The 576,716-nt window shown below is 39.7% G+C and overlaps 11 protein-coding genes and 1 long non-coding RNA gene across 47 annotated transcripts in view; 6 read left to right on the forward strand and 6 right to left on the reverse strand.

Annotated features, from left to right (window-relative positions):
• Positions 1-3,527: 3,527 nt before the first annotated feature.
• Positions 3,528-12,756, forward strand: LOC120507300 (synaptotagmin-15-like). Of its 3 annotated transcripts, XM_039719756.1 has the most exons (8): positions 3,528-3,684; positions 6,731-6,929; positions 7,567-7,709; positions 8,250-8,545; positions 9,327-9,497; positions 10,049-10,169; positions 11,185-11,364; positions 12,466-12,756. In XM_039719756.1, the coding sequence occupies exons 1-8, from the start codon at positions 3,678-3,680 to the stop codon at positions 12,600-12,602; spliced, it is 1,254 nt and encodes a 417-aa protein (XP_039575690.1). In that variant the 5' UTR covers positions 3,528-3,677; the 3' UTR covers positions 12,603-12,756. The 3 variants fall into 3 exon arrangements, with proteins under 3 accessions (XP_039575690.1, XP_039575691.1, XP_039575692.1); XM_039719757.1 differs by lacking the exon at positions 11,185-11,364; XM_039719758.1 differs by lacking the exon at positions 3,528-3,684 and having other exon boundaries at positions 6,813-6,929; positions 7,515-7,709.
• A 443-nt stretch (positions 12,757-13,199) lies between these two features.
• Positions 13,200-44,668, reverse strand: SHLD2 (shieldin complex subunit 2). Of its 7 annotated transcripts, none has more exons than XM_039719750.1 (12): positions 42,436-44,365; positions 41,012-41,086; positions 38,144-38,237; positions 26,141-26,295; positions 22,673-25,092; positions 22,036-22,143; positions 21,092-21,286; positions 20,114-20,248; positions 18,771-18,977; positions 17,685-17,919; positions 15,985-16,100; positions 13,200-15,398 (listed from the first exon to the last, which is right to left on the reverse strand). In XM_039719750.1, exons 5-12 carry the CDS (start codon positions 24,165-24,167, stop codon positions 15,226-15,228), a joined length of 2,664 nt encoding a protein of 887 aa, XP_039575684.1. In that variant the 5' UTR covers positions 24,168-25,092; positions 26,141-26,295; positions 38,144-38,237; positions 41,012-41,086; positions 42,436-44,365; the 3' UTR covers positions 13,200-15,225. The 7 variants fall into 7 exon arrangements, with proteins under 7 accessions (XP_039575684.1, XP_039575686.1, XP_039575682.1 ...); XM_039719752.1 differs by adding an exon at positions 25,933-26,050 and having other exon boundaries at positions 41,012-44,365; XM_039719748.1 differs by lacking the exons at positions 41,012-41,086; positions 42,436-44,365 and adding an exon at positions 44,573-44,668.
• Positions 44,669-44,842: 174 nt separating this feature from the next.
• GLUD1 (glutamate dehydrogenase 1) lies at positions 44,843-73,697 on the forward strand. The gene is made up of 13 exons (XM_039719755.1): positions 44,843-45,262; positions 56,902-56,982; positions 57,821-57,876; positions 58,772-58,835; positions 60,446-60,540; positions 64,638-64,817; positions 66,310-66,447; positions 67,528-67,665; positions 67,782-67,862; positions 68,622-68,745; positions 69,626-69,717; positions 71,669-71,731; positions 72,336-73,697. The coding sequence occupies exons 1-13, from the start codon at positions 45,022-45,024 to the stop codon at positions 72,453-72,455; spliced, it is 1,473 nt and encodes a 490-aa protein (XP_039575689.1). The 5' UTR covers positions 44,843-45,021; the 3' UTR covers positions 72,456-73,697.
• A 12,319-nt stretch (positions 73,698-86,016) lies between these two features.
• Positions 86,017-91,160, reverse strand: ADIRF (adipogenesis regulatory factor). 2 transcript variants are annotated; one of them, XM_039719680.1, is made up of 5 exons: positions 91,048-91,160; positions 90,818-90,898; positions 89,077-89,317; positions 87,446-87,508; positions 86,017-86,564 (listed from the first exon to the last, which is right to left on the reverse strand). In XM_039719680.1, the coding sequence occupies exons 3-5, from the start codon at positions 89,135-89,137 to the stop codon at positions 86,458-86,460; spliced, it is 231 nt and encodes a 76-aa protein (XP_039575614.1). In that variant the 5' UTR covers positions 89,138-89,317; positions 90,818-90,898; positions 91,048-91,160; the 3' UTR covers positions 86,017-86,457. The 2 variants fall into 2 exon arrangements, with proteins under 2 accessions (XP_039575614.1, XP_039575615.1); XM_039719681.1 differs by having other exon boundaries at positions 90,642-91,052.
• A 5,162-nt stretch (positions 91,161-96,322) lies between these two features.
• On the reverse strand, positions 96,323-112,443 carry SNCG (synuclein gamma). 2 transcript variants are annotated; one of them, XM_039719592.1, is made up of 5 exons: positions 111,828-112,443; positions 106,856-106,897; positions 105,854-105,981; positions 97,393-97,470; positions 96,323-96,698 (listed from the first exon to the last, which is right to left on the reverse strand). In XM_039719592.1, exons 1-5 carry the CDS (start codon positions 111,946-111,948, stop codon positions 96,669-96,671), a joined length of 399 nt encoding a protein of 132 aa, XP_039575526.1. In that variant the 5' UTR covers positions 111,949-112,443; the 3' UTR covers positions 96,323-96,668. The 2 variants fall into 2 exon arrangements, with proteins under 2 accessions (XP_039575526.1, XP_039575525.1); XM_039719591.1 differs by lacking the exon at positions 111,828-112,443 and adding an exon at positions 107,032-108,147 and having other exon boundaries at positions 96,328-96,698.
• Positions 101,508-140,737, forward strand: MMRN2 (multimerin 2). 5 transcript variants are annotated; one of them, XM_039719584.1, is made up of 9 exons: positions 101,537-101,642; positions 102,225-102,324; positions 120,181-120,551; positions 130,138-130,260; positions 130,535-130,641; positions 132,711-132,776; positions 133,810-133,983; positions 135,042-136,943; positions 137,954-140,737. In XM_039719584.1, exons 3-9 carry the CDS (start codon positions 120,277-120,279, stop codon positions 138,340-138,342), a joined length of 3,036 nt encoding a protein of 1,011 aa, XP_039575518.1. In that variant the 5' UTR covers positions 101,537-101,642; positions 102,225-102,324; positions 120,181-120,276; the 3' UTR covers positions 138,343-140,737. The 5 variants fall into 5 exon arrangements, with proteins under 5 accessions (XP_039575517.1, XP_039575519.1, XP_039575520.1 ...); XM_039719583.1 differs by lacking the exon at positions 102,225-102,324 and having other exon boundaries at positions 101,508-101,642; XM_039719585.1 differs by lacking the exons at positions 102,225-102,324; positions 133,810-133,983 and having other exon boundaries at positions 101,508-101,642.
• Positions 140,738-143,255: 2,518 nt separating this feature from the next.
• On the reverse strand, positions 143,256-180,065 carry BMPR1A (bone morphogenetic protein receptor type 1A). Of its 2 annotated transcripts, XM_039719590.1 has the most exons (13): positions 179,940-180,062; positions 178,926-178,977; positions 164,774-164,982; positions 155,913-156,073; positions 154,402-154,504; positions 153,810-153,909; positions 152,917-153,016; positions 151,961-152,105; positions 150,912-151,104; positions 150,255-150,552; positions 149,592-149,767; positions 148,937-149,067; positions 143,256-147,861 (listed from the first exon to the last, which is right to left on the reverse strand). In XM_039719590.1, the coding sequence occupies exons 3-13, from the start codon at positions 164,840-164,842 to the stop codon at positions 147,736-147,738; spliced, it is 1,602 nt and encodes a 533-aa protein (XP_039575524.1). In that variant the 5' UTR covers positions 164,843-164,982; positions 178,926-178,977; positions 179,940-180,062; the 3' UTR covers positions 143,256-147,735. The 2 variants fall into 2 exon arrangements, with proteins under 2 accessions (XP_039575524.1, XP_039575523.1); XM_039719589.1 differs by lacking the exon at positions 178,926-178,977 and having other exon boundaries at positions 179,940-180,065.
• Positions 180,066-218,748: 38,683 nt separating this feature from the next.
• On the forward strand, positions 218,749-228,322 carry LOC120507308. Its single transcript, XR_005628727.1, has 2 exons — positions 218,749-218,881; positions 219,099-228,322. It is a non-coding gene; the product is annotated as an uncharacterized LOC120507308 (long non-coding RNA).
• Positions 225,727-341,494, reverse strand: LDB3 (LIM domain binding 3). 13 transcript variants are annotated; one of them, XM_039719776.1, is made up of 19 exons: positions 335,306-335,398; positions 335,077-335,201; positions 303,387-303,538; positions 290,397-290,472; positions 279,112-279,134; positions 275,558-275,761; positions 270,059-270,228; positions 269,079-269,115; positions 255,727-255,762; positions 254,178-254,375; positions 250,772-250,933; positions 249,085-249,192; positions 245,228-245,275; positions 242,324-242,451; positions 236,666-236,966; positions 235,264-235,444; positions 232,896-233,016; positions 231,483-231,598; positions 225,727-230,285 (listed from the first exon to the last, which is right to left on the reverse strand). In XM_039719776.1, the coding sequence occupies exons 2-19, from the start codon at positions 335,167-335,169 to the stop codon at positions 230,196-230,198; spliced, it is 2,244 nt and encodes a 747-aa protein (XP_039575710.1). In that variant the 5' UTR covers positions 335,170-335,201; positions 335,306-335,398; the 3' UTR covers positions 225,727-230,195. The 13 variants fall into 13 exon arrangements, with proteins under 13 accessions (XP_039575710.1, XP_039575699.1, XP_039575707.1 ...); XM_039719770.1 differs by lacking the exon at positions 249,085-249,192 and having other exon boundaries at positions 225,873-230,285; positions 236,666-236,972; XM_039719765.1 differs by lacking the exons at positions 249,085-249,192; positions 275,558-275,761; positions 279,112-279,134; positions 335,306-335,398 and adding exons at positions 283,496-283,902; positions 341,354-341,494 and having other exon boundaries at positions 236,666-236,972.
• A 212-nt stretch (positions 341,495-341,706) lies between these two features.
• On the forward strand, positions 341,707-477,439 carry WAPL (WAPL cohesin release factor). Of its 4 annotated transcripts, none has more exons than XM_039719760.1 (20): positions 341,707-341,842; positions 347,940-348,067; positions 415,991-416,514; positions 429,717-430,763; positions 436,460-436,575; positions 450,350-450,445; positions 453,475-453,627; positions 453,864-454,000; positions 455,962-456,073; positions 461,228-461,455; positions 465,318-465,429; positions 466,398-466,495; positions 468,007-468,083; positions 469,239-469,414; positions 469,726-469,841; positions 470,502-470,663; positions 471,884-472,091; positions 473,383-473,471; positions 474,536-474,631; positions 474,983-477,437. In XM_039719760.1, the coding sequence occupies exons 3-20, from the start codon at positions 416,013-416,015 to the stop codon at positions 475,046-475,048; spliced, it is 3,591 nt and encodes a 1,196-aa protein (XP_039575694.1). In that variant the 5' UTR covers positions 341,707-341,842; positions 347,940-348,067; positions 415,991-416,012; the 3' UTR covers positions 475,049-477,437. The 4 variants fall into 4 exon arrangements, with proteins under 4 accessions (XP_039575694.1, XP_039575696.1, XP_039575695.1 ...); XM_039719762.1 differs by having other exon boundaries at positions 341,717-341,733; positions 474,983-477,439; XM_039719761.1 differs by lacking the exons at positions 341,707-341,842; positions 347,940-348,067 and adding an exon at positions 413,226-413,575 and having other exon boundaries at positions 474,983-477,439.
• Positions 355,513-394,634, reverse strand: OPN4 (opsin 4). Its single transcript, XM_039719779.1, has 15 exons — positions 394,425-394,634; positions 392,729-392,786; positions 377,598-377,764; positions 376,739-377,249; positions 376,275-376,388; positions 369,885-370,027; positions 367,871-368,004; positions 366,508-366,711; positions 364,502-364,673; positions 363,515-363,679; positions 360,752-360,859; positions 359,347-359,527; positions 357,693-357,839; positions 357,116-357,184; positions 355,513-356,675 (listed from the first exon to the last, which is right to left on the reverse strand). Exons 4-15 carry the CDS (start codon positions 376,763-376,765, stop codon positions 356,628-356,630), a joined length of 1,512 nt encoding a protein of 503 aa, XP_039575713.1. The 5' UTR covers positions 376,766-377,249; positions 377,598-377,764; positions 392,729-392,786; positions 394,425-394,634; the 3' UTR covers positions 355,513-356,627.
• A 14,968-nt stretch (positions 477,440-492,407) lies between the features above and the next one.
• The window catches only part of GRID1 (glutamate ionotropic receptor delta type subunit 1), a 538,060-nt gene continuing 453,751 nt past the window's right edge, over positions 492,408-576,716 (forward strand). For 2 of the 6 annotated variants that reach the window (XM_039719736.1, XM_039719740.1), the window contains exons 1-3: positions 513,370-513,550; positions 514,342-514,450; positions 550,410-550,565. In XM_039719736.1, coding sequence (XP_039575670.1) covers positions 514,342-514,450; positions 550,410-550,565 — 265 coding nt within the window. In that variant the 5' untranslated portion in view covers positions 513,370-513,550. Of the gene's footprint in view, positions 492,458-513,263; positions 513,338-513,369; positions 513,551-514,341; positions 514,451-547,911; positions 548,296-550,409; positions 550,566-576,716 lie in introns of those variants that run through there. The other 4 variants (XM_039719739.1, XM_039719741.1, XM_039719738.1 and 1 more) reach the window with 3 other exon arrangements.

The following is a 576,716-nucleotide window of genomic DNA, read 5'->3' on the forward strand; positions in this document are numbered from 1 at the left end:
AGATGCTTTCATATAAGTAGGTATTCTGTAACAGTGCTAAAAAGTTTTGTAAGAAGGCACTAAAATATTTGTGTCTATCAAGGACTTCAAATACCTAGCAAAACATGATTATCAAAGCATGGAAAAAAACCTGTCATGCACAGCTCTGGGCAAGCTGCAACAGTTTTTATGTGGCCAAGGTTCTGTTGAGCAGCTCTGGGCCATGAGGAAACTGATGGAACAGTGGAAGATTTTTGCAGCTCCAGTGAGAGCATTCTGTCTGCCTCTCCCTGAAGAATGTCAAGGTTAGCTGCAGGGTCAGATTTACTGGGCCAAGATGAAATGCCAAAGCAGGAATGCAAACCCCATGGCTAGGTTAATGCCCTTTCCCCCTCTTTCCTTTCTTCTTTTACTGTCTTTCTCCTCATGCCCATTTAGAAGCACCAAACATGGCATCTTTTCCATGTTGCCCTGTGTCCCTCCCCATTTTCCACCTGTAACTTTACTGGGAGAGCTGTTCTGGATTGCAGTGTGCTTGACAGTGACTAGGATCAGCAGCCAAGCTGAGAGAAAACAATTGTGGAAGACTTCTTTTGCTGTCCTTCTCCTCATGCCCATCTAGAAGCACCAAACATGGCATCTTTTGAAGATTTTTTTCTTGCTGTCCATGCTGGCCTGTGTCTATCCCCATTTTCCGCCTGTAATTTTACTGGGAGAGCTGTTCTGGATTGCAGTGTGCTTGACAGTGACTAGGATCAGCAGCCAAGCTGAGAGAAAACAATTGTGGAAGACTTGTTCCCTTCTGGCTGCACTTCCTCTCCCGTTCTCATCTTTTCTTTGGAACAAAACTAACAAACGACTCCCAGAATGGATCCAAGGGGTATTTTCTAAGAGAGTAGATCTTTCTTTCACATATTCCTTTCTGAAACTTAAAATTATCCATAGCCTGCTAAAGCCAAGAACTAGGTGTCAGACCAAGGCCAACAGCAGATTGTGGGAGAAATTCTTATCTCAGTTACACAAGTCTGGATCTGGAGGAACTCCAGTTATTAAACAATCTATAAAATTAGGATAACAATAAGTATTATTTCAAAAAGGTTTGTGATGGTTAACTACCAGTAATTAATGCTGGTATAGAAATCAGGCAATGGTTGCCTGGAAATGAAAGGCACTATAGAAATTCTAAGTACTCATTATTTCTGCCATTTGCAATTATGCTTTTCAATGTAATCTATTTGTTGTAGTCAGGGTGCCCATCAATGCTCCCTGCAGATCCCAATCTATTGTTCCTGAATAATTCACTGGTCTCAATAACATTAGTTCACATTTAATTGGGGGGGGAAAAAAAACGTTTACCTCTTTCTAGATGCCATTACAGATGAAGGTATAACCAAGATGAAAGTCAAATTTCACAAACATGAGGGAGTGGGTCTGAAGGCAGAATAACTTGAACATATTTCACTTGAAGATCATTCTACGACTGCAAAATGGGATTTAAAAAAATAAATTAAAACCCTTTTACTGAATGGGATTTGTTGAAGCTTTAAGATTATTAATAAATTATAGTAGGAGTTGGACTTCAGTGTAAAATGAGGCTACAATTACTTACCTTTCTAAAGACCTATTGATGCTTGTGATCCTACAACTATATCTTCTTTAAATACTTTTCTATCCTTTATCAAGGAATGTTCCTATAAACAGATTTAAGTAATTACATTCAATCAAATTAACTGTAAATCAGAACTGGATAAAAATCAAGTAAATACTGATTTTTTTCAAAGATATTCCTCTTTTAAAATACATATGTTGAATTTCACCCATTCTAGTGGGAATTACATTAATATATGATAAATTATTTGTTATTACTTAGATGGTGCCAAATGAGCAATGTTACATCACTGTTTTTAAGGTAATACACTTTGGAAAATTGTTTTGTGACAGAATTTTTAAGTGGTCTTTTAAAGCTCAAGGTTTGACTGTAAGATGTCCCTGGATAGGGACACTGAAAAATGTCTATGTTACAAAATACACACCAGAAACACAGAATATTTATAGTACAATATCTAGGTCCACAAAACATGAAACTCTTAGCTGTTCAGGGATTTAGGCTAAGAAGGAGGCTGCAATCAGAGATACAGGAGGGTATAGTTGTGTTTCATGTCCTGTATTTATTCTGATTTCCAGCTGTTGCAAGAACTCGGCACAGAAAGACTGAAACCAGGAACTTCACAGTGGAGCAGAGAACCAAAATTAAAGCTCCCTGCTCAGCAGCTTTGCCATTAACTCCTTCCACAGGAACTTGGGGAGGGCAGGATCTGCCCCTCCAGGCCATGCTGTCCCATCCCCTGGCTCTCTGAAACAGGAGCTCAGTCAGCAGCTGCTTTTGGCTTCCCAGCTGTCCAACTTCCCACTGCTCACACAGGCTCGTGTGGGAGCCAGAGCATCTGGGACTTCACTGCTAGCAGTGCTCAGGAAAGCAACCAGGTGTTCAAAGCAACCTCAGCACTCCTCACAAAGCCACAGAAGCGAGCTCAAGCAAGAACACTGCAAGAGAAAGCAGGCAGATTTTGTCTTGACACACAACTCAAAAATTTTGGTTGCCTCAGACTGCTTACAGACATTATCCTGACAAGTGCAAAACTGCTGAGGAAAAAACCTCTACTTCAGTGTTTGCACTAATTCAATGGAGAAATAAGAGTAGCAAAAGCACTGACTGGGCAAAATTTATTTAATAATTGACTATCTTACTAAAATATATGAAGCTTTTTCTTTTTTGGGTAAAAATTATCTAAATACTTTCTTCTTTCCAGAGGACTCAAAAATTAATAGAAAAAGGTTAACCATGCTACATTTACAGCAGAACATTTTAAATGCAATGAAAAGAATTCTAAGACAGAAATAGAGGGTCCTATTTCATTAGGATCTTACTGGTTTTAATTCCTTTGCATTTCTTTGGCTTTTAGATTAAACAGCACTTTGCACTACACATGCAACATTTGTGAAGAGAACATGTAATACAAACAGCTATTAAATTTAAGGTATAGGTTCTTGTCATACTGGGTGTGATAGAAGCATTAGGAGACAAAAGGTGATGGCGAATACTTTGTTTCTGAACTATGCATGAGTAATTTAGCTGGTTAAGATCTGGTTGGTTATATTTATTACACTCTCAGAGATTAAAGACCATTACGTTCGTAAATACAAATAGAAAGGGCTATAATTGCAATTGGCTAAGGAGATATGTGGTCCTTTGTGCTTACATATTTTGTTAAAGATATAAAAGAAATGCATGCTATTTCTTGCCCACACGAATATTCAGAATTAAGCTACTAACATCAAAGAATTTTTCTGAGTGCAACTGCAGCTTTTGGAGTTCTGTCACACCGGCAGAGCCGCACAGGTGCCTTTTTAGAGCGGACAGAGGATTTATGCAGCACAGCGGTCAGCATCATTCCTGCCCGACCCCAGCCCTCCCTCCCGGGAAGACCGGCAATGTCCGGCCTCGGGGAGCCTGGGACGGCGCGGGATCTGTCCCGCACGGGTCCCTTCGCTGTTCCTGAGCCAGAGCTGCCTCTCTGAACTGCTCTGGCAGCCTGTGCGGAGTGCGAGCCGCGGGGGCGGGCCGGGGAGGGGCACAGCGCTCGGACAGCGGGGCGGCGGCGGGCACTCGCCCCGGGCCCGCGGGAGCAGCGGCACCCATGCCCGGTAAGTGCCGGGGGCGCAGGGAGGGAGGGAGGCAGGGAGGGAGGCAGGGAGGGGGCCCGGCTCCTCCCGCAGCCCGCCAGGGAACGCGCAGCCTGGGACTGCAGGGCGGGCAGCACCGCCCGGAGCGCCCGACAGAGCACAGCCCGGCCCTGGAGACAGGCACAGCAAACTGGAATCTTGCCTCCACTCCCCCTCAATTATTTAATTTATACTGGGGCTTAAGCCCAGTATATTATCAAATAATAAAAATTATTTAATTTATACGTGGGGTTAGGCGGTGTCTTTATATGGGGATCAAAACTTGCGTTGGAGAATGTAAACTTGCGAGCTCATAAACTTGCTCATAAGCCAAAAAGGCTTACTGCAAAGTTTATGTAAAGCTTATTAAAAGCATACAATCACACAGTAAGCAAAAAGGGAAGGAATCCCAGAGGAGACAGAGGATGCCTGTCAACACCTGCTCTATGCTAGGATAAAGCTGGTACCTATTAGCAGGAGACAGTCCCCTGGATCGGTGGGGGGAGATGCAGTGGTCCAACAGGTCTCTTCCATCTGCTCTGCCATGATCCTGTACCACAGCAGGACACAATATATGAATTTGTCATGATGACAGGTAGTTTTTTAAAAGATACATGTTTTCTCCTTGCACACAAAGGATGCAACTTATCTCAGTGGTTGATTTGTGACTAGTGCTACATTGTGCACTAAGCCACTGGTTCTGTTGCTGATCTAATCAGATAAGATGGTTTAAAAGTGAAACAAATTCTCCTTACTCTAATGAAATTACAGGTAACTATGGAAATGAGTAAAACTTTACCTTATATCTACAGCTGTGTAAAGTTAAAAAAACCCCAGAATTTGAGTCTATGCCTATGGGTGTGTCATGAATACTTATCATTCTACAGTGAACAAATTCAGTACAAACTCATTAACTAAGAGACTGGAAACTCCTTCTCTTACTCCAAAATCAATGCACACCTCTTCTTATTGTCTTTAATACTAAATGGTGACAAACTGGCTATAGGGGAACACAAGACTAGCTGCTGAGAGCATCAAAGACTTGTAAATGAAGAGGACAAGTTAAACAAAGACCTGTACAGCTTGCTTGAAATGTTAACCTTTCAGATCCTTATGTTAGACAGTAAAAGAATCAGCCATATAGTTATTTGTATTGTTTATAGTGCACCTACATGAAGGAAACAATTTCTATTATGTTTTTGGACATGAAACTGAAGCATTTTTTTCTGTATTTGGCCTTCTCAGATAAATGTGAGTCTGACTGAAGATATATTTGAGCATGCCCTGCAAAACTAAAAGGAACAAACACACAAAATTCCCATGCTCATATGCATTTCCTCATACTGTGCATTCTTATAAAGGAAAACCAATTTACCTACATGGCACAATTAGATTTGTCTCTGTATTAATATTAACCCACATCAAGCAGGTGCTTGTTTCCTGTTGCTCAGAATAAGGATTGCAGTGATAGCCTGGCTGAATGCTGGACCCTACTCAGTTCACCTACCAGCTGCAGGGACAGCAAAGTGCTGTTGCTGTGGCACAGCCGTGAGCAGGGTGGCTGCTCCGTGGTGGTGCTGGGAGACAGGAGTGACTGTGTGACTCAGGGAAGCAGCCAGCCAATTCCTGCAGAGCCTAAAGCAACACACCTGGAGGGGAGCTGCAAAACCAACTTGGCTCCAGTGACTCCACCAAATGCAGGAAAATGAGTCAAGATCAGATTAAGGCCTTTGAGGCGCTATGGCCAGGTTAATTTATAGCGCAAGGTAATTACTTAAGTGTTCTGTAGCTGAAGGACATTTCATGTCACTTACTGCAACAGAGCCACACTGAAAAAGATCAGCAATATATGTATTTGCAACTCACCTCCCATACTGTTTAAAGCTCAAAGAAATAAACTAAATTAAATGAAAATAGTTTGAAACAATTCAAAACTATTATTTGATAGTCAAAACTATCACTAGTGTTAACTGATTACTTTGTGCCTGTATTGTCTTTATTTCACTTGTACCGTTGTACAGAGATGTCTAAATGTAAAGTACCTACCAAGCACAGTCAGATAAAAACAAAAAGGAATAAAGCATAACCAAGCTAACTCTACCTAAAAGCAGAGAAGAGGGAAAAATTCAGTACCCGTTGTGAGAAAATGCCAGGTCACTTCACTACTTCAGTTTCAGGGGAGACCTTGAGAACTGTCAGCATGTAGCACTCAGCTGCTCCTGAGCTGTCTGCCATGGCTGCAGAGTGGAAGATAGTTCTAGAATTTAGGTACACAGCAAAATAACCTTTGCAGCCTATCACTCCAGCATTCTCAGCAAATATGTGAAAGCAACAAATTGAGCCTATTATCAATTGTCTACCCTTGGTCTAATGAGAAATTCTCACAACAGAATGTCTCATATTCATATTAAATTAATTTATTAGGTTTTATTTGGGTTTTGGTTTGTTCATAGTAATTATAACAAGATTTTGTTGTATGTTAAGTACTCATGGTTCAGGAAACTGTGTTTAATGGATATTTAACTTTGACTTCACAGATCAGGAAACACATGCATCCTTAGAAAGAAAACAACCCATAGCTTTACTTTGTTCCTTGTGGCAGGGTCTAGATTCAATTCAACATAAATGAATAGTTGGAAGAACAAACCAAAGCAAAATAATGGTACCTTTCATATTAGGTGTTCCACGGTTCTCTTTTTCTTCCATTATGTAAGCTCTAGCACTTCTGCCATGCTAAGGTAAATGTTAATGCAAAACAAGAGCCTGAGCAATTCTTTGGCATTTGGGATTTTTCATGTCTGTAGTCTCACATTGCAGCAACTGCCAGTGCTTCTGAATACTGTAATCTGTCACTGCCATTGCCACAAGTCTTCAGGTGCTGAACCATGCTATAACCAAACAAATTGAGCTGAATGCTTCATTTAAAAATAATTTTGGAATGGTTTTTGTTATCTTTAATATTCCTGCCTACACCCAAAATATACTTTGATCCTCTTATGATGTTTTATGTGCTTTTATGTTTGAACAGAACAAGCAGTTGCTGTGGCTGGAGGTATAATAGGAGGGATCCTTTTATTTGTTCTCCTTGGAATAACTGCATATCTACTCTGGAAAAAATTTTGCCGCCTCTTTTCTTATGAAAAGCTCATCAATCCTGTCAAAACAACAAATGCAAATGCCATTTTCCAGGATCAGGCAAATTCTGAAATTCATCTGAAAAGCACAAGGTACCTATTTTCATTTTGTTTTTAAAGCATATGCTATGTAATTTATTTCAACTTGTCAAATGTCAAATGAGCAGGTGATCCAAAAATATGCATGTACAGAAATAAAGGAGATCCCTAAATTATATGAAAACATCAGTCATGTTCTATTTTGTTCCTTTAGGAAAAGGATAATTAACTATGAAAGTAATGATTATTCTTGATTTATTTAAGAGAGAGAATATATTCAAGTGTAATTGGTAAATGGATAGCTTTACCCATTAGAGAAACCCAGCCTATGTTCCAGAGTCATTTCTAGTCTAATAACAAAAATAACAGGACTTCAGTTCAGGAAGGAGACTCTCTAAGAGAATTAATCATTGCAGGGGTTTTAGGCTCTGAAACACACAGCTGCAGTTAATTCTTCCTTTCCTTTGACAGATAAATTCTAAAAGGAAGGAAAGGGGGAAAGAGAAGAATCTGTCAGAAAACCTAATGTGCCTCATTGTCTTTTTATGCATTAAGCAATTGATTTTATTTTTACCTTTGCATATCTGTAAAATTTTTACAGTCTGACATAAGAACAGTAAACTTACTACTCTTATCAAGTTTGATTTCCAGCTTTAAACCAGAAGGTTTCAAGTGCTGTTGTCTTGAGCAGGTCCAGAAGTGTTCCATTTATCATTCCACCAACACTGCATGGGCGAGACTGGATTCACCTGACCAATGAGGAACAGGTTCAGCAAGACAGGGACCCCTTCATGACCCCTCAGTCTGGGCCACGGTCATCATTTCATTCTTTGGGTATGGCATTGCAAAAATGGCACTATTTTTAAGGGTAGGGTGGCTTTACATAATTTATTAGTTTATTAGATACAAAATTTAGTATTATGTATCTTGGGGGCACACCAGAGATTGCATTACACAAGCCCTAAATGCTCCATACATTTATATATTTTATGTATGAGAATTGGGCAAGAATGTAGTAATTTTGGTCCCAGTGCTGTGGTACCTTGCACATTTGGCAGACAAAGCAATCTCTCATATTTTGTAAAGGCCAGGAAGTCTCTGCTGTCCCCAGAAACAGCAGTCACCAGCTGCACACTTCAACAACAAATAGCTAGAACCAGGTACAATCACAGGAGTAAGAGAAATAAAAGTGTGCAGCCTACAATTACTCCCCCAAATTTGAGGGAAAATGAAATAAAATATTAAATTCTTACAAAAAATTGATTGTTAATAAAGAGGGGAATCTGGTTTACCCAAATACAGCAGTGGTTATAAAAATGCCTGCAATGGTTCTTGAGGCTAATCTGAGGGCTCTTGTTTTGCCTTTTCCTGTAGCTGGAGCTTATGTTGTAGGAACCATTAACCCAGATCTGTACAAGTTTCCTGAAGACAAAAGTGAAACAGAGTTTCCTGATGGCAGCATTGGCCGCCTCTGGTTCTCCATAGAATACGAGCAAGAGTCAGAAAGGCTCCTTGTCTCCTTGATCAAAGTCAGAAAGCTGCAGCCTCCTGCTGATTCCTGCAGTTCATTTGTGAAAATCTACCTGCTGCCTGATGAAAGAAGCTACCTGCAGTCCAAAACAAAACGTAAAACTCTTAACCCACAGTTTGATGAAAACTTTGTTTTCCAGGTACTTTTTCTTTTGATGAGGCAGATTTTTGTTTACAAATATTAACTTGTCAAACTACAGTACAAGTTTGTATGTTCACAATGTTTCTACCAAGACAGAAGTTGTTTCCACCAGAGACAGGATTTTTTACTGGGGCTTCTGGAGATCCTGGGCTACAGAAGTGTGTGGCTCCAGAACTGCTCTTACCTCTGGTCTGTACCAAAGTTAAGGGTTCCAGAACTTGCCCTGGGAATAACAAAAACTCCAGTTTGAACTACAGCTGAGCAGTTCAGCCCAGCAGTTCTAGAAGCCCAGAAGGAGCCAATACTGACATAATGCTTTCACAGCTTTTGGCTCCTTTGCTGGGCAAGTAGGCTAGACAGCAGAACCTGGGAGGTATCTCTGGGCTGCTATTTGTACAGTACTGCACAGCTTGGCTTCCCATGCTAACAAGCTTTTTTTTTTGGTTTTAAAGCTTTGTCACAAGACAAAAGCTTTAAAACCAAAAAAAGTTTGAGTTACAGATTCTAAACATTTGAGTCTGACAGTGAATGCATCACACAGCACTAGATCCATGTGAGCTAAAAAAACACCAACTAACTTCATAGCTTTCAAATGAACTTGTATGTTAGCTTGGATCTTGACTTCTGCATAGCTCAAATTTTAAAAGTACTTCAAATAATTAAAGGAAATCTCCACCTAAACTTACCACAGTTTGTAAAATATTTCCTTTGAAGTCATGCTAGAATAGGAAAGTGTCAGATGTTTTATAATTATTAATATTCTTCATTTTCCTGTACAGGTTTCCAGTAAAATGTTGCTCCAAAGGACACTAAAGTTTTTGGTTTATCATGTTGATAAACAGAAGAAGCACCATCTCCTAGGCCAAGTTATCTTTCCACTAAAAAATGAAGCATTAACTGAGGACAACAAACTGGTTATATGGAGAGATCTGGAGAAAGAAATCTTGGAGGTATGTGATACCAGGCTGCTTGGCACTGTGGAACTTCTGTCATCTTACAAGTATTGGAAGGATGTAGCTGAAGTAGAGCTATGTTCTAATTCAAATGCAAGTACCTCAAATGCAAAAGTACTTCATAAACATTTGGAATAGAAATTCCCCTCTTACCAACCTGCAGATCCATAGGTGTTGTAAAGGGAGTACCCAGATGCTTTAAAAAGTTACATGAATTAGGAGGTCGTTACATAAGAACTTTTGTTATTTGCTTCTCTTTTCAATTAGTAAGAGCAGAAAAGAGCAGAAGAGGCAAAGAAATAGATACCCCCTGGAAAAGAGTAATTCTGAGGGTTAGGAAGGCTGATTAATTGGTTCCATCAAATGTTACAAGAGCATAAATAAAGCCATGAAAACTCACTCATACACCTTAGTGAGTATGAGTGAGTTGTAATGGCTTTACATGCTGACAGAAACTATTAGCATGAAAAAAGATTAGTCGTCCCATCTGACCACACAATGAGGGAGTTTTTCAGACATATTTGACAGGTGTTGTTCTGCTTCCAAAGCCTCCTTCAGAGCATGGTGATATCCAGTTCTCCCTGAGCTACAATGACTACCTGGGCCGTCTCACTGTGGTGGTTCTCAGGGCCAGGGGATTAAAGCTCCAGGAGGAGAGCCCTGCTGTTGGTGAGTGGGATTTCCTCCCTGCTATCAGCTCCACAATTCCTGTTTTAATTTGCTCCTTCCTCATCTGTACATCCAGGCTTGTGCTGTGGGACTCTGACAGGAACAAATAAACATCCTGGTGATTTGAATGGAAAAAAGCCATATTTTGCTCTGAGGCAATTAGATTTTGATAGCTTAGTTTTGCTATGTTTGGGGTTTGTTTCATAATAAAAGGTTTGTCCTGTGGCAATTGGTGGAGCAACATCCTTTTGCTGCTCTCCAGCCCAGAGAAGGCAGCATTTCAGGGGATATTGACATGAACAGTTGCCTCAAGTCAAATTCCCAGAGGTAACAGCTGCAGGACAACTGCTTATGCTGAACAGCTGTCCTGGGAGGAACTGAGTTGGGAGAAAAAAATCCCAGTTTAGGGCAGCCTGGCTGTTGTACAAAGGACCATGGCATGGAGTCACAATTTTCTTCCTTAGTGCAGAGGGTTTCTTCTGGTACATTATACTCGCGTTTCCCTGGTCTGAGAGATTACCTCAAAATGCTCTTTAAATCCAACATTCAAAAGCAAAAACAGATGAAGAACCAAACTTGTATTTCAGTCTGTAGTGATTTCTTGCAGGGCTTTGAAGCTAAACAATATAAATGCAAAAAACAGCTACCATTAAAAAAAAAAGCAGCTTAGTCCTCTATATACACACATCACTATGAAGTTTTTTTTTTGACTGAACAAATTAAGCCTTCAAAAAATTCTCCACAAGATGAAAGAAAGGCACAGAAACATAAGATCAAGGATGCAGGGTAAGAATATGGCTGCTTATTTAGCACTTAAATTGCAAAGTGCACTGCAAAACTGAACCCTCAGTACTTTGTAGGCTCCCTGCTTTATGTCATGCTGTCACATGTTCCATGAATCTTTCACAACCTGATGTTATAATTGATATTGACTCCCAAAAGGAAGAAACTCCTTAAGCCATCTCCCAACTGCTTCTTGAAGATGTCTTTTAGTCTTGAATTTTTTTTCTCCAAGGTGTGTATGTCAAAGTCTCACTAATGAACCATAATAAATTCATCAAAAGTAAAAAGACAGCAGCTCTTCTGGGAACTCCCAATCCTGTGTACAATGAAACCTTCAGTTTCAAGGCAGATCAGACAGAGCTGGATACAGCAAGCCTGAGTCTATCTGTGCTCCAGAGTAACAAAGGAGAAAGTAAGTTATATAAATCATTACAGTCATATAAATTATTACAGTCAAGGTGTCAAATCTCTTACATATTTGAGACATGTTTAAACCTGAGAGGAAGTAATTCCTTTTCAGCAATAATCATAAAACATGTAAGAGTTTTGAGGTATTTCAAAGGCTGTTTCTTTAAAAGAAGAACAACTTATTTGTAGTTAAGCATATGTCTGTCTTTCAGAGGCTAAATTTCATGGAAGACATGAATAAAATCACTGCAGACTGGTCAATGCCAGTACAAGGTGCTGTGCCTTTGTTTCATTCCAGTATCCCATTAAAACAAGCTTATGTGAACACTTATGTGTGTAACACACAGCCCGAAAAACTGTGTGGCTGTTCACTCTAGGCACATTTGAAAGAGGAATAGGTATTTTAATTCTCTCAGCAGTGAGAAAGAAGAAAGATTAGCAAACATCCCCATTCCCTGGCAGAAAACCTGATGCTTGAGGCCACCTCTTACTGTTAGAGAATCCATTAAGGAGTTCTGCTTACAGAAGCAAATCAGAATTCAGTATTTCCACTGCTCACAAGAAAAACATCTCTGCAGTGCAAATATGATCTCAATAATTTTCCCCATTCATAGCTGAAAAATCCAGGCATGAATAAACAATCTGGTCCTTGGCAGTGGCAACACACATATTACAGCTCCCAGCTGGCTCAGCAACTGCATTTATTTTTTGCAAAGCCAGAGCATCATGCGAATCCTACTGAGGTTGCTGATACCCAAAATTAGGGCACACTTCCCCAGTAAACCTGAGGTAAAGGGGTAGGGCAGATACAGATCAGATATTTGTGCCTTGGAGATGTTTTAGTTTAACTGCAGGCAAAAGGACAGGCCTGCATTGACTAAACACCCACTTACTGGATGGGCGTACCTTTTTTAATGCTGAACCTCAGCAGGCAAAAGCTACAAAACCTGAAGTCCAGAGTTATTTCCTTGAGGAATATTTTGTTCTAAAAATACCTTTTAGAACCGGCATTACTTGGAGAAATACATGTTGATATCCTAATATAGGCAAGGATTTCAGAGAAGCATCACAGGTGCTCATCACTAACTGCTTTCTTTTTTCCCAGAAACACTTCTGCTGGGACGAGTAGTAGTTGGGCCTTTCATGTACACACGTGGCAGAGAACTGGAACACTGGAATGAGATGATGAGCAAGCCCAAGGAGCTGGTCAAACGATGGCATGCTCTCTGCCACAGCACATGAACAGCACTGAGAAAAAAAACCTTAACATGGAAAAGCTCTTACTGTCTTTCTCACCTAAATGGTACAAAAATCTTTGCTAAGATTTTGTACCCGAAGAAGAATAAAGTAAATTATTTCCTTGACCAAACACAAATAAAAGATTTGGTTCCTGGTAGGCTGGGAGTCCCTCTTTCCTCTCTTCAAAATAGATGTTAAATTTATTTAACATGTAGCTGAGCAAAAAAAAAAAAAAATCAGCCAAACATGACCTCTCAGTATTAATTATTTTCACTGGTAAATTCCACTTCCTGCTTATGAGTTCTGGGCACAAATGATCACACATGCAGACAGAGCCCAAAATGACCCAAGAACTGCCAGTGATGACACCAGGCCTATCTGCCTACTGCTCCATATCACCACAGTGGCTTCACCAAAGGCAAGAGAAACCCAATGAGCATGCCAAAAAACACACAAAGCCCAAAAGACACTGACTAATACATGTAGGACTTGTTCAAAAGAGCAGCATTGTATTTAAGCCCTCTTTTGAACAGGAAGGGTGAAGGCACTGCTCACTGGTGACACACCTGGAAGCAGCTGTTCACATCCCTCAGCATGGTGTATTTCCTGCAGGAACTCAGTTCCATGCTTTCAGCTGACCTCAACTACAGCACTTTGTGTTAAAAATAAGGGACAAGTAAAGAAGTCCCAGAGTCACAAGTGACTGGAGGCTATTCCAGTACTGAAGTACTCTGAGACAGTAAGATGAAGACATGTCCTGTCCTTTAATATTTCTCTCTAAACACATCTCTGCTGGAGACAAAGCATTGATTACAAGAGCCTTGGGTTTGACCCAGTATGACCATTCTTACACTGAAAATCCAATTAGCTTAAGCCCCCTGGGCATGTGTCTGTTTTAGTAGTAGAGTCCTCTTCATTAAGTAAATTACTGCTCTCTAAAGTAATTCAGAGCAATTATTCCTAATCAAAATAAAATAGAACATTTTTCTCTTTTTGATTGCTCTCTGGGGCCTGAGCTCTGTACCCTTCTCACTGTACAGTCATAAACCAGACACAGACTACTGCAGCAAAACATTTTGCACAATCATGTTCCATAACCTCTATAGCTGAAATCAAACCAACTTCCTTTCAAACAGGACACAATATGAATTAATTAAAAGTCTTAAAAACATTGGGCTTCTCTGGGGAGATGAAACCACTTGCCATTTTGATAATATTGTTATTACCTAAAGGAAATGTTATGAATAAGAAGATACCACAGAGGAATTGTAAAATAACAGACCTCCCTGATCCACCATCTGATATGTTACTTGGTATCCTCACTCTGTCTTGCTAATTACATCACTGGATATAAAATGAGCCTAAACTCATTACATTAAACTGAATTTGACAAAGTGCTCAACACTCATTATATCTCTGCTAAAGGAATAATACCAGCAACTCAACTCCAAAGAGCTGTATTCAAATTTCAGCCCCACAAAACTACTGCAAACCAACCTGATAAGCAAAGTTAATGCATTTGCTCTGGGAAGAAAAATGACTCAGTTACCATATCACTAAAATAAAGTGATTTTACCAAATAAATTTTGTATTTTATTATTACAATCATACCACTAAGGATCTTAAAAGTAAGCAGTTAGTAGTATTTCAGACAGCTGGTTTATGAGCAGAAGATGCATGCAATGCACAGTGTCTGTTAACAAATACCCCTAAGGTGGGAAGTCACCTGGCTGACCTGATGTACAGTATGGTCCTCTTTTCTTCTTATATATTAAAATAACAATACTTCCAGCTTGTGTGTTCAGTAATTTCAGCTAAATTGTGAAGAAACAAATTCTAATGCACTTACCAATGTACTTGTACTCATGGTCATCCAAGGATAGCAAATAAGAAAGGCTCTTTTTGACTCTACCAGAACAAGAGTTATTTCAAAACAAGAAACATCATCAAATAAGGAGTTCTAATACCATGTTTTCAACTCTCACATAATGAGAAATTTTTTTACCTATTACCTTTTATATAACATCCATCTGATCTTGTGCTTAAGACTTACCTTGAGCTGAAGGAGGTGGAATGCTTACAAGACAAGAGTTTTACAAGAGAAAAGAGCAGCAGAAAAATTGCTGAGGGTAAATGGCAAAAATTCTGCTGTTAAAAGAAGGAAAGCAACCACAAGAGCAAAACAAAACCATGAAGCTACAGACAGCACATGGGATAAAACAAACAAAAATTGTTTAACTAAAATATTACTGAATTCTCTTTGTCTTCCTCTAATATGTCAGGTCTCAGGAAAATTCAGTCTCTCACAATAGTAGTGAACTTTTCAGAGGAGAAAAAGGAAAACAGATACTTACGAAATTGTTGGAGTTTATTCACATAATTATTAGCTTAAAAATGCATGTATAAAAATATATTTCATGAAAATTCACCAGTATTACTCCAACAGTATATACCATTAGCAGATATTCCATACCAATCCTTTTGATAGTTTTGCTTATTTCATAAGTTAAAACCAAAATCCTTTATTATAATTTTATAAGAGATTTGCTTCCTTCAGCTAAGTAATTTTTCTTCTGCTTCCCATCTGTGTGTCCTTATAGTCCTTGTTACTCAGTTAGTGCAGAGGTCAAAGATCAAGATGAAAATTCAGCAGATGGAAATCCTTTTGCAAAGGATAGCTGTTCTCATCTAGCACGAAGTGGCTTCTGATTTCCAACAAATAGGATGCTTCTGTATCTGCCAGCAGTGAATGACACAGATCTGCTACTATTGTGCTGTAGGTTATATCTGAAGAGGGCACTGCAAAACACAAAACAATTCAATTTACACTTGATTTTCACAATAGCACCTAACATTCGAGTTCTACCTCCATGAAGCTCCATTGAATTACTGCAAGTGAAGTTCAACATCTGAATAGAAAATTAGCTTTTATTTTTAATTACTTTTAAAAAACAATGAGCTGAGCCTGTTTCTCATTAAACTGTTAACACCTGTGAATCACATAAAACACCTCAAGTCAAACAGGATGTATCAAGTGAAGCTTGTCTGAAACACAGCTCAGTGTTTCACATCATGAAAACAGGCAAGCTACTTCTAAACGCTCCTAGGACATTTTATTCAATAACTAAATAGATTATAAGGAATCTATTTAGTTATTTAATATTTAGGTATATAACTACAACTACTTAGTTATATAACAGGTATTCACACCATCTCACCTCCTGTTGTTGCAACCTCTCCTCTGCAATTCTGAGTTTGTCAGCCACTGAAATATTCTTTGATGTTGGTAGCTTAGGGGTTTTTTAAACTGTCAATGATTTAAAATTTTGCTTCTGTTGTGAACTTTGCTGCCTGTTTCTATCACAAGGAATTAATGAATCAGTACCTACTAATCTCTTCAGCCAGTCTGCAGGAATATTGAGGAAGATTTTTTCCACCAACTCAGACACCACATGAACATAAATTTCGTATCCTTCACCTTCTACAGTCATCAGAGCAGGCCTAGATCAGAAAACAAAGTTTCATGAAACTCATCTGCTATGTTTTTTGTTGAAGCAAAAGTTTAGAAAGCACTACAACTTAATCTTACTCTGCAATGTAATACCAAGAAATAAAAAAATGAGAAAATATCTCTGTACTCATTGTGTCAAATCTGTAGCACTGGAATCAGTTTGAGCAATAAATAAGGAAACAGCCTTAAATTGAGACAGGACACCCAGATTAGACATTAGAAGGAATTATTTTACTGTTAGGATGGTCAGGACTGCCCACAGAGGACGTGGTGGAAATGCAAAGCAGGGACATAATCTTAGGTGCATCACTTGGAATTGTACCATCTGTATCAACATCACTCTGTATTATCTGTCTTAATACATCACTTTATAGCCACAGAGTACCAAGGTCTGTAACAAATACCAAATGTTTTCACAAACCACTGAACAAATAAAAATCCCTGTTTGGAAATACTCCCAAGGTGATGCTTTCTTACTAAATCGATCAGAAGAAAATTTCAGTGCAAAAATGTCCGTCTTTTCTCTGAAAATAAATGGACACAAATTCTACATCTGGATGTGCTCCCGTGCTGAGAATACAAACACTGGAAATCCTTATCATTTTTCTACCATCTTTTGTGCAGGAGGAAATTGAGGTCCTTCATGCCCACTGAGATTTTATAGTCTTATGGAAGATTGGCAGAACCTTCTCAGTTAAGAAAAAAACCTTTCTGCACTTAATCCTCCCTCACAGGAAAATAAATAGCACAAAGATGCAAGATTATTTTGCTTAGAGGAAAAATCCTAAGTATTACCTGGTTAGATAAATAGGATATTTAAGTCCTAGTTCTTTAAGTATTAGTATTTAAGTCAATGATTCATTAAGCTCATTATGAAAGATTTTAGAAAGAATTTGAGAAAAAAGATAGAAAATTTACATATTCTAGAATTCTATCACATCCATGGTTGTCTCAATAAACATTCTCTAGCTACATGTCTTTCTAGTCACAATGATAATTACATTTCAAAGCCCAAGATAAATGTGAGAATTGAACAATTAGTTAATAAAGATGTACCTACATCAACTGGATCCACTTAGCTTATTTTCTCTAAGTGTGAATATATGTGTCTCACAGTGCCATCTGGTGATAACTCACTATCTCTGCTCTCCAAGAGTGTTTATTGAAAACATTTGTCAATATTATTTCTGCACAGATGAAACTGACTAATCAGTTTAAAAACATGGTTCTGCATTCACGACATTTCCAGTTTAGGCTGGAACAAGATTCTCAAGGAGTTTTCCTTTGGTCCTCAACCTTTATTCCATCTTAGCTTTATCTGACACAGTACTGGGTAAACATCATTCCTGCATGATACAGTAGTCAAAGAAATTAAAAAGTTAGTTTTAAACGAAGAATATAATGTATAAATAATGACAAAATAATACAGCAATTCAAGAACAACAAATTGAAAATTCATTAGAGAGACAGGGATTGCTAACCACACCTTAAAGAATTTCAGATATGGGGGATATTAAAAAGGAGAAAGTTTACCACCCTAATAATACACATTACTTTGGCTCTATTTTGTTTACCTGTAGAATGTTTTTACTTTGCTGTATGGCAGACATCTAACACATTGCTTATAGATCATGTTCTCATCTGCCTGTAGTTCCAAGCCACATCTGGCACAACCTGAATAAGTTATCATCGGCAGAGAAGCCAAAACACCTTCCAGTGAAGTGTCAGCAGAGAAGATGAGTTGCTTGTACTGACCAGTGGAAATGGTGAACTTCAGTTCCAAGATATGGGCTTTCACCTGAACCACTCCTACAAAAACAATTCAAATATTAATTAAGCTTTATTTAGAACTGAAAGGAAAATCAATGGCTACAGCTGATTAGAAACCAAAACTGCTATCAAGAACTTTCTTTGTTTTTTCCTCTTTGTTAACACATGCTCAAATATTTAGAGATATTTTATTCAATGAAAAATCCTGGTGGCTAAATACTAGTTTAAAATGCATAAAAGTAGTACGTTTTCAGGTACTGTATCAGTAGATGCCACTATAGAAGCTGCCTGAATAAGAGATCAAAATTGTGTGAAGAATTTCCAAGTGATTTTCTTCCCCCTGTTTCAAAGACACTGAAAAGCACAGCTTTAACAACTTAGCTTTTTACTATTTATAGCATTAAACTGGAGTTAAATGCTACAAGAAAAACTTTAATTACTTCTTAGAATTTAACACCAACCATAACAATCTTCTAGATTCATCTGGGAGAGTATGACTGTGTAAAATGTCTTCTTTGTCCTTTTGTAAGAGGTTTTCAATGGCAGTTGCTATTTTACATTAGAGAGTTTTTGAGAAACACTGAAACTTTCAGTAATTAGTCACATCATTACTGGACTGGCTGGTGTGGACAACAAAAGTCAGCATTTCCCTCAGTGTTCCAAAGTTGTCTTTGCATGGCATCACACACCACAGGTATCTCTCTGCTGGACTTATGGGATGAAGGCTGCATTCAGTTTGGCCAAGTACAGGGCAGCAGTCTCCAAAATGAATTCAGAACCAGACCTGGACTACCCTAAAAAAACAACCATCTTACCTCATCAAGAGAGCATCTATTTTGTCTACTCATGCATGGCACAAAAGCCATTACAGAGCTATGGATAACATTTACCTGAGCATTTTTCTTCCAGGAGTGCCGAGAGCCTTGTCAACTCCATGAGGGATGTTTGACTTTTCTGAAACTTCTCTCTAAATTCAACTGCCCTTTTGTCATCATCAAACAAGCACTCACAGGATGACCACGGAGTTGTGTGCAGTTCCAAGTCACCTGACACAGAACTACACTGGACCAAAAGGTATTTGAAGTCCCATATGTGGTCTACAGAACAAAAAAGCAAACAGAAGAGTTTACTTTCTACACCATGGTTAATTTACAGAAAGCCAAGGTCACTTACAAGACTGAGAAACAAATCAGAAGACATTCTCATATGGTCAGCTCTGGCAACTTCCTTTTAACTGTGATGACATGTAAGGTTTAACTGTGATGAAACTGTAAGGTTTCTCCTTTCCCTATAAACTTTGCATGAGTTGTCCCATAACAGAAATTTCATTTCATCTCTACCAAATTCAGTGGTCAAAACTTAGTTGTCGACAACTAAGCCTTTTGAAAAACAAACCAGCTCTGAAATTTGTTGTCAACTCTAATGCTGGCAATGTCTCAGAGAAAAAAATATTCATATTATTAATCAACTTCCATTTTTTAATATATCCCTGTTTTTAATCTTCTATCTCCACAATTATCAATTTGACAAACTTAGTTTAACTTTTCTTAAATAAACAAGACTAGGAATTACTAGTAAAAATTGGTAAAATTTGGTAGGAGTCACTGCTGAAACACAGTCTATGCAATTCTTGCAAGAGATGCTTTTACTTAGTTACAGCTGGACTTGATCTCAAGATCACCAGGATACAAAGCCTGACAAGTAAAGTGGAAAGCAGAATTTTTTTTAAAAAAGTAGTAGAAAAAACCCAGTAATTCATGCTAAACCAGATAATGATAAGGAAGACCCAGCAAAACTGGTAACACAGTTAATGCTCATGGATTTTTACAGTAACATAACCAGGCACTAAACAAGTGCATCTTGTATATAGATTCAAGTTTTTAAATATTTATGCCTTCTCAGTCTTCTGAAGTGCATTCAACACTCATATATTTTTATATTTACATAACCAGGCACTACACAAGTAAGTGCATCTTGTATATAGTTTTTATTTTTTTATTCAAGTTTTTAAATATTTATGCCTTCTCAGTCTTCTGAACTGCATTCAAATTCTGCTGCTGATGGCACTGCTTCTGAACAGAGGAGATATGTTAGAATTAGCACAAAATACATTACCCCTCCAAGGGGACTATTTAAAGGTTGAATGGATAAATGTCACCAGCAGAATACTTAAAAGGCACTAACAGCATCACAAAAATCCTTTCAGACCTACCAATAGGTACAAGGACCTTACCTTTTTTCCTCTGAAGCTGGGGGTACCAGGTAGCCCCTGCTCCCCACAGAACCATCCTATAGTGTTGATCTCTGTTCTGTTCTACTGTTAGAATAATTTTTTTTTGGCTGCCACCTCTGTAGCTGTACACAGATTCTAAAAAAGATTGAAATTACATTAACTTCTACAGTAAAAAGCATATAAGCATACAAACCCCACGTGCCTCAGTATTACAGTGAAATCATGGTGTTATCACATTTTTCGCTACAATTAAAAGTGAAGAAGAATACATCTACAATTTCCTCTGGACAGAAAATAACCTGCTTTCTTCTGCAACAGGAATCTAGTCTGAGGGAGTGCATAAAGCATATTAATTAACTTTTATCCATCTAAGTACACAGTAATTGGACAAATCCCTTTGAAGCAGGAGGTATCTAAGCATCTTTCAGCTCCCATTCATCCTGACTTGTATTGAGTACAAAGAAGTTGTAATTACAACTGTTGTAATTGGAAGTTCCCATATCTTCTGTAGAATACAGGGGAAGAAACATTTCTCTATAAGTTTTGACATTAAAGAAAACTCCAGGCACAAGGTGTACAAGGCAAACTAAAATTATTAGTAACAGTACATACGAATCTCTACACAGCTCTTATCCAGGATACTCCATGTTTGTTTCAGTTCCACACTAAAACTACAGCATTTCTCATAATTAATTTTTGAACAAGAACACCTGGATAAAATATCTAACTAATATCTAGTTGCAAGATTTATATACTCGAGCAAATGATGAAGATTTCTATCTTCAAAATTCTGCATTTAGAACTAATAAATATGCTATTGTGATGTGTGAAATTTGTATCTCACTAGTTCAAGACAGTGCAATGTGATCAAATTTTTGTGCAAAGCTTGAAATCAAGCAGTGAGAAACATTTCGCCTTGCCAAATTACTATTTAAGTTCCACCTACTGCAGAAGTTGAAGTCCAGTGCATGAACTTACCTGTTAACACAGAAATATTGATAATTTTCAGGATGGAGTGCACCAAAGTACTTGGCTGGAGCTGATCTAGCTGCACATACCGAACATCATCCAGTCTCTGAACTTGTCTTTGTGGAATGTCTCTGAAGTGTGGAAATTCTGATGATATGTATGCCAATAAGCCATGGAGAACACCATCATCCACCAGAGGATAAACTTATATGGAAAAAAGGCAAAGTCACATACTGCTTTTTATGCTTAGAAGTATAAAACATGTGACTTGGAACACGTTTACACTGAAAAAAATCAGAACAGTTTTAGAATAATTTTAAGGTAAGAAATTCCTGAGATATACAACACTTGATCTGAAATTGAACTGTACTTCAGGGTAGTATCAAGAGGAGGCAGATGAAGTTAAGCTAAATGCAATATTTTAAAATACACCAAAAAAACCGTGCATCATCGTTTGGTAAGAAGAAAGCTGTTCTTGATCATTGACCTCAGAATGTGCTTTAAGAGCTGGCATCACAATAGTGGACACCACAAAGACAGGAAGAACAATGGTGATACTTCCACAGTTCTTTCCCCTCAGTCTCCAACCCTGCATGGCCTGCAATGAATCACTTTCCCAATGAATCTACTTACTCCATTCTGCAAAAAAAATAATCCTCATGCAATCTCAGACATCACATGGACAGGTCCTGGGATAACTGCTCTTTCCTACATTAAACTCTTCTTTTTTTTGAGTTCAGACTGGTAGCCACCAAACTTTATCACGATCTCCACATGCCTATTGATGTCATCTCCACATCTTGTGCTCAGGTGCTCCTGTCATATTTTTCTATTGTGTTTTGTTGCACACATTTCTATTCTACCCCATGTGTGAGGCATTGCCAGCAAAATGGAGTAATTGAAATAGGTCTTTTACTGGGATTTTCATAGCAACTTATGCACTACAACCTTACATTTTTCTGTATTGAGAGCTGAGTAGTTCCCCAGATTCACTAATTGACTGGTAAATGTTGACTGAAGCATGACCTCTCCACACCAAGGATTCTCACACATTATTATATCTGCAAGAAAAAAAGCAACTTTATCAACTCATGTGTTGACAATATTGAAGTGTATAATATTTTTCCTGACTATATAATTGTCTTACATACAGATGTGTAAGGCACAGGGTTTGAAAGAGATCACTTGGAAACACAGTGATTATTTTTTTAAATCTACCAACACCATTTACAATGAGTTACTAAAATTTTCTCATTAGTTTGATGTAATTCTTACATTTATTAGCCCCCTAGCTGACACTGCTTAGGTCTGGTTTGTAGTAGCACTGGTACTTTTCAGGAACAACTGTTTTAAAACACTGACACCTTACAGAATAGCCCTGACTCTCCATGGCTGTATCTGAGGGCAAACTTCCATGGAATAGCCAATATTTCACTGGCAGGATGACTGAGAACTCAAATGATGTAAGAGATATAAGAAAGCAACTTACAAATCCTTAACCATAGTTCTAAATTACTTGTTACATTCTTCTACTTTAAACAGGCATTTTTAAGATCCATGTTTTAAAAAGGCAAACAAAAGAACTCTCACCTGTAAGCAGTATGACATCCCCAGGAAACACAGTAAGGGACCAAAACGCAGCACCACGCCACAGCACCACCTTTCTCTCAATTTCTGACTGGTCACTAACAACAATTGTTGCCACAGGAACTTTACATGAAGATTTTGGTTTAGTCTTCTTCTGTATCTCTTTGATATGACAAGGATGTACAACTGTGACCAAAATATTGTACTTTTGATTTTTGCTGCAGCAATTCTTAAGTAGCGATAGTTTCTTTTGGAGTTTCTTGAACTCTGCCATCCTGTCTGGATCCACTCTCACCCCAGAACCAGGTGGAGAAGAATTCAGTTTAGCTCTCTTGGATTTCAGCTGTGTTTTAAATGCTGACTGAGAGAGATGAGAGGAATCTTCATGCTTGCGGGGTCTTTTAGAAGAGTTCTTGTGAGAACAGTTTCCTTGAGAGCACAGTATTCCAGAGCTCAATGGCTCAATATGGATTTCATTTACAAGTTGTTCAGCAGCAACATTAAGTTTTTGAAAATTTTCTGCATTTTCCTGAGCACCTTCTTCCTGTTTTGTAGCTTTAATTGAAACATTTTCCCCATCATCCTCAGAACTAAAAAGTTCAAGAGAACTTGCATCCTCTTCCTCATATTCACTTCCAGGCACAGTAGTAGTACATGTTCCAACACCAGAATCACATTGGATGTGATCATATTGTCCTTCTTCAGCTCTTCTGCCTGCTTCTATTCCTGATAGTTTTACAATACTTTCCTGCATCTCATTCTGTGCAAAAACAGCCACCTGACTCAAAGTCACTACACTACGAAACTCGGTGTCTGCTGACACTGCAAAGTCTTTACAGCCATTTGGTTCTTTTGGATTGAACTCCTGACTTTTTTGGAAAAGCACATCCATACATTGACTTAGATGTTCATGATGCTCACTTCTGTGAGCTGCCTGAAGTCCCACAGACTGGATGCTGACCTGCTCAGTGCTGGCAACCAAAGCAGAAATGTCAGAGCTGCTAATTTCTGAAGGAGGGGCTTTTCTCTCAGTGAGCTCTGGGCAGCAGGCACCTGGTGGTTTCTCTTGTCCAGCTGATTCTGCACAGCCCTGGGGCAGCTGTTCATCTGCAGCCTGATCTACATCTGCAGGTGTAAATCTATCTTTGGATTCTTCACAATCAGAACAAGTTAAACTCGTGCTCTTAGGCCTGCTGGCACAAGTCAGTGCCACAGGGGCAGGAGATGGCAAATCTCTTCCTTCTTTTGCCATGAACCTGCCCTGCTGAGCTCTGTCCCCACTGGAAGGGACCCCTGTGGGTGTGGAGCTCTGTGCCCGGGGCACCGAGGGGGCAGCAGCACCCCGGAGCTTGCCAGGAACAAACGCAGGGCTCTCGCACAACAAGCGCAGCTCCCTCCACTGCTCACCAGCAGGGGCTGAGCTTTGCTCTGACCCCTCCCCTGGCCTCGGAATACTGGGGGCTCCCACAAAAATATGAATTTCAGGTCTTTTTGACATTTTTGCCTGCTGTGTAAGTTTGACTATAAATATGGTGGTTTATGCAAAAAGCACAATAATAAATAGTAGCAGATGTAAAAAAAAAAGGATTACACTTTTTCTTTACAATTTTAAAAATACCTAAAATTCATGGGAATATTTAATAGTTTAACTGCTAAAAACACTACTTAACTACTTCAAGCATAAAAATAGATGTACAAAATCTATAAAAGGGAATTATTAAAAAAAATATTTAGCATTTATTTCTGTCAAATTTGCCCAGAAAAATAAATTTACAGCAACATTTAGTTTCTGATTCTGATACATGGGAAGTTAAAATTAAGTTTCATTATGGACCTATTTGTCTTCATTTACTATTGCTAATTAAACAGTCAAATGTGACTTCACTATTCACTACTTGATTTTAACTCATCTTAAATAGATGTAAGACATCTTCACAGCATAGTTAGATCATTTCATCTCCCAGAAAATTACAGTTTCAACTAAATGATTAAAACACTAGAGCTATTTAAAGTTTGCTAGGAATGCAGTATTTTACATGCTGTTTTGGCATGAAACTGTTTCAGGCTATTACTGATAAATAATAATTATTTAATAACCACTAAGAGGTCAGTAAAGCTTGAGCAGGTGATTTAGGATTAGCTTTAATTCATTTATGTAGTATCAAACTACTCAACAAATTACTAGCTTTTCTAGCTAATTAAAAATAAGCCCACTTACACAGCACACAAAAAGAAGGCCTTTTATTTTTTAAAATATCTGCTGTATAATTATAATTTTAAAATATGCAGAAACAGCTATAACTGTTCCTTAAAGTGCTGATTAGAGCTACTTGTTTTGGGAGTGCTGTTGCTAACAGAAGTTGCTTCAATAGGCAATTCTGCAGATGTAGAGAACACCAGAAAAAATTTGGGAGCTAATCCAGCTGTAAATAGAAGGAAAAGACCATTGAAACAAATGCAGCATTGAAAAATATGCAAGTTTTTCATTTAGCACTAATTGAATTAGCAACTGTTTTCCTAACAACCCCACTAGGGGTCAATAAATCTGCACATTCATAAGGCTCATTGTAACATGGAAAAACCATAAACACCCCAGAAGAGTGATCTCTGGTATGTCACTGCTGTCACTAGAAAAGCAACATACATCACTAAAATTAGATAGGGCAAAATACAAAGAAGCTACAAAACCCAGAGACTAGTATTGATCACTCTTATGCTCATAACAAAATAAACACCACTTAAATCATTGGAGTGTTCAAACTTCAGCAGTTGTACATTTAAATTTAATCCCAGAAAATGGTAACTTTTAAAGGACAATATCCAAAGCTGTGAAAGCTTGGAGTTATATAAAGAATGGTAACATACAAATAACCAGAAGAATAGAATTTATAGTCAATATTAAAGTAGTGGATCAGGTAAGGGAAAGACTAAGCAAAATTATAGCGAGTTTAAATCCCTAAAGAAGTGATGTTTTGTAAATAAAAGGCTACCAATGCATGATGTAAAAAGCTTAGTAACAGATTTGTGACAAACAGAAAATGTTGCTATCTAAATGTTACAGTTCAAATGACCTTAGTAAATGTCCAGTTATATAGTAATTTATCAGCCCCTCATTTTAAGTATCACTTCTCTTTTGCTTGCTGACATGTTTAAAGGTTTATAAGTTACACAAAAATTCTCAAAGTTTTCCTTAACTTTCCAGTTCTGTAACTTCTCTAAACTTAGGATTTGCTTTGCTGATTCACATTTTGCAGTGCCACTACCTTAAGGCCAGGCTGGATGGGGTCCTGAGCAACTTGGTCCAGTGAAACGTGCTCATGGCATAGGGTTTGGAACTTGGTGATTTTTAAGAGCCTTTCCAACCTGAGCTGTTCTATGATCCTATGATCACGCCAAAGGAATTGAATATTGATGTTATTTAATGTATGTTTGAAATGAAAGCATAGCTAATATTTTCAAAACATAAATTACCTTAGGAATGGCAAGTGACCTCTGCCAATCTCCTGATTTGTGTAACAGGTCCACTACTAAATGACCTACTTTGCAAATTCCAAGTGACTTTTTGGGTCAGAGATGCCAAACTCCTTCCTGTACCAGGAATCACCAGTAGCTAAAATAATTTAAGCCTGTAAACCAGAAAGAAAAAAAAATAAGTTTACCTAAATTCTCTGTACACAAAAGTGTTTAAAGAACTGTTGCTTTGCTGCTTTAGAATAGAATTAGTACTCAATGAGTTTTGTTAGTTAAGTTCTACACCTTGTTATAAATAAAAGTCTGAGAGAACAATTCAGTTCAGATTTGAAAAGGTGAGGAAAAAAACTACCAATATTTTGGTAAAATTCTACTGCCACAAAAAAATCCACTTTATACTGTAGTTAAATTATCTGTGGGCAGACAGTAGGTTAACTAACTACACAAAAGATAACAAGAGCTAAAACTCCTGAAGAGACAACTGAAACCTGAATGCACATATCCATTATACCTGTTAATTATTACACCATTTCCTAATTTGTGGAAAGGTGCTCTACTCCTAGCAGCCAATGAAAGCCAGGCTTTTTATCTCTGAAATGGTCAGAGTCTGATTGACGGGTCAATGATCTATTAAAAAACAGTAACTACATCAGCAAGTTTTACACTTGCAAGGCACTGCAACTGAGATTTAATATACAGAAATATCTTATGCTACATAGTGTATCTCCTCCAATCTAAACAGTAAGACAGGAATTCTACATTTAAAGGTTTTTAAAACAAACTGTCATTAACAGATTGTTAATCTCTAGCGATTTGCTGCACATAGAATGAAATTTAAAATAGCTTTAAAAATCCTCTTCGCTCTAGAAATGTTCTGATGCTACATACATGACTTTAAAGCATCCCTAAAACACCCTAAAAATACTCATCAATTTTATTAATAGTATTCACTCTCCATGGTAATTATTAAGCATTACGCCAAGGTAATTTAAGAGGGTGACACAGCTTCAGCTTCCTATAATTCCTGAATATTCAAAGTAGCCACATGCCTAAATCTCTGTTTTGAGAAGTTACATCCAAATAGTCTCAATCAAGTCTTTACTCAAGCCCTGTACACTAAAAGTAAACCACACTAATTCAACCTCCAGTTAAGAGTTTCTTTATGTCTGTTACACACTACAAAGTTTCTAACTACAAATAAAATTACAGAAATAAAAGACAGCAATGCATCAGAAGACAAAGAACTATACCAATATAATGCCAAAGTGTACTTTACCCTCTAGAAAGACTAAAGTTTTAGGAGACAAACAATGCATTCTTTTAACTTTCTTATTTGATTTGCTGCAGCTTGATGAACATCCAAAATGCTAAGTGGTTAATGACTTGATCCCTAAAATATGCAAGAAAACATTATATTGTCCTTTACCTGCTGAAAAGCTGGCCCAGTAAGTAATAAATACATAAAGTAGGATATTTCTTAAATTCTAAATTTTAACTTCTATTGTGGACTTAATCCTCCCTTATTCACATACTTCACTTTATATGCCTCCTACATGTAGTATAAAAAATTAAAGAACTGATTCATCTACCTTACAACGGAGTAAACTGAATTATTCATAGCCATCTTCAGAGTATTTGGTTTCAGCTCAATTCAAGCTGTAGGGTTGTTTGGCTGGGCTTTTCTCTTTTCTACAACTCAACCCATCTGATTGTGAAGTAGAAAATCTACTAAGACAGCTGCCAATCAAAGAGAAACCAGAAAAACTACTTGATGCAGAATTCTGATTACACCACAGGAAACTCTCCTGGCACTTTCACCATGCTGCTCAAATCTCCACCCAAAATTCTTCCAAAAATGATCTTTTTAAAAAGCCAGGTACTGCAGCTGTACAGTAACTTTGAAAGAATAAACAGCAAGCAGTGTAGTAACAGTTTCATACACTTAGAAACTGAAACAACTCTGGGATGAAGTGAGGAATGCATTACAGTTTGCTTGCAACTTGTGCAAGAAAGAGAAGGGTGATCCTTCTGCCAACAACTCCTGCTGGCACTGCAAGTGAATCAATACATCAGCAACAGCACCTATCTACTAAAACAATAAGCTTGGTCCAAATACATGAGAGGCACACAATGGAAGATAAAAACTGACAGAAGAACTCAAGCTAAGCACCTTGTAGCTGAAGCAAACTTACTCTACATAAGAGTGAGGGATGTATCATGTGGGCTTAAAAGAAGATATGTGTAAGTGAATGGCAGTTCAAGGAGATTTACGTGGGTTGCAGTAGGCAAGGCTGGTGGCACCTAACAAAAACTCAAGGGAACACACATGTGGGAGAACACACACAGAAGAACTGAAGGGAACACAGATACATGAGAACACACACAGGGGCAACTGGGCAAATGAACAGGTCTTAATTCTGTCATCCCCTGTCTGGTGATTGTTACAATCACCAAATACCTTTTATCTCAATTTTAATACAAGGTTTCAGGCAAAGACTGTAGTCCTGTCCATAAATGACCTGTCTAACCAAATGCAATTTTACACCAGGATGATCACTTGGCTCACATAGTAACACTGTGCTAGCACATGGAATATTGTGCACAGACACTGCTGCCAACCAGACCTGGTGGTATAGCAAGAACCCTGCTAGCTGATATCAAAATTGATGAAAATCACAAACCTTCATTTGCATACAGCAGTATCTGTAATTAGTATAAAGTTACTTTTAAATGAGGTACTTAGTTTATTATTGACCACAAAATAATTTCCATTAGTACTTACTATTGAAGTTAAATAGCAGCATTCAGTATTTAGTTCTTCTCACTGGCTATTACCAGAGGACTACAACACCATTTGGACTCAAGATAGGTTCAGCTGGTTTGCAAATACATAAAACCTGTATTCAGCAATACCTAGCCATAAAACACAAGGTATCCAATTTTTTTTTCCTTATTTGGAACACTTTCAGTAACAAGATGACTTCTAGAATACAGAACACCTATGGTTTAGGTAAACCAATAGAAACCTTCCTAAATGCTCCTGCAGCAGCAGGGAAATAATTTAAACCAGAAAGCAGCCTTCTAAGCAGTTCCACAGCCTGACACTGTAAAACATGTTATATCAAAATACTGAGTAAGAAGAGACAAGTTGTTCTTCATAACTATTACTGAACTATTAATATACAAAAAGAAGGCAAGCAATCAAATGGCATTGCTATTGCTAATATTTAATGTGTATCTACTTGCCTGCAGGATCAAGGCCTGTGGTTTCTAAAGTTGTGTTCTAGAAGGAAAATATTTCCCTAGATTTGAAATGAAGACATTTCTTCTGTAAATACAAGCTTGGGTCATAAAAAGGCATCTACTGAGCAGTTGCATCAGCCACTTTATTTTACTATTATTATTTTTTTGAAACGAAATGATGCAAGAATTTGAACACTGATAATATACTTTCAATTCAGCCACTGAGATGGTCTTCATTGTCTTTGAAAATTGGAGTAACGTGGTAGGCTTTTGTGATTAACTTGATAATTTTTTCCTCGCAGCCTTTGTGCCTCTTGAGATGGCCCCTTAAGTAAATTCTATTTATTGATTTTTGTTTTGCAATACACGAAAACATATTATTAAGGAGATAGGAGCATCCAGTGGCTGCTACAAACAAAAGAAGTCAGAAGTTCTAGAGAACACTGACCTTTTGAGTAGAAAAGAAAGATAAAGGTAGAAGGTCAAAGATACACAAATGTGCCATGCACGTTTTGTTGAAGAACACTCATTCCCCAAACCTGTATTTTTGAGAACTATTTAAACAACTAAACTGCTATACCTGCTGTCAATAAATATATTGTTCCATATATTTCAGCATATTAAAATACCTCACAATATCAGAATGGCATCATTGTGGCTTTTTTTAGAAAAACTATTTAGTTTGCAGAAAATATTCCACAGGTGTCATTACCAATGAAAATCTATGTTGGGACTGAAACCTGATAAACAGAGGTGGATAAAGCAATACAGGACCTAAGATGAAAGCAAGGCAACTGGTCAAAGAAACATCACAACAGCCTGATTTCCATCAGATTAAGATTTGTCTTATTAGGACCAGAAGAGATATATATATATATATATATAGAGATATATATATATATATAGAGATATATATATATAAAAGAAATATTTAAAACACAAAGCCACCAATATTATTTTCCCATCTTTACAAAAGCCTTACTCAAAAAAGATGAAGTTTTATAATGAAAACCTGGATGCTGACTGCATGTTCATAGTCAAAAATGGGATATTGTCACTGTTTTGGACAACAGCCATAGATAAGACTGTCCTTTTGCTTTTCTACTGTGGGAGACAGAGTGTTGAAATGGTGTAATTGTTAAGTTTACTATGTAAAGCAATCTACTTTATTTTATTTCCATGTAAGTAATCTACTAGTGCCAGGAAAATGTCTTTCACTCCCCACAAATGGTTAAGCTAGCAATAGACCTTAACAGAAGCTGCACTTCCTCTTGCCTTTAAGACAAGTGGGATACTTCTTATTTGTCAGCATCATGAAACAATTAAAGGTCACTGTCTGTCAACTGAAAAATCAGTCACCCACGCCAAGAAGTCATATTGGAGAACACAAGTCATCATGACAGCAAGTAATTTTCCAAGGCTGTTCAAAACTACAAGCTACACAAGGAGCTCCAGAAGAAGCCAGGTGGCACATGAGCCCACCAGACACCTTCAGAGCAATAGCTCAATCATGACTTCATCTGCTTCATCACTGTATATACAGGGTCCCTCCAGAAGAGCAAACATTTAACCTTGCTGCAAACATAAACAGCAGCAAGTACTTTTTGTCAGGACTGAACCTATGGCACCAGAGCTATCTAATTCCCTCCCCATGCCAATATCCCCATGCATATTTTATCTGTTCCTCTAATGTGCAGCTACATCCTTTATGTGGCATCATCAGTGTATTTCTGTGAGGCTCAACGGAGCTGGCAATCCAGTCCAATCAATGGCTGATCTCCTCAGTACTTCCATATCTCAGGAGATGAAAGCTAGCTTTACACATTTCTACAGATCCAGTGTCTCAAAAGAAAAGTTCAAACACATGCTTTATATGCAAGCATTGTAATTTAAACAAAACTCTTGAGAGATGTCAACTACATGTTAACATGACAGTAATGACTTTTATATCCAAATCTGGAATTTCAGTTCTTGTAAAGGCAAAGGATTTTCAAGATTATGTTAGTATTTCCCTTTTGCATGCACCCCAAGAATACACTTCAGTTGTAAATGAAAAGGATTTGCTCTTCTATCTGTAGGTTGAGAGGGTTAAGATTTTTTAAGAGATAAAGCTCCCTTAAGGAAACATAACCTTCAGACTTGAGCCACTGTCTCTGTACACTGGTGAAGAGCATTACAAAGATCACTGATGGTTCACTGCCCACACTTGCTCCTTGTTGTGGCCACAGAAGGAACACACCTACCTACTTCTTTGCAGAACTGCATGAATGTCAAACACTCTTTCCTGGCTATTCCAGTAAGTAGTAAAGTTGCTAATTTACTAGGGCACTGCAGAAAAGCAAGACAAAACATTCAAATTATTTTAAGTGAGTGAGAACTACAGTGAATCTTCTGGAAATAGAAACAAAGTTTTCAAGTCTTTTGGCATTTACTTAGAAAAAATTAAGACATGTATGATAAAGAAAATTAGCATTGGCTTTTTAATATATAAGCCTTTACATTTCAATGGTTCAGATGGATGTTAGTTTAGCAAACTGGTTAAGCTTTAACAGGGAACAGGTGACACTGAGTAACTATCAACATAGCTGACTGAGCCAAAGGTGCCTTTTAGATGCAAATTTCCTTATTTCAAAGGGGTAGCTTTTCTCTCAGACTTTAGGACAGCAATGCACTTTGACTATTTATTAAAAGTAGTTTGACTGATTATACTTCAAAAAATTGTAGATCACAATTTTCTATTCTACTGCCCTGAAAAGTTAAAAGAAATCATCACAATGGAACAAAATGTGAATGAAGAGTACTAATTAAATGCCAGAAACACTGATTTGGCCTGTACTCTTTTCCATGGTAATTCAGTTGTCTGAAAACACCTCAAGAAAAATCAAAAAACTCAAGTTATGATGTAACAAGTCATGCTGGATCTCCCTCTACTGTTCCAAGTCATAGTGTGTAGCAGCAGGGCACAGCAGCATAGCCACAGGTAAAAACTTTCTTGCACCTTTGCTCTCAGTCAAAGCATATAATTTTCTTCATTGTTTTTGTTCAAGGTAAAACTTCAATTATCATCTGTACTGTGCCATTATTGCTGTGAACCTTCACTCAGCTGCCTTTGATTCAGTAACTTTTATAAATGTTTTTATTACTTGCACTACTACATAGTCATGCCCCTGAAATTTTAAGTTGCTTAACATCCAAAGCTCCTGAAGTATGAAGAGTTAAGGATGAAAACTATTTATTCATTTGTCTTCATGCAGAAGGTGCTGCAATCTGATGTAAAACTATAAATTGCTTCTTTCTGCAATATAATGCAAAGAGAGTAGAGATTATAAAGAAATGGTCACCTCATAGTTTAACACCTTCTGTACTGGAACTGCAATCCTGTTTGCAAATGCAATTCTTTTTCTGTCTGCCAATGCAGACAGAAATGCAAATGCAATTCTTTTTCTTTGCAAATGCAAATGCAATTCTTTTTCTGTCTGCCAATGCAGACAGAAATGCAAATGAAATTATTTTTCTTTGCAAATGCAATTCTTTTTCTGTTGCAAATTCTATATTTGATTTTCACTAAAATAGAAACAATAAGATTGATGTACACAAGGCCAATATTGGCTATTAGTACATTAGCATATTCTTTATCTAGAAAGCCATGTGAGCTGCTATACAAAGCTAAAATCACAATAGACTTCAAAACATTTTTTGAAAAACATTAGCAGGAAATTTTCACATAGAACAGAAATGACAGTGGCAATATTAGAAATCTGTCTTTTTAACAGGAGTTCTCTTTGAAGCCCCAACACACATATGAGTTTGGTACAGAGCTCTGAAGAGTGTTTTGTAACCCAACCTTACTCCATGTCAAGTGGCATCATTTACAGACAGACAGCTCCGTGTAACTCGTGGTGCTTTAGTGCCACACACACGCACCTGAATTTTACATTCTGTAAAAACATGAAAGAGGAAAATTAGAGGTGAAGAAATGCAAGCAATTCACAATCCATTCCATATCAAAGTACTCTTTGGTTTCAGCTAATGACTTGAGAAACTCCAGGTTTAACTTGCTTGTGTTAGGAAGCACATGGAATATAAATGAATAGCTTTGGTAGTATTGAGCATATGACAGGAAATTAGTAAATACATATTGGTTTCCCTTCCAATAAATTTCACATTAAAACTTGTTTATATGAGCTTACTTTAAAATATTTTAAAATTAGCAGATAAAGCAGAAAACCCAAAAAGCTGTTACACTAAACATGTGATCCATTATCTTTCTCTAGAGATTAGTAATCTTTACAACAGACCAGAGATACAGGAATTCAAGAGGCAATACAGTTTGTTCTGTCTTGGCTAATGTTCTGAATTACCTGGCATTGCATTCCAAGAACTACGATTATGTTAACATTACATTTTATACTAGAACTTTATCTTGCAGGTCAAACTAACATATCATCTAAATGAGTGCCAGTTTAGGAGCCATGTGCTCATAAAAAACATTAAGTGAGGTATGGCAACAGTTCACGTTAACTGCTATGAAACACTGGAGCAGCAGAAGAATTTGAGATAAAAGACTAAAACTAAACCACTAAGACATATTTGCCACACAAATCTAAAAAGCAGCAAATGGAGATTTAGTTTATATGATGGAAACCAGACTAAAAAATAATTGAAGGTACCTTTTCAAAAATAAAGATAGCATTCATTCAGTAAATGCAAGGTATTCAGACAAAAGTGAGAATCAAAATATTAACATACTTCTCTCAACAGCAACTTTATGACATTACAATATATAAACAATGTTATGAACTTCAGCTGCCAACAGAAAAACCATGCAGAAAACTGAACAGTCTGATCACAGCGAGAAGAAATTAGTAAGCAATGGGCATGGATGCAAAGTTTGACAAAAATGAGCAAGTGCAAGAACTTGATTTGATGAAGCTGAAAAGAAAAACATCCAAAACAATGTCCACTTACATTGCATTCCTCATTAAAAAAGGCAAATATAGAAGAGGGAAGAGGTAACATCATAAGAATTAAGAACTGTGCAATCATAGTGCGTAGTTTTTAATTCCTTCATACATTATGTTACTTGTCACTTCTTTCTCTATATAGCAAACAAGTAAGTTTTACTATACCAGCTCTGATGGAAGTTAAGATTCCAATCCCAAATGAGAAGCAGCTGTGGAGTCCCTTTACCTATCCTAATCCCTTTAACTGGGGAAACACAGTGTTTAAAAAACAACCACTTCCATTATATTTCCAGGCAAGTTTAAAGGATAAGGTTCTGATCCTGGAAGCTATTCTATGCAGTCCCCTTCTCCAGGCAGCTCTGAAGTGACAAACTGTTTAGTGGGCATCTCAGCTTTCCTTGGAGCATGCAAACATGGAGAAGGAAGCTGTCCATCAGCAGCATTCTCCACAGCTTAGCATTTGAAAGCCACTTACACTGTACTGCTGGGTCCTCTCCAAAGAGAGCCCAGCTTCATTAGACTATGAATATCAAAAAAATCAAAGCCCCTTAAAAAACGTCTTGACTCACATTTACCTTTCAACAATGAAAATTTCACTCTTGCAGCCAACATCAGTATTTTAGAAAGATGTGGGGAAACTTTACCCAAATAGGTCAAACTATTCTTTCAAATTCTCAATAGATCATCTTATATAAATCAAAATACAGTTTAGAGGGGACTGCAGCTGTAGAAGCTATGTAGGTTTTTCCACATTACACTGGCTTTCCAGTCTAGTTCCAGGCTCCGTGGCAGAAATTTGCCACCACACTTCACATAAGAGTACTCATGATACTTTAAGAGTAGTTCTAGCCCATTATTGTAAAAATTAAATAGTGATTTCTCAGCTCAGCAACTAGATGTCAAGAGCAGAACTAGTGGCAGAAAGCTTGCCACTGATCTCTAGATTAGTGCTGCTTTACAAGCATTGATGCCATGAAGGGTTTGAGCTCACTGTAAGAATGAACACCTCACACCTGAGAAGCCAGAGCTCTGCCTCCTGGGGCTCCCTTGCTGGACACAATAAGGCCAGGGAACAAGCCACCACACTTCACATTAGTAAGAGTACTCATGATACTTCAAGAGTAATTCTAGCCCATTATTGTAAAAATTAAATAGTGATTTCTCAGCTCAGCAACTAGATGTCAAGAGCAGAACTAGTGGCAGAAAGCTTGCCACTGATCTCTAGATTAGTGCTGCTTTACAAGCATTGACGCCATGAGGGGTTTGAGCTCACTGTAAGAATGAACACCTCACACCTGAGAAGCCAGAGCTCTGCCTCCTGGGGCTCCCTTGCTGGACACAATAAGGCCAGGGAACAGTCCAACTGCAAAGTCTGTATTCCCAACAGGTCCTTTAGAATTAGCAACCCATGCAGTACAGAGCTAATAAAGTCACCTTCCTCCACCTTATCTCAATTTTATGCTCTTTTATGATCTAGGGTGGGAAAAGAGGAAACGAAAACAAGTCTAAGTTCAAGAAACTACACTGCTTTAAACAAGCTGATCTGACATTCTCAGCAAAAAAAAGCACAATCATATCTAAACTGGCATATTCCCAAAGAACTCACACCAATCCCAGTATTTATTTTCTTTGCTTGCTGAATAATTCTACCTTACTTAGCATTTCAGAAATTTTTCTAACCATAGGTCAAATTATATTACCTACTCTTCACCTGCCATCATGCAATTTGCTGGATGAAGATTTGCTGACAGACTGACTTCATTTCAGACATATTAAGCATACAGTTTGAAAACAATTGAAATTAAATCTGCTGGCAAAACCTAAATGTAAGGTATTTGACAACCATTCCTTTTATCCAAACTGACCCATTAAAGTAGCTTATGGATGAAGCCATGGATGGTACTTGTTATTCCAAGAGCACTTCTGCTCATTCCTCTATTACTAATTTCTCTTCTTTTAATCCAACAGAACCTGCAAAAGCTTTTATAATTTCTATATTTCATCATCTTCAACATAAAATTAAAGAGCTGCAGTTCCATTAGACCTCACTATTTCTGTTGCTAGGAATAAGTAAACTGAATATGCTCTGAAAATTATAAACATTCAAGACAAGTATTTTACTTATCACTTTGGAAAATAGTCAAAGACCTCCCTATATTTCTTGAAGAAAATCAAGTCTGATAGGATAGAAACTGTATGAGTTTATTAGAAAAGCAAATTCCAGGAGTTGCTCCTTAAGAATACATAGTGCCCATACTCCATAACTTCTGGCCCATATTAATTCAGATATGAGTACCTTACAAGTTTGTACAACCAGTTCCAAGCAATACTTAATGATATTTTTGTCCTTCCTATATTTTAAGGTGTTTGGAATAGATTACCATCTGGGTTTTTTTTATGGCAACTGAGGCAATGAAAGGTTTCAGTAACTTTTGCTTGCACAGCACATTGAAGCACGTGTAGAACTCAGTGAGTGGATCTTACATACTCCTACCTTAAACATTGCACTGCCATTCCCCAGTGCATACTCCTTCACCTTTTGGATAAGATACAAAACAACCCTTTTCACCCTACCTCTTGAGATTTTAACAGTCATCATTCCTGGTTATATCATTTCTACACCTACAATTCTCTCTTCCTGCAATATGAGATTTATTTGTCCTCCTGTGCTCTTATTCCTTACTTGAGGTCTCAGGTGCTGGTTTACAAACACAAAATAATCAAATTATTCAAACTCAGGATTAACACAAGGCATCTGATGTAACTTTTTTTTCTTTGTTTAGTTCCTGAACCTCATACACTATTTGAATGAAGTTATCTCTTACCTTATATTGTACAGAAGTCACCCACATAATCACACCTTAGTTTTCAAAATGTAAAGAATTACTTTAAGTCCTGAGGCAGTGCCTTATATTCTATTGTGACTTCAGGATTCTCTGGGAGGAAAATAAGTGTTTCACCACATAACAGGCTTTTTTTTTTTTCTCTTTAAGTTAACAGCCCATTAACTTCTTTAACTTACATAACCTTCACTGAATTAGCCATCTAATAAACAAGAATAAATTGTACCTAAAACTGAGTAAGATTAATGGACTTGCACTGCAAGTATAAGTTCAGAGTAGGTGAGGGGTAAAGTATTTAGGGAGAACAGTGAAGGAGAGCAGCTTCTAACTCCATCCTTCACCTATTCATTTTTACTTTGAGGTTTTGGTCACATGAGGAAGAAGCTCAACTTCTGCTTAGGCAGCCCAATGTTACATTGATGTAAATGCCACCATGATAACACAGCCTTAAAACCTGAGGTGAACATCTTAGCATCCTTTGTTCAAAAAAGCCGACCTCTAATGATAGCTGAACAATCTAAAAGCATACATGATTTAGATTGCCATTTAGTGTTTCTTTACTCAAGAAAAACAGCAGGCTTATGTGAAAACTGATAAGACAAAAGAAACCAGGATAAGCTTTTACAACTTCCATGGTGATTTTAATTCATTTGGTCAGAAGACCACAATATAGTAGTCCTTCTGAAAGCAGAAAATCTCTTAGTAATGATATGCAGAGACACTACCTTTCCAGTACCTCAAAATAAGCTTAATTTCAACCTACTGGCTTTCAAAAGGAAAAAACTAGAAGAGATGAAGTAGAATAGGGAAATTAGACAATATCTTGCCAACACTGACAAGATTAGACAAATAACAATCATTAAAAACTTGATACAGAGTTTTCAAAAATTGTTCAAGTGTGCTCAAGAAGGAATAATTTAATTAAAACAGAAATATTTCTCTTTCTGACCTACTTTTTCATTCTGAGATTCCTCTGGGATGAGCTATCCAACAGTGATTTTGTGCTGGATCTCTACATGCAGTGTACACCACGAACAATCCTGAGGTCTGTGAAAGAAGACCAAGAAAAGATATCACATATACACTTTTACATCTAGCATAACCAGCTATTTTTTCCCCCCAAGAAATCCATGATGTGTTGAACAATACCAGCCAATATATACTCCTGGAGTTTTCTGATAATGCCAATTTCAATTACACCAAAAAACTTGAATGGTAATTCTTAATACTTTGTACCTGGGCTTCACCCACCAACATATTTCACAGAAGATTTAAGCATTCAAACATATTTTAACAATCTTGATTACTATAACCACTCTTCCAAAGTTAAAGAGGCTAAAGTTGATTTTGCTAATAGAAATGCAAACAAAAGCACTGCAGGAAACTAGCATTCTCTAGTTCATGAGAGCTTTAATGTTTGTTATTTAAACAATACACACTACGTTTATGTCAACAACTTCTGACTGTCAATTGAGTATTAAATCAAGAAAAAACTGGTTTGCAGCCTCCTGATGCTTTGATTCCAAGCTGGAAAGATTTGGGGTATAATTTTCAGCCAGACAGCCAAGGACACCAAGAGTTGCAAAAAAGATCCATTTCAATTGTAAATGTTACTTTCAAACAATTCCTATTTCACTCCTGGCAAACCAATCTCTACTATCTGTTATTTGCTATGTTAACTGAAATAGACAGGAATTTTCTAAAACACAATTTCCAGGAAATAAACTAACTGACTAAAGTACTTTATTTTCTCACTAACTTTATTTAAGAGAACAAAGCTGGCACGCTCCCAGTGCATCTGTGGAAGATTTATGCCTGTATATCTATCAGCTTTCCCATCACCAGCTTTTTCATCAGCTCACTTCAAACACACTTAACAGCAAGATGACAATGACAAATATTTTAGGATTGGGTAACTACATCATGCACTCTTTTGTCTTTTAAATTAGAAATGAGGAAATACCAATCAAAAGCTAAAGATTATGCCACAATGACACAAACCAGCTGCTTACACAGATTCTCACTGATACAGGAATTGAGAAAGGAGAAGCCTTCACAGTGACCCACAAGCCTCTCTCATGAATGGCCACGTTGATGGGAAGGTCACTGAAATCAGATTAATTTGTTACTGACTTCAGCAAGCTTTGGGTCAGACCTGCTGCCTCCAGAGAGCATTACTTTTTTTCCTAGCCATCTGAAAATCAGAAGTGGTGTTACAGGGACAAGAGTCACTAAAAAGCATATTTAATCCTTATCACCTAGATTATCTGGCAATGCTCATTATCAATGTATTGACAGTAACAGTGCCAAAACATGGCACTGAGAATTCCTGTGTATCTATAGACTGCCTGACCAAGAGATGAGGGCATCAGCTCCTATATACATGAAGAGCTTTTTATATCTGCTCAGTCACAGAGCTGAAGTAACCAGCTGGCAACATCAGTCATCATGCACAGCAACTATATAAACAGATGGAGACAGAAGATCTTTAAAGCTAACAAACAGCAGCACAGCCACTTTTCGTGGCAATTAAAAATATTTGCTCATGAAGTAGTTATCATAATTTATTCAATATTTTGATTTCTGCAGAATTATTAGCAAGTTAAAAGCTCAGAAAACTGCTCTGAACCACTTACTGAGGTAAGTTTTCCCAAGTACCTTCAACTTACAAATTAGGAGTCCATGACAAATTCACATCATAAATAATGGGCTAATAGCTTTATTAGCAGAACTTCTGGAAATGTAAAGAAAAACAAAATCTTATGCTTAATTAAATAATAAATTTAAATATTATTTTGCTACAGATTATTTTTGTAGCAATACTTCAAGCAAAAAAACAAGACTCACTCTAGCCTAGTCCCTCCTAGGCTAAACCTAGAACTTCCTAATTTACCTGCACAATTTTGAGTTTCACTCCCTACTTTTACAGTGCTATAGCCAAGCAAAAACATTGCTATTTACAGATGAAGAAAACCACAGCAGCTTATTACTTTAACTTAGCAGTCAGAAAAAACTTCAATTTAATGCAAAGTAATACATAAAAATACTAAGCAATCAGACCACCGGTACCTAAGTATCTCATCAATAAGACAGTACTGAAAGGTTTAAAGCCTTTGTCTCAAATTGAAATAATCTGAATACCTCTTCTCCAATTTTGCAACACTGCAGCAAGCACATCTCAAATTTGCAAGACGTGCAAATTAACTTCTGCATCCTGCCTGGAAACCCAGCAAATTCAGGTTCTTTTTATCAAGGCAAAAGGAGTAAAAGAAGAAAACATACAAGTCTGTTCTCCAGATCTGCTATGGCTCAACACAGCTGAAGCTATTTATAGAGGAAAGGCCCTAAACCAATAGATCTCAGTACTGGCATCTTATGCCATCAGTAAAAAGGCTTTTAATAAGCTTTGGTCTCTGACTGGCTGTAAACAGATGACTGAAATGAAGATTTCTAGTCAAATGTGCATTTGGTAAAAGTGCTCATATAGACAGTGCCAAATTAATGGAATCTTCTGGGATTCATCTAATTCATGTGCTGCCTGTGGCACCATCTTACTGGGACAGCCTTCCAGCAACAGCAAAGCCACAAAATTGCTCCACACATCCCAGCTTGTTCCTGTCACATCATGTACTGGCTAGGCAAAAAAAGGGGAAGAATATAATCAAGAAATATGGCACTCAGAGTACAACAATTTATTCACAAATTTGGTATTAAAATTAAAATCAGATTACATTAATTACTCCTTAGACACTTTAATCTGTAGCATATTGGTTTCATTTAAAAATACATCTTTGAAAGAACAAATGCTGTACCAACATTACCTCCCATTACTCTGAAGACTGAATGCTGGTACATTCTCCTGCAGATAAAGAAACTGCCATCTCTATTTTGACATCCTATGACAAAACCAGTTAGACAAAGTTTTTACTTTAAGGCATTGCAAAAGGTGGAAAATAAAACTCATGAACTTCAGATGTTCTCAAGTTAAAGATCTGGAAAATAATTAGATTTCTATTTGGTACTATTTTAGTACATTTTGCCCCAGTATGCAGGCAGGTCCCATGCAGAAGATTTCTGTGAAGTCCTACACACTTGCTGCTCATCTGCATCACCTCCATTTAACACAAACACAGAGGATTTTAGGCAAGAGGTGTGTGAACAGCACTGCACTTCCCATTCCTGTCAGATTCATATCCTCCCATTCACCCAGCAACTATTGTGCAACTGTCCAGAGATCTGTTGACTCGGCAGAGGCTGAACAGTTTCTGCAGCAGTTTGGGGTAAGAAAATAACCCCAGCTCTCACCTATTTAGCTGCACTTCCAAGGTCTACATAAAGCATTACAGCATAACATATAAACCCAAGAAAAAAAGAAAAATAGGCTTTTTTTTTCAATTTCTGGTGCATTGAGGAAGGGAAACATAAATGCCCATACAGGCAATTCAAAGGCAAACAACTTGCTTCAATTTTTACTCGGAATTTACCTCAATCAATTCTTTAAGCAAAGGGACTTTGCTTTACCTGTCAAGTGCTTAATGTGGTTTGGCTCACAACTTAAAATGAAATTTTCTGAAACAACTGTAATTCCATCTGCAGTTTATTTCAAAAGCAATTTGTCTTCCCAGAAGACAATTTACCACAGAAAGGAACTGGTCCTCTGTACAGATCAACTTTCCTCCTGAGTGTGTTTTCTAACAGAGGCTCCAACTCTGCACTGGAGGCAAGCCCAGGGTTACCCTGGATTTGAAGGGCTCAGGCAGACAAGGGCACAGCTATCCAGAGCCCTGGCAGGATCCCTGACTTGCAGCTTCTCTGCTCCTTCTCATCTGCTGTGGTCAGCTGGCAAGAAGACTGGGAAGTGAGCTGGGAATAGCTATTCCAGTTCCTGAGGGAATTCAGCACCAATACACCCAGGGAATGTTTTAGCCCAAATAGCTAGTACTTCAAATAATAATAAATGGATTAAAGCAGGAAGTATTTGATTCTTGGCTTAGATCCCTTTTCTCAATAAAACTTATAAATCTGACAGAAAATTACTCCACCTGCTACTACAAATTGCTAACACACACCTTAAAACAGTAGATTGCTTTAGGAAGGAACAATACAGTGTTCATTATTGTTCTTATCTATAATAAAAATAATCTGTTAAATTTTATATACATTTTAAAAGCAGCTTACAAGAAATTAAATCAAGTTGTTTGTCTCCCTGAGTTATACTTCACAGATTTTAAATGGAAACTGATACCTGTCATGTACACACAGTTGAAAATGACCTTGCTGCAAAGTCCATGAATAATACAGACAGTTCCTACCACACAGTTATTGAGTTTTCTCCATTTATCTCTGTCTTCAGATGTAGTCCTAAGACCTAAACTTCGTATGAAATTAATGAAGTTAGTGAAACTCCTGCTTGTGAAGACAAAAAGTTATCTTTTAATCCACCCCAGCGATTTTGTTTTTACCAATGCTACTCAATGTGAATTTTCTGATGGCACCCCACATGGCATATGAAAGTAAAGAAGATATAATTCCTCTTCTAGTATTGTAACTACCACTTTCATGCCTGCTAGAACTCATTCTGAAGCATGCCATTTTTAATTTCCTCTGGCAAACTGGTTTTGATTCAACTGCTCGGTGCTTAGCACATAAGAATTCTGGAATGGGGGACACAGACTCCTGCCTCCAGAAAGGACTTGAATCAAACAGAAATTCGGCACAGACCTGCTGAGTTTGGTAAACTGCACACATTATTTCAGTCATAAAAACGTGCCAAATAAAACTCCCTAGTTATCTTATCTCCTACAATGTTTAAAGGCTAGGAAATTGAACATGCTGATTTAGTTATTCTCAGCATTCAACACAGAGCTTGTTAAACATTTTGCTGAATTCCAGTCTTGTTTAGCAAGGAGGGTAGGTATGGTGCAGCCATTGCTTCAAATACAGCTGTGTGAGTGAGCCTCTGGAGAGATCCACGTGGTTCCCACATCGTCCTGTCCCATGCCCAGCCCCAAATACATCCACAAACGTGTGCTACAAACAGGCTGATACTGCAAGCAGCTGATAATTGAGTGTGCTCAGAAATCAGAGAGAACACAGCTGAAAGCAGGACAGGAGCTAAGCACATTAACCTTAACATCCAATTCTACATGCTTGAGCAAACTGGCTAATCACATTCTTCATTTAACCTCTGTTTCTGCAATGATATTCCAACCTACAGAACAAGGTGGAAATAATTACCTGATAAGGAGTAATTGCCACAATACCTCTCATCACCTTCCTTCCTATGCATTTACAAAATTTAAGAACTTGTACAGAAAGTGAGCTCTAGCTAATGAGAATGTGCAGATGACTGAAATCAAGTAGTAGGTAAAAGCTGATACAGGCACCGAGAACACTGCAGTTCTGTGAACTGGAAATTAACACAAAACAGAAGTTTTCCATAAACCACCTATACTATGGACTGAAAACCAAATCAGTAAGCTTATTTCTGAAGCCCTGTGTGAACATCCAAACAACAAACTAGCCTAAGAACCAGCTCCTTTCTTGATTTTCCCCCCATATCATTATCAAGCATTTTTGTTCTCTAGACTACAATTATAAACCATCTTCATTACAGATAAAAAACCAGCCCGATTAGTGGTCCTTAAGAGAACTTCTTCAGATTCTCAGGACAGAGAACAACATTAAAAATAGAGCATCAATTGCCTGAAGAGTTTATTTGAGTTAAAGAATCTGTGACTAATCTCCCTGCTGACAAATACACACACAAGTTAAATTACTTTCCCACAACCCATAGTGGTTAGAGAGATTCCCACAGTGATAGAACAACTTCCTGGTTATTCCTGGCTTAGGGGCATTGGTCTCCCACAAGTTTAAGAAGAAAAAAATACCCACTGTATTTTCCAATTAGCAGCCCAAACCGACAGAAAATGAACAGGCCACTTAAGTATTCTAAAATAAAATTAGTTCAATAGCACAGCACACTATCTCTCATGCTCTGAAAGCAGACCTTACATAGTTTAAAGCAATATTCTCAAGAGACGGTGCCTGAGCTACATTTAAAAAACAGACTTGAATGGACCAAGAGCCAGCAAAATGAAAAAGAGTCGAGCAGACAGATCAGACAAATGTCAAGGTCTGTTCCAACCTCAGAGATCTAACGGTTCTATGAACGCAGCCACGTTCACACCTTTACTGGAGGCCTCTGTCCCCCCTCGGCAGGACAGCCCCTATACACACATGGCAAAGCTGGCTTCTCCCAGGGCGGACTTGAATGGACCAAAAGGCAGCAAAATGAAAAGAGTCGAGCAGACAGATCAAATGTCAAGGTCTGTTCCAACCTCAGAGATCTAACGGTTCTATGAACGCAGCCACGTTCACACCTTTACTGGAGGCCTCTGTCCCCCCTCGGCAGGACAGCCCCTATGCACACATGGCAAAGCTGGCTTTTCCCCGGGAGCGCAGAGCGCGGTGCGTGACACACATGGCAAAGCTGGCTTCTCCCAGGGCTCCTTTCCCCGGGAGCGCAGAGCGCGGTGCGTGAGCGCGCCCTCACTGCCACTGTCCTTGCGCCAAGAGAGGCCTGGTTTTTCACGCGGCAGGAGGGCGGCCGGTGAAGGCCGCTAGCCCCGGGCTGCCGCAGCTCAGCCGGCGGCCGCAGGGGGCGGCGGGGCGGGCAGCCGGCACCAAGCAGCGGCCGCGCTAGCCGGGCGGGCCGGCGGCGGCAGCGGCCGGGGGGGCAGCGGTGGCGGCGGCGTGGGGCGGCGGCCGGTGTCCGCGGCGGCACTACTGCGAGGCGGCGAAGAAAGAGGACGACCCCAACTTCTTCAAGATGGTGGAGGGGTTCTTCGATCGCGGCGCCAGCATCGTGGAGGACAAGCTGGTGGAGGGGCTGCGCACCCGCGAGGGCATGGAGGAGCGGCGCCACCGCGTCCGCGGCATCCTCCGCATCATCAAGCCCTGCAACCATGTGCTCAGCGTTTCCTTCCCCATCAAGCGCGACAATGGCGAGTGGGAGGTGATCGAGGGCTACCGGGCGCAGCACAGCCAGCACCGCACGCCCTGCAAGGGAGGTGAGCCCCGCCGCCCGGCCGGGCCCGCGGAGGGCCGGGCCGCCCCGCCCCGCCGTGCCCCCGACCAGCCCCCCTGGCCCGCCGCGCCCGCTGCCCGCCCGGCCGGCGAGGGCAGGCGGCTGCCCGCCGTGCCAGCCGCGGTATCCCATAGCCGAGGGAAGGCAGGCGCAGGGCGGTTCCTCCCGCGCTCCGCTGTCCCGGCCCCCGGGTGACCCCCGGGCCAGCCCCGGGGCCGGGTGTCACGGCCGCCGGTCGGGCCTCCGCCGCCGGGCTGGCCCTGGGCATGGCGGGGAGATCCCCGCCTGGTTTTAACCTGATGTGACTCAGACCCCGATAGTGTTTGTAGGGAAAGGGGGGAGCACCGTGCTAGAAGTGTCTGCTCCAGTCGAGAGCTGGAGGAGCCACTGTCCCTTTACACTCAGCCGGCTGTGTTCGCGAAAAGCCGGTGCTCACGCAGAAAACATCCGCAGAGAAAAATAACAAGTTTTAATAACAAGTTAACTGTGGTTCCAGTTACCGCCTGGATACATAGTTAGACAAAAGTGATTTTTCTGGAAGTGGCTAGATCTAGATAGGTGAGACCAGCGACCTGCTCAGGGACCGAGAGGGTGAACCCCAGTGGAGCTGAGCAGAGCGGGGCTCTCATGGGATCGGCCGTGATCTCAGAGGAATCAGACTCCCAGTCTAAAAGTCTGGGATAGATGGCATTTCCTTGAAAAACAAATACAGATGTCCTTCAGCATAACTTACTCAAGAGCTCTGATCTTTGTGGACATTTGAGTATTGGAAACCATTTCAGGTCTGTGACCCAAACCAGAGCTTCTGTAGTCTGTAAACACATTTATAAGGTGTCTAACTTCAAGACTAGATTAGGAAGGGTGTTGTCAGGTAAATGTGTTTGTGACAATCAGTTCAGCTTGTATATATATGACATAAGGATTTCTCTCTGCAGCACAAACTGTGTGTCCTGTTAACGTGATTCCTAACATTCCAAAATCAAATATCTAGTGAGTGTCCTGTAACATGCTAAATTCTTACCCAAAAGAGGCTAACTCAACTTGTGGTTGTTTACTTGAAGCAAGAATTACCATGAGACTCCAGCCAGCATGGGTGTGGCTGAAGTTTACTCTGTGTGAATCTGCTGTTCTATACCGTTGCTATAATTTCTTTTAAAATACCGATGGATATCACTCTGCTGTTGTATTACTGCTTCAGCTGAGTTACTCTTTGCTGCTGCTTACAGAAAGTCCTTTGCTGTACAGTCTGTGTTACTTTTAAGATCCTGCTTGCATAACAAAATGCAGTCCAGTGGCAAATGAAGTAACAAAATAATATTAATATATGATAGCTTCTGATATTTCACATTAGTACTGCTCATAAGTGAAGGAACTAATGTTTACACAACAATTAATTATAAAATGCATTGTACGTGAACCAACCCCACCAACCCCACTGTCCATTCTGATACCTACATTTCTAAATCCTCACTAGAATTTCTTGATTTTGGTGGTATTTGTTATGTCTGTCTGCACTCACACTGAAGCAAACACTGGAGTGCTTACAGGCAATTGAAAATGACAACTCAAGAAAGTAGGAAGTCTCAGTAGTTTGTCCTTTTCTTCTTGTGTTGCTCCCCACCCCCTCTGAATTTAGGGAAGGAATTGCAAATGATATTTTCTTTCCCTTCTTCAGCACAGAGAATCATTAATGGGTTTCACCTTCTACTGCTGTCTAGGAACTTGCTCACTATCAGGTGACAGAGCTGAATTGGTAGTAAATTTAAATGGGGTGCATGATAAGCAAAGATCAATTGCTTGAAACCTGCTATGAAAAAGGAGTGAGGAAGTAGAACATTTCTACTTTAATGACAGAGGAGTGGTAGAGATATTTCTGCATTTATAGTGCATTTGATCCACCTGAAATGCAACAACAACTTGAGCTTTTGTCCAAAAGGGATTTTTGAACTAGAATCCTAGTACAATCCACAGGGATAAAAGCACAAAGTCCAATGAAACCCAACTCCAAACTTCATATAACAGAATGAAATGGGGAAACGTGCTCAAGTGAGTGCCCCACACACTTCCCCAGAGTCCAAAGCAAGTAATTCTCACCATCAAGAAACAGTAAGGGACATAAGAGCCCCTTCTAAAAGAAGGGGTGAGTTGGCAAGTGGAAGGCTTGCAATGACATTAGGAGAAACACACTTAGCACATCTTTTCATATGCAAAATTGTGACCTTTAACTTTGTGCTTCCTGAAAAGTAAAATTTGGTAAAGCAAGGTTTCCCGTTCTGCTTTTTTTTTTTTTTTTGGTGTGTGTTTATTGTGTGTATTTGGTACTAAGAAAGAAATGGTGTTTAGTTACTGCTAGATGATTGTAAGTGGGGATGCTTTGTCCTCTCTATTATTCTTTCAAGGAGCATTGTGCTTTAAAATCTCATCTCTTATATTTATTGATGTTTACATAAACTGAAGGATAAGAGATGCTGGTTAGAGAATATTAAATACTGCTCTGTATGCAGATTAGACAAATGATCAAAGTACACTTTAAGATTCAAGTAGGAAATGTAGGAGTACAAAAGTTTTTAGGTCTTTTAAAGGCTGTCCTCCTTTAATTGTTCCTAATTTTTTTCAGTACATTCATACCAAAATTCTTCATTAGCAGTTGTATGTTACTTCTGTATGCCTTTCTGTTTATAAGGGCATTTAGAGATTTAACCATGAACTAATGCAGAATTTATACCGTAAATCAAATTTTGAAATCTTGATTTAAATCCCCTAAACTTGGAGGCAGCTGAATTACTCAAAGAAAAAGAGTCTAAATAAACATTTTAATTATATGCACTTCAGCAGCACCTTCTTATTTCTACTAAATGTTTCTAGTTAACAGAATAACATTTAGATGACATTCCTTCTATCAGAGGTATATGCCATTTCTTTGCCTGCTCATTCTCTGCTGGAGTGAAACCTCAGTCCCTGTTGAGTGGTCCAGCTCAAATGTGAAAACTGCCAGACTCTAAGTGCAAAGTTTACCTTTATAAATCTCACATGTGCATGCAAATGATACCTGCAGGTATAAACCAGCAGTTCCTTGACTAGTAGCCCTTCCATACCTCCTCTGTGCTGGCTTCTTTTGCTGCAAAGTAGAAATACCTCAGTAGAGTGAATGCCATGAAAATACATGCCAAGAAAATGCCATGACTCCTTTGGGAATACAAGTTCTGAGTGGATGGATGACTGTAGCCTGATACAGCTGCATGAGGGCAAATCCAAGATCAGCATTACATTTTTTGTATAGGCAAACTTCTACACCTTGGTGAGAAACTCAACTGTCATATTTCTGTTCAAGAAGTACAATGCCCTTAATACCCTAATTCTAACAATCAAAAGCACTGTTAATAAAAAATAGGAAGTTATTTAAAGGCTTTTCCTACTTTACTCTCTTCCCTCAAAGCACATGTAAGAACACAAGTCAGCTTGGTTGTGTTGGATGTAGCTGTCATTACATAGCAGTGCAAGTGATTCTTCATTGGGTGAAGAAAAGTGCTTTTCTGGAAAAGAAGCATGAGGTACTGAAACATGCTTTCTTTTCAGTTTACAACTTTTGGTGGTTCTCTCTTATTGAGAGAACCCAGAAACAACACTTCTTGTTGAATCTTGTATTGCTCACCTATTTAATTGTTGTAGAAGTTAACCTTTAATTCTGCTTTGGGGGTTGCAAACTTTGCAAGTTGAGAGAAGGTGGTGATTCTTTTTCTTAGCAGTGCTTCTCTGCTGTACTTTAGGAATCTTTACAGAACTGTCATAAATATCCCCATTTAAGTGGTATGTCTTACAGTATGTCCAGCATCCAAATCCAGGTTTTAAGGACTCCATTTTCTGCAATGTAACTGTTTACAAGAAAGGAAAAATCAGTTAGATGCCACCTCATCCCACTGAAAATATGGAATAAGCAGCTTTCTTGTGTGTTGGAACTCAGGTTGCTTATGCTCCAAATGTAGTATTTATACAAGTGGACTGATGCTGCCTGGTAGGTGGAGTAATGCTGTGGGTCACATCACTCTTTCCTATGCTGATGTGGTGACTTGCATGCCAGTGGCCAGTACTAACAGGAAACCACAGCTGCTCTTGTTCACTGCACTCACAGCTGCCTAAAGAAGTGAAACAAGCCAAATAGGGTACAGGAAATGAGATGTCTGAATACAGATGACTTTGTTGGAAAGTACTCTGGCACTTGCTACTTAATAAATTCTTCTAAATAATTTCATCAGGTTCTGTGAAAGGTGTAGAACTGGTTAAGCTACTTTTTATGTGGTTGCTGATGGCTAACTATCATTAATTGGTCAGTTTCAGAAAACAAAATGAACTTACTGAAGTTTTACCTGCTTAGTAGTATGGACATGGTTGTGTGTTTGTTAGGCAGCATTTACTATGGGAATGATGCTGCTAAGTGGTTTCAAAACTTTTTCAAGCTTTTCCATGTTAACCAACTGTCCAACAGGTCTGTTATAAATGAAACCAAATGAATCAGAGCCGGAAAAAGCCTAACTTGTTTGTGCTCATCCAAATTGCTGTAACCAAGTCCCAGCTGCTTCCTCAGTTCAGAAAGGTGTTAAAACCATCCTTAGTTCTGGACTAAATTTAGTAGAACTTTCATTTACAGAGGAATTTGGAAAGCTTTGTCAAACATTACTTCTGAGTTCACTCTTTTATGTGAAGACAAATGAGTCTTACTTTATTTGTTCAGTTGACTTGGAGGTGAATGAATTTGATTTCCTGTGTGGTGCTGCCTTGGCTGGTTAGTGGACAGAGCTATTCTGCACTACAAAACTTTCCTATTGTCTGGTCTTGGCTGCGTTTATTCTGCCTGTCAGGATTTATCCTCCTCACTTGGCTCATGAGTTCATATTAATGAGTTTCTTACTGCATAAGGTGACTTCTATTCATGCCAGCCTTGCTGCAGTTTTCCAATTGCAGAGGTCCAAAGCTGGCACTGATCTCAGTGCCCAGTCACAAAATTCTCTCTATTGCAGACATTATTGTGGTTAAAACAGTGTACATAACTGATGATGGAAACCTTACTTGCAAAAGAAAAATCTGTACATGCAGGACTTGGACATGTGTTGTCTCAACATTATTTATTCCTTTTTAAGAGAGTAAGGAGTAGTGCTGTAAGGTATCTTGGAACCTGCAGAGCTTTTTATCTTGGGGTTGAATTAGTGGCTTTGATTTTTTTAAATCATGCATGGGTGAAAGTTAAGAGCTTTTGCTTTTGGCCTGGGGTCTTTCTAGTAAGACATGGAAATGTACCCTATGGACCATGCAACAGATGGAACTATAACAGGGACCATCTGTATCCTGAAATAAAGCGTGGAAACTGATCTAACTCCAAAGGAGAGGGAGAGGTTTTCTGGGGGAAAAGGGTAATTAGCCTAATTGTGATAACACTTGCAGTGTTACAGCTAAAGTTTGTATAAACATTCATAGAATCATTAAGACTGGAAAATACCTCTAAGATTTGAGTCAAACCTTTGACCAATTTTCCTAGGTTTCTATTCTCTTATTGTAACTTGTCTAACTTCACAATTAGTGCAACAGTGGATATACATTTAAATTGCAAATGAAAAAATAAGGAAAGGAATGTATGTCTTGTCTTTTACTGTCTTTTAATATGCTACTTATAATGTGAACCATATCAGGTTTTTGTTTCTACCTTTGATATTCTTATAAGAGGCTATGCCTTGCTTTTGGCTGTGAATCTTTTTAGTCTCAGCTTTTTCATATAATCAGCTCATACCATTGCTGCGGTAGCCAGCTTTGTCCTTGATCTTAAATAGTTGTTTTCCCTTGCTACTGTTGGCTCTTTGTCTATTTATAGAGAGATCATACTTCTCTCAGCATTGGGCTTTCTGCATCAACACGTGTTAGGGAGAGGAATCTCCTGTGTGATAGTCTCCCTCCAGTTCTCTGGGTGACCCTAGCAAACACTTTCTTGTTGCATGAATTGCAACAGCTCCATCTTGTTAGAAATTAGACTCTTAGGAAGAGCATGGATTTGCCTGCCTTATGTCAGTACTGTGGTGCCTTCTTGTTTTGTGGCTCTGCACACACCCCCCTGCACATGGTAATAATAATATCTGTGTGGAAGCAGTTTACTGTATCTCCCTGTTTCTGTCCCTGTTACTACAGTGTTGAGTGCACTTCAATGAGTGATCTAATCCTTTAGGTGGGGCTGAGGTAGTTCTGTAGGTGAGAGACTTCACTTCATAGCCAGATTCCAAGTGCATAAATTCAACTTGCCAGAGCTTGCCTTGTAGTCACTAGATTTGCTGTATTCACATTTAAAGCACCAAGTCTTATCAATGCACCAGAGGCAGTTTGAATAGTTTGGTAGAGTTTTTGAATAGAGAAAATATTTGGCTTTTCTCAGCATGGATTGAAATAAATGTATATGTTCAAGCATATTTCAAGTGCAGCTTATTAAAAACACAATAAGTGGTGTACTGCCTGGCTGATCATTTTATACATACTGGTGCTTAAAGCAGAACTGTGGCATGTCTCTACAGGGGAATGTCTGTCCTGCCCCAGCTTTGTAGCTGGCTACTGCTGTGTAGGGAGAGATAAATATTTTTATCTCCTCTCTTGGCAGTTAGTGAATTGAATTTAGGAATTAGTGGTTCTTGTTGCTGATTGGTGTACAGTGTTCTTGTTTCCCAGTACTGAATTACTCATCTTGCTTTGTTAGGTTTATCTGGAATTTCTTTGTCTTCAATAATTATAAATTGGTCACTGAGCTGTTTACCACATTTTCCAAATGGTTAAATAAGGCTCAGCAGTTTCCTTCACGGGAAGGTTGGATTGTTTTTCTGAGTCTAGAAAAATGCGTGTGTTCTGAAAGAGTTTAAGAATTGCTTGGATGATATGTCCCTACTGAGTTAGGTGTCAGTGAATACTAAGTTTGATGGTAGTACAATCACAATTGCAGTTGTTTACTAACCTAACATGGAAATATACATAATCCAGAGTTAAAACATTAAGGAACTAAGGTACTGCAGTAAGACTGATTTATGGATTTTGCAGAATCTATAGGTAAGCATCTATACTGAAGCCCTTCAGACTTAGACTCAAGCCTTTGGACAGGGTCAGGCAAGCTGCTAACCCACAGAGCTGCTGCAGAATCCAGTCTTGCTAACTGGGAGATTAACATGCCTGCAGTCAGTCCTAGGAACTTCCAGAGGAGATGATGACATCTGTGTTGCCAAATGCTGTATGGTAGTGTAGGAGTATGGTAGTGTAGGATAGCTGCTTTTGATGAGCAAGCACTTTGCAAATAGAGGTGAGCAGAACAAATGCACCATCTTGACAGGAATTGTCATCTGTAAAGGACCCAAATTAGTTCCAAAGTTCACAAGAACATGACAACCAGAAGAAAACACTGAAGTCAAAGCAGGACAAAACCCTTGGTTAGATATTAATAATTTAGGCTGAGATGCAAATGTGTTTCAGGTTCTGGGGAACTTGAGAGACTTACTAAGATTTACAAGATATTTAGAACATGAGGAGTAGTTTACCAAGTGTTTTGCTTTGAACTGTTGCTATGGCAACTGTTGAGGGTTTTTTTGAGACTTTGACTACCTCGTGCTCGTTAGTAGCAAGGACACATGTAGGTACTACCATTTAGGATCACTGCACAAGAAGCTCAGAAAATAGTGACACGAACTTCCCTAAATAGATTCGTAGGCGTACTAGAAAGGCAGTAGTCATCCTTGAAAAGGATGCCTACTGTACACCACATTTTCTAAGGAAGCATAATAAACACGCCTAACATCACAGAACATACTGAAGTCTGTACAATGTAAAATCTAGTAGGACGTATAACTAATTTTCTTGGAAATCAAGGTCTTTGTTATGTGTATGTTAGTACACCCTTTGCTACAAAATGATAAAATGATTAAAATTATAACTAACTGCTGTTACTATAGAATCCAAAGTAGCCTTGCTGATAAAGACTACTTTCATGTGAAGAAGTAACTGAGTGACGTATATCATCTCCATAATACAGATCATAAAAAAGAAGTTCTAAAAGCATAGACACTGTTGTGTAGCGATAAAGCCTTCTCTTTATACTGACCAATACTAAAAAATTAAATGAAAACTTATTTCCTCATTTAGAAGCCTCTGTGCATAGAAAAACAAAGTTACTCTTAGCATACTGTTTAACTTCTTGGGGCGTGGTAAGGAAAGAGAATTCTCAACTGGAACAAGAATTCATATGTTTTCCAATGAAACGTATTTTCCATGGCTGTGAGTCATACTGTAACTTGAGGCTTTCTTCAAACTGTTTTTTGTAGTTTGCTGTAAAAGACACAAGTTTCCAGAGACTTACTGAGACTTGCCAGAGCTTAAAAAAATTGTAATCTTGCTACCTAACAGTGACTTTGTTTGCTTTTATGTGGTGAGAACCTTAAAAAAAGCCAAAAAACGAAACCCAGTATTTTATCTGTGCATATGGTCCATTTTTAGACTTAGGCTATTGAATGCATAATAACACTGCCAAAAGATGCCACACAAATGTGTGGCAATACTCCTGCCAAATTAGGAAGCTGTCAAACTAAATTTCAATGATGTCCAAATAGAATACAAATTAAATGAGTGTTTTATCTTTGTGCATCTGCTTGCAGATGGAATGTACAGCATTCTCAGATGCCTGCTTCTCATCAGTCTTAACAGCTTAGCACAAATAACTTCCCTGTCAAAAGGTGGCCCTCCTGTAGAGTAATTACAATTCCTGGAAAACAGAATCTGGCTGAATTGTGAAAAGGAATGAAATGTTAGTGCATCTTAAATGTTATGTGCTTCTGCCAGGGAAGGGAAGAATTCATCACACCTGTCAGAGAACTTGGGTTCACATTCTGAACTTCACCTAATGAAAGATTTTACCAAATGTACTGGAGAAGAGTGACCAGTAAAGTCAGCACAACTCTCAGAACTGACTAGAGTTCCACTAACTAAGATAAAGCCAGCAGTCAAGTTGTTTTAACTACAGCTGTTTAAAAGCCTGGAAAAGGAGTTAAACCTTATTCAGAAGTACAAAGTTGTCCAGAAAAGAACAGTTTTGACCGCAAGTCCAAAAGTTTCCTGTGTTCTGGTATGTGTACATGGCTGACAGATAGGCATCTCAGTTGAAAGCCTGTCAGTATTTTGTTAGTTTTGGGGCTTTTTCCCTATTTACCTTCATATGAAAACTTAACATTTATTACGTCAAAGTTTGTGATAATCCTTGACTGGAATACAAGGAACCAGAGATCTAACTGTTCTACATGCACTGGGAGTAAATATGTGCAGCAGCACTTCCAGTTAAAGTGCTGCTTGTTTACCTCTTCAGATCCTATCTTCTGTATGATTTGCAGAAGAGGATTCCCTCTCTTTTTGAATTTTGCTTCTCTCTTTAAAGTGTTCAAGATAACTCTCCCAAAGTATTTAGTTTCCCTGCTGCTTTTCATATACCAATAAACAACATTTTGTGTGCCTGCAGGAGTACATTTGTAGCAAAACTGCTTTGTATACACAGCTTGGAAGTTTGAATAGGTATATGGGTTGAATAAATACACAGTGATCTAGTTCAGCTGGGGGGTGGAGGGGCAGAGTTCACTTTTGGCCAACACAGGCTGTGACTCCAAACTTGGCTGGCTTGAGCAATACTCAGATGAGACCTGTCCCCAGAATACCTGCTCAACCAAGAGGGAATGGTTCCCCCAGGCAAGACAGTCAGTGCCATAGGTAGTGCTCATTCTTGCTCAGAGCTTGACAGAAGGATAACTGCTCCTCTGAAGGATCAGAGTAAGACATATTAAAAAACCCCCAACACATGAATGTTCTATCTTTGGTCTTTCGGGCTCTGATAAGTTCTACTTAAATTTTGAATATTACTTCCCATGAGAATGTTATTGAAAGCTGACACGTTAACTCCTTGCAGGTAAGTCAGAAACTACTTAGTTTGCTTTTGGAGACCACCCTTCCTCCATATACACAACCCCAACACATTCATGTTCTATCTTTGGTCTTTCGGGCTCTGATAAGTTCTACTTAAATTTTGAATATTACTTCCCATGAGAATGTTATTGAAAGCTGACACGTTAACTCCTTGCAGGTAAGTCAGAAACTACTTAGTTTGCTTTTGGAGACCACCCTTCCTCCATATACACAATAAATTTAAATTCTGTTCTGCAGAGGCATGGTACTTTCTTTTACTGATTGAACTCACATAAGAAAGCAGCACTTGGCCCTCAGCTTTATTTGAGCAGCACTTAGTTCCTTTGAAACTGGGATTGTTTCCAGAGCATTCAGGAATGGCTTTCATAGCAGCACAGTCCTTTAGTTTGGATAATGTATGCTGGTCTTTTTTCACTCCTGAGAACCTGAATATGGTCTTCTCTTTACTTAATAGGAAATTTGTGGTGCCATGTTCTGGCATCTAAAGGACACTCTGTGCCTGCTACAAACCACCGTGCAACTTGGCAGAACCTACAGCCAAAGATTTGGGGAGTGAGGATGGGAATAATAAATTATTCACGGCTCTGTTCTATGCTTGGTTAAGTAGGAGAAGCTTGGATAGAAACAAACATATAGCTGTAGGGCCCTCTTGGTTGTGGCCATATGACTTTAGGCACATATTGATCTTAAACATCATATTTAAACTTCTCTAGTTCTCTGTGTCTGCTCTGTCGTTTGGTTAAATATTTCCTACTCTGTAGTTACCTTCAGATACATCAATCTTAACTTTGAATTCAATAAATTTATTGAATTTTTCCATTTTTCAGAAGACAAGAGTTAGGCAGGTGAAAGATCTCCTTACTATTGTTTTACTCAGCTTTGAATGCTGTGCTCACCCATTGTGCATCTGAGCTGCTGCCAGCACACAACAAACTGAATTTGCATTTGTACCATGTGTCAGCACACACTTGCAGCCCTGCTGAGCGACTTGGAGCAGGGAATGCAGGTGTGGGCTGGCTTCCTTGTGGATGTGGGATGGATGGTCTTGTCTCACAAGTTCACTGGTGTAGGACAATTCCCTCAAAATGTTTTGAAAAAATTCAAACTAGCAGAGTGGTTTGTTGCTTTTTGTTTTGTGGCTGTGCCTGGCGGTCAGGGCCTTAAAGCCAAGGCTTAGAACTTCACAGGATCTTGTATTACTCTATCAAAAAGATCTTGATTATAACCTGTACTGATAAGTTACGTTCAGGAGCAAAGTTAATCTTGTATATACAATGAATGAAGTCCAAAGCTAAAGATCTTGGGAATGCTGAAGAGCTTTATCAGCCTCTCGAAAACTCTGGTCTTAGCTACCTGTCAGCTTGATTCATCTTCATCACAAGGAATATGCACTCTTTTTCCCTAAGGCTGAGTGCTGCCATTAAGCTACTTCATAGAAAATTACTGAAGTAGTGAATTTCTGCTACATAAAAGGTAGACATTTAAGTAGGGGAACAGGTTCTTGTTCTTTACATCTTAGAATAAATAAGTTGATAAACAACCTACTTGCATGTTAAAGATTGTTGGTGTCGAATTACCCTTTCCAATTTATAAACACTTATGAAGGTGTTTAGTGAATTCCTGGTTTTTCTCATGTGTCTTTTGCAGGTATTCGTTACAGTATGGACGTTAGTGTGGATGAAGTGAAAGCCTTAGCATCTCTCATGACCTACAAATGTGCTGTGGTTGGTAAGTGTTCATTTTTCAAGTAAGATTTCAATCTTCCGTTTCAATCAGTACTGATGTAATTACATAGAAAAAACCAAACATGTAAAGGATTAAAATTAATTTCAAACACTAATTTCTAACTTAAATCTGTAGCAAGGTGGGATAAATCCATAGTGACCAAAATAATAATACATATTCCCTCTCCTGTCACTGAAAATACTTTAATAAGGTTGCATTTTCATTTGAAAAGTCCAAATTCTGCTAACTACCCTCTCCCATAGAAAGTACTACATCTTGAACTCAAATTCAAGTATGACAAACTTGTAGGGGACTAATTTTAGGGGGAACAGATGGAGGCTGTAAAGGATTCAGGCAGGGGAGCTGTGGAGAGCAAAGGATGAAATTCCTTTATGAGTTATAAAGAAGTATAACTTGTACATAGCTACTAAATAGTAGAGGAGTTTGGAGAGAATCTGCATATTATGTGTAAGAAAAGAAAATACTTTCCTAATGTATATATATGTGCTTAGAAATCCCAAAGTAAATTTTTTGAGCTAAACCAGTAAAATATGAAAGGTAAAACTTATATATTTCTACAAGTGTCAAGTACAACAGATATTTAAGCACAGAAAATTTAAATAGTGAACTTTTGACTTGTAAAGACCATTTTCAAAGTGCCTTGAAAGATCTCCAATTTTTATGAGAATACCTAGATCAGATTATAACTTACAATTCAGAGGCCATAAATGCAGCAAAACCAAAATCACCACTAAAATCAAAGATATAATTACACATCTGTCTCATGTGTTCTGCCTTTATTGTTGAAAAAGTAAAATGATTTTCCTTTGCATTCTTGTAGATGTGCCATTTGGTGGGGCAAAGGCTGGTGTCAAGATCAATCCCAAGAACTACACAGTAAGCCAAATCATAGATAAAAATTTGGGTATCTGCAATACTGAAGCCAGCCAGTTAAAAAAGCTCTTCTAAGGGCATTATTGACCACTTAAAACCTCCTGCCACTTCTGCCTCTGTAAAGGCTGAATGTAGCCTGTGCATGCAATAAGTAGGAAAAGAATTTTTAAAAGGTCTGTGTTTCAGAGGTGGAATACTTCAATTACTTAATTGATTATATTTTTTCCTGAAAATCAGGAGACTACAAATAATAGATATTGGAACCTGGAATTTTTTTTAAGTTGATACTGTTAATAAAAGCTTAAATTAAGTTACTCTTCAAAAAAAAAGTTAATGTTTTTGTTTATTTTGATTAATAGTTTTATGCTCCATTAAACCATTCTATGCAGTGTTCCAGTGTGAATAATAACTAACTTGGCTTATAAAAGGTTTACTGCAGGCTTGCCTTCTTGCCCTAATTAAAACAACTTGTACAGAAGGGAATACTAGAACACATAACAGATATTCTAAGCTCAAAGCTCCTGTAAGGATTTGTGTCAAGTCATTTGGCTGTGTTGATTGCACAACTGGCAGGGCCAGCTCTTGCTGTTGCTGGTTGTAAATCGCTCACACAGGATATCAGATTTGTTTGCTGCAAATCTCTGCAGTGGGCACAGGTGGTTCTTCCTGTGCCATGCTCCCAATTTGTCATGGATCAGAATGTACAGAAAGAAAGCCCAGTATTTCCCGTGCTGCCTGAATACCAACGGTCTGCAGGGAGTGGCATATAAATTATATAAATTATGAATCATCCTTTCTTCTACAAGAAGAGGGCGTTGGCTTATGCTTGGGCTAAGTTTGAGCAAATACTCATAAACACTAATGATTTCTTCTGATATTTATTGCTTTCTCTCTATAGGACAATGAATTGGAAAAGATCACAAGAAGGTTTACCATGGAGCTGGCAAAAAAGGGCTTTATTGGTATGTTGGGCAGCTTTACTATTCAAATTTCGGAATCTGATTTATTGTGCATTGGCAGTGTCCGTTAGGTGGTATCCTTAAATAACAGTGTTTCTGAGAGCTGTAAACAATTTGGATACAGAGCTTTCAGCAAAAACCACAAAGAATTGAGTCATTGCATCTTAGTGCATTTAAAGGGAACTGTGTCTTAACTTTTTCTGGTGGCTGTTGTGCTATGAGAAGCCACAAAAGCTGAGGTCACGGTATCCAAAATAAATCACATTTCTATCAGAGTTAGATCATAAAATGGTGACCATATTTGTTGCAGTTTTAATCTCTAATAGCAAGCTCTTCACTGTTACTGTTTCCTGTAGTCTCAGTTGAGGCTTTTGGCAGGTATCTGAGGAAAGAGAGGAAGGAAATAGAAGATCCACCCCAGCAAAAGTTGATGGCTTCACCCATGGCAACCAGAGGCTGCAAGGGAAGCGTAGGCAAGAAGCACAGGAGCCTGTAGTAACAGAACCTCAGCTTCTGTAATGCCAGCAGGGCCTTCATTCACACTCAGCCCTGGGCTGTTCTGGTAGCTTTGCTGTCTGGACATCTCCTCTGCAGAAAGCTGACTATTACCAGCTCAACTTTTAATTGAAGGGAGCAGCTTTACCCAGAGAAGGTTCTTACTCAAATGAATAATGAGGCATGTAACTAGTTAAAGGTCTGCCATGTATTCCTGATATCTGACTGCCTTGGGAATGTCTACGCCTTTTCTTGCTCTTCAGCCAGTGTTTGTTGCTCTTCCAGACAGAGCATTTATCATCTAAATTAAGCTCCTTTATAAACACACTTACTGATGTTACATGTGACTATGGTTTTGCTATACACAATGCAAGCTACAGTGATAATTAGTTCTGTGACAATTAAAATGGTTTGATAAAATTATCTTCCTTTTTGGCTCTCTGGTTGGTGCTACACAACTTTCACAAACCTTTTAAAAATACTTGGAAAAATTGTTGGGGCAGAGTTGCATATAATATCCTGATTAACAAGTTTCTATGATCTTAAATAGTCTGGGGAAATACTATTTTTAGCTATCTACAAAAACCAAATTTTTTTTTTAATTTCAACAGATGTGTGAGACTTCTTTTAAAGGTTTATTTCATCAAGAAAGAGAAATGAAACTTTTCTTGAAGTAAGCAGTAAAATTAAATGCGTATGCTACAGTGCAGTGACTAGGTACAGCCTACCTTCAAGATTAAACTCCCCCAGGAACAGAAAGGAAATTGTTATGCAGAAGAATCCAATCAATATCACAGTATATAGAAATCATACCCAGACAGCACCCTCCCTTGTAAAATAAACCAAACCACTGCTCTTTCTTATTGACAAAGTGGCCTTCAGCTTTTATCAAAAGGCTTATGTAAAGGTTAGGGGTTTTGATAATATTGTAGAAAGGTGTGATACAGCATCTAAACCTGCATTGAATCCGGGACAATATGTTGCTTGCATAATAAACTGAGGATTAAACAGGAAAACAGTTCTTCTCTGCCAAGGCCTGCACAGTTCCCAAGGGAATAATGATTGACAATAACTATTTGTGTTGGATCCTTAAGAGCTGTTTTCACTGTTGCCAACAGGACCTGGTGTGGATGTGCCTGCTCCTGATATGAGCACGGGGGAGAGGGAGATGTCCTGGATTGCTGACACCTATGCCAGTACCATAGGACACTATGTAAGTCTTGTGCAGAGGCTTTCAAGCAGAAAAGCTGCCTAATCATATCCATTTGTTTACGTATTGGATCTAAAAATATTCTTGCAAACTGTGACAGCCTCGGTGTGAGGATTTTAGGGTACAGCAAAGGAAAAATAGCTTTAAGGATAATATTCTTACATTAGCCTTAAAAGAAGCTTCTCTGATACAATAGTGATTGCAACTGTTCAACAAAAGAAAATACAATGGTTTTAAAGGTATATAGTCTAAAATTGGTTTCTGTTTCTATCATTTTCCTCTGTTTTTCATTGGTACTGTAATTACTAATTTAAAGTTAACTGCTAACTGAATTTACAAGTTTTACTGAATACATGCTTTTGTTTGTTCAAGAGACCATGCAAATTACACTCAGACTATTGGTATAACTTCTAAAAATTTTAAGACTCTTTGCAGTCTTAAATAAAAGTAACAAGTTTCATTGTGGACTTCAGCAAATTCTTCAAAAAGCAAAAGCAAAAATACACTGACATCATTTATAGCCCCGAAGGCAATAAAAAAATTTAAAGTTCTTAAAAATTACTTTGTAATGCTAGCCCTTGGTTTGGCCTTTGTCCTTGGGTCAGTGGGGTTATTTGTACCTGTTAACCAAACACTTTAGTTGTATGCTTTCAACAGGTCTGTTCAAAGAAAAATGCATTTTGGACAACTTGTTTGCCAGTAGCTGTGTATTAGTGTGTTAATGTGCTATTCTATTGCATGTTTGCCTATCCCAGCTCCTCTTTCTGTACTTAGTGCAGTGCCTTCCAGCAGCTCCCCTGAAGCACTGCAGGGTGTCTGCTTGGGCATTAGTGCCACCCACCACGTGCCTGGCTGTCCCCAGGCTTCTCCTGACTCCAGACTTGTCTGAGGCCTTGGGCAGTAGGGGGTGGAGAGGCACAGGTTATTCTAAGCCTGAAATACTGTCTCAGGTATCTTATGGAAGGAAAAAAAGAATGCTTGAGGAATCAGCTGTGGCATGCTGATTAGTTGAGTTAAATTACTTTTGTACAAGGCTCTCTGTTAGGGATATCACTGTAAAACATTATTTGCTTTTGCTATTCACATAGGTAAATACTTTAATTAAAACTTGATATCTGATAAAATGGCAAAGTTATGACTTCAACATGCAGGGTGGCAGCTAGTTCCTTCAGTCAGAAGTGAAAATTGCAACTTAGAGCACAACTACGGCCTCAAAGCATTGAGTTTTAACATTTAACCCATTGCACTAAAATGTATATTTCACTGTGATACAACAGTACTGTGTTGAGACTGACAAGAAGGACCACAGCAAGTGACCTGCTTTAAGATTTGCTGTATTGAAGAGTTCTCATACAGTTTTATATACAACTCATTTTTTAAAAAAATTAAACTAAACCCTGATAGAGAGGTTTTCAAATGGATGAATTTCTTATTCTTACCACTTTATAAGCTCACCTTATTTTGTAGTCCTACACATTCCAATGATTCAATGACAACAGAAAAGAAAATAACTACTGATTATTAAAACTGTAATTACAGCTTCTTTTTAGACTCTCTCTGTATAGCAGTATCCTATTGAAAAATAAAAAAACCTGAGAGGATTCAGGTGCACTTTTCTGCAAAGTTAATTAATAAATGGAAATAAGGGCTGGGGGGGGGTGGAATGTTAGTTTCCTTGATTTTATTGGGTTGCTTGTTTGTACTTAAGAGAGTGGTAGCCACTGTGGAACTCCAAGCTATTGTGAAAATGACCAAGTAATGGAGAAGGAAAGCCAGAATTCTGACAAGGCTATAAAAAGGGAAATAATCCATCAAAATCAGTTTCTAGAGGAAGATGTTTCAGATAACTATCTAATTGGGACACCAAGAGCAAAAATAAAGGTGATTAAGGAATACTAAAAAGATAGAAGTGACCATGGGGAACAAGGGAAGGGAACTAGGAGCAGAAAATGAGGAATGAACAAAAGTGAAACAAGCCATAATTGCAAAAACAGATGGAAGCTGTGCAAGGGACTACATTCAGTGGAGTGGAAAGATAACTGGTGAGAGGGATCTCTCTGAGATATGGACCTGATGGCCCTGTCCTTGCACACTGCACACAGCTGTGTTCAGGGAGTTTCAAGTGGGAAAGATAAATCAAATAACAGATATAAGCAAATAAGGGAAGTGTACTCAAAACCTACCATATAGAGCAAGGAAGCTGGAGAGAGAAGGAGGACATCATTGCAGGGAAAGGGGTAAAAGGGGTAAAGAAAGGAGCAAAGGTTGGTGCCTGAACATCACCAACTAAGTTCATAAGCTACCAGTGCTGATACACAAGTCTCTGATGCCAGGTATAACCCATTTTTCAAGGTTCTCAGCAAAAGCCATGCTCTTTGGTTTTCACCCAAGTTGTGTTGAAAGTTTTTGCTTATTGACTTGAAACCAAAGATTTTAGGACTTTGACATCAGCTGTGGCTTTTATATGTGACTTCAAGGAGACCAAGATCTGCCCTCACTTCATGCTCTATTTTCTTGCCAAACCATGCAAGTTGTTAATGGCTACCATGTTAACTGTTCCAGAAAATCCATCTGAAGTTGCTGGATCACTGAGTTACATATGGCTGAAGTTTTTTTTAAATTAATCCTTTCCGCTCTTCTGTACTTCCTGACACAATCAACTGACTTTTGGTACACAGGAAAGGACTTTGATAAATACATCCTTATCTATGGTGGGAAGCTGTATTTCTTCACGTATTTATAAAATAGAGTCCCTCTTTTGTGAATGCACAAAGCCCAAAGCGTAGTTTAAGACCATGTAACAGAATAAAAACCTGAAAGTCCATCAAAGCATCAGGCAAGAGAACACCCCTGCCAATGTTTGTTACAGTTGACATGCCACAAGAGGGAGCATACAGCTTATGGAGAGCAGCGAGCTGTGTTTTGGGAGGCTGAATTGGGAATTCAGGCAAGCCCAGCATCACCTTCATTGTTCTTAAAGAGGCTTATATGTTAACTCACTGTCGTTTTCAAACAGTGAATAGCTTTAGTCTTCATTATGGCTCTAGTCTCCTGCAGCCATTCTGCCTCTACTTACTTTTGTCTGCTCCTTTCCTTCCTCTCACCAAGCACCCTGCACCACAGGCATGCAAATGCCTTTGGCACAAGGGATGGAGCAGAGGGAGCCTCCCTCCATCAGTGAATGTGTGCCTGGTGGAATGGAAACCCATCCGGCTGCTGGCACTCTCATTTCAGTGGATTCTCTTTCATCCCTACTTTTTCACTTGTGCTGGAAGCCAAGCCACCCTGTGACTGTGCTCCCAGGGTGTGGGAGCATGGGAACCACTGGTGACAGAAGAGGGAGTTCCAGTGTCTGGTTTGGAAGAATTTCTTGTTGTTAATTCCAATTGGAAAAATCAGCCATGGTTTTAAATAGCTATTTTATCTTGGCTGACTATGTGAATATGGAAAACTTAATTTTATTGCCACCAAATTAAGAATAGAGGCTACACTGTAAATGCTGCTTTTCTGAATAAAAGTAGTAATTACACAACTTTTCCCATATGACCTTCAAACACCAGATTTTCTCTGAGAGCATCCCTGTATTCTGACTACAGACCTCATGCCTCATTTTGTAATTGTAAAATAACTGAATTTTTTATAAAGGAGCACTAAACACTGTTTAAAGATTATTAAAAGCCAGTTCATGGATATGTTTGAGCCCTTAAAAAAAGTATGACCTCAAAAATAGTGATGTAAAGAAATTGTGGCTGTAAATAGGAGTTGACTTTAAGAAACATTCCTGAAAGATTTTTGATTTGTCTGCTTGCAGATGTCACCATGACACTCAGACTGAAGTTAACACACACACTTAGAGGCAACAAAAAGTCACAGACCATATCCACTACTGCATTACACAACTTTCCTGACAGAATATTCTGAGGTGTTCACACAAAGCGAGGAAGGAAATCATCTTTACAAACTAAATTCATTTAAGCTGTATCATGGTCTGACTCTTAAAATTTCTGCTTTCCCTTATGTCAAAGCGTACAAAACTTCTTGTTCCAGCTGTTTTTTGATTGATTCATTCCATGCCTCACAAGTCCTTTGCTGTTTTACAGGATATTAATGCACATGCATGTGTAACTGGTAAACCCATCAGCCAGGGTGGGATCCATGGACGTATATCTGCAACTGGCCGTGGTGTCTTCCATGGAATTGAAAATTTCATCAATGAAGCCTCCTATATGAGCTTATTAGGAATGACTCCAGGATTTGGAGATAAAACATTTGCTGTTCAGGTAACTTTTTTCCTTGGACGGTAGGAAAAGAAATAGTACACAGACTTTCAATAGAGCTTTTTTTAAAACAGGCTGTAGGCCTCAAAAACTGAGAGAGCTTTAAAACTTCCAAGTTAACCTTTACTCTCAAACTTCAGAAACATTTTTCAAGCAACATAGGTATCCTTTATTTTGGACTGGTTTTTATAAACTGAACTTTCAATTGCACTTTACAGGCACAAAGCCAAATCTCTATAGTCTTTATGATCTTGTAAGCTACAAAGACCAAATTAAATACTGTTACAGGAGGTATTTAAACTAAGCACACTTTTCAGTGAGCTGTGACACTGGTTTCACCTACACAAAATTTGCAATGTTTTACAATAAAAAAATTAACAAGAGGAGAAATTGAGGGTCCCATTACAGAATAAGCAGTTGGAAAAATAGAAATTAAGACCTTGTCCTAAATTTGTGTGGTTGAACTTACATTTTTGGTGCTCCTAAGACTTGGGGATTTATGTAGATGAATTTTGAAAGTGTTTGATAGTCAGTAGTGTGCATTATTGTTCCTAAATTTTCCAAGAAAGGAAGTTTGTTCAACTTTAAACAGTATGTTAAATGGAGCGTTTGAGGAACTGATTTGTTTTGTTGCTTTCAAAAGTGCTTGTTAGAAAAAAAATAGCAGAGTAATTGTAACCTCCAAGTTGTCCTCTAGTTAACCTGTGGTCTGAACAAACACCTCTGCCCTGCACAGGCCCAGCAGCACACTCCTCTCCCTGCACTTTGGCATTTTAATGCCTGGCAGAGGAACCAACAGGCCCTTAAGCAAAATGTAGACTGACAACATGGCCATAAGAAAAGCAGAAAATTCTCATAGGAAAATGAACCTAGAGCATTTCAAAGACACCTAAAGCATAACAGACTCTTCTATCAAAGTTTGCTTCTAATACATAAGCAAAAATCCCAATTATAATTGAAGCTGTGTTATACAGGAATTCATTATTCAGCTTTTTTTTCCAGCACAGACTCGTACAACAAACTTTCAGCATTGATCATATGACTTTTTGTCTGCTATGTGTGTTCTTTCACTTCCAGAACATCAGCATCCTGGAAGTAAAGGAACTTAATGGCCTGGAATTAAGTCAGTAGTCATACAAAAATCCATTAATCCCTTTAAGAGGGTGCCAGTCATAAAGTGGATACACAGAACATTCCCAGGTTGATAAACATCATAGTTTCAACACTTCCATAGTACCATTACCCCTTCCTTTCTATATTTCCAGGATAAAACACTTATCACAACTGTGATAACTGGCTACAGTGTATAATTTCTGCAGTGAGATTCAGACAAGAATGGAATGTATGTAGATTTCTCCCATCTTGCCTATGCACATCATCTAATGCCAAGATGTGCCAGTAGATGAAGAACTACCTAAACCTGTATTAGCCCTAGTAGTAATCATCATTTTAACTGTAGGTTTAACTACTTTTCCCTTTCTCTTTCCACCCTCAGGGATTTGGTAACGTGGGCTTGCATTCTATGAGATACTTGCATCGTTTTGGCGCAAAATGCGTCGCCGTGGGAGAGTTTAATGGTTCCATCTGGAATCCTGATGGGATTGACCCAAAGGAACTAGAAGATTTCAAATTGGTATGAAACTTGGCTAAGCAGAAAGAGTTTCATTTTTGTCAGCTTTGCAAGTACATAGAATGACTGATGACTGTAAACTGGTGGTGTGATATTTAAAGCATGCTGCAAATAGTCCTTACAAAATGGCTTAGAAATATTGATTCTTCTGACTTTCCTTCTTATCCCCAACAAGAAGGCAAATGCAGGTTAAATGCAAATTAATACACCTTTTTACCCTTTGACCTGACTCTCAAACAAAGTCTGTAGGTGTGCAGGCTAATTACTTTGTTTTCAGAGTTGGAGTTATTATTATATTGCCTTTCTTATGCCTAGACTAGAAAGGATGTCTTAAAGAACCAGGGCAAGGAGGTTCCTGAAGGATTCCTGACTGAGAATCACAAGCACATGGTTGTTTAAGAAGTACAAAATGTACTTTTGCTGTTTCTTACCTATTAGATGTTTCTGAAAGAATGAAAGCCTGCCTGGCAATGTGACTTGAATGTGTAGTTTATAATGAAAACTGGATGTGGTCTTTTTATTTCAGCTTCCAAGTGAAGCAGACTTGAGGGAACAGTTCACAGGCACTAAAATACAATCTTCTGCTTAAAGCTTCTTAGGGACTTATTTTATGTCTCTTCTATAGGGAATGTTTGAATTTCTTTATCACCCTCTTTCTCAAAAGAATGTAGATTCTATCACTAAACAAAGGCTATCCTGTAGTACCGAATTTTAAAAGCCATTTTGAATCTTATGTGATGCAACTTATCCTGGGTGTAGCAGACTAGTGAGTCATTTCAGTTGTTTGAAAACTATTTTAAGAACTGAGAGGAACCTTTTTTTTTTTTAATATTACAGAGCCTTACAGAGCCCAAATGTTTCTCAGAGTCTTTATGCAGAAAGCAGTTATGCTTCAGTCTTGAGAACTTTGTTCCTGAAGCTTTATAGCTTGCTTTTTTTGTCTTAAGTAAGGATAGGAATTACATTATGTGCTGACTCTCCAGTACTGTTGCTTCTCCCTTTTCTCACTCAAAGTCAGAAGGGAAGAAATTGGTATGAGTGCACAACACACTGAAACCACTGTGGTTTGTTTTCTTCACACAGCAACACGGGACAATCATGGGCTTCCCCAAAGCAAAGCCACTTGAGGGCAGCATTCTGGAAACAGACTGTGACATTCTCATCCCTGCTGCCAGCGAGAAGCAGTTGACCAAGGCCAATGCACACAAGGTTAAGGCAAAAGTAAGTCAGAGAGTTCCAATGGAAATGAAAACCAGAGATGTTCTGTTTAAATACTAATATTCAATAACAGCATGAACAAACCCAAATCTGTACCTCTGTGCTGTGATTTCTTTCAGATTATTGCTGAAGGTGCCAATGGGCCTACAACTCCTGAAGCTGACAAAATCTTCTTGGAGCGGAATATCATGGTTATCCCTGTAAGGTTCTATCATCACCTTTGATTTTCATTTCAAAGGAACATTTTTGTGAGGAGTACCAGTAGTTATTGAAGGCTTTTATTAATAGCCATTCATTCTCTAAGAGTGTTTTTTAATAACTAATGTCTAGGAAACAGGTGTCAATCTGGCTGAAGAATTATAATATTTATTAAAGACCTCACTACTGTAAATGACCAAAGATAACAACTGTTAGCTGACATTTACTCAATCAAAAGTGCACTAAAGACAGTAAGAAGGAATAGTAAATATTCTGGCCAGTTTGTAGACATGGTCTGTCTAGGTGATGCTCTGACAGAACTGTGTACTGCAGAGTGTATAGAGTATGTGTAGTGATAGTTTGAAAGAATAAGACCTATTCAGCTGTAATGACAATTTTTTTTCACAGAGGAAGGGTGTCCTGAACAAGTGATCTTGCTAGATAGAGTAGCTGATCTTCAGCCTTTACTCACTGAGATGGGCTAAGAATGCTCTAATTTTCCTAAAGACTGGTGCTGAAATAAAAGTAAGTAGTCTGTCAAGCAAGCTGAACTTGATGTGTACTGAAGTCAGGTCCTATTTTGAATCAGTAGAAATCCCTGAATTGAAGAAGAGGATGTTGTCCTGTAAGAGTAAGAACTGGATTGTCTTCTATACTGCAGCTTAAAGTAGTGCCTTGGACATAATACTGCTTGCTTTTGCAAAATATGATAGTGCTTTGTCACATGGTCACAATTCAAAATGTTTCTTCTTTCTGTGCAGGATCTTTACCTGAATGCTGGTGGTGTAACAGTATCCTACTTTGAGTGGCTGAAAAACTTGAACCATGTCAGTTATGGCCGTCTGACTTTCAAATATGAAAGGGATTCAAACTACCACTTGCTCAGTAAGTGCTCACTTCTGCTTCCACACACTATTTAATTAATAGACTGGACTAGGCAAACACCAAATGGAAACAGAACTATTTGAAATTCACCACAGTTTCCCCAGAAATCTGTAATTGCTGCTTACTAAAGAACAGAAAAGGCTTCATAGGTTAACTGACCTGAACTCTAATGACTTAAGTTAAATGTATATTTTTCTGGTTATCTTTAAATTCTTTCCTCAGTTTTGTAAAATGGTGAAATCAAGCCACTTATGTGAAATATTACTTCTTAATAAACATCTTTCAGCTGTACACTTGGTATTTAGGAAGCATTCTAAAGAACTTCAAGCAGGTGCCATTGTTCTGCACATACGACAACAAAGGATTTCTATAAAGGCCAATAATATAATAGAGACAGGCACTGGAAAAACCTGCTTATGGCTCACAGCTTCCCTTAGGGTCATTCTGGGCTGCCTGCTTTCTGGGAAACAATAACAACTATGTGAAGAGAGGAAGCTCAGTGGAGGAGAACTGGAGGATGTTGCTCCATTTTAAACAGTACTCTGTAGAAAACATTAGAATATTGAGACGCTGGACTTGGCAAAACATACACCTGTATAGTTTTTAATATAACCCTTTCTCTCATAAATCATACATTTTAATTTGTTTCTGAAGTAGTGGAGAGTTATGGCAATTCTCACTTAAATACCTTTCTTAACTTTGAGACTGTGTTGTCTCAAATGCTCTTTGTTGCTGTTTAGGAATTTCAGAATTTCAAGAACTAAGAGGAAATTAATATCAAAGAAAATACCAAAGCACTGCTCATGTCTTAAGGAAAAAAAAAAATTCCTAAAATTTCATATTTGTCAGTTACCTTGCATCTAATTTTTTTTTTCCCTAGTGTCTGTCCAGGAAAGCTTGGAAAGAAAATTTGGGAAACATGGGGGAACTATTCCAGTTGTGCCTACAGCAGAATTTCAAGACAGGATATCGGTAAGTAGTTGCTACTGTTTTTTTGGTTGGTTTTTTTTTTTTTTTACTATTAAGGGAGCTATGCTCTGATATTATAACTGAAATCTAAATTTTACCATTGTAGCTATCATGGAGCATTTTTCCCCAAGCAAAGCATTAGTATATGATTACCCTGATGGCCAGACAGAGCAAGCAAATGATCTGCTTCAGAATATTGGAAATAAGCTATTTTTCTTTTACTTCAGTCCATGTAAAATACCTCCAATATAGTAAAAAAGCTACAGTTTTAATACAGATGCTTTTTGTATTTTGGAGCTCTTGTTGATATAGTTTGCCTAGTTTTCCAAAAAACTTTGAACAAGATATCACACCTCAGACAGTTTCATGTTTCTGTAACTCCAGAATAACAACTAGGTGAAAAACTGTAGCTTGTTCCTTTGAGTGAATCAACAGGCAAAGAAACGTTAGGTAAATTTCATTGCTATCTGTGGTATAGCAGTACATGGTGGGGAAATTTGCACATGAAGGGATGGGTTGTGAGCTCATCCATTTGCATTTATAAGGAAATTACAGCAGTGATGACAAAATACAAGTCTAGAAATCCACAGCAATCAATAACTGAATCCAGCATTAGAAATTGTTCTGGAGGGGTAAGACTGAGTAATGATGCACCACATGAATTCAGAGTGTGCTGCCTTCTGAATTCCTGTGTGCAGGTTGGGTCTCTGCATCTTCCAACACTGGAAGGGTGGCAGAAGTTCAGAGCAAGATCACAAGGATAGGTAAATTACAGGAGCTTCTCCAACATGGAACAATGAACTAACTAACCTAAGTCCTTCTAGCCTGAGCAAGGCCTGAGGTGGAGACAGTGATCTGTAGATGAGGGATATGGAAGGAGGTAGGTAAGGATAGATTGTTCCCTGCAGGGAATGGTGGAAGAGAGTGAGATGTGCTCTAACCAAACCAGCACAGTGAGGTGCAGAATGAAGAATAAGGGGACAGTTCCAAGCAGAGCAGACAGTTCAGGTGTGCAATACTCTGCCAAGGGATACATGGAAACTAAAAGCATCAGTTGGTTAGGTTTTTAAACTCAAATTCAGGAGGAGGGGGGTAAAAGTCCAGCAAGTTGTGAAAAACATTAAACTGTGCTTCCTGAGGAAGAAATCAGGGGAAGTGCATATAGACTTGGACTACAGCCAGATGATAGCAATAGACTTTAGCCTGATCCAGAATGGTACATTTTATGCATGTTAAGCTATACAAGTAGAATATGATGGGTTCTGTGGCTTAAAGCAGATGCTGGATCTCTTAAACACAAGCTATAGAAACTGGCCTAGTACTTTCTGATTCCAGCCCAAATTGGTATTTGAAAGAAAACAAGTATTTTGTGGACCCAGATATCAAATTATTAGTAAATTACAGCAGTCAGGAGGATGGAACATTAAACCTGTAATGAGTCATCTTAATTCTTCAACTGCTTATTGTTCTACATATTTAAATTTTAATGGGAATAAAGCCATGGAGTTGCTAAGGGCTAATGTAATGTGGAGTATATGAATTTAGAATCTATGTCCTTCCTAAAACCTGTCTTCAAAACAATTGCAATAGGTTGTTGACTCTTGGAAAATTTTTTAATATTTACTGTGTGGTCTGAAGGCTGAAAATGTAGTAATTACTACATCAGTAGATAATGGTAGCATCATGCATCTAGAAACTAGGCCCATAAAAGTCTTCAGTGCTTACATCTGAGGTTTTAGAATTGAATTGACCATAGCTAGCTCTTCACATAACACAGAAAAGGCTATTTAGATCTTCACCCATCATTAGAAGAGAATGAGTGAACAAGCTTCAGTAATGAAAGGAATCTAACGTGTCATTGTCCCCAGCACACAATGAAGACCTTTTTGTGTTTTAGGATACAAAGGATTAAAAATCAAGGATTAAACCTGGATTTTATTCTCTGTTGTTGCAGGGTGCATCTGAGAAAGACATTGTGCACTCTGGGTTGGCTTACACGATGGAACGCTCTGCCCGGGTAAATATTGCATGACTCTATACACTTACATGGAGGAAAACTCCCATGACTTTGGGACAGTTTTTGAATAGGTTGTACAGAATTTCTTTGCAATTAAAGGATGACATAAGTAGTATGTGATTAAATGAAAGTCACTTAGAGTATGAAGAATTTCTGCTCTGTGCCATCATGGCCAACTTTAACTGGGTATAATAACCATTAGATATTATTCTGGTAAAAGGTATAGTAAGTAGAAACTTCTTTGTTGTCCTTTTGTACCTGGCTAATCTGGGACACGTACATAAGAGTGCTTTACTTCACCATGAGCAGTTTTAGATTAATTTCTCTATACTGTATATTTAATTAGTGGGACAAAGGCTACTTAAAACATCTCATCTCTCCTATCAGTGTAAGACTTGAAAAGGAGTAATATAGTGACCTGGGAAAGATGTCCTTCCCTTTCAGTTCTCAGTTGTAAGGGCAATCAAGAAATTTCAGAACTGATCCACAAAGTACCAATTTAGTAGCTCCTTACTTGTTACTCCTTACTTGGATCCCACAAGCAAAATTGTTGATCTCCTATGGAGAAACGTGCAGAAACTACATGTAACCTTTTCTGTTTCAGCAAATCATGCGTACTGCCATGACATACAACCTGGGTCTGGACCTGAGAACAGCTGCCTATGTCAATGCAATTGAGAAAGTCTTCAAAGTGTACAATGAGGCTGGTTTGACCTTTACATAAACAGGCCACGACCGCTCCTTGTTGTATCCCACCCCTCGCTGTTAATGTACCCTCTTCTTGAGAAAGCTTATCACAAGTTTACATGTAACCACAAAATTTTCTTTCTTCTGACATTATAGTGGATTCTATTCTCAATTAGTTTCAGTTCCAAACTAGTCTTTTTTACAATAAAAATCCATGGATTAGGAAATTGTATACAAGTATGTATCTGAAGATAACAGTTCATCTGCACTTGTGGGGGCCATTCTGGGTGTTTTGCCTACAAAACAAAATGGTACATTTTATGTATGAAAGAGTGGTCTTGCCACCTGAGCCACTTCTCAGACTTCAGATCAGATACTGTACTATATGAGCACTTAGCTCATTATTACTTCATGCACTTTTGTTTAATGACATAATTTTGGCTTCAGCACTTTCAGTAAGGCCTTGTATGATCAATGCTGTGGCATTGTCAAAGGAAGAATGGGCCTCCAGCAGGGATTAACTTTGATAGGAGTCTAGTTTTTATTTGTAGTAAAGCTTCAGGCCAGATTCTCTCAAGGCAATATTTTTTCTTTAACTGTGCTACTGTTACAGGACTGCCTTTCCTTGCTTGTTCAAGCTAGTTTGACTATCATCATGACGTTTGTAGCGCTGACAGACTAATATTTTTATAAGCTGAAACTATTGAGCAACTCTAGTTATGTTTTTAATCAAGTATCTACATAACTACTCTGACTATGGGTTGTTTCCTTTTTTTTTAAGAAAGGGATATTCTGAATTTGGTAAGCAATCATACTTAGGTTTTTTGGAATTCTTTTTCAGTCTTTTCCTTTCAGAGGCTTTCTGAAAATTAGATACTGCCTCAGTGAACAACTAGAGTGAAACTGAACCCAGAAATCATTGGCCAAACCACAGAGGAGTTAGAATGCTGCTATAAACTTAATTCACTGTCTTAACACACACAGCCTTTTTTTTTTTTTGTCATCAGGAGGTCTTGAAAGTTTTGAACATAAAGTACAACAAAATAGACCTCAACAAAATATTGGATCAAGCACAGTTTTTGAAGTTTAAGGCTTTTGTCCCTTGGAGTCCCCTTGAAGTGCCAGATGTTATTTATGTAATGAATATGAATGTTTTTTTTAAAAAGACAATTAGTCCCTCCCAGAAACTCATGCTTTTTTCCTAACTACTTTGTAACTGCATGACATAACCTGGAGAGAGAGCAGTTATTAAAAAAAAAGTTGACCTTTCCAAACCAACTATGCTGGTGTATTACTGTTTTCTATTTCATGCAATAGCTACAATCTGCATCTCTTCACAGCACACATGTCAGTTCATTACCTGACCACTACTGAGATACTGGCCCTGAATTATCTTAAGGGGCTCACTAATACAGATCTTTGTCTCTCTGTCAGCAAGATTTTGAAGTTGCATATATTTAGTAAATCACTTCAGATCTTTTTAGCTTATCCTCTAAAATGTGTGTGAAGAACTATTTAGTAGTTAGCATGGAGCAATAAACCTGTGTGAGGCATTTAATTGGTGGCTTACTCTGTTATATATGCTGGCATTTAGGGTTGTAAAAGTACTACAGATAAAATAAGTGCAGCATATCTATATGCACACTGATACTATTTAAAAAAACATGAACCCTTAGAGCTTGAGAATTATTGTGATAAAGGTATGGATCTCTAAACACAAGATCTATATCCTGGATCATATTCTTCAGTGCTCTTTTTACATAAACCATTATAAAGTAAAACAAAATTATGATTTTAACAGTCCAGCTCCGACAAATTGTGACCAAAACTTGGAGGCTAAAAGCTCACAAATAAACAGTTGTATTACAAAAAATAAATTAAGAAATAATCTTAAAAGTAGTGTTGCATTATCTGGCAGCAAATTCATTTAAAGCAAAATTCTTACTGTTGTTCTCCCTCCCCTGCTTAATTTCCTCCATAGCTGGTAAAGCAGCCCTAGTTTGGCTGGGCAAACTTGAAAATTGGGACCCTTTCAGTGCTGGAGCATACAGAAAGCTGGCATAGATAGCTAACTGGGATATCTTCTACCTCCTACCAACTTTGAAGGGGAAAAAAAGCAAAAGCCTGCACCGTGCCCGTTTCCCCAGTACATTAGCATCCTCTATTCTTGTGTACACACACATTACCACTTCTTTTCTGGGGATATCTTGGAAAAAAAAAACCACACCTAACACCTGGCATGATTTTGCTAAACCCAGAGATGAGCCCTTAAGGTTCACTGGACCTCTACTTAGCAGCTTGAGTGCAGTAGTTACTGACCTCTTGTCAAACAGAGTCAGTGTTGGAGACATGAATCCAAGCATATCCACGGGCCGGTGTTACAACAGCTTAAGGTACTTTCAGTCAGAGAGTTGAGATTCTCTCAAATGCTTGGAGGCTCACTTGAGAGCACAGCAGCTGATTTGCCCTTTGTAGCTAAACACAAGAACCAAATCCTTATCAGTGACCCCAGACTTCTTGTGATAGCCTGCTCTGAAATAATCTCACACCAGTTCTGAGCATTGTTGGCCTCACTCCTAATGTGATCAGACAGTTAAGAAAAAAAAAGAGTTGCATGTTCCTTATCACATTTTGTGCATGTACCTCTCAACACCCAGCAACAACAACAGAGAGAAAAAAGTAGCAAAATTTTGTAGTTTCTGTAAGTTAATGTGATTTCAAAGGTTTGAGTACAAAGCAGCTCTAGCCTTTTCCCAGCCCAAGCCACAGCTGAAGAAAGCAATCCCTCTCTGTGATGCATATTATAAATACTGTTTTTTTAACTAAAACTGTGGCTTCAGTTAGGTGTCGGACCCTCCTTACATATTATGAACACACACACACAAACACACAAGTCTCATCTGCCAGCTAATAACCTTATCACTGCTTGTATTCACTTATATGCCACTAGACATTTACTAAAAAACTTGCTGTACTCTTTGGCAGGGAGCCAGTCAGGACCAGAAGTCAGCTGAGAACACAGATTTCCTCTGGACCACACCTACTACACAGGGCAAAGCACATCCTTCCTGGGTGTTTGTAAGCTCTCATTCAGCACTCAGTACTGCTTAGATACATTGTTATGTTGAGTAGCAGCTCAGCAAGTACTCTAAAGCTGCAAGTGAACCCCATGAGGATGCCAACCACAGTGTTCAGGGTCACATGCCACCTGCAAACTACTAAATGCAAAGTGTTTCTACTATATAGAAGAGCAAGCAGAACAATAATTTTTTTATCCCAGAGAAGTACTCAGTACTACACCTCTTTTTGATTGGTGTCAACTGCCACCATCAAGAAGTGTCAAAGCAATGGAAAGCCTTGCTGTGATTTCAAGGTGCTGGGTAAGTAACCCCAAAATTATTCTGTTACTAATTGAGAAGTCTGTAGTATCAAATTCTAAGATCTCATTCTAAGTTCATATGCACAACAGAGCATTCCTGGCTTTTGAGGATTTTTTCTGGTTGTTGATGCATTACTCAGAATTACCTGGTTGTGATTCTCCAGCTGCTGTCCTTGTGTGGGTTTCACAGGAGCCCTGCAGACACAGTCAGTGCCATGTCTGTGGCACAGCATTGCTGTGCAGAGCTGCTGGAGTGGCCCCAGTGACCCAGCTGAGCACCAAGCAGGTACTGCAGCCAACCTCCTGCTGTGCTGAGTGTCACAGTGCTGCTGTGCAGTGCCACATGCACCTCAAACATGCTTGAGCCTTCCTCAACACGGGAGCTAACTGTGATTTTACCAGTGAGATCAGAGAGGCACAGAAGTTCTTACCTTGTCTGTTGGGTGCTCAACTTGTGATACTTTTACCCACACACACAGTCAGGACTTAGACTCAATGACAAATGGGAGACCAGCTCAAAAGTGCTTGACTTTACATGCTGCCCACTTTAACTCAGCCTTTACCCCACAACAAAACCCAAAAAAAAACCAAACCAGAAAACATCTTGGCAATAGTAGCTTGGCACAGGTCTGGCTGCCTGCTCTGTGCAGTAATGCAGTCTTTCTAGACCAGTGATTGTAAATGTGTTTTTATGTGTGTAACCAAAGAAATACATGCAAGCCAGGCAGAGTGTAAGTATTGTCTTTATTTAAGAGTATATGCAGTAGAAACTTGTTTACAAAAATTTCAGTGGTGATACATTTTGATCTTTATTGTCCAAAGCTTTTGCCCCATGAAGTTGCTTGGTTTGCTACATTTTTTACAGCTTTTTCACCAGTTTCAGCAACTTTGTAGACTTCATCAAGTGCTTTTAAAAGAGAAGAAAACAAAGGTAACTGTAGCATCATTGCAATAGCTACCCCTTTCCCACCAGGTGTGGGACAAGAAGCAAGGCAGGGCTGAGGACCCTGTCTGGGTCATGCCATTTTGAAATAAGCACAAACATTACCATACCTTTCTGACCAGCAGCCTTAGCCTGTTCTGCTGCTTGCTGCACAGTCTGGTTCACAGTGTCAACTGCAGTTAAGAGAAAAAAAAAGTCAATTAAGCAGTCAAGCAGTCTTTACCCTTCCCCTAATTTCAACAATCACATTTTCGAAGGGTTCCCTAAATGTTTCAGGGCTGGAAGATGAATAATTATTCCATAAGAATGGGCATCCTGATCTAGTGGTAGTGGTGCTATTAGGACTCTGGTTGCAGTTCCCCACAGTATCCATATATCTTGGTATAGATTAAGATTTTGGATGTTAATGTGGGGGAGCTAGACTGTCAAGAAACAAACCCTAGTAGAGAATTAGGTGCAATGAAACCTTCATTTTACTTAGCCTGGCTAGGCTCTGCTGAGAGGAGTTTGATTGGTAAAGATTCTTTAATCAGCTGCATAAACTGGTGCTCACTCTCAGAACTGGAATGCTTTATGAGTGGCATATCACAAATTATTAGTCTAATATGCTTTCTTGTACCTAAAGAAAATGTATTCGGTAAGAGACTTGAGTATTTTTAAAAGCATGGAAAAGTTCAATAGAAGAGACATAGTGAAAAATGAAGAGCAAGAAAAGGTATTGTCTTAAAGGCCTGCAGCCTAGAAAATAGTGGTAAATACTTAGAGGATCAGCTTCCAAAAGCTACGATCAGGGAAATCTTGCTTAGAAGAGTCAGAAGTTTGGGGCAAATTGCCTTGTGTTGGACTGTATTTATTACCCCTGGCTCCAATTACTACATTTTCAAAAGCACCATAGGTGTGTTCTGCACAACAGATACCAAGGAGGTGGCTGACTGAGCAAGACATTCCTCATGGAAGTGGCAGGAGGGAGATATGCTGAGGTGAGGAAAGATGTTTAGGTGGACTGGGAGTGTCTAAAACTTCAAAGGTCTCCAGACTTGCACTGAATGTCTCTTCAACAGTGTTTTTATTAAGTGCCTTGTAAAAACCAGTGACCTATTTCACCTAGAACTTGTAGGACATTTTCTACTGCTCAAGAGACATGCTAATTATCATTACATGGCATCTTTTGCTGTAGTTTCCTAATGTGAATGATAACTGCTCATAAGGTGCAGCAGACAAATGTTTCCCATAGCAGTCTTGGGTCACAGCCAAGTTTGTAACTCCCTTCAGGACCCATGGGATAGGTGCTAATTTTAGATACTTGCAAAGCTCAGTTGCGCCACCGTGTACTTGGCAATGGCTCATGGGACCGTGCCTTTGGGGCACGTGCAGGCACAACAGAAGTAGTTCAGAAACAAGGTAATGAATAGTTGCAAAACCACCAGAGAGACAGTCCTTTTTTACTTGAAATCTGACATTAATCCCCCCTTTGTTTTCATTTAAATGGGGGTTTAGAAGATACTTCTAAAATCCTTCCAGTCAGTGCAGTACTAACAGTGGAGTGATGAGTTCAGCATCATGTGCTGTATGTTTACTGCCCGACATCAAGGTATGTGCAGATTGCACAGAAGTGGCCAAAGTCAGGCCAGTGCCTGGGACCCCCCTCTGTTGTTCCAGAATCCAACTCCAGCTGGAAGAGCCATGCTGTAGTGCAGGACTTGCTGGGAAGATGTAGGCAGGGTTCAGGCAAAGGGCTTCAGGGGGAAGGACTGCAGCTACTATTTATAAACTTTGCTCTTAGTTTGTTGACTCCTGAACACTTAGTTCCATCAGCTGATTGAGATTAGTACTGAAATCCTTTGAAGATGAGAAATGTCCCCTCTAAAATATCCATACTGCCTTCCAGCATAGGAAACAGGAGATGTTTCCCCCATGTTAAAGACATTAGGAACATCAAAAAGCTGCCACAAAATATGCATTTCTAGGACTGCTGTATGGCAAAATCAGAAAGACATTTTCATTTGAAAAATTGATGTCTCCCTTCTAATTGCCCACATCCTGGAGTTTTTCTTTCATGCTTCAGCATAAAAGTAGCTGAAATATTAATAAATCCAAATTCTTTGGAAAAGAAGGTAGCTGTGGGATTATTCATCCTTCATCTTCCTAGCAAAATGAACCAAGTCATGGTAAATAAGTAGCAGGCTTCCACTTGCTTCATTGGGCACTTAGCCCACAAGTAATATTTCTACAGGATTTGAAGTCACAGGCAAAATAATTGGTTTCAAGAGTTTACCTAAATGTCATGTAAAGAATATGAAACAGTTTCCAGTGCTAACATACTACACTCAAACACTTCAGGAATCTCAGCAGTGCAGGTCTCCATGTTAAAGCTCCACTAACAATGGTTATTTAACTTCAGGGCCAGTTCAGCAAAACTCTGCAGGAGTGAATTTGGCTCATGCCCTGAACCCCTGCAGCTGCACTTGTGCTCTTGGTGGGGTGTGTGACCGTGGTGCTGGCAGGGCTGGAGCACTGACATGGGGGCTTAACTGCACCCCTCTGGGCAGCACCAAGCGATCAGAGCCCTCCGAGCTGCTACACTGTGCTGCTACAGAACACATTTGTCATGGCTGGTCATATTAGGAAGCAAAGCCCTAAATAAGCAGCCTTGCCTCCACTCTGAGCTTTCTGCTGTCCTGTCATCAATGCATCATCTAGGCACCCACGCACTATGAGCCAGAATAGGAAAAGTTGTTGGAAACCCAGCAGTTAATATCAGACCTTCACTTCCTATAGTGTGAGAGGGCTTGGAGGTTACAGGATGTGCTGACCCCACCCCTGAGGACAGCATCTATAGAGTTCATGCCACGGGGGCAGATTTGCTCCCAGAGCGGGGGCGGGAACAAAGCAAATACTTTAACACCCAAGGCACAGGAGGAGGGAAAGGAGCAATTTGTATTTACCTGCCACTTGTGCAGCACTTTCAGCTTGTTGCACAGCTTCCCCAGCGAGCTTCTTCCCAATCCCGAACATGGCTGCGCTCAGTCCGCTCTCCCTGGATGAGATGGGCAAGTGAATCCCTAAGTTCGGTTCTGTTACGCTGTTTGGCAAAGTGCAGCTTTTTATAGACAAAGCAGGACTCCTCCCAGTAGTTAGAGGGCAAATGCAAACTGGAACCTCGAAAAGTCATGAGCGCTTGTTGGGTGATTAATATACCAGGCATAAAAGGGTGAAGAGACATTAATGTTTGTTATGATTTCCTCCCCGGAGAGAGGGCGTGGATTTGTCGGCAGAAGTTTTCCATAGCCCAGGAATGAAAGCTTTGTTTTTCCATATCGGGGAGTTGGTAAACAGTGTGCATGCCACAGCTGTCCTGCCCAAAGGCTCCAGAGCCGCAGGGGGATACGCAGCCTGGCACAGCCCGTCGTGAACCGGGCACAAAAACATTGCATTGCAAAACACTCCGCTGAAGAATTGCTTAAATCAACTCTGTCATTTCAAAACCTTACATAGAAAAGCATCCAGTTTCAGATGATTCTTGCCCACATTCTTTTGATCCCCAGTGGGACTTAAAATTCACGGCTATAAAAAGAAATGGGAGGCACTAACCCTGCTTTCTAAAGCATCTGATGAAATCTTTATTGTGTTAGAGTAGGCTCATAATTTTGTGGTGTGTCATAATTAATATTTTAACCTCTTATTTCCTAGGTTTGGTTCAGGAGAATAGGTTTGTGTCCTTCCCTGCTGTCCCCACAGCAAACACTTTGTGGGATCCAGCACAGCCTCCAGAGAGGCATCAGCAGCAGCTGGTGGGGTTCAGGTGGGCTCACTCAGCTGCCAAAAAGCTGAGCTGCCCAGCCTTGTGCCCAGCTGTAGCCAATGGCATGGGATGTGCAGGAGGCACACGGCTGAGCACAAGGCCCCCACGGAACCCTGGCTCCTCTCACAGGGCACCTTTACGTTCTCCAGCCACACAGGAGCTGGCCTCATCCCAAAATACTAAGCTTACTTTTTTCTGGGATCACCAGCTTTCCAGCAGAACTACTGCTGTGCCTTTTTACACAGGACAGAGGGTTTCGCTCTGTTGATCAAATAATTATTGCTGAAAACAGGGTGAAAATGCATAATCTGCCTCAGAACAAGGGTTTATTTATCAAACTGTTCTGTATCCTACAGCTGCCACCACAGTAGGGTCTAGGATTATGTCTCTTGATGCCAGGCATGGCACTCCATGAACAACAGTTCCTCTCATTGTCCCTTTTCAGCATTACAGTAAAAGCTCTGCTCTGTTTTATTCCCACCCCTGCCCTTTTTTTTTTTTACAGACCATGAGCATTGTCCCTTTTCAGCATTACAATAAAAGCTCTGTTTTATTCCCACCACTGCCCTTTTTTTTTTTTTTACAGACCATGAAGTCCTACTTTATAGCAATTAGATAGAATATAGAGTTACTGAGGGTAGAGGGGGTTCCCTTCTTCATTTTATTTTCTGAAAGCAGGGAAAGGATTATTCACCATATTTGAAAACAAATTCTACCAGAATATGGTCACAAAAAACCCCAAAAAAAACCAAAAAACCAAAAACCCAAACAAACAACAAGAAAAAAAAACCGACCCCCCAAAAAACAAACAAACCCCCCCCCAAAAAAAAACAAAAGGAAAGTAACAATATTGGTTTTAAACTGACATCAAGTAGAGGGTTGTTGACAAAGTTCAAAACAGACCTGCAATGCAGGAGAAAAGAAAACAAACCCAGAAATATTTCAGATAACTCAGACCAGCATCTGACCAGTGGAAATTCTTTGCACAGCAGCCAAGCAGTAAAACATACACATTGTTCCCTGTGACATCCTCAACTACCCTGAGCCAGCCTTGTTCACAGGTAATTGCCATTTCCTAGTCCTGTTCTGCTGCTGCTCCAGTTACTGACAGCAGAGAGATGTGTGAAGACAACAAGACTCAGAGTCAGCAACAGGTTTGTGTATTTGCCGAGGTGTGTTTACATTATCACTGGAAATACACCTCCCTCCTCATCCTAGCCGAATTCCTAAGTGAAGAATGGCTCCCACTCTCATGCACTCCAGTACCACAAGTACAGCTTTTTTTTGAAAGCCACATTAACTCATGAGCAGCTTCCATGAGCATGGACTGGTACAGCACCAGCACTGGCTTTCCAGTGAACATCAGCACAGAAATAAAATCACAGAACCATCCCTAATCGCATTACACCGACGCACTGCAGGTACCTATTGTAACATGTGAGAGGAGAGAGCGCATGCCATCACAACACTGCCTACACACAGGTAAAGGTGATGCTTGCCTCACAGAGTGAAAACACACAGCATTAAAATACATCCCACTTTTCAAGTACAAAAAGCACCCATTTTCTCAAAGCCATGGAAAACCAACGAGGAGGTGCAGCTCCCTGCAGGCAGCAGGCCTTTGATCAGGGATGCATTTAGACTGACATTAGGCTGCACTCAGTGTCGCAGTATCTGCCATCGCAGCAACGCATTTCAGTACTGCATTCCCCAGCACCACAGCCGCTATTTGTGCTGGGCTGGGCCCCTCAGCCTCCCGGCACAGGGACACGTCCCGAGCGCTCGGCTCCTTCCTGCGCGGGGCTGCCGAGAGCGGGCCCGGCCCGGCCCCGGCCCAGGCCTCGCCGAGCCAGCAATGCCGGGGCAGAGCCGAACACTAACAGGGTTGGAGCTGCCGAGGCACACACACTAACACTGCCGGAGCTCGGCCGCCAGCCGGCACGGGCAGACACACGCACAGGGACACGTCCCGAGCGCTCGGCTCCTTCCTGCGCGGGGCTGCCGAGAGCGGGCCCGGCCCAGGCCTTGCCGAGCCAGCAATGCCGGGGCAGAGCCGAACACTAACAGGGTTGGAGCTGCCGAGGCACACACACTAACACTGCCGGAGCTCGGCCGCCAGCCGGCACGGGCAGACACACCGAGCTGCAGCAGAGACAAAGCCCGGCGCCTTCGCCACAGGCAGTGGCTGCAGGGCCTTCATTCCCCGGGCTCAGTCGCAGCACCCACAACACCAACACTCACCTCCCTCCCAGCACCCCACATGCCTGGGTCCTACCTGCCCGCCACGTCCGCAGCCAGCAGCTCCCCCGGGAATCCTCCCACAGCCCCTTTAAAGGCTCCCCAACCTACACCCACACAGCCAGGCTGCCCCAGCCCAGGTGCAGCAGGTTTTGGGTAACGGCCCTCGTTTGCCACACCTGGTGGGGTTTGGAGTGAAGGGTCCACCTCTGTGATTGGTGAGAAATAAACTTCAAAGGTGAAAGCAATAAAGCCTACACAGCCAGGCTGCCCCAGCCCAGGTGCAGCAGGTTTTGGGTAACGGCCCTCGTTTGCCACACCTGGTGGGGTTTGGAGTGAAGGGTCCACCTCTGTGATTGGTGAGAAATAAACTTCAAAGGTGAAAGCAATAAAAGTCAGTTTGTGCTATGGGCAGGAAACCCCAGTGCTGCCAAGGCCCCTGGCAACAGACACTGCTGAGAGCCCCAAAAGGGAGCCGGACAGCATTGTTCATAACCACAGACTTCAAGGAGTGGCTGGGATATCCTTTCCAACATTGCCAATCCAACAATCATGGTTACCTGGGAGGTGGGGCCAAGGGGGGCTCTGCTGGCTGCCCACTGCTGCTCTCTGGGGTGGAGGGAGGCTGCGTGGGGCAGCCCGACATCGTCTGAGGCCTGGTGGAACGGCACAACGGGGCAGAGCGTGCAGCCTGCACGGCACAACCAGGCAGAGCGTGCAGCCTGCACGGCACGGCACAACCGGGCAGAGCGTGCAGCCTGCACAGCACAGTGGGGCAGAGTGTGCAGCCTGCACAGCACAACCGGGCAGAGCGTGCAGCCTGCACGGCACGGCACAACCGGGGCAGAGCGTGCAGCTTGCACAGCACAACCGGGCAGAGCGTGCAGCCTGCACAGCAGCTCCAGCTCCAGCACTCCCCGTGGCACATGGGCAACAGCACCCAGCACACCAACAGTTTATTTGTCTCCAGGTTTCTTGGTCTTACTTTGCCACGTGACAGGAAACTACAGCTGCTAAGATTGGATTCTTGGATTCTTGATAACCTGTAGACCATTAATCACAGTATTCACCCGGGAGAAGGATAAAAACCTGGTAAAAGCTGAGGCCTCCCCCATGCCCCTGGCCTGTTGAGCTGTGAAGAGGAGATAAGGTGGATGTTTGCCCCTCAGCCACCTTGGGAAGGTCTCCGGGGCGTTGGAGTGGGGCAGCCCAGCCAGGTTGAAACAAGAATCCTTGTTGCTCAGCATTTCATAGTTCAGGCAGCTGCAGACACACCCAGCACCAATATAAGGAAGTTTGAGACTCCAGTGTTAGATAACTTCACGTGTCTGAAGCTGATGGCACCAGGAGCTGCTAGGAGCTCTAGGGATGTCTGCTTTACTTTTACAGAACATCTGGAGACTTCAATTGGGACAGGAGGATGCAGTCCTGAGCTGGGTCATGGGTCGCTGTGTGATGCACAAGCAAGACAGAGCCCCAAATACTTCCAGACCAAAGAGCACTGTGACTAAGGCAGGGACCTTACTTGTGGAGCAAAGTGCTTAAGTTTGGACCTGGAAACACTTGCCAGCAAGTGACTCAGACTCATGGGTGCCCATGGCACAGCGTTCACCCTCAGGACAAAGAGATGTGAAATACTCCGATCAGGATCCTGAATTCACAAGGGCATCCCTGCACTGGGGAGCAGGAGTCAGGAACTGCCTCTGGCTGCTCCCTGGCTGCATGCATAAAGTGATTTCTCCTCTCTAAACTCAGTGGGTGACCTCCAGTAGTCCCTCCAGCCAGGCTGTCCAGTCCCTACCCTGCCAACACTGGGCTGGTAGGGTGGGAACTGATAACTGTGTAGGTACACTGAAGACAACTGGAATAAAGGGATGTAAAACTGCGCACCAGGAGTCAGGGCTGCATTCCCCATGAACAAAGCAGGAGGAGCAGTGTCTGTCATGCAAGGGGATAACATGTTTTACTGGTGAAAATACCTGCAAGTGTACAAACTTTTTTGTAATATTTAAGTGATTTGCAGGCAGAAAAAAAAAGGTGTGATAGAGAGCGGTGTATGGGTCACACTGGTGTCTGAAATGCTGAGCCTAAAGAGCTCAGTCCCCAAAGATTTCACCATCAGGAAGGTAACTATGAAAAGTACTAAATAATAAAGTACTGTTGGGGGTTGCCCAGTAACTGAGAGTGCAATAGTCTAATGCTTTTTCTGTGAGCTTGTACTTGGGTAAATATTTAGGCTTTTAAAGCTTTAAATGACAGGAGCCATTGCATAGGGCATTGCACTGTGCAAAGCCTGGACTATGTTTACTCACAGATGGTCTATTACTTGTAAGGTCCTGTAAAGGCTTTTGTGTTGGTGCAGCCCTTGTGCAGATTGCAGACAAGGGTGGTCTTTGGGTCCAGTGATGAACCAGTCTCTCCTTGGACCAAATTAGCAAAGATTGGCTTCCAAAAAGCCCTGGACAACCCCAGCTCTTGGCCAAGAGGAGTGAGACTCTGATACCTCAAACAGGCCTGGACTGCCCTATTTCATTGCAGCCAGATGGTTTTGGTCATGCTTTGGTTTTCTTTTGCAAGACACAAATTATATTCTTACTGAAACAGGCTGGTAAGGCTTCAAAGCAATAGAGGGAAACAAAAAAGGGAAAAAAATAGAAAGGAAATATTGCCTAGCAATGAGAAACAGCCTGAGGCTGAGTTAAGAGCACTTACTGTGAGTGAGTGGATATTAGTGCCTTCTGTTGACAGAGGCAGCACTAAGAGGGCATCCTGTCTGGCTGCACAGCCTCTGATTGCCCAGCAAGCAGCAATCTCAAATAAATATTTCCATCTCCTAGGCAAGAAGATTGCCCCCTTGCCTGTGTGGCAATAGCTCCATCCCTGAACAGGCCGTGGCTGGCCGGGGTTTGTCCCCAGGAGATTTAACAGGAGATGTGTTGTGGGAACTGGAAACAAGACATTTAGATGGGCACCAGACGTCCAGGAGAACGGAGAAGGGGTGGACACCACGACTCCGTTCACTCCCAGACACCACAGGGCTCCTCTGCAGGGCAGGGATGTTGGTTTCCATCCTTCTGCCAGGCTGCAGAAGGGTTCAGTACTCCCCTCCCTTCCCGTGACCTCACAGGGCTCTGAATCAGAGAGCAAAAGGGATTAGCAAGACACTGTGCGATCCTTCACTGAAAACCCCAGCAAAATAACGAGATTAAACAACAACATGATCTAAGTAGGGGAGATCTTACAGTACCTTTATTTATCTTAATCTAAAAATGCAGAGAATGGGAACAAACAAACAACTGACAAGAAATATAACCCCAGCCTAATTTTTGATTATTGGAAGAAGACTCAGTTTCATCACATGATGTTCTGGTGTCCTAATTATGAACAGTTTCACTGACTTTGTAAATACACTCAGCAAATGTGGCAATAATCACTGAGCTGTTGTAAGAGCAGGGCAACAGCATTGCTGAAACCTTTTCAGCCACGTTGGCAATTGTGAGCAGACATGCATTTTTTCTATGTAAAGGATGAGAAGGACCTTCTGTCTTAAAAAGTTGTATTTGCAGAGAATGAAATTATCCAGATATCAAACAGCTTTCATTTTTCTACACAAAGAAGTAGGTAATAACAGGCCAAAGAGAGATTTATACAAGCAGTACTGGTGACTTGAATTAGCATCATTTTTTGAATCCACATTTTTTCCCAAAGCCAGACATGGCTTCTGCAGCCTGTCCGGTCACTTTTTCTACTCCATCTTGTGCTGTCTTGGAAGCCTTGTCAAAAGCTGCAAGAGAGGGAAAAAGATAAGCAGAAATTTGGAAAAATGCAACATGGTTTAATACTTACGATAGAAGAGAGGTGTGAAAAATATTAGACTATAAAAAAGGAGTGATTTATTTCCAAAAAAGATTCTGGACATTTTGCTGCCTCCTCATCTAACGTCAACAGCTGCCCAAGCCTGCCCTTCTTGTCACATCCATGGAGCTGTGGAAGCTGTCACCTCTAAGGGGATACTGCCAGTGCATCTTGGCTTTCATGAAATTGAAATATTTTAGACCCCAAAATTACAATTCACCCCTCAAACTTAGAATCTTAATAAATTATTAAAAAAAAAATCAGTCTAGATTTTAGTTTAACTTGTTCTCAATGCCCAGCTGCAAGATGCCAACACTTGCTTGACAACACCTTTTCACCTGCAGGATCAATAATGTTCAACCCCAGCTGCTGCCCCAGCAGGTGCTGGGATCCAGTGTAGGGCTGGACCTGGACAGACCCCTGCTCTCAGGGCTGGGGTGGGGGGAGCAAGATGTAACACAGAGTTACCCAATCCTCTAGAAAGAAGAGCTGTCCCCACAAGTTTTCTAAACAGGAAGCCAATGTCTGAATGCTGTGCATGAGACTTGGGGGCCAGGGAGGGTCAGCTACAGTCTGCCAGTACATGTGCAGAGCTCCTAAGCAACAGATCCTGAAATCCTTCTGTGAGATTTATACAGGTTGCTATAAAATCATTAAAGTTGTTATAAAATGTTAAAGGTCATACAAAGTGGTCACTGAAACCAAGGACTTTCAGGCTGAGAACACCTGTGGGACAGAAGAGAATGAGCACGGGCCGCTTCTGGCTTGTGTTGAGCTGCTCCGTCTTGACTTGAACGTCATTGCTCCTACCTTTCTGGCCTGCATCTGTTATCTGGTTGACTGCATCCTGAGTGGCCTGTCCCAGTGCGTTTGCTGTAATTAAGGGAAAACAAAATCAAAATCCTTTCCAGCCGTTCGCGTTTCTGGTTACGGGAATTCCGTACGCCAGTGAGCTTTCTGCACGCCTGCAGCAGGCTGTGCCCCTGGCAAGGGCCCGGGCTGGTGCAGAGCAGGCTGAGGCTGTGCCCTTCACAGGGCACCCTGGGCACTGTGTGCTGCCACAGCAGCTTGCTCCGAGATTAGCACTCACCTGGCACCCACGGTCAGCTGAGCAAATCAACGGCAGATAAGCAGGAGATAAGAAAAGATTAGCAGTGAGTCGGAATGATGACATTTAGCTGCAAGCTGCTTATTTAACACTACACTTGCTTTTATTGATTTTTCTGCCTTATTATGCTTGGGGTAGGTTGGCCATCTAATGTGCATTTTCCCTATGCGCTGTCTGGGACTTGAGCCTGTTCTAAGACAGAAGCAAGTGCATTAAACAGAGATGGACAGGAGAAAGGAGATTTTTACAAACAAGATATGAATAGAAGAGGAGCAGAAACTGGAAACATAACAGATCAACTCCAGAACATGAAACATTAAAAAAGTGAGATGCCTTGCAATTGTAAGATAGCTGATAGTTTATGAAACAGTGAAGTGCACCCTCAATGGCAGGAGTATATTCAGGATGCAACAAAGACTATTTTGTTTTCCAGAAAGGGGCTCTGTAATGTTTGTGGGGCTACTACACATTTGTCCCCAGATATATGGAAACTTTCTGTAACTTCAGTATAATCAATGATGTCACTCATATATTTCAGCTATACAAGGAAATATTTGCAGGATCAGAATCCAGAACCATATCTGATCAAATTACACACTACTGGGAAAGAGCAGCAGGCAAACATGGTAGTGAATATACTATAGAAAGCTACTATATGCTGTACTCATTTTGAGATTTTTCATTTCAAGGAAAAATTTTTATGCTTTGCATTGAAAAGTTGGTTTCCAATGCCCAGTGCTAATGACAACAGTGCTCAGCCTTAGAACATGGGCATTGCAATGACAGAAATGTGCATACAGGGTTTTTTAAACCCTGCAGTCTGGTGATTACTGCAGAAGAACACAACAGAAACATGTCCTACACATTACAAACTATCTATTGCAATCAATGTCGTTACATTACCAGAAGACACTGACAAGCCAAATGTCAAATGTTAATCAAAGCTTAATTCCAACATACTAAAAGGAGTGCTGATTAAAAGCCACTTGCAAAGCATGAAAACAGACCACCCTGATCAATGCAAATGCTAAATACAGAAGGCTGTTATCACCAAAAAAAAGCTTCACTGCTCTAAAAATATTAAGTTTAACATTTTGGAGAGTGATAAGAGTTGGAAAATGCCCAGGAGCCACAGAGAGAGAAGTGGGTGAGTGGGTTGAGGCAGCTTTGAGAAGAATGGCTGGCCTGTGGTCTTCTCCAGGTGATGGCCAAAACTTGCAAAGTGAAGAAAAGAGAGGAAGCTGTGTCCTGCTAGCACCGATGCAGCCATGGTTTGTGGTATTCAGCAACTAAGCCCCCCTCTAAATATACAACAGTATTTTATCTTTCTTACCAGCATCTTTTGCTGCACCTTCAGCTTGTTCCTTCAGTCCCTGGAAGCTTTTACTCGACATTGTGGCTTCTGACACCTGTTAAAGTCCTCTCCTTCGATAAAATGGAGCGGCTGGTGATGTATAGCACACTATGTGATAGAGTCCTGACTTGTTCTGGTTTTATACATCTGCCAGGAGACCTGCTGATTCTTTTGGGGGTGACTGGTACAATGGGTGGAGTTCAAATGTGAAGAATGACAGCTGAAAATAGAGAAAAGCTGTTTATTTACCCTCCCCGATGAGAGGGTGTGCCCAGATTGAGATTTTTGCTCCATCACACTGTCTTTGTTAATTTGTGCTGTTTGTTTTTTTAATAACCAAAACTGCAAAAAAACCTGTTCCACCATCACAGGCAGAGGAAAGCCACTGAACTGAGATTTACAAGTGCTGGAAAATTACTGAAGTTCAGTGTGTGGCCATGGCCAACTTTTGTCCCCGCCAGGCTGACTTCCTTCTCCTTCCTTCAGTCCCTAAGCAGACCCTCATGAGAACAGAAACCAGCCCAATTTTTTTCTGTTCTTAGAAGTTGTAATCAGAACCCACTTTTCTTGTCAGGTGGGATAAGGTTAGATGGTGAGAGCTGTGATTTATGCGTATTTTTTATAAGAAACTGCTAATCTGGTCATCTTTCCAGTTGCCTGCTCAAGGTGGATTGCAAATCCCATCATCACAGAAGGCCTTGCCTGGCTAAGGCAGGTAACCAGTGCCAGCACTAGCAGCTCTCAGGGGAAAAAAAAAAAAAAAAAGCCAAATTAGCAAACCCACATTTTCCTACTGTGGCTTCTTTTCATTCAGTGTGGTAAGATTCTTTTCATTCAGAAATTATGTTTAAACTCACTTCCTTTCCTAGCATTACCACATTAATAAAAGTTTCTGGCTTTAACCTCTGGCAGTTCCCAGGTTTCCACTAGCCTTTGGAGTTTATATTTCCTGCCATCCATCCCCAGTACAAAGGTACTTTGTACAAGTAAACTATTGGCAGAGTCAGGAGCCAAATGGCTCTCTGGCTTTGTGGAGTTTGGGTTCCTCATTGCCATTTTCTGGGGTACAAAGTGTCTCTGTTCAGATGGCCACACTCATACCCATATTTTTCTTCCTGAGAAAAGATTTGTGTTGGTAAACTGGCACAGATGCCACAGATAAACCAGGGTGGGTACTGACAGTTCTCATAAGTTTGGGACTTCATTAGTACCCAAGTGAGGAAGAGTCACAGAAAACAAGGTTCTGAGTATTCCTCTGCTGCTCCTACTCCGCCTGTCATTTCAGAGAGCTCTTGTCAACTTTTGCACCACTCCTTTGTTATTTCAAACAGCAATTCTTTTTTCCCCTCAATGGGTCAATTAGACTTTTAATTATAAATTCACAGCAGGTATGTTTTTCAATTCCTTGCTGATTTCTTTCCTGGAATGATTTTCTTACTTGAATTTGCAAAAACTCAGATAAAAGGACACCCAGTCTTGTGGGGCTCTGGCATTTTTTGGAACCAAATCACTAACAGAGACCTACTTATTTTTCTTGCCCAAACCTGAGAACATAGCCACAGCAAAGCCAGGCCAAACAGGTGGATTTCAGCTGTTCTCAGTCAGGTAGATTAACTTTTGTGTGGAGTGTTAGTGAAAGGAAGGAAGAAGCTCTCTGGAATCCAGCCGGCATCTTGTCACAGCTCAAGAGAAGATGTACCCAGGCTTCAGCAGCAAATACCTTCCCGATGGCCTCCCAGCTTGTTTGCACTGCTGGGTTTTCAGTGCAAGGGCCCTGCAGGTGCTGGCTGGGATGGTCTTCCTGAAAAAGATACCAGGAATTTAGGAAAGCATTTAAAACCCAAGCATGCTTACATCAAGCATTAAACATGCACCACATTAGAGCAATATTTTATAGACTCCTAATCGGTTCAGGTAAATATTGCTCTCTAATTCTGTTCTAATACCTACCTAGATTTCCCCAGCTCCAACTATTATTCTTCCAAGTAGAAATCTCTGTTCAGCATTTTGGACTCAATATGGGTGCCTGATCTGTGTCACTGCTTGCTTTACCTCCTGCTTAAAGAATTAGGCAGCATGAATTCCTGAGCAAAACCCACACTGCTGACAGCATGGCAGCATGACTCCTTATCTAATGTAATCTTATCTTTAGCATTAATATAATTATCCTGATTCCATACTGAAAAAAAGGAAAGTGAGCAAATTACTCTTGCCCAAATTGGCATGGCATGATCATTATAGTGCAGCCCAGAGCAGAGGGAAGAGGGACATTTGCATGGTATTCATTCCATATGATGGTACCAATAATCTGTGCATCAGGTGGCAGGCTAAGTTACAAAATCACAGCAGAAAATTAATGGAATATATTGCATAATACTTATCCACTCTGTGAGTTAACCTCACTTTTTAGAAGACAATAGTAAGCCTTTTGAACTGATGTTAGACATTAATTAGAGTGCTTAAAAATGAGGATTTGAAAGGGCGGGAAGTTAGTTTGGACTTTTGCTCCTTTCAGCTCGCAGTATCTGCTGAGACTGCAGGTAGAAATCCTGGTTAATGCCAGCTGGGGCAGGTACCACAGTGCAGGCAGAGCCACACACCAAGGTGCCCATGAAATTTCAGGCTATTCCAAAAGTTACTCCACCTGGTAATGCCAGGGTGCATCACTGACACTGGCCAGGACCAGAAGCCCAAAAGTGTCAGCAGCCCCAGCAGCACTGTCTGCTCACCTCTGACATGTAACATGTCTGATTCCCTTCTCTGTGTCTGAGTCCTTGGGCTTTTTCTCCACATTCTGCACCTTCACAGCCTGCTCCTTGTGATGAGCAGTTATTTGTGTTTGGGGAAAAGAAACCCAAAACTGATTCCTTAAGTGCTAGGAGTGCTTCAGAATCCATGGCCCTGGAAATAGTTGGCAACAACAAATACAAGGCCCAAACAGCTGTGAGTTAGATCTAAAGCACCATGGGGAAATTAGAAATTGTTCTGGTTTTCTTTCCTTTCACACATCTTCAGTGGCAGCTTTGAGCACCCTCTCATATATCAGTGACATGAACCCTTCTGCTCTATCACCTGATGAAGGTCAGAAGTAATTAATCAGAGCTACAGCTTATGTTTTACACATGAAAATGGGCAAGTGAGGTTAATTAAAAAGTGTTGAAATTTATATGGGTTTTCTTAAATTTTAATTTTACCAGGGTTATAGATAGGTGTGGTGTTCATTAGCAAGGCAAATGCAATGATGTGTCAGGGCCAAAAAGTTCTACACAGATCACTCCAGAAGTTTACAAAGTGTGCAGTGTTCAGCATTCATGGCTGCTAGAGGAGGCTGATATTGGTGTGGAAGGGATGTGATGTTTATGTCATGAAACGGAATTGTTTTAGGAAATGCAATGGTTTGCTCATAGACAATTATTGTAAGTCATTTGTCAGTAATTTAGGAGATCACACTAAATTTGACCTTGTTATTTCAAACAGCAACCCTTTTTTCCCCTCAATGGGTCAATTAGACTTTTAGATATATATTCACAGCAGGTGAATAAAAAACTAAAGTTGTTCTAATTAAGCTAAATTAGCTGTTTGGTTCAAATATTGACATACAGTACCAGGAGAAAAGTAGGTTTAACTGATTCTTCCTTTACACGGGTGGTAACATCCTCCAGGAATTATCCATCAGCTCTGCTTCAAAGCATGAGATCAACGTAAGGCCAATGCAAATGGAGTTCTTTACCTTCTACTTTTTCAATCTTGAGGTAACATCCAGGTGAAGTGTCATGTTTCTACTGTCATCTGGAGCATCTAAAACCATCCTTAAATACTGAGACTGCTATGGATGCTTACAATATCCTGCAGATTAATGATGAGAAAAGACAACAAAAAAAATTGTCTGGTCTTTAAGTAAGGCTAAGAAGATGAGAAAGGCTTGACTCCCACCTTAAAATCTGGCATGGGACTGGGGAAATAAATAACTGGTCCTATCCCAGGAGTGACTGGCTGGGAAAGCTGAGGCTGTGAGCTGGGATATAAAGTCTACAGGAGAGCTGTGTACATTTTCTAGGCACACTGAGAGCAAGGAGTTCTGTGGCTCTGCCCTTCTGGCACACAGTTGTGCTGCCCACCCACATGGGCTTAGTGGGAGGGGAAGGGTGGAGAAGCAGAGCTGCCTTGCATCCTGGGATCCACACAAAACAGCAGTGCCAAAGCTTGACAGAGAAAGTCTGTGCTGTTTCAAACTCGTGTGGGCAGGGGTTTGTCTGATATTCAGAAAGTGCAGTTTTGATTTGAGCTTTTTCTGCTATGCTATTAACAGTATGGAGTGTCTTCGTGTGATTTGGTAGGGTTTCAGTGCATTTATGAAACAGTTAAAGCGAGTTTCAATGTGTCAAAGAGGTGAGAATGTGATTTTATAGAGGACAGTATTATAAAAACAGCCCTTCAGTTTTTAATTGGGTACTCTGTGAATTCAGTTTTAGGACATGCATTATGCAGACACAAAAATAGGACTTTCAAATGAAGTGGGATTTTAAGTGTATTATTACCTGATTTGCATTTAAATTAGTGGAATGCTGTTAGGGATATTCTGTAGAGAGCCACTGCTTCCTCTCCTTCATCCCAGACAAACATCTTTGAAAAATCAGGCCCTGCATGCCCTTCAGCCCATGGCTAGGACATAACTGGGGGGAGCTCACAAAGGCTGTGAGCTCTATCAGAACAAATCACTCAATAAAGCTTAACTGCAGTTTTACATGGAAAGGAAGTTTTGCTGTTACAAGGGGAAAAAAATGGTTTTCAGCACTTTGTTGGTCACTTGTATGGTGAGGTTGATGCAAGACTTGGCAGCAGCTGTTCCTGGCTGGTTGGATCCCCTCAGAGGTCAGAGTGCAAGTGCCCACAGTCCTCACTGGGGACAGATGGTGACCACACTGTGCCTGGCACTGGGTGCTGTCTCATCACAGTGGGATTAAGTTAACAGCCTGTGTGATAGTGGTATCACATGTACAAAGTCCACTTCAATAATTCACAGGGCGAGATGAGTAAAAGAAATTCTTGATTGCACAAGATCTGTCAGCAAAAAATAGTTTTGCTAGTGGCTGCTTCCCTCAGCACTTACCTGGGGCAGGGGGTGCCAGCAATTCCATAGTGGAAGTACCTTCTCCTGTAGGATATTTCTGACACATCACCTCCATCATTCCACTTTTCACTTCCATCACCTCTCATTACACTTGTCTGAATACTCATTGAAAGCACAGACTTCCTTTCGATAAACAGATGTACAATAAAGTTTAGTTGAATAATTAATAGACAATATTTTGTCTCCTTAATCAAAGACCCTTCTACTTCAAAAGAATCAAGTCCTCACCTTTCTTACCTCTGACAAATGTGGCTCAGACCTCTGGCTTCTGCTCCCCACAGCTGGGTGACAGCCAGTCTGAGGAAGGGACAGGGAGGAAATAGAGGCTCACTGAGCCATTGCATGGGCACAGCACTGCCCTGTTCCCACTCACTGACACAGGGCACTCGTGTGGGAGGAAACTGCATGTCCTGGTGTCTGTCTCCAAGACTTGGAACTGCCTGTGCCTGGGCCCCGAGCAGTGCTGTCCCACGTGAGAGGCAGGCAAGTGCAGAGGCACATCTGTAGGAAATATTTGGACACATCTGTAGGAAACATTTGGACACATGTTGGCCAGTAGTCAAGCAGTGTTTTCAGTCCCACAGTTCCAGATACAGCTGTGTAGATACTGGTAAAACACTTTCCCTTCCACAGGGAAGGAAACACAGAGAGCTGCGTGCTGCTCTCCCAAGCAGCCATGCAGCTCAGTGTGGCAGAGATGTGGCACAGCATTCTCAGCTCAGTAATTACCATTCTCTCCTGGTTTAAGCCCTTGGAACCAGGGGGAAAGCCTGCTTGAGAGATGGGCATTTGGGGAGCAGCTTACTGATCCTTTGTTACAGCCTGCTCCTGCCTCCCATGCATACCCTACATAGTGAAGGCATTCACCTCCGAATTTTTGCAAAACACTTTTTTGAAACACACTTTTGTTTGTATCCCCATTAAGCAAAGCTTTTGAGCAAAAGGTTTTTCTGTCTCTCTCTAGTGAGCACTGAGAATAGACTCCAGCCTCCTGCTGCTGGGCATGAGTATCTCTTTATGTCCTCTTACCTTGGCCTCAATTTTAGTTACTCTGTTTAATTGGCAGATACTTGCAGGACATCAGAGGAGAGTATGCACATATCAGATACATCTGCCTTTGAAGGTCCTTTTACCTCTGCTAGGGCTCTTTTTTTCTCTTTCTATATTGAGATCAAAGACCCACTGGGATGAAAATCCTGTTGTCTCTGCAAGGCAATGCTTTACACATACTGTTATGCCTGAGAGAGGCTGCCAGCACACTTGCTAGATGCTTCCATGCCACAGCAAGTCTCTTCTGTAATACCTTCCATAGTCATCATCATTTAGCAGCTTAATGAAGGTTACTGGTCTGATTTTGAAGCAGTTTAAATCTCAACAGTTTACACTGGCTTCTCCTGGATTCGTGGGTGCTTTTCCTGCAGGTAAATAAAAGAACTCATTTTTATATCCATACCTTCTGATGTGCTTTAAATGTAGCCCATTATTCACAGCAACATTTTCCTGCTCTCTGCCCTGGTGAATGTGGAGGGTCTCTGCTGCCCTCACTCAGCAGCCTGACCGAGTGCTGTAACCGATACCAGCTCCGTGTTCGTGGTCACCAGGAGGTTCTCCTTGGGCACCTGCCCTGGCACTCACACATTTCACAGCAACCCTGGCTGTCCCTGCCAGCAGCAGTGCAGTTCTGACCAGGTCACTTGGTGCCCAGCATATTTCTTTAATTACCTTCTGGCAGCTTGTTACATCCTGATGTCAGGACAGCTTTCTGGTGCAGACAGAATAAACTGAGCTCAACATCACTTTCACATTCCTTTAAAAAGCCTCCTTTCATCCAATATCACCTCTACATTCTCTCTTAAACATGGCAAGTATTTAAAAAGTGAAATATTTGTTTTTCAGCCTGAGAGACAGAAAGCCAGCCTACCTACAGTACTGTTTTCAGAAATAACATTTTTTTGTTATTCTTAATCTCTTACAATACGATTTAAGGCCCTTACAGTTTTGAGTACTCTAATACTGCACTTTTACAGGAAAAATGCATCAGTCTGGAAGGATCCACATCTAAAATGTGCAAACAAAACTGACAAGACAAAAATCTTGTTCAAACACTTTTTATTAGTTAAAAAAAAAATTCCACAATGCCTAGAGATCCCAAGTGCCAGTGCATATGGATGCAAGACACAGATTTGTGAGTCCAACCAAAATATACAAAGCAACTGGGAGGCCAGGAGGGAGGATGGGAAAGACACACAGCCCAGTACACACCTGCACGTTACTATTAGAGGAGTCTGGCTTACATATATTGTACAACTGGTTTATGAGGCAAGTGCAAGACTACAGAGCTGGATGTAGTTAGTCTATGGACAGTGGGAGTTTCCTGTTGTGGTGACAGCTAATACTTCCATGTATGCTCTTGGAATGGCCTCTTTTGAGCAAGAATTCCCTAACTTGATGGATCACCTTCAATTTCACCCTGTGAGAGAAGACAAGTAAGAAAACAGGTAAATATTTCAGCTTCAGAAAGGCTGAAAACTGTGGGGATTGGGTGCATGCAGTACTTGTGGAAGGGACAGACAAAGGCCTGAAATAACACTGAAATTGTAAAGGAAAGACCACATGAGAAGCGTTTGCCCCTGTTGTCCATGTTGGACAAAAAGTCATCCTTGTTCAAGAGCTGAAATTGGCCCAGAGACAAACTTTTGACCCAGGGCTTCAAAAGAACATTGCAGGTATAACAGTTAAAAATTTAAATAAACTAATTTAAATACAGAAAAATCTATAGAAGAACCTAACTCATTATCTAAATCTCTTCTAAAGCAGGGCTGAAAACAGGAAAAAGCTATTCCATGTAATGACAGAACTGTAGGACAGCATTAATATGTGCAGTTACACCCCAAAATCAACCCAAATCAGGCAACAGTTTGCAATCTGCCCATCTGTCACTCATGGAAAATTCCTAAGCTAAGGAAGTGGTGAAAATGAGAACAGAGGAGCTCAGGTTTTTGTCCAACAACCCAGGAAAGTGGGAGCAGTGATGGGCTCCTTGCATGGCAGTTCTAAACCACAAGTGGCGAGGGGCAGATTCTGCCAGGGGGAAACCAGGAACCCAGAAGGGGGCCGGGAGGGGCACAGGGAGCGCAGGGCAGCGGGGCCGTGGCACCACTCACCTCTCCTGCAGTGCTTGCCGGGGCCCCCTCTCCCTCCAGCCGCGGCTGCTCCGGCGGCTGCGGCGCTGCCAGGTCCTCCTGCCAAGTCACAAGCAAGATGTTTGTCCTTGCTGCCACATGCACAGTCATCACCCTAGTCTTAGACGGGCTGAGCGAGAAGGGGGTGAGCATTACACAAGCAAAATAGCAACTTTCATAGATGGCAGATACTGCTTGAAATCCATTTTTGTTGCGAAGCTGGTTAGAGTAGATGTCTATGAAAAAGCCAACTCAATTTCTTACAGTCTGGTTTAGGGTCTTTTTCATACAGAAAATCAGCTCTTTCTCTGTCATTGAGACCAGAGTTTTGACCCCATCAGTGTGAAGAAATTTGGGAGGAACAAATAAATTTATGTATAGCAAGGCTATACCCAGCCTTTCCCCACATTATCTTACCCTAAACACTCATTGCACAGACTAAAAGTCTGTACTGTGGTGCTGTTAATGTCATGCTTCAGAAAAAAATATCCTTATCAAAGGATAAGATTTCTTTTTGAGTCCAAGCATTTATTTAAGTATTTTGGGCTCTTCTAGCTACTTGCCTACCTCTTTCAGCTATCTTCCTATTCAAGAAGAAGAGAAAAGGTTTCATTACCAGGTAATTATATTAAACACGATTTGGCTGCATGGGAAGAGAAGACAAAATCCTGACCATACTGGATGTGCACAGGGGATGGACAGAAAGCAGCAATGCACCTGGGTGGAATCAGTCAGTGAGAGTAAGGGGAAGCAGAAATAGCAGGACCTCTGTAATTTTAGTTGAGTTCACCAGAGGACTCAACTAAAATTATAAATCTTCTCTGTTCCCTTTGAGTACACATGCCCAGAAGCTCCCCTGAATGACTCTCTTCCCACATGAAGTCAGGCCCACCACAGAGGGAACCAGAGACACATTTATTATGGAAAGGAAAAGTCAATTTTGCATGGAAGGCAAAGTTACGAATGTCAACATTTTGGAAACACAAGGCCACCACTTTGCTTGGTGCTGCTGCTGATGCAATGCAAATCCATGTCCTGGCCAAACCTACTGTAAACAAAACTTTATACTCCATGTGTTTAGGGGACTCTACTTTTCCTTTTCACACATGTCCTTACTTTCCTATCCAGTCTCAACTGTTCTCATCAGGAGGATAACATCCCTGTGATGCCTGCTGCTTTTTGGATTAAATTTGGGGAAAAAAGGTGATGTGAAGTAAAAAGGAAAAATAGATGGAGTTTCATAGACACAAGGCAGAGCCCATGAAAATTTAATCTGGAAATCGAACTTCAGATCCATGTGTGGCAGCAAGGGGAGCCAGGAGGGGGAAGCACTGCAACCTGGTTGCCCTACCTATGGGCTTCCTGCTCTCCATGCAAGCTGCTGTAAGATCAACCACTGGAGGCAGAAAATAGCCAAAGTACGAGCTGCAGCCCTGTACTGATGTCTGTCACAGCTGCAGGCATTCCTTCATCTCCCTGCTGAGACCAGAGCTGATTGTTTATGAGAGCACCATGTGCTGCAGGTGTCTCTAGATGAGAAGCACAGTGTGACCATCTTCTCCTAAGGAACATTCTCTTAACTTGCTTTGCATTGTTGGCTGAAATGATTCTTGCTGGTACCAGCCTGAGCTATTTTAAGCAAGCCCAGGAAACCAAATTACACCAAACTGCACATCATGGAAGCCAGTTCCTCCTGCAGGGAGACCTGCAGCTCTTCAGGAGAGGCCTGCTCTGATGGAGCTACTCGGTCACAGTCTTTCTGAAATGAGTCAGCTCTCCTGCTGCCAGCAAACAGCTCACTGCTCTGAACTTATGGACACTTATGCAGCCTCAGGATCCAGCCTGCAGCTTTAAAGCATTTTACATTTGCATTTACATTACACTTTGCATATCTACACCTTATAACTCTACAGTGCACATTAGGCCAAAGCAGGTAAATAGCCTCAAATTGAATTTTGAAGCTTTACAAACAGATTTTTGACTATTAGGTGGAAAGGAAAGAAACTTCCAATGGAAGCCGCTGACAACAGCTGCAACAGCAGGTATTTCATAGTGTTTTGCAGGTGGAGCTACCAACTGCTGTGTGAAATCATGAAGGTCAACCAAAGACAACTGCCTAAAGTGCTGAGCTGCATTGGGAAAACTGGGGAACAGCTCAGAGTAACACAAGGACCAGTGCAGTGCACTCCATCTTTCCACAGGGTATGACCACCTATTGTTCCTGTGGGCAGGGAGATTGGCTCTGGTAGATGTGGAAAGAGTCCTGGGAGAGAAACACCTTTCTCAGGACCACCCTTGGGACACTGTATCCAAGAGCAAGGGGTGGGCTGGAGAATCCCTGTTCAGCTTTTGTGCTGCTTGCTGGGTCCCTTAGATCGTGCTCTCTGCCAAGACTGCTCCAGAAGGCTAAAAATCAACCATCTATTTTTAGAAAGGGAAGCAACTGAGTTTCTGGAGGGTGTTTCTGTGCTATGTTGGAGGAACCAGCACAATAGCAGGATGAAGAGGTGTCAGGCTGTGTTAGGGATGGCGCTTCACAGCCTTTTTCTCACGCGCTTCCACCCTGCCCGGAACAGGGAGCAGGAGATGAGGAAGGGCTGCATTCTTCAGCTGGGTGTTACCTGGCTGGGGATTTCAGGCACTGCTCAGGAAGACAATACCCAGAGGAGGACCAGGTGGTGTAGGGGTCTCCACTTTGGACAAAGAGCCAGAAATTCCTGGGCACCAGCTCCAGCTAAAACACTGACTCACAGAACAATGCTGGGCAAGAAAGAAGGGGTGAAAATCCAACTTCCTTGGTGGGGGGGGCAGAAAGAGTTTTGCCATTCCTGTCAGTGCTCATCGCCTCATTAAAAGAGGTAGCATTTTCTAAGCTAAAGGCATGTTGAAACCATGAAACAATTAGTAATGCTCCTCCTGCTCTTAAAGGGAGAGCCAAATATTTCCCCTCAGAATTTACATACTTTCTTAGAAAAAAGTATTTTAAATGGAAATAACATTAAATATTTAGTTTGCTATGGGCTATGTTCTTCTGGTTTTGAATCTTTTTTTGCTAATGAAGAAAGAAAAGTGAAATACTTGAACATAATAGCTAAGTGAAACACAAGGCCTCAGAATTCCTTCCAAGAATAGTACACAAGTTTTTAAATATTTTGTGTGTTTAGAAATATATTTTATCTAGAACATATACACCACAGTAGATTGCTATATATTATTGTGTACTAATATGTACTATGCCAAGAATAGTACACAAGTTTTTAAATATTTTGTGTGTTTAGAAATATATTTTATCTAGAACATATACACCACAGTAGATTGCTATATATAAAATACAATATTTTGCTAAGGTTATGAAACAGAGGTACATGTTCAGCTATCACTAATTAAAAACTCAACAAATTAAGTCCTGCCATTTAAAAAAAAATTTGCTGTGTAGTGGAAAGGGATCTTAAATAGACTGTACTATGGGCTTCTGGGTTCAGATATTTTAATAAGTTGTTTTAAAAAATGATTTTGAAAGCCCAGAAATACTGGAAGAAATTAATTACAATTCAATTCTTCACATTTCTCATTTTCACAGGTTCTGTGAAATTCCCTTTTTCAGCTCTTCAGCAATTGACTTGTCCACTGTCTGAGTTCATATATGAAGTAGAGTTTATATTTTTGTCTATATTTTCTTGTAGACCAGTGGGAGTTTTGCTGCTGTCCCCAAATATTCAGACATAAACAATCTTACTAAGATTATCATCCTTATATCAAAGAGAAAGCAGTTCAGATATTGGATGCTGGAATATACTCATCAAATCTCAACAAATTCAGTAGCAACCAAGATTTCATTTTCATAATCCTCATCATTATTATTATTGCTATTATTTCAAGGCTGAAAAGCTAGAGAGGTTCACTGGCAGCCTAATGTGCTACAAATTCAAGGGCCCTCAAAGGGACATCAATTGCATAAGGCAGAGAGGTTCAGCCTCCTGTAGTGCTCTTGACCTTGGGTGCTGGGGCAAACACGATGCTGCCTGGCAGCATCCCCAAACCACTCCCTAGGAAAGCCTCAGGCAGCCTGGCAGGTCCTGTGGACGAGCTGTCCTGGACAGGTTTCAGGCTGAGTGCTCAGAGTGATGCCAACAGCTCTGACTAAGGGGTCAACCCTTGATTAAAGTGAGTGGACCCACCAACAGGACAGACAGAGGGGAATGCAGGATTCCTGTCTTACCCTACAAATCCAGGTAGTCTTTTGTGTTGGCTTTGTTTTTATCCAGCTCACAGCCAGACTCTCTGAGAGTCTCCTGGGACTGCTTATAAAAATGATACGTATTTAATGTATGTCCTATGGGATTGCAAGGGTACAGCCTTGAGCCATGGAGCACATCCATGGTCTTGTAGGCTTTAAGGCTTCACCAATGCCACTAACTCAGCTATTTTGCATGGGAAAATGTCTGCCTGAATGCACTAATGTGACTGAAAGGGGAAAACAGAAAAAGTGCCTGTAGGCAGAGTGCCCTACTCCACACTGCTTGTGCAGTCTCCCGTGCTCCATGACATGTGGAAGGATGCCACTGGGATGCATCACTGCATCAGCTAAGTACAGGGAAGCTTGAATACAAAGGGGAACAAGTTTCAGCTATTTATTCTACCTAATTGTTGGGTGGTTTGGCTTTGATTTCCCTGCTCCTCCTGCTAAGCTGCTCTGCTTTTGGTGGCTTCTCAGATGCCCTTGGTTGCTCTCTCATGGCGGCACTTGCCCAGCCCAATCTAACTTGGACAGGAAGGTCACTCAGTTTCTGCTTCTAATTCCTTCCGTGCAACAGACTGTCTCTGCATCGGAGGCGTTGCAGGGTGTAAGTGAAGGGAATTAAGGCCATGAACAGCAGCCTTTCCCATTCAAGACGTGCAGCTGTTATGAAAGAGGTGAGCCATGGCGTGGGTGCGGCCCACGTGCCCCAGATCAGGTGCACAGAAAGGCTGTGATGCAGAGAACGCGCCCAGCGGTTGCACATAACTGACAAATGCTCATTTAATTAATGGGCTGAAGGAAAAAAAACAGATCAGACCCAATTCAAAGTGACAGAGTCATGAACTGACAACTAAATCATAAAAACTCACAGGACAAATAGATCTAAGGGGAAGATTTAGGTGGAAGGTGGAGGGAAGCATCAGTTATTGGGGAAATTGTTCCAAACCCCGAGGGACATTTTGAGAGTGGGAACAAGCCCACACCATGGGCTTGTTCCCAGCCACGTGGTGTCTGCATTGCAGCAAGCTCTGTGCTGTGTCATACAGACGAAGCATTAATCCTCTTGTAAGACAGGGATATTTAGTGGGTGGTTATCTCACTGGAATCTCTTAATGTCCACCCCAGGGATGGGGATGGGTGCAAAGTCACAGACAGGACACACTACTGACTGGTTTAATTCCTTTTTATATCAGAAAAATTGTGGAGGGTTTATAATCTCTTAATTTGATTTTTTTTTTTAGTTGATACTTAAAAGCTCCCCCAGAAGAGTAAATTATTTCTTGTACTCAGCAGTGACCAGGTCAGTGCCAAAGCCCTGTCAGGCAGTGCCAGCACAACTCAAGGCTGCTCTCATCTGGCGCTTGGCACCCCTCCATAGGTGTAGGGTTACTTCAGCCCCATTTCCTTCTGCGTGGCTCTGAGTGCTCCCCCAAGGACACTGAGGAACAGCAGACTGCCAGGGCATCCACATTTCAGTGCCTGCTGTGATGCAACAAAGGGCTGAATTCTTTCCCATGGCCAAAGTCACCATCTGATAGACCTGCACCCCACGGCTATCCTGACCAAAACCCTTAGAGTAGCCCTGTCTTTCCTAATGTGTGCCTGCTACTGATCCCAGCTGTCAAATGCACAGACTAAATGTCAGCGAGCTCCCTGTAATCGATATTCATACTGGCAATGGCCAGCTGGGAACATGCCTTCTAGGCCACTGGAGTCCCCAGCCCCAAGTCACCCCGAGCACTGCTCAGTGTCTTGCATTCACAGATCCCTGGCACTTTGAACACAGCCCTTCTATAGCAGGGAACTACACTGGAGATAGTTGAAAACCCAAATAAGATGTTGGCAAGTGCTCTGTGCAATTAGAAAGAGGGAGGATACTATGGAGCACAAGCAAGTCTCAGGACTGGATGCTCTCTCAAACTTCTGGGGCTGAAGTGCTTGTGATTATTCCAGGACTGCAGGATTATAACAGTGGATATTCAGTTTAAACATTTAAAAGCTATACATTATTACTCTTAGTGTATCTCCAGTGGGTCTCCCTCATGCATTACAGTGCCTGGTACTGCTATTGGCAGACTCTGGATGTATTTCCATTAGCAAATTGTGTAACATGATAGGAACAGTTCTGGAGAAAAACCAGCTGGTGCTGAGAGTCCAGCACAAGTCCTTATACTCCTTTCAGGGCCCCTCCCTCTGGAGCAGCTTTGGCTCCATGGCAATTATCCATTAGCAGTGGGCATGCAGTCAATGTGCATGTGGAGCCCAATCTTCTGTGTCTAGCTGGATCTAAAAGGTGTCTAGCTACATGCTAAAGTATGGTGAGTATGAATAAAAGATTTGCACCAAGCTGAACTAATCCAGCAGAACAGATGAACCCTCTTTCACAGAAACAAATGTTTTTCCTGATTTTTTTTCTCCTGTGATTTTTCTTGTTTTTCTCCTCCTGTTTTCAGTCTGCTGCCTCAGCACCTCTGCTGTTTGGCATGATGTATCCAAAGCAGTTTCCTGGCTCCATTTAGTCTGCCCTTTGGCATGTGACACATCCTAATGCATTATTTCTTAATCAATCTCCATTTTAAGTGTAAGCAATTGGGCATCAATGGAAGACATTGGAATGACAGTTCAGATCCTCTCTGGAAAACCTGCACTGGTTTAAGCTCTGAAATTAGGTGTAAGCTGTAGCTGTCAGTCTTTGAGGTGGGGTTCTCACTTAGGAGGAAAGGAGAAGAGGATTGCTGCTGCTCAGTCCCTGCTGGAGGGGAGACAGCTTGCTATCTGCAGCAAGGATTCCTACCATCAGCAAATTCCTCACTCTCCTGGGTCAACCACCCCACGGTCAGTCAAAAGGTAGGAAGGGGTGATCTGGCCCCATGGAATTAGGAATCTCTGTTTGCACTCCTGCAGCCTAACTGCTGCTCTCTGTGGGAATAGAGATTAAATTTATCCCAAGGGTTTAGCAGAACTCCTGTATCTGCTCTTTTCACATGCTTTCAGGAGGACATTTTGCCTCACATGTAGCTGCTGTTCTCTTTTGTTAGGCTATTCTCTCAGGATTTATATGCTGTGTAGAAGTTTTGTTTCACATCACAATGTGTTTATGTGCAGGTCAGGAAATTAATCAGCCGACTATCTGAACAATTAAAACGATTTTGGCCAGCCTGGCTTCGCTTTGAGTTTGCTGTGACTCATAGAGCTCATGTGGCCATCAACAGAACCGATCACAGTCTCTGAAGAGAGGAAAGAGAAGGGCTTACCAAAGAGCTGCCAAGTATTGGCCTCGTGCTGTACAAATGGGTGCTGTTTGTTACCAAAGCTTCTTCTCTAATGATCAACACTGCCTTCATCTAAGGAACTGTTCTGCTCCTTCAGACGCCCCTTAATCCCCTCTCTTGAAGCAGCCCTGTTGGTCAAATTAGGCTGGAGGACAGAAGATGCCTTGTCTGAATCTGGCTTAATCCGTACACAATTTGGGTCACACGGTCTTTTATCAATAAGCACTTGGTTGTCAAACCAGCACGAAGCAGAGCAGCAGGGAGAGGCTTTCTGCTGGAACCAGGCTGTGCCTGGCTTGCTGCTGCCCTCTTCTGCCTCCGGAGCTGCCTGGCCAGGGCAAGCCTGTGCATCCCACCAGCACAGCACAGGGGTGAGGGCAAGTGCAGGCTCCCGTGCCTTCCCACTCTGCACATCCCGGAGCTCTGACTCAGCCCAGATGCTCACTGCAGCCCACACACATTTCTACTCAAGTCCCTGGGAAAAATGCTTTTCTACATTCATAAGAAAATGGGGAGCCAGACTGTTGCCAGCAGTGCCCACTGATGGGACAAGAGACAATAGGCACCAAATGATTAATGTGTCTAACTGAACAGAAGAAAACAAGTCTCTTTTTCCTGTGAGGGTGGTCAAACACTGGCACAGGTTGCCCAGGAATATTGTGGAGTCTACTTCCATGGAGATAGTCAAAACCCACTGGGACAGTCCTCTCTCACTGGCCCTAAGGGGGTTGGACTGCATGATCTCAAGGTGTGCCATTCAAACTAAATTATTCTGTGACTATATTAGGCATTATATGATAATATTAAGTATTATGCAAAGCAGATATTGTTGAAAACCTTTCATGAAATAAGTAAAACCATCAACTGTAAATGTTTGCAGGTTAATCCAAAGGCTCTTCTGTCCTGCCCATCATAGAACAAACAAACACACCTTTTTTACAACTCCTGTAGTGGCCACAATGGTCTCTGCTCCTTCTACAGTCTTGTTTGCCACTGTGTTCACGCTGGCTACTACAGCTTCTCCCACCACGTTGGCCTGCTCTTTGGTCTTCTCAGCAACTGCAGTTTCAACAAAAGCAGAAAAGTCAGCAAACTAGACACTGTCAGAAGGCTGCCAAATTCCCTGGGATGACAAATGATTGCATTGATGTAAAAGAAGAAATTAGCCCTGGTGCAGTCCTTGTTTGGATTTTTTAGATGAGATCACGTCTGAATTTAGATTGTGTATGTGAGGATTTTTATCTGGCACAAAATGCTGCTTAGAAAGCAGCACTGCAGCCTGTCAGTCTTTGTGGGCAGCCAGAGAATGAAAAATTCACGGTCAGATACTGAGAGACAACAGTGTAAATAAGGTATTTTGCATTGCAGACTGTGCATGACCTCTTTCAGGTTACTTTCTGTTTGATTTAATACCCCTTGGCAGAAAACAGCAATAGTTATGAAATCCTCCAGGGAAAGGATCCATTAATCTTCCTTCAGGACAGTCCATATGGCTGCTCCTCCTTGGAGTTGGGGATACCCTAGAAGGGACCTTTAGGTCCCTGACTCTGCAGCTGCCTGACAGGACTGTCCCAAAGACCACAGTTTTGGCCAGACAGGATCTGATGCAAGTAAATCCTCTCTGTGTTCTGGGCTGTGCACCTGACATTGTGAAATGTCTAAATAGCTGTGAATCATCCCAGTCTGCCAAGTAACCTGCGTTACACTTTTTCTGACCTACTCTACTGATTAAATATTTTCTCTCACCCATGTCCACTGCAAATGCCAGACCCTGAACCATTGCTCCTGGCAAGCAGCCTCTACTCATCAGTGGGAAGGTCAGACAGATCAATGGTGTCCCACAGAGACCTCCCACTTGGCAGGGGTGACGGCCTTCCCAAGAGGTCAAACAATCACCACAGATTTCCACATCCCTCTCGGGCTGTGCTCTTACCTGAGGTCACACTTTGCACTACGCCCTCCTTGGTCTTGGTGCCTGTGGAAGGAAACACAGCCCATCAGTGCTAGCTGGAAATGACACCCTGATTTCTGCACACAGATGGTTTCCTGCTCTCAGGAAGTGCAGTGGGGAGCCAAGGTGCTGCTGGTACCTCCTGCTCAGACACAAACCATTTGTAGAGTCAGAAAAGTGAGCAGCTTCCCTCCCCAGTAAAGCCAATGAGTATCTCTGTGTTGAGAGTTGGAGAGCTTCAACAGCAAATTCTCTGGAGATGACTAGACCTGAAAAATCTTGATTATAAAAAATTGTTCCTGCAATATTTCCAATTTGAGCAGTTGAGTGGTGGTAAATCAACTTTAAGCTAGTTGTAAAATGACTGTAAATAAAATCACCTGGTAACATCTCACCTACCTCACTCTTGCAAGACAAGAAGTCACATCCATGACTTGCCCCTACCTTTCAGCAGGATACTTGGCTGCAGTGGTCATTTAAAGTCTCATTCTATACCACTAATAAAGACTCCAGAGAAACCTGAGACTGAATTTACAAAACCACTACATACCTACTACTGTAGGTACCTCCTACATACCTACTTACTAGATTCACTCACAGTTTGGTGCCTCAGTCTAGGCAGTAAGTGCCTGCTCACAGCAATGCACAGAAAGCAGATGGTTTTATCTCAAATTATGAAAATACACCACATTTATGCTCACATTGTAATTTATCTTGCTGTTCTCAATGCAGAAAAGCTAACAGGATGTGAAGGCATTCTGTTTGCAACACAAATAGCCCTGAGGAATAATTAATCTCTGTGATTTTCCTCCATGCTTCAAGTGACAAGCTATATATCCTTTGTACTTGATACTGCTGCAGATAAGTTAAATCATATGGTAGATGGGCAGCCCTCATGGTAACTAGGTGCTTTACACATTGAAAAAAATAAAGGATCAAATTTATCTCTCTTGAAAGTTAAATAAACACAAGAAAAAATATTCCACTGGTCCCACTTTACTGTATATTGCAAATCATCTGCACCTATACAGGTTCTCTTCAGGTTTCCCATACTGATACAACAAAAGGATTTCTATGGCCAACTATCAAAATGATAAAAATGGACAACAACCAGGCAGATTTTTGACTCCATGATAGTGGAGCATCCATGAGTGTGGTGGGAGAAACTAGTCACAAACCACAGCTCATTCTCATTAACAGCCTGAGAAACAAAACAGGTGCAGTGCCCTGATAACAACAGCCCAGCTCAGTTCTGTTTTGCCTGATTCATGTTATGTATTTCTCAATTGTTGATTTATTTTAGTGGTTGCAGTGTTTGCCTGGAGCAGAACAAAACCGTTCAACAATATGCCCTCAGCATTTCACTCCACCCTGCCAAACTGTCTTAAAGGTCAAGAAATGAAATCTGTGTACCTTTAATTTGTTACTGCTGTAAGCTACAGTTCCTAGTGATGCACATCATACATGTGTACTGCTGTGAACTGGATTTAATAATGGTGCCCGTGATACACAAACATGAGCAGAAGCACAGCACGCAGGTCTCAAGCCACAAATGTGAGCCCCTGAATGGGCCAAACACACAAGGTTCAGTTCAGACACCCTCCTGCTTTGTTTTCCCTCCCAGTAGCATTCCAAGAAAAGACTGCCACAATATCGATTTCACATACAAGGTTGTCTCATATCAGACTCATCCTCAAGCTTAGCCCTTTGCTGGTTTTTGGTCAAACAGCAGTTGATAGGTAAGCAAAGTACATGATTTGCTGTACCAGCCTTTCATGCCTTTGCAGTTTTGCAGTAAACACACTTAGTGAGACAAGAGCTGCAGTTTTGTATGTTCTTTGCCAGACTTTTAAGGTGACTATCAGGGCACAATAATTTTACGGGGAAGAGGAGTGAGCAGGTGCTATACTTGCGGATGGAAAATAATTCCAGAAAGGAGGGATGCAGATAGGAGAAAAACATCCAAATCCATTTCGTGACAGAAGCAATGTCATTGGGAAGAGTCACTGCTGCAGCCTGGGGAGAGCTCGCCTCATCTCCCAGCCCAGCCACACCCGATGACTCAGGCTCCCATCCATTATGCACCGCATGAAACCCGACCTTCCGGCGCACACTCCTGCCAGCAGCCCGCAGGTGCTGATGCTGATTGAGCATCAGGTGATTGCTTTCTGTTGAATCAGAAAGCAATCACCTGATGCTCAATCTCATTTCACTCATTAGTCCTTGCCTGCGGCTTGTGTACCCAGAATTAAAAGTTCATGCATCCTGCCTCTTCTGAGTCATCCGCAAGTGCTTTGGGACCACCAGGGTGGGACCGAGGTGGTGGAGTGCTGTGCCCTGGAGAAGGTCTAGAGTAGAGAGGGATATTTTGATGTGCATTAAGTCCTGCAGGAATCACTCAGTTTAAACATAGCTTGGTGTGTTGGGGCTTTCTGCAACACACATGGTCGAAAATCATTCTGGAAAACTAGAAGTGCATTCTTTGTTGAGGCTTCCTGAACTATAGCATTAAACAGTATTAATGATTCAATACTCTGATGTGGCTTTGCATTAAATTCATTCATTAACTTCAGCATCGCTTACACTCCTATTCAACCCAAATTTAAAAAAGAGAGCCCACTGAACCAACTGCTGAATCCACACTACCCATGCAGGGATCTCCTGACACTGGCACACTCAGAGGCTGCTAGAATTTGGGGAGCAGATGGTGATTTCACCAAGCACAGAGGTGACCCATGATACAGCACTCCTCCCTCTCCTTTCGGGCACTCACTTCTCTACCCCACAGGTTCAGCAAGGCCAGTGGCAGGGCAGGGGCACTGCATTGCAGGCTTAGCACAGGAGGGAGGCATCTCCTGGCTGGCTTGGGCTGTGGGAGCTGAACCTGTGTGGATCAGAGGGGGAGTGAGGTGGCCACAGTGTCCCAGTGATGCTGTTCATTCCAGACAGATGCCTCTGAGTGAGCATTGTTTTCTCCTCCAGGGCAGTAGCAAGTGACTCACCAGACAGGGTGGTTGTGCCCAGACATTTGGAATCCTCCTCAGAGAATCAGCAATGAGTTAACACAAACCTGAATAAAAGTCAGGGATCCATTTCATCCATCCTAGGATGGCATGGGGATTTTGATCTCTTTCCTGATGTTCTCAAAAGACCCTTGAGGTTCAAAACAGCATTTTTCTCCCCTAGTATCCAAAAATTCAAGTCTCATCACCTAATGCTCTAGATGAAGCTGCTGGGATGGGGCTCTGCAAGGGAAGAAGCAAGGAAGGAACAGTTCAGATCTCTGATTTACTGTTCATGTGGCACAGTGACAAAAGGCAGCATGAACAACATACTAATCATTCCTGTTTTAACCTATATACCACACCTCCACCTTCTCTGGCTATTAAAACAAAACCTATTTTCTGAGCTAATCAGCATTTGGTCTTTACTTTTCCTGCCTGTGAAAGACTGAATTTTCCCTAAAGGGCTGAGCTTCCCAACAGGAACTGAATCAGGCCAAGGCAAATCTCTGACCAGGGCATGACAGGGCAGGAACAAAACCAACCAAACCAATAAAAGGAGAAAGCACTTAATCCTCACCTTGATCCTTATTTGAGTTTTAGGCTCATAGAAAACTTTATTGAAAAGGTTAGAATCTCCTAAAGAGACCTCTTGGCTCAACAACGAAAACCAGGTCACAGTATGGAGCTGTACAACGTGACTGAAAAGAGATGTGAGAAATTATGTATAAAAACTCTGAATAACCTCAACACAACTCAGATCTGGAAGCAGGTGGAGCAGTAATGATGCCACAATGTGACACCCACATGTGACATTTCTTAAACTGGTGTTTCACTTACTGTAGTTGGTTTAGTTGTTTACAGGAATGCTGCTTACCTTTTTTTCTTGTGGGTCAGCTTCAAATTGAAATGTGAACTGTTACATCCATTCATTTCCAGCATGTCAATAATTAAGTACTTAAAAATTCAAAATAAAAACATTACGAAACCTGCTACATACAAATTTTGTATTTAATTTGTAACGTACAAATACATATCTGTAGCTATTGGCAATAGAGCAGTTTAAATATAGTAGCTAAGTACAGCTGTAGATGTTGCAGTAGGATAGCAGGAAGAGCCTGCATGTAAACTTTCCCACAAAAAGAAACACTCCCAATCCAGCAAAAATAAAGAGCTGTGTGAAATGCAGTAATCAGCAGTGAGATAATCAGTCTTGGGAACCTGAGTCTTTAGTTTGTATTATATGGAATATCTGACCATCCAGCCATATAATTGCATGTGCTAGATAAGTGGAGATAGTGGGTTTCAAGGGTGACCTTGAAAGGGGAGGTTTCAGCCCATTAACTGTAAAGAGATCTCTAGGCAGGACATCAGGCACGCTGTTTTCCAGATCCTCTTCTTTGGGCAAAAGGAATTTGGGCGTCTCTCCTAAAGCAAGATTAATGTGTGCATGGGCAACGAAAGAGGTCGGTGAACAGGAGAAGGACTTCAGGACAAACCCATTTGTTTGTGGGGAAACAGATGCATCCTGCAATCCCCTCATACTAACACTGCTGGCTCCTCTCAGGGACCTCCTCAGTGAGTCCCTCCCAGTGTGGAGGTGAGGCAGAGACCGGCAGTGCCCCTTTGCCTGGAGAGTGCCTGACTCACTCTGCAAGCAATCACTGAATAGTCAAACAAACCTTACACCTGGGCATCTGCTCCTTAACATCATTCTGCCTTCCCTGAAATCGTGGTTTCTACATCTAACTTACAGTTGGGGAAACTGAGGCATGGGGAGGCTGTGGTACCCCAGGTTTACACAGCAACTCTGCAGAGCTCAGGATCTTATCCAGACTTTCCTGCTAGTCACTCCGAAGCTTCAGCCACAATATCATTTCCCCAGACTTCCTCAGAGACAATTTATGCAGCTTTTCATGCTCAAAAGTAGATCAAAACTAGTTCTCTCTTACCTACATACATTACCCCTTCTTTGGTCTTCTCTGCAGCCTCTGTCACTCCCTGCTTGGTCTTTTCTGCAGCAGCCACCACACCTTCTTTAGCAATGGAGAAACCTTTCTTAAAGACATCCATTCTTGTTGCTTGTTAGGGTATTATCTGAGATGATCTGAATGAGGGAGCAAAAGCAGCAAAAAGCACCTCAAGGCTGGGACTGCGGGATGCAGCCTTACCCTCGGCAGATCTCAGCTTCTCTGGCAGGCTCTGCCTTTGCTCTTCCTCCTGTGCTGGATGAAGGCAGTGTGGCAGAGCTCAGAGCCCTCGCTGGCTCTTATTGATGAAGTGTGCTGCAGTGTAGCCAATGCCCGTGTACAGCTGATACTGAAATATTAATGATACGGATCTGCTTGGGAGGCTTTAATAAGGGAGGGGGAGAGGAGGACGATGACAGCAGTAGGTAAGGAGCTGTCTGGAGAATTTCCAGACAGAGAAAGCTTTTAAAATATGCTGCAGTGCTCCCAGTGAAGGATGGTCTCAGTGAAGAGGGAGACTTTAGCAGAAGAGCTGAGTTCCTGAAAGGGCATCTTCCCGAGGCTGCAGCAGGAGCCAAACACCAGCTCTCCTGGGCCCCAGAGGGTGGAGAGCACATAACGCTGACAGTGTTTGTAGCAAACAAACAGGGTCAAGGTTTCTTGGTCTGGCAGCTACCAGAACCCAGCCTGCACAAAATGGTAACAAGAACATAATTTCTAGTAAATCCTGAGAAAAAGGGAACCAGCTACAGCTTGGTGCTCAGGTGAAGTAAGCTTGAGGTCCCACCTGCTATGTTTTGTCAAGTGTGAAGTCATCCTGTATAGACTGTGGGGTTTGCTCAGCTGTATATCCCATTACAACGGTTCATTTCTGAAAAATCAGACGCCTGTTGGGGGAAATCCTGTTTCCTATTTGTTTCTCTGAGTTGTTGTAGACAGAGCCCTGCTCTGCTGCCGCAGAGTGAGACAACATCTCACACCAAGCACCATCCCTCACGTCAGAGCTGGTGCTGCAGAGCACAGCAGGGTGCTGGCTGGGGAAATCTTACAGAGGATCCATCCAGCCTCAAGGCCTGGCTAGGAAAAAATACCAAAACATGATCATTAGTCACAGTTGGAAATCCTAATGTACTTGCAGTTAAACTCAAGTTAAAGTTTTCTGAAGTAGATCCTAAGTGGCCCAAATCAGCTATTGCCCCACAAACAACACGAAGTTCAGTGCTAGCTGTGAAAGCAGTTGCTGGTGCAGCAAGGTGATTTTTAATTTATTGTTTTCCATAGTGCCAGATGTGAAATTATGGAAACCACATTGCATCAGCCTTTGAGCCCAAAGCATGACCTGCTTTGGCTGTTTTTCTGTACCAGGCAAACAGAATATGAAATTCAGAGGCTGAGCTGCATTTTGGAAAGATAGCACAACACAATGTCATGAAGTGCAGTGGTCTGCAAGCCACTGCTGCCACAAGTTATCAGCCTGGAAGTGTCAGATGGGGAATGACAACACAGAAAGAAGTCTGAACAAAAAATGGTATATCTGTACGTACATGCAGACATGTACACAAACAGTTCTTACTGTAGAACTAAAAATAATTCTTCCATTTTTGGAAGTGTTTTTCTTACCTCATACTGAAATTATTGAAAAGCTGTTTATCTGGAAAATAACATTACAGTTCTTAATAGTTTTTTCACAATAAGTCTCCTTACTTATAAATGAAGAACAAATTTCCATCTGAACAAAAAGGAGCCAAATCTCTGTCAGGCTAATGAATTTATCAATTGTTAATTTTAAAAAGTGCAGGAATCAGAGGAAGGCCAGCACAGCGTACCAATTATTATAGGAGCTCACACAGTTCCAGAATGTTGCAGCAAAAAGTGGAAAAGGTTTTTCTTACCATCTGTCAAAATTCTCCCTAGGTGGTTGTTGCTATGGCTAGTCCTCCTTCCTGCTCCCAAGGTGCTCTCAGATTGAAAATATCTGATTTGCACCTTACTGTGCCATAAACAGTGGTTTAACCTCGCTGCTCCTGGAGCCAGTCCCAAAACTGCCATTGATTTCACCAGGCACAGACAGGAGTCTTGTTTTATACAAGACTTGTTTTTTAAAAATTTGTTTAAAAAAATGAATTTACCATCTTTGGGAATTGCTCCAGGGCCTATTTACTTTTTCACCATACTTTCAAAGACCATTAAAGCAGAGCACAGACATTCCCAGGTGTTGCTGCTAAAGTGTATAACCACACCCAGGGTTATGAGTTTTACTGGTATTTTCAGGGGAACACCAAGGCTGATAAGGCTGAGTGGGAAGCATATCTTGATTTCATTCAGCTATTGTTCTGTCATTGTGATTTGTACAATTCAATTTTATGTATTTTGCATTGCTATAAAAGGTAACAAATACATGAAATATCAAGCCATCCTGGGATGTGAAACATGAATCATCACCAGAGTGAATTAGCCAATACTCAAGTGGGATACTCCTTTCCTGCCTTCTCCTGTCCCAATGACCTTGAGAAAGGGCTCACAAGACACATTTCAATGCTGTTGGATCCCTCCCAGGCAGCAGGCAGCTTGCACAGGCATTGTTTTACCTTGAAACCTTTTTAGGAAATCTCTGAACTCAAGACAACATCATAGGCCATCTATACAGGGCAAGCATCCACAATGGCTCCTCAATGTTTGCCATCTCCAGGTGACTGCAGGATTCTTCTACTCAAAGCAGAGGATTCAGTCCCAGTTTGTTGCCAATCCTACCTCAGACAAAACTAACAACAAGGAATGGCTCCTCAACATTTGTCACCTCCAGGTGACTGCAGATCCTTCTACTCAAAGCAGAAGATCCAGTCCCAGTTTGTTGCCAATCCTACCTCAGACAAAACTAACAACAAGAGTTAACACAAAATCTTAAACCTTGGCTTTAAGATTTTGCTAGGGACTTAACTTTCCGCCTGGTAAGGTTGACAAGCTACCTTAGCTTTAAGATTTTGCTAGGGACTTAACTTTCTGCCTGGTAAGGTTTCCCCCTTTGTATCAGGTAAGATATCAGCAGAGAAAGGCCTCCAGCAGGCAATTCAGAGAGCCCAAGTTCGGCAGCAACCCTTTTTTCTCTGTTTTCTGTCTTGCAACACTAGGAGAAGCCAGTTAAGCTACATCACTGTAAACAAATCTGTAACTCAAAAACGTTTGGCTGATCTGCATAATACCAAAAGAAAGCCTTGTCTTGACTTGTGCAACAACAGACCATCCACTTGCTGTTCATTTAAGTTTGAATTCTGACTGCTCAGACTTTGGCTATTGAGCCTCTTGCTGGATTAACAGCAGAGTTTCTTGAAACTTCCCCTGAAAGGAGCAGTTCCTCACCTCTCTTGTGCCTCTACCTGTCCCTGGCTGTTGGTGGCTGACACCTGGAAGCAGGTCTGTGCAACATCTGCCAGCAATTCTGGAATATGGGCAAGGAATTCTAACTCAAGTCTACCTATTCCCAAAGCACTGATCCACGGCAAAGAAAAGAATGCAAAGCAGAAATCAACACTCCCTGTCCTCTACTGTCTTTTTCTTTGTTCCTGCAACAGATTAAACAGGATTTTACTTAATTTGGATCTCTGTCTCTTCCTTCTTGAGTTTTCCCAGCTACTCTGCCCACAAAGCCTTAACCTTGTCTTTAACAATGAATTTATGTTGGAGACTAACAGCTGACAAAGTCATTTTGCTGGATGAAAGGAGTGTGATTTGGTCATATTCTATTGAAGTATTTAAATGGTATATGATATTGTTTGAAAGACAGGTAAGGAAAGGAAAGACAGACTACTTTTGTGGCTGGTAAATATCCTTTGTTGAGGAAGTTCTTTTATGGAGAATAATATTAACATTAACAGGATTTAAACTTGCTATATATAAACAGAAATCCTTCCTCTCTGTCTCCATTTAGGAAAACTTCAAAATGCAGAAAGGAGAACTGCCACAGATCATCATTTCCATGTCCTAACGAAAACAAGCAGTTGTCTGACATCCTATGGCAAACAGTTTAGGACTTGAATCCCTGCATGTATGTTTGCATAGGTGATGAGCTAATTTCCTTAGCCAGGGAATGAATAATCCAGGGACAAGCCATTTTTCAGGAACACACACAGGGATGAGCCACATGCAGGGCACAGAGCGCTGCCAGTACAGTGATCTTCCGTGACTGATCTCTGCTGTCAAATACCACTGAGAGCTTTTGAGCAAACCATTAAAAATACAGGCAACAAGAATTCATCTTCTCCCTCTGAAGGACAGACCAGCAAAAGGAATTCCTCTCTAGCCCTGCAGTCCCCTCCTGACACTCTTCTCCCTGTGCTCTCTTCCTCCAGAGCAGCTGCACACACATGAGCGCGCATCGGCAGCGGGCAAGGGATGAGACAGCATTTTCCAGATCTAAATCCCAGTGCCTAATGAGAAGTTATCCCCCTGCTGTGCAGCTATCAACAAAACTGTCTTCCCAGACATAAAATCCTTTCAGTTATTCAGTCTGCTTCAGAGATTTGGAACTGGCATATAAGAATCTAAAGCAACACCTGCTTTCCATCTTTTCTTGTCTTTTCAAACATTTTTCCCATTTTTTTTTTTAATACACAGATTTGTAATTTAAATCTATAATCAAATTTGTAATTTAAATCTATAATCAAGAGCTTTACAGAGTAGGCAGTGAATCTAGAAAGACAGAAAAGAAACAAACCAATTAATCAGAATCTATTAAGTGAAAACTGAATTTCTAAGGGCTTAAGAGCTTTACAGAATAGGCAGTGAATCTAGAAAGACAGAAAAGAAACAAACAAATTCATCAGAATCTATTAAGTGAAAACTGAATTTCTAAGGGCTGTTTCTCCAGAGACATGCTGACTGGAACAGCCAGAGTGTTTGCTTCCCAAGTATGGCCAAGCCATTTATCAGACAGGCCATTGATCAAATGCATTGTTTGGCACTGTTTACACCGAGGTTGCCCACCTCCCATCCATCTGTAGCTGCAGGGCTCTGACCCTAAACAAAAGGAAAGGGGCCAAGATGAGATTTTGTACCTTAAGCAGATTACCCAGGAGATGGTGCTGGCATCTGATGACTTGGTTATGGAATTGCAAACAGGACACTGAATTCTTGGGGTGGCAGCACCAGAGGGGGTTAAGAGCTGTGTTTAATGGAAGTGGTTAGAATTACCAGACAAGGCAAGAGCACTCCTGGCACTTACTGGCAAGATCCCAGGGCATAAGTGATCGATCCAGTGTAACTGGCAGTATCAGCTCTTTAAAGGCTAGCTTGCAGTCTGAAGAAGTTTGAACACTTTGAGGAAGTACTTCCTAGAAATACTTGGAGAAAAAGTATTTCCATGAATAAAAGGAGGGAAAAAAGTCACTAGTGACTGGGGACGAGGAGTGGAGGAACAGTATCTTTTGGCCAGCTGTTAATAGAACCACTGAAAACTTGTGAGAGCTACCAGGGCATCTCCAAAGATCCCCACATCACTATTAGCATAACATCCCTTACTGAATGGGTTTTGAGTATACTTTTGGATTAACACTTCACTATAACACTTCACTAAAACACTTTCCAAATACTGTTCTAAACTATCTTTTAAATTTAACTCATCGATCTTTTCATTAGATCAGTGGTACCCATCTCTGTGAGGCACACCAACAACAAACTAGGCAACTGAAGAGTGACTAAATATCTGCTGATGTTAATTGATGCACAGATGTCTTTCTCATCTAGAAAGTACCTCCTAGAAGACAGTGAGCTCAGAAAGCAAGGAGCAGGTTGCTACAGCAAATATATGTCTCTTTTCCCTGGTTCCATGCTGAGGCAACAGATCACAAAAAACCAAAACAACAAAAACCACAAAACATAAAAAACCCAAAAAAACAAACAACCACAGAAAAAAAAAAGAGGCAAAGTTTGGTGGATCTCATTCTTGAGTAGGTACACTCCTCATACCTGTTCCTCTAGAGATATAAAAGAAAACTTGCAGCTCATTCTGCCAGTAAGCCTGATGTTTTGAACCAGCAGTATAACCTGAATGTGTTATTCAGATCCACAAATTGTAACAGCTGTTACACAAAATCTCAGCTACTGTTCAGTAAGGAAGTTCCTTTGAATAATGAGTGTCTCTCATGTGTTCATGGCAGCATCCTATGCTATGCCCACCACAAAGAAAGAGACTTCATCCCTTGCCTTGCTACAGCTCATTCTGCCAGCAAGCCTGATGTTTTGAACAGTATAACCTGAATGTGTTATTCAGATCCACAAATTGTAACAGCTGTTACACAAAATCTCAGCTACTGTTCAGTAAGGAAGTTCCTTTGAATAATGAGTGTCTCTCATGTGTTCATGGCAGCATCCTATGCTATGCCCACCACAAAGAAAGAGACTTCATCCCTTGCCTTGCTCCATATTTAGCATCTTTCGTAACCATTACCAAAAAACCATTGTGCTAAATTATTAACCTGCAAATCTGTGCCTGCTGTACCCACAGGGCAGCACCATTACAAAGGTATAGAGAACAGGTTCTTCCACCTGGAGGGGTAGCAGATGTTCTGAGCCAGGAGAATGGCAGAGAAACACTGTCCCACCACTTGGGAGGGATCACACCCATGAAGAATGACTTCAATTCCTGCAGCACCAAGTCCCTTCCCTGCAAGCCAGGATCTCACTGCAGGTCAGGCTATAAGCCTGTTGCTTGTTTTGTCTCATGTTTGCTTCAGTTCCTTCCTGATAATGGTCTTAATATGTAAACAAATATAATGCTTAGGTCACATCCAGTTACTCGTGAGAAAAGCACATTTCTATGTGAAATATGGCACATGAAATATTCACACATTGACATGTGTTACAGCAGGATGCACACAATTTGGAAATAAAAGCAGCAGGAAGGAACAGAGGGAAGTTGCTAATTTTTTTCAGTCTTCAGTCCAGACCTTGTGATTTCATCTCCCTGGAGAAGTGACTGCTACAGCAAGAACAGGTTTTTCCTTAGAATTAGCAAAATCTCCCTGCCTGGCCCCATACGTTGCTGTCACTGCTCTAAGGCAGCAGGGTCTAACACAGGTCAGGAGGGGCACTTCTGTGTTTCTCTATGTTATTCCATTAAACATAAAATAGGGGCATCAGGAGAGGGGTGCAAATCCAGGCAGTGATAAGGAGATGCAAATTCACATCCATTAATTACAAGGCCTTCCAAAATCCTGGAGAGATTTTTTTCCTCTATTTTTAGCTGGTACTGGAACAAATCCATAAAAGCTTTACATTTAATGCTCTGCAGGACATACTGAACTTTGGGCTGATCATTCACACTACAAGATGATCTAGCAGTCCTGCATTCCCACTTGTTTTGTCAGTGGAGCATCACTCTATTTCACTTTTATTCTTTAAAATGCCAGAGCACATCACCCTGCAAGACAGCGAAAGAAGAAACACAGTTAATGAAAGCAACAAAACTAAAAGCAGCACCACCAGCAAAGCAAAACCAGTAAGAAAACTACATGCAACCTCCACAGCCTTTAAAAAAAAAGTAAATTATTAGAATGTGGTGACAGAGGTAGCTCTTGACAGAAGCTCTTGGCTAGTGGTTTTTCCTTTATTGATAATTAAAATACAAAAAAAAAACTAATTTAGGCCTGACACCCAGTGATGACAACACAAATAGAAATTCATAAAAATTAACCTGACCTCTCTGAAGGACAACTTCATGAAAATCTTTCATTTTGATGGGAACAGACTACGAGTCACAGAGCTATTTTGCAAAAGCTGAAGAAGAATGGATGTTTGTAGGCTCTTTTTTACTGTACATTTGCTCTGAGTCCCTCAACGCCCACAATTTGTTCTACCACAATATACCTACAAATACCTACACCACAAATACCCTGCTGCTAAAGCCAAGGTATGTCAGCCTTTAAACTGTACGAAAAACTTCCATGTGCAGCACTGGACCAAGCAGGTCTGTGACATTTTCTGGCAGTGTAATGAGAGTCTGTTAGAGCACTCAGTATTTTCTTTCCTTTCTTTTCTCTTCCTTTCCTTTAAGCTAACATCCTTTTCCTGTGCCTGAGGGAGAAGGCAGTTGATAAAAGCCGAGTTCCTGTTCACAGATAAGTTTAGAAGGCAGGCAAGCTCAGAAGTTCCTTGAATAAGCTATATTCCTACCACCTCATTTTCCCCCCTGTCAGAGACGTCTGAGCCCCACACAGGAACCAGGCTCACATTGTTCAACAGCCACGGACGTTTCCACAGTAGCTGGGAGGGCCGAAAGCTCTTTCCGCTCTTTGTTACAATTTTTTTTTTTATTTTTTCCTTCCTTCTTCCAACTTTCCAGTTAAAGAATATTGCTGAGGCATTTCTGAAGTAATTCAGGCTGAGCTTCAGAGAAAAGAACAAGAGACAGGTGGAACTGGGGGGGAAGGAGCCCAGGATGCTCGTGAAGCTTTTGCTGGTCTGTAGCGCAGTAGGACTGGCACGGCTGGTGGAACACGCAGACCATCATGGAGATCATGATGGTTCCCTGCACAGCTTAAGGGTTCATGAGACCTCTGCCCACCCCCAGAGAACTCCTCTGCCACGCCACGAAGGTTACTGGGAGGCAGAAGGGCTCAGGGAGGATACTCAAGATTACCCTTCAAGTGTGATCTCCTCACATCAGGAAGAGAGAGGGGATTTGGAAGCTGCGAGCCCACAGCCCCGAAATGGGTAAGTACCCCAGCATGTCTGTCTTACACATAACAAGAGTGCAATCCTCTCTGATACTTCTATATTCTGTTGATACAGGACTGTTTCCATTAGAAGCTTCTCATTAAAATACATTAGATTTTAGGGGCCAATCTATATCCAAACAAGACTGGTTTAAATGCTTTAACTACACAAACAGAAAGCTGAATTACCTGTGGAGGTTGAAAACACAGATGGGAGCAGCTCTTTCCTTAATCTAGACAGCAGAATGGGGTTAGAGGTGTGCATACACCTGGCAGAGATGAAACTTCCCAGTTCTGCCAGAAAAAAAACTACCTCTGGCAAAGCAGAATTAGAGGAAGTTAATTTACTGACTGCTTCTTATCATGAACCAATGCTGATTATTTCTGCTGAGCATGGCAAACTTTGCCCATTAGCAGAAGGTACCTGCCTGCAGACTTGGGCCTTGGAAATGGAGAGGGAAAGGTAATGGCAGGATGTTAGCAAAATAAAAATAGCGAGGAGTAAATATAACAAAGTAAGGAATAATGAATAAGTATGAAAATTACTACAAATTTCACACCCCCACCCTCTTCCAAAGGTTTTCATACCAGCAAAATGATTTTCATGGTAATCTGTAGCAGAAGAGTAGCCATTCTGAGAGTAAAAGGCATGTACTTCACTAGAAATCTTCCCAAACCCTATGATTTGTGTAAGTTTTACAGGGCATGTAAGTAGGTCTCTAAATGTTTAAAATAGATGAAAACCAAGCAGGACAGTGAATGAATCTTTTATAGCCTTGATGGATGGGTACAGCAGAGCCCTGTTCAGGAGAGCTGAAACAGCAGCACACTGAGTGCTGTTCACAGCTCAGTGCTTTAGGATGCCCTGGTATTTTTCCCTTTAAATGCTCTTGAGGAAAGGAAAAAAGTGAGATGGAAAGAGACTATAAAACCTTGCCCATGTCATGCTTCCCTTTCATGCAAACTGAAGAATGCAATCTTGTTTCTAATCTCATTTACATGTAAAATTAAGGCCTCCCTTCTGCATGTAACATGGTGAATGTATGAAAACCTTGTTGTCTTTCATAATACACCTTCCCAAAAATCTGTACCTCCCCTAACAGCACCAAGGCACTTCCTAAAGCCTGCAAGGCTTCCTGATGGGTAGTGTTTGATAATGATGTGATCTGTTAATTAACCAACTCCTGGTTAATGCAGTTCAGACATGCTCAAAGGAAGGAAACAGGGCCCAAGGGGAACTCTGGGCTTCCAAGTTACTCTGCAAGGTGGTAATCATCTGACTGCTGATTGAAATGCTGAAAACATTCTGAAAACTCCCAGTAGTATGAAAATTCAATGCTGTAAAAAGGTCATCATCACAGGTCAGCAAGATGCTGTAATGCACTGTCCTAATCAGGGTTTCTTCCTTGGCTCTGGAGTTCTGTTCAGCACCAGCTTGTCTAATTCAGCTCAATACCAGCTATGACTCATCCTAATTTCCTCCCAAGGAGAGAAACACTTCCTTCTTTTATGGAGATAGTTGCATAATGAGTCAAATCATAACATTCTTCCTAATCATAAAGCTATGTGGATGACTACAGACAATCCAAATCTAGCCTGGCAGTAGCTTTAAGGTATTTGGTGGTTTTCAGAGCTGTCACACTTACAGCACACACAAGGCCAGGCAGCTGCTAGGTCTTAGGAAAGAAATTGGAGACTTTGAGAGGAATTATATCTAAAAGTAAAGGGAGAGAGGGTGAACAAGAAGGGACAACACAATTCTTCTTGTAACCACACTCCAAATTCTAAAATGGTTGAAGCAACACACCTTCAGAGCATGAAGTCCTCGTGTGCCTGTCAGCTGCTGTGGCTGCAGTACCTTGCTAGACACAGACAAGATGCCATGAATCTGGTACTTCCTCCCTACAAGTGTGACACATTCCCTGGAAAAAAAAAAAACCATCAAAAACCAGGGTTTATATCTCTCAGGAGGAGAACAAGAAGAAAAGCATCAGGAGTTAAATAGGAATGGAGAGATAAAGGGAAAGAAAGACATGCCACAAAAAGATGTGACAGACATGCCAAAAACAGTCCAGGATGGTGGACAATAGTTTTCTATCAAAATGATCTTACATCTAGTTTGCTTTTGAAATAACAAAAGAATAGTTTTCTACCAAAATGATGTCTTACATCTAGTTTGCTTTTGAAATAACAAAACACATTTTTGCAAAACTAGGAAAGAAATAAAGTCTATGAAAACTTGGTCTTTGTGACAATGTTTAGACTCTCATGATTTAAAAAAAATAAGCAGTATGTGTTTTGTTCAACCACTTATTTTCTCTTTGTATTAGGAATAGTGGCAGTTACAAAATATTCTTATATTTTTTAAAAAATGTAGAGCGTAATTTTTTCAATTGCAGTTATTTGAATAATTGAGACCATCATGACTAAGTACTGCAAGGTATTAATCAGAATCCTCTGGTTTCTGTTTCAACATATGAGATGAATGACTCATTAGATCCCAGTCAAATACTTGGATATGTTATCTTGCTAATTCCTCTAAGAACAATAAAACTTCTCATGTAAGAGTTTTAAAATATAAATCAGTAAGAAGTCACTGGACTTTAGAGGAAGAACTAGGTAACAGTTTAGTATCTCAGCTGTTGCTTGTATCTGAACAAATAGGAGAAGCTCTGCATGTTCAGCTGGACAGGTGTCTGCATGTGTACAAAATCAAAACTATCAAAAGAAGCCAACTTTCCAAAGGAAATCAACTTTTATATTGCTTTTCTCCCCAGCAGCTGTGTGGTTTGACTTCAGCTATTTTATTCTACTGCTGAAGTAAATGGATTCACATGTACCCAAAACTTTCAGCAGAATTAAAAAGGGAAATTAAGAGACCTGTACATCAGGAACAGTCAGGCTCACAACTCAGATTTCCTGCACTTAGTGCTGTATTTCATTAAAGAAACCAAGACAAATGAAGCATGTAAAAGGCACATGCAGCTCCAGCAGCAAAGCCCAAAGCTGCCTGTACCCTCAGTTAGCCTGACCTGTCTGTCAAGTAACACTGTAAACCAGATCACTTAAGCATTCCAAGCTAAAAATAATCTTAGGAAAAAGCAGAGGTTATTTTTAACCTTCCCCTCAGTAACAACACTGACAGAGCCAGTTCCCAGGTGGATGGCTCACCCTGTAAGGGAGAAATGGATGGTGGTGCTGGAATGGGAAGGAGCAAGTACCTACAGCTGGCATCCCCATCTATCCAAAGTCTCACAGAACTTCTGTTTCCAGAAGTGTAATCATTGCCAAGTAGCCCCTGTTCTGGTTTTACCCTGCAGCTGGGCAGGTTCATTTTTCTTTCTTTCTTTTTGATCCACAAACATACAGTGTCATCTCCTGAGATTTTTTTACAACATACCTGCAAAAAATGGAAAAACAAAACTAAAAAGTCCCCAAACTCTACCACCTGACCTATTAAACAGGAAAGGCAGAAATCTTCAGCTTAAGTAAATCCTTAATTTCACTAATATATTTTGAGTTTTGGATACACAATTCTGTGAAGTCACCCTTGATTGGAGGAAGGTTTCCTGATGTCAGCCAGGTGTGTTGTTAACTCTCTGAAACACTCACCTCTTCCTCTCGTTCCACATCAAGCAGCCACAAAGAATCAGGCCAGTTCTAGTGACTACCCAGTGTATCAAAACATGTATATATCCTCCCAAGTGTACACAAGCAGAGAAAACCCAAATCACTTATTCTGAGGAAAGTCAATGTTCAATCTTAATAGTTTATTATTTTTGTCCACTTTTACAGGAAGAATCCATTAATTTAATTAAGACCAGTTCCACAGTGACTCGTCTATTTCTTCAAAACAAGGCAGGAACTTTTGTAGGAAGCTTATGGGATACTGAGATTTCCCACCAAAGGGGCACAGAACATACACTTCAAATAAAACAGTTTGGATGAAGTGCAGCTGAAAGTGATCTTTAGCCCTGACATCCTGCAAAGCAGTGGAACAGCCATTGAGTGCTCAACAATAGCTTTGGCAGTGCCAAGTGCATCAACAGAAGCCATGGTTTCCTATCAAAGTTGGGCACTTGGCTCCTTTCAGGACTTCAGGAAATTCTCTAATATCTGGCTGTCGTTGAATGGCTCAGCTGCAGGTGGAATAGCTCCCCATCAGCCTGCTTGATGCAAATGACACAGCTCTGTTCCACACAGTGCAGGAGTTATTGAACCCTCTGTTCCCATGGGATTGATTTGTTTCACAGCTCATTACTGCAAGCTGCAGCAATTAATTTCTTCAGCAGTTAGCAAAGGACCTCCTGTTTGAGCATAGCCACAGAATCACTGTCAGCACTATCCCCAACTGGACCCAACACCTTCCTGCTTGTGCAGTGATCAGTGGGCAGCCCTGAACAAATCTCATGCCCCAAACACGGTCAGGGCGAGCTGCCTGTGCCAGTGGGAAGCTTGGCTTCCCAAGCAGTTTTGACTCCCTGGCATCAGCACAGCAGTGCCAAAGGGTGGCCACTGGCTGTAATTCCTGCTTCCAGATGAAGTCTGACAAAGGAGTGATCAGCCTGTACTAGGGGTGAACTTAAATCTGCAGGAATCAAAGGATAAAATCCAAGTGTAAGCTGCCCTCTCAATGGGCTGTAACGATTCCATTGAGGGGGGATAATAGAAATGAGGTAATGGCTGTGGATGCTCTTGAAGAGGAAAATCCTCTTGCATTTACTTCTCTGAAATTGTTTGTACAGCAGTTGGATTTGGCTCAAAATCAGCTCCCAGTCAAGCCTGCTGTTCCTTGAACTCTTGCTCCCAGTTCAGCACTGCATTTGCTCTGAAAGTTTTCAGTGCAGTATGGTTTTAGGACATCCTGCAGGACAGGACTACCCCAAAAGAAACAGTTTAACTGTTGGAATACACACTGCATTCAACCTGGGTTACTCAGGACTCTGGAAGATTTCCAGCAGTGCATGGAAACCACATATTTGAAACTACCACTGTCACCCTTTTCAGTCCAGTTTAAGATGAACTGCAAATCAATCTGCTCTCTCACCCCAGTGAAAACCAGGGTGTTTCATGGGATGAGACAGGGGAAGATCCCATACCCCGCCTGAGAGGGAGTTCTATTCCCTTTGGGAGTTTTCCTGAGGGAAAGGACAAATACGAGAGTTTCTGCTGTCTGTTTCTAATACAGGGTTGCTGGCTGCCTGGGAAGAGCTGGAGAATTCAGACAGACCACCAGGCATCACTTGTCTGCTAATTAAAAACCCAGTGGCACACCATGCTGCTTTGGAGAGCCAGTGCCTTCCCCAACAGCAGAACATCTTCTGTATTCCATAAAATATAAAAAGATACATCTGTCTCAATACTGACATGCACAGTCTTAGTTTAGATTAATTTAAATGTGGTACTTTATTTCTGTTTTATTGAGGCTGCTTTTTCTTGTCAGTGAGAAATTTACACTGAGGGAAAAACCAACCACAGCTAAAGCCTTATTCTTATATTATTCTTCAATAAATCAGAAGTCATTCTGTACAACTCAGTGGAAAATCACTTGTTTAAACTGAAATAAGTTTTCTACTACCTTTCTATAGCACACTAAGCAGGAATTATTGCTTATCTGGTGCCTTTTGTACTGCATAGGAGAATGTTTTGGTCTTGAAAAGTTTTTTTCACTGTGAGTAGTAGACACAGGCATGGCCAGGCAGGAGTTTTCAAAGTAATTATAGATACTGGCTTCCTTGAGAATAGAAACCTGAGGAAACTGGTGGTGAAGGACAACTCAGTTGGACCAGTACAGCCAAAGTAATAACAAAACTTATGAAAAACATCCCAACATCCTGAATTCCTGAAGCTTTTGTTCAGGCAAAAATTCCACTGACCTAGGAAACATCTAAAATGATGCACTGCAGTGCCAATAAGAGAACATGTAGCAAAGAGAACTAAAGTGTGTGAGTCCCTCACTGAGCTGGGGAGCATTACTCACACTCACTGACACTGTAATTTTCTGTATGAAGGAAAGACACTACCCCTTATTCATCTGAGCAGAGTCAATTACTGCAGAGCAGCCATCCAACCTTTTCTCCTGGTTCTGTGGGTTTTATTTTGTTTCCAATGATATAAGGTGGCCCAGCCAAATCCTAGAATCAGAGAAAGAACAGCCCCCCTTTTGTGATGTTTCAATGGATCAAACGTAAGAAAAAAAAAAATTTGTATCAGTTTCTAAACACCTGAAAGATTCAAATAAAAAGAGCTTGAGCTAACCTACATTTGCTGAATCTTATTTAAATACAGAATGCTTTGTCATCAGATATATTTAACCTCAGACATAAGAATACAGTTGCCTCAGAATTAGGCAGAAGTGAATAGATGCATGTGAAGACTCTATTTAATAAGATTAATTCATAATTAGAATGAAGTCTAGAGAAAAAACAACCAACAACCAACATCACAGGCTAGCAAAGAAAATTATTAAAATACTTTTTCCTGGTTTTAAAAAATGGATTCATTTCTTTGCAATGTGAACCAGGAAAAGCCATTGAACAAATGAAACATTTGCAGCCCTGAATTTGCTAGGGTTCCCTCAAGAACTACTCTAACTTTCAGCATTTTGATAAACGTTACTGTTCACCAGATTACAGGGAAGGCTTTTCTGCTCTCCTCACATGAGCAGCTTCTCTCTGTCCCTCTCTCTTCCTGGCAGCAGAAGTTTGCACCAAAGGAAACTATTAAAGAGAATAAAAGCAGAGGGTGTTAAGTTGGTTACATATTCAGTGAATGAAGCGACATAGTTACAAACAGGAGAATAAAGGCAGCAGCAGAACACAAAGCTGCTGTGTTCCACAAACCAGCTCAAGAAAGAAAGTGCTATTTGTGAAGGAGCAGCTCTTTGAAATTTCACAGCTTGATTCAGAGCCTTTGGTGCCAGAGAAGTCCTGCATGCCTCACTGAACTTTAGATCAAGCCCTTCTCAGTCTTTTACATTGCTGCACTTAACATTAAAGAATGACGTATTTTCCTTCAAGGTTAATCCTGTTAAGGAGTATTTTTAGTTACAGATAGCAAAGTTTTCCTAAAGGAAGCATTTGACAAGTTGTGCGAAAAATACTGCAATAGAAGTTTCATCTTTGGGCTCATGTATCTATTTGGCAGCTCATTACAGGCCTTATCTACTTACTTGAGGAAAGAATAAGCTTTGGTAAGTTTTATGGAACCCAAAACCTCTGAAAGCTTTTGTGATTAAAACCACAACATGGACTTACATAGCCCTTCAGCTCCACAAATAAACCTTTAAGATCAAGTGAGAGAGAACCAGTGAAAATAAGGTAAAGAAAACTGGACGTAAAGAACTAGAACAAGCACTAAAGGACGTTTTGACTGAGAGTCCATCACATTCCCCCTTTATTTCCTCCCTCATCTTATTCATTCTGCAGAATACTAGTACAAAGCAGGCATCAAGTTGGGATCAACCACTGATTCAGTTTCTGATACAACATAACCCCTTTGTACAATTGGGAAGCCCACCAGGTACTTCCAACACTTGTAACATGTTTTGAAAAGGAATCCTTGTGTTTTCTGTCCTGTTTGTGCACATCCACCTGTGCAATACAGCAAAAGCACTCACAGTCCCACAGTGCCTCATTCTTGCTCACACAGGTTGATGCATGTGCACATTTGGCTTTGCTCTATGTGGCTGACATGACTCCAAGGACTTCTTGGGAAGGACGTGCATATGGTGGGAAAAAAAAAACCAGCCCAGATGATGATTCACTGGGTGTGGATTGTTTTCATTAGGAAAGAACAAAACCCTGAAGCCAAAGAATTCTGTTTTAAAAGGAGGTTTCCACACTGAATGCAGATTCCTGCCTGGATCTGGCAGGCACCCTGCTGGCAGGGGCAGGGATCCTGCACCTAGCAACGATACCAGGGAGCTCCAGCAACGGTGCCTGGGCATTTGATTTCCCCAGGAAAAAGTAGGGAGGATTTGAGGGGGGAGAGCCTCTCCCAGCTATGCCTTGCCAAGCGCATGAGAGACGACAGCCCAAAACCAAGCACAAACCAGGTTCCTGTTTTAGAGTTATTTAACTGACACCAAATTATCAGAAAAGTGACACAGCTGTTAAAGCCTGGCAGTGGTAAAGCTGGTAAATTTAGGCATACCTTGGAGGCAGATGTCACCAGAGCATGTGTACTGATCTGCTGGATTTTACTGAGTGGTTTTATACTCTGACACAAGCAGAGTGTTTGAATCTGGAACAGTAATACTTCAATAAAAATTTGAGGATTTGTCTTCTAGTTCAGTCCTGTAAAAAACCAAGACATCCATTGATCATAGGCCCAAAATTTCCCCCAGTCACTTGTAAAGGCCTCAAAACTACAACTCAAGCAAGTTGTTTTGGCTGGAAATCACAATAAAGGCAGCAGCCTCCTTTCGTGTCCTGCTCTCCCAGCACTGCAGCCTTTGCCAGATTCCTGCCCTTGCTTCTAACAGATGAAGTTTTGCTTGCATGAGTGCTTGCTGAAATCTTAATCACATTTTCCCTAAGAAACAGGGGAGCAAAACAGGCAATGGCCCAGCAAGCCTGGTGAACTGTTCCTAGCGAGCCCAGGCTGTCTGCCTTTCCATCCTTTCAGCTTCCTTGCAGCTTCCTCCCCTTCTCCTGGCTGCTGCAGTGCCAGCTTCTGCTTTCGTGCAGGACTCAGTTCCCCATTGTTCCACCAACTCCCTGAGAGAGGCAAACCTTTTCCATATATGCTGATAGTTGGAGATTTAGTTCCTGTATTCCCATTTAAAAATACACTGCCTAAAGTTCAGCTGTTTCCATTATAGTTATTACTTGTCACTTCCTGCCCCTTCTGGCCTTGGATTTAACCATCAAACTTCAGCCAACACTCCACTGCAAAATCTTGACTTTTAAGGAAGAGGCTCACCTACACTCTGGGATTAATAGGTGCCTATGTAATTTTCACTTGGAAAATTAATCAGACTATTAAAACTCACTTGTCCTTTCTAGAAGCATAAAACTAAAACAACCCTTTTCCCCCAAAAATTATTTTCCTGTAGGTGATGGGAGAAATTATTTTGAAGCTAGCCTACTTCATAAAATCCAATCACTTGCTATATTATCTTGAAGAAGTAATATTTAGGAAAGATATTATTAACAGAGTTAATGTTGGATTAAGTTTTCAGAAGCAGTCTGCCTCAACCTGATGAGTCAGTCATATGGCATCTGAAATGGCAACATGCCTAGAAAGGCAATTTGACATTTAAAGTGACATTAACCCACAGGTTATCATGGGTTGGAAATTTCTCCTGCAAAATGAAAGGACTGGAAATGGAACTAACGCATCAAAGTTCAGACAATCAGCCCTTTTGTAACAAACTCAGATAAACATCTCAAATGAAAACAAAGGAATTGGGAGTGGAGGGAGCAGGTAGGAAGCATTTTCCACTTTCCTCATCATACAGCTGGGAAAAAATACAAAAGTAAAAATAAAGGCCTTTCTGCATTTCACTTTTTCTTGGCACTGTTACAGCCAGACACTTAGAGACCTACTTCAAATCTTTTCCCACGTTTTTCCTCCACTAGGAACTGGTGTTCCTTCACGCAGTCCCGCCTGGTCACATACATAGAAGCCTGCATGAAGGAGAAGTACATTGTCAACTCCCAGCAGCCCTGCCCAAACGGAGCCCCAGACTGCCAGAAGATCATGTAAGTGTCCTAAATAAAACCAGTGAAGAAAACAGAGTTTTCTCTGAAGTATCTAAAAGATGTTTTCAACAGTACTGAAGCCTCATCGTTATTTCTAGAGGAGTTTAAAACAAATTTCTATCTTACTTGGTAACAGTGACATTTTGGAATAATGTGTTTAATAATAAAATGCTCTCTACACCTCATAGAATACTATAGAATTCAGGATCAGTCCAACCATGATTGCAAAGGACTTTGTTACAATAAATCTAACACCTAGACCCTTCCTCTCCAGGTACAGGACAGCTCTGAAGCCAGTCTACCAAGTGAAACAGAAGACTCTGAAGTCTTTGCAGTGGAAATGCTGCCCTGGATTTACTGGCAAGGACTGTGAACAGCGTGGTAAGCAAAGCTGGAGAACAAGTATAGGAATGAATGACTAAATGCCAGGCACAATGGCAAGAAATAAATTTGCCTAATTTTTCTCCTTTTTTTTTAGAATTGATGCCTTGTTTTTTCAGTCTGCTATGTCCCAAATCACTGATACTTTGAGACAAGAGCAGTTATACTTAGCTGCAATTAATAGTTAAATAGCATTAGCTAATTATTCTTCTGTTAATAGCACCTTTGTAATATTTACACATGAAAAAAGGTATTAATTTGCTGGAAAGCCTGTCAGGCGTGCACCTTAGACAAGTCCATCTAGGAATGCCTAATTCCAGGTAGAAATTGGTGACATCAGAAAGCCACACTTGTGTGTGAAATGCCCTTATGGTCAGTTCACAGGATGAAATCATGAGCTGGAAATCACAAGGTGTCCAAGTTCAGAGGAGAGGGCAGCCCTCACTCTGCAGTCTGCATTGCTCCTCCTCTCTGCTTACCCTGGCTGCAAAGGCACTGGCTCCTCGGGCAGGGAGCAGCTCTACAGCACAGGCAGGAACAGTGCCTGTAAGCTCCAGGAGAGCTCTAGGAAGAACCTTTAGAGTGAACTACTGTAGCCCATTGCACTGGTGAATAAAGCAGTGGAGGCAGCAGGTTGAGGGAGGGGATTTTGCCCCTCTACTCTGTCTTCCTGAGACTCCACCTGGAGTCCTGCATCCAGCTCTGGGGTCCCCACCTTAAGGACATGGACTTGTTGGAGTGAGTCCAGGAGCACCTCTGCTATGGACGCAGGCTGAGAGAGCTGGGCTGCTCAGCCTGGGGAAAAAAAGGCTTCAGCAAGACCTCAGAGCACCCTCCAGTACCTAATGGGCTACAAGAGAGATGGAGAGGGACTTTTCACAAGGGCATGTAGTGGTAAGACCAGGGGAAATGGCTTCAAACTGAAATAGGGCAGGTTTAGTTTAGGTATTAGGAAGAAATACTTTGCTGTGAGGGTGGTGAGGCACTGGAACAGGTCTCCCAGAGAAACTGTGGGTGCCCCATCTTTGGAAGCGTGCAAGGCAGGTTGGATGGGTCTCTGAGCAGCCTGGTCTAGTGGCCTCCCTGCCATGGTCAGGGGGTGGGAATTAGATGGTTTTTAAAGCCGCTTCCAACCCAAACCATTCTATGATTCTGTAATCTGTGCAGCTGCTAATAAAGAGAGAGGGGAGATAGTGTGGTTTAAAAACTGAATGGTGGTTTAAAAATGGCATTGGCAAGATTTAGCAAATAATACTCAAAAAGCAGAATTTAAACAGATTTAAGAATTTAAATGGAATTAAGAGAATTTAAATGGATAAAAGGTAATTCCCTCTAGCAATTAAGTCAACCATAACAATAAAGGCAAACATATGTCTGAAAATGTTTCCACAACCTATGTCTAACTTACCTTCAGACTCCACAGATAAAAATCTCTGTAGGTTTAGCTTTTCTTCACAGATAGCTTTCATTTGTGGGTTGATCTCTTGGTGAACTTCACTCCTAATATTGGAAAGATATTACCAAATGCAGTGCAACTATTTCAGTCTCTCTATTGTTACACTCTCTATTGACCAAAACCAGCTCCTCCATCAGTATCTTCTATAATATTGGAAAGATATTACCAAATGCCGTGCAACTATTTTAGTCTCTCTATTGTTACACTCATTGACCAAAACCAGCTCCTCCATCAGTATCTTCTCATTTGTACAGCATCATTCACTGCTGCTGCCACCAGAATGTTCAGGTAACTGTGGAACAAGGAAGAGGAATCTCTAGATGGGACCCCCAGAAAAGAAAAAAAGCCCCATTTATTTGCAATAGACTAATTTCTTATGAGCAAAGCTTGGCATGAGTTAAAAATCCCCACACTACACCATATAGCACTGCCATGCATGCAATGTTGTTTGCCAGGGCAAGGAAAGTAAGCTCTCCAGAGAAGGTGCTCTTTCCCCAGGAAGCCTGTCTCCACCTCATTTACACAACACATGAAATTCCTGTGGGGTATTGCTAAACGGCAGTAGTTTCTGCACCTAAAACATTTTCACAGCTGTATCATATCTCAATTGCAGATCCTAATTTTATTCTGGTGCCAGGAACTGAAACTGAAGGACAAGAAGAAGAGTTCTCAAACCACAGTATGTGCTTGAAGTTATTTTCTTTGTGTCCTTTTACCTCTCAGTCACTGAGCAGGAAAAGAAAAGAGAAAAAAAGATTTGAAGCTGTAATTTTAAAGTGATAAGCTATGGACAAACTCTAGTGAAAGCATTCTCTGGGAAAGCTTTGAAACACTACATTTATTGACTTAAATGAGGGCTTTTGCTGTAACACTCTGTGAATATTCACAACAAAGCATCCCAAAGTTTCAAAGCTGTTTGGTCAACAGTGGATGCCAGCTGGTCATGGATGTTAACCCCTTGCTCTGCAGTGGGTTCACAGGAGAGCACACCGTGCTCACAAAAATCTACCAGAAAAGCAATCCACTGAAAATGCTATTTTAGAACGGCCCCCCAGTAGCTCTGAGACTACAATTACATTTGTATCTCAGGCACTCCACCCTACCAGTGTAAGTACCACGAAGGACCCTCCCTCACCACCACCTTGGAAGTGGTGTGGCCTGCAGTGCTATGAAGTGCCTTTCAGCAATTAGTTTCAGGGAAGTATTGCACACTTTTAAATCTACAGCACAAATCCAAAAGTATTTATTTAGAAAAACACCAGTTAAAGGGCCTCTCCATGAGTCAGCTCTGACATACACTGTGCTCCTGATTCCTCAGTGGAATGCCTCAATCGCTCTTTCATCCCCTCCTTTTATTCCAGGCTGTTAAACCTTGCCATCCTTTTAGTCAATGGCTTGAAAAGAGTTAGTATTCCAAAACATTTTTATGGCATGGGGAAATTTCTAATTAAGAGTATTTTATTGCCATCATGGCTGTTGTAGCTGAAATTCTCTGCAAATATTTGAATATATTAGGTTTCCATCACTGTTGGAAAAAATCCTTGCAGACAAACTGCAATTTAAGGTGCCAGAAATCACCAGACCCCCTAAATGTCAGTGCAAAATTTTCAGAATGAAAACCAGACAGGTGTTCTCAGAGGTTTTGCATGAATACCTGTCACCTGGTCGCTGCACCCTGTTGCATGACTTTGTTTTTCTAATCTTGTGACTAGTGTCAACATCAGTGGATTCAAGAGAAATGTTCCAAGTCATTCAGAATCATGAGGCTTTACTGGATGATCTTCAAAGTGATATTCATCAAGCAGCCAGCACCTTAGGTGACTTACAGAGACTATTTGAGAACAACGGTACAAGCATGGTGTTAGAAGTGAACGAGAGCAATTCAGGTGAGAGGTCTGATGCAGAATTATCAGCCCATGACAGGCCCTGTGAAACCACACAAATCAGAAAGAAAATGTGAAAGCAAAAATACCCTGATATTCCTTGGTCTGCTGGTTGCTTCTACAGAGAGATAAAATGGGTGCAATCCCAATGCAAATTAATCAACCAAAGAGTAACTTGAAATGGGAAATGAGAGGAAAGGCACTGTTCAGAATATGCCTTAATCACAGAATAAAGAGGTTGCTTATATTTAAAATTTGTTAACTTTACTATTCTGTTTCTATGGCTTCTTCTTTTTTGTGGGGATGCAGAGTTCAGATCTGTTCTTTTTCCATACTTATGCTGTACACTCTGATGTGTGGAATAGCACACTGGTGTTACATGAAAAAATGAAACATTTGACCCATCTCTGAAAGATTGTTTCTGCCATACACAGGAGTAGGAAAAAAAGAGCTGCTGAAATTTAACCTACCACAGTGTGCCACTGGCTTGCAGAAATATTTTCTAATGATACAGACTACACAGTACTCAGTGAACTTCAAGGCACTCGAGATTGAACTGCAAAGTTAGAAACTGAGCCTTAGTATAATTCTCATATACACCAGATACCTCATAGGTTTTTCAAGTTATTTACTCCTGACCTGGAATATTCAGCTGTTAAGATGCTGTATAACCCTATGGAGTTGAAAGCATGAGAAAACAACATTATGACACAGTCAAAAAAGGAAGAGCCCACTAACTAAGAACTGTTAAGAAAACGGACAGTTATGGCCACTGGAAAAAACACCTGTACACAGGTTTCAAAAAAGCATAATTTTTAAGATAAATGGGGAAATCAATACATATCCAAGTTATTTTCTGTGCAGTCTTAGACACCACGTGCTTCATTGTAACCTTGATTTAACAATAGGCTATTTTTGCAATTGTTGAAATTTATCATGAGGTCAGATTCTGGAGAGTAAGACAGCAACTACTATAGAAAAATGAACACTTGAGTTAACCTGGGGAAGAATTCCAAAAGCACAATTTAAATTTAATTTTTTTTTTCCAATTGTATTAACAGATCATCAGGAAAGACTTCTGCAGCAAGTTTTGTTTCCTCATGTGGAGAATTTTCTAAGGAAACAATTTAATCCAGTGTGGGCAAGCTTCAACAAAAGCTTACAGAACCTCTCCAACATAGTAAGAAATTTGTCCCATGATGTGGAGGCCAACAAGAAAAGCATAGAAAGATTCCAAGAAAGCACTGTGCCCAAGAAGGAATTCCAGGAGCTGGGAACTAAATTTGAATCAAAAGTCCAAGAAAACATAGTGAAAGTTGACCAGGCAAAAAGAGATATAGAGAACAAAGTGCACATGCAGCAGGCTAATATTCACTATAATCTCAGCATGATCAAGGCAGATACTGACACAAGACTCAAGAAGCTTCATAAGGTACAGCAGTCCCATTTCTTAGCTTTGAACAACAGCATAGCAGATATGAAACAAGAGCAAAACCTTCTTGAAAATAAATTGGAAGCTTTGAAAAAAAATTTAACAGAACTTTCTTTGCATCATGGTCCTAGAGATGAAAACAGCCAGTTAACCATGAAACATATGAATGAAATACTGTCAGGGCATGCCAAGCAGCTTAAAGAACTTTACATGGAGTCAGATGTGGCCTTTCAGAATATTGCCGTTTTAGAGAGGTGGTTTAAGGAGTTAAAGAAAAACATCTCAAAGTACAGGCCAGAAGATCTTACAATAACTTTAGCTGAGAAATCAGTTGTTATGGAAGAAAACAATGCAGCAATGGAAAGGCAGATATCAGAGCTCAACTACACTCTCTCAAACCTTCAGGAAAACTACTCAGATCTGCTGCGGTACATGGAGGAATGCAATTGCCAGAGAGTATCTACTGACACTGATGTACTGGAGGAAGATGCAAGGAATAGCACTTATTCCCTTGAAGATACCCAGTCAAAGGATATGAAGCACTTGGAGTCAGTTTTCAGAGATTTCTTCAAGAGTGAAATTGAAGAGCTCTCCTCAGCTATTCCATCCATCCATCTGTCTCTTAACCTCCGTCAAGAAGAGAACAGACAGCTTCAGTCACAGGTTATGGCTTTTTCAGAAGACATGGGCTTGCTGAAGAGCAAAGATGAAGAAATTCATCGGCACATCAAGTATCTCAACAGCTCTTTTAGCTCTCTTTTGAAAGATGCAATGCGGCACGAAGAAGCATTGGAGGCTTTACTGAGACATGAATTTCTGGATGTCTTTTTTGAAGATGATTTTAGTAGCCTAATACCATCAGTATTTCAGCTGCAAGAATCTCTCAGACACTTTTCAGATAAACTGCAAGAACAAAATATGACTTTAGAATCTCTCAGGAGGAGATTTCATCCCTTGGAGAGAAGTCACCAGAATAATCATGATGCTCACTTGCCTCCTAAGCACCCTGAGGAGGAAACACAAACCTCCTCTACTCTACACGAAGTCAGCAGTCAACACAGTGTCATAGAACACATGGAACCTAACTATGAGGCTGCCAAAGATGACTCCTTGGAGAGCTCAGCTTACAATGATATCATGACTCTGAAGCATGATATCAAACATCTGAGCCTGGCAATCAAGAGGCATGAATCCAGAGGTGACATAAGTCTCTGCTGCAATCATACAATAGCAAATGTAATTGAGCCACTCAACGTTTCTGTAGAAATTCTCTCTGCAGATTTAGCAACCATCAAGCGGAATCTGGAGGAACATCTGGTGACTTTCAAAAAACTGTTTGGAAGTAATGAAGAATTAGGTGCCTCAAATATAAGTCTGGATGTTACTAAGATTCAGTCAATGCTGCAGAAAAAAGGGAGGAGGCAACAGAAAGGTCAAGACAAGCAAAGAGACAAGAAAAGGTCTGAGAAGCACAGAGAAAATACACAAATAAGTGGAAGAAATACAGGGCAGACAGAATTTGTGGAAAAAGGTGTGTTCTTTTCTTTCACTTGCTCATGTACAGGTCTAGCTTCTTTTTAGGCCCTGATGAAAGTTCCACACACAGAGATATTAGTATTAGTTATAAGAACTATCAGGTATCTTGTGGGATGCTAGAGGGAGAAATTTTGACATTACTTACATCCTCCCCCTGCACCAGTTTAAATAGAGAAAAAAAAGCAGTTTGAGTGAGAACCATGCAGATATTCTGCTGTACTGTGGTTAAGACCAATAAAATAACTGCTATAGCTGCTAGGAAATTGGTCTTGAACTAAATCAACTTGAGGTGTTCAGAAGACAAATTTTGTTTGTAGATCCTCATGTTAGTGCAGTAGCACTCTTCTCTTTGGAAGCTGATGTGGAATGCTTCCTTTCCCCTGTTACTTTGTTACTTGGCTCTGGGAGGAGCGCACTCAAAGCACCAAGTCCTTCTCAAGACAGACAGATGCATTAAATGAACTGCTATAATTTGCACAGGAAATTATGGAACAGGCAGTACTGACCAGAGAGCACATTCTCTCTCTCTTACAACCAAGCTTCAGAGACAAGTTTCCAGCTTATACTTCACTGGGACTGGCCAGTTCCCTTTCCCTATAAGCATGTGACCATAAGCACCTGGTAATTACAAACACCACAACTTTAACATTGGCTTTTATGATTGCAGCCCTTGCTATAGACAAAGGGCAAAAATCAGCCCCTTTAGGCAGATGTGCTGCAAAACTGTAGTTAAGATGAATAAGCAGAAAACATATTCTTAACTGATTTAGTAAGAGAGTGCTATTTTTTCTCCCCCTGGGTGGTCCCAGCATTCCACTTCTCCTAGAGTTCCAGGGAATCATTTGGTCTACTTCAGTGCACATAACCATTTCCAGTGTCTAGCTTTGCAAAGAAGCATATAAAAATCAGGCTTGATAGGGATTCACCTTATCTCCCATCCTGATGATCCTGGGGAGAGAAGAGTGCTCACTGACTGCTAAAATCCTGTTCCTCTTTCTTTTTCAGACTCATTGGTGGCATTCCATGTGGGATTCTCAGAAAGAAAGGATAAAGAAAAAACTGTGAGGTTTAATGAAACATACCTCAATTATGGAAACAGCTATTTCTCTGAACATGGCCACTTTAAAGCACCACACAAAGGTGTCTACCTGTTCGTCATCTCTGTGGAGTTCAGCTCAGGACCAGCACTGGGACAACTCTCCTTCAGCCGTGGGTACAAAAGAACTCTCTCAAGCAGTCAGAGGAAAACCCCACATGGAAACACCATGACTACATTTGCTTTAGCAGAAATGGAGAAGGGGGAGACAGTGTGCTTTGAATTGCTGCAAGGCTCTGTAGTGAAGCGAAGCCCGCCTGGGACAACTATGGGTGGATTCCTAATATCTAAAACTTGAATAGTGACATTTATGTTTTATTAATCTCCTTCCATAGATGCAATGGATGCATTCACTATTGCTTCATCTGTGATGTATTCAATGCTACTGCATGTGTTTAAACATAGCACTACCCTAGGTTTGTCTTCATGCTTCTTTTCTGAAGTGTTTGGCTTTTGATTAGTTGCTTATGAGCAGCAATGGGATTTTCTTTCAAGTGAAAAGCTAATGGTTTGGACTCCAGATGTATCAGCACACACATTCCCAAATCCTTCCAATGTGAGAACTGCACATAAATGTTTTGTGGGACTTCACTTTTAACACAAATTTCTCCTTCCCCATGGCAAAAGAATATCCTCTCATGACAAATACCCCCAGTCAGTGGCAAGGAAAAGATTTTAGGTAGGACTGCACACTCTCATGTTATGTGAATGGACCTTAAAACGCAGAAGCCAGGGCAATTTTACCTTTTAATTCTCTGTGGACCACAGACTATCTTGGAAACTTCTGCAACTCACTCCAATGTTTCAGTCTGTGCACAACAGGAACACTAGAAGAAATCCATCAAACCCACTAAAATTCACTCCATTGCCAGTATTTGCAAGCAAGGATCTCCTAAATGGTCCAGTCTTTGTTTCTTGGCCTGTGAGGTATTTCAACTACAGTGCAAAAATTTAAAGCATTGTCAAGATGAATTACATTTACATTTAGACACTAGGAAAATATCGACAATATTTTAGAAGTATTAGCAAAAACACAGTTTATTTCTAAAGTTAATCCTAGAGATTATCCTGAATTCAGCCCAGAGTTCAGTATTTAGTAAATATTTTAAAACCAAGCAAGCAAACCCAAAATCAAAAGGTCAAAAGGCAAGCTCATTGGTCTGTTGTCACTGCTGAATATAAATTTGTGATGAGAGTAAATCAAAGAGTAGAACTTCTGAAATGTAGAGGGTTTTTTATTTCCAAAACTTCAAAGTGACCATGCCTGGTCATGTCTTAAACTTTTCTTTTGTCAAATAAAACTTCCCAAAGACTTCCACTTTAAAGAAGTTCAAGTATTGTGGTATTTTTATCTATCCTAATACCTTACATAGCAATATTAAAACAATTAAATTTGCCAAAATGAAATGCACTTTGAAATTACTAGTATTTTTGATGAACATATAAATTAATATGCAAATTACACCATTTTGAGGTAGCATTTTTTAACGAATCTATTCTGCTGCTAAGAATTTTCTCCCCACCTACCTGTATTCTAAGCAATACTAACCTATCATTAATTGTTAAAAACCCCCAAAACACCGGTACCAACACACAATGCACTTAAAGCAACAGTCTGACAAGCAGACAATACCTATCTTTTGAAATAAAGCTACAAAGCAATGTCAGCTACTGACTTGCTGAGAAGATAGTTTTCTCTATCCTGAAAAATCCAAGAAAACTAACAACAAAAAATGCTCCTTATCTCCTCCTGGCCAGTGCTGATTTCCACAGGAGATGCCCAGGCCAGGTGTTTCTGTTTTTCTAGCAGGGAGCCATGGCTCCCACTGCTCTGCTGCAGGCAGCACTAAGTGCCTGCAAACTCAGTGTCATTTCCTGTCCCACTTTTGCTCAAAATATCTGAGGGAAGAAAGAAGAATAAAATTGAAAGGGTGAAAATAAAGAAAACCATCAAATTGTAAGATTAGGTCCTTTCAGTACAAAGCTACCACCCTGGAGTGACTCAGATGGGTTTTTACCAGTGTTCCTCCAATTCCTGATTTTTGTGGTGGCAGCATTCTGCAGAGCCAGGCCAAGTGTGCTGCCCATGGCAGGGTGGTTCAAGGAACACCTCATCTTCAGTGCACACCAATTCTGCACCCACCAGCCAAGTTCCACAAATAAGCACCACTGGGGAATATGTGTATGTTACATATGGGGGATAGGGTACACATATGTATTTCAGAACATTTTGCTTTTAAACCCTTGACAGAAAGCTTCAACTGGAATGAAAACCACTTGGAAAGGGACAAACAAGGTAGCAGAGAGCATTGCAGTTCATCCAGTCAGGTTTTGTGTCCTTCCTTGTGTTTACCAGAGTACCTTTGTTGAAGAATACTCCAGATGAGTTCAGAGAACACTGACTCCAGAGTGAACAAAGTGTTCATTTAAAGACGTTTTTGTATTCTAAAGGTGTCTTCAAATACGTGCTTAAGTTAGCCATCTGCACATACAAAAAAGACACACTTGACTGGGAGTGCCCCATAATTTTTATGGGGCAAAAAATGAATGAAAGAGAATGGGATAAATCACTCTGCTGGCTGCTTAAACCAGGAAGACTGACTTCCTTCTCAAGCAACAAGAGAACAATGATTAATCTCCTGGGCTGTGGTTTTGTTGGTTCAAAGCAATAAACCAGCTTTATAATAAGCCTCCATCTATACCACTCTTGCATTTTTTTTGTGGGATGGCTGTTTGGCCTTTTTTATTAGATCAACATAGCCACACCACTATGACCTGTATTTTTAGGCAAACTAGAGAAATCAATTTAATAAAGATAATTTAAAATAAAGCTATTGGTTGGCTCAGGGGATTTAGGAGAATTTCCAAACATGAAAAACAACCTGAAGCTGACCATAGGCTCTGGGAAGAGTTGTCTGTAAGAGCTCCAGTTTCCCTCACAGCAGACTGACTAGACTAATGTGCCTGATGGCCAGGCAGCAATAGGCACAGAAACGTGTGCTCACTCCAGGATACAGATATATGTAATGTCAATCTGACACATATTCAAAAATAAAAGGTTCCAGCAGCTTTTAGTGCTTCCTAGAAACCTGCCAGAAAACATTGTCACTGCTTCAAGTGTATTGTATTTCCAGATCAAGGCACTAAGCTTTGTAATAAGGTAGAAACCTGTGCATCTTAGTGCCTTCATGGAATTATTTTGTTACTGATCTGCTACATTATGAATTTCAGTATCTTACAGTACATTTTAAAATTAAAGTCTCCTAATGTTTTTTGTTTCCTTTTCCATTAATAAGACAATCTCCTCATTGTACTCCAAATTCAAATACCAACTGAGTCGTGTATAAACAATTTTACTTTCTCTAGATCCAGCAATGCCTGAATTCTGCAGGTAATACCCACATCAAGGCAGAGCCTGAAGCCCAAGGAGGTGTCCCCATGAAGCACTCAGGAGGTGGTCAGCCCACAGCAGTGCTCCTTTCTGAGCTCACATTCACAGCTGACACTGATCTACTGCATTCACATCAGTGAGGAAGACCAAAGTGGTGTTCCAGGGAAAGGTGAAGATAAAACTGCAGAAGGAATTAAGGAAATTAACAGAACTAAATCTGATCTTTTCTGAATTTAGTGTTACTTCTGCTATTTATTTAAAAGTTCGTGATGCAGTTTGCTAACTACCCAGTTTGCTTTTTGGTGTGCCCACAAAACATGCATGTGCAGTGTTTACACATTTCACTGGATACTGCTGATTCACCTCTTATATGCTGATGCCAACTCATCAGTAATGTATTTTATACAGTGGTCAAACACACCCATTTATAATGGAGCATTTGGTATTTAATACTAGCAGGCAGTAGAACCTATTTTTACGTCTCAAAACTCCCCAGTTTCTTTCCCAAATGGTCAAACACACCCATTTATAATGGACAGCATTTGGTATTTAATACTAGCAGGCAGCAGAACTTATTTTCACGCCTCAAAACTCCCCATTTTTCCCAAATCCTTTCTTTAGGACACAGCACCACCGTGTGGTCCTGTCTCGAAGCAGCACCGAGAGAAAAGGCTGCTCAATCAACACGGACAGGTGCAAACACTCACCCACAATTCCCATCATGTCCTCCTGCAACGTTAACATGAAATCCCAGTGAAGACATTCCATTCCACAATAGCCACAACCACAGGAAAAAGGTTTACTTTGCCAAGATACTAGTTTAAGGAGACCAAATCTTTGTGCAGTCTAATTTCCTGGTATTATGTGTTAAAGGACAGAAAGGTTTGAAACTATATTGCTGATCTTTCCACTGCACTTTCCAGAACTATGCTGCAAGAATTTAACACTTGATTGTATAGGGAAAACAAAACGAGGCTTATAATTATAATATATTGGTAACAGTTTTTTATGGTGTTCAGTTACTTTCTAGCTACTGTAAAAAATATGTATTTAAATTTAAGATTATTCCTGATTAAATGCAAAAAGAGAACAGAAACTGATCTTACTTCTTTCTCCTTGTAAACTAAAGGTGGATTCTGTGGAGAGTAGAAGCCAATGCATTTCTGCAATGAGAAAACAAATTCTGGCTCTCTCTTCATAGTACTCACAGGTGAGATATCCCCTTGACTGGTCTTCATTTGCTTGAATCATAAAAACCAGAGTAAATTTAGCAGGATATACAGAAGCACCTGCATATTTTTGCAACAAGCAGTATATACACATATTAAACTCAAATATCTTAATTTGGATACTATACACCAAGAATGTTGTACACGGAGGGAACAAAAAGCAATTACGAAATTCCCCATCCCTTTATTTTTTCTGTTTTTACCTGGTAAGCTTGAGGCAAATTTATATGGATAAAACCAACATGTAGGGAACTTGCATATGTTCAAACAAAAGTATTATTTGATTTTGACTTGCTTTTGGCTTTGCCGTAACACAGGGATAAAAATCAGGAGAAGGAAACACTGTTTTTTACTGTTGCACCCAAATTTAAATATTGTGCAAGGAATAAAGAGCTTGAACTTAGAGAGCACCAAATAATTTTCAATATCATTGAACAATAAAAGCAGTAATCAACAACTTACTGTGGGGGGAAAAAAGCCATCAACGAGGTATAAAAAAGTAGGGAATTATTTAGTTACAGTATTAGGATTTCCAAGTTATTACATCTTTTAAGGCAAAATCTTATAGTAACAAAACACATTACTAATGCGTACTAAAATAAGGTTATTTACTTAAAAATGATACATTGGACATAATCTGTGTACAGAACAAGCAATTCATGGTAAACTCAATAAGGCACCTTCTAAAGCAGATGCTGTACAAAATACATTAGTGTGTTACATTTTTAAAGTAGTATTCTACACTTCTGGCATATAACACACACAAGAGTGTGACCATTTGTCTTGTTCCACTCTTCTTTCATATTTTATTTACATCTTCCCTAGGTTAACTACAATGTTATTTATTCTTCTTGTATACAATATAGTACATTTCATTTTGGGCATGTCATGTCGGAGCACAAATGTCACTACATGATGTGGGCTTCTAGAATTGCATTAAACAGGAAAATTTCACAAAGCAACAATTACATTGTCAAAAAACCAGAAGTAATGTGCCCTCTACTTCTGCTGTTCAACCAAGGCTGAGCACCATGGTTCCATAAGGACTCTACTGTGCAACACTGCCAGCTGCTTTTAGACATCACCCCTACTTGGAATAAAGATTGTGGGCACAGGATAAAGACTTAACTCAGAGGCACTGTCAGGAGAGTGAGCAAAGGCTAAATCGTTTTAATATTTCACAGAAGACAAGCATGTAACTTCCCTTTAAAAATATCTGCAATAGCAAAAGAATGTTTATTAACTTTATATCTCTGCTCTTCAAACACTTTTAGACCATTAAAATACAGTCTGTTAAGACAGAATAGATGAAATGTATCCAAATGATTTGTTTTATAAACACATTCAAATGGTCATTTAGATCAAGATCTAAAATTTGATTCTAGACTACTATGGAGGTAACTTAAAATATTAATTTTACATTTCATTCAAGGCCTCAAAGAAGGCTACTAAAGAAAATAATTCAGAAAAAGTGATGGATATTGGGAAAACTGTTTCTTGAGGAAAAATTACATTAAGTAAAAATTCAGAATAAACTCAGAATGTAAGCCTAATTTTCCCTATAGAAATACCACATTTCTGGTGGAATTTGCAAGTTAACCAGGAACACAAAAACTTTCCTTTTAGTTGCTGTAACAATAAGAATGAAGTGACTCCAATTATTTCCATCTAAAATCAAATGGAACAATAATCAATGAACAAAAAAATCCCTCCATATGAGTGTTTAAGAACTTCCAAAGGCACAGTCTTGATACTCCCCAAGGTATTTTCCACACAGCTGATTTTTGTATTAAAAAAACAAACCAAAAAAACCCCTAAAGAACTACATTTGCCAGTTTTGGAAGATATTTTTTTGAACGACAAATGCCTAAAATTTTGACCACCAAAAATGAGATTAATCACAGTCCAATAGAAGAATCTTATTACTCTCTCTGACCTTAAAGGCTTCTGAACACTACAGGATTGCATAAAGCAACAACTTACCTTTGGAGTCTGCATTAATTATGCTTAGTTAAGTAAAAATTAATGGGCTGGCTTAGAGCACATTTTCCCCCCAAATGATTTAAGTATCAATGTAGACATCCTTTAGTGTTAATGTTTTGTTGATTATCAGAATCAAGGAAGCTGCTGTTCAGCACAGCAAAAACTACACATCCATGATACATTTGAGTATGAACAGAGTAATTGAAGTGCTGATAAATTAGGTTTAAGGCAAAAAAGATTTTTTTTCTCTCTCAAAAAACCATCTTTGCAGCAGTTGGCTCTATGTTAAAGTAACTTGAAAATCAATTTAGGTCCTAAGGTGTCTAACCATCCTATTGCTGCCTTGCAAATACCTAAACAATGGAAAAGAAAATAAGGGAAAATTTACATATTATTGAAATTCATACTTCCAGAAGGGGCTTCCTGAAGAGCTGGGAAAAATGAACTAAAAAAAAATAATTCACAAAACATGTTTACAGTTAATGAAGATGTGGCAAATTCTAGAAGAAATGACAAAATGTTCTACATAGGATGGGGTTAATTTAGACAGATCTCCATGCTCTGAAAGTTTAAGCTAGCAGGGTATCTACATAAACATTTTTTCCTTCTTATTGATAAAAATTCTAGAGAAGGAAAAAAGAGCTTATCCCTTACTTTTTTTGGCTTATACCAAAAGTTTTCCAACTACCTGTGCAAAAATTATGTGCGAAGACATGACTAACAATTTCAAATCATCATAAATTTCTTGGCAATGGACGGAGAAACATTTTTTAAAAGCCCTTTATCATGAGGATTGTGGCACAATATCATAATTCTCTTGCTGTTTTCAAATAAGTTAAAGTTGACATACCTATGAACTTCTCGGCCAGAATACATATTAATACTTAAAGGCATTACTAAACAAAAGTAATGACTTTATTTTAAAAAAAAAGTCCCTTGAAATAGCTAGTTTTCTATAAAATATGTAGAACTGTTAAATAAAGTCTGTACATCACAATAGAAAATAAAAATACTGCAATCTTTTGCCTGACCATTTACATTATGGGAACTACAGGATTAAAACAAAAAGGTAACATGCTAAAAGGTTGTAATTGTTCACAAATCACATTGCTTCTGTGTTACATTGCTTTGTATCAGTTGTATTTTCAAGGGAAATTTAAACACATCAAAACAATCTCTATGTAAATTTTTTAAGACAACAAATAATCTGGCATAAATCAATCTGAAGTTTTAACAATTTCATCAGTTCTGGTATTATTCTTAACTTTTTTCTTCAAATCTCAACTATGGCGTGTGTGTGTGCGTATATCTAATTGTACAGATGTACTTAGGACTAGTTATTTATTGTATTTTTTTTTACTAAAGCACAAAACACACTGTATAAATAACTTCCCTTTTTAAAGTTATCTAGAACAAGATTTACAGTACAAAATTATAGGCACTTAAAATTATCAAATAGATTCAATGGTTCCAATACTGTGTGTTCAATCTTCAGACAATTCATGCTTTGAAGCTTCAACTTGAGTTATGGTACTATTTTCTAACTTCCAAGAAGAAGTGCCAAAGGAGTTATAAATCAATAATTCTACTTTACAGTAACCTCATGGAGGGTTCTGGCTTCTATACACCTTGTGTGGGTCAGTGGTGAAATTGGGGGAACTTCAGTTTCTCGTTCAGGTCCAACAGTTGGCACAATAAAGCCAAGTTTTGCAATTGTGCTAACTTACTGTATCTTCGTGATTTAATTTCAATGCCATTCCTCCCAAACTTAACTAGAACTTACAACACCCACTGATTTACCTTGTCTCAAATCTTCACTTCCACTAAGTGGCCCACAGATGTGGCCTCCTGTGTCTACATCAGAGCAACCCAGCTCCAAATCTGCACGCTGTGGATCTGATCTTCAACAGTTCACACTTCTCCTGGTCTCGACCTTTTTCTGCATTCTCTGATCTTCAGAGCACCCAGAGCTTCCTGCCTTCCCTCTTTTGTGTCTGTACACCAGACTTGTTCTCAAGCCTTTCAAAACTCACCTTCTGCCTAGTTTTGTCAAATGATGAAAGAGCACATGGTACAGCTGACAAATCCCTTCCTTTGTGGGAAGAAATTCAGAGCCTGACAGACACTATCAGAGTCCTAATACTGCAGGAAGGCAACACACATCACCATCAGTCTTTCTGCTAAGATGTAAAGTATTCTATGGCAAAAATGCTGGTTGCATGTGGCACTGTGAAAAAAAATATGACAAATTTCAGGGATCCAATTATGAAGCTCTCTCTAGACTGCAAGTGAGATGACCAAAGCAGCCTACATCTCTAGAAGAGATTGTTTCAAGCTCCTTACAGATTTAGGCAGGCATTTCTAAATTACTTAATGGTTCACATTTTTGCAGTTCTCCTTGTGACCAAATAAAACCAAAAAAATTAAAACTGAGATTTCTGAAGATAACTTAATGGCAAAAGATTCAGTAGCAAATCTCTGATTGTGGAGCCACAAAACGCACGGAGCCCTGACCATAAAACTTTGTTCATTTAAATGGTTTCTTATATATTCCAAATGACAGCAAAATAATCCTGGCACACACATAAAGGCATAAAGAACTGTTTAACTGAGTAGTATTACAAACAGATTAATAACCTACAGGCTGTTTCACCAAAACTTGGTATGGATTGACTAGGTTTTATCAGGTAGAAGACAAAAAAAAAAAAAGCTTATATTCTCCATCTCTGTTGAATCCATATAGCTTGTTAGGCTTTCACAGAAAGCACTGTAATCTGAACATTCAATTCAGTACCCAGAGTTTTACTGGAGACTCACTAAGTATGATTGAAGTCTCAATGCAGCTCAAACCAAAACAAAACGTGTATTTTCTCAAGGCTGTCCATATATGTAGCACGTAGTGTATAGAGGCTCTCAGTATCATGGTCCATGAAGTACTGAAAGATTTCATTAGCAGCCTGTAGAAGTGTGCTGAGAAAATATACTGAATCTCAGTTATTTCCTCTTCTCTATTTTTATCTTCCTCACCCACGTTTGAGTGAAAAGATCTAGGGAGTCCAGCTTTGCTCTCCAAAGTCAATTTCCTATGTCAAATCTTTACATCTTGTGATTCCACCATCTTGGCAAGTGTCTTCTTGATCCTCAAGGCAGTGAGCCTTGAGGCAGGATTATGAGCCCAGCACTCAGACATCAACTTCAATATTGCTCTTAAACACTGCAGAAGGAAAAACAAAAGGCACATTATTGTAACAATTGCTACGCTTAAAGTTATAATTCTGATTCGCTGTCAAATTCAAATTACAGAACTTTCAAGTTCAAAAATGTGCAGCTTCCAAATATTTTGCAAAATTGTTGGTAGAAAACTATTATAAAGAGATCTACTGAAGGAAAAACCCCAAAATACCCCAAACCAAACATCCACATGCCAATCCTTATCCCACTCCCTCACTGCCTAGTGACAGTAGCTGGAACTAATGGAAGTGTTGATTTAGTCTCTCAGTGATGCATTACCAGAACTTCTCTGTACATCTCAAGAACAGTGGTACAAATGTGGCAGCAATAAACAGAAATATCTCCACATATATGGCTGCAAAACCATAGAGAATTCTTTCAGGGAAAACAAAGACATGACAACAGTTCTTTCAGCAGTTAAAAAAAAAAAAAGAAAAAAAAAAAAGAGAAAACTGGTAATCCATAGAAGTCAATGACTTGGGGAAGAATGGATATGGCATATGTAATTTGCTTTGTGAAATAGTTATGTCTTGTTTACTGTATTCAAGCTGTGGCCCTTCAAAAACACGTATAAATGAGAGTATTTTACTTATATCACAGATTGTCCTGGGATGTAACAGTAAAAAAGGAAAAAAGGGAAGAGGAAATCCACAAAGGAACTGCTTCATCTTTCAGGAAATATCTTATGACACAAACCAATAAGCTATATCTATTAAGACTAATAAAATGAATTAAAAAATAATTTAAGTTTGAGCTCCAATTAAACTCTGAATATATTCCACTCTCTAAAACACGTGATCTCAAGTAGAGCAGTAGTCATATACCTGCATGCTGCTTAAGGGTATCTTCCCCCCAGATCACTGAAAAGATACATTAAAAAGTACAGAATTTTGAATTGATCTCAAGCATGTCTTTCTACTACTATTGCTGTGAGGTTTTCAGAGTATCAGAATGTGGGAATGCGGTTCTACTTGACAACATTTTAGTATTTACTAAACTCAAATGCCACCCCATATTATTGAGCAAACTGAAGCAGCTTTTCCTCTGAGCACACTCACTTCATCGCTGTTCCATCTGTTCGACACCACCGGGCGCAGGCGTTTGACACACACCACTTCTCTCATGTCCTCATAGGATGGATCATTTGGCACCATGTCATAATATGGCAACTGGTACTCTTCAACAATACCTGCAGATAATTGTGAAAGATTAGGAACAATTAAAATAAATTGATCTACAGATCTACTCTCAGGCTTCCTCAGCCAGGAACAAAAATTAACTTTCTGCCAAGTTAAACTCAACACACTGAGTTTTACTGAGGTAAAAATCTGAAAATTTCACTACAACAATAATTTACCGTAAAAGTTCCAATACTATCATTATTAACTTTAGTAGCTATGATGATTCCTTGCAGTGCCTTTGATTTTGATACTAAATGCTAGCTTTAGCGTTTTCTAATTTACTACATACTACAAAGAAGCACAGAGACATATAAGATGGAAGAAGAATACAGGTGAAGATGCATAAGGATACAAAAGCAGAGTAAAAGAAAAGCCAGGATGAGTCACAAAAATATTTGTCAGACTATTACTATTGCTTTTAAAGAATAAAAACCTAATGACACAGCAAGCTAATTATATTATTTCCTGGGGAAGCATTGCTAGAGTGAGGGAAGGGCCTGGTAGATTTTATCCAGAATATTTAAAAGTTTACCTCCTGTGACACATCGCCGAGCCATTTCCCAGATGATCAGCCCAAAACTGTAGATGTCAGCCATGATGTATGGCTGGAAATGGTTTTTATTCAGGCTTTCATCCAGGACTTCTGGAGCCATGTAACGTTTTGTTCCCACTCTGGTGTTCAAAGGAACGTCAACTTCATTTGTGTCACTATATGAAAACATTAGCAAGTTACTGAATTGTGGACTGTTACAAGGTGTGAAATCCTGTATGGCACGACCACTAAGAAGACAAGTCTCTGTCTCCATAGAACTTAAACTAATAAAGGTATTTAACTATATTATTAAAGTAACACATCTTCAATTAAGTTTCAACTACCTATATGCTGTTCAAATTTCCTACAAAAGAATTTACACAATTGCAATTACTATGAAAGGCTAGTTTTGAATAAAAAAATTAGTCTACATTTCCTCTACAAAACTTTTATTTTCCATAAGAGTATTTTTATTGTTTCTTAACAACCTATTTTCATCATGATGTTTGTCAGCTTTCAAGAACTACATTTTACCCTCAAAACTGGGAAAAAAATCCCAAAAGCACACAACCAAATCATTCCATCTGCCTTTTTAAACTGTGTATCTGGTGCATTAAATAAAAAAATTACATTAAAGTTTTCCCATGACAGAGGATTTGTTACCTGTTAAACTTGACTGCAAGACCCAAGTCTGCAATGCAGCAGGTTCCATTTTTCTTTATCAAGATGTTTTTACTCTTCAGGTCCCTGTGTGCAATTGCAGGCTTGCCTTGTGTCCCATAGATTTCTGTGTGCAGGTGGCACAGGCCACATGCAGCAGAATAGGCCAGTTTGAGCAGAGCCCTGTTGTCCAGAGTAGTGCACTTCAGAAAATCATACAATGATCCGTTTTCATGATAATCCGTGATCAAGTAAAGTTGTGTCCAGGAGCCAGTGCCTTTAATATCTGCTGCTATGAAACCTATGAAATGAATAAACCAAGGTACATAAAATTTTTGTGCAGTAGATTTAGTGATAATTCCTAAAGCTGTACTTTCTTGTACTGTAGCAGAAAACACATGCTCTCCTTATGAAAACTCACCATGTAGAACCTCTGATTCTAACTGTGAGGTTACCAGTCCAACCTTCCAGCAAGGAGACTGCAGATATATTTCCAACCAAAAGCAGAAAAATTCTACACTTTGAGTAACATTTTATTAGAGCACATTAAGGGAATAACCCATCTGGTGATTCCACAGGAGCTACCTTAGACCCCTCATGCCACCCACTAAGAGCTCCTGCTCCACCCTACAGAAGCTGAGCAATGTTCTGCTGCCTTACCGAGGATGTTTTCATGTCGCATGAGAACAGTTTGGTAAATCTCTGTTTCTCTGAACCAGCTGGCTTCTTCTGTGGTGAAAAACACTTTGACTGCCACTTTTTCACCCCTCCATTTGCCCATCCACACTTCACCATATCGGCCTTTTCCAACTTGCCTCACCATCTGAATTTGTTTGGCAATAGTGCGCTGAACCTAAGGAAAAAAAAAAGAAAAAGAAAAAAGAAAAAAAAAAGGGTAAAAGATGGAGGAGGGAAACACACCACTTAAATAAAAGTACCTGGCCAGGCTGCTTGTCAAGCTTCAAGCTTGGATTACTCTAAAGTTTGATACCATTGTAAAATTTGTTCCATGAAATTTTTTACATTCCACTTTTGGACTCATTATTGCTGCCTCCAAGGCATAAAAAACCCCCAAAAATATTTAAGACAACTCAAGGGTATGTTCTCTTGCATTTTATTTCTGATTTATAGTAATCTGTCTCACTGGCTAATTTTTATGCAAGTATTATATAGGATGGTGAATGAACACAATTCTGAATAATAATCACAAAACGGTTTGAGTTGGAAAGGACCCTAAATATCATCAACCCCTCTGTCATGCGTGTGGACACCTTCCACTAGAAGAGGTTGTTCAAAGCCCCATCCAGACTGGTCTTGAACACTGCTGTGGATGGAGCATCCACAGCTTCTGTGACAACCTGTTCCAGTGCCTCAACATCCTCAGTGAAGAATTTCTTCCTAATATCCCATCTAAACCTACTCTCAGTTTAAAGCCATTTCCCCTTGCATGCCCTTGTAAGAAGTCCCTCCCTGGCTTTTCTATTTTAATGATGGTCAGTGGATACTAAGAAAGTAAAATCTGAGTTCACTCAATTTGATACTTACATTAGCCATTTCTTGTATTTTTATCTTAATAGCTGCAGGTTCTAAGTTTGCTTTGAATTCTGCTGATGCAAACAGATTTTTTAACATACCTAATTTCACACAATTTTAATTAACTATGTGAAGATAATAATTCACTGAAGAAAAATCTCAAGTTTATGACTTACCAACAGTGGTAGCCCTGACCCACTCCCAGAACTCTGTGACTGGTCAATAAGGTCTTTTAATGACTCCCCAGCTGGAATAAATGCTTCATCTTGTTCCAGGTCACGATTATAACAGTGCCTCTTTGCCATTGACTTACAGTAATGCCTGCAAAAGTAACAGAAGTTAAATTGAACTCCAAAATATTTAAGATATGTAGCAAACTGCTCTAGGAAAGGAGCTCATTTAAATATACACACTTTCTCAAAAGAAAAAAACAGAGAAGCAGATATTACTGTATTTTTTCTTTTCCTGAAATGTAACTTATATGGCTTTTTAATGTTAAGAATCTGTTGTAATGCATGTACAGGTTTGTCAGCTGATTATCAGTGAGGGGGAAACACACCATTTTTAATACTCAACCCTCAGCCAGAGTTACCAGCACAACATTGCTGATTTTGGGTTAAATGAACAGTCAGAACCTTGAACCACAGCAACTGAGGCTGACACAAGCCTTGGAAAGTGCTAGAACAGTGATCACCTCCAGCACAGGGCTGGTGCTAACAGAAGCACCTGAATGAACTGCCATAGCTCAGCTGGATAATTACTGAGTTTTGAAACTCAGCAGAAAATCTCAGAAGCAGATGAAATTTAACTATTGAAAGTGACTGAAGATCTAGAAGCATAAAAAGCATGATGATATTCCTGTTTATCCGCTGCTATAGCATCGAAATTATATGTAGCTTGCAAAACTGTAAATATTTTGTACCTAGAGGAAGGATCAAACTCACTTAAATTCTCTGCTGTGAACATTTCATTTTACCTAGTGATGGAAACTGCTACCCACAGAAATGTGAAATCAGGTTACAACTGTTTCCAATCTACAAACGATTAACTGAGTACATTAGCAAAATAACTGTTCTCTTTACACTGATTTGCAAAATTAAAAATGTTGCCAATAAAGAAAGTGCTTTCTTACTTGTAACAAAAGCAGCTAAGTAAGATGACCATGACAATTATGCAGACTGCCATAGAAATCAACACTGCCATCCAACGAATGCTGCCATCAAAAAGTCCATCTATTTGACAAAAAAAAAAGAAAAAGAAAAAATAGAAAGAAAAAAGAGTTTCCAAAGTCTATTAATTAAACATATACTGTAAACAGTTTATTTAGGTATGGTTTCATATATTGTGTATCAAAGTAAGTATTTATACCACAAAAGCAAAGATAAATTCATTTGAATGACAAAAAAAAAATTCAGCTTGAGATTTTGGAGTTGTTGGTTTTGGTTGAGTCTTGCTAGTTTGTTAGAAAAGAAATTAAGGATTTAGAGCACTAAGATTCTGAGAAGATATAAAACAAGAGTTAGACCAGTACAACTTGCCTGGCAATGAATGAATAAGCACATGAAAACAAACTATTTTTGCTGGGAACAACAGAAAGAAGAGAATGAATTTGCAATAAAGAGGTGTTAACAAGGTCTAAACAGTTTTTTTTATGATGGCATTCATAATGGTAAAAGCACAGCAGAGATTAAGAGAAACATTTTAAAAAGAGATCAGACTGTGGAAACAGAATAAAAACAGATCAGAAGATCACATGCAGTCAAGAGATGAACATATTAAGAACAAGAATAAAAATGCCATGAGTGATTGATCAAGGAAAAGATTAACTTGAAAGTGGCAGAAAAGGAAAACTGAAAATAGAAAATAAAGAGTAGTACAGATGTTCAAATAAAAATTACTGAGTATGGAAAAAACCAGACCTGTGCAATACTGTAATTACATTTTCTCCTTATTTTTACTGTTGATCAGGAAGAACAGAACCTACACAGCATTCCTTAGCAGTGTGAACACACAGGAGCTGTTTACCTGTACTATCAAGAGGTGGTAATGTTGGTTGCAAATCCTGATTGCAGAAATCAGTGCGACAGCACTCAATTGTTCGGCGTAACTGTGCTTTAGGTGAGTCCTGTTGAAGGAGAATTCAATGAACACTCAGACTTGGAAGCTAAAACGGGGACAGGAGATGCTACAGCTACAACACAGCAGACAAAACTGTAAGCTATTTTATTCAAAGGCACTTCAACCACACCATTTCACGTATGAGATCACACTGCAGTGGCAGACAGACATCATCTAATCTCTGAGCCTACATTTGATCTTGCATTCTTTTTATATTTCATGAGATGTTTGTCACTTGTTGCACAGAAATAGATGGTTTCTACTTAAGTTGCTATTTCATACATGGGAAAAATCTTGAGCTTAGTCAAAACCAGTTAACCATATGTTAAATAAATACTGCTCTTAAGACAAAAAATGCAATCCCTTTAGAAGTTTTTCTCTTACATTCATCATAGCAGCAGTATTTGCTTTAGAACCATCCCCAGAATGCCATATAAAAAACGGGAGTGGCATAAACATGAAAGAAAGTATGGCACTGGTATAAATCTCATTGTTTCACCTTGCACTGGAAGTCTGAACCTTCATACTTCATGCAGCCAGAAGCAAGCGTGGGTTCTCCATGTTCATCCTCCTCAATGATAGCAAAGCAATGCCCATTAGTTCTGCAATAAACATATCACATGTGCTTGACCAGCATGTTTATCATTTAATATTCAGCATTAGTTGACCATGAACCTATTAAGAATTCTAGAATGAAAACTTCTACAAAAATTCTTTAGTAGAGTGGTGACCATCCAATCTGAGAACAAAAGGCCCCCACAGTATTCTCAAACAGAACACTACAGGGATGCTTTCTCACAAATATTCATTAATTCCCTCAACACAGATACCGAGAAAAACAAATTTAGAAATAATTTTGTTTGCCAAAAATCTATTTACACTAATTCAAAGAAATGCAGATGTGGAAAGCATAATGCCATAAGGTACCCTGCACGTAGACACCGTGTGTTTTTTAACTAATAGCTTTATTATGAGCATAATGGCCTATCAGTTGCTAGGTCAGACAAAAATTAGTAAGGCCTATACAGGCTGCAAACACTAGAGGGCAATAAAATCCAATAAATAAATACCAAGAGGCTTAAAAGACAAAATACTGGAACATTTTCTCAGTTCAAAACTGTTTGTAAGTTACTGCCTGTGTTTACATTTAAAAAGACAGCAGTGTTTATTCTGCCTCCTTGGGTTCCACAGGAACTGCCAAGTGACACCTTAGAGAGACTGAATGTTAAAGCGAAGACTCAAACTGCAGGAGCAAGTAATATGTTTTCAAGTGTGTATATTAATTCTTAAGGAAGAAAACAGAAGGGCCTTGAACATGGAATTGCAAATGGGAGAAAAAAAGAAAAACAAGAACGTTTCAGGACATGAAAAAAAAAACCACCTTAAGCAAGCACCTAACCTATGCATGAGTCTATTAGGATTCTTATACCTATCAAAGATAAAACTTCCCTCCTGTCTCTACATGTCCACAGGCTTTTCTTTATTTTCCCCTGCCTTTCCTACCTTAAGCAAGCACCTAATCTATGCATGAGTCTGTTAGGATTCTTATACCTATCAAAAAATTCCCTCCTGTCTCTACATGTCCACAGGCTTTTCTTTATTTTCCCCTGCCTTTCCTTCATAGTTCATGTAACAAGAAGAATTCTCAGTAAATGGCCATGTTGTTTACACTACCTTTTTGACTACTAGGTGAAGAAATAAGCAAACAGGTGGTCATGTCAGAAGGCTTAGATTTGGGTCACTTAATACTCACCCAGCTATAAAATACCACAGGGTTACTTAAAACCTCTGTCCTTCAAAGCAGTTGCTAGGCTTAAAATGACCAGTTGTAAATTATTCTATGGTGTGGTGAAAACAGAGATGACCAAGAGCTTTAGCACTCTCAGAACATAATCAATTATGGTCAGATCTCCTGAGAGAACCTTGGTCAGCCTCCAGAGGTAGTTTGCTCTCTCAAAATCCAAAATTATATTCTTCAAAGAGCCTCTCTATCCTGGATGCAGCACTTACATGCACGTGTTGTTAATAGCATCATCTGGACAATGTCCTGAGCAGTAGCATTTAAGAAAAGGCAAGGTGTCCTCTGGAGCAAGTGTTACTCCATTTGCTTGTTTCTTTTGGTCAGAATTTGTCTTCATTCCTGTACCATGAAGCATGCTGTCTGGCTTTTGTATTTTTGACAAAAAATACAACCAAAAAAAAGTTTACATCTCTTTGACAACTGCTCAAGAGTTTTATAGGCAAAATATGACAACAATAATTATATTTATAACTGAAGTATACAAGGTAATCTCCTCTTCCAAGATTATAGCAGATATCTGAGTTAATAATTTTATTCTAGAGATACCCTGCTAACTTATTTTGTAACTTAACAGCAGATCTTCCAACCACATATAATCAATATAAAGATATTTTCTCTTTTCCAGGTAGGGCAGGAAAGCAGTGGTGTAACTGGTTAGAATTTTCTGAAGAAAGCTTCTCTCATTCATGTGTTCAGAAAACCAAAATGCTGACGGCTTAATAACCACAACAAGAATAATTTTATGCATGGCTGAACATACTTAATATGCAATTTTCTAATTTTCTGAAGTAATTTTTTTATAGATTCACAGTCTCATGGAAGAGCAGTAATAACTCCAAAATCTCTTGGTTTTTTTGATCTCTGTATGCATTACTACTTCAAAACACAGCTAAAGTAAACCTTGTTTGCAAATTAAATTTCAGTAAATGACACGAACATCCATCCAAACAAGCTTTTACAGAATAGAAACGGGGCTGCATCATGTTCCAAGTAGCCCTCAGTTTCTCAACAGCAGCAGACTTAAACATCATTCTTTCTTGATTATATTATTAAAGTGCTTTGTGAATGCATGCATTCAGAAGAAAATAACCGTTTTCTTCTTTGTGAAGAACATCCAGAACAAAAATGATGAACATCATCTGCCTCATGTGGAATATGCTCTGTGGTTACTGTACGAGATGAGAACATCTATACCTATCTCCTTCAGCTTTATCATACACAGTTTTACCAACAAGAAATCTCTTTCTGTTCACCACCTTGGCTCTAAATCCTCAAGGTATGAACCAAATACAGACAGAAGAGCTGTGAACAAACTATCACTTGCACTGACACAGATTACAGCAAGGCTCTGTGTGAGGGTCAGTGTTGGCAAGATAAGGCAGCAGCCAGTCAGGACCAGCAGAAGCTTTTACACATTCAGTTATTAATAAAAAAATGGAGGTCACAATAAAAAATTAATTTTAAAATTTAGTTTAAAAATTTCATTTTTAAATTTTGTTTTTCTAAGGAAAAGAAATCTGACCAGAAAACTCAGAGTGTCTTTGAAGAGATTCTTGGGCTTCCTGTCAAACCTAGCAAACACGAGCTGTAGAGTGATAAGAATATTAGTGTCCTTTTGTACCTTGCTTGAAACATGTCCAGAAAAACTTGATTAAAATCTCTTGCAGATATAGCCCTCTGCATCACTCTACATCACTGTAACATCACTATGTCATTTAGACAAGTGCCAATTAAATACCTGTGAAATTTGAACCTACTGTACTGAAAATAGCAGACCTGCAGATTTCCTCATCCAGTTAATAGAGCACACCCAGTGCACTGTCCAGTGCAGCAAAGTAATGCAACTATGCTTCTCCTGGATACAAGTAAAAGAATATCCTGAGAAATACACAATTTACCTAAACACTGAAATCACAGAGCAGTGCTTTATTTAATATGTGGTCTTCAGAGAGTATTTCAGTAATGCCCAAGTTAAACAGTGCTGATCTGTACAGACTGTTCACAAGAAACAAGACCCAGTGCTAGAATAACAGCACATTATAGATATTTCTGATTTAACCAAGAAGAATCCTGCACAACTGAAACAGCTCCTCCATCCACCCCTCTCTCTCTTTCTACATTTTCTTCCCAGCATAAACTGAAAGGTAATTTTAATACTTTGCTAGAGACATTACAAAACAGTCTGTATTCACATTTAGGAGATCCTTACCTGCTCAGAGAACAGGTAATTCTACTTAATATTTAAAGCAAAAGCCTTTGTACTGCATATGTACAAATATTGTCTTTCTGATTCTGTTGAATGACTACAGTATCTTTCCCAATTGATGTTATAAATCCCTCTTATCTTGAGGGACATTCCACATGTTTAAAGTCTTTATGGTATTTTATGATCAGTGTCTGATCACCCTGAGCACTGAATGCAATGTTTTTTAAGTTTATTAGATGAGAAATCCAAGGAACCCTTAAAGCATGGCTTCTTCTAGCTCAGAACAGAAAGAAGAACATTTTGTGCATGTCTGGCATCTTTTAAAGCAGTATAATTCTCTGTAAACTAACAATGAAGCATTTCTACAGGCATACAACCTTTTATACTAAAAGTGACATGAAATACATTTTCCCTCTTTATTTATTAAGATGGATTGCATTACGAGATTTATGAGAAGCACATACCATATAAAATCCAAAACAGATAACTGTATTCTCAAAGAAACAGCATCTTTGTCTTTTGTTCAGTTTCTGTAGGCAAAGATTTTTATTCAAAGCAAGAACAGACTACAATTTCATTATTTTTGTAATGTAAAACTCCATAGTAGCCTGCTTTCATCTTACAGGTAATACCTGAACTGCACAAAGAATGGAGGGGAAAAAAAAAAATCACTTCACTCTTGCATTTTTACTTCCTAAGACTGTAGGCAGAACTCTTCTTTGACAGAAGTTTGAGTACCCAGGGAAGAGAATAGGAAAATCTGGAGGAAGTTTGGGATTACTGCACAAAACAGTTTTTAATTGCCTCCACCTAGGATACCTAACTGTATCCTTTACTGCAGTACTACAATTCAGCAGCAGCACTTCAAGACTCATTAGTGTCCATTTTAAAGCTGCTGGGTATGGGAATGGGAGTCAAGCATGGAAAGACTTGGCTTCCATCCACCTTAGTTATTAAGAGGGCAAATGAAGGCCCTGAACTCACAGGATGCTTCATTGCTGTTTTTCCTGGTTAATAAATACTGAGTAAATGAACAAGAGAGAACTAAGGATAGGCCTAAAGAACATCTTGCTCCAAGGTTTATGTCCCCACCCTCAGAGCTGCAGCTCTCAGACATTCACACTGCTGCATCTTCCCCCTGGGAACAGGACAGGCAAAGGGAGGATCATGTTTTAGGATCTTGTGACACTACACTACTTGATGATGTAATTAATCTCTTCTTTTCCATGACACTTGCAGTTGTCACTCTGCAGTACAGCTAAGAAACATACATACACAAATCTCACATAACCTTCAAAGGTGTAAGTGCAGTGTACTGTGCACTGAAATGCAGCACCCAGAGACTCTGGGCACAGCAAAGCTTCCTCTCCACCATTTCCTAACCTCCACCTGCAAACTGCACGGAGCTGGTGGGGCAAAATAATACACAGGAGCAACAAATGAGCTATCACACACTGGTGAGCTTGTTCAAGATCCTGGATCACTTCTAGCCTGTTTATCCAGCCTTGAGAATGACGGCATCATAGACTTCTAAACATACAAACTGCTCTGTAATGTGCATTTTACTGCATTACAAAGTTACAACATTCAAAAAAATATCAGAGTAAGGGTGGAACATTCTCCTAACTTCACTGCAGTGTAAGACACTGATGAAAAAAAAGCTGATGGGACTTCAAGTTCTGATTTTGTCTTCTGCTCTGCCCCATCATACACTGCATACATTGTAGATTTCTACAAATGTGAACAACTGTTACAGACAGGACAACACTTAAATGGTTTTCTGTTTAAAATTAAACTTCATTTTAATAAAATAAATAAAAATTGAAAAGGCTAATAATAAAAGAAATTGTTAGAACAGTGCCTGACAATGTATCATATCCAGCCTTTGATCAAAAATATAAATTATTCAAAGCACTGCTTCTTCCCGTCACAGAAAATAACTTAAGACTATAAAATGCATTTCAAAGAAGCACAGGATATAAAAAATCTCACTAGGTTAGAAATCTAAGTCTACTTGAAAGCACGCTTCAAATATGAATATTAACATGGATAAATCTTCAAAATGTTCTGTGCGTGACACTGCAGTGTTACTAATCACTAAAACCCGAGTTAACCTGCTTGCAACTCAATGCCAGGATACAGATATAATTTCATTTAGTCTTCTGATCTAAGAAAAGATTTGTGTGACCCATAAAGAAACAGCTCTATGAAATGCAGAGACAGCAGTAAGTGTAAGAAGACAAACACAAAAGCCAAAATATGCCTACAATTTTTTTACTTACTTGTATCCTGTCTTTCTCCACAAAGGAAGGTCCAATATGGCCTATAGCAGTCAAGTTGTTTGATAGCTTTGAGTTCATAATATAGGTGTTGCCCATAAAAACATTTCTATTCCAGACTACATTATCCTTTAAAGGGATTTGTCCTAGCAGAAACACAGTGCTAGAGGCATTTCTTTGTAGCTACTGTGAACCATGCTTGTAAACTCCAAGAAATTCAATATTTAAGTAAGATGAATCTTAGTCAGAAGAGCCCCTTTACCTGCCTCCCTGCTGGTGCTGATGCCACTGGACTCTTTCCATCAAAGATGAAAGTTGTACCAGAGCTCTTTATGTTAGATATGCCTTCCTTATGAAAAAGTCATACCTTGACATTTTTATGTGGTAGTTCTAAATTACTTTTTCTTGCTTAGGATGCAGATACAGCAAAATCCCCTACTCCAGTAAGAACATTTCACCTTTCTGCCTATCACAAACTTTCATAATGATTTAACATGCTCTGTTATGTGCATTAAACCTCAGTACAACTGACACAGCTTGAATACAATACTAGCACTTGCTCTTCAAAAACAAAATAACTTTTTCAAAAATCAGAAAAACTGTATGAGTGCAAAGAAAGTATCTTAAATGCTTCTCCAAACTCTGTGTTTGGCACTGTAACCATAATTCTCCCTACAGTGCTTTTTTATGTATTAAGGCTGTGATCTCCAAAGACCAGGCATGTTAGAGGTAGCTCCATCTAGCAGAACTGGTTCCTAAAAATCACAGCATGTTCCCAGACTCCTGGTTTAAAACCTCCCTCCTGTCCTTCCAGCTCTGCCAGGAGCTACATCAGTGCTCAACACAGACAGGCAGCCCCTGCCTCCTCTGCTTCCCAACCCACAGTCCTCAGCCTCTGCTCCAACTTCCCTTCCCCAGAAGTCATTTCTGAAAACTGCTCTGTTCTTATGTACTCAATATAAAAGACAGAGACTTGAAAATTTTGTGCATTTTTCTTAAAAGTACACTGCATTCTAATTAAAATTAAAAGGGCTTTTGAAGAATAAAGTTACTTAAAACTAAATGAGAAATTTTAATAAAGAAATAGATCAACTTTAAATAATCCCTTGGAAGAATTTTAATCAGACAAATTTATAAGAACGTGGTTGTTGCCCATGTTTTAAAGACAGATGCAGCCATTAATTGGGGAAATCACTAATAAACAGAACAAGTGTTTTGAAATAATGAATGAGCTACTGACAACTGTAAGTTCCTTCTATAGATTTTAGAATTGTGTTTCAGATTAGTTTATACATTCAAATTCAGTTAACTACTTCATCTGAGAAATTTAGAAAGTGCATAAAGTTTTTAAAATGTATCTTAATATATATCTTATCTATATCAAGTGTTTGAATAAAAGTAATTAGAGCAGTGAACTAAAATCAACAGGTTTTTTTTTTAGTTCAGTAACAGTGGCAACTTGAAATCCATTTTAATATTTAATATTAACATTAATTATTTTTAAATTTGACTTTTAATATATCTTTATGCATATCAAGTGGTATTAATACATTTTTAGTCAACTAATTTACAAGGATTAAAATACTGGTCTTCTGTGGTGTCTTTGAAGAATACAAACGTGTGATGAACCACATGGGAAGTAAATTGCCAGCAATGAAGAACCAAATTTATGAGAACATGTTTAAGTAGATGTTAAGCACTTTATTACTGCTACATATATTGATCAGACATGCTCATCAATGTACGGTAACAACAAAGAAATACTCTACTTGGAAGGAAAAGTGGTTCTCTGCCTGAAAACCCTGCACTACTGGGAAGACAAAACCTGTTTAGTGCAGCCACAAGTGTGGCTGAAGCCCAAGACCTCCTGCCTTTGATCAGAAAAAGGAGGTGGATGAAGATGCAGAGCAGGTCATGGACTTAAAGATACTGCAAAGGCCTTCCACAGCAAGAAAGGAAATACAGAATGTTTTAATTGAAGAGTTTGTTATTAAATCTGGCCATCTGCAACCCAGGCTTATTTCTGACTATTTCTAAAAGTAAATGAAGAAGTCCCAAAGCTATAAAGATACAACCCAAAGAGTAACCACTGGGTCCCCCTGCTGCACATCAACCTGAGAAACTGCAGCTATTCACCACTAATGTCATGGAACTGCCTCTGGTTTCTGTTGTTACTGTAAGAATATTTTCACAGTAATCAACACATGCAGCCACTTGCTTTTTCAAGTTACCTGTTAAGGAATCTGGTATGCATTTATACATGCAGCTATACAGACATTTACTTTTATCATTCTCTCAGGTCTTGGTAAGCTCTGAAATTCCTAACATTCTGAAGAAGCCTCCAAAAAAACCCCAAGAGAGCAAATCATTAACCTGGATACCAGACACTGAAAGTACACACACTGGTTTTTACTTTCTCTGCTTTTTCTTCCTCTTTCTGTTAATCACACAAATTTTCTTCAATTTTTCTTAATGAATCTTTTTCACCTCTGTTGATTGCTTTATGATACATTTTTCTAACATCCTGCATATATTTTCCTTGTTCAAACTACTTTTTCAATGGTTTAATCTTTTTACTTTAGGTTGTCTCTTTCCTATAGAAATGTCAAATGCTCTATGACTATGATCTTAATTCTTTCCTCCCCCATGAACCTAGGGAAATGCAGAGAGACTTGACTGGCTTTTTCCTCACCACCCCTGGAAACCAAGCATATTTCATACATTTGAAGAAAAGCCCTTAGGCAACTTGCAAACAACTAACAACATTTTAATAAGCTCAACTTTTTCACGGCTTTCAGAACTCCCTCCCAGTATTGATTTGAAAGTCAGGAAAATTTCTAAGATAAGGAAATTTCTTCTTTTGAAGCTGAAAAATAATTTTCAGTCTTTAAACTTAATTTATCTATATTACTTACTGGAAGTTATTTGCTGAACTGCTATTAATCACCGTGATCATGGAAGGAGTTAATGTAATTTAATTTTAAGCCACTAGAAGACTTGCATATTTGTATTATTAGTTCTATTTGAATCTAGAGAGGAAAAAAACCTCTTCAGTTGGTATTGCTTATTATTAAAATGCTAAATATTGGCTAATGCAGAGGAGTAAGCATGGCTTCAGCAAAAAGAACGAAGCATATTAATCCCAGCCTCCTCAAGGGAACAAGGGAAGAAGCTGGTCTCTTCCACCAGAAGCAGCAAAACTGCTTCAATACAAATAGAACAAGCTCCACAGCAAAACATTATGTCTCAGTATTTTAGAGAAGAGATCTCTGGAAGTCACCTGGTACCACCACCTGGTCAAAGCAGGATGACCAACTTCTACATCAGACCAGGCTGATCAGTCATTGCAGTAAAGTTCTGACTACCTCTAAGGATGAATATTGCACTACCTGCCCAGGCAGCCTGTTATAATACTTAACCACATTCAGTCAAAACTTCTTTCTTAATTTCTCAATGAAACTTACTTTAGTTTATTCCGTTACCTAATCTAAGCACCTCACAGCTACCTGAAAATATCTGTAAGCTACTACAGCCTTCAAGTATACCCCAAACTAGGTTTTTTCTGTCCAAATGGATGTATCAAGCCCAGGCTTTGAAGAGACAGCTCTGCTATATCCTTTAATCTAATACTGCAGATTCACACCAGAAACAAAACAAAAAGATCGGCATTTGAGTACTTACCAGGCTTCCTCCTCTCCCCATTTTAATGGGTTCATTGAATTGTTATTCTTGAAAGTAAAGATCTCACATAGCAAATATCTCACATCTCAAAATCAAGCACTCACTAAGCAGTAATTGATCTAAGTATGGAATAAGAATATAAATCCTTTTATATTCAAGTATTTAAATGGCAGTACCAAATTTGTTTTCTCTATTTTCTGAAAATATCTGGAAAGCTCTGTGTACCTAAACACATGAGGCGTGCACAGCTGGGAGAATGAACATTCTTACACAGAGACCCAACCAGGGATGTGTGTTTTCAATTCAACCCAATTTGACAGAGGAGTTAAAATTCTAATGATAACTGAATTTCCAGAAGTTTTTTCATAATTGGTGTATGGAAAGACAAAATACACACAAATGAGTATCTTCACTAACTGAAAATTTGTGGATAGTCCATAGCCTCACCTTGGCCCATCAAGCAGGTACAAAAAGTTCATTTAGATTAGTTAGGGCATACTACTTCTCTAGGCTGCTGGGAGCATGAAAAGGTGTGGGGAACTGCACACTGCAAATTCTTCAGTGGGTCAAATTAAGGGGATCAAATATTCACACACAGAAGGAACTGAAATTCAGAAAGTAAGCCTTCACTTCTGCTGCTCATCCAACTTGCTCAGTGGTGTACTAGGCATTTTTGGTATTGTTTCTACTTAAGTATTTGCTAAAATAGACCTAATCTAAACTACAATGAATGACCACTAGAATGTCCTTCTCTATAGGGAAGCATCCCATGATACATCAGGCCAGGAAAGTCACCTGCCCACAAAATTAACTCCAAAAGAAAAAAATCCTACTTCAACCACTGGAAAAAGCACAACTCTGCTTCAAATCAGAAAGATAAGCTTATTTCAACTAGTTCATATTTACCTTGAACATGGAGAATGATAAGCAGATAGGCTCCAAGCAATTGCTCATGAACTCTCAATCGAGTCATTGTTCACTTTTAATCCTTCCTGTGCAGGGCGACCGGCCCTTCTGCTTGACAAATGCTAAGCTCAGTCTTCTGTGAAGCCTAATACAGGATTCAGTGCTTGACTGCAAGGATGCTTCTGTGGCTTTTCCACCTTTTGTTTCCTGGAAAATACAATAAAACAAAATGTTTAAAAACTTCATGTATTTGTGGAACAGGAAAAAACCCTCAAGATGGTCATCATGCTGAGCATAACCAACAAACCCAACAAAAAAAACCCCCATGTGTTTATTAACATTAGTATCTGAAAACATTAGCTGTGTTTACCATCTAACTGAATAGCAGGGTTCTTCTGAAATATAAACGTTTGGTAACAACCCACAGGGATGTTTTCATATTCCTATTAAAAGTATTGGATGTGTCAACTCACTGGTCACTGATGTATAATTTTAGACTTGCATATAGCTGTTAGAGGTAGCATTCAACAGATTTAACACGTAAATCTGTTTGAAAACTATTTTCTTTACAGAAATGAAACCTTCTTTAAATTATTTCCCATAAAAATTAAATGCAAGTGGTGACTTCCCATAATACTGGGGGGGAAGCAGTAACACCATGTTAGGCCACCTGTTGAAAACTGCTGGTAGAGAAGCTTTATTGCAAAAAATCCCCCAGCCTCTCTGCTGGATAAAAAACAAATTTGCATTAAATTTAACAGTTAGCTTGGTTACCTAATATATTTATCTTGTTACTTTCTTCTCCTAGAAGAGAACTGCAGAAAAAGACAACACTAACTGCAATTCAAAATCATTACATCCTGGATTCCCAAGCTGCGTGCAAATTAATTCCTCTTGAAAAATTACACTACCGTATGTACACGCCATTTGCTCCATGAACAAAACATAATTCTACCCTTGTGCAGTGGATGAACATACAGCTAAGGCAGCCAAACTGAGGAAGAAGTCACTTTTTCAGACTGCAGTAGTTGCGGTCACATTCTGCTTACAGAACTTTTCAATGGTGATGCACGAGGGGAACGTAATTGGGCCTCAAAGGACTAAAAAGCAGCTTGAACACCTCAACAGTTCCTTGCAACAACAGCGAAGCTGCACAAAGAGGAACAGAGCCCTGATTTTGCCTCTCCTTGGCCTCGTTTCGGAGGGGTTGACCCCCCGACCCCTGTCAGCCTGGCGCTGCTCATGAATGCCAGAGCGGGCGTTCGCTCGGGGACGGGCAGCAATTACTGCTGGTGGCCGCTTCCATCAATAACTCAATCTGCGTGTCGGCGAGACCCAAGAACTTTTCATTTTAATGAGTCTTCGGAGGCATTTAACATGGAGGCAAATTAGCGGCTGAGCCGGGAGGTGTCCGTCACTTCCAATTTCAGCGGGCGCGGCGCCGCTCCGACCCCTGGCCTACTTTTCACACGTCTCTGACCTCTCCCTAATGCAGCCACAAAGAGGGAGCCACGCACCCCAAGCACCACGGCAGTCATGGCCCCGGCCAGGATTATTGCCTGGCTGTGGTGGGACAGACTCGGAACCACGCACTGTGCAAACGTCCAGAGCACCAGGAACTTCAAAGTAAACTTCCTGGCCAGGCAGAGGGAAAAGCAAAAATACTCACTCTTTTGTGCTCCCTATGCCACAACACCAATTCTGACAGTTAATAAGGAACGTCCTTCTAGCTATAAAACATCAGGCCAGCAACATAAGAGCCTAAGTATTAATGTTTTATTCTGTGTTTCGTTGGTAATGAACTTCCAATCCTCAATAAAACATGGAATTTGAAAACTGCCAACAGCTTTATGCAGCAATAACAACAAAGGCTTTATTTACAGTATTCTATCAAGCAAAACCAAATAAATCTTAGTAATAGTCTGTTTAAAGTATTTTTAGAAATAATTTCTGTCTTGTCCAGTTTCAGAAGAATACATATTTGCACTGTTGTACATTGCAAGAATAGCAGTGTTTAAAACTTGACGATCTTGCCCCCCTGTTCACCAGAGGGGCACACTAGCACAGAAATATCTGTTTGCCACTGCACACACAGCACGTTACCAAAAAAAGCCCAAAAAAACCAGCAAAAATAAACCCAAGAAAAAACTGAAGAAATAAATTAACCATTTTAATGCAATTCACTCCAATTTCATGGTGATTTTTGTTCAGTGACAAAAGGTAGTTTCCAGAAATGCTGCTCAAGCCTAATAAAAACATAATGTTCTCCACCAGTATTTTGTACCTCAATCTTCCTTCCAGTAATACTTCCCTTTTCACATATATATATATAAAACCATGCAATAAAAATCACAGAGAACAAATCCTAATTCCCAATTTTAAAACAAAAAATACCCTTTCAGACTGCTATTAGAGAGGTAGACTGGCAGCCCTGGCTAAGGCACAAAATTGAAAGAGCAACAGCTGGAATGTCTCCAAAACCTGTCTGATATAACAGTTTAGAATGACACAACTAAATAACCCCATTCTTCAAATATATTAAAGCACCAATTAACACTTGGAATGCTACTCTGCCAACAGAATAATGCTGAGGAGATTCAAATCCATAAGTCAATCAATTGATTTTGAAGTTCTCTATCTCTTTTCTACTGTAGCCACAAAGAAGCGTTCAACTATAATCCACTAAAAAGTAACTTATTCATCAATGGTAACACATGATTTTTCTGCACTGTATTTTATTGTCCTTCTTAGTAACAGTTTATTGAAGAAAATGCTTTTATTAGAACTGTGGGTTTTTTTCTGAACTGGAACTCAGCAGTGAATTCATGGCACTGTCACAGCAGTCCAGCCCTATGTTCTATATGACTCTAAACAGATGAAGCTGAAGTGTGCAAGATCTCTCACATGGCCCAAACCAACTCTGAAAGCATGGAGTTCAGTGGTAACTGCTCTTTAGATGTGGCTATGTAATATTTTTAACAGCATGATTCCCAAACCAAGTGAGCTGTGCTGTTCCAAATTTCAATAAAGAATGATAGTGGTGAATGCAACAACAAAGATAGTATTGTATAAGGGAAACACATTAAAAAATGTCAATCTTAGACCTCACAAGAATTAGAACATACAATCCATTTCAACAGACAAGATATTTCAAACCATGTGCAGCAGTACATGTAACACCAAGTTAATGTATTTAAACACAACAAAACTAAAAGTTACTAAATGGTTCTCTGATGTGTAACTGGGGCAAGAAGCAACTTAGGTAACTGTAAGCATATTACCTCAATCACAGGGACTGTTTTGAACAGGGCTTGGAGATGAACAGAATGCCAGAGATAAACTGAACTGTCAGTCTAAGTCAGTGTGCAACAACAACTTTCCTGGAAGATTATGAAAAAACCTGATATGGTGCCACAAAGAAAATTACTTATTTGGATGAAGAAAAGAGGGATTATAAGAACAGTAAAGAATTCACTACAGGGCAGACAAGTAGTTTCAAGAACAGAGATTAGTAGCCTAGTTCAAATGGCATCTGAGGACCTCGATTCTTGATTCAGCTTGACTGAAGAATACTCACCCTTTTCATTAATGAAGTAGGTACAGAAGGCAAAAACTTTTTAAAAATTGCTGACAAACAAATTGTCAGTTCAGCTGAGTCTTGTTTTTATGCAGGAAGATTTGGACCATGTGAAGAACTGAAGTAACAAATGGAATGATGTACAACAGCATGAAATTGGAAAAGTCATGCATATTGGTAACTCTGGGAAATTTCTGCTTCACACAGACTAGAAGCTCACACATAAGAGTCCAAGGACACCAACTGATTACAGAACATCAGACACATCCATGTGATGTGGCTGGGAGAAAGACACAAACACAACTCTAGTATTTCCTAGAAAAATTTCCCAGGGAAAACAGCAAGGCATGAATAGCACAAAGATAATACGATTGATAAATTCAACATCCATCTAGAAGGATACTATATCAAGGAAAGAAAGACATTTGGAGATAAAAAGAACAGAAAATAATACAATTAAGACAGCTAAAATTGATGGCTAAATAACTACACTTTGACAACATAACAGGAATGAACACAATGAAAGACATACAGCTATTCAATCTTAAGAAAATTACTGGTTCAACAAGGTATGGATTAGCCATTAAAATTCATTTGGATCAGAAAGTATAAGCCAATTCCTAACCACTGGTTAGAAGGTTGTAGGGCAGATTTTCAGACTAAACAGAGTCCAAAAACTTAATTAGTCTTTCGTTTTCAAAGGCCACCATCTCGTATAGCTACAGGTGTCAGGACAGCAATAGACTGATCTGGGACTACATTTCATTATTCTTAGTACAAAAAGACCTATAGTTAGCTTCAGTTTATCCAAAGTCAAACAGTCAAATTTAACCAAGCCCGTAACAAGAAGAAAGTTTCAGACTGCGTACTGTGTAATGCTGTCAAATACTTGTACAAAACCTAATTTTAAATGTGTTTTTATTATTCTCTTGCAAGGCGTGCTTACACAAACTGTTGAAAAGTGTCACAATGAAACACTCGAACTACCTATGCTTGAGTGCTGAAAAATATGTTAAAATAAACAAGCAAGGTAAATCCACCCCCAAAATCTGTCAAGAAATCCCCACAGCTGATGGAGAAGACTGCTGGCTACTGCAAGCCTGCTAGCTACATGGCCATCGACAAAAACAACTTCATGTAAGGCCCTATTTAGGCACTAATCTGTTCAAGCTCACAGAAATAATTCCCCTGAACTGTGGATTGTGTAAGAATTATTTAAAACTATTCCGGATTGCATAAATTTAAAAGCCAAGAGACTGTGTAAATTATACAATTTACCTTTCCCCTTCTAGAAACTGAAGTGAAATTTGAAATGCTAAATGAAGCCCATTTGTGTGTATTATATACTTCTCAAAAGACTGAAAAAAAATCTTAGTTCTCCCTGTAGCGCATATAGAACCATGTGTTTAGAACACATGTGCTGAAACATATTTGTTCATTCAAAAAGCACAAGACCCTAACAACAGTTTTTTTGCAGCAGGGGAGCTCACAGTCTCAGAAAATAACTTCTTATTTCTGACCAGTGGGAAAAGCCACCAAAATCCACCTGGGACAGTTTAACAGATATCTCTTGAAACAAAGATTTCCCACTGCTGGCAAATATCAAATGTGTACACCACGACAGAATTCAGAAGGCAAAGTACTAAATTATGATATATCTGTCCGTTTCATAAACAAAGTTGTTAACAGTGAAAAAATTAAAGCTTAGCTGCTTTCTACCATGCCCAAAAAAATTAGGTAATTGGGGACGCCACTCACTGGACTCCTGAATGCCCATCTTACTGTTACTCTGGGATTCCAATTAATTAACTACTACAAAGTTTCTTCAAGTAAATTAACTGCAATGACATCCAACAAGACTGTTTTCCCACTGCAATCAGGTGTTCAAACATATCCTAATGTGTTAGAAACATGACACATTCTTTTATTTGAACATTTTCAGAGAAAACGTCATTACACAATTTTTATTCACCTCAACCCATTTCCCTCTTTTCTCAACTTCACTTTGGAAGTGATTAGCTGGCTTAGAGCTTCTGCCCTTAGGACAATCAGCAAATGGACACCCATGCTCTTTCTACAATGACATCAACTTCTACTATTCTACCCAGAAGCTATCCTTCCTGTATGTTTTTATCATATTTTTTATCATTTTTGCTAGTTCCTTACTGTCATACCAGTCAGCCAATGTGAACAAGGAGAAAAGTCTCCACACGTAATGCATTCCATCTCTAAATTTAGTAACTACAAATGGGTAATCATACCTTAAACCTCTCGGATCTCATTCATAAGAAACATAGTTCTGTTCACCAAACATAAGCAGCAAGGAAAAAAAAAAACATCAAAACTGTTAGAAATTTTACATGTCACTATTAAAAATATTTTGGTCATACTATACTGCCTACAAGACTTATCACACATTTTGGCTCTGAGTTTCAATAATTTGACCTGGGCTGAGGAAAGGAAAAAGCTGGGCCTCAATCCTGAATATACATTTGTTCACATTTTTAGAAGTGGACAAAGGACCCTAAAATAAGTACACCACTGCCTTCAAAATTACAAATGCTTTTATAGAAAGAGTTTTGCTTTTGCTATGCTTTTATAGAAACTAATATGTAACATGCCTGTTACCACTATTAAGACGCATGAATGTTTTCATAACCTTACAGTAATTTAAGGACAGTTATTCATTAATCTGTGTAAAAAAATACCAAAAAACAGATCCAGAAATTGACAGGGTGAGCATTTATTTGACTTAACTCTCATGATCTTGGCTTGCTTCTGCTACATCTACAACATCTGCCCAACCTAGAAAAAGAAATTCACAACTTCTTTATGTCTCCAAAGTGAAGGCGATTATGCAAATTACGGAACTCACGAAGAAGAGTTCTGCACAAACTGGGTTTTTGTTTGGTGCTTAAAGAGCACATTTTTCATTTCATGATGCCTAAGGAAAACAGCCTGTGCTTTTGGTCGCTGACTTGAAGCAATAAGAAAGCATGCGGGACAAGCCGCTGATGTCGGTGACATCGGTGTGTCCCAGCAGAGGAGCGAGGGACAGGGACAGGGAGCAGGGCACCTCCCAGCAGCTCCCGGCGCGCTTCCCAGCCCGCAGGAGGGAGGTGTGAGCTCATTTCCCAGCAGGGGCACCTTGCTAGAGCCTACCTCTCTCACGCACAACCTTTAGAAAATGTGCCTGCTATTTAAAACACACATCACTTGAATTTCAATTTTTTGGTACAAAGGAGAAAACAGCAGCGACAAAGCTGAGATAACTCAATGCGGGGTTTGGGCTTAGCTTTTTTTAACAAGAAAAAAACCCAAGACTACAAACTGCTTCTCTCCGTCTTGCCCTCGCCCCTTGCAGCCCTAACTCTGGTTTTGTAGGTAGTGCGATGTTTCCAAGCGCGCTGGCCCGCCGCCAGCCCCACGAAGCGAGCGGGAGGCGCTCCCCCCGCCGCCCCTCCCGGCAGCCCAAGGCGCCCGGCCTGACATGCTTTTCAAGGCGTGCTAGACTGCAGCGCAGACTTTCTGGCTCCACTTCCATTGTTTGCACGGCTGCTTTGCTCCTTATCCAGAGCCTGGATTAGCATAAGAATACTGTCTTCCCCCTCTGCAAGCCAGCTCCCCTCTAGAAGACCTCCACCCCTTAAGAATAAACAGAGGGTTGGGTTTCTTTTTTTGGGGGTTTCTCTTTAAATCCCTTTTTCCTATTCAGGACTTGTAGAAAGCAATAAAATAAATAAAACGCTAAACAAGCGAGGCTGACAAGGCTCAGAAAGGGCCGATTGCATAGATTGGTAATTACCAAGGTCAAAAGAGTCAACACCTGATAATGCACGGAGCCCTCACTCCCCACAGTCACACTGTGGACATAAAAGTTATTAATGGATATGCTTTCCATACGGAACTGAAAATAAATAAATTTAGGAAGGGGTAACAGAAAGGAACTTTTAAATCCCCTTCCTTTTAATTTACACCTGGACAACGCAGTTTCAAATTACTGAGAACAGACAGGAAACATTACTTATGAAGACAACCCTCATCCAAAAATACAAACAAACCCCTCCAAACTGCAAGTGGTGATGCCTTTACACAGGGGAGTCTGCCTGCTTACACATCTGCAAACCCTTTCCCTCTGGTATGTGACAAAGGGACTATGGTGTCCCTTTTAGAGCAAGTGCCATGTTCTAGTATTAAAAAAGGCCGACAGAAGAGCATTTCACAAGAAGCGAACTGCTTGCCCTCACAACGCCTCAAACTGTCAACATGGACATATTTTTTTGTTCTGCTACTCAGAAGGTAACAGCTGTCCAAGTGAATTCATATGTCGTTTCACGAACAAGATAAAAACACACTTGTAAATAGTACTTCATAAGCAAGCAATGTAATTTTTAAATCATCGAATTCCGCACTCCCCACTGCGATGGGTGAGAGATGAGCTTTCTTTGACAGTATTTGCTCGACACATACAAACAGCAGAGACAAGACTAGCGAGTTCAACATCATGAAGATTTGCTAATACAAACGCTGCTTGGCAAGGTAAGCCTTAATCCTCGCTTTCCTCACCTGCTTGCCATGCCCACGGAGGCACTGTACTCTGCTGAGAGGAAAACTCCCTGTCTGGCTGTTCTCACAAATCACTGTAAGTAACACACGGATATCCTCAAAGGAGCGGTCTCCATCAGACTTCCAAAGAGGCATTTTTTAATGGCTGGATGGGACAAATAAGTGAAATAGTAGGTGCTGTTCCTTTATCCTCCTCTAAACGACTGCTGTGGCAGGGGGAAGTTATGTTTAAAGTGTTCTTACTACAGAAACAAAATTTTAGATAAATGTAATTTGCAAATTATGTTTACCTATTAAGTTTGTTCTTTGTGGTAGTTATATTACCCTTATAACTTAAAATTGCAACCTTTCTTATTCTTTTGAATTTTAATGAATAGTTGACTACATTTGTCATCTGTGAGCCTTGACTTCACCCTAGAAACTGATGTTGGGGATATTTATACGAGATTACAAACTCCAGGCACAGAACACAAATAGGTTACTAGCTTCACAGCAAAGGCAAAAGAAGTGAGCAAGCGTTATCAGTGGCAAGTTTAGAAAAGCCTAAACTAGACTAATTCATTATCTTACACAGAACCTGCAAAGTGTTCAGATAGTCTCAGTATCAGAGTGATAAATGCTTACGTGTAAAGTGTGACATGCTCACCTACAGAGTTACCTCACACATAGTGGATATACTAAACTAGATTGCTATATTAAGAAAGTGCTTACACAGGACAAATAATGTAAAATTAATTATATGCTGCATTCAGCATCTATTTTCATCTGCAACATTTAATTTCAACGTGACATATGTAAGAAAGTATTATTGCTCTGGGAAGATTTTCCAGGACTCTAAATGCATGTGTCTGAGTGCTATCTCACCCTGTCAGTGTTCTGCGAGTCTTGCTGAGATAAAAACAGATTTGAATGCAAACTTAAGTTAAACCCTAAGTGCACTGTAGATCCGCTTGGTTAAATAACTACAGAAACAATGTGTAGCATGCACACGCACACAAATACTCCTCTTAAGTTTGAACAATGTACTTTCATCAAATGTACCTTCAAAGACATTTCCAAACCCAAACACAGTAATCTTTCAATAGGCAGACAAAAACAGAGTTCAAAGGTAATGTTTACTTCAACAGTTATAATCCTCTATTTCCCTGCATTGAAGTGTAAAGCAATACTGTTAATTTTTTTTTTTCACACAAAATAAAAAAGCAAATAAGAGCTTTCTGGTCATGAGATTAATGACATTAAAAATTTCCCGTTTGTAATCAACCAACTAGACCAGTTCTTTTCTCAGTGCAAAAAGGTTATTTTAAACACAATGTGAAACATTTTTCAACAAGTGTTACACAGTAGAATTCAGGACAGTAGGAAATCAACATATAGGGTAGAAGCTTGGTTTGGTTTTAGATTCAGAGAAGTTCACATTCAACTAATAAAAGCTGTCATTTTTTTTCATTCAATCTTTGTTTTTCTCTCCATATTGTAAGAAAGCAACTGAACTAAGACCTAAAGAAACCAAAAAGGTACAGAGATTATATGATCTATTTCTTCTATGAATTTCACTTGGTTTCCTACTTTTCTCTTTGACCATCATGGCGTACGACTTAAACTGCCCATACTCAGTATTACAGGGATAACTTGGACACTATTTTTTATTGCAAACATTTCCCCCACTCTCCCACCTTCTCGTTGAAGGATGATATCTCCTCTGATGTCTCAACAGTTCCTTAAGTTAAAAATCTTAAAAGCAAAACCATGTTCCTCCTAAGTCACCTCTGCATTAACTTCGGCAATTCAATTATTCCCCAATTATTCAAGATCACATTCTTAAAACTGTCTCATTCTGCCTTTTCTTATGTTACTTCTGTCAAGGCTGTTATTCCATCTAGGAGTGATTTACTCCTTCCACATCTTCACTATCAAAACCTTCTTTCTTTCAAGATTCTTTAGCTTACATGAATCACCTCTAATAGGATGGAATTAAGGCTGATTCAAATTAAATCTGTGAAGGAAAAATTGAGGTTACAGGAAAACCACAGATTCCGTAACGGGAAACAATTTTTGTTGCTAGTTGAAGAGAATACAGAATTATTTTTGGCAGAGAGAAAGGGGACAGAAAAGCCTCATTATTGAACCTTTTCTATTAAGCACTATATAGTATCTTGTAATCCTCTGCCACATCCTAAGTATTTTTCCATTTCCCTTTTTTCTTTTGAGATTTTTCACACATTTGAGTTGAGAACTGTACTGAAACCAAACCAGCAGATGAAAGACTGCAGTAATTTATTGGGTCAGTGTGACCAGGTTTTGGTAGCAGGGGACTAAAGGGGTGGCTGCTGTGAGAAGCTGCCAGAAGCTTGTCCAGCCAGTGCCAGCTGGCTCCAGGATGGACCCACTGCTGCCCAAGGCCGAGCCCATCAGGAATGATAATAATGCTGCTAAGATAACATATTCAAGAATGAAAACAATTTATTGCACAGATTTTCCTGTGGCTAGAGAAGAGAGGAGTGAGAATATGTGAGAGAAACACTCTGCAGACACCAAGGTCAGTGCAGAAGGAGGGGCAGGAGGTGCTCCCGGTGCCAGAGAAGATTCCTGTGCAGCCTGTGGCATGCCACGGTGAGGCAGCTGTGCCCCTGCAGCCCATGGAGGACCATGGGGACAGAGAGATCCACCTGCAGCCCATGGAGGAACCCACACCAGAGCAGGTGGATGTCTGAGAGGAGTCTGTGAACTCACAGGAAACCTGGGCTGGAGAGGGTCCTGGCAGGGACCTCTGCACACCGCAGGTTTCCTGGTAGGACTTGTGACCCCATGGAGGACTCCCATCAGAGCAGGTTGTACCTGAAGGACTGCACCCCAGGGAATTGACCAAAGCTGCAGCAGTCTGTGAGAAGGGAAGGAACTCTCCTCCTCCCGCAGCAGCAGGAACCTGTGATGAACTGACCATAAGCCCCATTCCCCACTTCCCTTCACTGCTGGAAAGGGGAGGTAGAACCTAGGAAGGAGGGAGGAGTAGGAATAAGGTGTTTTTAAGATTTCTACTTCTTGCCCAGCTCTGGTTTTGTTAGTAAGACATTCAATTAATATCCCCAAACTGAGTCTGTTTTGCCTGTGATGGTAATTAGCGACTGATCTCTCCTGGTCTTCATCTCCACCCATGGAGAGGGGAGTGATAGAGTGGCTTTGGTGGGTGCCTGTGCAAATTTTAAAGACCAATAAAGCAAACTTTTTTTCCCTTTGCCCATTAAAAAGGTCTTATTAATTCAGAGCTTGGTGGTATCACACCAAACATGGAATTTACTGAGGGGAGGGGAAACCGAGCAGATTGCAAGTGTACATTTGCAAATTCCAAAACAACTCAAAGGGCATGGAACTTCAAGACACCTGTGTAAATATCCCTCTTCTCATACACTGCCTTCTCAAAGACTTCAGGGACTCTCCTCTGCACAGGCAGACCCCTTATCACTTCACTTTCATCCCACTGAAAGCCTAGGACTGAACTGTTTCTGTAAAAACTTTCATATGCTTTACCTGCCAACTGAAACAAATAATTGTTTTTCAAACACCAGCAACTTGAATGAGCATGTTTGAACGAGAACAGGAATTTCAGATCTTAGAACAACAAAATGTGTTTGAAGCCTGGTGAAGTGCAGCCATTAGGGAACCCCTCTGCACATCTACACCGTGGAAATTCTCCTAAAAGATGTGACTACTGACCTCTCTACCATTGCTCTAAACAGATCCAGATTTTTACTCAAGATATCCTGAAATTCCTGTAAACTCAAAACATATTTTAAGGACATGATAAAAATATCCTCTCTTTACACAGACTTGGCTGTGGCACAGAAGTAATTTTTTTTTAAAGGATGGTACATGTATTTGGTTTAGAAATAAGAAAAGTAGAGTGTTTCTATCACAGTGTCTTTATAGACATTAAGAATATTCGAAAAAGACTTACCTAAATCAGTCTTAGATTTTGTTAAGCTAACAAGTAGCTGCCTATTATTTTAATATTTACTATTTTAAAATACATTTGAAATTGACCCCTGGAATTATTCTAATTAAATTCTGTATCAATTGCAACATTTTAAAAATACTTCAGCTAACATTTCATGAAACTTACTGTACCTTTACAACCTCAGAACCTCTGGAAAAGAACATTCTTCACCTTTCAACCTAGTTTAGAGGAACCTACTCCACAACTAACTACTTCGGACTGCTTCAAAATCCTACTATCAGAAAGAAATATTTTTCTGCTTTGTTTTGGCTCACGGGGAAAAAGGATAGAAAATAATTCTTGAAAGCAAAATTAATCCCTGTATTAATGTTCAGTTGAAACCTACATTTTACCATTCCTAATCTAAACACTAAATAGAAAATAAGCAAAAAAGGCAACCTGGTATGTTTCTAATGACATATCCATGTTACAATAATCTGGTTGCAAAATATATTCCTATCAATACAAACATCTCCAAACTGCACTGCAAATGCATTCCTTGTATGCTTTTCTTACTGTAAGATCTTAAATTGTTCTCTATCCTACCCCATAAAATTCCCATCCTTAGATACAGAAATAAAATACAAAATTCAGCTTCCTTTTATTACACAGGAACTTGTCTAGATTTTTTTGAAATCTGTTGCCCTTGATACTTTCCAAGAGGAGCTTCTGAGCCAAACAGAGCCAACATAAAAACGAAGGGACTCTCAGCAGCTTAATCTGACCTTGCTGAGCCCGACAGTCTTGACCTAGCAATAGGAATCTTGTTTTGTGTGGTCTGAGATCAAGATGATGAGACTCCTGGAACAAGCTGGGATAAGCCAGGGGCAATGGCAGTAAGGAAAGTCCTGTTAGGAGGACACTGCAGAACAGAGCAGCCCCAGCGTGGAACCACTGGCACTTCCTGTTTTGATCAACTGATTCACAAGATGACACGGATGTCTGGTTCCTCCACTCCTGGAAAATGCTTTGAGCACACTGACCTGTATTTCCCATTTGTGGTTTGAGCCTCAAGTGGCTCAGCCTGTTTGTTATGGAATTAACTCCTAGCAAATAGTTTGCCACCAAGGAAATTCAATGGCAGCTAACCCAACCTTATAAAATAATTGTTTCCTAACAGAACAGAGAGGATCTTAGATGGCCTTGATGATTAATAAGTAAATCATTGCAGGAATACCATTTCATCACTGGCACCCTTCATTCTGAAGCACTTGGTATGTGTTTCTGGCTATTGAATGAACTAGTTCCATCACATAAAAGATGCTCCTACCACTACTGGTTTGGAGGACACAGGAAGATGACAACTCTACAGACAGCAGAAGCTGAAAAGTAGGAAGCTATTCCTAAATTGTCAACTTAAGTTATTGGTTCAGTAGTTGTATGTTAGAGGTCTTTAACATCCTTCTAACTCATGCCTTGCTGCAGGCAGGGCAAACTATGGGAGTATTTGACATTAAGGGTGGTGCTGGAAAGTCATGCAAGTCCAGTTTTCAACATCCCAAAAAAATAAAGTAATCATACAACCAAAATCTTTCTGTTAACTAAAGAGACAACACTATATGGGACACCAGTTGCAGAAGGGAATTGAGCACACATAACCCTACTGATTACATGCAATATACTAATCAGAATTTCTCCAGCTGCATTGCACTAGAAATGCACAAATTCACAGGTGTTATTAAAACAGAGCTATTTACCCTACTAAGCCAGAGGTAAGAAAATCTTACATTGAATCATAAAATAAAGCAGAATTAGAATTAGCACAATGAAGGGTTGTATTACAGAGATCCCATATTAAAGAAAGATAATAAACTATTTTGAGAACTTTCAGACATTTGATACCCTTCACTGAAGCCTAAAATAGAAGAGACAACCAAATAGATTTAATCAAAATTTATCTCTGTAAACCAATCAGGAGCTAACAATCTCTCTGTAAACCAATCAGGAGCAGTTTTAGATGCAAACAAAAGACACCTTTTGTACATAACAAATATTTAAAACTAAAACACTCACCTTCACTGTTTTTTGTAGGTGTCCAAACTCATAAATGGGCTCAAAGACATACCTGAAAGCAGGTCAGGCAATGAAATACAATACTGCTGATCTCTCACTCAGGAAGCACATAAAATGTCTGATCAACACCTGGGCAATGTACCCTGCTCACATCTGGTATTTATAGTACTGCCCTCTTTTGGCATTCACGATCAAATTTTTTCTTTGTCTTTATCCCTTTGCTATTGAAATTCAGGCATAAAAGGTATGAAAACAAGAGGCAGTACATAGGAGCAGGAATAATTAGCACAAGGACTTGCTTTTATTTGGTTCTGATAAGCTCCCCTCTTCCCATTTGTGTGTTTGTGGACTTAGAAGCAAATAATCCCTAGTAAAAAGAGAACCAACTGTGTGAAGATAGAGAAATTTTGTGGTGGAGTGGTGTTGCCATTTTATTTTTTGCGAGATCAGCTATTTACATACAGGGAAAGCAAAAAACAACCTCCCTCACTCAACTGCTTCTAATACTACTCATCTTTAAAAAGACAGTGAACTAGGAGGGAGTAAGAGTTACTTGTGAAGGTGGTTGGGGGTGTGTGTTTTATGCTTCCCTTTTTAAAACAGTATTGTGTCCAGTTTTCAACCCAACTACTTATGCTTATGTCCTGCTACTTGACACTGTGTAAAGCTTTCCCCAGTCATACCAGCAAAATAATAAACTAATAATCAACTAAAGCATTAGTAGTGTTCATGACTAAGCAGGTTCTACCAAACAAAACTTGCCTGATACCATAACTCTTTTCCAATGTGCCTTTGTACAACAGATGCCTCTGTAGTTGAGGCTGAGCTGTGTTTTTTCATAACTAAGATACAGACATAGATTAGATCAAACATCTGTTTTAATATGGTATGAAAGACTGTCACTAACATAAAAAAGGTGACTCTGAAGTTTTTTATAAGATATGGCGGCTGCTTATCATATGCTTTTTATCCCTGAAGTACTCGAAATAAAAATTTTGCATGCATTAACCTTACCTCTGAATTAGGAAACTGAATGAAACTGTATTGTACTTCAAGCTTCCTCCAGACTGTTTTCATCTGTACTTCCACTTCATTAGTTCAAAGGTGGTATTATGGAAATGCATATTTCTACTGATCTGCAAAATACAAAGAGGATTTGATTAAAGAGATGGCTGAAAAAATTGTGTTGACAGTTTATGGTCTACAATGTGAACTGCACATTGCAGATAATTGTATCTGGAATTACAGAAACCATCTCCTATGATGAGCTGCTCCCAGCTAGAAACTTCCTAAGAGTCATGCATATCCAATAGCTGCACAGTTGCAGCATATTTGTAAAACACTGGCACAAAAATAATTTTAAAATAATTTTACCGTTTTCAGTAATTGATCATATTAAAAATGAACCAACAAAAAACATTTCTATCCTTCAGCTGGAAAATATCTTTGAGATCACTGAGTCCAACCTATGACCTAACACCACCTTGTCAACTAGACCCATGGCACTGAGTGCCACTTCCAGTCTTAAAACGCTTCCAGGCACAGTGACTCCACCACCTCTATGGGCAGCGCATTCCAATGCCCAGTCACCTTTTCTGTGAAGAACTTCTTCCTAATGTCCAAGGAAAGGATGCATTGTTGGTGACACCAATAGAAAAAACAAGCCATGCCCAATTCAATCTTTATTATAAACACCAGAGAATCTGTAAGACTGCAGCTCCACACCAAATATCTGCTGGTGTCACACCATTAGTTACAGTACACCAGCAAATGCAATATACAGAGAAATAATGGATAGGTTTTTTGTAGCTGTGCACAGGCATGATTACTCCTGGGAACTGAAAAGCAAGCCAAGAATTTAGACAAAGGTACTGGCAGTCAAGTGGGTTTGATTTTTGGGTTGTGTTTTTAAACTGCTGTACATCGCAGCATTAGAAGAAAGCCTGGCACAGGCTCTTAGCCAGTTCTCTTAAGGATGGTGAGCCAGCCTGACTTGAGTCAAGTCCCAGCATTTTCAGATGCATTGTTGATAGCTGAGATGGGCTTACCAGCTTTGTTAGTTTGATTCCACAGTAAGCAGATGCCACCTATTGCCAACTTTTCCCATTTTATCAGTGTCATAATTTCTGAATGTTTCCATCATCTGAAGCTTTTAAGAAGATCCTACAAGAATTTTACCATTCAGAAGTGCCAGTCCTATGACTGGGATTATAACCTTGAAAATCACACAAAGGCTTGAACACCACCATTCCAGTTGTACTGTTAAATAACATACAACCACTCTTACAGTGTAGAGATGGAATGACTTTTGAATACCAAAATCATGTGTATGATTTCCAGCAGAGAGTTTCAGCACCCACTCTCCTTCTCTTTTCCTTCCTAAGCACCATAAAGACCTTTCCATTACAAGAAGGTCAGAATAATTCTGTCTCCACATCCATTTATAAGCACTGCTCCTCACACAGTGAGGTTTAATAGTCTTGGTAATAAATAATAAATTTGTGCTAAATGGTAACCCGAAACCATCCAGAATATCAGATAGCACCAATTCTTAAGGACAACTGTCTCCTCTGAGCAGACAAGCTGACACTTGACTTATTTCTTCCATGGTAAAACTGAAAAAAAAAATTCTAGCCATGAAATTGTGCTTGTAGAGATTGTTTTTGCTTTTTTAAATAAAGAATCTGTAAAATATACCTATACCTTCTCTCGCTAACCAAGGACCTCAAGTTCATCTTCTGATGGACTCCAAAAGAACAACAACAAAAAAAGCTGTGCTTTCTGTTTTTACAACACCTCCAATCTCCCTGTATCTAGTACCTGATTTATATAAAGTCCTCTCCGTATTATTTAAAGAGGTTGTTTTGCAAGAGTAAAGACATAGCTGAACAATGCAGCTTGGGGTTTTTTTGTTTTGTTTTTAAAACCATGTCCTCCTTATATTTTTCCAAAATCCCAAACTGATGAAGTAGCTGTTCAATTCTCTAAGTATTCATTATCTTTCCTGATTCCAACCCCATGGATCAGATAACTAAGCTCTGTTACTAAAAAACTTGATTTTGGTGAACTTCCTGATCTGCACAACTCTAGGTATGTCTATATTAGCATTTAATTCAAATCAGGACTGCACTTTTGAAGTCCATCTCCCAAACAACCCTATTTTCCTTGCTTTGCTTTACATTGCAAAGCAGTCATCAAGTACATGAACCAGATTTCTTTTGAATAAAGTCAGATCAGAGAATGAGCTTCAGGTGTACATTGTACACGCTCCAACCACCAAGAGGAATTCAGCCACAGAATCGGACCAGGACCAGCTTGAAATAAAACTCCCACCACCTGTATGGCACTTATGCCAGGTTCTCAGCACCTGACAGATCTGATCTTGTTACACCACTCTGCTTGGTAATGTGGACACAGACTTTTTTATGACTTACTGAATTTTGGTGTCAGTTCCAGATTCATCTGTCCCCCTTTTAAAAGGAAAACTACAAAACCTCTGTCAGACACAGGACAGAAGTTAATGATAATTATTAAATTATGGGAGTGACCTCACAGTGTTACTATTTTTTCCACTTCATCAGCATGAAATGCTACTTGAGAACATAGTTTTATAAAAATCAATTCACTTAAATATTTATTTTTAAACACTTATCCAAACTGCTTAATTATTAATATATCAGTTTTTCAAAATATTTTGTGCCATTCTTGATGGCATCTTCCAGAGAAGTGCTATCAAGTACAAAATGAAACAAGTGAATAAAATATTTGTACAACTATACCTTCACTTTATTAGAATTTGCTAACCTACAGCAACTATAAGAGGCACAACTTCAAAAGTACAGAGCCTCACAGTACTTGTCACTAGTTTAAATCCACACTTGTCACTATATTAAACCCAGATTTACCTACAAATTGTTCTTAATGCCAAAATTAAATTTGAGAGGTTTATATACTATCAACTGAAAATATCAGCACTCAACTGGGGAAAAGCAAAATCAGAATTACATGAACATGCTAGCTAGCTAGATAACCCAGAAAACTGCAGATTTTCTGCCACTGGCAGGCCCCAGGGAACAGTCAGAATATCTAAACTGAGTTGATTTAAACCTCATTCAGGAGTGGGGGTGGTTCCCCTGCCAGCAGAGTGCAGGAAGCAGCAGCTATGAGCAGGACAGACAGACCGCAGGGACTCGCAGCGGCAAAGCTCAAGTCAGTCTAACTTGCCTTGAGGAGCAAACTTACTCAGCCTGTGGATTCCTTTTTTCTTGTCTTACCACGTATCTGCAGTTACTGCTTCCCTCTCAGCAGTTCCAGTTTCTTCAGTTCCAGGGCCACATCCAACTCATTCCCTCACCTGTCTCTTTTGATGCCAAAAACTTTCCTGGCACTTGACTTCTCCTGCACTCTGTTCATTCCCACTCTGCTCCAACTGCCTCACCAGTTTCCAGGTGGATTACCTTATTCATCTTAAATTATCTTTCTTCCTGAAGGAGCCTGCAACTTGTTAAATACAGTGTGTATTTAAGGAACAGAAGTTTGTAAAGTAACTTAAAGTAACATAAGAGTTAAAATAATTCAAGTGCAATTAAGTACACGATCACACAAGGACTCATTGGTACAGACAAGGTTAAATACTTGACCATTCCTTCCAGCTTCCATTTACTGGAAGCAACTGTAACATTTCCTGCTCTTTCACTTCCTCCAGCCATGCACAGAGCACTTCTGCAGGGTGCCCATTCAGGTAAGCATACCTTTAGTTCAATTTACAAAACAGAACTTGTTTTGAAGCTTCTGTAAATTTAAATCATGGCACAGACATAGGCTTGGGTGATATCAGACTCACAAATATCAGAGAAAAAAAAGGTCAAAACCTTCATTCAGCATCTGAAACTTGGGGTGGGAGCAAAGGGGAAAATGAGAAAAGTGTGTGGTGCTCACAACACGTCCCTGTGTGCAGTGGTCAGAGTTCACGGCCAGCTGACAGCTCTGGTAACCAGAGATGAGAGAGGTTTCAGACACAGAATTATTCCTCTTCAGGTAAACTATAGTCCTAGACAATAGGCTTTTTGTTAGAAATCTGTGCACAATGAAAATACACTGTAGACCCATATGGTAGCCTGGAAGATGCTTCAGTTAACAATTTCATGACTGCCACTAGAAAACACAGAAAGAATTCTTGTAATACATTGCTTTCATAGGACTACTACTCCTCTGAAATCTGAGTTGAATTGCAAAGGGAAATAAGCCATACAAAATTTCCAAATTTTGCTTCATAGTTCATGTCCAAAGATTAGAATTTATTAAGGAAATGTTTTTCAACAAGTTTACATGTGAGCTAAACCCCCACAGCATGCTGGGAAAAGCAAACATCACACTGTGTGGCAAATTTGGGGCTTGCTGGTTTTGTCTGTCAAATAGTGAAGGTATATGAGCAAGAACATCTCACTGAATACACAGCCCTTCCAAATACAATGAGACCAATTCATGAAATAAAATAAACTGGCTGAACAAACACTTTCCAGTCCCTTGACACCATGTCTTCCAGGTAGCAAGAGGGGAAAGTGAGAGCCTGAGACATGGTTCAAATACATTTATTTGATCTTTGAGGCAAGGTAGTTCAAAATTTCAAAATCATGTTAGTAAAAATATACGTCCATGAAAGCTAATTTTTAAAATTAATTTTATACCTACCTTCCCTTGAGTTTTAATTAACAAACATTAAATTATTCTTGCAAGATATTAAAAATGCAAGGAATTATAAAACATTCAAGCACTTAATGTGGTACAGTTCTTCATATCTGTATTACACTGGTTTGACCTTCCTATATATCTGGTCAAAACACTCAAATTAGTTCAGATTACCACTGATCTTTCCAGCCCTTCCAGGCTGTTCTTTGAAAGCCTAGATTTTGTTGTTTTTATTGACTATTGCATGGATCCTTGACAGCAAGGATAATATAATTATTAATAATTTGTGAGAACTTCAGAAATGTCACCGTGAAGCAATTTGAAGGAAACGACTTATCACACAGGACAGAAATAATACAGATTGAAACATCAACTGGGCCATTCCAGTACTAATCCAGCCTGGCTGGTTGGTTGTGTAGGCAGATGGAGTAATGAATGAGTGGCTGTTGCTACTAATGGAATCAACTCTTGATTGATCTTCCAGTCTGACAGAAAGTATAGGACCAATCTGTACAATTCAAAAAGCCCCCAGAAACCTACAACTGGTTTTCCTTAACTCAGGTCACCCTCTTTTTTGAGGGAGAAGTTCTCTAACAGAGCCATACAACCTTTTTCTTCCTGACTCTGTTTTTTATTTCATGAACATGACTAGCTGGAAGTTCGATGGACCAGGCCTAGCACAACAATTTTTTTTTTCACAACAGACAGCTCCTCGTGTCTATTCAAGAGGTATCAGAAGACTCCTCACATCATTTGTCCCCTTCTCGTGCCCTAGAACAACCCAAGGTTTTCCTTCTGAGGCCTTACAACCATGCAAGCACACACAAACACAAGACACCCTGAAGAGGCAGCATCTGAAGGACCAACACACAGTGTAGCAGTTAAGCAAGCACTCTCCCTGCCCTTGTTACACGTTTTTGTTTTCATCATCTTCAGTGCCTGTTGAGGTAGAAGACAGAATGGTCTACATGAAGAAGCTCCTGAAATATCATTGCCTCTGGGCATAACCAGAAGTGTGAGAGCACAAGAATTCCTGAGTAAGGTGGGACTGTGCAGTACCTGACAGAAAAAAAAAAAAAGGCATTTTCCAGAATGACACTGATCTGCATAAATTACAATACACCACACTCTCCACAGCATCTAGTAGCACAAATAATTCATTATAGGGGCTATGAGAATCCAGGCACAAGGCTCATTCTGCCTCATCAGTAGGGCTAGATAATTCCACCAGGTTTTTGCTTTGCCCTGGCAGATGTAATTTTCCATACCAGAAAGAGTCCAAGCCTCCTGATTTCTTAGAGGATAACTTCTGTGTTTTATTTTGGCATGCCTAGCTACATCACCTGTAGTCATCTGAAGGACTCCACAGGCTGCTGTGCTGTGAGAGCCAGCTCTGTGCTCCCAGGAAGGCTGCAGAATTCCTCTGAGTCTCCTTAAATATTATCCACCAGTGAGCCAGTAGAAGCTGAAAAATCAGCTCACTCTCCAAACTTCAGAGGTAAAAGGAATGTGACAACAGCTTGCTGTTAAAAGAAGAGCAGTTACCCTCGAAAGGAAACCCATCAGCCTGCAGCAGTGGTGACAAATCAAAGCCACCAGGTCATTCTGTCCCGAGAGGTGAAGTCAGAATTTGACGTGTCAAGCTTTGTCAAGTAACAACTGGGCAAAAACCTTTGCTGAGCAACTCCTTCTTTCATCACATCCCACAGCTCATGAGAGGTGAAGTCAGAATTTGACTTGTCAAGCAATAACTGGGCAAAAACCTTTGCTGAGCAACTCCTTCTTTCATCACATCCCACAGCTCACAAAGTATCCAAAACAATTTCTCTAAAAAATATGCTTGGTTTTCAAGAGAGATGTAAAACTCAACTGGTTTAACACAACTCTGGAGGTACCCGGCCCAAAATCTCAGCCTCCTCTTGAGATACTGATGAAAGAGTGGCCCCACAATTAACAGTCTTCTGCTGTGCCTGACATCCCTGCTTTAACACAATTCTGGAGGTACCCGGCCCAAAGCTCCTCCACCCACAATCTCAGCCTCCTCCTGGGATACTGATGAAAGAGTGGCCCCACAATTAACAGTCTTCTGCTGTGCCTGACATCCCTGAAAACATCAGGCTGCTTATGACACCACTAACTTCATAAGTCTTCCTGAGTTGCAAAAAAATGATCAAAAAAACCCCTAACCAAGCCTCCACGCTGTGCTGAACCATCGGGCACACTTCCCAGCAAGCTGCAGACGGTCACTGGGCCACTCCTGCCACCTGGCTAATAGGTGGCCTCGTGTGGATGGAAGCAACAACTCAATTCGATCACTCGGCACACAGACGCCGAGGCGCGCATTCTTATCCTAATGCTGATCCTGGGAATGCTGCCCAGAGTGCAATTTCTCTCTGACAAAAGAGCCAATGAAATTTAGCTTCTGCCTGTTCCGCAGGACATACTAGACCACATTCTGTTAGGTGATCCTCTTCTCCCTCCCCCTAAGATTCCTTCAAAAGGTCAATTATTTCTTCTATCTGTCTATTTTACAGAGTAATTCAAATGGTGAGAAACATTTTCAGGAACACTTCAATTTAAAAAAATAAATAAATTCTGTTACAACTTTTGTGCACTATCAAAATACTATAGAGCAAACCACCTGAAAACTACACTAATGCTCTATCACATTGCCTTATACCTCCGTGTGTGCAGGACTGATATTTTCTTTCTTAAATTTAAATTTTACATGACAAATTTTTAAATTTTTAAGTAGTATGGTGGGTTGACTCAGACCACATGCCAGGTGCCCAAAGGCACTGTTACTGCCCTCCTCAACAAAACAGGGAGAAGAAATATAACAGTAAACCCGTGGGTTGAGATAAGGACAGGGAGAGATCACTCACTGATTAATGTTACAAGCAAAATAGACTGCACTTGGGAAATTAGCTTACTATATTACCGATCAAATTGAAGTACGACAACGAGAAATAAAGCCAAACCTTAAAAACACCTTCCCTCCATCCTTCCCCTCTGTTTGGGCTCAACTTTACCCCCAAAATCTTTACCTCCTCCCTGCATGTGGTACAGAGGGACAGGGAATGGGGATAGTGATGAGCTCATCAGACACACTGTCTCAACTGATCCTTCTTCCTCAGGGGAAAGCCTTCTCACACTCTTCCACTGCTCCAGCATGGCCTTCCTCCCTTAGGAAAACAGCTCCCCCATGAACAACGTGACTCCTTCCCACAGGCTACAGTTCTGCATGAATTGCTGCAGTGCAGATACTTCCCACAAGGTGCAGTCCCTTAGGAGAAGGCTGCCCCAGCACAGGTTCCTTCCACAGCATCCCAAGTGCTGCCAGCAAACCTGCTCCAGCATGAGCTCCTCTCTCCGTGGGGCCACAGCCTCCTTTGGGTATAAATCCGCTCCAGAATGGGTTTCTCCATGGGCTGCAGGTGGAACTCTGCTCCACTGTGGACCTCCATGGGCTGCAGGGCACAGCTGCCTCATCATGGGCTACATGGGAATCTGCTCCTACCTCCTACCCCTTGTTCTCCACTGACCCTGATGTCTGCAGTTTTTTTTCTTTCTCTGGCATATTCTCACTCCTCTCTCCAGGTAACTTCTTCCCTCGCTCATGTGTTATCCCAGTGGCACTTCCACCATCAGTGGTGGGCTGGGGCCTGGCCAGCAGTGGGTCCCTCCTGGATCTGGCCAGCACTGGGTTCATGCAACATGGGGGAAGTTTCTGGCAGTTTCTCACAGAAGTCATCCCTGGTGCCGCAACAAAAACCTTGCCATGCAAACCAAATCCACACACACAAAACCGTATTAAACACAGGTTGCAGGCTGACTAACTTCTGACAAGAAACACAGGTCACAGGAACGTAGATGGGCACGAGAAAACCATTCCAAAAAGATCACTGATTTCAGCAAAGCACTAAGAGCTGTTGAGCTGGTAGCTCTAAGACATGGAAGTGCGACAGATTCTTTAAGGAAATCAGGAGACACCTTAGACACCACCTTCACCATGAGCAGACCTATCAAGCATGTAAGGTTTTCTATACAAAAGTACAAGGATTACACACTGACATTCAAGAGTAAAATACATCTCATGGAGGAACCTTTGGAGTCCACATTATAACCAGTCTCCTGATTTCTTTAAATCACTAACTATATACCACCACATAGCAAAACAAAAAGAAAGGTATGTAGAAATATTTCAAATTATTCTAGACAACTTCAGAATTCATTTGGACTACATGTAGTATCTAAAACTTCGATATTTGGGTATTTTCATAGATTCCTTTGGACAAAACTTCAGAAAGCCACAACCCATAGCCTTTTAATCCACAATGTTACACATGGTTGTCTAAAGGAATGTTTGGCTTTCCACAATTAACTGAAGCTCCTGAAACGACTCTTAAGTCCTTGGCACAGAAGATACACAACTGTTTTACCCTTTTTGTAATTTAGTGGTAAAAAAATCCCCACCTTTCTGTACATAAAGTGAAAGAATGCTTTATAATCCAGATGACCATGTAAAATTACCTTGGTAGCCTTTGACTGCATCTCATCTCAAGCAAACTGAACTTTCCTTCATCCTTTTGCAGGTACTGTAAACTTTTCCTGATACAATGAGACCAATTCATTATTCAGACAACTGAATATTATCCCCAGAAAACACAAGTCATCTTTTTTTGCAAAAGTGGTTACACACAAGAAAGCTATAATTATGGAATCAACTCTGTTAGTAAGATGTTTGTACTAGGGACTTGTTGGAGCATACTTAGTCTCTGAAATTTCTTTAAACACTGTTATTTCAGGAACAAAAAAAAAAAAGCCAAATGGAAATTAGAATAATGGAATATCCTGAGTTAGAAGGGACCCACAAGAAATCATAGAAGCTCAACTCTTGCACAGGACCACCCCAAGAGTCACACCATGTGCCCAAAAGCATTGTCCAAAAACTTAGTGAATTCAGCCAGCCTTGGGGCTGTGACCACTGCCCTGGGGAGCTGTTCCACTGCCCAGCCACCCTCTCTGGATGAAAAACTTTTTTCTATTATGCAGCCACAACCTCCTGTGACACAACTGCAGGCCACTCCCTTGGCTCCTGTCAGTGTCAGCACAGAGCAGAGATCAGTGCCTGCCCCTCCTCTTCCCCTCAGGAGGAAGCTGTGACTGCAGTGAGGCTTTCCCCCTCAGCCTCCTCCTCTCCAGGCTGAACTGAGCAGGGGACCTCAGTCAGTCCTTGCACAATTTCCTCTCAAGCCCTTTACCATATTCACTGTTCTCCTTTGGACATTCTCTAACAGCTTTCTATCTTGTCTGGTGGACCCCAGAAGCACACACAGGACTTGAGACAAGGCTGCAGCAGGCAGAGCAGAGAGGGACAATCCCATCCCTCGATCAGTCAGTGATGGTGTGCCTGATGCACAATTAGAAGAAATTTCTCAAGTAATAAAACAAGCTGGATATTTGCTAAAGTACTCTTTACTCATCAGAATTTTAGAAGACATGAGCATAAAAAAATTTCCATCCTTACCATTTGCATGATGATACAGCACTTGATTTGCAAGTCTAAACTCAGGCCACCATGGCCTCAACATCTGCCCCAGCTGACATGAGCAGGTTGGAGTAAGGCAATGCTGCCTCACACAGCAAATAATACACAAGAGTAATTCAGTGTAGACACTAAGGTGCTCAAAAATCCTCAGCCATTTCAGCTATTAAGTCTAATAATTATTCATTCTGAATGCTAGAATGTTATACTGTCTCTAGTTCTTTGGACACCATATTATGAATGCTTTCAACTTGACCTAAGATTTCTAATGACAGATTTCTGAAATACTACATCCAGAATAGACCTGAAGGGCACAAACAAACACAGGGCAAGAAAAACCATCACCAGGTTCCTGGACACGCTGTACAGTTATCTAATATCTAATCAGGCCTCTTGCATTTCCTATTGATTTATATATTTGGAAGCAATGGTGAAGAATTCATCACATCTCAAATTCTCTTCTTCAGACGTACAGGAGTCCTGGTGCCCTCATCAAGGATTTGAAAGAAAACTAAGCTGCCTTTTTTTGCCCCTTAGCAAAGCCACAATAAAAACTCATTGTGGTAAAAGGTGGTGACAGGCCACTTGCAGAGAACAATACAGATCTCTTCTGGTTAACTGCCTGGGAACAGGTTCATTTTGTACAGCAACAGCACCTTCCATGAACAAACACTAAAAGAGACGGGCTGTATCCTGAAAAAAAAGACTTTAAAAAGAATGGCTAAATTAAATCCACAGCTTCTTCAGCGTGGGAGAGATTTTTGTCAACAAAGCTCTAAAGGCACCAGAGGTGTGCTTGCTGAGAACTGTGACACACCTGGTTCTCTGCACACTCCTCCAACTGCTCTGACAATGCTGACAGGAGCTATCAACCCTGACAGCTCTCCTTCATACACATCTCAATCCTTTATTTTGGAAGTCAAGGCATCATCCCACAAGTTGTGGATGGACAGGGTGTTCCCAAGAGGAACCTGATGAGCACAAGTGATCCTTCACTGCTGTGCCTGTTAAAGACATCACTTTTTATAGAGATGAGCACAAAGCCTATGGAAGGAAGGGGGAAAGGGAGAAAAGAGGCATAATTTGATTTTTAGCCAATTAAGCACTCTTGGGGTTGGAGAAGACCCCTGAGATACAACCACAGTTTCAATACATGCTTCATAGCAAAATACACACCATGTGAAGTTATTTGATTTTTGTATGTAGAAAAAGTAATTTAGACTTTACTGTGTTCCAGGGTGGCTTGAAAAATAGTATGAAAGCTTTTCCATCAACACTGAAAGACAGCATCAGAAAAATATGAGCAAGCATTCACGGTAGTAATTGTTCAATCATGTTTTTAAAAATTCATGCTTATTTTAGTTCTGGAAAGCTTGTCCTGCTGCAAGAAACTTAAGATACTTGACATTGTTGCTTTAATATGACTTCTAACAAAAAACCCCAACCAACCAAAAAAACCCCAAACCCACAAAAAACAAAACCCTCTGACTCTAGCAGCTTTTTCTATTTACTGAAGACACAAGAGCCAGCAGCTGACATTTGAATCTCATCTAAATTCAAACAGGAAATACACTTTAAGGAGTTATCAACTGCAGACTGATTCACCCTTGATACAGTGGATTCTTCATTTTGAGAAGACTTCTAAATGCACAGGTAAGAGCATTTATGACATACTGGGCTAGGAATTTATGTTGTTTCCTTTTGCCCATGAACAGACAACATTCCCAAGCAGAATTACTCAAAGCTGAATACAACATCCACTGCTCAGCCCAAGCAAGCAGAGCTCCCCATCTATAGGACCAGACTGAAACCAGTGGAGGCAAAGTCCCACTGCACAGAGCATGGACCAGCACAAGAAGGATTATTTCTCTTTCTATCTTTGTCCCATTTGTGGCTAATTAATAATATTTAAACAACTTTGAAAAAAGATTAAAGCAGATCTATTTCAGATGTATAAATTAGTACACCATGTGATGTATATCTTTCAACAAAAGCTAAAGCAAGTTTAACAGATACACTTTAAATTATTAATTACCCTAAGTAATTTTTCTTTATCAGTTTTTCTTTTGGTGGGGAGAAAGGAAAACAGAGCATCTTATTATCTTCCCTTAACGTAGCTATTTATATTCCTACTCAAATAAGTGAATAAAATTCTTTTTTTTAATCAAGGAAAAATAAGAAAAGGAGTTTGAATAGAGAGGTAACCTCTGTCCCTCTCTACATTGATTCCATCTGCATTCTATTAAACCATCAAGCCATTTATATATTAACCGGGGTTAACATATAAATAAAAGAACCAGCAAAATATTTAACACTGGCAGCTTCTTTACTGGCTATGCTAAAGTTCTACATGAATCTCAGCTGATTTAACCCTTCAGATGCATGACATCCATTTCATAAAATTATACAGGCAACACTGCAGCAAAATGTTTTTCCCTGCAGAGCAGCTGCCTCCTCCTCCTAAGCAATGTGGAGAACTATTTATATAATAGCAATCAATACTGTGAAATTTAGGGGAAAGCAGCTGAGATTTCCAAATAAGATTGCTGGGTTATCTTTTCTTCGAAGTTTCTTTGTAACAGGCTACAGACTATACACACCACTGTGTAAAGACTCTGGAAGACAAGGGCCCAACTGCAGACAAACATCTTTTGGGCTCAAAAGAAATTTGGGTATATGCTTAAAAATGCTTAAAAGAAACTTCTGAAGTTTTTTGAAAAAAAAACTTTTGTATATGACTTACAGACTTCAGTATGCTTAAAAGAAACTTCTGAAAAGAAGTTTTTTGAAAAAAAAAACTTTTGTATATGACTTACAGACTTCACTAACAGGAGCCCTCTTTGAATATTTTCATCCTTTAAACAGGTAACAACAATGCAACTGAAGTGTCACTCTTCAGGTAGGTCCTTTCAGCATAAGGTAATTTCCACTGAACCACAGAGCTACTGAGCTTCCTTACTCCTTGAAGAAAGAAATTTCAGCCCACTAATGAACTGAAACTTCAGCATTCTCTGTTTGACAAGAATGCAAGACACTTGGAAGTGATGATAGATTTCAACACTAGATACTTTCCAAAAGTATTTACTGGAAACAGAAAAGAATCCCAGTTCAGTGCAGCAGTTTCCTTATACAGGTAAAGAAAGGTGAAAAGCTGTCAGAGAGCAAACTCAAAGTAAACAACAAAAAAGTCAGTTTTTCCTGAAGGGTTTTATAAAGGATGGATTGGTTATTTACATTTTACCTCTGTTTTTTTTCTTTACAGCAAGATGCAGAAATTAAAACTATATATATAACATATAATTAAACCATACTGCAAAAAGAAGATATATACACACACACAATCATGACAACTTTTGCTTGTTCAAGTCCAAAATGCAATTGTTGGAACAAACAATTGCAGGAAAAATGTACAGACTGAGGATTCAAAATGTGTAAGATTACATGCCTTACAAAGCCAAGGAGAAACAAGTTCAGTATTCCTATTTTTTTAAATATAAAAGAACATTAGAAAACTTATATATGGAGTCCCACTCTTATAAACCACAGAAACTTTGGAATAATGAAATGACCTTCCACCTTATTATAAGCAGCTTTGAAAATTACTAAAGTTGAGACAGAATTACACAGTCTGCAAAAGCAGGCTCTATTCACAGCAGTATCTTTCACAGAAACACACAGCTTTCCTTACTATCAGCCCTACCAACTCAGCCCAGAGTTAACAATGGGTTACTTCCTTGGGATTGCTTTAACAGTGAAGATTCTGTAAAATGAAGTATGTACCCCAGGTATGCCCCTGCACTTTCTTCAGGTGATTTATTCAAGTTTATGCGAGTGCAAGTCAGGAAAAACTTTCCAGCACACAAGGAAGTCTGGGAAGTCTGACTTGATTCTGCTGTCTCTAAAAGAGTTACAAGATAAAACAATAAAAGCTACTTAAGTAAGCAGAAATAAATGAGTATGTTTAAAAAGAAGCTCTGCTGAATAGAAGCAGTACTCTTGCACATTCTTTCTACCATTAGTATATTCTTAGAACTAAAATAGAACAAATATTTAAGTATATTTAAACAGAACCACACAACAACTCAATAACAAGCTTACAGCTCAAAAACAGAACTTGAAAGATCTAAGCAGTGTAACTAAATCTTAATCAGAGCAGCATGCAATCATATTCTGGCAGTCACTACAGCAGATGCCTGCCACCAGTGTAATGTAAGCATCTCCAGAACCTAACTCCTCCTTATTTAGAAGGAAGGCTATCTGGGACAAAAAGAAAAGCTTGGAATTGCAGGAAACACAGGAAAGGGTGAGTTTAAGATGCTGTAATATATTTTGCTTGAGCATGTATGTCTAGAAATCAGGTGAGACCCAGAAATTCTGAAGTTCTTTAAAATACAGGATGTGTGTTTCTAATAAATTGTATGATAATTCAGTGACCTGATTAAGCCAGTTCTGACTGTCAGACTGCCAAAACCTTGTGTAGATCAGACTATATGGATCTTGGCCTTTCCTAACACCAGAAAAGGGAGTGGGGAAATAGGGAGGAAACAATGATGTCAGGGGACATAGATATGTATGACCTAACACAAAAACTCCTAATTGTGTCCTTGGACACTGCTAACTCCTGCCAAGGCTTGCAAAGGCATCCAATGGCCTTGGGATATTTTTGTGTTTCCTGAGATAACTAGGGAGGGAGAAGAGGCAACCACACAACACACATTCCTCAAAATACTGCTCAAAAAGCTTCAAAATTCAAGTGTTCAAAAATTCTCCAGATGAATTAAGAACTTGCAGGCTTTCCTTGTCTACATGCTCCCTCAGGGGAAGGTTTATCTCTCTGTCAACAGACCCTAATGCTTTGCAATTTGTACAATGACAGTATCAGTTCTATGCAGAGTCCAGCGAACAGGTTTGGCAGAGGTGGGGGCTTCCTGGCTGGCCATAGCGGGGGTTTCTTCTGTTAAATAAGCTGAAAGCACAGTTCCTCTTCATTAAAAGATGTGAAATATTTATAAGCTATCTTAAGAGGAACATTCTTAGATACTGTAAAATAGCAGCAGTTTGGATATGTAATTATTATCACACTACTTGTAACCCGAGCCCAGCACTGACAACCTGAAAAGCAGCCTCAGAATCCCGTATCTGCCTCCGGGAGGGAGAGGTCATGGAAAAAAAAATAAAAAAGGCACCTGATAATTTGAAAACTGCATGATCAAAATGCTTTCAAAGATCCAGAATCTGCTGCACCAAATCCAGTGAGAACATGAGCAGGATGAAGCAATACCCTTCTGCTGACAGATGAGTTGACAGAGGAGACTTTCAAAGGTGCATCAAGAAGAGCAGGAAGAACAAGAATTCACCCTCCATCAGCTCCAAAGGTCACAACAAAGAACCATTTATCAGCAATGGATGTAGGAAGGTGTCTTGCAAAAATTAAATAGCTACCAATATTTATACTTTTTATACTTTGACTGGGATGAAGAGGAGGGAGATTGTTTAGAATAATCAAACGGGTAAGGAAAAGATGTGGAAAGAGAACAGCTTTTTTTTTAGCTACTGCTGATCTCCAGATGGAAGTTAAAATACCCCAGAACTCAGCCTACCCAAACAGCAAGGGAGGACTCACGCCAAAGCTCCTCAGCCTCACTGTGCTGCTTCAGTGTCTACTGCATGTGAAGTGATGACAAACAACTCTTCCATTACTGCACAGTGAGAGTACATTTTTTTACAGGTTTTCCAGCACCTGGATTATTTTAAAAATTGCCTCCACATTAAAGAAAAATCATAGATTTTACTATTTTTAAACTCTTTTGTCAATTGTAAATATTAGAAGTTTTCACAGCATAGCCTATAATTGGGTATCTAAAGCTCAGTGTATTTTGATGAGCTGCAAGTTCAGACTGTTCTCATGTTATGTTTTTATGAGAAATAATTGTGTCAAACACCAATCATACCGCAGCAGGACCACTGAAAAACAGATAAAAAGCTTTCCAAGCCACTGTCAGCAAGTGAAACTAAAATAGTTTACGGAGAACCTAGGAAGTGCTAGATTTCTGCTACTGCAGTACTGCAAAACAGTGCACAATTAAAATGGGAAGGTCCTTATAATCTAGTCTTATCTTTATTACATTTATCTTGCTTTATTTTGTTCTCCTTAAAAAGGCTTCCTCAGATGCTACTATAACCAAATATCAGAAAGCCACTTTTAACATGAGAAATTTTTCCAATACAGCTGTTACAAAGAATTTATCCGTGGAGAAACAATTTTCACTTTTTTCTTTAGCTCTCTGCAAAATCACTGCTATTTTCTGACAATAACAATATTTAAATTCCTCAAACCTACTGACATATGCAACATCAAAGAAAAAGACATGGAAGAAAGCTCAAAATTCCAAGAGAATTGTCCACTTTTTAAAAGACTGAGTTAATGCAAGAGACCACACAACAACAACAAAATACCTAGTGAAAAAACACAGTTGTATTCCCTTGATAGTTTCCTGAGTTTTTGATGAAACTGCAGCCACATTTGAGAAAGCTTTTCAGTTCACAGATACGTTCTATTTCTCATTGATGTTGCAATAAAACAAAACAAACAGTAACAAAAAGGAAAACATGAAATGTGCAGTTTTAAATAATAGCCAAGAAATACACTAAATGCTTGTATTTTCACCTTCTGATGATGTTTGCAGGAGGAAAAAAAGGCCTCAGAAGAGAAGTAACAGTTGCAGAAGGCTGCCAATACACAAGGTAAACAAATAAAGTGGGGACAAATGTTTCTGCAGGGCCCTTGTGACTGGGCAAGGGGTGATGGTGTAAACTGTGTGGTAGGTGCAGAGTAGATATGAAGAGGTTTTGTTTACCTGAGGCTGGTGAAACACTGGCACAGGCAGCCAGGAGAGGTGGTGGATTCCTCCTTCCTGGAGACATTCAAGGTCTGCATGGACAGAGCTCTGAGCAGCCTGAGCTGCTTGGAGATGTCTCTGTTCACTGCAGGGATTTGGACAAGATGTTTTAGAGATCCCTTCCAACACAAACCCTTCTGTGATTCCATCAATGTTATGGGTTTTGGTTTCATTTACTGTCACCATGTTAAGAGTAAACACAATAGTCTGCAAGTTGCCACTAGTCCTTTGGAGCTAGCTCCATACATTTATGTACACACAGCACAGAAACTGTCATTTTCAAGCAATCAAAATTGAAGGAAGTAGCAAAAAGAAGACAGGCTAAGAGATCTTAATGCCAGTATACAGTTAATACCTGAAAAAAATACAAAGAACCAGGAAAAAAGATTCTCGCCTTTAGTATTTGGGGAATTTTCTCTAGTTTAGTAATTTGCCTTAAGGCTTCTCATCCCCTACCAAGTTCCAGCATGGTTTATTTAACAATAAGGATTCTGTGGAGTTGAGTGGTAACATTCACATTTGATAACACTGCCAAGAAAAATCCAGTTGGAAAAATAACATAATTATTTGCTTGTAGAAGACTTGCAGAAGGCCAGAACACCAATACAAAACCCGTCACGGTTTATTACATATTATAACAGAAATGATACCATTGTCCTCTCTTGAATTTGAAAACTTGACATGCATAAATTTATGCTGAAAAAATTACTGTCAGTCTTCAATTATATCTATATAAAACCAGATCCCTACCAGGGGACAACAGGCAATAGCTGACTAGGCAACAGTTCTACCCAGAGCCATTTCCTACCCTGCGTCACAAAAATAAGAAAACTAACTACAGGTCACTTTGAAATAAACTCCCTCATTCTAGGCCTGACAATAGAATTTTAACACTTGCAGAAAATCAGGGGACTCATAAGAAGTACATTAAGAGTTACTCCTTTTCTGGCAAATAATTTGTGCAAACCACTGCCAAATCTAACACTGACAGAAAAAACACTTCAGAACTTAAACATTTTTGAAAGTTTTTCCATTGTTTCAAATACGCTCTTCAAAACAAATAGCATTTAACATCCATTGCATTATGTTATCTTTCCCTGGTCACAAACACCCAAAATTTAAAAAAAACCACAGGTAGTAACTGCTGTAGCACAAGACTATGTACTGCTAATACAAATGCTAAGATTTGAAATAAAATAGGAGCCCAAATCTATTTGGACAATCAAGATGTCAGACAAAAAAAAAATTAAAAAAATAAAATGCTAGGCATCCACCCAATAGCTCCCACTGACAAAATATTCAGATTGAGATTTTCAGATAGCCTGTAGCACCAAACTATTTGGCAGCTCTATTGGCTCAGCTCTCCGTATAAAGTCAGATTTAAATCAGGGAACAGAAGACTACCACAAATGAGGGATAAACAGAAAGAACAGTCTACACATTTTTTCATTCCCCAACCTAGATCTTCAGAAAGCAAGAATGCAGGCCATCTGAAATAAACCTTAGTTACAAGTAACTAATTTTAGAAGTGAATAAAAAAATTGTTAAGTCTCCTTCTAAAGAAAGAGCTACTAGAAAAAGCCCACAAATCTGACCCTAAATAAAGGGCCAGCACTCAGTGCCACATCTGTTAGCTGAGTTCTTCCCTCCTGTGACACAGAAGGATGAATGCACACTGAAGTTCCAGTTTTCATGTGAACTGTCAGCCCCACAGATCCTGGTTGCTGTCAGACAGAACCATCAACTCTCACAGGCTGGAAGAGACCTCCAGAAGTTGCTCAGTCCAGCCCCATGCCCAATAAAAAGCCAAATTCCACGTTCAGTTAAGCTGCTCAGGACTTTGACAAGGAAAATCCTGCACATGTCCAAGAAAAGCAGCTCTGCAGCCTCTCACAGTAATGTGTCTTGTGTCCCAAGTACCTCACCATTCTAACTTTTTTTTTAATCCAGTAAGAAATTACCTTGCTGTAACTTGCAACTACTAATTTAGCACCCTTTCGACACGCACTCCTGGGCAGACTAGCTCCACCTTCTCTGAAGATAACAAACATCACTCCTCAGCCTTCTGCAGGCTGAGCAAACACACCTGGAGCACAGCAGCCCCTCTCCTGCAGGCCACACCACTCCATCAGTCTCCCTCTTCTACTGGGGAAGCCACACCTGGAAGACCAAGCCTGCAGCCTTGCTGGCTGTGATTTCTCTTCCAATCCAGCAGAACACTGAGCCGAACCCAAAAGGCTTTCAGCTTGGTCCCACTGCTGTCCTGCCAGTTTCAGACAGAGCTGGTCCTCCATATAACCTAAGCATGAAAGTTTTCAAATACCTGATATGATGGGTTTCATGCTGATGCTTGGGGTTGTTTTGTTTGTTTGGGTTTTTAATAGGTTGGATTTCTGAGATCAGGACAATGACTTAACCTGCTACATGGAATACCATAAAAATGGAAGGCACAGACCCACCCATTATCTCACTGCCCTTTCAGACAGGTGAACAAATAACAGCTTCACAGCAAAACCAACAGCAGACACAGAGCATATCCTCCATTCCCTAGGCCCTCAGCTCCAACACCATTTCAATTTAGTGCCAAAATAATTTTGTTGCTTGCCACGGCAGATTAAGGGAAGTGTTTTTATGAAGATCTATGCAAACATTCTGCAAGGTAAGCATGTGTGGGCGGAAGCTGTATAACTCAGATATGTGAGTTAACTTACAGTGACTCCAGCAGCTGTGCTCTTTTTCAGCTAAGGCAAGAAATTGGGTGTTGGTAATAAATTTTACCCACAGCTGTGCATTTATTAATTTGCCCTGGATCTCAACACAGGGCCTTTACCATCACAGACTACTGGCAGTTCCCAAATTGGCAGAAATACTAAGTAAAATACATTATATGTGCATTTATAGCTCTTTTCTCATTTCTAGTGAATATACACACTGATCTCAGTATGAAAATGATTGAACTATTTGAACTGCACTGAAACCTATTACAGAGGCACAGACTGGAACAGAAACAAAAATGTGTGGTGGTTTTTTACATCAATTACCTTTATATATTCACAACAGCAGCTGCATCCACTGCATACTGCTTTGTGTGAATCAACTTTTTTTTTAAACCAACAACACACACATTTTAAATTACAGAATGAGGAGCAGTAAATTGAGAAAACACTTGGCGAAAGACTACCTGAGATGATGAAGTAATTTATTTTTACTCTATATAGTCTTAATAAGAAAATGAAATACAATGTCAGTGTTTCATTTTTGCTATTATCATCAGATTTTATTGATCTTAGGGTCAAGTGAATCTTAGCAATAAATGTATGTACACATTTTAACTGGACAGGACTAGATTTCACATGTTGAGGCTGACGTGCAGGAAAGTTCTCTAACCTGTACCAGAGACACTTAGGCTGGCAGAGACACAAAAGAGTCCCTGCAGTGAAACAGAATCAGCTGGGTCCCTTCAGTTTTGGGGAGCTCAGGGATGCAGCAGCAGCAACTCTAGAAAGAATTTTCAAGAACAAGATACTCTCCTCGAGTGTTTCATTTTAACTAAAACAACTGCAGAGGACTCTTCAATTCAGCGTGTGATGGCTTTTATTTGTGGGAGGAGGGAGGCGAATAAAAGGAATTCCTTTGACAAGAGAGCTGCACTGCAAACCACAACCAGGATCATTTTACTTCTTTAGCTACAAAGAGGTTACATGCAATGAAGAAAAATCCCATGATCTAACAGCTTTTACAAATAATACCACTCTAACCAGTTGCCAGAGAAGATATTTTTGAAGCTGATTTGCTTTGTACATTTCACAGCATTTGATACACAGTATTCATCATTTAAGCTCTGATGAATGTGGTATCTCATGCCCTTGCTGAGCCTTCCCACGGACAAAGCTTCACTTAGCTCTTGAACTAAATCTAAGGTCGTTATTTATCTCATGTTTGTGATAATATACTGAAGGTAAAGGAAAAAAAAATCAACAGTTATGGACTCCTGATTGGCAGAATGATTTACAACCTGAATTAAAAGCGGGGGGAAGAACACAATACCCCAAACAACATAACACAACATGCTCAGAGCTTCAAATTGATATGCCCTGCTTAGTTTCTTTTACCTGAAAAGATTTATGCAGCCCCAAAGAAGTGACATGCTAATGACCCTGCTTGTGACACACAAGACATGCTAATGACCCTGCAGGAACAGTGGGTACCAGCAGACATTGCTGTAACAGCTACAATAAATATTCCACAAAACATTCTGTTCCGAAGTCAACTTGAAACCTTAAATACAAACTCAGCTCTATTATAACAAGCCTTAATGATATTCTCCTGCAGGTTGGGTTTTTTTAAATGGTGAAAGCTTTAAGAAGTGTGCACTAAGTACCTAACTATTGTTCTGCCAAGGAACAACTGAGTACTGCTGCAGTGCAAACACGAAATGGAAATTACCATCTTTAAAATACATTACTTCAAATCGCTATTTCGTATCCATGGGAAGAGAAGGGAAAACAAGCAAAATACAAAAATCTACACCTCCATGAAAAAAGCAAATATTTACCTAGAATTTACATAATAGAGGTAACAGCTTGAAAAATGAGATGGCAATAAGCACATCAGATAATTAACCTTCTAGCTCTCAAGGAAATATGCGAAGCAGTATAGTCTGCTTCCAGAAAGTCCTTATAACCACTGTTACAGCTAAGCAAAATTAAACAGCGCCACGAGGATTTCTGATCTCTAAAAATAGCTCAAAAGCAAGTTGTTTCCTAGTAAGCAGTCAGGCTCACTGGGCGGCGAGCGCGGCCCGAGCGCTGCCGCGGTGCCCGTGAGGGGCGGCGGGCGCGGGCCCCTCCCGGCGCCGCTGGAATGCGGAGCCCGTAACCCGAGCCAGGCCGCCCCTCCTCCCGCACCGCCGCGCTCGCACACACTGAGCCTCAAAATGGCATCCCGGCACGGCCTGCCCGGGAGCCGGGCTGCGCCAGCCTCTCCTGAAATGGGCAGGAAAAGGAAAAGCCTTTGCTCGGGGTCCGGCGTTCCCGCCGCGTGCCCTCGCTCCGGCAGCCGGGGGGAAGCAGTGCCCGGCTCGGGAAGCACCGCTGCCAGGCCACGCAGCTCTCCCTCCTTCGGGCCGCCTCTGCCGTGACTCAAAACTCACCCGAACTGCCCTACACCCTTAGACAGAAACCTGTCTTACTCAGGAGCAAGGAACTGCTGAGAACAGCTCCTCCATTGCAAAGGCCTCGCACCTCAAAACCAATGGACTCATGTAGATCCAACGAGACAGATTTCTGGAATTATGTGAATTGTCCTTCTCAAATGAAAGGGACAATTTTGTTATGAACTTTCCAAACTATAGGCACATAGATTATTTCGGATACAACAACACTACAATGTGTTCAGTTTCAGGTCAATTACGTACAAGCATAGAAACGAGTAAATTACCCCTCAAAAGAAGCGTGAGATGGTCTTACAGATTAACTGTCTCCCATCTATTTTCTCTAAAAGCCAGTAGTTTTGTACCATAAAAAAAGGCTGTTGCAATTTGGAGTAAGTGTTTTGCTGTAAACAAAACGGACAAGAATTTTACCATTGTGAAGATACTGAAATTACTAAGGTGCCATTACGCTACCAGATAGCAGAGACTTGGAAAAAATAATCATTCCAGTAACAGCACATGCAAGGAGAGAAAGAGAATAACCTGAAAAACATATTTCTAGTAATAGTGATGTTACTCATTAAGCACACTACCAAATGTTCCATCAGGAGCTGAGAAAGAAGCCATCCACGATCTCAGGAGGGCGAAAGTCTGTCACCATCAGTGTGGAACCAGGGGCTCACACTGACTCCCTCTGCTATGACTCCCATGGGAGGTGCTTTGGACTTCCTTGGCTGAACTAAATCTGACACTGCAGAGCACTGCTAAGGATGGTAATTCTGCAACTCTACCAACAAGAGACCTTTGGTCACTGTACACTGGACAGAGTCCCTCTGTTCACATAAAAAAATATCTCACCACAACAGGTTACCAGAAACTCTTTGCTGTTATAAAGTTTTAGGCCTGGATCTTAAGTCAAAACCAGAAATTCAGAGCTCAATGACTTTTACACAGGATTCCTTCACTCACATTGTTTTCCCTGTATTGGTTCACAGCTACAAAATAGGAAAGAATTCAAAGTGCTAAGAGACACTGACCTAAAGCACTGTCTTAATGGTCAAACCCTAGAATCTAGTGAGGAATGCCAAATACCACTATGACCCAAAAGACTTTAAATCTGAAAAAAACCCCAACAACCTAGAGTAGGCAGGATGATGAAAAGAATCACTCTTATTGATACACTAATATCTAATACACCTATCAAAAACCCTCACTATCAATACATGTTATTGCAGGTCAAGGATCAGAAGCACTAACAACTGGCTACCTCCATAATTCTAGGCAAAGTAAGCATAAAATGGATTATTTTTCTTTGTTATGCATGAGAACAAAAACCCCACGCAGATGCCTTTGTTACAGAATATGAGCACTTTAAACAATTTTTTTTTGTTTACTGCAAACAGACTTATATTTGCAGGACCTCTTTTTATAGAAGGCAAAATACAGCCAATTTTTCTTCTGTGTATCATATGTGATAGCATTTTGTCTCTCAGATTATGTAAAAGTCGGAGTTTTAAATTTTTCCCCAAAGGAATCTCTCCTATCTGTTGGCATTCTATAACATTTTATTTCCAATTTGTAATTTCTATAAGATAATCAAAATTAAAAGTATTTTCTATTTTAACCAGAATTTCTCTATTAACCTAAGGTAACAGAAAATGTCGTACACATAACAAATAAACAGCTATTTTTCTTTTAAAATATATTTAATAAAGCTTACTCATTGGAATAAAATTTATTCAAATTGTTGGTTAGCAGTGGAAGAGCAAGTATGTTTACATATTAGAATTGAAGCTCAAAACACCATAACATGATTACCTGACAGCTATTAAATGCCCTGCAAGAAGTTATTAGTGTTGATTCTCTTTCAGAAGGCCAATATAACAGTTCCACCCTTAGCATCCTCCCTGTAGTTTTACTTTGTTGTGTCTTTTTTAACATAAACTTTCCCGTCACTCCCACAGGTCGTGTTTTGGTCTCAAGACTATTATTGGGATATTTCACACAACTACATATAAAGAAAATTAAGCCAGTGCTAAAACTACAAAGTAATCCTAAAGGTTTCAACAGGGGTTAAAGCCACTGTGCTAAAAATAACAAGATGTATACATATTTTACCAAGGATTCTGTTTTCCAAAAGAGCAGATAGAAAACACCACTGTGATGTTTTACAAGGACATTCACAAATACCTTCAAGTGCTTCAGCACAAGTTTCATGCCAGCAAAGATTACAGGCAGTCACTGTGGGAGGGAGAGGGAACCAAGGAGAAAAACAAAAACAAAACCAACAAAAAACCCAAACTAATCCTGCCATTTCAAATTAATTTTAACAAATGAAAAGCAGTGTCAGGAAATATACCTGCCTATAACAGTTTTAATATTTCCACAGTCACAATCTTTAAAAACTGCAGACCACATATCACAGAAACACAGACATGGTGAAATGGTGGTGAACAAGGGACACAAAGATTACAGAAAGTACTGTTAGAAAGCTCTTTGGAAGTGGAAAATGTCCTTTAACTTCTTTTTGTACTTGTCTAGGGTGCATGAGTAACACAGAACCTGACTGGTGTCATTCTAAACAAAATATCTTTTTGAACACACTTGATTTCCTGTGAGAAATGTCACTGTGAACATCACTAGCTGCTCTAGCAAGTGCCACTTTATCCACTGATCTCTAACACACCATGGACAAGCAGTCCCACTGAGCTGTAACTGAGTGCCTGGCCAAAGGAAGCTGTGCCAGTCACTGCTTCCAGGAGAAGAGAATCTTCTGAAAGATGTATCCAAATTTATGGGTTTAAAAAAGTTATTTTTAAAGTATACTTTTAGAAACTTGCATTCTAAACTAAAAACTCAACAGTATTGGCAAATTTCTTTGCACAAGACTCAAATATGTCCTAGTATACCTTCCAAAAGCCCAAATTATGGATGATACTACTTCCTGCTTAAAACTCAGCACAGAAGAATAGCATTTGTCAAATCCAGCATTTTCAAAAAACAAGTGAATTTGCAACAAGCAGTTTAGCAGAATCTGTTTTTTATTACAATGTAATGGGTTCCATAGGTGGAGGAGCATGAAGTGCAGACATACTAATATATAAACATGTGGCTGCATCAGTACTCCTATGAGCTTGTCAGACATTTCAACACTGTATTTTTAGATTATTCTCTCATACCAACTGCACCGTTACAGTGGCATTTGATTTTATTATGTTCGTTGTCAAAAAGCTAATCTTCTTCAACTACAGCAGTTATTTGAAAAAATACATTTTTAGAGACTGTATTTCATTCTCAAATATATTTTCCCAGTCATAGCCATGAGCCAGCTTAGTGTAATACAGAAAAGAGCATCCACATTTCACTTCCTAGATGCTATGTCACTTCATGCTCCTTTTGACCAACTCTGTAAAAATCCTTGGATTTGGGAATAGCACACCTGTTGTTATATCTGAGCCTGCTATATAAAGATTTTATTGTGCTTTCTGTCTGTTCTAACAAAGCCTGGGTTAATGAGGAGAACAGAAGAAAAAACTTGGCTGAATTGATCTACTCTGCCCTGGCAGTGATGCCAAACACACATCTATGGTATTTCTAGTTCTAAAGCTCAGGTGGTTCTTTCATCTCAAATTTTTCTCTTCATTCAGGGAAAAAAAAAAAAGAAGTCATCATATATCAAACAAATTGCATTATGAGCAACATACATAGGAAAGCCTAGTTTTCTACAGATTTGTTCTATTTTGGTCTATATCTTTTCCCAGTGTAATTGCTCCAGCTCACTATATATCCTGTATGATTTCACTCTCCCTGTCCCTTCGCAATAGATCCATTTCCCCACTCACACTCATATTCCTCCAACCACAGTTGTCTCTCCCTTCCCTCCCACATCCTGTGGTGCCAAACATCTTGCTGGCTGGACAGTAATGTGCATATTGACCTCCCTCTTAGCAGGCAGAACAAGTTTACTGAACACTTCTGATCGTAACATCCTTCACCTCTGGGGACATGAACACAGCTCAAGACCTTTGAAACAGAAACAGTGTGACATCCACTCCATAATCTGACTAGATACCTAATCTTCAAACCTGCTGATACATGAAGCTTGTCTTTGAAGTTTTAGGTATTAGGAGTTTGCCAAACTCCAAAACTTTACAGACTATATCAAAGGCAGAAAAATTTAACAGAACTACAAAACAAAGGACTGAGCTGCAAAAGAGTGAAGACGAATGTGGGGATGGGAAAGTAACGATCCTGACCAACACATTTTTCCTTAGTGGAGTGAGAATATAGTCAATATACACTAAGAAGTTATACAGGATCACCAACATTCAAACTAATTAAAAAAAAAGAAAAAAAAGGCACTCCAAACTGGGTAACATTCCAAAACAGCAACTTACCCTCAAGCACATTACACTACAACTAAACCGGGCCTGGAAGGGGCACTCTTGTTCTCTATGCTGACAGTACTGCTTGGTCTGCACCCACAACCGCAGCTAGACTGGCAAGAAGTGAAGCCTACTGAAAAAAAATTTAAAAAAGAAGGCAAAAAGGGTAATGAGCCCTCAGCCACTTTAGACTCCTAGAGCATCAGAGCAGTGCCAGCCAGTGCTGCTGCAAAGGCAGAGGGAAGGACGCAGCAGGGTGGCGTGAACAAGGAGTAGAACTGGCCCTTCGAGTGTACCCGGCTGCTTCGGCTGCTTATCTGCAGCACAGAACTGCCCTCTCCATCTGGCAGTTAATTATTCATCCAGCAGACATCAATGGCAGTCTACCTGGCTACACTGCTCCAGTCCTTAGGAAATTATATGATCAATCTTTCCACACTCAGCAAAATAAACTACCTGAACAGAAAATGTTTCAGATAAGGCAGATACAAAAAAACATGTTACTTCACGTTTGATGGCAGTTTCGTTCAAGCAAACCTAACAAATGTGTCAACGAAGGCAGATGGGTGCCAGTGCAACATTAAAAAAAGCTGTAGGCGTTACAGACACTACTAAGTGCAACAGCAGAGGAGCTGACGTGCCTGGCTGCGTGTGGGTGTGATAAAAGGTCTCCGGATTCGCCGCCTGCTCTGTGGCAGATGTCTAGCCCAGCACTCTGCCTGTGACACCGCCTGCTATCAGAGCAGTCAGGAGCTAAGGGAGAACAGAGCCCTCCCTGGCTTCATGCAGAAACGCGGGGAGTTCCTGACCTACAGCCAGGCACAAGTGACTGCCACCAGTGCACACATCCGTCAACAAATCCGTGTGATGGCAAATCTGCACAGCACTTTCATCCCCAGCCACGTATTCTGGCAGTGACTTTGCAACTGAAATATTTGCTGTCAGGAAGGAAAGAAATGCCCCATTTTACCAGCCTTGTAAACATGCCATTCCCATACACCGTGGAGAAAAAAAAGTAGTGGTGAAACACTATTCATCAGTTTTTAAATTTCATTTAAGGTTTGATAGATTACTATCACCATCTCTCTCTCCACTGTTTCTCTTTCCTTAACTGAAGAGGCCCAAGTCTATTTAGTACTGCATCCTATTTGTACTGCTCAAAGAAGGAAAAATCCAACAGAACAAAAATATTACCGTATCATTTTAATGGGACTGTTGAAATTGTATTACCAAAAGGACACAACCTGTATGTCCATATATAATGAACTTGTACAGCTGTATAATCACATTTTTAAAATACTATATAGAATGCTACTTCAAAATTGGCCTAAACTCATTTAAGCCTGTACTGATTGTAATGAGGGAAGTGCTGGCCCTCCTGTCCTCTTACTCCACATAAAGTACCACAGTGAACTGGAAATACTGAAAACCTAGGGGGTTTTATGTGGTTAGTTTTCAGTTAAATTAGCAAACAAATACAACCTTTTACTTGGCCAAAAGTGACAGTGGAAACACAAAAAAGAGAAGAGAGGAAAAAAAAATTCAACACCATATGCACATAGGTTCAATCTAAAGTAGGAGCTTCAAAACAAAGATCTTGCCATGTGTTGATACCTCATTTAGAGCCTATTACTGTTTTTGCTTCTGCTTGAATTAAATTACATTGCACTTACTGTACCTCATCCAGTATTTTATCATCCAGGCATTCAATACTGCTCAGGCCAGTTTACAGTACCTGTATCAGCTACAAATTTCACCACACCATCCACTCCCCCTTCCACACTATTTCCAAGCACAAGAATAAAACAGCCCTCCTCACCTGCTCCCAGTGAGGCTGTTACCACTCTCTGCCCCAGGGGCACCTGTCCAGTTCTTCCTGGGAGCCCAGAACCAACCAGAACTTCCAGATGTGTCTCACCAGTGCTGAGCTGAAGGGCATCATCACCTCCCCGAGCCTGCCCACAACACTCACCCTTGGACAGCCTGGGATGCACCTCTCCAGGTGCAGGGCTTTGCACTTCCCTTTGCACAGCTTCATGAGGTTGCCCTCTGCTCTCTTCTCCAGTCCATCCAGGCCCCCCAAACTACTCCTCCCAGTTCTGTATTGCCTACAAACTTCTGAGGGTGTGCTCTGTCCCGTCATCCATGAGTATTCACTTGGTTGCACTGTACTAGAAATCCAGCTCGACCCCTGGGTCACACTGTGATTGGTCCCCAGCTGGACTTTGTGCTGCTGATCACAACTCCTTGAACCTGGTAGCTCATCCAATTTTTCATCTCACTGTCCACCTGTACTTCCATCACTTTGTTGATGAGGATGCTACAAGTGATGCTGCCACTACCCCAAGGAATTCAATTTAAACAATATCCACTGCTGCCCACTCATTCACTGGAGGCACCTACCAACATCACCTGTGCTGACCTGCTGCTCTCAAATGACTCCTCATTCACCCAAAAGGAAGAACTTGAGGAATCTCCATGGCAGTCTCACAACAAAAATCCCCACAACGCTGTGCATCCCTCACCACCTCAGCCTGTCCTTCCTGGAGAGCCCCTGAGGAGCCCCTGCAGTGCTCCAGCAGCCATGTCAGCTGTCCCACCCCATCTCTGACCAAAACAAGATGTGATGCCACAGCACACAGACCATCAATTTCTCCTGTTTGTGCCCAATCTTTTCCATAACATATAGAAAATAGTGAAATCCAAATAAAATAATCAACTTAGGTTAAGTTTTAAAAACTTCATACTGGCTACACATTTAATAACCTGAAACCTCATTTCACACTATGACAAAGTTACAGATGCTAGAGAGAAAAATCAACAGCGACAGTGGAGTAATAATGCACGGATGGATAGATATGGGAAGAGGTGCTTTGCAGTTGTATAGAGCAAGGAGATTAAGAGTTCTGTCACCCCTATCCCAGGCTGGAAGAGAGCTCTGGGCCAGCAAGCCTTTCTCATCATGCCACTGCTCCTCTGCCCACACTCCCTGTTACCTGAACCCAAAATCCGACTCCTGCTCTTTCAAATGCTCAGGAGACCCTGGGATCTGCCACTACAGCACACCCACGGCTCCTCTTCTCAATCAAAGTAACACAAAGGAGATTTATTTTACCTTCAGTTGGTCTAAGTACACACAGCAAAAAATATCTTCCAGTAAACAATTACTTCTTCCAAAAGCAGAAACAATTTGAAATCAAGATTCAAAATTGCTGAAAATTCTGCCATTTCTCTTACATAACCTCAAAATTTTAAATTTTGGTAAAAATTCTTTGAAGGAAGAGTCTCTCTGTACAAAGCAAAAAAGCCATCTTAGGGTCTTTTATTAACTAAATCACCCTTCACATGAGCAGTCTAATGCTTCTGAAAGACTAGCTCTACCATATGTAAATCTTAGTACTAACAGGAAACACTGATGAACACCAACATTGTGAAAAACTACAAAGACAAAAAAGAACACAAAAGAAAATGTAAAATTTCACATTTTTGTAACCTGCTTAGTAGCTTAGAGAGACCTTTTCTAACTACAATTGTTTCATGTGCTATGGATCTCTACTGAAAAGGACTGAATGTGCCTTACAGACTCAGCTAGCTCCTGGCTGTTGGGATGGAGGAAGAAGCTTCCAGAGAGTGGTGTAATTCCACAGCTGTCTGCTAGACTGTCTTATGTGTTCCTCTGGAGCAATACTGCTGGCCATTGATGGGAGCAAAACATTTGTAACATTCTTTTCTCACTAGTGCGCCCTCCTTTTATATAGTTTTTAGTTAGTTACTTTTCCTGTAACCAACTTCTCCCCTGAAATTAAGTCAGCAGAAATTAAAATACATTTATAAAGAACAACCAAGCAAAATCACAGAATTTCATTGCAGCAAAAAAACTACACACACTAGAGATGCTTTAGGACAAAGAAGGAAATTCTTACATCAGCTCTTCTCTCCACCTCTATTCTCCAGGCTCCTAAGACTATTACTGACAGTATTAGAGAGATGTAAATATTATACAACAGCATTTGAAGCTTTGAGAAAATCTTGAGTAATGCCATTTCTGCAACGGAACCTCTGGCTAAAGAATGCACAGCTGCTGAGCAGATGTATAATTTCAGCATTTAGATTCCATTATTTCAAGGGGGATTTTTTTCTTTACTCCATGTTTTCGGATTTTCTATTTCCATCTGGTTTTTGACCTCCTTCAGCTTAGTCCACTCTTCTCTGTTTTAGTTCATAACACCAAAATAATTTTCTAAATTAGAAACATCTCTACATTTAAAAACTTGTGAATTTAAAGAGAGGTGGGGGAGTGAAACAGGGCCAGGGACAGAACAAAACCAGACAGTTCAACAGAGGCTTGGGTTTGAATAAAAACTGTCCTGTCTGGATCAGGATTGATTTTGCAGTTCCTGGACTAACCCAAATTGGCGAGCCTCTAACTGCATTCCTTCCATGAAATTTTAAGAGCAGGAAACTGAAGAATATCAGCTATATGGGAATGTTTCTAGACTTTGCCAGAGCCCTCTGCCATAAACTTCTGAGTATAACAACACTCCAGGTTTTGATTCTTTTTAGTTATGATTAATTATAGTTTTAAGTCTAAAAAAAACCATTAATTCACCATGTACTAAAAGAACTTTACAAAACATATAAAGATTAGTGCAAACCAGAGTGGTTGCCAAATCAATTAAGTAAAGAATTTATTATAATATTATTTTATTATGTATTATTATATTTTTAATTGTGTTATATTATTATGCAAGAGTACTAAAATATTTTAAAAATATATATTGAGAAAGCATTTCTATTCATCTAAATTAAGTAGAGGACTAGGGCATAGAATATTGTCTGTCTTAAACTTCAGTCCACACTACAAGCTTTAAAGATTAATTATCCCTGGTAGAACCACTGATGCAAATGTGACAGATTGGCCATAAAACCTATCCAATTTTCCATTTAATTTTAGGCTCAGAATAATAATGTGCCTGGGTGGGGAAGGGCACAATCTTCAATCCTAACAAATGGCATACACATCAGAATATTCTACAGGAATCTTTCTATAAAATATTCTCACAAAAAAAGAAAAGGAAAATTATTACAAACTAGGAAATATGGAAGATAAAGTTATAAAAATACACCTATACTTTAAAACAAGTATAGATGGTGGGATTTACTGTTTGCTTTGAGAGGAGACATTCAAACCAAGTTAAAAAAATCTTTAAAGTGAAATTCCCATATCTTCTATCATCAGGGACATTTCTGCTTAATACTTGGTACCACTAGTGAATTTTTCATTATTCCTAAAATCCCTTCAACAACCTGAACAGAAGATAGATTCAGGGCCCAAAGCAGGGAGTGAGGAGAAGGGCTGCACCTCATTAGCTGGCAGCCCATGCCTGTGCCCTGTCCCAGTCCTGAGCTGTAATTAACTCTCAGTTGTCCAAACCTGACAACTGCACGGCTTGCTGCTTGCACAACACTGAGAGGGAAACAGGAGGGTTTGTAAAATCTTCTCCAAAGCGTTCTGTTAAAGATGATTTTCTCTTCCACAAAGAAGGAAAGAGCCAGGAAGAGCACATTTTACCCAGCTTTGTGGTCTCCTCACTCACATTTCCAGTCACCAAGGTTCACTGTTTTCTCCCAATAAATCCCTCTTTTTCTCATGCTACTTCCCAAGTTCTTTCATTCCCAAATATAAAAGGACAAGTAGATGATACATTTTTCGTATTCTCAGTATTTCATGTATTCCATTATTCCTGCTCAACAATTCCTCCCAACCCTTCTGTTTAAGCTTCCTTTTCAAGCCCTCTACACCCCTGCAAAAACACATGGAACAGTTCCTCTGCCTGACCACTGCACTGTGAATTTCTAACTGAGCACACGATAGGAAAAAGAATGATTAATTTAGAAAATGTTAGCTGAGCTTATTCACCACTTTCATATCCCTGATGTTCTGACTCTGAGCACACAGTGTGCTCATTTGCACAAATGTCATGAGCAGAATATTGATTCTCTGCATAAGTGAAATCTCTGATGATTTCAGTCCTCCAAAGTCATTTGAGCTCCGTCCACCAATTTCCAGTCAAATTTGGGATCAAGCTCTGACAGAGGAAGTACAAAGACCTACAAATGTCTCTAGGTGGGATTTTTTTTAATAACAAGAAAAGAAAAGCAAATTTAAATAATTTCAATGGCTGCAGCAGTGAAAAGGAAATAGCTTCTACAAACCAGATCTATTTCCTGGTACGTATCTTGTGAGACTTTGATATTTCTCTAACTTATCCCTGCCTCATCTGCTTGTATTTATCAACCAAAGCATGTCAGTAGTGACAGTTTTCTCATTAAGATGGTGAACTCTGAGAATACAGACAGAAAGAAGTGCTTGTTGCTTCCACATTTAATCTAATAAAGTTGACTGAAACCACACTGCAAAAATTTATGTGACATCAAATTTTTGTAACAAGCATTGTTGATGTTATAACATATGATGCAAATTAAGTTACAATACTACAGAGCTGAGTTAATATTGATATTTTCCCCTTTTAATGCAAAGCAACTCATGACACTTGAATTATATTTAAATGCACTACATTTTCCTCTGTATTTTGGAGAATCCGATTTTGAGGGGAAAATGAGCATAAGAGCATTTAGCTGCATGTTGCAGGCACACATTCTGTGAATTGTTACTACACAGATTTTTGTCTAATCAAAATATTTCAAAACATTCAAAGTTCACACCTTCATGATACTCAAGAGCACCTCCCCCTGCCCCATGAAGAGGCACCGGTGACAGCTCGGTGATGGCAGGGACATCAGGGCCATCACCTTCACTGTAACTACAGTGTCACTGCAGAAACACAGAGCTGGTGACACACCTGCCCTTCCATAAGGCTTTGCTGTGGCTTTTCCTCTCCTCCTGCTCACACAACCTATGAATACTATCACAATCATGAACCAGAGTTTATTTTCCTACCCTAACTCTTGTTTTGAATTTTGCTACCCAGACTGTCATTAAACAGTACTAAACCTAACCGTAACACCCGGAATTCAAATGAAATGGGATGGGAACTACAAGACACCCTTTAGAAAAATGGCAAGAAAAAAACCTCTCTGGATTATAAATCTGAAACAGAGTGACTATATTTCTCACACTGTTTGTGTACAGCTGAAACAATGGGGTCATAACCAGAAACCCATGCAAGGGTTTTGCACTACCACAAGATGAATGAAGTTCTTGGTCTTCTCAATATATCAAATATATGTCATCCTAAAATGCTTCAGTGTCCAACCTGCTACAGTGAATTTCAAAATATATATCGCAGACTAGTGGTATAATTGCTTTGTTTTACTTTGGAGGGAAATGGACATGAAATACACCTAATATGCTCTGTAAATACACCCAGCAAAGTCCTGGGAAGCCAGTTCTCAACAAAGGCCATCCTGGCAAGTTGGCAGCTTGTCCCCTGATGTCCTGGTCAGTGGTGGGCCAGTGTCTTTTATCAAGCTAAAGCTCTTGGGATTTACACACCCCAAGTACAATGTACTACGCAGATGTCTCAGGACTAAATCTCTCACAAAATAGCTATTCCATAGATCTTCTCAATAAAAGCACTGAGATTGCTAAAATTATGTTTTCTGTACAGAAGAAAAATGAGGTGACTGTTTCAAACTTTTACCCAGTTCCAAGTATCACCTAGCGTGGTCTCCTTGTCATTCTTAAAGGACACAATGTAGCAGACCAAGTTTTCCATTCATTGTCATTTTTAAACATTTTTAAGAGTAATTACTTGCTGCTGGAGAGCAGTAAACCCTCAACAGCTCTCACAGCAACCTTTAAAGGATTGCAAGAAAATGATTGCAAGAAAATAAAGCAGAAAGAAATCATGTTTCTCCTTAAAGCACTGCCCATCCTGGAAGCACAAAAGAGACCACTGCAACTGGGGACCATCAGCACGGCTGTGGTGGGACAGCTGCAGAGGGTTCTGCAGATCTTGTCCAAGAAAGGAAAAAGTGGAACCACTAAAGCAGCAGTGAAAGGGAAAACTTCTTGTTGGGCACAGTCTGTGCCTGCCTCCAAGTCCTGCATTTTGGGGATACTAGCAAAGGAAACAAGGCTTCAAGTACTCCATCTGTACCCACATATGACTCTGATGAGATATACTTTTAAATTGCTGAGCTCCTTCTGTCATTTATTTACAGATGACAGTAAGAGAAGTGAAACAATCCCAGGCACTGAAAATATGCCCTCTTTTTACTGAGGAACCAAGAAATACTTTCCCAGGTATCCAGATAGAACAAATCTCCAACTGATGCTTGAAATAAGCAAGGACAAACAAACATTTGTAAGTTTCCCTGCCACATACTGATTGGTCACTTCCATTCATCTGTTGGTTTCCAGCAATTTCCCAAAGAAGTTACTGCAGCTCTGTGTGTCAGACCTGGTATCCAGAAAAAGCTCACATACCATTTACACCACCATATTCAGTATTTTTCATATGCATGACAATTTTGACTGTGAGGATCTTGCAGAGCAGTGTCCAAAACATCAGGATTTGGGGTCCCATACACTGGCTTTAAGAAAGTCCATGCTCCAGCTACATTTTGTTTCAGTAAACATGTTTTTTAATCAGTGAATTCCAAGTAACATGCTATTTCAGGCTTGCAGTTTACCAAGAGCTTTCTGCTCTAACTTGAACAAAGGCTCAAACAGATAACATCCAGAGGTCCCCTTCAAAACTAAATTACTTCACAATTAAGGGAAGAAAATAATTCAGATCCAGCTACATATACTCGCTGTTGCTGGAAGAGATCAGCCAGCAGGACATACTAAGGACTGGCAGCTGAATCTTGCAGGTGCATGAGAAGACCCTTCATAAAATTTCAAACCACGTCTCAAAGTCTGCCAGGTTGTCCCTGTCTACATAAATACATATAAAATACACACCCCCAAGCACACACCCCATAGAAAGCTACAAAAGAACAAAAGTAGGAGACCAAAAGACAAATACATTGTCTGCAAGAGTTTTATCCAGGCTGCTACAAATGCCACGACATGGATAACCTCTAGCTGTAGACTGGGTAAATTATCTGACTATGAATTGCTCTTATGTCAACTTTTTTTACTCCAGGATTAGGTTCTACTAAAAATCAAACAAACCTTCCAATTTGGGAGTCTTCCTTATCTACAAAAGCAGCTTCTCTATCCCTGCAGGTAACAGGCCTGAACAATCCCTAGCATGCTAACTTGATAAAAGAATTCAAAGATAATTACTTCTAAGCAGAGAACAAAATATGTAAATTTGGAGGGCAATCAATTTACACTGGGAAGAATCGTCATACAACTTGACACAAAGTAACAGGCAACTGCTGAAAGGAAATACCACAGCTTACTACCATTCCCTGCTGCTGAATTCACTCTTAATTTTACCAAAACAACATCAGAATGTGGTTGATTGAAAGGTGGTAAAAAGCCATTTGTGCTTTTGAACCCCGTTCAATAGCTTTTGTAATCAGTTATGAAAACCGGTACATAATCGGTCTCAACAGCACAATCTTTCGCTACCAAGATACGGGCGATCATTTGGGGTTATTATTTCTTCAGACTTTTTTTGTCTGACGCCGCTGAACGGCAAAAGCCGATTTGGAAAGCCGGCGTCCAGCTTTGTTCAAGGCTCGCACAAAAGCAAGGCGAAGCACCTTACTCCTCGTACCCTTCCCACGGCGGCGGGCGCTGCCGCCCGCTCGGGCTGGGGCCGCCGGGCAGCGGGCCCGGCATTACAACACCGGGAGGGGAGGGAGCGCACGGCCGGCGAGCGCCGCGCCGGCCCTGCCCACGCAGCGACCGCGGGGCCGGGCGCGCGCGCGGCGGGGGCCCGCGGGGAGGCGGGAGCGCGCCCGCCGCCCCCGCTTGTCCATCAGCACGTGCCGTGGGCGGGAGGGCTGGCGGGGCTCCCCGGGAAGGAAAGTCGGCCGGGAGGAACCAGCCGGGCCTGCTTTTCCTCCCCAGGAGCCCCTCCGCGGGCGGGAGCGCGGGCCGCAGCCTGGGCCAGCTCGTATCTGGGCGCCCCGGCCCCGGCTGTCCTGCCCCGCCGGCCCAGCAGCGCTTTCCCCGTGAAGAAGCTCCTCTAGGAAAGGGCGGGAAGGTGTGAGGGGAAAAGTTGCCCAGCCGGTGTCATGGAAGCGCTGCTGGCCTTGAGGAGGGTCGAGACACGAGAACAGCAGCTGCAGCACGGGGGGCCGGAGGCTCCGTGCCGGTGCTGAGGGCTCGGTGCCGCCGAGCGCCCCGTGCCGGGGTTCGCGGGGCGCGGGGATACCGCGGGATGCGGGGATACCGCGGCACCTGGGGTGGCAGCTCGGCCGGGCTGCGTGTCACCGGGGACGGCAGCGGCGGAGGGGAAAACGAGGGACTGGCATGGGCCTTTGGGCTTCTTCGTGGAAGAATAGTTCTGAGAAGGCTGACGCTGCAGTACCGCAGGAGGGATGGAGTTCCATTGCAAAGGACAGCACTGTTTGCTTTTTCCATTTCCTGTATCTAAATAAATATGCCCAGTTAGTTAGATTGGAATACATTATGAGTTCTGCAATGGGCTGCTCTGCTTGCTGATAAGGATGCTGAAGGCCATGATTTGCATTGTGTTTCAAAGCTCCTTATCATTAGGACAAATTGGAGAAGTAATAATTTGTCTGTCTGTCTTCAGCTGAGGTCTCCCAGCAGCAGTGCAGAAGGAGCTCCAGTGACAGTGTTTTGTGCCCGGCACAGCTCCCACCTGGGCTGCTCTTTTTAACCCTTCACTCCACAGTGTGGCAGCAGTCGTGCTGCTGATGTCCTCTTGCCTTTCACCTGTCCTGCCACTTGGTTCCTCTGCACCGAGAACTTTGCACACAAAGCCAGCTACAGGGGAAATGAAGATCACATGGATCGTGCAGACCTACTCAGTTTCCCTTTGTTGCGCACCGAAACACTCTTTAGGCCTTCAGGACACACCAGTAATTGCTGGTGTGGAGATGGCTGCCCAGATAAACTGTTTGCAGAGAATAACCAGTTGGGAAGCAATCTGGCTTATTGGTGCCAAATAGCCACATGTGCATATATTGTGGGAAACATGGCCTTGCTTATTTTGTTGACCTCTCCACAGCGTATCTCCATTTTTGCATGCTAATATCAGATAGGACTTGTAAATGTTGTGTACTCCACTGCAGAGCTGCCACCTCTGAATGTAAGATGAGAGCACTGGCTTTGCATTCTGGCTCACATGCCGTTTACCTACAGATTATTAGATGAGAGCTTCACGTCTGTATTATCCTACACAGCAATACGAAAGAGGAAGTAAAACTTCAAACCTATCACCTTCACTGACTCCTTTAAAATGTAGGCAGGTAAAGGCACAGCTAATAATTGTATGTGGCCAGATGCTTTGGTGATAGGCATTTGAAAATGCAGGGTCTTATCTTACTAGACTTTTAGAAAATTTTTTCTGATCACCATCATCCAGAAAAATCTGTCAGTGTCCAAAACAAAGCCAGGCTGCAAGAAAGACAAAATCACAGCTTCCATGCCAAGCAATACAGAACTCCTATGCTTATGTTTATAATTTCAAAGGAAAATATGAGTCTGCTGTTCTTCCACTCTGTGTACTACGAAATTATAGCAGCAGAACAGACACTCAATATGGAAGAAGAATGCAACATGCATGTGTGTGCTCCCAAGCAGAACCAGAGCTGTTAGTGCCAGCATCTCTTCAGTGATCATGTGTGCTAATACAGTCCGGTGCTTGTCAGATGTTAGATATTGATTCCAATCCAGGATGCAGGAATTTAGCAACAGCCACTAGCCTTGAAATGGATTTAACCCTTTTTGTGAGATGGATCAGCTCTTTTCATCCAGTTCCTGGTGTGTAAATTTGCACATTGAAGAAATTGCTGCCTCAGCCAGTGCTTTACAAGGCACTTGGGCATTGAAGATGACAGGTCCCTGTCAGGTCAGGAACAGTGTTGCTGAGGATGAAGTTTGTATTGCCATGGCAAGTAATGCCCATCTCTACATAACTGAGTGCCATTAACTCCTTGTCTTAATCACAAAATAAAGTCAGCAAAAATAAACTGTATTATAATAATATTAGGACTGCAGGAGACCAAACTGCATGTAATCTAAAATGATGAATCATAATGACCTTAGAAAGTATTTAGAGTGCGATGGATGTCTGATTAAACAGCACATAGAAAATACTGATGTCTTTCAAAACATACTAACTGCACAAAAGTGCTGTACTTAGGTTTCAACATCTCTACCAGGATAGGTAGAGAGATTTAAACTTTTTAAACTTTTTAAACCAGAAAGTGAACACTTTAGATGATGGGCTCTCAGAAAGACACAGGGCTCCAGCAAGCTAGTGAGAAGCAGCAATCTTACCTGGTGAGGATTTTAGGAATCTTCAAAAACTCAGACACACCAGGTTTAGTAACACTGAGTATTTATTTTGTTAATTGAGCCACACTCTATCTCTACCAGGATAGGTAGAGAGACCTTTTTAAACCAGAAAGTGAACACTTTAGATGATGGGCTCTCAGAAAGACACAGGGCTCCAGCAAGCTAGTGAGCAGCAGCAATCTTACCTGGTGAGGATTTTAGGAATCTGCAAAAACTCAGACACACCAGGTTTAGTAACACTGAGTATTTATTTTGTTAATTGAGCCACACTCAAAAAACACTGAAGTCTTAAAATTGGAAAATAAACAAGTTTATTTGACATTTGGCTGGGATGTGGAAGTCTAACATGTGATACAAAAGAAGCAGTTCAAAACTGACTGTCATGAAGAGAGCTGTATTAAAGAAAAAAAAAGGATTGTCTTCCAGCTGCTTTCATTGTTATTTCCTCTCCAGGAATTTCTTATTAGTTCTTGGAATCACTAGGGAACTGCAAAGTTGACTATCAAAAGAACAAAGAGGTATATATAGGGAGAAGGTCAGCCATGTGATAGGACTTGATCTTTGTAGATCCTTCTTCCCTTCAGTCTCTGGAATTCAGATGTCTTAAATCTGTGGTCCAAGAGAGAGAACTGTTTGCAATTAGATGAGTATTTCTCTGTTACTGCTACAAAAATAAATATTCCATGTTACATATTAAAAGAATATTGCCCTTCAGCCAGGGACACAATTATTTCACTGAATATGACATGAATTTGGCTTTGTCTCTTTTTCAGAACTATTTTACTTGAAAGCATATTCTTTTGATTATAAATTTATACAGCTGTTTGTTACTTACAAAAGACATGGATTTTATTATGCTTTTTAAATGTAAGCAAAAAATAATTCAATAAGGCAGAGTCAAATCTGTGAAGAAATGTGTTTTTAAAACTTTTTGCTATTGGTCACTGGTAGCAAAGAGACAAACTATGTCCAACCTGGAGTCCAACCAGTCTGGTGTGGAACAGAGTCTGGGGCAGCATTGGAGAGCACTGTGGCAACAATCCAAGGAATAACAGCTCAGTGTGCAGAGCACGGGCATGAGGAAACAGGAGTGTTCCCACAGCTCAAGCCCTTGGTGTGTTTTGGGGTTTCTTTGGGGTTACTTGTCCTTCCTCAGCCTTGTGCAGGTGGCCGTGGAGGAAGGAGGACACAATGGCTGTACCTGTCCCCAGCAGCTGCAGGGTGGGAGCTGATTCCTGCCTGGCCTGTGCTGTGGGAGCTGATGCCCCTGCTGTGGCAAAGAGCTGCAGTAATGGGGGCACTTTGCTCTGGGAGGCATCTTCCCAGTCAAGAACCAAACTTCCCGCTGCTTTTTCTGTTTCTTCTTCCTGTGCCTAGTTGAGCTGTATGATTTTGTTTTTATGGATTCATATTTACAAAACCCTTGTTGCAGTCTTCTCACCAGGTTGTAATAAACCCTGAGATAACTCTCCTTTTAAATACAAATTACTTTGTTTTTCTTAAAGCCAGAGCATTAAAAGTCTTATCACAGAAAAAGAAAATATTTGTAGGCTCAGCAGAGGCTTCACCAGGGTGCCTCGCTCACATCAGGTTGTTTGGAGAATTAATAATATGTTTTCCCCTAGATGCATGCACATAAAATCCCCAAAGTCTTCAGTTGCTCAGAGAAGATTAAGTATTTCGATTGTAGTGCTGGCTTTAAAATTTATGTTCCGAATTATCAGTCAGTGGTGCCAAATGATCTGCAAGGAAGTTTGAATTATACTCAGAGAGAAGCTGAATGTTTGTGTTCCTCCACCTTTTGTTACAAGAGGGATTTGTTTCTTTTACAAGTCGGAATAATCCTTAGATCCAAGCCCACACCATATTAACAGCTCCTCTGTTAAGCCTGATGCTCAGGCTTTGTCCTGAAACTGGAGCACTGCTGAAAGTGGAAATGTTTTCAAAACCTGCTGTTACACAAGGCAAATTCTTATCAATACAGAACATTTCTGTCTTGCTGTGTGTAACAGCTTTTTGCTCAGGAGTCATGGATTCAAGTGGATGTGTCTCTGGCAGCTGCAGGAGTGGGTACTGTAGAGATTTACAAAGATGGACATTTATGAGACTGAAAATGCTCTGCTCTTCCAAGCCTGTTAAAATGAAACAGATCTGATCCTCTACAAAAGAAATTAATGACTGAAGTAATGTCATCACGTCCTGATTTTTCCTCAGTCTAAACATATCTTTAAACATGAATAAATTGCTTTTAAATAAGAGCAAGTGCAGCAAAATAGTCTCATTCACTTCTTTTTTCATATTATACTAAAATGAATATGGGACTACAAAATAATAAAAGGATATCCTTGTATTTCAGCTAAAATGTCTGAAAATATATAATGAAGTTAAAGGCATAGCAATTAAGCTTTTCTCTCTCAGTCTGTAAGGTACTTGAATTTTAACTGGAACTTGAACAAGTTAAACTCATGCAGCTAAAAGCAAATCCCCAAAAATAGTCTATAACTCCCTTTGCTTCCAATGAGAAATTGGCCTGTGTCTGCAAATCTCCTCATTTGGCAGCCACACCTAATACAGTTCAAACTCTCCCTGGCATCAGCAAAAAATTACCTGATTAGGGATGCAGGATTGGATCTAAGATAATACCATATTAAAAATCCACCATGGATTCAGAAGCTACTAATGGAAATGAAATCCCTGAGAATATAAAACATTCCAAGCAGTCGAGCAGCTTCCATTGTACATACTCAGAATGCTAAACAATAGCAGCTATTGCATGTGTGACCATCAGGAAACACAGCTGTGCTTCTTTGTGTTGCAATTAATGACTTCCGTTGTATATAAAATTGAAAGTATTGGTACTCTGGGGCGGAAAGAGGATATCCTGATACACTGCTCCTGTTTCCTTACCACGGCCTATTACTGAATGCTTCACCATTAATTCACTCTCAATGAATTACCCTGCGTGAATAAAGGAAGGGTACATTGCCTGGTTAATTGTTATGCTAAAAGCTACTTTTTCTCTGGATTTTCTCTCTCCTACATTTTTATCTCATTTTACTACTTTTGCATATGCTCTCTTTGATAGTAATTGTTCACTTTTAATTAGTTTCACTTAATAATGAAGGTCTAAAATTAACATTTACTTAACTATCTTTTGACTTAAAGATTGTTCTGTTAAGATGTTTAAGTTACAAGATCAGAGAAAGCACAATCTTTCTCACTGTCCTTTAAAGAAATGAACAAAATCATATCAAGTGAAATATTTGTGGCCAGGTTCTCTGAAGCTGGCACACAGAGATGTAATTTATACCTTTCTGTGCCAGTGAATATTCCTAAGCTGGAGGGGAATGAGGATTGTTACCCAGAGTTAGGGAGGAGTAGTAACAACCCTCTGTTATGTGTTCTTTTTTTTTTTTTTTTTGAGAATTGCATAGGAGCAAGAACTGTTTGAGGTTGTACTAAATAGGCAAATATGGGCCCTAAGGAAATACACTACCCCCAAACTTTAATATCTACTTTTTAATAACACTGACTCTTTCTTTTTAGAGAACTTCTGAACAGAGAGCAGCTTCTGTGGCTCCTTAGGAAGTCAATGAAGTCTCCAACAACCACCAGCCATGTAAGCCTATAAAAGGTAGATAATGTGTTCTGTATTTGTCTCTGAGAATTTAATTTCTCAGGATGTGTCTCCTGTCCTAGAAGTCTGACAGTCTGTCACCTTTCACCACCAGACTGTTTCCAATCCATGCTAGGATGTCTAATACAAAGCTGAATAAGTTACATGTGGAAATCATGGAGTCCTTCAATGTGAGAATAAGTAAATTTTGCCAAATGAGCTGAAACCTTGGCAAGTTTGAATTCAGACTGGTGTCATGATGCAGTAACAGGAGAATAGCAGCTCAGAAGAGCTCCATTCCAGAAACTGCTTTACATCATAAAAATGTCAGAAAATCACCATCCACAAAACAGCCCTGTTGTCCTTTTGCTGCAGCAGCTGGCACTGGGAATACAATCTCAAAGGAAACTGTGCTCTGCCATTATTTTATAACCACACAGTTCAGATTCAGGCGTGCTCTGTCTGAGGCCACAGCTAGAACCAGAATCCCTGGCTAGCTGTTTGGATTTCTTGCAAGGACTTTTTGGCCAGAAGTAGATGCCGTGCAGTGTACATGCAATAAAGCAGAAACTTTCAATTAGTGCCATCTATGTAGTGCATCCCCAGTAAATCTCAGGAAGTCTGGTATTTGCAGGATGCAGAGGGCTGAGTGCACTCACATGAGCAGCAGAGCCCACTCTGTCACCTTCTACCCCACAGCTTCCAGGCCTGTGAAAGGAACAGGAACTCTGGGCAGGCTTCTGCATGTGCATTAATCACAGGGAAATTGACAATATCCTTGGAATCAGTACAGGGAAAAATTTGCAGGAAGAAAATCTGTCAAGGAATGTGCAGGGAACAGCTGAAGAATATTTTGTTTGTGAAAGAATAATAGTCTTTGTTTATAATGCACAAATAAAAATTTTATTCCTGAAATCCTATTTTTTATATGAAGCCAGATTTTTGGAAAGTGTGCCCTTTTTTCTGCTCCCACATCTCCTATGCTATCAAAACTGTGAAGTTGTTACTTCATAAGGCAAAAATACCTAACAGATAACAAAACCCAGGTCTCAAGGTGCACTCAGATTCATGCATTATTCTTAAGCTATATATGGTAAATGGACTAGATGACAACAATTTAGGCTCAAATAGTGCAGGTATGAAACACATCCACTAAAAGGAAATCAGAATCTCAGTTCTGAGTGTTTTAATCCACGTATATCTCCCATACATGCATATAGGAATGTTTGCATTAGTCAACATGAAGATTTCTTTAAATGAAACTAAAGCTCGATCCCAGCATTATTTTCCTGTCTACATATGATTAGATCTTAAAATCATTTAAACACTGTAAATCATTATTTTGTTTTGAAATGAGATCTTTCATTCAGGCTACAGATATTTATTAAACCTCCTAAAAATCCGAAACACCCTCTTTAATACACCAGGAGAACAAAACAATCTAGAACAGCAAGTTTTCTGGCTTTAGTGTAGCAAGCAGCATTCATTCCACAAGCACTGGAAGAATCATCACCTTCACTCAAGTCAAGGTTGTATTTTTATCTATATCTTCTAATTAAAAGAAAAATAAGTCTCAACTCTTTCAGTAACACTATACACAGTAAAACTATGCAGAAACAGAAGAATTTCTGCAAGATCTGTCATAAATGAAAAGAATCCAATTTCTAAAGTAGTAAGATTAGAAAATACTTTTGTAATGGAGACAGATTTATTAATGATACTTTATGCATACTAATTTATTATTCCCTAACAGTTTTAATCTGGAAACTTTTAAAGGAAAAATGTTTTGTTCAAAAGTTTAGCTTTGTTTAAAAAAATTCCTTCTTGTCTTTATTACAGAGAAAATTCTTGTGACTCAGCCTGACAGTCCTTATTAGTACAGCACACGTTTGTTACTGTTTTCTTTTGATGTAATCTTCCTAAGAGGAGGAACAAATGTATTTTAACAGCTATCCAAGGGCATATGTCATAGGCTCACAGCACAGAATTTATGCCTGAATATAGTCTGAATCTCATCCATAACTCTGATCTGCCTGGGAGAACAAAGCATTTCATTGTGTATTCAATAATGGTTTCAGCAATCTTATTCACACATTCCTTCCTTTCTTAATCAACAGAAACTGTTTGAATTCAAGATGCATGATTGGGGTGGGAGGGGCAAACAATGCCAAAGCCTATACTTTTGAAATATCCATTTTCTTCAGAGCAATAATCTCTCTTTAAGAATCCCTGTTAAGAATCCCTTAATGCAACATTTGCACACATTTTGCACCATGTCCTTTCCTAATGAACTTTGTTCTATTTCCCCTTTTCCACCCTGTCAGCTGGCATGGTGCTCTGCTTATGCCTCTATGCTCCCAGTTCCAACAACTGAACTCTCCAGGGATCACAGTGCACAGTTTAGGAAGCACTGTCTTGTGCAAAGGTTGAAGGTCACAACAGACAATCTGAAAATCAGAAATTTTGATCTGACAAAATACTGCATACATTCTGGGCATTATTTTCAATTGCATTTCTCATGCACATTGTAAGCAGAAATTGGGGCTGGGAAATAAAATCAAAAATGCTCTAAGTTCTGATTCCTGATGCTGTACTTGGTAATGACATCTAAATTCAAGTCTGTTCATTTATCATCTGACTTCTTAATTATGTTTAATATACTTAGTTGTATCTCTAAAATGCTTGCATTTCTGAGGGGTGTGCAACAGGAATGCACAAAATGGCTTTTTGAAAAACACGTTGTTATATGAAGTCATCCTTTCATTTGTACATATTTCTTGGCACTAGAGCTCAGTGAGGGTGTTCAAAACACTTTGTATTTTAAGTAACTTTTGCTAAGAAACAGTACAACTCCTACCTGAACTTATGCAGTCAGACTTTGTTTGCAGATGCATCAATGTAACTGAAGAGAGAATTTACCCACTCCTTACAAAGTTACTATAAACAGTATTTGTTGACACAATAAGGTCTGGGACTATGCAGGTCTTGCTGAGTTACAACATGTACTGCTAGCAGGCTGCATCTTTTAAGCATACTAATATTTGTTTAAAACAGCACTATTTGGTCAATAAAATATTCAAGACTGATATACAATAAAGTGAAACCAATGGTTTTAATTTTTATTTTCAGGTCTGCAGGAGAGAGTACAAGCTTGTGTATGCTTTCTTACTGATATTACATGGCTGAAAGCTGTCAACTGTTCACATGGCATATTCATAAATATACCCAAATCATAAAGTTTAACTGTTTTTGCACATTGCTTTTATTACTAGACTGTTTTATTCATGTTTGCACAGATAATCCATGCAAGGTAATTACTCACATCTCATAAACCACCAGACATTCTGTTCTGAAATAACTAGGAACTCAGGAAAAAATATCTATCTAAAAGCAAGGGCACTTGTGGCATCAAGGCAACATGTCAAAATATTACAAAACCTAGACTTCTAATATATGATCACTGCAGGCAATAAATCACTCAGTTTCAAATTCTGATGTTTATAAATACTAAACACTGTAATATCCACTACCAGGATATGAGTATTGCAAAAAAAAACATTAATGTGCCCAGCATTAGACACTAATGAATGTGTTCAGTGCTGTGGACATTCACATTATTAAACATAAATACAAGTAATCTTCAGCAAAACATTTCACCCAAAGTACTGACCACTGAAGGACCAATGGAAAAATACTTTTCCTTGTCTTGAATTGGTTTTTGAATTGAGAATTGTAAAATGTGTGAATCCAATGTAGTGAAGACTAATGAAAAAAAGGTCCTAAAACTGTTTTTTTTTTTGTCCAGGTAATAAAAGTAGCCTTATTTGGAAACATTTAATTTGCCTCATTCTGCAAAAAGAACATCAAAAGAGAGAAAAGCATTAAAAACAGCTTTTGAATCCTTTGACTGAAAAGTTATTGAACACTTTTTAGTTAGACAAAAGACTGATCTTTTAAATTGGTCATTCAGAGGTACAGTACCTTTGTTTTATTGGGTAAAAACTCACGTTAATTAGAATGAAAAGAAATATTCAGAAGAACTTAGGACTTATCTCAGGCATCTCTTACAAGACATGAAACATAATCAAGTACACATTATTCATCTTGTATATTTTTGTACAACATTATTTTCCATGATAGTTAAAAGGTCATATTTTGAATTTTAGAGATATATATTATTATATATATAAGCATTTACCCTCTCCATATCACAAATGTGACACAGCAGAAGAGTATCAGCAGTTATGTGGTATTCTACCCCTGTGAAAGTTAAAATGCTACATTATTATTCACAAATTTCTGGTTCAGATATGTGCAAAAATTATATCTTAATATAGATATCAGGGGCAGGTACGTGGATTCCCTATTTTTGGACCACATTATGAAGCAGCACAAGTCATAACAGGAAATTTTTATTACATGATAATCCTCAGGGTATCTCTGTTCTTCACTCAGAGATATCGCTGTACCTCATAGAGTGATATGTAAACTAGCTTTAATCTCTCTTGCTCAGACACCAGCTGGAGCCAGGGCATGTGCTACAGTGCAGGTTCTCTGCCCAAGGAACTTTTCAGGACTCTCTCAAGCCAGTACAGCTCCCACTGAAGTCTGCGCTGCTGCCACCCTGCAAGCCAGCTCAGCTCTGCTCACACACACTGCATTCCCTCTCCTGCAGCCCAGACTTCAGATGTGCCACACTGGATCCTTGCTCACCCCTCTGTACGTATCCAAACCATCTCTCTGGGCTATGGCGAGCTACTTGCACCCTAATTTCTCACTTGAAGCCCTCTCCCTGGCTGTAGTGATCCTGGCTGCCCCCAGCCAGCCTCCCCTGCCCCACCCAACTCTGACATGCCAGCGTGGTGGAACTGCCCTTACCTGGCTATTCCCTGCTCCAACCCCAGCCTCAGGAAGGGCCCCCCATCTTTCCCACTCAACCAGAGGCCGCAGAGCCCCTGCGCTGTGGCAGCCTCAGGTGCTCGCTGTGCGGTGCCAGCCTCCGCTCCCCTGCCCGCCCTGGCAGCCCCAGGCGGTACCTGCAGGGGCCGTGAGGAGCTGCAGCCCAGCCACGCTGCCTGCCCGCAGCTCTCCACCGACTGCACTCCCTGACTGCAGCCCCACAGCTCCGGCCACACCCTAAAATGATGTATCCTCCGTGGTGCCAGTGAAGAGGGAGCTTAGAGGGACATTGAGGGGGAAGGTGGAGGGGAGAGTGACACACACATATAAACACATGCAGATCAGAGGGGAAAGACCTCGTGAAATTCTCCCGAGGCATCCATCACAAGCCCTTCCCATGGAGCCTGACTCCCTGTTCTGATGTTGCAGTCAGAGATTAGTCCCAGTCAGTGGCCAACACTGACACAAATCTGCCTAAAGAATATCTTCAATGCAGTCTCAGGATAGAGTATGCTGATGTGAATTCTCTCAAATAACAGATAATAATAAACAGCATTTTGTTGAATGGCACTGAGAAATGAAAAGGAAATGTAGAATTTTCTCACTGTTGTGAATATGTATTTAATGAAGTCAAATAGAAGCGGAAAAAATATTTAACTTCCATAATTATGATTTATGAGCCAGATCTTTGGAGTTTGTAATCTATGGGACCATATTCACACCAGCCCAGCACCGACTGAAAACAGAAAATTTGCTTGCTTACAGAAAAAAATCCAAAACAAACAAACAAAAAAAGGCTTTGCATATAATGTACTAGTGTTTTAGAATAATTCATGCATACAAAAATCTGACCCTGTAACAACTCAGATCAGATCACTGCTAAGATCAGTGAAAACTAAGATACCTACTGAATAAATACAGGTCATACATTTCAAAACTGCCACAGGCAGTTCAGGTGGTTATTTTCTGATTTCTCCATGATGCAGACTGCCTGCAGCTAACTTAACTCTTATTTTAGAACTCCAAATTTCATTTATTCCTCCCCCAAGCTTTGGATAGTTTTTCATCCCTTAAAAGACATACAAATGAAATGGGCATCACTCACGGGAGGGACAAGACAGACAATGTAATTTTTTGCTACTCAGAACACAAGGTAAAATAGGTGCAGATGGCACCAGCATGTGGCCCACAGAAAGCATCCTCAGCCTCAGAAGTACTAATTCAAAACTGTCAGTACTGCAAGCTGTCAACACACACACCATAATTCTCACTTAAATGAGTTAATAAAGGTTGAATGGTGATCAGACTTTCCATCTTAACTCCATCAGACAGAACTGCTGTCTCCAATATAAAAGTCACTGATATTCAAAAATTCAAAATTATTATCAGTAGTACAAGCATTGCTTATTTGAAAAAAAGAGTTTTATAAATAACTGTCTGAACAACTTGAAAGTTGTTCTTAAGCTATTAGGACAGATGCCTGGATGGTTATTAGAAAAGATGACTGTATGGTTATCCTAATTGTTGGAACATAGCTACTGTTTTCCAATGGCAATTACTGCTACAATTCATGATGTGCTGCATTTAAAGTAAGGAAAGGAATAAAGAGTATGTGCCTGCTGCCTTACGGATTTTTGATACACATTCATTTACTGTAAGAAAAAAAAGCCTTTTTCCTAATTATGTGGGATAGAGGAGAGAATTTTTGCAAACTATCTCCCACAACCTAGCTGTGCTAGATGGATGTGTTTCTTCTGTGTTCACTAGTGTGAAGGTCCAGATGTAGGTTCCTACCTCCCTCTAATATCAGTGGGAATTAGAAACCAAAGCAAGATTGAATCTCTTTTTTTTTTTCTGCAGGAGGAAAGGAAAACTGGTTTTGAATTAAAAGATGGCCTTTCTAGTCAGCTCTATTCCATTCAATATAAGAGCAATTTGGAGAAAGCCAGTTGTCCTTTTCCATTATGATTTGAAAGTGAATTATCTACTGTGCACATTGAAGCCAAGTGCACTAGCAAGGCTGACCCAACCATTTTATTTTCAAACTGTTATGGATTGTCACCTAGGCTTCCCAGCTACATATGGATTCAAGGCAGACTTGTTATTTGGAAAGAATCTAAAATATCTGATGCTATGGTGTAGCACCACAAGATAATGGAACAGCACTCACTTTTCCTAGAGGAAGCCCTAATCTATTTATTTCCCTTTGAAAGCTACAGCCTTTGGTTCTACAGATGACTGTACATATGGCACTTACTCATTCTTGCTGTGAAAGAAAATGACTTAATACAGAAGTATTTTTCCAGTTGTTTTTAAACACCAGTGTGTGGTCTAAGCAGTAAAACTGCTGTGGGTAGTTAACTTGAAACTATATTTGCACATTACCTTTTATAATAAGGTTTTTAGTTAATTTCAATATTTCCCCCAACTGTTGCTATAATAATGGACTAGTTCATGAGTTCATTTGGTTTTGAGTGCTCATTCAATAGGTTTTTGTATAAACTTCACAAAAAGCACGTTCTGCGTTTATGAAAGAGGATAAAGTTAAACTTGAGAAGTACCAACGTCTAGCTTTTACCGAGAGAAGTGCTAGCCATGGTTATCAACTTTATGATTGCCCAGTTAGTCATCTGTTTTACCCCAGCATTACTGACTACCAACTCTTCCTTTAAACATTGATGGCATGGGCATGCTTCTTGCACAGTGGCTTGTCCTTCTTGGAGAAGAATGGCTGACCTTCCAAATTCACATGGCACACCTAGAATTAATAATAAATGCAATCAGGAATAATTAAGGAAAAAGAACAGGGAGAAAGATGTGACTATCAGTTTCAACTGCATTGCTCTTCTGCCCATGCATTTCTTTGTTAGTCTTTAGAAGCCATATATTGATTTACTGTTGATTTAACCCACTGAAAGAAATCAAGTCAGGCTCTTAAAAAGACCCCCACTGTGAGAATTGCATATTGACAACACATAATAAAACTATCACTTCCACAGAAAATGGTGCAGCTAAGGCAAACAAACAAGCAAAAAATAACATGAAATATTCAGAGAAAGTGTCTTTTTGAGTAATCAATGTTTATAAGTAATTAAGAGCTGTTAGCTTGTGAAGGAAATTTGCTTAGTGTTCCTTTCTATGTTAGAATTTCCAAAATACTTCAGTTTCCACAAAACACTTTTTTGTAAAGCTAGTTTAGCTTCAGATATTTATAAACATTTCTATACTTTCAACTAGTCTACCTAAATTTTAGACTTAAACAAACATTAGAAATTGTCACTGTCAGTTTGGTGTGGCCAACATACTATTTTTAGCTAATTAGGGATTCTAGATATTATTACTTTAGGAATAATATGTTGCAGAGCTGCTCAGTGGTATTAGAACCAGATGAAAGTACTGTTTATCATATGGATTTTTCTGCTTTGTGTGAAGAGTGTGGGAATATGGCCACTCTCCAGAGCTATGTGCACACCACAGATTGATGAGTTTGACCAACTTCTATGCTAATTACTATTCATGCTCTCTAAACAGACTTCTTTTTGCAAGTTTCAACAAGCATTCAGCATGGAAATACAAACTTCACAGCTTTGTAAGTAAGATTATGGTTATATTGTTCAGTATGGTGTTAATTTATTTTCAGTTTTGCTCTATCTTTATTTGGCAAACACTGGAAAGAATAACAGCAATAGTGGTTTGTACTGCTGTATGTACTATCTAAAACTGGATGTTTTATTAGAAAACACTCACTTATGATGGTCAAATTCCATAATTCTAGTAAAAGTTATGGAGGAGAAGAAAAATTACTCCCATCCTTCTCCAAATGGAAGTAAAGAATGAAATTTCATCCCTCTACATCCTTAAGCACATGTTAGTTATTACTGCTTTCGGGTTTTCTGATGTTACAACACAATTTAGGAGTATAAAGGAATGAGACAGTATTTGATGTAGAACCTACAGCACAAATGAAGCAGGTGTCATGCCAAGTGTGTCCAAGAGCTTCAATGAATTTATCTCCAGCTTCAACAGGATAATCACAGCCATGACATTTTGTGCTGAACAAAGCAATATAATCTAAAATAAAACAAAAAGCAAAACCCTTAACATAATCATATTAAGTCCAAAAGAAATAGAACGTTTCCAGACAATTAATGTTTTGATTGTTTTTGCTCAGTTTCCTACTACATTTACTGAAATACTCCTACTGAAATATGCTTCTTTTCTTTCATTATTTCAATACAAACTCAGTCCAGAACCCCCCATTAGTATGACATTTATCATCACAAATGTAGAAAACACACCAAAAATCCATGGAATTTGAAGTTGTGTTGCTCACAATACTTTCAAGTTAGCTCTAATGTATTTGGAATTTAATCATAGGACAAATATGGTTGTACAAAAGAGTCTAATGACAAGGGAATGTTACAAGTTTCCATGCCTGTATTAATGTTCTTTTTGCATAAAGAGAGAACATTATGGAAACCCCATACTGCTGATTTATACATCTTTATCAAGTGTGATTTGGAAAGATTTGACATTGAAAAATATTAGTGGAAATTCCAAAGGTATATGGAATCCATGAGTGTTATTTGATGTTCTGACAAAACCTCCAGTTTTGAAGGGTAGGGACCCAGTCAGCCAGGCTGTATGGCGTTTTTTCTTCACTAAGAGCTACTCTGACTTGTAAAATTTGAATTGTGTAACCATAAGAAAGGAGAGGAGAAGTAGGCCAGGAGCTCGCTGAATGCACAAGGGGAATACAAAGGGAATACCACTTAAACCTTAACCTCCTTCCTGACTATGTCAGGCAACACATTTGCGTGGCAAGTACCATTTTTGGGAAACATGGCCTTTTCCTTTCTTAGCTGGTAAGAAGCAGATTGTTTGTTGCAGCAGCCAGGAAGCAAAATCTGCACCACCATGTGCTGCACATCTGTGCAGACCTATCTCTTCAAAAGCGTTGGTTGAACAATTCTAGCGTGAGGCAACAGCATCAGAGGTCACAGCTCCACCAACTCAAAAGGACAGCCCTAGAAGACTGATTTTTCATTTCTGGTGAGCAGAATCTACCAAGGAGGGGAGTGGAACAGGAGAAAATGTGTAGGGAAGGAAGTGCAAAGTATGATAATATATAAAGGAGAGAAATGAGGGAAGGCATTGTTGACATTGAGGCAAAGACCAGTGCTCTGCCATTTTCTCATAAACTGGAGAAAAATACAGACACAAACATTTGGATATGTGAAGAGTGGAAACAAAACCCATACTGGATGGGGAACTGATATTATTTTGCACACCAGCTGCTTTATTCTTATGTTGCCTCCATGAACATGAAGCACATAATTACTGTGCAGAACTGTCCAGACTGCCATACCTTTCTCACAGTAAGGCTCCCCATCCTCCATGTGGAACAGGCTATTCCCAAATGGCTTCTTACAAGCAGCACAGACAAAGCAACTCGTGTGCCAAGTCTGTCTTAGGGCATGCATCACTTCCTGTAAAACAAACAAACAAACAACCAAAAATCTCCAGCAGAATAGCCAGGCCTGCAACTTCCTCCTGGAGAACAAACACAAGGCAGAGATGCTGTAAATTCTTCCCTTCTGGATCAGCTAGTTCCCCTCCTCAAAAGAAAGAATTATGGCAGAAATTGGGCTCCTTTTGGAAAGAAAGAGGAAATAGGACTGCAAGCCTTCTAGAACAATGTATTTGCCAAAGTGAAACAACATGGTTCAGCCAGCAGTTTATATCAACATGCCCAGTCGCTGTTGCAGGAGGGATTCTGCACAAAGATTCTGATTATTTTCTCCTTTGTTTTGACCAGTATGAACTCTTCAATGCAAGAGTATGATTTGTTAAATAAATTTAAAAGAGTAATTTTCTAAGCCAAGGAATAAGTGGTGTAAGTCTGTTGTTTCAAAATAATCAAGACTCTGTAGTTCTTTATAAGAAAAAAAACCAGTTTTTGTAATTGTTCTTACAAGAACAATTCACAAACTAAAGTAAAAATCTAAAAAAGCCAAAAAAAGGAAAAGTTCTTTTAATGTATATGATGAATAAAAATGAGTCTGCATGTCTGTTCCTAAGCCATGTGTTTATCACAAAAATCCCCAATTCTCTGTGTGTGTACAACTGATGTTCTCCTCAGCTGAGTACATCTAGGTTTTATCAGCTTCTTACTTCTGTCCAGTATGGAGAAATCTCTATTACTGCTTCATTCTTTTGTCATACAGAAGTCTTCCAAGTCCAAAAGCTGCGGTACTGGGCTCTGATGCAGTTACCTGCTAATTTGTCAATCTTACGTGTAGCCAGGATGTGTTTGACAGTGTATCTCTCTCCAACAGCCTAGATTGCAAAGGGCCAGCTGCATAACTGCTGTAAATTAACTTTATTAACTTCAGTGAAACAGCATTGATTTATACCAGCTGAGAATCGAGATTCTATTTTATGTTGCTTCCAATTATACACATAGACTCTGATTCTCTTTTAAAGATTGCTTTTAATGTCCACTGATTATGAGAAAATGGATTGAAGTCCTCTTCCACGCTTTCAATCCAGTAAATAGACAGAACAGTCTAATTTAGATTTGCCATATATCTCATTAGAGAATCACCATTTGAGATTCATTAACTTCTGTTACTGTTTGCAAAACAACTATTGCTGATAAATAGGTTTGGATCCATTTATGAACCTCAGTGAGGTAAGAAGCAAAAATAGCTTGAGAAATCTTATTAATATAAATAGAGGCAGCTGGCATCTTTGCTATTTTCCTGATGAAAATCCATAATGGGAAACTGATTTGTGCCAGCATTCATTAGGTAGGTTAAGTCAGCACTCTGCTATAAATTAATCCTTCTGCTGCAGTAGCAAACAAGACTTGGCTGGAGCCAGAGCTTCACCATCGATGTCTGATGCTGCCACCCCTAATTGGCAGTTGCAGAGAAGAGCATCTGTAATGCCAACATTTAGACAGATGTCAAAAGGTGACAGCTAAGCAGTGAAAAACCAGTGGGGGACTCCTTGCTTCTTCATCTGAGTCATACATTCACTACAACAGCATGCATAAATACACTGCTAAAATTATTGATGGTATTCCAACCTCACCACCATCTAAGGTATGTGGAGAGCAAATTAAATTATACATTTACTTGTATATTAGTCCTTTAAGACAAAAGTGGAATTTTGTCTTTCGCTTTATTGGATATTATTTTTGGCTTTGTGGAATTCAGATCTTTGTATTTATTCAGTATTTTATTAACTATAAGAAACCAGTAGGACTTGCCAGCAGCTGTGCTGCTAACCAACAGGGCGGTGCAACAAGAGCAACGGGCCTCTTCCCAACATCACTGATTTCTCTACTGAAATTTTGACTAAATCCTGTGTAAGAAATAAAAACCCAGTTCAAGTCTCTTGTAAATAAGAGAGAGGTAAAAGTAACATAGTGTTTATCAGATAGCAAAAAACTACTCAGAAAGTGTTACATAATTTACACTCAGTGAGATGGTACCTGGGTTACATATTCCGTCTGTGAGCTCAATAAGGTACAGAAATATCCAAGACTTCAGATGGATAAAAATGATTATAAAATAATATGTTTCTCATTCTGAAAGAATCAATAAACTGGGAAATAAGTCTTAAAAGGATGAAATAATAAAACATCTACATTCCCTGCTTACAGTCTAAACTCTTTCACTGTTTCAGGGATCCATGCAGTTGCAGGAAGGGTTAATGTTGTCTCTTACCCCCATAATCTTAGTGTGGCACCTGGCACAGGTCGGTGCGAAGAACTGTTCGTAGCAGCGCTCACAGTACACACTGTTCTGCTCCTCCACAAAGCACATATCAGCCAAGGATGTCTTGCAGTAAGCACAATTGAATTCTTCTGGGTGCCAAGAGCGACCCATGGCTACCAGGAAAGGACCTCTGGAAGCAATCATAATTTATTTGTAATCTTGTTTAATCTTATTTGTATTGTGCAAAAAAGGTTGAATGACCCTGACTGCAACTTTGTCAGACACCACGTACACGTGTAAGAAGCTACTTGAACCATGAGGTGCATATTAAAATGACATTCAGAAACCTGAACAGAAGTGGTCTTTTTCAAGACCATTACTCAAAACACACTGGTTAAAACATTTCATTATTGTTTGGTCTCATACACTGCACAGATAACTGTTGGAAAAAATCAATTGTTTTCATATCTGCATAGCTATAAGTGGTCTTTGTAAGCAGATGAAAAGACAAGAGGAAAAGGCCAAAGGCAACAGAAGATGATGGTACTCTTTGAAAGCATGAAATAACAGGCAAATTTCCATCTTTGCACACCCACACCTCACAACAGCTCCTAAAGTCTCCTACCTTCCTTCTGTCTGACAGCACTGAGTGCAGCATGTTCTAGAAATGTCAGATTATCAGGTGACAACTTGCTGTTTTGTTATGTGGAAGACACATTCAATTCATTTTGGTGATTGACTCTGCTGATTGTAGTTAGATACAATGATTATTACTGGAATATTTCCATTCCAGAATATATGAAGGGCAATAATCAGCAGTTCCACATCACCAAACTAGCTCCTTTCAGTAGGGAAGACTGTCATTAAACATGGATTACTTAAGTTGGATAGCAGTGCCCAGGCTAACAGTAGGCACTGGTCCAGCAGAATGAATTGGGAGAGAAGGGAGAGGCATGCTATGAATCACTGCTAATAGAGTGTAGGCATTATCTTTCTCCAGACACAAAAGCAACAATTACATTTGGCTGCTGTCCCAAAATGATGCCTTGTTCCTTTTCTCTCCACAACTCCCCCCTCTGCTCCCAGCCCCCTAACTCTCCCAAGGAAGTTGCACGAACCTCCTTCAAAGGGTTACCTTAGGACCAGAAACCTGTTTAAAATCAAGCAGGGATTTGCTGCAGCATCCAAGAGCCAAACAATTAGCATGTATAACTTTGCAGTGATAAAAAGTGAACCACACAACAACAAAATGAGCTCTGGAAATGTTAAATTAATGAAGCAGACAACAGACATCCCTGCTGGATAATTTAACAGAGTCTTAGGCTCTGGAATTGTATATTAATGTACAATAAGCAGTCTCTCTGATACTTTTTTTCCTGCTTCATCCCTCTTCAAAGGCCCAGGACCTTACCGAATGATGCTGTTACAGTGCCCGCAGAGAGGAGTTCGGCTGCTGGCTGGAAAACGCTCCGCCCTCTGCACTGTTCCCCGGGCTAGTGCAGGGGGCTGGGAAGAACTTGAAACTGGAGACGGGTAAGCAGGAATTGTGGCAGGGGAGAGCACTGGAGCACCCCTTGGCAGGATGTGCTTTGTGACAGTGGTGGTGGATTTTCCAGGTGCAAATTTCTGGGAAAAGGAGTCATCTGTTACCCAGGGAGGGCGACTCGCAGGCTCCGTGTTGGCAGGGGTGTAGGAATGGACTGGTGCTGGTGCTGGCGCTGTTTTAAGTATTCCAAAAGAAACCAAGAAAGATTTTATTGAATTTTTCTTCTACTGTCAATACAGCAACACTTACCAAAGGGTACTCCACGACACACATAAATAATAAATAAAAGCTTTAGGTGACAGTTAATTATGGCCTGCCCATGGTTGCTCATTTATTCTGGGCTGAAGCCAAGGGTATCAGCACAATCACTGACTTCTCATATCATTGCCCCCTGGCTTTTACAGATTTTATGGAGAATATTGTCAAGATCATCTCTTCACTTTTTTGAGGGAATGGATATGACAATTCTGGTAATGTCAAAGACTGCCATATACTCTGTTTAAGACATAAAAGCCAGATAATATAGTAAAGTTTTAGATACAATTCCCCAGAATTTCAGTGTTATGCTTAACTTTTCATCTCATTATATTAATTAAAATACAACATGTTCTGCAGATGTCACTATTATCTATAACTTGTAGGTTTATTCCTAAGTTTTTGAAGAAAAACAGGCTCCCACAGGGAACACAGAGATAGAGAGCACTGGAAGCAATACTGAGGGAGCCGATTCAGCTCACATGAGCAGCAAGATAAAGCCAACAGCACTTAGAGGAAGGCCAGACTTGTGGTTATGACTGATCTCAGTTCAGTTCTTGGCTCTGCCACAAACTTCCTGTATAACTTTGAGCAAAGCAAAGTGTGTCTGCGCCTCAGTTCCTGTGTGCAAAACAGAATATTATCCTTTCTCTCTTCCAGCCTTTGACTAGCTAAAACCTTCAGTGCAGCCTGTCTCTGTGTTTGTGTGCACCAGGCTCTAATCTTGGGTGGAGCTTTATCACATTAAAATAAGCAGGAGCCAGGGCCTGCACATACTGACAAGTTTTCCCATTATCCTGCTCCTTTCAAAGTGTCAGATCTTGCATTATGTAGGGCTGAAGTTGCTGCCCAAGAAACAGCCTCACTTTGCCAAGTGCAGGAGCACTAAAAGCAGTTTCCCTTTGCAAGGAAAACAAAGCAAATGATTGAAAAGAAGCTTGGAGAGCTGAAGTGTTTTGCCCAAATGAGAAAGCACAGGCTTGGGAACAGAAGCCAGTTCTCCAGCAGTCTGGGCAAACATTCCACACAGCAGATCCCAGCACCAAGAAAATCACAACCAAATACAACATCTACAGGTTTAAGGGACTTGCATGTAGAAAGGTATTTCAGGGTGAAATACCTGAAAGTAACATGGATCTTTCTGAATAATTAAGTGGTGAGAAGTTTATGTTCGATTTAACACCCGTTCTTCAGCCCACACCCTGCCACAAAACAACTTACACTGATTATTGGCAATTTGCAAGTGCTTAAATTGCATATATATCAATGCACTGTGATCACCCTTGGGATCTTTTTATTGAGGTCAGAGTTGAATCTAGTGCATTTTCTTGATAAAAATTTCTTATGGTACAGCATCAGCAATATTTCTGCTTCATAAAATTGTATCCCACCTTAGCTTGAGGCTTTTTCTTTTTTTTTTAACTTAGAAATGGTAAACAGTATTTAAATATTTCAGAGCAGAGTTTATTTGCAATCTCTTTAGATCCCGAGGGTCTTGCTATTTATGTAATATGGTATTAAGATAGGCAAAATTAGAAGTTAATATTTCATCTCCAATTGATGAGTTCATAAGGCTCCCACCTATGAGGCTAATTAAACAAGGTGACTTCAGCTCACATCACTACATTCTCTCTACCTTTTATTTTTCACTCTTTCTGTTCTATTTGCTGCAGTAAAACAAAGAAACAGAAAAAAGGAAAGTAAAATAAAACAACAAAATGGGATTTTTTTCCCAGCTACTAAAAGGAAGTACCAGAGGAATTACTGCAAAATGACAAATGCTGGGTGTTTGCATCTGCTCTGAGTTCTCTTTTCAGCTGTTGTAATTTAATTTTACAGGCCTGATTTATTACAATATATTTTCCTCCTGTGAACAAGCTGCAATTACTATTGCTTCAAAATAGTATCACTGCAACATATTAGAAAGATTTCACTAACTTTGAGATTTTAGCAATTGTTATTAAAAGGGAATTGTCTTATTTTCTTAGAACTATATCCCTAAGCTTATATGAACAATTATTTTCTCTTAGTATTCACCTTGAATGTTTATGTATTTCAAAAAGTCTTCCAACACCAACCAGGAGAAAAAAAAGGATTGATAAGCTGCTAAAAATGTACTAAGATTCAGTACATCAGAGAATATATTCTCAAAATACCAGTATTGCATGAGTTGACCATTAACTGTTAAAATATGAATACTTCAAATTCAGCAATTTAGCCTGTATCACCTTGTTTCTCTCAGCCCTCATGTTCTCTTAGAATAGGAAAGAATGAATGGCATTACTGTTGTCCTGACAGAATGGCAGGAGAAGAGGTCTCTCTTAACAGGAGTAGGAACAAGCCAATTCCTTGCTTCTGGGAAAGACGGAATTCTCCCCCTCAGCTCTTCATTTATGGCCTATGGCTATTTTCTCTCCAGAAAAAAAGGCACATTACCAAGACTCATGCAGTAAAGCAAAGGTTTATAGAGTCTCAAATGCTTTGGTCACACAGACTTGCACTGTGAGATACTTTTCCCCCCCTTTTTAGTAGATGACATAAGCGTTACTCTTTATTATTATCAGTACCAAAATAAATTAATAACCACAACTGATATGGCTTGTTCTACAGTTAGTGGCCACATCCTTGAATCCCAAAAGTTTTCCCATATACTGTTGCAGTACAGAGCAGATGAGGTTTTATAGGGAGACACTATTATAATTTAATGAATTAAAAATGAAATAATGGTGTGGAAGCTGCTGTTTTAGTATTGAAGGTGCTTAGGATTCAATATAAAGTTCATTAAGAACTGTGGGAATCTCTCTACCAATTCCTCAAAGAGCAGATCAGTCCTTTACACTTGACCGATTTTGCATACCCAAGTAGGCCCAGTTGGACGTAGGGATTTAAAAGGAAATATCTACTTTCTTACATTTAGGTATTGTGTTACTTCGTGGTGCAGAAATGGAGCTGGAGTTGTTTGGCATACGTGAAAAGTCTGGGAATGCCTGCGGGAAAGGAATACCCAGGTATGTTCTGCCATCTAGTGGGCTTTGCTCAGAAGAGAAGCCTTTAAAACACGAGTTAAGAAATTTAGGGAAAAGATTTCAGAGTTCCCAGCCTTCTCTACTGGAAAAAAATGAAAGATCTTTAGCAGCAGAAAATCTGCCACCTGAATTAGGTTAGGGAAAGTGTAGACTGCCTGATAAATCCCATCTGAGCCCGATAATCAACAATGCAGTTTCATTTTGAGAATTGTTTCAGTTTGTTTGGGTTTTAATTTCAATCTGACATTAAAATAGCCTTGTGAATCCTCTCAGTGACTGATTCAGGAGTCTCTGTATTGAATATATGAGCCTGTTGATTGGTGTTTTAATCTGGAAGTTGCTGCCCCACATTTCCAAGGGAAGCCAGTCATTGACAAAGTTGGATAAGGACATTTTCTAACTGTCTTGGTGGTTTGTTTCTAAGTGCTATTGATTTTCCCCTCTGTGACAGGGAATGCTATTTCCTTCATTTCTTCCCAAGTGGCAATTTCCCATTTGCTCTGCAACTGTCTCTGAGGACAGCTCATGCTCCAAACCCACTCTGAAGTGCTACTACATCAAATATATAACACTTTTTATAAAGTACCAGAACAAGAACCAAACATCTTCCCTGAAATCTCTGCCTGGAACCTCTCTTGTACCTGAGTCGCTTCAGGGTTCAATTATGAAGGCATTTTAAAACCCCTTATTGGATATTTCAAACTTCTAAACAGTACAGAAGGACTTTTTCTTTCTCTGCCAACTATTTAAGCCTTTATTGAGAGGCAATGAGGCTCAAAAGTAGCAACATAAGGAATTTCACAGGAACACCAGCAATTTAAGGAAGTGCAAAGAAGATGCCCAACCTAGGAGAAAACAAAAGCCTTTCCTCTTATTCCAAGCAGAATTCAACAGCCAGCTTTGACTTTACCAGGTCCAGCCAATAACTGGAAATAGCTGCAAATGTATTTCTGTGGCAGGTTTGTATATTGAACTGGAGTTTATACTTCCCCAAATGAGCACAGGGCTTAACATCAGTCAGTGTATTTAGGAGATATTTTGACTTGCCAGAGTTTGCTCTCTTCTGCATTATAGAAATAAATCTGCTGTGGTCATCTTTTCGAGTCAGAAATAATAGCATTTGCCTTGAGTGAGAACATGTTATACACTGGCACACTTAACCAAAAGCAAGTGAGGAGAAGCTGAAGGTTTATTTACTTTGAGACCCTTAAATAGCTCATGAGAGCTCTGCTTGTCTTTTTCTACCTTTATGTCTCAAATATAAAGGTCAATTGATTTGTCTGTCTGCTTTATGTCTAGCTAAAATTCCTACATTTGTTTAATTTCAGTAGATCCAGAAATAGAACATTACAGAAGACAGGGTTTAAGACTGTTAGAATTGTTGGCCTTTTCATGTTTATTTGACTGTAAAGATATAAATCAACTTATTAATTCTCTTGCTAAGGTCAGAAAAACCTTAATTTGAAACAGAACTGCCTTTAGACTTATATTGCTGTCTCATTTAATTCATTCAGTTTGAAGGTTCACATTTTGGTCTTCAATGGTTTTAGAAGCTGAGTCCATTTGTAACACATTAATACCAAGGGAATTTAAATAATATCAAGGAGTATATTTTCCAAATGAATGAATAACCAAATATATTCCTTAAGTTACTGTCTCTGGGAAATGGAATAGCATTATGAGGTGCTTAAATACCTAATTTATTTATTCCTTAAATAAATGAGGTATTTAAATAAATACCTTATTTATTTATTTATTTATTTGTTTATTTCAAATATAAGCCTAAGTTTGAGAAATTCAATATACGGTCTTAACTATTTTGCAAATATATCCTACTCAAGCAAACTCCACTTATTTTACCTCCTTCCTGAACTGTACATTCTTTTTTTTAGCTATTTTCTCAATTCTGTAGTGTCATTGGGCTCCTAACTGGATAAACTCTTATTTTCAAATGTATATCTTCTGAAAAATCAGGCCATACATTTCTTATTAGACTTTTCCCTTGCTTTTATTTTACTATCTGTTTGTTTCACATTTTAACTGTGAAGTAGAATACAAATACAACATAATCCTCAATCTTCAAATGATCTGAGGCAAAACTAGCAACATTTAGACCCACATGTTTGAATACTTTCTGGTATATCTGTGTAAAAATGTGTGCTTTCTACATTTTCTTTTCCCAAAAGAAATGTGTGAGCATTTTTTTTTTCTGAATCTTTGTAGTACTTTGAAGGCTCCTTACCTGGCTGGTAGACAGAGGGCTTTATGCTGGCAGTAGTAACAACTCTCATTTTTGAAGCAGCAGAAGGAGCAGGACTTTCACTGTAGCCTCCAGAAACTGGCATTGGTGTATATGACTGGGTTGTGTTTCTAAAAGCAAAATGTAGGTGTGAACAACTTCATAAAGAGCAAAAGTTACTGATCATGATGTCAGAGATCTGGCAACATCCAGAGAACTCCAAGAGGAACTGTCTGTGAAAAGTACAGAGAGAATGCTGGGAGATTCATCAGTCTTTGTCATTGCTAAGGAAGCTTTGGACAATTCTTTGGAAAGAAAAATTAGTCAAATAAGGATTTTAAGTAATGGCAAGTTTGCTGTTCTTATATCAGAGAAAATAGCTTGCTGAGGGAATATGATAAATTTGAAACTCAGTAAGAAGGGATCAGACTTTACAAAGCTGCACACGAAGTTTTGTTTTCTGTTCCTCTGCAAACAAAAATGACTGGTCTTGTCTAAGATAAATCAATGAATCATATCTGGACTTAAAAATATACTTGCTCAGCACAATTATTACTATTACAAATGCTAATTAGTGTGTACATTTATGTTAGATTTATATTTATATTATAGTATTTATATTTATAACTCTAATATTAATATTTATAATTAGATATTCATATTTATACAATATATTTATATTATATACATTTATACTGTTATACTATTTTCAAAAATATTGAAATGATCTTTAAAAATTTTTCTGAAACTAACTCTTTTCCCTATTTAGACGGAAAAATTTACATTAATATTCCTATTGTTCAGATTCATCCTTCAGAAAAAAACCCATATGAAATGCAATATTGATGCACTTTCTTCCAGTCCTAGAATAAAAACATTTTCTCAGGATTCCAAAAATCAGTAAGAAACAGTTTTTCCCTATCTTATGGATTAGATGGTGATTCTCAGTTTGATTACAGTAACAGATTATATAATTTGCCTCTTCTATCTGCAGTTACTTGGGGTGATTCTGTTTGTAGTGCCTGTGCTTCACAGACTGCTAAAAGAGCATCACAGTCAAAGCAAGCAAGAGAGAATAAAGAAGTACAGAGAAGGGAAGCAACAGACAACAAGATGTGTGCAGTAAGAAAAACCTACTCACTACAGAACATCCTTCTTACTCACCCTGAAAACAGTTTTGTTTGTTTTTTCCCTTCAGTGTCACTCCCCCTAGGAACTAGATCCCTATCTATTTGTGCTGACAGCTAATGAGTTATTTCCAAAGTGGGTTTGTCTAGAGGAAAACGTTTGTCAGCGTATGAAAAGAAGCATCCATCTTTCCCAGACTACTCATCCATCTTGACTTTACTTTCTTTAACAGTGGAAACAGATGCCATCTGGAGAAAACACGTTATAATCTTACGTAGCAAACCCAGCAGATTTCTCCCAATACAGGTAAGAAACATTCTGAGGAATGGAAACTTTCAATTTTTAATTTTGAACAAACTAAACCTGTCCTCAATGTAACTTTTTGCTGCTCTGACAGTGTTTTTACTACAGATTCAGTTTGCATAGCATTGCTACCTCAGGCTCATTTATTTTGTCTATGTAGCAAACCTAGAAACTTAGCTATTGCTACAATGGCTATAGCTAATTATTTCTGTACCTAGTCTAGGGCTTAGGCCTGGATTTGAGTCCACTGTACCATGAGTGAACAACAGTTTATCTCCAAGATAAACTATTTTAGTGGGTTTGTATTCACTGCAAATTCTGTTGTGAACCCTGCTGTGCTTTTGTAACTGCCAAAGCTGTTCTAAGCGCTGTCAGACTTTCTGGGTTCCATCCTTACCATCTGTTTCCTGATGATACCTCCTGTGAGGTGCCTAAGAAGGCACTGTACTTGGGTTCACTGGACAGAGGCCATTTATTCCTGCCATAGCACAGGGACACTCTGGCTTCACCCACAGCTTTCAAAATGCCATCAGTTAAACACACCATCTAAAGACTTGTCCTTGTTTTAAAATCTGATACTCAGGGTAAACTACACAGCTCAGTGCCCAATATTTATAAAGATTTATAGAAGATTTTAAAATGACATGTTGCACAGCCTGAATCTGAAAATGTCATCCAGTCAGGAAAGTCTACTCCCAGGTGCACAGATCCAATGGTTAGAAAGACTCATTTGGATTTCTCTTAATGCACAAAATAAATAAAGAAGTTCTGAACCAGATTAGTAATATTTAGACTGCCATAAAGAAAAATGGTTATTAAAAATTCAAGTGTTTCCCAAATATAATAGCATAGTAAAACCATACCACAGATTTCCTTGTGTTCAGGGAAATGAAGCTGAAAAAAAACCCGAAACAACACCCCCCCGCCCCCCATTCATAGTACCAAAATCAAAGCAAAATTAAAAGTAGTACTGAATCCTTTTATCCCTTTTACATGTGTATGATGCATAATAAATACAGTAAGAAAGGTAAGAAAGCTTATCAAAGAGAAATAAAGTGTTATACTACATCATTAAAGGTTTAGTGAAAGAAAAGGTTTATCAGCATTTCTGCTGAAGAAAAGGAAATGGCATGTGATTAAAAGAACAAAAAAAAAAAGAAAGAAGAAAGAAGAAAATTAAGAAAGAATAAAAAGATGTTGTAAGGACCAAAGATGCTTTAATGGATCAAGAAGCACTGGCATCTCAAAAAGCAGTGAAAGCAACTTCATTGGATTTATCTGTAGCAGTCAATGGCATGTGACAGGCAGCAAATTAAACACCGGCTCTGAAAACTATTAGTTGTCAGAAAAAGAAAGAGTAAATATTTCTAAGCAGATCATTTTTATGTTAACGCTTCAGTAGATGCCTACTGGTAGCAATAAACTGGTTTGTTAAGTGCTTTTAAGGTAGAATAGCTGCACAAAACAGTTTTATACCTCTGCTTTGACTGGTAGCTGATGGAGGTGGAAGAATGCCGGTTGAAACTAAAATGAGACAAAAGTGGTATTTGAAAAAATATACACAAAAGATTGGGATATCTTGCCCTAGAATGAATTTTCTATGAGTAAGAAGGACTCTTAAACTAAAGTAAACAACACGTACATATTTATAATCATATATGAGTATTAGATTACATTTTGTTTTCCTATTCAAGCTGGGAATCACAAAGAAACCTGAAATGGTAACATAAGTCAGTGAGCTGAGAGCTCCATAAGTCTCATCTGATCTTGTTATTTGATTGTGGAACTCCAATTATTTTTATTAGCGGAAAGAAAATAAATACAAGGGATTTTTCTCAGTGTCATAAGTTTACATTGCATCAAATATGAAAAGCAAACCTTGAATAAACCAAAGGCCAAATATCAGGGAAGTGCCCCAGCCTGTGAGGCAGCTCAGACAACCCCATGGAAAGGACAGACAGGCTGGTGTAGTTGAAGCAGAAACATCAACCCACCATGTTCAATTTTTGCCTCGCAGAACCTTTCTATTGCTACAGTCTTAAGTAAACAGGTAGATTTATTTTTTTCTTGGGGAAATAGTGTAATTTCAGAACATAAATGAGTCATTTATGCAAATACAGGAAGTACTTGAAAGCCTGCACAACGTATGATCTGAGAAACAAGAGGATTCAGAATGAACAGAGCTCCTGTCTGCAGGGCAGTGCAGGGCTACTGAGCATCAATCCCATCCCACAGGGGCACAGCCCACATTTCCCAGAGCCACCAAGAGTCTGTCTTATACCAGTTATTATCCTAACTTCTGGAGAAGAGTTTTTCTTCTCTTTACCATGGACACAGTGCTTGGATTAAAATCTCCGGATCAGAAGCTACACTTGACTTTCAGAACCATAATTGTAACTCTTTCCATTGTTTCTCCTGGTTTTGTATTCCCAGGGTGCTGTTTCATGGGGCACCCTGCTTTAACCCTCTGGATGGAATAACCCATCCCTGAAGAGCTTCAAGCTTATTCAAAACTCTCCTGCTGTGCTTGCTTCTTTTAAGTAAGATTGTAAGTGGAACAGATAAGAGTAAGTCAGATTTCACTGCAGATGTAAAAGAGTAACACACTCTGTTAAAGATTAGTGATTTACTCCAAACATTCCTCTTCAGGAACATTATAAAGATTTTACTCATGTTAAGTGTTATGCATATGCTCACAAAAGCTAAGTCACTACAGAATAGGACCTACTAAAGTTTAAAATCAGATTTAAATAGTTAAGGATATTGATCAAGAAATCCTCCTGCCTTTTCTTGGTGGATGTTTTTAAAGCATCTAAACAGAAAAAAACCACCTAACAGTAGAAGAATGGTAATAAAATCTCAGCCTCATCTACCCGAGGATATTCCCATCCTGTAAAACAGTGCTGTAATTAAGGTCATCCATATTCTTTTTTAAAATAAAATTATATTAAATGCTCAATACTCCTCTGGTATATGTCAAGCTAAAACTGGATTTTTAAGTCTGTATTTTGGCATGCTAAAGCATTGCTTGATTTCTAAATGAAAACTACCAGATGCTCAAAAATTTGAATTATAAATCAATTTAGAAGCCAGTTTTATTCCCTTACATTTGAATACACTAACTATAACACACAACACTTTTAAAAACAAACATGGAAGAAGTGCACCAAGATAAAGAACCTATTCCAGCTGCAAGACAGCCATCCAAAACCAACCAACCAAGCAGAGTTCACTTCTTGTACTTGATTATCAGGGAACCAAATTTTTACAGGTCCTAAAGGCTCTGATTTGCCCTTGATGTGCCAAGACTTGCAGAAGCCAAGACAGTAATTTTTGCCTGTTGGTAACAGGGAAGCAGATGACAGCATCACACTTGTGTCATCCACTGACAAAGCAGCAGTGTATAAAGTTGATATGCTGTAGATCTTTTACATGTGGCCAGGTGCCAGCAAGAGGTTTTAGGAGTCTGATTAGAGCATTTCTTTTTTAAATGGACAGATGTTTTTCATAGATTCACAGACATTTTGAGGTTGGATAGGCCTCAGAAAGAATCTGATCTAACCTGCTGAAAGCAAGGCCAGCTCTGAGGTCAGACCAGGTTGCTCCATGCTTTATCCAGTGATGTCTTGAAAACCTTCAGGAGTGGAGATGCAGCCTCCCCAGACAAGTCACTTCCTTTCAAAGGGGCAGGAAAAGCAGCAGTGGTCCATGCCAATCTATTTCACTAATTTACTTTCAATTCAAATGCCTCAATATCTCAATGTCATTTTTTTATCCTCTTTAAAATTTTGTTTCACACCGATTAGTCCATGTTGGTACATAACTACAAATTAATTAATATGGTTTTGGGCCTCACACTCCTTCCCTTCTCCCATTAAATGCATATAGAATTTAAGGGAAATGGTAAAAAGCTCAATCAAAAAATAGTATTACATTAGCTCTAAGAAAGACATGCAAGTAGTGTCAGCAAGTACTGGTTATCTTTATACTAACTGATTAGCTGTTTATATGTAAATGATGCATAATTGCTGCTTAACTTGTCCCTGCCCATGGAACTAGATGATCTTTAAGACCCCTCCCAGCCCAATCCATTCTATGATTCCATGATTTCCAAGGCAGGAATGAAAACAAGCTCTTAGGAAAGATTTAGATGCATCCTAAAACATACACTGGTGAAACATGAATAGACGTGCTCTGTCTGGACAGAGTAGTCACCAAAGCTTCCATTTCATTTCATCTTCTGACTGATTTCAATCTTCAGCTGAAAGAATCCCTAAAATCAAGTATTTTCTGTAGCTCAGAAGAAGTAATAGGTTTTGCATGCCAATGCTTAATCAAACTCAAATATGCAGTTATTATTGCTTGGAAAGCAAGGAATCTTACCTGAGTAGAAGGAGCTTCTTGAAACTAAATTTACAATTGGTGTACTTCCACTCATCAGCAATCAGTTTTATTCCTTATGTTCTATCAGTTCTACACTGGGATTACTTCCCCTATGTAAGTCCCATGGCTGGAAACAGACATGTTCACATCCTAAAACTAAAAACTCTTTTAATATTTTGTTCTGTAGCTGTTTCATTTTTGCATTGGTTTCAGTGATGTGAAGCCAACTGAACTGCTATTAAATACTTCCTGTGCCAAGCACTTAACTGTTCTGTGATTTTCTTGAGAAATACCATTATACCTCATGCCGTCATTATACTCAAGCCTTCCAACTTGTGCCCTTTGTCAATTTCAAACATCAAACACCTTGGGTGATTCCTAACTATTTTTTAATATAAAGATAAAACACACATTAATCTGTTAATTACAATCACAAATGTATTGCTGATTTAGTTTTTTATTACTTCTTAAGACTGTTCAAATTGTGTTCAAATGAGTCTTGAAATCACCTGCTTTTTCCTGTTAGTGGTCAAAGTGTTATGAAAGCAGTGAAAAGGCTTGGAAGCGAGGCAGTACAGCAGCATTCTCTCTTTCTAGTGATAGAAGATTGCTGTGATCCTGCGTTTTCACCAAGAAAAAAAAGGTCCATCATTCTCACCCAGTGTCTCTAGACAAATATTTTCATTTCAGGATAGCAAAAGCAACACAAACCAACCAAGTGAAACATCTCTGTTTCCAAGAGGACCTTGTGGTCACACATCCTACATCAAAACGTAGCTGCTTCCTAGCTAGGTTGTCATGCAGAAGATGAGGAAGGGGCTGTTCTTTTAAACACATTGTGCTTTTTCACTCCCAATTCAATCCCTTCAGAAACTGAAAACCTCATGTCAGAGAGCATAATACAAAATCAAAACAAATTAGGTTAAAAGAAGAGAGCTTTACAGATATACCTAGACTGAGATGAGATAGCAGATGAAATAGTGGAAGCTGCTAATGACATGTTCTTGGGCCCATGGGAAGGCTTAGGCTGGGAAAGAGAGCTGGGGGCTGCAAGAACTCTGCAGAAGACACATAAAAGCATGAACAAAATTATTTAACAGGGGCACAAATCATGGTATCAGAACCAAGTTCTGGCAGGATTCAGATACAGGAAGACTGCTGCACAGTTGCCAGGAACAGGTTTCCTGTAGCACACATCTGCAGACTTACAGACTAGCACAACCAAGCACAATCCTACAGAGCACAAGGCAAAATGCACACATTATGGAAACATTTTAAAACCAAACTATCAATAATTAAGACAGACAATATTACAGGACAGGACTTTTGTCAATGATACATGCTTTTATCTGAAAGATCTGAAGATGTTTGAGTCTAAATACAAGATAAACATTTTACAATGCAAACAGTACCAGGTAGAAGATTGTCCTATCAAAACCAGAAGTAATTGGAACAATTAGTTTAGTAGAGGCATTTCTTTGGTCTGGAACAGATACAAGGTAATACATTTTCTTCATGCTATGGTTTCAACTGAGGGATAAAAATTACTTAAACCTTATCATTATTTTATGTGGAAGTGCAGTCCTGAATTTGAGCACAAGACTTTATTCAAACCACCTTTGCTGTCTGGAATAAAACCAGTTCATTCTGGTAGGCCATGGCTAGGTAAAAACTGACCAAAGTGAGAAACTAATTAGTTGGTATATATACATAATGCAAGTCAACTACCAAAAATTAATTAAGAAATAGAGCCAAGAGAACATTTCCAATTCCATTTATACATACCTAAAATATGATACATCTGAGGTATCAATTAAAGGTGGTTTATATTACTGGAAATATGTTTTTCAATATGATTTTAAAAACATGCACAAAAGCATTTTAAAATAGACATATTTTCAGAATATTCATGCAGCAAACCCCAAAGATAAAAGAATATTATGTACCAAAAAACTCTTACTATCTCCAAAATTACTGTAATGTAAGTGACAGCTGTATAAATCCCACACATTTCCTCACAAGCTGTCTGACAGTTTTTAATATACAACTGTAACTCCCACTGTGCTCCAAGTGTTAGGAATGCATCTCCTTGAAACTTCTGCTCAAAGGCTAATTCTCATTAGGAAAAAAAAGATCAGATAAATCTAATAGAAATGAATTGATTTAACTTACAGAGCAAGTCAATCATCAAGTGTCCACCATGCTTTACTGATATCTGCTGTGACACAGTAAGCTCAATCATGTGAGTAAATGACATTTTCTGATTTTCCATTTCTTACCCTACTGCAGAAACATTATTAAAAGACTCTTCATTCACTGCAACTAATATGAGGAGTTGTTTTGGTTTTATTATAAGTGGTGTAAAAACCTTTCGAATTTTAAGCCCAGACTCGCTTTCTGAAAATGAAGTTATTTTTAGGGCGGTTTTATTTTGCAAATTTTATGCAAACATGAACAACATATCACAAAACTGAAAAAAAAGCCCACATTAAAAAAAAAAAAACTAAAAAACCCACCCCCCCCCAAATATATAAAAGCATATAAACCAGGTTATAGCTTTTCATACTACATTCTTAAGCTAAGAATGTGTATGCAGCATTTCCAAAGCCAGAGGGGTATAAAGCAATGGAGCATTACCTTTGGAAGGAGGATGAGAAAGACTCTTGCACTACTGAGGCGGTGGCTGGTGCTGCCATCGGGCTGGCTGGGTTTGGAGCAGCAGTAGCAGGCTGAGGTGCTGAAGCATGTGGTGCAGGAGCAGCAGAACTGGGAGCCACCGGGGCATGCTCAACAGGGGTACTAATTAGAGTTAAATTAAATAAAACAAGAAGCATCTTAAGAAGGCGTGCATTTACATGGAGGGCATAAAACCTACTATGTTTGAACCTGCAGCTGCAAACATAGTAGCTGGCTGGGTTACTGAGGGAAAAGCACAATTATGCAAAGAAAAAAAAGATATTTGTTCAGCCTTTTCCATTGTGCAGTTCAGACTGCAATGCAGGTCCTACTTGACTGAAATTTACCCCAGGTGTTAAAGAGCACTTCAGTCCTGCTCCCACTGATGCCAGTGGTAGGAAATGTCTGTGAAGAGCCTGTCACAGTCTTGTGAGCTCATACAAATTCCATCAAATATATTGAAATGAATGATAATAATCTAGTCTTGTATCCTCTGACCATTTAAGTAACCTGTTGAACTATTAATGTGTTCCATCACCTCCCTCAAATTTGAAAATTACTCATCTGTTACAGACAGACAAATGGAGCAAAGTTAGGTATTTTTTTTAAATCAGGGCGTCACTGTACATAGTTGTCTTGTCCATAAGCAGTGGCCTAGAAACATAATGGATATATGTCTACTTCTTTAGACCTATGTCATAAATATATTGTCACATCTCTGTGTTCTTACAAATTACTCCTATCAAGGTGCTGGAATTCAGTGATTCTCTTGCTCAAGGTACAAATACCCAAAATGCTCCTTCCTGAGCACAGCAAGTATCAAATAACAAAAAAATCCCACAGTTCCACAGCTGTTTCTTCAGCCAACTTTAGCCCTCCAAACTCTTTCTCTCAGCCTTTTTTCCTAAGCAGAATTACCATCCATTGTGCAAATTATTTCATATTTTCGTTTGCTCTCTCAGAAGCACTGATTTGACAAGTTCTATTCCTCAGGACCTAGAATGAGTGTTTGGTACTTCTGAATTTGGGATACCCCTTGTTCTCCAAGGGACTGTCCCATTTCTCCTGTCCTTCACCTCCTCTTCTACAGTTCAGTAGTCTACATGATGGTGACTTTATTCAGCTGAATATTTTGTTTGATTAGCTCAAACAGAAGCTGGTTGTTATACCCACAAACCTCAAAGTTGAATGCAGCCCTCAACAAAAGCAGGAAATTGGTATTTCCTCCCTTATGGAGATTCATCTACAATTATGTACATAATAAGTAAGTTCCTGAAAATAATCACCCAGTTTGCAATTCTGGCTTTCAAATCCTTACAACTAGTTTTGTAACAGTTTTGCAGAAGTTCTTCCATAGTAATATGCATTTGAGAGTCAGGTGATTTCTTCTATCCTGATGTATTTAATGATGTAAATTCTTCCAATTAACTAGTAGTCTATCAATTTCACAGCCTATGTAGCAGAGTAGCTGTGTATTATCCACCACAGCTATTCTGGTACTGAATTCCAACACTGACATTTTCCCTGTGCCACAGTGGGTACCAGAATTACCCCACTAAAATCTGTGGAGTCACAGTTTTCATCTTACATACTTACACATCTTTGATTTGGCAAAGAAGAAATGGTTGAAACTATGCTGCACATAAAAATAGAACTTAATGTTTGTGTTAAAAACAAACACAAACTAGGATTTCACTTATTTTGTCTATTTGCACTGATGTGAAAAGGAATTTGCTACAGATTTCAGAATATTCAAGACTTCATATCTTGAAGAGAACAGTGAATGTAATTAATTGCAATTTAATTGTAACAATCTACAAAATAATCAAAATACATATTCAGTGATAAATACTGACAGGAAAGTAAAAAAACCCAATCCATATGTGTGGACCTGTGTGGAGACATATATGAACAGAAAGAACCCATATAAATAATATAAAACCAAGTATACTAGAATACCTTTTAAAGTTTAAAAGAAATAGAAACAAATTTTATCTTGCATAGTGTTTGTAATATTTCTTTTTACATGATTAAAATGTTAGAGGCTTGCTTACCTTCCTTCATAGTAGAATATGTTAATTATCAGAACAAGGAATTGGAATAAATATAAGTGAAGTGGATATAACCATAAAAATCAGTGTGGTTTTGTTACATATATTATATGCACTTGATAACATTCTCAAAACAGTTTTACAGAATGAGATCAAGACTGACTTGACTAGTCTTAACTTAGCAACTATAAATTTTACATATTTTTATCTATATTATCAAATACAATAGCCAAACTGTTTTTTTATCCTCCTCCTTTCTAGTTTTTCAGTCTGATTTTTCATTTTAGTTATTCAAGAACAGAACAATTTCAAGACTCGATAAATGTTGAGTGCTGCTTTATAAAAAAGATCATCTAATGCAACAGCTTCATTATGACAGGTTATAGAGTGTTTTTTGGTTGGTTGGTTGGTTGGTTGGTTATAGATTATAGGTTATAGAGTGTTTTTTGGTTGGTTGGTTGGTTGGTTGGTTGGTTGGTTGGTTTTTAAATACAGTAATTTTCTAGACTTTAAAATTTACAGTACTTTGTATTTTAAAAGACACTGAAAAAAATCAAACATCTTCATATTTGTGGCAACAAACATAAAAGTAAGTTAGCTGAATGAAAACAAACACATTTCTTCTCAGCTGATTTTCACTCATGAAAAGGAACACAGATCAGTAGAGGTTAAGAAGATAATAATGGTTAACAACCATAATGAGAACACAGCAACAAATGCACTCTAACATTTAAAATATAAGGGTAGATTATACTTTTTTCTCTTAGTGAAGTCCTAAGTTTTGAGACTTTCTATCCCAATAACATGGAGTGGATGATTAAAACAGCACTTAGTCTCCTTTATGTAATGCATGAAGGTTTTTGTGTTTCTAATCCTCCAACAGATCACTTGCAAAGAATCAAAAATATAGAGAACCAAAAATAAAATGGATATATAAAAAAAATCTGTTATTGCATCATTTGTATAAAAAAAGTATTTTTTTCCAGAGAAAGCATTTGGAGAAAGCTGTAATGTGGAAGGATTTAACATTTGAATATGGGAATGTTTGTGGAATCCACTGAAAATACAGAACTATCAGCTGCTGCTTCTCTGCTGAAGATGCTTAATGACTTGTCTCTGTACTGTAGGTGTGATCCTGTGACAGCCACTGAAAATGTAACACCCACATGATCCAGAAGCTGCTGGAATTGGAAGAACTGGAACATCTGCCTTTGAGGCAGTGGGCATTTCCATCTGAAGGAGTTAGAGGTTGTTATTACCAAACCATTGCAAAGCTCCAAACCGGGTCAGTGATGCAGTTACACGGCACAGTGTACCTTTGGTTACTGGATGAAGCAAGAGGGGCTTTCTGGCCAACACCGGCCTCCCCCTGGCTTGTACCTGCTCCAAGCCTCACAGACCCCTTGGAGGCCACTGGCTGAGCATTGGCAGTGTTGGCATCCCTGGTGGATGACTTAGGAGGATGCCAAATACTCGAGGTCACATACTGGGGCGCATGCGCGGTACCTGCAGGCCTGGGTGACAGAGATTACAAGGGTGTTTGTAAATGAGGCATTTCCTAGGGAACAGCAGGGGTTTGAGGGACAGACAGAATTCCAGCCACAGGTGGAGGTGGAGATCATAATGACAACGGAGATGAAGTAATCTTGATAGTTCATTGGTTAATTATTGCTTAAGACCAGGAAAGGCTTGACAAATTAAAAAAGGTACCTTGTGTTAAATCTGGAAATCCTATTGCTATGAATATCAAAATAAGCAGAGCTGTGATGGTAATGGAGGTGGAGAAAGGCTGTGGTATGACAGATCACACCAGATTAAGGCAACATAGGAGGACAATAACACCAGTCATATATCAGAAAATGTCCCTGGCAAAATAAAATAATAGTTGAAAGAAAAGGAGATTTCAGTGAAGCAGTTGCATAGTCCTATAAATGGTTTTACACAAATGAAACTGCTGGTGAAGTTCTAACATGCGTTGCTTGTTCTTTACAATTTAATTTATATTCAGGAATCAAGGGGTTTATTTCCTTTCTTTTTAAATTATTCATTTAAAAATAAAAATCAATTTTCCCAACTGTTCAAGTGCCAGTTGCCATTGCTTGTGTCATTATTAACAAATATTGCTTGCACTCAGATATTAACTCTATGCAACCTTCGTTCAAATATAAGCAGTCTTAAAAAAAAAAACAAACCAAAATAAAAAGTGGTTGCATATCACTGAGGCAGGAATCAAAAACAAAGAGAAAAGCAGTAGTATAAAATTCTTTTAATGACTAACTACTAAGAAGCCTGTCTTTGCTCCATTAAACAACTGGTCAGATTCACTTAAGAAGTACCTGTGTACTGGGGATTTTAATAAATGAACTAATGGAAAATAACATTTCTACACTTAACTGCAAAATGTTCTGAGATCCTTTGGGAGAAAACAACTTGATGAGAAAGAACTTACAGAGGGACTGTTTTGAACCTCATAATCCATTGAGTATCAATCAAGATCTGACATATAAATGTTTTTAAAAAGATAATCTTATTTAGATTTTAAAAACATCTTGAATAGTCTAGACAAAGTTTAAAATAGAAATTGTTCTTAAAACTCCATCACAAACTCACAGTACTCAATTTCAAGAATATTTGATTTAAAACCTCTTATTTTTCAGGTTTATAAGTTTTGAGAAACACAATCCCCACCTGTTCCACATCACAGTGCATGAGAAAAAAATGCCTAATGAGCCCACTTAGCTGAAGCCTCTACTTCAATCATCTGCTCAAACAGTATATAAATTTCATGTTTTTGAGGTAAGAACAATACGGAGGAAGTGAAGATACACTCTTAACAGGAAGTAAATCAAACACAGCAAACATTACCTGTTTTCTGATGCTGCTGCAAGGTTTTCCTTGTCTCTGTGAAAGGAGGGGATACAGTATGAAATAAATGCAATTGCCAGCAATGGCAAAAAACCCCCACCCAAAACAACCAGGGAAGAAGAACATGGGTTGGGGAGAAATGTTTGGTTGCAAAAAGCATCCTAGAGTGGTTGCTTGTAAATATAGCTGTGAGAAACCTCTTCAGCTTTCCAGGTGAAACCACCAGATATACAAGTTTGCTGTATGCCTCTTATCATTTGCAAACAACTTTGTTTCAATAATAAAATAAAAGGAAAATTACAAACGAGACATTGTAGGTTTCAATTTCAGGAATAGTTTTGACTTTAATAAGTTTCCTTTAAAAAAATAATTCAATAATATTCCAGCAGAACATACTTGGATGCCAAATCCAAGCAGTAAAAATAATTAGAGTTGGGCAGTCCTCATGGACCCAATATTTTGAAGTGATCAGCAGTTAAATGGTTAGCAAAGACTTACACAAAAAGGATTTCTTATGCCTGGCATAACTTAAAAATTCTCTGCCCTATCCAAATACTAGTTTTCTCAGCCTAAATTGGATTAGAAACAATTCCTTCAACTGGAAATCATTCCTTCGTTGAGGTGAGGATTAAGTCAGCCTCAGTTTCACTGACAGAGAACTGGGCTGTCATTCTGTAAACACACATACACACTTAAAAAATAACTGATCTGTTTAAATGCCAGCAATTGTTTATCTGTAAGAAGTTAAAACACAAGTAATTTAATAAAGAATAGAATCCATTAGCCTTAAACACCTAAGTTTAAAATCCAGTTAGTTAAGTAATTGAGATAGTCTCACTATTTAGCAATTCAATGGGTGATTGCATCCCTTCCTATTTAAGGAACTGTGCTGAAATTTCAACAGGTTTAAAGCTGAAATATACCAAATGAGAACACTTTTCTTAAGTGTAAAATTACAAAGCACAAAGCAAATGTCCTCATTTACCCAAGTGAACCTTCTTCCTGAAGCACCCTTTGAAAACAAAAAAGGAACACATGCACTTTTTATATGGATTTGCTGGGCTCCAATCACTAACTTACATTATGTTTGGAAGGCCATTCTTAATATTTTCTACATTATTATCAATATTGTGTTTATGTAGTCATACATTAACACATATATGTACAGTCACATATTCTTTCCTTAGTTCAGTTCCAAGAAAGTTATAAAAACCATTCCAGTTAAGATCAGCAAAGGCTTGGGCATAGGCGTTCTCTACGGATTTTTAAAACCTCTAACTAAAATGTAACCCTAAAATGAATTGAAACCCATAAGTTGGGAAATGCCCCTCACATGTGTCTGTGTGAATAAGATGTTCCTGTGGTCAGAAGAGCCTGCCTTGAATAGAATCCCTCAACGAGGTTGATGGCTCACCACTCTGAAGCAATGAGAAACCAAACACTGCCCTTATGGTAACCAAGCTGTGAGTTCACTGCAACGCCAGCTGTCAAACAAGGTGCAGGAGGATGGATTAGAGACTGTGCAGGTGTGGGAAATGTTAATTTACCAAGAGCCATAATCATGCAACAGTGTTAAGGAACACAGTCAGGCCTGGAAACAAAATACAGCACTATTTATCTCCAGTGTTGCCAAATGCTCTATGAGAAATTACAGCCAAGACCAAAAGGCAGGCGGTTGAGGTCAGGCTGAAGCAGTGCTAAGCCTCTGTTGTTACAATTAATGTAATTAATCCTAACTTTTCTGCTCCAATAGCTGTGGCTACACTGAACAAGGCAAAAACAAGTCACTTGACTCAAGGTCACTTTGAGGTCGGTATTTCACAAAAGCTTTTTCCCCAAGTGTACAATATTGGATAATGTTGAGTGATGACAGCAGGGGAGTTGTGAAGGTGAAATCAGAGAGAGAAGTATAGTAAAAATACTTCTACAGAATAAAACAAATGAAAAGGCAGAGAGTAAAAGGGAAAATGAGTTCAAAGGCACATAACACTTCTTCATGGTTTTGCTTCGAGGACCTATTTCTCTTCCCAGTCAATAGCAGTAATTCCCATTTGGCTACCAAGAAGAAAGGCTCAAGATCAGATGTGCCTCTGACTGGCAATACTTGCATTTTAAGGAACCGACGACTGTATTTCTGGCCTTTACAATCAAAACATTTTTTGCTAACTAAATGCAGAAGTAACTTTACTTTTGAGCCAAATACATCCCTCAGGCAGGCTCAGTAAAGTCAATACCTTCACAACATGAAAGAATTTGGCTCAGAATACTATGAGCTGTTTGTATCTCTGTCTACACAGGCTGCTGCAATAACTGACAGTAGTGAATAACAGTTTTGAGCTATCTGGGAGAGATTTAAAATTACCGTGGGGGATTTTTTTTTTGTGTGCTGTTGTTGTTAGTCCCCACTGAAAAGGCTTTTGATAGAAGGGCCTCAGACAATGACTGTTCTGAGAGAGCAGTGCAACTCCCACAGATTTCATTAAATGTTGGACTTGTATTTCAAACAAGACCTATTTATGCAACATACTGTCTTCCCAATTTCACAGGACATTATACAGTAGAAATCATGAAACGTTTTCTTCTCATAAAATATGCTACATGATATGGTGCTAAAGACAGAGTGAAATGATAGAAATAGAGTCTTTCCCTCCCACACACCAACAAGAATCAGAATAGTTTGAGTAACAGAAATCAAATTCATTTGCAAGCCAAGCTTGTGTGTGCTACTGGACCCTAAAAATAGCCTGGAGAATCATCAGAATTTTCAATAAACAGGTTAAATCTGAACTGTATGTACAGGACATTGGAATGCTTTCCCATTCTACTTTATTTTTTGGAACCAAATGCAAAAGATTCCCAAATATGTACATGTAGCAGGCAAGCTGAAATGTGGAGGTGGTGCACCTTCCATCTACCTTCTTCTTAAATAGTAACAGATCTAGGCTCTCTCTCTTGAAAAGCTCTGCTCTATTCCCCTAAAATGCGGAGACAGAATCATATGATGTGCAATGAAGACCTGGTGACATAAGAAACATGAGGTGTCCCGAGGCACCACATGGTCCCCCAACTACTCTTTCAGTACTGAAGCAAAAAGTGAATATTCTAATTGAGTTTTTTATCTATACTCTTGTGGAGCAAGACTATTTTTCTAATTTTACAAATGAGAGACTAAAACTTAATAGATTTGTTCATGGTCTAAAAGAAAGTCCACAGCAGTGTAAAGAACTGAAATAAGCTCCCCCAAACCCCAGCTGAGTATTTAAAATATCAGTTCACTCTCTTTAATGAGGTATTATAATTTTAAAATAAATATATCTGTTCAGTTCATCAGTATTTTACTGTATTGAGAACCCAATATAGTCTTTTACTGAGTCTGATAGATACACAATCTTTTTTCAAAGGGGAAATAAACATACAGATTATTAGGGTCTATATTTATTGAAATTAAAAATTCTGTTTTTCTAGTAGTACAGTGTGGATTTGCAGGACTAATCAGACTTAAGGCTTTCATCCTAGCATGTACTTATATTTATATAAACATATTTGCCAAAAAATAAAATTTCCTTTTAAGAAGTAAAAATAACAAAGTAATTTAAAAGGAATTCTTATTGGGTGTCTGTGAGTAAAGTTGTGTGAAAGCTATTCTATAATTGCCTTCCAAACATTTTTTGTCTTGAAGGCATGAGACACTGACACTGTTGGAAACTGGACACTGAGCTAGATTAACTGCTGCTCTGATCCAGTGAGGCTATTTCTACCTTTCTGTATTTGCAGCTGAGAATTTTTCCATGGTCAGATGACTTTTGAGATTGCTTGCCTTTTTTCCCCCCCATGCTATATTTCTGTTATTTTAACAAAGACACCAGAAGACAAACAAAGAAATGACAGGCAGTTAACTGGAGAGGACAGAAGAGGACTATCATGCTGGTTTAGTTAACACTTCAGCTTGGGATCACAAGGGGAAAAGGGCTAGTCTCTCTTTTTCAGCCACTGTAGTTAAGAATGTGAGCAGCCCACGCCAAAACAATTGCAATATATCCTACTATGTTTGCTTTCCAAAACAGGGAAATACTTTTCTCACAGGGGTTTCCTGGTTTGTGCAGACAGTGCCACAGAAGAGAAGAAGCATTATCATAGATTCAGTGGAAAACAACCAGCAGCTTGTTGTCAACACATAGTATAGAACTCAATCAAAGCAGCTCACTAAAATCCAAGCCAATCCCTCCTAAGAATGCATTTTAGTGGCATCTACAGGTTTGCTGTTACATTTAACAGGCACAGAATGAATGCAGCTGGACATACAGCAGCATTAGTGTTGGGGAAAGATAAGGTAACTCTTGCCCAAGGTTTACATCATGATATTTGGCATATAAACTACATTTTAAAATTTAATCTTATTGATAAATACATCAATTTAGCAAGAACAAAGACTGCAAAATTCTGAGCTGGGATTTAATTCAGATAATTATTCCCTATCTTGGCCTTAAGAGTGCAATTCAATTTAACTGAATGTTTTCCTGTAGCTTTCTATAGCCCCACAGTAAAGTGCAGGCATCTGCCACCAGGCACCTGAGCACAGGATCCAAACTCTCAGTCTGTGTTCCTGACCACTACAGACAGCAATGCACAACAAGTTTGGGTTTTGTATGCCAGGAAACGATTCCCCTCTCACTGAAGTGCTCTTTCTCATTGTGACTTCACTTTTCTCCAGAGAAGCTGTGGAAAGAACAAGAACTCAGAGGTTTCACTTTCAGGGGGTTGTTTTTAGACCTACTTTTTAATTTATGCACATTGATGATAAGAAAATTCATACTTCCTCTACATGGCATTAAGCTAAGTTTGAAGCTGCCCCTGAAACCCAGCAACATGTCTGAGCTGTTCAGTTCCTGAATCAATTATCTAAGTGGTATGAATTAGAATGATTGTCATTTTTTCAGAATGTGGATTAAATTTTATTTCATAAACTCTCTCAAGAATTTTCTTACCTTCCCTCTCTCTCATTTGTAATCATATAACATTCTGGGTCAGCTACAACAAAAATCTTACATGGAAATGAACTATTAGGAAGTTATTAGTATTTAGGGTAATTTTGCTGACATTAATGCAATTTAGAAGCAGAATAAAAGGAAGCAGTGCCAGTGCTGTTCTCCAGCTCACCCTAAGCACAGCTGTGAGCCAGGCTGATGATCCACAGACCCCAGCTGAGTGCCTCTGAGTTAGAATGCTTGTTGGAAAACCTGCTGCATGTTAGATTTTCCCTTTTTGGACTGAGCAGTCAGAGAGAAGGGCAGCATTCATGTCTTGGTTAGCCACCTGCATCAGCTGAAGGATGTATATTAAACATTTTAAAGGTTACACAGTAAAAATGAAAGTTAAAGTTAATTTCTGATCATGCAAAATGGTGGACAGGAACGTGCAGGAGGTGGTAAAGATAAGATGCTACACATAGGTCAGTACACCCACACCCAAAGTTTGATTCCAGCTTTAACAGGCTCTGTTAGCTTATGCATTACTTTCTTTATGAACTGTTTTGAGAAAAGTTTCATGGTATTTTCTAATTGCATTAGAGGCTTCACTCTTTTAAGTGGGTACATTGAAGTGGATACACTGTACCTTACACTGTCTTTGACCAATTTATTCTGCAGGCAACTGACTTGGAAACAAGGGATTTAGGATCCCCTAATAATTTTTTTCCTGTAGAACTTCCAGGAATATTTAGAGGAAGAAAGACTTTATATTTGATCAATTTTCTCTCCTGATTTCACTCAAGATTCCATGGAGACAATTGAGTTATTTCACCGTTCCTACACTTTTGTCGCTCTTCAGGTGTTAAAAGGTAAGCAGGGATTAGAAGATATTAAGTTGATGTGCTTGTTAATTTTTTGTTATGTTCCTAAAGTGGGAAATCTACCTAGAGAAGTCTGCTTTGTTTCACAAGCTGTTGTGGAAAGATAGGCCATGTCGTTCAAAAGTAGCAATTCTGGTAATTTGAGCAGCAGATAGGAGGTTTTTGGCAATTGGGCAAGGTTAATCATTGGAAATTTTGGCCAACAAAGGAAGGAAATCAAGATACCTTAGCTTGTCTTAGTGGTGTCAGATGGCTTTGATTAGCAGCCATAGAACAAGGAGGTTATTGTGCTTGTGAGCAAGTTTTAGTCAATTAATTTTCATGTATTCTGCAGAAAGCTGTCAACTCAAGGCAAACTGATTAAAGAAAGTAATTATCTGGTAATACCATGCACCATACCAAAACTCTGGCTTTTTAACTTTGCAAATTCAAATTTGTGTAAGGACCCATTTAAATTTCTGATACATATAATGGTAATCCCAGTCAGTGGAGCTCATGGTAGACACAGCTAAAGAAGCTACAGCATCAACTCAGCTCTTGTGGTAACCAGAGTGCACAAGTGAAAAATTGGTGTCACTTCTGCCCCTAAGGAAGGCTTCAGAAAGCTCTGTGATGTTGGACTTTTGAAAAGTGATAAAACAGTCCCAGAAATACGTGTTCCTTGCTCTGGAAGATATACTCCACCCAGTTGTGCATAATGAGAGAGAAACTGCAATGAAGTGACCTCTATATTAGCAAAAACATACTGTCCTTCCTGTGCAGGCAGGCATGAGGAGAGGGAAGGAGCCACAGAACCTTCCTCCTTTTGTGCTTTTGTCATGCATGAAAGGAACAGAGGTCAAGGTGTCACACCCGCTCTCCTAAAGCCACGCTGCAGCCATGTCCCATCAGCACACACTGCATGCAGTCAGTGCCTCTGCTGCAAACTGAGCACTGCAGGAGGTCAGGGGGCTGCTGGAGCAGAAGGCAGGCCAGCAGGACTCAGGAAACAGGTTAGTTCAGTTCAAACAGCCTCGTACCACAGCAGAAAAGGAGCATGTCCCTGTGCCATAACCAGACAAGCAGATTTACCTGGAAGGCCTTTTGGTTTTGATTTCCTACTGGCATCAGCTTTGCTGTGTCTTCATTAAATGCTTATAACACTACGCTTTATTGGCAATATTGGGAAGGGCAGGGGGTGCATATGACTACCCACATCCTGTGTTTTACTTTATTTTTGGCATGGAGGTTATTTAGAAGACAGCATTGTCACCAACCATTGTCCTCTGCTCAGCAGAGCCGTCACAGGTCAAAATATATTCAGCATGGGACAGATACACCTGCCTATCATCAGTGCTGGTTTAAAGAATTACATGACTCATCGAGTCTTCAATCAGGAACCTATTTTAAGCCTCACTGCCATTAATTGTGAGTGATTTTCCTTCTGCAAGTGCTCAGGAAACACTGCAAGATAGGGTTGGTCACTCAGAAGCCACATAGAGTGAGATAAGCCTGAACATACTAAAATATAATAGGCTAGGCTTGCCCTTTCACTTGAACAAAGCTATTGGTTTTTTTCGAAGCTTTAATGCTTTTTTATCAGGCTCAGGTTTGTTCCTGTCACTAGCAATGATATGCAGTAGAGTGGAAAATCCAGGCAAATTTCTCTGCCTTACAGACAAAGTCTGCCCACTCCTCAGGAAGCAAAAACAAGGCCTCTTCAGAGCTACACAAAAAAAGATCCATAACATTAATTTTCTGGACTTGAAGATCACCATGACAACATAAAAGAAGATCTTTGAGGAGTAAGAGGAATTTTGAGGAATTTGAGGAATTACTAGTCTAAATATAAAAAGGAAATGACATAGAAATACTTGATTGACAGTTTTAACATAAAAAGTCCATCACTTGTGAGATTTTTTAAAAGGGATTGGACTAAGCAGTTGAAATATGCTGTAGTAAAAATCTTGCTGTAAGGACTAATGAAGGCACCTTCACAAAAGATCTTTAACATTGCAGCAGTTCTAAAAGCTGCCAGATATTCAAGATTTTTTCCTATTGCTTTTTTTCTCCATCTAACTGCATAAAGAATTGACATTCTGCAAGCTTGGAGAATGTTAGATTCACTTTTTTATCCTACAGAAAAGAGGATTAAAGCGATTGCCCTATATGATTACATGGTTTATACGCACTGAATTTATATCATTAAAATACCTTTCAAAATAACATTAAGTGTAAACATTGAAATATAATCTAGACATTTCCATTCTAACACATGCACTAGAACTTTTGGAAATGACTAGTATCTGTATTATAGTCTTAAAACATTAAGGATGCACAATTGTTACCATGAAGAGACTGTATTACTAGTTATTCATAAAAATATCTAGTTGTTTGAAAATTAGAACTGGAAGATTATTTTACTTAGGTACATTTTATGTTTATGAAAAAAATTGTAATTGCCTATTGATATTTTAAATTGTATCAAAAATTCCCATACATAAATAAAATTCACCACCACTTTGGTTCACCAAAGGTTGCTCCTGGCAACAATCAGGAGAAGTTAAAATGTTGCTCTTATTTCATGCAGTGATGCTGATTTACCATAGGTACTAATAAAATAGTGTGATCAGAATCTGTTTGTGTTCCCATATGGAAAATATAAATGCATGTTGTGAATTAAGTAGCATGTCCTGGTATTTAGCTAAGAAAAGTGAAATGCATTTTAAAAGGAATTAGTGCTTATGTACTCTTAAGTAATACTGAAGAATTAGGTTTTTTATATATGTATGATAATCCTTTAAACACTTCAGTATTTGGTTGATTTATGCAAAATTCTCCATGAACAGTAACTTTTCCCTATTTCTATAACACAGAAAAAAAAGTGAGTTTGAATGAACTTGGTTCTTGTATGAGCTGCTGAAACAAATTTGGAAGCAGCAAAAAGTGTAATAGTTTCAATCTGATCTCATGAGCTTTGATTGGAATTACTGCTACCAGATAAAGGTACCTAACTCAACTGCTTTATCAGGTTTATTCCAATTCAGACAACTTACAGTTCAATAATAATTACAGTTAATAACGGAAAGCTTTCTGACCAAATTTTATGTTTGGGAAAGAAAAGGTCTTCTTTCAATAATCACTTGAAGCAGTTATTGTATTAAAACAGAATAAAGTACTGTGTAAAATAGGCACAGAATTATTTTAGTTTTAAAACCTTTTATTTCAGATAAAGCATGCTGGTATATACAGAAAAGATGTGAGTCAAAGCAAGAGCAATACAGAATGGGCAACATATTCCTTAAAACTTACAAGATGCTTTTAAAAGCTTCAGTGCACCAGCAGTATGATATATTCTTCTCACTCCTAAATAATCTGTAGCAAAATGTCATTTCCTTGCAGATTCTGAGCAACCTCAGCTATCTCTCTTTCATATAATGATAAATTAAAGTTTCCAACACAAAACTTACAGCAATGGTTTCAGTAAATGACTTTTGCCAGTGCAATATATTGAAATATAACTTCACATTGCTAATATCTTATTTCAAACAGCATCATTCAACTATGCAAACTAAGCGTGTTATACATTTAGCAAAGTCTAGGTCAATCAGTTTTCCTTTTCAACTTTCTTTCTCTTACTTCATTATCTTTATAACAGTAAAACTCTGAAAATCTCATTCTTTTTCCTCCTAAAGAAATACTGTCAATAACCTTCCTCTCATTTTCTTCTAGAATTAAAGTCAACAGACTACAATAGTGACATTTGGCTGTATACTGAAGTTTGAGATAATAAAGGAAAAAAGCTAAACTACTTTATCATGAAGAACATGTCCTGGGTTGTGTCATGATTTCACCTTTGGTGACAGTGAATGGCTAAGAGGCTAAGAAAACAGGCTAACAGAAACCTAGTGCCTAGCAGCACGTCTTTGCACGGGTGGCAGGCTCAGGCTCTAAGTCAGGCCAGCAGTTCAGCAGTTAATGTGTTACTGGGACGAACAGGTTGCCCTCGGACTGGGGCGTTTAGCTTTTAACATTAAGGAGCTGCGCGGACAGGCCGTGATGCCAGTTGCGCAATTTGGCAAAGCGTGGGCTGTTACGTTCCGTTTCAAACCTCTCCCTGTGGCATGAGGAAAGAGAGAGACAGAGACAGAGAGAGACACACATACACAGAAGAAAGAAAGGAGGGAGAAAGAAAGGGGTTAGGGACCATGGCTACCACTCCCCTGCCTTACAACTAGGGCAGTGGCAATTTATTTGGATTTTTTCCTCAGCTTTCAAATCAGCATAGTGAAGGCTGGGTGATGCTTTTTGGAGCATGTGTGAAAGGTTTTGCAGTGGTTTATTTCTAAGAAGTAACTTGATATAACTTATTTTTTGACTTGTGCTTGGTATTACAGGGCTGCTTTTGCTAGAAATGCAGTGTAATCCCACTGTTTTCCTCCCAGCAGTTTCTCTCGGCTTCTCCCTCCCTCTCACACAACTAAGGAATCAGTGGAAGTTAACTCATACAAGTGCAAAATTAATGCAAATTGTTTTCCGTTCTCTAACACTTAGGTCGGCCCATATATAACCTGCTGTCCTTCCTTCAAGGACCACCAACCCCAGGTTTCAGCAGTACTTTTCTATAGCTTCCTCAGAATTAGTGAGTATTAGTGTTGACATTTTGCACAGATATTTCTGGTCACTTGTGTCACAAAGCAAAGGAGGGGATTTACAAAGCAGAGTCCTGTGAAATAGTGGCCATCTCCTGCCACCTCTGACTGCAGACCGGGGCACTTGAGCCATGCTCAGCATCTCTCAGGATTTAATCTTTTCTAGATACCCTATAGCTTAAATTCAGCTTTTGTACGTAAAAAGTGGAAGAAGGAAGATGTGAGATGATAGCACAGTCAAGGAGAAGTATATCAAACAGAATGAAAAAGAAAATGTTCTCGTTATTTGCAAAACTTTTTGCAGTCATTGCAAACAAGATCATTTTTTTCCTCATTATTTACACTCAAAACACGAGACAATTAATTGTGTTAATGCAGTGGAACTTGAGAGTGAAACCAGCCAAACAGAAAGGAGCAGACTGGGCTGGTTTTACTCCTCAGGCTGAGGAAAGCACAAAACAATAAACAGAGTAAATGCCAACAAATTCACTGATATTTCTAAATCTTTTGTGCTTAATAACACAGTGCCATGCAAGTAACAGTCCTAAAGGAGTCTTGATGTATGACTTCTCAAACTATTTTTTATGCTTTTAGGTAATTAAGAGATATAAAGTATTTCCAGCTGAAACTTTCTGATAGCATTTTTTTCCAGCTACACCAGAATATACTAGCTCCAGTGGGTCTGACATATAATTTAAGAACTCCCTTACTGCTTTGAAGATATTACCCCTCCATTCAAGGAAAAGGTATTCAGAAACATCTGTTTGGCTTGAAATGGATCGCATCTCTCCAGAAAATATTCCACAACAATCATCACACCAGCAATGAGCAGTTTTCATAGCAAGTTATACTTTTATGTGTGCCTTCAAAACAGCAGCAGCATGAGCAAAGGACAGTCATACAACACACTCATTAATATTAACTGACAGGAATGTTCTGCCACCCAAATTCCCAAGTTTATGGGTTTTTTGAACATATGTCATGAAATTGGAAGTAGCAATCTAAAAGTGCCTATTTTTATGTAAAACGTTTCTGCCAAAAATAAGCTACATCCTTCTTCCCTCCACTCCTAAGTTTTTGAAGAAACCTGATCGCCATTCCATGCGATTCCTGCTGGCTGCACTGAGGAGCTGACACAGAGACAAGAGAAACACCAGGGAGAGATTGCTCTCAGCCTGCCTGGGGCCACATGATGGATGCCTGCACAGCCAGGGTCCTGCTGCCAAATCCCCAGTGGAGTTTGTCCAATGTTTGAGGTGGGCATCAAGCACCCAGATGGTGCCAGGCTCTCAGTGGGCTAGGAAGGAGATTCCAGTTCATTCCTTGCACCAGAGCTTACACCAGTTGCACTGTCCCTGTGTAACTACCTATACATGCTCTCTTATGCCTCTACTATCAATGCACACCTTAAACCTGTTCAGCTGTGCCTAAACATAACCAGAAGCATCCTTGGGCTAGAAAAGAATAACACAGAGATACCTAAAGACTGCAGAAAATGTGCAAAGCATAGTGGATGTAGTCATGTACTTGGAATTACACTGGATAGAATGTGCAATTTACATGTGTTGATGTATTATCAGGTAATTATTGTCAATGTATCTCATGCCATGTCAATTTTCCACGATTTTGTATCTTCCAAAGCCACGGATTAGACCTAGCGAGATTATTTCTTTAAAACCACATATTACTCTGAGATATGAATGGGCAATGTTAAGTTCAGCACAATGCTTTAAATCCCATCATAATAAGGATTTGGATGTGTGCTATTACATCAAAACAGATAATGCACAATACATGTAATGAGAATTAGGCTTGCATATTTGAGGGAAGAAACAAATCCCTGAGGGCTATAATGTCAAGCCTGATGTTCAGGCACCCAGCCATGAACTTGGGCGAACTGCAGCGGAGGGTTTACAGAAAACACCAACTGAAAGCATTCTTGTATTCTCACAGGGAAGACAGCAGCTCTCTTTCTTACTGATTCAACATTTGCAATCTGCACTGTGATCAAAAACTCAGAACCTTTGAAGACCCCACAGAGCAGTCAAATATAAAATAGAAAAAGAAAAGGTGGATTGAATACCAAACACATCACAAACCCAGCTGGTGACTTAGAGCAGCTACAGTGAAACAGGGATTTGAAGTATGCAAACAGAAATTAAGGATTGCATGCAGAATGCTTCTGACTCAACTGCAGTTTTTAAGCTCAACACAGTAATATTTAATACATCTATTTCCTGGCTATGCAGGATGATGATAAATCTTTAATTCCATATTATGTCTCTGAACATATCCTCTTTTTCAGTGTTTTTGATACATCATATGAAACAAATAAATTTATCCATTAGCAAAAGCAGTCCTGTGCTTCCATATTCTACAAATTTAGGTCATATTTATTCCAAATAAAACATAAACCAATGAGTATGGGTATGAATGGAAACAACTCCTTTACTGTATCATTTAAGGAGAATCGAATCTCAATCAGAGGGACATCCAAATAAATTGCTCACATATTTCAGTGCTATCACAACATTACATATTTTTTATCCACTTACACATTCAAGTAGTTACACAGGGCTTGGAACTCATCACATCCACACACCCAGTACAGGAAAGTTGCATGAGCAGAGAGCTTTCAGATTTGAATGTACACTTCAGCAATTTTGCACTGTTTTTCCTAAAAACATGCTGATTTGTTATCCTTCTCATTCAAATGCCTCTCAATGCATTTTAATTTTAGTGATTTTTAAGTAAATGTGTTAGAATTTTTTAGGACAAAAATATAATAAAGGAAGTTCATATTAATGCCATTTTAAAACATTATTGGGTTATCAGGAAGGAGAAAGCTGTATTTTTCACAGGGACTTGCCTACCTTGACCTCCTCAGGGCTTCTTCATCTGGATCTTGCACTGTAGAAAAAAATGATTCAGTTAAAAAACAGAAAGAAAGGAATTGGCTTTATGCTATTTTAAATTCTTTAGAAACTTATCAAAAGCCTATCTAAAGGTGCATTCACACTGACTTTGCAGCAGTGGAATTTGAAAGAATATAATGAAGATAGCAGTTCCCTAGGGACAAGAAGGAGGATGTTAGGAGGAAGGTAGCTATTACAACTACTTTCCCATTCATTATTAGCAGTGTTTCACAGCTGTAGGCAATGATTCTACAGAGAGGTCCTGCTGTTTTGTACAAAGCAGGAGAGACAGCAGCAGCACATTAAGGGGGGAAGGAAATACTAAATATTTCCCCCTGAGGTGGGAAAAGGCCCTGACCTTCATTCTCTTTACATCAGGAACCACCCGTGAGCTGAGTACCAGGTAGCCATAAAAACATTTCCATTGGCAACAAGGCCAAAGCTCTGTGATGTTCATATCAGATCTAGGGTTAGATAATAGGGCTGATAGAGACATAGGTTCCATACAAATGGTGATTACTGATTTTTTTTGACCTCCAGAAGTCACTTCTGTTACAGGAGACATGACTTGTTTATCATTTTTGTCTAAAGAATGGACAGGTCTGTAGGTCTCGGCTGCAGGAAACCCAAACATTGCACTGCAGAGACTCAATTTGTAAGCAGGAATAACTGTGGGGTCCTAAATGCTCATTTACTGTACAATCTGTTATACTTTTATGCTGAGGCCCTTGGCAATTGTCTTTATAAAGCATAAGGGCAAGATTGTTCACTTTGATTTCTGAGTTCTTTCAAGTTACATCCAGGATATTCACCCTTCTGACAGCTACATGAGCCTGGACATGAGTATTCCCTGAGTATCAGTGGTAGATACCAGGGCAGTGAGGAAGAGATGTGAATCTAAAATCAGGATGAGGGGGATGTTTTGCCATTCAACTTACTGTACTCAGTTCCAGTCATCTGGGCAAGGATGCGGAAGGACTTGGACTGCAGGTTGGCAGAGCGACGGCTCCAGTCCTCACTGTCATCCTCAGGCTTGTTCTGAGTTTTAAGCACAGCCTGATACACTGGAGAGGCACTATCTACATGAGGATCCTTTATAGGGAGGGTGCTGCAATTCAGAAAGGGAAATGTTGGAAGCAGATCTCTGGTCACAGTTTCTCACCCAGCCATCCCCAACATGGCTTTGAAAGGATCACGTCTTAAAAAAATACACAGATCATATATTATATTATGGCTCATTCTGTCTCTGAACGGGCCTGTTGTCATTCAAATCTGTTTGGAAATGTCTGTTCATGATTCCTCAGCCAATGCAGGTACACAAGCGTGCCGTGGTTAGAATAATACGTGGAGAATAGGCCAGGCAAAACCATTTATTTCTCTGACCATTTTGGTTACATATTATTTCTTATAGAAACAACTTCATGTTGGTACTGTTTTAGGCTTTCTTTAAATTACAGTGTTGAGCCAGTGTACCTTAAGGTTGCAATTAGAAATAAACCCATATTTCAGTATAAAACCAATGAGGTAGGTTTTTATTGCTTTTTCTAGAGATTATTCTTTTTCAAACTGAATAGAACTTCAATCTGCCATAGTCTGGATTCATTGTCTACTAAACATGTGAAGCACAGGAAGTCTAGTCTTGCATTCAAGATTTACATATATAAGTAGTATCTGAAATCTTTAATGACAGAATGTATCTCAGGATCTTACAACATGCTTAATCATCTTGCAAAGTGATACATCCAGGTGTGCACAGCTAAAATCAAAGCTACATAGGTAACCTCGATTTGATTTATGATGCAGGCTAGAAACAAGCATAGTAACTTAATAGGTTTTGGTGGGTTTTTTTCCCCAGTGAAAAAAACTTCTGCATAGCAGAATTAAAATTAACTATTAACAGAGCTGCAGAAATATACACTGAGGGAATGATGTGTGCTTGGAGCAGCTTGGCTCCATGGCTGCTCTAAATACAAGGTCTATTTTTGAAGCAAGTGATTTATTGTAACAGCTTTATGCTATTCCATAAAGAGCTTTGTAAGCAACAAGATCAACTTCATGAAAACTGAGAAACAGTTCTGTTTAAAGTACAGGCCATTTGGTCCAACAGTTGCTTCCTTGGTTCAGGCTCAAAGTTAGTGCTAAGATACCACTGTGCAGAGAAAATCTACAGAGAAGTTTGGTCTGTGATTTGAAAGCCTGACAGGAGTCATGAAAAGCCAGGAACTATGTCTGACATTCTACATAAAGTGGGATGCAAATGTTACCAGGTAGTGCTTTAAATATCAGAGTTTTTCCAAGCTGACACACTCCTCTTCTTCATCACTAGGTAGTATACACTGCTTTGATGGATTTACACACAATACCATGTATTTATAACCCCCATATATGCAAACTTCTCACTTTCCTGAGGAACTACCCAAGTGCAAACCCCAGTTAAGTTTTTTTTTGTGTGTTTCCACACAATCAGCTGTGGAGTGGAAGGCAGCTTAGGTGAATTTAGAGAAAAACTTGACTCTTTGGTTTAAGCTCTGCCACAAAACATACAAGTTATGTAAAAAAGTTCCTTAGTGTGAAAGATGGCATGTAGGAGGAAGCAACATTTTTGAGTTCCTTTTTTAGCTCGTGTTTCCTAGACCACAATCCTTACAATATCCAAACACTAGCAGGTACAGAAGGCAGAATGCAGACTTGTTTATTTTGGGAAGGCTCTGCCATCAGTGAGTTCCATTAGTGCTGCTCCTGTGTGCAGCAATGGACAAAGTGGTGCCATAGCCTTCTTCAGGTGGAAGAGGGGAGAGAGAACGGAGTAGTCCTCCTCTTCTGGTCCATTACACAGAGCTAAAGGGCTTGCTGAGGCAGGAAGAAAAGCACAGCAGTGAGTTCTGCCTTCTCCTGCCTTCTGCAGGAACAGTGTTTGCATGGCAAAGAGATTCTCTGTAATACCAACAATAAGCCACAGTCAACGCCCTTGGGACTGTTCTGCTGCTGCTTCTGACGCTTGGCTATGCTGAAAGTTCTGTCACAGCAATGTTCCCCAAAAGGTGACCCTGTTCAAGTCCCCAGGGCACTTCAGGGTGTTTCACATCCAGAACCTGCCCCGTATGAATACCAGAGGTGACTGTCTGATGTGGGCCAACAGTTAACTTCATATCCCCACACTGACTTCTTAATCTTGCAGAAGCTTGAAAACCTGCTGTATGGGACAGCAAATTTCCCAGCTGAACACTGTTCTAGAGTGGGTAATAAACCACTGGATAGACACTGCTGCTGATTTCAACTATGGACCACTGTGGCAGCAGTGGTGTTCCAGCCACAGACACTTCAAATTCCTCTGTTTAAATCCTCTAGCTCAAATGCTTTCTTTGCATATTATGATCTATGTACAAAAAAGCAGTTCAAAGGTTTATGTATAGATATGCCATTAACGCAAGCCTTGTTAAAAAACTAGAGCTGGAGGCTGGACTACAAATTTCAGAGTAGCAATGTGTGGCATTAATATGACATATTAATATCCTTATGGTAGATGATTAAGGCAGGAAATGGAGCTTGGTGAATTAACCTCCCCAGCAGAGTGAAACATGCTCATATAAATTGAACTAAATTAATGCAATACATTGGAGCATTTCCAACTCTGTCTTTAATTCAGCAGGTCTTTTTCTTTTTTAAAAAAACATAATTATATTGTGGATGAATAACTAGGACATATGAGCCACTCAGCATGGAAGTGTAAAATAGAGCGCATCGCTGATTATGAGCATTTCATAAACCTAAATGCGACAGTTGATTCTTACAGACAGCCTAAAGATGCACATAACCATGTTAATACCTCTGTTATACCTCTTTGTAATTCAATTTCTTTCCATCTGGGTGTGGATGTGCAGAAATATCATGCATCTTTAAGCATATTACTTTAAATTGATGCTACTGAAAAAAATCCTTTTCCCAAATGGGTTAGAGCTGTGCAAGTTTTTAATCTAGAGCCTAAGGTATTCTAGTAGGAGTCAATAAAAATTATTTTCCTTTTTCTTATCATCATTTAAGTCACACATTTTTACCATTAAAACAAGCTTTAAAGACAGTCAAACCTCTCTGAATAAGTAGCCATGGAATTTTATTTTTTGGATTTCATTATAAACTATGGTTTACTGCGTGAATCACTCCCTGGAGACATTATGCAAATTTAATTTCAGTAGATATTAAGTAAAAACTTAGAAACACTGCAGTGTTCTACCCCTGATGTAGACCTACAGCAAAATATTGTGACATCAGATATTAGACTGATTCCAGCTATTTTAAAAAATGCTCTAAGAGGTAAAAACCCCACAACCTAAGAAACAAAAGTTCACGTAGACTGGTAAATAGCCAGCCAAGTTGACTTATTGCAGAGGACACACAAGACCTTAGTTTGTACAACCACGTTATTTATTCTGCTACTTCAACTGTCAGATCTTATTCCAAATAAAAGTGCTGGATTTGTGTCTTTATAGAACTTGTGAATTTGGCTAAAACCGCATAATGGAATTTAGAAGTGGTTTGACAGAAATTACTCAAAATACACTGTCCACATGGTTTTACTGCAGCCACCTAACTCCTGGTTCTTGGTTTAGCAAGATCAATTGAAACAGAAAAAAAAAAAAAGAGTAGAAAAATATATAAAGTCAGGGCATTCAAAATTTTCTACCTTTAAGTTTCAGCATGGAGTCTGAGTATGAACAATTCTGTCCTTCCTTTATGTTTTCCATGGTGATCCAGTAAGTGTGGCTTATTCCAAAGTAACAAGAGCCTGACTGATCTCATGAAGATACAACATCACTGATTTAAAATGGTGAAACTAGAAAATGAATTCCTATCTTAAGCCTGTCCTTCATCACTGATAAAATAAGTAAACTGTTTCCAGCTGCTGTCTGTCCTTAAGATGTGCAGTCTGAGTGTGCTTACCACCCTACAGACACTTGTAGACAAATGAAAAGGACTAAGATTATTAATTAAGAACCAAGACCAAATTATAGGCTGATAACTGGGACAAAATGAATCAGCACACAATTTGGTCTGCTTTTGTATCAAAAACTTCTCATACAAATACTTCCACATTAAGCATAATCTTAACTCAGACTTGATCAATTATGCAAACTAAAGAACATTATGGTTTCCACTGCAAATTAAAGTTCAGAATATCACAGAGGAAACTAAAGCAAACTTATAAAATGAAAAGGATCCTCATACGCAGCATTAACTTTATAATCATCTGATAATTTAAATAATTTTTTTAAACATTACTATTTGCATCATATAAAGCTACAGCATTTAATAGAAATGCCAACGTATCATAAAATGTCTCCTATAATCCACACCTATGAAGGATGTGAACTCTTATAGAGAACACAAATGAACTTCTTTGTACTTCATCAATTGGCAATATGAGTCTACTCAACACCTGTGGAGATTCACTGAGTCATGGCCAAAGCCAGCTAAAGGTATTGCTTGTGATCCAGCATGAGGGACAGCTGTGATGAACAGCAATATTGGTGCAAAAAGTTAGCAGAAAAGAAAAATAATTGTAAAAAAGAGAGAAAAATGGCCAGCAAAAGGGAGCACAAGCAAATACATAAACCATTCTCATTTTGAATAAGCCTGCAGCTAACACATGGAAAAGAAACTACATTGAAGTGTTGCTATAGCTGTATTTTGGTGTCATATCAAAGGAAGGCAATTTCTATTTTAGGCAGAAGTGCACCTGGTAAGAGATAAACCTGGCTACTTTTATTGCATATGTAATTTCAGTAAAGTTATTACAACTCTGGATAAGTTAATCAGGTAAGATTACCAAAAACATGCATTGGAAAAGCAGAGTTATTAAAGATCAGGGGATTTTGTCATAGTCCAAAGGATCTGTGTAAAACACATGTACTGTATGTAAACTGGGGATAGGGAAAATACAGCAAAACATTCCATTCTGAAGAATAAAACAGTAGCCAGCACTAAATAAATATTTTGCATTCTTCACTTCTCAATAAAAATTTCATCCTCCTTTTCTCTCTTTTCTGAGCTATGCATACAATAGTGACTATTATAAATCATGACTGCCAGGATGAAAAGTCATTCAGTATCATATACAGAGCATTAGATGTATTTTTGTGGGGTTTACCAGTTCTAGGAGGAATACCAAAAAACTAGGTTAAATTAACGTACCCCGACCATGGTAGGGGCTTAGAACTTTGGGGGTCCCTTCCAATAACAAACCATGCTATGATTTTCTAGTGATTCATCCTTTTAAATTGAAAACATGGAAGTGCTTTTCGACACTGCCTAGGATTGATACGCATTTTTCACCCAGGAAAAAAGAAAGAGTCCAGGAAGAGCAAATGTGTCATGCAGGTAGGGATGTTACAAGTACCATGCAGAGAGAAAGAGCATTCCACAGAAGGAAATAACCTTACCCAGCAAATTCTCCACCCTGGGCTTGTGCCTGGCCTGCAATTGCATCCATGATAGCATCCTGGGAATACATGCTGATCGGGGTGTTATACTGCGCGTGAATTATGGTAGCCTTGCCGCCAAGGCCCTTCACCTCAATGGGTTTGTGGGTAGACAGGGCAGAGTCCTTCAGGACATTGGGGTTGAAACGCTCCGTGAAGTCCGTGCTGGGTTATGCAAGAGTGAGGTTCCACGGGCAAGGAAGGGAGGGGAAGAAAGGAGAGAGGCGTGAAGTTAAGTGAGGGAAGCACCACCAAGAGAGGAGTGTGCATGTCTGTTCATGGCATCTCACCAAAGCTTCTCATCAGGGAAGCACAGGCAATGTAAGCACCAAGCCACAGCGAAAAGATGGCTGTGCTAATGGATGTCATTTTGGGGTTGGCTTATAATGTATAAAAAGGAAAAAAAAGGTAAAATAGCTGTCACTGTATTAAAATATCACAAAAAAAATCTGTATTTGTGTGATGCATATACTAAAATTCTGTTGTTATATGCATATATACATCTAAGTGTATACAAACATGCACATGTATATATGCATGCCCATGGGATGTACATGCAGTGCAGAGAATTCCCACTTTTTTTTTCATCCATTTGTGTTTTCAGAAGGGTCTTACAAAGGTCTAGAAAGTACAGTGATGTGAACAGATATCAGGTTCCCTATTATTTAGAAGATTTCAGTACTTTCTGTCTGTGTTATTAATCACAATGAAATTTAGTACTAGTGCCTTTTAATCTTCAAGGCTTTCCTTACAAAGACTAAATCTTCCCAAAATCTCTGTATAGCCAGCCTGAAGTGCTACTATGGCATGATAAATGCTCAGTCCCAGATCAAAATATCCAACATCGCAACCAACAGGACAAGTGCAGTTGGAAGAGTTGCTGCCTTAGTTTCTAGTGACTCCACTTACAAGGAAAGATTTTATGTTTGACAGACTGAGCCCCTAAAGCAAGCTAACTGAAGCTTCCATGACACCAGAACAAGTCACTTTGATGTCAGACTGCAACCAAAGAGCAGCTGATTTTCTTGTAGGACTGAGATGTGGATAATTCTAGTCCTAGAGCTATGGACTGAGCACTGCCCAGAGTTCCAATGACCGATGTCAGCCACTACGGTGGCTGCTCTTCAGCCTACCCTAGATGAGGTGAATCTCCAGTCGGCTGTTCCTGTCCTGCCAGCAGCAGGAGAATGCCAGCAGGAGAGATTCCATACACTCTCCAAACTGGACAAAACTGGGAATTCCATCCTTTGTGACATAACAGATATTTCATAAATGTTTCATTCAGAACTGAACCCAAAAGCTGGAAACAGGTATTTCTCCCCCTGCAGAAGAACCGCTGAAGAATTTAATTCCATTTGATTGGAACAATTTTCCTTTTCAGTTTAAGATATTAGATTGCAAGTTTATTGGCTAATATTGTTCTTCTCTTTACACACAAAACAGTGTGCCTGTTTACCATGGGTAGCTTCAGAGGATGAGAGTGAAAATTTAACCCAGCATGATGAAAACGGTAAACTCAAGTACGGCTGGCAGCCATCTGACTTAATTATCTGGAGACTATCACAGGTGCTGTGCAACCTCTGAAGCCAGCCAGGGGACTCTGCTCTGTTTTCAGCCTTTTGTTTGGTGGGATGCCCTGACTAAGGATGCACAGAGAGAGATACAGACTGCAAATCCTTGATAGAACATCGACAGCCACATGCACAAGGACCAGAGACACACAGGTGCACATGCTGCATCACAGCCACAGCCTTCACTTGCACATGCCAACATTTTAAGGGAGGGAACTGGGAAGCAGCATTATGCATTCAAAAAAAGTGAAAATTATCTTTTTACCAACACATTCTCACATTTAAAACACATCTCCCTTAACTATTCATCAACTGTGACAATTCTATAATTACAGTGGCATCATCTCTGGAGGGGTGATGTGCAGAGACGTGCAGGTTGCTGTACTGAGCATGCACATGCCTGACTTCAACAGTATCTCTTTTCTGTGTAATACCCTAAACAATCACATGATAATTACAAACACACAGGTCCTCAAGATCTTGAATTTAGTGCTCTCTTTCTTTCACACTGCTGGAAATACTAAAGAGATTCTAAACCCAAGATCTGAGAAGATTGTGTGAAGGAATAGACAGAGGTTAAATATGCCACCTTTAAAGAATAATGTTCTAAGCAATTTGTTTCCATAGTCAGTTATAGAAATCAAAGCTACTAATGTTAGAACAGACTAAACTTCCCTCCTGGTAACAGCAGGAGTCATTTGGGCTTTCACTTGTGGTCTTCAAACAGTTTCAGTGATGTCTTTCAAGAGGTTTTAGTCACATTACATACACCAAAGCCACACTTCCAGTAAAGTTAATGGGATTCCAATAAAAATAACAGAAAAAATGTACAGATTGCGAACTGCTGAGTTATTTTTCTAACTCTGGTAGCAAACAGAAGATATTAGTGCTTGTAAGGAGTGCTGGGCTCTAGGACAAAGTGGCAGAGGTAACCTCTGCAAAATGAATGGGATCTTTCTCCTAAGCTACAAAAGATCAGGAAAAATAAATCCCAAAGCAAGTAAGATTACGAACACCCCTATAAAGTGACTACTGCTCTCTAAGACAATCCTGTCAAAATAATTATTAATGTAAACTGGCTAGGATTTTTCACTCCAAAGGACTTACATCATCACACCCACACTTCACTGAAATCAACACAGAATGCAAGATCAATGTAAATTATATGTACTAAATATTATTTCAACTTTATGTATACTAATACTCCTAACTTGGTACTGTCAGTTTAAATTTGACATTTAAGTATTAAATTATTTATTTCATAATCAGTTTAGCCCAGTCTCCAGCAATTTATGAACAACACTCAGGTCAGAGGCAAAAAGAAGAGTTTAGAGACAATCCTCTGCCCCTAGAAAACTAAAGGTCAAAACTGAGGACTTTCTGAAATCTCCTAAATAAAGCAGATCAATCACATTTCCAAGTCAATAGTTATTTCTTTTTTGGGCAATAGATTTATCAAGCTAAATCACTTAATAGATTTTTTTTCCCCATATCAGTATCTTACTGCAACCTAAATTTGAATTTTAGCAGACTTTAGAAATTAATTTAACATTGAAGCTAAAAGTACTTTACTAATAATGTACCAAAAAAGGCTCAGATAACGCTCTCCAAACTCTGAGGGCATGAAGCTGACTTAAAGATTCAAGAGGACTTAAACCTGCCTGTATAAGCACAACCACCTGAAAGCTTTTAGAAGAACTGGGCAGGCTCAGGTAGCAGCTCCATCCACAGCATTCGAGCAACACTGAGAAACGCCAAGTGGGAGCACTGCTGGACAGCAGGAGCAGTGCAGGGCGCCTGCCACACCAAGCAGATGTTTAAAAAAATACTTGCACTTGCAAGCAGACACAGCAGGAACACAGGGGATCATGCTACCCCAGAAAACACATCTTCACACACACAGCGTCACACAAATATCTGGCACTACACAGAGGTGATACTAACTTGGCAGCGGTGTTGGTTATGACCTAGAAGAAGAGAAAGAGAACAAACAACATCAAAACCAACCACACAGAAAAAAGTCAATAGTTTGTAGAGTGCAAAGGCCAAAAGATATTTACAAAAAGTTACTACAGCTCTTCTCAGACCATGTACAAATAAGAAGAAAAAGTAAATGTATGCCTAAAACCCCCAACATGATTGAGAAAGGAAAAAATGCAGGGATTATAGTTGATCCACCGGGATTTAGTAGGGTACCATGGCATTTTGGCTGACTGTTGAACACAATCTTATTGCTGTGCATCCTTAAAAGTACTACTACCAAAGTGAAGGAAGGAGGGAGCAGAGGGAAAAAAGGAGAATTTTCAAAGTATATTCTCATCTGAAAATAGCAAAGGAGTGGAAGAGACTATATTTTTCTCTTAGATACTGAATATTCATGGATAAAGTCTGTTCTCAGGCCACCCTCAGAGCTGGTTTTGCAAGACTGATTTTTAAGTCTTTTACATGCTGGAGAAGATCCAAAGAATATATTGGTAAATGTTTTAAAGCTAAAACTAAGGAAAATGCCTTTGTATATAACAAAGCATTTGGTTAGATATGACTGCACCTACATTATGCCAAGAGGTGTGTAAGCCAATTAACTTTGGAACAGTCATTCCTAATTTATTCCACATGAAATAAAACAAGCCATGCTTGCTCTATTTCCTTTGGGACTATCCATATCAGTATATCTTATTCCAGCTGGTTCCATACAGTATGAAAAAAGGTACGTTCACACTCCATTCCTGCATCTTTGTATAAACTAGTGATGGTGCTTGCACAGTAATTCCAAAGCACCATAACACAGGATAAAGCTGGGAGTGCAGAACAGAATGCGCTCAGTCTGGACTACAGTGCTCTTCCCAATAACTCTTTGTGGTGGTTGCACAAATAGCAGTAATGGGCTGTGATATTTATTTTAACTTTTTTTCCTCCGAAGCTTAGAATACCCACATTCTGCTCTTTTCTTGGTTGAAGACTTAATTAATCCTATTTTGTGCAAAATAAAGAGGAAGAGATCCATGGTCAGTTAATAAACTTTTCTTTTTACTTGGCTGTATGGAATGCTGTTGACAGAACTGGGCACTGAGGATTCCAACTTGCTGCTGTGACATTTCTGTGTCTGGGACTGATACAAAATACTGGACAGCAAAGTTACACTGTTAAAGAGTGACATTCCAAGTGGATTTGGCCCCCTCCTGCTTTTTCCTTACAGAACCTTTGATATTACTGCTTTTTCCTACCGATGATCATCAAACAGCACTTTTCACAATCAAGAGGACTCTAATGAGCCAAAGTTGCAGTAAAGGCTTTGCACTTCTGCACTTCCATGGTAAAGCAACCACAGATCACCCTCTGCAGCTACTGGTCAGACTCTCAGATTTGAAAATATTCTAGCTTTATAAACCCTACATTAAGCCAAATGTTCTTACAGGAACTGTTAGAGATATATTAGGAAGAAGCTGCAGCCTGTAAGCACATCAGTGAACCTATGTCCATTTTAGGTGTTTGTGAGACAGCTGGGAACTAATTTACAATGAAAGCAAGTGTAATGGTATCATTTTCTGACTCATCCACGCATCTACCATACATATAAAATAACATTTTCAAGGCAGAACTACCAAACCCTTAAAATACAACCTTAATTAAAGGAATATAAAAGTTCGTCCAAATAAAAGAAACATTATGTGCACAACCTAAGAGCAGGTCAGCAGTCACGTCTCAGTAAAGATTTTTGAGATGTGAAGCGGCTGCTATAGCTTCCTTCAAAAACAGTAATGCTTTGCTTCTCCTTATATTTAGGATATGATGAGAAAATTCCTCCCAGTTCAGAGCCACACATAATTTTAGCTTGACTCTATACAGGGACATGTCTGGAACACCCAACTTGCTGCTCACAGAGGTCACTCAGTAAGAGGCCAGTAACCCAAGCCACCTGGCACGTACTTGTGGGACAGGTATTTACTGCCCTTGACCTACAGTGTGAAAAATAACTTACACTGGAATGAAAAAGATGCATGTTACAAACTATGACTCACTGTTCATATTTATTCATACACTCCAGAGCTTTCAGCACATCACGTTCCACACTCCTAACAGGCTATCTTATTTTTCACCTTGGGTCAGAGTGATAAAGCTTTAATATAAAGTGTATCAGACAAACAGATGCTTTGTTATCCTTCACAGATCAAGGAAGTAATCTCAAAATTAATTTCAGCTTCTTGATAGGATTTTCCAAAGGGTTAAGCTAAACCTGTAACAGCAATTCAGTGAATTAAGTTTAAATCATCTGGTGAAAAGGCCACAGAACTGAAACATACCTTAATATCACTGCTCATGCTTGAACTTTCTTGCAGCTTTTACCATACAGCTAAGTGCATGTTTGTGAAAGCACAATGAATTCAGTTTTGGAGCACCACAATATCACAACCGTGTTGTGTTATATGGTAAGAATGTTCCCAGTAAAAACCAGAGGTGAGTTTTCAGTGCTCACAGTGCTTCCTTATTCCCATATATGCACTGTGAGTTTGAGATTATCATGGATGCCACCAAGTCCCAAGATAGTTACAGGTTCCATGTTTTTCTCCACAGGGCAGGAGGTAAGATACTTCTTACTTCATGGATAACAGTCAAGTGGGAGTGGGAATGATAGCACTACTGAGCTCTGAATTTTCTCTGCATGTCAACAGAGATGTACAGTTCTCTAAATCTCAGAGAAGTTACCAGACAAGATACATTTATTTAGTGCTTCTGGGCTCTTTCATCTTTTCAGAATGTTCCTGCACAGCAGGATAAGGGTTTTGTGGGTTTTTTTTCTGTTTGTTTGTCCATCAGTGTTCCAGATGGTAAAGGCAGATAGCAGTTCCCTAAAATTTCATTCCAACTGAATAGAAAGGCTCACACTGACTTTGGTGATTGATACAGCTGTATTGTAATTCTGATAACAAACACAATGCTGAGCCATCCAAAATTCAGCCCCTTAACCCTCACCCCTGCAGGTATTAAGGAGGATTATTAACACAGTGGAGAAAAAGACAACAAGATATACACCCAGGAAACTCTGTATATTAAAATAAGACAAGAATTGGTATTCTTTAGGAAACTGTAAATTACGAGACAAGTATTCTGAGGTTTATTTTGCTGATCTTGGTAACTAACTGAAATTATTTTTTTAAAGGCAATTGCTTTACTTAATTATCAAGTATAAGAAGGGAGGATAGAATTTTCTCAGATAAGTTAATTAGGATTGCTAATGTTGAGTGCTCAAGAGAGTGGCAGTGAATCACATAAAATTGCTTGAATCATTTAGAACAGGTGTATATGCTCTTTTAATAGGATGAAATATCCCTACTTTTCTACAACTTAAAACCTCTTGGTTTTATTTTTGCAAAGAGCTGCTGCAAATGGATATAAAGTACTGAAGATATGCAGTTGCTATCAGACCTTGAGCGGATTGTTGGAATTTTCTGGTTTTCCTTATGTAGCCAAGTCCCTAGTGTCAAAAAAACCACTTTTCCCCACATTCCTAACAAGAAATTTATCTTCATTTAAAATAAAAACCCAAGCTACAAAAAAAACTAAAAAATTAGATTTGTTTGATGATTTATACGTGAAGACAAAAAAAATTAGGAAAACCTGTTTCTCCCTGCTTTTTCTCATGTACAGCAGTCCAAGCTCCTCACTTCACAAGCCTACTAATAAAATATTTGACCTGCAATATAGGAATATGGAAAACCTTGACAGCATGGGATCAAACTATCTGGGCAGTATCTGGAGATCATTCTTTGTTATAGCAAAGTTAACCTAAAAACTAATAGATGCAAGACATTCTTCAAACCAGAGGATTCAAAATCTTGCAGTTCTGACTCATTTTGCTTAGGAAAGCCAACGCATTAAGGCAGGAATTAGAGTAGGACACCCCAGTAGCTGGGTATGTCGGATTTGCTGGTCAAAGCCATTTCTCTCTAGCAAAGTACCAAAGATCAGGTGTGGTTTATAGCAGCTGCTCTGATGTCTGACAGCAATACTTGGTTCTCTGAGACTCCATGCATTAGTTAGAACTGCTGAGTGGCACAACCCTGAGATGATTACAGTTATTTCAGTCTTGGTGCTCCCTCTCATGCTTTCCTGACTATTGCCAATCCATGCTGCACGCCACATACCAACAACCATTGTTCTGTAATGGCAATGTGGGTATGTTTTGGAGACTACTGGAAAACTTAATTATTGATCCAGACTTTAATAATGACTGCTAGACAAATATACAATAGAGTAAGCACCATTACATTCACTGCTCAGCAAATTCATTAGTTATTGCAATAATTAAAGATGTTACCATGTTACCTACCCTCTAGGAAGTCCACCTTCCGAAGCCCTTCGGTTGAGACTCAATTTATGCATCTCAGCCATTTCCCTCAGGGTCTCTGCCGAGTAAAGGCCAATGGGGTTGTTATACTGCCTTGCAGGGCTCGGCTGGCGAGCAGGGCTACTGCCACCAGCCAAAGCTGGGCTTGCTTTGGAACCTAACGAGCTCTTGGCAGGTGAAATGTCAGGAGTCACAGACTGAGAGGACATGGAAGATCTAACTGTGGTAGTCTTTAGGTAGGAAGAGCTATTTGAAAGGCTGATCTCTTGCTGGTTGAGGTAGCCTGAAAAGGTTCCATTGGTTGCTAAAACACTACCCATAGGCCCAGTCGCCGTGTTAGTTAGAGGGTTGAATGTTGTTCTGTTGCCATTGATTTCCCAAGCAGGTTCCTGTAGTAGCAAACATGCAGGCCAAGAAAAGAAAAAAAGAAAAGAGCAATCATAGAACACATGCAAAAATAACATATTTGCAATTAATGCTGTAAACATAGTCATAAACTAGCAATAAACAGATTGGGGCCAAAGCATTCAAACTTTCAGGGAAGATTTTCAACAAAGAAATGCATTGTTTCAAAATAAGGAAAGCAAAAACAACTCAGGCATTCTTTTACTAGGTTTTAGTTGAAATCAACAAATAAAGCTTAACATTAGGAGAGCATTTGCTACTAGTCAACCTCACAGCAGTAATTTTACATTAAGGCAATACTGTCCATTAATTTCTAGGATAACTAAGAAATCTTAAAAAAAAAGTCTTGAGGTAAGAATAATTTTAGATCATGTACAACCAGAGAAGTCAATGCCATTATTATAAAGACACAATGATTCTAGACCACACCATTCTGTTTTCTAGGAGTGCACCTGAGGTTATGGAAATGATGCACTGCTTTCCTGGGCTCTGGTTCATGCTGATCTGGCCATGCAGCAGGGTTAGCAGAGACACCAACAGGACTCAAGAACAGGTACTGCTCCACAAAGAGGCTGCTCCTATGCTGATCATTCCTGCTTAATTTCCACTTGAGGGAGAGTGTGCTTGAGTATGTAGGTGTGTGTGTGATCCTACAGTCCTGTCCCACATAATATTCCTAACTGGGACAGCAGCAGGTATTGCCTTAGCCAAAGGAATCTCTCCTGCAATATCTATGCCCATAGAAGTCTGTGCTGGTGTTCAGATTCAAAACAATCCACCAAAAACTCATCCTGGAAAAACACAGTCCAACACCTGAGCTTCATAAATGATTCACTATAAATGCTTAGTGAAACTAAAATAAGAGGTGATATCAAAAAAGAAAAATGCTCACAGTTAAGAGGCCCAGTAATGCTGGCTACTTGCTGCAGTCCAGCTCAGGGGACAGGGACAGGCAGGGGACATCAGCCTGAAGCAGGAATGGAGCCCACAATCTGGCCTCAGTGATAGCCAGTTCAAGAGCAGGTGGTGGCCTGCAGTGATGTTTTGCCTCATTCGTTGGCAATGCAATCATCATCTTTAACACCTTGCACTCATCTTCCCCTTCCATGAAATATAGGACTGAGAATAATTTGGCCTCTAATTTTATGCTTTTGCTAGTATTGGTTATCATTAATATAATTTACTAATTTTAACATTATGGTTCAGGAGAAAAAAAAATTTATTGCCCTTTTGGATTTTTCTATATTGCATGTATAAATAGGGAGCATACATTTGAAAAAAAAATCAAGATAATATGCCTTGATTAATTAAAATTTATTGAAAAAAACCCTAAAGGTCTAAGGATATAAGTGACCATAACATTAAACATATTTAAGACACGTTGAATCAAAAATGTATGACAGATAAAATTAACTAAGAAAATTTTTCTTAGTGATAAACAGGAAGAGATTTTAGCTGGCATTAATAGCTGCTGTAGAAACAGATAATCCTAAAAGCATTTTCAGACCATGCCTTTTTAAATAAATACATTTGCAATACGTACTTTGGTTATTATACCCTGACACTGAAAACAGCAAACAACAATCCCTTCCAGTGGTCTATTGAAAGCTTCCTTAAATAAATAGAAAACCTTCATTAAATAAATAGAAAACAGGGCTTCCCTCTAAAAATGTGTTCAAAAAGAGGCACAAATGCACAAGGCTATGTTCAAAAATTAAGTAATCACTTGGACAAATCATTTTTACATGCCGGAGGGACAAAATTATTAAATAAAAAATAAACACAGATGTAACAGAGAAGAAAAAGGATATGCTGGAGTTACATGCATTTGTTACCCTGAAAACTCTGGCTTTTAGTTAATGGTGGGTTTCTCCCTACACCCCAAAATAAAAGGACATACAAGGAGAGCTGATTGTAAAGTATCAGTTTCAACTGCTAATGAGAGAAATGATGCATATTTCCTTAGTCCTAATGCATTTTCATAGTCTTGATGTTACTGGACAGTAACAACAGGTAAAGGGAAAATCATGGGACAGCCCTAAAAAATGATGGCTGATTATTTTGCTCCCTTTTGGCACAAATGGAGTTCTGGTTTTGCTCCTCAAATGATCTCTAGCTAGAATACCAGCATACTGGCAAATCAGCATTAGAATTAAGAGCCCAGCAGTGCCAGGTTAGCAATCTCCATCTTGAGTTCATATTTTGGATAGTTTTAGGGTAGTTGTTTTTTCTGTGTTGTGGGGGAAAAATGGATGAAACAGGAAGTGTCTAAGGGAGCAGCTGTACTTCTAAATAATTACTGCCCCATCATCAGCATATTTAGCTCTTCCCTTTTGTGACCAACAAAAAAAATCTCTGATTCAATTTATTCCTGGGAGAATATTGTAGAATTATTTTTTGTCTCCAGTTCAGTGTCAAAATCAGATTAATGCAGAATTTTGGAACCAATTTCTGACTGTGAAGGGCAAATGTCTAATACTGAGCAGCAGCACTGAGCTTCCAGCATTGCATCACATGAAATGCAGCCAAGAATTACAAACGTTCCCCTGTTCCCCATCTCTCATCCCATTCTGTTTCAGTGGCTGGGAAAGCAAGCTGACATTTCCAGCTCCGGGAGTCTGATGCTACCCCTCCAGCCGACCAGGAGAGGAGGCTCTGACACTGAGCAATGGGCTTCCCTTCTGAAAGATGAGGGATCGTGCAGCAGCCCCTTACTGCGGGAGGAAAACTGCGTAACGTCAGGGAATGAGCTTCAAACTGATAAATATAGAGGAGTCTCAAACCTTTTGAAATAGAAGAAAGCTAGGAATCAGCTCAATTTCCATTGTGAAATAGTATTATCATTATTTGTTTATAAAAATCCAGTTCCTATGAAAGGCAAATGTTCCTTCTTATGTATCAGGGAAGTGAAAAATAAATTTAGATTGGGAGATACAACACCAGGTTTTGCAGATCCTCTCCCTTTGACATGTCATTATTTATCTATTGCTGTGATTCTACAGTCATTACTCACCTCTTGCACTTCTGGGAGAACAATTTTAACAGTATACCAGTGAATTTGACCACCCAACATGCTCAAGAAGCAATTGTTGCTTTAAATTTTTTAGAGGATAAAGGAAATAGAGGCACCATGGCACTGAATGACTCTGCTCAGACATGATCAAACTGCTTTTGGCTGAGCCAGCTCCTCCATTCTATACCCTACTTAAAAAGTCAGTCATTTCCATATGTTTTTTCTTAGACACATAGGCTCCCAAATTTGGAGGAAACAAATCATAAGTGTGACAAGATGCTCACTGGGACTCCAAAATAAAAGTGTTGTCAGTAGTGTTTCACAGAAAGCACAACACATAACCATATTATTAGAATTAACAAGGCTGTCAATATCTTCATGCAAATGAACAAATGTTAAAGCCATGCTTAGCCCTAAAATGCTAGCTTGAATGTTTTGAACTGCACTGAGCTGAGTCTTCACTTGTGTTGTGTCCCCTCCGAAGAGCTGCAGGAACTCATTGACTGATGGATGGCTTAGTTTAAATCCTTGGACTCAAGCTTACTTTTAATGTTATTTGAATTCTTTCAACATTAACTATGCCCTTTCTTCCCACCTGTACAAAAGACTTCACTAAATCAAAAATATTTGACTAAACTAAATGAAAATTGTTTCTAGTTTGAGATTTATGTCAGATACAGTGAAACCAAAATGCAATCAAACCTTATTTCCAATAATAGCCTTATATACTTATGGTTGCAGAACCTGTATCATTTATAATATTGATCAGCTTCGTGAAAGAATGACTGATCTTTGTGAAAAAGTATGCTTGTTTCCCTAAAATAAAACAAAAAAAAAATAGTGAAAGAAGTGCATGCTTGAAAATTAGTGGAAGCTGCAATCAGATCAGCAATAATGTACAAGAGGATTTATGGTTTTAACTAGACACTGAAGTTGCACATGCAGATTGTTTAGCTAACATTGCCACACCTTAACCTTAACCAGAGAAGGGTGAGGAAAGCTTCTCTTGATGCATGAGGATGACACTGTCACAACTGTCTTGTAATTCAGTCTTTTGCTGATTTTTAAAAATATCATCAAATTCATTTCATGTAAACCATCAGTCTAAACACTGTCAAGCAGAGGTGTGGAGGTGACTTCTGCCTTAGTGTCACAGAATTCTTCATTTCTACAGTGATACTTGTTACTAGAAATAATCAAGGGACAAGCAAAGAAACCTTGATTTTAAAGCGTATTCAGTGTAACACACCTTACTGCCAAATCAGCATTACACTGCCTCTACCAGTAAAGTATCTTTATTCTGGATTTTTAGACTTCTCTGAGAGCTCAATGCCTTTTTTCCTTCCAAACAATCCCCAGAGAAGAATTCTTCTTTACTTAAAACTTAGTATTAATGTAGACAAGTGACACAAGTGTCACTCTTGACCTGTAAAAGGTCCAGCACTCTGATGATACCTCTTCCCCTGGGTGAATGACCCTACACCTAAGATCTTCCTCAATACTGCAAGATAACCTGTTTCCCACCATACCTTCCCCTGGAAGCCACCCTTTTCCTCTAGAAAGGTTCCACTAATTCTCTTTTCCAGCTGCCAGTACTGCCTGTAGCTGGCTCAGAGAAGATTGCCTCCAGCAGCTCCTACAAACCTTTCCTGAGCACCTTGCACAGAATTGTCAAACATAAGACAGCAAGCTTCTGAAAATGGGTTGAGTCTTTTGATCCTTATCTCTCTCTGAAGGGTTAGACTAGGAAATGTAAATTGTCTTTATGGCTTTCATGCCAAGGGGTCTTTTAGGACCTTCAAGAGACCCCTGCCGTGTGTGAAGTTAACTTTCTATACAGTAGATAGGTAAGGGAGGAAAGTATTTTTTGTGGTAAACAGCTTTGAAAACCTATGGCAGCAATTTTAAAACTGACACTTGGCAAGGAAGAAATGCACCTAAAATGCACCTAAAGAGTCACGAAAGTCCAATATGTAAGAGCTTTATGCGCCCGTGGAGGAAGGGGACAAAATTTTCGTTTCAAAATTTTCATTTCACCTGTGCAGGTGCTATAGAGCCCCAAAAGGTAGGAGCCAACCTTGTGTTGGTGAATAACTGATGAGACACATCTACTCACTGCCTTGAACACTGACAGCATTCTGGGTGGGTCTCCAGGGAAAATGAGAACTCCTTCCCCTTCCTGTCCCTATTACTTTGCTGGTGCAGTCAAACACCAGTTTAAACAAAATAATGATTCATTGTTTTTTTCCTAGGAATTTCACAGTACTGTTTGGTGACTGTTCCAATAAGTTCCTCCAAAATAACTTTTATAAAATGTTATAAAATCATGATATAAACAGAAACAAGATAAATTCTTAGTTTCATCTTGCCAAAAAAGTTTACAACATCCAGTCTGAAAAAACAATTTCTGCCTCAACTAATAAATGGCCAGTCAGGTTAATTTAAAATTTCACAAAATAAAATTGAATCAAATTATTCCCCCCAGGTGCATTCTCTTCTGCTATTTTGAACCTATTTGCAGCAGTCTCAGAGATGATGTTACCATCTGTGCTCTGAATTTGGAAAGCATAGTGTTTATAAAAATTACTTAAAATTGATCTATGGATGTTGGAACTGTCAAACCCAGTAGAAAATCATCAAATTCCCCACGTATTTTGATCATCAGTGTTTTTGATTTATATGCATGCTAGGAATGGAACTAGCACAGACAGCAGGGATAAGTTGCAGCAATGGAAACTTTAGCTCCTGTCCATTTATCTAATCAAACGCATCAGCAATACAAATGTTCTGCCCAGAGCCTGAGCCTAGGGATATATGCACACCATCTTTCAGGTACCCCTGCTTCTCAGTGTCTCCAAAGATACAGAAGATGAGTTGCCAGGTACAGTCAGTGTTTATTCTAAAATGAACATTTATTTTATGAAAGATGATGTGCTTTGACAATGGAAACCAAGCCATTCATTTCCTCTGCCACTTGCTGTTATTCATTAAATTGACTTATCCTCTTTATTTTTTATTCTCAGGTCTTCTGAATTCTATGATAAGAACACTATATGATGCAAGCTTTCAAAGGCCCTCATGTCCTCTTTCCAAATCAGTTTTATTTCAGTTGCAGCCAGGATTTGGATAGATGGAGGCACAGTCTAATGGTTCTCCCCAACAATCTACGAAAGCAAATGTAGATTTTTGAGAAGCTTTATTGGCTTCTTGTAGCTAAGATGAAAACAGTTGCTGAGAATTGGTTAGACCAAATCACATCAGAGGATAGCTGGATGCTTTGGTCCTGCTAATCAGAAATTAGCAAAATACAGATCACTAATACATTGCCTTGCAGCAGTTTTGCTGTCTGTGCATTCATTCAACCTTTAATTATTTGGGGCAGGCAGAAGCTATTACCTATAGTAGATATTTACCTTCACCACAGCAGACAGAAATAGCATTCATTCTGGCTGAGGAGAAACTTACCTTCTGATGGGGAATTACAGCCCTGGGAGAGTCAATTCTGGGAGCTGTGGTTGAAACTGGCACTGGACGTTTAGATCTGGGGATTAAAAAAAAAAAAGAAAAAAAAGAGAAAACAAAGGAGATGTGCAATCTGCACTACTATTTTTCACATCTAATTTCAAGCCAAAAACTTGCTACATCAGGACTGAAAGTTACGTGTAGTTTAGACTTTTTCTGTCCTACAGCCTCATTTACAAAGGTATTAAATGAGAGAAAAAGTTTGAGAAAGTTTCTTTGAATGATGAAAATCCACCAGTTATGGAAGCAACCTCTGACTTGCGAGACCATCTGTTTTCCAGTACTTGTGCCAAACTGCATTTTCATAGATGAAAGTCAGCCACAACTAGATGAATTCAAGTTTGGGCAGCACTCTGGAAGAAGAGACTTAAAGGTACTTTAAAATGCAGAGGCTAAACTTTGGTGCTGAGGCATCTCAAGATAACTCAAAGGATTATTACTTAATAAGAAACTGTACAACTATAACTGCAATTACTTAAACCTCTCTTCAGGAAGAAACACAGGCTTCAATTCAGACAACTGAGTTTCACAATGAGCAGAACACTACTGAATTAGCCACTCCAGGTGCTTGTCTTTCACCTGTATTTGACAAATACATGCCCTTGATCATTTAAAAGGCCCCAAATAAACCCCACTAAAATGCTCTGAAAACAGTTTGCCCTTTCATTGGAATAACAAAGTACAGAGGCTCATGTCATCTGAAGCACTCCTGGTATGCCCAGGTAAGTGAAGATGTAGTTGTGGTAGGTGTTGTGAGAATCTGCCTAGTGGTGAAAGTTCCCCGAAATTGTTCCAGTATGGGATCACCAGAAAAAAGGAAATTAAAAACAAAAATAGTGAAAAGATTCAGAATTATACAAGTAATATTCCATTTCCAACCTATAGTTCAGGCTTATGTCTCAAATTCTAATCTTTAAAAAGTACACTTCAAAATTAGGAGAGGTACAAAAATGAAATAAAAATACTTAAAAGCTTACAAATCAAGTAGAAGCAGCTAAGGCATTTGGAATTGTTTGCTTTAGACAGGAGATGAAGAAGGGAAGACATTGTAGAGGCTTAGAAAATAATGAATGGTAGAAAAAGGGAAATAAAACTACTCCTGTGGACATTGAATGAAATTGAAAAAACAACACATAAAATTGATAAAGGAAAACATCTTTTTCTAGAGAACTTGATTAACCCGAGGTGAAACTCATTGTTACAAGACATCATTGAGACTATAAGAAGAGCAGAGTATCAGAAAGGATCAAACAGTTATACTTAACAAGAAAAAACCCCAAGAGCTGCTTTAGACTGGGTATAATAAGTAAATATACAGACTCTCATTTTTCACAGCACAGCTCAAAAGACCTTCTGTGTTAGGTTCATTATTGCCTTACTGAGGGCTGTGCTGCAGTTTCCTCTGAAATACTTACCAGGGCATCCACCAGAGAGGGAAAGCTGAGCTCAACAGGAACAGGGCTCATCCCCAGTGGCAATTCCTGCATTAATACCCAGTTTCACACTGAGCTCTGGGTTTAACTTTAACTGCCACACAACGTTTTTTCCATAAGCAGTAGTGAACATACAAAAAAAAGACCACCTAGGAGAAAGGAGTAATCCTTACAGGAACTGGAACATTTCCACTTAGAAGTGATGGAAATTTTGCTACTTTGAGAGCTGAAAACAAAGCCGATGTAATAGATGCCTACCTTACAAGCAGGTACTATGAACATGAATGCAGTCTGAGGAAACAATGAAAACTGGCATTTTGTTGAACAATGTGTAATTAACCTATGAAATTCACTGACAAAGTATTCCTGAAACAACAGGCTAGAAAATTGTAATTCATACTCACAGCTGAAATACATCACAATATACTGCCAAGATATAATTATCTGAGAAATAGATACTTTCAAGTTCTAAGAATAACAGCTACTCACTAACTGCCTAAAACAAACTTTCCTCAGGCAAATTATCTTCCCTCAGGAATTAATGCCATACTCTTACTCCAACCATTTTTGCTTAAAAAGAGAAACAATAAATCATATTTATGAGATGTGCACATCTATCATGAAAGACAGCAAAAAAGAGACAAAAACCAACAGCAGCTCATAACACAGGATAGCTGAAAACTGACAGTGGCAGTTTATGAACACGCAAAGATTTAGGGGATGACTCTGCTCCTCTTTCCTTTACTGTAATTTCTGAGTACACCCTGTTATTTCTGTGAGGTGACATTGCTGGGGCTGGGCATACCGTGTTAAGTGTCCCCCTGATGTGCTCACTGATGATGAATTTTAGTGCCAGAGTTGCTCAGCACTGTAAATGTGGTTTGCCATGTACAGAGGTTGAGCAAACAACCACACACTGCATGTTTGATGTTTAACTGGAAAACAGTTATATTGCAGCAAAAGAATTTATTTACCAGACTATTCCATCACTTCTGGTATTTATAGTATGTTTAGTTTTTCCTCTCTCATTACCTGCCTACAAAAGATGATGCTAAAAAGCTGCATTTCTTCCACATTGGTGATAAAATACATCTCTTTCACAGTGTTAGCCAAGATTTGTATTTGACACCAACTTGGAGATTTCAAGATGTTACTTGAAAACGCTGTTCCTACACAGCTCTGACTTGGATGTTTATAGCTTTGATATTTAAAAAGAGTGATAAAATACATCTGTCATTCACAGTGTTAGCCAAGATTTGGAGATTTCAAGATGTTACTTGAAAATACTGTTCCTACACAGCTCTGACTTGGATGTTTATAGCTTTGATATTTAAAAAGAGAATAATGAGGCTTGCTAGATCTAGCAGAGGCTTGCACTAGAGAAAAGGGCAGAAGAGGTGAAATCAATTTGTGGAATGAAATTGTATGCACTTGCAGAATAAAGTGATTATTTACATAAGAGTCATTACTCCTCCAGGAAAAACATCTGCAAGTTCAGAACATTCTTTTTTTTCCTCCCTCTCTTGCTAGACAGATCAACTCCTGCAGCAACAGGAAGGACTTTTGCTTTTTCAAGTGATGATGGTGCTGTAGCGAACATATGTGTCCAGGTTTACACTTTAATCCACTGATTGCAAAATTATTTTATTCCAAACACTTGAGGAGGTACCTGCTCAGTAGGGCTATGAGAAGGGTGAAAGACCAAATATCATGGATGATTGTGATAATTTTAGATTTGATGTTGAAATTTTTCATTAAGATACTTTTTCTTCGGCATTTCATTTGATTTCAACTTTCAGACATTTTCTTCTACATTTTCCAAGTTAAAGATATAAACAAAAGCCTCATTTCAAAATGAAAACTTGGAACAGTTCTAATGATGACCAAATACATAATTCTGGTATTTTTTTAGACTCTTCTCATTTCCACAGATACACCTCTTCTCTCCCTCAGTACTGGTTCTGTTTTTTAATGAAGTTCAAAACCAAGATGGACGTGCTTTTGCAAAGCAGTTCAATTTTGATAGCACTGCTCAAATGACTGCCAGAATTTCTACTTGTTCCCACCTAAATAGATCTTTAATTGAAGAGCACTTGACTTCAATCCTGGTATTTTTGTACTCACAACAAGGGTTTATTATCAGTCAACTGCACTGAGAAGTGCAACTGCTGCCTAAGACAACTGCCTGCCTAAGAAAAGGCTGCAAAAGAGTTCTGTGGGAGAACAATATTGTACTTGAAAAGAGGAGACATGATCATAGAGATAACAGCTCTTTTTAATCTTCATGGGGCTTTTTTCTATTTCATATCTTCACAGTCAGTGTCTACCTTTACTAATTCTCAGGACAACTAAAATCAACATTTCTCTTTTACAGTATGCTTTTTCATTTGTCATTTTTTGACACATGAGCACATATTTACCACTTCTTGAATATCTTAAAAACTGTATCCTAATATTTCAACTACTAGAAAATGAAAAGGCATCAAGTGCCTGGAAAGGTAATAAAACAGATTAGAGTTAGAAATTTAAGTAGTTTAGCTATGACCTAACTGAAATGGAGGTATTCTGGAGTGAAGCAGGTAAGCACAGAGCAGGATGCAAAAAAACCAATGTAGAATATGGCTTCTGATATATATCTATATCTATATATATATATGTTTTAATGCATTAATATTCCTGAAAATTTGCTGGGAATGATGACGGGAGCATTAGGGAGAGATGTAAAAAGATAAAGTATTACTCATGGTTGTCAATTTGAGGTGTCCATTTAATAAGTGCTAAGATATTAATGTGCCAGTTAAATTTTCAGCTAACCAGTGAATTAAGCAGTCAAGCAGAAACTGCTGCTTGTTTTTAAGTCTTGCACACAAAATCTCGAGTCCCATGATACCGTGGTGTAATTCTCTGTGCTCTGCCTGGGACCTCAGCAAGCACTCTTAGTGACTTCTCATTGTCACTCTTAGTGACTGCAATGAGAATCACAAAGACAAATCCCTGAACATTTCACAGTACTTCAAAGACAATTGTGATCACTCTGGGTCTAGGATCAGACCTACTTTCCCTCTCTCAGGGTATCATCTGTGCCTTCAATAAAATTGAAAAATAGTTCTAGCACCACTTTTGGTCTCTATATATTAATGGCAAATTCAAATATTAGCATTTGGTTGGATGACTGATTCATTAATCATTTCCCTGCATTATGCTGCACTCAGATTGCAAGTTGGGCAATTATAGTTTCCTGACCGAACGCCCACACCCACAGTGCCATAAGGACAAAAGCTTGTTAGGCATAGAGGGCATCAGCCCAAAAGGGAGCAGCTGTCCAATAAAAAAGATGTTTGGAAGTATGTAATGCCTATTCTCCTTTAAAAGGGATCTGAGTCAGAGGCAACCACAAACATTAAGGGATAGAAAGGGAAAGTGAAAAGGGAGAAGCCTTGGAGATTTCTGTGGAAGGGAGGAAAGAAAACAAACTGAAGCCAGTATGTGAAAAGACGAGATTTTTCCAAGGCTCTCCTGATCTCTCTTTGACCCCTTCTACTTCTCCGGCATCTGCACAGTCCCTGTTGTATCCTCCTAACTCCTCCCCTGCTGCGGAAAATCCCTCCTTTCCTGAACTGCCCCACATTCTGCCCTCCAGCTTGCTCCCTCCTGAATGGAGCCACTCGCTGCTAATGCTTCCATCTGCTCTTAATTGACTTGGTACTGACCCTAAAATTCCTCCATCCCAGCAGCTTGTATGGGCAAACAGGGAGGCTATCCAGTATCCCTGCAGCTCTGCCCTGGGGGTGACAGTACCCACAGAGTGCCATGTATGAATGCTGAGCACATGCCTGGCACTCACCCAATACACACAGCAAGCTCCAGGGAGTGTGGACACCTTTAACCTTCAAGGAGTGTGGACACTTTTACTCAGGCAGGTTATTTCTCTGTCTGCTTCTTCCTGTCTTGGCACAGTTTTTAAACCATTTCCAAAAATTTCCACTACGTATCACTATTGAAAACTTGGGTAAGCCATAAAAAAATGTGAATTTCCAACCCAGGAAATTTAATTTCATTACAAAACTTGTTTATGCTGTCATGGGTTGAATTTGGATGTAGATGTATATTGCCATTAACACTGTTGAAGAAATACATTAATTTATATCAAATTTGTGAAGCCCAGTGCAGACAAACCCACAATACACTTGAAATATTCAGAAATACCTAAATTGGTATGGATTATAAATAGGAAGCCACTACTCTCACATAAATTGGTTAATTGCAGAATTTGCATTGCCTAGTTATAGACAATGTCGGTTCAGAATCAAAAACAAGAGGCTGAAATGCAGTCAGGCTTATCAGAGGAATCAAGGCTTAATAGCATAAAAACTTCAGATATAGTAGCTCACTTGCAACCTGAAGTTTGGCATAGCTATTTATTATTAATGATTTAATAATTAGATTGATTATTTATAATTACTGAGAGATGCTAAAAAAATCTACTGAAGGTAAACTTATAAATAATAAATAGACTTTTTCATTTAAGATCATCAGAAAAAAATGTACCCAGTGCTCAGCATCAGTGTGCTCCAGCAGCCACCAGCCAGGGACAGCACAGATACCAGGAGCTGCCCAACCCCAGCACTGCCCAGCAGCCAGGCTAAACAGACCTTGGTTATCACTGCAAGAAAAAATGGGCTGCCAATAATTAAGAGTTTGTTGGAGAAAAAAAAATTAGGGCAGACAGCTTTTATAGGGGTTGATGGGCAAGAAGCACCATGGTGAAAGGGATCCAAAGGAAACCAAAAAACTCATAGGTACAAAGAACATTTAAAAGACTTATCTGGTAAAGCCTCAGTGTTTTACCTGATTAAAAAATTCCTTATTCCACTTCTGAAAAATACTTTTTCATCCATTCCACTTAGCTTTAAGTGTGTAATTTGCATTTTTCCATGACTGTGCTTAAGCTAATCAGCATTAAGAGGAAAAGGTCCCAGCCTGAACAGACTGTGACCTTGCTGTCTATTGTAACATTTTGGCTAATGTGTCTGCTTCCTCCTTGCAGAAAGCAGACAGGAACTGGTTGTCTGAAAGAATACAACTGCCATGTTTATTTACTAAGCTGTGCCAGCCCACTGGCTTGGGTGAGATGGGCCCATGGTCCCCATCTTGACCTTTCCATGGTGAGTGAAATATAATATGTGAAAGAATTCACATGGAGATTATCTTTAGGGAATCCAGAAAATATTTCTCACATAAAACAATGAATTTTAAACTCACCTCTAAGCTGGTATAGGGGGAAAAAAAAAAGTGATGTGCACTCTGAGAACAGCTCTAATCCCTAAGCAGAACCTTGCTGCAATGAAAACTTCACTGCCCTTTAAAGCCTTGGCATATATCCACAGTTTCCAGGCTCTTTTCTAAAACTAACAAGGACACTTTATGCAGTGAGTGTAAATAGCAATCCACTAAATTAAACTGCTCATGTAAGGAATATATTTGTATTTATTCCAGTGACTGACATTGATACTTTATTTTATTTCATTTTCCATGCAAATAGCCACTCATTAATTTCATCCGCACTAAATGTTACTACTCAGAGAGAGTAGCTCACAGTCCTGTTCAAATGATAGCCTGACATCTGTAAACAAATCCTACTGTCCTCTCATACCTGCATACACAACTGGGCACACCTCTATTTCACACAGAGTGAGGGAGAACCAGAACCGACTCTTTCAGTAATACAGTGTAGCTTCCTTAACCCAGTAGTGGGATATGTCTTTTTTAACACGTTAAGCATATTGAACCACCAGGAGGACGGAAAAAACCCTTGGCTGTTGGTGGCAGATGACTTAGAAGTTCTACAGTAACAGGTGTAAGCAAAATAAGCTAACTGGTATGGTATGTCATATCCACCATTAGTGTTCTTTTTTCTACTAATCTGCTTAATACTTTGAATAGTCCAACTAGTTCAGACCATGCTTTTATCAATATTGTATATATAGTTCCAATTTGCGCTGAACTGGAACAGATACCATCTTTTAATTCTTCTGAGCATAAATACAGCCCTATTCTGGTTCTGATTTAAATGTGCCCATCAGCAGACCTAAAACATGCACAGAATTGGTTACTACACCCTGCCTCAGACAAAAGAAAGCAGTTTACAACAACCATTGAGTTCCCCTTGCTTGCAGTTTGCTGTCACCACATGCTTTATTTATAGTAGGCCTGAAATAAATACTGCAGGATCAGCCATCTTTTGGTGCTGCACAAAAAAGGAAAGCTATTAAATATTTACCATAAGTCTCTCATAGCCTCGCCTCTGACACTTTCCCTTTCAGTAGAGAAAAAAATTATTTAGCTCATGATTTTCCAGCAAAAGACAGCCAATTGTGACTGTCTGAAAGCAAAGGGTAGCATCACTGGCATGCCCTGGGAGGGGGAAGTTTTGTCAATGTGCACCCGGCACAGAAGTCTCCACCTCCCCTGCTCCTCTCCAGCAGCACAGAGTGACGCCAAAGCGGAGCCTTAGAGTGACACAGGAATGTTTGTGCCAGCAGAATGAGGCACACTCATGTTACAGCACTTTCCAAAACTAAGCCAGTACATTTGGTGAATCCTTTCCAAGGAGGCTGATCAGATTACTTGAGTTATGTTGTGGACGCTCCAGTGAAACATGTTGACAAATAATGCTGCTCTCTTTTTGTATTTACTGTGCATTTAAGAAAGAAATCCATTTGTATGAAATAAAAATAGACTTTGCATGCATTTTGTTTTTCACTGTGAACTGAATACCGCATGATCCAATGTTTATGGCCTAATATCTGTGGGACAGACAGACAATTAAAGATGAACTTTGACTGGCCTAGAATTAAAATGCCTGAGGGCAGCTGTGTAGCTCAAGTAACTGATTAGAAACTGATACTGAAAAATGACTGAGAACTGAACTCCAGGAGGTCACAAAAAGACTAAAAGCAAAGCAATGTCTTTTTTCCACCCCAACCCAGGCCATTATAGAGTATAATCATAGCCTTCCACAGCACAGTCCAGCAGAACCAGCACCAATCCCCCCTCAGTACACCTAGAGCAATGCAGATTTCTAAGGCATCTACTGAGGTATGTAACACTTTAGAATATCAGCCTGGTTTGCCTGAGTGCCTCATGGGAGTTCTGCTGAGTAATAATGCACAGTGCCAAAGACACTTCTTGCCTTCTCCTCTCACTCCTGCTCCTTTCTTCAGCAAAAAAGAATTCACATCCTCGATGTACTTTGTCTTCTAAACTTAATGAAGCAGTGCTAGTCTGAAGGGTGCCAGACATTGCCACATCACTGTATGACAGGTCCCTTTCTCCAGGCATGGCCCAAATACCTCAACTTCCCAGCACTTGCCTGGCTGCATCTTTTTGCTTCCCAGAAGCAGCAAAGGGAGGCACACTGCAGGCTCTAGAGAAATCGGCAGCCAGACAATGCAGCTGAAGCCACTAACAAGTTGTGGCAGCCTGATCAAACCTCTGGCATAACTGGTGAAACTTCCAGTCTAATTTTGTGGGTTTATGTGAAAACATAGCATGGTTGAGAGGACAAGAACAAATTAAAGAGGGAGTTTAGGGAAGGCAGTTGTCAGAAAACACTTGACATCCACAAATTCCTGAAGCCATGGCTGAAACATGGAAAGCTCCACTCAGGCCAGCACTGAACATTCATGGAAGGTTAGTGTGCCTTGAACAGTGCAGGTGCTACTTGAATTAAAACTAAGTTCATGAAGGAAATCACAGTTTAGGCAGGCAAGTATGAGTGGGGGCTCTTAACACTTCCTTTTTTTCAATGATTGATGCCTTGCAGTCGGACATCCTGCACAAGTGCTGACACCATGTACAGCTTTTTTTGACAGCCAAATTAAAACAACAAGCAGTTCCCCACCCTGAAAAAAGTCCACAGGGAACGAAGTGCTGTAATAAAAGTGAGTAGCAGCAAACAGTGTCTTAACTGCCAGGTTATAAACAATGCTCATGAAACCTTCACGGCCACGACCAATAAAGGGAAAGGCCATTGCTCTTGAGAGCCAAGAACCATTAGGAAAAAAAAAAGCTTTCTATCTCGGAGCATTTTTGTCAAGATTTCACATTCTACTGCTTCTTCCATGGACTTACAGACAAAAAAGCGAGATCAGTTCTACTTCCAGTGCTGCAACAGCGAAACCAACCCACAGATTGCCTGGTAAGGCTCTCTATGACCTTGAAACATATTCTGTAGAACCATGTGACTAGTTCACATACATGTCCAATATCACCACAATTTAGAGCTTAAGTTTTCCTATCACAACAGTCAAAGCTCCTAATGCACATATGTGCCTTTTCCATTGGAAAGGATTTCCAGCATTTACAAACTTTTATACAAATAGGGTAAGTGAGCAGTTCCATCTCTGTGCTCTTTATGGCAACTAGGGCTGTTTTTCCATAGTAGTAGAACACTGCTCCAGTTTCATTGCTGCAAGCCATGTCTAAAAAAAGTCAAAGTGATCTCTTAGCACAGTCATTTTCCTGGTAACCACGTCCCAGGAGATTTTGCCTCTCTTCTGTCTTGTTCTTATTTGGTTGAAAGTTACTATCCCTTGTCACTGCTACCTTCTTTTCATGTTATTCTTTTCACCAATTCAATATCTGTAAAATTCTTTGCTGAAAAAGGATATTACATTGTACATTTTGGGCAGATGACTAAGCTAACAATCTTTTTGTCCTTGGGTAAATGAACCCATTTGTGTCAAGGAAAAAAAAAAATTTAAGGCAAGATTAATATAACTTCCTGAATATAGTGGAGATGCCTTTTGTTCAAGACATTGTATCCTTTATAGGGTTCTGTGTGTACCTCAGTTGGTCAATATCATTTGTTGCTAGGATTTAGTGTCTATAAATTCTGAATTGTGCAAAGCAAAGCCAGCTTAATGCCTCTGAGCACAACTTTTTTGAACAGCCTCATGTCATCTAATAAAAAAAATTATATAAAAAAAATTACTTTTCAGTCTTTTTCATTGGGTTTTCCCAATGAGGCTGAATGAGTCCCCAAGGTGAACTAATAGCTCACATCATAAAGTAGCTGAAGAGAAGAGTCCATTAATTGTATAAGTTCAGAGCACAAACATCATCTGAGAAAAAACAGCTTTTTATCAAATGAAAATGATCATCTATTTACTAGTATTTAATTTTACTTTATGCCATTTTCCTTATTTTCAAAATATCTACATCTATTATCTATGCAAGCATATTTCAGTCTCTGGAACACTCCATTACATTTCTTTGGTTGTTCTTTACCCATATAACTTGAGTATCTGAATTATATGTTATTTAATTACTGCTTTCTTTGGTTGTTCTTTACCCATATAACTTGAGTATCTGAATTATATGTTATTTGGGTGTTTGTTTGTTGTTGTTTTTTTTTTTTAATCATGTGGCCACTAGAATTGGTGATGTTGCAATTTAGAGGTCAGCAAATAAAAAAGCACAATGATTACTCAAATTAAATATCTCTGGCAACACTTGATCAAAATCACTGTTGAAAGTAACTTGTCTCTGTGATATGATTAGGATAATCTGGATTTGTTAGTCATGAATTTGGAAATCCTTCTGTGAATAAGTACTTTTGGTTTGCTATTTTAAAACTTATAAGGTTGTCTCTATGGCCAGGCCATAGAGGCAGACACTGAAGAATTTTTTGGGTTCAATATTCAGGAAAATTAGTACCAAATGTGGAACAACCCAAAGCAAAATAATGTTTTCTCCCAATGTAAAAATACAAAGGTTCAACAGAAAATCAGACAGACATTCTAACAATCAGAAAGGATTTTTCCTAACTTTTAAATAAAAAATATTCAGAACAATCTAAATATTTGCAAAAAAACCACCAAAATTATATTTGCAATAACACAGTAACTCCAAGTGAAGAAAAAAGCTGAAGTGGGTGATAGGATGAGAATTCAACCACATGCATCAAGATAGTGATTTTCTACTCTATCTGGAACACTCAAACACAAACTTAAAGCCATGGGGGAAAATCAGCCACAATCTCTGGCAACACTTGATCAAAATAACTGTTGAAAGTAACTTGTCTCTGTGATATGATTAGGATAATCTGGATTTGTTAGTCATGAATTTGGAAATCCTTCTGTGAATAAGTACTTTTGGTTTGCTATTTTAAAACTTATAAGGTTGTCTCTATGGCCAGGCCATAGAGGCAGACACTGAAGAATTTTTTGGGTTCAATATTCAGGAAAATTAGTACCAAATGTGGAACAACCCAAAGCAAAATAATGTTTTCTCCCAATGTAAAAATACAAAGGTTCAACAGAAAATCAGACAGACATTCTAACAATCAGAAAGGATTTTTCCTAACTTTTAAATAAAAAATATTCAGAACAATCTAAATATTTGCAAAAAAACCACCAAAATTATATTTGCAATAACACAGTAACTCCAAGTGAAGAAAAAAGCTGAAGTGGGTGATAGGATGAGAATTCAACCACATGCATCAAGATAGTGATTTTCTACTCTATCTGGAACACTCAAACACAAACTTAAAGCTATGGGGGAAAATCAGCCACATATTTTGATTTATAGTACCCTGTTCTGTCTTGGAAACTTCATCTAAACCCCTTATTCTTTAGCTATTAGTATGTTCATGATACTGATTATCTCTACTGCACATTCATAGATGAGATTCTTTGGTATATTGTCAGAAATTGTACTTCCACATTACAGTCTGCTTTCTCTACTTGTCTTTGTCTGTCCTGTACGAAAATTTTCTTCTTCACAATGCAATAAAATTAGCAGCTACATCTCTTCCCATAATTATGGAGCTTTAAATATTAATGCATTTATTACAGAAATCCTCTGTGCAAGGTTATGTAACTCGAGAACAAGTTTCCTTGGAAGCAACATTAACCAGCAGAAGTTAAAAGACCTATTAACTGCTTTCTTAATGGCAAGTAAATGGTAACTTTTATCACATCTCTAAGAAAAAACCTGCCCTCTCCATGTTCTACTGCCTCCCTTTCCTGCCCTTGGGCTACACCTTTCTTATTGAGTCAGATACAGAGCAGACTTTCCAATGCACAGGTGCCAGACCATTGTCACAAATTGTCACGAGGCTCCTCCCATGCACTTGTAACACTTGTTCTGTTTGTTGTCTCTAGAACAGTTGTTCACAAATTAGCCAGACTGAACTGGGTTGCCCACATGAGAAGAAACATCACTGTTGGATTCATTTAACAGAAGCTTGCATGGATATGAGATTACACCTGTATTCAATAGGCTAAATCCCACACAGATGCACCCAACCTAATCATTCCATTTCTGTAGGAGTCTGTGCTGACTTCTACAAGAATCAGAGCAGATTTTGGCTTTTCATCTCATATCTGTGCCATGAGCACTTCAAATAACAGACAGGGATAAAAAACTTGCAGCCTTCAGTGGTAAGTTTCATGCATTATCCTTAGGAACACGAGTTTAAGTTATTCCAACATACTTCTGCAGAGTGAGGCTCAGGTTGTGGCTGGCTGATTTGATCTTGTTCTGGGCCTCCAGGTGGGTCATGCTGTCAGTGTTGACTCCATCAATGGCCACGACAAGGTCCCCCTGGTTCATCTGTGACTGTGCTGCCTTGCTGCCAGGGGTGATCTGTGTGGAAAAAGACAAAAGAAAAAGTCTTACCCTGATGAGTCATTCTGTATCCAAAACAGCTGAAGAACTTGCCCAGAATTATAGTACAGAATAGATACAGCAAAAAATACACAAATAGATAGAACAATAGTTGTATCCATTATTATATGGTTGAAAAATCAAAACTTATGGGAATTAAACAAATCAAAGTTAACTCACACTTCTGCAAAGGTCCAGGACACCATCTACTTGTTACTTCCATTTTGAGAGGTTAAGCACAATGTAGTGGTTCCCTTACCACCTATTATCCCTGTCTCAAGGGGATCATTATCTCTATACAGCAGCAGTATGTAAAGATATTACTCAGAAGCAGAAAATGAATGAGCCACTATCCACTGCATGATTTTATTCTATTTTTTTCTCCTAAAAGCCATTTTCCCCCAATTAATTCATTTCACTGAGGGGACAGAAAATGAATGTGTGTGAGTGGCCTTCGGCACACTTTGTTTCTTTAATAGCAGGCTTTAGAGGAAATTGTTCTACTTAACCTTACCCATATACAACTGCAGCTCCATTACCAACACAAATTACTGCATACCCATCTCACCAACTGTTGGACCTCACACTCCAAAGACCAGCACTCTCAGAAATAAGAAACCACAGTGCTGCAACCACAAACCTAACAACTGACACAACAGTCCAAAAGTTCTGTTTGTTCGCTGTGGCAACAGATTTTGTTCGCTCCAGTCAGCTTGTGAACTGCATCTTCTCTGAATGGACAGCACCCTGATCTCAATTTTACACAGCCCTCCCAGCTTCTGTATGGATAACACCAGTACAGCACTGAAGCAGAAAAGCCTTAACCTACCATCAGCCAGACAAATTTTAATGAACACATCAGAGCTGTCTCCAGCTTTCAGCACCCACAACAGAAAGAGCATGGATATAAGCTATAGGTCTTTTTTTCTTAGAAATTCACTTCCTTGCATTCTTCACTAAAAATCCCAAGGATAATCTAAAGTACTACAACAAAGGCTGCATTCAAAAATTCTGTTCCTTCAGTACAGTGAACATAAAATAAAGATGTGTTTGATTATGAGCCAAAAGTCCCCTGTGAATTCTGCCAGTCTGAAACCATGAAGTCAAATTTCTAGCCACTTTTAAATATATACATACTAAAGAAAAATGCTCTTTCCAAAACAATTTCCTAGACTGTTAGCTCATGTGCTTTACTGGCAAAGATGAATAAGCAAAAAAAAGGAAAAAGCCCTTTCTTAACACGCTGTTAAAGGTGCTCAGTATTGAGGCCAGAAGCCCAACTGACAGTGTAGTCTGACAATGGGAGGTGTCAGTTTATTAGAACACTAGCTCTAGTATCAGAGTGCTTGAACACACAGCACCCTGGATACTCAGACTATTCAAAAGTAAAGATTACTTCAGAATTAGGCACTGTAAGTAATTCCCAGAACTGATTTGACTGAAAGAGACAAGTTTTAATACCTTTTCATTTGAGATAGAAGCAAAGAGTTCTGTGTTTTCTGAGTGAAAGACAGCCACAAATACTATGTTCTCATGCAAGCAGAGCTGACTGATAATGGCAGTACTATTCCCCAATATGTTTTTCTGGTGTTAAGGAATTGAGGGATGGGGGAAATATTTTGAGGTAGTTTAAAAGATTGAGTTCTATCCTGCAGTCTAATGCACCCTCACAAGAAAAAAAAAAACAAAAAACAAACCCAAAGATTTGTGTTACAAGCATAGCTTTTCTAACCTGTTATACAAACATTAGCTTCTATCCATTTTTTTGACTTGCATTGTGCCAAGTACACAGAATCCAGAAGCCCATAAAGAATATGGATCATTTGTACACCCACATATACTTGTATAGTTACTCAAAGATTCTTCCTTGCCTAGTCCCTCAAATATCTTGAGAAATCTGCAAAAGAATAAAAAGTAAAGAAAGGGCAAACTAAAGCCAAACTCAGACAAATGAGTCAGTAAGGCTTGAATTCATCAAGTAGGAAACTTCTGTCTTTTTCAAATTGTCCTTTTTTTTAATAAATAATCTTCACACATCACTTATCACTTTTCTAAGACACCACTTTTAACCTCCTCATGAAACATACAAGTTCTTGCCACAGAATATTAACTGTGTGATGCTGGTTCCAAATTCTAGGACACTCCCCCCAACACATGTTTTTCTTGTCAACAACACTGGTTTTTGAACATCAACCCAGTTCCTGAAAGTCAAACATCTGCTGTAATTTGGGTATTCTTACTCAACACATCTATCTCTCCCTTCATTCCCCAGTGATGCCTCAAACAAAATAAACCCAGAGAAGCAGAGCATCCAGAGACAGGATAACACACTCTAGATCTGGGCTAGTTTAACATAGCTCTAACACACTTGCTTTCCCTCTCACTTGCTCTGACTTTTGCTTTTAGTAGCCCCACAGGTAATTGCTATACCTTAAAATCATGTCACAGCAAATACAATCCTCCTAGAATGAGAGTCCATTTAGAGGGAGGGGATGGTTGTAAAATGTGACCTAATTTCACTTCTTCTAACAGGATATTTTCCACCTAATATTTTAGAAAATACAACCTGAATTAAAAAACATTCATCACAAGAATCTCTCAAACAAAAAAGTCCTCAGTAACTCTGAATTTGTGATTTACATGACTTTCTAACTTTGCAACACTGTTTCTGAGGCAAGGAGCTCCAGGAGCACCTTGCTGTGAAGGAGAAGGAAAAAGCCTCAACCATGGCTCAGTCAGTCACTATCTAAAAAGGAAATTAAAGGGCTTCAACTTCTTCAACTAAGTGTAAGGGTAGCAAATTCTGTGTGGGATTCTTTCATACAAGTCTATTTATTCAATTCCCATTTCAGGGGACAGCGCTCCATTGATGTCACTTTACCTCTAAAAATCAGCTTAGCCTTACTTACCAGACAGCAAGACTCACAAGTATAAAATATCTAATTTATTGTATCTGCAATTCAGACAAGTAGTAGGTATCGGGAAAGAATTGCTTCTTCTCAAGGTCTTCCCACTGGTTAAAAGCACATTAGATTATTTTGTCCTGTAGAATTTTATATAGAAGACATTATTAAAGACTGGATGCATAATCTGTATGAAACATGAAAATCAAAGTACAAAATTACATGTATTTTAGTTAGAACCTGAGAGACATCTCTGTGAGTGTTTCAAGTGAAGGCACAGCATGCATTTCCAGCAGACATCAAGAGCAGTCAGTAATTGTTGTGAACAAAATACCAGTGTGCAGATGGAGACACAGGGCACAAAGATCTGAAGTGTCAAGGCACATTCAAGACTATCTTGTTCCCATTTCTAAAGATCCAGCTGAAAGGAATGGAATGCAAAGAGTTTATCTTTTATCTGTTGGTATTTTCCTTTGAAAATTCATCTCTGATCTACTAAAACATTTACTAAATATAAATCACAAGCAGAAAAGAGCTCACTGTGTCTTTCCGAAATAGTTTCTATTAAAAAAAAGCCTAAATATTTTCTATTTAAAAATAATTTTTGAAAATATTTTTGAAGGACTAATGCTAATTAAGCCTTAGAATTAGACTGGAAACCCAGATCTGTCTCCATAGCAAATTATACTTTGCTCTTATCAGTGTCTCTTCTATTAAAAGAAGTAACAAATTTAGAGAAATATATTATTGTCAAAGATAAATATGTATTTTTCAGTTTGACCACCAATCCTTTTTCCTAAAGCAAATCTCTGGGCAAGTTCTAGACAGAATGATTTTGGAAAACCTTTGTAATAGTCTTAACTCCTTGCTCTGGACTACAACATAGCTTTCAGTTGCTAGGTGCTGCAAATGCTTTTATTTAATGCTACAGCGAGACATTCATCAGAGTTTCAGGGTAGAGTTATTTCTGTCAATTGATTTACAAAATCCAATCCAGGGTAACACCAACAGACCTAATTTTAATAGTAGTTCTTTAGTGCCTCAAGCCCAAGCACTGATTTTATCTTGAAAAACCAAACATCTCACTGCTCTCAGAAAAGCAGAGGAGTATGTACTGCCTCAGAGATGTAAATTTTCAGCCCTCATAAATTTCCTACAAGACAGACATCTGACTTCCAACATCCCCAGCTTAAAGCAAGTTGGCGGGCTGGAATTATCACATGTTCCCCCCAACACACTACAGAGAATTCTTACTACGCTCTGTTGTGAGCGGATGGGTACACCAGGTGAATATATAGTATCACAGTGACAGCTGTGCCCTAAAAAAACTCCTCTGCACCGTGTTCACAGTCAATACTACTTAGCAGGAGCTCTGGGAGGCAGCACACAAGGAGCAGCTGCTGCACCACCTTGAGAACTGCACATGCTGCCAGCCAAGCCCCCTCAACTCCACTCCAGGGATCAGGCAGCATTTGAGTGGATGAGTGTTCAAATACTAATGAGAATGCTTGTACAAACAGGTGGATGGACACAGTTTTCCTACCCCCAAGGAACTCCTAATTTACAAGGCAGACAAAAATACATAGGAAGGCCTATACAAATGAGAAGTTGTTAATATAGCCTGCAGCATTAGCCAGGGCCTCTTTTTCCAGCACTTGAGCTATGCCTGACTCCATCCTGACTTCAACCCCAAAATGAACAACTTTCTGCTTCTCATTTAAGAACAACATTTAGAGAACCAGATATTCACTAGCACTGGAAATGTACAAAAGCACAGAGAATACCTTTCCTCTGGAATAGAAGAAATAATTAAAAGAAAGTGTTCTTTTCCATAATCAGATCATCAGAGACTAAAATGTCTCAAGAACATCCCAAGAAAAGGACTGGCCAGAGACTAAGGAACAATATGTTTCCTCTATAGAGAAAAGAGCATTTAAATCTCTCCCCACTACATTTATGCAAATATTTTTTCGCACAGAAGATTCCAACAAACTTTCAGAGTCATTCTAAGCTCTGAGGCTCTAAGTGCCTGCAAAACTTCCTCTCTTTATACACAGGAGCATGACCTAGTGAAAGGAGAGACATGCTTTGAGACCTCACTGCAGAACAGTTGCTGAATGCCTACATTGAATCTAAGCAGTTACCTCTAGACCAGAGACATCTCTTCCTCTCCCATGATGAGAAAGTTAATTGAGGAAATTCTTATGATTTTTCCCTAAATGAGTCACTTGCCATCTCTGTCTCCACAATAGAAGTGTAAGAGATCCAAAAGGAAAATAATGTTTTTTCTTAGAAAACAGAAGGCAATTTTGGACAAGAAAAAAATGCAAAGAAAATTAGTAAGACCCACTGGGATAAGTCATCAGACAGGAAGAAATTCACCATTTCATTTGACACATTGCCAGAAGGCACAAAACATAAACAAGGAAAGAAACTGCCAAGATAACCTATAGCATAAAGCAAGCACCCTATGGCTTTCATACCTTTCTGTGTCGGGGAGCTGAGAAAGACCAGTTAAATGTAAAGACAAGACTGTGGGAAACCTGAAACTAATGGCCTTGCATGTATCACTAACCAAACCTAAGGAAAACTTCCATTTTTCAGCTACCATTTGCCTGAACAATATGTCTCATTGTTTTCAGTTCACTACTGGGCTTTAATGGCTTTTTTTCTTGTTCTCCTTTCTGTGGTGCATCTTTTCTTGCTTTGGTTTGGCTTTTTCTTTTTGTTTTTAATAAGACAACAAGAACTGCCTTAAATGAACACTCATGGCATGTGCAAAATATGCCACTGACACCTTGAAGAGATTCCATTTACACTAAACAGAGCTGCACTGGCAAGCTGCAAAGACACTCTGAAGTGGCCTCTCAGGCTCTGCTTCATCTGCAGCTAGGAAGGGAGATTACAATACATGTGAGAACACCCAAAATAGCTCTAATCTACCTCTCTCGGGTACCAGGAATCACAATGCCACAGCAGCACAGAGATGTTGCAGGATGAACAATAAAGCACTTACAACTCAGGACACCCTGTGCTGAACTCTGTACTCCAACAGCAGAAGGGCTGGGGGCACTCAAACCAGCCAGCTTACCTCATTCTCAGAAGTTCCAAGCCAGGCTGGAACAATGCCACCTTGATTAACACTAAGAATTTCCCTTACACTCAACATCACTCACAAGCCTTTCATGCACAATATACAGTCTCTTCAAGGAAGAAGACAGACAGATGATAGCCCTTCCTGCCAAGCTAACTAGACTCAGGTCATGAAAATAAGCCAAATATAAAAGACTTTCAGCTGTGAAATGAAAGGAAGCATATAGGCATGCTTAGGGAAGTGCCCTAGGCAAGGCTTTGGGAGATGTTTTGAAAGGCAGTGTGAATATACCTGTTCCTATTTGCAAGATGATTTCATTCCCTGTTCCACCTCCACGTTATCTGATGAAAAAAATTAAATCCTTTGTTAAAAAATAAAGGAAAAAACCCCAATATTGTGGACTTTGGAGATTAGCTTGTTAGAAGCATGACTGCTCTATGTCACACCAACTATACAGATGATAGTAAAAGAGTGGATGTGGCTTTTTAACAGGATGTTGGTGTAACTAGGTTACACAGCTCTTTACATCGTGTATGGTACGACTGATAGTAACATCTCCTCTCCCAGTCTTTATCCAAATGTATCTGTCACAGCTATTCAGTCTGTTCTCAGTTAGCATCACACACTGTGCCAAGGTGGTGTGTGCTGTGTATCTCACAGCAATTAAATGGAAGCAAAGAGGTGAGTAATACAATAACAAGTTGATTGTTTTGTTACAACAGGTTTTGAGAACCAAGTGACTGAGTGTTTATTTGGTATCAAGGAGTTCAATAACCTGAATGCCAATCAAAACCAGGAATAAAACTGAGGTACTGATTCTTAATATTCTGGCAGCCCCCATGTGTGAGCTGATCTGTCAGACTCCACAGGACAACCCCCTGCAGCAAATATCCACACAGCTTCCAAGTGCCTGCAGGATCAGAACAGCCAAGTTGCTTCATAGGTTCTCCACCCTGTTCCCTGCTTACCCTTTTCAAATTTGAATTCATTTTAAGGCAGTTGTGTAAGGTGGGATGTTTTTCTGTGTTTTGAGCAGACAGATCTCAGTCATCAGTATTGCCTGCTTTATTTTCAGCTTCTTGAATTCTACATTCTGTGCAGCTTTTTAACCTGCTCACAGAAACACAATTTGTCTTGTCTCCCCTTACAACCATTAGCAATAAACTGAGGGGTTTATGTCTTGCTGTTGGCCACTATGGTAAGATTTTCTTTATTTCAAGTTCATTCTGCTTAATGTATCTCATTGTATGTAACTAAGATCGTGATGCTTTATAATTCTGAAGGGATTTTGATTGGTCCAGCAACAATAAGGCCTGACTAAAAAGGGCATTTGAGACTATACTGAGAGGCTTAGTTTGGCAGTTAGTGCCTTCAGCCACTTCTGATATTAAGCAACTTAAAATAGCTTTGAGCAAGTCCTGAGGTTCTGGCACAGTTATGACTGATGTGTAAATGACTCTTCTGCTCCTGCAGGCTTGCAATTTAGGGTACTTATAAAATGGATGCAGGCTTGCATTTAAGTGTCCTTTGAATGCATTTGTTTGAGTTCTCTTTGTTTCTGGCTATCAGAATACCAGGGGAGTCACTCTTCCTCTGCTCACTAAAATAAGAGCTGCCAGTCTGACACAGCAAACAGCAGTCCTGTCTCTAGACCAGAAATATTTAGTTCTGAGCTCTGTGCTTCACTTGCAGAGGGTAGAACAGCACATAGCACACACCAGCTGGCAGCTGTATGAAGGAAAATGAGATGTATGAGATGTCCACAGTGACAGAGGTGCTGAATCAGAACTAAATTTGCAGGAACTGCACTTGGTATCATGCCCTTACTTTGCATCTAAGGCTTTAGGAGGCCAGAGTACCCAATGTGAAACTGTTCCATGTGGAGGCCCCAGCATTAAGCTGTCAGCATACAGCACCAATGCCTCCCTAAACACTTTCTTTATTCACAGGAATAACTGTTTTGTACCTGGAGCATTCATCGAAGCTCTGGGAGAGAATAAACAAAAGCACAGGCTTCAAACTTCAGACAGTGAAGAATTCTTTTTAAGATCAAAGTGAATAAAGCAGAATAGAAGCAAAGTTCCCCTGAGAAAGCGCAATGCCAATTTCTTCTGTAATAGGCTGTTTCACATTTAGTGCATAACATGACATCCCGCCAGGCAGCCCAGCAGGATCTCTGGAAATTTAAAGATGTAGCAAGTAAAACAAAATTTGAACACATTTAGCAGGTACATAAACTTTTGGATGTTTCAGGAAGCCAGGAAATTGTAGAGATTGAAGATATTTGTTGTACCTGTTAAAATGTAATTACTTAAACTTTGTTTTCCTAGCAGTGTTCAGTTGAACCAGAGAGATCACTTCCCTTGGTAAACCACAGGAACCATGTTTGTTTAACAGGAAATAATCTGAACATATTGATGTAATCTCAAATCTAAAAGGGAAATCATGTTATGTTGAAGATTGTTATATTAACACAACCTGAACATTTAAAAAGGAATGATCTTGTTTTTCCTCATTTTCAAAAATGAAAGCATCTCTGAGGAGGAATGTGGTATTGCTGAGGACAAGGATTAAAATTTATTGATGGTATAATGATGCCAATGCTGGTTTTGGGCATTTTAACCCATTAAAGTATTGGGTACAGCAATCTACAAAGATTCCCCACTGAGAGCTTGCATAATATAAGAACACACACACACACACACACACACACATAATATTATATGATAAAGAACAAACCAGTGACATGGATGGTTCTGGAAGGTAAAAACATCTCTCTAGATGAATTTTACATCTATTAGCTTTAGAATCCTGCCTTGCATGAGTACAGTATCTTCCCACACATTTTTCAGTGGCTTCAGTGCACTGAGCAGTATTAAACTGACAAGTTCTCAAAAATTATATTCTGTGGGTTTTTTGCAAATAGTATTTTCCATAACTCTCCAATAAAAAAATTATGTGACTTTAGAAAGTCTTCCTGTTTACAGACAAAATAAAATAAAAGAAATGAATTGTTGTAACATACTGTCTGCACTGTCTGTAGTTAAAAGCTATTTAAGACCCAAAATTAAAAAAAAAAAAGTCAAATTACTAAGATGTAAGAAGTATAATTTATTAAGAAAGATACACTGATTTTTGGTTCAACTAATAATGTTTGTTTAATTTCTGGTCAGAATGAAGTCAGATCAGCTGGCTGTGCTATATACAAAAGTAACCTAAGCTGAGAGTCTGCTTTCTCTATAGAGTACTGCTTCACCAGCTGCCCTTCCCAGCCTGCACCACTTTCTAGGGAGAATTGGAAGTAACCATCTTTTACAAAACATTACACACACACAAAAAAAGACATTGTTATGAAAATTTACCAAAAGTCTTCATTAAAAACAATTACTGTTTATGAGCCAAATGTTTATGTACTAAAATATGGTTTTAACAGGAACATCCCATAAATTTCAGAAGCCATAAGCAGATTTAGAAGAAGGTTATTAAAGAAACTGAAGACCTCAGTTAGTAAATATTTGCCTCTGGTGAATGGCTCTTTATTTAAAGTGATCTTGAATTGGAAGATCCAAATAATGCCACTCACCTCCACTGTACCATGTCTTCTGTGTTTATGCCCAAGTTTCAGACTGAAACTTGATTCAAAAATTCCCAACAACTAGAAGAAAAGCTGTTATTGGGGATATTTCATTCTAGAGAAAGGCAGGAGTCTGTCATCTCACAATTCTTAATTCAGCAGAGTGTGTGGAGCCTCAATTATCTTTGGATAAGGTACTGGCTTTCTATTTGTATTTTCTGCAGCCTTGTTTGTGCTGACATGTTTTGAATTCCTCGTGGAGTTACCCAGCACAGGTGTGTGTGGAAGGGGATTCCAACTTGCAAAGCCCATGATCACAACTAGCACTTGAAAGAAGGTATTAAGGCAGGAAGAGAAGCTGATCAGAGTTTCCTCTCCAGCTGGCATCCTGTTATAGACAGCCCTTCCCCTTCTGTGCTGCTCACCCTGCAGATTAACAGGTGAGGGTTAGAAAGCTTTCAGTCTCATTGGGAATGTTAAGACATATCCCATCATAATACATTCTTCAGCTTTATTTGTACTATATTCCAGAGACTCAACTGAAAACATCCATCATTTCAATTACAGAGAGCAAAGTGGGCCCCCATCAACTGTGAATGAACACTTTCTGCCAAACCAAAAGGTCACTGCAAAAACCACCCTGCAGATCTGCCTGTGGTACTCATATTGCTGGTTAGTGGTACTTTTACCTGTTAATATTTTTGCCAATTTCTTTTTGGGTATTCTGCTTCTTTCCTGTTTTATCTCATCTAGATTTGGTGTTCACCACTTACTGGTGTAAGCAGCAACAAGACAGGGCAGTGTTTTTCTTCCAGAGCACATATGTTTAAATGCAGTGTTTCGAGAAAGGCCTTAAAGATGCTGACCACATATATTCCCCCAACTCACTCCTCTGTACATTCCTATTTCTTTCAGGTGACTACCTGTACTTGGAAACATCAAGTTATTTCTACCAGTTTGGTAGCACGATCAATGCTTTAGGAACTTAGTGTGAGTATTCCAAAATGTGTTAAACATTCGTATCTAATAAATATCGTTTGGTAACAAAAGTTAGGAGCATAATGTGTGAAAAACATCATTAGCCTGTTTGGGGTACTTAACTAGGCTTCAGAGAGAAGACTATGCTTCTGATTCTTAGTTTAAGATATGCCTTCATTCCCAGTTCAGAGCACAGCTCCTTAAGGATCATTAGGCTGTGTAACTTATGCAGAAGTAACAGAATTAATCTGCAGGGTGCCCCACTCTCATTTCAAAGTTGTACTTTTATCTTCAATATCTTTAATGATAAGTGCAGACATTTTTCTCTGCGCTGCAAGCAGAGGCTGTAATGAGCTCCATACCTAGTCACAACAAGTTTCTAAACTCTGCTTGTCCGAATTAGAAATTTTCCTCTCCTGTTCCAGAGTAAGCATGCTAATTATGATAATCTGGTTGTGTATTTTGTTAAGGAATAAATGTTCACAGGACATCTATTTAAATCCATGGAAGGAATGCAATCAAGTTCAGAATTTGCCTTAACAGTATTTTCCTTGGCTACATTAGACACTGACTTCTGCAATGGAGCATGTCAAAATAATTGGTTTGGAAGAGGCAGCAAGAAAGTTGTCATTTGACCAAGAAAGAATTTCAGAAGGTCTAAGGTAGTCTGCCTTTCTGTGTCCAGTTTGTCTTTTTCCCTTTATTTGGCACCAAACAATCTGCTGAACAATGAATTGTATAGATGAGAAAATATGACAGTTACTTTAATAGGGATTCCTGCTGCTAGTGAAACCATTATTTGCCTGATACAAATGAGGAATGAAAGGAACACAGGAAAAAAGTTAACGCTCCACTTTGATGTCAAATGAGGACTTAGTTAAGCTGCAGGACAATGAGCTTCATCACTGTAGTTTGTCATCAAACAAACATCTGAAAGACTAAATTAACGTGACATTTTGGACAGCATAAAGAAAAAAATTAGTATAAAGCAGATTGATGTATTCCCTAACACCAGCATGCAAATCTCAGACTCAGCTGCTATTATGACTGATGGAATTATGAAAGTTCTATGTTCTAGGCAGTTACATTTACAGCGATATTTTTCAGAGCTGTAGTTTGTAGGCATTTTTAAGCTTTATTATGTTGTCAGAGTTTGATTCTGGCCACCCTCTCTAGTTTCATTTTTCATCGGTTTCCTTTTTTTCTTACATCCTTCTTCCTCTTACAACATCTTGTTCAGTAACTTTGCTTAGTTTCATTAATCATGTTTGCAGAGAAAATATTTAAAAACTGTCAGTGCTGGAGCTTTGATGGGATCAACATCAATGCTGTAACAACTGCAGTGGCAGCAGAAAACATTTCTCAAAGTGAATATGCAGCTATTTAACAAACAGGAGGCTTTTACTTCAGACACCAGGAAGCGGAAATAAATGAAAATTAGGAATGCTTGGATGGTTATTGGACAGCTGGGAAGATTCCAGGGGCAGACAAAAGTGCCAAATGGAGCCATATTAATAATCCCTCTTTATCCTAGGATGGGTCTTCTATTTATAGAATTATACAGCTCTTGAAGAAATGATAAGATTGCACACGTAAATGATACAGGAGCAACACATGTATTTTACACGAAACTGCCTAATAAAATCCAAAGATGCTCCCAAAATTTTAGTAGACCTGTTTTAAATAGTACCACATATTATGTCCATCTGGTTGTCTCAGCTGGTGACAGGCATTTTCTTCTGAATGGCCTTCCCCCCTGCATTTCTGTATTATTTTCAGGATTGAAGGAAATTCATCCTCTACCTTCTGCTCACACTTTTCATCTATCTCCTGCATAAAATCCTTAGGAAAGACCTCCTTAATTCCAGATCATACTAGTCAATCTTCTGGGTCATACCCAGTCCAGCACACATTCAAGTGAAATGAGTTTCACACAGTTACCTCCTATTCCATATCAAGAAAGGAACTTTTTCATGGCATTATTCTTCAACAGCTATCCAAAGTAAGAACCAGAAAAAGACTCCTACTATTCTGTCCTGCATTGAGTTAAGACTGAACTAATTTCATGACGAATGTTATGATGTTCATGCCTGAACATTCACTACTAGAAATAGCATTTTAACTGCAAAATTTTATCAAATTGAAGAGACTCCCAAGGCTGCAGAGGAAAATATGAAGCATAGACTGTAGCTGATATCAAAGCTATATGCATCAACCACTGAGGGAAAACATAAAAGTAAGCTTAGATTCACCTAGTAGTCTTCTTTGACATGGGACACACCAGGAATTGGAGGAAATTATCTGCTTTTAAACAGTGAGTAATCAAAGGCTCTTCCACACACTTGGAGTACTGAGAGCAACAGGGCCCAGATCTTCCCTGGCTCTGTACTTCAGGGTAGTACAAGTATGGAAAATAAAGAATCAGTACCTTTCACAGTGACAAACAAAACATCAAACAAGATTACAAGCAAATGACACAGGAGACTGGTATAAACAAATCATCTAGGCATTTAAATGAGTTCCTTATAAAAATAAAAACAGGAAAAAAGAAGAGAATCTGAGACATAAGAGAAAAAGAAAACTTATTTTACAAGTTTCTTGCTATGTCAGAGAAGAACAAGATATTCTCCACTTCAAAACATCTAGGATTATTTCATCCGCTGCTCTCTGTGAATACCACAGACAAAGAGAACTGATATGAAAATATGGATTTCAAGCTCTATGCCACTTTGCTGTGCAGTCTAGGTAATAATTCTAGCATCTGTTGCAGCCTCTGTGAACAGATTTGCATTGACAGTGCAGAGGTAAAAGCTCCACAGACAATAAGTTGTTGGGCAAGCCTCTCTGAAGGCCCCTTATCCTTTTTTATCATGCATGACCCTGTAAGAATGTGCAATGCAATCATCCAGAAGGAAAAAAAGCACTAGGCTGTCAAGCTAAGCTTTTGCTGGCTGCAACTCAGATATGACACAAAGTCATGCCCATCTTATGTAAAAATTGATAAGAAGGCTGTGTGCTGTTTATGGTATATCAGTGTGTAATTAAAAAGCCTTGTGCTTTTATCAGTGGGTACATTGATAATCAACTCTCAGAAAAAAAAAAATCAAAACAACAAAACAAAGCAAAAAACAGAATTGAGAACTGAAAGTGTGAATATCCAAAGTCATTACATCCTTCTAAAGAAGGAAGGACAAAGAACTGCTCTAAGATTAGCAGCTTTTGAAACAGCATTATTACAAGTACCTTCCCCAAGTAAGATGTGAATAAAGCTGCTGTGAAAGTTAGCGAGTCAAGGAGTCTCATGCAGGAAATTAATTCCATTGTGCACATTCTTCCTGTGACCCCAGCCCATTTGTTTTGCAGAACCAGAAAACTTTTTCTGTCCTGACAACACACTAGAAATAAAACTTCAGTAGAGCAAAAATATTACAGTCCCAACTCCCCATTACTTGGCACAAATTTATTCTCTTCAGTGCAAATGCAAGTACTTCAGTTCCTCTGTTAATTGCTTTGCACTACAAATGCCTTCATAACTGCCAGGCAATGGTAAATCAGAATGTTCATTTTCACCTCAGGCATGACATCAATGATTTTGTTTTAAATCACATTCAGAAAATATAACTTGAATTTACAATAAAGTCCTAAAAGCTCTTTTATTCCCTCTTTAGTTTTATGTTCATGTTGGTTTTACGAGTATGGAAGTAAGATTAAGGACGGCAGGCAGCTTGATGCTCCTGTCCCAAAAAGCAACCTCCCTGCTTTTCTTATCAAAGTAAGAACTTGTAAGTCCATTTCACCCTTACATCTGGGAGCCCTCTCTAATGACTACGGCTAGGGCCAGAGCAAATAATTCACAGAAGAGATTCACATACAATTTGCCATTTTGCAAAGTCAATGTGTAACACACCTTCCTCTTTGTACCAGAGTCATCTTCTGCTCCAGTGCAGACACTCAAAACACACTATCTTTTCAACTTTTGAATGACTTATAAGCTTAAATCATAGAAATTAAAGTTTGAAGTTGCCTCTGTTGGCAGAATGCAGACAACCAGCCGATGTTAGTGACAGAAAGTCAGAAAAATCCTCCACAGGACCAAAAGGATCTGTCTACATTTGTCTGTAGTTCAGTTAAGCATCTCCTTGTCATGACAAACCTATGGAGCATAGAGATCCATTAAAAAATATATATACATATAATGGATGTAGGAGAGACTGGATTTCAGAGTTGTACACTTATCCCACTGGGAAAAAAGGATGCCTACAGAACCTTCTGAAGTAAACATGAATCAATACTAAGAAAATAACTTTTATTCCCCTTAAAGCCTTTCACCCCCTTTCTAGATTTCTGTAATAAATAGAACAATCAACTGGAAAACATCATCCACGTGTAGATATTGCACATGCTCAAATATAGTCACAATACGTTAATATGCCAAAAACCTGATTAATCTGTATGTTTTTGCATAAGCTATAGACAAAGTATTTATGAATGCATAGTGCATATATTTCCATAGTGGACAGTTATATTACAACACACCATTTTGTTAACCCACCATCTAAACTCTGTTGGTTTTGATAAGGGAAACACTTATTTTTAATATAAATTTGTATCTTAAACTATGATAATATTTTCACTATTTAGTAACACAGATTGATGTTCAGTACATCAGCACTTACCAATATATTGACTGTCCTAAGTATATTTTTAGAAGCGGAGTTTATTTGTCACATAAATTGTTTTTCCTTGTTAAAAAGTAGCCCTCTAGGTGGCCTGTGCTTTTATACACTGCCCTGTTCATGAAGGGCACTAATTCATATTTTTACATGTACTAAATGCCAATTAATTCTACCTTATGAGTTATGATAAATCATTATTTTAGGGTGGAGCTATACATTTTCCAAAGGGTCTTTATCACAGCTATGTTGAAAGGACTTTAAGTATGGTGGTATGCTTAGTACTCCCCTGAAGTAGCTGAAGTATGTGCCACAGCAGGTGCCACAAGCAGAACATAGATTTGCTTTGACATTAAGACACAGGGTATAGAAGGAGTGCAGGGTTGTTTGATGGATTTATAAAAGCATATGTTGTGAATGGTTTGGAGAAGTGGAGCCTTCAGGGTACAACATTAGAGTCAAAGCTAACTCAATTTAAAGAAATCCTGCCGTGTCATGGCAACAGTTCTTTGTTCTTCATGATTGTCAGGATATCTGTCATTAAAGAAACATTTTGCCACCTCTAAGGAAAAGCTCGCTGAAGTGTAACCTCCTGGGGACATTAAGACCAAACTATTAAAACATGCTGTTTGAGCTTTAAGGGATACATTTCCGCCAAAGAACTGTAAAAATTATGCTTGAATCTGTTTTACAAAATAGAAAACACGGTTTACATTTCTTTCCCATTTTTGACCACGCCCTCTTTGTAAAAACTTAAACTCCCAGGGTCACAGGATGTTGGTAGTCAATGTAGTTCTAGCCCTTCAGGGTCAATGTGGCATAAAAGGTGACAACTTTTACCAAAGGATCTCTCTAATCTATGACTTTATGTCCCCAGCCTAGAGTGACCAATTCACTCCCACAAAGTAGGAGCTGGCAAGCTCCTCCTCATCAGCCATAGCTAAACCTCTCTGCCAACACTCACACACTTCTTGCATCCATGAGACAACGTTTGCTCCTCTGCTTTCCACAATCAATTGAAAATGTCACTGTGGTTGTGATCTCGCCAAAGCTTTTCCCACAAAAATTTTTTCATGTTACCTTGTACGTTTGGCCTTTGCAATGTCATTCTACAAAGACATTGATTATTCCTTTACGAATATACAATGATAGTATAGTATTTAGTTTCATTTTCTTGATCCATCTACAAAACCAATTTTTGCTTTCTTTATGAATTAAGGTCACAGATAACTTGCAAAAATTAAGTAAAATATCTAACCAGTCTGCTTGATAGTCAGTCATTTTCTTGATCCATCTACAAAATCAATTTTTGCTTTCTCTACGAATTAAGGTCACAGATAACTTGCAAAAATTAAGTAAAATATCTAACCAGTCTGCTTGATAGTCAGTTGATGGACTTGAGTGCCAAAACTGCAACTAAAATTAAAGATCTGTAAAAAATAATGGAATCATCCCAACTGCCACTAGGAAAGAAGCCTAGGCAGTGCATACATTTCCTAGATTAGTCCTAAAATATTTACACAGCCATAAAACCTAAACCTTACTCGTAATTAAAGAAGCTAGAGCTAGATTCCCAGATATTTTTTAAAAAATTACATTCTACAGTGGTCAGTCTCCTTAATGGAGTTATATTAGTTTATTCCAGCTAAAAATATTGCCCTTATCTTAGTGCGTGTAGAATTTCTCTTACAGATGAATTTTAACATTATGTTAAATAGTGTGTTTTCCAAGCTCTTTTTATACACAAGTGATTGAGAATAGTGGAATTATCCTTCAACTCAGAAGGCTCTCTTGACAAATATATTCCCCTGTAACTTCATAGAACCAGTGGAATTATACCAGGAATAAATCTGTTCCAGTATCTTCAGTTACTCTATTTGGAAACCAGTCATTTGCCTGACCTTCAGTGCAATGCTAAAAACAGAGTTTGTCTGTCATCAAGAGCCAGTGAGATTTCAGATAAAACAGAAGTCATGGCTCCTGCAATGAAATTCCAGGAGTGTCCATCAAAGGCTTGCCAACAATAGCATCTCACTCAGTCAAGACTTTCATACTTTGATAAAACTGGGGGAGAGGGGGAAGAGGGGATTTGACATTGGGAATTGGCCATGTCACAGCAACTTAGGGCTCACTCTCAATTATACAAATCCAAACAAATTCCTTAATTATATTCTACTAAAACTTTTATGAGGTGAATCGCTTTGGTTCTTTAAAGGCCAAATAATTTCTCACTCTATTGACAATTTACCTTTTGGGGTTTTTTTTGTTGGCTGTGAGGGTTTTTTTACCCCTCTGGGGGAACATTCCTTCTACCAGCACCACAATATTTAAAATAATGTATAAAGCAACAAGAAAAATGAATCAGTTCTAAACATCAGAGTAAATATTGTGAAGTGGAAGCAGGACTTCCTTGTTTAAATTACAATAGATTAATCTTGTGTTACTAGACTAAAAGGACTGTTATAGAAGGACAATTGACAGGCAAGATTTCAAACTTCTTCCTTATGGTCCCACGCCAGTATATAGGCTTAAAGTGCTCTCTCTTCTGTCAAACTGGCATTTGCCTTGACATCACTTAACCCAAACTTAAATCTCAAAATACCATCCCTAGCAGAAAATTGCCCAATGCTTTGATAGTGAGAGATGCCAATAGAAAAGATTACCAGCCATTGCCACATGAAGCTTAAATATCCATCAGTACATACAATCCTTGCTAACAACCTCCCTATCTTGGAATATATGCTTACATTTCTAGTATTTGAACAGTTTGCTCAGTCTTGTAGTTCCTTTGGTTTCTACTTAGAGGATATAAGCAGTTATATATTGTTGAGACTATGGATAACAGTGGGTTGGAGTGAAGCCAACAGGATATCATGTAACATGGTCTTCTCTCCCAAAATGCACAATGTATATTTTAATAAAAAAATAAGGTCCTGTCCTGGTCTCTCGTGCTGGTCTTTGCAATGAAAATTAACCATAAAAAAAACAGATTACGGAGGTGTCAGAGGTAAGAATGGAACGGAAAAAGACACTTCAAGACAATATCAAGGATCACAGAAATGAAAGATGTATTTCAAAGTTAAGAGGACATTAAAATTCATATTATCCATTTTTAAGTGCAACTTCTAGGCAGCCCTTCTTCAACATGAGGTCACAGCACTCTCTGTTGCATTATCTAATTGAATTGAGGACTATCACAGTGCAACCTCCTTGCATTACAAAGTGACACAAGTCACCAGAGGAAAGGAGCAAAGTGTCAAGAGGCACAACCAACCAATATCTACTTGTCCTTGGAATGAAGCTGCACAAAAAGTAAAAAGATACCATCAAAACAGTCTGGATTTTACTTATTCTGGTATGAAAGCAAGGTAAACTGGGCAAAAAGTAAGTAATGGTGTGACAAATGGCAGAGATTATATATATATATATACACATATATATATATTTTTTTTTTCATATATGTAATCAGGAATATCTGTTCATCATGGGTGTCAAAGAAAAGAAAAAAAAAAAAAAGAGTGGTTTCCATAGGCCATTAGCATCCAAAGGCAAATATACAGGTCCCAAACAGTAGACACTCACTAGGGAAAATAGGGAGACAACCTTTTGTGTTCCAACTAAAAATGAACTCAACTAAAAATACGCTCAACTAAAAATCTACTAAGGACATTGCAAATCACTGCCTTTTTCATCTGTTCTCAGGATTTGATATCTTTCTACAAAAACATGGTTTTATTTGATTATTTGTTGTTAACAGATAAACCTAGGAATGTGGAGATGTAATAATTATGACTTTACTCAATAAATAGATGAAAATATTCAAATTAATACTAAAAAACAATTAGATGTTTCAAATTCACCTCTTCAAGGAGGTCACCATCATGTCTTTTAAGGTGACAAATACAATTTAGCCAGAAAAAAGCTTCTCTCCTGACATAATGAGAAAATTAATTTTTACTGAGTATACCATTATTGTCATTGCTGCAGTGGTGAGAAGATATGAATAGGTTCAAAAGATGGCATGTACCCTTTATTTTCAAAAAAACTTGTGAATTTGGAGGCTTTTCTTAAATAGCTCCCGATCCCTATTTTGCTATGGCAAAATTGTGTTGTCTGCAGTGGAAAAAGATAATATTTTAGAGAGTATTTTCGAAACATTTCTCTTCACAGCATTAGTGTATCCAAGGGCAGTAACACACTGGTGTGGATGTATGGCACAAATAGCCTCAGACAGTAGCCAAGATGCTTTATGGGAAGACTGAAACTAAAGACTTGTGGCATCCAGGCCAGAACATTCACTGTGGATGTTCTAAAATTAAACACCAGAGAGGAAAGTTTATTCCTACCTAAACCCTTTGTCTACACATTGAACCAAGAGGCTTAACAACCAACTACATGGTGAGAGCTCTTTCCTGGCCTCCTAAGCTTGGAGATGCATTTAATATCAGAACCCAATCCAATCTCTGCCAAAACAGTGGAGGAGGATCAACACTTAATGGAGGCAAAAGAAGTAATATTATTTACAAGTCCTCTTAACAATACCTCCCTCAGATAAAATTAATTAAAGGTCCAGTTAATAAGGCAAATAAGGGCTAAATTATAATAAAACTACTTTGTACTGCTTTCTAGTCTATAAAGAGCTTTAATAAAATAAAATTTAGAGACCAAATTAAGCATTTGAGCTCAATACTCAGAGTAGCAAGAAATAAAGACATCTACCCATATCATCAAATGGCATGAAACTCAGATCCAGCCTGGAATTCTTTCCCTATGAGAAAGATCAACATTTCACACTGTACTTATAAAATGTAATACTGTACAAGAGAGTGTCCTGCCTCCTTTCCAGGTTGTCTTTAGGACACATGAACTCCAGGGAATCATGGGTGGAATGTATAAAAGATCTTATTGCAGCTGCTGGTACTGCATCTGTTCAAGGGATAAATAAAGCAGCTAAATTCTAGTTTTGGTTTCATACACTGCCAATCCCTTGACATGCACAGAAATTATATACCACCTCCTCATCTTGTCCATCACACTGCAAATATGTCTTCAATATTGTGGAAGGGATGATTACTTCTTTTTGCTAGGAATGTTCCCACAAGCTGGGATAACCTCCACGACAAGTTACACACACTGCAAAAAACATAAAGCACTTCATTTTCTTCCAGAGTAACCTGTAAATTATCAATCTTTAGACTTTTTCTCATTTTTCCTAGGAAAGAATTGGGTCTAGATAAAACTGATATGAAATTAAAACTGAACTAATTCACTAATTATCTAGACCTTCAAAAAAATTTATTCTGTTTTGTTTCCCTTCACCACCATTTAATCCCCATGTTTTGGCATGTGGAATTTATGGAAATATTCTCAATTACTGTCAGCTTGTAATTTTTTTATATATATATATTTTAAAGAATATTTATGTGGTTTACTATCTATGCTCAGCATATTTTCTTCAAAGAAAAAGTTGGAGATTACTATCTAAGATGCTACTTTGCAGAGTGAGGAACCACTGCTATGAAGAAAATTAAGCACAGATATGTAGGGAAAAGGAATTGCTGCTGAGAAGGACAAATCCATCTTTTTGTGGACCATGGGACCATAGGATGTGTGGCTGTAGAAGGAGTAAAGTCTCTTCCAGGAATCTCAGTGAAGATGCACTCTATTGTCAACACCAAAGTGATATTGGTATTATTTGTAGCTTGGGTTCCTTAGCAGAGGCTAGAGAAGACTATTTAATACAGCAACACATGTAATCAGAGAAACAGGAAACCCCCCAGCTTCACACAGAGCAGTCATGGACTTCCATGTGGCACCATATTTAGCCAGCTCCTTCCTGCACATTCCTGCTCTGTCCCTCCATGGCTCTATAGGAGATGATACCTTTTGGAGGGTCTAAGTCTTTTACGTCCGAAATGCAGTCTTCATCTTTTTGCTTCTCCACTCTAAGTGCACTTAATCTGAACAGCATCCAAAGCTGGAGCAAAGAAAGGATAGCACATGGAGAGGCAAAATGTGGGAATAGAGTAAGGAAAGGAGGCAAGGGAAAGAGGCCACATAAGCATCCAAGGCATATGGAAGGAGGAGACAGCAGAGAACAAGCTCACATGGAGTCAGGATGAATGGCAAGAGCCATCAGTACTTGTCCTTGCAGCTGGCTGCTACAGCTGAGGCACACAGCTCTCAAGGGTGGGATAAAGCCTCCCTCAAAAGAGAGGAGGAGAGCACAAAAGAGAGGAATACTCAGGGGTGAAACAGCCAAACAATTCAGGCACCTCAATGATCTGTTCACCCTTCCCATGAGGTACCAACAGTCTGATACCTACAGCTCTGTGTACTCAGCCTGGACTACTGAGAACTATATGGCAAACCAGCACGTGTCTCAATTTTAGAAGTGTTGCCCTGAAAAGAAGCAGTACCAAGCAGTGGGAAATCAAACAGGGAAGAGATTGCAGTTCAGGCAGATGTGGTTTGCTGCTGTGCACACAACTGATGATGCTTGCAGACTGCTGATCACTTCTTGGCATGAAGAAAACAAAGCACACATGTAATAGAGAGATCCTCATCCACCCACCCCATACAGCTGACAGAAGGATTAAAGGATTTCATCTTGTATAATTTGTTAGTTAATTTAAGCAAAACAATGAGATAAGGATCTTTTAGACAGGAAAGGAATTTTGATGGTAGGTTAGGTGACAACTCTTGTAAAAAAATAAATCAGCAGAAAGACTAATAATTTTTCCTACAATAATTAACCTTAGCCGTTGCTCATTAAAAAGGCCATCTTACTCTGAATTTTTATTTTTTAAACATCTGCCGTAGTACCAACTGCCCTTAGCCATTTTTGAACCAGCTATGATTAGGTAAGGAGAGAATGCTGACATTCTCAAATAGAACAGGATGGTCCCAGTGACCCCCAGGATCAAGGAAAGGCAGCCCAAATTCACCCTAATACCAGGGCATTCAGATTTGGCACTATGTGCCAGAATCTGGGGTTACATGTAGTATTTTTGGAGTTTTGGATAAGATGTCCCATTCCAAAAGCTTGAGGTAAACGTAGCATTGGTTCCAATTCAAAATAGCTTCCTAAGTTACTGGGTGCTTTAAATATAGCATGAGAGATCCACAGAGGCTTCTCAAGAGTGTGCATGGCACCCTAGCCAGGTATAGTAAGTACCACAATGCACTGCAAATATATTTATTCATGCCACAAAGACTAATTGTCCCTAATGCTGGCTTCAAACTGAGAGCCCATAAATTGTTTATAGTAAGCATGTGCCCTTAAGCCTGCTACTTTTAATAAGAATAAGGGTTTATGTCTCTATTAGGTATGGCTCAGCAAGACAGGCATGGAGCCAAAATAGCCCAGAAGCTGGAATTTGGACTCTGAGTAAGGGAAAGGTGGGAATAGGGTGAGACCATGTGAAAGGCTGTGTTCCTCCTAATCCTCAGCTGCCATTGCTACAAATCAAGTGTATTTGGAAGGATTTTGGAGAAAGGTTAAAACCTATTTATGCACTGTGTCCAGGCACTGAACACCTGTGACATGGATGATCACAACAGCAGCTACGCACGTGGGAAGTGCAGAAAGTAACTCTACCCTCATCAGGGGATTTGCATGCCTTTAAGACATTTGGCCCATTTCATCTCCCTAAAAGAAGAGCAAGACCTCATTGACGTTTTGGGAAAATGGCTGCTCACCACCACTACCAAAGAGTCACCTTGTAGGAAGCCCATTCAAGATATTATCTGGAGCCATTTGTAAGCTGCAAATTAATTTTTTGAGAGTACCCAATTACAGGTACTTTCTTCCCTCTATTTATTGTGTGCTTTTTCTCCTGTAAAACTCTTAGAAGAACACAAACAGCTTTACATTTGGGGAAATATTATACTCTTCATGGATGTGAAAAATGGGAGATTTTAGAACTGTCCCCAAAGGATACCCAACAGTAAGGCTGACCTAAGCCTCAGGGACAGCTTTATGTGAACAAGGTTTTATTTCTTTTACAACCTGAGTTTTATGATAATAGATAAAATACTTTTTAAAAAAAATCATATTCTATGCAACACATTTTGACAGGTGATACCTGTTAGCTTTTAAATACACAACGTGATTTATGGGTCAACACAATGTGCCTTAACAGCACATTTATTGAGGTCGTTGTCCTCACTCTGTACCAGCAAAAAAAAAAAATTCTTTATGAATTAATGAATGCCATTTATTAAATATCATACCATGCTTCTACCAAATTAGTATTTAGGAATTTAGACAGCTGTAACAGAAAGACTATTTGGATATTTTGTTCTCAGGTAACCTTTTTATTAAGGCTTTAATTACACTAGTACAGAAGAAACAGCCCTTTAACATGCTGTGCATAGAAACCATTCTTTTCCAATTAGCATTATTCATTTCTACTAGCACAGTTCTGCTGACATTGCCAGACAAGGTTTTAAATTCATTTATATCCTCAAAACTTGCAGTTGCCATTGATTTTTACCATGTTCAGCAGAAATTTCTCTCTTTCCTCTCCCCTTCTCAAGATCTTTCAACAGGGACTAATAATTTACCTGCACATTGATAATTTGGCTAATCTTGCAACAAAACTCAGTGGAAAAGAAGAGCATTATCTCATGTTACACTGGAGACTACTGAATGCTATTTATGCATTAAAATGGTGGCACCTGAGGCACCCACGTGCAGACACTTCTAGTTACACACAAACTGACTACAGGAGATTGTCTTCTCAGCTGGCTCCAGCCCACTGTGAAAGCCAGAGTATAATGAAGACTATTGCATTTTGTACACCATTTTCATACCTCCACATTTCTACTCAAGGTCGGTGTTATTTTGTATTTAAATACCCACATTTTTGATAGTTATACTATAACATACACTTTATGCTACTAATTAGACCACAAGATGGGAACTGCTGTTGCTAGCATAGAAAGTTAATGATAACATATTTGCAGAGCTAATTTCTCCTTGTGTTCCACTGGCTGGAGAATATTTTGCAATAATGTATTCAGGATGGAGATAATGACAGAGTTATCTGCTGTGTTATTAAGACAGTCATTTACAGAGTTCAGACATCAGACACTAATAAAAAGTTTTATCTGAAAAAAAAGCTTATTGTGCATTTTAATTATAAAGCACTAACAGTTCAGCAGCTTTAAATTCATAATTTAATGGTTACCTCCTGATGTTTACTCATCCTAAAGGATCTGCAAAATTATTAACTGCAATAATAATTATGTAAATCTGAGGACTTCCTGAAATACTACATCAACTATATTCTTATACAAGTAAACTCTAGGTCAAAGACTGAACAATGTGTCAGACCACAAATCTTAAAACAAGTGGAAAAGGAATATAACCAATTTGAGCTGTGGATCTGTTTCTTTATGTAAAGAAAACTCTTTCCTCCCTCCTCCATAAAACTGGAAGAGCTGCTGTTGTGAACTCAGTTTTTGCCAGTCTTGAGCCCATGTTTCCCACAGCTAACACTATATGCCTCCTGTTCAAGGGAAGAGCTGCATTTCCCTTTCTTTTGCAGGAAAGAAAGCTGCAAAGTTACTTTATTAACTGAGGTGGCAATTGCATAGATGTTACTCAGCCCAGTTATTTCATAGAATGAGCTGTTTTCACAGATAATGCCACACAAGTATTGATGATTCAGCTACAATCCCACTCCAAATTAAAAAAGCACTTAAGAGGTGAAATGAAAAAAGGGCTTCAAACCCATGAATTATGTATTTTGTCTGAGCAGTCAGAACACCAGGTTTGACGATCTAACACCATTTACACCAGAACCTCAGCTATTACAGGCCATTACTCACATTTATCTGGCCTATATTCTACCAGGGTTGTTATGCTTCTCCTGAAATTCAAACCAAATAGAATTGAACAACATAGCCTTAAATAGCTGATTTCTGCACAGTATCTGTGCAGAGCACATAATACTCCTTATATACCCCTGACCTTCAGCAGTGGACTTAGTATTTAGTGATTACTTTAATCACACAAACAGATAAGAGGGGCTGCCTTTGTGTTCTGGGTATCTACTTGATTTAAAGGAGAAATCATTTGACCAAGAGCTGCAGCTAGCTACATGCTGTTCCTGAAAGTTATTTTGTCAAGTACAATACTTGCATTCAAATCCTATCGCGTTATCATGCTACAGTTTAAATAAAATTGTAACAAAAGCACTCTTCAACAAAGAAACCTGAGTTTAAAGTTACAACAACAAGTTTAATGGATTTTTCAGAATATTTTCTGCAAGGAAAGAAAGAAAAATCTTCTTAGGTTCAGCATGACTGTTTACCAGAAGGGAAAAATAGCCCATCTTTGTTGGAACTGCTGTGGATACAAAACTGGGTATTTGCTGAAATCAAACCTTCTCTTAAAGTGTTAGTGGCTCTGGTGAAACATCCACTGGGATTACTTCTCAGACCTGACACAGTATTTTTGACGAAGACAGAAAATGTTGTCTACCTCAGAATAACTCCTTACCTCTTAGAGCACCTGCACAGCCATGTTTAAAACTCTCTTTTACTCAGAGCAGACCTGAACTGCCTGCCTGATAAACTGGGATTTTTTGATCCCCAGGTGCCAGGACCCATTTCTCTGGTCCAACAAGTATTATTTAAATGGAACACAAATATAGAATTTGCTCCCTCTTTCCTTGTCTGACAATGACATGACATTTGTGTTTGATGAGACATGCAACCTTATCATACAAATGCCCTGTACACTGAACTGCCATTTATAGTACAGATGCTGTCTACTGGAACATCTCAAATAAACAATACCAAATCAGGAGGCTGAGGAGTTACTTGTAGGGCTCAGGCTCACAGAAACACAATCATTTCTGATGTAGCTGTACACATACCAGAACTGGTTTGCAAATTAGTTTAAAAGCAAACATACCTCATCAGATAACCGGCACTCTCCTAGGATACTGACATTGTTTGTATATATAACAAATAATTGCATAATAAAATTCACAATGCTTTAACTTCAGATGAGGTAACTGTTACTCGAGAAGTAATCAACAAATTAAACAGATTATCACAAAGAAATGCTGATGCCCACAGAATAGTTGTTCTATCAAAAAAATAGATATTAAAGTTTTGGAGTGTCCTGAAAGTCTGGCCTGGAAGTATTTAACTTTCCACTCACAAGGAACTATTTTGAATTAAACTGTAAGATTTGTTTGAGGATTTTGAGTTAAACTGTAAGAAGGTTGGAAGAATGTGAAGCTGCTAAGGTGTAAGAAATTACTAGTTTGTCTAGGCATAAGACAGTCATTATATTAAATGGCTCACTTCCTTCTCAGAAGTTGACTCAGTCATTTGAACTTTAAAGGAAATGTCTCTACTGAGTAATGGTTGAAGAGGGAGATTCCTAGGCTTCTAGAGGACATCAGACTTATCTGTTAGTTTAATAGAATATCAACTATTATAAATACTAATATATAGCTCTTGGTATTGTGAAGGACTTCTTTTTTGGAGATTAAGAAAAACCCTCTCAACCCCCCGCTCAACCCCTCAGTTGCAGCTTTAGGACAGCTGCTCAGCAGTCTGATTCACCAAAGGTGGATGCTTAACAGGTGATGTGGTACCAGCACCTCAAGAGAACTTGCTGATTGTTTCAGTTCACTCAATACAGGTAAACTGCATTTTTCTGATTATCATTTATGTACAGCACCACATGGATATTCAAAGGACAGCTGCAGAATGCACAAGAATGCACCCAGATCATCTGAGGCTTCCCCACATTCAAGAATAGAAGAAATAAAATGAAGAGGGACTGCCATTCCCTCCTCAGCTGCCTGTTGTAAGGCACTAACATGGAACAGCCAACAGGAAATGAATACTCTCACATAGCTCCTCTAAAGCAAAGGCACTGACAGCCAGAGGTTGGCATATGTATGCTAGGGAGAGGAGGAGGGACAGGAAGCAATCAGTAAGAGATGCTGATAAAAGGAAAGAGCCTAACAACTCTGAGAAAAAAACCTTCCTGCTCCTGCAGAGACAGACTGCAAAATGCTAGACCAGGGTTTCCCCCCAGACTCAAAAAGCTGTTTCAGGCTGCTTGCAGCAGAGTCAGTATATAGATCAGCTAATTTAATTCTTTTTGTAGCAGTATTTGCTTTTTTCCCCTCCCTGGACTTACATATTCACCAGATTTCAACCTTTTCATCACTTAATCTGATAAAGAGAAATATTTCTTGAAAGTGTTTAAACAAAACAAAAACAATCTCCTGTTTCAGGCTCTGGCTTTTGATTTGGAACCCAAGCAGCTACAAAGCCTCTCTATTAGGAAATTCATAACTGCACAGATAACCACAGAGTGAATATACCAGTCATGAGTTACCACAGTGATTTAGACAATATTTCCACTCTCTCAGAAAACGACTGCTCCTTCACACATTTCAGCTCATTGCATGACCTGCAAGCCAGTCTCACTAGAAACGTTTACTGTTCAGAAAGAAAGATTCAGAATTATATGAAGACGTTCTGCTATTGGATCCAACCATGTACCATCATACTGTCTTAGGTAACGTGGCAACCGAGCACTCAGATAATTAACTATGTCCAAAAGCCTTCTTACAGAGGATTAGGTCTACAAAATTAATGAATTCTACTTGCTTCCAGACAGTTCAAGCAGTCAGAGAAAATAAACAGCTTTGCTGCCCACGTCAGTTTAGAAAGACCAGATTTATGTATATGATCATGCCACTGGTGACAGTGCTTAGCACTGCCAACAACCTGCAAGTCCCATTCATTTCAGCAGGGCTGACAGATGCTTAGCTTTATTAAGTCTGTCAGTACTGTTTTCCTATGTCTGCTACCTGCTCATGATATCTCATGACAGAATTTGACATCTCACAACAGAATTTGACATCTCATAACAGAATTTTTCTAGTGGATACAATGGTCTCCGGGGTGGGGACTGGAAAAATAGTTTACAGATGATTTCCCATTGCTATTGTTAAAGGAGTGTGAAAGCTGCAGAGCAACCTTAACTCTTCCCTACTTGTTTTTGTCTCCTGTTTTCATGTTCCCATCCCCTATGTTAGTCAGGCATTTATTTTTAGATAAAGAACAGATAAGCAGAACAATCCATTTCAGGGGAACACATCTTCACCTGTCACCCAGCTGACTGGCTGTGACACCTGTGCATTATGCTGCTGACTGTTCAGCTATGAGCTGATCACCTGGGCCTACCTGAATGGAAGAAAATACAGTGTCTGACACCATTTAAGAGATTTCTTTAGTAGTGAACTGTTATGTCAAACAGCTCTGCCTAATTCCCTTCCTCACCCCCTGTGTTAAGAACATTTTTCCTGAACAGAAGCATTAGCAATCCCACAATCTTGCATTGTGCTTTTCTCAGCAGGTTTCTTCAGGATTTCTTCAGAAATCTTCAGGATTTCTCCCCTGTTCTCCAGGTACAATGTGAGATGGGTGGGAATTGCATAGAGCTGGCTGACAGAGTGCAGGCCAACAGGTACTTATGTTTATGCATGGGATAGCTTCATAGTGGCACAATACTGGTGCCCTCTTTTGAGAGGGTGCTTGGAAACATCTTGGTCTAATACTATAGATGGGATGAACAACCCTGCTGTGTTAGACTCTTTCAATCATTTTCCTCAGGAGCTTAGAGGCAGTGCTCTTGCAGCACAACAGAAGAACAGAGAGCCTTCATGAAAAAGGAGGAACCCATCTGTTCTCTGTGGCCCACCCACAGACAGTCTAATTAATTGGGGGCAATCAGAGCACAATGAACATGTCTGCACGCAAACCCAGTCTGCAGGCTTAGAAGGACATTGTAGCCAGAAGGATCATGGCACATCTGCCACGGCACATTAAAAGCAATAATAATACTCTTTAATTTGAAGTATTTGGAGTTTAGGACTCATCTTACACATAGAAAGTCTAATCTCATCTCAGGGCAGCTGTGGATCAAAACCAGTCCATAAATAGGTGTACAGCATCCACTGTAGCAACATTTAGAGCTGTGTGTCCTTTCCAAGATCTTCCTCACAGCTATCTTTTCTCCCCTCCTCCCCACCAGGAATATTTTAAAATGTAAATACAGCTTCCCTTGTCCCACCTCAATAAGACTGCAATTATGGCTGAGTTCATAGGTCAACTCACATAAGTGAGTTATGACTGAAATTTCTGATGTTTGGAGATGTATTTATGTGATAGATGATAAAGAAAAAGCCAGATTATCATCAAAAGTCAGGTATTACACTGTTTTTCAATTAAAAACATCACAACCAGCAGGTATAACTGTCCCAGCTCCCCCTGAAAGAGGCTATGTTAATTCCTGTATGTCTGCTTCTGCCCTCATAAGGCAGGCTCTAAAATCCAATCCCATCCCAAAGCTGTAGTCCCAGCTAAAAGCTGGGCCTCACTGGGAAGAGCTTAAAAACATTTAACAGTGCTTTCTCACACTGCTATGGTTGAAAATGCAGTCAGGTCTGAGCAGAGCTAATTCCTGCACACCTCTGGGAATTCAGCTGCTGCAGTTTCATTTCTGCTCCTCCTATGCTCTCAAAAGCCTCATGAGAATCATACAGCCTTTGGGCATAGTGTTTATACTTTCACAGATTACAGTGTGAGACAATGAGCTCTTTGGGTCACAATTGGCTTTTCATTACTGTTGTGTCACATACACTGCAAGTGCTACAGCCCTGGCCCATGGCTGACAGGCTCTAGGTATGACTGAATGACTTAGAAGAAAATAATCAACACCATACAGTGCAGGCTGCAAAGTGTCACGAAAACTCCTACAAAAATATGATGACAGCTCTCTGTACTTACCTTGGGTGGGAAGAGAAAAGAAATACCAACACTATTTGCAGGAGCAAAATCAAGCTGAGTTTATGAAGGGAGTTTATTTTTGTAGATGGAGGGTATTTTAGGTTGTCTTTTTCTTGTTTGCTTTTGATAAAACTGCCAGAACAGCCTTCTTTGCAATTACTATGCTGCAAAAGGAGTTATGAAAAGTATGTCTCATCATCATATATTAAGGTAAACGTGGCTCTGTCTTCCAAGAAAGAGATAATGTGCATAAGAACAAGGGAGATCAGATGATACAGTTTCACAGGATGAATATGAAATAGCATAGCTAAGATTTCAGAAGCTCACCAACTGACTTTGAATCACATTTGTTGCAGAGATATCCCTTTTGTACCCACAATTTAACAGTCTGTATTTTTTCTTTAGGAAAAAAAACAACATGGTTTTAAAAGTAGTGTAGGTGGCTTTTTATTATTATTCTTATTTTTGTAGTGTAGCAGACTTTTTATTTGCATTCTACTTGTTTGTCTGATTAAATCTTTCTGGTATTTCTCTTACATACTGTTATGTAAGTAACTTCTCTTGTCACTGTACTGCAAAGTAAACCTTCTGCAAGTGATTTGTGGAGGAGCCAAGTCCTCTCTAGAAAGATCTGAACATTCTGGAGCAGATTTGAGACTATCAGAAACAAGAAAAGAAGAAGGAGCTACCAGAAATCACACAGAACTGTCTTACAAGAGAAAAGTAGGTAAGGGAAACACAAATTTCCTGAAAACCATTCAATGTTAAAAATATTTAAGAATAGAGCTAATTCAGGTAATAGGAGTACGGAACCACAACACCTTAAAATAATGCTTCAAGGGGAAGAGAAAAGAAAAAGGTGTCTAGGAGATTCATGGCTGTAATTGACAGATACACCAAGTAATTAATTATTAAATCCATGCTGTTTGTCAGCTGCAAATGGAAGGCTTTTGCATAATTTAAGACAGTATTTTAAGTACCACTGAGTATTCTGCTTGACATGTCTAATTTTTATCCAAATATTGCACCCCATCACAAGAGGGGACACATCCCTGTCTCTTTTCACTTTTAACACCTGACTTCACATACCTATATGTTTATTTTCTAGAAATATAATTCTATATTCTCATTCAGAGTTGTTCTATTCCCTTCCCCCCAGATTGCACCAGTGAGACCCCTATCAGCAGAAAAAGAGACAACATTGTACAGAATAGAACTGGAACCTTACTTAAAACAGTCAGTGTCACCATCCATACAAATATACTAACCAGAACTGTCTTCCTGAGGCATTATCAATGCCAGGTTGTACTTCAAACTGGCACATTTCTAGTTCACATTACATTGTCTTTACTCACACCTAGGTGCAAAGATCTTCAATTCTGCTAGGCCAGGTCAAAGTGTACAGATGGCTGCTACTTTCCAACCCAAAGAAGCCCAACAAGGTTTTTTTGCACACTTACTCTGGAGATGGTCAAGGGCATGTTGAAGTCCTTGCCCCCTTGCAGTCTGAAGCCCCACGGTCCAGGTCCATTCAGAGTCACACTGTAAGCCATGTTGTACCACTTTCACAGGCAGCAACAGGGCACTGCAGGACAGAAGGACGGGGCAGACAGAAAGAAGTGTGAAAAAAACAGACTGAGAACAGGGAAGGGTTTTACATAAATGAAAGCAATTCTCTCTCTGCCTTGCCTGTTCAGTCGTGCTCTGATACCACCTAAGAATAGATGGGAGCTATAATGCAGATGCTGATATCCCAGCTGAGTAGGGCCCATAAAAGGTTTGTAACCAGACACCTACTATGCAAAGACTTCATGACTCAGAGGTCTAATATAGTCCCCACGGAAGGGGACAGATCTTTCTAGGCTCCTCAAGCCCCTCACACTGCTCAGTTACTTTATGGACAAAACACGTTTTATTAAAACAAGCAAACAAAATCCCATTCTATGCTGCTCAGTTACTTTATGGACAAAACACATGTTTTATTAAAACAAGCAAACAAAATCCCATTCTAAAATCCCAACCACCCAAGTCTCTTCACTAACCTGTTAACAACTACAAAGCCATTTTTAAATTCTGCTTCAGCACATAGGTATCTTGCACTGTGACATATAATACAAGTTCTTTCTTTACAGATCTTCCCACATATGTAGCAGAAAAGGCATCAAGAAAATGTTAACTTTCCTTTGCATTGCTTTGTTAAACTGAAAAAGTACATACTACATGTATTTAGCATCACCAAAAAAAAAAAATAAAAAAATTTCACAACTTCATGTTCGGCTCAGTTCCACGGCCCTTGCTTTCCCTAGGAAAAATTAACATTTATTTTTTTCTGAATACAGAAAGATCATGGGATACTTGTAATCAGCATATAATTTCTATGATAAAAGCACAGTTTCACTACATACCTGTTTCATCATTTCAATACAAGTCTTCTAAAGGTGTGACGCTTGTATTAAAGCCTAAGAATACAAATAGTTACCTAATTGCTGCCTTAATTAATTCCTTGATTTTTTCATAGTTCACATTCCAGGTCTTAGGAGTTCCATAAAACTATAACCCTTGTTCAGTAATGCTGGATAGCATTTCTGCCCTAGACTGGAAATTGCTAAAATACAGAGGGCACGAGGGTAGGGCAGAAGCTGTTGGCAGAATTACAGATATAAACAAAAAAAATTCTGCTCACAGGATAAAGATACAAACATTAAATAACACTCACCCCTTTCAAGTAATTAATTTGTGCAGGACCACCAGAACCCCTCTTCTGTACCTTTGCAGTATTTATTCTCCCTTATCCTCTGGTCAGAAAGAAATTGCCATTATATTTAAAAAGGGGGGGGGGGGAATGTCCCCCAAACATGGGCTCTACTTTGATAATCAAAAAGACAAGCAAACCCACGCAATGCACTAGAGTGAGGCAGCTCAGCTTGAACATTGATCACCCTGCCAATACACCTACCTTAAAACATGACAAATATCTGATTACAAAACAGCAGAGAGCAAACACTACCGGGAACTCAGTCTTTGTCTAAGGAGATGGTCAATAATTTTTCAAAACCATGAAGCAGTAGAAGTTTCTGTCTAGCATTCACAGTGCCAGAAAAGCCATTTGTACAAGGGAATAATTAATCTCCACATAGGCACTAGACTAAACCATATGACCCTCTCTTTTAGCCAGAGGTCCACATTAAACCATAGCAATTCACACAAATTTAAATAAAAGTTGCACTAAGCCAGTGGAACTGGCCCCAACCAAAATGAAAGCAAATAGCAAGATACAGCTTGAGAATAAAGCAAGGTTTTGATGTCTCACAAATACCTCGAAGGTACATTTACATTAAGAGTATTTATAACCTGTCCTCTGTGAGTCCAGAACCATTGATGTTTGGATGATTACTTTGAGGAGAGGCAAAACTGACTTGTTGGACTTAAAATGGCAGTTTCCTAGCCTGCCAGTTTATCAAGTACTGTTTTTTTTTTTTTTTTTTTTTTTTTTTTTTTTTTTTTTTTTTTTTTTTTTTTTTTTTCCAAAGCCACACACACACACAAAATTTTGAAGGTATATTCTCATTGTACTTCTACTTTTCCTAGGAATTCACTGCTGGTTTCTTCCTAGGAATTCACTGCTGTTTTTTTCCTAGGAATTCACTGCTGTTTTTAGTGCCCTTTCTTGGCTCCATTTCAAGAGTTCAGGAGAACAGAATAAAAGCAGGATAAGATAAACATACCAAGTCATTGCTTCACTACTAAAGACAGTATCACATGAATAAGTATTAGAAGAAAGACCACAGTTTTATGGACTTAAAATTCTGTGCATGTTACCTTCCCATACCTAAATCTTCAGTTATTTGTGTAAATAACAGAAAAGGGGGGGAAGCAAAACTTTGAGCAGAATAAAACCACACAACAAACTGAATAGAGCTAAGCACTAAGAAACAGAGATGTTTAATCAAACACTGTGCTTCTGTCCTACTTGCACATCTCCAACATGCTATTTCTTATCAGGACATCACAAAGGATCTGAGAGATCCTTCAGGCTGAGTGGCGAGCTAAGAAACGAGAGCGGGCATCGCATTCGGGACTCAGTCATTTGAATGAAATGTTAAACTGAGGTCACTTGTTCCTTCTCCTTTGGTTTCTGTCCATGTCTGCACAAATGTTCAGCATAGCTTGGCGTTTTGAAAAGGAAAGTGTAGAGGATATGCCAGCGTCCTGGCCAACATTTCCCTTCAACACACCAGGACCACAGCTCTTTCATGCATCTGCACTATCCCCACCAGGTACAATTCAGATAAAGAATATTCCAGAGTTTTCTTGCTCTAAGCCTCTCCAGTGTCTGTATCCCCTCTGCCTGCCTGAAGAAAGCTCTGCTACTAATAATGAAGCTAAAATGCTACAGAAGCTCATGCTTAGTCACAGGTCCATTTGTTAGAGACACCCTTAGCACAGGCCTCACCTTGTACAGACTTTCAGTACAATCAGCCTCTAAATAACAAAACTGGTGATCCACCCAGATGGCTGTTTCAGCCCTGCCCTGTTTTCAAAGGTGAGACATCAGTGCAGCAGGTACAGTGCCTCCATAGCTACCAGCACAAACCTCGGCAAAACCTTCTGGGAAACCAGAGGCTGAAATAAACTATGTGTACAGAACTGTCAATTTCCTTGTTTTTCAGAGGCTTCTGATGTTTAGATTAGGTTTTAAGTTGCTTTACATAATTGCCTTTTAGTCTGTTTCAAAAATAATTTTTTGTTTGCTCAGATTTTGTTTCTCATGGTGTGCCTTCTTCCCTACATTCTCTGGCTATGTCAAAATCCATGACTTGCTCAAAGCTCCCTCCCTTCAGAGAGGAGCTAGGCTGAGTGCTGAGTCAGATGAGGTCACTGATGTAAGGGGTGACATTTAAACAAAAAACACATTCCAGGCTCAGGGTGACATTTTCTCTACACATATCAAATCAGAGGATTTTCCAGAGCTCCCCAGGCAGCCCCCCTCCTCCCCCAGGCTATTCCCAGCTGACTGATGGGAACAGTTGCAAGGAAGCTGGATGGGTACCAGGCACAGGAGAGTGCCACCACCTCGAGCAAACGCCTCTGAGCTCGAGCAGAGCTGTCCTGCCACAAGCCCAGCAGAGATGTTACACCAGCGGAAACAATTCACACGTGCTAGGAGACCATGCTGTGCCTATTGCAGTGAATGGCTTTGGGAGAGCCACAGCTGCGTGCTCGGGAGTGCACAGACATGAAGTGAATGAAATAAAAGCCACTAGTGTCCGTGCTAAATTAAGGTGGAAGGAAACAAGTCATGGAAATTCCAATTGTTAAAGTTGCTACTACTTCACAAAGCTGGGCACATTAGTCAGGGGTTATATTTTAGCTCCTGTGGCACAGGGGAGACTTGAATTACTGTTACTGCAGCAACAAGGTTGTATCATTTGGGTCATCAAGGATTTCAGAAGTGGATTGCTGGAGAGCTTGACTTCTGAGCTGCAACAGACTATGAATCTCTGGCAAACAAAAAGATGCATACAAGGTCATGGTTCCAATGTTTTATGTTTAGGCAAGTGCAAAATTTGTGCCATGCATGAATAAACTATCATGTCCTCTTTAATAGAAAGATGTTCAACAAGCTGGATAGACTTTCCCTTAGGGAAAAAAAAACCACACCAATCAATCAAACAAACAAAGAAACCCAAATAAAAACCAACCAACCAAAAAAAAAAAAAAAACCCCAAAAAAACAACCAGGCAAAAAGATTGTCTTTCTTTCAGCCTCCCTCACCTGAGGGAGCAGCAGTACAAGAAGGCAGCATTCAGCTGTATGACAAACACACCCTTTTTGTCCCATGGATTCCTGCACTGTCCCCAGTACAATTACCTACAATCCTTCAGAAAAGTGGGAAAGTGAGGTGAATGGAGCCTTTAAAGAAACTACTCACTAAACACATGCATGAAGAAAACCCAAGCTTTGAACCAGTTGTCCAATATAAGCAATCCCAGAGTTTTCCAAAGTTTTGAATCAATCCAATGCTACGTACATGTCCCATGAAGTCAACAGCTGTATTTGGGGACTGATCTTCATTGCCATCCCCAGGAGGAAATAGTACACATTTACTATATATTAGTTAAGCAGTGCTAAGGAATTTGAAACTGACATATTAGAGATGGAAAAAAAAAAAAAAAAGCTCTGAATTCCTACCTTGCCAGTGGCCAACTGAATATAAAATTAATTATCAATACCAAAGAAATTTTTCCCCGCAAGTTCAATATTGCTTCCAAAGTAAGACTATTCTGCAAAAGAGCTCATTGAGATCTCCTTTCCTTCACTGCTGAACTCTGAACTAAGTTGAGCTAATCCTACTTGTACTTCCATGTTCATCTTTGTTTCACCTATTGATTTAAAATCCTTCAATTCTCACAGACCTTACAATTTCTGAGATCATTTTAGCCCCTTTATCAAGTTGTCCTAAGTCTTGATCTTTCTCAAGCTGCTAAATTTTCTATCACACTTGGCTTCACCACATTCTGCTTTGTCAATACCTTACTAAGACTGTGCTTTGTGGGTTCCAGAAAAAGCTGATAATGCTGGGGAGATATGCTAGAGCAATATAAATATTATCTCCCTTCTCTATAATGTAATGCCTTCAGAAATGCAGCTCTAATGTTTCCTGTCTGGCTGTTTGCTGCTGCCAGTATCTCTTTACCAATTAACTGAATTTGCTATCTATCCCTCCCTCTAGATCTTTCACCATAACTATTTCCATCTTTACCAAGAAAAAAAAACCAACAAAACAACCTGTATTTCACACCTTTTTCCTCTGCTGCATGGCCTTTTTTCCCCTACACCAACCTCCTTTCACTACCACAAAAGATTTGGTATACAACCCAGTTTAGTCAGAATTAAACTTTTAAAGATACGAAGATTTTTTGGTAACTGTATTAAACTGGAAACCTGTGGAGACGCAGATTCACCGTGAAAGAGAAGGGGAAGATACCTTTCCAGACTGTAAAGACTTAAGTGTATGTTAGTAAGTTCTTAACTTACCAGCTTTTCAGTCATTTTTTTTAAAGACACTCACTACACCATGTAATACTTAAAGACTTCTATGGTACTTACCTTCTCATGATAAGAACATTTATTATTTTAAGGTAAAAAACATCTAAGCACCTGTAGTTTAAATAATTTCCTGCTTTTAAACATAACCACAGCACTTAGGTTACCCACTTTAGGTGAGAAAATGAGTCAATAGCAGCAAATTGGATTAAAACACAGGGCTCTGTTTCTAATACATGTACTCGAGGCAGAAAAAGAAGTCTGCAAAATGTGTTGCTGTTCAGTTTTCATTGTTGTTCTCCAGCTCTGGGCTGAAACCAGGAAAGTTTACAGCAATCCCGTGAATAGTGTAATCTGCGCCGTGGTACAAGGGAACCTAAGTGACTATTTGGCCTCAGGAAAGAGAAAACAGCGAACGAAAAAGAATCCAAACAAACCCAAACACATCACAGCCAGCACACAGGGACCAGGGGCTGAGCGCTGACATCGAGGTCACAGGACCTGTTAGAGAGGATCCTCAGGGATCACGCTGATGCAGCGGTGCGCCTACACACCCACAGGGGTGCAGGATAACTAAGCAGCCTCCCAAAAGTTACACTTCAGCCTCGCCTACTCACTCCTGCCTTCCCAGTGAGGGCTCTCCGGGGTTTAATTTTCCACTACGGACACTGTAGTCGCGGCGCGACCCACCTTGCACCGCAGCGTCCCGCTCACCGGCACCTCCGGGCCGAGCGGCCGCCCCCGCCGCCTCCGGCCGCGCAGCGCTGCCCGGGCCGCGCCGGGTGGGTGCCGGTCCCGCCCCCACGGGAGCCGCTGCTGCCGCACCCACGGACATCGCCCCCGCAGCCAGGGGGGCCGAGGGAAGCGCAGAGGCCCCCGCCCGCCCCGTGGCGAGGGAAGAGCCGCTGCCCCACAGGTGGAGCCTTTAAAGCGCCCGGCAGTGCCGCGCTGAGGGAGGCGGCCGCTCCCCGTCCCGCCGCGAGGGGGCGCTGGGCGGGCGAGCCGCCGCGGGAGGGGATTTGCCTCAAGCGGTGGCGCAGGGACCGATCCGCCAGAAGCCGCTGCCCGCGGTGTGTAAATATCCGAGTTTGGGCCGAGATCACCTCGGGGCCGCGGTGGCAGAGCGGGAAGGTTACACAGAGCTGTGGGGAGCGGTTCGGCCGAGCTCCGGGGCAGCAGGTATCCCGGGGGGCGGGCGTTCCGCGTCTGAGCCCTCAGGGAAGGATGCGAGGGATGAAATGGCGGCGGGAACGGGGGGGCTGCGCCCGCGGGTGGGACCAGGAACGCTCTGGAAGGCGGCGAGGGCGGCCGGGAGGAGCTGCTGTCCTGCCCAAGTTCAGCAAAAGCTCTCGAACCTTGTGCGTTAATGAATTGCGGGCTTGGAGCCCGCAGCCTTCAGCCCCTTCGCTCGCCGCCGGAGCACGAGCGAGAACGGTGGTTTCGTTCACTGACCCGTAGGAAAAGTGGAAGCGAGGTTGTTTTCCCCCACTGATTTCACTGGTGCTGATAAGCAGTGGTCGTTTTAGTTAAATGGAAAAGTTAAAACGACGTCCCGAGAGAAGACAAAGGGTTTGGAAGACAAAAAAGGCAGAACGAACAATTTAATTGCCCACCAGGATACTGATGCTCAGATGATTTTAAGAGTTTGAGCCTGGTGGTGCCTTCACATGGTCCTGCTGAGTGCTGTCAAGGACCAGGCAGCCCGCTCCGTACATCCCTCTACTGAGCAGTTCTGTTTGGTTTGCCTTTTTGGCTTTTTATGTTGTGCTCCCCGAAGTAGCCTGCAGAAAGTCGGCTGTTTTCTCAGTGCAATGACAGAGACGCTGCTTTGTGAGTTTGTTAAAAAAAAAAGAAAAGAAAAAAAAAAAAAAAAGAAAAAAAAGGCCCCTGTTCCTAATCATCGGAGCCCCCTGGGATTTACCCAGGAGCGAGAATTCCCCGGGCTGGGAAGGGCCGGGGCCGGCGGCTCGGTCAGCACCAGGGACAGGGCGGCGGCGCCGGCCCGGGGAAAGCCCGCACTGAGGGGCCGCGATAAACACAGCAGTGGAACCGCTGAAGTGCACGGCCCTTTTGAGAAGCTTCTCGGCTTCTGCCTACTTAAAAGTAGGTCTTAACCTTAAAAGGGTCGCAGTTCATGTTTAGTGTTTCTCGTCTTATGGAGCCTCAAGTCTCTTTGTGCTTTAAGTCCAATGTATAGGATGCATAGACAAGGCCAGGAAAAGCTGATCTAAATTATTTCTGCATTTATCTTTGGCCAAAATTCATATTCATATGGATTGCGACTTAATAGTAGTAGCAAAAATATTCCACTGACAAGTTGGCTTATATCCCCAATGGAAACATTTTGTGTCTTGTGATGAGGTGAGCAACCTCATAAAGTAGCATATTTGGTGATTTAGGCTGGAAAACATGATCCAGATGGTGGGAAATTATGTCTATTTCATGATGTTCTGTTAGATTATCCCATTCTATGTGTGATAGAAAAAAAATAATATTTAGATTTAAGGACTTATATCTGAGCCTTTCCAAGGCTTTCAATAACCTGATTTTCTGCTCCCTGGTAAAAGTATCAGCAAAGATGATTGGGAATTGGCCAATAATCCTGTTCTGATGGGTGGTGGATCAGTTCAGTTTTGCTTCAGACGCTGTTTTTGTTTGGAACAGGATGAAATATACAAGCTTGTATGTTTCTCCATAGGTCTCTCAAGGCTGGGGATCTTGAAAGTAAGGGAGCTCTACCTGCTTAGCACTCTCTAAAACAGCCTGCAGGCTTGTTCCCAGAAACTTTTGCCTGCCATTTGGAGGGACAAAATCCTCTGTCCCATTTTTCTTGAAAGCACTAGTGACAGTATCAAACACATATTTTAAATGACGTTTCAGAAAAATGGCCTTGGAATAGTTCCCTGAAACACCATTGGGGTCACCACTCATTACGAAAAGCTGAGCACTGAGACTGCACTGGCTGGGCCATCTTGTGCAAACAATCCTGTTTGCTTTCTGGAAAGTAGCTTACTGATAGATTTGGCTGTCTGTTTTCCACAGTGACTCACTCAGTATGATTTGCTTTTGACCCATGAGTTTCAGTCCAGCCTGGTCAATTTCCTTTACTGGAAAATTCAGGTAGTTCTGTCAAGGGCTAATTTTCTGCAAGGCTTTCTGCAAGATCTTTTATCCTTTCTTCTAATCACAATCTGATCTTCCAAACTGTTTCATCAGCTGTTCAGCCTCAGATCAGTCTCAGAAACATTGTTTTTCTTGTAAATAGGCCCCTAATTTTCCATAAATTTCTGCAGTGTGGTTTCATAAGGTTTATCAGGTACTTTAGTAAGCTGTCTGCACAGTTTATTTGCAGTAATTTCAAACTGAAGGTGCAACCACCACGGATGGAAACTTAAAAGAATGACTGCTACCCAGAAAGGCTGGCCTCCTCAGGTACTGAGTGGCTCCTCACCAATGATGATATTAGGAAAATTATCAAGTAAAGTACAGACATTGCAGCACAAAGCTGGATATGCTTTCTCCTGGAATAATGCTTTTGGCATCTCATCTCACTCCCTGCCCAGCTGAAGGGGTTCTGAGTTCAGACATAAACTAGTGATGAGTGTGGCTGTCTGAGAGCCCTACTGAAGAACAAGTAACTGGGCAGAAGATACTGCCTTGGGTTTGGATGGGCTGTGTAGGTGTTGCTTCTCTGTGGCAACACTGATGTGACTGTTCAGACAGAACATTCAGAGAGTGCAGATCTGGCCTGCACTTGCACTGTCATTCATCCAAACTGTAACAGCTCCAGTAAATGAGGCTGTTCCATGTGTGATTGCTTAGCAGTTCTGTTTTTCCCAGTTCTTTGCACATGCTGTGTAAGGGGGCAGGAGAGGCAGTGGTTTGTTCCTTCTGACACTGGCAAATAAATGGGCAATTTATAAAACAACTCACAGTTTTCAGTTCCCTTCTGACAGAAGACTAGGAGGAATTTCTTTAAAATTAGGACTTTAGATATGTCCAGTTAACAGTCTGATTCATGTGGGATTGTGTTCTGGCATTGGCAAAAAAGCTGCCAAAGGAATCTAATATTTTGGATCTCCAAAATTATTTTCTTTTGCAGAAAATCTTAGGAATGTGTGGCGAACACAGCTCAGATGAGGATCATATTTTTAGTGGCTTAACTTTAGTAATTTTATCCTTGTAAGATAGAGGTTCATCATTCCTATTTTCAGTCTTAATAATTTTGCAGACTTCCTAGCATTGCCCACGTATAAGAGCAAACAAACATGCAAACAAAATAATCAAAATGTGAAGCTGTTACATACGCTTCAATAGAACATTGAGAATTGCAATTCTAGAGTGTTGCTCAAACATGAAGAGGAAGGCTGTCCACATGATAACCTCCCTGGACTGTTCTATCATTTCCCTGGGCTATATTATTAGCATAACATTGCTAACATTACAGGATAAAACAGAGTTATGGCAGTAGGTAATTCAAGAGGGCCTGTCAGCAGGATGATCCCCAGAAATGCTGCTTGATTTATAACCTCACCACTTTAATGCTAAATTTGGGCTAATCTGGCTCCAAAATGTCAGCACAAATGTCTTGTGCGCTGATTTTAGATAGAAGAAAAGCTGAGAATTCTCTTAAAAAATATATTTTCAGTTAGTTTGGCTAACTAAATGGTGTCCTCTTAATTCTAACTCATTGTTTAACTGTAAATACTCAGCTGTAAATGCAGGCTCTTTGTATAAAGGGAAAGGTGAATCTCTTCCCAGTTATTTCCTTTGGTATTTCTCTGCATTGAAGATTGATTAATCCATAATTGCATCTTTCTTACAACAGTTTGAGTGTGCAAAACCTTCCTGAATTTGCCCTGCAGCACTCCAAGAGTAAATGATATGACCTTTTACAGATAATTTGGGTGCTGCGCTAAATCAAATTGCCCAATGCACAGAAGGAGTTAATGCCCTGCTGTGACTCAGAACCATCTTTGATACTTACCACAGTGTCAGATGAGTAGCAGCTTTGTTCAGTTTGATTACTTGGTGCCTTGAGCTGATGATTTTTTCAGTTGAGCCCATTGATTCATTGAAGCAGTTTTCATTGGGATGAAAACTGGGATAAATTTTGCTGAGGAAACTGTGGGCTAAGTTTAACTTAGCTGCTGCTGGTGCCTGAGTGCTGGTATATGTTTTTCTTCTTTCTGGCATCACAGTGCCCAGCCTTGAAGAAAGATCAAGAACGTCTTGATGGTCAAGTGCTAAATAAACAACTCGCTAGACGGTAACTGAGCAATCAGCTCTGTCCCTGCACAATGTTTCAGGCAGTAAGCAGAGCAAAGGACTAATAAAGAAAGGCACACCATGACAGAAAAATGTTCTAGACCGTAACTGTACAATCACAATAAGTAAAATAAATTTATTTTGTAGCTTTATGGGCAGTTTCAGTAGTTCAAAACTTGTTTAGGGCCAGCCAAGCTTTCCAAGTGAGTTTCATTGGGCTCTGAGAGGACAAGTGTGATACAAATTCAGGATCCTATTGTATAAGTAACCTGTTTCAATTCCCCATTATTTAAAACAGTGCATGAGTTAACAAGAATAGAACTCCTAGACAAGTCAACAGGAATGTCTTATTCTTTATTCCATCCCTGTTATTTTGTTCTTCAGCCCTTTCCTTTACATGCTGGATAGAAGTTGTAGAGGGAACAGAATAAAAGTTTCAGTGATGAGCTTTTTTCTACTCATGAGCTCTTTCTTGTCTAGATCAAGTAAACTAGTAACAGTCAAATTTTACTGAAGTCAAATAATTCTGCTGGAACCAAGCCACTAGCTCTTGGAAGGAGGAAGCAGAGAAAGACAAGTGCCTGCAAGTTAGTCACATGTTGAAACAGAAACATTAAGGCGTCCTCTTGACTTGTCAAATCAACCAACATTTTGAGCGTACTGTGGTGTAACTTGCACTTTAATAGCTGTGAGTGTCACATTTGGGTCTTACAAAGATTTTCAGTTGAATGTACTGTGGTGTAACTTGCACTTTATATTTAATAGCTGTGAGTGTCACATTTGGGTCTTACAAAGATTTTCAGTTGAAGTTCAATTGAATATCCTTTGGACCACTAGAATAATTTTTCAAATTTCTGTCTCCAGTCCTGAGATACAAAACTGGAGAATAAATACTAGTATTGTGAAAATCTTAAGCAAGTAGCCACAAAGACACAAAGTGCTTGGTAGAGGATGCTGCTTTATTGCCACTGGACTTTTTGGTTTTTAACTGAAAGATTCAGAATTGATTTATGATCCTCATGAAGTTGTTTAATTACCATGATTTCTGTTCAGAGAATTCCCCTTACGTAGTGGATGAGAAACCCAGTTCTCATCAGGATCCACTTGTATGGCTGAATTCTCAAAATCCTTTTGCTGTAAGTCTTTACTGGTGTCATGCCATTCCTACCTATATGGCTGTTCTGGTGAGACGTCTGGCCTCGACCATCTTTTTGTCTAAAGAAATGCCCTGATCCTAAACCCCAAATCCTGGGTTTCCCAGAAATGGCTTCCAGTGATGCTGGACAGTCAGCTGTGTTATTTTGAAAGCTCCTGCAGGAATTTTATTTTTAAAGCTGGAATTCAGGCAGCTCACTCTGTTGCCATGTTCATGAACTGCTCTGAGGAGCAGCTGTCTTTGTACTGTGAGCCAGTGGAAATGGAGCAGGTTCAGCTGTGATGGGACTCTTTCAGAAAACAGCACAGTGAAGGGAAGCTGCAAGGTGCAGCTCTGTAACATGAGCTGTGGCCTCCTTAGCCCTGTCTCTGGCATCATTATGGTCTGGCTCCTGGCTGTGAGGAAAATCAAGGATTCAGTGAAAGGAGCAAGAAGATGGTAACCCCGAGTCCCTTTTCTGGCCTACAAACAGAGAGAGAAGATACCTGTTTCATATGAAGTTATTGTTTTTCAAAATTTTTGGATTCCCTGATTTATTTGCAATTAGTTTATTTTGATGCAGTGCTAATGGGTATCCTGAATTGTATTTTCTTATTTCTTTCTTTTGCCTTTAGTCATAGTCTACCATCACAGTTTGGGTTAAAACAAGAATTAAAGTGGGTGTGATTTATTGAAATGGAGTTTCACATCGTGTTTCATGGAATTTACGTGGTTCTAATTTCTTCAGGTGAAAAAAACCTGGTATCTACAGTGCCTAAAGAGAGCAGCTCTTTCTGTGTGAAACGTACTTCTCATCTAACTGAACATAATGATCCTGAACCTGAAAGGCTGGTGTGGCTTTTTCTTTTGCAGAGGAATGATTTTCAAAAGGAATCCATGCAGTGAATGTGATGAACCACCAATCTGCCTGATGCTACTACCCCAGCTCTGTCCTTCATCAGATTAAGTTCTCTTCTTACTTCACTGAGCAGCAACAGAAAGTGAGTTTTAACAAGTGCATCTGGAAAATAGCACTTCAAATAAGATCTATCAATACACATTAAGGGTTCTGCCATGTGCTTCTGCTACTCAGAGGCTTCAGCTGAGGACAGCAGCATCAAAAGGATTCATATTTTTAAATCACAGTTGGAGGGTTATTATAAGCCCAGATTCCATCTGTTTACGTGTTAAGGTAGAAGCATAAATAGTTCCTTTAAAAGCCAGGAGAGAAGTGTGTTTAATTAATACTGGTTTTGCCACCTGAGGGCATTGGGGCTGCTTGGAAGGGGGTACTGGAAGTGTGAACTACTATAAGTTAGAAGAAGATGGTGATACTGCTGGGAGGGCTTGAAAGCAGGACTGTCCACAGGATGAGTGTCAAGGAATGCTCGACTGCAGAACCTGGCAGGTAGAAGAGCTGAGTCCTGATCAAGAGATCAGGGTTTGAAAGGGAAGTGAGGGGACAAACAGCTATTTCTTAGCAGCTTCATGCAAAGTGTAAGCAAGGGCCTTCTCTCTGGCCCTGTGGGTTAATTAGAGAAGGGTTGACTTGTTCCTCATTGCTGGAAGTAGGGAAAATGAGAAGAATCTCTAAGAGATGTGGATTGAGCTAAGCAGGATTTCTGCAGTCTGCACAAGAGGATAAAGGTGAGCAGTCACACTGGAAAAGAACTTGTAAGTTTAGATCTGAAACTTTTTGTCAAAAAGAAAACAAATTTTTCTTTGTTTGTTTTTAAACCTTTCTTCTTTTCTTTTTTCTTTAAAGGTGAACTTGCATAACATATCTAATATAGACAAATAAGGGAAGAGGTATTACTGAAAACATTGTCATGTGTTCTATTTTGTGGTTATGTGTTTATAACCATGACCAGTCTAGTGTATGTTAATACTGGTGGGACGCTGATGAGAACTGATTTCCTTGGAGTCACAGGTCAGCACTGGACAGTTACCTTAGAGATTCTGGCATGCTGTGATAATAGCCACATGCTCCAGCCATTAGAAATGCTTTTTTAAAAGAATATAGTCTTATTCTTGCCTTCTTATCCTTCTTTTCATGGTGAGCCTCACTTTATTCTTAACAGTTCTTGGAGTTCAAGCTTTGATGAAGTACCATATTTTAAATCCTTTTATATTAATGGAGCTCTTTTGTGCATGAAATTAGAAGTTGGTCCTGAAAGTGTAACTCATGTCTGGACAGGGCAGAAACAACTATCTGATGTTCAGAGCTGGCTAAACCATACAGTGTTCACTGATTTTCATTCTAGGCAACATTCAGGGAAGTTTGTGGAAATCTTGCTGGTTTGATTTTGTAGTACTTCACCCAGTTTATGTTACCCTTGTTTCCTGGATGGCACTGCTGGTCAAGGATTCCCTTCTTCCATGAACAATTTCTGCTCCATTAAAAGAGCAGAAAACCCTAAAAATGGTTCTACCACCTTGACTTTGCTAACTTCAAGGGACAAACCTTTATATTTTATATAGGGCTTTTGGTCAAAAACATATACACAGTTGCATGCTACATATTTTTCTTGGTTACAACTTAACAATAAAATGCCTGATTCTACTTCATTGACATTACCTATAAACAACAAATGAAGTCTGTGTGGTGGGCATCTGTAAATTACTTCTGTTGAGAAAAAGAATGACTATGCATCCCTTATCCCCTTCAGTAACAATATGTGTCTTTCATATGTGACAGTGTAGTTTAGATGTTTTGATAACTGTACAGTAAAGGAAGAAAACATGAATTAAAAAAATTAAAAAAAAATATTTCCAGTTGTAAACCTTGCAACAAACTGTAAAGGCTAGTTGGCAGTAGCCACATGATGATGAAGAGCATATTATCTCTATTTCATAGGCAGAAATACTTAGATATGAGAAGATCAGGTAATTTTCCCAAGGTGACACACAAAACATGGAAAAAATTAAAAACAGAATCTTGAACTTCTGATTCAAACTTGTATTCATTTTTTCAGGACTGTCATTCCTCCACTTGGTAAGGGTTTCCATACCAAAGTGCTTGCTGCTTTCTATACCAAATCAAATTTGCAACTCAGCTCACCTATCAGTATTAGCCTTGGCTTTAAAAAAATCTGAAAATTAGAAAAAATATTAATATGAATGTCCATGGTGTTAACAGCAAATACTAGTCTGGAAAAATATTTTAAAAATTCACTAACTTTTAGTGCTGACCTAACATACCCTTAACTCCTTTATTTCACTTGTGTGTCCTGATGGGTTGTGTAAGTATTTATGCATATGATTAAGCATCTGAAAAACTTAGTAAGAAAGTAGTTTCTCCAATTTCACAGCAAAGGGTGCATCTGGGTGTGTTTCATACATTTTTGAAGTACTGAGGCTTTTGAGAGAAATGCTGTTACATTAGAGATACTGATACATTAGAGTCACTTTTATTGGTAACCTTTCAGGCGTGGCACTGTGTGGAAGGGTATAGATTTTTCTTTTTATTTTTCCAGTCAATGAAAACATTGTAGCAATTGTCTGGATCCCCATAAGTGTCCCACAGCCTATTCAGGAAATGTTTCTCTACAGAACTTTACATGGGAAACTGTGTGCTATACAATGATGTAGTCTCAGATTTTTGTGTCTCTTTCCAAACCATCTTCTTGTACACTTGTGGAAGTGTAAATGTTGAGGGAAATGAGCAATGGCTTTGCTTTTACATTGTGGGTAAAACATGCCCCACAAAAATTCCCCTTAGCAAGTTATTTCCATAGGTGTCATGTTTATTTTTTATGTGCACGATGAGCTTTACTCTCAGGTTATGTCTGTGCACTGGCGCAGCTTAACCAGAGCTGCAGCTCTCTGCTCTACACCATACCTGAAGCTTGAATCAAGCCTAATCAAGTTACACATTCTATCTATCTTCCAAGTTACAGGCAGCATCAGAAGACCTACTTAAGCCATTTTTGCTGTGCTTCTGAGTCAGATCTGGTGGATTATGACTGATGTAAGTAAGCCAAATGAAAGTGGCTCTTCAAAGGGTTCTCCCAATAAAGTCTCCTTGGCACGGCAAGGGATGGCTAAGATTTTCCTGAAAGTGACTGAAAATATCTTTGGTACTAAATCTACATAAATACAGGTGTTTGTCTAAGTTTGAAAAGAAAACAAAAAAAAAACCACCAAAAAAAACCCCCAAAAAACCCCCAAACAACAAACCAAACAACAATCCAACCCAACTCTTCCCCCAAAAACCCCCACAAAAATCTCCCCAAAACCAAACCAAACAACTCCTAAGCAGAAGGGTAGGGAAAAAAAGTTCACTCTGAAAAGGTGAATCCCATTCAATTTTTTCACAGCCACTGGGGTAGTCCTACTATTTACCCCCAGTTTCAGGTGAATGTTAATTTTGAGAGCCAATTTCATTGCCAAAAGAGTTGAGTCTTTGTAGTCTAGTATCACGTGATCTCTGTATTCAGTGAGTGAGCATTTTCCTACACTGATGTGACTCTTGCAGCATTTTCTTTGCTCTGCAAGCTGGGTATACAGAATTCCTATGCTGTGTGTCCAGAAGAGCCCTGCTCCTCTCAGAACTGCTGTAACTAGAATAAGTGTTTTCCTACAAAACAAAACAAAAAGTTATATCTGGTTTGTATCAGACTGTTAAGCTGGATTTGCTGTGGAGAAACTTTTCTGCTTTTAATTAAGCTTACACTGATGATCTGCTCAGTCTGTTCTCCATAGAAGGGAAGTAAACAGGACATCTTGTAAATCTTGTCAACTGTGAAGTTTGCATAAGTTTGAAAATGAGCATTTAGGTTACAAATTCGAGGGGGTTAGGGAGGACAATAATCATTTAGTGTACAGGATTGTGGCTCATGTCTGAAGTTGTTCGGAATGACACGAATAAGAATTTATTTACTTGTTTTAAGACTTTTATATAAACCTACTCATAACATTCCTATGACATTAGCAACTCCAAGGCTACAAACAGAGATACTTGTTACCAGCCACTGAAATACCATTGTTTGACACTAACACTGTGTTGCAGATAAGGGCCCTCTCTCAGCAGTGGTTTCAGCAGCAGAGGTGCCCTGTCAGAGTTACTGGGACAGCAGCACCTTTCACTGAGGTATCAGGGGATGAGGGGACTTCTTGGGAAGGCCTCAGGAAAAAATGGCACCAAGCACCCTGAGGAAAATGGGCACACGTGGGAAAGGTGACTTACCCATGTTACACCCTAAAGCTCTAGAAACACCCAAAAAAGCTTTGGGGGTATCTTGGTTTACTTCTGAATGTCAAGCTTGCTGTGGGCTTTGCACATGACTTCAAGGAAAAAACTGTTTGCTATCTTGTCTTACTTGAGAATGTGTGAAATGTCAATACTCAATGTCATATTCTATGTTGACACTTTTTGGTTCAGTGGTGGGTGTAAAAATGTTTCCAAAAGCATGGAATGTGATCGTAAGTTGGAAAACACATGGAGTAAAACCCTGGTTGTATGTGAAAATTGGAAAGATTGGCAACGTGTGGCTGCTGCTTTATGCACTCCTTCAGTCTTGGCTTGCAGCAGCCGTTCATTACAGTGGCTCTTGGCCTGTCCTTTGCAGGTCCAGCACTAGTGACCAATTGCTCAGCAGTTTTGCAGAATTGCTTGAATGATCAGACCAAACAGTTTCACTGGTGACCCGAGCCTGAGTTTGTGTCCCCATGAAGGGGCAGAGCTTTTGTGTTAACTCCCAGCACTGCTTGCCATTACTTTTGCCAGCAGCCTGCTCTGTGAACAGCTGCTGGAGTACAAGAGGCCACAGGGAAGTGTCTCAGATTTGCCCTAGTCCTGTCACACTCCAAGTCACTGGAACATGTCCAAGTGCATGGCAAACTACAGGCGGTCTCTGCAGAACAGCCTGTACAGTTGACTTTAAATGAAACGTGAATCATCTCAGTCCTAAATTATTTTAATCCAATCAGTCATCTGTGTTGAAGGGTGTAAAGAGACAGCAAAACCAAGAGAATGGCTGCCAAGTGGAGGATACAGGACACAAATAAATCTGCGAGGATGAGATGAAATATGAACTAATAATGATTTATTCCAAATGCCACAGGGGTTACAGTGTGGAACCACTTGTAGAGATATTCAGATGAGATGAATTTTGTAGGCTTTCCCCTGTATGATTTTTATAGACATAGCAGAGGTGAAGGAAGGCAAAGCTGTTAGTTACACAGAGAGTACACACAAGGGTTTTGAAGTGCTCACAAACAATTTCTCCCTAATTAATATATGCTTTACAAGTCTCTTGTAAGTAGATGAGCGTGAACAGCTGTAGTTCTTTTTATAGATACAAACTAATCTCTAATACATGTTGGAGTTGAAGGATACAGAGAACAACATGCTGTGGATTCGTAAAGCTCTTCTAGCCATGGAAGTATTCTTTTTATACCCTCTAAAAGTGGAAAGGAATGTAGAAGAGAGCAGAATGCAGTTTTGAAGAATACTGCTTGGAACAAAATCATGACTGAAGCATAGGATCTAGCTATTAGTGACACATATTATATACTCCTTGTTAGCACATCAAACAGCACATGTGAGTTAGACCTATTTTCTTGACAGATTCAGTCTTTTGTGACCCATATGAAACAGGCAGCACTTGCTAATGTTTCTTCCCATCTTTCAGTAGTGTCAATGGCCTTCATGACAAAGAAAGAATTGCATGTTTCATGCTCTTAAATATTTTAAAAGACTCAGAAATAAGTTGCAATAGAACTCCTTAGACTTGAGGAATATCTTTGAACATGCTCCCTGTTTGAAGAAGTTTTCTCTCTTCTTTCTCCTTATTGCTAGCTGTATATATTATCAGTTTAATATTGTCCTCTGCTGGGAGACAATATCCTGTTGTGGTAGGTGAAGGGAGAGACTGTAACTGCTCTTTTCCATCTCTGATGACTATGATTTCATTTACATAAAAACACTGTGGATTTTGAACAGTGTGTTTCTTTCTGGCAGTCTATTACCAGCCTGAATTCCTCACTTTTTTCATTATTAACATTTGTCTGCTGCAGAAGTCATTGTCATGTTAATTTTTAGTTTTAATAAACTTACTTTTAATAAACCTCAGTTTGACCTAATTTTCCAGTAGTTTACTTTAAAACAATGCCCCAGACCTTCTGGAACCCACTGATTTTTCCCCTCAAAATAATAAGCTCATTACATTTTTATTGATTTTATGGCTTTTTCTGATGTGACATAGGGAAGAATTGATTTACATAGGACAAAAATGCCTTGCTGGGTTCCCTCCATTATTGCAACCAAAGGAAAAACTGCTGGAGGGCCTATGGGGAAGAACTGTTTCAACAGTGCTTTGTGCCCTGGTCTTTTCAGCTCAGCCCCACTTTGGATTGACTGCTATGAATTGCAAAAGAATTTTTTTCACTTCTTCCTATGTACTAGGAGAGACACCAGGGAAAAGGTGAAAGTCACTACTGATAGAAGTCTTTCCCTTTCCTTTCAGGGGAAAGAAGTACAATCTCATGGATTTAGTCACTGAGGAAGAAAACTCTCAGCTACACAAATGCTGCTGTTTAGAGAAAGGGGAAATGAAAATGCCAAAGTGGGGATGATGTGGATTTCATACATCTCTAGAACAACCATTTTTGGGGAACTAAACCTTCTCCTCCCGGTATTTACTTTTGAAGAGCACATCAGAGAGTAAAGAACTTTGAAGTATCAGAAAGCAGATGTATTGACTTACCCATAAGACATTTCAGTACAAACATTGCTTTGTATTCTGCATTCTTCTCATGAAACCTGCTAAAGGAAAGTCAGAAGGAGTTTCATAATAATCTCCTATAGCTCTGTGGGAGTCAGCTGAGAATGGGTTAAAATAATCTCTTAAGCCACTGTTGAAAAATAAGCTAAGTATGGAAAGAATCATAGCCTTTTCCTCAACTGTTACTCCTTTCTCTTCCCCTGTCTCAGAAATTAAAACACAGATATGAGACTTCAAATTACTGCTGAAGTCCATTGTCTTTCATTGGATTGTAGAAGTATATGGGAGAAAATGTGTCATTAATGAGAGAAGGGGGCACTGACTGTATAATTAAATTTACATTTGGTTGAGAAACTTCACAATAATGAAGAAACCATCTTCAGGAAGTAGTGTGCATTTCCCCCCAAATTTCTCAGCTTTAGCTCTGTAATAACTTTGAAGTTAATACACTAAGTGAACAAAGCCAGTTTTAAATATCATACTTCCCTTCCTTCTCAGGTTAATCCTAGAAGGTAAGGTCTGTGCAGTGATGGGAATGTATGTGAGCAGAGTAAAATCCAAATGAAATAAATTTTTTCATGAGCTGCATAAAGAAGAAATATTAAAATTACAGTGTGACTCAGATCAAGATGTGATCCACTGGAGAGAGTTCTGATGCTGAAAAGATCAATCCTCATGTTTTTATCCTTGCTTGTCTTGTGCTGTGTCTTTGTAGGAGCATTTCAGACCAATCTAGGAAGGTATTCTGAATTCAGACAGTCCACAGCTGTTCCAGAGCTGTTGGCTGAGGTGATATTCTGTCTTGCACCACTCAACTGCTGGACTTCTTGTTCTGCTTGTGACTGCTGGATTTGGGGTACAGGAAACCAGAGTTGTATCTAGAAGGCAGCTCTACTCCTTGGACACTGCTGCATGTTATTGTAATACTGGGTATCTGGGCTGAAGATGATCCCTGGAGAGACTCTCCTTTTCTTTGTCCAATATTGTTCAGGCTTGTACTTTTCTAAAGGATGCAAAGATTTACAAGAAATGGACAACACAAACATCTACAAGGAGATCTCATTGAGTCATCTATTAAAAATGACATATATTTAACACTTTGCTACTCCCCATGGCTGACTGAAAAGCAAACTTAAATGCTGGAGGAAAAAGTAGATCTGAACATTTTAAAAAGTATTTAATTAATAACTTATGAAAAAAAAACCCAAAACCAACCCTGTTAAACAAGCCAATGTACTAAAGCATTAAAGACTTTGCGTTTGCTACTTAAGTGTTGGTCTGCTTTGAAGAAAGACCAGGCTAATGACAGCACATTCAGCTATGAACAGAAATACTGTGAATATGCTCAGACAGCCTATGAATTCAATTGGGTAAAGAGTTTCTCCATAAAGAGGGTCTACTTAGGGTCATTGGGCAAGAGGTGATGTAAAGTGCAGTGTTAACAGCATGGATAATTTGAAGGGGGAAGCAAACTACATAATGAGGTAAAAATTGAGGGAAAGATTAACTAGCATTTTTTGACAATAAGCAGTGTTAGCTGTCACTTGCACAGTACCAAAAAATCAGTGAGGATGAGGCTCACAATAGCTCATAAGGATCATTGCTAATAATAAAGAGACAATTTAAGGTGATTGTATTACATTGGGTTTAGCACTGCCTTGTTTTCATCTGTCAGCTCTTTGCTTTTATTTCCATGTCTGATGAGAATTAAGGCAAGTTGACTCACTCGTGAGAGATGTCAGATATTTTTACCCATATGCTGTAGCTGTGTTAGATGAAGAAGAAACAGACACTAATACAGCAACATCTTACTGAATAGGTGACATGGCATATTTCAAAAACTGACCTTGATTTCCTCCAAGCTGCATGCTTTAGATGTTTGCTGCAACCCAAAACAGAGAACATTAAATAGTTAACAACATCATTTTGTACAGCAGTACTTACCACAGGACTAGGGCTGTCTCAGAGGTATGAGCCATCAGAATTACTGTCTCAGCTTAACATGTACATCATTAATATAAAGATGGCACAAAGTTAATGCTTCCATGTTCCACTAAGGAAATTACAGACCTCATTAGAGGACTTACTAAATTCAAGAAAATATCCAGGTTCCTTGAAGAAGCTGAACTTCAGAAGAATCCTGTAATACCTATGTGCAACTTCTGCTTAGTTTCAGCAATGGCCTGCCCTTTGTGGTCATGTTTTCTGCATTGTTCTGGGAATATTGTGTAACTTTTGCATCTCAAAAACAACTTAATTTGTGGTCAGGCGCTGGGATTGTCATTAGTTTTTGTTGCCAAACATTAAAATAATAGTTCTTACAGTAGGTGTAGCCATGTACTCTGTGACATTCAATTCCACCATCAATATGTCATCAGCATCTACAGCTGTCTGAAAAATGAACACAGATAAGACAGATGTAAAAGACATAAAGGTATGTCACAATATCTGACATATGCAAAATGCATGGGGAAAAAAGAGGACACGCAGAGGACTGACTGAAAAGCAGTGATATATTAAAGATAGCCTTGTTTTTTACATCTTACCATATTTGTTCATTTGGTAACAAATGGTGGGACAGTCAAGATCAATCAAGTAATTTGGACAGTGAAACACAAATATTACTAAATACTTAAAGCCAGACATGAGACAACTCTCCATTCAGATGTTAAGTTCTTTAAAACAGCAGCAGAAATGCAATGAAGACAGCTGAATAATGAACCAGGGTGGGAATAAAAAGCTGATGACCTTTTACAGCCTCTAAGTCATTACTCATTGTGTTAACTCATAGGTTATCCGCATCTTCTTGGCAGGAACCTTCATGATTAATTATGGTACAATGTGCAGATTTGTTAACTTGTCAGTTGTTAGAGAATTTAGGTATTACACAGTCTATTACCTTCCCACAATTCCCAGAATCCTGGCTTGTCACTTTGGCTCTTATGTCACTAGTCTGAGTTGTGTCTTTATCTGTTTCGTAGGAAATTTGTCTTCTGGCAAGTCTGGAGAACATACTGGGAGTATCAGTTTCTGTTTCAGTACAGCCCTAAAATTAATACAGCAAAAACATTCACTCTGGGTCCCTTAGACTTTCATCCAGTTTGCCCCAGTTTTACCTAGACAGAAATAATAAAAGAGACAGGCATTGTATACAAGACATTTCACAGAAGTTCTGCCATATTTAATTTCATAAAATGTCTGCTTATTAGAAGTACAAATAAAACTATCAACTCTGTTGCATCTAAAATTCAGCTTACTTTTTTTTTCCTCCACAGGATGCACTGCAAAATTTGAAAGAAAATAGTGTTTCATTACAATCTATTGTTGAAACTTCTCTGGTGCCTGTTGTAGCTCCAAGGAGATAGTGTTTCCACGGTACTACCCACTTAGGAAGCACAGGTGTTTGGAGCAATTAGGGCCAAAGTTTCCAAAGTGGCTTGGGTGGAAGCAGAAATAAATAGAAGTAAATGGCTCAGGACTGCAGAATCAGTGCTTTAGAAATATTTTGTTTCAGTTAGAAGTCCTGGGTTTATAAACTTTTTTCCAATTAATGGGAAAACAAAACCATGTTACTGAGGAATCTGTTGGGTTTTTACGAATCAAAATTTGCAGAGTTAGAGATACACTATAAAGATGTTCCTTTTCTATTAGACAGTTTTAAAACCATCCACCTGACTGGGCGACCAGCCAGAAGTATTTCATTTTGATTGGACCAAGAAGTCAAAAGAACAGAGAGGGCAAAGAAATTGAAATGTCACTGTTAAAAACAACTGTCAGAATTCAGCACTTGGCTGGATTAGATACAATTATTATCCTGACTGTGAAAAAGAATTGCCAAGAATTTTTTTCTTTTCAGTTCTTTGGAAATTTAGTTTGAAATTACTGCAATGAACTAACTATTATGCCTATTTAGTTCATAATATAACTTCGAGTTACAGAAGGCAGCCTGGATGCCAAATACTTGCCCTGTTTTCAGCTGCTGTGTAAAACATTTGTTTCCAGTTAGATTGGCAGCAGCAAGCTGTTGAGGTCTTCTGTAAGAAAGATGCTGTAATGGATTTACTGATTTGTCTATATCTGATGATTAATATGTTTCCAAATACATCCCATTTTCAGAAAGCATTATCTATTTCATTACAACCTTGCTTTCACTAGAGAACTATTTTCTGACTAGCAGTTTCTTTTTTCTGTATCCAGACTGCAAATCTGTGGTGAGACAAGCACAACCTAAAAGTATGATCAGACTTTCAACTGAGCTCTATGCTACCTTTATTGTTGCTTATAGGCAAGGCTTTACTTTACTTTCTAAAATTCCTGTTCCATCTTTCCACTCTTCCTTCAGTGTCACCAGCCATCAAGAAGAAAATTATCTACATTCTGCTTCTACACTTAGCCTTCTGTCTTTAATTTTGCTTTGTCCCTCCACTTTCTCTGGAGTTTTTATAACAAGCACCACAATGCATTTCCCTTAAGGAATCCACCACTTGGAAGGACTCATATGAAGATGAATTGTTTTGCAATTAAAAATGGTTGTATGGGAAGTGTCTCCTTACTGATTCACTGTCAGAGAGAGAAGACAGTCTCCTTTTTCCTTTCTGCAGCCCACTTATCTCAGAAGACTGGCTGGTTACGGTCGCTCGTCTGGAGGAGTGGTAACTGCTGAAGGACCGTGAGTCTTTAGGAGAAACTCTCAGTAGGGGCCCAAGGCAAGGAACATACATTGCAATGGCTCTTCTAATGGATAAGAGGTGGAACCAGTCAGATTTTTTGTCTGTTAGCACAAAAATTCAATCATCATAAACAATGCATTTATTCAGAGATGAACCAATGCTGCATGGACTGGAAAATTACTGGGTACAAAAAGAGTTTTCCAAATATCAGATATCTCATATGCAATCACCCTGCAAGATCACTTATTCACAGTGTTCTGCAGAACTCAAATTTATTGCTTGGCAGGGATAAGGGCATTAAAATATAACTCTTGGAACTGAAGGGAGCTATTAAAACAATGTTTTATCTGCTTTCAGCTTAATCAGGACAAAAATAAAATTCTGTCCCTTTAAACTGAACCTCGCAGTAGTACTACATAATGAATTATTTTAATCTTCCCCTAAGCAGCTATTCTAGCTCCTCTTACACATCTGTTTGCTGGCTATCTGTAGAATTGCACAGAATGTGCATTTATATTACTGTACTACTTTGCTCATATGCAGTGTTAGGAAACTCTGGCCTAGCTTTCCTCTTCCCCATTAAGATGTTCCTGCCCACCTCTTCTCTATTCATTTCCACAGTAGGTCTTTGTAAGTGGTGAAAGAACAGTCAATCTGTGGCATTGCTGCCATCTCTCAAATCTCACTGCCTGCACCTGAACTTGGAGTGGTAATGACCCTTCATTTTACCTGCCAGAGGAAATACTACCTGAAGTATGAAAGCCTGGAGAAACATGAGGAGGATTCACAAAACAGGGAAGGGTGGTTTGGCTCACTGTATTGCCTCTCTCACTGGCCTGGTTAATGTAACAATGTAACAGTGCTATTTGCAACAGTGCCCAAATATATGGTGCTTTCCTTTGAGATGGAAAGGTTTCCATCTTCTATCGTGCAATAGGTAAATACAGATCAGTATCCATAAACATATCTAACTACCATCTGCTCAGGAGTTTGTTCCAAGTACAAATTCCACTGACATTTCTGTGGCACTGAGGAGTGTTCCTGGGGAGGGCAAGGCTGTCCTACAGAGTTAAAATGAGCAGGTGAAGGAGAGTTTGGGTACTAGACCTAAAAGTAACAAATTTACTCTCAGATTTTCTTTGCTATATCAAACATAGCTTGTAGGAGTGAACTTACCTGTATTTGGGGTGAGTGATGGCATAAATGATTACTAGACCTAAAAATGACAAATTTACTCTCAGATTTTTTTTTTTTCTATATTAAACATAGCTTGTAGGAGTGAACTTACCTGTATTTGGGGTGAGTGATGGCATAAATGATGGGGTTATGGATGACAGAAGCTTTGGCAATCACAGCTGGTATGGAGTTCATGAATGGTGTTAGGACATGGGAATACCTAGAGTAATGCAAACACACCATATCTTTACTATTGAGTTCTGCATTGTCTATGCAGTTATACAGTGCTAAGACAGTGCTTTAAGGCTCTAGGGAGAGTTAAAGAGGAGTTCTGTACCAAAACAATGAGAGAACAAATTGTACATCCTTTGCCTGTAAAGATCAACATCAGTCTAATTGGATTTCTGAGAAATATGATTTTGGGTCTTTTCTGGCAGTACTTCACTAGTATGACTCAGGATTGTGGTAATTCCCACACTGTTTAACCTAGGGACAATGTCAGCCTTTAGGAAGGCCTCACCATCCTGGTGAGGAAGTTTCTCATCATACTATGGGAATAGATATGCCCGGTGATGAGGTGGAAATTGTTTGCCAATTGCAGTGTAAGAACCCTTTTATCAGCTGCCTGTTGATATGCCATTTCACCTCTTAAGGCTTTGCCCTGATAAGGATGTTCTCTGTGTGCAATATTTAACATGGTTTCTCCTGATCATACTTTGAAAACATTGATTAGAGGTATAAATCTTCACATTTTCTGGATAACCTGGTTTCTCCTGATTGAAAGGAGGTTTCTCCTCCTTTGAAAACATTGATTAGAGGTATAAATCTTCACATTTTCTGGATAACATACAGTGTGACCTTACTGGAATGGAGATTTTGACCCTGAGCTGAGACAATGCTTTGGGAAGGCTGATGGAGAGTTCAGTTAACAAACAAACAGTGGCAAAGCCTTCTGTTTAAACGAATCATTCCTATGTTTAAACTAATAATTCCCAAAAAATGCAACCTGTAGACCAAAAATATTAGTGAGCATGACTGTGTGCTACCTCACTATTCCCCATTCAAAATATGGTCTAAAGGAATTTAGGTTCTTCCTTCCTTTTTCAGATGTTGTTGCTCTGTCAGATGAGTTGTCTTTAGTCTTAGACTATAGCCACAGACTCCATGTCTTCCTCCCATATGTAGCATGCAGCAAGATTTTATCTGAGTCCCTTGCAATAAAATTTCACAGAAGACATCCAGGCTTGGTTATTAATCTGAAAAATCCCAGTAGAATTGCCTAAAAGACATAGCTCAGAAATGGAAAAAAACTGAATGAAGCGATGTTGCTCCCCAGATATCTTTATAAGGAACATTTAAAATTGCTAATTTCTAACATTCTGCAGAATTATAAAATTATTCATGTGTTCAGATTTTTGAGAGTGTGAGATATGGAGCAGAAGTTCAGCAGGTACTTGATCCTTCTAAGGCAGATGCTGAATTGTATGTGATAGCACAACAGTTTTATACAGTGGTCAGCTTAAAGCATCTCCTGAGTTTCTTTTAGGTCTCTTACAGTACTGCAAGGTAGCTGTGCTTCATTTCTGTGTGTCCTTGCTTCTCCTCTGTGTCTAACTGGTCACATGTCACCAGTGGAGGATGTCCAGTACCTAAGTTCCCCTTTGACAGGAAATGGGACACTAGGACACACACAAAGGGTTTGTGTTTCTGAGTGAGGAACGGGTTTACTTCATACAGAAAATGTTCATGGCAGCTGGGAATCACCTGTCTGCATACAAAGGGAGAGGATCTGCTTCCCTCAGTATTTTTTTTTCTTCTTAAACCTAAGATTTTAGAGGTGCTGTGTTTAGGAAACTGCCTTTCTAAGCAGTTAAGACAAAGCCCTGCAGTGGCCTCTTTCTTGGGTGCATAACAAAAATCACCCTTGTCTCCCAAAATGCTCCATAGTGAGTAAATTTGAGCTGTGTGTCAATTTTAAGAACACCTACTTTTTATCTCTTACTTGAAAAATACAGAGAAGTGTTTTGTACTGTCATAGGAATCACCCAGTTGGGGTTTTGCAGGTGACAAGCCTTCCTAAAAGAGACAGTCACACACATTTTAGAGAGGCTAAACTGAAGCACAGGAAAATTCACATCTTAAGGTGGGAGAAATAACCACACAGAGCCAAGGCATCTGGATTCCCAATCCATTACTTATGCCTCGAGTGCATCAACTATCTGGGGTCAAGCTAAATGTTTTAATACTGTCATGCTTCCATTGAAAATACTGTATAAAATGGTGACAAATAGATAAAGAACATGCTTTGATGATTTATGTTTATGGTCTTTTATATCCAGCATCACAAAGCTTCCAACACATGTATGTACTAATTTTGAATTTTCATATACATGCAAAGAATTTTAGCAGTTTGATGTGACACACACAAAAAAAATATTTTTTTGGTATATTAAAGAAGTAGAGAAAAAAAAAAGAGAATCAGCCCCTGGGAGGATCTTTTTGGAGTGCTTTATTTAGCATTTTAGTGCTAAATAAAGTTCCAACAGTTCAAATATCCTAGCATAGAGAATGCATTCAGAAATCTTCAGCATGGCAGTTTATGTTGCTAGAAATAATATTCTTGTTTTCTTTCTTTTGATCTCTTGGTTTTTTTTAAATTTTCTTAAAGTCAAACTAAGAAAAAATTAGTCAGCATGTGTCCCATTTGTTAAATATCACTCCTAAATATATGAATGTTTTGGACATGCTTCAGATGTCAAATGTGACAAGTAGTTTTGACTTTCATTGTTAAGTAGTTTTGACATTTCACTGTCTTTTACAGTTCCACATCCTCTGCTTTCACTGAATATTGCTTTGCTAAGACATTTATAATTACCCAGCAAAAGCTACCAGAGCAACAACAGAGTATGGTGACCAGGAAATGACAAAAAACGAAATGACGATCAGTGCAATTTTGGCCATCTTCCACTCATTTTTCATCCTCTGATACTGTTTCTGGAACTCTCTATTTCCACGTTTGCATCCAAATGTCTGAATAGACCTAGGGAAAATAAACATACAACAGCAAAAAACAAAGGTAGGGAGGTGAGCAGATAGCTTCATGAAGTGGGACAACAATTACTCTTTGCTACTTGAGGCTAAAACTCATGCACTTTTGTTGCACATAAATGCAAGTATGTGACACATCCTTCCCAATTCGATGTACCTCCGTTGCACTAATCAGTGGGAAAATCCACATGTGTTTAAATGAAAAAAAAATAGCAGAAAAGTACCGAAAGATTTTCCACATAAAGCAGGTGTTCAAGCCAATTGAATGCTGCTGAGTTAAAGACACTTAGAGGAGTCTTTGCTTCCCTGGGTCCTGTTTTGCTGCCTTGCTGTCACTTTGTATTTCTGAGCTAAGTGACCAGATCCACTGGGATCTATGGCACTGGTACCCACAGATGGCACATGGAGTGGCAGGTTGCCCTTGACATTTAAAGCAATAGCTTTTTGTTTCATAGTCCTGCTATTAAATCTTTAATCTCATTTTTTATTTGAATTTTTAGTTCAATTCCATCTATTTTTCTGTGAAATGGTTATTGATGCACTGTCATTAGGTGTTTCTGAGGTCCCTTTTGTTTTTATTCTGGTTGGTTAATTTCTGTACCCTTTTCCATGTCATTAGATAATACACTGATAAGGTCAGGCCTAAATTCAGAGAATCATATGTCTTACCATGTTGACTATTGATAGCATTCTCGTTTGGTTTTCTGTTTCAGTTGTGCTGACAAAATAAATGTGAGAAACATCCCAATTTTCTTCTTAAAGAAAACAGTCACTTAAAGATGAGGATAAGAATTTAGGACTGTTGGCTACTTACTTGTTGGCCTTCTTGATAGCCTCAAAGATAGAGACATAGCTGTATATGATAGCAATCAAAGGAATGAAAAAGACAAAGCAGAAAAGCAGCATGGTGTAGGCACGGACTGATGGGGTGAAAGTCATGTAGTCCCAGGAGCAGGAAGTCAGCAAACCCTCAGGAACATATGCACCTAGAAAGGAAGACAGGCTTAAGCCATGAAGTGAATGTTATTCTGAATGCAGAAAGTAGAGAAGACACTCAGAATAATATGGGATTTAGTATTATTCTCTGAAAGGGAAAAAAGGGTTTAAAAGGATACACAATTCTTCATGTAAAGAAGTTTTATATTTTATATTATTTTGTTTCCCTATTGTATTTATGCTTAGCAGTCTAAGGCTTCAGAAAACTGAGTAATTTTGCTTCACTCTTGAATATTGTTTAAAACTCATCACAGTCAGAGGGAATCTATTCAAATACTTATTTGGGTGTAGGACCAGACCTGTATAATTTTTAAATATCTCAATTTCCTGTCAAATTGTTGTCTTCCTAAGGAGTCAAACCAATTGCTCTAGGTACCACTTTTCTAAGCATATGCAGATAAGAGAAATTTAGTGGGCGAAAGAGAAAGATTTATTGTGTAGACCAAATAATTTTGTCATGAAATAAAGCTGAGTAGAAGTAAAAAAAACCCAAAAAACCCATACCTAATGTTTTGCCTGAAATAAAATGTATTATTTTTAAAGGAACTGTTTCAAACTGTTAAGTAAATAAATTTGCAATAGCAATGTTTTTTTACTTTGGAATTTTAATAGTAACTGTTTATGCTGATATTTTCTGTTCCACTCTTAAAAATATTGCACCAGATGTTCTCAAATGCATCTAATTACAGTGTGAGAGTTCATACTGTGGGCACTATTGCAATCTAATTACAAGATAATAACACCCCTCAAGCAATTATTCCACCTTCTTCGACTGAAAATCTATAATCTGAGGCTAGATTGTCATTTTGTTATTCTAACAGCTCCTCACTCAACTAAAGTCTGCTTCTGTCAGGATTGCAGTTGCTTGCTTAAGCATCCTTCATGTTTAGCGGGAGGACCAGAATAGCAAAAATATGACAATAACAAAACTCTGCTGAAATTCTACAGTACCTGAGTTGGTTGTTGCATCCTTTACTAGTCAAAAATGTCTATGTTCTCACCTCAGCTGGCAGACATATTCTCTTCAGGAATTAGGGAGCATAATGGTGGGCTGGGGTTTTGAATGATGAGTTCATGCTAACTTAGTGACTGCATCTGGTGACTCTCAGGAAATAAACTTAATGGTAGTGAGGCAGATTCCAGTGAGGAAGAATAACAGAAACTCGCTTTGTCACAAATTGCAATGATCAAGGTGCTGTATGAATGTTCCAATTTCCATGTGTGAAATTCACATTTACAAAAGCATTTTAGTTACTACTAAATGCCATGCTTATTGGAAGCCAGTGACAACACCAATGAGTGAACAGAGAACGTGGGCAAAACTAAGTGCAATTTGTCCATGCAAAACACAGTCAAGACTTACTGAAGATCACCTGGCACAAATGCTCAGACTCTTTTATGTGAATGGAAAGAATTAGATTGACACTGCTCTCTTAGACAGCACTTCTGGGGAGGAAAACTCATCAGAAATAACACAAATACATTTATTGAACTTATATATTGTTAAATTTGATTCAATGGAAGTAGACATGGGAAAATGAGCAGGTGCATTCTTCGTAAATTTTTGCGATGAATTTATCTGCTGTCCTTTATGGAGCAAGTAATGTGCTTAAGGAAAAGTGCCACTGTCACATAATATGCTGTAATGCCCACTTTTCTTTTGATTAGAGACTTTCAGTTTCAACATGTATTTCATCTCTTTTTTTTCAAATTGGTCTACTCAAACCTCATATATGAGCTATTAATTCAACCCTCTTCTGTACCTTTAACTGGTCTTTAATCCAGTACTATGAGGGCAAAAAAGTTTTATTGCAGTTCACTTACTCCATCCAAAGAAGGGTGGGAGACTCCAAGCCAAAGAGTACAGCCAGACTCCTACCAGGATTATTAGGGCCTTCTTCTTTGACGTCACTCCAACAGAAGCCAGAGGTTTAGTGATGACAAAATATCTGTCCAAGGCAATCACCATCAAAGTGATCATAGATGTAATGCCAAAAAGAGCTCCGCAGAAGGCATACAGCTCACAGCCTTGCAATGAAGATGACAGAAGTAGCAATGAAATTAATCTACCCATGCTAATTATTTCTAGGAGAGTTCAAGTCTGTGTTTCTTATGAACTAATGTCTTCTGGAATTTGTAAAGCAGTGAAAGTTGAGCTTTCCTGCAGTTATAATGCTACTTCAAAGCTGCTGTCTTGCTAATTACATTATCCATGGAGATAAACTTCACATATTTTGTTTGCATCAATTGCTGGAGACAGTGATACTTAACATATTTGCACTCATTGATTTCTGGTGTTTCTAGTGGGATCATTTCAGCACTACATTAATATCTTGTTTAACTCCAGTTTTGCTGGAGGTCCCATAGAAGCAGCTGTTTTGCTTAACAATGGGATATAGTTGCTTCACTTGTTCATATCTCAAGGGCAGCAAAACTGAAGTAAATATGAATATATTAATGAGTAATTTAGCGGAAGTAAATATTCAGACTATGAATACATTAATGAGTGATTTTAATTGTTTAAACAACCTAAAGATTAAAAACAGTGGTTTGGATTAGTTTTAACATGTATACAAATGAGCACTTAATGGAAGTAAAATAAAAATATGCTTTTGGTCATCAGATATCAAAATAGCAATTTTACTTCCGAGTTTCCTTTCTGTCAGTGTTCAACAGGTGTTCAAGAGGCAAAGACTAGTCTTCCTCTTATAACAGTTATACTGGAAGAATGAAAGCACCTTTATTACATATTGTCTTACTACGCTACAGGAAGTGTTGAATTTCTGTTGTGAAAAATCAGATTTTCCAGGCTTCTTGCCTCACTATGTCAGGTGCAAGTCCCAGCACAGGTAATTTAGAAGGGCTTTTAAGCTGGTGTGCTGAGGGGTACTGCTTCTTTGTCAGAGGACTCTAACAGTCATGAGGTGATTGGAGAAGAGCAGTGGCAAGAAGTGCTGTGCCTCCTGTTGCTAGTGATGCCTTTGTATCTGTCTCATTAATGTAATTTCCCTCTCATGACAGCAGTGTATTTATTGCACACAGACACAAATATTCAATGAAATGTGTCAACAGTGAAACAATGTTGAGAAATGGTCTCAAAATTGCAAAAGTACCTGAGGGTACTCTGAGATTTACTGCCACTATGGTAAGAACAAACATAGTAAAATCTTAGAATATATATACAAACCTTTCTCACCAAAAATCCAGTGTTTGTAGAGGCTGCTGGTGAAAAATACTGGAGACTGTGTAATGGACATCAGGAAGTCACTAACAGCTAGATTGATGATGAGTATGTTGGCTGGAGTCTGAAGGCTCCTACTCCTACAGAGATCAGAAGAAATGTTGCTAAACACTGCTGCACTGTTAATTATGCTGCTACTCCTTCCTGTGGGCTCACAAATCCCAAGGAACACTCCATGGTAAGCTAAAGCAAAGTGCTTCTTGTTTCCCTCATGACAGAACACAAGCAAGGCCCAGTTTTACATCCTTATACTCCTGTGCATTTTACAGGATTGTTTGATAACCAGCTCAGTGAGGGCGATAAATCACACTTCTTTAAATATTCCAACCAGTGCACTGGTTGGTGCATGTCCACGACTAACAGGTAGAGTTGGTGTACGCTGTGGATGCCTGGATCTGGGCAGTGTTAAGCAGGAGAAGGGGCATGCAGTTTCCACTGCTGATAAGATCAACAGTGGCTTCCTAATAGAGGGATTAAGCAAACTCACTATGAATGAACCACATCACTTTGTTTCACATCAGTTCTTCCCTGTGACATTCATTTCACTGGCCCAAACTCAGTCTTTAAAGGAGCAATAAGCAGCCTTCAGTGTATTCTGCCTGCTTTTGTTATTCATAATATTACACTACCATGTTTTAAAGGGTACACATGGAAACTCAACCAAGAGCTCTTCATTTTGGGCCTCAGTGTAACTACTTAGCTCCTTTTTCAATTACAGTCTTAGACATAATAGAAAAATAGGTGAATAAACCATGGCTCTTTGCCCTGGTCCAGAATCAATCACTAGGACAACCAACCCCTTTCTGTCAATTTAGGAGCAAGGAGATATTAGTAAGTGCTTATGGGTTGTTTGTAGTCTGTGAAGTCACTGAACACATTTCTGTTTCAGGCAGCTGGCTCTCTTATGGTTTGTCATTACCCGAGGCTGCTTTATAAGCATGTAAACTGTTTTCTGAATTTCTGATGTACTTGTTACTGAGCTATCAGTATCACTTTCTTTGTATCACCTCAAATGAAGACAAGCTGTGTCCTAAAGTGAAAGTGCCATAACTGGATTTCCTGTATGGGACCATCCAAAGAGCTAAGCTGGCTCATGTACTTCATCCTCACATGCCTGATCTGCATGCCAACACCTTTTCTCTTCTTAAGGCCACAGCCATTCTCACTTAAGTATGCCATCCTACTCTGAATGAATGTGCTGAAACCTACTGCCCATAAGTACAGGCTTGAGACCAAGACAACTTCCATCTACACTCCAGTGATCTAAGTTAGCACAGCCAAATTATCCTATAATTTGTTGCTGTTATTTTGGTTTGTTACATCTGTGCCTAAAGACCAATCAAATAGTAGAAGTTTACTGGCTTGAACATCATGTCAATGCTCTGCTTCAGTGTGACAAATCAGACAGGGAATGAGGAGTGAACAGGAATGGTGAGCATATGACATTGTCAGAGATCCAATTTCCCTCAGATAGAAAAGTTGGAATGTGGCTTCAGTTAAAAGGAAACAAGCCAAGTGATGGAAAATGTGAAAAAAATGGGACATGGCCACTATGAACAGTGGGGGGAAGAAAGAAACTACTAATATGAAACAGGAGGAAGGAAACATCTATAGAGCAGATTTATGAGGTACAGAGGTGCAAACCAGCCCAGTTCAATGCAGACATGGCCAGTAGAAAAAAATTCACTGTAACATTTCTGCTTTGACTGCATTTCTTCAGCTTGGAATATCTAGGTGGTTCTTTGCAATCCTACTAACTAAATCCTATTTTGCTATGGCTGTGATTAATGGTAAGAAGTCAAAGGGAAATGGCAGGTTGCCACTTTTCCTACAGCAATGTCTCTTGGTGCATTTTACTCTGCCAGTGAAGAAGTCTGACATTATTCCTGGACTGTGTTTGCAGCACACAGGTCAAGTTCATACATCTGAATATTTAAAAAGACCTTCAAAAGAAACGTACCTGCAGAAAGCATAGAAGACCAGGAAATTACCCAGAGTTCCTGTAATCCCCACTAGAAGGATGACAACTCCAATTGTATAATGGGCATGGTCTGGAACATCCACTGTGGGAAAGGCACGAGGAGCATCTTGCACTGTCATCTTCTGTGGAGCAAATGAGAGGTCATAGGTATATTGCCAAACTTTTCTGAATAAGCTGGAATGTGCTTCTCTGGAAGGGAAAATGGTCAAGAGTGCAAAAAGACAACAAGCAAAAAAAGTCAGAATACATTCAAATTCCATTTACTGTTGATCATCTTTGGAGCATAAATATGCCATCAGCAGTGCAAAGGCAAAGGATGGTTTGTATGCTTACTGTCAATATAGAATTTTGGTGAAGAAAAGCAACCTATTCTCTCCCAAAAGAAAAATAAGGACATAGAGGAGAAAAGACACAGGAAGGGACCTGTTTCATTGCATCTGATATCAGGTAATGCAGTATTTAACAACAAATAAGCTTCCTGTATATTTAATTTCAGGAAAGTTTCTGTATCTGTGAAGTACAATTTCTGTTGTCCTCTGACATCACAGACTAGACTTCTCTAAGTAGAAATGTTCTATGGATAAATAGGCATTTACTCCTTTAGCACTACGGCCACTTCATTTTCCCCCACTGAATAACACTGCAATTTGAGCTGGCCTCAAGAGCTGATTACCAAAAGCCTGGCAGCTTGAATAAGAGTCTTTTGGAAACTAAATTAAGGATCAGAAAAACTAAACCACAATTCCTTTATACCTTATGCCTGGTTTCCACACCAGTTCTGGTTTTGATCTGCCTGAATCAAGGTATTTTTCTCTCTGTGAAGTATTTCATAAACCACTTGACTGAAGCATTTGTGTTTTAATCAGTTAATAACTCACAGCAGAATTCAGTAGCCAAGACTGAAAATTGCAGTATTGGAAATGGGTATTTTTGGACAATAGAAGTGGACATTACTTCTGAATGCATCTGTGAGGTTGGGCTGAGGTTATTACAGGCAATGTGGATTTAAAACCAATGTGCCAGTAGCAAGAGGTGAACCCCAGGAGTGCCTGGAATTCTGGATGAGATTGCTTTGTGTGCTGAAGATCTACCCACAGCAATCCTCAACCACCAGAGTGCACTCCCTGGGTTTCTGCATTAGCAGCAATGAAATGCTGGACAAATACTCTGATCTTAGAGAAAGAAAATGTAGTTCTGGCTGTTACTGTAATTGGAGCAAAATGTTAAGTTTGATGCACTAACTGAATGACAGTATCACAGCATTTATAGTTCAGGTTCCTGCAGCAAAGTGGAAGTTGGCATAACATCATTAACATCAATGGGCATCTTGCCCAGCTAGAAATTGCTGTGCTCAACATGCTGCCAGTAAACTAACTAACAAAAATAATCCCATACTAATAGCAAGTGGATAGGGAGAGTCTGAGATAAAACTCTTTCAAGAAAATGAGATCAGGTGTTCTTTGGTTTGGGTTGGTTTTATTTCTTCTTAGTCTTGTGGCTAGAACATTTTTAAGCAGCTGTTCTGCAGGGAGTTAATTATGATTATTAGTGGAATGGAGATTTCTGATGTTTTTTCCCTGTAGCTATCCATTTAATCAGAACTAGATCAATGTAATAGAATTGAAGCAACTAAAGGAGTTTGTTTTGGCTATGAAGAACAGATCAAAGTGTCTTTAATTTGAATTAAATTTGTGGAGCACTAAGGACAAGGAAAAATTTGAAAGATAAATATAAATACACAGAGAAATCACAAGAGAGGCAAAATTAGTTAAGGGAAAATAGAAGACTTTAAAATCACTTGTTAATGAAACAAGTTCAGAATCCATAAAAGTGTCAAGTGTGAGAAAAAAAAAGAATAATACTATACTGGAGCAGTGCTAGGGCATAAATTATAAAACTACATATATGATCAGGAAAAGGTGTGGCAAAAGGAATAAATTAGCATTACAGTGTGGAGTTCCTGTAGGCCTTGAATTTTTACCAGAGGCTACAACTCAGCTGTTCTCTAAGAGATAAAAATCTCTTACTAAAAAAAAGTAGTTTCACTATTTTCATTGGAAATACAATTATTATTTTTTACGTCAAAGAAAGGTACTAGTTGATCAAGAAGGCATTAGATCAGGCACTAAGCACTTCAAATCCTTCACTAAGTTGCATACATACACACAGCTTCCATAGGAGAAGACAAAAATACATGCCTGTATCGAGTTCAGCCCTCTGCCTTCTGCAGTAATCAAAAGAAAGAACAGGGAGAAAAAGATAGTGCTTGAGAAAATCAGGTCAGCAGGATAATCAAGAAATCAGATAATTCCCAAAGCCTTTCTCTATTTAGTTTCTGCAGTGCATTAGCCCTGTTTATTCTGTCTTCTATTATCATCACACAGTACAAGTACTTGGTTGGCAGGGGAGAATAAAAATCCCCCTGTTGCAATCCATATTGTAGTACTTGTCCTTTGAGAATACTCTGAACAACTACTTCGGTTGCAGTGATAATGCACAGCAGGGTTGCCTTGCATGTTTTGTGTTCACTCTTCTTTCTATAAGCACCTCATAATGAAGATATTTAGACTGGGACTAGCTCTATTTAACATTTTGTTGGCAATATGGACAGTGGGATCGAGGGCACTCCCAGCTGCTTTGCTAATGACACCCAGCTGTGTCAATATACTGGAGGGAAGAGATTCCATCCTGGAGAGGGACCTGGACAGGCTTGAGAGGTCAGACCATGCAGAACTCATGACGTCCAACAAGGCCATGGGCAAGGTCCTCTGTGTGGGTCAGGACAATTCCAAGCACAAATAGAGGCTAAGTGAAAAAGGGATTGGAAGCAGCCCTGGGGAGAGGGTCTTGGGGGTGTTCATAGGATCATAGAATGGTTTAGGTCAGAAGGGACCTTAAAGATCCTCTAGTTCCAACACCCCTGCCATGGGCAGGGACACCTTCCACTATCCCAGGGTACTCAGAGTCCCATCCAGCCTTGCCTTGAATACTCCCAGGGATGGGGCATCCACAGCTTCCCCAGTAACAATTAATCATCCACAGAGCCTCACATCCTCACAGTAAGGAATGTCTTCCAAATATCTAATCTAAACCTACCCTCTTTCAAGTTTGAACACATTACCCCTTGTTCTATCTCTATGTCCTTGCAAAACTTCCCCATCAAATTCTCTTGTAGTCCCTTCAGGTACTGGAAGGCTGTTCTAAGGTCTCCTCAAAGCCATCTCTTCCCTAGGCTCAACAAACACAACTCTCTCAACCTTTAGCCAAGATTAAAAGCAGGTTTTATAACTTCATTTGGGTGCATATGAAAACAGGCCTTTTGTAGAGCTGTGTAAGAATTCATGTTTTTAATCTCTGGAAGGCATATCATTTATTATTTGTTTACACTACAGTTTTGCAGAATCAATTTGAGAAGGGCCACACTGGGTCAGAAAAGCATCCCTGACAAAACACCAGCCTCCTTCAGCCAGGGCTGGGCATTTCATAGATACCAAATGTACATAAGAAACAGTGATGTGCAAATTTAATTTTAAGAAGAGTCTTAATAATTGGTTTGTACCCTAAAACAGTGTTATTATTCATTGGAAAGGAAAATCTTAGTCCTCCACAAATTTTAATCCTCCATATATAGTTGTAATCCTTTGCTAAATCCTACTCTGTCATTTGCCTCAGCAGATGCAGAGTCAAGTTATGGAGATGCTCTGTGTCAATGTGTTTCTTTCTGGCAGGTTTAAGTGTGTCCTTGTGGAAGCACTAGAGTAGGGGGAAGCAGCTAGGTTTAATGAAGTTTGCCTTCTTAAAATGCTTATTGTTTTCCCTAAAGGAATATTTGTGTACTGCCTCCAACAAAACAGCTAAAACAGAATTGTGTTTTCAGTTGTCCTGCAGTAAACTTGCATGAGACTTGCAAACTTGAGATGCTTTCTGGAAGTTCGGAGAAAAGCAAATGTTTTATAGATAAATATGTCTAAATCCTTGCTGCAGCACAATATGGAGCTCATTATTCTATATTTATGACCTGCTGCCATGGCTGCTTGCAAGGGAGGCAGAATTCTTCCTTGAGGGACAATCTGAGGAACCAGCTTGCTTCTTAAGGAAGAGACAGACTAAGGCTTGGTGCAAGCAGAGAAGGAGTAACAATTAATCAGCCACAGGGCAGATTCATTAAGGCACATAGGGCAGAACTTGTATTTCACTGTAAAGTTTGTCAAGACCCTTCAAGACACTAATCTGAGGACAGTTGAAAGGATAAAGGAACTCCTTTGCAATCCAAACCAAAATCATGATTCCTAAGTGATTTGTCCAGGTAAGAAGGAAGTCTAGACCAGATATTAAACCCAGGAATATTTGATGCCTGTAGCTGTTTTGTCTTGGGAATCCATTATCATACAGTTTCCTAAAGAAAATGTTTTCTAAATATTTAATTAATAATTGATTAAATAAGAAAACCCAAATGAACCAAACCAGCTAACCTCTGAATAACTTCTCGTTGAAGATACGCCATTTCTGAAGTCCAACACACATCACCATAGCATGAGAAAGGTATTTCTGTATAAGTGATAAAAGGACAGCATTCCAAAACTGGAATTCAGCTATTACTGAGAAAAAAAAACCCATCCGTTCTTTTTCAGAGTGAGGAAACAAAATCATATCTCTTAAGTACCGTTGACTTGGAGATGTTTATTTCTGAAGTCCTACTAAAGCTAACAGTGATGAAGGTAGGAGCAAGGCCCTACAAGCAAATACTCATAGAAAATAATATCTAATATAGCCCACTTCTCACAGTCTCACAATGGCAAGAGTATAAGATCAGGTTTAGTTATAGCTACATGGAAAGAAGAAATCATCATAAGGTCATTTGGGCATTTGAACATGTCTCAGTGCTGATTCTGATTGATTTGTATGACATCAATTCTAAAGCCAGGAGCAGAAAAAACTATGTCAAAGACATTTTTTCAACTACTTCTGCCTGAGTATGGCAGAAGGATTCTATCTAATTTGGTGTAAAACAAGATAACAAAAAGGGGAAGAAAATAGGAGTGCTATGTGGTTGCTTTTATGAATTCCTCTAACTTCAAACTGTAGGCACTGAATTTGCAGGAATAGTGTTACAATAGAAGAGAAGCCAGTTCCAAAACATTGCAAGTTTTGGAAGTCCAATGTGAACTTTGGCAACATAACAAGTTTCTTTGTTCCTAATTTTCCTACAAATGCAGGTAAGGAAGCCACTTATTTACACAGTATGACTTATACAACCTATGTCAGGCCTTTTACATTACAACAAATGACATAATTTAGAAAAACTATCTGACCAGCATTTACACAGTATGACTTACACAACCAATGATAGTGTCAGGCCTTTTACATTACAACAAATGACATAATTTAGAAAAACTATCTGACCAGAAACACTGTAATTTCCTGGAGTTCCTCGTGTGGTGTTTGTACTGCTTACCTACAAGAGGCCTCAAACAAGTGATAGCACCTTTTCCTTCACAGGTCCTTTCTCTGGTTTCTAAGCTTGCCTCTGTGGGCACTTGCCCTGTGATGACAGGCAGCACAGAGAGGAGTGTAATCCCCCTCAATTACGGTTTCAGCAGGGTGACGCTGACTGCTAAGCCCTCTTTCCAGTGGACAGCAGGGCTTTCCATGGATGATGCTTGCCCTGTTGAGCAATTTGGATAGCAGATTTTGTATCCTATCTTGCGGATTTAATCTCAGCCACAAGCAGCACACACTGCTTTCACTCCTGAAACTCTCTTCAGCCAGCCTTTGTGTCAAGTTAAAATGCAAAATTTTGGTGATACAGACACTTGACCTAGGGAGAGGAAAAGGGACAGCTAATGAGATTGTTCAGCAGAACATGGAAAAGATCAATTTTTAATTTTCCAGTGTAAATCACTGTGTCCCCAGAATCCTTTTCCATTTTGCCATGCACTCTCCAGTCCCTTTTCTCCCTCCCTGCTACCTTCTGCTATCCTTTTTCACCTATTATCCATTTAATTTAGCCTTTTAAGTGCCTTGGCTCAGGACAGTTCCTTGTTTATTTTTTTGTAATATACTGCAGATATCCAAGTTTTATTAAAAAATAGATTTTAAAAACTTTAAAAATTAGATTGGTTCATGTTTTTATTATAAACTTTTAAACAGACTTTAGTAAAAACAGCACATGGTGAGAGACAAAGCCAGGAAGAGGAATTCTGAATTCCTTTGGTTCAGGCTTGTGGGGTGAGATGGAGAAAATTTTTAGCAAACAAAAAATTCCATCCTCAAGTGTCATTACAACAGATTCACAGATTTCACACTTCCAAGGAAAATGTCTTTCTCTTTAGTATATAAAAACTCAGAAGGAGCTTTGCTAGGACTTACCTGAGAAAACCTTCCAAAAAACTTTCTTGGGCAACTGCACGTAACTCTTTTAACATTTACATAAGCACTCCACTGCACTTTCAGATTATTACAGAAATTATGGGGATTTCCACCCTAAGTAACAACAGAAGAGAGCATTGTGTTTGAACTGCTAAGCAGCAGTTTAATGTACAAGAACATCTTGTTTTGATAGTTTGCAACATCTTTGATGCACTTTGCCATTAGACATTCCTGCCTGTCTTCTGCCCATGCAACTCTGCTGAAAAACACTGCTTGTGTAGCCCTCTCTGCATGAAATAAATAGTTAAAGCAATAAAAAGATTTATAAGTTTTCATTATGTTATTATTACATTACAGCATAAAATGTGTACATGCTCCTTAACTGTCCATTTACAGTGCTATAAATGCCAGCCTTGCCAGAGGTCTAGATCATGCTACAGCTTTAAGTGACAGAAAACACTTACTGTTGGGGCTCTAAGAAGCAGATCCATCCGTGTGTAGGCATTGGCTTCTGAGTCATTCCATGCATTGTGGGACTCCACAGTTTTGGTGCTCTTGGTGTCCTCAGAGGGAAAAAAAGATCCTCTTCTGATTGGGCTGATTATTCAGGTGAACAAAATCTAAGCAAAAACCAAGACAGAAGAGCTGTCCTCTGAATTTAAGCCAGCCACTTTACCTTTGTGTGTGTGAAGCAGGTTATTGGATTCTTTGGAATGGTGTGAGATGCAGTGCAGAGTTTCTCACTAGAGCTTCAGATTGCTTCAGTCCATCAGCTCAGCAAAGGGCAGCAGCAGCGGCTTCCATTTAAATACAGGAGAGGGCAGAGTCTGCACATGCCCAGTTTGCAGCTTGTTCCATCTGATTCCAGCTTCACTTTAATGACAGTATAAAACTGATGCTCACTTGTAAGTGCTGGTATCTCTGTTTTGCCTTTGACCAATTTATGTCTGAAATTTAATGCTATTCCCACTATTGCTGTATGAAGACAAAGAAGTAAAAAGGTGGAGTTCAATCTGTCTTAAATATACAGTTCTTTTTCACCCTATTGGTGAGTTAGTTTTTGTAGTCTGCTTTTAAAGAAGATGCATGTGTACAGTTCCACTGAAACTGTCAGAACTCAAATAGATTCTGATATTTAACAATGTGCTTGTATGCACTTCTGCCTTGTAGAATTAAGGTCATGGTTGTTTGTTGGTCTACTTCTAAAAATAAACAAAACATAGGGATAAAATCTGAAATCTGACATCATCCTTTTCTGCTCTTTAGTTAAAAAAAAAAAAAAAAAACACAAAAAAAACCCCCAAAAAAGCCCCGCACAAATACCTTAAGTGGAAAACAGCAAATATCCACCTGTTTCATGAGTTGCCTGCTTTCTTTCCAGTTGTGTTTAGGTAAAGTACACATGAACAGATCCTCATTCACACAAATCTGGCTTTACGTTCCACTGTGCAAAGACATGAATTGCTGAATTCCCAGTTGAAGGTCCATTACTGTTGTAAAGCGAAGTTTGATTGCAACAGAGAATTAGGCACAGTGTGTGAAAAAACTCTTCTAGCAGATACTGAAGCCTAAGTATCACAGAGTTTAGGCCTTCCACCCACTATCCAAATGACCCTGATGCAAGCTATTATCTTCACTGCAGTTGGTATTAAAAATAGATGGTGTGAACTGTTACTGGAAAGCCTTTGTGAGAAGGCTGTGTTAGTAATGGTGGGAACTGCATTCCCCCAGCTCTCTGCACATGTACCTTTCCTTAAATGAACACCTGCAGTACCTAACCATAAACTGAAGGATTGCATTTCTTTGTGTGAATGGGAGCTGAGCCTCTAATGAAAGGCACTCATCTATAGTGTTGCAGTTTCCCTTAATGGTCATTTAAGGAGGGAAGCAATCCTTTTGACACTCATTCAAGGACAGAAACAATCCTTGTTGTCACCAGGCCACTGAACATTAACCAGCAGAGACACTTCTTAGACACTACAGGTTCTCAAACCATGACACCCTAAGAATAATTATTAGCAGGTCCATTGTGAAAGGCAGATTTCATCAAGTGTCTGTGCTCTGCAGTGTTAGTAGATGGAACCAAGCCAGATTTAAACCAGCTGTGGCAGAACTGCACCCAGAGATGGCTGATCCACTGACTAGTTTCACCTTTGCCAGTGTTTGAGATTCTGTGGTCACTTTGTAGAGCGCGCTCTTCCCGTCTCTCTTTGTGACACATGAATATCAGGGCAATGCTGGATGTGACATTAATGTACAAGATTCAAAAGACTATTAATGTGATCTCCAAATCCACCCTTCTGTGCATGCACAGTGCTTGCACCATAAGGATGCTGTAGCAAACAATGGACATTTTGGGGGGCAGGACCTTTTCGGAAGATAATTTTGCATTTTACTACTAGTCAGGAGATGCCATTACAGAAAGCCACAATGTGAAACTGGCAAAGGCTTGTACTATCTCCAAATGAAGTTTATCAAGGAGTAGAGCAGAAAGTACAGAAATGATTGACATGCAGAGAAATGAGACAATGGTAGGTCTCCCGTGCATGAACTCTGTACTCAAAGGAGTTGCACAGTTACATCCTGATCTTGTCAAACTGATAAGACAAAGTTTCAGACATACAATCTTCAAGAAAAGCATAAGTACTAGATCAGATGTGATCTTTGACTTGACATTCTCATTTTCATTGCTTAGATCCTCTTAGTTTTCTGCTTTATGTCTTAGTTTTGGACAATGCCAACATTCAATCTGCTTACGTACAGCTTGTACATAAAGTTCTCCTTTTCCCTGGAAGACAAGTGACATTTTACTTCCTTATTCCCTCTTATCTTAACAATGAGTTAATGCACTGAAAATATTTTGTTTCCAGGTAGTCTGGAAGCACCGACTTTTTTGGCAGTTTAAGGGAGCCTGTAATATGATTGGCAGAGTAATCAAATCACAGAATAAATATATATTTTTGAAAGTAAATTAGACATTATAGAAGCTGTCTTCCTGCTTCATTAGATTTGGTGTTGGTATACATGCCTTTGCAGAGAGATTACTTTGATTAGTTCAGCAGTTCCTGAAAGCATATTATGAAAGAATATACAGTATAAAGGAAAGAAAGAAAGTTTTCCCACTGGGAAGCAGATGCTAGTCCAAAGAGGGCTACTCATTTGGTATCCTTCCTTAGCCTTAGGACTCTGCTTCTCTGAATGCTAGGCTCTTGCAAGCTAGGGAAACTGTTTCTGAAAATGGGACCCTAACACTCATGGCCAGTGGGGACGTTCTCATATGATGGCAGTTGTGTGATCCTTTATTATGGCCAATTGCCAGAGGCAGTTCAGCTGCCCTGTTTTATGTGGGATGACTCCAGTTCCACTGAAGGAGAGGAATCATCCTACAACTGTACAAGGTTAGAAGTATGAGACATCTCATTCTCTGTCCCTAGGGCTTAGGAAGTCAGACAAAAACATGTAGCAAATCACAAAACTTTTTTTCTTTCAGGTTTTCTTTGCTTTAAAAGATATCTGTTAAACCAGAGGGAACAGTTCTAAGTATTCTGTTGAGCAATAATTGTTTTTCTCTACAGTTGAGGCTATTTCACTTGAAGTTAATCATAACATTAGACTTGTGGATCAGGGGGGAAATTTGGCCTCTTTTTCTCTTGTTTATTCTCTACCAAAAGCTTACCTCTGTTGTATTTCTGGGAAGCCTAAAGGAGAAAACATATCATTTTATGACTCCAGGTACTTTCCAAAGGCATCAGCTCATTCTAAAGCATTCCAACATTTTTGCCACAAGTTCAGTGTGTGAAACATGCAAAGTTCACCTGGCTTATGGCCCAGGTCTGAATTGCCCTCCAGTAACTTCTAAAGAAAGGAAAACCTGCCTAGCATTAATCTCTCAGAATTTTGTCACATTAAACTATGGTGAGAACAGCCTTCCCACCTTGAAAGTCCTGTTTTCGGCTGGATCCCAACTGCGTACCAAGTTACTCCATCCCTCCCTCATCTTCAGCAGGATGAGGAGGGAAGGAGAAAATAAGATAGAAAAAACCTGTGGCTCATGATAATGGCAGTTTAATAAAAGCAAAGATTGTGCATGGAAGCAGAGGAAAATAAAATACTTATTCTCTACTTCCCATCAGCAGGAGTTGGCCAGCCAGTACCCAGGAAGCAGGGCCTCAGCAGGCACAGCAGTTATCACAGAAAACAAACATTGTCATAACAAATGCCTCCTGCATCCTCCTGTCTCTTAGCTTTCCTTGCTGAGCAGACATCAGAATGACATGGAATATCCCTTTGGTCAGCTGGATCTGCTGTACTGGCAATGGCCCCTACTGAGGTCTGGCCCACTCCCAGCCCACAGACAAGGGGGGAATGCTGGAGAGGCAGCATTGCTGCAGTGCCAGCACTGCTCAGGCAGAGCCAAAGCACTGGGGTGTGAGCAGCACCTTCCTAGGCACAGCTCAGGGAGGGCAGAATGAGCTCTGGCTCAGGCAGACCCAAGGCAACCTCTTGCTGCTGACAATTTACTTCTGTTCACAGTTTTTTTATAAATTACAGGCAAAATTAGCAGAAAGACCACAGACTCTGGGACCCTTCCAGGAAACAGAAAATTGTCTAACAGAAAAAGGGAAAGATAATGTCTGGATAAAATTTAATTAAAGTCCAAATGAGTATAAGATTTCTTTCACAATAATGGGAAAAGAACTAATTTTCCTCTTCTTTGGTTGGGAGCTGTGGGGGGAATTAGGTGTTAGCTCATCTCCAGGAATAGAGTGCACTGCAAGAACAGGTAATCTGCTGCCTACAAGATAAACAGGCTGCTTTTGGGAAATGCTGGGAGAGTTAAAAGACCAGGGCCATGGTCAGCTAGGCTTTAATGACTTTGAGGCACCTTTAAAAAGGTTCACCTGGGCTTCTTTCTGAAAGATCACCTAGGTTTTCAAGGCCAGCATAAGGAAAGAAGAACAGACTACTCAGAAATGGGAAAGGTGAAGCCCCACTTTTCTTTGAGTGCAGACACAGGTCTGGGATGTGAGTTAGCACAAAGGAGGCATTCACAAAACAAAGTTGCTTGGTATTGTTAATAAGTTGAGTGATTGTATTTTTTTTCCTGATTGTGATGTGGGGAATAATAGCAACAATTCCTGAAAACATCTTGGGGAAGACAGTTCTCAATGCTCAAAATATGCTCTGGTTGCCCTCTTGACATGCTAGGTAATCCTATGAGTGAGGACAAAGGGAAGAACTATCGATTTTTCATTTAAGTGTCCATTTATTTGCAGTATCTGCCTCTCAAAAGGCAAAATCACACTATAAAATATGAGTCCACAGCAGCCTTCCCCACACAGCTCTCCCTGGATAGTGTGAGCCCTGAGTATCTCATTCGGTATTGCTTCTCAGTGGCTGCAACACCTGAAAACATGTTTCTCTCAGAAGCATTTTTAGGCCCTAATTTTTTACTGGTACCTGCAACAAATATATCTGCTCAGATATGCAGGTGAAAACTGGTTGCTTGTTTTACAAATAACTCTGGTTTCAACCATCTGTGTTCTTTTTGCCTTTTAACAGCTAAGATCTGTCAGAGGGGAGCTCTCCCACTTCTTAGCTGTTCTCAGAGAGTGCACTGCAATTTTTGGCACCCCAAATAAGACAGGGAGAGAGCTGTGCAATATATATCTTCTGTGTGCTCTATTAATCATAAAAATTAAATTTAGTTCTTCATGCCTGCAACAACTTGGCAAGGGGACAGGAAGCAAGAAGACCCTTAGTAAATAATATTGTTAAACTGAATACAAAGTTCTGTATGGCCTTTCATGGGAGCATACTCTTGGGACTCCTCAAAGATCAACAGAAAAAATAGAAAACAGTGAATCAAATCAGCATGGTTTCTATTGTGCTGTGGAAGTGAATAATTCACCTCATGGGTAGTTCTGATTTTGTAGGGTAGCCAAGATCTATGGTGAACAGTAAAGACACAAACTCTAGGGTGCAGCCAGCAAGCTCTAACTCTGGGCTGTTTAGCCCCACAGCAGGAGAGGGAGAATCCCAGGGCTGGGCCAAGTACAGAAGGGCCAGACCAGAAAGGATGGTTTAGAAGTCCCTTTAAACACAAGATTTTTTTCTTATACTTAGCAAAACCAAAACTTTTTCCACTGAGATGAAAAGATTCCATCAGTGATCTCTCCAACAGTCTGAATGTAGCCCTGTAAATGGCATTAGACTGCAAATCTATGGCAAGGCACACTCCAGCAGCTTCTCTGCCTGAGTTCCCCCAGTTGTGCTTCCAGCTTCTCCTGGGGGTTCATGGCTTCAAGGGCAGCTAGCTTGAAGAGGTCAACCCACCTCTGTTCCCTCTTGTCCTTCCTCACAGCATCTAAACACAAAGTAGTTGCACAATGAGTTCTCAAAACCAGCCAGGTTGGATTTGCAGTGCCTCCAAAAAAAAGCCTCTTAACCCTGATTTGTGGAGTGAGCCCTCAGATTGATCCTTCCCTGTCTCCTATGGCTTAACGTCTTTGCAAAGCCTACCCTTCTCCAAGGAACTCTGGTTAGCCCAACTCTTTTCAAACAGTTCCAGCTGGAAGCTTCCCTACTTCTAGTTCTCAAATAAGAGCTCTCACCTTCTCACATGTGTGAACTAAAGCCAATTGTGCTGGTGCAGCTTAGTGCCTACTGTTGGCAGGGAAAAATTATATTTAAAAACAATTGAAAAGTTGCTGTATCACTGCAGAAAAACGCCCCATCTTTTTGGCAATACTTAGATACAAAACTTAAAGAAAATTTCCCTTGCCCCTTGGTAAACCATGTCTCTATCACATGCAAGTCAGTCTACAGTGGGCTGAAATGTGGGACCAGCATATGGTGGTGTCGAAGCTGCTTTGTAATTTTTGCTGAAAGCAGGCATTATGAAAGATTTGCTCATGCAGAGATACAGCAGAATGGTGTGTTTCCCAGCTACTATACTATGCCAATAAGAGGAGGATTATTGACAGGGAAGGGGTGAGAAATAAAATTGCAGGGAAATTGTATCAAGCATTTTCCCCCTACTGAAATGCTGGCTGCCACTAGAGGTGCACACAGGGCCTGTGGCAGACAGCAGTGCCAGGATTTGGTCAGCACTGGCAGAGAACTTGTACTGCTTACAGGAAGAACTACTGGGACTGTTTGGTTTTTGATGGTTGGTTTTTGACTCCCATCTGCTTCTGGGGTAGTTACCTATGAAATATACAGAACTCTGTGGCTTGAGCCTCTTGTGGGAGGGGCTGCAGAAATATCTTGCCAGGTAAGACAGAGGACAGTAATGGAGAGAGATCTCTGAGGAACAGACTAAGGAAAGATGAACATTATGAAGCAATTTTTATCCACACACAGCAATCAAGATATTTGAGAAATAATAGTTCATGATAACCAGAGGGTAAACAAAGTGTGATACCACTTGGTATTAAAGAATTCTCATTTTTCTCCTTAGATAATAGCACTATTGTCCACAATTTATCTGCAGAGAATACATTTGCTGCCCTGATGCTATACAATTACTTTTTCTGCCACACAAATCTTGTCTTACAACATCTCTGTGAAAGAAAGCTTATCGTTTCAAGAAATACCATCAGTGGTCATGTAGGTGAAAAAAAGCAAACCACAATTCTCAAGTCAGTAGTGGGAGAAAATTCTGTTGGTGCGCTAATAAGCAGCAGGCATCTCAAATCTCAGCAGATTCAAGCCATTGCAGCTGCCCTGTTTTGCTGTTCTAGACTGCGCTGTGCCCACTGCTTTCAGAAACTGGAGCAGCATGAGAACAAAGAAACAGACCACTCACATCACTGAATTTTCAAAATCTTGTATTTGAATTGTTTCTGAAAAGAGCCTATGAGCATGTGAAAATTAAAATTGCTAGAGAATATTTTAGCTGAGTCTGTAAGAAATTTCAGTGTCCTACACAAGACGAAAGAGCCAGCAGTAGCCTGCACCAAATTCTGCTTCAGCTGCAAGTGTGTACAAGATTTGGGCAGGATTCTGTAATGGCCACTGAGAACAGAGACATTATGAGGAGTTTGCCCCTGTTGCAACTTGAAACTCCTCACACAAAGTCTGAAATCAAACAGACCTAACGCTTAAGCTAGAGCAGAATGCAGTGCAGATATACTATCAGAGGTTCTCAGTGTACAGAAGTGTAAAGCCATATGTCTGTTTCTTTATAAACTCTTCTGCTAGGGCTGTCATCCAGCCTGTTATCACCGTGGACTCCAATTTCCCAAGTGTCCACACAAGGCCTCTAAATGAACACATTCTTCTATGTTCAGCTCTGAAGTGTGGCCTTTCTTAATACCTACTCTGCTAAATGCCTCCTCTGGATCCTCAGTCACTTCTGTTTCAGTTGCTATGACATCCTTTTACTCCTGCCTTAATTAATGGAAAGTACAGGGCAGTTATCACAAGTGTGCAGACAGGATGCAAGTGTGCAAGTGAGACTGTGTACAGCTTAGTCTAATCCCCTTTCATTTTGATCCTATCCTCTCCCAGCTCCCTTCTTTGACTGTTGTTGCCCTGCATCCCCTTCTTTGACAACCCTCCACCCTTCTTTTCTCTCAAATCAGATATATATTCTGGTTTTCACTTTTAAAAGCCTTGACAGATTCTCTAGCTCCACCTTAGCTGTCATCATTCAGACAGCTCTGGCTTGCCAGCTCTCTCATCCTGTCAGCCAGTGATGCCCATTTCCATCATTCCCTGAACCGTTTCCACCATGCATGATTTGCTTGTCTCCATGCAGTTCTGCATGCTGGTGGCAGTGGCAACAAGAGACACTGACAATAGCTGGGCTGCAGGCACACACAGCCTGCTGGCCATGTTGACACCACTGATCTGTAGTGTCTGATTTTATCTGCCCCTCTCCTGCCAGTACACCTCCATTTCTTGTCTCCTTGTACTTTGATAACAAGCTCTTTGGAGCAGAGACTTTTTATTCCACACTGGGATCATGTTTTGACTTGCCTAACATTTCTAATAAGTATTAGAGCAATGCAAATGTGGTACGACTTCCATTTTCTGGTAATGCCATGAATTCACTTAACAAATATACTCAGCTTAATTTTTTGGGTGAACTTGTGAATAATTCAGTGTGACTACAAGAAAATGTCAGTGTTCTGTTTTAATAAAAATGTGGACAGCTAAAAATGGTTTCTAGAGTTTGAAAAGCAAAAGAGTAAGCCTTCTGAATAAACACACATCTCAAAAGCAAACCTATATGAAGTGATAAATACTGGCACCAATGCTCAGAAAGTCAAACTGCAGTTTCTTACTTCAATTTTATGATTCTGCCTACTCCCTTCAGAACTGGCATTCCTGCTCATGACTTGCAGATGATGTTGCAAACCACAAAAACATAATTGGGTGATAATTTTGCTACCCAGCAGACATAGACAAGTATGTCATCTCTACTTACTGTAAGAAATTTTCACTGAAATAATATCCTGAAATTCATATATGTGATAGGGAAACCTGGGCACTGCACTCTTTCTGCTCTTTCAGATGGCTACAAATGTGCTTGAAAAAAGAAAACACATTAACAGCATCAAGCCTTGAATATGGGCTTGAGTCCCCAGGATACTGGAGTGATTTTGCACACAACCATAAAGTTTCCTTCTTGTACAAACTGAAAGGATGTCACCAGTAGGAAGTGACTGACCTCTCCCGGTGTAATAAACAAGTGGATTCATTACCATCAGATTTAGACAGGCCTTATCTCACTTCCAATTAATGACTCAGCTACTTCACTTCTTAGGAATAAAAATTAATGTGCTCTTTTCAGTAATGAAACTTAAGACCACAGAACACCTCAACAAAAAATGGACATTTAAGAGGCATTTCTTCCTGATCACAAAAACATGTTTTGTGTGTTTCTACCCCTTCTTGCAGCTTCAGTTACAAAATGTAATTTAATAATTATTCTTATCCTCTCTTGTTCCCCACATCAAAACAAAACTCTATCCATCCAAAAAGTTAAGCCCTTGTGCTTAATGCACATATATTTTACTAAAAAAATGCATTGCTGCTGCCTGTGACTCAGGAGATGAAAATGCTACTTTTTTAGTGTTCATTTATAATAACTTATAGACAGGGAGAAGAGGAAAACATACAGTCACTTCTGTTTTCACAAATTTAAATGAAGTTCAAAACATCCTAACCATGCAATCAGGACAAACATTTGCCATTATATTCCTGACCATGGACATACTTAAAAGTCTCTGTTTTCAAATTCATTGACTTGTGGAAGAGTTACTTGGATTTCTTTTAGTGTGAGAGTGCAGGGCTGTTTATCTCTCAGTTCAGAAATAAACTTCCTTGGGCAACAATCGGAACTTGTTACCATCATTAGACAACTGCAGAGATCTCAGCCTGCTCTGGCATACTGCAAGCAAGGCAACAGTGATAATGGTTGCTTACTCCATGAACAAAAAAACCCTCATGGCAGCATTCTTAAGTTCAATTCCAAAGTAACTCAGACCTATTTTCTGAGCATAATCAGTAGAGTATGAGAGTGGCCATTATAAGACAGTCCAAAGGTGTGTCAAACCCCACATGCAGTGACTGAAAGCAGCATGCCAGGAAAGAGTGCAAGAATACAGAGAGATTTCCCTAAAATACTCTTTCAGCCTCAAACAGCATGCAGCTCAGCAAATCTATGCTTCTCAACCCATATTTCAGTGATCTAACTCAAACATTGATGGAGCTTTTGTGGGTTTGTAAAAGGATTCAGGGTGTGGGTAGGAATGTAGTTTCAAGTTGTCAATGTAGAAGTCTGGGAAAAGAAAGGCTGCAGTCTGAACCATGGAGTTATTTTGGTCCAAGCTAAATTGCTCTTTAGCTTGAGCAAAAGCACAGAAATCTGAAAGCTAACACAGCCTCTCCTGGAAGGCTTTGTATAATTTAAAACACAGTCATACTACAAAACCAGTTTTCAGCTCAGCTTAGCAACTCTCCTCATGATATGCAAGTGCCTTTCAAAAGAGTTGCCAGAATGAACCAGCTGAGACCCAAGCTCCCTTTCCCTCCTTTCTTCTAATTATTGGAAGAGAAATTATTCCTCTGAAAATGAATTCTTGCTTCACCAATTTTAATGAAACAATTTATTTTTTTAATAACCCAGATAGTCTTATTAAAAGTTCAGCTTTTCAAGGTTTGATGATCAGAGCTGAGATTCACATTTGAGAGAAGTGCCTGCAACTGAAGCATCCAGACTACCTGAAGATTTAGGAACATGGTTTCTGTATAAGAATTAGACCTAAGAATGAAGAGGCTGAATAGAACTAAGAATCTAACACTGTAATGCAATACAAATATGGAATAGTTTCTAATTGCTTCTGTTTCTCAGGCTTTTCTTGTACTTTTATGGTGCTTCTGAATTTCTTACCTTTGCTTATTGAAATAATAACAGCAATAAAACACTCATCATGATTCACTGACCACAGAAAAATAAGGAAGGGGAGACTTCAGAGAGACTATTTTTCATTCCCCAATTATTCCACTGGGACCAGGCTCTTAATTTTTGGCAGCCAGGGGAGTTATGGATGTAGGAGAAACATCCACTCATAGGGAGATAAGTAGTTTAGTCCTTTAATGATCATCTGTGCATGAGCATTATGGAACCCTGGTTCTGGAACTTGACCTATATAATTATTGTGAGGGCACTTTAGGTACTTTTCTGAAAATACATTTGTAGGAGTCAAAGATGCTGGTGATCTTTTGTGCAGGGTACTTACCTAACTAAACTCTGAGGAATAATTTGCAATTTGTTTTCTTATGATTAGAATTGCATGAGGCAGAAGGTTGACACTGTTTAAATTCAGGATACAACTTATTTACCAAAAGATAGAAATTACTCAGATTATTTAAGATCATTTAAATATTTTTCCTTCACAGGAATGAAAACGTTTTCGACCACCTGTCCCCAACTGAGGAACTTTCTGCTCCACTTAATACATGCTTCCCTCTGTCTCCTTGCAGAAAAATAATGGCTATTAGGTGACAGGTCTAACAGAAAAACACCACCCAGACACATGAAACCAGGTACATTTAAAACTTCTGTTACTCTTATTTTACCATCACCTGCACTAGCTTCTATATGAAAGTCCCAAGTCTTAATTTACACAGGCACGTGATGTTTGTGTTTCTGTCCCACATCCGATGGAGGTGATGCATTCCAAAAACTGAGAATTAACTTGAATGACTGAACATCACAGACATTTGATAACCTGATATTAAGTAGGATTTCCCCAAAATACCATTTAAGTACTTAAAAACCTCTGACTTTAAAATATGATGTAGATTATCAGTGCTGACAGCAAAATATGGAGTCAAATTATTATAGCTGTACAAGAGAAATAGTGAGGGACTTAAAGGAGCAGGTGATAAGCTATATACTCTGTTAAAGAGTAAAATGTCTGTAGCCTCCAGGGACATAAGCCATCAGACAGCTGTGGAACAGTATGCAGAAAACAGCCAAAGATATATAGCTTGTACTGAACAGAGGTGCTGATGACTGAAGTTTAGGTATTCAACATATAAAGCAATTCAAAAGTGCAGACTAAATGATAGCTAGAAGAACACATACAGTGTAATAAGTTACTAGTTAAAGAGATAAAAGGAGCCAAAGTTCACAGTCTCTGAATTCAAGAGATTGGAGAACTGGATCTGGGTTTATGGGGCTTGGTCACAAACCCAAAGTACACTGTATTGCCCTGGATGAATCAGGAGAAATCCAGCACCACATTATCCCATGCAGCTGGGAACTACAGAGCCTCTGGAACCTGGGAATGGTGGGATTAGGAGCTGCTTCAATGAGTGAAGAGCCTGCACAGTGCCAACAGCAGCCCTGATCCCTGGGGAGCAGAGCAGCCATGGGCAGAGTCAGGCTCTGGAAGGAGCAGCACAAATGAAACCTCACCCTGTTAGCTTTGAAAAAAACATTGCTGCACATACATGAGTTTCTCATTTCCATACTATGTACTTTCCAAAGCTGAGTGCAAATTTCTCTTAGAAGGTAGATGGAAAGCACCTAACATTTAAGTAAGTAATAGGAAAAAAATAAGAAATGGGACAGACAAGAGCAGAGGAAGGAAAGGAGTCGGCACAGAACTGACCAAAGCAAGAACTAAGGTAACATTCATCAACAGAGGTGCCAATCCTTTACTTTCTAGGAACAGAAATAAATCTACTTACAGCACTAATCAATAATGCATAGCAGACTAATGGAACTGAAAAGTCATTAGTGGTGTGGGAGGCTTACTTACTAAAAGCAACCTGCATGAACACTGACATTAGTCCTAGTCAGAGGATGGATCTTGCCTGTGCAAAACCCAATATTACATCTTCAAGTGATATGAAAAGCAGATTCTGTTTTATTTTTTCCAAGAAAAGAACTGTCAAAATAAGGCTCTTGATAGGCCCCGTTCAATATTTTTTGCCTGGAGCTTTTAAACTAAAAATATCTTTGTTTCAGAAAGGTTACGAGAGGATATTCGGGTTTTTTCAGGATACATCAATAAAAAAGTAACTAGTTGAACTATCTTTTGCTAAAGGACAACAATTAAGAAACTTTTTAGTAAAGCACCAACCAGCACCAGATGTTAATATGGGAAGTAAGGAAACAAGGCTGCTATAAGTCTAATAAGTCAAATCAAATGTATCTTGCATAAGGAATACTTATTGACATGAAATACTTTGATCTTACTAATGATTCTGACATTTATGTGAGAGGATTACAAATTTGTACAGCAAATGTGTCACAGGAATCATGTTTTCAAAAAAGGGACTCCACTGAAGAGCCAATGTACTCAGCAATGGCCATTGAATGTCCAAAGCAGCTGGAAAAGGCCTCTGCTCACCAAAAGATTGATATTCCTAATAATGAATACGAATAGCACACAAAGAGAAAAGGTATCTTTCTCATTGCCACCACCCACAAAGAAAGAAAACCAAAGCTAGTTTTACAGAGAAAATGAATTCTGAAATTCTGTATCAAATATTCTTTTAAAGTAACCAGCAGACCTTTGAGACTTCCAAAATTTAAAGCAAATCCTGATCATGTTACTTCCCTCCTCATTCTAAAGATTTTTAGTAACTTCAGACCCCACTACTAGTTTTCTTCCCTTTATCTCATGCTTCTGGTCCTTTCTTTTCATGCCTAGAAGTTGTCACTTCCTTGAAAAGCAAGTTAAAAATGAAACTATCTGGAAATAGCATTAAATTAAATCACAGCTAATGCAAATTCTATTAATAAAACTATTTTCAAAAACTGAGCAAGTTTCCAGATATAGATGAAAAGCTATAAAATAAGATTTCAGAAGGTTTGTATCACACTGTATCACCAGTGTGATAACATAACTGGGATCCCTTAACCTCTATCAAACCTCATAATGCTAAAAAGTTTATGGTAACAAACTAAAGCATATACCAAGTCATGTTGATTTTCATATTGTTTATGCATGTGGTAGATTAAGGCATAACTAGTTTTAACAGCCCTTTTGTTGGCCAGGAAAGTGAATATTAATATGTTCATTTCACTAATGAACACATAACCTTGCTAAACAAGTAAAAAATCAAGAGCATTCCATCACTGCAGGTCTGACCAGAGCCCACTGTGTTAGACTAAGGGACGCTCTGGTAAAAGCAAAACTCTGAGGTGAGTTCTCAGTCACGCCTGACCATGGTAAATCCCATAATGGCAGGCATTGGAGGAGTTGGGTTCTTTCAGGAGTTTGTACAGGAAGAAAAGAATAACTTTATATCATATTGTACACGCTGATCTACCAGTGCAGAAGATGTCATCCTAGGGATTGGAGTCCTGCTGGAAATTGAGTGTAACTGGAAAAAATTAACAGTAAGATGGCCTCCTCATTACACTCATTACTATTTAAATGGTGTTCTGTGAAAGTCTGATAGTTCAAGCAAGAGCTCATTTACCCAGCTTATACTGTTCTTCTTCCACTATAAATATTGCCTTAGTGATGAACTATTTCTTTTGTCACCTTTTTCACCTTACTCTGTTCTTCTCATCCCAATCTATTCTTTTTCCTCCCACCCTTCATTCCTTTCCATTTTCCCAAGCTGTATCTCTCATTCATTCCATTCTCTTACTTATCCTTTTTTCATTTCATCATCTTTCAGTCTTTGAGGAAGAACAGTTAGTTTTGTAGGAAAATGGAAAAGCACAAAAGTAAGCTATTTTTCTTAACAGTACCTAACAGTACAGTACATTACCTACAGTGAACTAATGTGGGATTGTTATTGCTTGGAACAACTCTGAGTTTTACATCAGCCAGTCTGACTCTAATTGTGTCAAAGAGCTCTCTGCACACCCAGCAGGCTAACAAATACACAGACTTTTTAACAGACCTTTAAAAAGCTTTCACTCAAATATTTGCAGACTTGAAGGCTTTTTTTTAGGTAATGAAGGAAGCCTCCTTTGAGGAGAATGACATTACTTCATGATAAGATGAAAACATGAAAATGTGCCTTCCCCCCCACCCAGAGAAAAGGCACAGTACTGCATGTTGCTGCATATAATTCACTAGTTGAATTAATATAATTTGGAAAAGCCTATGCTTATTCTAACAAATTATCAACAGTTTAAAAGAAGTCCATGACCCATACTATCAGAAATTTACTATATAGGAACTATTTCATAGATATAGTTGTTTTGTGAAATAGATGTTCACCTGGTTATGGGTAAATTAGTTCAAGAACAGCATAATTCTGGTTTTACAAGATAGCCAAGGAGGGTAGGAGTATTTTCTTTAAAACAATAGCATTAAGGTCAGCTTGCTGAACTACTTTAGAATCTGTTTTACAATCTAATTCGGTCTATTGAACAGTAAACAATGAAAGTAGGTTTTGTTCCTTCATTTGATTACATTGTTCCAGCAAATACAATCACAGAAAGATTAACTACCTTCTGAGATAAGACACAGGCCCCAGCCAGAGGCAGCTGTTAAAGTTTCCTATCTGCTTCACAAGCAATTAACTGTGTCTAAGTAAACAGTGTCTTATACAGAAGGGATGGACAATAGGTCACTCTGCATGAAGGAAGAGGGCTAACTTTGATTTCTCTGGGTACAGTTTCATTTGAATAGCTATTGATTTTTAATGTAAAAGCATTGACAAGGTACGATAGTTTTACTTACAAACTATTTTATCACATGACAAAACTACAGGGCCTTTTTTCCATCTCTTCTGCCGCAGGATACCCAGGGTGTATTTGTTACATTGTAAGAAATATCTTTTTTTTTGGTAATTGAAATGACAGCTCAAGAAAGCCTTTCTGATGTAATAGAGCAAAGTGTGTTTTAGCAAAGACCTCAAGTCTTTAGAAGCTCCTCTTTCTTGGTGATCAGTTGTGATGAAAGGCATAAAAGAGCCTTCTGTAAGTAAAGTAATCTTCTGTGGCTGAACTTGTCTTTTACCTTAACAGATCCTGTGGAGGTCCATGTTTCTCAATCTTCTCTCTTCTGTCCCTTGTTTCTGCATTGGTAGCAACATTTGATATAGTCTCAGTTGTCCACCACTTTATTCCCCTACTACTGCCTGGTCTAAGTAATTCTCAGCACTTGTAAAGCAAATTAAACTTTGACTTGTGTACTGTTCCTGAATATGATTAGTTTACATTATCTATCAGATTCTGATTAATTACTAAGTAGATCTCTAGTACCTTCAATTTTAAGAGAAGCACTCTTTCTCTTACTTCAAGCCATATGCTCTAGTGTGGCTGGAAATTGTTCAGGTATTATAAAAAATATCACATGACTTTTCTAGACAGCTTATCAATTTGATTATAGCAAGAGGGAAAAGCAGCACCAAAACAACTTAGTTACTGGAGAAAAGACTGAATATTCTGACAGTAATGATCAGGAGAGCTGGAACATAAAATATGTGAAACATGAATGACCCATAAGGAACTCACTTCGTAAGGAAGTTCCTCAGTTGAGAGCTATAGAAGTGAACAGTCTGGGACATCAGAGAAGGACTGAGGACCATTGCTATAACCCACATCACACATCAGACTTCTGCCCATAACATAATACAGTATTGTCCAATTTAATATGCAAATTTTAATTAGCAAAGACAGCAGCAGTTAGTCTGTAAAGGGTACTGGGGCGCTGTCACAAGACTGGAGCTATACAAGAGAGACCAATTAATGAAAAATTAAGTTTGAACATAAACAGCCTTTCCTAAACAGGGCTTTGTTGCAAGGGTGACTTTAGTCTAAACACTAGAAATAATTCTCAGTTGCATTTGCCAGAAGCAATTTTTACATGTAATAAACGTACACAAGGTAATATACATCAGTGGTTCCCACTTGCTATTTGTCACTTTGTATTATAAATTGAAAAGTCTTGTACATAATTCATGAACCCTGTTACCTTCATTGCAACCCTGAAGTTCAGAGTTGTTGACTCACTCAGTGAAAGCTTACTTCTCCCAGTCTTGGGAAGTTGAAGGATCACAGAAAATGCTGAGAACTTTGGTTTGGTGCATACCAGGAGGGATAAAATTGTTTATTTACTTATCACTTAATATCAAATACCTTTGCTCTAAACTATTACAGAATTAATATTTTATCTCTAGAAAAAGGATTAACACCAATTTGTGCTGCATATAACAATCACTGCAGTTTATACAACAGTAATTTCTAATGTGAATGAGAGCTTCACAGACACAAATAGAAGAATACTCTGCTAATACATTATTAAAGGAATTGAATATGAGGCTTTAAATGAAAATTGACTTAGTATGTGTAAAAAAAGCTGACTACAATAGCCTGGACTAGTTTTCAAAGTTCCCTAGGAAGAAGGATCACAGGATGAAGGTCTTTTCACATCAAATGTTTTCAGACAGGGATCACCAGGTGAAGTGTAATTGAATTAAGTCCATTCATAAAAGCCTTATTAAATTAGTATCACTCATTTACAAATGTAAAAAAAAAACCCAAAAAAACCCCAATAAACCAGAAGAAATACTCAAAGTGTGATTTTCAGTAAGTAAAACTTGTGTAAAAAGCTCTGTATCAGAAAATACTGAGGGCCAGCACTGGAAACCAGACACAGCAGCACCACCAGGAGAGCAGAGACCTCCACCAGCCAGGGTCCATTCCCACTTTACCTGAGAAGCTGCCAGGTCAGGAGAGAGCAGCTGGAAGTCTAAATCCTTAGGCACACTCCCAAGAACAATGTTGGGAAATTACTTTAGGATAAGACCTGCTGAGGATAATGAGGACAAGACATCTCGGGGAGCAGCTTCACAGCCAAGTCAAGAAGTCAGAGCCAAAGACCAAAGAGACCCAGACACAGCAGGGCTAGAGCTACAGCCCAGCAGCATTCCTGCAGAGGAAAAAAAAAAGTGTATCCAGGGCTGAGCTAAATAGAGCTCCTCATCAGGAGGGGTGGGTGGAGGCAACAGGTGAGGCTGCTCAGGGCATTTAGGGCCTATTAGTTCACACCAGGTTCTGAGAATTTGAAAACACTCTTGCTCCCCTTAAAGCAGCTGGTTTGCTGGCATTTATAGCTCTTCTTTTACCTTTTCTTGCCACACTTACCAAGGTAAAAAGTTAAAAAGAAAACATCTCTTTCAAGATTACAGTGTGATCACACAAGCTTAAATTACATCCCCAAGTAATTCTTGTGTTGCATTTAAATTCACTTATGGTTCCTCTTTAAGTTCCTGATGTGAATTATACTCAAGTGATTTGCAGCCTCTCTTTTGCTCTCTATAACTTTGGACTTTAACAAGCTGGCAGATCAGATAGACATGAGGCTGTTCATGCTTCCCCTTCATTTTAGCAACAGGGCAAATGAATGCTCTGAATCAAGGAGAAAACAGAGGACATGTCAACACCATACAACAAGCACCACGCAGAGGTGATAGCTTGGGTTGTGGAAGCAGAATGGAGATGTCACCACAACACTTCTTCCTGGCAAGTTACTGCTGTTGAGCAGTACTTTTCAGTAATGTTAACTGTCCTAGTTGTACTGCTGCACTTTCTTTCATGCTTTCTTTTAGCTCCTCTGCATGGCAAAATAGCATATGGTATAGGACACTAAAAATAATAATAACAAAGGAAAATATACAGGGATAATAGTCAAGAATGTGGACCACCTTGTACTCTGGGATGTCCTGGTGTTAGGTACACAAAGATCCCTGGTATTGGGAGGTACACATGGAGCGTGTTCTGCAAGACACTGTAGGACATTGCTTAAAATAGCAGTTGGAGGGAAGGAGAACTGGCCACATTGATTCAAAGCTGATAGTGTGGGGCTCCTACCATTTCCAGAACCATCAGAACCAAATTGAGCATAGGCAGAGAAAAATGTTTTGAGCTGTCACAAGGCTGTGAGGAATGTGATCACATGCTGTGTAGGCACAAGTCATGTGCAGAGCCAGCTGTGCCAATAATCACTTAAAAATTAAATTATAAGAGCAATGGAGCCTGTGATATCTGTTTGAGACAGTATAATTCCTCAAATATATCTTAGGTCTGTGCAAATACATTGTTTGCTTAGCTGCGAGTTCTCTGAAGAATTGTGTTGCATTTTATTTCCTGCTTACGATGGATGAAAATGTGTCAGTCCTGAGTGACAAGGCTTTAATGACTCTAATTGACCTCATCTTAGACTCCCACCCACACACTCTGCCTATTGGCCCAGGAGTGCTACTTAAACTCAGGTCTGAGCCTGTGTAGCTCTGGTGACTATATTTCTATGTGATATGGCCTTTTTTTTCTTAGTGCTGCTGCTAGTAATGCTTTACAGCTTACAGCACTCTCTCTGCTGCTATTTGGGCTCATCCTACAGGTTGTCATTTATATAATCTGATGTTGTATTGTATCTTAAAGGTATGCTTTTTTTTTTCTTCCTCTGCAATGAGCCTGGTCAGAGAATGGAAAATCAAGTGCAGCTAAAGTGAATACAGGGAGCTGATGGAGGCTGAGTATGAGTGATGATAATGCTCTATTTTGGCTTCTTTAGACATGTAGTTTTCTTCCTAGTTGTTCCAGTCAGAGAGTATGTGGCTGTTTTTACTGCTTCAGAAAGCAATTATAAGGCAATTGTTTTAGTGATGATTTCTACTTTATTTGGTGTTTGATGTAGCCCTTATTGTTGAATTCCAGGAGTATAATACTGGAAAGATAATCTGTGTGGCACAGGATTATTCTGTGAGCATTTTGACTTTGTCTTATCTCACAAGTGTGTGACAAGATATAAGTTTGTTATGGTGCACCATGGGCCAAACTGCAACTCAAATGTGACCACTGGTTGTATCAGTCAAGTCCTACTGTACTTTATGAGGAAGGCCTGCCATGCCAGATGCTCTTCTCATAAAGCAGGCTACTGAGGAAAGGGAAGCAATAACATTCCCTTTTCCCCAGTGCCACATTTCTCACCACAGAATGAGCTCTTTATAGTGGGAAGCTGTAAAACACTGCAAGGAGCAAGATGTTTCCATTCTAAGAGTGTCAAGAATGGGGGTTTTCTCCCCTCTAAAACCACACAGAAGAACGGGGGGGAAAAAAAAGACAGGAAGGAAGTAGTATCTCTTCCTTGTAGCTCAGAAATTGGACATGAATTAAGAGTCATGTAAAGCCATTCAGAAAGTCCCTACCAAAAAACAGAGGCTGCCTGAGTCCTAGCTTTGTCTAGACAGCCTGCCTCTCCTTGGTTGCACAAAAAGCTATGTTATTCTGGACAGAAAAAGGAAATTATTTCTGCCTTATGGCTACTACTAAAGAGGAAGTCCGTAGTTAATTGTGTGTTTGTGGGTGTGAATTTGCTGAGGGATGATCAAGCTGGAGGTAGAACTACGTCTCTTGGTCATAGCTGCCTGGAGGGCTCTGATGCTGCAGCAGGTATAGCCTGGTCAGGTGGGAACTATGGCAGCAGAAGCTGCCTCAGCAGCATGATTGTGCAAAACAGACCAGATGTTTATGGCATGGGGAACCTATTTTTTAACAATCAGAGATTCTAATGATGATCATCATAGGTGTTGTTATAGAGAATATTTAAAGTGATTTGGTCAGCCCTGTCTGATTACCAGATACTCTAGAAAAGGCAAGGAAGGAAAAATATATCCTCTTAATGATACGTAAGAATCTGTTTTCAGTGTAGGACTAAGGTATCAATTATGCTTCTTTTCCATCAGTGTAGAGGAGGACCCTGCCATTAGGCAGGAAAATGACTTTCCTTTTTCCCCCCTTACTGATGCAGTTTTCACAGCTGCCTTCTTACAAGTTGTCTGCAGTTTGTTGTTAAATCAGTTTTGCCCAGAAGACACTAATTTTTTAAAACCATGTTCTGTATGCTTTTTATATGATGTGTAATCTATCATGGAGCCATGGACATAGAAATTAATGTTCAACCTAAATCACCATTTTTTCCAGTATGTCTAGTGTAGTAGACATATACTAGCCTAGTGTATCTCAAAGGATAGTGCTTTGCACTCAGCCTTCATGCTGTTCCCTACCTTCCTTAGAGCCTTTCTTCAACCCTTTAAAAGTCTTGGCATTTCCCTTGGGCCACAATCTGTGAATGATCTCTTCACCTGCTCTAAGAAAGCTTTAAATTTTGCTTCTGTGGTCCCTGGTGCAATACCAACAGCCCTTGGCAGAGCAGGACCTGGCTTCTCTTCTCATGCTTTCAGTCCCCAATGCTGTGTGTGAATTAAAGTGTCATACTCTGTCATGACTGTATCAGAAGGAACAGCCCTGCTCTCACAGAGAAAAAGATCATATGCAGGAAAGGTGCAGCTTCTTTCTCTGGTAGAACATTAGGTTGCCATGTTGAAGTTTTTTCCCAAGGAATATAAAAGATAATAAAATACATGTGAAGGAATGATAAGTTAGCTATTAACTTTGGCTAGGAGCTTTTTTAAGTGTTTAGGGCAACTGAAGCTAAAAGCAAGTCCCTTGTTTTAACAGGTATTTTAATCTGAATGAAGAAGCCTTTTTGTGTGTAGAAAAACTTTAGTTTCATGTCTATCTGAAATGCTCCCTAATTACTAATTACTGAGGCATTGTAAGCTATCAAGTAAATATTAAATATACATAGCTTTTTATATGAGGACAGACACTTGCAAACAGTGGAAGGGGTAATACTCTGGCACATCAAGACCTGTTTACAGAATAGCTCTTAGGTACACTTGTACAACAAGCAAAGCCATTCAAACCTACTTAATAGAAATAATTCTCACTGATATTTGGAGCTGTTATGGGTTTATGACAGGACCTACATGGACATTTTCCAAGCCACAAATTATATAACAGAAGAGGTTGGGAGCAAGCAGTGGATTTAGATATTCAAAGTCAGTATGACACAATACGCTGTTAATAAGTAATTGACTGTAAATGCAGTTCTCTACAAGAAGATTAACTGTGCTCCCTTTTGGAACATAAGTACTTGAGTGAACTCCTCTCCTGAAAGAGAAATCAAATATTTGTGGGTGTCTTCTGGAGGTGAAAAAAACCCTTTTTTGGATTAACATAGGAGTGTATTGTTATAAAAGGTATATATTTTTGTTAAGTATAAAGTGATGATTGAGTAAGTTGCAGTATCTGGTGATGAATACCTGAGGATTGTTGGCTGTTGAGACAGTGTAAGCTTGACTTGAATTACTGGCTTGTATGAAGCAAAGAAATCTGATGGTGTGTGGTGCTGTGCATTGGGCCAGTCTTTTGCTGCTAGGGATTTGCCTCTGAGAACTAACAAAGCCTTTAGTCTAGTTTATTTATTCATTCACACTTGTGCTTGCTTCCTTTTAAAGCTACTGAACCCCAGTGCCTTAGAAAAACATAAACTTTCTGCTGATTTAGCCCAAAAGCACGGTTGTATCTAGCTGGATGACAGCTAAGGACAGTGATGGAGACACAGCATGAGTGCCTTTGTGTACCATCCTTTCTCCTCTCAAACATGTCAGAGAAGCCAAGGGGGGAAATGTAGAATTAGGAAAGGAAGAGAATGAATGTGGTAAAGAGAGATGGATGTGGAATGCCAGAGGCACAGTGAGCAGATGAAGCAGACTGAATGAAGAATGGTGATGGGAAAGACTGCATGCTTTCTTTTTATGTAAGACTAATGGAGAAGTGTGTGGTTTATCAGTTTTCACTCCCTGTCTCCATGATGGCTGCAGCTATGATTGTGCAGGACTGACACTGGGTAAGGTGCTCTCTGTCCTGTCTTCTATAGCTGCTACCTGGAGAAGACAAATATGCTTGGCTGACCTGAAGTCTGCAGACCATGTCTGTAGTTGCTGTATTTGATAACTGGGGCTCTTGAACCTGTGCAACTGCAGATGGACTTTGTCATGCAATCTGAGCAGTGTCTGTGCCAGCAGTGCTCTGAAGCCTCAAGTGAGACCACCTAATATCTGAGTGACAATCCTACCCCACACCAAGTCCCTGCAGTCCCTGCTTGCTAGGTGCAGATTACATCTTTTGTAGCAAGTGACTGGCTATTACACAGCCAGGTCTGACAGAAGGAACAGTAGGTCTCCTGTTGTTGAAGTACAGCAGCTGCACAATTTCCTCAACCAGGAAAAATCGGGAGTGTGCCTTACACAGTTCTTTGCAGGACTACATCACCTTTATGGTCAAATTGTCTGAATTCTGAAAAGACAAACTATTGCACATTGAAAGGTGAGCATAGATGGATAACCATCAGGTGTTGCTCTGGACTTGCTGCTTTCACCAGTGTTTCTATCTCTGGGAGTCTCTTTGCAATATGTGAGAGCTGCAAGTTAACTAAATGTCACATTGTGTTGTGTTGTGTGATGTGCTGGCAAACTCTGCAGTGGAGTGGGACCAACCATGCCAATAGTGAAACTGTTCCCAGTGAAGTTCTATTTGCATTCCTTGTAAAGTGCTACTGCAGCCTCTGAAGGATTCAATTTCCTTTCTATTTTTGTATCATTTTCCAAGTGTGTAGTTAATATTGACTGACAGGGCCAGCTGAGAATCTTGGGATTTCCTATTACAGATAATTAAGGAAAATACTAATTCATGCACAGACAGATGCCTTGTTGTAAATTGCACTGCATGAATATCTTTGCCTTCACTGCTAATTCTGTTTCCTACTGATTACTGAATCTGACTCATTGTTTAAGGTGCTAGGGGCATGCAGCATGTTTCCAGCCAGATGTGTGAAGAAAGCTGCAGAGAAGCTTGATCCTATGTTTTCTGAAGTGTTGTTTTTATGGGCCAGTTCTCTGAATTGTTCTGTACCTAAGATATATGACAGATTGTATTTTATACTCTCTTAATGGAGCTTGGAGAAAGACCTGGGAGATGGAACTGCCTTCATCAAGGACTTTTCCAGATCACCTTATTTATTTCCAAACTGGTGTTTGGTTTTATTTTAGGCTAAATTTAAGCTTCCTGTTTTGTTCAAAAGAGAGATTGCTGTCAGGCAGCAGTAATAATAGGTGGTTCTGCAATATAGGTGAGCCAGAAGCTGAGGATGACAGCAAGGCAGGTGTAGAAAGTGGCCCCACGAATGCCACAGGACTTGTGCAGGAAGAGCAGAGAAGACCCAGTGGCAGCCACAGCCCTTGTGAGACAAGTCTGGTGCCGAGTTGTATCAGGGTCTAATGAGAAAGGTGAGTTGGGGTCCAGCAGGTATCAGCAGGGCACGTTAATTGTCAGCATAAACATGTAACCACACATTTGAACAAGTGAGTAGCTGGTAATAGAAGTACAAAGATGTTCTCTTCAACATCTTGTGGAATAGATGTGTTTCCTGGGAGACTGGCTGCTTATCTTGTCAGTAAAAAGATCTGATAGTAATCCCTGTTCTCTAGGAAGGAATGTGCTGAAGTCTCCTGAGTCATAACTTGCCAACAAGCAGAATGGTGAATGTTGTTTGTAACATGTCTAAGTACAATGAAACATGAGTGGAGAGGAAGGAGATCTGTGCTTATCTTGCACCTTCTCAAGTATCTCCTGCAGAGGGATATGAGACCAGGTTTGCTGGAGCCACACCAGTTTGCTCCCATCTGCCTATGGGTACCAGCAGCAGGGAAATTCTGGCAGTTCTGCCTTTTCCAGTCTTCTGTCTGATGAAGAGGTAGTTTGAGTGTGCAGGCTCAGGCAACAAACACCTGCAGTACAGGTGTGGCCCCCAAGAGAGTTAGCAGAGCTGCTACTTTGGTGAGGGGAAAGACTTTCCAGTTGGAAACAGACCAAACTTTGTCATCAAAGAAACACAAAAGTATGGCCTGGAGCAGATCAGAGCTTACCCTTCAGCACTTCTTGCAGATGAATTTTGAAGTTCTGTTCGTTCAATATCCAAGTTACCAATCTGAGGGCACTTTAAACAAATCAATGCTGCTAGCAGGCATGCTTAACACCAACTTCCTTGTGCTGGGAAAAAATATACAGATTAGATTCCTGGAGTTCAGCATGAAAGATGGGGAATCAGTAGAAATGAACAGGACATAAGTTGAGTATACTATGAATGTACTTGGGCTGAGGTTGCTGAGTGTCCTAAAAGACAAGATACAGCAAAGCTCAATAACTGGGTTTTGACAGACTCCATTGCAATACCTTCCTTTCTAGCTCTGTTGTGCCTCTACTTTTACCTAATTTTATAAGTTCATGTCTCAGCATAGTTAACTCTATGGTCATTGATATCCATTCAGTGAACTGCTTTATACCAAGCTGTTCTTCTAAGACTCTTAACCTCTAAATGCTGGGGCTTGCTATTAGCTAGAGACAAAACAAAGGCAATCCACACACCTCCAAATTGCTACTAATTCCCTATATTCTCTCCCTTGGAATGCTGCAAAAACTATGTCTAGCCATGCACACTTATTCTACTGATCTGAACAACCCAGTCAGCACTGAAACTTGTATTTTCTAGCCATGCACTGCAGTCATCCTAACCTACAGCATCAGTGCTACACAGAATAAGGTGTTCTGTGGGCTTTAGCTAAGGTCTTAATATTAGAGAGGTGAAGTCAAAGTATTTTAATGTATAGGTATTAGTGTGTGTGTATATAATGCCATTTTGAAAAAGGATATGACTCACTTGGCACTTACTAGCATATGGAGTTTTTCATAGAATTATAAAATAGTCCTGCTGAGAAGGGACCTCAGGAGGTCTCTCATCTAGCCTCCAGCTCAAAGCAGGGTCAGCTCAAAGGTCAGACCAGACTGTTCAGGGCTTTATCTAGGTAGGTTTGGAAACCTTCAAGGATGGGAAGTGCACAGTCTCTCTGGGCACCTTGTTTCCCTGCCTGCAGAGGTTTTTCTGTACCTGCAGCTGGAATTTCTGTCAAAATTACATTTACAATTACATTAATATTGTAAAACAAGTGTGTTGGATTGTAGTTCAGGAGTAATGTCAGATGCAGAGCTGAAAATGTACATGGGCCACAAGGGAAATGCTGCTGATGGGGACAGAGGCCAACGTCTGTCAAATCTGTTCTAGTTAGGATCCAGGGGCCCTACTGATGGTTCTTAATTGCACATGGAGCTCAATGTCTGTAACTCAGCCAGAGTAGAGGCTGCTACAGAAACAGTGCCATGCCACCAAAAGTACCCTGAAGTAAAACAAGTGTTCGTAAAAGTTACATTTGATTCAATCTTCCATACCTTGTTTTCCTGAGGAGTTTGACACATTTCCCCCCCTGCAATCTAGGCATGATTCGTGTCTCTGTCTGCTGTTCATTTCTTTGTAGAGCAGCAAAACCAGCATGAAATTGATGTGATCTTCTTTCATTGCTGCCCAAAAGGTTCTGAATAGCAACCCTGGAACAGAGTGGGCTTGTTGACTTCATTCTGCAGCTGCATGAAAAATCTGCCTCTAAGCCTGCAGCTTCAAGAAGACAGCACAGCATCTGTTCACATAAAAGATAGCTTTGAGTTTGTCTTTTTTTTAAATAATGAGAAATTTAAACTACTGGGTTTGAATAGAAACTTGGAAACAGGTTACTTGGCTTCCCTCATTTGCCAAGGAAAGCTTTCCACTTATCTTTGACAAAGGACTGGATGAATTTTCTTCAATTTAATTTAAATATTTTTGCTCCACATGTAGAGAAATTAACATCTAATTTAAGAGAAACTTCAATTCTGGTATAATAATTATATTATGTGAGTCTCTGTTTAGTCAAGGTACAAAGTCTGATTTTTATGGGATGGTTCTTTCTGTATGTATCCGTTATATGCATTTGCTCATCACTGTGATATGTTGCATCTTGTAAATAATGTGGCCTTCACAAAAGTTATGGTTAACCCAGGGTCCAAATGCAGAGTGCCAGGGAGTAACATTTGGGCATCTAATTTCTATGGGATCATGCATCATTCTGCTCTGATAAAGTTTAATGCATCATGTTTAAAAACAAAAAAAAAAAAGAATTCTTTGAGCAGATCTTGACGTGGCAACATGCTGCAATTTCTCTAATATCTTCCTATTTTAATTATGTACACAGGTTTGTAAAGCCATTATTATCAATATTGAACTATTGCTTAGCAGATTTATAGCCGGACTTCTAAAAATGTTTCTACAGCTTCTTTAGAAATTGTTGCCTTTATAGTCCAGCTTAGAAGTTTTGTTATTGAGTACTGGGGACAGCATTTAGTTGGTGAGTATTCCACTATAAAACCAAGGTACCTTGCTCCTCTCTCTCTGCCTTTCAGTAACCTACAGCAATATTCCTGCCTGTGCAAATCTGGGTGATGTGTTCTATCAGAAGCAATTTTCCAACTTAAACTTTGGTACTCAAAAAAAAAAAAGTCTGTGCATTCTTTGTTTTGAGATGCCTGGGTTGATACATTGAGAGTTGTGTGGATTTGTGGTGGTGGGTGTTGATTGCCAGATGGCCTCATCACTCCATTTTTGTTGTCCTGGGACAGTTTGCTCTGGAGACTGTCAGACTTAACCAAAAGAGACTTTTGTACAGGAAGCTTCAGTTCCTCAAAGGAAGGATATGCACGATAAAGAGGTAAAAAGCTTCATGGCTTTGTTCAGCCGTATCTGAAAGGACCTCAGTGTTGGAGATGAAACAAAGGCAATTCTAAGCCTGCCAGAGGTAGTAAGGGCAGATTTTCCTAATGCAGTGGGGATGGCTAGAGCTCCATCAGTGATGTTTATGCCAGTTGTTTGGCAAGACTGTGATTTGCAAACCTTGTATGATATTTCCCTGTCAATCGCAGAAGGAATCCCTCAGTCACAGATTGATTGTCTCAAGCAGAAATATTCATGTTTACACGCAGAGCTAGTTTACACAATGGAGCCCAGTGTAGAAAGGGAGATGAGTCTGGTGCCCAGAGCTGTGGTGCTGCTTTTCCTTGCTGTGTTGCTTCTGCTTGTCCCAGCTGGCAACTGAGGTGTCTCTGAGTGTACATCATGCATATTGCATCCATTTTCTGTGGGTAAAGCCTCGCATCATGTGAGGTTTTATTGAAATTCTGGTCCCACAACTCTCACTTAGGGAGTTTATTGGTATTTATTCTCTTACAAGTGCTGGCTGAATTGACATTTAGGAATATCTGTATGACCTGCCAGATGAACACAGCTGTGACAAACCAGTTCAGCACTACAAACAGCAAGGAGGTGTCAAAAGCAAAGCCATGAGCTTGGTCAGTTGATCTACTCATTAGATCTTCATTTTGAAATCTCTGCTAAAAGGAATGCACCTGAAAGCAAATGGAGAGGTATTGAATTATTTACTTTTTGACTATAGTTATATTAATTAAATAACTAAGAGTAAAATTGGAAATATGTCCAGTGTAGTCCAGAAAGCAAAAAATCCATTGGCCTATCTTAATCTACAGCTGCCAGTAGCAAAATCTGGGAGTTGACAATACCTTCAGGGTGATAAAAATGCAGTTTCAAATAGTTAAGAATCAGATGAAGTCAAAATCCAATTTTGAAAAATAAATACACTGTTTCATTACCTTTAACACTTGATTGTAGCGTGGTTCATAGCCTGAGCTGCCAAAAAATTATTAGCAATCCTAAGGGCAGGTACATAACTTAATGTGACTTCATTTTCAGTAAATGTTTGGTAATTTCTTTGTTTACCAGTAGGTGTCACTGGAGTCCAGCAGAGAGCTGTTACAGCTTTAAAACCTCTTTTCTGCTTAATTGAACTTTTATTTCATAGAGGAACATTCAATATTTGTACATGATGACGTACATACAATAAAAATAAGAACTATGATCAATGCTCTTTCAACTGTTTTTTCTTGCCTTAGCTACTGATAACTGTTGGCGGATAATTCAATGATTGGAGAAAGAATTCTGAGTTTTTTCCTCTGCAGCATGACTGAATCTGGTCCAAGCTGATAATGACCAAAGCCTTCTATTTTATACAAAGATGAAACCACTTAGCAATGCCTGTATAATTACCAGCCCTTGCCCAATCTTGCATTTGGTGATGAGGAGAAACTGGAAAATTAAGCCAAAAGACCTAAATACTTTTTTTCTCCCTTTTTTGGGACCTGTGTTGAAAATTAGAGTCTGGAAACTGATTGGACAGGAAGGACCTGTCAGACAAAAAACAGCTCTCTGCAAGACTGAGAAAGCATTTAAGGAACAACATTTCTTATACTTTATATTAGAAGATGCAGCACTTTGCTGATGAAGGCTTAGAATTGAGCTGAAGTAGAGCATGGAATGATTTTTTCCTTTTGAATGCACTGAAGTTCTTGTCTGCTTTGCGTTTGCTTGACAGCTGATCAGCAAAGGTATTTTGATTGAGATGAACTTTCAGTATGCTTAAATATCTACCATCTGAAAGGCACAAAAACCACTAAGTAGACACTGGCACATGCTGTTCAAGCCACTTGGTATCATCACTAAAAGATAAAAGGAATTCTGTTTCGTTTCCCCCAAGCCTTGGTATAAGGCTTATTCTTTATAAAAACCACTGGGGAGGCATTTTGATTTAGTCAAAGCATCTTAGTTTGAGCCTAAACTTTTGCATCAGTAATTACTCCAATTTCTTTCAAATGTTTACCAAAAAAACCCCCAAAAACCCCTGCCACACAATAAACATTTATCTCAGCATTTCAAGGTCACAGATTCAGCAGAGAAGTCTAGCATAAGGAGGCTGCCTGCAGGCCAGTGTATTATTAGAATAATAATGTGGTTTTGGACAGTAAATGCACTGCCTGCTCTGTTGCCCTTACATGTGGCTGATCCAGTAATGAGTCATTTCCGTGACACGTCTAAAGAACCAGGCAATGCACAGATGTTTTCAGCCTTGTGTTATTATCATTAGCTCCTTTTTGAGTGTACTCTGCCACCACTCATTAACAGGCCCTCTGCTCCGTGCTGTGATCTTTGCTGTGGTGTCATTTCATGGGACATGGCTGCATTGTATGCAGGGAACCCTGAGTGTGAACAGGTTTGCAAAACTGGCACAGTGTAAGGCCCTGGACGTACCAGGGTCTTGTGCAACAGATATTGCAGCTTTCTTTGTGGTGCTGCATTTTAGTCTGAGTAAAGGTGAAAGTAATTTGTTTGGGGCTCTATTCTGGCAGGAAGATAATGAAGTCACTAAATGATATTTTGTTGCCTCTTAAATTCCCATGAGGAAATCTTAATTTGATTTTTTTTTTCAAGTTTCATTTTATCAGCTTAATTTGCTAGCTAGTACATGAATTCTGTCATGACGTTCAGGGACATGTCCACTCAGATCTCATTAGTTACATCAGTTTTAATTCTCTGTGGATTTTCTTCTCCAGTTGTAGTTGAGTTGCCATCCTTTGTAGCATTGCTCACAATGCTCAATGGCCACACATCCTGGTTCCACTGCACCAACAAATTTGTTAATCTGATATTAATCTGGGCTTTAATGGTTTGCAACTACTATAGAAGTGCTTAGTTACTGGCCTCTTTCTAAAAAGTAGAAGCAAATACTTGGGAAATACAAAGGTGAAAACAAAACTCTTGTAAATTAAAACCCAAAAAATAATGTTACAGGTTACAGCATCTGTACGTAACAGCTGCATGCAAATCCAATAATCACCACTAAGAGGACAAAGGAAGATAAAGTGTTGGTCACATACCTGCCCTTTTTAAAGATAAAGGAAGTAAAGCAGTAAAATAAGCAACAGAAATGGCTTCTCCCCTATTGCTGGAAGAGGAATAGAATAGGACAATGACAGTTGCACCAATGAGCTTTTTGTAAGAACCAATTTCTTTCCTCAACAAGCATTATGTGCACACAGTTTGGTAGGTTTCCTTAAGGGCTGCTGCTGTAAAGACAGACAGAAATTCATTCAATAATAATGTGAAACAGAGAGATCTTGAAAGGAAGCCAAAAAAATTGGCTTCCTTTGGAAGCCAAAAATTGGAAGAAGGAAAGATTGGTATTCAACCTGGTCATCCTACAAGGCTGTGAGAGATCTCGGGTATTTGAGAGAGAGAGCACCCTTTTATTCCTTATACAACAATGGGAACTTGCTTTGTTCAAAGGAAGAAACCTAGACTTTTCTTGTGGATTTTAAAGTGAGGCTGCATCCTTACTGCAAATGCCTTTTGGTATTTTTTTTCTCCCAAAACGTGTTGGCACATTGTAGAATTTTCAGTGGGAAACAGCACAGGTGGTTAGTTTCTCAGCAGAGCTTGCTGGGAATATACTGCATAGCAGAATAAAGTTCTGACCTTGATGATTATAACAAGGTGAAAGCTACTTTGTGCCTTCCCACTAGTGTTTCACCACAAGTTTTTCCAGTAGACTTACAGGCTGATCACCTAGGGAAAAAAGCTGCACAGAAAACCACTGAGAATTTAGCCGTAGGTGAATGACTACTGTTGGTTCATCGAGTAAAACGAGTCTTTCCAGAGGCTCTGGCATTGCAGGGACGATGCTGCCTCTCACATGATTGCAACAGATGGGTGTGCAGGCCAGAGAGAAGGTGGAGTAGCACAACTTTTTGTCAGGGCCTGATCCAGTAATGCCACGATCCAGGGAACTTTTATTTTTTCAATCATGGAGAACTGGCCCTTTGCTGCACTGATATAAGCATTCCTTTGGTCTGTCCAGCAGTGTTTGTTTTAACCTTTTGGTTACTAAACCTAATGCCTTGGCATGACCTCCACTATGAGGAGGCAGCTACTGAAAATTATGATCCAAAGCTAAATAAAGATCCCCTGTTTCAGTGCCTTTCAGTCCTTCTTCTCAGGGTTCAGTGTCAGAAATTAGCAGTACAATATCCATTGGAAATACCTCACTAAGAAAAGCCATAATCTTGTCACAAATTATACTTCGCTGTACAATGGGTTGCAGATCGCTCTCTCTCCTCTTGCCCTGCCCCTGTACTTTCTGCTTTTTGGTTTGCAAGGCAAGGTTTTGGTAGCAGGAGTGGCTTCTGTGAGAGGCTGTCAGATGCTTCTCTTGTGTCCAATAGAGCCAATGCCTGTTAGCTCCAAGATGGATCCAGCAGTGGCCAAGGCCAAGCCCAGCAGTGATGGTGGCAGCACCTCTGGCATAACAGATATAAGAAAGGGAAGAGGAGAACTGCCCAACTGCAGCTGGAGAGAGGAATATGTGAGAGGGGGAGGAGATAGAGAAAACTGGGAGCAAAGTTAAGCCTGGGAAGAGGGAGGATGTGGGTAAGGTGTTTCAAGATTTTAGTTTTATTTCTCATTATCCTACTCTGACTTGGTTGGTAATAAATTTAACTAATCTTCCCAAGTCAATTCTGTTTTGCCTGTGACAGTAATTGGTGAATGATCTTTCCCTGCCCTCTTCTTGACCCATGAGCCTTTTGTTATATTTTCTCTCCCCTGCCTAGCTGAGAAGGGCAGTGACAGAGCAGCTTTGGTGGGCACCTGGCATCCAGCTTGGGTCAACCCACCACATCTGTCCTGCGCAGCCACTGCAGCTCTCAGTACAACCCTGTCATTCTTGCTGTCCTGTGCTGCTGCTGGGGCTGGGGCTGGTGCCCTTCCTCCAGCATGTTAATGGTGATATTAAAGTCTTAATCACTATTTTAAGAGAAAGTGACTAAAATATGGTAATTAGTAACTTCATGTGTCTCTTCACCCTCCTCTCACCTTTGCTGTGCAAATAGCAAGGGGGAAATTCTCGCCCCAGTGAATCGAAATGGCAAAGGCCCGTGTGCTCTCACCCTGGGTGCCCCTGACATTTGAAGGACAGCAACAGGAGCACGGTGACTTTTGGCAAGGAAAAGGCAAAAAGCACCAAAATGTTTAGCATTGTAAATGGTGCTAACTGGGACATGAAAGCACTGCAGCAGCTGTGAGTGCAGCAGGACATCCTCTTCACACCCATCCCTTCCCACCTGGACAAGAGGCAAGGAAGGAAGCACTACGGGAAGTTGGGAACTTGAAAGGCAAATGGTGACTAGGCTGAGAGGCAGAGAAGGAGGAGTGGACTGAGAGGCTTCCAGTTGTGAGGAGAGCATTTTAGGCACGAGGAGCAATGGGGAGAGCTTTCCTATGAGCTACTGTTTGCTTCTTGGGTAGTGCTTCACAGGGAAACAGGGTAATGGATTATGAGTTTATTCCCTTTCTCTGGGAAAAGGACTGGAACAAGGGTGTATTATGGTGCTACTTTATATACCTAGTATATAAAGGATATATATAGGATATAAAGGATATATTATTATATAAAGGACAATATAGAAAGGATATATTATATACAGGATACCTACTTCTATGGTCTGTTTAAAACCTGTAGCCTCAGTTATGCTGCTATTACTCTCAAATACTATGTTTTGTCCATGAGGCAGCACTGAGGAACCTTCCTGACAGCTTTCTGGAAGGATGTGACTGTCTTCATCAGTCCCAAGAGTATCTGCTGCATGGGAAACCTTCTGTTTTCCTACTGCATTGCCTCCCTTTTCTTTTGGAAGAAACGGAAACAGTTTAAAATGTTGTAATCTTTTTGAAAGGCTCTGTACTAAGCTGCAGCTCATTTGGAAAATTCTGTGTTGTTCACTCCGCAACAGAAGTGCACAAGAACCTCAAGAAGGGAACTGAGAGGTTCTGACACAGAACCTCAAGAAAGGAACTGAGAGGGGTCCAGAGTGTATTAAGATGTGATGTATCCAAATAACTGTTCTGTCCCTTTTATGTGTTCATTCCTACTATGTTTTTATCTATTTTATATCCACCTTTGATGCGTTTGAGCTGTGTTTTTCAGGGCTGTCTGACTTTATTATAAGCAGCAAAGATGATGGTTTCTTTGGGGGGGTTTGGGGGCAGGCAGTAATGGGAAGCTGTAGGATTCACTTTGGTTTTCCCAGAAAACTTCTAAGGTGGAAAAACTACGGTTTGAAAATGGCTGCATTATGTCCCACTGCTGTTCTCATGAAGACAAACGCCAAATGTTTCATGGGCTGCTTTTCTTTGTGCAAGGATTTGCGTGGTGGGTTTTGGGATTTTTTTGTGTGAATGGAGATGGCAACCATCAATAATATAATTTCACAAAAAGCATAAAATGCCTGTTAAATTCCACCCTCTGAGAATGAAACATACCTACTGCCAAACGCAGACGGGATTTGGCTTTTATTTGCTCTGCCATGGTACTTGCATATTTGAGGTGAGCCAGATGCAAATGGAAATAGCAAAGCTCAATGTGTTAACTGCCAAGTTTATTAAGATACAGTGTGTCAAATTTTCAAAGTACCTCAAGTATGTTGGGGCAGTAAAACTGGCACATCTCTGCTGTTCTTGAACACAACGAGGTTTGTTTTGCCATCATCATCCTAGTAAAAGGCTTCACTTACAGGCTTCTGCTGGTAGCCAGGATAGGATAGGCAGCACATAAATGAGTTTAATTTATCTTCTGTTAGTCATGGGAAATTCCCTCATGACCATGAATCTGCAGTTGTTTGGATTACTCTGTGTGGGGTTTCTACAAAGACTGGAAATACAGCTAGAAATGTGAAGCCAGCCCAGGGGTATAAGGTGTGTAAGAACTTTCAAATACATCCAATTACTATCATTAGACTGCAAAATTCTCTACATTACTGTACAAGTGACTTAGGTAGCCCAGGCTTTACACTGGAAATAGAGCTAATTTAATTTCAACTCTTCCAGCTTCATATCAAAATAGAAACTATTTACTAACAGTTTCTTGGTGTTACTTCCTTACTCTGGCCATATTCTTCACTTTTTTTGGTTCTCAGGATGAACTTTTATGTTGTAAAGGACTTTTCAGAGCCTCAGTGTTTTGAGCTCTCACAGTTGTGTTTTCCTCTTTGTCTAACAGATCAGTCACGAAATAAGACTATGCAAACTCAAACAGGTTTAGATATCCATTTTACTCTTAGTGTTTAAATGAGCTGCTTAGTGGCCCTGATCAAGAATACTCTCAGGAGAACAATCTTCTCAGTTTTTGTAGTCAAATTACGGATTTTCAAGCCTGTAGCCTGTTTTTCAGTGGCCCTTCAGTAACTGAATCGGGTGGCGAGACACAGATGAGCTTGTAAGCTTTGTCTGAAACACAACACAAACCTCAACCACATTCCAAATGGAACTTGTACTTCTCATTGCAAGGCCCTGTTGGTTTTATCTCCACTTTCTCCAGCAGTGCCAGTTGTATTCTGGATTTAGAGAGCACGTTCACAGCATGTTTGTGCTGCAGAAGTAATGCCTGAAAGCTCCAACACATCAGTAGAGATGAGGCAAAGACCAGATTTACTCAGAGGATCACTAAACAAAACCATAGTCTTGCATCTTCGTATTGTGAGGCAGTGATTTTGCCTTTGGGTAAGGTAAATATTAAATTAAGAAAAAACCGAGAGGTATTGAGGCAACTCTAACCTCTTCTGCGCAGTGAAATCAGCCTCTTAACTAGTTCTGCACTTGGGACTAGTCTTGTAAAGCCTCAAACGATGGTTTGAGTGTGAACATGTGATGTGAAACCATTTTAGACCCCAAAGTTGTCGAATTTAATTTTACTGAGTTCCTTGCTCCTCTGAAAAAATGACCAAACTACATCTGCGTGATGTTGTTTAATGTTTTTCTTGTCATGCATCCTTATTTTTGTATCCCACAAGGATTTTATGAAATACAGCCTACAGAATATAAAATGTTGGATTTGGTGACTGTTCACTGTCCATATGTATTTGCTGCGTGACACAATCCTCGTGGAGCGTTTTTGCTCTCCGCACAGTGTGTATCATTAATTAAAGCCTCAAAGGTGTGCACAGATCTAACGCGCGTGGGTGGATGTAACAGCTTGTGGAAGTGGGAGCATGCGAAAGCCGCGGTTCCGCAGCGCGGGCCCTGAGCGCAGAGCATGTTTCCTCCCCGGGGCGGATGTGGAGGCCGGGCACCGTGCACCCTCTGTGAGTACCGGCCAGGGCGGCACCGAGCGCAGGCCGCTCCTGTGCCCGGCCCGAGGCTCCGCCAACTCGAGATGGAGCGCACGCAGGGCCGCTGCAGCGCCCGCTGCCTTCCCGAGCTCCCGGGCACGGTTCTGACCCTCGGCGGGGCAGCCGGCCTGGGGTGGCCGGGCTGCTCCCACACGCCTCGACGGGCGCCGGGAGCCGCCTGGGCCCGAGCGCCATCGGGGTGGGGCCGCTCGGGGCTGCCCGCCGCGCGCGGCGGCGGGGGGCGGGGCGCGCGCGGTGACGGCAGGAAGGAGCGGGGGCAAATGGCGGAGAGATGGTCCCGGGGCCCGTCCCGAGCGCGGCGATAATCCCGGCGCGGAGGAAGCGGCGCCGGAGGAGGCGGCGCCGGGGGCCCTGACGCCCGCGACACCCCGAGAGGGTCCCGCTGCCGGAGGGGCGGAGGCGTCCCGCAGGCTGAGCGCCTTTCGCAGGCGGCTCTTCGGCGGCCCGAAGCCGGGCCGGGCCGCGGCTGCCCCGGGCACTTGTGTAATGCGGGCCGGTGGTGCGGCGGGGCGGGGGAGGCGGCCGGGCGGGAGGGGAAATGACATCAGGGAGCCGTGGGGTGACCCGGTTCCGCTCGCACCCCCCCGCCGCAGGGGGAGGGAGGAAAAAAGAAACTGTCACCGTGGGATTTCATCAGCTCCTTCTGCCTCCGTGCATTTAACCTATTTTTCTTTCCTTTGGTTATGTAAGAGGAGCGGTGTAGAGAGGAGCGAGGAGTAGGGGTGGCTGATGGGCTTCCCGGGGAATTACCGGGGTTTTTGTCTCCAGTTGGTCCGCCGAGTTAGCGCTGGGAAATGAGGGCGAACTGTGTTTGGGGCTTTTACACCTATCTGCGTTGCTTGCACTGCTCCAAATGGTGCAGCACAATGCAGGCGAAGGAGGCAGGGAGTGGAAACAGAAACTGACCGAGTGTTTTATTTCCCTCTGAGTGAAAAATCAACAGAAAATTGTAAGTAAAGAGTAAAAATCCTGTTCTGTTGATGCTCTTGCGTAAGGAGGCACCTCTTTATGTTCTTATCTAAGATACGAGTTTATAATAGCATAGTGTATTTATATTTTCCTAATACTCATCTTTTAACCTATGCACATTATATTGAGTATTAACTTGGGTTTTGGTATTTTGATTTAGAACTTCTTACGAGATTATCCTAATTTTAAAATTTATAAATAAGAAAATTTGGTTTACACTCTGAAAATTAGTCCTCTTGACTACAGGAATCTTCTCTTTGGAACTGCAAGCCACAGGCCATAATTTAAATGTGTAATTGTCTTTGCATAGGCTGGGAGTGTAGTATCAAAAATACTTGTTTGAGTAGTTCTTATAATGCTTATTATAACTAATACTTATTTGAGTCTTGAGGGTTTAGGGAAGGAAAGTGTGCTAGTGGTGAGTGTAATGTTTTTTCTTTCATGTAAGTTGTTAGAAACTGAGAATATTATTAAATATTTTGCTTTGGCTTCTACAGCTCGAAAACCTGGCTATTCTGGTCTAAAATATTTTGGTTGCTGTTACAAATATTACAAGCATCAGCAAAATAAAACTAGTAATTTAGATTTAGTTTGCTGTTTACTTTCTAAACTGTGCGTAGATAGAAAATTGTTGCTACTTGCAGGGGAGGAAAAAAAGAAGTTTGGCAGTGATGTGTGTGGGGAAAGGGGAGATGGGGTTAAAGAGTGCTGTCTCCTTGGAGCAGCCAGGAGCCCTCTGAAGCGTGGGCTTTTGCAGCAGAATTGTGCTCAGCAGAGAAGCACCTGCCTTCACCTTCCCTCAGCTGCACCACTGGGAAAAAGAGCCTTTCCCAAAGTGGTGTTCCTGTAGCTCTCCTGCTTGCATCACCTGGTAAACTTTTGAAGTTCAAATGTGAGCATTTTAATTCGCTTCAAATTTTCTCCATGGATTTTCTGCCCATGAATTGCTCGGTTCCTGTGATAAGTGAAGGTTGGCCTGGTCTAATAGAGCAAGACTATTATTAGTGAGACAGTCTTGCTAGAATGAAGTGATAGAGGGACGTTTCTGGAAAGCAGTCTGGCAATTTTGGCAGAAGCAAGACTGACACTTCAGGTTGAGAAACCGTGAGTGTTGAGATGAAAACTAAAATAGGAATGACAGTATGTCACATATTCATGGAGTAATAATAAAAACAGTTCTACTGAACAAATAGATCATGATAAGTCCAATAATTATTTTAACTGCCATTTTTCATATACTTTATATGAAGTTAGTTAGCATTTCAAAAGTTAGATTTCTTTGATTCGTAGTAGCTTAAATAGTTGTTTTTGATTCTTAGTAGCTTAAATAACTCTTTTTCAGCAGACTTTTCTCCAGTATGGAGAGCAGTTTCAGAGAGAAAGATGGACTTGATTAGATTTAGGCTGACTATAAAGAATTGCAATTTCCTATCCATGTTTGGGCCAAAAAGAGAGAGATAGTGGTTCACAAAACAGATATGAGGGTTTGGAGTTTGTGTTGTCATTTGTCCAGTAGTTGAAGTATTTGTTTTTGGGTAAGAATCCCCCAGGTGGTCTGTCTTCCTTTTTGAGTTAAACAAAAGTAGAAAAAGAACACATGCAAGGAACTCTTAATTGTGTTCCTGTTTGATCTGTTACTTCTACACTTTTGTTCTCCTGAGCAAGCTGTGGAGTGGTTGTGCTTGTAAGAGCCAGTGAACAGTAAGAGTTTACATGGGCCTGCTGAAGGTGTCCTCCATGTTCTTAGAAGTGGATTGAGCAGTGTCTGTTCTGTCCCTTGATGAATCAGATTTACTTGTGGGGGGTTGCTGTGCACCAGTCCTGACCACATCATGTTACCAAGTAAAACACTTGTTAAGTGAGTCTGAGTGCAAGAGGTGAGCATGGGATGGGGTTGTCATCATTGTGATTATTTCACTTTGCTGTAGATGTATTTTAAGTTCTAATTATTCTGACCGTTTTTATATTTAACTGGCAACAGATTTTTGTATGCCATGATGTGCTATTGGACTCTAGGAGGGAGCTCTGTGTTCAGATGTGGTGAAAGTACTGCTGAGTTGTTTCATGATGTTTTATGGTAGTGCCTTCTGTACTTCGAAATATAAAATTGGAGCAAAGCAATACCATTCTTAGAAGATTTTTTTAAGGATTCATTGTGTTGTTGGTTTATAAATGTGCAAGCAACTGAATCTTGATTTATTTTAGTGGCTTAGTGCAGAACCTTTTGCCATAATGACAGTCACATGTGAATGAGTCTAGAAAGAAGCAGGTGATGGATCTGTTGCTTGTGTCCACTGTACCTGCCTGGTGCTTGTAGGTCCAATAAAGGGTGGGAGTAACAATCCTTTGTGCTGGAGAGGTGATAAATTGATGTTTCTTCTTTCTTTCACAACAGAGAATATGAAACAGGAGCCAAAATGACATCCCGATTTGGAAAGACCTACAGCCGGAAAGGGGGAAATGGCAGTTCCAAGTTTGATGAAGTGTTTTCCAACAAAAGGACCACCCTTAGTACAAAATGGGGAGAAACCACCTTCATGGCCAAATTAGGACAGAAGAGGCCTAGTGTCAAACCAGATATTTCTGAAGTTCCTAAGAAACCCAAAGTTGAAGATGAGGTAACAGAGGATCCATTTGGATTTGACAGTGATGAAGAATCTCTTCCTGTGTCTTCAAAGAATGTGTCACAGGCTAAAAGCTCCTCTCAGCTGGAACCTGGTGAAGCTGCTCAGTCTGAGGACTTCACTCCTCTACTTGAAGCAAACAGCAGAATTAACCAGCCAGACAGTGGAGAAAATGTTGCCTCCAGCAAGTGCATACCTTTTGACAATACTGTTCCTCTCTTGAAAGAAAAGAGCACAAGCAAAAGTGTGGAAGATGGAGAATGCAAGGGCAGCAGTGCTAAACTTGTAACTGCAGGTGCGTTTGCTCAGCTGTCCATATATTCTGTTTTTCTCTGATTTTTTGCTGATCTCCCTTTAGGCTTTGTGTTTCCAGTGGATTGTTAAGTATTCTGATAAAACTGCGGGGCAATTCTTAATTGTAAACAATTGTAGAGGATATTCTATTTAAGCAAAAGCACTGAGGAGCATTGTGCATTTTACACACTGCTCTGAGGTTGTTGGTGCTGTAACGCCTGTGTCTGCAGATAGAGGTACAGGGCTTTAGCTTCAGTGCAGTATGTTAGTCCACTTAGTCCAGTTATTCCATCAAATGGAACAGTAACGTTCCTTTTCTAAAATTGCTGAGTGCATTTGTGGTTTTTAAACACATATTTTGAATAGTGATAAGTTAGTGGTAGTAGAATTTAGTGTGGGTATGTGTTTACAGCCGTGAAGGTGCAGATATACTTTAGGCCATGCTTTGTTCCATTATTTGGGTGGGAGAAGTAGTTTTCTGAACTTCAGCTGCACAAACATTTTTTGTTTGTAATTAGCAGAACTCTGTCAGTGTGTACATAAAAAACTTCAGACCTGCGAGACTGCATTCTGTCAGACTTCCTTTTAGAGGTGTTTTTGGGCTCTGGAGTGTTTGTAAGACAGCTTAATGCTTTTCAGAGGGGAGTTCACAGGGCCCATGGAGCTGAACAGCACTGTAATTTTCTTCAAGTTGTTCTTGAAAAAGATCTGATGTTTTTACATCTCATGAGAGGTTTTTGTATAATGGGCTGATTAAACCACAGCTTCTATAATTGGGTAGAAGATCACATTAGATGAACCTAGATGAAGATGACACCTACTGACTTGCTCTGGGTTATCAAAATCAATTTTAATGAGAAGAACTTATATAACTTTCATTTCTCAAATATAGTTAACCCAGGGATTAGAAATTTGAGTAGACTTGTTCAGTTGCTAATGCAGTACTGAATAGTAGAAGATAGTCATAGTTCACTTATTTTTAATATATATGTTAGGGATCTAATTCAAGAAAACAGGAAATGCTGATTTGAGCTATAGTTTGACAGACACATTTGTAGGATGTGTAATTGTCTTTTGATCTTGCTCTTTATTTTTGCTGTTAAAATATTTCTTGCTTTCATATGATTTTCAGTGGCTGTCTTTAACTATGATTCATCCTCAGACTGGAAATAAAAATTATGGGATTATAAAGTTTGAATGTAGTTTTCATAAGAAATGGAGTAAGTTCATCCCCTAATATTTCCAAGGGGTAGAAACAGTGAGTTTCCTTGGTGTTATCGAGAGATTGCAGTAGAACAGGTTTTACAGTGAAATGGTTTCCTGGTAGACAACCTTTGTCAGAACAGTGTTTTTCTGGTTGGAAAAGAAAGTGAGAGAGCTGTGGGACAAAAATGTGATAGAGCTCTGAAAATTCATAATGTGTGAAAGGCCAAGAGGAACAGACTTCAACAGTTTCATTGGTGCTTCCTCATTTCAGTTGTGTGGAAAATAATAAAATACAATATTTAGCACAGAAAAGCTCACTTATTTAAATTCTGGAACTCCTTGCTAGACAATACTGTGTATATCATAAATATACAGCTCTGAACAGAAGGAAGCTGATGAATCTTGGTGGATAAGTCTATCCACTCAAAAGAGTGTGGTGGTGGTCTGAGTGCAGAGGGGGGAGGTTACTTTAACAACAGTTTACTGAAGTTCTGTTCTGCAAGATTTTCTGAAGTATTTGTTACTGATTCTGGCAGTTCAGCCAGAAGCAGTGAAGGACAAGGTGTATCTTGATCTGATGGTTCTGTTCTTTCAGAGTCTGTTACATTCTGTTGACACCCAGACAAATGAAGATAAAACCCCTTTTCATATCTTTCTTCAGAAATGAAATTCAGCTGAGAATGAATCTTTGCAGAACATCCTAGGAGAGTCTTTGGTTTTTCTCATCCTTATTTAAAGACTGCAGTCTTGGTGGTAGTGTTTCTTTTTGTCAGTTGGTGTAAGTAAAACTTGGATGGTTTAAGCTGCTGTTATGCTTGTGTGTAAACTGATCCAAAATAAATAAAAGTTGTCTCTGAGGACGTTGCTCAGCACACTGAGCAATTAGAGATAGTGGTGTATAGTCAGCCAGTGTAAATGTAGGTACTTCAAAGGCTTCTTTGTTGTAGTGACTGTTCACTAAAGTGTAATGGGGAGGCTCTTTCACAACTACAGAGTTAATTTGATTGATTTGGGATAGGGTTCTGGAGGATGAAGGGACTTGGGAGGTGTGTAATAGTCTATGTACCTCAACTGCTTACATGTCCTTGCCCTCCCCATAATAATTTTCCCCTTCCTGGTGACTCTTGAACTCCACCAGATTTGTCCAAAGGTCTTAGAGATCCTTGAGACAACAAGCTTGACTATTCCTGATGAGGAAAGGAAGGGGTGGGGGCTGGGAGGGAAAGCAGGCAGGTAGAACATTAATATTCCCAGTGTAAGGAAGGCTGCAATGTGAGCTCAACCTTAACCCACATACGGCACTGTATCTCTGGCTGTGGGAAACTAGGCTGGTACTGATGTTGAAGAAAGTGCTTGTTAATTTGTTTAAAAGTGCAGTTTGCTAGTCCTTGTCCTCATACTGCCTAGACAGTGCATAAATAAAGATCTCAGGACTCCCAGAGAGCATGAGCCGTCGTTGTGCCTTAATTCTTAACATCGGTGAAGATAATGCTAAGAGTTAGACTGAGTTGAAAAATGTGACTTACCATGGCTGTGCACAAACTGAGGTACAGTTAATTCTGCTCCAATTGTGTTATCCTGCCTCAGTGACCATTTCTCTGGACATTAAAATGAAGGTAGTGCAATGTCAGTTAATTTTAGCTAATGTTTGGTATTAAAAAGCAGTTGATTTGGGGGTTTGTTTCAGTACTTGTGCAGCTGTGTAATACAGTTCAGGATCTGTATTTTTTATTTAAAATGGTAGAACTTACTGGTTGTTTTGTTGGTTTTTTTTTAATAGCCTTCAGCTAGTGCTTTTAACAATCTCATTTTAAAGGCTTTGAGAAGCTCTTAATGTGGAAAGCTTCTCATAATCTTACCCTAATGTTGCTTGATCAAGACTTAATACTGTCTGAAGAGTGTCTATGAGTAATCCTGTATGTAGCAGGTAATTTGCAGATAGGGGTTTAGGTAAGTTTGCAACAATGAAAGACTGTTCAGTATTAATAGTTACTGTTAGGTCATCTTTGTGAAGCTAGGGAGACCTTGGTAGCTGCAAAGTAAGTTGTGTCATTAGAAAAATATCACACGGGTCATTCATGTAACACAAAAATGCTACTTAGAAAATGAGGTTTTTTTGAGACAGTCTTATGTTAGGGCAAGGTGAAAACCTTCAGAACAATATTTGAATTTTTGAAACAGTTTGGTGGGATTTATTTTTTTTAACTGTTAAACTTGTTCTGTAAGGCATAAACCCAAATAGTATTTCACACAAGCCTTGGTATAAAAACATGGCCTTGCAGAGTAAAGTTTATAAGTTTGCTCTTTTAGAATATTTGTTGGCTTGTAGGTTGAATTAATGTAGTACAAGTTTTCAGATGAAAATTAATGTCAAAGTTTGATGAATTTTAGGAGTTGGTATGACATTTCATAGTTGTGTTAGTGTATCAGTATGTTTCACTTTGGACATCTAGTTTGCCTACTCTGGATATTTCAATTTGTGGAAATACTTCTGGCATTGTAGTGTGAGTTTGCTTTTTGACTCTGGATGCTGTGATGATCTGCTGGCTTTTGCTGAGCTCTGTAACTCAGGCCTTCAGAGGGTCCAGGGGTTGAGAGTCTTCGTCAGAGAAGGCACTTGGGTTGAGAGATGTTTTTCATCTCTGCATACTTCATGGTCCAGTTTATGGACTATGAGGGAATATTTCTTTTCTGCATTAATTCTAGGTGAAAAAAAATAAGGTATTTAATCATGCATTAGTGGAGAAGTATTTTAATTTGGCATGGATAAAGTCTGGTTTGTTTTAGAGCCTATGAATTTATTTCTTGAAAATGTGTTTTGCTTGTTCTGGAGAAACAGAATGGCTTAAAATATCTTTCCAGGCTACAGAACGGTGTAGGAATTGTGTCCCTTTCTGCTGTGTTGTAATGTTAAGTACAGATTTTGTGGTTATTGTGTTGGCAGTGACCTTTGAGGAGGCTCTTTATGATTAAAAGAACAAATTATTTTCTTTCCCCTTAACATTTAGAGCAATAATGAAAACAGCTATTCCTTGTCTTGTCATTTGTTCCTATGTGCTGGTATTCAAGCAGGTTTTGCTCTGGGTGCTATAAGAGAGCATTTGTCTGTTGACTGCTGTTTGGTTCTTTTGTTTTTCTGGATAGTTTTTAATGCCCTCATTTTTCACTTGGGGCCAGCGCACTTACAGATAGCAAATCAAAATGGCAAGTGTAGTTCTTAAGAGCATGTGCTTGTGCAGTGCAGGAGCAGAGGGATATGGCTGTGCTCAGCTGTCTTGGCCCAGGATGCACAGTCTGGTTGTGGTTGGTTGCTGGAAAAGCACAGAGTGCAGAGAGTAAATTGCAGATAATGGATGCCCTTGAGGAAGGAGATGGTTTAAGTCATCAAGTCTGCTCCTGACATACTATCCTGGTGGTACCTTAGTGACTCTGTGCAAAGCCTCTGCATCCTGCTTGTGTGGGTGGGGAGCCCTATCTTTAGAGTTAAGTTTCAACTTCCCAAGTGCAGCTTTGTTACATAATTGCGTTTGACCACCAGATTGGTCAGGGCATTCCTTTTCAATTGTTTTTAAACTTCTGTTTTGTGTCTAACGCTGACATAGACATGGAAAATAATAGTTAGGCCAGAGTAATATCTTACTTCCTCTGCAGAGTTTTTTGAGAGTAATATTTACTTTGTGAGAGAGAATTTCAGTTTAGTCATTTTCCATCCAAAAATGGAGCAGAGCTGGGGGAACCTGAATGAGGCCTGAGCATTTGGCAGTCTTAGGAGACAGCTGGCAGGAGCCATGATTAAAAAGAACTGCAGCTGTGCTCTGGTTGGGTCAAAACATTAAGAAACTGATAGCAGAGAAGGGGAAGGGTCTGCCAGAAAATGTGTGCCCAGGGAACTTGAGTGTTTTGAGATTTGTTTGTATGGTACTAGTTATGATGGGTGTGGGGATAGCTGGGGTTTATCCACAGGTCCTCTCTTCTTTAGCTGTTTTTTGTTGTTTTCCCCTTTTGAAGATAGCCCCTTACACACACAGTTTTGTTGCTGTATCAGTAGCCCTTGTTGAAACTGATGTGATTATTTTTCTCCCTTTTTTTTTTTTCCCATCTGCTACTTCTTTAGCAGTGGCTTGTTGGTTTTTTCCTGGGGTGTTTTTCAAAAGTCTGAAATGGTTGAAATTCTGTTTAAATCTCAGTGTTTATACTTGTTTGCTAAAATGGCAATACAGAAAAATACCCCAGTGTTTAGGAGAGAATTGATTTCTGCAACATATTTCTCCTAATGACAGGGCAGTCCATGCTATGTATGTCTGTGTACAGAGTACATGGAACTTTTTCCCAGTAATCTATAGATCTCCTTTCCTATAGAACAGTAAATTTTGCAATCCATACTTTTAAAATCATTCTTTCTTCATGGCCTTGTACAATGAACAGTTTCAAAAAGATCATGCTTTTAACTTCTTAGTTTTCATGGTTTAAAAGTGGAAATAACTTGGCATTGAAAACAGTTGGTCAGTGCTTGTGGAAGGAAAAGAAACCCTGTTAAGGTACATACCTCTCAAATGGGCCAAAGCATGCAGGCAAGCAGAAACCAGTAGGTAAGGAAGCTATTTCACACTCAAACTGCTGTGGTCTTACTAATGGGATGGAAAATGTTCTTCAATTTCAAACCTAGATCATATTTTCATTTAAGACACTGCTGCTGCATTTATTAAAAATTTTCTGCATATTCATGAGTACTGTCTCAATTCAGGCTGACTTAGCCTAAGTATACATTAGTTTTGACAATTGTTCATGTTTCTGTGTTAGGCTACGCTGTAATTTTTTCCATAGCAGCTCACCCTAGAAAAGTTGATGAGAACAGGTATTTCTGGTGTGTGTGAGCCCCTCATGTTGCCCATGACACGTGGTAGTTGCTTATTTCTGGTTTTCTCTTGCTGCTCTCAGCAACACATGCCCTTCTGAGCTTGGAGTGAGGAGGAATGTGTCTCTTTGATTGGACTTTCCATGAGAGGTGAGCACATGTCAGGCTCTGACAACTCTTTTACAACCAAGTATAGTGTGTAGCAGCTCTTCTGCCTGTTTTTTTTCCCCCTGAAGGTTTGCTGGGGAGGCAGTTGTGCTGAGCTCACTGTGCCTGGTTTGGCCAGGTATGCATGTACAGCGTGATTTCAAGGTGGTATTGAGAGAGGCAGAGGTGTCAGGTGCAATGAAAGATGAGAGAGAGCAGAATACCTAGTGATTGCTAGCCAAAGAACTAGAAAAAGGGGGTAAGACAATTGTTACTTCACAAGCCATCTTGTCATACCATTAAAAATATTGCCTGAGCTAAAGGCAAGGGATTAGTTCAGTGAATATTTTCTGCACAAGAGGGAAGGTGGCCATGTCAGCCTGCACCCCTGTGAAATTCCACTTCCATTTAAAAATTCAAGGACATTTTAGAAAGTTGTACACTGGCTGCCAATTGTACCAGTTTGACACAACTTCTTAGAATGCCTCCTGGTAGCACATTTTCCCAGTGGAAAAAAGTATAAGAGGAGTTACTTTTATGGCTGGAACAGGGGTGCAAGGTTGGAAGCAATAACACTGTGGGTAGGGTTCAGCCTTTCCCAGGCTGGAGCCAAGGAGTGGGGGATGTTGTGCCATCAGCGTGAGGGTTTGGTAGGCTCAGGGAATGAAAATAATGGTCTGTTGGAGATGCTGAACAGTGTGTTACCAGACTGACAAGATGCATCCAGGTGATTTGAGAGCAGAAAAGGTGTCTGAGGTGTCTTCTGTCTCATGTTTAAAAGAATAGCTAACTGAAATGGAGTCAGTGTCATTAGTTATGACTGTGTAAGAAACAAATTATTTTTTATTCATATAAATTGCCTTAGAGTTTTGATATTCAGGGTGCTGGAAAAGGAAACATGACAAGCAAACAATTCTTAAGGAAAATAGTGCTGTCATGGCAGTAAATTAATTCTCACCACTTCAGGGATTTCCGTGACTTTTTTCCTGCAAAATAAGGTGCCACTTGAAACATCTGTAAAGAGTCAATATTCCCACCCAGACTTGTTGGGAATTCAATTACTTAAGAATTTGTAATCATAGCTGTGGATGTGCTTCTATAATTTTAGCTATTTTAGAGATTGTCAGCCATGAAACTGGTTTATGGAGTCAAATCTTCCTCTCATCTGTTCATACCTACTAACAGGCACTGCTTTCCAAGATATCATAGTCATTAATGGATACTTAATTCAAATAAATTTTGCCCATTTCATAAATTATGTATTTTGTTTCCATGGGCTTTTTTTCTGAGTTTTCCAATTCTTCAGTCATAGACAGAAAATGAATCAAGGAGTTTAGTCTGCAACCTTTTCTCCTTACCAGTCAAAACTTTTCCAGTGCATAATGAAATTTGTTTTCTCATTTGGGAAGAAGCATGACTTCTCTGCAGTTCCTGGTTTTCTGACCAAACCAGAGATGATGCTGTGTGTCTCAGTTGGGCTCTCCCTGAAAATGAGGGGTGTGATATAAGCACCTTTCCTTTAGCTGGTCAGCTGTAAGTTGCAGAGTGCAGTGATGTAGCTTTATGCTCGAGAACATTGGTCATGGTGTAATGGTGCCATAATAAATGTTTCCAAGTGCTCAGGGACATCAGGCAGAGCAGTAGCTCATAATGAGCTTAACAGCCTGTTCCTCCATCCTGTGTCAGGGATCTGCTCCTGAGCTGTAGCCTGTTAATTGTATGTGCCCTCAGAAGCTGGAGGGCTCTGAGGGCCCTGCATACAATTCTTGATGTTTGTTTCTTGCTGCCATGTCTTGGTGTCTATTGGAAGAGAGACCAAGAGGAATGTAAAACTGGCATCATGCCACCTGCCTGCTCTCAGGATTTCATTGCTTCGTCACTACCTTTAATACTTGCAGTGAATTGTGGCTAATACTAAAAGAAACATAGTGCATTTGTTGATTTGTTTATTATTAATAGTAATCATGTTTCTCTCATTATTAAAGTGAAGGTTTGCACAGCTACTTACACAGCACTCACTGAAGGAGAATAAGGTTTCATGCTGCAAAGGCTATAGAGGTCATATGCCTTTTGTTTGTAGCATGGAGGATTGGCTACAAGCTTGCTTGGCTTTAATTAAGAGAGAACACTAACCCAAAGTTCAAGTTAGTAGAGCTAGCATGTAACACTGGCAACTTGTCCATGAGAACACAGGGAAAAGTGAGCATTTATTTTGCATATATGATAATACCAGGAGTAATATTGTTTGTCCATTTGTGTTCAGTTTTCTTCTAACATTTGTGCTGTTCAACTGATTTTCATCAAATTTGGTGTGGTAAAGAGAGATCTCAAAGACACAGTGCTGTTTCAGGCGCCATCTGTGCTCTTGCCTCCCTGCTGCCTGCATGGTGGCAAGGCAGATGAGGTTTTAGCTGGGTCCCTAATCCCTGGGAAGGCAGCAGTGGTGGCCGAGGCGGCACATGGAGCTGGCACATGTCACCGTGCGTGATCCACAGCAGGCACTGTCCCTGCCCAGCACAGCCTGCTCTAGAGGAGGCTGCGGGGATGATGGTGGAGTTGTGGGGCAGCTTTGCCCTGTGAGCCCTGCATCTGTTCAGGGTAGAAATTTACAGCAGGAGGCCTTGTTCTCACAGCACAAGGTCCTGCTCTGTGCTCCGAGTAACATAAAAATAGCAAATAAGGTTCTGCAGCTCTACCACTGAATAGTTAACTAAGACACGTAGTGTTTGACTGTTGGCAGTTAGTCTTAGACTGTTAATGATGATTTGGTTTTTAGGGAGCTGAAAATGATGTTTGCAGACTTGGAGCCCCAGTCACTTAGCCTTGTAAGTTAAATGGAAGTGAAGGAAAGTGAAACGGGGACTAGGCTGGAGGACAGATGGACTATGGTTGCTTGGTGTTCTTGTCCAGAAGAGTTTGATTTCCTAAATTACTTTGTTTTGGATTCCATTTTTGTATGTGCTATACCTGAAGAATCAAGGTATGAATTGTTAACTCATGGCTTCACTATTTGGTGGAGAGAGTTTATCTTTCTCCAAACTTCAGTCTTTCCTCTGTCAAACTTTTACTGTTATAGGTACTTAAAGAACAAATTATATTGAAATGTGAGACATTTTCACGTCAGAATTGTCGGATGTTGAGCTGAAGGATGTAGGTTTCTTATCTCTAAAATAATTAATTTCTCTTTTATTTTTTTAAAAAAGTGGAGTTTTTTAATTCTAGAGTTGAATTCTTCATTTTGTCCAATGAATATGAAAAAGGAGGAGGTAGTACCACTGGCTACCTGTGGTAGTCATGAGGCATTTGTTGAATGTATAGGATAACATTTGTTCCATCTAATGAGTACTTAGAGTGTTTTTTAAAAACAAGATAAGAACAGAATGTTATTTTTGTATACATCTAGTCTACTCCATGTAAGTATAGATGTATATTTCTTACATGTTTTCAGGTTTGTTACTGAAAAAGCAGTGGGCTTTTGACAGCTCTGTAGCATTCCTGCTGTTTGAGTGTTTGCATGTATCTATATATATTATAGAAGAGTGTAAACTTTATTGCCTTATGTAAATTTACTATCTTGCTTTGTCTGAAATTGAAATTTTTACTCTAGTGGTAATTTGACTAAGGTTACTTGGAACAATAATCATCATCACTTAAATATAGTTTTACACATCTAGTAATATGCATCTGTGTGTGTGTGAAAACATGTCATTTTATGGGAAAGAGTGGAAGTTTGGCTTTTTTAAAAAATTCATCAGCAATGCTGAAGATATCTGTCTTGTTAAGTGACATAAACTAGTGCATGAAATAAAGCAACTTTTAGTGATCTAAAAAGAAAATAAATCATGATTACCACAGAACATTGATATGGTTCCTAGGTGTATAGTGTTGGTACTTGGAGAAGGGAGTTGTGCTATTGCTGATTTTAAATTACTTGAGAGTTATTTGGTATTTGAGCCCCAAAAGAGCCTAATTACAGTTAAAAATAGGAGGAGAAGTTCCATGTCTCTCTTGGACTACAGAATATTTAAAAATTAGTTAGTTAGTTCCTTTTCTCATATTTTTTTTCCTAATGTCATGCTAGCTTCTGCTGTAGTAGTTGCTGCCAATAACTACTGTAATTTTAAAAATCAGGGTTATTGGAATTGCAGTTCCTGTACCCCTTTGGGCAATTAGCAAGTGATTAGCAGTGCTTTCTGGTATTGAAGGTTCAGGCTGACAGCTATCGACCCACTGATGAGATGAGAACAGTGGCTTGACAAAGGATCTGTAGAGGAAGTATTCCTCTAAATGTCACTGCTTAGTTTGCCAGTAATGCATTGTGATGATCCAGTTTTAAAGCCAAACTTTCTACCTGGTGTACACTGAAGAGTTCACTGGTTCTATTTTCCATCAGCCTTGCTTGTTATTGGAGATGGAAAAACCTCCCTGGTGCAGTTACTAAGACCTTTGAAGTACTGTGTGTGTTTTTAAAATTTTGGTGCCCCAGAACAAGGGGGAGATTAACCGCCACTTTTTTGCTGTGTAGGAGTACCTTGGTGCGCTGTATTAAATTAGGAACTGAAAGGTAAAATTGAGATGCAACACTTTGTTGATACTTACAGAATCTTCTCAGACAACTCAAGTTCCAAAGCTGCTGATGTGATGGGTTACACAAAGGCTACACAAGTCCTGCTGTGACCATAAAGAGCTGTTAGTGCTCTTTGCCTTGTAACATTTCTTGGGAGCATAGTAAACCAAGCATCAATAAAGCCGTTTGACTGTGCTAAAATGCATTTGTTATTTATTAGTCAGCTGAGCTGATTGGAGACATTGATTTTGATCACATTTACACGAGGACAAACAAGAAGTTCCCTTAGATATGGAACAGCCATGGTGAGGCTGCAAAATAGTGTATTTCAGCAAGGAAGTCTGAAAATGTTTTGAATTTAATTTGCTGTTTTTCATGCCTAGAGTGTTGTGGTAGTCTTCAGCTTCACAATAATATTAAACATATGGGAGAAAGGAACATACTGTACACTGTCAAACCCCCTCCTTGATTACTGAAAGATTCATTTTGGTTGTGCCTCTTGGATTATGGCAAGCATGACATTGAAAGGGGAATAACAATATTGCTTGTATAACATATTGATACTGAAAAATAGTAACCAAGATTCCATCATGGAGATGGCAGGGTTAGGGTTCCTTGTTCTTTGAGGAATTTAGTTTTGAGTTTTGCATTTCATATACTCTGTGAAAGCTTTTTTTTTATTTCTAGCTGAGTATGTATAACTTCTGTGACAGATCTCAGCAGGACTCCAGAAAACTTAGATGCAGTTTGTCAGATGTTACTTGTCCTGCTTCCCTGGGGACTTTTAGCAGGGATTAAAACAATTTCCTGCAAAACTGGATTTGGTAGCCATTTCTTCTACTAGAATTTTCAGTACCTTAAAATTCTTCTATGAAACATATGTTCAAGGATGGCATTTAGATGATGCCGTTTTAATTTGAAAACATGTGAGCCAAATTCACTGGAATGGTGCTGATGCTCATTTCCCTCATCAGGAGTTGAAACCTTCTGGTCAGTGCTGTGAAATTTCTGTGTCACTTTGGTGAATGGAAGCTGATAAATTTTTATGTGGTCAGGACTAGTGTTCAAGGGATGCTTTTGCCTTCATTTTACTGGTGAGTTTAGGAAGCCTTTGATGCCTGAAAAACTTGAACCTTTGGGGTTGCATTCTGCCAGTGGAACCCCTTTTTTCACTGTCGTGTTCTGCACGTGCGTTCTAAGCACGTTCTCTTCTAGCATTTCAGTTGTCACTTGGCCCTGTCCCAGTTGCTTCTGTGCATTATTCAGTTGATCCCATCACGTGCTACTCTTCTGTGCACCAGGGTTTTCTGCATTGTCAGACTTCTTATCTTGCTTCTCCTGGCCCAGGCAGCCATTTCAGTGCCAGCAGTAACGGCAGGCACCTGGGTTCCTGTGCTTGCTGATACTCTCAGAAATTTCCAAGAAATTCTTATTTCATGGAAATATTCCTCTTACATTGCTGGGTGTCTGCGTGTGTGATGTCAGCAGAGGATGGAAGATGCAATCATCATGAAACTCTGGTACCAAACCCACCATGCTTTTGTTGGTATTCGGGGAAGACAAAGGGAATGGTTTCCCTACCAGTTTAGAGGACAGCAGGTGGAAGACTTAGTACTTGCATTATTTTTCCTGACATTGCTGTTATGTGGGTGCTGGTTGACTGGAAACAAACCTTACAGAAACTGACTTCTTATAGTGGAACTTGTTCTCCCTGACAGTGTAGGATGTGAGTGTGGCTGTGGGTTGGAGAAGTGCGAGCAGCTCTTCTTCAGAGATGCAGAAATTCATCGCATAAACCTGAATTTCAAAAGTGATAAAATTAAAATTTGTGATAAGAACTGCGTTTTTATATTTCTTTTGTAAGTTCAAATATTTTCATTTAGAGCAACAAAACAAAATGACAGTTGAAGCTGTTTGCTGTTTTATTCAGGGTACAAGAAGGAAATTATTTCCTTACATAATAGACAATTTGTAGTTGTTCTTTATCTCTATCCCTGAATAAAACAGCAATTTGTAGTTGTTCTTTATCTCTAGTTATTTACCGTCAGTCACTTCTTTGTCAAACTTCAGTAATTGTCTTTTCTGAAAATTTCACCACAGTTTCTCTTTTTTTTGGGTGTAATTTGCTTTGGTAAATAAGTGGTTGTATTTAGGGTTTATCACTGTCTTTTACATGATGCACATATTTTCAGAGTGACACTTCAAAGTTGTTTTTTTTAGTAGAAATTGCAAGACTTTATTATAGCAAAACCTTTAAAATGGAGGGCTTAAAAAGTATAAACTAGTGGATAAAGACCTCTTAACGTTTTTTGTCAATGATCACTGAATATTTTTTGTTATATTGTAACTTTCCAAAGTTATGAACATGGGAGACTTTTTTTTTAATATTCCATTTTAGTAATAAATATATCTTTTTTTTTTTTTTTAGATAAAATCCAGAACTTGAAAGAAGATAATGGGAACAGTCATTTCATCTATGATAATGCTGGAGACAGTAACAAAACCAATGCTGAGACCACAGACACTTCTGGATGCAACACTGAAGCCAAGGACTTGCCTGATTCTTGGGACTCCCATGTGGGAAAAACAGCAGATTCTTCATCAGAAACATCTCAGACCAAGGGGCCACTAAGAACTCACTTGTATGACTGGGAGGATGAAACTGAAGACACCAGAACTGGAGAGTATATATTAGCTTTTGACAATGAACATCTCTCAGAGGTGAAGAGCAAGGATGAGGAGTGTGATAAAGAAGATAGTGAAAATCCAAAGGAAGCCATTAGTGAAGAACTTGTGCAAACTATTCCTAGGCCAAGCAACTGTAGGACATACTGTCGATCCAATAAAGCAAAACTGCAGGGGGCAACAAATTTTGACAAGCTAATGGATGGCACTAGTCAGTCTTTATCCAAAGCAAACAATGAGTCAAATAATGACGGTGTGAACGCAGGAAAAAAAGGTTCTTTAAGTAGTGGGACCAGTTGTAGAGGGACGGTTGGACGGACTAGAGACTACACTGTTCTGCACCCATCTTGCTTGTCAGTTTGCAATGTCACCATCCAGGACACCATGGAGCGCATGGATGAGTTCACCTCAGCAGCCCCCACTGACCTGGGCGAAGCTGGGCGCTTAAGGAAAAAGGCAGACATGGCCACCACAAAAACTACAACCAGGTTCCGACCAAGCAATACCAAATCCAAGAAGGATGTCAAATTAGAGTTTTTTGGGTTTGACGATCAAGACGAGGGAGGGGGAGATGAAGGCGCCTCTAGAAGTTCTGGGAGTTCCAATTACAAAATCAAGTACTTTGGGTTTGATGACTTAAGTGAAAGCGAGGACGAAGATGAAGAGTGGCAGGTAGCAGAAAGGAAGGCCAACAAAAAGCGAAGTAGAACTGTACCATCTGCTTCAATACAGTCAACCTCTGATGGCAATGAAAACTGTTCCCAGGATAGCCAGCTCAGCACTAATGCAGGTCAGTAGAACTCTTTTGGAATGCGTGGGTGACATTTAATTTTAATTGACTTCAATGTTTTGTTCTTTTTGCAGTGTACCTAGGAATTTGTCCAACAATACCACTGATTTGGAAACTTAACAGTTAAACTCAGTTGAAATCTTAACAGCTAAACTTACTTCTCCTGTGGTCCTGTGTGGAGTTTCATATCTCTCTTGAAGTGTACTTTGTACCCCTTGATCTCTTGCCAGCGGTAGAGGGTTTTTTTCTTTTCCAACAGAAGATTCGTACCTTTTTGGTGTGTTGAGCATAAGCATCTGTGCCTGGAAGGCAGGTATCCTCCCACAGAGCCTCCAGATCAGCCCACAATTGCAGAGCTCAGTGCACACATTTAAGTAGCTCTTAAGAAATGGGAAATATCTTTTTCTGCTTTTGAATGTGTCTGTAGGCAGTTTGGACCTTTCTCAGCCTCCATCTTATCTGAGGATTCATGACTCAAGGGAGAGGCTGTGGGGACCCATGGGGTGCCAGTTAGATAACTGGCTTTGGGAGAGCCTCTGCATATTTATTTCTGCTCTTGTTTTTAGGTATCTCCTTCTGTACAGCTTGGGGAGCAGGGTGTGTGTGTGCTCACACACATATACATGAGTTAAACTGTGCATGTGGCAGCTGCTGAGCAAGTTCTGGTGGTTACAGTCCCTTGCAAAATGAGACTTGCTTGGTGGTTGGTTGGGTCCTGTGTGCTGGTGAAGAACAAAAGGGATACCTTTGGTGGAAGGTTGCTTTTAGCTCTTCTGTTTTGAAAAAGTCTAATGCCAGAGAATCACTTGTGTTGGAATAAATATTTCAAAACACTGCCACTGTTCTACGGAGCATTAAAAGTTTTATCAACTCACTGAAGTTGAGACATTTTAAGACTTTGGCCAGATGTATTTCATTGTGATAGGAAGAGAGGGTTTCAATCTAGCTTTGCAAATGCTGGAGAAGCTGGGGGTTTTTTCCTACAAATAGCTTCTGCTAATATAATCCAGAAATAAAATTTCAGAGGAAAAAATGTTCATTTCTCTGTTCTAATTATAGTTGTTTCTAAAATCAGAATTTTCTGTAAGCCTTTTAATCAAACTAAATGTCACCACTAGGGGTTTTTTTTATGGATTTGAAAGGAACAAATGAATACTGATGTTGTACAAGAAGATTATGTTTTCAAACAAAAAAACCCATGATTTGTTTTCATAAAATTTACTTATGATGAGACACTTGGGTTCCAGCCTCTTTAGAAAATGGATTTATCTTACAGGGCTGCCTGGGAAGTACTCTTAGTCCCTGTCTTTAATGACTTTTTGTTCAGCCATTTATTCCAGGAGAAAATACAGTTAATGCAGCTGAGATGCTGACCCATCAAATAATCCTTTCAGCTGCTGTCCTCAGAAGTCTCAAAATATCCACACTTTGCATTTGGCACTGCATTTCCCAAGCAGGCCTTTATACTCCCAGGTATCACAGATGTTTTATCAGAAATATTTTCCTAATAGATTTCCATGGCACAGGGGAATGTAAATTTATGTTTCCTTAGTTTTCAGTGTGCTTCTCCACTTCAGGTAAGAGCTGCCTCTCAGTCGCTCTGCTGGGAGATGCTTCCCCTTTATTTTGCATCTCCTTTGCTCATTTGATTCTTGTTTTGTGCTGCTGTTGGCAGGTAAGATTTGATTTGCAGGTTTTTTTTCTGAAATTTGAAAGGGTGATGCCCTATAGTACAGATTATGAAAATAGGGAGTCTGATGCTGCCCTAAAATTTGTGGGACTCCTTGCTGAAGTCCACGCTGTTTTCTCTCAGACCTTTGCAGATTTTGGGCATCATGATTGCTCAGAACAACCATGATAAGAGTCCTTAAATACAGTGATGCTGAGCCTTAGAATTTCTCAATAACTTCTGGATCTAAGCCTGAAGTTGCAGTAAAATGGAACATTGCTCTGAGGTATTGTCTTTGCATACTGGAAAAATGTGACTTCTGCATCCATGAAAAATGCCAGCTTGGACTCCAAGCCTGAGAAACAGATTTCAGAACATCTTGCACAATAAAGTTCTGTCCTGAAATGTTGAACAATACTGAGAGGTGCTAATGCTACCTGAGTTCTGTATGTGCTGTTCTTTCTTTGTGCTAATGAATAAATGCCCAGATAAAAATCCAGTGTTCCTGTTCCAGGTTGACAGGTGAAATGCCTAACTGCCTCTCTGAATTTCAGCCCTGGAAAACCCCAAGACTGATTTTGGTGTTCTGTGAATAGGGAATGTTACATGGCATAATCAGTTTTTCCAGAAACTTGATGCTTTTGATGCTTTGAGTACTTTGCCATAATACTGATTTGGTTACTTGCTATAATCCAGGTGTATTTTATGAAACAGATTTTAGAACCTTAATTTAAAACATCTGATGAAGATTTTATAATGGAACATTATAAAGACTTCTTCCAGTCTAGTAGTTCACAGAGGGAAAGTAAGTTTAACAATACATTTTGACAAATGAAATTTAAGAAAGTGCAAAGACTACAGGAACAATATTGTTAGTGCAGGAAGATTGTAAAACAGATAAATTCAGTTTTGGTTAGACTGTCTTTCATTGAAAAATATCTTCTGTTGCTCACTTCTATGGTAGTCTTTTCTGCTGAAGTAGTTAAAAACACCAAAAAAACCCCTCAAACAAAAGCCACACAAATAAAATTCCCACCTCTGAAAAAAAGCTCCACCTTTTAAATTCCTAGATGCTGTTACCACACTTTTTAATAAAAGTACTTCATAACTTTATTAGCCTTAGATTTTTGCTGAATTGTTGAGTTTCTAGTAAAAGTTTACTTTTTATTTTGCCACTGCAATCTAAAATTCTCTCAGATTCCTCTGTAGCAGCCCAGTGAAGCAAAGGCCCCTTTGGCTTGTGAGCCTCCCAGCTGGATTCTGCCAGAATGCCAGGGGCTAAAAGTACTGGTGAGACTTCCCTAGGTTTGAAACTCTGCTTTTGTCATTTCAGTAGCCAGAGGACTCCAGTGAGGAGAAGCTTTTAATACTGGAAGAAAGTGACTGGCTTGACTGTCAATGGGGAGTTGTATCCAAGAGAAATCTGTCTTGCAGCTCAGTCTTTTGCTTTGTAAATCAGTTCTGATATGCAGCTTAACCTTTGTGTCATCGATTGATTTTTCCTTTCAGTGATCAAGATGAGATTCCTATAATCTTTTTAGGTAATGCAGCTTTTGTATATCAGCATCTAGCACTCAGCTCAGTTCTGGTGAGCCAACTTGCCCTATTTTATTTATTTTTTTTAAGTCACCTTCATTGGGTAAATATTTTAAGCCAGTTAAAACTACATCAAAGTCCTCAAAGGCAGAGTCCTCTTTGAGTTTCAAAACCTCGTGCAGAATTGCCCTGAGACACTAAAGCAAAAACTCCGTTGCTGTTCCCCAGGAAATTTACTGTGGTTGTTGCCTTAGTTGGTCTTTGAACATCTTTCCAATTCTAGCCAAGAAAGGCAAATTATCTTGAAGATTATAAATGCCTTAAAAATGGTTAGACAGAGGAAAAAAGGCCTTCCATGCTCCCATACTGAGAAAAGAAAGGTAATATGGCCAGTTTCTCTGTGAGGGGGCAAAAAACCCCCTCCAAAAAGCTGTACAGGAGAGAGCCAGTGAAATGAAGCTTCAGTGGGGTCACTGCTTATCAAACTACTCGAGTGTTTTCCTCACTCACTTAATGTTAACAGAAGACTTGTCCCCCAGCCCCTATTTAGTTTAGATTTGAAAGTCTGCTAAGATAATGTATGCAGAGTGCTTTAAGAGTACCTAGAAGGCCTCTAAAAGCACTGCTCAAATCGAAGCATTCCAGGTAATCTTACAAAGCTACTAAGTGTTTGATGTGCTAGCAACATCAGAAAATGCAGAATTATCCTGTGGTAAGTAGGAGTTGAATTTTTTTTATCAAGAAGTTTATTTGAATTTAAAATCAACTAATTTAGGTGGGATAGTTTAGAATCACATAGGAGTAGAATTCAAACAAGGAAATTTAAGGTGTTAAAATTGTGACTTAATTGATCCCAGAGCATTGTTAATCATTATTGAAGGCAATGCTAGGTCCAAGTTGTAGCACAGGGCACAAGTTGCTGTTTTCATTTGGTGGGTGAAGTTTTTTGTATTTCTAGAATGACTTTGCGTATTTGCACTGGCTGTGGTCAAGTAAATTACTTTTTAGCTTTTAATGTACAGTATCAGGGTCCAGTTCTTTTGGTTTGGCTTTCTTTGAGAACTGCATTCAGGGCCTGACCTCTACAGAAATATTTCAGGATTTATAAGGGTATATATCAAAGCAATTTGGTATTACTCCTTAAATTGGCTTCAGCAAGAACTTAAGTTGTCTTTTACATAAATTTGGAAGTAGTTTTATGTTATTTAAGTTAATGGAAATTGGTCTGTAGTACTTTTCCTCAGTTACACTGGTTTTAGCCAACATCTGTTAAAGTGAGTTGTTTTTAGAGGGGCTGTTGATGCTGTGTTTGTAGGCTCTTGTGCTCACCTGACACAGCCACACGGAAAACCAGTGGGATGGAATGAAGCAGTGAGAGGCTGGTTCCAGGAGGTGCCTTGCAGCAGGCATCCTGCCAGTCCTGGTGCTGCAAGCCTGCTGAAATTTACTGCAATTTGGGAAACTTTGGAGCTTTATTTTAAGAATAATTCCTCAGACAAGTTTTGTATCCTTGAAAAGGCCATTAGAAATGTGGTTGCCTGCTTTGCCTTTGCTTGCCTTCTTAACCAGCTTGGCTGGTCCTGTGTACTTGGGATTAGAGTAACCCATCCTACCTGCTTGTGTTCTTGCAGTGTACTTTTCAAACAGCAGCAACTTTTCAGGAATAGATTGGTTTTCTAAACAGATTGTCAGATGAAACAGTGCCTCTCTGTGCCTGTCTTTATTTCCATCTTGAAATTTGTGGTAACTTCTGGTTTGTGCTGAGTAAACCCCTCCCCTTGTCTCTGAGGGACAGTGCTTCAAATAAAGCAACACAAGTTTAGAAAAAAAACTAAGGACAAAAATTGAATTTGATGAGTGAATTGCTGATTCACAGTCCAGGATGGGGTACTGGAATCCGTGGTAATGCAAGTACCAAATCCATTTGAAAGGCCATGTCAGCAGTTCCTTCTAGCTGACTCTTTCCTGAGCTGATCACCGTATTTTTTCCCTGTTTACAGCAGAATAAGCAAATATAAACAGGCTGCCTTCATGAGAAGTGAAGCAAGATCAATTCTTCTGTTCTGTAATTGTAGTGTGTTCTTCTAAATCCCTTAATCTCACAGTTTTGAAGAGCCCCATCTCCTGCTTAATTCCTCTGCTGCTCAGGGTTGGAGCAGTAAGCCAGCCATTAGTAAGCTCCTGTGAAAGGGGCCCTGGGGTTTGCAGGAGGATGGGATGGGAAGCAGTAGCCTGCAGCTTACCCAGTGGGCAAGAGGTGCTGTAATATTCCTGATTGTGCACCTTGTGATGCTTCTATGTATTACTGCAATCCAGTCAGCAAGCCTGAGCTGCATCCAGGACTGTGCTTGGCATTAAGGCTGATTTTTCTGATGAATATTGATTGTTCGTTATGTAATGTCAGAAGCTGTACATGTGGAATTGTCAGATGCAAGAAATGCTCTAGCAGCTTTTAAAATGGTTGTTTCGTGTCTATATTTACCTTTAACAGATCTGGAGTTTTCAGAGGATGCATCTGGTGTGCTTGAAGGCAATAAGAAATCCACAAATAAGCAAGGTGATAAATCTAAGGAAAACACCAGGAAGATTTTTAGTGGGCCAAAGCGGGTGAGTAATGATGCTGAGACCAAAACAAAGTTTTTATTTTACTGAACTCCTCAGTATTGATGTTTCTTCTTAGATATGCAACAGGGCTTTTTGAGATCATGTGTTAGGCTTTAATGTTATTTCTGAAAAGTAAAATATTCAAGTGCAATACTTTTGTATTCATTACTGGAAGGTTCAATTTTCAGGTTCACATTACTGCTATGGAGAACCAGACTTGTAACAGAGATGCATTCCTTGGAGATCATTTTTAAAGCAGAGCATCACTAACTTCTGTGTGTTTTACTTTGTGGTTTGTTGGTGTTTGGGGGGGATTCTTTTGGTCTATTTTGTTTGCTGTCCCAAGAAATATCTATCATATAATAAGGTAGAACTTTTCTTAAAACTTTAAATTGGGTGTTGGTGTAGTCTTTATAAGGGTAAGTGCATTTATCGCATTTTGTAGAGTGAGATTTTCTTTTACTTGAAAAAAAAGTAGCCTCCAATCCCATGCCAATCTTGCCCAACTGTGTAATATTCAGCATGAATTTGCCCTTTCATAGCATGAGAAGAGTTTATTCATTTTCTTGATCTTAGAGAAACGTGGTTTGTCTGTCATTATGGGTACTCAGTATTTTGAGGTTTTTACAAATGTGCATACAGCAAAAATGGAGTGTAGCCACCAAGTAAAAGTTTGCAATAGGGGGATCCATGTAATCTCCATTAAATGAAGCTTTTATGACCCTAATGCTCAGGACAGCCATTTCCAATGCTTAAGGACTTCTCATGAGCTTTTTGCATAACTTGGTTGTGTTACCTGATGGCAGCAGTCCCTGTCTCACCATCATTGCAACCCACAACTGCTCTAGGAGGAGAAAGAGGGAAATGAGCTTGTATTTCTGCTTTGCCTTGGAGTTCCAGAGGTTTTGCAAGATCTGGCAGTTGCATGGTATTACAGAAACTGTCTTTTATGTGTGTTCAGAATGTGCTCATAAGTCCAACAGTTCAAAGAAGTTTTTAAAATTATTTTTCCCAAGGAATTCTAATAATTCCTCGTGAAGGTAACTAATTATTTGTGTTATATGATAGTTTCACTTGAAGTAATTTTTCAAGGGCCTTTTGGTTTTTTTTTGGTCTTCCAGAACCAGAAGATTTATCTCCCCAGTTGTGTTGTTATATATCAATTTTTCATTAAAAAAAGGATTTGTGGGTGGAGAAAGGATGACAGATTTGGCTTAGCTCTTAAAACGTGCTGGGAAGTATTTTCATGTGGGAGGATGCCTGACCAGTAGGTCCTGTCAGTTGTGATGCCCTTTGAAAATGAAGTGTCACTTGTTGCTTTGACGTTTGGACAGAATGAGAAGCTCCTCCCTCCACAGTTTGGAGTCAGATAAATGGGAAGGGTGTTTTCACAATTGAAATAGTATTTCTTGGAGATGGAAGTTCCTCAGCTTCTGCTGATTAAATAATCATTTTTTAAAATTCAGCTTCTTATCAGTGAACATGTTACAGTACACTGAGAAACAGAAGTACAGGAAGTGCAAATTTCACTGTAACTTTTTCAGTTTTATATTTTAACAGCATAAAACAGCTGTGGGTGTTCTGCTAAATACAGATTTTTTTTTTTAAATTTAAATGCCACAAATATTATTCTGTAACTGCATTTCATGTGTTTCTCATTTAATTTTTATTCTTGACATCCCAGAGATTTATGTGAAAAGGTTTTAATTAATTTTGATTGTATATATCATGAAATTATGGGGTAACAAAAAAGCCTTACAGCAATGTCATATGATAAGGGAGAATGGTTTCAACTCTAGAAGATTCTCAGTTGGGCATAAATTTTATTCAAGTGGGAAAGTTGAGAATGAAACCGTTTTTTCACCCTGTAGTGATAAATTGGACCTAGATGTTCCTGTGACTGAGATTCAGATTTTGAACTTCAGTTTTCTCTAATTGTATGGCTGTTACTTGGAGTTACTAAAAAAACTTGTAAAGCTTGTTCTGATGGTAATTAGAGCTGCTATAATTATCTTCCTAAAATACAGATATAGGCTTTTTATCTTAGTTGTATCTTAAGGGAATTCTTATTCTGGGAATGAAAAACAAAAAAAAAACCCTAAAAGTATTAACCTGATGATAATAACTAATGATCTTCAAAAAAAAAATCTCTGGAACTACTTCTCTGTCTCAGCACCATTTATTTTTTCTTGTAGGAGCTAGCAAATACAGTATTAAATATTTTTTGTTAGGTGATTTTCAGAGCTGTGGCACTGCATCAGACTGAGCTGCCAAGAAAAAAGCTCTGTTACTCAGGAAGCAGCAGGTGCTATCATGAAATTTCAGCAGATCCAGAAAGCTCAAGTATTTTTATACCAGTCTGTATTCAGCAGATCTGTCACCCGTGGTTGTAGTTTTGAAAACTTGATCATTGTGTCCTAATGCTAAACTCTAGTTCATGAAACTTGGATTGTATGCACAATAAGATATTGCTGACATCATTGATTTTGTGAATAACAGTGGTTCTAAACACTGCTTTTACTGTAAGGACTGAAATCGCTGCCTGGTTGCAGTAGCCAAGGACATTGATAGGTGAGTAAAGTCTCAAGCAGAGCCATGCTTTTAAGTGAATTAAACCTCTTTATAGCCTGAATTAGAGGAGGAGTGTTACATTCCATAGCAACATAATTAAGTACTTGCAGTACATAAATATTGGCATTACTTGAGTTGCAAATTATGGGTGTGAAGCATACATGAGTAACATCTGCAGAAGTTTGTTTGCAACTGTTTACAATTTTAATTCAACTGGTTGGGTAACTCATGCTCTAGCATGTCAGTTTGGGAACTCTGGATACACCCACCTGCTGGCCCCTTTGAGCTTAGTTCCCCTTCCACACATGAAGCAAATTCTCCATTAGCAGGCAAACCCAGCAGAGCAGACAAGAAATTTTTTGTTGCTATGGTCCCAATCTACTGAGACTAAAGACTTGAAAATAGGCAGCATAAAAATTATTTCCTGAGATTTTTTGCTCCTGCTGCTTTCAGAACAGATTTTAGCTAGAGTCAGCAAATGAAGAGAAACAGTTTTTGTAGGAATATTCTGGAACAGTTTCCTGTGGTCTTATGCAAAATATGTATCTCTAAATAGGAATCTGAAAAAAACCAACTTAAAAGTGTAAGATAAGGAGGGCTAGTCTTAACCTTTTATGGGCACACATTCCCATATGTGCCCTAAAAATTCATGATTATACTTAGTGTTTTGTGTCAGTTGAGTGTTTGTGTTGTCCAGCATATCACTAGGGACCACCAAGTCCTCTGAACAGGACTTTTCCTGGGATGGCCCCTCTGCTCTTAAACTCAAAATGTATAATGAGTGGTCTGCAGCTCGCTGCTGATCCCAGTTCTGCCCGTGGCCATAGGAAGCCAACCTAGACATGGTGAATACTGATTACCTTTGAATATTTCAAGGTAAGAATTTAGATAGAGTTGCAAATCATAGTTAAAAGGCATGGGAGCCTTTCAGCTTGAGGGGCCTGGGAGGGGGGCAGAAACTATAATCTTTGTTACTGCTCTTCAGGGCTGCTGAGGCATGTGGGAAGACTTAAGGAGCTGCATGAAGGAGACAGAGGAGGTATAACAGAAAAAAAAGCACTGACTCTCTCAAGTTGGCACAACTGGAAGCAAACTCAGTCTTATGTTTTCTCAAAGTAGCATGAAATTTCAGTTAGATGAGTGCTTTGTCAGGATTTTTTTCCCTGTGCCTTAGAGTAGGTCAATTTTAGGAACAAGTCCTTTGGAATTAGTTTCTTAGATGTTGATATCTTTTGCTCTGGGTATATTTCATAAAGCTTCCGTGCTACTATAGAATGCAATTTTAGCACCTATAAAATACTGACATTTTCTTGAGAGTTTGAAATGTATTTTTTATGATTGGTAAGATGAGGAAGAAAGTGCTCAGTACATGGTCAGTCTACATTGGTGATTCATGGACTACTAATCAAGCTAAAAACTAACCTGAAGGCTAATTAATTGCCTAATGACTTGTGACTCCAGTTAAAATGGGAATATTTCAATTAAATATTCACTTTTGCAATGAAAATTTACTGTTTTTAAATTACTTGAAGCTAGTTTAATTTTGTTTCTTATACTCTTACATTGCTATACCTGGAGAAATGTCTTCAAATTTCACTAAGTTGAAATCTTTGCTCTAGAAAACCTGTCTGGCTTGTGTACACATTCCCACATGTACCCAGTGACTGGGGATACATCAGTGGGCTTTTTCTTTTCCTCTTGTTGTGCACACATTGGCTTGTACAGGAAAAGGTATGGAAAAGCCTCTTTGCCACTAACTTGATGTTCATGGTGTTTCCTTTGGCCCTTTCAAATACTGGACCAGAGAGTTTTCTGTTTGTGCTGGTTTTGGCTGGAATACAGTTCATTTCCTTCAGAGGAGCTCTTACAGGGCTCTTGTGGGTTTGTGCTGAGAGCACTATTGGTAGTGCTAGGCTGTTTTTGTTACTTCTGAGCAGCACTTAGAGCCAAGACCTTTTCTGCTCCTCATCCCACCCCACCAGCCAGGAGGCTGGGGGTGTGCAAGGAGGTTTGGAGGGGACAGCTGGTCACAGTGACCTAAGGGATATTCCATACCATAGGACAATGTGCTCAGCAATATAAAAATCTGTAGGAGGAGGAAGGGGGGACACACCTTTGGAGTGATGGCCTTTGTCTTCCCAAGTAGCTGTTACACCAGATGGAGCCTTGCTTTCTTGGGAATGGCTGAAAAACTGCATGCCCATACAAAGTGGTGGATTAATTCCTTGTTCTGTTTTGCTTGCATTCATGGCTTTTGCTTTCCCTGTGTAACTGTCTTTATTTCTTAGTGTTTTCTCACTTCTACCCTTTGGATTCTCCCCCATCCCGCTGGGGGTGAGTAAGCAAGGAGCTGGGTGGGGCTTAGTTGCCAGCTGGGATAAAATCACAGCAGTCCTTTTTGGCAGCTGACACGAGGCTCAGTGGGTTTGAGATAGTGACAGATTTGATTGGGATGTGCTAGATCAAGCTGATAGCTGTTAGTGCATTTTAGCTGTTAATTGACAGGTGTCTGCCTGCCATGGGGCCCCCTTGCCTTACTGGGTGGCATGGCATTTGGCTTTCACTGCTTGCTGTGCTCAGGAACATTTTGGTAACAGCACTTTTTAAAGTACTGTTAAAGTTCAGTACACTAAAGTGGCATTGCTTGAAAGTTCCTCCACTAGTGTGGACTGCATTTGCCAGGAAAAGCTGAGATCTTCTTGGATTAACCAAAAAAACCCAGTCCCAAACCCAACAAAGCTCCATCTGCTGTAAGGACTGAAAGAGGCAAGAAATACTTACAGAAGCACATGGTTATGCTTCTTTTTTGTTCTCCCTTTGCTTGACCAGCTCCCTCCTGTTTCCTTGTGCCTTCAGTTTCCCAACGTTGTATATCACTATAAAAATAACTCACTAAAAAGGAAACATTTAACATAAATCTGAGTCCAGTTCACTGGGAAACTAAAAAAAATTCTACTAAAACTTGGGGACCTAAGAAGAGAGATTAAGTCATCTTAACCTGGTTAAGTCAACATTGCAGCTGAGAAATGCTCACTAAACGCAGCAGCATTAGCAGCATTCCACGCAGCACTTTGATCAAGTGATGTCAGCAGGGTTAGTCACACAGTAGTGTTGAGTACGTGAATGGAAGCATGGCTGAATTCAGACATGGCTCAGCCAACAGACTGCTGCTGAGCTTTGTATGCAAGAGAAACACTTGTAACTACTGCTTTTCTTGTGTTAGTCAAGTTTTAGGAATAACTTCTGTACCCAGCAAAGTGCAGAAATGTGTGCAAGAATTCCAAGTGTGGTTTTTGGACAGGTAAGTTGGAAGGGCATGTTAAATGAATACTGTGTAAAGAGCACTTATTTCCAGTTACCAAGTGCTGAACCAGGAAGAATTTTTCTTTTTTTCTTCTGTATGATTTCAGTCTGATCTGCAACTAGTTCATTATTGAAATGCATCTTTCTTGTCCTATAGGCAGATTTTTTTCCATGAGGAGGTCAATTTCATAATGGACAATAATATACTTCTGTTAAAATACCTGAAAAAAACCCTTAGGTATGAGTCTTTGTTTCTGCTAGCATTTGTTGTAATACCTGTTTTAAGGTATAAGAGATCTTTTACAGTTTGATGGGAGCTTTCTCCACTGGTGTTTCATGCTGACTGGAAGGAGCTATAAATACCAGTTAGAAACAAATGCTGGGTCTAAGTAAACTAGAAGTTCAAAATGAAAAGCTTATACCTCGTCTTTGAAAGTATTTTGAAATTGGAGAAGTACGAACCCGTGCCCTCTCTGGGCTGGCTGAGTGATCTTAGGGCTAATGTGACAATGACGTGAGTGTGGGAGGGGACAGAAACTGGGCTGCACTGTGGTCTGTAGTTTTCCACTTAGCCTGTGTTATACTGTGCAGTAGATGTTTATCAAAGGCATCCTGCGAGTAACGTTTCTTTTTGCTGGCCTGCAAACGAATCAGCATTTCCCCAAATCAGATTTTTAAACATTTTTCCTTGTTCTGAGTTTTAGAGTATGTGAATGTTAGTCTGTCTTAAGTGCAGAAACCTATGTGATTTTGCTTAATTACTTTTCCATAGCTTATTTCAAATAAATAGTTCTGAAACAGCAGCAGAGGAATCATCATTCAAAGGTTTTGCTGTCAGTCATAGCCTTTTCTATACACATAATGGTAGGATCAGAGTAGACTGGCCAAGGCTCATTTTAAAAAGAACTGCTTGTCTTCATCTTGCATAACCTTTAGTTAAAGTGTGTTCTGTCCTAAGGATGAACAGTTGTAATAAAGAGTTCTCAGTGGTAATAAACTGCTGATAACTATGCACACTGAGCTGCTTTTTGCATCCTAATTTCCAAAGTTGAAATTGCTTTTTTTTTAGGAGGAAAGATCATTAGCTGGAATAAGCTGCTTTGACTCCATTGAGGAGTCAAGCTGAATTTGGGCAACTGAAATATTCTGTGACCTCTCAGTTCAGTGCTAAGGCCAGTCTGTCTGTGAGCAGGCTGACAACCTGTGACTGCCTGTTGCTGCTTCTGCAGTGCATTCCTTTCATCTGCTGGCTGGTGCTTCTGGCAGATTGGGTGCCAGTTCTGAACTGAAGTGGTTTTTGTGGGGATTTTTTGTCCAAATACGTTTTGTTGGAATGATAAACAAGAGATGAGCAGTTCTAAGTGCTAGCCAGTTATAATCAGCCTGTCTATTGTAAGCAATTTTGATATATTGCTGGAATAAAAATATATTTTAAAACTATTATAAAAGGTGAGAATAAATCTGTTCAATAGCTGATTTGTTAGAAACCAAAGCCTCATATTGACGATATTATTTCACCTAACATTTACAAAACCAGATTCTTCTATAATCATACTTATTTAATGCTTGCTTCCAAGTGCTTGCCATTTAGGGATTTTTTAAAATTATTATTAATGTAAATAGACCAAAACCAATTCTTAATGTGTAGGCTAGTAAGCAGGATACTAGTCAGGACTGGCAGGTTTTTAGATTAGTCACCTAAACTGAAGAGTGAGGTAGCTGCTGTAATTTTAATGAATTGAGTTGGGATTTAGCACCTCAAAGCCATCCTAGACTGAAAGCATACATCAGGATTTGGTCTTCTCACTTCAAGATAATCATTTGATGCTGATAAAAATTTTCTTCTCACTCCTTCATAATAAACCATGGTGAAGATGGTGTTCTGGTAGATACCAAGTTGGGATCCTTCCACCTGGAAAAAGTGCTTCCTTAAGTGTCCTCCATACACAGCTGTTGGGTAGAACTGTGGGAGCAGCATTCTTGGGAATGCCTGTTTCTAGGTGGTGTCGACAGAAATATCAGCAGCTTTGTCTGAGAAAGGTAGAGATGCAAAGTGAGCTTAACATGCTAAGTCCTCCTAGAGGCAAGAGGAACAAATGAAAAATAAGCCCAGAAATCCTTCTCCCCCTGCGCATACTTAGGCTTTTCAGGAAGTAGAAAAACTAAGTTGAATGGAAAATGTTTAATGTCACGGTGGAAATGTGGCATTTTATGCTTCCAGTTCCTACTGCTATTAGCTCTAAGGCAAGAAGCAAAGATTGATTAAAGTATTTTTCAAACTAGATTCTCTCTTGCATCCTCATATTCCCTGCAAAAAACTCACACACACATCAGTTTTGTAGTTCTAGTAATTAGCTTAATGTTTTAGGAAATTGGCAATGCAGGATAGCTGTGTAGGATAAATGTTACATTGCACAAAGTCTCCTGTAGGAAGTTCTAAAATGGGAAAGGCGTTCAAAGGAATTAAAATACACCAGTTTCATTTGCTAGTGGGAGCTTGATTTATATGCAGATGAATATGCAAAATTGTCTTCCCAGCTCCTGTGTACTGTGTGAGCATGGCTGGTTCACTCAGCTCCATCTCAGAGTCGATGTGCATTCAGTAATTGCACGGTGAGAGTGAGCATGTCCTGAGGGGGAAATCGGTGGTGTTGAGGGCTCAGTGTCCTTGTTAGACCCAGTTCAAAGCTTTTACTCTGAATTGGCTTTGTTTTGACCTGATACAGGCAATGCCTGGTAACAGGTGGCATGAGGTAGGTGCTCTCTGGAGGTGCAGCTGAAGCTTGCTCTCACTGGCAAGCAGTCAGGTCAGCATCCTCAGTGATGCAAACCCCAGAGCTGTAACTGAGGACATCTGGGAGATTTATTTGAGCAATGTTTTTTGCTTACCCAAATGGAAACCTTTCCATGGGTGTAAGCACACCTCAGCTGTATCACCTCTGGAACTTCATTGCAGTTACAATTTTGTAAGGCTTTCCTCTTGGTAGATTGATACACTTTGGGTAGATTAGGATTAACAGGAGGAGAGGAGGTGAATGTGTGTCTGTGGTGGCCTGTTCCTCTCTGCCTTGCACAACCAAGAGAGCAGGATATTTTTGTGAGCAGTTTGTGCAGGGAAGTGCTTGTGCCAGGGTGTTCCTTGAACTGCAGGTTTTTCTTTCCTCTTGAGCAAAGCATTATGATTCCAGTATTGTGGTGAGATGTCTAAACTATTGTACCCTGTCCCATTTGATTAGACTTACTGAAGATTTCAGGCCAAAATAGTGACCATAACCATATGGTTTCTGCTTCTGAGCTGACCTTTGAATGCACTCGGCATAAGCAGCATTGGATATTTCTGTTAATGAATCTGATTTATTAGATTGTCTTGTTTCTTATTTTCTGTTTTCATCCTTGACTTGGGTGTTGGACTCATCATCTTCTTGTGCCCTGTGGGTCTCCTGAGCTTTAAGGAAGAAAAAGCATTTTGCAGATCTTCAGAAGTTTGATGCAGAAAAAGCTTCAGTGACATTTTTTCCTTGCTCCTTGTGTTGTCTGATACTCTTAAACCTTGTCTGGCTATGTGTGTGTATAATGTGTTTTGTGTTTAAATGGAATGGCATCTCACAATTAAGTGATCCATGGCAGTAGTTCATTGGCATTAATCTGCTACTTTGATCCAAGTAATGGAGATGCAGTTCAAAATCTGAACACTGCAAAAGCAGTTTGGTGCTGGTTTTAAACTGGTGTTGGGAAGTGCTGTCTCCGCGGAAGTCCAAATTAACTTCTTTTTTCTGTTCTATAACATGGCTCAGCTTGTGCTGAATTGATACTCCATCTTTGTGTTTTGAAGTGTGATTTCTTTTTCGTTGCTCTGAGTGATGTTCATTCCTTTCCCTTTTCAAAAGAAACAGTCCATTATTAATAGTTCTGTGCTGCATAACATGCTTGTTACCTTCTTCCTGTTCAAAGTGAGACATGCAGGACAGGATAGTACTCTTAATGATGATGAATACAGAGTGGTAACTCATATATTATGTTTATTGGGGTTTTTTTGGAACTTGTAGTTTTGAAACGCATCAGGCATGCCGTGTTACTGAATGCATTTCAGACATAAATAATTCATTTATCAGGATATCTGCTGAAAATATTCTTCAGTTTTCTTTTGCCATTGTCTTCTACCTTGGAAAGCATTCTTGCCTGCAAATAGATGCTCTTCCTTGTTTTGCTAGTATTTTCCGTGTGACTCATGTCCCTGGCTCTTACTTTCTGTGATTCTGACATCTATGAATTGCAGGCAGTGCTGCATCAGTATGTGCATAGTGCCAGCTCTTGAAAACTTCAGCTTTGAGGCTTTCAGGGATGGGAGGTTAAGCATGACCCATAGTTGATGCCATTTGGAGATGATCCTCTAAAAGAGACAGCTCTGTGCATTTTGTGAAATCCCTGGCATTAGCCGTGGTTCTGTATCTGCTCTCACCCCCCCAGAACCTCAGCAGAGTCCCACAGTGCCATATGCCTTATACCCACCCTGGAATATTTGCAGTCTTTCAGATGTGTATCTCTGTGTAAGCAGCTGTCAGTTCTAGATCTATGGAAAAAGGAAACTCCTCTGCTATTCAGCAGAAGCTCTTACAGCTGATTAATATTGCAGAGCTTTTTTGCCTTAAGAACAGAGAATTCAAAGGAATGATGTACTTCCACTTGCATCTATTCCAGTTAGTTTTGAGAGAAGGAATTATTAAAGAAAAGTCTGTGTTATTTGAATAATTGCAAGGTTTTCTTGTCTTTAAGGGAAAGTTTCTTAAGTTATTGCTGCTTAAATATCAGTGTTGCTTGTTCAGGGAAGCTTGTTATCACAAGCATTTGAGTTGCCTTTTAAAAAAACACTCCAAAACCAAATCAACTTTGCTTTTGTGATCAAGCCCTTCTGAAAAGTCTTTTTTCAGTAGCATTCATTTGATCTTTGACACTTTTCCTGGCTTCAGTTCTGTCACACTATAATCCAAAGCAAGTCCACACAGTGCTCACTAGTTGATCAGTATTGGTGCAGTTTCTTTGCAGCTGATCTGGAAATTCATCCTAATTCTGTGCTGCAAGGGAAAATAGGAAGGTTGCTTTAAGAGGTGGTTGGAAAAGAGGGATGTGTTTGCTGTGTTGAAGTCCACCTGAGTTGTAAGAGAGGCTCCAAAGTCTCTGCATAATGTGTTAGAGCTGATTAGAACATATTTATTTGGAAAGCGGTGATGGATTTTTGCAGGTGTGTTCTGTTGAACCAGCTGACTGCAGGCAGTGTGAGACTGACCAGATATCAAGTGGCAGGGTGTCTAAGGAAATACTGCTGGGAGGGTATGGAATCACAGGCCAATCACTTGTTCAGATCTTTTCTGATTTGAAGTGGAAGATCCTACAAGGAATGGTCACTAAAACGAACCTTCCAGAGGTATTTGAGATTTTAAGGATTACTATTTCCAGCTGCACTTCAGGCTCTGTTACAAGAGAGCTATTAAATGCAGATGTCCTCGTTCCTCAGAACAGGCATTTATTGGTGGCATTGCTTGTTTTCTTATGTAAAATGTAGCCTTTTTTCTCTATTGCACTAGTAATGGTTAAGTTGTAAACTGCCATGTCACAAAACACTTTGGGATGCCCTAGCTTTTGATTTAGTAAGGAATTAAGGGAGATGGGAGAAGAAAAGCCCATTTTTGACTGTTAAACACAAAGCATACCATCTTTGGAAGCCTGTGAGCCCTGAGTATTTGGAAGGAATTTGCTTTTATCTGTTTGCCCTGCTGAACTCTTTCCTACGCATCAGCTGTTGCTCTCTGCTGAGGCAGACACACTAATGCTGTGTGGCCCTTTTGGTTACACTGCCACAGCTGCTTGTGTGCTTTGTTATAACAACCTCCCAAGCACTGAATGTGCTTCCTGTGGGCTGGGCCTCCTTGCCCTGCGTGTGTGCACAGCAGAGGTGCTGGGTTTGGAAAAGCCAAGGAGACTGTGGACACTTCCATGGTGTGGTCAGCCTGGGACCGGCCCAGCTGCTGCCTTGCCAGGACAAGCTCAAACCCAGCCTGACTCTGCTCCCCTGTGCCTGCCAGGGGCTGTCTTCGGCTCCTGGTGGAGCACAAGGCCTGGAGGAAAAGGAGCACACAGGCAGAGAATTTCACCCCAAACTAGTCTGATTCTATAAAATGCTGTACCATGCATGTTATTTAGCAGAGTGTGTTGCTTCCTTTAATTATGCTGTATACCAGGATAGGGCACCCTGTCTTGCCAATCTTAAATATGCACTAAAATGAAGTGTGGAGCACTTGTGAGTAATTCAAGAGACGAAAACACTCAGTGGTTCTTTTCCATGGCAGATGCTTGTGAAACTTGCTTCTGTCTTAATTAAAAAAAAATAAAAAAACCTTTGTTTGTAATTTGCCCTTCCTTTGTTCACTGCAGACTCTGAGTCAGATTCCAGGTAAATATTTGCTGCTCAGAAAGGTGTAGGAGAGAAGAGAGTTAACATCTGGACCATTTTCTAACCTTTTTTCATATAGGGATCCATATGACACTTTCTTCCTGTTTGTGGGCCCAGATGTCCTCTTGTAACTGCAGTATCCTGAACATGAAACTGGTTTCTCAGTTAAAATTTTGAGCTGAACAGATGCTGTCTGAAAGAGCTTCCTTGCAAAACTGATGAAACTTAAGATGATAACTGCTGTATACATGTTTATGAATGGTATATGAGCACTGCTTTAAGAACATAATTTAACAATCCAAGTTTCTCATGACCACACGAAAGCACACTTGGCGGGGGTGGGGGTAAAGAGGCTTTTCTCTTGTCTGGAGACTGGAATGGTTTAGTGCTTTTGGGCTCTGAAAATTCTCAGCTGAGGCTATCATTCTGCTAATATTCCTCAAAATTTTGTTCAGTAGGGCTTTGTCTTGTGAAGAACGGAAGGATGCAGCCCAGTGGGGTTTTACTCTGCAATAATAAAGAAACCCTTGACTTGGAGAATTGGCTTTCTAGCTTTTGGCATGCTAGAACCTTGTTGCACTTTGTGGAGTGGTGCTCAGTCCCTGACTGGTCCTAAGGCTTGCCACATGTAGCCCCTCTATGGGCTTGAGCTGTATTTGGGTTAAAGAGTTAATACATTATATTTTGACAGAAAATGTTTACTTGAAATTATTTTTTCACATTCAAAATGCTGTCTAACTGCTGTGAGGAAGCAGGTACTTCTAGAGTTTGCTTGATACATGGCATGGTGGGAAATGGAGAAAATTGTAATGCTGTATTAGTCTAGAACAATATTGTGCAAGTGGGTTGGTAAACATGAATGCTAGAAATAGAATTCTGTCTTTGCTTCCTCTAAGGAGTATGTTGTGTTTCCTAAAAATTCAAGGACAGTAAATTTTGATGCATTTTGATTTGCCTTGACAGATTTTTGAGCAAGACTAAAAAAAGACTTCTTAATTTATTAATATGGATTAAGGCATTTCATTTGAGTGTTTTTCTTCCTGCTAGCATCAAAGTCTATATGAGTTCTGCATTTTTGTTTCTAAACCAGTCATATTTCTACTGACATGGTGTTTGCTAACATGTTTTTTTCCCTGAGCTGTCAGTTTTTGTCTATAGGAAGGTTGCAGACCTTTTGCCTTTGAATAAATTTCAGAGATGGGATAACTGAAAAAACTCTTTAAATACATACATAACCTGTCTTTTGCCATTTGAGTGGGTCTGTATGTCTTTAAAACCATCAGAGGCTTCAAAGTCTCTCTGATTTTCCAGTACATGTGATATTGAGAATTTGTGGTGCTGGGAATTCAGCAGGGAAAATGAGGCTTGTTTTCTTCGCTTGGCTATAGTAATTTTGAAGTGTATAGTGACTGCTGGTAATTTACTTAAGAAATAACTTTTATTTTTATCTTTTAGTCTCCCACAAAAGCAGTGTATAATGCTAGACACTGGAACCAGCCAGAATCAGAGGCTCTGCCAGCACCACCAGCTTTGAAAACTCCCAGTGTCCCAGTAAGTAGACTGTTGGTTTTTTTTCTCAAGTTTACTAGATCTCCTTTCCAGATTCACTGATTTTTAATTTTTTTTTTTAACCCAAGTTCTTGCTATCTGGTAATGTCACAGTAATTCAGAATTAGGTCCACTTTGTGAGCCATTGGAATTTGATAGAAAGGAAATTGTTAGTGGAAGTATTGTAGAATAGGATCGTTCATATACCTTCAATATAGTTTAAAAAAGTACTTCAAGTTATGTTCCCCAGTGCTGAAGTTCATCTTTCTAACAATGGACTCCATTCCATTTTCTGAGAGAACTCTGAGGATTAACTTACTAATGAACACAGAAGTCAGCAAATTGCTGGTGAAAGTTTCTAATGGAGTAGTTCTGATGGCTGACTTGAGTCTTTAGATACTATGAAAGAAACACCATTTTCTGTGTACAGTGAGAAAATACTAATACCAACATTGTGGATATCAAAAACTACACCAGGGGTGAAAACAGTTCCTGGAGTTGTTTGTCCAAAAGTAAATTGTTTTGAGACTCAAAGTAATTGTTTTTTAACTCTTTTGAGACTCTGAGAATCCAGGGTCTTTAGCTTATATTGCAGAAGTTGTTACTAATTATGCTAAGAGAGCACTGTACATTGTCAGTAAATGTAATTTCATTTGGTGCCTTGCTGATAGTACTGGCCTAAGGACAGAAAATAAGAAAGTAGATATTTTTGCAGTGATAAGCCTTCAGCTGTTGTTATTGTCACCAGTTTGTAGGTGCTTATTTTTTGTTTCTCTATTTAATTGATTTTGTTTATTGTTTTGTTTTGCTTTTTGTCTTTTTATTTTTCCTTCTTTTTTTAATTCTACCCCTGTTTGTGGTGTGCTGGTACTTCTTCCTCTTTGATTTGTGGTTGTTTTTGGTTGCCTCCTCACAGTATTCTGAGCAGCCTTCTTTGGATGTTAACTGCACTGCCTGGAAAATGCAGATAACGGAGTTGAAAACAGCCATTTTCACTAGAGTCTGAGGAGAGAGCAGAAATTTCAGCCCTGGGTTTTTCTTAAACCCCTTTCTCAATTTAAATTATGTACTTTGAAGTGAAGGTTTTGTTGCCTGCTGAATCTCTTGGTACTGTTTTTTGTGAAGTACTCTGATAGCTGACTTAAGGGCAGATTTTGTGTGGGTCTTGTCAGACAGACTTTGGATATGGCTTTTTCAAGCTAGGGCAATGTCTGATTCATTCATTCAGACAGTGACTTTTGTCTTCTGTCAGACTTCCATTTTGTATCTGGAACCATCAGAATATTAATTCAGGAATGTGGTAGGGGTTTGGCTGAGCAAAGCACTGAGGGGAATTTGTATGTGCTGCTCATGTTATGATGTACATCTGAAGTTGCTTCAGACGTGGTTTTTAACCATGATTTACATGGGTGTAATACTTCAAAGTTACAAGATAAATGAGCCTTGAGCAAATGTTCAGTGGTAGTTCCTGCACATGTGATCCTGCCTCTTTAATTTCTGTAGAAATTTCTCACCTGAAGGTTGGGAGAAATCTGTCTCAGGTTTATGGTGAGAAACTCACAGCATGCAAACTGCTTATGCCAAGTACTCTCTTAGGGCCTCTCCAAGTGCCCTTGGAGTTTGCTTTGAAGGGGCAGCCATTAACCAAGACTTGGATGAGATCCTTCAGTGGCTCTCCTGTGTTCACAGGCTGATAAGATCAATCCTCTAGTATGTGCTCTAAACCGGTTTTTCAGGGTGGTTTATTACCATTTTGCCACAGGTGCTGAAGTGAGTGAACACTGAAATGCCACAGTGATAGAGGCAGAATGTAAAAAATACTTCAGTCATATAGCAGCTTCTTTTGGCTTTTATTTTAATTTTTTCTGTCAGTGTACAGTGCACAAGAAGGCATTCTCTCCAGCCATCCCCTGGAGTAACAGGTCATGTATCTTCTATGCCTGCATGTTAATTCTGTTTTTTCAACCACACTTTTAAAATATTCTCATTTTTCTGTGTAAGGAAGCTAAGTACATGATGTTACTGAGAGATTAAGGGTGAGTAAATGCCCATTGGAATTGGCACATGTACATTTAGAATTTGGCATTTGGAGGTCTTTTTCCATATGCCTTGTTTGCTGTAGTTTGTCTTCATAATAGATTTTGTGCCAAAGAAGTAATCTGAAGATAAGCTGCACTTGAGCTTGTAGTAGCCTCAAACTAATACAGCAAAGCAAGTTGAGGAGAAACCTGTAATACTTGCCAGAGTTGTCTGGAAACCTGTCAGTAGTTATTCTAGACCTAACATCAAGTTCTCTCCTCCCTGTAGAACAGGTTCTGCTGTATTTTGTGCTATGATATGCTCCTAAAATATTTAACAGCACAAATAAGAGAATACTGAGAGCGTGCTCTGCCTGGTTTGAGGTCTGCTCTGTGCCTCTCCTGGCTCTGTGTGGCTTTTGTTGTGCTGCTACACAATGTGTGCTGGTAGTGTCCTGCCTCCAGGCCAGTGGAGTTTGGAGTGTGAGGCTGGAGGGTCGGACAGGAGTGCAGTGTCCTCTGGCAGGCAGGGCCAGAACAGCTGGGGCAGAGCTCTGCAGGCAGGCTGGCTCAGGGCTCTGCTCCCCTCCAGAGCCAGCTGCTTCCTCAGGGCTTCATGGTGCAGCCAGCCTGGGCGTTCCTGGAAACTCCAGTGCAGAGGGGTGAGAGACTTCAAAGAGCAACAAATAAACACTGAATTTGATTGGTTTACTTACCCTGAAGCTTAAGGAACCAGTGTAAAGGACATTTTATTGTTCTGCTGGTTTTAGTTTTAGAATTCCGCTGGAGCTTTCCTGATACTTGAAAATGGTTTTTGGTTTTTTTATTTTGTATTTAAGAGTAGACACATTGTCACACAGCTTAGGGTATATACATCTTGGTAGTGCAAGGCAAGGACTAAATAGTCCCAAAATGTGAGTTTGACAATTGCACACCTGTACTGTTTCCTGATGTATTTAGTGTATGTTTTCATGCTCAAAACATCTGCCCATTTTAGCACTTTCTTATTAATAGGTAAGGCTATCTTCAAAGGAGGCAATTCATAAAGATGATGGAGTTTTTAAGGCTCCTGCACCACCTCCCAAAGTGATAAAAACTGTGACAATACCTACTCAGCCCTATCAAGAGATAGTAACTGCATTGAAATGTAGGAAAGAAGACAAAGAAGTAAGTATTCTTAACAAATTTTTAAGATAAAGAATTACTAGTAATCCTAACTACTGAAGGAACAGTGTCAAAACACAATTTGGCTTTCCTATTAAAAATAATATTTTGAATGGCCTTTATTAACATCTTAATGTTTCCTTGCACTTAAAACTGAATAGAATTTTAAACTGTACTTGTTAAGATTATTATCAATCTCAAGAGCAACTTACTTAGGTCAAAATATTTGTCTTTTCCAGTTATACACTGTTGTTCAGCATGTAAAGCACTTCAATGATGTAGTGGAATTTGGTGAAAATCAAGAGTTCACAGATGATATTGAGTACTTGCTAAGTGGATTGAAGAGCAATCAGCCCCTAAACACACGTTGCCTTAGGTAAGACATCTAATACAAAACACAGAACCTGTATTTGAAAGAGATACTGAATGAAATATGCCTCAGGGAAGTGACCATGCTTTAAAATTTCATTAACATTTACCTGGCACTTCTGCCATGAAGAGTAAAATTTGAAAATAATAATGAAGATTGTGTATTTTGAATAATCATAAGCAGTATGGCTATGAAGATGAAATAGTAAATTGTGCAGTAAGAGACATCTTTGACGCACTTGTTATCCTTGCTGTAAATTAAAAAAATACCTTCTGATAACTTGTTCATATAGTACATCTTGTGTGTGATACCTGTTCTGTTTTTAATGCAAATTCAATTCTAAAATAAAATCCCTAAGACTGCAGAGTTTGATGAAAATCTAGAACTGTGGTAATGGTGAGATGTTGTTTAACTTGAGCTGTTCTTTATCTTCTATTGAGAAATAATATTACTGGCATCCACTAAAAGGACTGAGGCCTTAATATTAATTGGGAGGTTCCTTAACTTGTCTTGGACTATTCTTGAATATTCAAGTTACACATTATCATGAAGTTGGCATCAAAAATGTTAACCTTACTTTGAAAAAGTTTGTGACTTGATACCAGTGTCAATTGCCTGGACATGAAATTAATTGTAATAGTGTTAAATAAAGTAACCATGCAATAATATTTTTATATGCCTAAGTTTTCCTTTCTGTTCAATTAAACTAAAATAATAGAGAAACAAAAGCTTGAATTCATAGAGAGAGAGGTGATGGCAGTGCTTTGTGATCTGGCTATGGCTGAGAAAAAGCTATCTGTGCCTCTAAGCTACTTGAAAATTTATTTGTTCCTCAGAAATTAGCAATGAATATTGTTGCTGGGATATCTATCTCTATCACCAGTTTGTTTATATATAGCAATATGTTAACAATAAGTTCCTGCTATAATGACAGTTTAGGAATAGTTTTCATACGAGTGCTCCTTATTTGCTCATGTAGCAAAATGAATCAGATTTTTAACTACTACTTAACAAATTTATGTAGTGGAATGTAACTTATATAAGCACAACAAAAAATCTTTTCTTTCAGTTAACAAATTAAAATAAAAGTGTTTTTCCAAAGGAAATGAACGTGTAAGGATAGGAATAGATGTAAAAGACTCAAACGGGTCAGTAAGCTCTAACTGGTACTGTTGTGGTTGGAGACAGACCCCTTGTTCTTTTAAACACCTTACTGTGTGAATCTCCTAGAGGCAGGTTCCTCAGCAGTCATGGAAGACTTGATTGCAGAATCACTCCCACATAAGTGCACATTTAAAAGCAATGTATTTTTAGCAGTTGTTATGTTGCACTGTGCTAGAAATGGCAGACAGCTTACTGAGAAAGCTAGGGGAAAATGCCATTTTTAAAATAAACTCTTATGCTGCTCAGTGATTACTGATACATTTGTTAGATCTTTTCTGAAATTTATAGTGTTTCCATCAATTATAAATGCAGCAATAAATGTAAAAAGAAGTTCTAGGTATAAGTAGTGTTAGGTTTAGGTGAGACTACTCAGTTAATTAGATAACAATGGAAGCTCACATTTACAATTTCTCATAATGCTTTGGTCCATAATGAGCTTTCCCATGTCTCTAAATTAGAGCTTCATGCTTAATCCATGGTGCTTTACTTTCAGTTTAACTATTGGAAATTTTCAGCTTTTTTTTTTAAGAAGCAAATTCAGGCTGTCTTTTAAAATCCTGGTTTTAGCCAAGTTTAATCTAAAGCAGACATAGTTTGCTGCTGATGGCAACTTGAATAAAACACTGCTTGCCAGTTGCTGTTCACCAATTGCAAACCTGCCTTAGACAAATTTTAGAAGAAACGTTCCAACAGTTTGCCAAGGTCTGAGGCACGTGGTCAGTCTTGTGTGGAAAACTTCTTTATCTGCTGTTCTTGTTAAGTGTGGTCATTTCAGTCCTTCTAACCCAGTTGGTTTTCTCCAGTGTAATAAGCTTGGCGACCAAGTGTGCCATGCCCAGCTTCCGAATGCACCTGAGAGCACACGGGATGGTAGCCATGGTTTTCAAAACACTGGATGATTCCCAGCACCATCAGGTATGGATACATTGTGCATTTCATTGATGTCTGGTGATGCCTGTTCTGCTGGGTGGGGATTTTGTTCAAGGTCAAGCATCCAGTATATTGTGTACTGGTGTGTGTATATGTATATATATTTATATATACAGTATAGTGTATCTGATGGTGCCTCTGGGCTCCATTTTAGGGAGCACTCATCAGTGGCATAAAAAGTTAGAGCACCTGTGTTCCACTGACAAATTCCTTATTCCTCTGTTTATGTGCTTCTTGGTTTGCAAATGCTTTTTAAAAACCTAGGGATTTTGTAAAAATGGCCTTGGCTTTGGATTGCTATTTTATTTATTCCCTTAAGAGTTGTAGTGTATTTTAAATTCTTTCAAATACATTTGAAAGGAATCCTTCCTGTTTATGTTTAGAGGTGGCTCTCAGTGCTCATCTCCAGACTTGCTTGTATGGGAATTCCCACCTCTTTTGTAGCTGTTGTAGGGATGGGATTTTTTTCATGTCTTGTGCTTGTCTCCTTGAGCACTGCTGTAATTGCAGTTTTAGGATTCCCTGAGCATATATAATGTTCTGTTGGATTCTAGGAAAGGTAAGTTTCATCTATTTATGGTAACATGACCTGAGAGTTAAACTAAAGCAGTTTGGTTTTCCTTCTTATCGATGTTACCTCTGTGGGGTATCCCTTGAGATATTTTTACAAAAGCTTCATGAAAAGATGAGATTTTACTTGAAGTGGGTAGTAGCTATATGTATATCAGCTAGGTTTATAATTTTCTGTAATAGCTCTAGAAGAATGGCATACAATGCAGAATGCAACTTCGCATCCACAGAAATAGACATTTCATGGATGGTATTTGACATCTTACTGTGGGTGGGGGGAAAAAAGCTGTAGTTTTAAGTAACTTATTTAGAATAATAGCTTATTTTCCATCTCCCTCAAAAATTAGCAATGGCTAATTGTAAAACATAGGCACCAGGTTCAATGAGTTCATTATTTTGTGAGCTGTCAAAATAGTGCCAAGTGATACTAGAAATAAATGAAGTACAGTCACTCTATTTAGGACAGTTGCCACCACTGAGTTGCAGGAGATCAGCAGAGGACAGCTACAGTTCCCTGGAAAATGTACAAGCTTGCTTGGGTGTATTTTTGGCTGTCTTTTAACAGTTACCATTATTCCTTCATTTTCAAAAGAACTAGCACGTGCAGTTCAAAAGGAAATTACATGCTATTATTAGTCTGCAATAACAAAAAGCATTGATTATATTCACTATTTCCAGTATATTTGATGAAATGCTCCCTTTTGTCAAAGAAAAAAATGGATAGTTAATGTTTGAATATCGTTACAGTACATTTTTGGTACAGGTTTTACAGTATTGTAAAGTTACTGATTTATCAAACTGCTCTTGATAAATGCTAATGGATATGCCCCAGCTACTGACAATATGTCCTTCAGCACTAACATCTCTGGATAAGCATGCTGTCTGTCAGTACTACCTTTTCATTCACTAATTATTTCACAGATATTTTATTTTTGTCCAAATTAATAGAAATTTCTCCACTACATCTCAGTTCAAAGTAACTGAAGAATAAATCACACTTAGCTTTGCATGCATGGCTCAAATCCCTGTAAGATAAATAAGAACTGAGCTAAAAATGCACAGTTATATGGTTAAGATTTTCTTAAAGTATTTTGAAGATGGGAAAGCTGCCACAATGACACTGTTAATGGAAACAAATATGAACTTATATTGCATTCATTGTTCAGATGCAATAGAATAGACTGAGTGTACAGGGGACTCTTAACATTTCCATAAGGAGTATAAAGCAGCAGTTGCATCCTGGCAGTTGGCATTTCTTGAACCAGCAGGGGAAACAAAATACCATCTATCTTACAGAGCTTTGCCCAAAAATAACAACATGAAAATTACTTGTTCCGCCAAATTTTTCCTGTAGCCTTGTGTTTAAGCATAAGTTTTTAATTGACTTTGTCTCTTCAATGGTGCTCTGTAAAAATTTTGAAGTATTATTAATTTTTAAAATAAAAACTGTTCCATTATAGCTGTCAGTAGTTAAGCACAGAAATGTGGTTTTATAATGTCTTCAGCATGAGAATAACTTAAAAAAAGATAAAAGTGCATTATATGTAGTGCTGAACCCTAGAAAATAACCATCTGTTCCCACAAGCTGGAGTATAAATAGAACAAGCAAGAGAAGACAAGGATGAGAGTGGGTGTAAGTGGTCTGCCATTTCTGGAGTGTGTGTTCAAACTAGGATGTTTTCCTGAATTCTGTAGAAATATGGAGTGCAAATCCATAGTTAGATACACCATGAAATTTATGTCTAGAGCAAATTTTATTTATTTTACTTTTTTCCCTTCTCTGCATTTATTTGGAAGCGGAATGTGGTTTACGCATCTTAAGGAGTAGAATGAGATGGGGGAAGCTCACTCAAAAATTCCTCTTCTACTGTGGTCTGTAAGGGTGACATTTGGAAGGATTGATACGGTGCTTTGGTTGGATTTTTTTGTTCTCTTAGAATACTGATCAAATATGAGTTGTAACAACAATTTTCCCCTCATTCCAATCTCAGAATTGTGTGTGTGGTAGGGCATGAGATAGCTTTCAGGCAGTGTGGTTAGTTAAACACTTAGAGAAGATCAGAGCAAAATGTAGAATTGTTTTATTCAAGATGAAGACTATAGGGACTAGGAGAAACCAGGTTTACAAAACCCCTCTCACTGGTATGAAGCTAAAGCAGGTTTGTTCCATGCTGTAAGCACCATTCACATTTGAGGTCCTTACTTTTATATCAGCAATATTCTCCTGTTGCACATCAGCATTTGGAGGCTTATTGGCCTGAATCTCTGCTGTGTATGTGCTGTGGCAGGAGCCTGGCTCTTGTTTCCCAGAACCAGTCCACCCTTTTTGCTTTCCCAGCAGCCCTGCTGCAGCCTTAAACTTGCATTGTGTCTTGGTGATCTGATCACATTTAAGTATCTTGAGACCTGGTGGCCAGTCTGAAGGGAAGTGTCAGCAGAGCTGATGCAGATGGAAAAAGAACCATTACTCCCTTCATAATGGAAAGCTGGTTGGGTTGAAAGGAAGGGAACCTGGAACAGGCAAGGGCTTGGTACAGATGTTTACAGAGTGAGTGTGATTGCCCTTACCAGACTTTGGGGTATCTGTAAAGCATTTCTGAGTAATGATCTTAAGAACAGTCTCTGACTTCTTAAAATGCCTAAATAATGCCAGCCCAGATTATAAGTTCAGCACTTTCCCTCTGTTAACTGCTGCATACTTTGTAGTTGATAGAAACTCTCTGGGGACCTTCAGCATTTTTTTTAAACCAGGAAACTCACCTAGATAATTCTGGTCATTAAAATATAGTTCTTCGTAGATGTTGAAGTCCCATGTTGGCTGAACAATAATTAGCTAACCTTTTGTTCCTCTGGAATGTGTGCATTCCTGTGTCCTGTTTTGATTACCGCCATTCTGGAAGAACCCAGTTCTTCAAGGAACCTGTACAGTTCAAGCCAGCTGCAAGTAAATGAAGAGTAAACAATTTCTGTAATTAAAACAATAAAATTGCAAGGCTTATGGGAGAAAGTTATTGAAAATCAAAGGTAAACGATGTATACCTTCTGCAGACAAGTCACATAGATGCTTTCTGGCTTACATCTGGCAAGGCTGAAGTAGTGATAAAAGGCTGGGATAGTGCTGCTCACAGCTGAGAGTTGTGGGGTTTTTTAATAACCCTGTATTCATGAAAGATGTAGATTTGGAAACTTGCTTCCTTCCTTCGGTACTTCAAATGTGTCTTGGGTAGTTGGTCAGATTATAGTCTTTATTCACCTGAGGATTTCCTTAAGTCGGACAGGAAGGAGTTTTGACATAGCTTTTGGTAGACTGTCAGCTGCCTAATCCTGTCTTGGAAATGCTGATACTGCTTAGTATGACCAGGTATGACTATTACTTACTTCTAGAATAAACAGAGTAGATAATGATTGCTTTGGTGGTTGGCTGAAGTCTAAACAAGACGTTAATCTGCTATGACACAGAATTCTGCTCTTTCCTGTTGAGCTGTACAACATTTATATTCCAGAATTAGTTTGTTTCCATGTCTTAATTTATCTTATACAGAAACAATTGTGATGGATGCATGCAGCACATTGACTCCTGAGGGTTGAACTCAGTAGGAACACACATGCCCCACACACCCCCCAGCTCTCAACTCCTCCAGTTATTGACAGAGGTTTCTGACAGTTTTATGCCCAGCACACCTCTGTTCCCAGTGAATATTTCTCCTCTTTCCTGTAACCTGGAGCTCAGTGCTCTCAGTGCAGGTGTGGTACTTAGACACCAGGGATGGATGGCTTTGCTTCACTGCTGTCTGTCCCTTCCTGACAGTCATCTTCTGCCTTGGCTTTTTTTGGAGCCTCATGAAGATAGAATTTAATTCCTTCTTCAGGAAGAATCAAGTATTCTTTAGCCAGTCAGATGTGCCTGTACACCAATTCTGTGTAAAATATGAGCAGTTAAGTTAATTACATTCACGTGTTAAGGGCTAATGGGGATGGACAAGGGGAAGCTGGTTTATACTCTGGCTACTTCTGAAAAGCAGAATTCCCCTGGAAAGAAAGTGTGTTTATGCTGGAAAAGTTTGGATAAATTATTAGCCGACAGACCCATTTGGCAGAGTCAGAATTTATGTCCCCAGGCACTCCCTCTCTGCAGACAGTGTCCCCATGATCCCTGGATTTTCTGGTGCTGTCACCAGTTCATCCCCTCGAACCAGAATGTTCACCTACTTGCCATGTACCCAGAGCTGTTGCGCTTTGTTCCCCTGCCATCTGTCTCTTCTCTAATATTGTGTCACTGGAGTTACTATTTCTTATTCTGTCTGCAGCACTGAGTCTCTAAGAAGTAGAAATCCCTGCTCTTCTACTAGGGCTTTGTAAATATATTGAGTGCTTTATGTCTTGGTTTTATTTGTCATGCTTTAGTAACTTGCTAGAAGGAATCTCCATTTAACAGTGGGTGCTCATGTAAGTGCCTGTCAGGCATTTTCTTTTATGAATCTTCAGCTTGTTTATTAAAAATAGTGAAAAGTCTGCCTAAAATGATTAGTAAACACTAACTGGTTTTTTTTCTTTCTCTCCCAACCCAAGAATTTGTCCCTTTGTACAGCAGCTCTAATGTACATCCTTAGTAGAGATCGCTTGAACATGGATCTAGACAGAGCTAGTCTAGATCTGATGATACGGCTTCTAGAATTGGAACAAGATGCTTCTTCTGCCAAGCTGCTGAATGAAAAAGACATGAATAAAATTAAGGAAAAAATTCGGAGACTGTGTGAGACTGTTCACAACAAACATCTTGATCTCGAAAACATCACGGTGGGTAACATGCTTTTATTGGAAAGCCTTCACAGTTGTGGAATGCTTAATAAAATGGAACTTGCAAGCATCATCCTTCATGTCACATCCCCAGCAAAGGGTTCCTGGTGTTTCATCTGCCTTTTTTATATACCTGACTGCACTGCAAGTGCTTTCTTCAAATTTGAAATTTCCGTTTTCAAAGGTTGTTATTTGGATAAAGTTAAGATGTTCTTCAGCTGTCTGAGTCTGCTTGCCCCTGCTAAGAGTATCTAGTTACAGGGAGCAGTTGCAAACAAGTAACACTAAATAAATGTGTGTTTAAAGCCCACACTTAGATTGACTCCATTTCTTTTCCTGAGTTTTATAAATACTTTCACAAACAGGGGATTGTGCATGGGAGTAAGACTATTATGTGCTAAATTAAAACTGTGGTGCAGATTTTTCACATTTAAAAAAAACAAACATCCTGCAGAAACTGATTTTTTCCCTACCCAACATGTGGTGGCAGTTCTGTTGCTTACCACGAATGTGGATGAATTTTTTCCTTCCTTTCTCAAACATACTTGCTCTTTATGAAAATACCTTCATCTGTAGCAGAGTGAACTGGTTCTGTTCAAAAAGAAATTGGATGCTATCATCAAGCTAGCTCAGAAAATAAAAAGGCTGAGTTGCAAGGTTTTTTAGAAGAATGTAATTCAGAAATTGATTGACGGATTGATTAGATGAGTGGCCATAAATGACAAAAAGAAGTAATGTGTCTTTGCTTTTGCCATATTTCAGTATAGTTGATGTTAGTATGATCTTAATTTTTTGACATCCTGTAATACATTCTGTTCAAGATTCTTATTAGGGTTTCTGCCTTTTTTTCTGTAATGCTTATACCCTTTTTCCTGTAATGCTTACACTCAACGGGAGAAGCTTCTGATTTATTGCTTATGAAGTGAGCTTTTCAGAGCTTTGTCTGTGCAAGTAATGTTCCAACTCCTGGCAGTAATCTGCAGTCAGGATTGTGTTCCATATTCAGCTGGACTAAAAGATGATGTGCCTTGTTGAGCTGGCACTTTGTTCTGTAGCTTTTGGGACTTGTGTCAGTTTAGGAAGAGTTTCCTTGGGGTGTTTTCTCTGCAAATTCTGGCTATGGAACAGAGAGCTGAATTGATATGAAGAGTCACTGTTCTGTAGCTTTAGCAGGAGCTGAATTTTGGGTGAGGAAGATAATATCCATGACATAATTGTTAACTTTGGTAATTGGATTATGGTGACAATGGATTACAATTTTAAATTTTTAGGCTTGTTTCATACAAACATATGAAAGGTGCTGGTAGGGAGCTTGAATTAACTTTCTGGCCTTGGAAATCTGCAGAGAAAGAACATGAGATAATATTCTGCACTTTCAGTTTATAGTCTGAAAACACCACCACAGACTGAAATTTGTTCTCTAGGTGGTGATCAGCTAGGATTTGGGATAATCAGAGTCTTCTTTCAGTGCTGTTTTGGCACTGAAGGCAGCTCACATAGCAGAGTTTGTCAGTGCCAGGATATCTCTTGCACTATAAAACGTTAGACAGCTCCCTTTATTAGGCATGGAACAGCTGGTGCAGGTTCCTCATTGCTAAAGCATCCAGCCACAAAGACCACTGTCTCCTGCTTGAGCTTTTCTCATATTCATAATCTGATCTAGCCTGTTGCTTTTTTATGAACTGTAATTCTGTTCTTGTGTTTCCTTAGACATGGGTTTTAAAAGGAGAGGACATATCAAAAGGGTCTCTGTCTTGTGAGGAAGTTGTTCATGAGTAAAGAGCATTAATATCCTCGGCCATCAGTTTCAGCTGCTTTATTTGAGGGTTTTTCCCTGAGGCAGCTCTATTTCTTAAATTTATTTTGAGCTGTTGCTGTAAATGCATTGAATATTGTAGTACCTCACAGATGGAAACTGGTTTCTTCCCAGCTGCACTATCTAGAAGCAGAGACTGTATAGTATTTAGAGAATATTTGCAAGCCAAATGAGATGATTAGGTTCTCTTCCAGTTTAAAATAGTAGCAGTGGTAAGTTGAGACAATAATGAACTTCATATGTTGAAGATCAAGCTGCTTTCATGTAGATCCCTGTCATGAGATACAATAAGTAATCTCTGTTTTGTACTAAATGACAGGCAGAAAATGCAAAAAAAAAAGGCAGATCTTCTGGGGGTAAAGAAAAGCTCTGTGCTTTTTCAGACTCGGACATACCCAGTGAGAAACAAGAGGATTGCAGCACATGTTTTTATAGCTCCAGTTTGTGCCTAACCAGTCGCACCTTTGCTTGTTTGACTCTTACACAGATCAAGCAAAGGTGATCAATTTGGCTCCCTCTTTCCACAGACAACATTGTTTGTGTGTCTGTCTGGAAGTGAGGCTGGACTAATTTTTGAGTATTCAAAGGTTCTGTTTTCTTGATGGCTATTTACATTAAAAACATAAACCCAGAACCAAGCAGGAGGTGTGTGCAGCTGGAATTTGTTCCAGGCTGGCTGTGCTGCAGTAGAGGAAGATAAACCTGAAGAACCTGGCCTTCATCTCAGCAAATGGCCCTCATCTGTCAGGGAGCACAGCCCTCTGGAGCTCCTGCTTTTGCAGCTGCCTCCTCATTATTGCATCATAACAAAATCAGGAGTGACTTCTGTTTTCACATGGTGAAAGAGCTTATTCTTGTTTTCACTCTCAGCATAAGGCTGAAATGTTAAGGCAACCATGTTTTGGGCCTTTGGTGTTAAAATTTTATAGTAATTGACAAAAAAATTGAATGTAATTATTTTATTCAAAAGCAAAAAGGATTATGAGGTTTCATTGCTTTTATTTAAAAAAAAAGGAGAAAATTTGTGTCCTTATTAAGCGTGTGCAAATATAAGATTATATTCTTTAAGGGTTATTTGAAGTCTTATTGCCCTCTGGCAGAAAACTAATCACTCTATTTTAAATATTGTGTGGCCTTTGAGCTTTTGTGGTGTAGGTATTTAGGGAATTAACTGACCTGCTATAGATTTGCTGCTACTTGTGTTCTCTTGATCCACACAACCCTTTGCTGACCCAAGGATTCTTCCATTTTCCCTGGAGAAATGCTGTTACTGTTACACTTACAGTGACAATGTGCTGCAGGGCTTGCTCCTACAACCCAGAACTTCTTTATCTATCTTCAACTTTCTTGTCTTCCTTGGAAATCAAGTATTTTGAAAGCAAGAAAAGCAGCTGGAGATGCTGGGGAGTGGGGGGAGGGCTCATGCTGAGACAATGGAGTGTTTGCTCAAGCCTGTTGAGTACTGCTCTAATTCCATTTGCAGGGAGTGAATGTACCTTTACTGTTGCTGAATTTATATGTGTGTTCCTCCTTTTTTCCAAAAAAGTGTTTCAGTAAATATATGCAGGTTTCCTGCAGTTGTTCAGTTTAATTGCTTTATTCTGTAGGTTTAAAATTAAAACCACAAGATAGCTACATTGGAAGCAAATGTGATCTATGAGCTGCAAAGCCAGTGTATCTGAGAGGTTGAGAAGCTGTGTTCACTGGGGATTTTCTTGATTTTTTTACTGCCTGGCTGATTTGTCTATTTGCTTTCCTCCACTTTTGATTTTGATAGCAAGAGAAACAGATAACAGGAATCTGCTTGGGTTTTCTAAGCTATTAATAAAGAAAATTTGAAAATGCAAAGTACCTTTTTTTTATCAGTACTGTCATTTTTTTAAAGATACGCATATTCTCCAGTCTGTTCTTGCTCCCTCTGGTGGTGGTTCTCAGAATCTGTACTTTCGTTTTTGTGGTTTTCCTATGACGTGTATTTGTATGACTTGCTGCATTGGCTGCAGCTGCACACGATGGTTTCACTAACTCCAGACCTCACTCTTTCAGACTGGGCATTTGGCAATGGAAACGCTCTTGTCTCTCACCTCAAAGCGAGCTGGGGACTGGTTTAAAGAGGAGCTGCGACTTCTGGGTGGTCTGGATCATATTGTAGATAAAGGTATAGTGGGGATACTGCTTTGACAGCATGAGAAAAAATGAATTGTAATAAAATGTTTGCTTTTTGTAATGTTCATTTCTTGTGGTTAAAAATAGAAATATTATGTATTTTTCTCAGCAGTATTGAAAATAAAATACACAAATCCTTATCAAGTAACTGAGAAATATTAGTGATTTTAATCTGTTTCTGGTGGGATTGAAAGTAGTTTTCCTGTTAAACAGAATGTGTAGAATGTGGCATTGCAATGTATGAGAATAAGAATGGCTTAAGCTTGGACAGAATGCTGTTACATATCTCTGTAGAGCACACTTATTCTTGAGTAGAATCTCCTTTATAGTCTTCTAGAATTATTTTCAGACCAGATCTATCTACCAAAGGAAGTAAACCCTTCAAGAGGAAGAAGAGGAAGGGGGGGGGAGGGTTCAAAGATATGCCTGTTAGTGTGTTTTTGATCAGAATCTCCTAGCTAGGAAATGGACATTTCTAAATGAATTCTTGACCTGAATAAAGCTTGGTCTTTAGTAAGCAGTGGGAGAACAAAGGAAGGACTGGAGAGATGGAAGTATTCAGTTTGAACACAGTTTCAAAATATTGTTTCAGACTTGTAAAGTCTGGGAAGTGTGTGCTTGTCCTATCTCTTTCCTCTTGTAAAAGACTCCCTTAGGGTTAAGGAACATACTCATGTGCTGGACACTGTTGTTAACAGGAGAAAATAATATATGGTTAGGTAATTTGCAACAACAGTCTAAAACTTGTAAAGACAAAAGTTGTAAGGTTTGTTTTTTTCACCTACTTGGAGAAATTAAAAATTTTGGAGTGCTGATCACGTTTTCATGATTATTTCCTGCCATTAGAGGTATGCAAAGTGTAAAACGAGGTTGATAACTCTTGAGTAGCTGGTTAGTTTGTACACCTGGCTTTTGGAGAACTCTTACTTATGGAGGAAAATAACTTCTTTTTGTGTTTAGTTAAAGAATGTGTGGATCACCTAAGCAGTGATGAGAACGAAGAGAAGTTGGTTGCTTCGTTATGGGGTGCAGAGAGGTGTTTACGGGTCTTGGAAAGTGTGAGTATGAGCAGACCCTTTGCATTCCTGAAAGCTGCTTCTTAAGCAGTTCTGGTTTACTTTCTTTCAGTATATAGTCACATTATAGCTCTAGAAGGTTGATATTTTTTTTTTATAGACTGTACTTACTTTCTGATGCTTATCAGTGTTTCTGTAATGTTTGAAAATTTAATTTGCTATTCTGAATGTGTGTACCACACTCCAAGATTATTTTTGTTAAAAATAACAAAATAGAACATGATGCTTTTTCTCTTAAGTTCCTACAAAGAGCTGCTGTTCATAGATGTTGTTTTTGAGGCATGAGTTTTGACTCTCCAATGTGTGTCTAGTAATAACTGATCATTATAGAAGTGGGATTTTCTTAGAAGCAATACATCAATGTTAAGAGTCACTACTTTGAGTCATCAGCTGGGGAAGTGCTGAAAAAGAAAATTGTCTTGAAAGGCAAATGAGTCCTGTCATCAGTTGAGTGTGTAAATGCAGGTGGTAAATACTTCTTTGAAAACTTGTAAGAAAATCAAAATATGTGGTACTTTTGTGGTGTTTACTTGGTGTGTGTGTTTCTCTGCAATGCCTTTGAGTTTGGTGTTTGTTACTGCTGTTACTCTGTTTCTGTTGTGATACCTTGAGAAAGCAGAAGAGCCTTGTTATGTTCTAGCAACACACCACCAAACATTTGGGATCAGAGTACAGGTCAATGAATCTTGCTCAACACCTTAAACCCAAATTAGAGGGCAAGTAGTTACAGTGGTTGCTTGTTTTCTTCACTCAAATAGGACAGACTTAAAGAGAGTGTAAATGCAAGCTAAAAACTGAGAAACGTGAACAATTGTTGAAAGGTGTCTTAAAAATTCTCTTTACCTTTCTTCTCAGCAGTGAGAAAAAAAATTCAAAGTAATTTTCTGCTTTTATATTTAGTAGATGGAATTGCCAAGTAAGAGTAGAAGAGCCTTGTCTAGTGTTAAAAAAATCATATTTGGACTTAGGAGTGTTTGTGATGTAATAAGATCCCTAGAAACTTGGGAGAGATGACAATTCAAAACATGCCAAATCATGCAAGTCCAAGAAAAGAACTTCTGTTCTGAAAATTGATTCCAAATTTCAGTCAAGGGAATCAAGGCAAACCTTGTGTGTTGTGGTTGGATGCATTATAAGCTCTCAGAAGTGGATTTGATATCAAGTCCTTAAAATTCCACATATATGTTTATGTTCTCTATACACACTTGGGATACTCCAGTCCCAGAGTGTGGATTCAGGGTTCTGCTGTGGCAAAGCATTCTGCTGCATGGTTTCTGTACTTCATCAGAGAAGGTGGTTTTATCTTCAGTGCCACACTTATTTAGACATGAAAACTCCAAGGAAATACTGAAAAATGAGAAGTGAAAGTTTACACTGGATAATAGCCAAGAAATGTGGAACTGAATAAAGTATAGTAGTAGTAAAAAGGAATGCTTCTCTTTCAGGGGAAAAAAACTCTTATTTTTAATACTACTTTCTCCTTCTCTCTTTAGGTAACTGTGCATAATCCAGAAAATCAGAGCTATCTGATAGCATACAAAGACTCTCAGCTCATAGTCTCCTCAGCTAAGTAAGTTATAGAAAAAAAATCCCCAGAACCCCCAGTTTTGTAAAACACCTTACATGATAGGTAAAAAAATAAATGCTTTATACCAGAAGATTCTAGGGGTAAATAACCCCAAAATTTCCACTGTTGCTTTTTCATTGATAAGGTTCATGTAGATGGGAGTTTGGGCAACTACCTGAGTACTACCAGTGTGTAGGGCTGCTACTGTTTGGTCTGTAGAAGTTGCAGTCTGTGGATTCAGCTCCTGCTCTACTAAGAAGGAACACAGAAGAGGGTGAAGTCACATTTATTTATTGTGTTTCTGTTATGCTTAAGTGTTTACTGGAATGGAGCATAGCAGAATTGACAGTGTAACTAAGAATTAAAATAGTGAAATCTCGTTCTTGGCATTTCTCCCTGGCAGAGATTCTTGTACAAACACCTCTAACCCATTTATCAATCTGGGTGAGGTCTCAGTTGGCTGGCAGAGCCTCTCTGCCCTTGTATTGCTCTTCTTAATAGAACAAATGAAGCTGAAAGTTTGACTCTTGGAAACGTGATTTCATGGTTATAGGTTACATATTTGGAGTGTGTTTTTTAAGTTAAAATTAAGCAAACCACATTTTAATCTGTTAATTAAACCAGCATATATTTTTGACATTTCTGGTTTTGTTTGTAACTGAAATCAGTGTGGTGGTTTAACATAAAACTAACGTTATGCACTGAAGTCATGCCTGCGGTGCATTAGTGTTACAAGATTAGGATATTACTGCTGGGAAGCCATGTGTCATTCCTTACTGAATGGAAGTAGTTCTGAGAACAAGAGAACATTCTGGTAGCACTCTCAGAATCGTGTTGTGCCAGAGGATATGAGGGTTTTTAGGAACAGGAGATATCTTTTGTAAGACCATGTGATGAAGCTGGGAAGGAAAATTAACTTGCTCTTGAAATACCAAGCTGATAAAGCCCTAAGATTTCCACGTTTTTGTTTGCACAGTTTTCAGTTGAGCTTATAAAAGATTTTACAGGTGATAAGTTTATTATCTCCCCCTACAGACTGGGTGTTAGATAAATTCTGCATAAAGCTCTGTTTCAGGTTTTTTGCCTGTGAAACAAGTCTAAAAGTGAAGTGCCCTGTATGTTGTGAAGATAATTTTGTTCTGCCCCATCTCCCTGCAGAGCACTGCAGCATTGTGAGGAGTTAATCCAGCGATATAATCGTGCTGAAGACAGTATCTGTTTACCAGACAATAAGTCTGTGCCTCACCAGAATGTAACCAACCACGTGGGTAAAGCCGTGGAAGACTGCATGAGGGCCATCATTGGGGTCTTGCTCAACCTGACAAATGATAATGGTAAGACAACAAATTCTGTGCATATTCTGTGCTGGGGTGTCAAATAAACCATTAGTGTAAATATTTTTTTTGTATTGATGATAGTTTTTTAAGTCCAGTGCTATAAAACAGTTATCCATGGTAGATGTTCGCTTACGGCCCTCAGTGATTTGTCTTTGCAAGCTGGGTGAGGAATTGCAAGTGTGAAATGTTCAGATGAGGGCTTGGCCTGAGAGGGGCTGGTTTGTCATTAGAGCCAAAAGGTTTTTATTAGGCTGCTTACCATTATAAATGTGTTTTCCCTGTTGAGCCTCTGAACTCTTTGTTTGCAGAATGGGGTAGTACAAAAACAGGTGAACAAGATGGTCTGATAGGCACAGCGATGAATTGTGTGCTTCAGGTTCCGAAGTTCCTACCTCAAGAACAGAGATTTGATATTCGTGTACTGGTAAGTTCTTGTGCTTCTCATATCACAGAAAATTATTTGCCTCCTTCTTGTGCATTGAGCTGCTCATTAAGGAATAGTTTCCCCTACAGTTTTCAGTGACAATATATATACCTAAAGTGAGGTACTTAAAGTTTTTGTAAGGATTTGGTGGGTTTGAGGGTTTTTTCCCTGTTTGGTGGGAAAAATGAGCAAAGAGATGTAGTTAAATAAATGTGTGAATTAATAATTTTCAAGCATCTTTTCAGTTTTGGAAATATGGTTGATATTGTTGTTTGAGTTCAAAGGTTTGTCAGATTTACCTCAGCTTACATAAAATAGGTCAGAGTGGCCTAATAGCAGCAGTGAAATTGTGTATATGAAGGATCTCTTATGATCATAGGTTCAGGATTGGACACCTGAATCCTTAACCTTTGTAAAGGAATTCTCAGCTCCAAAAATGTTTTCATGTTCAGAAGTAGAAAAACAGAGATTCCTGCATAAAAGTTCTCCTGTACAGGGATCTCTGTTGTTTAAATCCTTATCCCCCTGTATGTCAGAGTGTTTCCTAAGCTGTGTATTCTCAGAAAGATAAGGCCAAAGATGTTTATCTAAATAGATGTTTTTTGCTAAATCATCTTTTTTCCAATGTGCATCATCCTTTTTGACTCTCCAATTTTGCAGGGATTGGGTCTGTTGATCAATCTCGTGGAATACAGTGCCCGGAACAGGCACTGCCTTGTCAATATGGAAACATCATGTTCTTTTGACTCCTTGTGTACGGGCGAAGGAGACGAAAGCCTGAAGATAACTGGACAGATTGATGCTGTTCAGGCTTTAGTGCAGGTGAGAAGTGCTTGTTCTGCAGTAGTTCCCATTTCTCATTATCAGACTGTGGGGAGGAAGGGAGAACTCGGCAATGAAAATGTGTCAGTTTTTCTGTTTAGCATTTTGAGGAGTGGAGCAAGGTAGGGGGAAGGTTGCTGCTCACAACCATGACTTCAGCAGTGCTGTCTGTTACAGAAACAGCTTCCTCTAAAAGACAGTGGTTTACAGGCATCCAATAAAACTCTTTTGTTCCCATACAATTTGTTTCTAGTTTTATTGTTCCTAGATTATTTACTTTGACTTCTATTTTAAACCAGCTGTAAGCTACTTTTCTGTTACGTACTTTGCTGCCATAATTTTTTTTTAAAGTATTATGTTTTTGGGACTTTGCAACTTTAAATCAAAAAACAGGATCATCCTTTATAAAAAGCAATAAAATACAAATGTAATGATTATGGATGTGAAACAACTTTTTTAAATTGACTTTAAAGAAAAAAAGAAATCCATCAATAAAATGAAGACATTAAAAAAAAATAAATCCACCAATAATTTTAGTAAATGAGCTTTACCATGCAAATGAAGATGAAAAAATTGAAAGAAAATTACAGATGTCTTGTTTCAGTAGAGTTAATTTTATGGATGCTTGTAGCAGTTGTATTTAACTTTGTGAAATAACTCTCCAGTAGAAGGCAAAAAAAATCAGTAAAAATAATAATATTAACTATCTTAATATATGTAGCTTGGCAAAGCAATATTTAAAACTGGTTATATGGTATGGGAAATAATTAATGAAAATAAGTGTCTAATATGGGGTTCCTGGTTCATTCACATTCTTTGCTAAGTCATTTTAAACAACTCCCTCATATTTTTGCTCTAAGAAAGCCAAGAGGGAATAGTTAGCGTGAAAAGGAAAATTGGTGGAGAACAAAAATGGACAGGAAATTATGGCAGCTTTTAGTCTTCCAGCCGTGTCTCAAGGAAAGTGATTAAACTTTTATGATGCCCAAGAGGAGCCTGTCAAGCAGTTCAGCACCAGGCAGGGAGATCTTGCTTTGGAGCACAGCACTGCTGTTGGGCCACATTATATTTTCCTTTGAGGAAGAAAAGCCTATTGTTAACAAAAGTATTGAAGGCTAATTGTATTAAGGGGTAAATTATGAACAGGAAATAAAAGTATTAAGTCAATGTGTTTAGGGTTTAGTTTCTAATGGAAATTCTCCTGGAATTCCCCACATCAGCTGTTCCTGGAGTGTGAGCGAGCGGCGCAGCTGGCCGAGAGCCAGACGGACGAGCTGATTAAAGAAGCTCCCACAGCTCAGCATGATAAGAGTGGGGAATGGCAGGAGACAAGTGGGGAGATCCAGTGGGTCTCCACAGAGAAGTCAGATAGTACTGAGGAGAAGGATAAGAAGGAGGAAGATGATGAAGAACTCGATCTTAATAAAGGTACGTTGTCTGGCTGTGATGAGCTCGGAAAAAGCAAAGAACAGTGTGATGGCAGAAAATCCCTCCTTGTCCTCTGCTTCCTCTCTACATGCAGTCTCTAGGGCTGAGATTTCCTCAGTGTATCCCAGGTGAAACTGCTGCATAAGTAGAAGCCATTCACATCTGAAGCATGAAAAGTAGAAGCTGTTATGCTTCTTTTAACTATTATCTGTTTCTTAAAAAAAAATAATCAAAAACCAAAAGAAACAGAAAAAAAACTCCACACCTTTTTGGGACACTCTATGTACAAAATATTCTGGAAAGGATGGCTTTTACAATGTTACCTTGTTCTTCTGGAACAGTCCTTGAAAGTTACCTGCCTTAATATTATTTTCCAGGGTTCTTGTTTCAAGCTACTTTAAGAGTTGGGCTTTTTCCCCCTCCTCTCCCTATTTGCCTCTTCTGTCCCCATCTGCTTTGTGTCTGTCTTTTCCCTTCATCAGTGGTGTCTGAAGTGCCTGTGTAGTGCAGTGATGTGCTGCATCTTTGGTAGTTTGTTCCAGGACTTTGAGTATCTCTGCCCTGTTAGATAGTTGGTCTCTGGAAAATAGATCTGAAACATCATTCCTTCTTGTTTAACCTTCTTGAAGTGCCTGTGTAGTGCAGTGATGTACTGCATCTTTGGTAGTTTGTTCCAGGAGTTTGAGTATCTCTGCCCTGTTAGTTTGTCTCTGGAAAATAGATCTGAAACATCATTCCTTCTTGTTTAACCTTCTAACAGTAGATGCAGTGTATGACTTTTAAGAGTGTTTTCATCTTATGTTAATAGGTGTGGTATATTGCCTTCTCCAAGCTTGCTTTATATCCTTCCTCCTTTTTGTAGCTCCATCAACTGGTGTCTGCAGTTATTTGTAGTTTTTCCTAAAATGCTGAGTCATCAGCAGAAAACGCTGTGCCTGTTATCCTTAACACAATCAACTACTCTGGGGAAGTTTTAGAGGCATATAGTATCACGTGAAACATTTGCATTGGTAGTTTGGGGTGTTCAGCATACAGTTTGCACATTGAAATGGCACATGACAAAATACGGTGCAGCAGAATGAGTTGAAACTGAATGAAGACCATTTTTCTTGTCAAGAATGTGCTGCTGAGTCAGTAAGTGTGGTGTTTCCTGATCTCTGAAATCTCAGTCCAAAAGCTCGTTTTGTTTGAGGAAAAAGCGTTCTGGAAAGTGATAATGAAGGATTGTATTTGCAGCAGTAAAAGATACCAGCTGCTCAGAGAATACAATAGACTGTTGTCTCTTTTACAGCTCTTCAGCATGCTGGGAAGCACATGGAAGACTGCATCGTGGCCTCATACACAGCATTGCTTCTAGGCTGTCTCTGCCAGGAGAGTCCAGTAAGGGAATAAGTTGATCCTAAGTCCAGTATAATGTTTAATGAAGTGATAATTTGCTGTATTGAAAGGGGTTTATTGAATTGGGCTTCAGTGTGAGCCACACATTGGTGAAGCTACACTGATGTATACAGCTTTGGGAGGAGTTGCCAGAGTTATTCCAGCCAGCCAAAACAATTTTTTTTTAACATCACTGTGTTTATCAAAAACAGTTGGAATTGAATATTTGACCTTCTTTACCTCTCTCCCCTTCCTTGTAGCCAGCAAAATAATTAGCTTTGGAAAGGCAGAGGAAAATGGGCTAAGCCTGTTCTTTCTCAGGAGTTTTACTAAGGAAGTTACTATTTAGTAACTTATTCTTTATCAGTCTGCTTTAGTTTTTTCTTCCATTGAAATCAGATGAACTTGTCTGTGTCCCTGTTAGTTCAAAATAATTGTCTCGGATTGGAAATATGTAATAGAAAGCTGAAGTTAAAAATAGAAAGCTGAAGTTAAAAATATGGAACTCCAATGGCTGAGAACTCAGTAAAGTCTATAAAAAATGTGTTCATGTGCAAATGAGTTCAGACCTGCCTTCAGGCTTGTCTGAATTTACCATGGTGCAGAAATGGCCTTTAAGGTGCTGTTCTGTGTCTTGGACTGATCAGTGTCCGTAACAGTTTCAGTGTTCTGAGTGAGACTGACAATGAAATCAGTAATTCCCAGCCCTCCACAGCTGTAAAGGGAGAGCCTCTCCCTGTCAGGGGAGTGATCTGGTGCCTTGATAATCTTGTGGGTCCTGAGAACATCTAATAGTCTCTTTTTTTTTCTTTTCTTTTCTTATTTTATTTTTTTTTAAAACTTCAACAAACCAACAATAAAAAATTATTTAAGCAATTGTTTTCTAGAAACATAAACACAGTGATTATATGAGTATTGCTTAAAAGAAACTTAAATCATAAAGATGGCAGCAGAAGGCATCTTTATGCTGTGAATATACTTGTCTCAGTGCATCTCACATGCAGAGCATTATAGTTCTGTGTCAGAAAAATGTTTCCCAAATAAAACAAGATTCCTTTATTCCTTAGATCAATGTGACTACTGTGAGGGAGTACTTACCTGAAGGGGACTTCTCGATAATGACTGAAATGCTCAAAAAATTTCTCAGTTTTATGAACCTTACTGTAAGTAATGCGTATTTCAATTTTATATTTGTAGATATTTTTGTAATTTTGTTTTCTGTTAATATTTCATGCATTTTTAGAAGCATTAACATTTTTCAGTTTGTCTTCTTAAGAGCACAGGACAATATTCTGTTTTCTAATACTGAAAGGCCATTTGTCTGTCATAATTTTGTCTGTCATTATATTGTGATTGGCCAGGAAGATATTTCTGAATTGGCTGCCTGAACCTAGTTGCTTTTACTGATGCATAATTGTAAATAGTAAAATTCTGAAAATAGAATAGCTCTCAGATATTTGAAGGAGGTGCTACAAATGCTTGTTTGTTACTTGTGTTTTCTATTGCATTTCCAGTGTGCTGTTGGAACAACAGGCCAGAAATCTATCTCTAGGGTGATTGAATACTTGGAACACTGCTAGATACTTAACTTCCGCTGCAGGCACTCTAATGCTGGAGCTACCCTTAGACAAAAGAAGAAGTCATGAAAGAAGTCCTTGAAGGATATACCAAGAGCATTCATCTGTGTCATTCGTGTTCGGATTTTTAAGGCTACCTGGTCTCTTAACCATGCATTCAGCATTTTCTAAAAGACAGTTACTACATCAATCTGCAACTATCAAAAATGAGGGGAAAAAGGTTCTGAGGAAAGTAAATAAAGAAACCTTGCTGTTTATGATGCAGTGCAGTATTTAAATATTTTTGGCAGGGTTTACCCTCCCTATCTTTTTTCTTGCTTTGTTCGTGACAAGTTTCAAGGGAAAAAACTTGCTGCTGATAGTGCAACTGCTGTTTACTGTTGAGCCACTGTTTCATGCCAGCCAGGTGCAAAGGCAGCTTAGCTACTGAGGTATCAAACAAATGTTCTAATAAAGAAGTTCTGGACAGCAGCACCGCTCCTATTTTTGTTTAATTTGCTCCTGCTTTTTTTATTACAAGATGATTCCAAAATCATAAAATATAAATTTTTAAATACTTTTGTGATTTTAACTACTGTCTATATTTAAAATTTGTTGGAATCCAAAGAGGCGAGGATTGGATAGTTTATTTTTTATACTGTTTGGATTGAAATTAGGTTGTTGAGCTATTTCTCAGTTCTAAAACTCCCATGGCCCATGTACTGTAACCTGCTAGACCATAGTGCTTTGTAGTTCCAAGAGCATGCAGACCCATAAACACATAAAGCCATTGAGGGTATGTTATCCACTAAAGAAATAGTGACTGTAAAAAGTTGTGCCCTGTTAAAATGCAAATGAAATAAAGAAAAAAAAAAAAAGATTTAAAAAACACTCACTCGCAGGGTAGGTTACACTTCCGATAAGCAAAAACTTAAGAAATGCTGTTTTAATTTGTTTCAAGGAAGAACTCAAGGTGTGTTTTATAATGTTGAATACAATTAATTTGGATGCTTTAGGGGGAATAATTTTAAAGAAGCTAAAACACCAATGGGGATTAATGTTTCCAGCTGACATAATCTTTCTATTTCATCCTTCTGTAGTATGACAGAGTTGAAATGCATACAACACAAAGCCTTAAATTGCTGATATAGCTAAGATTTTGTTCAGTCTGAGGTTTAGTTCACAGCAAAGCATTGTGTTTGAGGACTTAAGTGGAACAAAGAATCCCAGAAAATACATGATTTTCTAAACAATTTTTTTCTTGCACTCACTATTCAGACCAACAGAATTGATTATTAAGTATTTTTATTGAGGTGGTCTTGAATATTTGCAGACTGTTCTGCGATCCGCTTCGTTGACATTTTTAAATACCTGTATGGGTAGTTACATCATGTTACTCCATTGAATTTGTAAAACTTGAAGCCATAAAAATATTAGTTCTATGTATAATGAGGGGGGAATAACAGGAAATCTAACCTGCTTTTAGATCTTGTGTTATCTCCGTGTATAAAGTTAAGAACTTGTGCTTTTGTATCAGTGCCAGCTGTAAATTTTTTACATACAGTGGCTGCCTTCTATGTCTTCCTATTTTTGATAATGCAGATTGTTGGGAATTCTGTAAGGAAGTAACTGATTAACGGCAAAAATCTTACGTTGGTCATTTTTTTTTGCATTTTCTCTCATCACCTTCTAAAACTTAGTGTATCAGTGTAACTTAGAAAAGTTTTTGAGGTTGTGCTCCCCTTCAAAAAAAAACCAAAACAGTACTGAGAGAGAGAGAAGAGGTGTATGTAAATGATCTGCATCAGGAGAAAATTACTAAATATTTGGTCCATCTAGTTTTTGGATTTCAGAGATTTTCACATCTATGAGATTTCAAATTGGTTATGTAGTTTCATGTGGAGAAATGGCAAGAGAAAAGATGCAAATGTGATGGTAGGGGAAAGCAGGGACAACTACCTTTCTTTGTTACACTGGTAATTGTTTGGGAATTGATTTACCTCAGTGTTTAACAGTTTTTTTTTTAAATGTAACTAATTGTCAAGCACTGACAAATGCAGATTTTTTTTTTTGAGGGTGGGGGGAGAAATCACCCTGTGAACTGCAGTGCATTTTTGTGTGTTAGACCCTCAAATAACTCTGCATTAAAGGGTACTTGAGGTCAACTTGCAAATTAAAGTTTTAAAGTAACATTTTTTCCATTGTAAATATTTGTGTAAATACTCTCAATTGGAAATTAGAACAGTAGAGTACTTTTCTGAATCCAATCCTATTTTTATTTTATACAGTATTTCTCAGCTGTGATCTTTGGAGCAAAAGCCAACGGCAGGAAAAATAGTTTGTACCAGTTTCATGAAGTATGTCTTTGGGTTTTTGTAAATAATTTTAACTCAAATAAAATTGCTACTTTCAATACATATCTTGTCTTTTAACATGCAATAAAACACTCCTCAGAGTGATTGCAGAAAGAAGGCAGTGTCAGGTAAATTGCTAAAAGAAAAAAAAAAAAGGAAAAAAGAAGGATGAAAAAAATTATAGAAGAGCATCCTGAATGTAGTGCTTTGCTTTTCACCTGTGTGTTGGGACAAAAAAATTCAGTGCCTGGACCTGAGGCTGTGGTCAGTCAAATCACCCAGCTGGAAATTTTCTGGAGATGATGTATTGTGTCTCTTGATGCATTTTGGAGTTCTCTGCACAAGTTGATCTTCCAGTAACAACTCTGGAGAGCTGTAGGCAGAAATAACATAAATGTGATAGAGCACAGGGAAAATGGCACAGTTCTTATGGTGAGACTTTTCACATCATGGGGGGTGTTAATGGCTTTCTTAAGTGAAAAGGGAGGAAATTGCCATGAATGTTGCTCTGTTTCTTGATTAACATGACTGATGCTTTAATTTCAGGATGGGTGTTTTCCCATGGATTTTTCCTTAATTGGTACAACTAGCTATGGGTACAATGTGCAATAATTCATGAACTGTAACATGAGTTGAATGTGATGTGTCATTGCCACTTGGAGCAAGCAGCAGCATAATGTAACCTTTTCTGTGCTGTCAGGGAACAGTACTGGAGTTTGAAACATGGAACAGTGTGTTATTAGCATGTGGTACTGTAAGAGCCAAATGCAGCTTTATGTAAGCAAATGTTTTTTAAAAATCTGGTAAGAGTATTTCCTCTTCTTTCGTTGGTAGGTAATGGAAGCATTGTGTGTTAATGCTTAGGGGTGACATCAGCATTTGCAGATTAACAGGATAATTATGAAGCTTCTACAGAAGATTTCGGAATCAAAGCCTTTCTCATAAATTATTTCCCTTTCAATCTGTTTTGAAGTGCTTGATTTGCATAGGAGAAAGTGATGTGGCACTGATTTATCTCATATTTCCTTTCTGGGCATCACTGAGCAGAAGCCAGACTATACTTGGTTAGCTGGGGCTATAACCAGGCAAGTCCACGTACCTTTTCCAGTCAAGTTTCTTTTCAAGAATGTGATACTCTTCTTGTTTAAAAGGCATGGAAAACCAAAAATGTGAATTTGACTTCAAAAGATAAAGAGGATTTAGGTAACTGCCATTCTTCTGCATCAAGCCTGCCCTTATTGGATGGCCTGTTAATTGGGTTTTTGAAGATAGTGAGATTGGAATTTACCCTGAATTCCACTAGCCAAGTGTTTTCAAAACCAGGCCACTGTAATTTTTGATACTGCTGCTTCTCTTCCTCTCTGTAATATGTTAATTTGTCTTTGGAAAAGGGACACTACTGGGTTCTTTCAGCTGTGTGGAACAGAAGCCTTTTATACATACTCTTTTTTTTTACTTGCCCTAAAGAACCCCTCTCTAAGGGATTATAATTTATTAAGAGGTTTGCAGCATCAGTAGGTTCAGATAGTCTTTCTGTAAATAAAAATGAAACCATTATAAATAATGCAACTGCTGGAAGTCCTTACCCAAGGGTAGATTTGTTTGCTAGTGCCACAGCATCTTTTTTCCAGTTGTGCAGACTGAACTGAATTTGCAGCTACAGGTTGTGCCCCAGGTAGCCACGCTTGGGACAATACATCTGTGTGTGACAGCAGCACTCTGGTGACATGCACAGAGGGCTGTAGGAGCCCTGGGGACAGCAGCCTTGCTGGGAGCTGCTCTGAGAGAGCCTGACACCCGAGAGGCAGACGTGTCACGTCTCTCTCCTGCTGTCTTCAGACTGTATCTCCACATCTCCTGACCTGTAACTTGAACTTCAGTTCAGTTCGCTTTGGAGAGGTAAATGCCAAAGACTTTTTCTCCATGTGTGGAAAACCACACTGGTAAATAATGAAGAGTTGTGCAGGTGGTAGTACGTCTTTCCAGAATTCTGGTCTGTCTTAGGTGGACCCAAGTTACTTAAAGGAAGGTTCATTGAGCTTCTGCAGAGTAAAATCAGGTGGTATGTAAAAGTGGACTCTGCTTAGAGTAAAAGAAAGAATAACAAGAATTATATTAGGTATACTGCTTAGTGTAGGAATCCTTTAAATTTCCTGTATTATCAACAGAAGATTTAGTTGTGTCTCTGCATTTAGTTTTTTTAAAGGTTGGGAGGAAGATTGTTAACCTGGGGTGTGAAGTGGATGAAATCATATCATTCCACCTGTAAAGCTGACCCTGTGATTATGTCCTAGAATGACAGTTATTTTGTTTGTCACTGTTTCCAGTACATAAGGCCTGAAAATCAAGGTGGAAGGCATCTGCAGAAGTTTGAAGTGAGAAAGGGAAGAAAGGAATTGATTTTGTCAAATGATGCCATGCAGGACTCTTGCGCACACCTTACCCCTGGGAGTGATGTCGAAGTTGTGGAACTGTTTGGTTTTATTAATGGGTGTTGTGTTGGCCTCTTACACCAAACATATGTCTCTTGAAAAAGTTTTAAAATATCTAGGCTGAGTTGTTTTCCAATCTAGTGTTAAATTTATAGTCTGAATTGAAGTAGAAACCGTAAGCAAGTCTTGGAGTAAGATCACTTTGTGTCACAGCTCTGTGCAGAGGCATGAATATGGGTTCAAAAACTTGATATTCAGGTTACTGAGCCTTAAAAAGCAGTTCAGTAATGTGTTACATAAAACTGCTATGTAACATCTGGTGTCATTTTGCTGGCTAATATTTTAAATTTTTGTCTTCGTTTGACAAGGAATTTTTAAAGCAAAGCTATCTTGCCCAAATTAAAAATATCTAGGTTGAAGTGCTGTGATGAAATTATACTTTAGCAGCAAAAATTGAACATCGTAAATTAAATAGAAATGATGCAAATATTGTTTGTAGTCTCTTCTGCCCTGTTTTTAAAACCTGGCTATAAATCTTTATTAAGGAAATTCTTCTTTATAGTGGAAAAATTAATTGCAATTTATGTGCTGAGTATCTTTATGCATCTGAAATACCCAGTTTCAGAACAGAGCTTCATATTGCAAAACAATGGTTTTTTGTGATATCTTAGATTACAGTTAGAGCCTTACTGAGGTTGTTGTGAGAACAAATTTGTAGCTATTTTAGCCCAGATAATCATACAAGTTCTCTCTTATGTAGTGGAGGTTCTAATGGTTATTCAAATATAATTTCAGATGTGAGACAAAAGCAAACATACAGGACTTCAAGTCATTTAAGTTTCCCTGTAGAATATAAATTGAAATTACTGGGGAGAATCAGCAATCTAGAATGATTGTTAGTCTATTTTACATCCAGTCTAGGATTCTAAAAAAATCCCCCAAAATTTAAAATTATTCTGTTGAGAGAACTAAATTTTGATGCTCCTCACAAGAAGAGACAAATACACATCTATCCAGGTGTTGTTATACAATGATAAGAGGTTTATATGAAGATGAACTGTATGTTAATTCTATATTATACTTGTGATTAGCCTTCAGAAGTTCTCAGGAGAACTGGTTTGTGCTCTTTGATACATGATGCAGCTTCAGCTTTTTTTAAATCTGAAAATGCCATAGGATTGATGTGTTTGGTTTCTGAACTTTGCTACCTGGGACCAGGTGAAGCAGCTCTTGAACAACTGGTGTCTGTTGGAACCTTGGGTGTGGGGAATACTTCTCTGTCAGGGAGGTTTCCACAGATGTCTACACACTCCAACCCTTCTCTGCAGATTTTACCTGGTCACTGCTTTCAAAATGCTCAATCCAAACCCTGCTGAGCTCAGTCAGTCCTGCATTGTGGTAATGGTCTTTAAGGCTGAGCTCAGTCTGTGCCTTTTTCTGTGAGAAAGCCTCAGCAAATGCTGAGTTCTCAGCAGGACCCCGCGTGCCCTTGCGTCAGTGAGACCCAGGGAGCAGGGGCACGGTGCCAGAGCCGCGGCCAGGGCTGGCACGTGCACAAGGGCTTTGCTCGGGTCACTGCCAGCGGCCGTCTCGGGCTCTGGCTGCTCACAAAGGAGGAGTCTGCATTGGAACAGGGGGGAGGGCACCTGCTTGGGCTGTTTCTGTACCAGGTCTTGCTGTTTCCCAGGCTGATTCAAAACCCACCTGGGTGCTGAGCCGTTGTGAGCCTCAGTCCAGTGAGAGCAGCACATGGCACCATCACAATGCGCTTTTTCTCATGGGTCCAAGCAAGAAAACACTTGCATTAAGATTCCAGAAGTTACAGAGTCAAAGGCCAGAAGGATTTTCTATGAGCCCAGATTTCACTAACTACTGTCATATGTAAGATTCTACTTAGTGTGTGGTTTGACTTCCCAAACCGCTTTGAGAGGTAGAGGTCATCTTCCTTTCAAACAGATTTTTAAGCATATGCAAGACAAACATATCTGAAAGAGCAGGACTCTTCAGTACATTGTAGTCTCTGGTTTAATTGATGAAGTTTCCACAACAACAATAAATGTCTTATTATTTCAGGAGTGTACAGAATTTTTGATGTCCTGGAGATAAATTAAGAATTGTAAAGATTCAGACTTGTAAAAAACAATGATATTTCAGCAATAGCATCATAAAAAATTGTCATCTGCTTGTGACCATCAGTGGGGAAGAAAAATAAATACCCATGGTTAACAAACTTTCCCTAGAGATGAAGTCAGAGACACGGAGCTCTGATGGGATGAAGAACAACCATCATGCAAGTTGTGATATCAGAAGCTGGATCAGCACCTGGGCCTGGTGTGTGGTTGCACAGCACTCCCTGTTCTGAAGAGTCATGTATTTCTTGGAAGAGCCAGGTGCTGCTGAAGGCTCTGAGGGTCTCCAGATGGGTGAGCAATTAGCCCATGAGCGTTGTGCTTCCCAAATCATACTCCAGGAGTACTCCATGGTGTCTAGGTTAGGTTGCAGAGCATATCACCTACAAGCAGGTGCCTTGGAGATTCCATACACTGCTGAACCAGAAGCAGCTTCTTGCACATTGAGAGCTTGGCAGGATAAGCTGAGGTCAGTGTTCTGCTCAAAGTTTGGCAGTGTGCAGTGTTATAGCTGCAAACTTAGAATCTCTCATAAAGTTGTTCAGAACAACACTGGCATGTTGCTGCCAGGTGCCCTTGGAAGCTGCTTTGCTTTCTTCACTGAATGCAGTTGAAAATTGTAGATGCCCATGAAATTTCTTGACATCATTCTCTACTCATCTTCCCCTCTCTCATTTCAATGTCATTGCTGAAATAAGATTTTATAAGAGAGAAGTCCTTTGCAGGAGGACCTGAGTGTTGTTCTTTAGCACCATAAAGAAACTGATTCTAGAATTTGTCTTCTACTCTGGGTGCTGGTGAGGGGAGAGGAGGGGATGTGAACCATCCTGGTGTAAAAAGACTCTTAAATTACCACTGTTTCAGAATGCTGAGGTCTGCTTCCATCAGTCTAAGGTCCGGGCTGCATCATGGCCCTTGGTTTATTGCCCACGTTTCCAGTGCCAGTTCCACAGAAACACTGAACACACATGAAGTTTGGAATCCTGAATTTTCACACCACAGTAAAAACCAGCACTGACTATTGCACTATGCAGTAGTAGTAGAAAATAGGAGATTTACTCTGGAGTAACCTCACCTGCCATGATGTCCATTTGTAAGAACAGATACTAAACTAGAACTGTGGTTACTGTGAAAGGTGTGAAACGCATAATCTTTTGATGTCAGTGTTTCAGAACAGCCATCATAAGCATCAAACTATAAGGAATAAAAGGAAGATTACAGGTACTTTTCTCTTTTTACTTCCATGAGGAGAGAACCAGAACACAGCTTCAAATCTGTCTTGCCAAAACAAGCTCAAGATCCTGAGCTCAAGAGTGACAAGTATTCCATTAGCAGGTTTCATGCTGATTCCTTCATCTTTGTAGAAACACAGTAGCTGCTGAAGGCATATTGTACCCCTGCCTCCTCTGATCCACCCCTGCAGCTGACAATAGCCCCCAGGAATTATTTGAATTATTTTGTGGAGTTTCTGTGGCTCTCAAAACACTTGAAGGGTTGTTCTGGAATCCTCTCTCTGGGATGCTCTGCCCATGGCAGTGGGGAGAGCTGTGCATGTGTGGGCAGAGGAGGTCAGTGCGTGTCTGTGCTGGGCTCCAGAGTGCTTTGTTTATGCAGGGAGCTCTGTAAATGCACCTGGAGCCTTTCAAGGGGAATGCAACACAGGCAGAGTTCTTTGCTGCTGTGATGCTGAAATACTGGTTTATGCTGCTCTGGTCACACTGGCTGGGAATTGCTCACATGCACAGACAGAGCAGAGTTCTCTGCTGCTGTGATACTGGTTTATGCTGCTCTGGTCACACTGGCTGGGAATTGCTCACGTTACTGCATAACAGGTACTGCTCTGGTCAGACTGCAGGAGTGTTCAGGGGAGATCTTCTGACCATACAGATTGGTGGTAATAATATGGGATTTGGAATGGGAATGTCAAGCTCTGTGAAAGGTGAGTGATAAGGTGTTAAATTGTGTCCTGCATGGGGGTAAATGGATTATCAAATGAGAAAAGCCACCACGCCTGCTGGAGTAAACAGGTAAATTTATGAAAGAGATGGTGCATGAATGTAGGACATATGTAGTGCTTCCTTGCAGCTCTTCTGCTTAAACACAGGATTTACTAAGGAGACATCCCTGCCAGTGCCTGCCAGACAAACAGAGCTCTGCTGTTTGTCACTGCTTGCAGAGGATCTCAAGACAGAGAGCACACTGATTCAAAATAGACTTCTCGGAAATTTGGTGCAGGGAGAAGTGTCAAGGAGGTGTCCTGTCAAAGCAAGAGCTGTGTGGGTATGAAAAGAGCCATCAATCACTACCACTAACTGATGTGGACCAAGAGCCCTGAAGCAGCCCCGTGAGTGACTCTGGTTTATAATGTGTCACTTGCAGTGGGAACTAGAGGAAAGACTGTGACTTTTGAAAGAGCTTCAGAAACAGTCCTACTAACCACAGGCTAGCAAGTTTAACCTTCTTCCAAAAGAAATTGCTGAAAAAGAAAATTATATTCTGTAATAAAACATGGGTGGCTGGTGAGGTACTTGGCTAAACATTGGTGGGAACAAGTAATGATTGTTCTTGAAAATCCAGAGGAGTTTATAAGTAAGTAGGCGGGTGTGATATAGTTAATATAAAACCATGCAAATGTTTGTTGGGAGAAACTCTGGAGATCATCTAGTCCAGACTTGTGCTCAAAGCTAGATCAGGTCAGCCGTGGCTTTGCCCTGCAAAGTCTTGAAAACATGATGGAGATTGCACAGCCTCTCTTGGTAATTCACACCAGGTCTGTGCTTCTCTCCTAGAGAAAAAAAATAAATGTGCTTATCATGTTAAGAAAAGAAAAGAGAAAAGGAAAGGAAAAGAAAAATGAAAAGCCTACAAACAAACAAATCAAACCCAACAAAAGAACCAGAGTTTTCACTAAAGCTTCCTTGTGCCCCTAAGTTGTGGAGAGAGAAAAAAGTCTTCTATTGGACTGATACCCTTCACTCTGAGGGTTTAAAAGAGAAGAGCTGCAGAAATAGCAGTTTCACCCCTGCAGAAAAGGAGGACTCTGCTGAGTTACCACGGGCTGTTGGCTGGGTTCAGGACTGCCCTGACAGGAGGAGGGGCTGGCTGGGAGGGACAAGGGTTTAAAAGAGAAGAGCTGAGCAGAAATAGCAGTCCTCCTTTTCCCTGCAGAAAAGGAGGACTCTGCTGAGTTACCACGGGCTGTTGGCTGGGTTCAGGACTGCCCTGACAGGAGGAGGGGCTGGCTGGGAGGGAAATGTGGGCACTCAGCACTCTGCAGTTTTGGGTGTTTGTGGTCAGATACAAATCTGAGTGCCCAGAGCTGCACAGGCTGTAGGCAATGACAGCCTGATTGGAAGCCCAATGAACTTGTCACTGGTAAGAAATGCACGGGAGGAAAAATAGCTCTGTGCTACAGCAGGTTAAACTGCAACTTAACTGTTGCCTGCGGGAGTGAGTGACTATTCAGCTCCTACAGAGGGCAGAACATTTGTAACATTAGGTGTAATTAGGAAACAAATAGAAGAAGAAAACAAGAACCATCTTTGTATCACAGGATCTATCCCTGATGTTGCCTTGTTCAGAACTCAGCATGGATTTTAGGAAATAGCAAGAGGCAGATACTTTATCTTCTTTTTTCTGCTTTATACCCTGATTCATCAGCAATGTGGAACAGCCAGAAGAGGTTAAATAGTCCACAATTCTTCAGCTTGAAGGCATCATGACTGGAGATGCATGACTGGCAACAGTAACAACAAAAAATCAACTAAGATATGGAAAACATGAATAGAAAATTACTGTTCTCCCAGCGCTCTCCTTTGTTCTTGTAACAGGGAGTCCAGTGCAATTACCAGGTAACAGAATTTGAAATAAGCAAAAGGAAGTACACTTTAACACAGCACAGAATTAAACTGTGGAACTTGCTGCCCCACAATTCGGGAACAGTTTGCTTGGAGTGTTTTGCTGCTGAACAGTAGCCTTTGCATGCCAGGCAGCTCAAGTACACAGCAGTGCTTGAGGGAGCAGCATCAGCTCTCTCTGGTTTCTGCAAGAGCTCCTCTCTCCTTTCAAATTTTGCCCCAGGCCCCCTGGCTGTGCCATTCCTTGTCGCTGCCCCACAATCCTGGGAACAGTTTGCTTGGAGTGTTTTGCTGCTGAACAGTAGCCTTTGCATGCCAGGCAGCTCAAGTACACAGCAGTGCTTGAGGGAGCAGCATCAGCTCTCTCTGGTTTCTGCAAGAGCTCCTCTTTCCTTTGAATTTTTGCCCCAGGCCCCCTGGCTGTGCCATTCCTTGGTGGCAGTACCGTGTGTGTTTCTGCAGTGTGCACATGCAGCACAAGCAGCTTTATTGTAGCCTAATTCCTCAGTTACCCAGCAGTGTCCCAGACACTGCTTCAGGATTAGCTGGGCTTAAAGAGTCATGTCCCTGGTTGACAATCCTGGAGAGGCAGACTGGCCAATCCCTGGCTCCCTCCAGGGCAGGGAGAGGGTTTCCACCCCAGTATTTTGGTGGTAGCATGGGTCTTTTCCCATTTCATCCATACTTTTGGCATGTATTTTCAGGAGTTCACCATATGCCTGTTTATCCCTTTCCTGCTTCTTTTCTAGCTCTAATTTCCCTTCACCTGTCTGCATTCTTCCAGCCTCCACATGCCTGTTACCCCTTGTATAAATAATTTGTATTATTTTCAAAAATAATCCAAGTACCCTGTGAATAATCTGCTACACTCAGATTCTGTTTCCAAAAATACTAAACTAATGCCACAGACAGACAGATATGCCTTGGCAGCAAGCCTTGCTCCCCCTTTGACCCTGGCTGGAGATGGCCTCCCTGCAGTGGTCAGTATCCCCTGGAGCAGTGCAGGTGTCGTGAATCCAGGCTGCTGAGGACCCTCCCTAGCCAGCCCTTCTGCTGCTCCCCCTGGGTGCACCATGCCTGCCTTTCGGGGAGCTCAGCTCTTTGCTCAGTGCTGCTAGCCCCGGTGACAGGGAGGGATGTGAAATGGATGTGCAGCCCCGGTGACAGGGAGGGATGTGAGATGGATGTGCAGCCCCGAGGCTCAGTGAGGGGCAGCCGGAGCAGCCGCCAGGAGCCGGGCTCCGGGCACTCCGAATGCTGACAGCAACAGTTCAGTGTCCCCAAATGTGCCACCTCTGAGCTCAACCACTGCACTGCCACACGCCGCTTGTTCCCAGTCCATCCAAGGATGTGGGAGGGCTCTGGCACGGTTAGGAAGGTCGGGCTTCTTAATTGCACATGAAAGTGACCCAAATTCAAGGAGCTGACAGAACTGTATACTGCTGTGCTCCATGGCCAGCTCTGGGTTAATTATTGAGGAGTGCTATTTTTGGTAAGCATTTGCAATAGATTCCGTGTGTCTGAAATCTTGTTCCTGTGGAAGTTCATCACAATGTCATGTATTTCATTAATTATAACCTTTATTCTGTGCAATTAGTAGAAGTGTTTCTAAAAACCTTTTTGATTTTTTTCCTGCCCCCTTTCCAAAGGAAGGCTAAACAATGGTGTGAGTTTCTAGGCATGCACATCACAGAAGAGCAAGTTTGGCTAGGATATAAATATAAAGCCTTAGAAGGCAGGAGGGAGAAAGAATTGATTTACAACAAGATGGAGACTCTCAAATAAATGTTTAAATGTCTAAAGTTAAATTCAACAAATAATTGCTATTCTGAGAATCAGAAATACACACTTTTAAAAACAAATTGAAAAAATAATCACAATGCTTGCAATCTTTCCTACAAAAGAAGGAAAAATCCTTAAGCAGTGGCAGCTCTTAGTATAATTTGCCTAGATTCATACACTTATTTACATGTAAGAGTACATTGCCATGACAACTTTTAAATCTTGCTAAATTCTGTTCGTACTACTACTATTTTTTTCTTGCAGTGCTTTCTAAAGTGACCTATAGTCTGGGATCTCCTCCACACACAAGGACCTTAAATCCTGCATCTGTAACTCTAAGTAGTTCTAAAGCTTGTTGCCCTCAAAATCTTGTTAATCAAGAAACAGAAACATACTATGTATACGTATATAAAAAAGCCAAGAATTTGTTAGTATGGCTGAAATCTTAAGAATCATAATTTCTCCAGATGTAATTATTACAGAAAAAAACACTTCTATACTGTAATAACAATAATAATAATAATCATCAACAACAACAACAATAAAGCTATGTCTCTTACACTCACAGTTCCAGCTCCTGGCCCCTTTCCTGATGTTGCACTCACTTTTCAGGGTCCTCATGTTGCTTTCTCCAGTGTGGTGATAGGGGTGCTATTGTTGGTCACCAGCACACGAGGTCTTTTGGCTGGCAGGGATGTGATGATGGCTGCATCCTTCTCGCTCCAGGATCCACTTGGGGTCTTTTTTTATGTTTGCCAACAAGCTATCACACCTTGCTGCTTCATCACTGGTTTGCAACCCACATGGTAGCCAAATTTGCTGATGTATCTTGCATATGGTGGAAACTTGTTCTTTGTTCTGTTATGCATGAAAAGGTGGTTTTGTTTGACTCTAGGTCTGTGTTTTTAATAGAAAACAATGGTGGGTTTGTTTGTAGCTATGGGGCTTCCAGTGGCAAGCCCATGCCTCATCTTTTGTCATCTTACTCCTGTACTCCTCCCCACTGCATCCTGTGCCCCCTCCTCTCAAGGCCTCTGCTACCACTCCAGGTTTGTGTTTTCTCCACATGACATCATTTAAGTTGGTTGTATCTTCTTCTGCACAGAACAATGACCTGTCAGTCCTGCCTGTGCACAACTACAGTGGTACCATACAAGGGTAAGCAAAAGTAAAACCGTCATCCATGACCCTGTGGTCAGAAGAAAAAATGCTGTTACAGCTAAGCCAAAAGAAGACTTGCAGGTAGGTCAGCAAATGTTCTGCCAAAGCAGGCAGGCATGACTCTGTGCTGAGCCCTCAGAGCAAAGCACGTGGGCTGTCCCCAGCAGGGGCAGAACTGACACAGGGCTACAGGCCACCAGCAGGCCTCTGTCTCATCCAGCAGGATGCAACATCACCAAGTGCTGCTGCCATTCTGCTGTGTCACATTCCAGCTCCAGCAGAGGCTACAGGCCACCAGCAGGCCGCTGTCTCATCAGCAGGATGCCACATCACCAAGTGCTGCTGCCATTCTGCTGTGTCACATTCCAGCTCCAGCAGTGCCTGACAAAAATAAGGTACAGGTGTTGAGCAGCAACATCTGGGATCTTAACTACTGCTCCTACAATAAAAGAATCCAGCCTGGCATTTTGGTCTTGCTCCAAGCTGTCTGGGCAGATGCTTGAGTGGAAAAATAGTGTGCTGGTGAGATCAGCCTGTTCGATCCAGGCAAGTGAGAAGAGCGTATGTTATTAAAATAGAAGGCAAAATGAGGCAATTGCTCTGCCTGTCAAATAACTGGGTAAATCTTCTCAAAGTCTTTGCTCCATGTGCTTTTTTAGATTTGGCTATCTCTGTCCTATGAGAGTCAAATATTCTTGGCAGTGAAAATGCTGCTCTCACGAGTACCAAGTGCCAAGCTTTTAAAAATTAGTACAATGTACAGAATATGCTTTGTTTGTATAAAAAAGTTGTTGAGACAGCCCCAGTTTCAGACAGGGTTTTTTTTTTATTTAAAACAATACTTTTTCTGTTTTCAGGAGCTATGCCTGGTTTTCCCTGGAAGCACCACGAGGCTGGGAATCTCTGTGCAGCTACAGCTGTACTCTTTCTCTGTGTCCAGGGGTGGGAAGCAGTATTCCTGGCATGCCTCCAGCCAGGAGGGGCCGAGGCACAGCTTGGCAGGCAGAACATGGTGGTTTGTGCTTGGCCAGAGGCCTCTCGAACGATTTGGACCAAGTGTCCTTTCATGTTCCCCACCCTGGGGCACTCCACAAAGTCTGTCCAAGTTAATGAAAGGCAGGCTGCACAAGCTGAAGCTTCATTAAACCTGCAGAATGGCTGCTAAGCCCATGCTTTAGTTTAATTCACAAATGGGATTGAATCAAGTGTTTACCAGCTCTCCCTGACCCCAATCCCCAAAGGCTCGCTGTGTTTGAGCTCTGAGCTTAAACGTCTCTGCAATCCTGCTTCTAGGCCAGGCTGGAAAATGAGGACACTCATGTTTCCCCGTGGCAATGGCCCTGCATGAGGTGAGAGCTCATGGCTGGCCTGTGCCCTGCTTTCAGCTGGGATGGAGTTAATTTCTTCTGTCTGGCTGTTACAGTGCTGTGTTTTGGATTTGGAATGAGAATGGTGTTGATAACACACTGATGTTTTGGGTTTTGCTAAGTTGTGTTTATACTAAGTCAGTGAATTTTTGCCTTTTTCTTTTGTTTGTGTTTTCTTTTGTTTTGTTTTTATTTTATGGGGTGTTTTTTGTCATGCTCTACCAGTAAGAAGGTGCACAAAAGGCACTGGGAGGGAGCCTAGCTGGGATTGATGACCTGAACCAGCCAAAGGGATATTCCACACCACAGAATATCACTCCTGGAGGAGCTCCCCAGCAGTGGGGCCAGTCTGGGTTTGGGGAGGGTGGTTCTGGCATTGGTCAGTGGGTGGTGAGCAGCTGACTTGTGCATCACTTGTTTGTTTCCTTTTTTATTATCGCAATTACAATAATTTCTTGCCATTTCTGTATTTTACTTTGTTTTTGACTATTAAACTGTTCTTATCACAGCCTAGAGTTTTACTCTGATTCTCCTCCCCATCCCAGCAGGGTGAGGGTGAGTGAGTGGCTGTCTGGTGCTTTATTTCCAGCTGGGTTTGTCTTCTGATTTCCAGACACTGAAAGTATGTTAGGCTTTTCTTGCAATGACAAGGGCTACCTCCTTTCAAAGGTAGGTTTTATTTAATCCTCTTTTCAAAGGGGTTTTTTGGCCACCCATGGGCACCTATGCACCTCTCTGGCTCCCGGCTTCCTGCAGCAGATGGGGTGGGCAGGAGGAACCCACCCTTGGCTCTCCTTCCCCTCATGGTGAGCAGCTCCTCGGGGAGGGATGGAGCCCAATACCTGTCAGGGAGAGATGGAAGGGAGTGTATCAAATGTAGAATTCAGGTTGGTTTCTGGCTCTCCCCTGGGTACGACTGTGGGAGCTGGTGAGGTGTTACCCCATAGCCTGGGCTGCTGCCGGAGCCCTGAGGGACCTCACCTGGTGATGGCACCCCTGCTCGTGAAATCCATCCTGGACGGCTCCTGTCAGAGATTCTCCACAATTCCAGGCTGTGAGCACGGACATCAGGCTGGGGAGCGCCTCAGGTGTGCTCCTGAGGGGAGCACCAAGCCCCCGGTCTGGCGCTGAGGGAGAGGCCGAGCCCGGCAGGTGGGGCCAGCCCAGCGCCAGGAGCTGCCCGCAGCCCTCAGGGCTCGGCTTGCTGCCCCTGCGGCGGCTGGGGCTTCCAGAAGGTTCCGTGGGCACGTGAGCAGCAGCTGGGGGCTTCCAGAAGGTTCCACGAGCAGGTGAGCGGGGGCTGGGGGCTTCCAGAAGGTTCTGTGGGCAGGTGAGCGGGGGCTGGGAAGTTCCAGAAAGTTCCACAGGCAGGTGAGCAGGGGCTGGGAAGTTCTAGAAGGTTCCACGGGCAGGTGAGGGGGGGCTGAAGGATTCCAGAGGGTTCTGTGGGAAGGTGAGCAGGGACTGGGAAGTTCCAGAAGGTTCCATGAGCAGGTAAGCAGGGGCTGGGAAGTTCTAGAAGGTTCCACGGGCAGGTGGGGGAGGGGGCTGGGACGTTCCAGAAGGTTCCGCAGGGAGGTGAGCAGGGGCTGGGAATTTCTAGAAGGTTCCACGAGCAGGTGAGGGGGGGCTGAGGGATTCCAGAGGGTTCTGTGGGAAGGTGAGCAGGGGCTGGGAAGTTCTAGAAGGTTCCACCGGCAGGTGGTGGGGGGGGGGGGGCTGGGAAGTTCCAGAAGGTTCTGCAGGGAGGTGAGCAGGGGCTGGGAAGTTCTAGAAGGGTCCGTGGGCAGGTGAGGGGGGGCTGGGAAGTTCCAGAAGGTTCTGTGGGCAGGTGAGGAGGGGCTGGGAAGTTCTAGAACGTTCCGCGGGCAGGTGAGCAGGGGATGGGGACTTCCAGAAAGTTCCGTGGGCAGGTGAGCAGGGGCTGGGAAGTTCCAGAATGTTCCACGGGCAGGTGAGCAGGGGATGGGGGCTTCCAGAAGGTTCCTCAGACAGGTGAGCAGGGGCTGGGAAGTTCCAGAAGGTTCCTCCGGCAGGTGAGCCGAGCCCAGTGCCTCAGGCAGGTAAGCGGGCTGGGCTCTCCCCACCCTGTTGCACTTGTGGGTCTTGGCCATTGTTTTTCCCGTGTGTTTTGGGGCCAGGTGTCAGCCCCATGCCTGTCCAAGGGCAGGAGGGTGCTGGGACCCTGGGCCCTTGAGCAGAGCCGTGCTAAGCTCACCCTGCGTGGCCCCGAAAGGCTCAGCCGCGGCCAGGGGTTCGGCTGCTTCTATTGCCTTCGGTAACCAGCAGGGGGTGACATGCTGGAATTTTAACTTCGGAATCGCAGAAATGAGGCATCGCGTTCTTTAAAGGTCAGAGCTCAGGATAAAACTCTGTAGGTAAAGAAGACATTTTCTTTTGTGAGCTGGTTATGAGCTAGCCGCCCATCTGCTTCTCTTTTGGGCTGTGTTTGGGGCATACTACACAAGCCTAGTTGTGAATTTCCTGTGGAAAATTTCCCTCAACCAAAAAAACCCTGTGATCTGTTACAGCTGAAACTGTGGAAAAATAGTTGTGAGTTCTGGGTTTCCTGATGTGAAGAAAAAAAGTCATTTGTATATAGCTGAAGTATCCGGTTTCACTTATTTCTGTAAATACAGAAATATGTTTATTACACTCTTCTGTTTGGAAATTTACATTCTCCTGGACAAAACTAGTAAAACATGTTTCTGCACGGTGACATTCACACTGTGAAAGTGATGTGTTGCCTCTGCCCCAGAGCAGGACTGTGGCCCCCCATATTTCTGTGGAGATTAGAAGAGATTATTTTGAGTATTATTGGCTACCCCTAGCAGACAGCTAGGAAAGTTACTTGGTGTCACACATTCCTTGGGAGCTTGCCAACAAGTGAATCCATGCCTAATTACATGGTCCATTCAGCTGCAGCTACTTCAATATCTGACCCTGATGTTCCAGTAAATGTGAATTTCACGTGAAAGGACGTAAACATCAAACTGCAAACTAAACATGACTAGACCCTGCACCCCAGGGATGCACCAGGGCTGAGGAAGGCACACTCCTCACCTCAATGAAAAAGAAACAAACAAACAAACAAAAAAGGCTGGAATGTTACTGTTTGTGCTCTAAAAAGATTCTTCATTGCACATGTGCAAATGAAATGATAGGGTACTCACAAAAAACCCAGTTAGTTGCTTTGGATAGTGATCAGCATGCTTACATCATCAAAGTTCTTTGCATAAAACAGAAAATGGCCTAATTTAACACAGCAGGGACTACAGAGGGGTTGATGGTTTGAGCTTAAACAATTATAACAATTAAAGTATGAGACAGAAGATATTACCTGAGAAGAAAACAGGCTGTGTAACATAGAAGTGACTGCTGTGGTGCATCCGCAGGGGAGAAGGGGCTTGGACACAGTTTCTGGGCAGCACTTCATCAAAATGCAGTTGCATTGCAGATATAAGACTCCAGTGGAAATATGTAAATTGATAGAAAGGATCACTCTTTAGACTGTTCTCTTTACTCATTTTGGAAGCTTAGGAGGTTTTTGACTGGAGTTTTTTGACTTAGGAGTTTCACTGCCTAAGGCTCTTTCTAATTTCTGTGGTTAAGCAACAACTTAGATGGAATACACACCTTGTTTTGTGGGGCTTTTATTCCTGTCCCTGTCCATTACACAAGGAAAGAAAAGGGCTCCCTGCTAAAATCTAGGCATGCATTTTCTATTTTCAATCTCAAGTATTTGTTTTTTTGCTACAATACTGCTGACTTTGCTGTAGTTATACATAGTTCTTTGCCCTCTGTCCAAGATATTTTTAACTCCCCTTTTCTGTTTTAAAGAGAACTGAATTGGAGAAGAAACATGCTTCTAATTCAGTCTTCTTTTTAATTTCAGTGGAGATGGAAATTGAAGTTGCTCTTGAGGGGAGAGTGGTAGATGGACCAGAACTACTTAATATCAGAGTCATAATTCATACTGCTCACATCTCATCTTAGAAGTACAAACTGTACTGTTCTTGAACTGTCAATGCTTTTTTCCCCTATTTAAAATACGGATTCGATCTCTTCATCTTGGAAAAAGAACTTGGTGTCTTCATTGATTTCACAACACAAAATATTCATGCAAAGCCTGACTTCTCAAAGGACTGTGAGGCAAATGTTAGCACGAAAGCAATAATTTAAATCAGAGGTTTTATCTCTGCTGAGCCACTTCTTTTTTTATCCCGTATGTTTTTAGATAATAAAGCACTTTGTTGCTAACTTTTTATATACACTTACAAGCATAGAAAACATTGTGAGTAGGCTGCATTTGGGGTATTTAGTTGCAGCTGTGCCAGATTCCTAATAATAACAATTTAATTGTTACAATCATGGACTCATCTCAGTTGCTGTGTGAACTTTAGATAGACCCTCAATAGCCTACTGAATTCAGTAGGAGCTTCTCTTCTAGAGAAAATTATGAGGGTTTAAAAAAGGAGTTCATCCTCTTGTGGATCTATGTGTGCTAATTGTACTTCTTCAAATTGCTCGTCATTGCTCCCTGGCTATACTTTCTTGCTTTCACAGCTTGTTTTCCAGCTGAGCAGTCCCTGTACAGCTCTAGTTCTGCTTCAGAAGAAAATATATTAGATTCAGTGTGAACTCAACAAGGAGTGATTTCGTCAGCTCTGTCACAGCTAAGATGCTGTAGCTGTGCTCTTCCCCGTTTTTAACTGACATAATTGTGCTGTCAAAATGTTGTTGCGTAAATCAAGCTGCACTGTGTTTGCAACATCAGTGCTAATGTGGCTGGTCTGACACTTCCTTCTAATTACAATTTGCATATTTGCAACAGTTGGCTGAGCTGCAGGAGGTGCTGAGATGGGCGAGTCATGTCAGGGAGGCTGGGAAGGAGCTGGAGAGCTGCCTCCAAGCACAGTCTGCAGTGGCCCCACAGCCAGATAGATCCAAACTTTCCACAGGAAAGGGGACATAGGGAGGAAGAGAGGCCAGTGATGCAGAAGAATGAAAGCTTGCACCAGCAAGGACCAGGCCTGGTTCAGCTACCTAGAACATGGGATTCTGCCTGGAATCCTGGTCTGCTGGGTGCAATGGGCTCCATCTGTCAGGCAAGGGGGAGAGCATCATCAGTCACAGGCTGCCAAGCTGGCAGGCAGAGCTTTCAAGTTTCTGTGGGAAGGGACCTTCAGCCCATCCCACTCCTACCAGTTGAATGCCAGGCCAGCAGGAGAGGCCCAGAGCCTGGAGATTGGCTGCATGTCAGCAGGAGAGCCCCTGAAGAGCAGCCAAAGGAAATCCAGCCAGTCCAAAACCTCACTGGGGGCTAGATTTAAATGCAAAATACTAGATTTAGATGCAAATTCATGTAATATTGGGAGTAATTAAGAGGAGTTAGAAATGTATACAAATCAACAGGGCTGTGGAATCATGGACTCATGTGGGATGGATCCTGTGACCAGAGTACTGGAATCAAAGGATTCAGGTACTTCAGGAAGGACAAGCAAAGGAGACAAGGAAGAGCTGTTACCATCTATGTTAATGTCCACCTGGAGTGCATGGAGCTGTGCCTGGGGATGCATGAGGAGCTGGTTGAGAGCTTATGGGTCAGGATGAAAGGAGGGCAGGGACAGTGGCATTACAGTGCTAACCAGGAAGACTGAGTGGAAGAGGCAGCCTGGTCTTCATGTATTCTTTCAATCACCCCAGTATCTGTTGGAGGGACACCACAGCAGGGCATAGGTAATCCAGGGGGGTCCTGGAATACACTGATGGTAACTTCTTTCTCCAAGTGACAGAGGAGCCAATGAGGAGAGGTGCCATGCTGGACCTTGCTCTCACAAAGAAGGAGGGGCTGGTGGGGGATGTGAAGCTCCAGGGCAGCCTTGGCTGGAGTGACCATGACATGGTGGAATGTTGAAGTGTTAGGACTATGAAAAGGGTGCACAGCAAAGCCCCTGCCCCAGACTTGAGGAGAGCAGACTTTGGCCTCTTCAGGCATCTGCTTGGTACAGAGTCATGGGATAAGGTCCTGGACCTACGAGGGTTCCAAGAAAGATGGTTAATATTCAAGGATCACCTCCTGCCAGCTGAGTTGACCCTGTGTCGAATCCTGTGACAGAGGCAGTACAGTTTCTTAGCTGCTTTCTTACTTGGCTACAGAGATCCGGCAGAATACTAAAAAGGCCTCTAGGACAGATTATAGTAATGAGGTTCTGAGATCTGTACTAAAATACTTCCTGAAAATTTGATGTGGTACATATCAATATATGAGGCAAACACTTTATCAGGATTATAGCAGTCCTCAAAGAGATTCATTGGGAGTGGTAGGGATGGGAAGAGGTAAATACTTGCCTAGACAGGCTTTACAGTGTCTTTTGTCACACGTGGTGCAGAGCAGAAAGAGGAACCAGACATTTTTCTGTGATAACCATAGATTCTGAAAGGAGAAACAGCAGGCATGGAAATTCAGCCAAAAAAAGATGGGTATGTTTGGCTGCTGTGGAGAGCTTTTAAGCCTTTCAGATCTGTGTCTTCATAACTGAAGTGTTAGCATGCATAGGTGTTGTTTAGCAAAAACGTAGCTCAAAGAATTTTTATTTCAGTGACTGAGACTGATGTTTTGCTACAGAGAGTGCCGGAGTAGGGAGCACAGACTGATTCCTTTCTGCTTAGCTCAAAAATTTCCAAATGCTATACCTTTTTAAGTCACACTCTAAATGGCAAACATCTATTACTATTAGATTCAACAACAGACTCTTTTCTCCTTTGCTAAGCCCCTCTGAATCTCCAGCATTCATTTTTTAATAAATTCTAGGCTGAGATCTTTATCAAAGCTTAGCTGGGGAGCATGGTACATGACCACTGACTGTACTCCTCAGTGCAATTTTTCTGTTGAAATGAAATGCCTCAGTTCCTCCACTCTGCACCTCTCAACCCAAAAGACAATACCCAAAAGGCTTTTATGGTTAATATAAATGACCACGTCCTTCAGAGTGAAGTTTCTGAGAAGTAGCTGCAAACACACATTTCCTTTAGCATTAAATACTGTGTGGCCTACAGGTCACAGATCAGTGGCAGCTGCCTTTGGACAGCTCCTCTTGGCTCATTTTGCTTCTCCCCTTCCTTGTACACACCTGCTCCTGGGGGATTCAGGTAGATGTTCCCTAAGGAGATCTTATGGAATGAGAATGGAGGTGGTACCGATTTTTGTATTTCTGTCCCTCTCCTACCTTTCACCTCTTGTGTCTGAATGGCCAGCTCCAGAGCATAAAAACAAGTGAAAAGGGGATACAGAAATGCTAAATGAGCATTTAGCTGTTCATTTATCCTTGGTAACCTGTTTGTTTGGGGCAGACATTGCTAGATTAATTGGCAAAGAAGCATGAAGCAGAAATGGCTGGCAGGGAGCCCCATAATGCCCAGCACTACGGCCCTTTCTGCCTTGCTCGGAAGAAACATGGTAACTTGCATCCACAGCCTTGAAATTAATCCTATTAGACACTCTTTTGAAAAAATCTGAGAGGCATGCAGCTTTCCACTTGGATTAATTCAGTGTGAATCTATTGTAAAGACAGCCCCTCCCATTGTACCTTGTATTTCCACATGCTCTTGAATGAAAATGAGCTTGAGACTGTTGCAAGTTTCAGCTGTTCCAAATATCTAGGAAGATAGGGAGAGGATGTGACAACTTGGTCTGTTTTGCTTATTCAATTAACAGACCAACCAGGGAATAGAAGATTTATGAGGAGCTCTCACTGTCTTTGGTGATCCCTGATGGGTTTCAAGTTTTCATAAGAACAAAACATCAACTCCTATGGTGAGGGAAAGACCCTTTTCCACAACTGTCACACCCCAGCAACACTTTGTCCAGGCCTGTCCTCTTCCTCAGACCCACTTTAAGGCAGGGGGATCTTCATGGGGATCTCTTTTCAGGCACAGATGTGTTACTACTGCCCTTCAGGAAGGACACCAGTCTTGCAGTGATTTACTTTCCTTCTCTGCAATAAAACAGAAAAGCGAAGGGTTAAGAAAAAGCTTTGGTGCCACTCAGTGGACTGGGAAGGAGAAGAACATGAGTGAAACATGCTCCTTTGAAAAAAACCACACTCCTAAGTTAGAGTAAGCCCTGCAAGAGGAGAAAATACTGAAGAGAAAAATAATGAGACTGGGAGGGAAAGTGTTGCTTTGGTATTACTGCACTGAATATCAGTAGTGAGGTTTGCAGAACCTAATTACAGCAAACTCATATACAAACCCCACATTTGCAAGCAAGTGAAAAGAAATTATTTTAGGTCAAGGAAAAGGATCCCAGACCTTTAAATCTGCTATATCTGTCAGATTTACTGGCAGCAGAAAGATGGTGATTCTTTTACCTTATGTATGCACAGAAGTGTTAAGAAGTGGGTGTATCTGCTGGATTTCACTCCATCCTCATTAGCTCTGCTCCCATTACAGTCCCAGAAATGTAGGCATTGGGAAGAGGCAGTGTTTGTGTTTCATAATGCCCTCTACAGGGTCTCAGAAGCAAAACACCTGCTCAAAATACTGAAATGTGTTGTATTAAACATTATGTAACAGCAGTTTGCACACTCTAAGGAAGAAAGCTGAAATATGTTAATCAGCAATACTCTGCTGAATGATACACTGCTACCTTTCTATGGCTAAGCTGGAAAATTGCACATCTAAGTAACTTATTGATCAAAAGTGCCTTTAAATAACAACAAAACTGCACAGTGATCCCTTCTACTTTCTGTTATCAGTGGGTGTGTTGCAAGCCCAGCAATAGTCTGCATTTTGTGAGGCTGGAACAGGCTCAGATTGCTATTCCACTCTTTCTCCTGGCCTGAAAACAGAATTCTGGGTTTTTTTAACATTGTCATTTGATACTACACAGTTTTTGGGAAATCAACATATGCCTATCTATTAAACAGTATTTTTTAGTGTGAATTTGGCTCCACTTCTGGAGAGTCAGTAACATTTGAATGCATTCCAGTTTCCATTGTAATTCAGGCTTGGAAGTTTGGCCAGGCTGGAAACTTGCAGAATAGCTTGGATTGCATGAAAACAAACATTGCAGAGCTGAACACGAGGCCCTTAAAATCAATGGGAGACTTTTTCTCTTGCCTGCCCTGGGTCTTGAGGCCAACCATGGTTTGCTGTCTCCTTGGCCAAAAGGTTTCAGGCAAGCACTTGCACATTGCTATTTGTGTCTGCTCACTGAGTCTCTGCTGGGCAGCCACAGGGACAGGGCAGGACTCAGCTCTGCCTCAGCATTCTCCCAGGCTGGATCCTTTCCCCCCAGGGTAGGCAGGGCTGCTATTACTCACTATTACACCAATTTCTGTTGCATCTCTTTTTAGAGTGGTTTATAGCTCAAATGAAACATTTGGTCTGAAATTTTGCACACTGATATTTTTTTCCTGAAATAAAAGTATATATAGGTTTTAAAATTATGTGTTTGGGTAGTATTCCCTTATTTTGGAACAGGGACTTATATAGTAAGAATGATGCTTCATATCAGGGAAAACTTTTTTACTCTGTAGCCAAATTCGAATGAATTTTCAGTTATCAAAAAATAAACAAATGGGAAGCTCTAAGCAGTATGATGAAATGCAATCTGTCTGTGGGCACAGTGCTTTTTATTGCTAGATCCTGCTATAACATTAGAAGGGTGTTGAAAATCCACACTGGATCTGATGCCTACCTGTATGTTCTCTTATGTTTTGGGCTTGAATAATGTCTGACCATTTTCAAAAGGAAAATTGGTTGGTTGGTGTTTTTCTTAAGGCAGATGTTTCCCTTCTCACATAGATGAGTAATTAACTTGTTTTTAAATGTCTCATAGCAACTTTGTAATACTTGTGTTTTTTGCAAAAGCTGCTCTTGGCATATGGGCAAAAAGGAATAATACCCTTCAAATTAACTACATCTATCATGTTGCATCATTAAGAGATTAGGCTGAAAAAATGTGATGCTCTTAGACAGTTATGTAAATAAATTGCTTTTTACCTATCACTTCCAGTAACCCATCCTTCTTTTAGCAAAATGGGTAGGTTCAATTTCTCTCTCAAGAAAGATTTAATGCCACAAGAGGCAGGGAAAATATGAACTTGTCTGTTGCTCTTTATTCCCCGGCTGGTTTCAATCCTCAGCCCACTCTGTATTGGCTTCATTATCCTTTTACTGAGATATTTATCATAGGATTTATTTTTCCATTGTACTCTTCATGAAACTGTGATAAAGAACTTATTTTACTATCTTATAGTCTTTAGAACACAACATTAGAGCTTGCAAGTATTTAATTCAGGATAATTTCAGAAGAGAAATTAAATTTTGCAGCTGTACTTTGGAAGACAGGATCATTGTGTGTATTGCACTGTAATAAGTGAGTGTGCCACAAACCTTCATTTCCATGCCATAACTCTCTTGAGAGTGGTATTGGAGATAGCATTTAAATCAAAGTAGGCTGTAATGCTCAAAGCTTCAAAGTTTAGATGTCAGCTATGATGTCAAATTCCTACTGACTTTGAGTGAGCTGTAGATAAATTAACCTATAGCTTGAATTCCTAAATCTATCCCAATTGGAGTATTTTACTGATTTTTTATATACTTTTTTTTGCCTGTAATGGTGAAACTAGCTTTTAAACCATTTTCTATGGAATAAGGGACCCTGTAAGTTCTTTTACATTTTGCTCCTTTTATTGGTACACTACTTACTGAAGATAGCACGTAGTGAGAGCCAGATTCAGCTCCTGCCCTCATCAGCAATTAGGAAGATAATAAGGTGCCTTTAAATGTTTTTATTTCTTTACCCTTCTTTAAGATAAGAGTGTATCAACAGAGAATTCTACAGCAAGCTGAGCTGGTTTTGTAATTATAATGACTGCCAGTTGAATCAGGTAAAATTAATTCACTCCAATTGCATCTCTATTGTGGTTATTTTTAAAGGATTTTGCTTCACAAAATGTGTCTTCACATGAATACATTTTAAAGGAAGTATCACAAAGCATTTTGTAGTGTAAAATGGGTTTCTTTGGTGTGTGGGTGACAGCTGAATACCACAGTGGACCATTGAATAATTGCTCACAACTGGGGGAGCCCTGGTGGTCCCACTGGGGTCAGTTACAGAGCTCAGGTCATTTGCAGATGAGTGGCTGAGTAAGTGATTAATCAGGCATGGCCACAGATAATGGGGGAGCTCTGTGTCCTACAGGAGACTGAGGGCATGCAGTGGGCCCTGTCCCACTTGAACAGCTCCTCATTGAACTGACTGGGCTAACAATTAGACTTCTTTGAGCTTGTTTCCCCTTACATCAATATCAGTTGTGGTTCCCTTGTCTTTCAGTGACCTCACAATCCATGTATTCTCTGTTAGATCATGACTAGCTGGCGAGGGCCAGGGGGGCAGCTCACTGCAGTCCCATACTTGTTGGTTTTGCTTGATAATAATTTCTTTAGATTCATTGTTACTAATGTCATGGAAATAATGGATTGTTTCCATTCAATATTTTAAGTTGGGAGATCAGAAGCAAAGTTGAATGCCAGATTTTTACCAGTAATTAGGAAAAGAGATGGAAAAAAAGAAAATTCAAGTTGATCTCATATAAGCTGTAGGATGTAAGATAGAAACTGTGACCCTAAATTAAGAAGTGTTTGCTTTTATTAAAACAAACAAACAAACAAACTTACCAGCACACATTGCTATTTCAGACTTTGTATTATTTTTGGTGCCAGACAAATTTTTTTCCCAGACTACTCAGTTGCTGAGTTCTATTTAGCCTGCAGAAAATCTGGATTTCAAGAGAATGTTACTAATCTGATCACCCAGTCATTCACTCCAGAAGGCAGGTAATGATGGAAGAATTCAGTGTGTACTTGTGGTGATTCACTTTGTGATTATAACCTCCTTAGACTGAAATAATTTTTTTACCTGCAACCTTTTCTCACCTTTGCTTCTTTCACCTACTCTGTATAAAATTTTAACTGATGTAGGGCATAAATCTTGAATAAAAACATTTTAAAAATCTTTCTCTTGAAAACCAGCTTACTCTAGGTTTGCATATTGTTCTATTGCCTAAAACATTATGGGTGAGAGTCAATGGGAGTCATTTGCAATTGCTGTGCAGCTTTCTGAGTCATGATTTTCTAAGCTCAAATGACTGTTCCTTCAGCAGATCTGTTTCTGTAATGCATTTTTTTAGATTTTAACCCTGTTGAGATAAATTCGCGATTTCAACAGTTCATTCTATGTTTTTCTAATAGGGGACTTCAAATATTCACGCATGTAGAGAGTGTGCTACAAGGTGTTACCTTTGGAGAAAACCACAGCTATGTCTCAGGAGGGGAAAAATTTTCATCTTTATAGACCTAGTCATGAACCTGGATATGGCAGTCAGGCTGAGTTCAGTGAGTCTGGGCTGAGCTCTGCCAATCAGTTCTTAAAATTGAGATACAAAGGAATGAAAGACATAATCTTGTTCTATACTGGGCATGCTGTGTGGATGATTCCATGTGAGATCTTCCAGGTTTTCCAGCCCCCAGCCCCCACCTGGCCACCGTTTCATCCTGTGCACTGACAGCACAGCTGCTCTTGGTGAGCTCTGCCATGTGGGGAACCTGAATGGAGAATGCTTTGGCCTTTTCTGATCTCTTATGATTCACCTCACCTGCCTCCTCTGTATTATTAATCTGAAGTGCTCAGCAGAGTCGAGGAATTCAGTATGTTCAGCAGGGTGAATGGGATCCAAAATGCTGCTCTGCTGGGTGATAGGGAATACATTGAAGGGGGCTAATATTCCATTCCAGACAGTTCCCTCTGACTTATGCGTGGAGATTTAAAACTATCCAATCAAACATTTCTCCCACTCACTCTTGGCTTCTGCTGATCTTTCAGAGTCAGTTTCCTGAATTTTTCTGTGCTTACATCTGAGCTGGGCAGCATAAGACACATAAACATTCTGGTTTTGGCGATTACCTTACAGGAGACAGAGAATTTTATGTGTATTCTCCAGGATTCCTTAAAATGTGCTGATCAGCAGATATGCATGCCTGTAAGCCAGCTCAGTAGAATTGTGAAATAAAATACAGTAGTACACAAAGCAGCCTTATTGTAGGTCTGGGGATTTAGAGTTTTCTAAAGCCTTTAGAGAATTTTGGAAAACAAATCCTATTGAGAGTCAAAAATATTTGTATGGTTAAATCCTTCAGCCATTTTGGAAAAACTTCTCATAAATGAATAAATATAGAGAAAATCAGTGTATTCACTCCCAAAGAAAGAAAACAAGTCCAGGAAATACACAGATTTCAGATGACAACAGGCAAAACAACCTGAAAAAATATAGATTATATAAGAAAAAAAACGTACTCCAAAGTTAATTTTAAATTTACAACATATGCTTTTGGTGCTTGGATTTTTTTTAGCATACTTGACCTAACCAATGCCTAAATCTGGATTGAACCTAAGTTCTAAGTAGCTGCTGTGACTTCAGGGGTTTGAATTTTGCTCCTGAAGATCCAGGGAAATAGGTTTGGAGCTGGCTGGAATGTGTAATTCTCCATTCTCCTGCCGTGAATGTTGCCTTAGTCACTGTTGCTTTTCATTTGAAGACTCTGTAACACGGTGTTATATCCAGCACAAGCACATAAATGGCTTTCTTGGGAAGGTGCTGCTTGCAGAGGCTGGCTCTTGCCTGCTGTCTGTCAAGAGAGCCTCGCTCAGATCATTTGCAGTCTGATACCCCTGAATCTGATACCCCTCCCTCCAAGAGTGGAGGACAGAGCTCTTTAGTCAGATGGCAGTTGCACCAGCTGTGCTTCTCACAAGTTCTTTCTGTTGAGGTTTTCTCCGTGATGGAGAACTGGTGTGCTCATCACTCAGTTCAGATGCTGATGGTCATCCCTCCTTTTATGTTGATACCACAGTGCTGGGAGTTCTTCCACAGCTCACATGGCTAAACCAAGGGAACTATATGTGTATGTTCTTGGATAATTTTAAAAAGAAAACATATGTTTGTATTGTTTGTATTCTGAAGAAAACTCAAGATTTACATATGTACCTTAGCTTCTCTCCTGTGCTTTCTGAACGCATGCAGTGAAGTTGCTTTGTATGTTTAGATTTTGTCTCAAATACAAGAAGTTTAATTTAATTTTAAACAAAAGTCAAGGTTTCTAATGGGTAAGGATATAAGAGAAGAAAACGAGAGAACAGGGTTACCTTGGTACATTCCCAATCCTTTACTGTTGAGGAAGCTATTCACCAGCTCTTTTGAATTTTAAGACAGGATACCTGGCTGTAAAATATGAAAAAAAATATGATAACTGCTGTCAGAATCCAACTGTAATAATTGAAAGAAAGGAAATCTTAGAGGGAAAAAATATGAAAGGAAAAGGGAAAAGCACTTTTAAAACAGGGGAATTCTAATAAGGCAGTGAAGTTCCTTAAGGCAAGTTGTAGTTACATCAGCCTGGAGCTGAGATGTTCTGAGGCCTGGAGTTTGTCTGCAGGAATTGCAGGCAACAAAAAGAATGGAGAAAAAAAGCAAAGGTGTAAATGCATCACATTGCCTATCTGAGGAGTAAAGCTGGGAAAAGAATGGTTTGAATGAGACTTCTGCTAGGAATGCAGAAGGATGTTTCCGTCTCTAGCTCAAGGGTTAATTTCACTGAGTGAGGGAGTGAAGGACCAGGGGGAGGTCATGGTGTTTGAGGGATTGGTAATGAACTTTCAGAAAGTGAGGGAACACCAGGAACAGAAATAGTCGGTTGGGAAATGATAGCATCTGTTTTGAAGGTCTACAAGCTTCCCTTGTGACTAGAGGAAAGGATATAGTAGTTTCTGTGCTAAGTCAGAATAGATGGAATTGGCAGTTTGGGAAAAATGAGAACTGGTCAGTGATTATAGTTACAGGACTGAGTCACTTGAGTGTCACAGAAGTGCCTCTGGATGTGTTCCACAATCTTCATTCTATCTGAATATTCACTATGCAAGCCAAAGTTTCTTTACGACCTGTACAGGTATAAGTCTGTAAGGAGCCACTTTCCTGTACTGAGACACCACAAGAAAAGAGGTCAAGGGAAATCACTGATTTTTACATTGCTGGGTACAGACATGGTCACAGAGCAAATTTTACATATGGCTGCCTAACTCCATTGTAGGACAAATTTAGAATAGAACTTTACACCGAGGAGATGGAAAACTTTAAATTTTTGAGAGGAAGAGGCTTAAAATGTGTTCTGTGCAATGAATTTGGTGTCTCTGTACCCTGAAAGGAGCTGTTTATCTATATGATAGAGACAGCAGAGGCATTACCAGTATCAAGTGCCCTGCCTGCATACACCAGTGTGCCCTTGCATGGCTGTAGGAAGTGAGAGCCTCTCTGCAGGCACAACTGCTGAGAGTTTCCAGTTCCCTCTGCCACTGGCAGCCTCTGAAGCTGACAGAATGTTGGCAGCTAATGCCAGCTGATAGTCCAGAGAGGCTCTTCAGTTCAGGCACCCTACAGCCAACATAAGGGGACTGCTTTATTTTCACAGTAGTAGCTCAATGTATTTTCATTTATGCAGAAGGGGTAAAGTGTAAAGAAAAAAAAAGAGGCAAGGAGTTATTTATCTAAAATTCAAATGGAGGATTAGCTGCATTACCATCTGACAATGGAGGCACACAGGATTAAAGACAAAGGTACATGCCTGTGTATGTCAGACATTTGACTGTCTAATCCTGCCCAATTGCTGCAGTCAGGATCATAGAGATTATTTTTGTGAGCTATTGCTCAGCAAAAGCAAAACAGATCAACCGTAGTTTGTAGAATTAAATCAGCCCTGACCTGAGGCATCCAGCACAAAATACAAAGCTTCTGGCAAAAATAGAGAGAAATATAACCAGCTTGTCCTCCTAAAATCTAAGTGAGGAAAATGCATCTGGTGTAGCCATAAAATCAGAGGTGACTTGTTTTAGAAGGAAGGAAAACATCAATTTGTCATTCTGTAGCTGTTTTTTGGCTGAGCAGAGTTGCTGTAGGGATCAGAGCAGTCAGTGCTAGAGAAAGACTATTAAATGAGTCCACTCCCCTGCACTCATGGACGTAATCCCTTGATGCAAATGCATGGTTTATTAAGGTTGCAGTGTACTGGCTGTGGGAGTCATCCCTGGAGCTCTAGGGGAATAATGCTGCTTCTCCTTAGAGGTGAGCTGTGGGTGGTTGTGCACTAGTGATGTACGCTGGTAAAAGGGAACTTTCACAGCAAAATGTTGAATTTCAGATTCCATTCTAGTAAAATTCCGTCTGGAGAGGAAACTTCCGTTGGATGATGTAGGAAGTCTGAAGGAGAAGATTTAAAAATTCTGGTGCTGTTGGAATCTCCATCAATTAGCTAACTAAAAAACCAGCAGAGTTCTAACAAACTAAGAGAAGAGACTTAGAGAGCCAGGTAGCTTTGTATTTATTACAGCTCATGTGTCAGTGAAGACTTTTGTCAAGTTCTCCGTCCTCCTTGGGATGTAGCGACCAACAGCAGAGTTGGAATCACAGCCATGTCCTACAGATGTCTGTGGTTCTGTCTGGGCCAGAATTTCCATCCTGCTCCCCCTACTCCAGGCTTTTGCAGCTGCTGTGAGTCCCATCCATTCATCCTAAAGACACAATGGTAGGAACACCAGGATCCATGAACTGCTGGGTTTCAGCTGCTGTGTTTATTATGCAGTGCACATTGAGGGTCTAAGCTCTGAAACCCAGAGACAACACAATCGCATAAATGTCTAACTAGCATCACAAGAGTGAGCTTGCACTACACACCACATTTTTAACTGAGCTGATGTTTTTGTTATCACAAGAGACTCAGTTCATCACAATAAAAGTAATTCATCCTTCACTTTCCTGTCAGATCCTTGGGCCCGCTTCATCTTTTTTCTATTGTAGGAGATGATGTCTTTGCAAAGGCAAATGAAATGCAGCTGAGAATGTAATTTTGTTCACTACCCTTACTTTACAAGCTCAGTAGCATAGGACAATACAAAAGAGAAGCCCTGAAATTTGGACTATAGGTTTTCCCTGTATTTTTGTTGAGGTTTCTGAAAGTTGTACTTCACTCCAAGTTTCAGTTTGACTTGCTGCCAGGATCCATAAACCAGGAACGAAATCCACAACCCTCGGAAAACAGCTCCTGGCAAGGATGTTGAATTGTTTGTTCAAAAATCAAGACAATTGCTAACTATTTTTTAAAAATATCTGTCTTATTATAAAGCCTGTTGCTAATTGTTCAACCATGTACATATACACAGTGTTAGAAATTTTGACTCTGAGATAGCATCACTTAAAATCTTTGATGTTCACCTTTTAGAGAATTAGTCACAGTCATTTTTCCCCTTCCTAAAATAAATGTGAGAGGAAACATCAAATTAATCACAGGTACAAAGACTGCCTGTAGTGAGGTAGCTCATTAAGCTCCCTTTTCCCGAGCTCCACATTTCTTTCAGAATTTTGATCTCCATAGATTTTTTGTGTGTGTAGTATTCTGAACAATGAAATGCTTTGCTGGGTCATTTATCATCCTTTGCCTTGAGGAAGGTCTATACAATTACCTTTGTGTTTGTGTCACACTCTAAAGTTTTATAATCCAGGCTTCCAGAATTTATGCAGTGGAAGATGCACATTAGAGAAGGTGCATCCTTGCTTCTGAAAGCCCTTCCTTGGAAGTGATGTAATTACATCCCTTTACACAAAGTAAACTCTTTATTTTTCTGGTGCTGTTCTCGGGCTTACAGCACCACCTACAAGTTACTTCCAAGCTGCAGATGCAGGCTGGTGTCCTCCTGTGTTTGTGCACCCCCTGCCATGACGTGGCCGCAGGTGGCCACCCTTCTGCAGCCCCGTGACAGCTCCAAGGACTTCAGCCCTTGCAGCTGCCAGCAGGGCTTACCAGCAGGTAAGGGTACTGTGGTTCAGTGACTTTGTCTTGGGAGCCGCTCAACTTTGTTCAGTTCTGAAGGTTCCCTCATCCCATTTATTCCTCAGCTCTGGATTTTAATTAATGAAGGAGGAGGAGTTGTGGAAGGGAGCCTTTGCTGGCACTAGGGGTGGACCATATGCCAAAACTTGGTAAACCAGTCTGCAAGGCAGTGATCAAGTCCAAGGAGAGTCACTAGGGCAAACAAAAGCAGCTTTATTGTTTCATCAGGTGGAGATTCACACTAAATCATTTGGATTTTTTTGTTAATTTAAGAATTGCTCTATCTCAATTTTACAACTTTAATTACTTAGGTTTTGTGAGAGTGAAATTAGTCACACTCTGGCAGTGGGATAATTGAACTGCATATACCAAATATTATTGAATCATTGCAATAGCTGTAATGGCTTTGGTGGAGTTTTTTCTTCCCTATCTCAGAGTATGGTATTACTCTCACTTTCTTGGCACTATGTGCAGTTCAGAAGATGTTTATCTGTAGCTCTCCTGTCAGTTAATCCCTCTCTTTAGTCCAGCTGATAAATTTTACTCTGGTGGAAATTGTGATGATACATTTTATTCTTCCATTTCTTCTACAAAAAGGATGTTATTTATGCTTATGAAAAGGCCCTTACCAGTATGGACACACTCTACAGCTCTTGGAACAGCTCACACCCTGCTATTGCAATACCAACTGAAGCCTGCATTCACACAGGGTTCTTGCTGTTGTTAAGCAGAAGAGGGAGATTATTATATTCTATTTGAGGAAAATTTTGTTTAAATTGAAAAAACTTTCAATGACTCCAATGCAAAACCAGCACATTCCCTTAGATAAACCTATGTTAATGAATTTATCCAGTCTGAATTTTAGTTATGGCTTGTTTGATGTACCTCCATCTAAGGCTTCTTCCACAGTAGCTGTGGGGCAATCCCATTCAGTATCTCAGGCATGAACACAGTCAGGAACTTCCTGACAGAGTGACTGACTCCTGCTGGTAAACTTTGAAAAGTATATTTTTGAGCTGCAATTCTCCAGATACTATTATTTTATTTTACTTTCCCTCCCTTCGATTTTTTAGTTGCCAAATATACTTGTATGGGAATGAGATTCAGTATTTTAGAATTCAGAAGCTATGGGTATGGCACAAGAATGTGATTTCAGGTGGGGAGAATAAGCAGCAGGAAGAGAAGAAATGTCAAGTAATTATACAGGTTTCAAATCAGCTACTACAATAATACAATGAAAACCCAGACCTCTGAGTCTCAGCAGAGAGTCAAAATTATTTCTAAACTGGGAATAACTCAAGTTTTGCATAACATGTCAGGTGCTCTCTTGGATTCTGTTAATTTGACAACCAGATTATGAACTTGTAGAAAAGAAAGATTTATTTTACTAGTGTGTATTAAAGGCTTTTAGTGAGTTTTTTTTATTATATGTTGCATGTAAGACAGACATAGATTTTTTGCAATATAGTAGCAGATGACAACTCCAGTTCAATAACTTTAACAAAATCTGTTACCCAAGGTAAGTGCTTTAGATGTCTGTGGGAACAGCTGTAATAATTACTTAGTTGTTTACCTTGATGTCATGCAGAAAAGAGGGGAGGCCAAATGATAGCAGATGTGGAAGCTTTAATTACAAGGAAATCAAATGAGGGTGTCAGTTTTGGGTTTAAGATGCTGGGAAAGCTTTCTGCAGAAGCTCTGCTGAGTTAATCATGTTTCAGAGGAAGTCTTGTTCTGTCCTTGCACACATTACAGTTTGTTTGAAAAAAGCATGTCTTTTTGGCAAGACTTTCCTTCCCCATGTCCTTAATGATTTCAAGAAGAGCAATGGAAGCACTGCTCTGAGGCCTCATTTAGCTCAGCACCTTCTCTGCCCAATTAGCAAATATCCTGTGTCACTGATTTTAAGAATTAGTGTGACAATAGTTCTCTAGCTAATTACAGCCTACTGGCTCTATCTTGCAGAGTATTAATTTCCAGTTATCAGGGTATAATATACGGAAATGCTAACAAGAAGGATTTGCTTGCATTCTGATACAACTGCTCTTTGAATGAGGACCAAGTGTTGCAGGTCTTGTCCCACCATTCCTATCTTATCACTGACGTCAATATATTTGTGTTGCTTAAACTGAATCACTGCATATGCACCTTGAATGGACATTGTGCTCCATCAGGGTTCTTGAGTGGGTCCCCTAGTGTGGGTTTGGGTACATAGACAGAATTAGAGCAGCTGGAAGCCTTTGTTTGCAGGTTAAGGAATTAACCTGGATCCCAACTCAAGCCACCAAGCACCTCTGTCCTCTTCAGGGCCTAATTTACTCTGTTCGGTGTCTCAGTTTTCCCTCTGCAGGACGAGGGCAGAATAAATCCACCTGTAAGATGTGAGAAGTGCAAGGCAAGTAAGTGCTTCAGCAGACAGGAGCAGTGATCCCGATTTCACAGCCCCTCTAAGTACACAGGGAGGACTCAGCCTTTTTGTTTGATGCAGCAGCATGTGATGGTGAATGCCACTGATTTAGTGATCCCACCTGTAGTACAAACTCTTCAGTTCTGGTGCTTTCATCCCTACCATTGCACTGACACGGGATGGTGTTCTGTGTTTAACTGTAGCAATATGAGTCTTCTAGGCTTGCAGTTAAGATAAGAATTATTATCTTCCTAGAACAGATGAAATGTCTTGGGTATTGGGGGCAAGAAGAGTTGTATCATAACTTAATTTTTTTAGAATGATCTCAGGGCTGAGCTCCCTTAATGCTTATGGGGCTACTGCATTTGAAACAGAGAAATTATTTTATTTGTGTTAATTCTTGCTTTCCAATTTTATTCAAGCATTTGAAAAACTAGGGAGATTTTTTAGGTATTTAGTATCTTCACTTTGCGTTTCAGGAAATATGTCTTCCTGTTTTTGGTTTTTAGTTTTTTTCCCCCTAGTTTACGCAGGTCATCTACAAAAAGTGGGATTAAAATAGCCATCTGAGAGTCATCCTCCATGTATTGGTGCCTTTTCTTTCTCTGGGATTATGGACTTTTAAATTTATTTGTGTTACCTTTTTCTTCTATACCCACAGTGCTTTAATTTCTTAACATTGTTTTATAGTCACACCTTTAGTCATACCTGAGTGCATTTTCCTCTCCAATGGTGAAATCACCCACTGAATTAACTCCATACAAAAACTTCAAAGCTACAGATGAAAATTTATGGTTTCAAATATATTTAAACAAACAAACCAACCTACCTATTGAGAGCCTATGAGAAGTCTTGAACTGCTTGCTTTCCTGCAGAGAGCAATGTGGCTTGAAAAGTGATGTGTGTTTTACTGTTACTACTCTGCAGAGCACATGTAGGATACAGGCAGAGTCTGAGAATCACTGAACATAGTCACAGCTCTCTGTGCACAGGAAATCTGCAGTCAGACTGTCCATCACCATGTCATCAGGTTCTCCTCTGTGCTCACAGCTGACTCCAATGGACAGTAAGTGCTGGCTTCACAGCTGACTTCTCAGTCACAAAAATACTGCTGTCCTTGCATCTGACTGTTCTCGCATAATGCAGGCTCCTTCCTCCCAGAACTCAATTTCACTGCCACTGAACCAGTGATAAAACCTGAGCACTGACAGACGAACAATTGGCATTCTTGAAGGCAAACAAGGAACCTTATCACTTGGCTGCTGCAGATTGTGATAGGGAGATGAGTGCTGGGTAGTGACAATTCAAGATGAGGGATTGCAACAAAGGGGGAAACAAAAGTCTCTGTACTGATAATGAAATTACTTAACAGTTCTGACTTATACAGGACTTCAAACTAGTAATCTCCCAAACAAATTGTCACAATTATTTACATTTCCTAACTGCTCAAGCAACACAAGAACTAACAATATTTTTCATTTTTACCTTATATTAGCTTGGATATTTTAACATAAGGGATATAACTGCAGAGAATTTGACAAGGGTAGGCGAGAATTCTAAATTATACTGTATGAAGGGCTTGTATTTAATTCTTCCAGCTGTTTCCTTTGCAGGTCACAGGTGTTAAAACTCGAGCATTTGAATGCAAGTTATCTTGCTTTCTAATGAGGTTGGCCTATCCTTTGTCCCTCGGTTTTTATTAATAATTTCTCCAGTCCTAGAGAATATATAATATTGTTGGTCAGATCTGAGGCACACTGGCAGTGCTATCTATGATATTAGGTATTTTTTCTGTTTACCAGTATGCTGTGGTTTAGGCTGTCCAGGTACTTGTGTTTATGCTCCCCACAGAGTTAATTTTGTCAAGTGCAAATTCACCCCTATGCAACTCAATTTGTAGTTTCACATTTGCCTAATAAGACTCCTCATTTCCTTCAACTACAAAATCTGTGCTCAGCTGCTGCTTAATCCTGTTCCTGTTTGTGTTTTGGTGCCATTTGCAGCTCTAAGAAAAAAAGATAAAAGTAGGTGTGAATCCCTCCCAAGTGCACTGGGAGTTCAAAATCTATTTAGCTGGCAAAATCCCCTCAAATACTTACTGGTACAGGATAAACATCCTGCCCAGTGACAGGGAATAGAGATCCCAGCTGTCTCCTGGTAGGGCTGCTACTCCCTAGGGGACCTGCAGTGAGTGACTCCATTAAAGAAGGCTTCAGAATTGCACCATGTCTACTAGAATTTACATTATGAAGCTATTTATCACGAAAAGCATTATTTCTTGGCCAAAGAAGGATCAGGTGGATAAATTATATGATGCCTATAAAGAGTTTAAAAATATCTCTATGAAATTGTAAAAAGGCAGAGATATTTCTCATGAGGGAAGGGAAAGAGTGTTAATCGCATTTACAGCCATCACTTCAGGAGTGTGAGTTGTTGGTAAGATGCTGATAGGTAAGATAACAAACTGCATCCCCACATTGCATTCTGATTCCACTTGTTGCATGTCTACAGCATGTCTCTGAAGCAGGATTTCTTTTCTGACCTGCTGTTTGCATGAAAAAAAGCTAAGGGAGAGTAGCACATTAGAGCTGTGTTCTCCTTTTTAATAAAATGCCAACGTTCTGTCGAAGACAGTTGTGCCATTAGCACAATTGCTTTGCCATTGCTTGAGTCTTCTGATGGCAGGATGAGCTGCACCTGGGGCCCTTTAGAGCAGAATTGGTGTAGTTGAGCCCATCACTGGATACACCCAAAGACTTCAGTGTTCCTTTGAAACGGCTCAGTATTGTCTTAACTGTGAGCACCTGCTGCTAATTAACGTGATTTAAACCTCCTTGTGTGGCAAATAGAGCAGTGTGAAGAGAGCTAGCTGCGGGAACAGGTACGTAATGCGCTTTTGGTTTGTTGCTGCTGTTAGAGAGCAAAGAGACTTCTGACCCATTCCCTTGAGAAAACTCCAGTCTTAGCAAACTATTTCTTATGGAGGCTTATTTAGTGTTTGCCTAAAAGCTATGCTAGCTTCTGGCACAGAGGGGCCTGGATCTCACTCAGAGAAACATTTTGCCTTGTAAAGAGAGTCCTGCATTAACTTCAGGTGGGTTTCAATTACAAACTTTTGTTAATTGTACTCAGTCTGTAAGGATGGGACAGTTGGCATTGCTACCCTGGGCTGAATATTTCTTGAATGTTTTGGGGAAAATCTTATCCTTGAATGGGACCCAGTACATGTAGAGACTATGTATTTATTTATTTAAATTATTAAAAAGCTTGTTTACATTGGTAAAGGTATTTTTGCGGCAATAGCTGAACAATTAATGTCAGGCATATTGGGGCCTCTCTCATTCTGTTCTTTATGTCTTCTGTATTAAAAAGGCACTATGTTACCCTAATGTGAAATGAGCTTTGTGCTGCGTGGATTACAAGGCACTAAAGGGCAAATGCATTGTCTAATTCTGCCCTTTTGAATGTTCTTTAGGATAGTCCTCAGGTTCATAATTATGTTATATTAAATAACTTTTACTTTACTTGTTTAAAAGAATTATGCTTTTATGTAGAGAGTGGATCATCAGACCAGACAATGAAAAAGAATGAACTGTTTTCATGTTCAGCTCTATTTCTCATGGGGTATTTCTGAGCCTAAGTGTACAAGCTTAATAATACCTTAACCTAGTTTTTTGCATTCACTATGAAATAAGGTTCAGAGAGGTTTATGATTGTAACCTTTATTTTGAATCAAGGGGGAGGGGAAAAACACCTTGAAAATACTGCTTTGAGATAGTCAGATGCTACATTCTCGTAAGTTATTTAGTCAAACTCTGTCTAGCTCTTGTCAGTGTATATAACTATTCCAGCAAATTTAAGGATGAAAAATCATCACTATTTCAGATGCCTGACCAGATCAAGATGAATTGTCACACTGTGAGCCGGCTGAAATGTTACCTGCGTACAGTAAGGAAAAGAGACCTGGATTACAAGCAGAACTCAACATTCTCAGGTTGGTGTTCATTCCTGTGTTGGCACTTTCTCAGAGAGGTGATTGCTGCAGCACTGAGTAATGGTGGTGAGTTCTGTCTCATTGAGATTATGCACATTGGTCCTGGGATGGTACCCGATTTTGATTTCTTTTCTCCAAGGACAGTAATTCTTATGTCTTCTTTCACCTAGGATGTCTCTTTTTCTGGGACATTCCAGTGCAAGAAATAAAAGGCAGCTGGGAGAACTAAGTGTTTAAGTGGCCCCTAAATGGGATTACCTGGCATTGGCCTGTCATCACAGGGAATATTCCCAGATGATAGACAAGCAATGTTGTCCCAGGTAGCACAGCATAATCCTACTTCACTTTGCTGCTTCTAGACCATATATTTTGCCTTAATTCTTCCCTTTTTGCTTTGCAAGTGAGACGAGCATAAGGGTCAATAAGGCTTTTCTCAGTTTGTTATGGGCTTCTTTTCCTTCCCCTCTTAAACTATTTCTGCATCCATATCCTGAATGACAGTGAAAATTAAGTCAGAACAGCCACTTGATCTTCTGCTGATATCAACAGAAGTGTTTGAAAGAATTTATTGTGTATGCATGGGACTTTTGTTCCAGCTAAATTTCTTTCTGTCTCTCCAGAAAGGGGCAAATAAATTTGAAGTTTGAAATTAATCTTTTCTGTTTTGCTAAACGGAAATTCAGCTTTTACATTCAGTTAGTTAACACCTTAGGAAATGATGCCATTCTCACTAATGGATTGTTTATTTTGAATCATCCTGAAAGACACTCTGTCATTCTTGGATGGAACTGTTCTGCATGGCAGTACATTTAGTGTGAAGTACTTGACATTTTAAAATTTGTTTGAAAAGGGAAATGGATTAAAAAGTTAATTTGTTACGGTGTATTTCCGTGATGAAAAATTCAGCAGGTCTTGGGTTCCCATTTTCAGGTCAGAAGAGATTTTAACTTTTACAAATCAAAATAAAAGGTATTTCTACATAATGCATGAATGATGTATAACTTCAAAGGAAACTTTCCCAGAGGAAAGTTTTGGTTGTCCTTTCTTAACTTCTCTTTACCGCAGGGAATGGAGATAAAGGAATAGGCACACGGGGATGATTGAGGGATTAATAAAATTGTAGAGAGATTTTTTACTTCCACAGTAGATCATCAGTTTGAATCCAGCAGAACCTGTCAGTACTGAGCAGATGCTTGGTCCTCTTTTGGTCATCACCAGCTCTCTTTATCAAGAGGATGATGACACTGCAGTAAACATCAACTTGAGCTTGAGACAATTTGAAAAAATGGGTCAGTTTATGAAAATTCTTCATCTGAAGGCTTAGTTAGTTTGTGATATAATCTGGGGAGAGAAATATCTTTTTGGACTGAAGGGGCTGCTGCAGTTCAGCTGTGGAATACAATCCTTGCAATAAACTGGAGTTATTTTAAGTCGAGTTAGGCTGGGTCTTTGCCCCCTTTGCTACATGGAAGGATGTTCTGGATTTCTCTAATGGCCTTTTTTTCCCATCTGCTCTGGGCTGACTTTCCTTCTCTAGACCCAGGAACATCTCTGTCCTGCAGGGCAGACTTGGGATATATCACAACAGTTTGCACACTGTTTGAGTAGAGCAGTCCAGTGTCAGTAGCAAATGCTGTTGTCACTGAAAGACATTGAACAGGCTCTTGACCCTCTGTGATTAAAGATAATCTATAAGTGGCTCCAATACTTGGAGCTCCCCTCTGCTTTAGAAAAGCAGAGGAAAAAGTGCATGCTTTTTGTTTTGTTTTGAAAACATCAAACCTTTGCAATATGTGTGACTTAGGAATTGGTTTTGAATTGTTTGACCTCTGTTTAAATTTGAAATTAGAGTCTGGATATTTTTCTAAACAACACCACTCAACAAAGAAAACCTTTAAGAAGTCAGGAACCATTTAAGAAATCATTTGATGGATTTTAAATTTTATTTTTCTGCTTTGACAACTATTGTGTTAGGGATCATTTCAACTCAGTTTAGAAGAAGTTCAGTTCTAAAGGATAGTTGTAAGATAGCATTGTGTTTCCCAGGGGTTGGGAATCATGCATGTAATTTTTCAAATTAATGACAAGACTTGGATGGAGTGTGTACTCTTGGAACAAAACTGTCTTGTTAAAAAGCACTGTGTTTAGACAGCTTGCAGCAACAGGAGATTAAATTGTTGGATTTGCCTTTTATATAGCTTGATTGATGAGAAACTCTGCTGCAGTATTCATTGTTTATCAAATGCCACTCGGCTGGCGGCATTAACAAAAACAAATATTTATTGGGTGCAAGATTAAAAAAATGATATTGCAGAAATATGTGACCAGTTTCTGTAAAGATTTCTCTATCTCTGTAGGGGGAAAAAGTTAAGATGTGCTGAAACACTAATGAGAGGCACTGTGCAGTGTAACCAGGGAGACATCAGGCAATGCCACTGTCACAGAAAAGAGGTTCTTGTTGGTGATCTCTTACTGAAGGACATTGCAGGAATAACCTGCATGTGTTTATAAAATTAAATGCTTTCCGTAAGTGCCTTCTCTTCTCCTCCTACTCCTTTCAAAAATAAAACAACCCTGCCTTTGATGGAGGTTCTGGTACTGTCACTCTTCATATGTAGCTTGCTCTGTGAGGGGTTACACCTGTGCATTACAATTGATACCCACCCAACTGCAGCACTTTTATCCACAGGAGGCAGTGGAAGCTTTTCCATACAATTATCTGGTTTAGGCACTTGAATGTGTTGTTTTGGTTAGGGCAGTGCTGTGGACTGTGTCATTGGAATGAGTGGGAACCTAAAGGTGGATTATCACAGTGGAAAATGGGAAAAAAAAAGTTCTCATGGTGACAAGCAAATTGTGGACATATTTGATATGCTGTCTATACCCTCTATCTATAGAAGAGGATTGGCTTTTAGGATTTTTGTCTGTGTGCATAAGAACAGATCTCGGATTCCATTGCCTCTGTAATTCCACACCATGAATAATTAACAGTTATTACCTGCTTATTTGCAGGGGATCCTCTGTGCGCTTGTGGTTTGGATTTTTTTTTTTTCAACTTGCTTATCTAAATATGGTGTTTGTAAAAATGGCTTTCACATTAGCTGTAGGTTAATGTAATGTGAAAGACGTGCTGGGCAAACATCCTCTAGATAGTCTGGAAATAGCTCTGATCTGTGAAGTGTTATCTTGGCTAGTTCACATCATTTCCCAGGGAGTCAGTTTGAACTGTTCTTTTATTGGTTTATTATTTTTTGGAATGTAATTCTCAATACATTTGTATTCATGGCAAAGGACAGTGAGTAATTTAACACCCGCTATCTACAGAATCTGTCGGCAAATGGCCTTCTCCTAGTGGGATTTATGGTTACTTCTTGGTTTCAAAGGCGGAGAATTCAAATTCTCTTTGCTGTGCTGTGAGCAGAGTTATGTTATTTATTTTCTTTCTCTCTGCTTTTCAGTCTGGCCTTAAACTAACACTGCTTATTTTATTCCAAAACAGAGAGAAAATGTGAACCTTGGTGGGGGGTTGCAATTATTTTATCCTGTCAAGGTGTTTTCCCTCTCTAAAATAGGAAAAGGTGAGAGTGTAGGGAAGAAAACTAAGTAAAAATTAAGCCTAGTTCCACCTTACTTACAGTGAATTTTTTGTAGGCTTATTGTCTTAGTTTCTGCATTGTGTCCTCCTGTTGGTTTTTGAGGAAGAGTGTCTGGGGCAAAACTGAGGTGTGAAGATGTAATCCCCAGAGGTAAGGACTGCATAAGTGTCTGCACAGCCGCTGTGGGGAGATCTGACTTAAGGTCTTTTGCATTGCATTTCTGTTGTGTTACAACTTCCACTTTTAGATTCATTAAAAAGTGTAAAATGAGGGGAGAATGAGTTGGTTTTTTTTTGGTTTTGAGTTTTGCTTGTTTGGTTTTGGCTGGTTTTTTTTTTTTTTTGGTGTCTTTAAGAGATAAAAGTAGATCTCTTATAGCTCTCATTTGAAACAAGTGAATGAAGCATTTGTGACTGATTTGTTTGGGGTTTTTTCCCACTATTTTTGTAGTACCTACTCTATAGAAAGAGAGTGTATGTTTTGAGAGGCTCACAAGCTGCGTAAAGAGGAGCAGTTGTGCATAGTGCCTGGGTGTAATGCTGTCCATACGGGAGGATTGCAACTGGTGGGATGTTTCACACAGGAGCTGTGGATAACTTGGAGCCTGTGGAAGATAGCTGCTTCTGCAGGAGACAGCCTGCAGCCTCACAGGAGCAGCTGGGGAGTCAGGCCATGGATTTTTGTCAGTTCAAGTGGAAAAGAAGAGTTTAGAAGACCGCAGAGAGCTGCATTTCAGAGCCATTATGCATTCCATAAGTACACTAGAAAAGCTTGGTTTGGATGCTGGAGTCCCCCATCCCTTTTAACTGTGATCCTTTGGCAAGGTAGGCCATGTCAGGGAGTTAAGTGTTAGTTGTATCCAGATGAAGGCTGTCCCACAAACAGGAAAGGACACTGGTTTGGGAGCATGTCAGTCTGGCACTGCAGTGCATAAAGCACACCTCTGAAAGAGAAAATCAAACCAATTGCAAACAAATTATTGGGTGGTGTATGAAATAAAGCCCTAGCTCTGCTTTACCTTTGCAGAAGCAAATACAGTTTATGGTTACTTAAGCAGGGGCCTTCTGTTAACATATGTTGTATCTTGCAATTTCTCAGCCTTCCTGCTCAGCATCTGTGAGTCTCAGTAGCAGAATCGTTGCTTGGAAACTCAATTGTCTTTTTGCATTTACTGCTAGAAAAGAGTTTTCAATTCCACTAACTTGATTATCATGGCTTGTACATAGATCTAAAACTCCTTAGCAAAGGCAGTTTCTTTACTGGCGGGATAAATACTGCAGATATACAAGAAGTGCTTAACAGTGTTTTCAGCAGGGCTGAAGTTTTTCTAATGTGTTTGTATTGCTATTGAGGTATGAAAAAAGTTGCATGGAAATTAATGTACTGTATATGTGCCAGTATCACTGTGCCATCTTGACTTCTTTTTTTTCTTGGAGTAGAAAACCACCTCGGAGAGTACAGGTTCCCATCACCTGACTACTGGCTTCTTTGAGAAGTGTATTATGTACTGTCATTCCCACCTTGGCAAGAAGACTCTTATGAGGATTTTTGGTCTGAATGGAACACTTAATGAGTTGGGTTTCTTAGGGATTCTTAATTCTGAGGATTTGGTTTGAAGGGAGTGAGAAGGAAATGGTGATCATTGCCTTGTTTTCTGCATTGCTTTTCCCACCCTCCTCTGTTGCCTGAAGTAACATGAATTTCACAAACCTTGCAGGTTCAATACTTAAACTGCATACTAATGTGTTTTGGAGACTACAGTGAAGATGGGGAACATGAATTTTTTTTGTTTTGTTTTGTTCATAGTGTGGTTTGAAAGAAAAATAACAGTTGCAGTTGCCACTTTCAGTTGTGCTCAGGAACATCAGCATCTGAAGGTGGCTCTACCAAAATGAAGAGAGGTTACCAGGGCTTTTGACCTTATTGCCACATGAATTTAAATATTGGCTGTGTGCTCTAAAGCTGTAGCAGAGTTATTTTTCACTCAGTTTCCAGGAGTTATTGCAAGGACTGAAAATTGAGGTAAATGCCAGAGTAGGCTGCATGAAGTGTTAGATCAATACATGAAATTGGCACGTGGAATGGCAGCTTTGAAACTGATGTGCATGTGAGCGTGATTGATAAGCACATTGAGAGCCTTTTAAGAGAAGCTTGGGGATTCATTTTGTTTAAAATGGAAGGGAAACAGTATTGATACAACACTGTGTACTACACTTTATGGTAAGTCGTACAAATGAAGGCTTCAAAGAGTATTTAAGGGTTATATGCTATTTTTTTATCCTCAAGAGTAGTATTAAAATCAGCATTCTAGGTTACAGAGCTTATAGGATATGTTTTCCCTCAGCAGAGAGGGATGGTAGCCTTTGAGGTTTGGCTGGTGCTTGAATTCTTTTTCCCCCATCTGTGGCAATTTTCATTAGAAATTAAATGTATCAAGGTCTGGCTGGTGCTTGCATTCTTTCTTTTCCCCCATCTGTGGCAATTTTCATTAGAAATTAAATGTATCTGGACTTAAGAAACATCTGTTTAACATGATATGAACATAGGATTTCTTACATTTGTAACTTTTAAAGTCTGGGTATGCACTAGAAAGTTGACATTTTGTCCCCATCACATCTCTTGTAAAGTTTAGTGACTTTGACTTTGTTCTGTGGACCATGGAGTGGTCTGAAAGTATGGGATGATATCAAGTATTTAATTATCCCAGGTGTGCCAGGGCAGTCAGCAGCCAGGCTGTTTGCACTCCTGAGGAAGTGATTTGGCAGTGAATTGGGATTGTAAACAGTAAAAGGAGAACAATGTGCTGCTTCAGTACTTTGTCATAAAGGGTTGTTCATTCCTTGAAGAATGTAACCACTGAAAAAAATAATTACAATTCCCCAGTTAGAGCCAGCCTTTAGTTTAGGGCTGGGTTATTGTGTTCTCTTTGTGGTTTAGATGTTTCCAGGCAAGAAGGGAGAAGAAAGTAGTGTCCTTTCCTCCTTCTTAAATGTTTTTCTTTATTTTGAGGATCTGAGATCTTCAGTATTAGACCCTTAGGCTCTTTTACTACCATCTGAAGTTATTTATTATCAGGTAGGAGGTAGGACAACAGTTCTTGCAGAATGTTCTTGCTAGGCTTTTTTTTCTTAAAATTGACCTGCTGGAGATTTCTTAGGGGCATGTGTTCCCAAGCTCTTTCCTATAGGAAAACTGTTGTTCAAACTTCTCACTGGACACTTGGAAATTAATTTTTATGATCCAGTGTTGTGTATGGTGCTCTTCTAAAAATCACCTAAGTAGTGGGCAGAAATGTTGCTTTGGCATAATACAAAAATGAAGATGACCTACCCATTTCTGATGCAGTTACTGCTGGAGTCATTAATCCAGGTGTGGTTTTAATGGCCCCTGTTGTTTGGATCTGCTTAGCAGGCTGACCTAATGTCTGAGCATGGAGCTATGTTTAAATTTGCCTTAATGAGGTTAACTGGAAACAAGGGGGCTGTTGTTGGCATGACAGGTAGTCTACAGAGAGGTTGAAAGTAAAACTCCAACTTGCTGAGAAGTTCAAGCAGCAAACTGTGAAGTACATTAATTAAATGCTGGTAGTGAGCAAGTGGGGAGCCTATGTTTAAAAAGACTGGGACTTGTATGACATTTTAATGACAATCTAAATAAGATTTTAGGAAACAAATTACTTGGGTTTTTTTTCTTTATTTTTTCTTTAAATCTTTGTTCCTTTGCCGTGTTGTAATTAAATTAAAAAAAATTAAAACAATATTAAGATATCTTCCTAAATTTGAAGCAGTCCCAGACTCCTGCTGTTGGCGTAAGATGGAGAATGACAGTGGCACTGACCACAGCAGAAGGGACATGCTTGGAGTCCTGGCTGAGACAGTGTCAGCACAGCTGTAACTCTGTGCTGGTGTCTGTAATGATACAAAAAGAGGCTTCTTGCAAACTTGATGATTTTCAGGATCTGCACCTATTTCCAGCTGGAGCTGACAGATACTGAACTTGAAACATTGTGACATTAAAGATAACAAAAACCTTTCAATGCCATTTGGGGAGGATTGTATATTTTTTCTACCTTTTTTATACTACACCTTTATGTCTAGAAAATGTCCAGTTAAATTCTTGACCTTTCATATAAAGCCTTGAAAGATCCTGTGGCACTTTACATAAGAACATGACTGCTGTGAGGGGGCTGGTGTTTGGTAATTGAATCTAAATTGACTTATACTGTGATGCAGTTTTAAATATTCTGCAAACTGCCTGGTAGCAGAGAGTAGGATTTTTTTTTAATTAAAAAAAAAAGAAAATTACATTTTTTTCAATTTTTAAGCCTTCTAGTAGATTCTGCAGTAAGAACTCCCTATTTCCTGGAGAAGAATCTGTCACTGCTAGCATGATATAAGTATTTTAAAGATGAAACATAGAGAGACACATGCCATACTCACAGGATATTTTTCTCTTCCATCATGCTGGCTTTATCTTGCCATCTTTTGAAGGTGAAGGTCTCTTCCAGCAAGATTGCTCTAGCTTTGAAGGAAATCTCACTCTTTGAGAAGTGGCTTGAAGTAGACCTTGTTCTACTCAGTGCAAAAATAAGTGTCCTACTCAGAACCAAGAGAGTGTGAAAATGAATTGCCTATATAAAATTCGTATGAATGGGTCTTTAAGAAATACTTTTCTACTCTTTTCAAATAGCAGCAATAAATATATAGCAAGGAATCTGCTGGAAGAGGTTTCACATTTCACTTTTTTTGCTGGAAAATGTTCTGCATTTTACTTTCTCTTCTGAAACATTTCTCCAGTTTGCTAAGGTGGTGGAGTTCTTTAGAATATTTTTTTTGGTGGTGTCGCATATATTAATTTTACCACAGAATACACCAAAGAAGAATTTTCATCATCCTGGTTCCAAATGTCACTTTTGTACCACCCCAGCTGTTTGGGTCTCTATTCCTATGGAGTAGAAAGAAAATGAGCTGCTTTGGAAGGAGTTGTTTCTAAGAATGTTAAATGGCCAGCAATAAAGTCCTTCCATGCCTTTGCCAGGATAATTGTTTCAGGCACACTATAACTCACAATACTGATCTAAGAACGGTTGCATCTCCATGTAGGCCTTAGTTTTATGTTTTCTTCAGTGAGGACAGTGCTTAGGCTGCTTGTGGTCAGAACTCAAACAGACTTATTGATTGTAAGGTGTAAAAATTTTTATCCCATCTCTTAAGTAATGGTGTCTCCTCTGTTTAATACCCACCGAATAGGAATATTCTCACACAAAGAGGAAAGTCTCACAACTAAGCAGGTAATTCTGTTCATCTGGTGGAAATAATTTTCTGTCTCTTAAATCCAGGACATATTTTTGGGTTTAATCTTGTTCTTCAGTTTTATCCTGGAGCTGGGGCTGCATAAGTCAATTTTCACTATGTTAGTGGCAAAATCAATGGATTTTCCTAGTATAAATTAAGCAAGGCTTCCTATAAATTTAGTGTAGGTGTAGAGGATCTCAGGAGCATGGCAGGAGGAAGTGACTCTTGGGAGATTTGGTCAAATAGTCACATACTGACTATTTCTTCCTAGCAGAATTCTGCTCCAAGATTACACCTAAACAGAGAGAGAGAGCTTAATAGCACAGTATCTTCAAAGATACAACATAATTTCTTCAAAGAATAGACATAATTTCTCTAGTAAAATGTCCATTTTTAACAGCACCACCTGGTGACTCCCATAGCAATATTTCCTTAATAAGTTATCACTGATTAACTTATTTCTTTGGGATAGGTCACGTAGCTAATTCTCAGTCATATCAGCTTGTCTGTAGTTAGGTTTTTTGCTTATGTGATACTGGTCATTGATTTATCTTTATTTGGGTAGGTTGATCTTGCTATCTGTGACTTTCCACTAAGCTACTTGCTGCTGTGAGCTTTTTCAAGAGTTAAAACCAGTTGTTAGCCACATATAGTTAAATCAAGGTAATTGCAAAATACTTGAGGAGGAAGAGATCACATCAATCTTCAAAAATCATACAGATGTCCAGTTATGTCTAAGATGAAGTTAGCTACTTTGTTTTGACAGTCTATTAACTTCAGAAATTAGATTTTATTTTTTTTTTTGTGTGTGTGTGTTGTGTCCTGTGCCCCCTGATTTATTTTGTGAAAAGTCTCTGGCAAGTTAGTTTTTATTGTAATAACCTCTTCACAACAAAGTGGAAGCTGACTTGCTTAGTGGAAGCTCCGATATTAGACAGCTATCAGACTCTGCTTCTAATATAGATAGGATTCTAATAAAATATTTCGGGCTTATGAAAATAAGAAATAAAATATTTCAGGCAATGTGTCTGTCATTTTTATCATATTCCCCCAGAGAGTCACTTTATGAGCTAATACCAGCTGCAGATTGGAACAGGAACATTAATAGTAAGCTGAGCCTCTCATGCAGGGTGTTTATCTAGAAGATCATTTTAATACAAGGACCCATAATCACCAAGAAGAAAGCTGAGGGTTCTTCAAAGCATTGTCATGATGGCAGTGAATAAAGGGTAAGGCTTCTTTTCTGCTTTTCCTTGTAGGCTTTTTTTCTGTTGCCCTGAAAACACCATGTGTGACCTGGCTTGTCACAGATGACCAGGTCCCAGTGAAGTCCCATCACTGGTCCCCGGAAGGAGGCAAAATGTGGGTGTAGCAAAAACAAGGTAGAAGGTCCCTGAATTTATTTATCCCAATGAAGTAAGTGGATCACAGGGCAGCAGCATAAGAACTGCAAAATCTGCAGTTAGGTTGCAGTAGCAGTTTCCCAAAAGACCAATTGTAAGAGGCAATACTTTGGACTTCAGTGATTTAAAATGTTCTAATTCCCTGGACCTATTCATTCGAAGTCACCATAATACAGTTGATATGAAAAAACACAACGAATCAGGTTATAGCTGTTTTAAAGATGGGTTTGAACTGTGATTGAAACAGGGTAATCAGGGGAAACCTCTGACATTGGTGATTTAACTTTTCTTTAAAGTAATCTTATTGTAGCCTGTAGGAGAGGATCGATAGCAGGTGAGAGATAAAGGCTTCCCCCTGGTTAGAAGGGAGGCCTGCTCTCAGTCTGCAGGACTGATTTAGCTCTACTCTGTAAGAAGAAGAGATTGGAGTAAATTGAATAAATGGCTCTGGCTTTACTTGCACTTAACTGAGAGATGTTTAAGAAATTGGCACTAATGGTGCAATACATTAGTTGTGTGGCATGGGAATTTTTTGTTTGTTGGGATTTTTTTCTCAAGCCTTCAGAGAAGATGATATTTGTAGACAGGAACTTAAGTTGTTCCTAATGCTAGCAAAGAAGGATTAGCTTGAATTTTTCCTGCTAAATTCAGGGAATTGGTAGCTGTAACTATTGACACAGTCAGCTTGTTTTTTAATTTCAGTTTCTCTTCTTGTTCTGATACCACGGACAGGAAGAAAGTTAGCATCTAGAAGAGACAAAAAAAGAAGGGTTCAGAGTAAATGTGTCTTGCACATGCTCTTAGTCCATGCAAGCCCCCACAGCAGTCCTGTGAATGAATAATTCTAATTGGACACAGAAAAGCATCCAAAATTCTGTGCAGAATTACCTTTGGGCATACCTCTGCCCTTGTACTCCCAAACTTCTTTGGACTCCTTCTTTGTGTTAGAATATTTCATTCTATTGTGGATTTTAAACTCTGAATGTTGAGCTGTGGGTTGTTAGAGCTGGTGCAGACATTTGGTAAGAAGTGCTTCTTGCTTCCAGTAGAAACAGAAGTGGACATGCAAACAGTGGAATAGATGAACAGATTTTCTTTAGGGATGTCTAGAAGTGGGTGTGTGGGAATTTTCATCCTTTCTGCTTACTACAAAAAGATGCAAAATGCTTTCCCTCCCCCAGACTGCATGCTGGATAATACGAAAACTGAATTTCAATGTATAATTTCTGGAATGCTTTGCAACTTATTTTGACACAAAGTCGATGGCACTAGCTAGAAAGAGACCTAGCTTGTAGGGAGGAATTCCCACGAAGCACGTGGCACTTGTGCTGCTGCTCTGGGGTTCCCTTCCATGTCGGTACAGCAGGCACAGGTGGAGCCTTTCCGTCCTTGGCTTCTCCGACAGAGAGACAATGACTTTTGCAGACAGGCGATGGCACTGTTGCACTGTAGCTTCTCAGCCTTCCATCCAAAATGTCTCTATTTATAAAAAGGCCTTGGTATTTACCAGGAACGGAGCAGATGAACCAGATGCATTGCTGCAAGATTTTCTTGAAATAATTCTTTATAAAATAACAGATTTGAGTTTCTGAGAAGTTTATATGTTGCTAAAACTCTCAGAAGAATGTGTTAGCATGCATCTAAATTGGATGTTAGCAGTGGACACAGTTTAAGTAATTCTTATTTATTTTAGATTTAAAATGCAACCAGCAAGTACTTAAAATCCTTTCTATTTTCTTTTATTCTGGAAAATGCAAACTTCGTTTGTAAGAAGTCTTAATACATTGTTTTCTGCAATTCACCCAGAAATTTCTTAGGGCAAAAGGCCAGTTCTGAAGGATGCCTGATCCACATGGGCAGATGCCTGTGGTGGTTGTGGAAGCAGCATTCAACCTGCTTGTCTTGACTCACCACAGTTGTAGGAACATGGCAGATGGACTAAAATAATTTCTTTGGAGGGATGGGCTTTTGCCATGTAAGGCAGTGCAGATCTTGATCAGCACCTTCAACTTCAGCTGCTAGATGAGCTCAGTCACTTGTGCACTGACATCAGCACATGGCAGCAAGGTATCTAATCCTGCTCCAGTCATGCCATGCTCCTCAGATGGAGTCCCATCTGGGATGTGTTGGTAACAACCTCAGCCTCGAGGTGATGAAAGTGTAGGTAACAACGGGAAAGTCTGCGTTCAAAATACAGATGGTAGGAAAAGCTGAGCAGGCTGTTGCTGAAATTAACTCAACAACTCAGTCCCTTTTCTCGGAGGAGCACAGCCAGCTCTCCCTTATAGCAGTGCTCTGTGACTCCCTTAGTTTACCTGAAAGGTGCCTGTCTCCTGTTCGCCTTTGTCTTTGTTCCAGCACAGCCTGGGCTGTAGTCTGAAGGTAAACCACGGAGTTTGGATGAGATATAGCTGTAAAGCTGATATGTGTCAGTACACAAGAAACACTGGTAGCTGTGTTTCCTCCCCAGGCCCCCTGTCACTGACCAACCACTTCAAACTGGTGGTGTGAAGTCTCTAGTGGACAAAAAAAAGGACCAAGTCCATGACAATCATCAGACACATCATCTGAAGTGAAAATATGAAACCTCTGAAAAGTTAAACTGCATCAAAGTCTTTTACTCAGTTTTTTTTTTTTTTTTCAATTCTCACCCTGAAAATGTATGACTGATTTAACAGAATCTATGTGATGAGACATCATGGAGTGTTTTTGGGAGGGCGGAGGGAAAAGATACAGATACATCTGGTCAGTTCATTTCACTGGCACTGCATGGAAAAAAAAAAGTTCAACATGGCATTTCAAAAGTAAATATGTTTATTATGCTTAGTTTTGGTCAACAAAAAACTTATTCAGCTTGTACCCATGTCTCTTCAACCTTCCAGCCAGCTGTGGGAAGAACCAAGAGAGTGAGCTGCTTTACTGGAGCTTGATTTCTCACTTGAAGGACAGGCCCTATTGCTGCCTGATGAGGTGTGTAGGTGACTCAACTCTGAGGCCTTCCTACTCTGAGGAAGTCAATTTATTTTCTGGACAAGATAAATCAGATTAGAGATAACCTGCATGCTTTTGTGAGAGTATCAAAGGCAGCCAATCAAGCTAATAATAGCAGCATTATTACAAGACATCTGATTCTCATCCATCACTAGAAAGAGATAATTAGCTAAAATATCCCTTGGATTATTCTAAATCCATACCTAGAATACAAGGGTCAGGTGCAGGGAAGGCATATATATGCTAAGAGCAGTTTCACCATCTGCTTGAGAGAGGAGATGAAATGTTGGTTGGTTATTTTGCTGTACTCTGGTGGTGCCTTATGAAGTGTGCTCTTTTCAAAAGTGTATTCAGCCAGTCTTTCCCGAGGTGCTGATGGCCACTGCTGGCCAGGAGTTTGATAGTTGTCCTCAGGACTCCGTTAGAAAGATATTACATAGCTTGAAAGGGAAAGGTGCTAAATTTTGTTTTTTCCCCCTAGGTGTCCCTGAATTTTAGTGAATCGGTAAGTAACTGGAACAGGCCCAGGGCCAGCAGAGCAGCCAGGGCACTGTCTCAGATTTCTCATCTACCTGCTGGCCATGCAGTGCCACTACAATCATGTTCATCATGTGCAAGCCTGGTAATAGCATGAATAGAAATGCACTAAAAGAGTTCCAACTTTGTTTTGTGTGTGGGCTTTTATACTAAAGGTAATATTCTTTCAGGTGCTGTTTTGGACAGAGTCCTCTTTGTTCTGTTTGTTGTTTGGTTTTTGAACTTTGAAGAATGTTCCTCAAAAAATATGTTGGAACAAAGTGGATTTTTTTGCGTTTAAATTTCACCTGATCATGCAATACGTGCCTCTGTGTGTAGTTAGGTAATAACTTCTTGGAAATGGGGAATGGAAAAGACAGACCTTTAAAGATAGAAGCACTACTGGAAAATTATTTCACTTGAGGTAAATGAATGGTCACCAATGGTGGCAATTTAACCTGAAATAGGTAAAGCTAACCTGGAAAAATCATTAAAATTATATTGTAAACCTAGTAACCATGAAGTAATATAGGAGTAAAGTGAAAGAATTTAGAGGAAAAATAGGTATCTGTATTTTTAATGCCAGGCACTTTTTAAATAGGAATTAACATGATTAGAACTAAGGTGTCATCATTTCCATTTCAGAAATGGGGAAAGAGTGCACAGATGCTGAAAGACTTAAGTTCACTCACTACTGCATTATTGTCAATGCAAGACCTCCTAAAAATACTAGAACACAATATTACCTAGGAGTTAAAGAAGAACTAAACTTTATCACTTAAAAAAATATTACTAACTCAGTCTAGGATTTCAACTTCACTATGTGTGTTAGGAAGTGTCCTATGGAATGTCAGGCAAAAATCCAAGAGTTCTGCATTAGGAACAGGCCAAGGTACACGACCATAGTGTTCCTCCTGCACCTCACTTTTTTCTTTCTCCTGACAGCACTGACATCTCTCTGGAACATCCTGTGTGAGCCCCAGGTGTCGCCAGCAAGGTTCTGCCTGTCATTCATGATGAGGAATCTCCATGTGAAACTAATCTAGGATACGTGGCACTTATGCATTAAGTGCTGCTGAAATTGGGCTGAGTCAAAATGTTGATGACCTACCCTGCACTGAAATGAGGCTCATGATGTGTAGTGGTGAAATGCTTATTTCAATACTTAGCTGATGATGCACTATTTATTTTAAGGCTATTGAACTGTGGAGTTCTGATAAGGTTTGGAAAGGCAGCTATGAAATGTCCTGATTGTATATCAGCCACCACTAGAGATGAATCAGAACTCTGGAGGCAAGCACTGCTGGATTCCAGGTGTTTAACATCTAAAATTGGTTGTGAATTGCTGTACCTTAGATTTGTGAGTCTCTACATGGAAACATATCTGATTACATAGAATATTCCATTTCTAAAAATCCTAGTTTGGACTTAAAGGTGTAAACTCTGTCAAAGCTCTGTTTGGATAAAGATTTTGGACATGAACCTCATGAAGTCACTGTTAAATTAATTCTGCCTCATTTATTCCTTTACAGAAGGAGTACTCACACCAACAAGATTAGGTTGAGGATTTTCATTGAGGATTTTAGGATCAGAATTTTCCTTCCAAACATCTTTGTGCTAGTGTTGCCTCTAAATGTTGCATTTAAACTACAAGGCTGAAATATTATTTTTTCTTCCTCTGGAGGTAAATGCCTTTAAAATACATAGTATTTTTATGCGAGAAAACAAAATGAGGGACAATTTCTTGGAGGACACTGGCTTTCTAATATCTGGGTCTGTGACTATAAACCTTTTTATAGTTAGTCTAGGAGTCCACAGATTTCCTAGTACACAATCAATGTTTCTCTGGGAATGCAAGGCTTTGCTGCTGGGCTTGCCTGAACAAGTCCATTCTAGCTTTCTGCCTAGAAGGTAGTCCAGCACATGGCACACGTGGGTAGAGTCATGCCTTTTTTTTAAAGCATGTGTTTGCCACACATGCCAGAAGCCTGAAGATTTTTTTAAAAATCATGTTCATTGAATAACGGAGTTTAAACTGAACTCGCTAAAGAGTTTATAAAAGGCAAATGAAAATCTGCTGGAACTAAGTGCATAAGGAACTGAGCCATTTTTGGATAGGTTTCATGACTTGCAATGGTTATTTGAAAATGTAATATACTTTTATCTTACTATTGGGAGACTCAGTTGCCCTTTTTTTAATTAGGTGAGTTTTTGCATTTTCTTCTGAAAGTTTCTTTGCACCAGCTGTATAATATGAAATTAGGGAACTAATTTAGAAATACTCTGATATGCTTTGTGAACTGTCTCACAGTAGAGCCTGGTGTAGCAATAAGCCTACTTATGGTGTCTAGATCCAAGTGCTATATAAAAGGTTCTCTCTGTTTTGTAGGATCTGTGTGACCACTGTTATGGAAATTGTGCTTCATAACCTGTTGAACAATTTGTGTTGATACTTAAAGTAACTAACAGCATAATGTATTTAGGTTGTTAAACTGTGTATTGCAAAGAAAAGATCTGTTTCAAGGAACTGGTTGAGTGATCCAGTTTCCCTCTCCCATCTGGGGACTTGGGCTGCCATGCTCTCTGAAGGTATCAGCAGAAACAAATGTCTCCCAATGCAACAGTGAATTAAACTTGTGAAAATAAAGTGTGAGTGATGGCCACATTAGGACTTGTTTTCAGGATGGCTTTTTCTGCAAAACTCTTACAACTTTTAAATAAAGGCTTTCTTTGAGCCACTTTACCATGATCACTCATAATTTGAAAATAAAATATGCATTTTTCACTTCTTAGGATTGGAAATAAGTGCTTCAATTATCTTTTCATACACCTGAGAGTGTTTGATCAGCAATTAATGCTTGCCTGAAAAGAAGGACTTGAGTTGTGTATTAAAGGTCATTGAGTTGTAGACACCTATAATGAAACTGTCTTTGGGAATGATTAAAGATGCCAAACAATAGTGGCTGTCAGCACTGCTTGGGCTGTTGGATCCCTGCATCCTTTCTCTTTAGAGCAACTGATCAAAGGCAGAATTGACAGCAAAGTCACGTTTTTCAGGATGAGAGGTCTAAGGGATGGCAGGTTCGAAAGTGTAATGTGCAGGGGCTGAGGGAAAAGGATGTGTGGGAAGGAAGTGTGTTAACCAGATGGCTCCACTTTGCTGTTTTTGGGAGCCCTTGAAGAGAGTGAGGGGGAGATCAAGGCAGCAAGTTTCTGCCTGAGCAGGGTTTTCAGCCAAAGGGAGCTCTGTGTGTGCTCTTCACCTCCCTGGTTCAACTTGACAAGGCTCAAGGTACACCCTGTAAATAAACTCCCTGGTGCTTCACTTTTTGTCTTTGGAGCATGCTACTCTTGAGTTGGACACTGTATTGTGCTAATGTGGATCCTCTTTCTTTTTGGAGATGGACAAGCTCCTAGTTGCCTTTTTTTCTTCAGATCAAGTAACAAAAGATCCAACTTTCATAACTGTTTAATTTCAGGGCTTCTGAAAGTTGGTTAGAACTCCTAGTTCCATGGGAACCAGTATTGGCTAATTGATATCTGTGTGCACCTTGGTGACCTTTGGAACAATCTAATTAAAGTGATGCAGAATTTCTCTGGAGACCCATGTCTGCAGGCTCACAGTGGATATTGTCATCCTCTAGGGCTCCATTTAGGGGGGATCCTGTGATTTTTTAAAGACAAAACAAATAGGGGTTCTAGGGTACTGCAAAAGAACAAAGTGATATGTAGGGATGAAAAATGTTGCATAATCTGTAACATTGCTCTAACAACCTTACCAGTAGTTACTACTAAAATACTCTATGGCAAATGATATGCGAGCAGCCTTTAACCTAACAAATGAGAGGAGGGGGGGAAAAATGGTATTATTAGCAAGGATAAGATGAATCATGACTATATATTCCCCAAACTGGTGAAAACAATATCTATTTGTGTTCTACTTGAAAGAGGTTTCAGCATGTGTGTTCACTGGTTATTTATTTGCTGCAACTTGAGATAACCACCATTAATTTTTGAGTATGAACCACATTTGAGTAATGCCCTTTAAGTTAATTGCAGAGAACACTTTTAAATTTTTATTTTAGAATTATTTGTGCCATTTTAGCTTCTCACCTCAGCTGTTCTTGATATTATTCATTATTCCTCGTCTTGTTACTGAATTACATTTTCGTGAACTAAGTGAGATTGCTGTGATTTGTGATGACATATGGTTCACTGAATTGCCATGCTCTCCTGCTAAACTTGTCTGCCATTAGTTTAAGACTCTTGGACTTTTGTAGGAATACTTTACTGACAGTGGATTGACTAGAAAAACTGTATATTTCCTTTATATGACACAAATAAGAACTTATCCATGCCCAGCCCAAAACCCATGGTTCATTTGCATCTCCTGGCCAAATTCCAGTGCTTACTGTATGCTGTGTCTCTGAAAGAAAGGAGAATGCCAGTTTGCTTTTTGGATGCATCACTGAAAAAAAGGTGTTGACCATTGTTTGGATGGTCTTTCATCAAACAGCTTTTTTTGCTGTTGTTTGTATGTTTTGTTGGTTTGTTTCAGTTCTTGATGGCCTTTCTCAGCCTGAATGAGTCCAGGCTATAAACAGCACATGTTGCTCTTGGTGTATGAAAAAAAATCACATGGAAAATTTTTGTCAAAATTTTTCAATTTTCCTCAAATATTTACAACAATCTGTTTTAAGCTTAACACAGTGACCTCCTTTTTGATAGCAAGGCAGGGATTTCTACCATTTCTCTGGCCTCTGAGGGAGAAGCAAATCCTGTGTTCTGGGATGGAAGGCATTATAATCCTGTTGGTTCACACATCAAACTGCTTTGTCAAAGTGCTGTAGAGAAATACAAAGGCGACAGTTCCTGTCCTGGGCAGCTGTTACTTCTAGTTATCTGACAGACTGATGGAGAAGCACAATGAGGAGCTGTGGCAAGGCAGGGGTGAAGGCTCAGGCAACAGCAGAGACTGCAGAGGTGAAAGCAATTGAAAGTGGGAACAGAAATTGTAGGTTGATCTCCCTAAGAAACTGCCAAAGTATAAATTGTCCCTGACAGTGCTTAGCTATTTCTTCTGTGTTTGCTTGCCCTGTGAACAGCTGAGTGTTTATGGGTTCTGTTGGAGACAGAAGTCCTAATTAAACCAGTGATGTAAACCCCTTCAACTTTATGCTGATATGAATACACAGTGACCCACTTCAAAAAAATCAATCGCTCTTTCATTAATTGCATTAAAACCAGAAGACTATGCTCTAAGGGAACCTAAGATCTGGATATTGGGTCACTTGATGAATTAATTAGGAATAGAAGTCAGTGACAGTCAAGCTTACTAGAGCTGATACATTCTAATATTTGCCTTTATTATGAACGCTTCATTTTAATGATTAATATGTAAGAAAAAATCATCCTTTAGGTACTGACAAATTTAATGCAGATATATCTGATTCTAACACTCTGTTCTAAGAAATATTTTTTTTTCCTTTTTGCTTGTGATTTTGTTTAATTTTTTAGATAAAAAAATAGTTGCTATTTTTTCTGAAGTTGTTAGAGATCTCCTGGACCTTCTCTCATGGGACACCTCTTGTGGAGATCAAAGAACAAAATCACTTCTGTCATATTTTGTGGATCATTGCAATATATAATTGTGTGTGTGTTGTGCTATTTAAATGACTGATCAAAATCAATTACATGAAAGTATAAATTGCTTTTTAAATAGATTAGAATAATCTATTTAAAGGAGTTAAATTCAAACTCTATTTAAAGGAGTTACATTATTCAGGATGTATACCCAACCTGCTTCTTGATGTATAATGGCTCAAATTCTCATAACCAAAGGCATTAGTATTACATGTTGTAGCACTATCAACACTGCTGAACTGCAGCTCCTGGAGTCAGAAATCCTATACATTAAAAAGAAACCAACAGATGGCATTTTATAAGCCTCATGCTTCATTGTCCTATAAATAGAGATTATAAAATGCATAATGAGCATCCAGCAAGAATAATATTCCTTCTCTTTTAACTACTTTATTAATCATAAGCAAGCAACTAATACCTTTTTTTGCCTCTTGCTGGTAGTTCTGTACATAATATATCTGATGTTATTATCATAAGGCTGTGCTCATCTGTGAGTTAACATTTCAAGTGGGACAGAGAACACAAGTCGCACCCACTTTTTTTTTTGGTCTTCTACTACCCATATTCCTGTAATGTGCATATGCTGATATTATGATTATGTTGTCATTTTCATTAAGGATGGATTTCAAATGGTTAGAAACCAGATTTTTTTTACTAGAAGGGAGGGTGGTAACTGGCACTTAGGTATAGCATAAGTCTTAGTTGAAAGAAGTGAAATAAGTTGCTTTTAAAATAATAATAATGCGAGGTAGACAGAGACTGCTTATGGATGGTGTAACCAGCTGTGCAGGAAAAATGTCAAAAGATGGTTATGGGAGCATTTGGAATGTAGAAAAATCAATCTGAAAGGGTGTTACATAAAAACTGTGCCTTTTATCATGATGGTGCCTTAAGACTGTTATCCTGTATCCTGTGATTATGAGGTTCTTTCTGTTGTAAAATTGCTCTACCTTCGCTCATATAACTCCCTTAATGTTATTTACTGTCTTCTGTAGAAGGAAAGCAATGTGCTGCTTTTAGTCATGTAAGAAGTAATGAACTAAACCATCTTGTTAAAAGAAAATAGATCAGCAAATCAAAAGTGTGCTTTGGAGCAGAGAAAGTATTACACAGGAAAGAACCCTCTTTATTTCATACATCTCCTTTCATTGCACTTTTGGAGCCCTGTCACCTTATTTAAGGCCTTGTTGGTGCTACATCCATGAAGAGGTTTTGGTTTTGCATCAGCAGTTCCTAGTGATTCCTCGGCAAAGGTTAATCTCTCCCTCGATTACAGGTCATCTGAGACTTCCTCAGCTCTCCAGAAGGGACATGGTTCTTACCAGCATTTATTTTGGTTTGTGACATTCTGGGGTTGATATATACCCATAGAGAGTAATTTTGAATATTTCTTTATTTTATTCTAGAAAATACATGTTGTTGTGAGGAAAATTTCTTGCAAACATACAAACGGAAGCTTTTATTTAAGTTAATTGTTTTGCAGTTTTTGTCAGCAGATAATATAATGAAAGGAACAAAACTGCTTCTTTCTCTTAATGAGGAGTGAGACCAGTAGCCTGATAATGGTTTCATTAATGACTATTTATCTGTTAGTAAAAATGCATGAAGCATGACTACAGAGCTGTGATTTGGACCTGTGGCCATGAGTAATTTTTTATGGGTGGAACTTGAGCTTACACTACAGTTTTTTTGGTGCAGCCACTCCACTGCCCTGAGAGCTGAGATGGCTCCTCCAGGCCCCTCCTTCAAGCCAGAGGCTGTGCTGTGGCCATAGAGGCCTGAGTAAATCCATCCAGGGACGTGGGATGGAAAAGGAGTCCAAAGCCTGGCCTATCCCCAGGATGAGCCCACACCCTCATTTCTTGTGCCGTCAACCACTTTGCTACTCTTGTCTATAAGTGTGATTATTAAATCATAAACAAAGGCTCGATTTTTATATTAGTGGTGTCTTTTTAGAACAAGGAAATATAGAAAGCTGGATTCCATTCTAACTTACATATTCTTATCAAAGTACTGGAGGCAGCCATACTTTTTGCAAGGATATTCTTGATAAACTTTTCACTGGTGGGGAAAATGAAAAAGAACTGGAGAGGTGAAAATCTGAGCTACTTAGATTGAGGTCAGACCCATTCTTAGCCATTTGGCTTTGTTTCCCCACCTATGCTTTGTTGTCTCTTGAAATCTGAAACAGCATCCTGAGCTGCTGCATGTCCTGCTTGCCAGGATGGTTTGTGAACTGCAGAGAAGCTAGTGCTGGCTGTGGCTTTGTGCCTTTAAACCCTCTCACTCTAGCATTAATCCAAAGCAATTAATTATTTTTCCTGTGAGCTAGAAAGGTTATTCTTCTTGTGAGCTGATTTGGTTATCAGTAGATGTATTAATTTAGTGATCTGATTCCTTGAACCTATTGATTTAATTGTAACTGTTCACTCAATTTTTTTCATTGCATTATTCCATCTTTAGTTTAGTAAAACTGTACAGTGAATAAGCTTAGAACAACTATAGTTATTTAAATGTTTTTTTCTTGTTCAGCCTTGAAATCAAATCCGTAATTGCACAGTTCAGATTTATTCCACTACATTGCAGCAAGATGAGCTCAAGGTTACAGAAACCAACAGATGAGAAATTTGCTTGCGTCTTGTTTTTGTTTCGCCACCAGTGTTCAAGAGTCCCTTTTAGACTCCGTCAGTATTCTGAATTTGTTTCTCTTCTATAAGCAATATAAAGTCTGATTGTGTGCTAATGGAAAATCGTTTGAGCTGCTGTGTTGCCACCTTCATCAACAGGAGGGTACTGTTCCTCCTGTGCACACAAATTCAAATGATTCACTCCTAACTGCACAGAGTGAGAACTTCCGCTCCAGCATTTAGAAGTCTAAATAGAAGAAATCATTCACTCTTCTTTTAAAATGCATCCTCTGAGGCCATATTAGTTAAAGCACAATCAAATACTGAGCCCGAGACTGATGGAATTGAATGGGCTGCTGCCACTGAGGGACAGAGGTGCTGCCAGCCTGTGCCTGTGCACCTGGCTAGTGGGCAGCATGCAGGAACCACTCTCTTAAACTCAGTAGGGAACAGGGTAGGTTGTAGTTTCTGCCTGCTTAACACCATTACATAAATCCAAGGATCGTTCTCCATCTAGCGGCAGTTGGCCCTGTGGTTGGCCTACAGAGCCAGGACCTGGAGCCTGGAAACTTCTGAACTGGTGTTTTTTGTTAGTGATGATCTAGATAAATATGAGTGCATGAGTGATGGTTTATCTGTGACTCTGAAGGACCTGACAGATTTTTATCACTGCTCCTGTGGTTTTGTAATTAGGCAATGATGTGGCTAGGTGGGCAAAAAGAAAAGGAATGATGATGCTGATGGAGGGCTTTAGCTTCCGGGGCCGGAAACACTTCTGCTGGAAACAACACTGAGCCCAGATTACAATACAAAATTCATCTCAGATTATGGCACAAAATCCATGCATCCATATCCACTATCACTTTGAACAGAGAAAAAGAAAATTCTACATATTTAACATGTATCAGGCATTGCCAAAATTTTGTGGAATTGAGTGTCTTGGGCATCCTGGATGAAAAGAAAAGCATCAGTAGGAAAAGGTATCTTTTGAGTCAAGTATTGCACCTAGAATTATATATGTTTGTCAGGTTAGGAAAACAAAGTTATGAGGTTTGTATTCCTAAATGGAGGAAAGGACAAATAACTGTGAATGGATAAATTGCACACAGAATCAGGGTTTTGCAGGAATATGTCTTGTTAGAATTGTTCCTTTCTTTAATAGCTCTTCAGTGTGAAATTAGAGGGAGGTAAAGTTCACTAAGAAATGTCTGTAATGCATTTATTAAGATGCTTCTTTTATGTGTGTAAGGCAAAGTTGATCAGTAGCTAGTTTGCAGCTAGTCCAAGCTTTCAAACTGAAGCAAAACTGTCCAACTGCTGTCCATGGTGCAGCAGTGCTGAGAGCAGCTGCATGCTGCTGGGCGGGGTAAGGACCCGTGGTAGGGAAAAAAGGAACGTGTGCAGAAGTGACAATTTCACCGTGGTGATGCCAGGCCACTCTGGTTTTCTTCTCTTGTTGCATGGAAATTTTGATTTTGCCCAATGCTGGGTTGGGGGTGGGGATGGGGCGGAAGTAATTCTGTTGTGTGGACTGTCCTCAAGCAATAGCAAAATGTTTTTGGGGTTTTTATGAGGACTATTGCATTACTGATTCTCCTGAGTTCTAATCCTGGTTAATTCAGTTGACACAGAAGGAGGTAGTGGAGCAGTTGTGGCTTTTATTCATTTATTTTGACTGGTTTGCACTTAATTAAGGGATGTCCATGAATGCAAGCTGGAAAGAGAGGCTTTGAATAAACAACAGGATGGCAAGTGCTGCTATGCCACCTGTTTCTCCTAAAGGTGTTTTACTTGGTGAATTATGGGAACTATGTGAAATCATTGAATAATGGGTGCACCTTCACTTAGTATTTCTACTGGATTTCTTTAGATCCTGTTTCTAAATCTGCTGCTTGAGAGGTTAAACCTCTGTGTTAATAAGCCCAAGTAGGTGGTGAGGTCAAAGATATCTGATCAAAACAGGAAGAAAGGTAAAATATAATTTATCCACAAAGATAAGTCCATTAAAAGCTTAAATGACTAACAACAATTTAGAGATAGTTTTCCAAACAAGACTCAGAAACAGAATCTTGCTTTATTGTAACACATGACACAAAGATCACTTTGTACGTGTGATTTTTGTATTTTGGTCCTTTTAAGTCCTGGTTCCAAACAAGACTCAGAATCTTGCTTTATTGTATGACAATACAATGACATGACACAAAGATCACTTTGTATGTGTGATTTTTGTATTTTGGTCCTTTTAAGTCCTGAGTGAAACAAGGACCTTGTGGTATGAAGGGAAAAAAGGGGCTACTCTTGTGTTTTCACCTTGTACTGTGTGGGGAAAAGGATGTTTAGCTACTTGGGCAACATGTTTTGTGGAACTGCAGATAGACCAGCACAGGTGGTGGCATCGATGCACTTCCCTGTATTCCTGCAGGAGAAAGGCAGAAGTGGAAAAGTGTATGAATTGTTACAAACAACCCAGTTTGCAAACTGGGATTAAGCTGACAAAACAGTAAGATAGCTAGGAGGTTGAGAAAACAAAAGCACAATCTGCAAAGAAATCTTGGAGAGGTATTTCAAGGTTATGTTTGGAAAAGAGCAGGAACTACCCCATGAAAACTGGTCAAGTGATGATACGGTGTTGATAAATCTGGAGGGCTGCTTGAAAGCATGAAAAGTCTGTACATGATATATACCCTCAAGTATGCCATTTAAAATGTAGGTGTAAGGATATATTTTGGGTTTGAGGTTGGTTATTTGTTTTTTTTTTTTTCATTGTTCCCCCACCCTGCATAATTTATTTAATGTAAAGTATTCTTCCAAGAGTGCTTTGCTTGCTTGTGGACTCTTGCATGACTCAGAGCAGTACATGAAGCATCTTCCTATATTTCCAGGGAACAGAAATCCCTACCTTACTATGCTTTGAAAGGTCAAATTCAATTTAATAAGTTTACCTCTCTGGAAAACAAGCATCTTTTTTTAGCTAGTGAAGAGAAAAAAGATTTTACATTTTGAAAACAATAATCTAAAGCATATTATAGTTGTGTAAGTGTGAAGTACTAAAAGCTTCTACTGCTGAAACCATTCTGGTGTAAATCCTCAGTACATGTTGAAGTCAGTAGCATTATTCGTAATTCTATTATATAGTCTCTGTAAAAAAAGGAGAGCTGCTGGGAAATGCAATTCAAATTTGGTCTTAAAGTGCTTATCTAAGGGCTGTATCCTGCCAGCATTTTAAAAATAAGACTTGTAATCAATGCCATTGCTTAAGAATCAATGTTGCCTGGTCTAGTCATGTGTGATAATACAGCACTGCAGCAAACAAAGCTATTTCCACTGCAGGCTTGCATTCAACTGGATAGCATGTAGCTGTAGTAAAATATATTGCTGTATAGTGCAGCCTAGTTTGGACTGGGAGCAAGGTAAAAGTATATTTAGTGATATTATGAGGACATTGGAGAAGGTGGGAACTTTAGAAACAGTTGGTCAGTGAAGTTTCATTAGGGTGCAGTGACAGGGACTGTGACTCATGCAGTGCTGGATGCTTAAATTGGCGCCTGTTTTTTATCCTCCCTGCCCTTTTCATAAACCCTTTACTGCAGTATCTCCAAGTTTTCAGAAGACTGGAAAAAATGTTTGGGTTTTTTTATACTCTTTCTCAGAACTGTTGAGTCAAGCAAATTGAGTAATAGCTTTAAGTTCACTTTGAATAAGAATCAGTAAAGAGAGGTCATTGTTTCCAGTGTTTTCAGGTGTTGTGTACCTGCAACCAATGTATTCTGGAGCTCTTCAACTAATTTGTACTTTTTCTGTAGCTTACACTTGTACACTGTGGCAATAACATCCCAGTGGTGCTATGTGGAATGCTGCAAACTCAAATGGTCTTGGGCTACCAATTTCCACTGGCCACAGAATGGACTACTGCAAAGGGATCTGTGATACACTTAGGGTTTCAGCCGAGGCTGTGTGAATGGCAAGGGAGAGGTGTTGAAGGGATGAGGCACCACCAAGATGTGGCTTGCATGACTCAAACCATTGCAAGGGTTGTGAATTCCTGGGTGTACTCATAGAAATAGTTTCTTTTCAGGAAGCAGCATAAAATGTCAACAGAAAATCAACCTGACATAAACAAACTTCTTGACATGGGAAACCTGAGTTAGAAAGCTGTTCTTGCACACAAACACCTTTTACAGCCAAAAGTAGAAAGGAAGCAGTGTGCTTTTCTTTTTTTCTTCCCCCCCCTCTTTCTCACCAGGCCATATGGAAATATTTCAAGGTGGCTTTTACTTTTTTTTTTTTTCCTCAAAAAAGGTTTATATTCTTCCCCTGCTCCTTTTCCAACACCTAGTCATCAGGACACCCCTTTCTCATGTGGAAGACCTAGTTCAAGTGCTTACTCTAGCAGAATAGATTACTTGAGTGTCACTTAGAGGGAAATATAACCAGCTTGTAGCTCTGGGTGAGTTTGTCTCTAGAGCTTTTCTTATTCATCTCAATACAAGGTATTGTCCCCTATTTCATATAAACCTCCCCACCATGGTTAAAAAATTGAAAGGGAAAGAAATCATTAGACATCTGGAGTCCTGTCACCCAGGCCAGCAATGGAGCTTGGATACTGAAAATTTGCATCCAGACTCTGTTGAGTGGAATGGGTTAGTCTCAAGTACCATAAAGAGCATTTTTTTATTTGAAATTATTTAAAATAAGACAAATTTTCCCTAATCTCTAGGATCTACAAACTTGAAATTACTTAAAATTACTTGTTTGACCTGCCAAAAATAAACCTACTGTGTTTCCCCTATACCTCCTAGAGAAGTAGGACAGCCGACTGAGTGCAGGAACTGAGGAAGGGAACTTGATGTTCTTGTTCACCCTTAAATTAAGAACTGAATACAATGTTCATGCAACAGTCCACTCAATTAGTCAAGAAATGAATCGGTGCCTGTGTTGGGAATGGAGCCCAGAAATCATAGCCCCTCTGCTCCAATGGCTGGACTGCACTGCCTTTAAAAAAGCATCCCCTTCTTTGAGTAGGAAATTTAAGATATACCATGACACTTTGCTTTTGACTTGATTTTTTTCTTTCCTCTAAGGGACAAAAAATACAACAAGCAAAGGCTTTGGTAGAATAATGTTTTAGGTCAGGCATACAATGAGAAGCTGATGTTTCTGCAAAAGAAAAATCTTCATTTCGACCCTTCCTGGAAACATGAGTATGAATTATGAACTCCATTACAGGGAATCTTTTCTGAAGAACACACAGATCCCTGGGAAAATACATTCTGCCATTAATGCTAATGGGGTCACTGAGAAGCCAATGCTGCACCTTGTTTTTACTAGTGGTTGCAGAAACACACTGGGAAACAAACAAATAAACCCCACCCCAAACAAGAAAACTCCAACCACCACCTCCATGACACAGCATTGCAAGAAAAAAATAGAGGCCTTACCTACTGATAGAAATGGCCCATTGTGAGACAGTCACTAAACATAATATAGTTTAGAATGCACTGCTGAGGGATTTTTTTTTGAGGTAAAATTACTTTTCCCTTAGAGTACTTTCCATTGCGAGGCTTTCAGAGGACTCTGCACGCACAAACTGCATCAGTATTTAGTGACAGCAAAGGATTGAATTAGTGCAGTTGAAAAGGTCCCTATTCTTTGCCTGAGATGCGGAAAGGGCAGCATTCAAGTTTCTGGCTTGTAGCAAAATATTTCTGCTTACATCACTTCTCAGTGGAGTTTGCAGTGAAGCAGGAACAAGCACAAGATCAGTTACTGGGTCTTGGCTGGAGGGCAGAACTTTTTAAATGTACGTTTCCAGACTTTTCTGGTTCTCTGTTTCACCATGCAGCAGCATCTACTTTGCTGGTTTTGTTACTGTCTAGATGGGTAAAGTGCAAAGTAGCAGCAATGTGACTTCTCCAGAGTCTTCATCTAGCTGAGGTGAACTGCAGGTTAAATTCTAGTGGCTTGCTTTTTCCTTTGTCTGGCATAACCACCCTGCAGCAGCTTCAATTGGCTCTGACAAAGCAAGGATGTATTTTTATGGTCAGGTGTTGGGAAGTTTTATAATAGTGGAAGTACTGGAATATGCATTCGCAGTGAAGTATCTTTAAAACATAGGTGTCATTCTTGGCCTGTTATTACCTGTGAGATTGGTCAGTATGTATTTATGGAGGCTGCACAAGAAACGAGATCTGGGGCTTTTCCTGTTGTGATTTTCCCTTTGGGATGTGTCTGTCTCTTTGGGTTGCTGTGATGGCAGAGGACAGCTGTCCTAGCAATGTCTCATTATCTGTAATAGGCAGCTCATTGAACAGCTCATGAGACTGGACTGCGTGTACCATGTGGATGGATCAGTGAGGCATGCAAGATGTTTTTGAATGGAGTTCCCCTGGAGAGATTTTATATTGGAGAATCTTGTGAATTGTTTTTTTCCCCTCAGATGAATGCCAGTGAAGTTTGTTCAGAGATTATCTTGATATGGCTACTATTAAATTAGGAACAATTGACAAACACTTTTACTTGGTGAGCCTGCATTCTTACCCAACTGTACTGTAACAAAGATGGCAACCATGCCTACCTTGCTTCCTTTTTACTTTAGAAAAAAAAAAAAAGGGTGGATCTCTGCTCAGGAAAACAAATTTAAGAGTCTAGCCTTTTCCAGTCAGTGTGCAGTGGATATAATGACAATGGGCTTGCTTAGAAATTAAGGAGAAAGGTGCTTTCTTGTAACTATGTACATTCCTGTCACTTACAGTAACAACAAAGAATTCTTTGGTCACCTGAATGTTGGAGTTCTAGTGAAATACATATCAGTGATATTAAAATGTTGTGAGTGAAGAGATTTGCTTTCTTCTGAATCAAGGTATTAACTAAATACAAATGCCGAGATAGAGATTACATTTACCAACACTGATACAATTCACCTTGCACTACATTAGGAGTGCATTTATGCAAATGTAAAAATGTGGGACGCTGAAAAGGCCTACCCTTGTCTATTGTAGAAAAAAAATCCCATTAAAGAAAAATAGGGTGTGAAAAGTCACAGTTGAAAGAGAGGAGCAGGGAAGTATATATGAATCTTATCAAGATGCAACAGATACAGCAGTGATGAAATTAACCAAACATAAGTACAAATTAAATCACATCTAGGCTGTGTGTACTCTGCTGAATTAAATCAGGTAAAAAATAAGGAAATAACAGTGCTTTGCTTTCTTTATGGCATTTTAAAAGGCATGTCAATCCAGATAAAGTGTTAACTGTTGCAAAGTTTCAGCTTGTTAGTAGGCACACAACAAATTAATCAAGAATGTCAACTGTCCTGCAAAGAACTCTATAATTCAGCAGCCTCTTCTTGTAGACTCTAGTCCATTTACTCCTGCAAGATTATCATACTATGCTGTCAACCATGAAAAGAGAAAAGGTGGTTTCAATAAGCTAAAGGAAGCTTCAATAAAGCAGCTGAAACCTCAGGCTGTCACCACACGAGAATGACAAAATGAGTTTTTAAACATAAGCATCCACTAACTTTGGAATTAAGTTAGGCTTGAGGTTTTGCATTACTGTTTCTGAAGAGAAGCACAGCTGTTGAATTTCATAGCATTTTAGAATAAGAAATGTTACTTTTTTGTGGGTGTATTAACAGTAGAGATCTTGGCTATTGCATAAGGAAAGGAGATTGTTACCATGTGTATTAGGATATTTTGGGGGTTTTTTGTTTCCATTCTTCCAATTCCGTAGACTGAGCACCTAACAACTGGAGATATTAGCTGCATCTTTATACCTGTTTAACTGATACAGAGGAGGAGTTCCATTTGCTTTCAGAAGGAATAAATCATTGCTACATGTACATCGATATATACACAACTTTATGTGGGGAAGCCTCAGTTTAGCTATAGTAAATGGGTGAAACTTGCGAGAAGACTCAAGAACGGCTGAATCTTAAAGACCTCCATTTTTTCTGAACATAGGCTATGATAAAAGTCTCAGTGTTGTGGTCTTGCAGAGCTCCTGCTTATGAAGCAGTTTTGTCAATGTGAGGAGCTTTCCAGATCCAGGCATACCCTGCAGCTATGGTTCTGATGATACCTTTCAAAACGCGCCTCATTCTTGTTATGGTAGCACAGAAGGACAGAGCCCTGGGCACAAGGCTCTGAGTGTGGCACTGCACAAGCCTTTCAGTTCACCTTTCTAGGATGTTCTATGTTTCTAATTGCAGTGCAGTTTTTGGAGCATTACCCCATGTGTCCTCTTGTTGTAGCAAAACCCATTTGGTGCAGGTTTGATACTATGTTCATTCAGACAACAGCAATGAGCCCAGCAATAACTTGTCAGCTCAAAACCACCACAGTGGTTTGCAAAGGTGGTAAGAGCTGTCTGAGACATGCACAGGGTTCATCTGTTGCCACAGACTAGAACTGTGGCTATGTGGCTGTTGCTTGAGGTAGGTTTATAACTCACATATTTCTCTTGAGATGTCATTCTTCTGTTGGCACTGTAAATCCAGTGTCACCTTGTGGAATAACATGTCATGAATTGTCCCCTACACAATAATGATGGAATATCACAGGACCTTATAACATTGTTAATGTGCAAAATGTTGGTCTTTTAGTGCTGTTTGCTGCACCTACACAATGTACACCCACTGCAAAGTGTCAGTGCTCCCCCAGTTGCAAACGAGGAATGGCAGGGTTGAAAGAAGTGCTCTCATTTGTACTGGGCTTAGAAATGTAGCATTGATAGCTTGTTTGGAAGAAGGAGAAATCATAGAAGTAATTGTTATGAAAAACAATAATCCAAGCCAAAGTTGTTGGCATTTTTTTTGTTTAGAAAAAAACCCCAAAAACTAGAAGAAGAGGAGAAAGGAAAAAAAATGTAGATAATATGAAAGAAAAGGTAATGCAACCTGAATTAAAACCAGACACAATGAGGTTTTGGTGCGGCAACTTCTCATCTTGCAGAGATGCTACTGAAGTTGCAATTCTCTTTGCTGTGGTGGATCCATTTAGGTCACATTGTACTTTGCATGTTACATATCAGATTTTATACAATTTGAGATTTATTCTGTGCATTTTTCTGGTTTGTTTTTGTCTTCTGACTGTAGCCTTCTGTCTGTTTCTGGGGCCTATTTCAGTTGGTTTGTTTTACTGTATTCTGGTCTCTGGTCTCTTGTCTTTTCCCCTCTCCCTCCCTTGGCTGGGACTGGATCCTTTTCTGCATTCAGAGCATTTGCTCTTGGATTTCACAGGAAATTTTGTAACTTGTCCATTTCACTGGGTTTAGAGTTTTAATATTTTATGTTACTATTTTTCTATTACTAAAATAGCACCCAGAGGCATCCCAGCTGAGGTCAAGACCTTGCTTTACAAACTAAAGTAGGAGGCAAGCCTGCTCCCAGGTGCTTGGAGGGCAGCTGACTGGTGTTTGGGTGCCTGCATAAATCGTGGGATTAATAGCTGCATATTTCTACAGGTTTCAGGCTAGGATGCCAAAGCACTTCTCACACACAAATAAATTTAGCCTCCTTTCCTCTATGAAAGTCAGAGACTTGGTTCTGCAGTAACACTTTCCCCCTCTCTAATTCCCACACATGTACTTGTTACTGACATATATATGACTCTGGTCAATATAGGTGCTTAACTTTTTAAAGAGCCTGTGTAAGTCACTAAGTGCATATTGATTTGAAGCAAATGTAAATTAGAATTAATTTTGACTTGCTAACGTAGTCAAATAAGGAACATTTCTATTGATCTCTGTCCCAGAAGCCAATTATCTGGATTAAGTGTTTTTATTACGTGAAATGCAGAGTATAGTATATATCATTCTGCATTGATCAGTGTGAAATTGCATATTTAAGACAAGGACTGTAAGTAAGAGTAGTTAACTAGTGATTTATTTTTAAAAAGCATATCTTGTTTTATTTACCCCCTGCTCTTCCCTGTTCGAATGCTGTGTTTGTAACTACCGCTGAATAGGAGGTTGTTGATGCATGTGAATCAACAGGGATTCTTGTTCATATCATTTCCATTTCAGTTTCCTTCCCTTTCACTCTGCTCCATCTATACTGTGTTCCCTCTCCCTTCTGTCTTCCCAGCCCCCTTATCTATATTTTCTACTCCTTAGTGTTGAGCAGTTCTTGCCGTACTGTGCTCTGCATGAAAAAAATGCTTTCTACATTGAACAAATACATTGCAGCCATCGCTCCTGCAAGCAAGCGCTGCTCAGCATCAGGAGCATTTATTAGCACACGTACAGGTGATGATTACAAGAAGTGTGCTGAATACACATGACAGCGATGCTGTAGCAGTGCCGGGGTGCGGGCACTGCCGGCCCCTTTGCGGCCGCTCTGCCGGGGCTCAGCAGGCGGCGGGGTCCGCTCCTTCCCCACCGAGCCCCCGCTCGCCGCTGCCATCTCGGGAGCAGGATGCGGCCACGGCGCGCTGTCACCAGGCTTGCCGCTTGCAAGACGGCGACCTCCAGGAATCGCTCTTCCTCCCGTTATCCAAAGACTGACATTATCTGTATGTATCACTATAGCGGTCCGTGCCTCAGCCCCGCAGCAACTTCATAATCTTGGTAACATCCTGCTCCCAACTCATTTTCTTGGCAGTAGTTTTAATTACGTTTCGGGCTCCTGAATGAATTTGTTTTCTCTGGATCCTCGGTATATTGAGACGCTTGTCACGTTTGGGTGCCTGCAATCACTGATGCGTTTGTTTTAGGGGATGAATTAGTCTTCTGAGCCTGAGCATGTCCAATTTATGAATTAGATTTCATTGAAAGCTAGAACAAAACAAAACAAGAAAAGGTTCTGCTGTACCACTCTTCTTCCCCACCACCTCGTCCCCGGCGCGGGGATAAAAACCTCGCATTTCCATTTCTCTCCTCAGCCACGGATCATGTCCCGGGCTCGAGCGTGCGGAAGGAGGAAGGGGCATTCCCTCCACCTCCCGCTTCCCCCGTCGCTGAAGTTGGAGCAGCGGCAGCGGGCGCAGCCCCGCGCCCTTACCTGCGGGGGCGTCCCGCGGTGCCGGGCCGGGCGGGGGCTGCGGGAGGCCACGCAGCGCCGGGCACACTCCGGGCAGCGGCTGCGGCCCCGCGGAACAGCCTGCGCCCGGCAACCGGGAGCTGCCCACCCGCCTCGCATCCCTGCGCTTGGAGCATCCGTCCCCTACTCCATTCCTCGGGGTGACATACATTATATATAAAGATATATAACGCGTATAATTCTGGGTCTATCTAAATCTATTCCATCGCGGGCGGCTGCCCTGCTGCGGCCCCGGCCGGGCGCTCCCCGCAGCGCCGCGCGCTCGCCCCGCGCGGTCACGTGGCGCGGGGGGCGGGCGGCGGCGGCGGGGGGGCCGCTCCGCAGTTCGCGGTCTGCCGGCGCCCCGGCACACACCGAGCGCTGGAGGCTCCGCCGCGCCGCCTGCCAACCCGGGATCTACCTCCGTGGTTTTCTAGCCCCGTTTATTTTTGGTGGTGTTTTTTTTTTTTTTCCTCCCCATCACCCGTTTTCCTCAATCTTGGATAATTCTTGGGGTGCTGGGGGATTTTGGGATTTTTTTCTAAGAGGGGGGCGTCTGGGCATCTCCCCCCTCGCCCGCTGCCTTGCTCCACCTGCCCTTGCGCCTCTTTTTTTTTTTCCTTTCTCCCTGTCTCTCCACCAAACCCGGGCTGATGTGCTGTGCGAGAGGCTGGAAATGGAAGTGTTGATGCTCTGGCTTTTCCCCTGGATATTTCAGTGCGTTTCGGTGCGGGCGGACTCCATCATCCACATTGGTAAGAGAGAGGGAGCGGGGGGGGTGTTGGAAAGGGACGCGGTAGATAAATAAATATATAAAAGAAGCGTAGAAGCGTCTCGTTTAGCCGCGATAATGTCACGGGCAGCGGTGGAACCCAACTCCGCGGAGAGACAGGAGGACGGATGGGAGGAAGGCAGCTGTATTCTGCCCCCGGTTGTAAAGTTAGGGCCGAAATGCCGCCTGTGCGCCGGGCAGGGGACCCGCCGGGGCCGCCGCTGCGGTCTCCCATGTGGCTGGGGAGTCTGTGCTTGGACCTGTTTGCGTGGAAAGGCTTTCTTCCCCCCCACCCCCCGCCTCCTCGCCACCGAAAACAAACAACCGCCCCCATCACCCGAGCAGGAGAGAGGCATAATCTGAACGTGCTCGCGGGGAAAACTTTCGGGGAGACAATCCCCTGGTTTCCATCCCCTGCCGTAGCAGGTGTCAGCCAAGGCGGAATGCGGGGGGCGGAGGGGGGAACTTGGCTGGGAAAGGGTTAGGAAGGCGAGCTTTGCAGCGGCTCTGTGTGAGTGTGTGCGTGTGTGTGTGTGTCTATGCGCGCAACTGTTGTGGTTTGAATAAGATCTCATTAAAACCCCTGGGCAGCAAGAAGGCTGGATCAGTGGGAGGAAGAGAGGGATGAATAAGAGGCAAAGGAAAGGCTGATGTGAACTTTTATGGCTTCTGGGAGCAAGGCACGGTGATGTCCGCGGGAAGCCTGGCAAGCAAAAGCGAGGCTCTGCAGTCACCTTTTGGCTGGTGTTGAAAGGTACCAGCAGGAACGAAAACGAGGATGTTTAGGGGCGGAGAGGGGGGAGAGAATCACTTGTAGAGGATGATAGAGGAGGAAACGGGAGTATGTCTGGGAAATGGAAAGCCGTAATTCCCACCAGCCTTTTGGGGAGGATGGGAGATCAGAAAAAGGAGGGGGCCGGGGTAGGAGGCATCCTGGCGAGGGCAGGCTCCACGGATACGGGAAGAAAGTCCCGTGTCGACCCGAGGCAGGGAAGGGGAGAAGGGGACCAGCCCTGTAACAAGTTTCCCGGCACGGACATCTCCGGGGTCGGTGGGAAGGAGGCTCCGGTCGTCGCCGCTCGCCTCCGGAGCGCAGCCAAGGCAGACAGCATTGCAGAGCCATTAAGGAGACCGGGTCAGCCCTGACCGCAGCGGGGGACTCCGGCTCAGGGGCAGTCCCCAGGGCAGTGCAGACCCCCACGGCACCGGGGCCAGCCCCGCGCGGAGGAAGGGAGGCGGCGGGGCCGCCTTGGGGAAAGGCCGGGGTAGGAGTGTGGGTGAAGGAGTCTCCGCGGGTCTCTCTCTCGGCTCCGCTTCCCTTGAGCGTGGACCGTGTCATCTCGGCTTCTCCCCGCACGAACTTCAGCCGGAGCGCTGTTTGCTAACTAAGTGCTGGCAGAAAGAGCGGTCCGCTGGGCAGGAGCGGGGAGCTGCTGTGGGCAGAGCTGTGATGCACACCGGCAGTGCACGGAGGCTCAAGCCACAGGCACGCACGGTGTGAATCAGCAGGACTTTTCCAGGCTGGGGAATAATGTTTTTTGTTTGTTTTGTTGCCAGCTCTAAAGATCTCCCAGCGCCGCGTAGAGCAGGGCAGTAAGCCTGGCGTGGGCACACACACGCTCCGCGGAGAGGGATTTTATATAACACACATCGCCAGATGTTTTCACGTTAACTGCATAAACAGGACAGTGAAATTAAAGCTTCCAGGTTACTGGACACAAATCCCGGCTTCACGTTCGTGTGTGCTTCTAAGCCTCAATAAAACCGCGGCCCGAAAGGCAGCATCCCAGGGAGAGGTGAGCCGTGAGCAAAAAGTTGGTGGAGTTTCCAAGCCTGCTCCCTTTCCCGTCACTGGCGAAGCAAGTCCATCACCCGCCGTGCCTCTGGTTCAGGGCTCCCTAAATGCCGGTGGAGCAGAAGTGACCGGGAGGGACGCTGCGCTGCCCCGTGCTGCGGACGAGGCCGCCCACGTGTGTGGCGCGGCCCCACGGGCCCCCAGCCGCTGCCGTGCGAGCCGGCTTGAGCGCTGCACTGCCCAGAGGGGAGTGGGGGTCCTGGCCAAGCCCTCCTCACCCTCTGCCGCCTTCCTCCCCTCAGGTGCCATTTTCGAAGGCAATGCTGCCAAGGACGACGAGGTGTTCAAGCAGGCGGTGTCGGATCTGAACCTCAATGACGACATCCTCCAGAGCGAGAAAATCACTTACTCCATCAAGCTCATAGAGGCCAACAACCCCTTCCATGCGGTGCAGGAAGGTGAGCGCCTCGGGCGGCACCCACGGCGGGCGGGAGTTGGGTAGGTGGACGGGACGGGGCTGAAGGGGGATCGTCCCGTCCCATCGGCGGGGAGGGGCCGCCGCTGACAGCCCGGACCTGTCCTGGCGTTCGGCTGGAAACTTTTCTTCGGTCGGGGGTTGGCGCTGTCTTACAAGGAAAGGGGAGGGACGGCGCGGTGCGGCGGCGGCGCCGTGCCCAGCCCAGCCGGGCCCGGCCGTGCTCGCAGCGCTGCCCGGGCCGGGGCTGCAGCCGCGCTAAGCAGGGCAGGGCTGGGCAGCGCAGCGTGAGGGGCTCCACAGCAATCCTGTCCTGTCAGTGCCCAGGGCAGGCCGGACCACGTCGCAGCGCTGCCCCACGCCTGGACGCGTTGGGACAGGGCACGGGCAGGGTCCCGGCCGCAGGGAGGGAGGCGGTGATGCGGCACCGAGGGGCCGGGCAGGGCGGCTGACTCTGGCCGGAGCGGCCGCACCTCTCCCCGAGCATCCAGGGAGGCAGGGCCGGGGCGGCAGCGTGAGCGTGGAGCATCCTCGGGGGGCCGGCCAGGGGGTGAGGGAGCCGCCTGAAACCTTCCCAGAGTTTGCAAGATCTGAAAAGTAGCTCCGTTCGTAAATCATTCCAATTAGATTTTTTTTTTTTTTTGCAAAAGGGAAACGTTTAAATTAATCAGCTTTACAAATAAGACTTTAAAAAGATATTATTTGTGATTTAACGAAGCGAAGGTTAATTATGGCCTAGGTTATTTAAGGGGTTTTTTTTCAGTAGTAATTATTCTAGAAACAGAAAGCTATTTATATACCCAGACTAGAATATTTAAAAAATGATTCATCACCAGCCTTACCCTTAGTTTTACAGAGCACAGTGAATCTTTCCCGGTATGAAAATTTGCATTTATCCATATGTATTTATGTCTAAGTTGTGTACATGTAAATTATGGCTACAAAATTATACCAAATGTTAATTTTCATGAACTCTGAACAATTTCTTCTGCTCGTTCTTGTCCTCAGAGTAGGTGCTAGTTAATATTATCAGGAGAAACAACAATATATATATTTTCAGGGGCCTCATCCCATTGACAGTAAGATTTCTTCAGCTGCTCTGAAAACTTAGCAAGGTGCTATGAAAAAAATCTTTATAAAAATGGGAAGAAGGGGATTTGAAAACAAAACTCCACCCACATATTCAGACACCAGAGGAGACCAAAAATCTCTAAATACTGGTGGGTTGATTTATTGGCAAAGAATAACAGAACAATTGGATCTTCTTACATTTGCAAAACTCAGTGTCCTATATTGGAGCTTATTCATATTCATGGAAGTGACAGTAGTTGGCTGGCTGAACAATAGCTTTCAACAATGTCTCTTCTCAGAAGTAAAACTGTATGAAACCATTTTGGATGCCCAGCAGTCTGAGCTGGCAGTCGGGTGCATGGGGTCCTTTTGCTCAGTTTTGTTAAAAGCAGGATAGCATGACCTAGTGGAGGATCCTTCTTGGTCCAGTAATACTTTTTAAAAACTGAGTTATTTGCTAACCTTGAAGATTGGGGTTGCATTTATGAAGACTACTATGAAAATAAATTCTCTCTGTTGAATTTCTATGCTGCAACCACAGAAAAGAGGCTGGTCAGATTTTCAGCCATTTTGTTACAGGAGCTTTGTGCTACCTGAATATATGTAAATAAATGTGTTTTCTACTGTCCCTTCCAAAATGCTCTTTGACTGCCCATTGTGGTTTGAATTGCTCTTTCATGAACTGATACCATGCTGGAGAATTAAGGAAATGGTTGATGAGTCTTCACTATTCCAAAAAGAACTTGTTCTCTTTTGCTGCTTTATTAAGGCACATCAAGGTGTTTTCTTTTGGGAGGGCTGTGGAATGATCCTTTCTGTTTGTAAAAGCTTGCCACAATGGGAGACCTAAGAAAAGAGTGTCTGAGTTTGCTCAGTTTCCTGGCTTGCTTTGTTGGTTCAGGTCAGGTCTTTTTATTTTTACTTTAAGATTTAATTTCCTACCTTTGAAACTGTCATCCATGTGGGAAGAACAATCCATGGGATGTACAAGTTGCTGGTCTGTTCTTACTGAGCAGTGTCTCATTGCCCAGTGTTACTTGATATGGTTCTGATTATTCAAAATCTCATTGTATCTCACTGTTGTATGTCCTGTTCATTTTGGTAAAATACTGCATGTGGTAGTCAGAACAACCCGGGAGCAAATCCACTGCCCAGACTGCTCACAGAATCTTGCTGCCACTACATAAAACGCCCTGACATCCACATTATTCTTCTGCAGCATCTTTCCAAGCAGTGGCATGGAAATCAATGTTGCAAGCCTTAGCTTCACAGGGATGGAACTTTTTTTACAAGTGAAAACCAATTTGGAATAAAAATAGACCATTGTCTATCACCACCAGAATAGTTCACACAAGGAAACCAATCAAATACTGTTTTTATTTGAAGTGTCTTTTGCACAGTCTTGTAAGATGACGTTGTAAATTATCCTTAAGTCTTTTCAAAGAGAACTTTAAAGAGGGACCTTCATTTCAATGATATTGTGCTGGTAGAATTACAGAAAGTCATAATTCCACATAACAATGTCTATTACACAATGATGAAACTTTAATTACTGAGGTAGTTCTAGCATGTGTTTGTCCTGACATTTACTGTGCAGTTAGAGAACATCTGCATGGGTAGGAAGCACAGAAGAGTAGTACCAGCAGGGTTTTCTTAGAGGAGCAATGCATTCACAGAACTAAAGGCCAAACCAAAGATACCTTGCTTTTCATACATAGTAGTTTTCAGTGCTGGGATGTGCTGAGAAGTATTGGTAGATTTTGGGGAAAAAACCCAAAAAAACTCTAGGGACTTTGCTATAGTGAGAGAAGGGAACTATAGTGATACTCTCTGGTGACTGAAATCAGTAAATAACATTCAGAGATGCTTTTTCTTCAAAGAGTTGGTGGACACTCATGTTACCAGTTGTGTCAGGTACCAGAGAACTGCAGTTAACAAAAAGTATAAATTTTGTTCCTTTCTTTGTCTTTAATTTCAGTGTATATTGCATAAACAAGATCCCGTTGTGTTGATAAGTAATGAGATTGTTTTGGTCCCATCAAACTCACTCTACAACGAAGTGCAGCAAATGGGTGCAAGGAACTCCAGTATCAGGGATGAAACAGTAAAGAATGAACAGACCCTAGTGTATGCATAAAATAGTCCTGTTTTGTCTGCCCTTGCAAGCTGTTGTTGCATTTGGTAGAATATTGCTTTTATGTATGTGGCAATTTCTTGAGGGAAAAATTGTTTTTTCACTGACTGTTATGGGAGGAAATATACATGGGGAATCATTGTTCTTTTCATGTGATTTAGAGAAATAAGCTCAAACCACAAACGTGAAGTTAAACTAGATTCTAGCTTCCAAAAGAGTTATGTGCTCAGTTTCAGTGAAATGATTGCAGTGTGAGCTTGTTTTTGTGTGGCCTGTATTTAAACTAGTACTGTAGTAACCTTTTTGTGATTCAAGGATTCAAATAAGCTCAAAGCTACTTTTTAAGCTTTCTGTTCAAATTGAGATTTCTGAGCCTGTCATTGGTGCTCAGAAGGGATTGAGTGCATGACATACGGGTGGCAAACAGGTTTGTGGATGGGCTTGAAAATGTGATGGCATGTTTAAACTAAAAAAACCCCAAAAAACTTGAGCTGTAAGTTTTTAAAATGTTGCTTTCAAAGGGGACATAGTTAGCTGTAGGTCAAAACTGGGACGTGAGAAAGCTAATACTTGCTGTTTGTAGCATCCTTAGGAGAAGGGATCCAAAGGAGCCCGTTACTCAGAAACTGCAAAACGTTAAACCCCTTTTTCTCAGTGGATGATGCTTACACATCTATGGAGCTTTCCTGGAGCTGAAACTTGCTGTTCTCTCTGCATAGCAATTCCAAATGAATTGTTTCTAATTTGAGAGGCCTTGTATGTGTGCTTGTTGTTGTTAAAATGCTGTCAGTTCTGAAAACCAGAACAAATTTGGAAAATCAGAATGTGATTTGAGAACAAGAATGGTGTTCTGTGAATGGGTTTATTGTCAGTCCTATACACACTGCTGTGGTTTCAGAGCAACCCAGAGCTGCTTAGTTTTTGGGTGTCTGTGCTGTACACCATTGAGTGAATGTGATCTGTTATCATAGTCTGTAGCATTTGGTAATGATCTGTACTTGACATAAAATAGAATAGACAGAATAGACTATTGGAAGTGACCTACAACAATATCTAGTCCAGCTGCCTGAATAATTCAAGACTGACCAGAAGTTCAAGCATGTTGTTAAGAGCAATGTCCAAATGCCTCAACCGCTGACAGGCTTTGGCATCAAGCACCTCTCTGGAAAGGCTGTTCCAGTGTCTGACCACCCTTGCAGTAAGGAAATGTTTCCTCGTGTCCAGTCTAAACCTCCCGTGGCACAGCTTCGAGCCATTCCCACACATCACGTCACTGGATCTCGGGGAGAATAGATCAACACATGGCTCTTGATCTCTCTTGTCTCAGCACATATATTTGATGTTACAACCACAGTTGCTTTCTACAGTTTATTTGTTGAGAGGGTGTAAGCTGATCAAATAAGATGAAATACAGATCTGGAGAACCAGACTCAGCAGCTCCATTGCTATTTACACTTATTTGTGAAATATTGCATGTACAAATTACTAGGGTTTTTTTATTATTATCATTATTTAATTTTTTTATTAAAAAAAAAAAGACCACAAACCCAAACCCAAAAATTTATTGATTTGACTACACTGGCATGGGGAGCTGGGTGCATGGGTAGGACTTATAGGCTGTACCTAGGTTTTTAAAGTAAAGCATTAGAAAAAAATTCCATCTGCCAGAATTGCAAAAGATTGGTTTATATCGATGTACTGTCAGTTTTTTTCCAGTGTTTTCTCTTGAGTCTTTTGCTGTCAAGTAACTTTACCTTTATCTGCTCTTCTTCCATGCTTGAACACAGATTTCACACTGTTTTCATAGGGGTGCAAGGTCTTGTTTGGAAGTTTTGACAGGCACACTCCTAACTCTCTGGAAAGCAAATACTGTTACATATATTTTTTCCTCACTTTAATACCAACTTTCAACAATTTTAAAAGCCAACCAGAAAGTGTAGGTTGGGGTTCCCACCTGTGGTCAGAGAGGCCTTGCTGTACAATTACATGTTTTTTTTCTGCCGGTTCTCTGCATTTAAAATCTGTTGCTCAGTGGGGTGAATGGGTTTAACAGTTTTACCTCCTTGGGCCCTCTGAGGTCAGACCATGACTTGTTAAGGACTGCCACAGTGAAGACATCTGTGACACTGTCATCTCATTGTGCTTGTTTATGCTCTGCAGTTGTATGTCTTGGTGTATTATAAACAGGAGTGTTTTCAGAGCTAACGAAAACAGCAAATTAAAATATCCATCACCTGATATTCTTGTGCTTTTGTTATGAAAGCAGTGATGTGCAGTAAGCAGGAAAGGAGTTGATGTTCTATGAGGGAGTCCCTTTGGTGCTGAGGATGAAGGCAGGCTACAGTCCATAGGCCAATATCTATATCCCCTTTTGTTTTGTTTTTTTGTTGGTTCATCCCTCTTGCTGTTTGTTACTTGGTAGCCAACAGCTGTTCTGTTCTGGTCACAGTTTAACTGCAGGTGCAGAATATTTGCTACTTCTGGGAGGCAGTCCCACTCCAGCACACCCCTGGTGCAGTTTGGGTGCTTTCACAGGCTGTACCAGGGTTAGTTCCACCCCAGCCATGTGCTTTGCCTTTGCAGAGGTTCCTGTCAGCTCAGGCTGGGGCTGGGCTGCCCGGAGCTTGGTGTGACAGTGTCACACACCGGTGCTGCAGGCACTCAGGGGAACAAGGATGTGTCACAGCTGAGCATCCCAAGGGAGCAAGAGACTTTCTGTGGAAAGGAAAGTGTACCAGCAGTGTAGATGGGACCTGACTGGAGCACCTGGTCCTGCCCCAGCTTGGTGGAGTCTGGGGGTAGAGAGGAGGCCACGAGAGGCATCTCAGTCCCTGCTTGCTCTAGGATGACAGGGTATGCCTTATTATTTTCATGCTTTGCAGTTAAAAGACTTAGTTTGAAAGAGTTCTTTTTATTTTTTTTTTCTTCCTCCATTTGCATAGCAGGTTAAGTGCATTTCTTCTTTCTTCTAATTGCAGACCTGCTAATACTTTTATTTCCATGTAAGGTGTGGGTGACCCATCTCTTTTGAGGATCTCATATAGAAAATTAGCTGCAGGTTAGGCTACAGTTCTTTTTCAGTATGTAATGGTCTTTCCCACTGATTCTGCTGCTGATCCTACTCATTTGCCAAGGAGCTGTAGTTGAGTTTCTTATTCAGGGATTTCATTATGGAAAATATACTACTCATTAACTGGTATGTTAGAAATGATCCCAAAAGATCAGAAATAAGCAGTGTTCATAAAAATGTTAGGGAACGTGTTTCAGGGTTAAAGATTTTCTTTGTGTTTTCGCTTATTTATTGTTTTTTTACAGAAAATAATTTTCTGAGCGCTTTGTTTGTCTGTGGCAGCTGTTCTCAGTCATTAATGTGGAGGAGGATCTGTAAAAGTGAAATGAGTACACAAAACCTCCTCAGCCTGATCTAGTTAAAATAATGGCTCAAGAACAGGATCCTGAACTGTGAAATACAATCTGGATATATGCATATATATGCTTGCCCATATATTCCATACAAATAATTTAATTGCTAGACTTGCTGTAATGTGTCCAGCGGGGAATATGCCTTGAGCCTTTCTGTGTTCAGAATCTTCCAGCTACACATGATTAGGGGATTGACTATTTAAGTATTACATTTGAAATTACATCTTTATACTTGCTGAATGAGATGAATTTAATATTTTGATGTAATTTATCATGCTGAGGTTGAGCCGTTCAGTGAAAGTAGTTAAAGCTGCACAGTTTTTGAATAGAGGGGATGTCATGTTTATTAAAACTGTTTGTGGCTTACCACAGTTGTTTACTGGAAGGGAAATAAAACAAAGCCTCAAAGCCAAGTTATACAGCTATAATAGTGCCTGACTGTAAGACTACAGCACACCAAGACTGTAGCTGAAACAGTTACTTCAGATTTCACTTTTTGTCATTTTAGAGCAGCCCAAGTCTTTTTTTAGGCAAAAATCAAAATGTTTCTCATACTTTTATTCATAATAAATTTCCTCTGAGGGGAATTCCTGCTGTGTCTTTATTTGTCTCTGTCATCTTTTGCTTAGAGGTGTTTTTTCAACTTGCCCCTCAGAAAAAAAAAAAATTACTTAGATTGTTGGAATCATGCTTCTGTGTGAGTGTGTTTTTCTGAAAGCGACCTGCTAGAACAAAATTGATCCACAGAGCTCTTTTTTTTTTCTTGGTAAGAGATTTTTCCATAATTTTCAGTTATTTGAGTTGATGATTTTGAAAAATTGTTTACATGTTCAATGTCTCATTTTAACGCTTCTTTTATTTTGATGTCATAGTACTTGCAGTGATTTTTCTTACACACGGAAATGCTGTAGGTCCTTTCTGTTTGGAAACCTGTTGAAAGTGGTCAGGTTTCAGAGTGAGGAATGATATGTTTTATGCACAGGGCACATACAAGTCCTTCAGACTTCCTTACACAGAACTGTGTTGGCTCTGAGGTCGAACTCCTTGGTGTCATCCTGAGAATCCTTCCCATTTCACTCTTCACTGAGGAAGGGGAGCAGCTGATGCTGATCCTTAGTGCAGCTCTTTTCATATTAGGAATCTTGTGAAGGAAATGGAAGTGAGATTGTTAAGTAGTATAGAACATTTTGAGATACTCATTTTATATCATATGTAGATCTGAAACAATTTCAAAGGCAGATAATAATGATATGCTAATATACCAGGTCTTCTTTCGTTTACATAACTTTCTGGCAATAAATATCTGAAATGAGAACTATGTTGAAAGGCTTTCTTTTATGTTTTTCCTAATAGCTTGCATTTAATTATAATTTGGAGTTTTGATTGCTGTGTTTGAAAAAGGGTTCAGGTTTGTGGGTTTGGAGTGCTTTTTATGGCCTGAAAGGTTTGCCTTATCAGGAAGAGGCTGTCTGCACTAGCACAGCTTTTGTGAAGTTTCTTCATTCTGACCCTGTTGTGCCTGTCCATTTTCTCTCTTCTGCCTATTACATATTCATGTATGCAGTAAGAATACTGGAAAGCACTAACAGCCAGTCCTTAAAGGTAGAAAGAACCAAGAGGCATTAATTTCAAGTGTTGTTTGGCTGCATTAAAACACACAGCAGGGTTTCTGCTGCTTGACCTTACTGAGAACTATTCCCTTAGCAACCTTTCATAGAGGGAGTAAAAGGACAGTAAGAAAACAATTTCTCCCCCATATAGTCAACAGAATAATATCTAAGAAATTAATTTATCCTATATAAACACATGAATCTCAAGCCAAAAACTCCCAGTGGGGCCAGGGACTCATTAAGTATCCTATTCCTTAGTCTAGTCATTTTATTCTCTGCTTTTTAATTTACTTATCTGAGTCTTGGAGATTTTGACTGCTAACATTGCTGATGAAATGCTTTCAATGTCCTCAAAATCTCATTGACAATCTGGTTTGTTCTTATTTAGAAATTGAATAAAAGGATTTTCCATAGAACTGAATGTTTGTAAGTTAATGGGAATTGTCTTTGTCAGTGTGTAAATGACCTTATTTATGCCATTATATGATATTTAGGAAACACCAATTATTTGCTGCTTGATAATACTTTCAATAGAGAAACTGTGTAATGATCTAGAGCATTTCCATAGCACTTTGTCTTCTTAACCTCTCTGTTCCTAAATAAAGGTAAAACTTGGGATGTTGGAAGGAGAAGTTTGCTTACAGGAGACAGAGTCTCTCAGTGTCTTTGTGGATTTGCAAATCTTTATTTTAAAACAAGTTGTTTCAATTTAATTTTACATTGACTTAGAAAATGCTTCATAACTCCCAAGTAAACTCTGGTGTAAATTGAGCATTATCTTGTGTGAAATATTAGCTGCATTCTATTTGAAATGACTGACGATTTGCCCATTTTCTGTCCTACTTGAAAATATTTTTGGAATGAGAAAAGTTATCTGAGAAGTTTAGAGAAAAGGAAGATAAGATGTGATGTCTGCAAGGGTCAAACCAGAGAGGGCTGGGATGCTGAAATGCACAAAAAATAAAAGGGAGCAACCCAATTATCTGCTTTAAGTCTTTTTTGGGTTTTTTTTTAGTGAAACGTCTATTTTTTTTTTCCCTTTCAGCTTGCTTTTGTCCTGAAGTTCATCAGTTACTATGGAAGTAACAATGTTTTTGATATTGGTAGGACTTAGTGACCCAAACAGAAATAAAGAAAGCTCGTTCCTCCTCTGGTCTGAGCAAGGTGCTTGCACAGTATGGGTCTGGTTTTTAAAGAGGCTGGAGAAGGGCAGGGGTGCCACATCTTAGACCGGTAATTATTTTGGAAGTAACCAGCCTGTGCAAGGCATTTCACTTTCCAATGGGAGAAAAGGGATTTTTGCTCACAAGATGAGATGGGGAAACATACAGTGTAGCAGTAGTTGAGGTTGACAAATGCTTGTAGAAAGCCTCTTGTCCAGGACAGCTTGACAGGAGCACGCCCATATCTGGCTTAAAGCAATGTGTTGTCCACATGAAAAGTAATCTCATGTTTCAGCACTACCTAACTTTTTTTTTTTTTTTTTCCATTTAAAAACTGTCTTTCTGTAGGCTTAATGCTTTGTTGTGTTGAGGGCAGTTTACATTTTTGTGACCATGGTGTGTCCTCTTTGCTTTTACACTGCTATTTTGAAATATAGTGTAGATGAAACATCAGATGAAACTGAGAGTCATCTGGGCAATGTAATTAGTGATACCTGATTCTTTTAGAATCAAATCTGCAAGCCTACTTCTCAAAAGTGCCTTTGAGTAGACTTACTACTGTTGTTACTGTCTTTGAGAGGACATTTTTTCAGTAACCCAGCATTTTTCTCAGGAAGTGTTTCTCTCTGTTGTCCATTTGGTTTGTTCTTAGTGTTTTATTGCCAAGTCAGGGACTGTAGTGTTGTAGCTGGTATCTTTATGCCTGGGATTCTTAACTAAAACTCCAGTTTCTCAAAAGCATCTAGTGAGGAGAATTTCCTGTCTGTGGTTGCACTTTCCAGAGCCACTTCATCTCTTCTAGTCATGCCCCATTTTGTATGAACAACGGGTCCATCATTCTACCTCCTGGGGAAGTCCGTAAATGTAAATTTTCTCTTCAAATTCTGATGTCTTTTTTACTTGTCTTCTCCTGTTTGGCAACATGGTGTTCCCCCATATTTCTCTCTTCCCTGCCACTGCTCAATGCAATAGATTTTATGAACACGCTTTTCATGATTTACTGGATTATTTTATTTCCACTGCATTTTAATCATCGTGATGACATCTGTTGGCAGCAATACACAGATGCTTTGTCAGGGTATATTCTAAGGTTGTAAATGCTTACTATATCTACATGACAAAACTAAGGTTTTGACTTTTTCATTTACATTACAAGAAGTGGGATTGCATTATGGAAATGAAAAGTGTCTCAGGAAGACTTAGTGCCTTTCAGTGACCAACAGGTGAAACCTCTAAGTTTCATGGAGCTTCCTCTGTGTTACCTGCTGCAGTGAGCCTTGCATTACAGAATTAAGCCTCTCATCCTGCTTTCACTGATATGAAGGGTAATCTTCCTCTCTTTTAAAATATTTTTATTTTAGATTTTAACCTTTAAAGCTGTCCATCACTGCCATTATAAGGAAATGGAGAACACACAGGGACAAGAAGCCAGAGCTGCTTCTTCAAGACATCTGGCAAAATATCAGGAATGTAAGAAAGAAATTACAGCAGTGGTCAGTTGTATTTGCTATAGGGCATTCTGGCAATGCTAGTACTTAAATGTAGTCAGACTAAAATGGTAGTTTGGTCAAAAAGCACTTCCTAAAACTTTTGTGAACTTGAGGCAGAATATGCGTTGTCATAATTTTAAGTTGTTTTTAATTTTTTCTTGTGTTAATAATATTCAAAGAGGTGTTGCACTTTGTGCAGGTCACCATGAAGGAAAGTACTTGGTGGTATGCAAGAAATAGCTTGTTGATCAAAGATGGGAGTTCATGTCCTGCATTCATGGTGGCACTGGGGCTCTAAACCAGATTTTGGTAATGCTGATAACTGGTCTTTGTTGTTGCTATCCTGCAGGGAGACTGTTTGTAATCTGAAGTCTTGTCTCTTGCCTTGAGAAATTGTGGGTGGTTGTTGAGTCAGTAGAAGTGGCACATCTAAAGGATGCTGTAAGAGGAAGGCTTGGAGCAGGATGTGTGTCATGTTTTGGTTCTGAAATGTATTTTCTCAGAAGAATAAATGAATAAGCTGTGACATGGGGTAATTAATAGGGAAGAAAATTATTTTAGATCTCTTGTGTTTGCAGAAAGAGAAAACATGCTTTAAAATGATGCATTCTTTTGGGCTTGCAGGGGAGAAGAGCTTCTAGTCTGTAACTTGTGACAGACTTACAATGTAGGAAGTTGTGTTTTATATATATATTTTTTTTCTTCCAAAAATAGCATTGCTAAATTGCCCAGGGGTGTAGTTTACCTCTGTATAAAAACTGTGCATGGAGTGTAAGTTAACTGTGAAATTCATACACTGTGAAATGCAGCAGAGGAGCCCAGAAAACTACTGAACAAGGCCCTGGAGAAAAATATGTATCTTACATACACACAACACTTTACCTGGCAAAATTCAACTTAAACTCAGTCACGAGAGCATCAAGGGACAGGCAGAAAAAGGTGTTAACCTGTATTGCTCAGTTCACTTTCTGGGACAATTAGGGGAACTAAAAAGGTAAAATTGCTCTGTCTGAGGTTGAAGAAGAAATAGAAGGAGTTTCTCTGAGTGCAGAACAGCACAGCAACAGTTGAAAAGGCTCTGCTGGCTCCAGTGCCCCTGAGAAGTCCCTTAAGGCAAATTGAAGGCTTTGATCTGTTTGTCATTTAAATCTGTACCCAGCTACTTTGTTGGTGAGGTGAACCAGACTTAGAGAATACAAATAAATATAGAGATTTAGAAAGTTCTGTCATATCTCCATCTCTTCAGGGCTACTTTGAATGTATAATTTGAAAATATCTTGTCAGATTATCACATTAACTGGGAAATAGTCATATATCCTAGGGCCTTTGGAAAATGCACTTTGAAGCTGAGAATTTTAAGAGGTATTTTCAAGATTTAGCGTGTTATTACAATGTTAATAAGTAGCTTGAGAACTGAAGAAAAACTTATGATAGTGTTGGTAAGATGGAAGCTATCTGAGGAAGCTGGGCTACAGCTCAGATAGACATGCATGAGGCAAAATGAAATTGCTCCTCAAAAAAGGTCAATATATATGTAAACTTGGAAATGAAAATAAAATTTTTCTGGTGATGTTACATATATGAAAAAAAAAGATTATTTTTTTTTAGCTTTTGGTCAGAAAGTTTTCTACCAGGTATTACAAAATAATTTTCCTTATGAAACCATACAGAGACAAATGAAGGTGTAGTTCGAGCTTGGTCTCATAAATTCCAATTTTACAGAGTTCTGTGAGTTTCTTCATGAGAGGTTGTTAACATGAAGTATGCATGTGAACTTTCCAAAAGATTACTAATTACCTTTGGATCCATATTTGCAAATAATGGTAAATGTGGGAAAATTGTGGCCATCAATGTAGTAGAGTGTCCACACTGCTTTAGAAAATTGTGCCTACAATGCAGTCATCTGAAATAATACTGAGATTGAAGTTAATGGTGGGAAATATTTGCTGGCAGGGCTGGCCTCAAGGCATTCTTTTTTCTTCCTAAATGTTGATAAAATTCATTGAAATATTATGAAGTGTATTGATGGTTGTCTCAAGATGGCTTAAAAAAGTATTATGCCGTTCTCCTCATAAGTATAGTCTCTTTTTGCTGAGATTTTAGAGGAAACAAATTTGATGTCCTTTTCTATAGAAAAGTATTTATATAGAAAGTAAACTTGTTGAAACTATTAGTTATCTTGATACAGGGAAAGGTCAATTGATTTTCTGGATGCTGATCCTGGATTAAGGTTTAAATTGTGTAATTTTAACTCTGGCTCTGGTTGCCTGTATATGAAAATAGGTGAGGAGAAGTGGGAGCCCCAATATATTTTCCAAGCTCTGATCTGTACATCACAGTTAGGAAGACAGAACTTTGTGAGCACTGGGAAGAGGAACTCCAAGCCCAAGGACACACACAGAGGTCACAAAGTGTTATCAGATTCTTCATGCCTGCTCCTGAGAGAAGAGGGGCCCAAAAAGGGATCTTCCTCCTGAAAGATAACTTAAGGTGCTTGGTAGTCTTTAGCTTCATTCCTTATTTTCTTTCCCTGCCTTCTCACTGCTGGCATCCTTTGATCACTGATGTACCAGAGGAAGTGATGAGATATTTGGTAAATTAGCCTGGTGCACCTCTTGCTAAATTCTGTTATCACTCTGCAGCACTTGTTTAAATCAGAAGTGGGTTAAACAAGATGTGGACTTTTGAAGCAATTTTTCTCCTGGGTGAGATAAGGTGGAGAACAGCTGCTTACTTAATTTTCACTCTCTGTGCTCTGTTGGATGTGATCCATTTCTCAGAGTTTTCTGAACTGTTTGGCATAGAACAGTTGATATTGTTGGGGGTCAGTACAACAGCCTGAATTTCGTCTGCTCTGCTCTTAAGTTGTGTTGTGGTTCTGGCCTTTGGCCTCTTATTGTAGACTTTGGCCTGGCTGTAGGTCAATTGTTTTCAAGCTTTTTCCATTTCTGTACCTCTAGAAAATTTTCTGAGTGCATTGATCATTTTAGTCTACTTAAACTTGGTGATGTTGTTGGTTTTTAGTTTTTCTTTTTTTAAATTGCCTAGATTGGTCTGTGACCCACAGGTTGAAAGCAGTTGTAGAAGATTTAGGAAATAGTCCTCGGTGTTCACAGGACCTATGTGTTACTGACTCGTTTATTATATTTTCCTGGGATTGCAGAGAATTGCAATCAATGATCCCAATGGTCTTTCCAGCTTTGTTCCCCTGGATTGGAACATAAATAAAGAATAGTAGAAGGATTAGGTTGGAAAAGACCTTTAAGATTATTGAGTCCAACCATAAAATGACAGTCTGCTCAATATCACTTACTTCATGCTTAAAATAAATAATAATCTGTTAATTTTTTTTTTTTTGGTACTGAGGATTTCTTTTATCATTAGCTGACTACAAAGACTAGAAAAATTGACTGGTGTTCTTGAATGATAAGCCTTTATCTAGGAGCTGACAAGCAGAAGAACAATCCCCTCGAGTTTACCAGTCTTGTTTTCTGTACGGAAATACAATGTGAAGGAGGAGAACCTGTCTTTGGTGGTATACGCATGAGAAATATAAAATGAAGATAGGAATTCAGGATGTCTGACAACCATAAGCTCAGATATTGGCCCGTTTGCCAAGCATGACTGTTCCACTGTCATAATGCAGACGAGGATTCTTTCATAGCTGCACTTCAGTGCTTGTAAACTAGTGAGTGATTATTTCATCTTGTGTTTATATCATTCATCAAAGCAGGCTGGGCTGACAAGGCCTGGAAAACTGTCAAGGATTTGCTGCTGTTAATGCAGTGTGCTACAATGGGACCTTTCTTGTACAACAGTGTTGCTGAGTACTCCTAATACCACAGTCTCTATTGTCACTGACTGACTAAATCATAGAAGCTGCATGTTCCTCCCCATCTGCCTCATTTCAACCCATTGCAGCAAATTCCCTCTGTATCTTGCATGTGAACATTTGAAGTTGATTATATTTGTTGCCATTGATAGAAACAATAGTTTGCTGCTTTTGTAAAAACTCAGGCCATTTGTTTAAAATAGAAAATAGAAATAATTAGCTGTGTGAATATTTTGATGAACTTAACTGTTTCACAAGTATAAATAAATCATTGAATTTGATAATGTTTTACTGCTCTAATGTATTGAATTTATTAGATGTTTCTTCAGCTTTCTTCAGTTCATAGACGTTTAGTCTGAGAACCACAGCTTGCTTTCTTTTTGTTCACAGAGATTTGAAAGCACAACTTTATAACCTTCAATAACCATATGAACTTTTGCCTGGCTTGATTCTCAGCTATATTAGATCTTAGGTTCTAGACCACACATAACCTCATGGCAACTCTTTGTTTCTAATCAGTGCAAATCACCGTTGCTTTTTACAAGCAGGCTCAGAATTTGTGTACAAAATGGTTTTCCAGGCCCATGTGTTTTTAGACCTGATCTGTGGTCCAGGCAGTGTGAGTACAGTGAGCATGAGCCATGTCCAGTCCTGGGGTTAATTCTACCCTGTCTGTAGCAGAGCTTGACTCAGTCATGGGAATCTCCTTTGGGATGCATTTCTTCTTTTGTTCCAGGTTAGCTTGGCTCTTCAGCCTCAGTGAGTGTGTGTCTTATATAAGAGAACAACTAACTGGTTTGTTGCTTATGCTTATTGCAGTGACTCAAAGTCTTTTGTAGGTATTTCTGAAAAGTTACACCCCTTTAACTCAGACACAAGTGATCATCTCACAGGTGACAGTGTGCCCAGCTGTGCTGGCTGAAGACAACCAGGCCTCTGTCACTGGACTAACTGCTTCCAGCTGAGTCAGGAGCCTCGGCAGGCTTGACTGACCTGTAAAGACTTGAAGTGGTTCATTCTAAGAGAAAGAGCTGCAGTCTGATATGTGCTGTTCAACATAGGCACAAAATAAAGATTATAGTGGGGGAAGTTATTTGTTGAAAATTGCTCAGTCAGCTCTGCAAGAAATAGGCAATAAATCCGCTTGACTGTCTTCATTAAACCCCAAAACATCTGTTGCAACACTTTTTATGGTAGCTGAAGTAGGTATTATGTCTGATTGTAAAAGTTATAGATAACATAGGTTTAAAAATTTATTGCCTGTTTTACTAGTCATTGACAAATAATTTCTAAAAGGAGCCTTTACAGGGTGTGATCTGTGAAGTTCAGAGATTTGGGGTTGAGAATATCTAGGTCTTTCAAGGAGAGTCTGAAGATTTGCTATCAGATGATCTTCCAGGCTCGTAGCCAACTATTGCTAAGAAATGAGGAAGAGCTAGCCAAGTATGGACAATGGGAGAAGGAAAACAGAAGAGTCTCTACAGGGGTCTCCCAGGCCCTAATGTCAGCCATACAGGTGAAACTTGATGTCCCATCTTAAAAATATCTATAGATAACAAGAGAAAGGCTCTATTTGCCCCAAATCACCACACTGCATTTAATAATTTACTGTAGCTTCAGGAAGTGAATCTGGAAACAAATGTGTCAGGAGATAGGGCAGAGCTGGAGCTGTTACTGCAAGTCCTACAGAAGAGTGCTGAGCCTACTTTTTTAATACACAAAAAATGTTACATGTAGCACAGAACATATTACATAGTGGATTAGAGATCCATCATTAGTTTTTGAGCACTTTCAGTGGAAAAATGTAACAAAAGTTCTTTGAAAAGGCATGTAAGCAACTTTGCTCCTTTATCACACTTCTGAGAAAAATGTCAAACAGAAAATGCAAAAAAAATTAACCCCCCTGTTTATAAATAATTCATTCAATGAGGTTTGTGAAAGAGGGGTTGGAAAACTCCTTTATTTCATCTTTGGTATTTTGAAAGCTTATTGGGGTGCAGCTTTTCTGTTACAGACTTCTTATTAAAAAATTAATCCTGCCTCAGAATGTATACTTTTTGGTGACAATGATGTTTTCTGTTACCTCTGCTTATTCTCCTAAGCAAAATCCAAGGAAGCCCTTGCTGTCAGTATTGATTCTTCTTGTGGTAAGGAATGTTTTTGGTCTGAAAACTAGGTAGCTAATCAGTCTTGGTCAGTGTCAGTAGACATACAGAACCACTGCCTTATATAATTTCTTTTGTTTCGTATCATGAGAATATTTTGGAGAAACCCCTAAATTTCCAGGGAACTGTTAATTCTTTTAGTGTACTTGGATATCTGACAACAAAGCCCTATTGTCATTTAGAAGACTTTGAAGCAAAGGGAATGACTTTGGCCTGAGAGCTGTGGTGGGCTTTGCTGTCCCTGTCCTTGATGGTTGCTGGTGCCAGGGCTCACTGAGGCACACCTGGAGCTGTCCCAGTGCTCACTGAGCCACTCCTAGAGCTGTCCCAGTGCTCACTGAGACACACCTAGAGCTGTCCCAGTGCTCACTGAGGCACACCTAGAGCTGTCCCAGGGCTGCTGATCTGGATTCTGTGCAGGCGCCCTGGCAGGGAGAAGGGAAGGGAGTCAGCAGAGGACTGGTGTGGCTGGATCTGCTGCCCTCACAGCTGACAGGAGCTGTTGAGCCTTGCACACAGACAGCCATGGGCAATATCCACTCTGTGGGCCAGTTGCAGAAGGAATATCACAAACTGTTCTTGGGACTCCTTGGTCTAATGAGGGACCAGGATATATTGGATTGCTCATGACTGATCATTTGGCCTCTCTGTCAAAACTTGTTACTGAAGTCTGTGTATGTGGGCAAAATTCCCTTTTAACTTCAGTGAGAAAGCTGCAAACTGAGACAAGTGAGTCCCAAAATCTGGAATTTGAACCAATTAATTGGCCTATACTTTTCCCACTTTTCATATACATATATATATAGATGTGTGTGTGCATATATATATATATTTATATATGTCTAAAAGAATTGCACACCATTAGGAAGATTATGTGCATATTTCCTATACTTTTGAACAGTACTTTTTTAAGCACTCTGGTATCTCCCTTGCAGGCCCAGCCCCTGCCAGGCTGGTTTTTGATGAGGTGACCCAGCCATCAGCTGTTGAGGCACAAGGTCCCTGCAGCTCACTTAACCTTGTGTTCGCATTGCACTGGAACTCTGCAGTCAGGTACTGACATGACCGTCTGAGTGTCCCCATTTCCCACAGAACACTGAACCCTCCACTTAATATCTCCTTTCACTCTACCCAAGCTTTAACACTACTTGAATCCCAGTAAGAAGTTCTGTGATGCCTAACAGTGTGTGTCTGGTAACTTGCTCTAAACTTGCTGTAAAGCTCCTGATGATTTGATGCAACAGAAAGAAGGCATATTTCCATTGGAAATACTTTTGTTCTTTCCATTTGTTCTGAAGCCAAATGCTTCAGAAATAACTCTGGTGGTTGGGTTTACCTCTGCAAACCTGAGTTTTTTGATACTGAAAAATTTCTCTTCAGAAATTACTAATTAGTTGGAGGCTCAGGATAAAACAAGGAGGTGTCAGGTATGGTAAGAATCTCTAGGGAGGTTGCTGTGTACCTGCCCTGTGTGTTTGATTAGGGAACACTTCTAAAGTATAGGAAAGAGAGAAGCTGTCATTCTTGCCTCTAATGGGAGACTTTAGAGATGGAGCTGTTAACTGCCCTAGAGACAGCACTGTGGATTTCCCTTTTGAAAGTGTCTTGAGAGATAATTTTCCTTCCCCAGATCCCTGGTGACATGAAGGGCTCAAAAGCATGTGTCTGACTTACAGCCCCTCAAAGGCTTCTTATCCAGAGGAAATCTTCCCTGGAGTCTCCATAAAGATACTTGAAAAGAAAAGGAGATCACTGCTTGCACAGGACCATAAGATCTCATAAAAAGGAAAAGCTTTGCACAGTAGAGGATTTTTCTTTTTTTCATATACCCCCTAATGACTGAAATCGGTTAAAAAACCCCCAACTATAGCCTATCACACAGCAATGGAGAGGACTTGGGTTAGACCAAGGTTTTAGCTTTATATAAACCTTCTTTGTGTTTTATATAATAGCTGCATGTCACTGTGAAGGACTCTAAAATGGCTTTCATCAAGAGGGATTTACATGAACTGAAAGACAAGGTGATACTAGTACTGACTTGTTTCACATGTAGTCTTTGTCATTTTAGCAATGTCAAAATTTCTTATAGCCTAGATGTTTCAAAAAGGCAGATAGGTACATGTAAATGGTTCTTCAGAATGTTTATAAGTTTTGGGCTTGTAAATCAGAATTTAAAAGTCTCGGTCTTTATCTGAAAAAAAAAATTAGTCACTTTCCAGTAAATCTGTATTCTTTTAAACATAAATATTTTAGCCATTCTAGACAGTTTATTGCCTATTACTGTATAGATTCTGATATTCTAATAATATAATCTTTCTGCTCTACCTACTTGTAACAAGCATTGTGAGAATTAATTAACAAGTCCTGATTAGAATATTCAGCACACTCTTAAGCATTTTATTCCAAGAGATGTTGCCTGGAAGTGCTTTTCTTTTCCCCATATGTATCAGGATGAAAGGTCAGGAAACAGAGTTGCAGTGTGTCACACCAGGGATGTGTGTTCAGATGGTGGGGCGAGGGTTGGCTGCCACACCATTTGTGGGTCTCTGAAATTGCTGTTTTTACTGACTTTTGATGGCTTTGCACCGAAGGTTTTCTGAGCATAGCTGTCCCTTCTCTACTGGTGTCAGACTTGGAAGCTGAAAGAGAAGTTAATAACATGATTTGTGAGAAAACTGGCAAGGTCCTGTCAAATCTGCAACCACCGGGTTGCATAGTAGTACCTGTTTAGAGAATATTTTCATCTTTGTCTGTGGTTTTCTGCAGAGCTACTACTAATACTTAATCAGTTGGTTAATCACAAAAAATAGCAGGATATCAGTTCATATGAATTACCTTTATTTAAAATAACTCTTGGCTTTCATAGTAATCATCCTTGGTCTTACCATTATTTTTCTCTGGCTGTTCTTCAGTTACCAGGGATCAGCTACAGGCCCTTCTTTGGTAAATTTATAAAATGACCTCTGTGGCAGGCTCTTGCATGGAAGGAATTGATATGATATTGATAAAAGGCTGTTATTTTGTTTGTCTTGAGAATGCCAGTATCCTGTAATTTGATGGAAACTCCCTGGCCAAGTCCATCAAGCTTTCAATTATTTTCTGTGACCTTTTCCAGTCCTTGCTCTTGTCCCTTTGGTTTACATTTGTCCTCAGAGTGCTATGCCAAAGTAGGGTTTGGCCTTGGTATCTGTCTGTAATTTTCTAAAGGAAAATAAACGACTGCACCATTTCTGTTTACCTTTTAGACTGATCTTTATTTGCTACATATCTTTGATAGCTGCCAGAATGCATTTCCAGCTTCCTCAATGGTTGAGTTTATCTCCCATCAGATCTCATTATGTTCTGAAGCTTTACTGCCCTAGGAAGGAAGTATATGTATTTCTTCATCATGTTATTGTTTTCTGCTCCTTTACAAATATAATCTCTTCTATTTTTGTCCATTTCTGAATGTGTGGGTAACAGCAGTTACCCAGAATGCTTGCTTTGTATTCTGTAAATCATTGCACCACAAACAAATTCCCTTTTTGACTGTACAGATGTCCCTTTTGCCCCTCATAGTTTTGTCATCACACATTCCTGCATCATGAAGTGCTTTCTTTAGGCTCATCTCTTTCATTCCCTACCACTCCAGACTTTACTGATGTTTTTTCTCATCTATCCCTTTCTTTTTTTCTTGTCTGCCTCTAATTTTGGACCTCCAATCTCTTCTGTTTCCCCTACCAGGGCAGCCACAGTCATCAGATGTGTGTGATGTAGGATGTCTGTTGCCTTAGTACTTTCAGAAAGCTTATGTGAAAATGAAAAGGACACAAACCCTACATTGCTTAGTAATGAGGGGAGTCAATGTGCAAGGGATCCTTGCAACAGAAGAAAATCCTTGTTCCTCACTCAGCAGAAATCTGAGGACTTCACCAGGAGGAAGACACATTCCCCACACCTCTGTATTTCCTTTGTGTCCATTTTCCTCTCAGACTGGACGCACATAAATGTGCTTATGTGACAAGTCAAAGCAGGAGCCATGTAAACTGTTTTGGACCACCCAGATCTCAAAGTCACTGCATGTGCATCTTTATTACAGCAATCATGCTTTCAGATTTTATATACCTGCTATCCACATTTTTTCTCTCTCTCTATTTAGGCTGTATATTCTATTTAAAGTGAAAGAAATTATGCATCTCATCTTTAAGATATTTTTTCCCCATCTGTGCATTAGCACAGCTGTAACTCTAAAGGCTACACTTCAAATGAGTGCTGAATTCTTACATTGTTTGCAGCAACAAGCACTACAGTGATAAAAACACTTCTATCGTGGGCTGTAGCTTGGCTCTTGCCTCCCACTGGGCACCCCTTTCATTTCCACTGTTTGTCTTTAAACAGCATATCTTGTCTGTGGACACAATGGAGAGACAAGCTCTTCAGAAATGTATGCAATAATAATCATCCTTTCTGCAGGCTTTTCAGAGTGGCGAGTATTTTGGGATCTGTCCTTTTGTAGCAAAATAGTGGCTTTTCAAATGAACTTTATTTTAGGGAAGTAAGGTAAGGCAGTGTCCAGGCAGTGAGGGAAATATTTGATATTAACTTGGCTATGTGAATTTCATAGGTAAACAAGAAATGCTCAATTTTTCTTCTGGATTGAGGTGACAAGACTCTGTGATGTTGAATCAGAACGAATGATGAGTGTTAATTTTTACCCTGTGTCTACAGTGATGAGTAGCAAACCAGCAGAGTGTCAGTCTCCAGTTTGCTCATGAACAAGGCACTTGAGCAGGGTTGAGATGGACTTTTGGGTCTTCCTGAGTGAGGGTAGGGGTTTCGTGCACGTTTTCAGTACATCCATCAATAAATGAAGGAACTTCTGTTGTAGGGAAAGGAACTTTTTGTTTGCTATCGTTCTCTGTGATTATTTTGTTAAGTTGGATGAGTTTCCTTAGGTGAGATGCCAAAGTAGGCACAAATGCTCTGTTCTTAATTATGTACTTGGTAGTTGCTTGTGGCACTTGAGCAGTGTAGAGATGGACTTTTGGGTCTTCCTGATGTGAGGTTCCCTCTCTTAGTGAGAGTAGGGGTTTCATGCACTTTTTCAGTACATCCATCAAGAAATGAATGAAACTTCTGTTGTTGGGAAAGGAAATTCTTGTTTGCTACCTTTCTCTGTGATTATTTTGTTAAGCAGGATGAGTTTCCTTAGGTGGGAAGCCAAAGTAGGCACAAATGCTCTGTTCTTAATTGTGTACTTGGTAGTTGCTTGTTGATGAATGAACTCAGCAGTTTGGGCATTCAGAGTTTGCTATTGTTCAACTTACCTAACCCAAATGCTTTGGTTCTCTGCATGTGTGTGATATGTGTCAAGCTTTATGTATGCCAGTGGCTTCAAGACAGCTAATTTGGAGTCTCTGTTAGTCAAAATGCATATTTGAAGGCATCGTGCATCTGCAGACTAATGTTTTTAGCTTAGATGAGGCTCTGGAGTGAGTTTGTCACCATTAAATGAGGGTTGTTTGCAAGGTCTGAAAAATAACAACTCCAGATCCATGCAGCCATTGTCATGTAGCAGCATTATGTGAAATTTATTCTGTGTCTTCCAGTTCTCTGAAGATTTGTGTTGTTTCTGCAGGGAACAGCTTATAGAATCCAGCAGCTATAAAAGATCTGTGGGAAATTAAAGTTACTGGGAAAGTATTTTCTCCCTCTTCCTCTGGTTTGATTCTCCTAGTTTTCTATCTATGATGGAAAAATGTGTACCACATTGCCATTACTCTAAAATAATTCCTGCTGCTGAGCAGTGCAAGTTTGATGTGACACAGTCAGTGTTGGGAGCATTATGATCTGTGTCATACTGTCCCTGGGCATGCTCCTTTGTATGTCTGTCTTGTTTGGGTTCATTTTATAAACTTTTAATGTCTTCTGTTTCAAGTTTTTGTATTAAAAAAAATAAAATTCTTATGCTTTTTTCTGAAGTCAGAGACAGGGATATAACGAAAGTTTGTTTTCGAATACTTTTACTAGGCAGTAATATCTATACTTTTTTATAACTTAACTGAAATTTTTGATTTTTGAAATAATATTTAAAAAAATCTTCATGACAGTAGTAGTGAGAAGGATAATCAAGTAGGCATTTCCTTAATCCAGGCTAGTCTATTGAGTACCTCCTTTAGGGTTCCATCAGAGGGTCAAGATTTGGGTTTTGGAGACCAAAACACAGTGATAGCTTCTGGCATTATAACTTTTGGAAATACATGCCTTACATGTGCTTTCACTGTTTTTGTTTTGTAGGGTATGTAGAAGATCCAAAGTCTTGAACTTATCTGCTAAATTTAATTTTCTTCCATTGTTATAATTAGAAATATGGAAATGCATACAAATTTCACATAATGTACAGGGATATCAAAAACCATCTTGTGCTATTGACGTGAACTCTTAGTTAGATACTGGCAGATTTTACACTTGCCAAAAGCTGAGGTTTTGGGGTGGGAGGAGAAAATAGATAAATTTAGAGTGAAATGCAAGAAATTTTTCACAGAAAGATATGGAATTAAAAATGTATTGCTATACTTCTGGCAGCATCTTCTCATAAAATATTTTGACTTTTTGCTTTTGGAAATGATGCAGTTCAGGGATAAACCCTAACAGTTGTTTATGTAAACTGTTGTTGGGAAGTTTTTATACCTTTGCCAACTATTCCATATCTCCAGCTATACCCAACCATTCTATCCTAGTTTTTGGCTTAAGAATTCTCTAAACTAAAAGGAAATATTGTTGAAAAAATAAAAATGTCAAATATAATTTGACATTTGCATTCAATATTTGGTATTTAAGAAAAAATGCTTTAAAGAAACAATCCTTTTTTCCCTCAGTATTTTACTTCTGTAGTGGATTTTAGTTTTTTAAAATGTTTTGCTAAGCCTAGCTCCAGCTATAATTCTAGGAGCTGTAACTGGTAAATAATCACAGGTAAATGAAATATCTCTGCATTTTTCTGTACATGCAGACAGGCTGGCATTGTGATATTCCCTTCAGGGAGGGAATACGTTGTGAGAAATCGAGTCTGCAAATTATCTGTCATAAAAATGCTTTATTTCTGGCAAAGCTACAAATGGGGTGTCTGTGTTGATGCATGCCCGTAGTGTCATTAACCATGTTCCTTAATAACTATTAATTAGCTTCACTGGAGCTCTGGAAGTCCAGATTAATTACAGCAGGAGGGCCAAGGAGAACTAAGAAGCTCCTTTATTTCACTACTGCTGAGAGTTGAGTGTACTTAGGGAATGGAGACTGCCTTTGGTCATTCTGTAACTCTTTGAGTGATGCTGCTTCCCTTGGATCTTTTTACATGTCACAGCTGAAATATCACCTATTAACAGCATGCAGATCATGACTGGGAAGAAGGGCACGCTCCTCTTCCTTTGCATGCTGGTATGCAGCTGCCAGGACTGCACACAGATACAGTGCAGACACTGTTATGAGATTTGCCTTCATCTCTGTGTTTTCACATCCAGTACCCTTTGCTGCAAAGCTTGTAAACAAAAGGAGGAAAGAAAAGCAAGGAGCTATTGGGGAATGACCCAGTGGATACAAACAGGAATTGTCACAGGACAAGTGAGAAGACCCTCTTCACAAAGTTTGTTTTCCCACGAATCATACAGGAGCTCCCATTACACAACAATCTGCTCAAGGATGATTGTTTTAGTATATTCTGGGGTGGAATCCTCTTTATCAGTTTTAGGAACTAGAAACTTGTAATTTTTTTTACAGTTCTACAATAACTATCACAGGATCAGTTCTGTTGACCCCACTCAAAGAAATACACCAGTCGGATTAGCCATAATTACTGCTCATATGCAGCTTTGCTTGGGAAGTTTCAGTACTTTCTCAACCTTTTTCTATTTCCAGTTTCTCCATAAAGAATTAGCCATGTTGAAAGTTAAGTAATATTTTAAATTACTGCTGAAGAGCAATTGTTTTTCTCTCATTTTGGAGTATTTAATTATTTTGTCCCTTTTTGAATGGGTATTTCTGGTGTCTTTGTTCTCCAAATTCCTTCTAGGAGTAGTAGATAAGGCTTGCCTGTTGTTGTGCAGTCACTGATGTCTTCAATATAAATGGTGTAAGTGGCTTGAAGAGGATATTGCAGCATCTCACCAGGAGAGAAAAACTTGCCTGTGACCCCTTACTTGTCTTACTGTATTTTCCAAATATATTTCTTGATACTTATATTGCAGTTGGACTTTGGATGAAATACAGTTTTCTTTTTTTGATAAAATACAATTTTTCTTTTGCTTCTTGTCCCTGTGAAGCTCTTGCATCCTTACTCTGAACAAGCATTTCCATGACTGTTGGCTTTTCAGCAGACATTCCATTGTTGATACACTGATGTGTTTTAAACAGACATTTACTGTTTAAATACAAACAGGAATTAGTGCTTGTTTTCTTAATTCTAGTTCAATTTTTTCTCTGATTTGTCAAGAACACAAGGGTCATAGCTTGTTTTATTAATTTTTGATGTTAGAGTTCTTGTACTATTTTTAATCCAAATTCCACATCAACATCGCTTTATGGGAAATGTAGTCTAAAGCCTGATGGTCTGTGTTGCTTATAGGTTTTGGGTTTTGATTTGGTGGTTTTTGTTTTTTTGGTTTTTTTGGGTTTTTTTTTAAGGGAAGGGATAGAGCAGTACTATTTGGACAACTATATGGTTGTCTTGTAATTTATGCTGTAATAGTGGAACTCAGTTACCAATGTAAGCCTTAAGCTGCCAGGTACATTGGTTTAGATAAACCAAGCTGTTACCATTTAATCTTGGGCTACTGTAGGTAGGAAGGAAACACTGTCTCATTCAGGTTGCTTTCTAATTAGGAGGAAGGATGTTAGGACCTGGAGAGAATTCTGCAATTCTCACTTTATAATGTAGGACTTAGGCTTCAACATTCATTTGTATGTGACTCTTCCTGGACTTCAGTGATGCAGAATAGAACAGTCTTTGACGTTTTGCTTTTATTATAATAAATTTGTTCTTGCTCTTATTTTAAATTTTTATGTATTTTTTCTTGATACCTGAAAGAGCAGCATATTAATTCTTTTAACATCAATCTAAATATGTAATAAATGCAGGGTTGGTCCAGCCTTCCAGCTGGATTTTGTAAACCAGTAAGGAGCAAATGGTCTTTGTTGTCACTGCATCCTCTCTGTCTCCGTGGACCTGAACCCAACTTAAAATTTGTCTTACTTCTGTATAGTTACTCTTAG

Source organism: Passer montanus, unplaced genomic scaffold, assembly GCF_014805655.1.
Source record: "Passer montanus isolate IOZ18808 unplaced genomic scaffold, ASM1480565v1 scaffold42, whole genome shotgun sequence".
Classification (NCBI taxonomy): domain Eukaryota; kingdom Metazoa; phylum Chordata; class Aves; order Passeriformes; family Passeridae; genus Passer; species Passer montanus.

What these genes read in the sequence shown, in the direction of transcription:
- GLUD1 (XM_039719755.1), top strand. Translation starts at nt 45,022, where the DNA reads ATGGTGGAGGGGTTCTTCGATCGCGGCGCCAGCATCGTGGAGGACAAG. An exon ending in GGAATATCATGGTTATCCCT is followed by an intron (nt 67,863 to 68,621) that starts GTAAGGTTCTAT and finishes CTTTCTGTGCAG; the next exon opens with GATCTTTACCTGAATGCTGG. An exon ending in AATTTCAAGACAGGATATCG is followed by an intron (nt 69,718 to 71,668) that starts GTAAGTAGTTGC and finishes CTGTTGTTGCAG; the next exon opens with GGTGCATCTGAGAAAGACAT.
- MMRN2 (XM_039719583.1), top strand. Translation starts at nt 120,277, where the DNA reads ATGCTCGTGAAGCTTTTGCTGGTCTGTAGCGCAGTAGGACTGGCACGG. An exon ending in AGTGAACGAGAGCAATTCAG is followed by an intron (nt 133,984 to 135,041) that starts GTGAGAGGTCTG and finishes TTGTATTAACAG; the next exon opens with ATCATCAGGAAAGACTTCTG. An exon ending in GACAGAATTTGTGGAAAAAG is followed by an intron (nt 136,944 to 137,953) that starts GTGTGTTCTTTT and finishes TTTCTTTTTCAG; the next exon opens with ACTCATTGGTGGCATTCCAT.
- SHLD2 (XM_039719748.1), bottom strand. Translation starts at nt 24,167, where the DNA reads ATGTCAAAAAGACCTGAAATTCATATTTTTGTGGGAGCCCCCAGTATT. An exon ending in GGATGTCATACTGCTTACAG is followed by an intron (nt 22,144 to 22,672) that starts GTGAGAGTTCTT and finishes TTTTTCTTGCAG; the next exon opens with ATATAATAATGTGTGAGAAT. An exon ending in CCTGGAAGAAAAATGCTCAG is followed by an intron (nt 17,920 to 18,770) that starts GTAAATGTTATC and finishes TTGTTTTTGTAG; the next exon opens with GAGTGGTTCAGGTGAAAGCC.
- LOC120507300 (XM_039719756.1), top strand. An exon ending in ATTCATCTGAAAAGCACAAG is followed by an intron (nt 6,930 to 7,566) that starts GTACCTATTTTC and finishes TGTCTTGAGCAG; the next exon opens with GTCCAGAAGTGTTCCATTTA. An exon ending in GTCATCATTTCATTCTTTGG is followed by an intron (nt 7,710 to 8,249) that starts GTATGGCATTGC and finishes CTTTTCCTGTAG; the next exon opens with CTGGAGCTTATGTTGTAGGA.
- LDB3 (XM_039719765.1), bottom strand. Translation starts at nt 335,169, where the DNA reads ATGGCTTACAGTGTGACTCTGAATGGACCTGGACCGTGGGGCTTCAGA. An exon ending in TGCCCTTGACCATCTCCAGA is followed by an intron (nt 303,539 to 335,076) that starts GTAAGTGTGCAA and finishes TTTTCCACACAG; the next exon opens with ATCACCCCTGGCAGCAAGGC. An exon ending in TTCTCATCCTCCTTCCAAAG is followed by an intron (nt 245,276 to 250,771) that starts GTAATGCTCCAT and finishes GTCTCATTTTAG; the next exon opens with TTTCAACCGGCATTCTTCCA.
- SNCG (XM_039719591.1), bottom strand. Translation starts at nt 107,263, where the DNA reads ATGTTACCAGGTGATTTTATTTACAGTCATTTTACAACTAGCTTAAAG. An exon ending in CTTTTCTGACTCTACAAATG is followed by an intron (nt 106,898 to 107,031) that starts GTTTGTGTCTGA and finishes TTCCTTCCACAG; the next exon opens with GCACCAAGACCAAGGAGGGC. An exon ending in CGGCAAGCACTGCAGGAGAG is followed by an intron (nt 96,699 to 97,392) that starts GTGAGTGGTGCC and finishes CTTCTCTCACAG; the next exon opens with GGTGAAATTGAAGGTGATCC.
- ADIRF (XM_039719680.1), bottom strand. Translation starts at nt 89,137, where the DNA reads ATGTCGAGTAAAAGCTTCCAGGGACTGAAGGAACAAGCTGAAGGTGCA. An exon ending in AGGTGCAGCAAAAGATGCTG is followed by an intron (nt 87,509 to 89,076) that starts GTAAGAAAGATA and finishes CCTTAATTACAG; the next exon opens with CAAACGCACTGGGACAGGCC. An exon ending in AACAGATGCAGGCCAGAAAG is followed by an intron (nt 86,565 to 87,445) that starts GTAGGAGCAATG and finishes CCTCTCTTGCAG; the next exon opens with CTTTTGACAAGGCTTCCAAG.
- WAPL (XM_039719760.1), top strand. Translation starts at nt 416,013, where the DNA reads ATGACATCCCGATTTGGAAAGACCTACAGCCGGAAAGGGGGAAATGGC. An exon ending in GTAGGAAAGAAGACAAAGAA is followed by an intron (nt 453,628 to 453,863) that starts GTAAGTATTCTT and finishes TGTCTTTTCCAG; the next exon opens with TTATACACTGTTGTTCAGCA. An exon ending in AGAACTCGATCTTAATAAAG is followed by an intron (nt 472,092 to 473,382) that starts GTACGTTGTCTG and finishes TCTCTTTTACAG; the next exon opens with CTCTTCAGCATGCTGGGAAG.
- OPN4 (XM_039719779.1), bottom strand. Translation starts at nt 376,765, where the DNA reads ATGGATCTGCTTCTTAGAGCCCCAACA. An exon ending in CCCACCCTTCTTTGGATGGA is followed by an intron (nt 364,674 to 366,507) that starts GTAAGTGAACTG and finishes CTTCCTTTCTAG; the next exon opens with GTGCATATGTTCCTGAGGGT. An exon ending in GCTCTGGTAGCTTTTGCTGG is followed by an intron (nt 360,860 to 363,514) that starts GTAATTATAAAT and finishes GCATTACTCTAG; the next exon opens with GTATTCCCATGTCCTAACAC.
- BMPR1A (XM_039719589.1), bottom strand. Translation starts at nt 164,842, where the DNA reads ATGACTCGATTGAGAGTTCATGAGCAATTGCTTGGAGCCTATCTGCTT. An exon ending in TCATTCTCCATGTTCAAGGT is followed by an intron (nt 156,074 to 164,773) that starts AAATATGAACTA and finishes TTGTCAAAAATA; the next exon opens with CAAAAGCCAGACAGCATGCT. An exon ending in ACAGATGGAACAGCGATGAA is followed by an intron (nt 147,862 to 148,936) that starts GTGAGTGTGCTC and finishes TTCCTTCTGCAG; the next exon opens with TGTTTAAGAGCAATATTGAA.